At 40.1% G+C, this 576,716-nt stretch overlaps 2 protein-coding genes and 1 pseudogene across 54 annotated transcripts in view; 2 read left to right on the top strand and 1 right to left on the bottom strand.

The window, feature by feature from the left end:
* Positions 1 to 202,463, top strand: part of LOC126212861 (zinc finger protein 83-like) — a 1,762,073-nt gene extending 1,559,610 nt beyond the window's left edge. For 30 of the 49 annotated variants that reach the window (XM_049940350.1, XM_049940352.1, XM_049940318.1 and 27 more), the window contains 6 exons: positions 35,273 to 35,335; positions 63,250 to 63,342; positions 71,684 to 71,725; positions 106,565 to 106,624; positions 157,437 to 157,474; positions 199,410 to 202,463. In XM_049940350.1, the coding sequence (XP_049796307.1) occupies positions 35,273 to 35,335; positions 63,250 to 63,342; positions 71,684 to 71,725; positions 106,565 to 106,624; positions 157,437 to 157,474; positions 199,410 to 200,835 (1,722 nt within the window). In that variant the 3' untranslated portion in view covers positions 200,836 to 202,463. Of the gene's footprint in view, positions 1 to 35,272; positions 35,336 to 63,249; positions 63,343 to 71,683; positions 71,726 to 106,564; positions 106,625 to 135,191; positions 135,351 to 157,436; positions 157,475 to 199,409 lie in introns of those variants that run through there. The other 19 variants (XM_049940316.1, XM_049940309.1, XM_049940315.1 and 16 more) reach the window with 11 other exon arrangements.
* A 115,663-nt stretch (positions 202,464 to 318,126) lies between these two features.
* On the top strand, positions 318,127 to 568,808 carry LOC126212868 (zinc finger protein 664-like). Of its 5 annotated transcripts, XM_049940360.1 has the most exons (9): positions 318,127 to 318,252; positions 319,725 to 319,814; positions 324,920 to 324,982; positions 383,035 to 383,076; positions 412,813 to 412,905; positions 420,803 to 420,865; positions 454,230 to 454,267; positions 543,150 to 543,264; positions 568,557 to 568,808. In XM_049940360.1, the coding sequence occupies exons 2-8, from the start codon at positions 319,743 to 319,745 to the stop codon at positions 543,196 to 543,198; spliced, it is 420 nt and encodes a 139-aa protein (XP_049796317.1). In that variant the 5' UTR covers positions 318,127 to 318,252; positions 319,725 to 319,742; the 3' UTR covers positions 543,199 to 543,264; positions 568,557 to 568,808. The 5 variants fall into 5 exon arrangements, with proteins under 5 accessions (XP_049796317.1, XP_049796318.1, XP_049796315.1 ...); XM_049940361.1 differs by lacking the exons at positions 543,150 to 543,264; positions 568,557 to 568,808 and adding an exon at positions 515,131 to 515,353; XM_049940358.1 differs by lacking the exons at positions 543,150 to 543,264; positions 568,557 to 568,808 and adding an exon at positions 492,442 to 494,324.
* On the bottom strand, positions 522,352 to 522,469 carry LOC126214026 (5S ribosomal RNA; annotated as a pseudogene).
* Positions 568,809 to 576,716: the final 7,908 nt, after the last annotated feature.

Raw genomic sequence — 576,716 nt, 5'->3', positions numbered from 1 at the left:
TCGAATCCTTCGGGAACGAGTTGAGGTCAAAATGAGAATAAACCTGTGTCTGAATCCAAGGTGGTGAAAGGCTCTCTCCCACTCGGAAAGTGGCAGGAAGCGTGAACTGCAGCTGCTGAAGCAGGGGACGAAAGTGGATGCCAGGAGGCTGCAAAGAAGAAACATAAAAAGGGTCAAAGGTTGGGTGGCCTGGCATAGAAGAAAGCCGTCACGCATACCTACTGAGTAGGATGTCGTACTGGTCTGACAGTGGTAGTTCACCGGCATCTGCATAGAGACTCAACAGGGCTAGTACGGAAGGCACCAGTGGTGAGACGGATCCCCAAAATGATGTATTGTATTTAGGTGGTGTAAGATAGATGGCCACGCAGAGGAGTAGATAATGCATCCATAATCCAACTTGGAGCAGACAAGAGATCGATAGAGGCGGAGGAGGACAGTCCAGTCAGCTCCCCAAGAAGTATCTCTCAATACAGTCAGGATAGTGGAGAGAGTAATTTGTAGCCAAGATTTGTGGTTAAGCTCAGGCAATTGTTCCCATTGTCTTTCTTGAATGCTGCTGGCAGAGTTCGATTAAACAGTGAAACCTACTTTATACTTTAAGAAGACAATGCCAACAGACCGCGCTGGTTGACTACGAGATCTAAGACAGCTAAGTTGATTCCTCAGCTTCTTGGTGGTGTTTTTTATCATATTAAAGCGCAGTTAATGACTGCAGATTGCTAACATTATTGTTCAACTGTGTGTGACATGTAGATTTCCTTGTCTTGTTTAGTGGTGCAGCGATTGTGAGTTACTGTAAGGACTGCACCTGACAACAGCTGTGCTTCATAGCCTTGTTGCTAAGGAGAACTACAAAAGTATGTCCACTGTAGTAAAACGATGGAAGCAGTGAAGTGCTGCATCACCTGAGTTAGTAAATTTTAAGAAAGAGTGCTGACCACAACTGATAAGCTGGGTATGATTACATGGGCTTATTTAACATCATTTTGCACAGCAACTTAGTGTCCACACGGCTACAGCCGGTTCGGCTTCACTTACATAGCTATGCCCCATTAAGGTTAAACAATTGCAATGCAGTTGTGGCTCTGAGAATGTATAGTGTGTCTGCGTGACTTTTTGAATGTAGTGGCCATTGAGCTTGGCCAGTATTAATTTAGTGTAGTAAATTTTAAAAAGCCTTGTTGTTAAGTTGTGTTAGCCTATGCTGTTCAAATCGAGTAATCATGTCCTTCACCATTATAAAGTTCTTTTAGAATAATAAGTTGTAAAAGCCTCATTGCTAAAGATGGCGACCTGTTAGTTTCATTTAGTAATCGTGCATTTGGCCACTGTTAAGTTTAAGTTGTAAGAACCTTGTTGCTAAAGCCTGATTCCATTTTGCTTGCCATTTATGTGTTTGATGGTTAAAACATTACCCTAGTATTGAATGGTCTACTGCCCTCTCTTGTTCTGTGATATTTATACTTATCATGGGGCTAAGTAGTTCAGCTTTGGTCATGGGCTATCCCCATTATAGCTTAAAAGGTTGATAAATAAACTTAACTATTCATTGGAAACTTAAGTTGTTTAGCTCACTGCTATGCTACTTCCAGAATGAAGGTAGTGATTCTGTTCCTAGTTTCACGGATACTGCTGCAGTGGTTTGCACATTTGGTGTGTGTTCAAGGCTCACCATCTGATCTTGCAGGAAGCTTCCCTGGGAGGAGGGTGGGGTTGTGGGTCAGCCAAGATCCCAAGCTCCATCAGGATTGAGACAGCATTCACTTCCTGCCATACAGTGGGCGACGGGTGTTGAACATCTCAGAGAGCCTGATTTTTAACTGTTGAAACCCATTTAAAGAAATTAGAAAGACCAATTACATTCTAGCCTCAATACTTAATAATCAAGCCCTCCAGTCCTACATTATCACAAACAGCAGTTTCATCAGAAAAGGAAAGTCATTATTCATTAAGGCAGCTGTAGTTAAAGCAGGTAATTACACTAAAGACTTACTACATTATTTACAGAGCGCATTTGTTCACTGAAAGATACCATAAATGATGTACATCCTAGAGAAATATAAGACACTGATGACATATACAACTGTAGCAGTAGAACTGAAAACAAAACAGATGAAGAACATACAATACTAAAAATCCCACATATAAACCATACCATGAAGAAATCAGGGGAAGTATACTACAACCCTTAATACACATGCTGATTGCTGTGTTATAGGAAGGTATATTAGCAGAATCACTAAAAACAAGTAGAGTACAGCCAGTATTTAAGAAAATATAAAGAAGTTAATTTTGAGACTACAGGCCAATATCACTGATCCCCAATTTTGCTAAAATGTGTGAAATGATAATAAAGAATAAAATTTCAAGTAATGTACTCATCACAATATGGTTTCATAGAAGGGAAATCAACAATAACAGAATCAACAGATTTAGAAGACCATATTCTGAGTTCACTTGACAGGCAACAGGGGATCTGTGGGATCATTGTGGACCTATATAAATTATTTGACTACATAAATAATTCTAGGATAATGGAGAAACTCTATCAGTGTGGGATTCAAGGGAAATGATATGAGATAGTCAAATTGCATATTATGAATAGAAAACAGTAAACAGAAATGAGACATATAAGTGGAGAGAATATAATTAATTACGGATCTGAATTACAAATTATGAGACCTCATATGGCACAAGGTTCAGTGCTTGGGTCAATACTGTCTATTCTCAATGTCACAGGTTCTCAAAATTTTCCTCTGATGGAACATATTGAAAATCCTGGTGCATTGATGGAACACCTTATTTATTTTGAAGGTCAATAATGGTCAATAATATTTCAAAAAATTAGAGAGATTTATTTTTGTCAGTGATAACTTCAATTTTAAATCATAACACAGAAATCATAATAAAATTTTTAAAAAGTGATTAGTATCACAAAATGTCAATAGAGGGAAGAGAGGGAGGGGGGATGTGGAAAAGGTGGGAGTGGGAAGAGGAAAGGGGTGAGGGGGAGGGAGGGAGAGGGAGGGAGAGAGAGAGAGAGAGAGAGAGAGAGAGAGAGAGAGAGAGAGAGACCATGACACTCCTAACTTTTCATTGAGCAGTTATTAACGTCCCATGGAACACAATTTGGGAAATCCTGCTCAACATAACTGACATCCCAGAATGTATAAAACAGTTACTTACAATGTATGCTGATGATACTACCATTATATGTGCAGATGAGACAAAGGGAGCTTAAAATGGAAGCACTCATACATACTCAAACCGCAAATAAATATCTAGTACAAAACAATATTCTTATAAGTCAATCTAAAACATTGTGAAACTTCCTGGCAAATTAAAACTGTGTACTGGACCGAGACTCAAACTCCTGAGTTCAAATCTCGGTCCGGCACACAGCTGTAATCTGCCATGAAGTCTCATATCAGTGCACACATTGCTGCACAGTGAAAATTTCATTCTTAAAGCAATGTGTGTATAATGTAAATATTAAACAGTGAGGCAATTAAAAGGCAAGTGACAAAAATTTTTAGGAACTATTCTAGGTGAGCATTTAACATGGGGAGAGCACATAGATGTACTGTGCAAAATGATAAACAAAGATTTTCTTCATACGGGAAACGGAAAAAGTTGTGGATGATAAAGTTCTCAGAACAATGAACAGTATAACTTGTTTCCATATTAATCCTACTCAATTTGTGAATGGGGAAGAGCACAAGATAGCTGCTTAACAACAATATTTAAAATTCAGAAAAGAGCACTGAGATGAATAGCCAAAAAACCACCCAGACAAATTTGTAGACAAGCTTTTGTACACCAAAAACTTATGAACGTGCACTCACTGTATATATATCACAATATGATGGCAATGAGAGTAAATGTTAAACACCTACCAAACATGGAGGTACATTACATTCTAGCTAGAGGGAAGGAAAATAATTACACAAGACAGTGGAATCTCAAACTAATAATAACAGACAGACGGTTCTGAGGGAATATGGTATAGTTGTAGGTAAACAACTAGAATTCTCTCATATACAGATTTATTCTCACTTAGCTTCTACACAGATACAAGTCTGGAGGCTAACTGCCTTTAGCGTCCAACATCCTGCCACAAAGCCCTCTCCTCAAAGATAGCACACTTGCGCACAGAACAAATATCGATATTTATGGCGCTCTACGCCACATACCCCCCCCCCCTCCCCACCCGCCCAGTATGGAGTACGTCCCTGTGAATGGGGGGAGGGGGGGGTGAGAAGTTCTTCTGCGTCAGGCGAAAGCAGTCGACTGGTAGGAGACCGGGGGGTGAAACCCGGTACGTCGATGGTGAAGTCAGCAAGCGACGCCGGCGGCTGAAGACGACGTCCCGTCCTGGAGTGGAGCTGTATCACTTCGCTAGCCGGCAGACGGAGAATCACCTTGCCAGAAGGCCTAACAAAGGCACGCAAATTGCCACACGCAGCACCTCTGCTCAATTTAAAGCAGCGCACCACACGAGATTCTGCACTTCCTCCCTCAGTATTGTCACACGCGAGTACCACACACACCGTATCGTCATCTACGACAACAGATAATTTATGTATGTCATCAGGGTGCACATGTGTTGTGAATTCTTGGATGGCACCTGTACGAGCAATGGTAGGGAGGCAGGGAGGTGTGGGAAAGCCATGGCAGGGGGAAACATCTGCTAAGAGGGGGTGGCAGGTGCACTGGACTGCGCAGGAGACAACCTCGGGTGATCAGCTGACAGACGAGGGAGAGTGACCGAAGGCAACGAGGAGCCAGCGTGGATTGAATGGCGTGACAAAGAGCTGTCACACGAAGATGGTAACACAATGGTAGAATCCGAGTGGTTGGCAGTTCAACTGCGAGGGCTGTGAGGAGTTAAGCCCCGAAAAGATTGGCCACTCGAATTAGATGAACGTGGAGAAGGAGCAGTGCTCGGCAGAGAAGCACGCTGTGGAGAATCAATACCCAAATGCATGGTGTGGAAAGATGGATGGCCGCTTGAAGCAGGAGTGGGAGAAATAGGGGCAGAATCAGGGAGGTTCACCTGAGGCTCAATGAAAGCTGGTTTCACTCGGTTGAGTGAGACCGTGGTTACAGAGCCTTTTATGAGGAGATCCATGTTATTCTCAGAGCGTTTGACGACCTTGTAAGGACCCGTGTAGGGCGACTGAAGCGGGGCTTTGACTGAGTTGTCTCTGAGAAACACATACTCACAAGAGTCTAGAGTGCGCGGTACGTACATGCACGGAGGTGTATGAGCAGCCGGAGGTAGCGGCTGAATTTTGCTGCAGTGCAAGCGCACCCACTCGAGAAGTGAAGGGAGTTCAGAGGGCCATGGAAGTGGGGATGGAGTGACTAATTCTCCAGCCAAAACCAGAGGTTGGCCATACACAAACTCGGCTACGGATCCCTTGAGGTCTTCCTTGAAAGTCGCACGAAGGCCAAGGAGCATGAAGGGCAGTGCCTCTGTCCATAGTGAGTCATGGCAACGCAGGGCAGACTTTAAGGTGTGATGCCATCGCTTGACAAGCCCATTGCTTTGGGGGTGGTATGCAGAAGAATGAATTTTGACAATACCACACATTTTACATAAGTCAGAGAAAACTGAAGACTCGAATATCCACCCCTGGTCAGTGGTGAGGTAAACAGGTGAGCCAAATCTAGAGATCCACAAATCTAAGAATGCTCGACTTACTGTCTCGGAGGTAATGTTCGGAATAGGCACAGCCTCAGCCCACCGAGTCATCCTGTCAATAGCTGTAAACAAGTAACGGAAATCCTCGGAGGGGGGCAAAGGGCCTACGAGGTCGACATGAACATGGTGAAACCGGCCTGGCGGTTGGGCAAAACAGCCAAGGGGTGGAGAAGTGTGCCTGGAAACTTTGTTCTGTTGACACACCATGCCTGACCTTGCCCAAGACTGACAGTCACGGCGCATGTCTCTCCAGACAAACCGTTCAGTTACCAGACGGGTGGAAGCTTTGACACCGGGGTGTGCTAATGTGTGTAGTTTGTCAAAGACCTGGCGTTGACGGGGCTTAGGAATGAATGGCCGCAACGTACCAGTCGATTCATCACACCACACTAAGTCAGATATGACAGGGAAAGTAGAGCGTACCGGTTGGAGAGAGGAGCTGTGGTCTGAAATTAACTGCATGGTATCGGGGTCTGACGATTGCAACCGAGGTAGGTCCGTTAAGTCAATTAAGGTTGTGTCAGCACCAACACTTGAGAGAAAATCAGCAACCACATTGTCTGCTCCTCGGATGTAGCGAATGTCATTTGAAAATTGCAAGATGTAATCGATGTGACGAAAGCGCGTGGGGGCGGATCAGCCACAGGACTTTTTATGGCAGGAACCAACGGCTTGTGATCAGTGAGCACATAGAAATCTCGTCCCTCAACATCAGTTCTGAAGTGTCTTATGGCCTCATAAACTGCAAGTAATTCTCTGTCGAATGCTGAGTATTTCTTCTGCGCGTTGTTTAGCTTTTTTGAGAAAAACTGCAGGGGGGTCGTAACATCGTTGTATGTCTGACTCAGTACTGCGCCAATAGCATTGTCACTAGCGTCAGTAGTGATAAACATTGTGGCGTCCGCCCGTGGGTGAGCAATAGTGACAGCGGAGGCCAACAGCTGTTTGAGTTTATTAAATGCCTTGTCCATGTCTGGTGTCCATGGTACCAGGCGGGTGCTAGAAGTTTGTGGGCCAGCGAGAGCATCAGTGAGAGGAGCCTGCACTGCAGAAGTGGCTGGCAAATGTTTCCGGTAATATTTAACTGTTCCGATGAACCTGCGTAATTCCCTATAGGTCTGAGGGCGTAGCATCTCGAGAACAGGCTTGATCTTGTCCTGTGGTGGTGTCAGACCGTCCGATGACACAACATAACTTAGGAATGTGACGGATGACTGGTGCAATTGAGTCATTTTATTGTTCAGTTCAATACCAGCGGCTGCTAAAATATCTTTCACGACTTGAACACGCTCCTCACTCTGTTATAAAGTAGAAGCAAAAACCAATATGTCGTCCATGTATACGAAACAAAAGTCTAGATGGGATAAAGTTTGATTGATGAAACTCTGCCACGTTTGGGGGGCGTTTTCCAACCCAAACGGCATGAATTAGTATTGGAACAGCCCAAAGGGAGTGGTTATGGCAGTCTTTTCAATGTCCTCCGGAGCCATAGGAATCTGATGAAATGCATGCTTACAGTCCAAAACAGAGAAGTACTTTGCACCTGCAAGCGCATGATTGAAGTCTGCTATGTGTGGAACCGGATATTTATCAATGATGGTGCGGGCATTTAAACGCCTATAGTCTCCGACCATACGCCAAGACCGTCTTTCTTTTGGTCAAACAGGATAGGACTAGCCCAGCAACCAGAAGAAGGTTCAATTATTATTATTCCCTTTTGTAACAGTTCGTCCAATTGTTCTTTTGCAATTTTCATAAATTCCGGCTTGAGACAGCGTGGGCGTTGCGATATGGGCGGCCCATCGGTTAGACGTAACCGATGAACTGTGCCATTACTGACTACTGCAATACGTGGCGCGGCACGACAGTCAGATGTCCGTGAAGCGGAGCAGGCAGTGGCGGACAGGCCTAGCTGTGGCGCTGAGGGCACGGAAGTACAGGTGTGCCACCCGCTCGTAGGCTGAATAAACGCAGCACACATGTTAACATGGGCGAGGTTGGTACACTGGTTCTTGGTAGCGGGCTGTGCCGCAACGAGCACTGTAGGCACGAGTGGGCGTGGTCGGACAGCAGATGGCCGTAGTTCATTGCCAGGAGCTTGGCAAGTTAATTGTCCATTCGGAACGCAAGGAGCATGAGCACTCGGGCATACCCTATCATTACAAAAGGGGGTGCTGACACAGTTTACAGAGTTCACAACATTGTCGTTAACGTGCGTGGGCACGGGAACACCAGATTGGCATGGGCTGACCTTGTCTGTAGCCGACGAATCGTCTGCTTGTAGTGCCGCGAGGCGTTGTTGTGTGGAGGTCAACTCGTGGTGTATGTCGCGGAGATGCAGCAGCACTTCCTTACATTCCATCCGCAACTTCGAAGACTTGGCGCACTCCACTAGCCACTTGTTTGTCCAAGATTGTAGCTCCAAGGATAGGTTTACACACTTCTTAGCACAGCACACATGTTTGGTGTTAGCCGAACTGTCACTCGGCGAAGCGAAAGGAATATGTTTGTTAAGAGGGGGGGGGGGTTTAACACAGTATTTTGCACAAAATCTAGTGACAACTGATAGTGATTGAGGAAATCAATTCCGAGAATAGGTTCTTCAATTGTTGACACTAGAAACGTCCACTCCAGCTTGCACTCAGGCGAAAGTTTCACTGTATACAAAGTGGAACCCGAACACTGTAGGGTAGACAAGTTCACTGCACGAAGTACTGTTTTGTGTGGCTGCACTTTATTGGTTGCTAGGCGAACCGGCAGCAAAGAGACGTCTACGCCAGTGTCTACCAGAAAACATACACCTGATCGTAAATTGCGAATATAGACTCGACCACACTTACTGTTATTGTCTGAAACGGAGTGCAACATGGGATGGTGCCCGTTGTTTACATCGCAGGAGGTGGCACCGTAGCCTACCTGCGGTTGGAGTTTGGGTAAGAACACGGTGACTGGCATTTGCGAGCTTGCTACCCGAATCTCGCGTGGAAGAAACAGTAAAGTTGGGCGGGCCTGTGCTCCTGTGGGTAGTTGCTAGGTGACGGAGTATGTGCCCCAGAGTCTTCCACAGAGGCCGATGCACTGTCGTTGCGGGGAGTTGAAGGTGCAGGCAGGGCGGCTAGTTAAACAAACTTGTTATTAGCAGCACCAGACAAGGTCGTGGCGTCAGAAAGCGTCTTAGTGCGGTCACGTCCATAATGCAGTGCACGGAGCTCATGTTGCTTGGCGGAGTATGCTCTGTCGGCGGCGCGTAAACGTTCCTTTACTGGCCTATCTTCATATGCAGAGATTGCAGTCTGGACAGGCAAAGGCAGCTTTTCAGTCCAGATTTCTGCGAGCGTGTCATCAGGCATAACTTGCTCATCAACGAGAAGACAGATGCACCACCACAGCTGGGACGGAGACATGTCGCCGAGACGCTCTTCGTAGATGAGCTGTCGCACATTTTCTCTCCTGGTTTTAGAGACGCGCTCCAGTATCGTCTGTTTCGCCACAGCTAGGGGGGTGCTTTGACCAGATCGTAAATTAAATCGACGCGGTCGTGAAGATGGTTCGTGAGGCAGGCGAAGCATGCATCGTCGTCCAAAGCACAGATATTGAATGTTTGCTCAACCAGGTTAAACCAGAACTCCGGGTGAGCGGGTTTGAAGTCTGGTAATTTCGGCATATTCGGCACTGTAGTCACTGCGGAGGTGCGCCTATTACTTCAGACCGAAGTAGAACATGCAGAAGATTGCGAGTCCGAATTATTGGCGTCCCATAATGCGGGAATCGCGAAATTCATTTGACGCCGGGGGGGGGGGGGGGGGCGGTTGAGAAGCGACGGACGCTCGAACGGTGTGAGGGTCGTAGTCAAAATGTGCATTCTCATTGACGTGGTAGCTCGGAGAGAAGCCACAAGTGCTTAAGTACGCCGGTGAATGTCCATTATGCACACAGTATTCACTCGACCGTGAGTGGTGGGGCTGGTTGTAGATGTCGGAGTAATTACTGTCCAGCACAGAATTGTTGACCTTATTAGAAGCAACACAAGGATCCCACACACGTCCACTAGGATGCTCACTTGGTGTGATATTTGCTGTTTGGCGAGCATTGAACACCTGTTGACTAGCCGGCGCAGAAGGATACACACGTGGCGGGAGCTGATTCGAGTTTGAACTTACTACTGGATTTTCCAAAGTAGCAAAACCTCACTCGACGCCACGAACTGTATTGAATTGTGTGTTTGACACAGGAGTAGGAATGTTCCGACCAACACTCTGTGGAGAACACGTGGGAAGGTCCAGGCTAACAAAGCCAGAGTCCACGACTGTTGGCAGTTGGAAGAAACTGGCGGCACTCGATGAATTCCACTGCATGTTCTGGCTGAAGGATTCCGAAGATTCTTGCGGCATGTCCACTACGACGGCAGGAGTGCTGGAGAGATGTTGCTGGAATCCGGGCGGCGGTGAATGCTGAAAGGCCATTGTCTGGAGCTGAACAAAGGCCCTTGCGATCGCGGAGAAACCCAAAGCGGTAGGCGCGTAAATAACCTTCAGGCGGTAACTCGGACGCGTATTACACAAAAACGGGTTCACCAATGAGGGAATATGGTGTAGTTGTAGGTAAACAACTAGAATTCTCTCATATACAGATTTATTCTCACTTAGCTTCTACACAGATACAAGTCCGGAGGCTAACTGCCTTTAGCGTCCAACATCCTGCCCCAAAGCCCTCTCCTCAAAGATAGCACACTTGTGCACAGAACAGATTTTGAAATTTATGGCGCTCTACGCCACAGTTCTTTAAGAAGTTTCAAAAATCAATTAAGGAATTAAAGAAATTAAATGTATTTTACAATAATTTAAAAGTTTATCTTCCAGGGAAATGTGTATATGGTATGAGTGACATTAAATATCAAATTAAATATTAACTGTTACATTCTAACAGAAAATATGTAATAACCTCATATGTGCCCATACAATGTCATCCTGCTTTCTTTGCTATACATTTACTGTATATATAAAATTGTATGATGCACCCTATACTCTTAGTTGAAAATTATCGTCTAAAGTCCACAGGCAAGGAATAACCAAACGTTACATTTCTATTGTCACTGTGACACACGTTAAAGGTGGCATTTTTCTGACCACTACACAAGAAATAAATTTCACAGTGGCTGGGGAACACAGAGCATCCATTGACAGGCACTAATTTACAGCTCTCTGTTTCTGAAGAGATACAAAAAACATAGTTCAAATGACAGAAAACAAGAATTATTGTGAGGTTATTGTTTATCTTTTATGCAGTTTAAACATCATAGTTTCTGTACATCACAAGGAAGAGTATCGTACATTGAACACTATGGAAGACACACTTTGCTTATCCACATAAAGTGTAACTCAAGTGATATGTATACATTATTCCTCTCAATTTTGGCTTGAAGCAACAACAGTGGTTCAATGTCCCAAAAATAGAAAATAGTCTCTGTTGCAAGTGTTGTATTAATATTGACACATTTTCCATTCTTAGCGTACCTTCAGATTACCTTAAACCATTGAGACCACATTAGACATATTTTATTTATCAATTTGTGCTCCGTTGATCCAGTATACAAGAGAACTGCATGGATTTGGAACAAGTCATAATTATACAGGGTGATTCAAAAAGAATACCACAACTTTAGGAATTTAAAACTCTGCAACGACAAAAGGCAGAGCTAAGCACTATCTGTCGGCGAATTAAGGGAGCTATAAAGTTTCATTTAGTTGTACATTTGTTTGCTTGAGGCGCTGTTGACTAGGCGTCAGCGTCAGTTGATGCTAAGATGGCGACCGCTCAACAGAAAGCTTTTTGTGTTATTGAGTACGGCAGAAGTGAATTGACGACAGTTGTTCAGTGTGCATTTCGAACGATGTATGGTGTTAAACCTCCTGATAGGTGGTGTATTAAACGTTGGTTGGTTGGTTGGTTGTTTGGGGAAGGAGACCAGACAGCGTGGTCATCGGTCTCATCGGATTAGGGAAGGATGGGGAAGGAAGTCGGCCGTGCCCTTTCAGAGGAACCATCCCGGCATGTGCCTGGAGTGATTTAGGGAAATCACGGAAAACCTAAATCAGGATGGCCGGACGCGGGATTGAACTGTCGTCCTCCCGAATGCGAGTCCAGTGTCTAACCACTGCGCCACCTCGCTCGGTTTAAACGTTGGTATAAACAGTTTACAGAGAATGGGTGTTTGTGCAAAGGGAAAAGTTCTGGACGGCCGAGAATGAGTGATGAAAATGTAGCACGCATCCAGCATCTTACCCCCTGCGATTTTTTCTTATGGGGGTATGTTAAGGATATGGTGTTTCGGCCACCTCTCCCAGCCACCATTGATGATTTGAAACGAGAAATAACAGCAGCTATCCAAACTGTTACGCCTGATATGCTACAGAGAGTGTGGAACAAGTTGGAGTATCGGGTTGATATTGCTCGAGTGTCTGGAGGGGGCCATATTGAACATCTCTGAACTTGTTTTTGAGTGAAAAAAAAACCTTTTTAAATACTCTTTGTAATGATGTATAACAGAAGGTTATATTACGTTTCTTTCATTAAATACACATTTTTAAAGTTGTGGTATTCTTTTTGAATCACCCTGTATATGAGGACAGTATTTATAGAGGCTAATTGATGCAAAATGTAATATGCATACAGGAACAAAATATGCAAATAATTACCAGCTTAGACATTTCCAATAGTGAACAGAGGTATACAACAATCAAATAACGCACTAAAATTATTCAACAATAGAAATTTGATAGAACTGAAGTTCATCAGCAGCCTGAGTGAAAATTTCTGTGCTATTGTAAGTAATTGTATTCCACTACAAATTGGTAATAGTAAATATTAGAAGAACAATGTGTGTCTTATCTAAATTACAATGTAGAAGTATAATAGAGGGAAACATTCCACGTGGGAAAAATATATCTAAAAACAAAGGCGATGTGACTTACCAAAAGAAAGCACTGGCAGGTCGATAGACACACAAACAAACACAAACATACACACAAAATTCTAGCTTTCGCAACCAACGGCTGCTTCGTCAGGAAAGAGGGAAGGAGAGGGAAAGCTAGAATTTTGTGTGTATGTTTGTGTTTGTTTATGTGTCTATCGACCTGTCAGCGCTTTCTTTTGGTAAGTCACATCACCTTTGTTTTTAGATATATTACAATGTAGAAATGTTTATATTAAAGAATTCATAAAGAGGGTAATGGGAGTTTTCCACTTTTAAACTGTGGTATTATACTGGTATTTTTTTCCCCCTTGCCTGATGGGAGAGCATTAAACACCATTAATAACTGAGTAATGACTCCCTTTTGTACTAGACAAGTTGTTTCTATCAACCTCAAGTCATGTTTTAACCTTGTGTCATAGTCATGAAACACGCTATTGGCTTTGCACATGGGGAGGTTCTTAATTAAAAGGCGCATAAAGGATAGGATGTATTGTGAGGTCATTGTTAATCTTTTATGCAGTTTACAATATTTCTCCATGAATGACTTCTGTTAACTGACCTTTTAATTTGGCTTGCTCTTTTCTGAATGACAAATACTTTATTTTCCACTGGTTGGTCACCCCAAATATTATGCTATTGGACAACAATGAATGAAAATAGCATTTGCTGCTATAATATGTGGAGCATAAGTTGCTCAAATAAGTCTTTATCTGAAGCCTAGAACGTGGCAAGAACAATTTGGCTTATTAGGGATGAGGATGCTTAAAATTTTTGAAGAATAAACTTTCTGTGTATTATGCTCATTACACCCTCCTGAACTTTGAGACCTATCGAAATGAATGTACTTTTATTTCCAGCTGGACCACTGATGAAGATCATGGAACACAAAGTTGGCACATGTTGCAATGTCATCATCTGGTATTTTTTCAACTAAAAGAGGTGTATCATCCGCAAAGAGAGTAAATTTGCTGGTAGCCTTTGCACAAAGAGAAACGTCATTAATAAAAATAAGAATTTAAAAGCTGTCATATCAAAGGCTTTTAAATATGACTAATGTGGTCTCTTGCAGTAACTGCAAGAAAGAAGTAATTACTAATAAAACACTTGCAACAGAGACAGTTTTCTATTTTTCAAACATTTAAGTATTATGATAAGTGAAAAAAAAAAATAATAACAACATAAGAAATAAGGAAAGAAAAACAACAATAAATGTATAGTGACTTTGCTGAATAAAACCAGTTGCCTACTGTCAAACAATTTTACAGATAAAGAAAAAAAAAGGTTGAAATTGAGCTTGAACCTCCTGCAGGCTCACTGCTTTATCTATTTTGGGAACATCTTAATTTATACTATTATCCAAGAGGTTTAAAATCCTGTTCTTATTAATGTAAATAAGAACATTACGTGATTTGTACTACATCATTTATGCAGCACTTGAAATACATTATCTCTAGGCTCATATGTCATTATGAAGTTTGTTAACTATGTTATACTATTTAATTTAGTTGACCCACAGAAAATGAATATTAGCAGCCTGTGAAGTTCATTTTTAGCAGACAATTTTCTATTCTTTCTTAACACAGCCATTTTCTGGTACTTTCCTTGTACACATTCAATGTTTTATAGCCCTACCCAATTTCGAAAAATCACTGTCATATTCGAATCTCTAACCATTCACTAGATTCAAGCACACATACAGCAATGTAAAACAACCTATTATTAATTAGCAAAAATATTTTATCTGGTTAATTTTCTCTTACTAAACTGATTACTGAAACAGCTTACTGCTGTATGGTCATGGTGAAAGTTCTGATGTCATGCAATGCTCTTTCTCAGTGAAAAATATATTTACCTCTTGGCTCTTCCTGAACCATTTGCATTTACACATTTGTACAAAAGAACTATCGCATTACGCTTGTACTAAACTGCCCTGCAACTCGCACTGTTAACACATTCTTTGCAGACCTATAGCACAGAACGGAGTAATTAAATGAATGCCCAAAGGGTTCTGATTGGCATCAATTAATACCTGCTACAGCTTATTCTTTCTTTGCATTTCCATATAACTAATACTCGAAATATGACTATAAGGACTTCAATCCAAAATATTCATTATTACACAATAGCTAACGTTATAATCTAGAGAAGCTGCAATCAGATTGATATTGTCACTAGTCATCTCTTCACAAATATTATTGCCACACATGAGGGTATGCAAGACAATATGAACACAAAAATACTGTCGATGTGCATCTAATCCGTAACGAAGTATTATAACAATCACTTTCACATTCATTGGAGATCGCGGCATAAACTACAGCAGAAATTACACGCAATACATCACAGTTAGTTTTGTGAAGTTACAGAGTATACACGCACAAATGTTATTGTATGTATCGAGAACAGCGTCTCGGCTAGGCGCTATACATACAGGACCTTGGGTTTTCCATAAATGTACAGCACACATATATAATACATACCACAATATTACTGGGTAAATTATCATCCCTCTTTCGGAATCGGAAAACTTACATGCTGCTAGAAAATAAGTCTGATGGCTTTTTTGCATTAACCATAACCTAAAATAATTCCATACTATATTCACACACTGCACCAAACTACTATCAATTCGCCGGGTCGACCGAAGCGTCCGATCCCACCCGTCGGCTTTGACCCGTGACGTAAGGCTGTTGTGGTGTGTGACGTCACGACGGCACGGAATTTAGTTTGTGAGAGTGGCTTGTTTGTAGGTGTCGTTTTGATGCGATCGGTGGTGCTCTCTGGTGGTGTGTTAGGTGATGTTTTTGGTTTAGTTTGCGAGTGTGGCGGCGTGTGTGAATTTTGGTAAATTGCTTTTTTTATGTCTTTGGTAAGTATGGATATGACTGACAGGATCAACAGTTTTCGGTTGTTGGCTATGATGGGGGACAGTGCGTTGTCTCTAAAAAAAATTTCTTCAACTATTCGGATTTTTGGATGAAGTCGTGAAGTGTTCAGTATGTCGTGAAGAAATGAGGCACCTCGGACCAGGGACGGCTGTATGTGGAGATGTAAGGATAACAGGTCAAGGGAAGTGTTCGATCCCAATGTGTGGCTATTGGTATTGGTATCGGGAGATGTTTTTGAGCTATAAAGGTCAAGGGAGGTGTTCAATGCCAATTTATGGGATCGGGAACTGTTGTTGAGTTGTATAGGTCAAGGGAAGTGCTCGATCCCAATTTATGAGATCGGGAGCTGCTGTTGAGCTATATAGGTCATGGGAAGTGTTCGATTCCAGATGATACTGTGTTTAGTGGTGTTTGGGGAGTTTTGTGACGTCGGTTTTATTCGTCGTTTTGCGTGGTTTTGTATGGGGGTGGGTGTCTAAATTTGTTTATATTTAGTTTGGTTGGTTGTTGGGATGTTTAAGGGGGACTAAACAGCTAAGGTCATCAGTCCCCCATTCCAAAAACAGGCGAGACTGGGTCACGAAGCAGGTAAAACCCTAGAGGGAAGGAGACTCCCCCCAGGCACTACAAGAACACAAATGCAACAACGAACACTACAGACAAGAAGAGGACAGACAAACACCAGACACTAACATACAGAAGAAAAGAAGATGGCTGGAAACTGGTTGACTGACCGCGAGACAAAAAAAGGGAAAGAGTCAACCAGCAGACTATACACCAAAACAGCAACAAATGTAAAGAGACGCGAGGACAAAAGACACAGAATGGGAAGGTGCAGGACCTCCCTAAATCGAACCATAAAAAGGACTACCACGGATAAAATGTAAAACATTGTCAGCCATGGAGTCATCGTCAGATAAAACCAAAGCCAAAGTGCCCGGGAGATTAAAAGATTGACGGAGTGTGCGCAGTCGAGGACACTCCAGCAAAATGTGGCCGACCGTCAGCCGGGACCCACACCGACACAGAGGGGGATCCTCCTGACGCAACAGATGGCCGTGCGTCAGGTATGTATGGCCGATGCGCAGCCGACACAGGACCACCGAGTCCCTGCGAGAAGCCCGCAGGGAGGAACGCCACACATCGGTCGTCTCCTTGACAGCAGCCCACATCCCGATTTAGTTTGTCCCCCCCCAAAAACCCCCTATTTCCCGCGCGTGTCCCGTTAGTGTCATTAGGCTTTTTGTGGAACGTGTGTGTGTGTGTTTTGCGATGTATTTTCGTCCTCATAATGTGTAAGTAACGACTTTATATGTGCCATATTGGAATCGTGGTTTATGGTCGTTTCCGCCATATTTGTGACGTCATGGGTCAAAGCAGACGGGCAGGATCGCACGCTTCCGTATTTCCAATTCGCCTATAGTTATCGACACAGAAGATTAAATACGGCAAAAAATACCCTTCCAGTGGGCTCATTAAACAACAAAAACAACGCCAGTAATAATAATAATAATAATAATAATAATAACAACAAGACTTTCACCAAAAGTTACTATGGCATCATAACATGACATTCGAAACTGCTTAACGAGTCGCGAGCAAATGTAACTGTATCAGATTAGGAGTTTACTGTTATTTCAGAATAATTCGTTGTTTTTATTCATTCACATATGCAATCTGCTGATTTTGTTTAAAATCTGGGAGACCTTACGTCAACATTTGTTAAAATTACTACACTGAAGACTCCTGGGGAATACGGATCTACCAACAAGGAAATATTTATTGCGTTCAAAGAAAACGAGCTGCGGAAGAGGTGAACCTATCTTGTAATACCATCCATTGACGATGAATACCTTTGGTTGTATAACAGACAGTTCTGTCATGAGCAAACACAAATTCTTCTTTGTTTAACTCTTAGACGTTTTCGAGTGAAGTTCTACGATCATCAGGGGGTTCATTTATTTTTTTAGTATTAAATACTGACGTTTATGTGGCTGTCTGACTTATGTAGTATAGCTGATACCTTCCCCTAGTTCGTCATTTTTTGTGATTCCGCTTTTTCATGCCTCTAGAGAGAATGTAAAATATGCTTTGCAATATCCACAGAGTCACTGCTTGTCGAACTTGCATCTAAAATGGAGAAATACGAACTACAACCCCAAGATGAAAACATCTTTACAGTTAGGTACTCATCATTAAGCAGCGATTCTTGATTCTAGGAAAGTGGTCGCGATCTTATAGCCAGTAGAATAAATAAAAACTGCGTCCTCCGAGCAATAAAAAAGTGAGGAGGATTATATACATGAAAGAACAAAAGACTAAAATTTATTTTCGAATATAAACCCAACTACAATTTCCTTTCTATTATAACTGGTTAGGACCCATGAAGCAACTTGTGAGTATATTTTTATGAAACACTCGTATCTATTTATATCAATATTGTAACAGTTTAATATGATTTAGCCGACAAACTTCACTGCGATTTTATCGACATCTGAATAACTGTAGTTGGGTAACGTTTGGAAAATGTGGTGACGGAGTGTCGAGAGGGACAGCTTGTGCAGTTGTTTTAGGTTATGTTATCTCGATAAAACGTCGCTGTTAACTTCTATGAAGTTGCAAGTTATGAAAAATATTACATGCACGCAGGCCCATATCGTCTTGTAAAGTGCCCGGTAATTTGTCCACATGACATGAAATCTATGCATATGTTTTCCCGTAGTTTGTAAAAGGCAGTTTCTTTACCTTAGCGACCTCAAGTGAAAATGAAAATCGTCGTTAAATACTTTGTGATGGGCGAGAGAAGACGTGTAATGAAATTCGTACAATCACTATACTAGTATGTTTACGTTAACTTGCTTACCGCCGCTGATGATGTACCTAGTTGTGAAGAGACAAGAAGTGTGTTAGCTGTGTAGCTGCTCCGGATTATTGCGTGTGAAATTGGGTACTAATCTTAGTATTTCAGATTCAAATACCAGTAATTTATACATCTTATCAGATAATGTTTGTATTGGAATGAAAGAAAATGCTGTAGAAGGTATTGGGCCATGTCTGTTGTTTACTGTGGCTGTTCAAAAAGTTTTGAGCACTTCTCTAGTATGAACTTAAGTACGGGAATTATTAAAGATTCCGCCGTGGCAGTAGTTCTACATTTGTGTATACAGCAATGATGGGGATGAAATGCATATTAAATTGCCTGATAAAATTACCGTCTGAAGGCTGCTGAATTCAGATGGGGCAGAATTTCATTTTATGCCTGCAACTTAATAAGTGAGTAAACAGTGTATAGAATGACATCTGTGTTCAGAGATTAAGCCTTTCAGTGTCTTATATGCTATTAAGAAATAAAAATTCTCTTTTGTTCTTGGTTATATCAGTAAGAATCGTATTATCAATGTGTTGGATGACAGCATTCATTACCAAACGTCCATAATATATTTAAAAGCATTGAGCTCACAGAAGGCTGCAAGCTTCATTTCAAATTTTCTCATCATATGTTAAATCGAGGTTGTCTGTAGTAAATTGTTGTATTAGGAAAAATCACTTTGCTTGTATGAGTCGCTTTGCATGGCCATATTGCTGAAATTAGAATTCATTTGGAAAGCTAAATATTTATGTCTCATAATGCCTACATTATTATAGTGTACGATTGGCTCCTGTTTCAAAGAAACATCAATAATCATTTTTTTCCATTGCATGTGATTTTGATCTGACATTTTGAGGTAATTTGTTTCGACTCTTCTTAAGCAGAGAGCTGTCGATCTGTTGTCATTACAATTTGTGTTCTTTAGGCAGTGTTAAATTTGTTTTGTGTGCACTGGCTCATATGTTGATGCTGTTCATGAGTTCTCTTATTGTGATAATGAATTTTGAATATGACTGTTTTTATCTGATTCCTTGTTTTTCAGGGCCTTCACACTGCAGCAATGGTTTACAGAAACATTATTTGTATAAAAACAGAGCCAACAGATGAGATACCGATTGTGCCAGACTCCACTGTAAGTAGTTTTCTTGTATATCTTACCATTGTTTTAATAATTTCTGTATGTAGTGTTCTGAATGAATAAACATAAATCAGTGATATGGTTGGAAGTAAGGAGAATGCAATGTAATACAGAATCCAGATCTTTTTGTTAAACGTAATGATCCACAACACTGTGAATAAAACGTGTGTGTTGAACATCAGACAGAGGGAATAGTTTGGATTAAATATTTAGCAGAAACTAGCGAACTTCTTAAATCACTACTCATTGACATTTATAATACATAAGCATAAACATGGAGCTTATTCTGATCTGCTTCTTTTAAATATCAACTTTAATTTGCAGCTAGAAAGTTAGGTAGACTTACAGTAATTTTTTTTATTAACATTCGATGTTTGCTGGCCCACAAAATATTTGTTTTGTAAGTAAGGTTGAAGAGATGTTTACTGTGATCACTGGTGTGATAATTAAGCTTCTGTATTCTAATATATACATTAGCAGTTCTCTTTGAATATGTAAACAGTATGTCAGTAAATTTCATTTCAGATAAAATTCATTACTGCACCTCAATAAATAGTTGATAGCACTCTGCTTGCACTGCGATAGATTACAATTTCAATGATATTGTGGGTTGAACCAATCGATACCAGGCTTTGGCTGTAACCCTTGGTGGAATGATGTGGCATATGGTGTCATACGTGCATAGGGGTCAACAGAAGCAACCGATTCCACTTGTTGCTTTGACTCATGACATAATGATGGTTTTGTGATGTTGAGTTGTTTCTGGATGGTGTCCTGTGAGGGTGGAAGTGGACATGCTGAGTTTTATGTGTGTACCGAGTTCATTTGAGTTTTGGCTTGTATTGTGCTAATGTGGTCTTCAGTTCAAGTAGTTGGTGGGGCAGTGTGGGTTGTGGAACTGTTTACAGTGAGTTATTAAGGTTTTTTGCTTGTATGTTTGGCATTTTTGTTATGTCTGATTAGATTGGTGTTGGTTGTGCATACAGGGGTCTATGATTTTCATTGATTTTTTTTTGTTGGGTGTGGATATGACAGTGAAATACATCGTTACATTCTGCGAGGGTGGTGATATGGTGTCTGTGACACAAACAGTTTCTGCACATGGGCGGTCTTACTGCTGAATGTGTTAGGTGTCACATTTGTGGTGACAATATGAGGTTGACAAGAGTTTCGGTGGCTCAGGCCAGGGACATGTATATGTGATGTCAGTGCGAACATACCTGGTGATCTATGAGATGTGGTACCTGCTTTGAGAAATCTAGATTAGCCCTGTGGGAGATTGTCTTGTTATCTTATTATTTTTGTTGTGAGTCCTTTATAAATATTTCTGCATATGAGACTGCTGTGAGAGAGAGAGAGAACTGTTTTGGATTGGATATCTGTTTGTCGAGAGGTTTGTTCGAAGTACGTGAAATGTAGCAGGAAGTTGGTTGGGCCAGGTGTGGTTGTTGATGAAATTGATAAATCACAGTATGGTAAGAGGAAGTATGGGAGGGGTAGTTCTGTGGTTGGTTTGTGGGTGTTTGGGGGGGAGGGTGGTTGTTACTTCAGGGGATGGGTACGCTGATTGTGTTTTTAGGGTTTTACTGAGCTGCAGTAAGAGGTAACTAAAGGGTCTGATTGAACAATATATTGAGGGGGTAGCACTATTGTTTCTGATGTATTTTCGTTGTATAGGGGTTTGGGGAAGAGGGGCTATAATCATTGAGTAGTTAACCACAGTACTGAGTTAAAGGGTTGTGACAGTGAGGCTTGTACTAACATGATAGAGGGGCTTTGGGAGCAATTAAATCAGTTATAAGGAGGGGAAGAGGCACTCTTACAACCTGCAATCTCATTTGGATTACTATTGCTGACAGAAGATTTTTTGAGGGGAGGATGTATAGGCTGAAGATGGTGAGCTAAGGTTTTCTCTCTTTGTGTGTGTGTGTGTGTGGGGGGGGGGGGGGGGGGGGGCACATGATGGCGAACCTAGGTGGTATTGCTTGAAGGTCTTGTTGGTAAGTAATTTTCGTTATTGTTTCATTCTATAATGATTGTGATATTTTGTCTGTTCTGTATCTATAGTAGGTTGATTGTGTTCTAATTGATGTAGTGAATATGGAGTATTTGGGTTTTTGAGTTGTTGGGGTTTTGGTTCCACCTTCCGTATTTGTAGGTGGCTTTTTTTTCCATCAGCAGCTGCGGTTGAGCTATATAGGTTAAGGGAAATGTCCAATTACTGAGGTTTTGTTGGTGTAATGGGATATTGTAATGTAAACTTTTTTGGATATTATTTGTTTCGGCATAGTGTAGTTATTGTTGCGTATTTGACTAATCCCCACCCTAAAACCCCAATTTTCTGTGGTTGTCCTGTTAGTTTCACTTTATTATTTTTGGAGTGAAACATTGTATCATACTTATTTTTCTTCATGTTTGTTTGCGTGTGTATTTAGTGACATCATTGTAACCATTTTGTATATGCTGGATGTAGCCGCTTCCATCTCATGGTTCAGAGCAAAAAGGTTGAATTGAATCCTTCTGTAATGCCATACAGAGAGATACAGTAGAATACTGATAATGTAACTCTGTTTGTATATTATGTTTTGAGTGGAAGTTGCGATGATGACCTTCACCATAGCCCATGCTGCATATTATTTTGTAAGGTGACAGTTGGGTTTTGAGTGGGCAAAACCAAGTCCTCTGCCCTGACAATAATTATAATTCTTGTTATCACATTTATTTTCCCCTTTTCAATATTTGCAAGTGGTGTATGTTTACTATTTTAATTGTGATGTCAGTTGAGGTGGTTGAGATTGGCAGGTTCAGATTTTCTAGTAAATACCTCTAAAGACTGTGTTATAATTTGATAAGGGAGATAAACTTCAATTACAGTAATAGTCTTATAATATTAAAGTTGTATTTGATGAATACTAGTTTTGAAGATTTGAACACTGCTTAACAATGGATATGTCACATGGAAGCTTCTCTCACATATTGAGTGGATGGACTGAACCTCCTTGGACCCTTCAAAAACCATATTTAGTATATCATGTTAATTGAAAGCCACTTAGATAGCAAAAATACATAGAACTTCCTACATAGTCTGTGTATTTTATGTCATAAATAAAAGCGCTGGCACGTCGATAGACACACAAACAAACACAAACATACACACAAAATTCAAGCTTTCGCAACAAACTGTTGCCTCATCAGGAAAGAGGGAAGGAGAGGGAAAGACGAAAGGATGTGGGTTTTAATGGAGAGGGTAAGGAGTCATTCCAATCCCGGGAGCGGAAAGACTCACCTTAGGGGGGAAAAAAGGACGGGTATACACTCGCACACACACAAATATCCATCCACACATATACAAACACAATCAGACATATTTAAAGACAAAGAGTTTGGGCAGAGATGTTTGTCGAGGCAGAAGTGCAGAGGCAAAGATGTTGTTGAATGACAGGTGAGGTATGAGTGGTGGCAACTTGAAATTAGCGGAGATTGAGGCCTGGTGGATAACGGGAAGAGAGGATATATTTAAGAGCAAGTTCCCATCTCCGGAGTTCGGATAGGTTGGTGTTAGTGGGAAGTATCCAGATAACCCGGACGGTGTAACACTGTGCCAAGATGACTTGGCCATGCACCAAGGCATGTTTAGCCACAGGGTGATCCTCATTACCAACAAACACTGTCTGCCTGTGTCCATTCATGCGAATGGACAGTTTGTTGCTGGTCATTCCCACATAGAATGCGTCACAGTGTAGGCAGGTCAGTTGGTAGATCATGTGGGTGCTTTCACACGTGGCTCTGCCTTTGATCGTGTACACCTTCCGGGTTACAGGACTGGAGTAGGTGGTGGTGGGAGGGTGCATGGGACAGGTTTTACACCGGGGGCGGTTACCAGGGTAGGAGCCAGAGGGTAGGGAAGGTGGTTTGGGGATTTCATAGGGATGAACTAAGAGGTTACGAAGGTTAGGTGGATGGCGGAAAGACACTCTTGGTGGAGTGGGGAGGATTTCATGAAGGATGGATCTCATTTCAGGGCAGGATTTGAGGAAGTCGTATCCCTGCTGGAGAGCCACATTCAGAGTCTGATCCAGTCCCGGAAAGTATCCTGTCACAAGTGGGGCACTTTTGTGGTTCTTCTGTGGGAGGTTCTGGGTTTGAGAGGATGAGGAAGTGGCTCTGGTTATTTGCTTCTGTACCAGGTCGAGAGGGTAGTTGCGGGATGCGAAAGCTGTTGTCAGGTTGTTGGTGTAATGCTTCAGGGATTCCGGACTGGAGCAGATTCGTTTGCCACGAAGACCTAGGCTGTAGGGAAGGGACCGTTTGATGTGGAATGGGTGGCAGCTGTCGTAATGGAGGTACTGTTGCTTGTTGGTGGGTTTGATGTGGACGGACGTGTGAAGCTGGCCATTGGACAGGTGGAGGTCAACATCAAGGAAAGTGGCATGGGATTTGGAGTAGGACCAGGTGAATCTGATGGAACCAAAGGAGTTGAGGTTGGAGAGGAAATTCTGGAGTTCTTCTTCACTGTGAGTCCAGATCATGAAGATGTCATCAATAAATCTGTACCAAACTGTGGGTTGGCAGGCCTAGGTAACCAAGAAGGCTTCCTCTAAGTGACCCATGAATAGGTTGGCGTACGAAGGGGCCATCCTGGTACCCAAATAGATGCATTTGACCATTCTCCCCACTTTTCCAGCAGTTGCTTTTATTTGTTTGGCCAGTATCACATTGTAAGTCATTGTACCAAATGCGTGTTTAACAGTTCTGTGTTCAAACTGAATATTGACGTATTTTATCCCCCTGTGAGGATTGTTCGTTGTAAATGTAGTAGCAGAATGTCACTGTGAATTCAGTGTAAATATTCATGGTAGGAGAAAAAATGTTTCTCTGCTACAGTTCCTTAATGTTGATAGTGGCATGTGCAGTGTTACATGGCTTTATGCTTAATTACAGTCTTACTATTTTATCAGTTGATTTGTTTTCACCACGTAACACCCGCTGTGTACGTCGTTAGTTGCTGAGCAATGTATTACTTTTCGTTCTGATGCCGCAACTCTTCCTTTCCTATATCTGTACTACTTTTTATCTATATAAATGATGAACTATTGGTTTTGCCATTTAACAACTTTTCAATAACTGTGGAAGTATTACAGGCATCGGGTCCCACCTAATGTGTCATCCGCCTATATGTTTTACATGAACCTATAAAGACTCGATCGACCTGTTTACAAAGAGAAAGCAGAATATCTTTTCCTTTGATGTTGTCCAACAACGACCTAGGAAGCTTGATGCCCTCGTGGCCCAGGCTCTTCCATGGCTCGCAGTAGTTTGCAGCATTCGTTTTATTCCTTGCTCACTTGCCGCTACGTCGAGCTTTCGTGGTGATCGTTGGGCAACGTCTTCCACGTTATCTGCAACATAAATAAATTTTCTTCCCACAGTGTTTCTGAAAACCCAAAAACAAACTTAAAGAACATAATAATAACTGTTCTTACATTTATTCATATAAGTTTTGGTCGATTTAATGAGGGGTGAGACAGGCCTAAGCCTTGTGACACCACACATGCTATGCTACATAAACTCTTACTGTGACAGGATGTGCTATTACAAAGATGTCACAACCCAGTAAGAAATAACATTTATTAGGAGTATTTTACAAAATGGTAGTTAACTTTGCTAAACTTTGATGTATGGCGGATGATGTCCTGAACATGATGCAGTGGTATCTAACTAATTTTGCAGTCTCTTGACAGTCTGATATTGTTACTGATAGAAATCTTTGCAAAGACTCTGTAATTGTTTATGGTTCTCTGTGAACAGCAACTATAGTGTCAGAAGGTAATCTTCAGAGTATTGTGTGAGAATTGCCAGCACTGAAACTACTGTCTGGCTGCTGGTGCGGAACTGTTTGTTTGTCCGCATCTGCATCCCATTGTATTTTGAGTCCGTCAGTGGGAAGATCCCTGTCTGCCCAGTGGAGGCAAAAGCTGTGAAGTGTGCAGTTGACATTATTTCCTATTGGCTGTCTACACTATGAGTGGACATACATGATGTGCTGAAGGAGGTGGCGCAGAAGCTGGAAGAAGTGTGTGTTAGGGAGCAGCATCTGGAGGCTGCTCACATGGAACTGATAGATGTCAGGCAAGGGTTTGTGCCTGTATGTTGGAGGCGGCCTCATGTGGTATTTGGTGTGTACTTCTTGCCCAGTACACAAATTTCCTCAAAAAGTATGTTGTGAGGTAGCCCTAAGCAGGTGGCTAACTGCTACTGAAGTGTACAAGGCGGAAGCCAAAAAGTATCTCCATCACTTCTTTTCTGTTTATGCCCATCCCAAAGAATGATATTGTGGCTGGGTAATACTCATACAAAACTTAATCATGTGATGTGCTGTTCATTGTTGATAACAAGTATTATGAATTGTACTTTAATGTCACTGTCAACTTCTGGTGAATTACATTGCTTAAGGTGGGACGTAATGGGAAATGTAAACATTTATTTAATAAATCATTAAAACCATATTTATTAATTTACAAATCCAAAATTTTACATGTGTAAAGCAGCTGAACTGTGTGTTCATGGAAAAATATAATAAAATATGCAGGATTAATATTTTTCCAGATTTTGTAATTTTTAATTTTTTATTGTCTTTTTATAAAAAGCCATAACTCATTCTAATCATGCAATTAATCTGAAAATTTTATTGTAGGGTCGTGAGAAGGTTATAAAACCACTGAACTACAGTTATTAATTTATGTTACAAATTGTATCATTAACAGAGTTTTTAATTTTGCATATCCAAAATTAACTTTTTATGTACTTCTTGAGAAAAGGCTTCTAATAATGTAAGAGATGTAAAACAGAGAAAATGAGGTTCAAAGATTTTCTTCTCATACTTATACTTGTAATAAGCTTACCTTAATTTTGAAATCCGCCATGTTTCTCTTCCCTCCTTTTCGAATCTGCCCGGTCTGTATTTGCAGGTAAGACACTGATTTATTAGCTTTCTTGACCCTGCTATTGTCGATGGTGTAAAATACTTTTGTTGTAAACACACCAGGATCTATACCAACTCTCTTCAGCACTTCAAATCTGCCATTATTTCTGTTATTGTAACATAAAACTGCATCATAGACACTTATTTTAAGTACTTCAAGTCCACAGAATGTCCTTTTTGAGCATGTAATCCAAATTAAATTATTGAGGCTTTCAGGCTTTCATTTGCATTTTGTGTCTTTCTGTGAAGACACTTTCTCAATAAATTCAATAAATCAGGGTTTGCAAGAAACTTGAATGTGGGCTTCAATGCATTCATAACAGGTTCTGTGGTCCACAACCCTTTTTGTGGATACGTGCGTGGCGTGCACAGGGGCCCTGAGCTAGTGCAGTTCTTTTTCCTTTCCGGGCTGTCTTGTTCTCCGCTTTGGCGTTTGAGATTCTTTCTTCTGTCCCCCTATCCCTTTCTCTCTTTCCTCTTTTCTTTCCTCCCTGTGCGTGTCTGAAGGCCGACCCAGGCGTTCGCACACGTAGCTGGTGACGGGGTAACGCGTAATTCCCTGCCCTGGGTAGACAAGTAAGGCACGTATGTACCCCCTGATAAAGGCCAGGCCCAGGGAGTGGTGATTGCCTGAGCTGTTACCTTCCGAACATGCCGATTGGTCCCTCCGTCCGTTTCTCGGGAGATGTGTCCTGAGGTGTGAACAATCACCTAAGGCGGGAGTGCCCTCTGAGAGGGCCCCCACAAGGAAGGAGTGCACCATCGGAGATGCTGGCAATCATGGGGGATTCATCCGCAATAGATTTCTCTTCTTCTTCTTCCATGTCTTCTGCCCAAAAACGAAAGGTAGATGAAACTCCTGTTCCGAAAATTCTACCACCAGCACCAAAGTTTCTTGTTGTCACAATATCTGATGGTCACGATTTCTCAACAGTCAACCCTTTTGCCATTGAGAAGGGTGTAGGTGCGATTGCCGGACCAGTGAAATCTTGTACTCGGTTGTGCAACGGTACCTTTCTGTTGGAGACAGAGAGCACCTTCCAGGCCCAAAAATTACTTCGAGCCACACTCTTACACACATTTGCTGTACAGGTGGAGGCCCACCACACCTTGAATTTGTCGCGTCATGTGGCATGGTGTGTACCAGGTCACTCGACGGACTAACTGATACGGAGATTCTGTCTTTTCTCTCTGATCAGGGAGTGATGGCCATCCAACGGGTTGTGAAAGGGATCGACAAGGACCTCATACCGACCCGAACTATATTCCTGACTTTCGACAATGTGCAATTGCCTTCACGAATTAAAGCGAGTTATGAGATCATTTCTGTTCAGCCGTATGTACCCAACCCTACAAGGTGTTACCAATGTCAGCAGTTTAATCATACACGGCAGTCTTGTTCAAGTGGGGCTAAATGCATTACCTGTGGCAGGGACGCCCATGAGGGTGACTGTCCACCTCCGTCCCCTCGTTACATCAACTGTATGGGCGACCCTGCTGCCTCCTCTCGCGACTGCCCCGTCTACAAAGATGAGAAAAGTATACAGGAAATTCGAGTGAAAGAGAAGGTGTCGACCTCGGCTGCTCGCAAGTTATTCAATAGCAGAAAGCCCACTGTGCTTCTGGCATGTAAATACAGTACCGTTCTCGCCCCTCCTTGGCCTACCAGGGAGGTAGCTACACAGACATTTGATCTAACATTTAGTGATTTGGTCGTCAGATTGGCCAGTGCTAAGATCACCCGTTCAATGTCTCCTCTTACTCCCACCGACCCTAAGGCTCAAACATCATCATCTGGTACTGCTAAGACAAGGACCTCTAAATCTGATGCTTGAACCTTCGAAAAAAGAACCGACACGCTAAGATTTCTTGCATACTCAAACTTCATAGCCATCAACTGTTACTTCGACAAAATGCAATTCTTCAAAGAAGGCTCATAGAAACAAGACTTCTCCTGCGCCACCCAGCAGTTGCCATCCCCGGCCATCTTCAGTTTTTCCAGGTCGCACCGCTTCGAGCCGATCATCTGGCCTTTCACCGGCGGAGGAAGCTGCCCCTCCTGACCAGCTCAGGAAGGTGGCAGACACAACTGTTGAGTTGATGGATCATGACTCACCACCTATCAACTGCAGCACCAGTGCTCCCTCGAAGCCAGACCCTCAGTGGCCATCGAGTTGACCCTTTCTTGTTTCTGCTTTTTCTTTTTGTTTTCATAATGGCACTTCTTCAATCGAATAACGTGCCATTTGGTCCAACCGAGAGGAGCTAAAATTGCTCATTCGAATGCACTGCCCGCTTGTAGGTCTCCAAGAAATGAAGTTACGCCCATGCGATTGTATTGACCTGGCACACTATACCTCCATGCGTTTCGACCTACCCCCTGTGGCAGGTATTCTGGCTCATGGAGGGGTCATGTTGCTGGTTCGGGATGATGTCTACTATGATCCAATCACATTGCACACAGATCTGCAGGCAGTTGCCGTCCGAATTACTCTCTCCACTTTCACATTTTCCATTTGTACTGTTTACACTCCATCATCGTCTGCCTTTACTATGGCAGACATGATACAATTGATTACTCAGCTTCCTACACCATTTTTGTTGATTGGAGACTGTAATACCCACCATCCCCTTTGGGGCTATCCAACATCCTGCCCGAGAGGCTCCCTGTTGGCAGACCTTTTCAACCACCTCAATCTAGTCTGCTTAAATACCGGTGCACCTACCTTCCTTTCGGATGCAACACATACCTATACTCACTTGGACCTCTCATTATACACTATCCAACTTGCACATCAGTTCGAGTGGTATGCTCTGTCTGACACATAATCCAGCGACCATTTCCCCTGTGTAATCCATCTCTTGCATCACACCCCTTCTCCACGTTCCACTAGTTGGAACATCTCTAAAGCCGACTAAGGGCTTTTCACCTCCCTGGCGACCTTCAATGATCAAAACTTCTCCAGCTGCGATAGTCAGGTCGCATACCTCACAGACGTTATTCTCACTGCTGCTTAATATCCAATCCCTTGTACTTCCTCTTCTCCACAGCGAGTCCCAGTCCCCTGGTGGGCTACAGCATGCAGTGATGCTATTCGTGCTCAGCGACGTGCTTTACGCTCCTTCCAACGCCACCGTACGATGGCGAACTGTAATAGTTACAAACGACTCGTTGCACAATGTTCTCGTGTTATCAAAGGAAGCAAAAAGGCTTGCTGGGTGGCTTTCACCAGCTCATTCAACAGTTTTACTCCTCCTTCGGTTGTCTGGGGTGGCCTGCGCCGGCTATCTGGCACCAAGGTCTGCTCCCCGATTTCTGGGCTGACTGTAGCGAATGAAGTTCTTGTGGGTCCTGATGATGTCTCAAATACCTTCGGCCGCTTTTTCGCGGAGGTTTTGATCTCTGCCCATTACCACCCTGCCTTCCTCCCCTGAAAACAAGCAGAGGAGGCATGGCCAACTTCTTTCCAGTCTTTGAATCGTGAAAGTTACAATGCTACCTTCACCGTGTGGGAACTCGAAAGTGCACTCACCCGGTCCTGCTCCTCTGTTCTGGGGCCCAATGGTATCCATATTCGGATGCTGAAGAACCTTTCTCCTGCAGGTAAAGGCTTTCTTCTTTGCGCCTATAAATGCATCTGGACTGAAGATCATGTTCCCACACACTGGCGTGAAGCAATTGTTGTTCCCATACCCAAACCAGGAAAGGACAAACACCTTCCTTCAAGGTATCGCCCCATCTCCCTTACCAGCTGCATCTGCAACGTGATGGAGAATATGGTAAATTCTCGACTGGTTTGGCTCCTTGAATCTCGACGCCTTCTTACCAATGTCCAATGTGGCTTTCATAGGCGCTGCTCTGCTGTTGACCACCTAGTACCTTGTCGACCTTCATTATGAGCAACTTTTTGCGTAAGCGCCAGACGGTGGCTGTGTTCTTCGATTTGGAGAAGGCTTACGACACCAGGAGAATGGGGTGCCCCAGGGCTCCGTTTTGAGCGTGGCCCTTTTTGCCATAGCTATCAATCCAATAATGGATTGCCTTCCAGCTGACGTTTCAGGCTCCCTTTTCATGGACGACTTTACAATTTACTGCAGTGCTCAGAGAACATGTCTCCTGGAGCGCTGTCTTCAGCATTGTCTAGAGCGTCTATATTCCTGGAGTTTCGCTAACAGTTTCCGTTTTTCTGGTGAGAAAACGGTCTGTATGAACTTCTGGCGTTACAAACAGTTTCTTCCCCCAACCTTACATTTCGGTGCTGTTGCTCTCCCATTCATGGAGACAACAAAATTTTTAGGTCTTACATTTGACAGGAAACTTTGCTGGTCTCCACATGTTTCTTACTTGGCTACTCGTTGTACCCGTTTCCTAAATGTCCTCCGTGTTCTCAGCGGGACGCCATGGGGAGCAGATCGAATGGTCCTGCTTCGCTTATATCTGTCCATTGCCCGATTAAAGCTGGATTATGGGAGCTTTGTCTACTCCTCTGCCCGGCCGTCCATCTTACGCCGTCTAAACTCTATCCACCATCGGGGGTTACGTCTGGCGACTGGAGCATTCTACACCAGCCCTGTTGAGAGTCTGTGCGCCGACGCTGATGAATTATCGCTCAACTACTGGCGCGATATGTTGCTTTGTCGGTACGCCTGCCAACTGATGTCAATTCCCCACCACCTGTCATATTTCTTCTTCTTTGACGACTCTTTTGACTGCCAATACAGTCTGTACGTCTGTGCCCTGTTACCTCCTGGAGTTCGCTTTCGTCGCGTGCTTCAGCAACTTGATTTTACCCTCCCTACGTCTTTTCGAGTGGGTGAGAGCCCGATGCCACCTTGGCCCCAGGCTCAGGTTCGCGTTCACCTTGAAGGAGAGGACCCCGGGTTCGATATACTGCTCGAGGTTTGTTAAACTTTGTTTGAGGCTGGCTAATAACATCTTTATTCACACAGATGGCTCCAAGACTACTGCTGACGTCAGATGTGCCTTCGTCGTTGGTGATGATACCTTTCAATACCGGCTCCTTGACCAGTGTTCAAGCTTTACAGCTGAGCTTTTTGCTCTCTATCAGGCTGTTCAGTATATCCGCTGCCATCGTCATTCTCCCTATGCATCTGCTCTGATTCTTTGAGCGCCATTCATAGTCTCTGTGACCCATATTTGGACCACCCTCTTGTGCAATGAATTCAACGGTCCCTTCAGTCACTAGCTGATGCTGGCGCTTGTGTCCTTTTTTTGTGGATACCTGGCCACGTTGGTGTGCCTGGGAACGAAGCTGCTGATGCTGCGGCCGAGGCTGCTGTCTTCCTGCCTCGGTCAGCTTACTTTTGTGTCTCGTCAACTGATGTTAGTGGGGTTACGGCCATCAAACCGATCCTGATGGATTGGACGACCTCCTCACACCCTTCCCGGAAAGAGGAGGTCATTTTGGCCAGGTTGCGGATTGGGCATTGACGATTTAGCCACCGCTTCCTGTTGTTCGGTGACCCCGCCCCGCAGTGCCCCTGTGATCATCCATTGATGGTGCGCCATATTTTATTGTCCTGTCCCCATTTTATTCACTCTCGTGTTGTCCTGTGTCTGCTGTCTACCTTACAGGAACTTTTAGCTGATGACACTCGAGCAGCTGCTCGTATTCTTAGTTTTATGACATTGACGGACTTGTCCAAGAAAATCTGACTCTTTTATTTTGTTTATCTGCATCTTTGTAAGTACATCCTGTTGTTGCCCCCTTGCGTTTTTCTACGCTATTAGTTCTCTGACATTTGTGACTGGGCGCTAATGACCTTAGTAGTTGAGTGCCATAGAAAAAAAAAGTTCTGGTAATTAGTGTTTATGTGAATATATCCCATGTCTGTTGTTGAATGTATGCCAATTGCCTATCGGACACAGATTGTGCGTTGGTGTTTTGTCAGTGGATAGTTTGTGGAAAAAAATTGCCCACAAAACATGCCTCATTACCTCTAAATTGTGTGGGTTTTTCCTGATAGCTCTCCCATAAAATAAATGAAGAGAACCAATTTCTTTCAGAGTAAGCCTGCTTTTTCCTCCTAGTGGTTTTCCAGCTTCACATACTTCACCTTTCTTCTCTTTTAGCAAGCGACGAAGCCTACCACCAAGCCTCTTTTTGATTTGGCAAACACATTTCAACTTTTCTATTGTTGTATTGTACAGATTTTTATCTGTCACAGCTTTGAACAAGGAGGAGTCCTCATCATAAAGGTATTTAGTATCTCTGACACCATACTGGTCCTCAGATCTGGAAAACATCCTAACAACTGCAGCAGCCTCCATGCCCCCACTTGAGCCACTATAATTATTAGAGCATGCTACTGCATGCCTTTCTTTCCACAGTTTCTCACTGTCTTCATTGTTGGACATTTTCCTTGTTGCTTACTGGTGGCAGTATTTAGACATAATTTCTACATCTAAAACTTTACCTGAGTCAATACCTATAACAGATGCAACTCCATATAGGGATGTGTGACCCCTTTTCATCCAGGTCCCATCTGCAGACACACATGGGTCAGTAACATTTGTAGGATATTCACTGTCATGAATACCTACTCTAGGATCTATTTTTTGTTTGTTTGTTTGTTTTGTTTTGTTTATTTCCACCAATTCCTCAACTGCTTTCTTCATAGAAACTTTGGCAGTATCGCATACACCTCCAGACATTTCTTTATTTATTTTTTCAAACCTTTCACAAGTTGGAGGCATGTTCAAGGAACCACACAATAAATTACCTCCTTCTCTGCCTTGTCCAAAGAATCTCATAGCATATGTTAACCTAAAATTGCTTTCATATGTACCAGTGTCGATTTTTTTGGAGGAGGAAAATGAAAATTCATAGCCACATAAATTACAAATTAAAATTTAAAACACAAGCTATTCCCACTCTTCTTTCTTCAACAACAATTGTGCATTCTGCATTTTTACAGCTAACACATGAACATGAAAACTTTATAGCCTGACAGACAAGCTCTAACCTGGCAGACAAGATCTAAATCAGTAAGTCTAAATACAGTGGTATCCATATCATTATTCACACACCTGTACAATTCTCCTATTCCAAGTTTTGATGTGGAAGCTTAATTTCGAACTACGTCCTCTTTTTTTTGTTGGTAAACCGATTTCCATGAAACCTCCATTTCCTAAACACAGTTTTTCCACTACCCATTATGCATAAATCTTGACGTCCATGTGAAGGTTTGCAAATTCAACCTTCCACCCATAATGTGTGTTGGTATTGTCAAAATGTAAATAAACCACATGCAACAATGTTTTCAGGCAAAGGTATAGATGTCAGCCAAAGTTATCAAAAGAAAATAGCCTTCACACTGACAAACTCCGCTGAAGCAAGCAGTTTCCCAATGTTAGAAAAGGTGTGAGTGGTCACAAGTGCAGAGCAGTTTAACAATTTAAAGGCATTTCTGAAGTTACTATCATCATAAAATTCACACACAACATAGATTAAACTGTGTAGATAAGGAAATAATATTTTTGAAAAATATATTTTTTGGACCAAAATCCATTACATCCTCACTTAATATTAATGCTAAAACGTAGTTCTTGTTCGTTTTCTTTAAAATGTGGCAATATCATCCAGTTTTAAGGCTGAAATTTAATGGGGAAACTGAAACAAACTTTTCTGTCACTGTGAATTTTGTGTTCCTTCTTTCAGTTCTTTCACCTAGAACAATTCAGGAGAAGCAACGAAAACACAAATGCAAGAACTCACACAAAATTAGCCCTTGGAATATAACGGGGTAAATTGACTACCTAACCAAGAAAGTCTTCGTTTATCTGGTCAGTCTGTGTAAGCTGAGCCTAGGAGAAACAGGGTACGGATGAATATCCCCCAACTCTCAGCCCCTGAACTTTGAAAATGTCATTTCTCTACATTTTTGTGACTTCATTGTAAAAATTGTCATGCCTGTATCCAGGACATTTTGTTACTGAGCGGGTTTGTGTATCATCCATAGGTATAAGAAAATCACCTGTTGAGAAAAAGTCTTTTGTAACAATATTACGAAAAAATAGATGAGCACTTACAATACAAAAGAAACATTGAGTAACACAGGGGCAACAGAAAAACTTATTTAGCATTTTAACTTCTGGCCAAAAGGCTTCCTTTCGATGTAGAAAACGCCCATACACATTTGCATAAGAACAATTTGCATACACGTACATGTGACCACTGTCTCTGGCCACTGTAGCAGTCTTTTCACTTTGCGTGTCTGAGACTCAGCATCTTCGCTATATGGTGAGTAGTGATCTACCGTCATATTATTGTTTTTATTCAATCCTTGACTTTCCATTACTTGGCAAATGATTTATGATATATATGACACATCTTTTCTGTGTGAATATCGATAACATAAGGGAAAGATGAGACACTAAGTTGCAGGCAGACACAGTGAAAAGACACTTACTGATTAACTTAGTCAGAAGAGGACAAAACTAATGTGTAAGTTTCTTTTCATTGAATCTGTTTGCAGTTTAACATGTCATCTTTACAGTCAGCAGCATTCTATCTTTTGCTGATATCCCAACCTGGAGTTTCCATTGTTCGAGATAATTCCTCTCAGAAAAAGAACTAGTAATAAAATTATTATTATTGTTAAACTTAATAGTGCCATAAGTTTTACAGAAAACTATTAAAATTACAACTGCTTAAGAACACTAATTATGTGGTTTTATTATTACCGCAGGTCCAGGTTTACCCATCCACTGTGAACGTGAAAGAAGAATTGCAAGAGTGTGTGAATCAAGAGGTAATTCAAGAATTTATGTAACTATATGAAATTAAACACATTTGAATTGTGCCACAGTTGTGATCATAATGGGAATGATAAGCAATGCAGCTCTCCATTGGCGTTCAGGCTTTCACTGTAGTGCCTGTAATGATTACAGTCATTGTAATATTATAGGCCCCTGGCAGAAAACTAGGGAAAGCAGGCAAAATAGAGCATTATAATTTACACTAAATGAACTGAAGTATCGGTAAAAGTTAAATTTGAACCTCCTCCCCTGTATTTTTCAGTATGGCATGGAGATAAAGATGGGGCTTCACTACTAGTCAGCTTATTACCACCACAAGATTTTTCTGCTTTTACATCCATTAGCTTTGCCAACTCTCAGCCAAATTGCCACCTTCAAACATAACCTAGATCTCAGACTTAGCTACAAATCAGACTGTCACCACAACAAAGACTTTAGGGGGGGGGGGGGCAGTCCTCTCTTAACATTAGCCGAAGTAGTATCAGTGAGCTTGTGCAATAGTTTTAGCGTGTATATTTTAAGAATTAGTTCCTTGCATTTGTCACTACAGATAGGAATTATGAGTTATTGTGATGATATACTTACGAATCAAAATATGAAAATTGCTGCCTTGACTGGGATTGGAGCCTAGATTCCACGCCTTAATGACTAGTTGTGTGAATAAGTCGGCCATCTAAGTATGTATTCTGGACCCTGCCAAATTCTCATTGTTGTAGCATGTGATCAAGGCAGGAAAACTGGGTTCAATTTTTCCTTTTATCAAAAGCAAATTTCTACATAATACATTCAGTAATTTTTACTTGGAATAATTTCTTACTTCTCCGTCTTGAATCCTTTTTGGAATGTCTGATGAACTGTAAACATCTGGTATTTGAAACAATTATTTGTCCATATAAATTTATACATTTTTCCCTTATATGTGGCAGATTACATAAACACATCTTCTGAATTCACAGTACATGTGTGTGGGGTGGGGAAGAGGAGGGAAGGAAAGCACAAAAATGTTGTAATTTCTGTAGTAAATATGTACACATGATGATGGAGGTAGTAAGTCCCTCAAAGGCTATTCAAAATTAATGTTGTAGTTAGATTTAGCAAATATTTGTATTGCAAATAGTTTACTATTCTTTGTTGAGTGCTGATTATCACTATGAAAAAGATTCATTTTCCTCTCATAAGTTTTGTCAGTTTGCTTTAACTAGCCATCACTTTATAATTAGCAAAGATGCCATTTGTTATACAATCTTAAAATTGTTGGCATAGCTTGTGTAAATGACATTTTGTTGTAAAATAACCACACAAAGATGCTAAAAGTGTTGTTTTCTGTTACTCTGTACCTAGTTACAACCTAGTGGTGATTGTCTGCCAGAACTTCAATGTAGATTCAAAGCCTCCAAAGTATACATGATTTCCTGGCACAATAGCCACAGTCATCCTAGTACTTCCTCCAAATACTACATTTACAAATACAGAGAAGTGATATCTTCTCCACACATTAGGCTCTCCTAAAATCTTGTGTGGCACCAGCATCCTCAGTAGAGACTACCTGCAAGCTCCTGTAAGCAGGATTGTGGTGATGGCGGCATACATACAACCACCTTTCCCTTTTAGAGGCCTGTTACTCAATACACACTGCACAGAAGGAAGGCAGATATTTCAAATGCTCAGGGCCAATTTTATAAAGCAGTTGATCATAGATTATGGGAAAAAAATTGTCACATTGAACTCTAAAATCTGTATTGTACATACATTACCTGCAAATTAATATGCCATGTACTAGCATCACCTTTGACTAGGAGAATCTCAGGGATCGAGTTAATTTCAATTGTAGTCAACAAATCATATAATAAAGACACTGCAAAACAATAGACTTCATGTTGTGTGACTAAAAGTTGAAAAATTCTCATGCTGCTGGAAGAATTTTTATTTTTAATGATAGGCTAAGGAGAATATCTGTGATGTAAATAATAGCTGCAGATAATAACAGCCACCCTAAGAATTTCTAGAGAAGACATCTAATAACGTGAAAAATTTACAGGAATTTCATAGACACACAACGTAATTGTAAAAAAGGGAATGTGAAACTATTTGCTATGAATAGCATGTGTATGAAGTTATTTGGCAGGGAATAATGATCATCCTTTACAGAAATCCACTCTGTACTTTAATACTGCATGTCAGTAGCCACAGAAGGACAATAATTTAACTACAGAATGCCAATGTCAGTTATCAGTCATATTTATTGGCTAAGGTGAAAACTAAGTTGTTTCAGTGGCTCTGTAATTGTGTAAGAGCATGGATCTAAACAGTTTAGCATTCAACCCTTGTCAGTCCAGTTTCCATTTTCTTGTTTTCCATGTATTTTTCCTCTAATATTTGCAGGATATTATATGCAAGATGTGAAGTTGCACCATGGGTTGGAATCCGCTTTAAACTGTAGCCACCCATACATCTGGAGAAGTAACTCTGATCAAAGGTCTGAGAAAGGCAAAGGTATACCACCTTTAAAAGGTCTATACCCAGTGAATGTTTGTGCTGGCAAAATCAATCTTTGGATGGGTGACTGATGGTTAATTAGTTAGTTAGTAAAGTTGGTTTGTAGGTTCTTGGTCTGTGGATCATTTGTACAAGTAATTGTAATGATGTGGAATGAGTTGTCATAAGTACACATTTATATGTGAGTATGATTAATGCTGACCATTTACCAGGTTCTTATTTTTAATGCAAATGTGAATTAGAAACTGTTATCCACAACCTTTTTTTGTGTAAACAGAAATCCTCCAGTAGAACAGAATAGTAGTGAGACTGAAAATTTTTCAGTTTTCAGATTTAATTTTTCTGGCTGACAGAAATTTTATATCATTGAGTAAGTTATCAAAAATATTGGTGGCAACATTGTTCATTCCCATTTTGTGCTGAAGACAACCTCAGTGTGGAATAATGAATGTCATTATGTTACTGCACTTACGTTCATCAATGTTGCTTTTGAACTGGATTATTTACAACCAAGTTCATGAGAGAATAAATGTACTGTGAAGCAGTAGTCAAAATGCCTGAATCCTTTAATAGATGTCTGCAAATGGTGCTGGGTGAGGAGCACATAATATTCTTACAACAAGTTTTTGATCAGTGCAGACTTTGTTTCTTAATGATAAGTTGCCCCTGAACATTATTCCACATGACATTATTAAATGGAAATATGCAAAATGTTAACTTACTGATTTCTCTCTTCCCAAGATTTGCCATGATACAAAGTGCAAATTTAGCTGAACTGAGTTGTTTTAGGATTTCAGAAGTGTACTTTTTCCATTTAAACTCTCATCCATACGGACACACAAAATGTTGTAGTTCCCAGCGTAGTTGTTATTTCCCTACTTTGTGTTTATTATTGGTTTAGTGCCTCCTAATGTGTGTGTCAGAACAATAGCAGAAAACCATCCAGTAACACTTGCAAGAACATTATCTACTTCTCCTTCTGTTGCTGTATATAGATTGTGGGTGATTACAAGACTAATGTCATCTGGAAAATTACTAATTCTGCTTATTGTATATTGGGCATTTTGTTGTTCGCATGTATGAGAAACAATAGTGGGCCAACCAATGAGCCTTGTGGAACACCATAATTGATTTCTTTCAAATTGGAAGCATCTCCCGTGCTTATATTGGTTGTATTATTATGTACACTTTCTACATCTGTTGATTAGATTAGGCAATATGCATTTGTAGGCTGTCCTATTAATTCCATGAAACCTTAGTGAACTAAGTTGTGATTCACAGAGTCAAGTGCACTAGATAGGTCACAGACAATACAAACTGGTGCTATTTTGTTGTTAAATTCTTGTAAAATTCTATGAATGAATGCACAATGACTTTCTCAGTTGAAAGCCAAACTGTAGTTTTGATATTAAAGTTGCACAGGAGAGATTCTATTCTAGAGTGAATCAGCATCTCAGAAACTTGGAAAAATGATGTCAGTGAAATATCTTGGTGTAGCTACTTACATCGCTGTTACACTTTGCTCACATAGTGGTTCAACAATGGTGTGTTTTAATATGTCTGGAAAAATACACTGTCTTTGTGATGCATTACATGTTTCAGAAAATACAACACATATCATAACAAGTCTTCACTTTGCTGAAAACACCATCAAGTACAGATGAAGTTTTATTTTTGAGAGAATATGTGATTTTCCTAATTTCAGAATAAGGAGTAGGTGAGACATCCATATGATGGAATATTATATGAGTTGACTTTTGAAAATACCATTTTTATTTTACTCTTGAACTGCTTATCCCTGTGTTACAAAGTTTTGAAACACCCATCCACACTGAATGTTGCATATGTTCTTGTTTGCATCATGTTCAGCGTACTTCGTAAGCTCTGAGTGACACCACAGTTTGCAGTATGTTCGGTTGAATCAAAGCTCTGCCTAAGAGCCAGTGCCAAATAACCATTAATTATCTGCTAAGAAACAATACCGTATTTACTCGAATCTAAGCCGCACTTTTTTTCCGGTTTTTGTAATCTATAAAACCGCCTGTGCCTTAGAATCGAGTGCAAAGTAAGCGGAAGTTCTGAAAAATGTTGGTAGGTGCCGCCACAACTAACTTCTGCCGTCGAAAATATGTAGCACTATACAGGCTTGCTTTGCAGGCACAAAGATAAATACTGGCGCCAAAACCTCTGTGTCAGAAAAAAAAAAAAAAGGGCGAGCTTTTTTTCTCCGCCCCGAGTTTTGACCACTGCATTTTCATGCATTATCCAACGAAACAACGAAGTAAATACAAATTCTGTATTGTTCATCTTCGAATGTAGCAGCATTTCAATGTACTACGAAAATCCGACTGGCAAGACTGTTTGGTGTTTTTGTCAATATGGCTAACTCTACGTTCCGAATTTTTTCCTACCTGTGAGAAGAGATGGTTGCTAATAGGAACTTTTATGAATTGTGAATCACATGCAGTATTCTCTTCACCATAAAAATAATACGAAATAAACATTTTGCGATGTATGCTTTCGTGTTTGCTGCTATCTCATTTAAATCCTATCTGCCTAATAAACTACGAAATTAGCGTGAGACAACAGCAAACGTGGAAGAATATACATATCATGTCATGTTTATATTCATATTATTCTTATGCTTTATAGTGATACAGTCAGAAATGAAGCACGGCAATTGACTAGATTTTTTTAAATCTAAGATGACTAATTTCTGTGCAGAATGTAATGTAATGTACTAAAGCGGCGTCTGCAAAGATTTTCAAATGGGGAAAAATTTTCGCTAAACTCTCGTTCAGAACATCATCTATCATACGCAGTGTATCATTTGGTTCTTGTTGATCATTATCAAAGAAAGCAGCAGTGTAGGTAACAACAAATAGCAGTCTCTTGCCATTGTTTCGCTAATGAGACAATTCCTCTGTCTCTCTTTTTTAATTGTAAGCGGCGGTATCGTGCACAAAAGCAAGCCATGCCGCGAGCGACGACAGGCCATGAACGCGCACTATCAGAATGCGACAAACAATGCATGACACACTACAGTAATGCATTTTCAGCTTAGAGTGACAGAAAAACCTATAACAAAGAGAACGGCACTTATCAGATCAAAGAAAAATAAGCAATCAGTTCAAACCAGATGAAGCACGTGAAAAAGGAAGGTTACCCGTATAAATACGGACGGAGCGCCTGACGCTTAGCAATGGCTACCTTGTAAAGCTTAACTGCTAAGCTTACGACTCGAACCAAACTACTGTAGTTGTATTGTCATTCATTCGACCTAAATTGTGTCTCATATTAAAATGGACCAACTTTGTATTGATTTGGAGGTGCGGCCTAAAACTTTTCTCTCCTCTTGAATTTCGAGTCTCAAATTTCAGGTGTGGCTTAGATTCGGGAAAATTTTTTTCCTTAATTTCGAGTCTCATTTTTCAGGTGCGGCTTAGACTTGAGTGCGGCTTAGATTCGAGTAAATATGGTACATTCACTACCATATTGGTTATAAAGATTATCTACAATACCCACCAACTTAATACATCATTTGCTGTTTCCTAGAATTATGAGTACTGCAATGGTCAAAATTCTGTGCTCAAGAGCTATAAATGCTGAGAGCTGTGTATTCATGTTTACTTCAAAGATACCCATATCAATACTTGTCCCCATGGAGAAGTGTCTTGCAGAATGTGAGAAGTTTCTTCCACCTCATGCCGTCCACCGTTGAAACACAAAACCTTAAACAATTTTGTAGTTTATCTGTGATGTACAATTAATGGCTTGTAATCCATCCCCCCCTTCTTTGTCATCACTATTGTCTACGATGATGATGTTTTTTCATGAGATTCAAGATAAGGTAAGATTTACAACCAACTTTCTTCCTATCTTTTCTTGCACAGTTGACTCCAATCCTTCATATCTAGGGGTTCTGAATTTTGAAGCTGAAATTTTCACATTTTAAGTTTTCATCATCTAATTGATCCAAATAAATTTGAAGAATGTCTGTGAAGAACTTTTGTTTTTTCGATGATTTATTGTGTGTATTTTACTATACACATGGTCATTTGAATTTTCACATTAGCAAAGCCAAAATAACATTGTTCATCCCGACTAAAAAAAAAAGACCTCTGATCACGCCAGAAGCACACTTTTTTCCACTTTGCTCTGCAGTAATAACATTATTCCAGAGGGTTTACAATTTTTCTTGACAAATGAATTTCTGTCAGTTTAGAATATTATTTTATGATGAATCCAGAAATAAACATAATAAACAATTCTAGATTGTGTAATTAATAATAAAAAATTGAAATGTGCCAAATGTTTCATAATTTCAAATGTTTAAAAAAAAAATAAGTGTACATTTCTTTTCATAGGTTTTAACTTGAAATATAATGTATTGTGTATAAAATTATATGAAATTTTTCAGAAAAATGGCTGATATAATACTGACATGTTGAAAATTCAAAAAATATTTCTGGTATCGGCTACTACTGTTGACGAAAAGTAATGTTGCAGGAGGATGTCCCTTTACAAGGTGCAGTCTGATGAACAGTCAGGTCAAATGCTGATTCAGTGCTTTTTCCAACCTACCTCACCTAAACTAAATTAATACTAAACATTGTTCAGTTAGTGCAAGTTAAGTGTTATACAAGATAGCAAATTTGTGAACTGGGTTCATTTTACAAGCTAAGATCAAAATTTACCCACATTCAGGGATGTTTAAAAAATTGATGATTAATGCAATGATTAGATTCCATTATATCCCTGTATAGATCTGGTAGAAAGAGAACTTGTATTTTTATCTTTTGGTTCTTTGGTCAGTGCACCTGAAGACAATCTAATAAATGTAATTTTTCTCATTTGCACTATCCATATATTCCAAATTGTTTTCATATCAAGGCTAGGTTATTCTCTTCATGTGATTTTTAAGGAAGAGCTTGTATACATAATGGTTGACATTCATTAATTGCATGGATATGTGGCACACCTTTGTTAATTTTCCACATACTAATATGGTTGGGAAGGGAGTGAGACAGGGTTGTAGCCTCTCCTTGATGTTATTCAATCTGTATATTCAGCAATCAGTAAAGGAAACAAAAGAAAAATTTGGAATAGGTATTAAAATCCATGGAGAAGAAATAAAAACTTTGAGGTTCGCCAATGACATTGTAATTCTGTCAGAGACAGCAAAGGACTTCGAAGAGCAGTTGAACGGAATGGACAGTGTCTTGAAGGGAGAATATAAGAAGAACAACAACAAAAGCAAAACGAGGATAATGGAATGTAGTCGAATTAAGTCAGGTGATGCTGAGGGAATTAGATTAGGAAATCAGACACTTAAAGTAGTGAAGGAGTTTTGCTATTTGGGGAGCAAAATAACTGATGAGGGTCGAAGTAGAGAGGATATAAAATGTAGACTGGCAATGGCAAGGAAAGCGTTTCTGAAGAAGAGAAATTTGTTGACATCGAGTACAGATTTAAGTTTCAGGAAGTCGTTTCTGAAAGTATTTGTATGGAGTGTAGCCATGTATGGAAGTGAAACATGGACGATAAACAGTTTGGACAAGAAGAGAATAGAAGCTTTCGAAATGTGGTGCTACAGAAGAATGCTGAAGATTAGATGGGTAGATCACATAACTAATGAGGAGATATTGAATAGGATTGGGGAGAAGAGGAGTTTGTGGCACATCTTGACTAGAAGAAGGGATCGGTTGGTAGGGCACGTTCTGAGGCATCAAGGGATCACCAATTCAGTATTGGAGGGCAGCATGGTGGGTAAAAATCGTAGAGGGAGACCAAGAGATGAATACACTAAGCAGATTCAGAAGGATGTATGCTGCAGTAGGTACTGAGAGATGAAGTTTGCACAGGATAGAGTAGTATGGAGAGCTGCACCAAACCAGTCTCAGGACTGAAGATCACAACAACAACGTGTGTGTGTGTGTGTGTGTGTGTGTGTGTGTGTGTGTGTGTGTGTGTGTGTGTGGTATAGCAGTTGTGCCTGATAAGTCAGTTGTAGTTGTCATGTACACTCCTGGAAATTGAAATAAGAACACCGTGAATTCATTGTCCCAGGAAGGGGAAACTTTATTGACACATTCCTGGGGTCAGATACATCACATGATCACACTGACAGAACCACAGGCACATAGACACAGGCAACAGAGCATGCACAATGTCGGCACTAGTACAGTGTATATCCACCTTTCGCAGCAATGCAGGCTGCTATTCTCCCATGGAGACGATCGTAGAGATGCTGGATGTAGTCCTGTGGAATGGCTTGCCATGCCATTTCCACCTGGCGCCTCAGTTGGACCAGTGTTCGTGCTGGACGTGCAGACCGCGTGAGACGACGCTTCATCCAGTCCCAAACATGCTCAATGGGGGACAGATCCGGAGATCTTGCTGGCCAGGGTAGTTGACTTACACCTTCTAGAGCACGTTGGGTGGCACGGGATACATGCGGACGTGCATTGTCCTGTTGGAACAGCAAGTTCCCTTGCCGGTCTAGGAATGGTAGAGCGATGGGTTCGATGACGGTTTGGATGTACCGTGCACTATTCAGTGTCCCCTCAACGATCACCAGTTGTGTACGGCCAGTGTAGGAGATCGCTTCCCACACCATGATGCCGGGTGTTGGCCCTGTGTGCCTCGGTCGTATGCAGTCCTGATTGTGGCGCTCACCTGCATGACGCCAAACACGCATACGACCATCATTGGCACCAAGGCAGAAGCGACTCTCATCGCTGAAGATGACACGTCTCCATTCCTCCCTCCATTCACGCCTGTCGCGACACCACTGGAGGCGGGCTGCACGATGTTGGGGCGTGAGCGGAAGACGGCCTAACGGTGTGCGGGACCGTAGCCCAGCTTCATGGAGACGGTTGCGAATGGTCCTCGCCGATACCCCAGGAGCAACAGTGTCCCTAATTTGCTGGGAAGTGGCGGTGCGGTCCCCTACAGCACTGCGTAGGATCCTACGGTCTTGGCGTGCATCCGTGCGTCGCTGCAGTCCGGTCCCAGGTCGACGGGCACGTGCACCTTCCGCCGACCACTGGCGACAACATCGATGTACTGTGGAGACCTCACGCCCCACGTGTTGAGCAATTCGGCGGTACGTCCACCCGGCCTCCCGCATGCCCACTATACGCCCTCGCTCAAAGTCCGTCAACTGCACATACGGTTCACGTCCACGCTGTCGCGGCATGCTACCAGTGTTAAAGACTGCGATGGAGCTCCGTATGCCACGGCAAACTGGCTGACACTGACGGCGGCGGTGCACAAATGCTGCGCAGCTAGCGCCATTCGACGGCCAACACCGCGGTTCCTGGTGTGTCCGCTGTGCCGTGCGTGTGATCATTGCTTGTACAGCCCTCTCGCAGTGTCCGGAGCAAGTATGGTGGGTCTGACACACCGGTGTCAATGTGTTCTTTTTTCCATTTCCAGGAGTGTATTTTCTACATTCAGGGGAGAATACGTCAGGGTAACATGTAAACTTGTCACAATCGAAGTGAAAGAATGTTTCTAGGTTTAAAATGTAATTACATTTGACATTGCCTTCTGTTAGGTCATTGTCTTCTGTCAGACATTCAACATTTTTCCAGTGACTGGGATCCATCCCTGAAGTGAGATGCAGGACAGTCGATACAGCACTGGTTTGTATCTTCCATGATTCCTTTGTTGTATCCAAAAACATTTTCCAGCAACACACTCATCAGATGGAGGAAAAATTCAAGTTAGGGATGAAAAGTCAAGTGAATTTTCTGGATGTTCTACAGACCTCTTAATTTCTACATTGGCAAATCACCTTCATGGGCAGAATTATTGTCTGTGCAAATGGCAATGTTTTTTCCCATCCAATTCATCTTAAAAAACTGATGTGTTGTTTGCCTGCTATCAGTTTTCCCATGTGAATCACTTCATTACAAGAATTTGTTTTGCATCTCAGAAAAAATTGTTCGCAACTTTTCAAGCACATGAGACTGACTGACTTTTTTGGTGTGGGACTCTGTTTGACCGCTGTTGTTTTTTGACTTCAAGCATGAGATACATATCTCATATCATCATCATCATCATCATTTAAGACTGATAATGCCTTTCAGCATTCAGTCATCTCATCTGTACTAACAAATCAGTACACACAATTTGTTTGTTTTTCAGTGCTTGAAACAAGCAAAACAAGACTTTTTCTTCAAATTTCTTGTGGTCAGTATTCACCCAAGGTGAATAATAATTAATTATTCATGAGATAATCTATCTACAATTTCAATTTTCCTTCCCATTAGACGATTCACAAATGTTTGTCGAAGCTGCTATGGCAATATTCGTTCCAGCTACTTACATACATGTGTTCAGGTGTGATAGCACACAAATTATTGGCACTCATATAACTCTGAATAACAAATATTTACTTATAGATATGTGTTGGTGAAAGCAAGATCTTGAGATTTGTAAATTGCAGTAAATTAACACTAGGCAAGATGTCTACCTTCTCAATAAAGGAGTTTTCACTGCCTGCCTAAGGAACCTTCCTGAACAAAACTGTTGATGCTGAATCAAGAGCACCTGTCGTGTGAACTAACTGACAGTTACGAAACACAACAGGTGATGGTCTCATTTGCTACATCAGTCCCTTAAGGATAAGTGGAACATTGTCCAAATATTGTGTCAGAAAATGAACGCAACACCTGGAGTGTATTTTGAATGATAGTACATGTTTTGAAGCTGAGGCTGGCTTTGAGGCACAAGTGTATTTCACATTTTTATTTGGAAATAAGTACTCTGGTTTTACTGTGTTGAGATAGTAGCTGTTTTGTTGTTTTACCATTTAGTAAAATACAGGGTATTTCAGAATGAATGTATTGATTTTAAGGCTCTGAAGCATTTATTACCTTCCGCTTACGTTATACATAATCAGGGTGTATACGACCCGGGACAACCGGGAGATCCGGGAAAGACCCGGGAATTTTTTCATCTGGGAGAAAACCGGGAAAAACCCAGGAATTATTTAGAATTCTGGGAATTTTTTGTTGTTTTAGTTTTCAGCTAATTTTTTGTGATTTTGATTGGTAAGAACCAATACTCTAACAAAGGATATTACTGTATCCCACTACTGCAGAATAATACTGCAGCAACAAAACCTGAACGAGAAAAAACGAAAATAAAACTTTTAAGTTGCGAAGGAAATGCGCGACATACAACAACAAAACACAGTGCTTATATAAGTGTCTGCCAACAGCAAAGTTTGTCAAAGGCTTTAGGAAGAATGTGCAATGCTTCATAACGACATGTTTCCTCCCATGAGCCTGACGTGACAACTGTTTAAATAAGATTCGTTTGAGCAGTTGCGTCGTGTATGAGTAGTACGTTCTCCTGCTTCTGGTTACAGAAGTGTGGCTGGGCGCCACTATCTAATATTGCCCCGGTTTGGAAACACAGTAAATCCGGGACTGATGCATAGAGCAGTCTGAGTTGTGGTGGGGAGATGTGTCGTCTCGACGTGACCTGTGTATACGTTCAGTGATTTTATTGTTTCCTCATTGTTTATGGCTCCCACGTTAAATGAAAACAAAACAGATTTTTGTGACCGGGAGCTATCAAATGAATTAAAAAAAAAAGTTCGCATAATTACAGAAGGCTAAATATGTTATTAGTTTCAGATTTTGTTTCCACCTTTCTGACAGTGAAGCATTATTTGCCTCGCAGAACAATGAAGTTATTTTTGAAGGTTTGCTAAAGAGATTTGGCTTTTATTAATCTTTTCTGCTGAGGCAGTCAATTTATTTGAAACAAACAATCAAAGGACTGATGAGTTTTACAGTGGCAAGGAAGAATATACTGTCACTTAACACGGAAAAAGTGTTTTTTCACCCGGGGGAAATGGTATTTTTAACCGGGAAAAATCCGGGAGTTTTTTCCCTTGTTGATGTATACACCCTGATAATAGTCAAATGAAAGAGCGAGTCAAACAGGTTTTTTTTTTGTGCAAATGTTCAATGTGAGCATCATTTGTCACACACAAAGTTAATAGATGAGTTCTTCCCAAACCTTGTTCAATGTGCATGGTGTAATTGTTGCAACAATGCTGTTCATGAAGTCAGGTTTATCAGCCGGTAGGGGAGGCACCGATACATGATCCTTTGTGAACCCCAAAGTTAAAAACTGCATGGCATCAAACTGTGTGTGAACATGGAGCTAATGCAAACCAAGCTCTTGTCACCCAGCTCCTTATGACCAATCCATTGGTCAGAGACAATGTGGTATAATCAATTGCATAATCACATATTGAGTTATACCAGTTAGGCGGCACATAATATTGCTGCCAAATAACCTTCTGTGGTTACAACTGCAAACAATAAGGACATAGTTGTGTCACCAGTTGAAGGAAGAGCTGCTGTTCTAGTACAACAAGATGAGAAGCATGAATTACAGTTGCTTCAGTGAGAAAGCAAGGCCATAAACTTTCTGCTGGGGTATGGAGCAAAACAATTCAATTGAATGGAGTCTCATTGCAACTGTCCACATAGGTGTAATGTCGATTCATCACTGAAGACCACATGATTCAGAAAATACGCTCCATACAGAAACTTTTCATCTACAAAATTGGCAAGTAAACCATAGGATGTAGTCTTTAGAGCTTCTTACAACTGCAAACAATAAGGACATAGTTGTGTCACCTTATGTCTCCACACATACATCACTGGAACAGTTAGTTCACAAATAGCTTTCTTAACTGATTTCGTGGGCTATGCGTGAAAGACTCTCACTTGTTCAGCACATTCATCAGTTACTATTGGTCATTCCCTAGTATTCTCTTTGTGCACAGCTACACAGACAAAACTGAGTTGCTCTTTCATTTGCTGAATTATAATTGTAAGTTGTGTGTAATAAAAGCTACAGTACTTTAAAAGCTGTATATTCTATTTCAAACACCCTGTATTTATGGCTCATGCTTCTCTTTTGATAACCCAATGTGGACCCGTGTACACAGTTTGTGGAGATAGTGACACCATATGTGTACAACATAATGTGTGCATGTGGGCAGGTTGTGATATGCAAAAAGGTAGGTGCCATTAAACATCTTGAGGCTTGATGTGAGCGAATGCATACAGCATGGTTCCTCAGGCAGCAAATGAAGTATGATGGTACAGACCTTGGATTGATGAATCCACTGAGCATTTGAAATGTTTCACAGTATTAGAGCTCTTCTGACAATGAATGTCTTGAAAGACCAATAAGATCATAGATAACTCAATTCTCCAGCTGGTTGTGCCACACATTTATGCAGTCTTTATAGAATTAAGCCATTGTTTTACCATGATGTAGCTTGTTGGGTGGTAAATGTCCTCTAGTAACGGAGAGCAGGGCAGAATTTTCTTAGCTGGTTAACGAACTCTGGCCTTACTTTTTGGCCTTGGTCTGTGCTAATGTCCAGCAGACAGCTAAAGTGAGAAACCCAATTTGAAATGAAGGCAAAGGTCAGCATCTCCGCCTATATGCAAGTTCCCCAGTGGGCACATGCATATAACGGGCTACTGTACTGTGCTGACATTTTTGTATAAGCCGAATGGCATTATTACAGAAGTCTTCGGAATGTTTGTTCACCACATGAATTTACATAAAAGTCTTTGCACAGTCCAGTACACTGAACACAGTAGCATCACTGAGAATGCAATTGTAGTCACATAACCTTTTAATGGCTCCAGATGTGCTCTCCACATTCTGTGGTGAGTGTTGCTTTGTTGTGGCTGTACTGTTCGCATGATGCTATTACCTGTGTGCTGGGAGATGGGGCTCCAGCCACTACGAAATGCTCATCATATGATTTTAAGAAAACTATTAGGTGAAAAAATTTGATTTTGTTTTCAGATCTTACAGTCGGATGTCTTCACTCGATAAAGTGCTGAATTTATTTTCGGTATTCATCATAGTTCCTGTGTTGCATCATATTAAGTAAATGATTGCATGAAATTCTAGTGTTTGTTGAAACATAAACACATTGTGTAAGCTTTGTGTGCAGTTGATTTTAGCCCATACAATGCTGTGTATGAAATGTGGATAAGTATTGAAATGTAATTTAAAATTTAGAGCATTTTGTTCTTGAGGTATTGGATTTTATATCCAGCATTGTGAATTTTGGTATTTACAATTGGCATATTTCATAAATTGTTCAAAATATTTGAAACTATGTGTTCACTGAAATATTGACATAGCTCATCTGTATCAGTGAGAAGGTTGGTGATATGGGACATGTAAACACATCAATAATGCTTGAGGAAAATACAGGGGCTGTGTTTAAACACATCTTCAGCACTTGTGCAGCAGTGGAGCATGACACGTTAACTCATCCATAGCAGTCAAAGGGTTGGTAAGGGAATTGGATATGAGTCTGGAATTGTTCTTGCATTCAGGGCACTGTAACTACACTGCAGGTGCCACGCCAAATTTTTTGGTTATAAGGGGAGTAACGCTTTCCATGAGCTGTAGGCTAAACTTTGCCTTTGCCATTGCCTTTGCCTTTGCAAAATGACCAGAAGATGACTCTCTAAGATGGTGTGAAACTGGCAGTCCATCGCTAGTTTAGCCAGGGCATCCAATTTGTCTAAAGGGTGATCATAATCTGCCTGTGTTATTGCTGATATTCAGACTCCATTGCATGGCACTACAGTGCTCTACATGAATTTTGTGCAAGAGGTGATGTGATTACTGTGGTGTCACCGCTAGACACCACACTTGCTAGGTGGTAACTTAAATCGGCCGCGGTCCTGTAGTTCATGTCGGACCCGCGTGTCGCCACTGTGTGATCGCAAACCTAGCGCCACCACAAGGCAGGTCTAAAGACACGGACTAGACCTCGCCCCAGTTGTACGGACGACCTAGCAAGGCGCAGTTAATCCATATCTGGAGAGAGATTCATTTGTATTACCATAAGATGTACAAGAACAAGACAGTAAAGTTAAGTATTATTCCAGCTCCGTTCTTTTCTTCATAGCATTAATTACTTATCCTGTTCCAGTACTTCAAGCCCGTCTGCGTTAGTTTAGCGTGCATTTGCCACCTCTATCTACAAGGTGTTGGCCCAGCTGCCGACACATCAATTACAACCTTAAATTTGGCAACATAGTGATGGTAGAGCTCACTAACCACTAGAGCAGACTTGGTAGAATCTGTGGATTTCCTGAATTATGAAACCTAGCTCCAACCCGCACAAACAAGAGTGGCATATTATCAGGCCAGAATAGTGGTAGTCGCAAGATATGCCATGACACTGTCATACCTTTAGGACCTGTGGAGTCTTGTATTTTATTAGTTTGAAAATTGTGTGGTCAATCCTCTTCTATATCTGTCGGCTTATCAAGTCAGTGTCGCCAGTGTCAGTGGAGCTGTAACAATAACCTTTCAAACCATTTAAGTTTGTGTGTTTGGATAATCCATCATGATAGCACAGCTATTGGAGGCACTTGTGTAACTCTGAATAACAAACATATTAAGGATAAGAAATGGGAGGAAGTTAACACCAGGTTAGATGTGTGTATTCAGCAAAGATCACCAAACATGACATCTATCTCGCACGAAGCTTTACAATAATTAACTAATTATTTATGGTACAGTATACTATATCCAATTCCGATTTTCGTACTCATTAAGTGATCCATAAATGTTTAATTGCAGGTCATCCAATACCATATTATCCACTGTCTAGTTGCGTACTCATTAAGTGATCCATAAATGTTTAATTGCAGGTCATCCAATACCATATTATCCACTGTCTAGTTGCTGTCTTACAAAATTATACATAAGTATAATCTTCACAAGAAATGTGGACATACTTTAATTCAATTATTTCATAGCTCTGAAAATGAAAGAGAAGACTACTTGTGACCTTTCGTGAATTTTGAGTAACTTTACATTGACAATAAACCAACCAAAGCAGAGAATATTTTATGGGACAGCATTCCAATTTATTTATTTATTTGAGTATTATTGTTGTACTTCTCAGTTCAAAGGCTGGTTTAATGCCACACTATTCTAAACTGTACAAGTTTTTTCACTTCAGAATGACTACTACAGCCTTTGTTGACTTTCACCTGTTATCACAAACAGGTATTTGGTTTCCTCTACATTTCCTTATCCCTCCCTCCCTCCCTCCCTCCCTCCATCCCTCCATCCCTCCCTCCCTCCCTCCCTCCCTCCCTCCATCCCTCCCTCCCACCCTCCCTTGCCTCACAAAGTAGCTATGCCTTTATGCCTCATACTGTATCCCATCAATCTTTCCTTGTCCTTTGTCAAGTTTTGCTGTAAATTTCTTGTTTTCCTGATTACATTCAATTCCTCTTTATTATTTATGGAGTATTACCAACTATTCTTCAGCATTCTTCTGTAAATACACATTTCAATAGATTCTTGTTCTCTATTTTCCTTGAGCTGCTTATCGACCACTTATCAGTTCTGTACAAGTTAACACTCCAGACAAATGCCTTTAGAAGGGACTTCTTAACACATTAAAGTTATATTTAATGTTAACAAAATTGTTTTTCAGTAAACTTTCTTGTGCTATAGGCAATTGCCATTTTATATTCTCTGTACTTTGGCCATCATCAGTTACTTCACTAACCAAATGGCAAAACTTGTCTACTCCTTTTATTGTCCCATTTTCTAATCTAATTTCCTCACCCTCAGCTTACTTAATTTGACTATCCTTGTTTAACTTTCATGGATATTTTTCATATTACTTTTTTTGTGGCATACTGTTCAGCTGATCTTCCACATTCTTTTCCATCTCTGACAATTATGGTAACATCAGCAAACCTTTAAGGTCCTCCTTGTCTCTTAATTCCCTGTCAAAATTGTTCTTCAGTTTCATTTCTACTTGTTAAATTTCCAGAGAGAATAGTATGGGGACAAGTTACAACAATACCTCACATTGTTAACCAACACAGTTTCCCTTTTGGTTCTTCTTCAGCTCTTAGAAGTACAGTTAATTTCCGTATAGTTGTAGACACACTTTCACTCCCTTCTGTGTATCTTGGATAATTTAAGAATATCGAAGAGCATGTGCCAGTTAATATTCTCAAAAGCTTTCCATTTATTTTCATGTGCTATAATTATTGGTTGGCTGTTCTTCAATGTGTTTCCTAAAACAAAACCTCAAAATCAATACTGCTTCCTGTATTCCTAATTTTCTGGAAAATCCAATGTGATCTCCCCGCAGACTGACTTTTAGAAGTCATTCCATCCTTCTGTAAATAATTTGAGTTGATGTTCCACAACTCAGTAAACTGATTGTTCAGAAATACTCACACCATTCCGTACCTGAATTCTTTGGAATTTGGATTATGATATTGGCCATGAGGTCTGAGGGTGTATAAGGTGTTATATTTATCCTGCATACCAGTTTCGTCAGTTTTATCATAGTCCTTTCTTGCAAAGAACTTCGTACTTCTTAAGAAATATCAACCACTCTAGGTGTCTTGATACATTGATTTGTTGATATGTTCATTGTTATGTGTAGATACCATCAAGGAAGAGAACATTCTAGGAGGTGGAATGAGTTAAGATATACATTAAAATCAAACAGAGATGTCACATAAGCTTAATCTGCATTCTGTTTTGTTATAACCCAAGGAAATTGTACTTTATTGCTCGAACAGTACACACACATGGAAGACGAGGTACTATAAAATTAGCAGTACACAAGTGGTTGGTGGAGCCTTGCACTACAGCCTATATAGTCATTAGCTCCAAGGGGGGCCGCAGCTGTCAGAATGTGCACACAGTTGCTGTTGTATTAGCATACCAAGTGGCCTCTAGTGGCCAAATCAAGCACAAACTTTATGCGCAAAGTATGAAGTGATGTACATATTAAACTGGTAGTAAACTCACTCCTCTTCCATTGCATGGAGGTGAGCACTATGCTCATGTCCATTTCTTCTGTGGGCAATGTAGGTTGTTGAGTCACGTGATATACTGCCACCATGCGTAGGGTCGTAAGTGGCATGAGTGCGGACAGGTGCAGTGCATGCCCTATTGTCTAAGGCCATATGGTAGGACAGGCAGCACTGGTGCAGCTTCCATTTCCATGTCTGATTTCAACAATAGGGAAGGAGATTGTGTTAATAGTGATGGAACATGTGGCACTGGTTGTGATGGAGGTGGCAGCACTGGTGTCGGCTGCAACAGTGTGGGACATGGGCCCCAACCATGGTCTGTGACAGTTGAAGGGGGCATCCACTGCAGAGGAGATAGTTGTGAAAACATTGGCAGTGGTGACAGAGAAGGTGAGGGTAATGGCCACGATGTATTAGACGGCTGGGCAGACAGACGACACAGGGGAGTCGAGGCACAACTAGCGTGCAGCCACCCCTGGGAGGTCATAGCTGGTCAATGTGTCACATTGCCCTCCCCTCAGCCATGTGGATGTCGCAGAGGCATTGGCCACTGGTACTGCACTGTGCTGGCAGATGGCCCCGTATCGGGCAGGGCAGATACAGTGAAGTCCAGGGCTGATGTCCATGAAACAAGTCTGCTGGACTCCTATTGCCAACAGGAGTGAACCTATAAGAACTGAGGAACCAGTCAAAAGCTACTTCCGGTGACACAAACGAAACACATTTTTCATCCGAGTCTTTAAATGTTCATGCCAGTCATTCAGCTTTCCTGTTTGACTGAAGGTGGAAAGGAGGAGCCTTGACATGGTGAACGCCTCTTTCTTTATGAAAATCTTCAAATTCCTAAGATATGAACTGGGAGCTGTTGTCTTTAACTAATGTATACAGAAGACCTTCCATTGCAAAAATTTTTTCACAAAGCTGAGATAGTAGCCACCACAGAAGTATACAGAAACTTCCAATAAGCATGAATTACAAGAAGCCAAAAGAGATTCAAAACAGGTCCCATGAAATCTGCATGAATTTGTTCCCAAGGCTGATGTATCTGGCTATGGTGTTAGAGAATCACAGGGAATCGCTTAATGGGTGGCTCACTGTTTGCAATCTGCCAGAACTAGCACTATCTCTCCATCAGTGCCTACCCAAAAAATGCATGTATGCTAATGCTTTTGTATGTGACACACCCCAGTGCCACACATGTAGCAAACACGTAACCTTACTCTGAAGGGCAGACGGGACCGCAGCCTGGGGAACAGTGTCCCTTGTAGCTAACAGCAGCCATCCATTCCAAACAGAAAGACTTCATAATGTAAAACAATTTCTCAAAGGATTGGAAGCATGATCCAGAGGTTTATCCAGCCAGCTGTGTTGCACAAAAGAAACAATTTTAATTAAAACAGCATCTGCAAATATCTCAACCACAGTTTCAGTGCTAGTAACAGGAAAAGCATCAACATTTTGAGCTTCCGCGTCTAAATGAAAACAGTTCTCCTTTGTCAAACTCTGGATCCTGGCCAGTTGGCAAGTGCTAAAAGACATTTGCATGTTTCACTATAAGCCGAAAGTATATCCCATATCATGACAGGAAAAGAGTTCACTGCTGTAAGTGCTGTATGCCCTTGTTCGGCAAGGACACCAAAGTGTTAAAAAGAAAGACCAGTGGTTTGTGGTCTGTGATCAGGTGAAATGTAGACGTGTGTAGAAAAAATAATTTTTTTATAAAACATACGCAATCACCAAAGCCTTTTTCTCTTTCAGAGAATAACACTACTGACCCTACTGAACTGAACTGAAGGATTTAAGAGGTACGTGCAATAGGGTGTTCAGATCCATTCCCACACGTATGAGCAAGGACGGCACGAAGACCAAACTCAGATGCGTACATTGCTAACACAGTGTGCTGGTCCAGCTGAAAAGTGACCATACAAAGGGCCAACTGCAGCTTACATTTAAACTACTTTAATGTCCGGTTGCAAGCTGGGACCAGTGAAAACGAACATTCATATGTAACAATGTGTTGAGCACTTGTGGCACAGTAATAGTGTCTGGTGTGAATTAGTGGTAATATGCAATTTTACCTAAAAATGCTTGTAATTCTGTGATAGATGTGGGGTGTAGTAGTAGGTCAATAGCATCAATATGCTGGTGCAATGGTTTAATGTCAGCATGTGGCACTTCAAAACCCAAGTAAATAATTGATGGTTGAAAAGCTGTCTTCCAAATTGCACTTTAACCATGCAGACTGTAAAACAGAAAATGGAGTGCAAAGCTTCTGCAAATGTTTCTCTGTGGAGGTGCTGGACACTCTAGTGTCATCTAAATAGTTGATGCAGCCTCAAACTGTTGCAATAAGTTGCCCTAAGGTGTTGAAAAATAGGTGGCGTGCTTGCTACATCAAAAGGCAAATGCTGGTATTGATAAAGCTCAAATGGGTATTGATAACTATAAGGCATTTAGATTCCTCACTGAACAGCAGCAGTAAATATGTCACTCTGAAGCCAGTCTGTGAAAAATATGGCCCCCCAATAATATTGTTAAGAGATCATCACGGTGCAGAATAGGATAGGTATTAATGATTGACTGTGGAGTAATAAATTTCCAAAATAACTGCCGGGGTGTTATTTAGTGGTAGGTCTTTTGATTATCACCAGTAGTGCTGACCATTCACTGGAAGAAATAGGTCGAATAACATAAAGTGATGGAAGACACATTAATTCTGCTGTTGCTTGATCCTGTGAGTTTACTGGTACCAGGTGGACCCAGAAAAAATGCTGTCAGAGAGACTGTTTCATCAGAATATAAGCCTGACATTCTGTTGCACCACCCAGTCCTGGGAAAAATAGAGAGGAAAATTTGACACAGGGTATCTAACTGTTTATATGGAAGTTTATCATAAACCACATGCACGTCATCATTGATGGCGAATCAAAACCGTTGAAAAACACCCAAGCAGAATTTCAGTGTAAACATTCTCCACAACTAGGCATTTTAGTGAAAAAACCACAGCCTTGGAAGTCACTGGTGCAGAAAATGTTCAACAATGGGAATGTGTTGTTTCGTATTACTCATCAACCTCTGTGACACTGGTGTCAGAGGGGGAGAATCCAAATCCACATAAGTCTGAGAATTCGCCAGTGTTGCTACAGCCCGCGCACACACGCACACGTCAGTGTATATCTTGCTTTGGAACACTGTCACTGCTGACAAACTGTTCATATCAATGTTCATTTCATCCCCACTCAGATTTGGGAAGGAGTTAGGAACAGAAGCAACGTGTCCTTTGTTATGTCACCTGTTACATGTTTTCCAGCTCTTGGGACACGCAGTCCATTCGTGTTGAATGAAGCAGTGTGGGCATAAAGGCAGTAGAGCATTAGCCTGTCACTGTTGTGATTCGGTCTGTTGTCACAAATGACAATTACCTGTACAACATAAAGACATCTGCTGGACTGCTGCAGTAGAGTCATATGTTCCATTGTGGACTGACTGAAGGCTGGGATGTGTGAGAGGGACAGATTCCTGATATTTCAGATCAGGCTTCCACCTGACTGCCTGCAGCCCATGAAACGTCAAATGACTGAGGTGTCTTCATGACTTCCAAAACGGTAAAATTTTTCACATATTAGAACTCACTCTTGAACTTACCTATCAGGAGAAAAATGTATTGCATCACGAACCATTAGATCTCCATAGGATTCCCTATGAAAATTTGTCACAAAATTATGTTGGCTAAATCAGTGTATTTCTGCTGCCCATACCCTGTATGACTCTTTTGGTTGTTTTTCGCAGTGGTAAAATTCCACAAGAGCAGCCATAACGTATGTTTACAGTGGAAGTAGAAAATAACTCACAAGTGATTGAAAGAAAGGCTGGAAAATTCTTGTAAGGGGTTGGGCTGACGCAACAACTTATACACGTGAGGTGAAATCCATGACAAAAAAGGGTCTTGCACAAGTATATGCATGTTACCTTAAATGCTTGGAATGTTGCTACTAGCATTTTTTGTTTGTGTCCTGGTTCTCTGCTGCATCATTGTATACAGTGAGTGGCAGCGGGTATGTTGTTGGCGGGGCTCCAGGTTGTGCCAGTGTAGTCGTTAAACTGGAAATAGCAGCTGTCAATGCTGTTGCTTGCAAAGAGATTGAAGCACTGCCTCCATGAAAATTAAACTCAAAGAAATGTCTTCATCGCCAGGGTGACTGTTGGCACAAACATGTTGCATGGGGAGGAAGCTTAACTGTAAAGAGAGCAGACTAAAATATGGTTCCTAAAGTGGGACAGTTGCCTCTCCAGATGCTACAGAGGGAACATGCTGAAAGATTCAGTTAGATGGCCTTATTAGTAAACAGGCCTGTGCTGTGTTATTGCTGTGAATGGTGTGAAGGAAAACTACAGCCATTCTATTTCCTGCAGATATACATATCTACTGTATGATTTAATTATGGTAGCATTATCGTTGGTGAACTATTCCATGACTAACTTTCAGATATCTAGAATGGTGATAGGAGGATAGAAAGGACAATGATGTCGTGATCAGATAAATCAAACTTGGCATCCTGCAAGTCAGAAGATGGAATGTCTGATCCCTCCATTGGGTAGATTGGTAAGTGCACTTACAGGCAGAAGTACATATCTTAAAGTGTGGTAGCAGGAAGAACAGGTTTTATGTTCAGGTGAATAGAGCTTTATGAACAGAAACACAAATGCAGTAGATGTAATACTGAATACAAAATATCACATTTGATCTACTGTAAACAGTGTACTGAATTCCATAATTTAATCCAGATAGTCACAAAGCCAAGACTTTCCACAGTAGTGCAAATGTATGTGCCTCCTAGATCTACAGATGATAAGGCAATTGAAAAAACATATAATGAGATAAAAGAAATTATTCAGATTGTTGAGGGAGATAAAAATTTGAGATGGGGCTGGAATTTGATTTTAAGAACAGGAAAATAGTACAGTAATGGAAATCAGTATAAAGGCATGAATATTTGTTGGAAAAATTGACATTGTTGGCTGGAATAATTGTGTACAGTGTATATGCAATAGTCTGAGATCCAGTATGACAACAAACACAGTCAAATGGTAGTGCAGTTGATGTAATACAGTATATATCAAAGACATCAGTGTTTCAGGTGGTAGATGGTATAACTCAATATAGAGGAGCAGGCTCTGTCTGGTATTACTGTGTACATATTTGCCTTTACAACAAATAAGAAACACTATTAATGGCAGTGTGAGTTGTGTACATAAACCATGATTGTGACACTGTCATATGGGAAACAGCATGGGATGAAAAAGAAAAAGATCAATGTGTACAAGGTAATGGAATTCTGTGACCATCATATCACTAAGAGGTTGAACCATTCAATTACAGTGGTTGATAATTTCGTTAGATTGGGTGCACGATATGGATGAAAGGAAAATATGAGAAAAGTAGAAAATTATATGAGTCACAGAAAGGGTTCCTTTTGTGCAAAGCAGGGGCTACAAACTGTTATTCTTCTCAATTTGTTCCTGATTTACACTTGTCAGTAACTGACAGACGTGTACAAGAAATTTTGTCAAGTTCCAAACATCTTGCATTCAAGGAACAACTGCAGGAACCTGCTCTAACACTCAAACATAAATAAGCTAGACTGGAGTTGTTCACTGAAGAACATATGTGGACTTCAGATTGGGATACAGAGATTTTCAGTGATGAGAAGAAATTTAATTTAGCTTTCCAGTTGGACTTCAGTATTATTGGCGTGATGTGAGGGCTGTGCAGCAAGTAAGATTGAACATAAATTTTGGTGGCAGAAGTGTTGCAGTTTGGGCAGTCTTCGGGACTAAACATAAATCACCCATTGCTTGGCCAAACACAAGAATGGACTCTTGAGACTTACACTACACTGAGAGGCTAGAGCCAGAATTGATTAGAATGTATCAGAACCTAGGCAATGAATGTCAACAAGTTAATGCATCTATGCATGTTTCTGCTACATGCAAAGAGTGGTTTGAAGATACAGATACGGATGTTTTGCTCTGGTATGCGCACAGCCAGGATATGAACCACATGGAAAACCTTCGAGGAATACTTGCAGAGTGTTTTTGCCACAGTTGAAGGCAATTTAAGGTTGTATGTGAGCTGAAAAGTGCAATAAATATCACTGCAAGAACTACAAATTGCAACAAAATCAATGCTGAAGAGCATTTTGAACAAAGGAACCAACAATCCAATAACACAACAGGACAGTGAGTGCCTTTATACCATCTTCCATCTAGGAAATGCAAATGCCTTATTTTGCTACGTTAAGAAAGAAGCTATGTAATTCCATCATAATAGTGCGTGTATTATATATATTTACTACATCCATAATAAATTCAATACAGTATGCTACAGACATTGCAATATTACTTTCATTGCAACTGTTCCTTTATACCGATTTCCAATACTACAAAAGAACTGAATGGAGAAAAAATAGAAGGGGAAACTGTCTGATAGAATTTTGTATACAGTAGAATTTAATCATTGCTAACACTTGGTTTAAGAATCCTAAAAGGATTCTTTACATGAAAGGGACCTGGAGACATGAGAATGTATCCGATTGTATAATGCTGAAAGAGAGAGAGAGAGATTGATTTTGAACCCAGATTTTAAACTACAGAATGTTTCCAAGAGCAGTTGTGTATTCTGATTATAATTTATTTTTATGAACTACTTATTAAAACAAGAAATTTAGGAAATTTGGTACATGCAACTTGCATAAACTGAAAAAATGAAAGGTTGTGGAAATGGGGAATTAGGCAGCTATTGACTAAAACAAGGGAAAGGAATACTGTAGAAAACAAATAGGTAGTACTGAAATTTGCTAATGGCAATGTATTTCTGTCAAAAATGGCAAAATACTTGGGAAATCAGCTGAACATAATTCTGTGTATCTTGGAAATGGATTATGCAGTGAACATCACCAAATGTAAAACAGTGTTGCTGGAATGTAGTGCAATTAAATTCAAAGATTCCAATGTAATTAGATTAGAAAATAAGACAATATAGTAGTAATAGTAGTAGTAGTAGTAGTAGTAGTAGTAGTAGTAGTAGTAGTAGTAGTATGTTTTACTATTTGGGCAGCAAAGTAACTGATCGCTGATGTATAGAGGATATGAGACCAGCAATAGCAAGAAAAGCTTTTCATAAGGAGTGTATGTAAATTTCTAATAAAATTTCAAGTGTTATGAAATACCTTCTGAAAGTAACTTTTGTGCTGCAGCCTTGTACAGAAATGAAATGTGGATGTTAAACAGCACAGAAAAGAGGGGAAGACAAGCTTTTGAAATGTTGCGGATAAGGCGGGTAGAACAGGTACCCACTGAAGAGGTACAGAATTTAATTCGAAAGGAAAGAAATGTATGGCATAGCTTATCTAAAAGAAAAAGTATGTTGACAGGACACATCTTGTGCCTTCAAGGAATAGTCAGTTTGGTAATGAATAGAGGTTTGGGAGTTAAAAATTGTAAATACATAGTAATGCATGATTACAAGAAGCAGTGTCAATTATGGGGGTTTTAATAGTTACGAAAGGATAGAGACTGTCACAGTATAGAGTAGGGTGGAGAGCTGCCTCAAACCAGTCTTTGGACTGATGATGATAACCATGACCATAACACATACAGAAGTCTAGAATTGTGCAGCATCAATTATTTGTTGTATGTAACCCAGTCTCCCTCTCTCTCTGCAGCTCCTTCTAGTACTGTGGAAATTATTTCCTGGTGTATTAAAATGCCCTATCATTGTGCCCCGTTGTCTTGTCAGTATTTTCCAAATGCTTCTTTCTTTGTCCATTCTGGTGACAGAAACAAAGAAAAAAAAATCCCTTGGCTCAAGAACTGCTAACAAATGTTGTTCAAGTGCTGTTTTATATGGGAGTGGGAGGCACAGTAATATAACGGATACCAAATTGTTCAAAGTTTGTAGAGAGAGTTTCAAGAGATAATCCAGCAGTGCAGTGTTTGAAATAGGTTTAAATATGTTATAAAGACCAAGCAAGAGACAAACAAGACAAATAGGGAGTTGTGATATTGACAAGTAAAGAAATTTTCAAGAAAATACAACACCCAAGAAGTGGTAAGTGATGTAGTTTTGGAACCAGAGTGAAAGCACTGGACATTATATGCATTGTCGTTAGAGTGAGAGAAAAGGGGAGAGTTTAAGGCAAATAGCATCTTCAGTTACAATGTACAATAAGTGTTGCAGTATTTAATTTAAAAGGGACATTGTTGCTGTGTTACTTCAGAGACTTCTTTTTTTGATTATGTTGGCAAAATTGAAGCCATTCACTGACTCAACATCTCATTGTGAGACCTTTGATTGTGATAGTAGTTGAAGCAGCAGTTTAGTGCAGCATTGCTCTGGTGTGGTAGCAGTGTAGCTGTTTATTTGAAAACACTTGTTTGTCATTTTACTTAGTTAGAATACTGGGCCCATTTGATTTCAGCACAACTGCTGGACTACCTCCATTCTTCATTACCTACTCTAAAGCCAACAGGTACGATCTCAGTGTACAATAAATGATTTTGCTGTCAGTTAAATGTCATCGCATTTTATAAAATTTAATTTTATTGACAGATAATGTTTCAGTATATATTCCATTGTTTCTGTCAATTCTATATTTGCATACTTTGCTATGAGACTGTAGTATTGTGATAGATAACAGTAAATAGTGTAAATACTATAAATAACTTAACCTAGTTCTCGAAGTGCCAGTCCATAAGCAGGAACATAATTGATGAAATGAGTGGTATTCAGCATAGAAAGAGGCCTCACAATGCAAAATGCGTGGTACCACACTGCATTTTGCATATAGCAGTGAGTAGATTCAGGATACAAAATAGTTAGATCAGTAAGTTACTTTGGGTGTACCCCAAGGGAGTATTAAAAAGTCCTTACTGTTCATTATATATGTAAATGATAGAGCAGAGGACACTGAAAACCCTGTGAGGCTGTTTAGGGAAGCTACTGTTCCATATTGCTGCAACACCATGGATCTGTAGCAACATTTTTCAGGCATTAGCTACTTTATCACATATAAGTGAACAGTAATAAGTGTAACTCAGCCATAAAAGAAACTGTTTCTGGAACACTTGTTTTGCCAATTTATGAGTATAGAATTGTTACTGGGAAGGTTAGTACAGGAGATACAGAAGATTTAATGAACAGTGATGCAGTTCATCATGAGTGAATTCAGTATGCCAAAGAGCCACGTATTACTTATCCTGTATACTATTATACAGTTAAGTATGCTGCTTATGAGACAGAACTGTGATTGTCTACAAAGATTATTGAGCAAGGTAGCATAGATATGAAACCGTATTGATGTAACTTAGAATAGCTGCTCAGAAAATTAGTTTCATTAAATTTCCTTGTGTGTGAGAGATGAGAATCATTGCAAACGGGATGATATTCATAATAAAATATTGAGAGGCATGTAATATATGCAGAAATGTGTAAGAACTCATAACTGAGACTTTCTTTTCCTTTCTTTCAGTTTCCTGAACATCCGTTGGTAACGCTGGAGTCCACTAATTGTTCCAAGGAGGAAACACAAAAAAAATTGGGACCAGAAGAAACTGAGAACATTGTAAGCATTAATGTCTGTGAGGTATTGCATGTGGAACAAAAAATTCCTTGGCTAATTGCAGAATGTAAAGGATGTGTTACAAAGAAATAAGTTTTCTGGAACTAAGTGCTGTTTGTAATTTCCCACCATCCTTGTACAGTTCTCCCTGATTCAGGTTTTTTTCTGCCACTTGGTGGCAATTGAGAGGAAATTCTTATTAGTGCTTGGAACAATATTTATAACCATACCTACAGCAACTCTTCTTGAAACCGAACATTTTGTATAATGCATGTGTTGGATGTTTTAAATCCAAATTTAGAGGAGCAGTTAGAGAGAAATGGATAGTTGCAGAATAATAATTTGACGTGTTTCTCTTTGAATAATTTCTGATTCTTTCATCTTTCCATGGCATTCGGTTACTTTGTTTTAACAAATCATTTACATTTCTGTTTTTTGTGCCGTGGAGGTTATCAAAGGTAATAAATATAACTATGTGATAGCTCACTCCCATGTAGGTTGATACAGGATTCCAATATATATGCAGTGTTGCTAAATTCTATGGTACATTCACAGAAAAACTTTTGAATTTGGCTTTAGCATGCAGTTCTCCACAGAGAACCATTTGTAACATTACAGATTGTCATGGCAGAGCTAAGCAAGAAGAATAATCTTGGTATATTTTGTGAGCTTGCTAAGGCCTTTTGTGGAGTACAAAACAATTCACTATGTTATCAAAAGTATCTGGACACCTGGCTGAAAATGACTTCCAAGTTCATGGCACACTCCATGGTAATGCAGGATTTCAGTATGGTGTTGGCCCACCCATAGCTTTGATGACAGCTTCCATTCTCGCAGGCATATTTCTGTCAGGTGCTGGAAGGTTTCTTGGGAAATGGCATTCTTCATGGAGTGCTGCACTAAGGAGAGGTATTACTGTCAGTTGGTGAGGCCTGGTACAAAGTCGGTGTTCCAAATCATCCCAAAGGTGTTCTATAGGATTCAGGTCAGGACTCTGTGCAGGCCAGCCCATTACTGGTATGTTATTGTCATGTAACCACACCACCACAGGCCATGCTTTATGAACAGGTGCTCGATCATGTAGAAATATGCAATCGCCATCCCCGCATTGCTCTTCAACAGTGGGAATAAAAAAAGTGCTTAAAACACCAATGTAGGCATGTGCTGTTGTAGTGCCATGCAAAACAAGGGATGCAAGCCCCCTCCTTGAAAAACACACACACTATAACACCACTGCCTCCGAAGTTTGCTGTTGGCACTACACATGCTAGCAGATGATGATCACCAGGCATTCGCCATACCCACACCCCGGTATCGGATCGCCACATTGTGTACCACGATTCCTCACTCCACACGTTTCTCCACAGTTCAGTCATCCAATGGTAGCGCTCCTTTCACCAAGTGAGGCATTATTAGGCATTTACTGGTGTGATGTGTGGCTTGTGAGAAGCCTTGCGACCATGATATCCAAGGTTTCTCGCCTCCCGCCAAACTGCTATAGTACTTCCAGTGGATCCTGATGCAGTTTAAAATTCCTGTGTGATGGTCTAGATGCATGTCACCTATTACACATTATGACCCTCTTTATCTGTCTGTGGTCTTTGTCAGCCAAGTGACAAGGTTGGCCTATACGATTTTGCGCTGTAAGTGTCCCTTCAAGTTTCCACTTCGCTATCACATTGGAAACAGTGGACCTAGCAGTGTTATGGAGTGTGGAAATCTCGCATTCAGACGTATGACACAGGTTAAACCCAATCACCTGTCAACGTTCGGAGTGCCCCAGTCTGCTCTCTCATGATATCTAATGAGGACTGAGGTACTGGTATGGTGTACCTTGCAGTAGGTGGCAGCACAATGCACCTAATATGAAAATTGTATGTTTTTGGTGGTGTCCTGATACTTTTGATCAAATAGTATACTTCATAAAGTAATATGATGTGGAATTTGTCATCCATCTTGTGTGATGGAATGCAGATGGTCACGTCAACTGCTTACCTGCTGTGGACTAGTTAATTCATTATGCGCTGTCACTCCCAAGATGCTGAAGATATGTTTAAATTTTGTCCTGAGTTTTACTGATGCACTGTTGACATATTTACGTGTCCCATTCCATTGACCTCTCACAGCTGTGGACGAGTTACATCCCTATCTTGGTCAAGGCCAAATTTTTGATTATTTATGAAACAATACATGTGCCTTACAATACATGTGCATCTTTCTGTGCTTACATTTGTAAGAAACCTCATTATGATATCTTGAACTTTTTATGAAATTTGATGACTGTTATGACTACATGACTCTCAATGCGCAGGGACGGGAATGGGTGTATCATCAGACCGTCTGTCTGATATAAAAATCAATAACTCTAGAACAGAATCAGATATTATTCTACTCTCAATTTTATTTAAATTGTGATATTTTAACTACATTTCATAAGCTGTGACGCATGAGCTAAAATCAACCATACACAAAGATTGTGCAATTTGTTTTTTTCTCTCCAATATTTTTAGAATTCAGCACAATGATTTACTTAAATTGTTGTAGCACAGTAACTGTGATGTATAATGAAAAAAAATTCTGTCAGTTATCGAATTAAGATATCAGATTGTTAGGTATGCACAGAACTGAATAACTGTACGAAACAGCATTATCACAACAAATGAGTGTAGGGAGCATGGATGCCAAAGAAGTGTTTATGGTGAAACATCTTCACACTGTGATATTTGCTGAAAGGAAATTATAAACAACATTGTGAGTGCAACACATTTCAGATATGGAAGTATATAAAAATTTTCCCACAAATTTGTTGCCCATTGGATTATGTAAGGTAATTAGTTTGCCTGTATGTTGCTTAACTGGTTCAAATGGAAGTTTAGCCCAGTGATGATCTTCCAGCACTTTGTACAAGTGAAAATATAAATTACTTGAGAAGTATGTAACCTGCATCAGTTCCAATGTACTGATAATCAATATCACAAAGAGAATTGTACCTTAGCTCTGGTTTTTGAATGTCACCTAGAAAGAAAAAAAATAAGACATTTATTGCCCATGTATGTGTAACTGTTACGATGTATGACGGGAGAGAAATAAGATAATTGAAATATTACTCAACGCCCAGGTCATACTAGTTCAATATCTTGATTCAGTTAGTTTTGTAATTTGTCCTTACATTTTTTCTAAAGTGATTCTTACATAAATCCTGAAAAATTTTGTAAAGAAAATATATTTTGAATGTAAGACCTGCAGGATATCCTTGTTGGCCTATGAATTTGATAGCTCTTCAGAACAAGCAGTTTGATGGAATGCACCATGGTGATGAGAAGGTTGTTCAGAAAGTTTCAAAATGTTCACTTCAATATCTTAACAACTGAGAGAATACAAAATTATAGGCAAGAATTTTCCCCAGGATATTGGTCATGGGGAAAAGATATACTGGGAGGTGAGCTGTTACGTTGGCAGACTACTACTTGACTGTTGACATGGATGCTCAAAAACCAACTTATAAGCTGCAAGGCAAATGGAAATGCAAAGCCAATTTATAATTTGATTAAAAATCTTCAAAAGTCAGTTAAGAATTTTGACAATAACAAAAAAAGTATTTGTTGTACTGAATATGTATTCTAGCAGTACTTACCATTATTTTCTCATTCATAACAGATTTATGGTTCTCTGATAATTACTATAAGAATTTTTAAAGAGCATGGGAAATTATTATTTTCTTTTTGGTTTTATTTAGTAATTTTGTGAGTTTTTTTTTTTAATTTTATCACTGCAAATGTCTCATATTACTCAAATAGTTCATCATTTCAAGGATTCACAATTATGAAAAAAAATTCCTGTATTAAACTTTCAAAGCTACATTGTGATCTAAATAAGTATGTATATTAATGGTATAAAACTGGTTATGTATTTCTGAAGCTGGTGCTTAGTATTTATTTTAATGTCTGTTTTTCATCATATTATATCTAAATAAGAGTAGCAATCGTAAATATAAATATTTTCAAATATTTGATAACACTTCATTGCATAGTTTATCAGATGTGAATGTAGTTACTACATTTTTATTATTTTTGTTTGAAGTAGTGTTCATTTAATCTCAAACATCATAATAGTTGCTCAGGACCCTCTGAGTTCTGCTAAATGGTGGACACATCTGAAACTCCATGAGTACTGGTCTTACTTTCTTTAGCATGTCCTTACAATTACCTGAATCCCTCAAATTCTTTTATGCATGTTGCCAGTAGCATGCTTTGACCTTGGCGTAGTACTGACTACAAATAACAAAGTAGTTTTTAGTGTAGTCCCCCTGATGAGAAAATCATATTACTAGATAATACCAGAAACTGCTGCTGCACCAATAGTCAGACCAAAATAAATCATTTTTCACCAGCTGTACCATGTTGTCAACCAGTCTGGGCTGTGTGAAACAAAAAGAAAATTTCCTAAGTTAATGTATCCAGTGTTATCAGGTCATAGAACCCAGTTCTTTTCAGATAAGCCTGATTACTTTGTAGATTTTGTAGACAACGCAACAAACCTAAAACTATCATCCAGCTGCATTCCGAGATCACCTATGATTTGAAAAACTGGTGGAAGATGTAGGATGAAGGAAAAAAAAAGCAATCAACAGTAGTACTGTCCCATTAGTTATATGGAACACACATTCACTCAGGATGCAAGTGTAGAAAGTGAGACATGATATCCGAAAGAGCTCCCTGTTTCTGTTTACATAAAGTATATTTCAAATTGTCAAATTCATCTGTATTGTAATTTCATATTGCCTTTGAAACAAGTGCCAATGTTAGAAGTTGTTGTTTTGGTAACTGATCCATGCCTCTCCTTACCTTTCTCCTCACTGCCATCTGTCAAGCAACTACTGCAACTGTGAATGTGGATCATATGATAACAGCCATTTTTTCATAAGTGCACCTCTACAATGTCATACTCCAACTTCATCATGAAGCTCCCACTTCCAAGGTATCTGAATAAGCAAGTAGTGATAGAATACTGGTAACAATATATAAGCTGGTTTAGCTGCAATGGATTTCTCACTGTTAGAGTTGAGATAAATATGGCGAATGTCTGAGGTCAAACTGTATTGTGCCTGGAAAAGAGATTTATTTAATGCAGAGGATTAGCTTTAAAAAAAGACTTATTAAAAATACTTTGCCATGCCACGAAAAACATGAAATCTGTACACTATATACAAAAAATGAAAATTTCAAGAACAAACAAACGGAATTTTGGAATGAAATGAATAAACTCAATAAGACAAATAATGGTCAATGCCATAGTGACCATAGCAGTGAGACAAATGTAATTGAATTGAATTCATTGTCCATTAAGTTCAGTGCTTTCTTCTTAACACTTGCTGATAACACAGGGATAGGAAACAGACCATCAAAAGTAGAAGCATTAGACTTACTTGACAGACATTGTATGCTCCTCTAGCTGACATGCTTTGTGTTACCACACATGAAAGATATAACAAAATCGGTATCTCACATAAAATAAGAACTCTTCTGATTATGGCTGTATTACAACCAAAGTACTAAAATTTTGAAATGACTTTGTAGCACTCCCCTCACCCCCAGATCTTCTGCACACCATATTACTTACGAAATACTGGCATGTTCCGAAGTAACAGTCATTGGCAGAAGTGCAGTAAAGCAAGTAACCACTAGTTGCAAGCCCCTCTACCTGCATAAAAAATTTTCAGATTGTAGTAAAATATAGACCAACGTTTGTCATGATCTTCTAACAAGAGCTCTGTTTGGCTTCCATAGAGGCTTGTGTACAAAGAAAGTCATATATGAACTTACAACTCAGCAATTAGACAAAAAATTACCCCACATGAATTTTTTTTGATGTTGGCAAAGCCTTTGAATTTTGTTGTTGTTGTCATTCTGAAGACTGATTTGGTGCAGCTCACCATGTCCTCAAGAAATGTAACAGCTATAGTTTATCCTTGCTTTCATTCATTCAGTGTCGTGTTGACTAATTTTACAATGCCAAATAAATCAACCATGTGTATTGTAGCCCCTGCAACAACTGCAATAGGTGCTGCCCCTCGTCAGCAACCATATGTTACTCTTCCTCGCCTTTTCAAAAAAACATCATGTTCACATCTCGAACCTAGCGGTACTGCGCAGTGATAAGTGTAACATATGTTAAGGAAATGACAACTAGGATGGAAACTTCAAAATTTTTAGATCTCTGTGTAGAGAAGAGTTCAAACTAAACAAAAAAAAAAAAAAGAAAACATTTTGGAACTCATAGAATGACTTAGTTCATTCATATTTGCAGTTCAAATCATTTCAGTTCTTGGGGAGAAACAAATCAGTAAATTCACGTGTCTTGCATATCTTAATTCAATAATGTCTTGTGGAAAAATCTTCTGGGGTAACTCAGCTTTAAGAAAGAAAGTCTTCATTGCACAAGAATATTATGTGGTGCTAACCCATGTTGTTCACAGTATATCTACTCCTTTGTGAAATTTGTGAATAATCCACTACAGTCCAAAAGGAACAATGTTGTAAGTACCTACAGTTCCAGAAGAACAAATGACATAATTTCACAATAAGGGTGAGGTTATCCTTAACACATAGAAGAGTGCGCAATGCTGCCACCAGAATCTTTGATCATCTATCCAGTGACAAAAACTGTCAGTCAGACAGCTAATTTCAATAAAAACTGAAAAATTTTCTTCTTGACAATTTCTTTAGTTTCATGGAAGAATTTATATTTATCTGTTGTGTAAAGAACGGTGGCTAGGACTTACTAATATACATACACATACACAATTTTTTTTTTTTTTTTAAGACCATTGTAAATGATCAGTATGTATCCATATTCACATGTGAATGTGGAATAACTCATGGCACATTATTATTAATCTTAATGGCACAAAGGATCCATGGAACATTGAACAGACTGACTAGCCTCCTCAGGTAACCTTCCCGTGTGGTTGCATGTACGGTGCTGCTACCTGTATTGTTGAGCCATGGAAGCCACCCCACTGCATCAGTGTCTATGCTCTGTGTGAGGATATAAATTATCTAGATCTTTAAATTATACAAGGGAAACAAAAATGGAATGATGGTAAGGGCATTCCCTCTAGATTTATGAAGTGATGTTATCAAAACAGGCAGCAGAGTTTCATATTAATAAATAATGCTATAGAAATGACATCATGTAGAATTTGATGCCCTAAGGTTTTAGTGTTTGGTCCACTTCTGGTATGATAGCAGTAAACAGATGGAGGGCCCAAACATGTACCACGTTGTCAGGAGGATAATAGGATGCCCTGATAACTGGTTCCCAACAGACAGCTTAACCTAAAGTAAGACGACTCATATTGTGCAGTTGCAAAAAAAGTGAGAATAAGTTAAAAAGTTCCAGAAGTAAATAGCAGTGGGCACTAACATGAAATCTTGGAAGAACCTCTTCAAGGATCAAGAGTATGAAGTACTTAGTTGCTAATAAATGAACTCCATAATGAAATATGTGGTTAACAATTAATTAGAGTGTATTGTGATATCACAACCACACTTCTTGAAGAAAGAGCAATATCAATATAAAGCATTTATACCTGTGCAAATATCAGAATAGAGTTCAATATATGGAGTCTGTAATAGGTTTCCAGTGGGCATTAGGCAGAAAATTGAACATCCTCAGCTATTACAAAACCTTTTTAGGCAGTCCTTTAATCTATACAAATATTTGGACTGAGGGATGCAATGTCTACGTGGTTTTGGCTTTGCCGGTATGTAGGTACCGAACAATGTTACAGAAATGTTTAGTTGGAGCAATAAATAAAAACACGCTTTAGTAGAGTAAGAGGAGAGCCAGTGTATTTTATTTCAAAGTAGTCACTGTCCCATTTTTAAAGTAATTCAAAGAAGTGTTCATAATTGTTAGTGCGAAAGGATCGACACTAGTCTCAATTATTTATCATTAGTAAACTTTACAGAAGATGTCTGCAGTGGCTTCTTTGGGGCTATTAATCTATATTTTGAGGTGTTCTTCATCCCTGAAAGCTTTTATTTCTTTCAGCTAATGTACAAATGAATGAATGAATGAATACATGAATGACATTAATTAAAATGTGAAACTTCTACAATGAGGAAAATATGTAATCTTGGAAGCCATGTTTTAACCTGGCATGTGACATTACCTCATTCTTCTCTGCCTGTGATAGGACACATTCTGCTGATACTAAATGTAAGAATTTTCTCATGTACAGAATCAGTGCATGTAATGCCTTTACAGTGATAGTTATCAAGCTAATCAACTTCGTGTCTTCAAAAGTGGTTTTATTTTTCTCTGTTTCTTATGGTTACAGTTATACATTCCTGAATTTGATCCTCAGGCAGTTAAAGAGGAGGTGAGTTACTATCATACATTAATGTCTAATACTTCTTTCTATTCCTCATAACTCTCTCTCGCGCGCTCTCTCTCTCTGGTTTAGTTTTTATCTATGTGCATGATTATTGGTTTGAATTTTGGAGGGCAAGGAGTAGTACTCTTAGACCGAATTACATTTAACTGCATGTGAAGTTTTTTTATGCAACATAGTGAAGACGGGATGGAATTCAAAATTGCTGCAGCATATACATTGTAAGAAATGAGATATTGAATCCGGAATGAGATTTTCACTCTGCAGCGGAATGTGCGCTGATATGAAACTTCCGGGCAGATTAAAACTGTGTGCCCGACCGAGACTCGAACTCGGGACCTTTTTCTTTCACGGGCAAGTGGTCTACCAACCGCGAAAGGCAAAGGTCCCGAGTTCGAGTTTCGGTCGGGCACACAGTTTTAATCTGCCAGGAAGTTTCATATCAGCGCACACTCCGCTGCAGAGTGAAAATCTCATTCTGGAAACATCCCCCAGGCTGTGGCCAAGCCATGTCTCCGCTATATCCTTTCTTTCAGGAGTGCTAGTTCTGCAAGGTTCACAGGAGAGCTTCTGTAAAGTTTGGAAGGTAGGAGACGAGATACTGGCAGAAGTAAAGCTGTTAGTACCGGGCGTGAGTCGTGCTTCGGTAGCTCAGTTGGTAGAGCACTTGCCCGCGAAAGGCAAAGGTCCCGAGTTCGAGTCTCGGTCGGGCACACAGTTTTAATCTGCCAGGAAGTTTCGAGATATTGAATATCAGAAATATCGCAGATAAATTTCAGTAGTCTGGTTAAAATAAACTGTTAGTTGATTTTGGTCACTTGCTACTACAGCTTTGGTACATTGGTTGCTAGCTAATGCTCGGTTATAGGTGACACACAAACTTGGCCAGTAAAGTCTGTTAAGTGCTGTTACTTGCGTGTAACATAGGGCAATGTTGGAAGCAGCTTCTGTGATGTATGACAGGAATGTGAGATGCTCTGTCAACAACTGATTTTACGTGATCCATGACTGAACTGGGGCAGATAATCTGTTTTCTAGCACTGAATTTGCACTCTTGTCCTAACCTAACAACAATATTGGATGTGCAATATAACTGAGACAACAGCAGCCAACCTGTAGCAGAACTTTTCATCACACTTGCTTTGTTCACAGCGATTAAAGCTAACCTCTATGAGCAAATTCACCACAGAAAAAATTGTTTCAGAACTAAAAGCAAACTTTACTTTCTCATTTTCACCTGAACCTATCCTCACACTGGTGACATGAGCTGACATGTTACCAACAAATGAACAGTACTGGTTAGTACTCAGTTGCAGGTAATAGGTATCATAGGAAGCTTCAAAATGAAAAAAGAATAATGGAAAGAAAAAAGTCAAGGCAAATAACGAAGTCAGTACAATGATGAAAGTAACACAGCAAAGGATTATAAAGAAGAAATTAGATTTCAGCCAGCTAATTGAATAAAAGTAAAAATGTTGTTTTCATAAAGATTCAAATATAAACAGTTTTAAAGCACTTGGCAAGATTCACACCCATAATCATCTATTTATGAGGCATGAAACATGAACACTATACATCACTGCTTATCAGTACAATGTTATATTTATGACTCTGAAGACCAGTAGCAGTGATTTGTTGCCTTCAAGTACTTTGGCTTAATGTAATGTTGTACAAGCCTTATCTAATTCCAGCCGACGTCTGTGGTGGTGATAATTGTATATGTGGTTCTGAATTGCATCTTGTGCAAAAGGATCCAGTAGTGCTTGATTAGTATGAAATGTGCATATTTTGTTACCTCCGCCCTCTCCCCCCCCCCCCCCCTCTCTCTCTCTCTCTCTCTCTCTCTCTCTCTCTTTCTCTCTCACACACACACACTCACACACACACACACACTCACACACACACACACACACACACACTCAGTGTGTGATAAAATGTAAAATAAAAGGGGCACACCCCAGATACAGGATTGAACCACATCAAGAAAGTAAGTTTCACAAGGAGTTGGAATTCAACTGGCTGTTTGTTGTGGCAATTTGGCACTAATGAACAGTTGAGATGTGTCACTGAACACTCTGGTAGGAGGCAACCAGCTCCAGAGTGTGAAGTATTAACCAACAAGTAATTTTAGTCATACAATAGTCTTATTGTTAGTATGGGAATGCTATTCTGCAAAGTGCAGTAACCATGAGTCTAGTGACAGCTTACACATGTATTTCTTCAGAATTATATTTGAGATCCATTAATCCTTAGTTTTTAGAACAATTGAATCCTTATTCAGCACACACGTTCAAGGAAGGAATATTAGGATTTGACATCCCATCAACAAAAAGGCCATTAGAGGCAGATCACAAGCTTAGATTGTTTAAGGAATGGGAAGGAAATCATCTGTGTCCTTTCGAATGAACCATCCCAACATTAGCCCGGATCAATTCAGGAAAATCACGAAAGATCTTATCCAGGATGGTCAGATGCATATTTGAACCATAGTCTTCATGAAAGTGAATTCAGTCTTCTAATCACTGCACTGCCTTGCTCAGTACTACACATTTTCTCCCCTGACAGTAGCCTTCTACTGTCAATCTGATAATGCCTGAAGGACTTCGAGAAGGAAGAATATCTGAACTGCTGTACTCAACTAAGTATATTGGTGTGTGGTGAAGATGATAAATATTGGACCATAAATCCAAAGGTTTAAGGTAGTAGCATCAGTGCCTCTGGCAAAGTGTGAGGAATGATGAGTTCCAACTCTGTTTTGAATCCTCACTAAACACTGATTCCCAGATAACTGGTTGGGTAAGATAGTTAAAATGTCAAAGGATGGCAAGGGCCGCTTCCAATAGGACTTGTAAAGGACTGGTGTTCAAAGTAACTTTGTGGTTAAGTTTAACATGGGGCTGCAAATTATAGTATGACCTTAGATGTTTCACATCTGCTGGGGAACTACCAGATGTGAGTTAGTTCCACGTTCCAGTGATTGTTCACATGATTTCCATTAAAATAATACACAATATATGTCTGTTGTTGACATTAAAACAGTGTTAAAAACTGTAGGGCTCACTTAATACACAGTTCTGAGAGTGAGAGTATGCAGTACTGAGAGTGGGTGGAAGTAGAATATTGATAGTAGCAAGATGTTTAGAACAGGTTTTATTGTTTACTAAAATGACAGGGTAAATGTGGTGAAATATATTTGTAGCAGTAGGTAACAATCTTAAATCAATGGTATGCAAACAGGTATGAGTGTGATTAACATTCAGAACTGGGATAAAAGTTGTAACTGAATTCTTCTGTCAGCCATCAGTCGGCCACAAAAATAACTTATAGCTTCTAACAAAACCCCTGTTTACTAGAACAAATGTATCCAAGTCATGCCAAAAAACAGGTAAGGAACTGTTAATTGTCCCTCTGAGATTCTTGGTATATGGACATTGGAAGATACTCAACAAACTGTGCGGTAGATACAAAACATAAGATAATTGTTGTTAATCTTGAAAGTCAATGGTTTAGTGAAATGTGGTTGATGAAATCTCAAGCTTTTTGCATATAATGAAGCTTTCTATAAAAGGGTCTATCTGGTAAAAATTCACTAATAACTGGTCAAATCTTGCCAAAATATAAACCAGATGCAAAGACTGACAACTAGCTCTTCTTAACATAAATTATGCGAAGTTGTGCAATTTATGAAAAGTAAAACTGTGGTATGCTTTGACTAGAGGCTCAGTCATACCACACAAATATCTTGGGAAATAGGAAATGGAGCAACTACATAGGCTTAATTGTAGGTAAAGCAATTTTTGTTTTACGATACATGATAAGCTAGTGACAAACTGCAGTTTGTAGAAAAAACAAATATGCGTGCAAATCACTTGGAAAAACCTCTACTTCTTGATATCAAGTGAGGTGATGCATTGGTTAATGCACTGGGTGTAGGCTATCCGTGATTTTCCTAAACTGCTTAAGTCAAATGTCGATATTATGAGAAGGAAAGTTGCTACTCACCATAAAGCAGAGATGGTGAGTCACAGATAGGGACAACAAAGACTTTCACACTTAAAGCTTTCAGCAAATGTCCTTCGTCACACACACACACACACACACACACACACACACACACACACACACACACACACACACACACACACACACACACGAATGCAGTTTCATGCAGCTGGTGTGTGTTGGGGGGGGGGGGGGGCGGTGCGTGTGCACAGGTGCACCCACATAATTGAGTCTATTGTTGACCGAAAGCTGTTGGTGTGGAAGTCTTCTTGTCATGTCCATCTGTGACGCAGCACCTCCGCTGTATGGTGAGTAGCAACTTTCCTTCTCATAATATTGTTACATTCCATCCTGGATATTCCTAAGTCAAATGTCAATATGATTGCTTTGAAACAGAATGGCCAATTTCCGTCCTTGTCCTTAATTAATTTGAGCTCTGATCTGCCTTCCTGAATTGCTTCTTTCCTTCCTTCCTTTCTTCCTTCCTTCCTTCATACTTGAGTGTGTTGGACCCACATCTGGTCAGACTACATAGAGAGACTGATCATGTACAGAGAAGGTTAGTGACAATTGTCAAAGGCTTGTACCACTGACAAAAAGTGTAACATAAATTTTGGTAGAGCTTAACTGGTGGACACACAAAGAAAAAATGCCATACAACTTGTGACCGTCTAGAAAGAAAAGTTTCACCCATTAATTGAAAAGCTGGAGAGTACTTGGGATGGCTGTCTGCTGTAGCCGAGCTGTTCTATGCATTTCAGTCTGTAACCGTGCTGCTACTGCGGTCGAAGCTTCGAATCCTGCCTCAGGGATGACTGTGTGTGATGTCCTTAGGTTGGTTAGGTTTAAGACAGGCTGTTCCAACCAAGCTCCAGGGAGCCGGAGCGCTCTGGAGCACTCACTGCGGCAGCTTGGAGTCCACGTGGAGGGGGAAAGTGAACTCACTGCCCCCTGGCTGCATGCAGCTGCAACTGAGGCAATAATCTGTGTTCAATGACAGCTATGACTAGCCGCGGGAGCCCTGTACCCATATTGGAGGATACCTTTCTATTCATTGAGAGGGATGGTCGCCCGCAGTGTCTTGTGTGTCATAAAGTATTTTATTCTGCGAAGAGGTACAATATACAACGACATTATACACGTCTTCATGCAGCGCACTACAATCAGGTAGAGCCGGCTGCGGTGGCCGTGCGGTTCTAGGCGCTCCAGTCCGGAGCCGCGCTGCTGCTACGGTCGCAGTTTCGAATCCTGCCTCGGGCATGGGTGTGTGTGATGTCCTTAGGTTAGTTAGGTTTAAGTTGTTCTAAGTTCTAGGGGACTGATGACCACAGCAGTTAAGTCCCATAGTGCTCAGAGCCACAATCAGGTAGAAGGCATTGCACGCAGAGAACTGATAGCCAGGCTTAAGAACGACATACCAGGAGACGTAACTTTAAAAACAGTTTCGTAAATCGGATGGTATCAAAACATGCAACATAGTTCGTGTTCTGTAATGCGTTTATAATTTTCAGGTGAAAGAGAGCCGAGAAAACACTAGAGCAGAGAAAACACTACTGAATTTGCAATTTGAGCAAGCTAGAGGGTTGCTCACATCATTGCGACGAGTGGCAAGCCGTTTTCACTGGGACCACTCGTAAAATCGTGCATGGTAGCAGTTGCAGGATGTTTGTTTCCAAGGGAGGTGCAGGCAATTGAAGGGGTTTGCCTGTTGAAGCAAACAATGTCTCATCGAATCCTGGACATGGAAGCAGATTTAGAGACACAGCTCAGGAAAAAGACGGAGGGCTTTGTTGCATTTTTGCTAGCGCTTGACAAAAGCACCAACATATCGGACTGTGCTCAGCTTGCAGTCTTTGTGCATGGTGTCGACATGGAGCTGCAAGTAACTGAAGAACACTTGGATGTGGTACCACTTGATTACACCGCAACAGGCTGTGACATTTTTGAAGCTGTTTGTGAATCAGTGGACAATATGAATTTTCCATAGGATAAGATCCATTCTGTAGCGACAGACGGTGCACCACAAATGAATGGGCGTCACCAAGGTTTTGCTTGTCGTTTGAAAAATAAACTCTGGGACGAATTCAGGAAAGACATTTTGACTCTTCATTGTTTTATTCACCACGAGGCACTGTGTGTTGGAACAGTAGAACTAGGTGGTGTAATGAAAGATGTCGTGAAGTGTGTGAATTTTGTGTGGCTTCACAGTACGAATCATCACCAATTCAAAGGATTCCTGAAAGATATGGAAGCAGAGTATGGGGATATACCTTACCACAGTACAGTTCGTTGGCTGAATTGGGGAAAAGTTCATGATGTTTTCTTTGCCATTCGCGAGGAAATATCCCTTTTTCTTGAAATGAAAGGGGAAGAAATGCATTGTCTGAAAGATTTAAAATGAATATCAGACCTGGCATTCCTAGCTGACATAACTATGCATCTTAATAATTTAAAACTGCCATTACAAGGCAAAGGGCACCTAATCGTTGACATGCACAACCAGATCAAAGCATTCATGGAAAAGTTATATTTATTTGAGAGGCAGATGAGTAATGGACATTTAACGTTCTTCAGTCATCTTGCTTCTTTAAAACTACCTGAAGGTACTACTTTCGGCAATTACCAAGCAAAGTTAAAGCAGCTCATCACGTCGTTTGAAACACGATTCCGAGACCTCACTAGTTTGGAAATGTAACTTAAGGTGTTCAGCACTCCTTTTTCAGTTTTCCCCGATGACTTGTCATCGTCACTTCAATTGGATATTATCGATTTGCAAAATTCAACTTTGTTGAAAGAGAGGTACTACAACACGTTGGATTTGTCGCGCTGGTGTTGTTCATTATAGCAAAAAACATTTCCCAAGCTTCACAACAATGCCGCTCAGATCATGTGCATGTTTGGGTCTATGTATTGTTGTTGGCAGCTTATCTCAGCAATGAAAAGAGTGAAAAGTAAGGAACGATGGTTTCTTCAGGATGCAACAATGAAGGCCATCCTCCGCATTAACACTGCGAACCCTTTGACGCCTGATATTTCCGATCTTGTAATGAAAAGAAAATGTCAAGCTACAGAGGCCCAGTAAATTTAGTATGCAATTTCTTGTAAAATAGTTGTTTCTTATTTATTTCCTGTACATCGTATTTCCTGGTGTAGCATGTCACCATGTCTTAGCAGCTAAGAGTATGAGGTTGTTGATCTTGTAAGATGCAGCTGGCACATCAAAATGCTTGCCTTGCCACCTGATTCAGTCAGCTGTGCCACGTGCCGGCGTGGTGGCCCACTTGTATGGTCACAGCGAGCGACACGGCTCCCTGGAGCAGGGAGCGCTCCACGGCTCACAATGGAGCCAACAAGCTGGAACAGCCTGGTTTAAGTAGTTTTAAGCCTAGAGGACTGATGACCTCAGATGTTAAGTCCCATAGTGCTCAGAGCCATTTTTTAAGTACTCGGGATGTTAATATTTACAACAACTTAAAAACCTGAGAATACTCGTCTGTCATTATGTTCAGTCATTCACAGATGTGGTCGCACCAGAGCACAAGAATGCTACTTTGATAATATTACAGCATCTTGGAACCCCCCGTTGGCCAGCTGCAGTGAAAGTTAGAGGAGGAGAGATTCTAGTTGCCATTTCCTTTTGCTGTGTAGAGATGTTGTTATGTGTTTGGTTTTTCCCTTTGTTTTTTTCCCCCTATTATGGAGTGTGATGAAAAATTTGATATAGATTTTATTGGGTCAGAAAGTGACTCTTCAGACACTGACAGTGTTAGTGAAGCGATGACAGATCAAGAAAGTGACTCAAGTGATGTTTGTTTTTCCAGCATCAGAAAAAATATGAAATAGCAACGGCTGCAGAATTGCCTCTTGCACATCCAAGATTTTTGTTTACTGGAACATCTTCAGACTTTGCACAGAATGACTCCAGATAAGGTGCAATATGTAAGTAAAATAATGGGCAATGAGTTAGTGAATATAGTAGTTACTGAGAGTTATAGATATACTGGAGATAAGAACATTACTGGCTGGAAGGACACAAACAGTGATGCAATAAGGATCTTCTTTAGTATACTACTGTTACAAAGTATTATGATCAAACCAAACTACCAGATGTATTGATCTAAACCTCCACTATTTGCAGCTCCAATATTTCTCTGGTTACTTAGCTGCAATTTTTGATACTAAAGAAATGCCTTCATTTTTCAGACAACTCAAGTTATGACCCTGCTAGCTGTACAAACCTAAAGCTAAACAAAATCTTACCTCTTTTAGAATATATCAATAAGAAATTCAAAATTATTTGTACTCCTGAGAGAGATGCCACCATATACGAGTATTATGTTACATAAAGGGAGATTAGGTAGGTTTCAGTATTCAGCTACCACTAATTAGTGCAAGATATGGAATAGACCTACATGTTGTGTGATTTGAAGTCTGACAATGAGTAGTCTGTAATTATATATACAGATAAGAGCACAATATTTGATGGTGAATAGAAGGATGTGCCCAATCATGTCATAAAGTATTGACCCTAATGAAACCACTTCTCAACAAGAGCTACTGCCTTACAGTTAATAATTTCTGCACCTCTCTGCGACTATAAGATCTCCTTATTGCTAAGAAAACTGACATGTGACCCTGTGCAACCTTCTATAAAACATATGCCACTAAACTTTTGTATTAATAAATGGAACAAGGCAGATATTGTTGTATTTCAGAGGGATAAATTTACAGCAATGAGATGGAAAGACAAGCATGATGTGCATCTTTTGAACACTATCCGCAATACAAAAATTGAAAATGCAAATATAAGGTGCAAACAATTAATAAAACCAGCAGCAGTCATATCATATAACGACCTAGTGGGAGGAGTGGGTAAAGTTGCCCAGCATATATCAGACAGTCCAGTAACACTAAAAGAGGGAAAAATACCGCAAAAATATTTTTCCATCTACTTAAACTTGCTCTTTGGAATTCAGTCAGATTGTGCAACAAATGTGGAGGAACAAGGAGTGTTCTTGGCAGTGACTGAGAAGATGACAGTTGAACATCACAGGAAGAAATTATCTTCAAAATAGCTGGTTGTTCATCTATGAGCAGCAGTCCTTTTTGTCCAGCTGACCATCATTTACCATCGTTCATTCTACCAATGGCAAGGAAGCAGAATCCTACCAGATGATGTGGGATTTACAGCCGAGATCATGATGCAAATGGGAAGAAAAATGAGAGGGACTCGTGATATAGGTGTGAAGGTAGTGATGTACCTCTATGTATTGTACGATGCTTCAGAGCCTTTCACACAGCCACAAACATATGAAGATGATTGTTGTGCAAAAGTGTATTATTGTAATTTTTGTTGTTTAGCAAAAACACTACAGAAAGTTTCGAAAGAGATTTGGCCAAAATACTCTGTCCTAAGACAGAGTTAGTTTTTAAAATTGCGAGTATAGTGGGGGTCTTAATATAGCGACTTTTTAACAGTTTCGAATTGCCCTTTAAGTCAATAATTTGCCAAACTACTGTTTGAAATAATCTATAATCATAATAGAGTTGAACATATGCAGTTAAAAAAACTGCAAAATTTTTTGTCCACTTCTACAGAAAAATTGTTTAGTTACAGTGTTAAGAAGTCTTTCTGTATAGAAACTATGAATATTCCTCAGCTCCATAAACAACTGTCATGCAGAGATTGTACAGACAAAATTAATCAAATACCAGCTTGCACAGAGGTGAGTAAGCAGACATTTTTCCTAAAATCCATCCGTAAATGGAACAGGAAGAAAGTGTAATATATGATGTAGTAAAAAGTATTTTCTGTCATAAATGTGACAGTGATTTGCAAAGTGTAGGTGCAGGTATACCTGTATCTACGAGCAGGCCATGAATTTTCTTCATCTTCTTCTTCTTGTTCTTCTTCTTGGCTATTAAGTCCTCTTGTTCAGTGCCTCTATGGTCAGTGGTTAGTTTCTATTTGTCGCTCCATCTGTTTTTTTGGTCTACCTTTGATCTTTTCCTATTGGTCACAAATTTATCACCTAGTTTCATTCAGTATTGTGACATGATCTTTCAATTTAGTTCTGTACTGTTCTATCTGTCCAGTTGTGTTTTTAAGTACTCATCCTTGTGTGATTGTTGTTCTCATCATACCAGGCACTCAAAGCTATCTACACTTCTTAAAAACCTGATTTCTACAGCTTATATGCTTTGTTCATTTTCGGCTATTGTTGTTAAAGTCTCACACCATAAAATATTTATTATTAAATATCAAATATGCTAAATACATCCAATTAAATGTGTCATACAGTTATTCATGATTTTTAAAGGTTTAATGTGATTAAACTGCTAAGATTGCAAAAGTGCTAATGAAAAGGAAAGCTGCTTTTGCATTTTGAGTAGTTAGGTCTATATTTTAACTTGGAGATTGAACATAACCTCAACATATATTGTGGATACAATCAAAATTTGTTACAACTCCTTTTATGAGATATGTATAGTGTGTTTCTCACATGAATGATTTCAGTAATCCAGCTTCCAGTAAAGTGGCAATTAGAAGTGGAATATTTTCCCATAGGAATCTGAAAGTTAGAACAAGAATGAAAATCCATGATATTATGTGGAAATGGTGACAAAGAAAAAACTGCTTGTATTCCATTTTATCAAGTAATCCAAAGAGAACATTGAAAGTTACAAATACATTTTTATTCAACCACCATCATCTGAGCCCGTACACGTGAACCACTGTGAAGTGCATGGCAGAGGGTACCAAATATTCAAGTTAATTTTAATCATTTCATGTATGGAACATACGAAAAATGGTTGCATCAATTCATCTGTGCTCACTGTAGTCTAATCTTGTCCTGGCAAACTCAATGGAAGAGATAAGTAGGGGTTGTGGTATATTCATAGATGCATAATTTAAAGTTGATTCTTAAAACTTTGCAAATAGGCCTTTCTTCTGTCTTTAAGCATCTGACAGTTCGGTTCTTCCAGCATCTCTGTAAAACTCACATGAAGTCAAACATACATGTAACTATCTGTGTTGTGCTCCTTTGTGTATGTGGCACTGAGGACCACTAGGGCCTAAAGCACAACATCATGGTGACCCATATGTGTATGGATATCAGAGAAAATAGTGAGATTGCTTTTCGTGAATGTTCACAAAAATCTCAGAATTGAAGGTAGTATGATGTAGGCCCTTACAGTTTTCTCTGTCCCAAATGTGGGATATACACTGTTAGTCTTATTGGGTATAGGTCCCTTACATTTCAACAATAGTCTACGATCCACACCTCAGATGAGAGCTCCTGCAAAATCAAAGTGCATAGTATTAGTGAGTGAGTGGGTGAGTGATTGAGTGTGTGTGTGTGTGTGTGTGTGTTTGTGTTTGTGTTTGTGTTTGTGTTTGTGTGTGTATGTTTTCTGCCCTTGGAGGACTGTTGTTTTCCTGACAGGTCTGTCACATATCTACCGTTGGGATTCCCTGTAATGAACAAACCATTCTTCTGTGCAAGTATGAAACATCAGGAAGATTTTCCCCAGTTCCAGCTGATGAAGTGGATTGTACTGGTATGAACATTCTATCAACACCTCATACCTGTTGTTAAGGTGTATAGGGATTGCATTACAACAGCGTTCAAAGTGAGTGATGCTAGGGAGGCACACAGCTGCAAGTGTGTGCTCACACATCGAACAATGTCATGACAAACCCTGCCGGCTGGCCACATGGAAGATCACAGCAGTGATGACCCAACAGGGCACAGTAAAACATAACAGGCTGTCATCGCTGCAATTGTGCAACGTAACTTCTTACTGTCCTCAATGTTGAGCGAGGTGTGTAACTCTTCTTCTCTGAATTTTCTCGACGAATAATTTCTGGGTGTTTCAATGTATGTGAGGCACTGTGTATGTTGTTTATCACTAAATGACGAAGCCAAAAGTTGTTGTTGTTGTTGTTGTTGTTGTTGTGGTCTTCAGTCTAGAGACTGGTTTGAAGCAGCTCTACATGCTACTCTATCCTGTGCAAGGTTCATCATCTCCCAATACCTACTGCAATCTACACCCTTCTGAATCTCATTCATATCTTGAAATTTCTGTTCTTCAGAAATGCTTTCCTTTCCACTGCCAGGCTACATTTTATATCCTCTCTAATTCGACCCTCATCAGTTATTTTGCTCCCCAAATAGCAAAACTCATTTACTGCTTTAAGTGTCTCATTTCCTAATCTAATTCCCTCAGCATCACCCCACTTAATTCAACTACATTCCATTATCCTCATTTTGCTTTTGTTGATGTTCATCTCGTATCCTCCTTTCAAGACATTGTCCATTCCGTTCAACTGCTCTTCCAGGTCCTTTGCAGTCTCTGACAGAATCGGTGAACCTCAGAGTTTTTATTTCTTCTCCATGGATTTTAATTCCTATTCCAAATTTTTCTTTTGTTTCTTTTACTGCTTGCTCAGTATACAGATGGAATAACATCGGGAACAGGTTACAACCCTGTCTCATTCCTTTCCCAACCACTGCTTCCCTTTCATGTCCCTTGACTCTTATAACTGCCGTCTGGTTTCTGTACAAATAGTAAATAGCCTTTTGTTCTCTGTATTTTACCCCTGCCCACTTCAGAATTTGGAAGAGAGTATTCCTGTCAACATTGTTAAAAACTTTCTCTAAGTTCACAAATGCTAGACATGTAGGTTTGCCATTCCTTAATCTGTCTTCTAAGATAAGTTGTAGGGTCAGTATTCCCTCACATGTTCCAACATTTCTACAAAATCCAAACTGATCTTCCCTGAGGTCGGCTTCTACCAGTTTTTCTATTCGTCTACAAAGAATTCGTGTTAGTATTTTGCAGCCATGACTTATTTAACTGATAGTTTGGTAATTTTCACATCTGTCAACACCTGCATTCTTTGGGATTTGAATTATTTTATTCTTCTTTTAGTTTGAGGATATTTCGCCTGTCTCATTAATCTTGCTCACCAGATGATACAGTTTTGTGAGGGCTGGCTCTCCTAAGGCTATCAGTAGTTGTAATGGGATGCTGTCTACTCTCAGGGCCTTGCTTCGACTTAGGTCTTTCAGTGTTCTGCCAAACTCTTCACGCAGTATCATATCTCCAATTTCATCTTCAGGGTCTTCCATTTCCATAATATTGTCCTTAAGTACATCACCCTTGTATAGACCCTCTATATACTCCTTCCACCTTTCGGCTTTCCCTTCTTTGCTTAGAACTGGGTTTCCATGTGAGCTCTTGATATTTATACAAGTGGTTCTCTTTTCTCCCAAGGTCTCATTATTTTTCCTGTAGGCAGTATGTATCTTACCCCTAGTGAGATACGCCTATATATCCTTACATTTGCCCTCTAGCCATCCTTGCTTAGCCATTTTGCACTTCCTGTCGATCTCATTTTTGAGATGTTTGTATTCCATTTTGTCTGCTTCATTTACTGCATTTTTATATTTTCTCCTTTCATTAATTAAATTCAGTATATCTTCTGTTACCCAAATATTTCTACCAGCCCTCGTCTTTTTACCTACTTGATCCTGTGCTGCCTTCACTGTTTCATCTCTCAAAGCTATCCATTCTTCTTCTACTGTATTTCTTTCCTCCATTATTGTCAATTATTCACTAATGCTCTCCCTGAAATTGTCTACAACCTCTGGTTCTGTCAGTTTTTCCAGGTCCCATCTCCTTAAATTCCCACCTTTTTGCAGTTTCTTCAGTCCTGATCTTCAATTGATAACCTATTGATTGTGGTCAGAGTCCACATCTGCCCCTGGAAATGTCTTACAATTTAAAACCTTGTTCCTAAATCTCTGCCTTACAATTATCTAATATGTCTGAAACCTTCCAATATCTCCAGGCCTCTATCACGATTCTTGAACCAAGTGTTAGCTATGAATAAGTTGTGTTCTGTGCAAAATTCTACCAGGGGGCTTCCTCTTTCATTCCTTACCCCCATTCCATATTCAACTGCTACACTTCCTTCTCCTTTTCCTACTATTGAATTCCAGTCATCCATGACTTGAATTTTCATCTATGTTCACTATCTGAATAATTTCTTTCATCTCATCATACTTTTCACCAATTTCTTCGCCACCTGAGGAACTAGTTGGCATATAAACTTGTACTACTGGTGTAGGCATGGGCTTCATGTCTATCTTGGCCACAATAATGTGTTCATTATGCTGCTTATTGTAGCTTACCCGCACGCCTATTTTTTAATTCATTATTAAACCTGCTTCTGCATTACCCCAATTTGATTTTGTATTTATAAGACTCCCACTATATCTAACTTTAACCTATCCATTTCCATTTTTAAATTTTCTAACCTACCTGCCTGATCAAGGGATCTGACGTTCCACGCTCCGATATGTAGAATGCCAGTTTTCTTTCTCCTGATAACGACGTCGCCATGAGCAGTCCTCGCCCGGAGATCTGAATGGGGGAATGTTTTACCTCTGGAATATTTTACTCAAGAGGATGCCATCATCATTTAACCATCCAGTAAAGCTGCATGCCCTCGGGAAAATTACAGCTGTAGTTTCCCCTTGCTTTCAGCTGTTCGCAGTACCAGCGCCACAAGGCCTGTTTTGGTTAGTGTTACAAGGCCAGATCAGTCAATCATCCAGACTATTGCCCCTGCAACTACTGAAAAGGCTGCTGCCCCTCTTCAGGAACTACACATTTGTCTGGCCTCTCAACAGATACCCCTGCATTGTAGTTTCACCTACGGTACGGCTATCAGTATCGCCGAGGCACACAAGCCTCCCCGCCAGTGGCAAAGTCCATGGTTCATGAGAGGGGGGAGGGGGGTTAGATGAAACAGTTAAGATGCCAAAATATATCATCATGACCAAATTGCATCAACGATACATACACAATAATACTTGCATATATAATTTTGGAGATAGAGATATTTTTTTGTTACTAACATGAATCCTACATTGATAAAATTGGTAGAATGCTAAGTACTATTAGTTTTCTACACATGAATTTTGTAAATAATGACTGAATTTTCTTTGAATTGGTTTTCACATATTTCCCTTAGTGACCAGATATGTTAAATTAACTATATTTCATCTTATTTTTAGGCTGAGAATGTTGTCAGAGGACTCGATGTAATCAATACAGAAAACCAATAATGTTACAACATATGCTCATTCATCTATATAACTCTTTGTAAACTAGGTGATGTGGTATCATATTCATCAAAATGGTTGGTATTGCAGTTATCATTGAATGTCATCCAGTTCTGCCATCAGAATGGGTCCAACTGATATGTGTGATGGGCTAGTTGCTCTTGACAGACATACACAAAAAACAACTACCAACCTTCGTGGTGCGTCATGACACCCGGCAGTCATCCTTTTGGTGGTGATTCAGAAACCTGATGATGCTGTCCACCGTTGCAGTGGTTTTAAACACTCAGTCAGTGTTCAATTTGTCACAGATTTATATCCAATTCTGTGGCTGGAGGAGTTGTTAGCAAAGTTGTAAGGGGACCAGTGTTTTTCACACATTGACTTGCACAACCCACACCTGCTTTTGCCGTTGAATGCAGCTTCTCAGACTTTCTGATACTTGACATCCCATTTGGGTTTTACCACTGTAGTTGCTGGCCTTTTGGGATCTTGCCTGTGTCAAGAATTTGTCAATAATTTTTGGAGCAGTTGAGTCATGACATTTCCTGATGGTAAACAACCTCAATTACACTGGCTTATGGGCTCTGCGCAAGAAGCACTTAACAAAACCTACAGTCAGTTTTCCAATGCCTTCTGAAGAGTGGCCTTTGTTGCAAGCTAGAAAAGTGCAATTTTTTCTCCCCTAAAGTTTCATTTTTTGGGATGTGTGCTAAGCAAAAATGCCCGCCTCACTACAGATGGACATATCAAAGCCGCCACCAACCTGTCAGCACCAAAGAACCAGAAGGAACTAGAGTATTTTTTGGGCAACATTTTGTATTACACTAAGTTCAATCCCCAGGCTGTGCACATCTGCCATCCTCGTAACTGGCTTCTCCAGAAGGATGGTAAATGTGTCTGGGCTGCAGATTGTGTGCAGGCTCTTCAGTTCCTCAGGCGGTGTTTGTACTCTGCTAGTTGTTTGGCTTCTTTTAAAATGGCCAATGAGGTGTCCCAGTATGACACTGGTGTTGTCCTCATGCATTGTTTGCGCTCCGCTGCTTGTTTGGCTTCTTTTACGTGGCTAATGATGTGTCCCAGTGTGACATTGGTATGGAATGAGCTTTGTGGTCAGTAACAAAATTTTGTGACAGGTGAAGCAGTGTCAGCCATTTGGTGAGAGTGTCTAGTGTCTCACCATGAAACTGAGATATGGAGGCATTACACTGATCAGTGCTGATATTGCTCATTTTTACCTGTGCTGTTGGTAAAGAAGCCATGGCTCTTAGTGGAGACACATTTAAAGCTGTAGTAATGTACATGAAACCTTGTTATCTTATTGCAGATGGTAGGTAGAAAACCACATCATAATTTTTTAAAATTTGAACTAATGAAATGGCAAGGGCAGCATGCAGGTAGCATCTTTTTTAGTGTATACTGAACTGTACCAGTTTCTAGCTAGGTGCAGTCCTCAGAACAACATAAACTGTCTATTATTTAATTTGTCACTAATTCTGTTGAGATAATTATATGATAATTCAACTTAATTGTAGTCAAAAATAAAGTTTCAAGGTAATATTCTGGGTCTTCATTAAATCAAGTAAAATCTCTCTCTCTCTCTCTCTCTCTCTCTCTCTCTCTCTCTCTCTCTAAAACTGCAGTCTAGCTGTTGTTATCCATTTAATTTAGAAAGACTGTGGTACAACTCATTCCAAGAACTGACTACATAAAGCAGTCTCCTCTTTGAAAATTAAACTGTTTATTGATTACTTGCAACATATGAAGCACCAAGATTTTCTATTGAGCATTTGACTTATTGAAAATTACTAAACCTAGTGCTAGCTGCTCCATGATTACCTCCCGACCCCCCCCCCCAAAAAAAATGATAATAATAAACATCTTGTGGAATATTTTGACACTAATTTCAAGTAATATTTTGTATTCTAAAAAAATACCAGTCTAACTAACATACATTCTAATATACAAATATTAATAACTGTGAGCTAAGCATAAATTGGCATTTCTCTGGCTATTGTAAGGAGATGGCTTGCTGTCCTTATAAGAAATTATTTAAAGGAAATGGCACGCTAACAACCTCTGGTCAATTCAAATATAAACATACCTGCTTCTCAGTGCTCTAAATGGGAATCAGGGACAGACTGGATGTGATTGACACTACCATTACAACTAAAATGAAGTAAAGCATACAGAAATCTTTTGTCAGCGGAAATTTTCACTCTTGAGTCATTCTGGTGTGTTGCGAGTACCCCTCAGTATTCTGTATACAGCTTAAATTTGCAGTTTCAGCTTGTGTGATCAACTATTGCTGCAGATGTGCACAGAAATTTTAACATTTAACACTGAAAATCTATGAACAGACATAAGGGTATACTTACCATGTAAGAATATAAAATGTGTCAAATTGTTGATGCTGCCCAAACGTTACCATGCACTTGTTACTTGTACCAACTCCATCAGAATCAAATATTTGTTTGTTAATGGAGTTATCAAATTGTGCACTTAAAAACTGTATGATTCAATACTACTACAGCAGTTAATCACACCATACTTCCATTGGTGCTGAGTAACACTCAGCTGCTGTTAGGGCATAGTGCATCTAGAATACTGTGGCATTCCACTACAGCCAAAGGGTTTGAGAATGATCTGTTGAATTAAGTAATTGCTTCATTTTTGCTAAGATGATCAACTGAAGAACATTGCAAGATACACACTACAGCTGTGTTCCTGTATGATCTTTTAAAATTTCTTTTGCAGTTCATCTCGCGTATTTTACCAGAATGCTGTTTTCCACTTAGAATGTTTCTTTTTCTCTTAGTCTGATTTCTGCACATGTAAACGTGCCTCACTTTTATACTATGTTCCACAACTGTCCCAACCAATCTCAGTGAGCCATTTTTTCTTGGAGTATTCTCTTTTCCCCAGAGACTGCTTTACATTTGTGAGTGTACATTTTTTTGTGCATGGTAAAACTCATTTCATTTCAAGAATCAAATCTTTATAACGCCAGAATTGATGGTACTAATAACAGTTCATATGCTTTCATCAACTCGGCTTACTATATGTCTTTCCTGTGTTACTGTAATATCAAGTCAGTGTTCCCCTTTTACAGGAAATATGAGTGCTGTCATGTACTAATGTATTTTAAGCAACTGGGCTATTGATTTTGTGTCCAAAACTAGAGACATGCACTGTGCTGGCTTCAGCCCATCTATCCCGTGTATCGCTGCCGGCCCGTACGGGCTGTGGGCCTAGTCAGAGCAAAGAAGCTGACAGGTCAGTTCACCAGCCTATCGACTTACCACCTTACTGCGCTGTGTGCTCATCGTACGGTGCTGCCGAGCCCTCTGCCTGTGTTGCGGTGCACCTTGCATCTCTTTGCAATGTCTTAAGATATACGAGGAGAGAATGACTGATTCACATTTTGTGCTGTGTGATTCCTGCTATTAGTCAAATCATTACTACAATAACTGTGATTATCAGGGACTCCTCCTAACGTGAATACAGTGCCTTTAACATATGTTTGATTTGTGCTGTTTGAAAATTGAGACTCATAATTAAAAGAATGTATGCACAGTAAATATATTCTGCAATTGCTGTTAGTGGCACAAACATTCTTATATATAGCTACTGCAACAGACTGAAATTACAAGGAAATATGCTTTTCACCATGTTTTCACATTTCTTCAGTCTAGGTTGGCGTTGTAGTCAAAGCTCTTGTTTTCATGATTTTTGCTCATAAAGTGAATACATAAAATGCTATAATCTAAGATGTCAGTTGATGAAATGGATCACCAATGAAAATCTGTTCCTGGTATTCAGTACTGTAATGAGAACTGGAAGTGTAGCATCTTATTTTGATGTTCAGCTATTCGTATTATTTCTCCTGGTGAAAGGTTACGGTTTAGTGCAGATCTTAAGACAAATAAAACCACAACATTTTGAACTACAGATGTATTGAAATTGAATTGCAGAAAGTAATATGCTGATAAACCAATTTCTGAATAGCAGTTTACTGCACTGTAAAATAAATATCACTATTTGTTGAGTGGATCCACCTGGCTGTTAGAATCATTCTTCTGTCCCTAGAAACTAAGAAACAGAATAAAAGAGTAGGCACCACAGACTTTTGTGCATAAACAAGAACTGCAACATATAAACAAAATAATCTTCGAAATTACCATTTCTGCAAAGTAAACCTTAGCAAATAGAAGTTATGCAGAATCAGCAAGCTACTAACATTTTGTGGACTGATTAGTGATCTTTTCTCATTGATAATCAGCCCTACTCACCTAAAATTTCTTTCCTTAAATGCATTTGCTGCAGGTATTATTAGCATAGATTGAGCTAATCTGAAGAGTCTTGGAAACTGTTTTTCATGTACACTGCTTTATGCCAGCAGCTCTGCTGGATCGTCATTTTCAGAGTAACTAGCTAAGAAATGTGCAATTTCATCTTTTATATTGCTTGTCCACTTGCAAGAATCATCTACATGTATGTTATCTACCCCATTGCCACCTCAACTTTTCTTTTGTTCCATAGGGCAAAGACCACCTTCCTTGACTGGAACTGAAACACACACACACACACACACACACACACACACACACTATTGTGTTACACTGACAGCACAACTGTGACTTACCATCCTTTTATGCACCATACGTTCTGCACACTGTACTATGCACTTCCTGTCTTTCTTCTGGCTTTAGATTATTCAGATTTCGAATGTTAGGACAAAATATGCTTTGAAAAGATATTTGTTACAAATCTTTATTTTCTCTTTCAGAAGAGATTCTGTCCTTTGCTTAAGTGCTGTGATTTCTGTCTGCAGTATAAAATAAGACCTTAACAGTAGTCTCCTTTGGTGGCAATAAATGCTTGTTAACAAGGAAGTAGAAGGAATCCATACCAGTATCTCTAGTTCCAAGTATGTTGTTGATGTAGTTTCTGGAACAGACAAGTGGTAAATCGTATTGTAGTACATTACCAAAAAAGGGAATGTTGGATGCTTGTCTGTTTGAAGCTTATGAGTGATGCATTAAAGCTTCGAGAGGAAATGAATCAAAGCCATAGTAAGCCTCTGTTCCAGCCTTCTAATTGATGCATTTGATTCCATACTGATAATGTGACTATGAACTCCTCCATGACATTTGGCACAGACTCTGTTATATCAACAATAGTATTCAAACTGATATCCATTATGGACTTTAATGTTTTGGTGACAAGTTTTCTTAAACTAGTTTTTTTAAGTAATTCATGATATTCCTTGAAGTTATTAGTGTGAGTGTTTGTGACACAAATTGTTTGATAAATTTCTCTTCAGCTAACATGTATCTCAGCATTGTTGCAATGCAGTGTGGTATACAGAAAAGCCGCTTAAACGGCGGAAGTGCTGACTTGATATTAGCTGTGTGGTCTATTACAAATATTCCACCTTCTAAAAAAGTGCCAGAAATGCCATAACTTTGTAATTAAGATAAAATTTTTCTTTGAGTATTAACACCAGATTTAGCATCTTCAAAAAGAAATTCCAACATGCATAAAATATGATTTAATCTGGATTTCAGGAGTCATAGTGACCAGTAATGGTAACGTATTCAGTTTTAGTGTATTCGTCAGACCATTAATCCATTTCAGAGGCACATGCATTGGTTGCCAAGCTACTTTTGGTTTCCTGCTTTGATTTTTTTTAGTTTCCTCAGAAATATTGTTATATTGTTGACATATGAAGAAGGACATTAACATTTATGCAGAGAGATTTTGCATACTTTTCACATATACCTGAAAAGTCCTGACATATGTTCCTGAACCCTTCACCTTTGACAGTATTATAGGAACATAGGTCCTGGGCATAGAGCCATACGCAGCTATTAATGATATTAGATTTTGTTCTTGAAGATGGCAATGAAGTGTTTCTGCGTCTCAAGAGTTTCTCAGTTTTAATGCATTTGCACTTTTGTGCAGCCTAATTCTTACTTAATAAACAGGTTAGGAAATGAACAACAGACCTTACTGATTCAATGATTCGGTGTGATTCCTGACACAGTGTCAGTGGTGTCAAGGATGGTGAACAGTAACATGTTAAGAGACCATTCATAATATATCTGGAATGTCTTCATGCTCAAACTCTATTAATCTGAGCTGTCTGATTGATTTGTGTGTCACTTGGCAAAACAATACATCCATGGTGTGGAACAATGTAGTAGTGGAGATCAGCCCAACAGATTATAGATTTTGGCTATGTCCCTTTAATAGAATAGGGACTGAATTGTCTTCCTGGTCATTTTTTACATGTGATTAGCATGCATTTTACCCGTATAGTTAGTTGCAAAACTTTTTTTTTTTTAGAGGAAATGTTTATATTGCAACCACACCACTATTGTTAACAAGTAATCAGTAGATTATAATGTAAATAATAAAATTTTAGTAAAATACTACATAAACGGGAATTTGATAGTTTTGTGCCAACATAGTACTTGGACTTTGAAGGAAAAGTGGTCATTAAACAAGAGAAAATATTAGCATTGGAGGGTTCTGCAATAATAAGTGGGACAGTCCCACTTTTCTCTGTTACAATGTCCCTAGACTGCATCATAGTGTCATGTAACTGAAAGCCAGAAAGTTCATTTCGGTGTTTAGGATTTGATTTTCTACTACTTGAAATAAGTCTTTTGAAGAATGTATGTTGTATCTTCTCAAAATAGGCAAATCAAGAAACTCCTTCCAACTCTATGTTCTGTTAGAACAATAAATCTATTGTGCACCATTAAAGCATTTTTATTTGAATTTCAGGTGTAATCTTACATACAACATTCACACTAACAGCCCATAGTTAATCAAACTAAGAATGTTGTGATACTAAATGTTGATTGTCAGTATATAAGAAGTTGTCCTTTGATTTGGTATTAAGTTTGTTCTTACGTCTGCCAAAATACTACAATGTCCATTACTTAGATTATAAGTGACTTCTGCATAATATCCTGTGTGGAGTTTCAACACGTAAAGGCCTCTTTCACTTCATCAAACTACACTGAAGTGCCAAGGAAAGTGGTATAGGCATGCATATTCAAATAAAGAGATTTGTAAACAGGCAGAATACAGAGCTGCAGTTGCCAGCACCTATATGAGACATCAAGTGTCTGGTGCAGTTGTTAGTTCAGTTACTGCTGCTACAATGGAAGGCTGTCAAGAACTGAGTGAGTTTGAACATTACAGTCAGTGCATGAGCAATGAGACATGGCATCTCGGAGGTAGCAATGAACTGGGGATTTTCCTGTATGACCATTTCACAAGTGTACTGTGAATATCAGGTGTCTGGTAAAAGATCAAATCTCAAATGCCACTGAGGCCAGAAAAAGATCCTTCAAGAATGGGACAAACGAAGACTGAAGAGAATCGTTCCGCATGACAGAAGTGCAACCCTTCTGCAAATTGCAGCAGATTTCAGTGCTGGGCCATCAACAAGTGCGAACCATTAAATGAAACATAATTGATATTGGATTTTGGAGCTGAGGGCCCTTTTATGTACCCTTGGTGACTACACGACATAAAGCTTTACACCTCGCCTGGGCCTCTCAGCACCGTAATTGGACTGTTGATGAAACATGTTGTCTGGTCAGATGGATCTTGTTTCAAATTGTATCGAACATATGGATGTGTATGGGTATGGAGACAACCTCATGAATCTATGGACTCTGCATGTCAGCAGGGGACTGTTCAAGCTGGTGGAGGCTCTGTAATGGTGTGTGCAGTTGTAGTGATATGGGATGCCTCCCAGAATGCTGTTCAGAAGAGATCTCCACCTCCTCGTACTCTTATGGATTTATGGATAGCGCTGTAGGATTCATGGTGTGCATTCCCTCCAGCACTACTTCAAACATTGGTCTAGTCCATGCAATGATGTGTTGCAGCATTTCTGCGAGTTCGCAGGGGCCCTACATGATATTAGGCATATGTACCAGTTTCTTTGGCTCTTCAGTGTATCTTAAATGAATTACTGTTAAAATCAGGTATTGTAAACATATCCCTTGTTGACTGCACTGTCTTTATTACCATTATATTGCATTTTAGCAGCATTTTCAGAAGTTCATGAGAGTCACGGTGTACACATTATTACAGATTGTTGATTCAATTGTGACTCTCTGACTAGCATGCACAATGTATCTCCTAGCTCGTGGACGTGGTAGTAGGTGCCTTTCTAAGTGGCAAATTGTAGTTACAGCCTGTAAGAGTTGTACGTGTTCTCATACACATTCCCTATCAAAAAAGTTAAGTATACATTAGGGGAGGAGTAAACAAAATGAAACTACATGGCTTGTGAGGGTATGTGTTGTGTTTAGGTGCTTACAGAATTGAGTCAAATTTACAGACAGGGTGTATATGCTCTGGGGCAACTATGAAATCTGGGCAAAACCTGGTAATGTTTTAGAATTCTTGGAATTTTTCATTGTTTTAGTACTCAGTTAAATGTTTGTAATTTTAACTGGTGAGAACCAATAAACAGCAAAATGTGTCAAAGGTTTCAGGATGAAGACTATGAAATACTACATAACAGTAAACTGCTGCCAATGAGCGTGGCATCACAACTGTTTACATTAATTTCATTTGAGCATTTGCTAGGAGGCTCACATGCATTCACAGTTACATTGCTTATGGGCGGTACCTTTTCTTACAGCTGGCTACTTGAAGAGGGACAGTTCATGTATCATCAGTAGTAACAAGTGGCCAGATGCTACCTAGAAAAATTTTTCTGGCACGCCCAAGCTGCCAGATTTGTGCATGCGTAGAGCAGTCTGGGTCGTAGTGGGGAGAGGTTTAGTCTCCACATGAGCCCTGTTTACATTTAGTGATTTTGCTGTTTTCTTCTCATTTACAGTTCTCATGTCAAATGAAAATACAATGGGTTTCTTTGATTGGTAACTGGCAAGTGAATTAAAATACATTCACATAATTATGGAAGCCTACAATATGTTATTAGTTTCAGTTTTTCTGATTTTATTTCCATGGTTTTGGGCAGTCAAGCATTAATCACCTTCCAGGACAATGAAGTTATTTTTATCAGCTTGTTAAATAAATATGGCTTTTACTAATCTTTTCCACAGAGACAGTCAATTGAATGGAATCAGTGTTTCATTCCACACAATTGGCTAGTTTCATCTGTTCACTGACTGATGACCTTAGATGATAAGGTCCATAGTTCTTAGAGCCATTTGAACTGTTCACTGAATTTCGAGTGTACATTTTTATCTTCTGTCATGTATGGCATTATGCCATAATAAAGAACCAAACATGAGATAATGCTGTACTGGTACTCAAAGAAAATTTGCATCCTGAAAACCACAGTGAAAAGCTGAATATCACGCTAGGCGTCCTATTCCATTTTTAATCTGAACATATGAATGTGCACTTTAAGCAGAATTATGCATTTAGTATGGTTTACAAAATTCTGATGCTCAAGTATCATCTGATGTTCTATTTCTCTTATGATGTCAGTGAACACACACACACACACACACACACACACACACACACACACACGAACATGCGAACTTCCTATGTCATTGTAGTTGCCCGTGCACTGTAATGCATGTTTTCTGGCTCTTTCTGGAAACTGCTGAAAAGAACCTATTTCTAATAGGTCACAGGAAAATATTGTGAATGGTACCTTGAAAATTGTACTTTCAAAGTAAATTTCTTTTTATGCAAGATGAATTATGTTATGTGAGAGGATGTGCAATGAATTTCTTAAATCACAGGGTGTTGACTCTCATTTAAAACTTGACAATTGAGAACTAGCCACTTAGAAGAATTTTGAGCCCAGAAGACCAGACATTAATGTCATTATGTAAAATTTTACTTTCACATTTGTGTTATGTATCTTAAAATATAACACACGCAAAAAGACCAATATTATATGTGGGAGCTTAGCTTTTCTTGTAGCTACATTACGTACATTAATTTAAACCATTAACTTTTCCTATTTGTGTGTTCATGCTACTTAACAGTGTACTGCTATTGGCTGACTACATCACATGTGGTATGATCTGAATATCTGCTGTCATTCACTGGTGAGATCACATGATATAAGCTATGATTGGCTTTAAAAAAGCACAATTCAATCTTGATTTCAATGCTTCAGAAACTAACGTGCTGTGTTTGGTGAAATTCGAATTTACGCTTGCATAATACAAATATGAAAATATGCAGCATAAAATTTGCTGCACATCACATATTTCCAAAATATTTTTTGCGGGTTTTTTTGTTCTCTGAAATGCCAGGAAGTTCTGCCTGGTGTATAAAACCGTTATCATTCAAAGGATTGATGTTTTTACAGTTCTGAGTGAAAGTATACTGTCACTTATCATGGAAAAAGTGTATTTTTCACCTGGGAAGAAGTGTATTTGAACATAGGAAAAAGTGCTTCTTTAATAGGGAAATCCGGGAAAAATCCAAGAATTTTTGTTTGTTTGTTTTCTTTTCTGCTTTCTTTTCTGCTTTCTTTTCTGCTTATAAACCCTGAAAGAACTTGAACATCATAAAGCTGTTGTATCATTCCTGAAGCAAGCTGGCCCACAACAGTTGTAACCTAGTCCTTGGTATACAAGGCCTTGATAGAGTTGACATCTGAGCTGGTCCCCACACATTGTGTTTAGGACAGATCTGAGGATGTTGCTCGCCACAGGAGTACTTCAATCCCATGAAGACAGTCCAGAGGCACATTACATGTATAGACAAACTTTGTACTTTTGTAAAATGGCGCCATAAGACTGTAGGTTGGGTTTTAACACGACACAGTATTTCTGTGACGTACTGTTGTGCTGTCAGAGTTCCCTCAGTCATTACCAGCCATTACTTACGTCATACCCATTGGCTCCTCGCTCCCTGACAGCAGGAGTAACACCATTGTGCCTTTCTAAAATATCAGAAGACTGAGACCTTCCCAGGTTGCCACCGTACTCACCAACGAGAGCCATGCGGGGTAGTGCAGAAATGTAATTCATTGCTTTATACAATGTGACACTGTTCATCATCAGACCATGCTTCCTGGTCACAGCACTCCTCCAAATGCAGCTGTTTGTGTTATGGTGTTACTGGCAGTCTACATATAGAGCAGTAATACCATAGTCGAGCTGCTGCTAGTCTGACAAGTGGTGCTAGATGACACAGAATGATCTAGGGAGTCCTTTATTTGTTCTTTGATGGCAGATGCTGATGTGAAGCAGCTATGAGTGCTGCTTGTGCAATACAGTGATTCTTCCTTGTGGTGGTTAGACTTCGACTGGAACCTTGCAAGTATACCTGCCTCTCATTACCATGCAGTCCAGCATCAGGTAATTATTGCATCTGAATGCAGCACAAATTTTGATATTGCATAGTTTGATAAGCTAACCAAATGGAGGCCCACAAAGGCACCTCATAGTCATCACTCAGCATCTTGCAATGTTTTTGCCTGTTATATACCCTACCAGGCCAGTTAACAATCAACACTATTGTACTCCGATGGCTGTTCTGCTTGTCACAGAAAAATAAAAATTAACCATTTACATACCTGCTGGAAGCATGTACTTTTTTCACGTTTCTTCCATTGACTCAAAGTATATGACTCACTCCATTGTTGTGAAACATTACTTCACTCACTCAGACATTAACTACTCACAAATTGAAGATTTGTTCTCCATGTACACTTTGAACGTATTCCACACATGTATTCAAAACTGTAAAAGCTGGTGACTTTAGATACATGTGGTGAATTCGTACTGATACAGGGTGTAAGCAATAATAGTTTACAATGTACCAGAGCAGTATAGGAGAAGTAATGATAAAACAATTTGAGTTAGGAAATTTGTGCTCACTAAGACCCGGCAAAACCTCAATTTATCTCACAAAAACCTCCTAAGCCACAGAGCATGCACACAACATGTGACTTGAATATCCTCTGATTTTTGTCTATGTCCAGGTTAGATGGCTATTCCATTAACATAGTTAATTTTAAATTCCTGTGAGCATAATGAAAGGAAAAAAGGTTTTGTAAATGTTATGCAAAAACATATTATATTTATAATTAGATGTAAACTTAACTCTTACTAGCACAACAGTTTCATAGTAAAGCAACCAGAAAACAAAACAATTTTATCATTAATTGTGTGCCATTATTTCATAATATTTTGTGCTAAGAATAATATGAACATCAGTTTTGCATCTTTAAAGTGCAAGAGCAATGGGTTTTGATATTAAAGGCCGATTTTAGACAAAATCTCCTGTGGCAGCATACGCGCTGTAGCTTAGTGTGTTTGTAGGCCAATTTGAGGCTTTTTCTTGTCTTGATAGACCACAAGTGTCATATTTCAGTGTGTTTGTCTGACTTCCCATACACTTTTATGATACATTGTAAACAGTTACTCTTTACGTTCAAATGGCTCTGAGCACTATGGGACTTAACAGCTGAGGTCATCAGTCCCCTAGAACTTAGAACTACTTAAACCTAACTAACCTAAGGACACCACACACATCCATACCCGAGGCAGGATTCGAACCTGCGACCGTAGCGGTCGCGCGGTTCCAAACTGTAGCGCCTAGAACCGCTCGGCCACCCTGGCCGGCACTCTTTACGTCCTATATATTATTGCGTGTTACAAAGGTAGTTAATTTTAGACCATGGAAATGACCAAAAGTATAATCACTATGTGCTGCGTGATGTGTCTTTATGCTGCATCTGTACATGCTATATCATTCCACATCCATCCACAACCACATGCCTACTCTGCAAGCCACCTGACAATGTGTGGCGGAGGGTACCTTCAGTACCTCTATCGGTTCTCCCTTCTATTCCAGTCTCGTATTGTTCGTGGAGAGGAGGATTGTTGGTATGCCTCTGTGTGGGCTCTAATCTCTCTGATTTTATCCTCATGGTCTCTTCACAAGATATATGTAGGTGATTCCAGATAATGCATTGCATAGGAGGGAACCAACCAACTGAGCTTCTCCAACATATAGCATCTGCAAAGGCCTAAAAGTGCAGTTAATGCTGAGGTACATGTTGCTGTGTCACATGTAGATAAATGGTACAACTGCTCCTACCAGTAGTTCTGATTTTGATAGACTGGAAGAATGTTAAAAATAAACCAAAGAGACAAATTGTGAATGTAAAAAGTGTGTGTTGTTGAGCAACCCATAACACAGTTTAATATGAAAAAGATAGTGACTTTGAACGCTATCTCCAAAAATCCTACAGCCTTGTCATATTATACAGTTACGGTTTAACTGGCAGTAAATTAAGACAAAAGTAAGTGTGTGCCAAAGGCAGCAAAAGAGAACTGTTACTTTGTCAGCGTAACATCTTGGTGAAGAACATTGGTCTTCTCCAAGATAAAGATTGATGTTCATGAAGGAAGAACCGAGGCCCAAAAATTGCCACAACTACCTATCTTTTCTCCAGAAATTGAAGACTAGGAGACTTAAGTGGTCACGTCATATAACTTGCATGCCTGACCATAGTTTTAACTAACTGACAGATTTTCCAACTACTCACTGAAGTAAGTTTTTAAAATGACTGGATAGAATACAGATAACACTGTTTCTGGAGGCAGGATGTCAGGATGTCAGGTCAGAACATAAATTTAAAGGTCTATAAATTCCATGACGTACAATACAAAAGTGAAAGAACTGTCTAATTCTCAGCAAAGACCGATGTGTGTTGTAGCATTGGGATGACATCATGTCCGTATATGGTAGTAAATGATGCATCAGCAAATTGACTTAGTTACATTTTCCTTTGAACAGAAGAATGGAATCATTTAAAATTATGATGACATTCATAAGAACAAAGCCGTGTAAATTTCAACTGACTTTATCAAGGAGGATAAAGAACCAAATTTGGAACCAGAAGGTGCTGAGAATTCTGCATGCATTCATTATATTTACATACTGCATGTGGAGTAAAAGTATGTCATTTGCTAATTGTAGAAGGTGAATGATGCATTACAGTTCATTAAGCATCGTGTTATTGCACTTTTCTTATCTTTAGTTATTTGCAGGCCGTCAGGAGTAGAATCTGAGCAGTTGTAGCTATATGTATAACAATACTTCCTGTGACTTCTTGATATCAATTCTTTTGTGTACTACATGTTTGTCATGGGTGCCTAAAATTCATATTTATTACAAGTGTGAATTCTTTTAGTGTACATAAGTTGACATAGACCCTGCCCTAAAAAGAATACATCCTGCTCTCTTGTATTTTCAGACAGGGACTAGGCGTGCTGCCTTAGGGAAACATTGAATATACAGGATGTTACAAAAAGGTACCGCCAAACTTTCAGGAAACATTCCTCACACACAAATAAAGAAAAGATGTTATGTGGACATGTGTCCGGAAACGCTTAATTTCCATGTTAGAGCTCATTTTGGTTTCGTCAGTATGTACTGTACTTCCTTGATTCACCGCCAGTTGGCCCAATCGAAGGAAGGTAATCTTGACTTCGGTGCTTGTGTTGACATGCGACTCATTGCTCTACAGTACTAGCATCAAGCACATCAGTACGTAGCATCAACAGGTTAGTGTTCATCACAAACGTGGTTTTGCAGTCAGTGCAATGTTTACAAATGCGAAGTTGGCAGATGCCCATTTGATGTATGGATTAGCACGGGCAATATCCGTGGCGCGGTATGTTTGTAGCGAGACAGATTTCCTGAACGAAGGTGTCCCGACAGGAAGACGTTCGAAGCAATTGATCGGCGTCTTAGGGAGCACGTAACATTCCAGCCTATGACTCGCGTCTGGGGAAGACCTAGAACGACGAGGACACCTGCAGTGGACGAGGCAATTCTTCGTGCAGTTGACGATAACCCACGTCACTGTATGGAGAGTGCTACGGGAGAACCAATTGTTTCTGTACCATGTACAGCGTGTGTTGGCACTATCAGCAGCTGATTGGCCTCCACGGGTACACTTCTGCGAATTGTTCATCCAACAATGTGTAAATCCTCATTTCAGTGCAAGTGTTCTCTTTACAGATGAGGCTTCATTCCAACGTGATCAAATTGTAAATTTTCACAATCAACATGTGTGGGCTGACGAGAATCCGCACGCAATTGTGCAGTCACATCATCAACAGAGATTTTCTGTGAACGTTTGGGCAGGCATTGTTGGTGATGCCTTGATTGGGCCCCATGTTCTTCCACCTATGCTCAATGGAGCACGTTATCATGATTTCATACGGGATACTCTATCTGTGCTGCTAAAACATGTGCCTTTACAAGTACGACACAGCATGTGGTTCATGCACGATGGAGCTCCTGCACATTTCAGTTGAAGTGTTCATACGCTTCTCAACAACAGATTCGGTGACCAATGGATTGGTAGAGGCGGACCAATTCCATGGCCTCCATGCTCTCCTGACCTCAACCCTCTTGACTTTCATTTATGGGGGCATTTGAAAGCTCTTGTCTACGCAACCCCGGAACCAAATGTAGAGACTCTTCATGCTCGTATTGTGGACGGCTGTGATACAATACGCCATTCTCCAGGGCTGCATCAGCGCATCAGGGATTCCATGCGACGGAGGGTGGATGCATGTATCCTCGCTAATGGAGGACATTTTGAACATTTCCTGTAACAAGGTGTTTGAAGTCACGCTGGTACGTTCTGTTGCTGTGTGTTTCCATTCCATGATTAATGTGATTTGAAGAGAAGTAATAAAATGAGCTCTAACATGGAAAGTAAGCGTTTCCGGACACATGTCCACATAACATATTTTCTTTCTATGTGTGTGAGGAATGTTTCCTGAAAGTTTGGCCGTACCTTTTTGTAACACCCTGTATTTTGTTTTTAATTATTTAGTTCAGGATCAACTTACACAAATATTATAACCAGCATTGACTTACGATCAAGCAAGTGTGACCATACCTTCCCCAGGCCTTGAATTGAATTGACTTAGTTGCTTAAACATAGTCCTACACTTTCATTTTTACTGCACATTCAGGTGCTTCTTGACATATTTCTTGTTATCTAATAATATCCAAATGTGAAAGAAGCAATAAATCCTAAGGACTGACTAGGAGTTTGTAGCACAGCATTTAGTCCCTTAGACAGAAGGGCACACAATACAGTCTTATTATATTAATTTTCACTTGTTATTCATCATGGTCTGCTAGTATGTTAACAATGAGTTTTTTCAGACTGAGCTGTGTCTAGGAATATCTTACGAATTTGGGTGCACACACATTGGAAAATTTATTATTTGAATCAATTTGTAACAGTAGAATTATGTTTCCAACTCATTATTTTCCCAGTTTAACATCGCTATCAGCAGACATGATGAAGTCAGAAGAGCTGGCCTGGGTGGCGCTACAGAGCAGTGCAGAAACCTGCCATGGAAGTCACATGCAGCATATAGTCTGGGTAGATCCACTGCCAGAGGTGTTTACCTGTGGGCAGCTGTAAGCCGAATAGCCCAGTGCTTAAACTGAGTTCAACTGTTGTTCACATTGCCTTGCACATCATGCTGAGTGTTGTTTAGTGATCAGCTGACAGCCTCCCATGCCAGCTGCATGCTGAGTTATCCCCATGCAAATCTCTACGATGGTTCAGACTTTCCATTTCCTGTAGACTGATTTATGGGGAGTTTTCATTTCCTCATACATGGTATATTCCCCAGTCATTGTTGAGGCCATTTGAGCCTGTTAAATGTTCACACCTACAGTGTAATGTAGAAGTGTTAACACTCCAGTGCAAATACTAAAATGGTGACGAGGAACGTTCTTATGTATTTGATGCCCCTATTTTTTGTTTCCCTTTTCCCAAGGGTTAATTTTGGGCCACCATGGACCCAGCATTTGTGCAATACTGGCAGGAATACAAAAGAAGCAGCAGAGAATGACATCATCACTAATCAACCAGAATGTAGAGTTGCTTCAAGAGCTTTCCCCACCAGTAGCAAACTACACCAATGGTACAGGTTTTTTTCTGTACCCACAAAGCCCATGGTGCTGTTTGTTGGTTTTGGTCTTCACCACAAGTGCCCTGGGCAGTAATATGTGGCCTTTATTGCCAATTTTCAGGGTCTATTGTTTAAGTGTAGTTTTGTGTGTCCCAGATGTGCTGTCTCTTATACAGATTTGCTGATTCAGGCTGTGATTGTCTACTTAGTGCATGATTCTGATATTCAGACTAGGGCATTAACTTTGCCCAAAGTTTCTTTAGACAACATTGCCCAGATAATGGACTCATTTTGGATGACGATGGTGGCAAGGATGTCATTTCTGCTAATTGGTGGGCATGCAGTTAGGTGAGTATGGTAAATGACCCCTGGTGCCCTGCAGATGTCCTGGCCTGCAGTTAGTAGTGACATCAAATGTCTCATGTGGATTTCTGGGGCTTGTGCACAGAACCAGGCTGCATCAGCTACTGTGCCACTTTCTTTCTTGTCCAAACCAGAGCACCCCTGGGACGGGGGGCACATCACTTGTGTGTGTCTGGTTTTGGACAGTAATGTGATTGTTGATGATCATTGCATTGTCCAATTTCCTGAACATAGCCGAGCTGTCCTACACAATTTAGATTGCCACTGTTCAGGCATTATTGATTATTTTTGCCATTGAGAGTTTCCACAGGATCCTGGTATCCAATAATAGTAGGAAATTTGTGTTGCAGGAGTTTGAGGTCTTTTGTGTCTGCAGTGGGTGGGATTCAGTATCTCACTACCACACCATTTCACCTGACATCTAACTCAGACATGGAGTGCTCTGTGCGTACATTTAAGTTCCCCATGAAGCAGTCAGTGTATTTCTCTTTCCACAACAATGCATTGTCAAGCTTTCTGGCTACATACCGGGTGACATCAGACAACAGACGCAATCTGGCAGAATGTTTACATGGGCACACGCCATGGGGCTTCTGTAATTGTTGCACCCAGAGTATCATGCTGTGTTTTTTCTTAGGGCTGCTGTTTGGCTCCAGTTCTTCAGCCAGTGGCAGGGGTGTCTGCTGGGTATTGTGCTGGGGCACAAAATTTGGCAGTTGTTTGTGATGGATGCCAGTTGGGACAGCAGACCTGTCATGCAATCAGTTGTGCCTGCACCCTGTCGTGACTTGACCACCAGTCTTCTGGTCGTCTAGGTGACAAGATTGGTCATGAGATTGTTTGATGTGTGGACTCCTACTGGCAGCAGTGTGCTTTCCCATTGTCCCCCCTCCACACCATCTGCTGTTCTCCCATTGCCTACAGCCTTGGGCCTAGTGAAGTATGCACCTGCATCTTCTAATGTGGAGCCCATGGATTTTGATCAACTCCTCCTCCTCCTCCTCCTCCTCCTCCTCCTCCTCCCCCCCCCTCCCCCTCTGCTTTCACCTGTGCCTCCACCTCACTTATCTTTCCTCCACTGCTGCTGGTGGACCCCTGTTGGCTCCTCAACTCCATGCCTTTCTGCTGTAATCAGAGTTGTTTGCATTGCCTGTTTTATGAGCTCAATCCAATACTGGGTTCTCTCGTTCTGCACTAGACATAGTGGTCAAAGCCTGGCTATTGTCAGTCTTACTTGCCTTTCTTGGGAGGAGGATTTAGTATTCCCACTAGTGGATGTTGTGATAGAGGCAGATGCCCTTGCCTGGATAACACTTCGTACTAGTGTGTAAGCCACCATGGAGGACACATGCAGTGGAGGGTATGGGCGGATCCATAGATGGAGATGTTAATTTGTGGACAGCTGTAAGCCAAGTGGGGCAGTACTTACACTGAGTTCATCTACCATGGACCCTGCCTTTCACATTATGTTGAATGTTGTTCCTTAGTGCTAAGCCGACGGCCGCCCATGCCAGATGCATGCTGAGTTATCCCCATGCTTGTCTCTGTAATGATTTATTTCTGTTTTCTGTAGATTGACTCGCGTGATGATTTTTTGTTTCCTCTCATGGGGTTCTTTTCCCCGGTAATTATCAAGCCATTGTTTGCCCATGTAGTGCCCACACCAATAGTGTACTGTAGCAGTATTGTAACGCCAGTGAAGCTACTAAGCACAATTTGAATGTTTTAAGAAATCTACGTTGAACTTTTGTGATGGGTTGCTCAATAGTGAATTTAGATTCCTCATTAAGAATTGAAATATCCCAGTTGGGATCCATGGATTTTCAACATTTATAAAGGAAATACTTTTGAGTAGCATCCAACCAAAAATTGGTTGTTCCAATACTTCACCCCCTATTTAGCAATACCTGTTTTCATAATGTATGAATAAAGAAATGATTCTAGCTCACAGCTAAGTACAGTAAATTGTTATTGTGTCGATAGCATAACCAACTAAAATTTGTCTATGGAATATAATTGAAAAGAATGATGACATTAGCAGGACTTATTGAGTGGCTGATATTAAGTTACATAATGTGTGTATCTTGTTTGTAGATGTTACTTACTGCTAAACACTTTGCTAGACTATCACAATATGTTCTTGTGGGACCATAATTATATGGGTAGCTTTGTCTCTACAATAATTTGAAATTTGTCTTCAATCATTCGTTAGTGTTAAAAAAATCTTGATTTCCCATGTATAATGATGACAATACACAACATTTTAAATGAAACCATCAGCGAGATTGCATGTTTTTTCTTTGACTAAGGATATAGTACCAAAAACTAGGCTTCTAAACACAACAATGTATTTTAATTTTCGTATTAATGCTCTTCAATTTGTGCAGGGTTTGGAATTTGATGACTGTCTTCATGAATGTGACCCATTGGATATAGCAGATGAGGAGGTAAGCCACACTTCCTTAATGTAAAGATGTTATCTTACTTTCATTCTGACTTCAAGCTGCCATATAGTTATTTACTTAGTAAATAAAATTACATTTGAGTGGGAAAATGTGGATGATGTATTGGCTACTATCTAAGATGGTTTGAAACCATGGAAATTTGAAATAGTCTTTTTGTTGCATCTGCAGACTCAGCTGATAGAGAACCAAAAAATCAACGTGTGCTGTGAAATGACATTTATTTATGACTGTAAATAAATAACTATATAAACATTCTTTGAATATCAATCAGAATTTTAATTTATGTTTGCCTTCCCATTGAGTTTATCAAGGTAATTCGAGATGTTGACTGAGAATGTATATTCATGTGGCAGGATTCAGAAGTGGCTGTTTTTAAGCATAATAATGAGATCCAAAATAATATGTTTACTGAATTGGGAGACTATTTGTGGGACTGCCTCAGATGTACACATGCATTCACGTGTTTGATAATGTTTTAAAATGTGTGAAAATGCTATAACTTCTAAGAACTCTATTTTGATAAATGATGAGGTCAGCTTCTGTTCTTTGTTGCTGTCCCCATATGTTACAGCTGAGGGGGACTTTTATATTTTTACAGTCCTGCTATATATTAATTAGAAGGAACATTAAAAGTATTGTGTTATGTATGACATGCTATGAAAATAAAGCTCTTGGACATGTACAGTGCAGAGTACTGACCTTGATTTAAAAACAAAGATCTTAATTCAATCACTTAAGTAGTAGACAGATAAGAAAATAGGAGTAAATAATACATCAGGTAGTAATGTAATTGAAAGGGGGAGGAGAAATAGGGAGCAAAAAACCACTCTGAGTGCACTGTAGAAAAGAAAAAGTATTTAAAAATATAGGAAAATTGATCCTGCTTCCACAAGGGGAAACCTTGACTGAATGAAACATGCTTTTCAGATACATTTTTGTTGTTTCCTGTGCTGGTTAGTTTTATTTCATTACAGAAAAATTGAAGAGACACTACACCCAATGCAGTTACATTTTTGCTACTTTTTAAATGGAAGTATCAGTTCAACAGCAGAAAATTGTTATTGAAAGATGATACTGACATGCTGTTGTTCAAGGAACTTCCACTTGGTTTCAGACACTTTATACTCACAATAGTTCAGTTAGTTGTAATAATTGTTAATCCAAATATAAACTAAGGAGTTACTTCAGCTATATTTGCCTCCTGATACAACCATCAGTGATGATTGAGGCAAGGATGTCTCCAAACACAATCTCACATCTCACTGATGGTGATGGAGTATTTTGTTTGCATTACTGCAAGTTCCAGCCAGGAGAAAACTCCCTCTTCCACTGCATTGATGATCAGGAGCAGTAGTCACTGAGTGCCAACACTTTAAGGTAAAGCTCACTTGTTCTATGCGTTGTGTGTGCTATGAGGGTGTAATTATGGGCTTGTCAAGTAAAGAAAACATCCTGTGATTCTGATCACACATTTTGTATGTGTTACAAATATTTTTTGATCTTTCTAATGATAATTGCTGACAGTTTTGCTGATATTCTGTGTATTCTTAAATTTGCTAACAGCAGATATTTCTACACAGAAATCTCTATGTGGAACATCTTAGGTTTTGCAAAGGACTTAAAAAAATTAAAGCCTCTAGGAACCAGTTCTCAGCCTTGCAGTATCCTTAACTTCTTTGCATTTTATGTGATGTAGTGCCAGAAATATCCTATCACATATTTCTCATGGTGGAACGTGAAATTCTGTTATTAAATTTGACTTGTTTTGCCATAGATGTTAATGTTTTCCTTGATAAGCAGCCTATTAGTTCTTACAATCTCAATGATTTTAGTGAATTTTTGTTCTCAATTTAATTTCTTCAAGGACAACATGGCAGCTGCGAATGATTCCAAGGTAGCAGGATTTAGCAGAATGCACGTTATCACTTCAAATGAAATTTTGTGCACGTGCATCAGTACACGTAACCAGCATGAAAAATGTACAGAAAATTGAACTCCCATAGGGAACTAAAGTATTATTATTATTATTATTATTATTATTATTATTATTATTGGTGTTGCTAAGAGAGAGAGAGAGAGAGAGAGAGAGAGAGAGAGAGAGAGAGAGAGTGCATGCCAATTACAGTTATTACATAGTAAGTGACTGTTACTTATCTTAAAATCGCATCTTGGATTTTTTGTGAAGATTAATGGTCACCATCTATTTTTCTCACAAAGTCAATTCACACTTGTATAAACAGCCAAGAGCAGCAGCATGTTGACCCAATATGAAACATCAACTCTATGTCTTGCTGAACTGCAAATGCTGGATGGTGAATTCGCTGTTATGAGAGACTAATGTTCTTACCAAAATTTTCAAGGGTCGTAAGATGAAGAGGCGAGTAGTGGTAGTTGAATTTATCAATTGCTGGAGTGAAATTAATAGTGGATGCCCTTAACAAATGTCATAAGAACATTTCTACTCACTGTGGGGAACAGATAAAGGGTGTTACACAAACTTTTCAAACCACCGTATTTGATTGCTCCAGAAGATATAACAGCAGCTCAGCAAGAGCAGTAACATTAGAAGGCAGTCATATTGCTCTTCCTCTTTATCCTTGCATCTTGTTTTCAATTTAGTTATCTAGTTCCATCAAGACTTTTGTTGTTTATTCGTGAGCAGAATATTTGACTGTTGAAGCAGCTTACGTAAAAACGTTTCTGAACAAATACACTACTGGCCGTTAAAATTGCTACACCAAGAAGAAATGCAGTTGATAAACGGGTATTCATTGGACAAATATATTATACTAGAACTGTCATGTGATTATATTTTCACGCAATTTGGGTGCATGGGTCCTGAGAAATCAGTACCCAGAACAACCACCTCTGGCCATAATAACGGCCTTGATATGCCTGGGCATTGAGTCAAACAGAGCTTGGATGGCGTGTACAGGTACAGCTGCCCATGCAGCTTCAACATGATACCACAGTTCATCAAGAGTAGTGACTGGCGTATTGTGATGAGCCAGTTGTTCGGTCACCATTGACCAAACGTTTTCAATTGGTGAGAGACTGGGAGAATGTGCTGGCTAGGGCAGAAGTGTAACATTCTTTGTATCCAGAAAGGCCCATACAGAACCTGCAACATGGGGTATTGCATTATCCTGCTGAAATGTAGGGTTTTGCAGGGATCCAATGAAGGGTAGAGCCACGGGTCATACCACATCTGAAATGTAACATCCACTGTTCAAAGTGGCGTCAGTGCGAACAAGAGGTGACCGAGACATGTAACCAATGGCACCCCATACCATCATGCTGGGTGATACACCAGTATGGCGATGATGAATACACGCTTCCAATGTGCGTTCACCGTGATGTTGCCAAACACGAATTGGACTATCATGATGCTGTAAACCTGGATTCATTCGAAAAAATTACGTTTTGCCATTCATGCACCTAGGTTCGTCGTTGAGTACACCATCACAGGCGCTCCTGTCTGTGATGCAGCGTCAAGGGTAACCGCAGTCAAGGTCTCCGAGCTGATAGTCCATGCTGCTGAAACATCATCGAACTGTTCGTGCAGATGGTTTTTGTCTTGCAATTGTGCCCATCTGTTGACTCAGGGATCGAGACGTGGCTGCATGATCCATTACAGCCATGCGGATAAGATGCCTGTCATCTAGACTGCTAGTGATACGAGGCCATTGGGATCCACCACAGCATTCCGTATTACCCTCCTGAACCCACCGGTTCCATATTCTGCTAACAGCCTCTGGATCTCGACCAACGAGAGCAGCAATGTCACGATATGATAAATCGCATTCGCGATAGGCTACAATCCAACCTTTATCAAAGTTGGAAATGTGATGGTAGGCATTTCTCCTCCTTACACGAGGCATCACAACAATGTTTCACCAGGCAACGCCGGTTAACTGCTGTTTGTGTATGTGAAATCGGTTGGAAACTTTCCTCATGTCTGCATGTTGTAGGTGTCGCCAGCCATGTGTGAATGCTCTGAAAAGCTAATCATTTGCTTATCACAACATCTTCTTCCTGTTGGTTTAATTTCGTGTCTGTAGCACATCATCTTCGTGCTGTAGCAATTTTAATGGCCAGTAGTGTATTTATCATATTATTTATGCCAGTGCAGGGTGTTAGTTTGTCCCTATCCATGGTGTCGCTTCCAAACTTCCAAAATTTTAGAAGCTCAAGAAGAACTTCAGTAGATATGATAATGAAATGGTGTCATATGTTGGAGCATCTCAAAGAAGCTTTTTAATAATCATCAATACACCTCTACATGTTGACAATTGTTAGCATGAAGAATATGAACTTTGTTTTCAATTTCTTGCCATGTTCTTCGTAACATGTCATGTGTCACTGTTATAATCACATCAGTATCACATCTTAACATATGAATATCATCCTTTTTGGTCACATACATGCGGCCCTTCTCTAATCTAAGCAGGGTAATTTTAAGGGAATGTTGGTGGCCAGGCAATGGGTTATCTGCATTCAGTCCAGCAACTGGGGAATTTCAATCTCTGAACTTCCAAACAAATAATGACCAACGTTACAGAGCTCCATCTTGTTGAAAGTCGATGTTGGTTTGCAAGTTCTGTATATAAACTGCTCAAACATATCCAGATATGCTGACCCATTCACTATGTTTTCTGCCAAGCAGAACAATTCAGAAAACATGTTGTCAGACATCATCAGATCCTCGGTGTAGGGCTGTTGCAAACATGTTCAGTAGTAGTGTGCAGAAGTTCCAAGCCCCATATCTGATCATCATGTTTATTAACCATTCCTGATACATGGAAGATTTCCTCATCCGAGAATAAACATATTTCTAGAAAGCTGCCATTCATGTCAATATGCTTCAGCATATCCATAGAAAATTGTCAGCATGGTTTGTCACTTGGTTACAGAATTTGCACTTTATAGTAATACGTATGGTGATGTATGTGTACTGCATGATGCAGTGTCGATCAGGGAACATCAAAATGCCTGTTGAATTTCTCTCTCCTGAGAAGTGCTTGTCTGATGTCCTCTGTTGCCTCTTCCAAAACACTATGATGTTCACCACCAGAATTTTCAGATCAGTTCCAGTTGCTAGAAACTTATGATCCCAGTTCTTAACTGTTTCAACACCAGGTGAATCACATCCATACAACCTAGGATAATTTCTTTGTACAATAACTGGATATTTTACTTCTACAAACCACACTGCAGCTTGTGCTTGCTATAGGCATCATTTTCATTTCATGCAGTCGTACTGGACTCCAAACGTAATAGTTGGCATGTGATGTGGAAAATTCTTTGAGATGCTTTAGCATATAGAGCAGTTTCATCCTCATATGTACTGTCGTTTTTTTCCTTTCGCTTAGCCTTTAAAATCTGGAAGATTCACTCTTGCAGAAATCATCAGCTTCACATGCAACCTTCACAATGTGCCACAGACATTAAGCTAACAACAAAATAAAAATTAAAAAACACCGAAGCACAAAATCTACTACCATAAGAAGAGTATGTGTAGGTCAAGAGGAGGTTATCTAATTTAAGTGAACAGTATTACTGTACTTTCAATGGCAGATTTTGCCTACTTGACTTCGCCATTCTGTTCCATCAATGGGGGGGTGAACAGAGGTGGATCATAGTTGAAATTAGTGTGAGTGCTACTTCATAAAATCTTTAGCCTTTATTCTAAAATTGTGTAAAAGGAAACAATCATGTATAAAAAGAAAATTTGTTCAGAAACTTGATAAAATCGTAAAAGAATAAATTCATACAATTTTTACTTCTTAAATGTAAATTGCTACAGTTAAAGCTTGTTCTGTTGATTTTAAAGTGAAAGCCACTCTTCTTGTTTTAAATTGCCCAAACAGATAAGAAAATTTTTTGTTGTTTTCTGGGTGACAATGTATGAGTGGAACTCCCCATCACATCCCCCCTCAGATTTAATGGTAACAGAGCCTGTTAATAACTGAACAAGTATCAAGCATGAAAACAGGAAGGAAAAAAAAGGCAAAATAGAAACAGTGAACAGTTCAAGCTCAAGAAGCAATAAGGAGCAGTGTAAAACTGCCAGGGCATTGTGGTTCAGTGATCATGGTGTTGGACTGCAAAGTTGAAAAGCCATGTTCAATTTCTCTCTCTCTCTCTCTCTCTCTCTCTCTCTCTCTCTCTCTGTCTGTCTGTGTGTGTGTGTGTGTGTGTGTGTGTGTGTGTGTGTGTGTGTGTAGGTTTCCATTGTGTGGAAACTTTTCTTCATTGAAAGCACTGCCAACACATTTACCCTTTCTGAATTCATAATGCATCTTAGAAAAGTTTTTATCCTTTCCATTGTTAAAAGCAGCATTCTGCCTCTTTTTTAGTCATGGGAACTGCAACAGTCTAGGTAATTACATGATATAAGAGGCCGTCAAATGAAAATGAGACACATGGAAGAAAACTAAGTAAACCATTTATTATTTTAAAAGTAACTATCGTAACTACTAATACATTTATCCCACTGTGAGGCAAGACACTCAGTGCCTTCATGGTAAAATGTTTGCAGTTGCTTCTGGAACCATAATTGTACCCAGGCGTACACCTCTTCATCTGAAGAAGATTGCTTGCCACAGGTGTCATTCTTCAGGGTTTCAAGAATAAGGAAATCACCTTGGGAGGGATTGCAAGTGTGGAGGATGTGTAAGTGAGACCTGTTGAAACTTCTGCAGTGTGCTCAAAACAACAATATGTGGCCAGGCCCGCATGTTATTGAGGTTTTTTCAGCTACACTGCTGAAGTTTCACTGGAAAGTCCATACAAATTCTTCATAGAGTCCTAATTTCTCCCCTTGCACTTTCCGTATTTATGAGTATAATCATTGTTCTGTAGGCCACAAAAAACTTATTTCTGTGAAGGCATTGACCATCTTGCTTCACAGTAGGAAAAATGTATTAACATTTATGGTAACAACGTTTGAAATAATGAACAGCTTACTTCCTTTTTTTCTGTCTGTCTCATTTCTATTTGACTGCCCCTTACAGATTACATGAGCAATATCATAGATATCAGACATGTAGTAGATTACTTTTAGTTCAGTTTCAGGCTTTTCTTTGTCAATCATGGTATGTGCTTCACTGGTCAGTACTGTCTTCTCTGTAGGATGTCCATTCTTAAAACTAGTGAAGCATTTTCTTTGAATAATTTAGTATTAGAATATCTACCAATTATATCAACACACATACAGTCCCACACTCGCTTAGCTTCTCCAATGAGTGGCTTTGAAGGATTCTCGCAGGATTTTGAGTTTTTTTTTTTAATTCTAAAAAAGCAGTCTTGAATTTTTTTATGCTCATTAACTTTAAATGTGCTAATATCTCGTGATTATGTTTATTTGTAAATTATGTCAACACGAGACATAGTATGATGACATTGTTATCATTTAGGTGTTCTAAAATTCATGTTGCTGCTGCAGTGGCTTGATCTGCATTTGATGTTTTCTAATTTCAGTAAAGCAGCTTTTTAAGGGTTGTAAATTTTCATGCATTCTGTTCATGTTTTAGTATAGAAAACTATGTCTTACGATTAGTTTAGATCAGTTTTTGTTCCATAGAACCAAAAAATGAGATGATTCTCATGGGTGTGGAACATGACAGAAAGTTGTTGTTGCGATCTTCAGTCCAGAGACTGGTTTGAAGCAGCTTTCCATGCTACTGTATCCTGTGCAAGCTTCTTCATCTCCCAGTACCTACTGCAACCTACATCCTTCTGGATCTGCTTAGTGTATTCATATCTTGGTCTCCCTCTACGATTTTTACCCTCCACGGTGCCCTCCAATACGAAATTAGTGATCCCTTGATGCCTCAGAACATGTCCTACCAACCGATCCCTTCTTCTAGTGAAGTTGTGCCACAAACTCGTCTTCTCCCCAATCGTATTCAATACCTCCTCATTAGTTATGTGATCTACCCATCTAATCTTCAGCATTCTTCTGTAGCACCACATTTCGAAAGCTTCTATTCTCTTCTTGTCCAAACTATTTATCATCCACGTTTCACTTCCATACGTGGCTGCACTCCATACAATCAGTTTCCGAAACGACTTCCTGACAATTAAATCTATACTCAATGTTAACAAATTTCTCTTCTTCAGAAATGCTTTCCTTGCCATTGCCAGTCTACATTTTATATCCTCTCTACTTCGACCCTAATCAGTTACTTTGCTCCCCAAACAGCAAAACTCCTTTACTACTTTAAGTGTCTCATTTTCTCATCTAATTCCCGCAGCATCAACCGACTTAATTTGACTACATTACATTATCCTCGTTTTGCTTTTGTTGATGTTCATCTTATATCCTCCTTTCAAGACATTGTCCATTCCATTCAACTCCTCTTCCAGGTCCTTTGCAGTCTGTGACAGAATCGGTGAACCTCAGAGTTTTTATTTCTTCTCCATGGATTTTAATTCCTACTCCAAATTTTTATTTTGTTTCTTTTACTGCTTGCTCAATATACAGATTGAATAACATCGGGGAGAGGCCACAACCCTGTCTCACTCCCATCCCAGGCAATGCTTCTCTTTCATGCCCCTTGACACTTATAACTGCCATCTGGTTTCTGTACAAATAGTAAATAGCCTTTCAGTCCCTGTATTTTACCCCTGCCACCTTCAGAATTTGGAAGAGAGTATTCCAGTCAACATTGTCAAAAGCTTTCTCTAAGTCCACAAGTGCTAGAAACATAGGTTTGCCTTTCCTTAATCTATCTTCTAAGATAAGTTGTAGGGTCAGTATTGTCTCACATGTTCCAACATTTCTACGAAATCCAAACTGTTCTTCCCTGAGGTCAGCTTCTACCAGCTTTTCCATTCGTCTGTAAAGAATTCGTGTTAGTAGTTTGCAGCTGTGACATATTTAACTGGTAGTTCAGTAATTTTCACATCTGTCAACTCCTGCTTTCTTTGGCATTGGACTTACTATATTCTTCTTGAAGTCTGAGGGTATTTCGCCAGTCTCGTACGTCTTGCTCACCAGATGGTAGAGTTTTGTGAGGGCTGGCTCTCCCAAGGCTATCAGTAGTTGTAATGGGATGTTGTCTACTCTTGAGGCTTTGCTTTGACTTAGGTCTTTCAGTGCTCTCTCAAACTCTTCAGGCAGTATCATATCTCCCATTTCATCTTCATCTACATCCTCTTCCATTTCCATAATATTGTCCTCAAGTACATTGCCATTGTATAGACCCTCTATACACTCGTTCCACCTTTGTGCTTTCCCTTCTTTGCTTACAACTGGGTTTCCATCTGTGCTCTTGATATTCATACAAATGGTACTCTTTTCTCCCATGGTCTCATTAATTTTCCTGTAGGCAGTATCTATCTTACCCCTATATGCCTCTACATCTTTACACTTGTCCTCTAGCCATCCTTACTTAGCCATTTTGCACTTCCTGTCGATCTCATTTTTGAGACGTTTGTATTCCTTTTTGCCTGCTTCATTTAGTGCATTTTTATATTTTCTCCTTTCATCAATTAAATTCAATACATCTTCTGGTACCCAAGGTGGTACAGACAAGCAGTCGTGTGAATTACTCTTGAACACCTTATCTGAAAACTGTCTTGAGCAGCTAAATCAACAGCCAATGCGTAATGGAAATAGTTTAGATCTGGTAGCCACAAACAGACCAGACCTCATCGACTGTCAGTGTTGAGACAGGAATTAGTGATCATGATGTTGTCATTACGACTATGGTTGCGAAAGTTAAAAAGTCTGTCAAGAAGGCTAGGAGAGTATTCTTACTAGAAAGAGCAGATAAGCAGTGGTTAGCATCCCACTTAGTAAATGAATCGACTTCATTTACTTCTGGTACAATGGACGTGGAAGAATTATGGTCAAATTTTAAACATATTGTAAATCACGCATTGGACAAGTATGTGCCGAAAAAGTGGGTTACGGGCAGAAAAGACCCAGCGTGGCTTAACAGCACAATTTGGAGAATGCTCAGGAAGCAAAGACAGTTGCACTCACTGTACAAGAAAGATCGGGAGAATGAGGATAGGCAAAAGTTTGTAGAGATTCGTAATGCTGTAAAAACAGTGATGCGTTAAGCATACACCCACTACCACTGTCATACCTTAGCAAAAGATCTTGCTGAAAACCCAAGGAAATTCTGGTCTTACGTAAAAGCGGTAAGCGGGTCGAAGGCTTCCATCGAGTCACTCACTGATCAGTCTGGCCTGGCAATGGAAGACTGCAAATCGAAAGCTGAAATTTTAAATTTAGCATTTGAGAAATCTTTCACGGAGGAGGATCATACGAACATTTGAGTCTCGTACAGATTCCTGTATGGAGGACATAGTGATAGACATCCCTGGGGTTGTGAATCAGCTGAATGGGTTAAAAATAAGTAAATCACCAGGTCCTGATAGGATTCCAATTCGGTTTTACAGAGAGTACTCTACTGCATTGGCTCCTTACTTAGCTTGCATTTAGCATGAATGTCTTGCCCAACGTAAAGTCCCGAGCGACTGGAAACAAACGCAGGTAACACCCGTGTATAAGAAGGGTAGAAAGACTGATCCTCAAAATTACAGACGAATGTCCTTAACATCGGTTTGTTGCAGGATTCTCGAACATATTCTCAGTTCGAATATAATGAATTTCCTTGAGACAGAGAAGTTGCTGTCCATGCATCAGCACAGCTTTAGAAAGCATTGCTCCTGCAAAATGCAACTCGCCCTTTTTTCACATGATATCTTGCAAACCATGGATGAAGGGTATCAGAGGGATGCCATATTCCTTGAGTTCCAGAAAGCATTCGTTTCGGTGCCCCACTGCAACTCCTAAGTTAGGTATGAGCATATGGGATTGGTTCCCAAATATGTGAGTGGCCTGAAGACTTCGTAAGTAATAGAACCCAGTACGTTTTCCTCAACGGTGAGTGTTCATCGGAGGTGAGGGTACCATCTGGAGTGCCCCAGGGAAGTGTGGTAGGTCTGCTGTTGTTTTCTATCTACATAAATGATCTTTTGCATAGGGTGGATAGCAATGTGCATTTGTTTGCTGATGATGCTGTGGTGTACGGGAAGGTGTCGTCGTTGAGTGACTGTAGGAGGATGTAGATGACTTGGGCAGGAATTGTGATAGGTGTAAAGAGTGGCAGCTAACTCTAAATATAGATAAATGTAAATTGATGCAGATGAATAGGAAAAATAATCCCGTAATGTTTGAATACTCCATTAGTAGTGTAGCGCTTGACACAGTCACGTAGATTAAATATTTGGGCGTAACATTGCAGAGCGATATGAAGTGGGGCAAGCATGTAAAGGCAGTTGTGGGGAAGGTAGATAGTCATCTTCGGTTCATTGGTAGAATTTTGGGAAGACGTGGTTCGTCTGTAAAGGAGACTGCTTATAAAACACTAATACAACCTACTCTCGAGTATTGCTCGAGTTTGGGATCCCTATCAGGTCGGATTGAGGGAGGACATAGAAGCAATTCAGAGGCGGGCTGCTAGATTTGTTACTGGTAGGTTTGATCATCACGCAAGTGTTACGGTGATGCTTCAGGAACTCGGGTGGGAGTCTCTAGAGGAAAGTAGGCATTCTTTTCATGAATCGCTACTGAGGAAATTTAGAGAACCAGCATTTGAGGCTGACTGCAGTACAATTTTACTGCCGCCAACTTATATTTTGTGGAAAGACCACAAAGATAATAGAGATTAGGGCTCGTACAGAGGCATATAGGCATTCATTTTTGCCTCGTTCTGTTTGGGAGTGGAACAGGGAGAGAAGATGATAGTTGTGGTATGAGGTACCCTCCGCCATGCACCGTATGGTGGATTGCGGAGTATGTATGTAGATGTAGATTCCTACTAGCCCTTGTCTTTTTACCTACTTGATCCTCTGCTGCCTTCACTACTTCATCCCTCAAAGCTACCCATTCTTCTACACTGTTTCTTTCCCCCATTCCTGTCAACCGTTCCCTTACGCTCTCCTTGAAACTCTGTAAACTTTCTGGTTTAGTCGGTTTATCCAGGTCCCATCTCCTTAAATTCCCACCTTTTTGCAGTTTCTTCAGTTGTAATCTACAGTCATAACCTATAGATTGTGGTCAGAGTCCACATCTGCCCCTGGAAATGTCTTACAATTTAAAACCTGGTTCCTAAATCTCTACCTTACAATTATATAATCTGTCTGAAACCTTCCAGTATCTCCAGGCCTCTTCCTTGTATTCAACCTTCTTTCATGATTCTTGAACCAATTGTTAACTATGGATAAGTTATGCTCTGTGCAAAATTCTATGAGGTGTCTTCCTCTTTCATTTCTTACCCCCAATCCATATTCACGTACTGTGTTTCCTTCTCTTCCTTTTCCTACTATAAAATTCCAGTCACCCATGACTATTAAATTTTTGTCTCCCTTCACTATCCAAATAATTTCTTTTGTCTCATCATACCTTTCATCAATCTCATCGTCATCTGCAGAGCTAGTTGGCATTTAAACTTGTACTACCGTGGTAGGCGTGGCCTTCGTGTCTATCTTGGCCACAATAATGTGTTCATTTCACTGTTTGTAGTAGCTTACCCACACTCCTATTTTTTTATTCATTTTTACCCCTATTTGATTTTGTATTTATAACCCTGTATTCACCTGACCAGACATCTTGTTCCTCCTGCCACCGAACTTCACTAATTCCCACTATATGTGACTTTAACCTACCCATTTCCATTTTTAAATTTTCTAACCTACCTGCCCGAGGTAGGGATTTGGCATTCCACACTCCGATCCGTAGAATGCCAGTTTTCTTTTTCCTGATAATGACATCCTCTTGAGTAGTCCCCGCCCTGAGATCTGAATGGGGGACTATTTTACCTCCGAAATATTTTACCCAAGAGGATGCCATTATCATGTAGCCATACAGTGAAGGTGCATGCCCTCAGGAAGAATTACGGCTGTAGTTTCCCCTTGCTTTCAGCCGTTCGCAGTACCAGCACAGCAAGGCTGTTTAGGTTAGTGCTACAAGGCCATATCAGTCAATCATCCAGACTATTGCCCCTGCAACTACTGAAAAGGCTGCTACCCCTCTTCAGGAACACACACTTGTCTGGCCTCTCAACACATATCCCTTCGTTGTGGTTGCAGCTACAGTTCAGCTGTCTGTATCACTGAGGCACGCAAGCCTCCCCACCAATGGCAAGTCCACAGTTCATGGGGGGGCGGGTCAGAAAGTATAACATAAAAAACCATAAAACATTTGATTTGAATATAATGCTTGCTACCTTGATCATTTGTCAGGAGATCGTCAAAATAGGCAAATACATTACAGTAAACTGGAACTGTTAATATTTACAGAATTATTACACTGTAAGACTGAAGGATTGTTATGTACTTTCAATAAATTTATCATACACAAAATATCTAATCTTGATTTTTGTGACCAAGTGCTGTCAAAACTGAAATTCAACAGACATTTTTACTAAAGCTGGTCTAACAGTCTCTGTTAAGATATTCATCTATAGAGTAGAAAGAGTTGCCTCTCAAAAAATCTTTCAAGCTCTGTTTAAACTGTGCTTCATCTGCAACCAAGTTTTTAATGGTTGCTGACAATTCATTGAAAATGTGTGTTCCTGAATATTAGACCCCTTTTTTTACCAAGGTAAGTGATTTTAGGTCTTTATGTAGCTTGTTCTTAGTTCTAGTGTTGATAGTATCTGTTGAGCTGTTGGTTGGAAATACAGATATATTACGTGCAACAAATTTCATTAAGGAATAAATATACTGAAAAGCAGTGGTTAGAATACAAAGTTTCTTGAACAGGGTTCTACCTGATGATCTTGAATTTACATCGAAAATGGTTCTTATTACATACTTTTGCATGCTAAAAACATTTGCTCGGTTTGATGAGTCACCCCAGAATATGATCTCGTATGACACAATAGATTAAAAGTAAGCAAAGTATGCAATTTTTTTATATTTATATCTCCTATGTCTGACATCATTCTCATTGCAAATACAGACTTTTTTGTAGGCACTTAAGCAATTCTGTGGTATGCCCTTCCCAACAGAGTTTATTATAGAGTTGTAACCTCAGAAATTTAATACAGTCAACCTCTCCAATCTGCATATTTTCATATGTTAAAGACGTGCTGCACGGAAATCTCGCACAGGTTCTGAACTGCATATAGTGGGTCTTATCAAAGTTTAAAGACAGTTAATTAGCTTTAAACCATTTATTAATGTCAGTGATAATTTGCTTAGCAACTATTTCTAAATCTGTACTTGACTTGCTACGTATTTCAATGTTTGTATCATCTGCAAACAAAACAAACTTGGCATGTGTAAATGTAACAGATGAGAGATCATTAATGTACACAAGAAAAAGCAATGGACCCAAGGTGGAACCCTAAGGAACACCACATGTGATTAATTAAGAGTCAGATGAAAACTGACTGCCTACTGCAGAGGTATTTTACAATGACACTCTTTTTTTCCTGTTAGTTTCATAGGACTCAAACCATTTTGCAGCACAGGCAGTGACACTATACTAGTCTAATTTACTTAAGAGAATGCTGTAGTTCACATGGGCAAAGGTTTTTGAAAAGTCACACAAAAGGCCAGGAGCCTCTAATTTATTGTCTAATGAATAAAGAACATTCTCACTGTAAGTGTAAATAGCTTTTTCTGTATTGTAATTATTAAGAAACCCAAACTGTGACTTGGACAATATATTAGTTGCAGCCAGGTGCCTAAGGAGACAGTTGAACACAACGTTTTGAAATATTTTTGAGTAAGTTGTCAAAAGTGAAGTTAGGATGGTATCCTTTTATGCCCCTTCTTGTAAAGAGGCTTAACTTTGGCATATTTTAGCCAGTCTGGAAATGTTCTTCTGAAAAGAGATTGATTTCACAGATAACTTAAAGATAGAACTCAACTCACATGAGCACTCTTTGATTAACTTTGCTGATATGTTATCATATCCACTAGAGTACTTACGTTTTAAGTATTTTATGATGGATGCTACATCTTTGGGGGTTTTGAGTGTCATTTCCATTTTACTGAAGTTATTTTTAAAGACTGGTCTCAGATACTCCATTGCACTGCTCATCGAACCTGATAACTCCCAAGCTGTCAGTAACAGAAATGAAGTATCTTCACTATATTTTATACAGTTTTAATTTTGTTGCCCAATATAATTATGATTTTTTATAATAAAACTGCTTCAATTTTTGAATTACTTGCTTCAATATTTTACAGTAACTACTAGTCATTTATTCTGTTCAGAAATTTCCATTACTGTTTATGATCCATATTTTGAAGTTCCACCTTGTAGAAAATGGGTGTGGAAAGCTTACATTCACTTGCTTTTTGAGAAATATCACTCATTGTAGTGGCATTGAGCAGAATGTTGGAACAGGGAGAACATAAAATAAAAATATTTTTATATTTTGTGTAATACTTGCATTTCTCATTATTAAATTAAGTTGATGTACATAACAGTGAATGAAATGTTAGTTACTGTTAACTGCTGTTATTTTTACTTTAACTCCTGCTTTTTTCCTTTCAAGAAATTGGCACTTCAGGATGTCTGAACTGAGCTATCAGTTTGTCAATTTCATTGAAGAATTATGCTTAGTTCTGAACTATATTGTGATACATTTTTGGCATTTTGTTTTGTAAAAAGAATTCCCCCTAAAAGCTCAAATTTTTGTGCATTCAATGCATACCACAGAACAAGGACCTTATTAGTGTGTTCCAAAACATTTATCATCATTCGTGACAGCTATGAAGCAGACTTTTCGAATTTCTGCCCTTGTCTCCTCATGGGATATGGTATTTCTTGAGGTGATCAGGTTACTCATTTGAAATGGTGTTAAAACAATGTAGAAGACTGCACTGGTCTCTTATTGTCTTCAAATTTGAATCTTAATTTAGATGCAAAATTTACAAATCCTCCAAACACCCCATGTTTACTAAATCATCTACATCTACATTGATATTCTGCAAGCCACCATACGGTGCATGGCAGCAGGTACCCTGTACAACTACTAGTCATTCCCTTTCCTGTTCCACTTGCAAATGGAGTGAGGGAAAAAGGACTCTCTATATATCTCTGTGTGAGCCCTAATTTCTCATACCATATCTCCATGGTCCTTAGGCACAATGTATGTTGGCAGCAGTAGAATCATTCAGCAGTCAGGTACAAATGCCAGTTCTCTAAATTTTCTCAATAATGTTTTTCAAAAAGAACATCACCCTCCCTCTAGGGATTCCCGTTTGAGTTTCCAAAGCACATCTGTAACACTTTTGCGGTGTTCTAACCTATCAGTAACAAATCTAGAGGCCCACCTCTGAAATGCTTTGATGTCTTCCTTCAATCCGACCTCGTACATATCCCAAGCACTCAAACAGTACTCAAGAATAGGTCACACCAGCATCCTATCTGCAGTTAACTTTGCAGGTGAACCACTCTTTCCTAAAATCTCCTAATAAACAGAAGTTGACCATTCACCACTTTTCAATGTTGTGCCCAGATATTTAAATGAATTAACTGTGTTAAGCAAGACACTAGTAATGTGGTATCTAAAAATTACAGGTTTTATGTTTCTACCCTCCCACATTAAAATAGATTTGTCCACATTTAGGGCTAGCTGTGATTCATCACATGAACTGCAAATTTTTGTGTATGTCTTCTTGCACCTCCCTACGGTCGCTCAGCTTTAACACTTTACTGTGAGCCATGGCATCATCAGCAAACAACTGTAGACTGCTGTCTACTCTGTCCACCAAATCAGTTATGTATATACCGAACAGCAGTAGTCTTGTCACACTTTCCTTGGACACTCCTGACAATATCCTTGTCTCTGATGAACACTTTCCATCAAGGGCAATATACTGGCTTCTATTATTTCAGAAGTTTTTGAGTCATTCACATACATGTGAACTCACTCCATATGCTCGTACCTCCATTAACAGCCTGCAGTGGGCACTGCATTAAATGCTTTCCAGAAATCTAGAAATATGGAATCTGCTTATTGTGCCCCATCCATTGTTTGCAATATATCATATGGGAAAAGGGCAAGCTGAGTTCCGCATGAGTGAAAACCATTCTGGTTTGTGGAAATAAGCATCTGAGTCTCAAGAAATCTTTGTATATTCGAACTTAGAATATGTTCAAGGATTGTGCAGAAAACCTAAATTAGGGATATTGGTCTGAAATTTTATGGGTCCATTCTTTTAACTCTTCATATATACTAGAGTCACATGTGCTTTTTTCCAGTCACTTGGGACTTTGTGCTGGGTTACAGGTACATAAGTGCATGCAAGGTAAGGGACCATTGCCATAGAGTACTCTTTGTAAAATCAAACTGGGCTTCCATCTGGACCTTGTGATTTATTTGCTTTCGAATCTTTCAGTAGTCCCTCTATGCCATGGAAGTGTATTACTGTGTCATCCAAACAGGAGTCTGTCTGATTGTCAAATGATGGTAAGTTTGTATAATTCTCCTGCCTGAACGATATCTTGAAAGTGAAATTTAAAACTTTGCCTTTCGTTTTGCTATCTCCAACTGCCACATAAGAGTGATCAATAAGGGAATGAATGGAAGCCTTAGACCCACTTAGCAATTGTACACAAGACCAGAATTTTCGCAGGTTCTCTGGCAAATATTTTGCTAACATGTGACAATGGTAGTAGTTATACTATGCTATAGATCTTCTCACAGATGCATGAATCTCTACTGACCTTTGCTTGTCATTATTTTTACATTCCTTTTTGAACTGAGAAAGCAATGTCCTATACTTCCTTAGCATCGTCCGAATTTTGTTATTAAACCATGTGGGTCTTTTCCATCCATTATCCAATTACTAGGCACAAAACTGTCCAGACCATGATTTACAATCTGCGTAAACTTTGTCCATAATTCCTGGACATCCATATTACAGGAACTAAGTGATGTCAATCACTGCCTAAGTGAGATGTTAACAAGTGCTCATCTGCTCTATCCAGCAGAAATAGTCTCCTAGCCTTCTTGACTGCTTTATTAACTGTCATAATCATAGTTGCTATAACGACATCATGATCACTAATCACCATTTCTATACTGACTTTGTTGACAAGATGTGGCCTGTTTGTAGCCACATGGTCTAAGATATTTCCACTGCACGCAAGCTGCTGAGCCAGCTCCTCAAGCCATGTAGGGATGTTTCAAAGTTTCTAAAAAAGAACATGCACTCTATTATTCTGGACAAAATTTCATGATTGCTTTTAATTTTTTTTGTTATGCTCATTGATTGAATGTCTGTATGCCACACTAATGCTTATGGTTCCTAAAAGTGATGGTGAAATTCCATTGTCTAACACACTGAGACCTCATGCATTTCAATTTATTCTTTCATATTGTTTATGTTTCTGCCACCATTCTGTCTGCATTATATCACCTCCAAACAGAAGACATTTTAAGCAAAATAATGGATGTTTTACTCCATAGCCACAAAGTCAACTTTTTCATTAGGACCACTCAGAATTAAAGCTATGAATATGTTTATTGCTATTACTTGAGCCAGGCTGAATATCAGAACATTATATGTTGAATGACCTCTTTTTGTAACTGTAGCTTTTTCATGCAGAGACAGCTGTGAACATTTAAAGTATTGAGGTTCACTTGGTCACAGAATTCATTTCTTGTGAATGAAAGGCCAAGGTTGAAGGTTTCTGTAAAATAAAATAAAAAAACAAAAACATGAATCAAATAGCTGGAAGAAGGATAACAACGTGTGAGGGTGAGTCAGATATAAACAGTAATTTTTTTATAGGTTTATGTAAGCTTCAGATAAATTCATATACACATACTAATTGTTCCAAATAATCTCCTGAACAGAAAACCCAATCTTCCTAGAAAGTAGGCACTTTATTGATACCATTTTTTAAAATGAACGGCTATGAAAGCAGCTAGTTGTGCACGAACACTTCTATATGGCCATCATCATCAAATATGTCCTCTGACTGCTTCCTTTAAGGGCACACACAAAGGAAAATTGGAGGGTGATACATCTGGACAGTAGGGAGGAAGTTCTAGTCTGGTCCAGAACAATTTTGGAATTTTTTGTGTAGTTTGGGCAGTTGTCTGGGGTCAGTCATTGTTACGAAGCACAATTATGCTCCAGATCAGAACTGCATGCTTGTTCTGACAGTATACACATTTTGTTTGGTTGGAAGATGTCAGTAGTGTGCAGTGTTCGCAGTGTGGCATTGATGGAGAAAATCAGTGAGAAACACTCCTTTAAAATCGAAAAATACTTTTAAGAACCTTACCTACAGAGAGACCGTCTTTGGTTTTTTGGGTGCAGATTTGCCCTTTTTGTGCCATTTTCTGTTGCTTTTTTTCTGTTCTGGGGTGTGATGGTACTTCCATGGTCCATAATCTGGTGCAAAAAATTTCTTCAGTTTGGTCGCACTTCAGTAGCCATTTGTACACCTTGAGATGACAAAATTTGTGCCGTATTGTGAGAAAGTGAGACGCCATTCTTGCAGACACTTTCCAAAACGTTGTCACTAATTATCACCTGAGCACTAGTGTAGCCCATGCCAACCATTGGAGCAGTTTCAGAAACTGTTATCAAGTGGTTGTTGTCAATAAGCTGTCTAACCATGGGAATATTCTCCTCAGTCATTCTGGTCCTTGGGTGATGTTGGTGAGTTGCATTCTCAATTGTTTCTCATCCTCATAAAAACTATTTGTGCCATACATACACTTGAATGTGTTCAGGGTGTTGCCACTGAACTGTGAAGCAAGTATCTTCAAAATTTTTCATAGTTTTATGCCCTTTGTTGGAAGACTTGATTATAATGCATTTGATTATAATGCATTTCACAACAAGTGACAGTAACTCCTACACAGACATTGCAATTCTGATTAAAGACACAGTACAACAACATTATAGTTGTGAAGAACAGTCAAGGGAAATGAAAGCAACAATGAGCGGATATTGTGACACTCTCTATTTACAAGAAAACAAGTAAAACAAAACTTCTGTTTTATTTGATGCACCCTCGTAATTCTACATTCGAGGATGTGGTATTAGTTTTTAAACAGAGCACACAGGGAGTAAAAATCTACCTTCCACCATCTCTGAGCCTTGCATGCAGCTTCCAGTGTGTGTGCATGTGCTCAGCAGCCAAACACCACACCACTGGAACTATGAAACACATAGTACAGTGCAAAGATATGTGTGTCTTTTCTGAAAACTGTGGGATGGCAACTGAATTTAAGCTTAATGGTGGTATATTATGCAAATATAAACAAAGAATTAGAGAGTAAAGAATCATCATGTTAGATGTTGTTGATAATATCAAGCTGAAATAGGTGGTGCTGAAGTTCTACATTGCCTCATGTGAGTCATCACTGAATCTGAAATATACTGTAGAATGTTTTAAAATGATGTAACCTCTATTGTGAATGTACTAAATGTGATTGCAATTACCCTAACGTAATGCAAGCAAGACATTTACCAAGAATCTTAGAAAAATCTAGGCCTATGTAAAGTTACTAAGCAGGTCGAAGGTTTCTATTCAATCACTCTGGTGTGCAAATGAGCACAAAAAAAGGAAATCAGAAGTTTTAAATTTTTCATTAAAATCATGCAGCAGGATTGCAAAGATGTGCTGTCATCTGACTGCCACACAAACTCCCATCTGGAGGACATAATAGTAGGTATTCTTGATGTTGAAATGCAGCTGAATGAGTCAAAAATAAAATAAGTCATCAGATCCATTTGGAAACCAATTTCAGAGATTATACTTCAGCATTGTCCACAGGCTTAACTTGCTTGTATTGCAGATCTGTCACCCAGAAGAATGTGTCAAGTGACAGATCTGCAAGAGCACATGTGAGGCAAGTGATAAAAGAACAGAAGAGAGATTCCTGGAAGGAATTGGTGACTTCCAAAAATCAGTCCGCTTCCACTGCACAAGTTTGGGAATCAATAAGGTGGATCTTGTGCAAGGGCAGTACGTGTTGCCTTATGGCCTTGTTGAGAAATGGGATCTTGCTGGACGTGTGTAAATACACTGCTCAGGTTTTAGCTGAACACATTTTTAGTCACTGAGTCATCCAGACAAGCTTCTGTATTTCAGTGGTTCCGTAGGACTGTGGAGATGAGGAAGCTCCATTTCTTCTTGCATGATGTAGGAGTAGGAATCAGCTCTGTCCACTGCCAGAGACATTGCCCCATGACCTAATTATGTTCATTATGGAATGCTCTGTCATCTGTGCCAAGGACAGCTCCTCTTGTTTCTGTCGGATCATGTTTGATGAACAGTATCCCATGGCATGGAAAGAGGCAATATTAATTCCATTATGGATACCTGGCGAGGATCGTAGCACCCCTAATGGTTACCAGGGTGTAGCCCATTTCAGTTGTGTGTGTAAGACTCTTGATCATATGGTCAACTGCTGCCTCGTCTGGCTACTTGAATCCTGAGGTCACCTGAACCACTCCCAGTGTGGTTTCAGGTGCTATTATTTCACCCATGACAACTTGATTCTACTGGATACGGCGATACAGGTGTCCTTACAATTTGGTTTGTGTGCTTTTTGCTTCGAGGAACAAAATTGTTTGCCAACTTCATGAATGGGTACTATGTGGCTGTCTACCAATTATTATGCAATCCCTTTCTCTTGGACTGGTGCTTTTGATATCGCGTTGGTGATGCCTTGTCTGCCTGCTATGTTGAAGAGAAACGGATCCCCCAAGCCAATATACTCAGTGGCACATTTACCATACCTGTCAACGGCATTTCCTCTCTCGTTAGGAGCCCTGTCAAATGCTCTGTGTTTGAGGATGACTTCACAATCTTCTACTTTTCCTCTGATTTTGCAATGATGATGAGGCAGCTACTGTTGATCATCAGGAGTCTGAATCCTGGGTGCAGGCAACTGGTTTTTGGTTTTCACCAGAGAAGACTACATATGTCAATTTCAACTGTGCTTGTCGAAGTTGTAACCGGCCAGTGCTCACAGTGGGGGGGGGGGGGGAGGGGGGTTTGCTGCAATATTGTACATTTTCAGGAAACTGTGCACTTTTTGGGTTTATTATTTGACTCGAAATTAACTTGGCTTCCAAACATGAAGGACCTACACACAGAGGACATTCAGTAATTGAATATTGTGAAATGGCTTAGCAGGAAAGCATGGGGAGCTGACAGGTCCCATCTCATTCAGATTTATAGGGCATTTGTTGTGTCATGTTTATATTATGGGAGCATGATCTACAGGTCAGCCCATCTTTCCTACCTCATGTGTTAGATACTGTCCACCATCTGGACATTTGTATATGGACTGGAGCCTTTTTGAACAGCCCAGTTCAATGTGTCTGTCTGCAGAGGCTGGTGAACCACCGCCCTGCATTCAACGATGTATCCTTTTGACAGGCTCTGAAAATCTCAGCATCACGTCAGTCACTGGCATTTACTGCAGTGGTCCAAACCAACTTACGATGGCTGTTCAGGAATCAGCCCCATGTAAACAAGTCATTTGTAATACGTGCCACTAATTGTCTTAAGGATCTGGATCTATCAGATCCCCAAGTACACGACCAGCGATGGGATGCATTAGTGCCTTGGTGTCCGGTACAAGAAAATTTGTACTCCAGATTACATTTTTACAACTTTGTTTTCTTCAATTTTAAGTATGTACCACACTTTTGTCATTGTTCATACAGAAGGATATTAACAAGAGAATATCCTCAGTTGTTTCACTGTATTCCCCAATATGGTTTTCAAAGTGCGTCTTTCGGAACAATTTACAAATTATGATGCAGAGTTTTATGGCACTGGAGAGGATTCACAGATATCATCATACAAGGTTTTTGCCTGTTCCAACTCGCTTACTGAATCTAGCAGACCAGTTGATTCAGCTCATCCATGACTCTTTACAGCAGCTCCAACACCATGGCAAGAAAGTGCCATGTTGGTGGGTATCTGGCCATATCAGGATACAGGGAAACAACGTGACCAACAAAGCAGCCAAGGGATCTTGTTGGGGTGGTGGTGTCTGTCAATGTCCTATCGTGTTGCATGCTGTCACCTCATTTTGTGACGGGTGTGCAACGCATCAGTGGGAGACTGAATGTTTGAAGGTTACAGAAGACAAATTGCGGCTACCAAAATTGACCACACAGGCATGGCGGTCTTCATATTTGCCTCACTGCTGGAAGGAGGTTCTACTTACCAGGCTGTGCACTGGACATAGCCATTTAACACGTGGCTTTCTCCACCAGCTGGAGGATCCACCACCCTGTGAGGTTTGTGGTGTGCCACTTCCAGTTCAGCACATTTTGGCAATGTGTATCTTATATACAGATATCAGGGCCCCCAGCCTCGATGGACATCCACCCACCATCCTCATCGATACTGATTTCAGTGTTACAAGAGTGGTGAAATTTTGTGAACTGTCAGGCCTTATGCATTATAAACTGCTCCACATGTGGGGACAGTCTTCACCCCCACCCATGAGATTGGCATGCTGACTTCTTGTTTGGGTGCTGGTGACCACGATGTTGAGCGTCCCTTACTTAGAATCATTATTTTTGTCATCATCTGGGAAAAACTACAGGTGACTCCCTTATAGAGAGTGTCCCACACGAAATGTTCAATATTCAGGGATATGACAGGAACGATCAATCAGAGCATAAATGTCTAGTAAACATGGGCTCTGAAATAAATACCTTAAGGGCTGTGAGTACTTGTTCAATAGAAAAGCTGTGTTCCACACTAGTAAAGAACAACAGGCACTTATAGCTCTACAGGTATGCACTTTAGTGCCCATGTTTACGAGACCTTTTTGTTTCAAATGAGCCGGCCGCTGTGGCCGAGTGGTTCTAGACGCTTCAGTCGGGAACTGCACTGCTGCTGTGGTCGCATGTTCGAATCCTGCCTGGGCAATGAATGTATGTGATGTCCTCAGGTTCAGAATTCAAATATGATAAGTATCCTTCAGAGGCAAAAGCTCCTGTCAACAAATCAATAGATTTATAAAGCATCGTATGTTGGCCCTTTTCTTACACAATATCTGCAAACCATGGAAGATGGGCAACAGGTAGGTTTCATGTTCCTAGATTTCTGGAAAGTGTTTGACACAGTGCCCCACTCGAGACTGTTAACAAGGATCTAGCATTCCAAATAAGTTGTCCAGTATGTGAGTGGCTCAAAAGAATTTTAATAAAACCATGTAAGTCGTCCTGCATTGTGAGTGTTCATTGAAGACAAAGGTATCATCAGATTTACCCAAGGCAAGTGTTCTGGATATGCATAAGCTATTTGGTGGATAGGATGAGCTGTTTGCTGATGTTGCTGTATGTATAGGGCATTGTAATCTTTAAGTGACTGTAGAAGGATCCAGCATGACTTGAACCGAATTTCTGTATGGTATGTTGAATGACAGCTTGCTCTAAATATAGAAAAATGTAAATTAGTTCAGATTAATAGGAAAAACAATCATGTTCAAATATATAAGTAATGGCACAGCAACATCAATTACATATGTACACTGAAGCGCCAAAGAAACTGATACAGGCATGTGTATTCAAATACAGATATAGGTAAACAGGCATAATATGGCACTGCGGTTGGCAGTGCCTCTATAAGGCAAGTGTCTGGCACAGTTGTTAGATTAGCTACTGCTGCTACAATGGCAGCTTATTGAGATTTAAGTGAGTTTGAACATGGTGTTAGAGTTGGCGCATGAGCGATGGGACACAGCATCTCCGAGGTAGTGATGAAGTGGTGATTTTCCCATATGACCATTTCACGAATATACTGTGAAAATCAGGAATCTGGTAAAACATCATATCTCTGACATCACCGCTGCTGGAAAAAGATCCTGCAAGAAAGGGACCGACGACTGAAGAGAATCACTCAACATGACAAAAGTGAAACCTTCCACAAATTTCTGCAGATTTCAATGCTGGGCCATCAACAAGTGTCAGCGTGCGAACCATGGACGAACGATCACCAATATGTGCTTTCAGGGCAGGAGGTTCTCACGTGTACCCTTGATGACTGCATGACACACACTTTGTCTCACCTGGGCGCGTCAACACTGACATTGGACTGTTGACAACTAGACACATGTTGCCTGGTCAAACAAGTCTCATTTTAAATTGTATTGAGCAGATGGATGTGTACAGTTATGGAGACAACCTCGTGAATCTGTGAACCTTTCATGTCAGGGGGAAAGTGTTAAAGCTGGTGGATGCTCTGTAATGGTGTGGGGCATGTGCAGTTGGAGTAATATGGTTCCCCTGTTATGTCTATATATGACTCTGACAGGTGACACATATGTGAGCCTTCTGTCTGATCACTTTCATCCATTCCTGTCCATAGTGCATTCCTACAGACTTGAGCAGTTCCAGCAGAACAATCTACATCTATGTGGATACTCTACAAATGACATTTAAGTGCCTGGCAGAGTGTTCATTGAACCACATTCACAATTCTCTGTTGTTCCAATCTCGTATAGCATGTGGAAAGGACGAACACCTATACCTTTCCAAACGGGCTCTGATTTCCCTTATCTTTTTCGTGGCGATCGTTTCTTCCCATGTAGGTCAGTATCAACAAAATATTTGCGCATTCGGAGGAGAAAGTTGGTGATTAGAACTTTGCGAGAAGATTCTGTCACAACAAAAAACGCTTTTCTTTTAATGATGTCCAGCCCAAATCCTGTATCATTTCTGTGACACTCTCTCCCATATTTTGCGATAATACAAAACGTGCTGCCATTCTTTGAATTTTTTCGATGTTCTCTGTCAATCCTATCTGGTAAGGATCCCACACCACACAGCAGTATTCTAAAAGAGGACAGACAAGTATAGTATAGGCAGTCTCCTTAGTAGATCTGTTACATTTTCTAAGTGTCCTGCCAATAAAACGCAGTCTTTGGATAGCCTTCCCCACAATGTTTTCTGTGTGTTCCTTCCTATTTAAGTTGTTCATAATTGTAATTTCTAGGTATTTAGTTGAATTTATGGCCTTTAGATTTGACTGATTTATCGTGTAACTGAAGTTCAACCGATTGCTTTTAGCACTCATATGGACGACCTGACACTTATCATTATTTATGGTCAACTGTCAATTTTTGCACCATACAGATATCTTCTCTAAATCATTTTACAATTTGTTTTGATCTTCAGATGTCTTTATTAGTCGATAAACGACAGCGTCATCTGCAAAGAACCAAACACAGCTGCTCAGATTGTATCCCAAATCGTTTATATAGATAAGGAACAGCAAAGGGCCTGTAACACAACTTTGGGGAATGCCAGAAATCACTTCTGTTTTACTCGATGACTTTCTGTTAATTACTACGAACTGCGACCTCTCTGATAAGAAATCACGAATCCAGTCACATAACTGAGACGATATTCCATAAGCACACAATTTCACTATAAGCCATTTGTGTGGTTTAGTGTCAAAAGCCTTCTGGAAATCCAAAAATACGGAATCAATCTGAAATCCCTCGTCAATAGCATTCAACACTTCATGCAAATAAAGAGCTAGGTGCTTTTCAGAAGAATGATGTTTTCTAAATCCATGTTGACTGTTTGTCAATAGACTGTTTTCTTTGAGGTAATTCATAATGTTCAAGCACAATGTATGTTCCAAAATCCTGCTCCATATTGATACTCATGATATGGGCCTGCGATTTAGTGGATTACTGCTACTACTGTTCTTGAATATTGGTGTGTCCTGTGGAACTTTCCAGTCTTTGGGTACGGGTCTTTTGTGGAGCGAACAGTTTCAAGACCCCACATGTGCAGGAACATGTTTCTGAGCCTGAACACTTCTGCTGGCCACCAAACTCCCCCGACATAGTTTATTGAGCACATCGTGGATGCCTTGCAACGTGCTGCCCATAGAAATCTCCACCCCCTTCGTACTTATAGAGATTTATGGACAGCCCTGCAGGATTTATGGTGCCAGTTCTCTCCCCACTATTTCAGACATTAGTTGACTCCATGCCACGTCATGCTGCAGCACTCCTGCCTGTTAGCAAGGGCCCTAAATGATATTAGATAGATGTGCCAGTTTCTTTGGCTCTTCAATGTAGGTTCATATTGCAATGTGATATGAAACGAAATGAGCCTGTGAGGTCAGTTGTAGGGAAGACAAATGGTCCACTTCAGCTGTTGGAGACTTCTAGGAAGGTGTAGCTCATCTTTAAACAAGACCACGCACAGGACACTAAGGCAACCCATTTTTGAGCACTGTTTGAGTGTTTGAGATACCCATCAGATCATATTAAAGGAACACAATGAAGCATTTCCGAGGTGTACTGCTATATTTGTTGTTTGTGAGCAGCAATCAACAAATGAGTAATTCGGAAATTTTACATGACCACAAATGGGAATCCCCAGAGGGAAGATGATCTTTTTGTGAAATACTGTTGAGAAAGTTTTTGTCAGTAGGGTCAGCAGCATGAACTAAGTCAAAATATGACATTTTATAAGAAGTCAATTCCAGTAACAGCAACATAATCTTTATTTGCTTATATTTACAGATTTCTGCACAACAAGCTTGCCTCTTTAAATTTACCTTGCCATTTTGAATTGCACCTGTGGTTGTTGTGAATACTCAATTTTCTTTACGTCACACATATTATCATTGACATTATTTTTATAAATTATATTTTTACTTACATCTAACTGGAGTTGATGATTGTCTGGCATCCAGGGTCAACTGTAAGCTGTCCATTATGAAACGACATTTGATTGAAAGACTGTAGCAGAGCATGTGAAAGCAATCTGTCAACTTTCTACCTATATCTTAAACATGAAAACTACAAAGCCGAACACATTGAAAACACTGTACAAAGTTTACACAAAATATCTTATTGACATTCTATGAATATTTTGGAAGAATGAGAGATGTACACATATATGAGAAATTTCCTTAACAACTTGCGCCGGCCGGTGTGGCCGAGCGGTTCTAGGCGCTTCAGTCTGGAACCGCATGACCACTACGGTTGCAGGTTCGAATCCTGCCTCAGGCATGGATGTGTGTGATGTCCTTACGTTAGTTAAGTTTAAGTAGTTCTAAGTTCTAGGGGACTGATGACCTTAGATGTTAAGTCCGATAGTGCTCAGAGCAACTTAAGCCCTAACAACTTACTTAACGAATGATTTCACTTTTGTATGGAGCAACAGTCATAAAAAAACTGTCTGAAAGATATAACTGCCTTTTGACTGCACAACAGGTTTTATTCCACAACCAAAATCTGTTGTACCGACAAATGGCAGTTATATCTTTCAGGAAACTTACTCAGTGATCAAACTGACCTGAAACACAAGCCCTACTTAGATAATTGTGTTTAAATTTTTAACCACAAGAAAGAATAATCGTATCAAATCACAGACAAAAAATTTAACCAACTAATATCAATGCATTGGAAATACCATCCGTGACTACCAAAGAAGAGAAATATGTTAAGATACAGCACCTAAGGATCTCATCTGTCAAACAGTTACCACATTAAGTTTCATATTGCAAAAGCTATGTGATTATAATAATATTATTTCATGACAGGCCACTCACAGTTGGCTCTCAGATGCCATATGATCAACAACCTGTCAGCAGCCCATGGTCGTGCGGTAGCCTTCTCACGTTCTCGCTTCCCGCGCCCGGGTTCCCGTGTTCGATTCCCGGCAGGGTCAGGGATTTTCTCTGCCTCCTGATGACTAGGTGTTGTGTGATGTCCTTAGGTTAGTTAGGTTTAAGTAGTTCTAAGTTCTGGGGGACTGACGACCATAGATGTTAAGTCACATAGTTCTCAGAGCCATTTGAACCATTTGATCAACAACTACATACCTACATTAATCCTTGTTCCATAGATAATGGATATGACATTTCGTAATGATGTGGAATGTGTAATTTTAAATAGTTTTCTGTACATAAAATATTAATTTTTAACTTTTTATTTATTTTAATACAGTTACTACTTCATATCTAAGAATTCATCCATTGAGTTGGAGTATTCGTCATTCAGAAATTCTTTTAATTTGCTTTTAATTGGTGATTGGCTACCTGTCAGACTTTTAATACTATTTGGCAAATGACCAAAGATTTTTGTGAGATCATAATCTACCCTTTTCTGTGCCAAAGTGAAATTTAATCCAGAGTAGTGAAGATCATCCTTTCTTCTAGTGTTGTAGCTATGCACTTTGCTGTTATTTTTTAACTTGACCTAGATGTAAGTAAAAATATAATTTATAAAAATGATAAATAAAATCATAAATAACATGTGTATAAGACTCACTTTTCCAAACCACAAAGGCACATTAGAAAATGGCATTGTATGCTGAAACAAGCAAACTTGTTGAACAGAAACCTCTGTATACGAGGCCTGTTCAAAAAATTCCACAACTTTGTCCACTAGCAGACCTTTCACTTATTGTGCATAGTCTCCTTTGAAATACTCTCCTCCACAATTGATACACTACTTGCGAAGACATTTCCACTTTCAGGACCATTGTTGATATGTATCTTGCTGGATAGCTTTAAGTTGCATCTGCTGCAAATTTTCTTCAATGTTTCCTATTGTTGCAAATCTTTATCCTCTGTGTGATTTACTATTTTGGAAATTAAATCAAAATCCACAGGAGGCAGGTCTGGAGAGTACAGAGGATGAGGCAGCACAGTGATTTTGATTTTTTGTGGGATAGTCACAAAACAACAGGGATGAATGTGTGGGTGCGTTATTGTGATGCAAGAGCCATGAATTGTCTGACCACATTTCAGCCCCCCTGGGATTAGAATAGGCCAGAGATATTCCTGCCTGTCATAAGAGGTGACTAAAAGGAGTCTTATCACCTTCCGGCCTGTATGCGATGGTCCCCTGTATGGTTTGACCTGTGCTTTTCAAAATTTTCCCAAGAGCGAGCCAACTGGGGTAGGGCACCTTACATGGTGCATCGTGTCCATCATGCATTGAGATCTTTAGCCCACTTTCTCGTCGTGGCATTGCAGTCCCGCTCATCCTCCATCTCTTGGGCAGGGACACCTTCCTGGGTGCACTTTCCTTCACCCACTATGCTGTGTCGTTTTCTTTGCCGATGATGACTTTGGAATTCTTGGCACCTCATATACATCACAGTTGCCAGTCTATTTAGGTGGATCGCCATGTACTCGGTTGGTTGTAGCCCCCTGACTACACAGGGATCCCTCTGCTGATGCCTGCACCTTTAACTGGCCACATATGCCAAGAAGTAGATGCCCATCACCCTAGAGCGTCAGGACTCCCAGCAATGGTCATCCTGCCAGGTGGCTTTTGCTGTGGCTGGGTGGCGCCCATGGGGAGGTCCCCTGGTCACAGTGCATGGCATCTGGGCAGATGGCGCACGATGAAGTGCACCACGTCATCACTTGCTGGTGATCAAATGCCAGCAGTCTAAGTGTTTCAAGTCTCAGTACAATGCAAGAAAATTTGATCCGAAGTCATTACTCTCCCTGGCCACACCAGGGAGGAATGCCGGTGCCTCATATGTACAAGAGCTGATGCGGACTCCTTAGTCTTGATGAAGCCTCAGTTTTTTGTAGAGCATTTAGAGGACAAGTTTGGGGAGGTGGAGGGCTTGTCCATACTGTGGTCAGAGTCAGTTTTGATAAAAACAGCATCCTCTGCCCTGTCACGGGCATTACTTGCTTGTGACAAACTGAGGGATGTTTCTGTAAGCATTACGCACCATATGAGCTCAAATATGGCCCTTCTTATGCTGTCTGACAGCGGGGTATGCGCCAACTTAAAGCAATGAGGTGTTCGTTTCATCCGGTGCATCCATTGAGGTCTGAGGGATCATCAGGTTGCCACCAGTGCCTTCATCTTGGCCTTCGTGGATGACACCATAACTGAGAAGATCAAGGTGTTGGTCTACTTCTGTGATGTCAAGCCATATATCCCTCCCCCAGTGCAGTTCTTTAAGTGCTGAAAGTTCGGCTGTATGCCTTCCTGCTGTACTTCCAGCATCATCTGTTGAGATTGTGGATGTCCATCCCACCCCAGTACTCCATGTGTCCTGCCTCCCATCAGTGGCAACTGCAGAGAACATCATTCCCCTTGCTCACCAGACTGCAGGATTTTACAGTGAGAAAGGAAAATCATGGAATAAAAGACCATGAACTACACTGAGGCTAAGAGGAATTTTGAGCACATACATCCTGTGGCTAAGGCCTCCTCTATGCCACCACTGCGAGAACGGTTGTAGCCCCATCAGTTCTGAGAGCTCCAGTTGCTTCTCAGGGCTGGAAGACATCAGCTGCCCCTTTGATGGTGGGGGGGCACTTCCCTCACTGTTGATCCTGCACCACCTACCTCAGGAGCACTGTCCTCCAACCATCAGGGACACAAGTCCCCACTTCTCAGCCGGAGAAGCGTAAGTCTCCTTCGGCTCCTATCACTACAAAGTTGTCCCTTGGGTCACTCCCTTCCCAGGTGGGAAAGATGACACCTACCACTGGCTGAAGTTCCCAAAAGCAGATGGTTGTAGGGCTTCATGATAATCCTCCATCCCAGAGACAGAATCAGTGAATCCGTCCCAGCCAGAGAAACCCAAGGGCTGGCAAGAGAATTCCAGAAAGAAGACCCCCAAGACCAAGGGAATTGCGGTGGCACCCACACCAACTTCTGCCTACAAGCTCTGCATCTGCATCTGAGGATGAGGTAAAGATTCTGGCATCCACGTAGGACCTAGATCTCGCCAGACCCTCAGACACAATGGATATAGCCTGTTCAGGAAAAAGTCGGTGGCAGCAGGTGACCCTGAGGCATATACTGCCTGATGAGTGTGTCATGCCTTCACAGTCTCATGAACACATCATCCTCCAGTGGAATTGCGGCGGTTTTTTCCACCATCTGGCTGAGCTACGACAACTGTTAAGCTTTACACCTGCTTTCTGCATCGCCTCCCAGGAGGCATGGTTCCTGTCAGTGTGGTCCCCTGCCCTTCGTGGCTTCAGGGGATATTACAAGAACCACAGTGAATATAATAGAGTGTCGGGTGGAGTTTGCGTTTATGCCCTGAACTCGGTATGTAGTGAACCTGTGCCCCTTCAAACTCCTCTTGGAGCTGTGACTGTCAGGATACGGACAACACAGGAAGTAACTGTCTGCAACGTCTATCTCCTTCCAGGTGGTACAGTACCCCGGAATGTATTGGCTGCACTGATTGATCAACTCGCTAGATATTTCCTATTTATGGGAGATTTTAACGCCCATAACTCCATGTAGGGTAGCCCCATGTTTACTGGGCGTGGCAGAGATGTCGAATTGTCCCAACTCGACGTCTGTCTCTTAAATACAAGTCGCCCCCACACATTTCAGTGTGGCATCTATTCGACCATTGATCTCTCAGTCTGCAGTCCTGGCCTTCTTCCATCTATCCACTGGAGAGCACATGTTGACCTGTGTGGTAGTGATCACTTCCCCATCTTCCTGTCACTCCCCCGGTGTCATGCCCATAAACGCCTACCCAGATGGGCTTCAAACAAGGCAGACTGGGTAGCTTTCACCTCTGCTATCACTGTTGAATCTCCCTCACATGGTGCCATCGATGTTGTGATTGAGCAGGTCACTACAACGATCGCTCCTGCGGCGGAAAGTGCGATCCCTTGTTCTCTAGGGTGCCCTGGCGAAAGACAGTCCCTTGGTGGTCGCCAGAAGTCGCCGAGGCAAGAGCGTTGGCAAGCTCTACAGTGACAGAAGTGGCACCCTTCTCTAGAGCACCTAATAGCCTTTAAGTGGCTCTGTGCCTGCATTTGCTTGCTTATAAAACGACGAAAGCAGGAGTGTTGGGAGAGCAATGTGTGGATCATTGGGTGCCAAATGTCACCTTCCCAAGTCTGGACGAAGATCAGACGTATTTTTGGGTACCAGTCCCTAGCAGGTGTCCCTGGTATTAACATCAATGATGTGCTCTCTACCAATGCACACGTGATTGCCGAGCAGTTTGCTGAGCACTTTGCTCGAGCCTGTGTGTCAGAGAACTACCCCCCAGCCTTTCACACCATCAATCAAAGGAAAGTCCTCTCGTTCACTACATGCCACAGTAAACCCTATAACGCCCCCTATACAGAGTGGAAGCCCCTCAGCCCTTGCACATTGCCCCGACACAGCTGCTGGGTTGGATTGAATCGGATCCACAGTCAGATGATTAAACATCTCTCGTCTGACTACAAGCAATGTCTCCTCGTCATCTTCAGCCGGTTCTGGTTTGATGGCGTCTTTCCATCGCAATGACGAGAGAGCACCATCATTCTGGTGCTAAAACCCAGTAAAAATCAGCTTGATGCGGATAGCTATTGGCCCATCGGCCTCACCAATGTTCTCTGTAAGATGCTGGAACGTATGGCGTGTCGGCAGTTGGATTTGGTCCTGGAGTCACGTGGCCTACTGGCTCCATGTCAGGGCGGCTTGTGCCAGGCTCGCTGTACCACTGATAATCTTGTGTCCCTAGACTCTGCCATCCTAACAGCCTTTTCCAGACGCCAACATGTGGTTGTTGTCTTTTTTGACTTACGTAAAGCATACGACACAACTTGGCAACATCATATCCTTGCCTACGAGTGGTATCTCTTGGGCCCGCTTCATATTTTTATCCAAACCTTCCTGTCACTATGTACTTTCCGTGCCTAAGTTGGTGCCTCCCATAGTCCCCCCTGTATTCAGGAGAATGGAGTTGTGCAGGGCTCCATATTGAGTGTATCTCAGAGGCCATTTACGGCCTAGCTGTAGGGCTGTTGGTGTCCCTTCTCTGTATTCCGATGACTTCTGTATTTCATACTGTTCCTCCAGTACTGGTGTTGCTGAGCGGCGCCTACAGGGAGCCAATCACAAGATGCAGTCATGGGCTCTAGCCCATGGCTTTCAGTTTTCAGCCACGAAGTCTTGTGTCATGCACTTCTGTCAGCGTCATACCATTCATCCAGAACCAGAACTTTACCTTAATGATGATCCACTCACTGTATTTGAGACATATCGGTTCTTAGGACTGGTTTTCTGATTCCCGATTGACTTGTCTACCTCACCTTCGTCAACTTAAGTGGAAGTGCTGGCAGCACCTCAAGGCCCTCAGTGGCTTAAGCAACACCATCTCGGGTGCAGATCGCTCTATGCTGCTGCATCTACAGAGCCCTTGATCAATCTCGCCTTGACTATGGGAGTCTGATTTATGGTTTGGCAGCGCCCTCAGTGTTGTGTTTACTCGACCCAGTGCATGACTGTGGCATTCGCCTAGTGACAGGTTGTTTTAGAACGAGTCTGGTGATCAGTGTTCTGGTGGACGCCGGAGTCCCTCAATTGCAGCTCTGACGTTCACAACTTCTCGCCAGTTCTGTTGCCCACATTCATAGTTCTCCTGAGCATCAGAATTACCATCTCCTTTTCCCACTCACGGCAGTTCATCTCCCATATTGGTGGCCCAGGTCAGTGCTCACGATTGCGATTCGCATGCAATCCCTTCTCTCCGAACTGAAGTTCTTCTCTTTAGCACTTCCACTTGAGGTCCATTCACGTACACCTCCATGGTGTGCAGATTGGCCAAAGCTTCGTCTGAACCTTTTGCATGGCCCAAGGACTCTGCTAACCCCGCCGCTCTCCGTTGTCATTTCCTCTCGATTCTTGAACATTCCGGGGCTCTGAATTTATTTAAACTTACGGCTGAATGGCTGATGGTAATGTTGGCTTCGCCTATATCCACAGAGGCCATATTGAACAGCATTCCTTGACCGCTGGCTGCAATGTATTCACTGCAGAGCGTGTGGCCATATCTCGTGCACTTCAGTACATCTGTTCCTGTTCTGGTGAGTCGTTTTTTCTCTGTTCTGACTCTCTGAGCAGCTTAGAAGCTACCAACAAGTGCTACCCTCGCCATCTTTGGTTGCAAACGTCCAGGAGCCCATCTCTGCCCTGGAACGGTCCACTCATTCAGTGGTGTTTGTGTGGACCCCAGGACATGTCGGAATCCAAGGCAACGAACTTGCTAACAGGCTGGCCAAGCAAGCTATGCGGAAACCGCTTCTGGAGATGGGCATCTCAGAAACTAACCTGCATTCTGTTTTAAGCCACAAGGTTTTTCGGCTTTGGGAGATGGAGTGGCCTAACAGTATGCAAAACAAACTGTGTGTTATTAAGGGGCTGTGAATGAGTGGAAGCCTTTCCTGTGGGCTTCTCACAGGGAATCAGTTGTCCTTTGTTGGCTTCGCATTGGCTGTATGTGACTCACACATGGTTACCTCCTCCACTGCGAGGACTGAACTCAGTGTTGCTGTGGTTCCCAAATGACAGTCATCCTCCTCTTGCTGGACTGCCCACTTTTAGCCACTCTGCGGCAGACTTTTAACTTTCCCAGTACCCTACCTTCAGTGTTGGGCAACAGTGCCTCAACAGCAGCTTTAGTCTTCCCTTATTCGTGAGGGTGTGTTGTATCATTTGATCTGAGTTTCAACGCATGTCCTTTGTCCCTCTGTGTCCTCCACCCTAGGACCTTTATGGAGAAGATATTAAGGTGTTGCAGAGTGGCTGGCTTCTCCTTTTTTATTCTCATGGTCCGCCGGCCATTGTAATTTGTTTTCTTGTTTTTAATATCTTCCCAGTCTCTTGTGTCTTTCTGGGGTTTTCTTGCCCTGTTTTGTCCTTTGTAGTGTTCGTTGTCCTTCTGTCATTCTTCTGTTTCTTCCTTTCCACTGTTATTGTGCCATACATCTTCTTTTTGTCTTCTTTCCTTTGGGTAATTGTTCTACTGGGAACAAGGAACAAGGGACCGATGACCTCGCAGTTTGGTCTCTTCCCCCCCCCCCCTTTTAAACCAACCAACCACATTCAGGCCATATCCTTCTCACAATTCCCAACAGGTGTCGCAACACATCCCTACAGTATCATCGATTAACAGTTTGTCCCTGTGGTATGAATTCATGACGACGTTCTTGACATTAGTTTCATCAGTAGATGTCGAAGAGCGTCCTGAATGAGGGACATCTTTGATTTCCATCTGGCCATTTTTAAACAATGTGAATCATTTGTAAACTGAGTATGCCTTAAGTGCTTGTACCGTAGGCTTCCTGCAATATTTAGTGTGTCTCTGTAAATGTTTTCTCGAGTTTCACACAAAATTTAATGCAGACTTCTTGGTCCTCTGGCTCTGCCAAATCAAAATTTGCAAACTGTGTGACACATTTTAATCAATACATCACTGAACAATAGCTAACAGCCATACAACAATGAAACTTCCGGCAGTTACTCATTAAACACAAACGTGTGCAGGGCTCGTAACCGCATTTCAGTCCAACACACCATTGGCACAAAATTACGAATGGTCTGCAATTTTTTAACAGATCTTGTACAAGTAAATAAGGATTAAATTGCAGCTACAAGATTTGAAAAATCAATAATTCAAGAATAGTCTTAATCGCATTTATTATTGTTATAATAGCGCCATCCGGTGTCAGCCCGACGTAGGGATCATCTTCTGGGCATTTACACCATTGGTCGACTGCTGGTGGTGTCACTCCTATGTACATAATGGCAGGAAACTATAGTACTTATAAAACTAGTAAGAAAGTTTAGAGAAGTGGTGTTTGTCATAGGCTGCAAAATGATCCTACAGCCACCCACGTATGTCTTGCATAAGAACAGTGAAGACGAGATACGAGAAATGAGGTTTCGGAAGGAAACACGTAGAGAAACATTTTTTCCTAACAGCATTTGTAAGCCGGAAAGAAAAGGGAATGACTAACAGTAGTGTGAAGAGAATTGAAGAGAACCAGTAAATGAGGTCTCCACATCAGTTAATGAAGTTCTTCTAAACAGTGATTTACGATTCGGAGTGTCAGAACATCGTTAAATTCCACCATAGTAATGATATGCCAGAACTGTCACATGCAGTCATTGATTATGTAAATGACATTCACAGGATGATAAAAATTAAGTTCTTTCGAAGGCCATCTTTGGTAATGAGCTCTCCATATTGAAACAGAACCTATGTAATGAAGGAGAAGAGAGCTTCCAGAAAAGTAAAAACAGCAACCAACCTCTGTTAATAATGCTATTTCTTATGTACAAATAGTGTCATAAACAGTTAAGAACTGACTGGTTAATCATCAGATTGGTATGCACATTCATAATTAAATTAATTAAAACCGCACACACACACACACACACACACACACACACACACACACACACACACACACACACGTATGCACATATGACACAGAGCCAAAGAAATGGCCTGTTGGAGAAGTTACAACATGAACAGTAATGTTACAGTAGGAGGTTAACAATGCATAAAAGTTTCACTATAAGCAATACGTACTGCATGAAACTTATTTGTAACTAAAATGAAAATAAAAAATCGTTATTTATCATAATGGTATAACGAAATTTTACAACTGTGCATACATAAATATGATGAGAGTTAGACCCAAATTACCATTGTGACATCTTACTGCCTGTGTGTATTAGGATTATGATAAATAGATTAAACCAATTAAATGTCTGTTTTATTTTAATGTGGCATTTGATTTTTGGTTAGGCTCTGAATGTTTCAGTTGTAGGACAGAAAGCAGGTGGATGAAATTTTGTCAGGAGGCAAAATTGACTGAATCAGTGTGTCCACTGACAAGTATGAAGTGGTGGTTTTTTAAAATGATCTTCTTATGTGGGATGTACACCTATCTCATCAAGCAGATGTATAAAGCTATCTTTTTCTGTAGGATGCAGTAGTTGAATTGGTGTCCAATATGTTTTACTATGCTCAAACAACCCTGTCTCAACAAATAATCACAATAATAATTAAAGAATATAAATTCAAGCTTTCATTATGTTTCTGTCTGAAGGAATTTGTGCAGTTAGTCGTGGGCACATTGGTTGTAGACTGCTGTGCCTAAGTTGACTTTTGCAATAAAGAGGAGTTATAAAATTATACTCATCTTGAATTCTTGATGTTGTAGGTAATGGCTCAGCTTGTTGTTTAATTAGTTTACAGGGTATGTTCTCTCAAGAGGCCAAGGTCTTGACATGTTTAATGAACAGAATTTTTTCTCTGATGGTCTTGATTCTTTGTAATGCATTCATGGAACAGTCGTGTCAATAATCAGGTTCTATTCTCTTGTGTATAATTCAGTTGGATGATCTTCTAAATGAAACACTTTTTTAAGAATCAGTTTTATGTATTTCACCATAACAAAAATCAAAACAATCTTGAATATATAAACATGTGGCATATATCATTGAAACTTTACAAGTCCCTGTTACATAAATACAGTTGAGGAAAGTTCCTGATTTGCTTCTCCCATGCCTGTTCTTTGTGAATCCATCTCACTGATACTTCCTCCCCAACTCTTTCCAGAACAAATAAAGTTTACAAAGATGTTTTGGTTAATTAGTACAGAGAGTTTCACAAATGTCAATGCAGGCAACTGAGATATTTATTCTGTAGATAATATTATTTGATATACAAACATTTTGTGTAAATAATGAATGATTTCATAACCATAAATATAATTTTTACAGCAGATTTTTAATAATACATGTTGTGCAAGAAGTAGGTTTATTTGCCGATAACTAGTAAAAGTAACAAATCTGATTTCGTGGGATAGTGTTTTCAGGTATAAAGTGAAAATATAAAGAAACTGATTTTTAAAATGTGATGGAAGAAATATAACATGATAAATGAAATTTAAATTGATGGTCAGCCATATATAACAGCCCTGAACACTTCCTTTTAGAACACAAGGTATGCAAATTTCAAAGAAACACTAGAAAAAGAATTATATTGAAAGATCAATTTGTTGACACAACTGTTTCATCATCTACTACTGAGCAGATGTCACAAAGGTGTAGACTCGTTTCAATGCCTGTTACGGGTTTTATGCATTACAAATGTGGCTTTTGATATTTAACTGATGGCATTGACACATTCCTTGCTTTCAGTCTCAAACCTTCTCCCGGTGTGACCAGTGTAGTATATATTAACATTGAATTTGAAATTTTTTTTATGAATATTTGGCTGAATATCCATTTGTTTTGAGTCATTAAAGTTTCTTCTGTTACATAGTCTTAATGGTTCGATTATGAACAATTTGTCATTAATGTAAAACAGTGATGTGTAATGTATAATATGTAAATTATAAAGAATTAGTTCATCATTTTCAATGCAACCTTCAGAAAGAGTGAAATATAATAATAAAAGTAAGTTGTTGAAAACACGTTTTTCCTGTCTCTATGTATCTGTCTTCTTTTTCTAATGTTGAAAATAATCACTGTCCTCAGCAGTAACCATGTTGAACAAACATAAGCTACTGATAGGGCAAAGAAAAAATCTTAAGAAGTGGATATAACAGTTTTCCATCGTGAACAAAATTACGGAAAAGAACAAAAAATAGGAATTACACTTTGGTAGTCATAGATTTCCAAGCAGCATTGAGTTCAGTGGCTACCAAATCTGAAGTACCAGCCCTTGGAAAACAAAGCATTGATTCAGCCTATGTAAGTGCACTGAAGAGTGGTTGTGTCAGCCTCACAGTTTCCCTCACACTGATCATGATAGACAGAACTAAAGAGTCAGACAAAACTGGATATTAATAAAACTATTCTCAGTCCTCCCAGAAAAGTTTTTCACATTGCCAAATTGCCAAACAGAGAAAATAAATGCATTAAACCTGTAACTCTGGTGATAATCACACAGTGTGGCAGCACAGAAGAAGGAATTGTCTTTTGTACACAGAAGTAATCAGTGAACTGATGTACAATGTGAGATTAGACCTGATAAAGTAAGGTACCTATTTCCAATGTTTCATTTGGATCTGGACACTGGACCAGTATTGGTGAAGTTTTTCTGTTTTTCTATTTTTCAGTGTCAAATTACCTTTTTAAGAACTGTGGGTTAGTGACTATAATCTGTTTAAAATTACTTCAGGGTTAGGAACTTTTTAGAGGTAGTAAGGGGGAGCCCACAAGGAAGGCACAGACTGTATTCCACCAATTCTGCAATACCTGTAACAACAGGAAGCATGCAGAGTTGTCAGACCTTCACCCCAGGACCAAAAAAATTTCCCATTTCCATTGTTTGAACTTCAGGCAGTTTGCTGTTCTGTGTGATCATTGCAAACTGTGATTTTGTTTGTTGTGATTTTTACTGTTGCGGGAGTTATTATTGCATTTGTTGTTACTTTTATTTGTTGTGTGGTATTGAACAGTGTTTCACAAAGAAAATCATCAAAAGTTGAGTGGAAAAGTTCCACCTCAATCTCTCAGCTAGGGTATTGCCATACAAGGTTAGTCAAGATAAATGGTTTGTGTTACTTGCCTATTTTGAGACTGAATAACTTAATGGTGGCCTCTGCTATCTGTGAGCAATGTAATTGATAGAAGTGCTGCAGCTCTGAACATAAACAAGAATGGTAATGAGAAAGTTGGCAAGAAAATGTTAAAGAAAGAAAAGGAAAGTGGAAAAACATCGAAGGTTAAAATTCTTGAGTAAAAAACATGGTATGGATAAGTGGATTATGAATATACTTCCATTTGCTGAGAATGCAATTTGTCTTCAAGCTTATGATTAGTATTGTGGAAAGGAAAATTGAACATTTGGAAGTTACTGGTCACCCTTAAGGAATCATGTCTTCTTCATGGCTGTCACATACAGTATTACACGACCTAGGATGTTACTATGTACATTTCTGTAACTGTAAGTTGTTGATGAATAGGGAGGATGTAGCTGCATGGCAATGGCAATTTGTAAGGCAGATCCTTGGCATCAGCATCAATTAAGTGGTGTGGCTTGATGAGATGTGGGTCAGTTATGGTCACTTTATGAAGCAGGGCTCGCCAGTTGACATAAGTAAGGGAACATTGGCAATTCCTTCGGACAATGGGGACAAACTTACTCTTTGTCATTCAGGAACCTCAGAAGATTTTCTCTTGAATGGTTATGTGCTTCTAAAGTCGAGCAGACAGGAGACGATCCTGACGAAATAACCTAATTATGTTAATAATGTTGTTCATAGAATCACTAATGCATTATCTGGGAATACTGTGAACAATTGTTCTAGATAATGCTCCTTACCATTCAGCTGTAGTTTACAATAGATCTACCATGACAAAGAGAAAGAATGGAATGACTAATTGGCTTCAATTTCATAATGTTGATTTAAGTGGCAGATAACCCTACAAAGGTGGTGCTTTTGGAATGAATAGCCCTACAAAAAACACAGTTCCCCATATATGAGCTGGTAAAGACATATGAGTATACAATCAGTAGGCTACCACTTTGTTGCTACCATTTCAACCCAACAGAGATAATATGGGCCCAAATTAAGAGGTACATAACCAGGAGTAACAATAAATTTCTGTCTTCTGCAGTCGGAAAGCTCACAGAAGAAGCAGTTTTAGAATGTCATATCTGAAGACTGGAAGAACACCAACATACATACTTACACCTTCAGTGAAGGGGAAGACTTTCATTTAATAACATCAGCACAGTACAGTGTTACTTACATCATCTGTGAGTGACAAGAGTGAATTGAGTGGAATTCTTAGCTTATCACAAAAGAAATTAAATATATGTAGCATATTCAGAGTGAAATGCACAATTTACAGCAGTAAGTAGCTACATAACAAAATAATTTTGGAGTAAGTTTTGCCCCCCCCCCCCCCATGAACCGCGGACCTTGGCGTTGGTGGGGAGGCTTGCGTGCCTCAACGATACAGATAGCCATACCGCAGGTGCAACCACAATGGAGGGGTATCTGTTGAGAGACCAGACAAACGTTTGGTTCCTGAAGAGGGGCAGTAGCCTTTTCAGTAGTTTCAGGGGCAACAATCTGGATGACTGACTGATCTGGCCTTGTAACACTAACCAAAATAGCCTTGCTGTTCTGGTACTGTGAACGGCTGAAAGCAAGGGGAAACTACAGCCGTAATTTTTCCCTAGGGCATGCAGCTTTACTGTATGATTAAATGATGATGGCGTCCTCTTGGGTAAAATATTCCGGAGGTAAAATAGTCCCCCATTCGGGTCTACGGGCGGGGACTACTCAGGAGGACGTTCATATCAGGAGAAAGAAAAATGGCATTCTACGGATCAGAGCATGGAATGTCAGATCCCTTAATCGGGCACGTAGGTTAGAAAAAAGGGAAATGGATAGGTTAAAGTTAGATATAGTGGGAATTAGTGAAGTTTGGTGGCAGGAGGAACAAGACTTTTGTTCAGGTGAATACAGGGTTTTAAATACAAAATCAAATAGGGGTAATGCAGGAGTAGGTTTAATAATGAATAAAAACATAGGAGTATGTGTAAGCTACTACAAACAGCGTAGTGAACACATTGTTGTGGCCAAGATAGACACAAAGCCCACGCCTACTACAGTAGTACAAGTTTATATGCCAACTAGCTCTGCAGATGACGAAGAAATTGATGAAATGTATGAGGAGATAAAAGAAATTATTCAAATAGTGAAGGGAGATGAAAATTTAATAGTCATGGGTGACTGGAATTCGAGTGTAGGAAAAGGGAGAAGGAAACAGTAGGTGAATATGGATTGGGGCTAAGAAATGAAAAGGAAGCCGTCTGGTAGAATTTTGCACAGAGCATAACTTAATCATAGCTAACACTTGGTTCAAGAATCATGAAAGAAGGTTGTATACATGGAAGAACCCTGGAGATACTAAAAGGTATCAGATAGACTATATAATGGTAAGACACAGATTTAGGAACCAGGTTTTAAATTGTAAGACATTTCCAGGGGCAGATGTGGACTCTGACCACAATCTATTGGTTATGAACTGTAGATTAAAACTGAAGAAACTGCAAAAAGGTGGAAATTTAAGGAGATGGGACCTGGATAAACTGAAAGAACCAGAGGTTGTACAGAGTTTGAGGGAGAGCGTAAGGGAACAACTGACAGGAATGGGGGAAATAAATACAGTAGAAGAAGAATGGGTAGCTTTGAGGGATGAAATAGTGAAGGCAGCAGAGGATCAAATTGGTAAAAAGATGAGGGCTCGTATACCCCCTTGGGTTACAGAAGAAATAGTGCATTTAATTGATGAAAGGAGAAAATATAAAAATGCATTAAATGCAGCAGGCAAAAAGGAATAGAAACGTCTGAAAAATGAGATCGACAGGAAGTGCAAAATGGCTAAGCAGGGATGGCTAGAGTACAAATGTAAGGATGTAGAAGCTTATCTCACTAGGGGTAAGATAGATACTGGGTATAGGAAAATTATAGAGACGTTTGGAGAAAGGAGAACCACTTGCGTGAATATCAAGAGCTTTGATGGAAACCCAGTTCTAAGCAAAGAAGGGAACGTAGAAAGTAGGAAGGAGTGTATAGAGGGTCTATACAAGGGCGATGTACTTGAGGAGAATATTATGGAAATGGAAGAGGATGTAGATGAAGATGAAATGGGAGATATGATACTGCGTGGAGAGTTTGACAGAGCACTGAAAGACCTGATTCAAAACAAGGCCCCCGGATTAGACAGCATTCCATTAGAACTACTGACATCCTTGGGAGATCCAGTCCTGACAAAACTCTACTATCTGGTGAGCAAGATGTATGAGACAGGCGAAATACCCTCAGACTTCAAGAAGAATATAATAATTCCAGTTCCAAAGAAAGCAGGTCTTGACAGATGTGAAAATTACCGAACTATCAGTTTAATAAGCCACGGCTGCAACATACTAGCGCGAATTCTTTACACACGAATGGAAAAACTAATAGAAGCCGACCATGGGAAAGATCAGTTTGGATTCCGTAGAAATGTTGGAACACGTGAGACAATACTGACCCTACGACTTAATTTAGAAGAAAGATTAAGGAAAGGCAAACCTACGTTTCTAGCATTTGTAGCCTTAGAGAAAGCTTTTGACAATGTTGATTGGAGTACTCGCTTTCAGATTCTGAAGGTGGCAGGGGTAAAATACAGAGAGCGAAAGGCTATTTACAATTTGTACAGAAACCATATGGCAGTTACAGTGTCGAGGGGCATGAAAGGGAAGCAGCTGTTGGGAAGGAAGTGAGGCAGGTGTGTACCATCTCCCCAATGTTATTCAATCTGTATATTGAGCAAGCAGTAAAGGAAACAAAAGAAAAGTTTGGAGTAGGTATTAAAATCCATGGAGAAGAAATAAAAACTTTGAGGTTCGCCGATGACACTGTAATTCTGTCAGAGACAGCAAAGGACTTGGCAGAGTAGTTGAAAGGAATGGACAGTGTCTTGAAAGGAGGATATGAGATGAACATCAACAAAAGCAACACAAGAATAATGTAATGCAGTCGAATTAAGTTGGTTGATGCTGCGGGAGTTAGATGAGGAAATGAGACTCTTAAAGTATTAAAGGAGTTTTGCTATTTGTGGAGCAAACTAACTGATGATGGTCGAAGTAGAGAGGATATAAAATGTAGACTGGCAATGGCAAGGAAAGCGTTTCTGAAGAATAGAAATTTGTTAACATCGAGTGTAGATCTAAGTGTCAGAAAGTCGTTTCTGAAAGTATTTGTATGGAGTGTAGCCATGTATGGAAGTGAAACATGGACGATAAATAGTTTGGGCAGGAAGAGAATGGAAGCTTTCGAAATGTGGTGCTACAGAAGAATGCTGAAGATTAGATGGGTAGATCACATAACTAATGAGGAAGTATTGAATAGAATTGGGGAGAAGAGGAGCTTGTTTCACAACTTGACTAGAAGAAGGGATCGGTGGGTAGGACATGTTCTGAGACATCGAGGGATCAACAATTTAGTACTGGAGGGCACCGTGGAGGGTAAAAATCGTAGAGGGAGACCAAGAGATGAATACACTAAGCAGATTCAGAAGGATGTAGGCTGCAGTAGTTACTGGGAGATGAAGGAGCTTGCACAGGGTAGAGTAGCATGGAGAGCTGCATCAAACCAGTCTCAGGACTGAAGACCACAACAACAACAACAACAACAACAACAGTGAGTTTTGACGGCCTTATCAGCAACCAACTCCAAATGAAGTTCATGTCAGTTATATAGTCTGTATCCCACAAAATAAATATTACCATTTACAGTATAATTGCTGCAATACTGAAGTAATGTTTTTTGTATCACTTTTTTTTTCTTTCTCCAAATACTTGTTGGCCTATTTAAAGTATGTTTTCTCACCATGATAGACATGCATACGTATTATATTTTTCTATGTTAGACATAAGTAGGTGGATCAGAAAAATTAATAACATATTATAAATGTAGCATTCCGTATCTCATAATGAAACCATACGGCTGACCACTTAGTACTTGATGCACAAGGGACCATTGTGTATCATATGTAACTGAAACTGTCTCATGTTAGAAAACTCTGACAGAGTTATGATTTGGAGTTGATGAAAATTTAACATATTTCTAAGATTTCATTCATTTCATCTGTTCACTTAACATCAATAACAAAAACGTTCCCCACACGTAGAAAAATCGATAACATCAGATAATCCATTATTGTGAACTGTCCATATTATAACTTAATAATTTGCTGCCTTAAATAAAGTGAAAACATACCGCAGCCCTTCGAGAAAATGGCGAGGTGGGATCCTTATTTATAAAGAGGGTAGTTTGAGAGATTGAGCAAGCTGAATGAAGTGGAAGATTATTTGACAGTTCAGTGTGGGATGTGGCAACTCCGCTTTGCACCTCCACAATCTTCTGCTCAACTGTCAGTTCTAAAGTGATTTTGAACGACCATTGTACTTTGTGTACATCTGTATAAGTTACCACTTCATAAACATTAAGAGAGATAATTAAGAGTGTTTGTAATTCTTCCTACAATAGAGTAAATGAGCCATTGCATTTTCACACTTCTTGTAAATGGTCAATAACAGAGTATTGTATTCCCAGTTTAGACTTATACCAATAAGGCATAAATTTTAATGTGAAAACTTTTGAAATGAGGGGTTTTGCAACAGTCAGTGAAGAGGTGAGTGCTGAGAATCACTAAGAGAGGCTAAAAAACAAAGAAATGAATCTGAAAATAGGTTAGAGTTTATGATCTAGCTAGGACTGTAATGAAAATTGGATGGTAGGGGGTACGACATGGTTCAGAAGAAGGTAGACATGAAGGTAGGCAGGCCACAAAAGTTACTTGTTGCACTTCAAAAGAAAAGAAAATGAAAAACTTGAAGGTGGTAGATGACATTGAAAAATACACAGGAAGAAAGTAAAAGTGTAAACCTGATGACTCTAATGCATGGAAAAGTCAAGGTGTGGCTTTGATTCAGCAGTAGAAGTCAAATGGCTGCTGGTTCTGCCGATGGTGCTAGTGAATGTTTATGACCTTCAAATTACTGTGTAGCTGCATCTGTACATAAAATGAGAAATTATTAAGCTGTGGGTCTCTGATGTCACATGGAAACCACATAATTTCAGTTTTCCTGAACTTCTAGGGCTTCTGTCTCTTCACTCACAATTTTCTGCATCGTTTGAACTATGTGTGTGTCCAGCATTTTATTATTTACTATTCTGACTCGTGCTTCTAAAGTAGCTCATTCACTTGATGAATACTTATTGTTTGTACTGCTTTCTGCATTCTCAGGATAATTATATATATTAAAGGACATGTTATCGATATGTCTACCACAGAAACAGGGACTGTAAGGATGGATCAAGCAACAAAATACGCTAGACTCTCAATGTTCTGGCCATTACACCCAGATATGAGTGCTGGATTAGTAGAAGTGCCACATTATTGTGAGTGTCTGTAATTTAGTTTAAACACAAAGGAAGTGTACTTTATTAAGTCCTAAGATACATTAACTTTCATAGAAGACTTACTTTTTGACTGTGTACATATACAGCAGTATCACTTACTATGAAACATGTCCCAAATTTTTAGTCATCACAATAATGATAAACGATGTCAGCGCACTGCTGCCTTACAAGCATTACACCAGTACTGCACGTATCTGGTTGTTGCATAATGTTCTTCAGGAAGATGTCTGTAGCTTTGGCACCAGCAGCGTGAGAAATCTTCATGCTCTCTCCTGATACGCCCTTTTCTTCTTATTTCATCAAACCTGTTCTACACACTTTTATTTCCTCACCTTGTTACATTTGGTGTATCTCACAGTTTCCCTCATTCAGCCACTTAGCAAAATATTCATAAATGTCTCATCCTCCTGGAGCTTATAGAATGTTTAACATTGTACTTGACAAACAACATTGCTGCGTACATTACTTCTCCTTGACCAACTAGAGACCAGTGGTGGGCCATGTTACTGAGAGGCCTGAGTACTGATAGCCACATTAGTGAAAGTTTAGTTTAAGAGTAAAAACGAACACTTCAAATATTCTGCAGTCTGAAAAGCTGACAGCTTACAAATATGTGTATGTTGTCTTTCACTGGTTTCACAGTTATACATATGTGAGTATTTGTATAGCATTAGAATCAGATGTACGGAGTAAGAAAGTGTCATTCAAAGTTGAACATGTGTTAAGCTGCTCAAGACTACAGTCAGCAAAGTCAGTACCATTTGTTTAAAATTAAAAATTATTCTAATATTTTGGCCATAATTGAGAATGGCTGACACAATTGGGAATGGCTGAATTGTGTGGATTGTAACTTGAATGACACTATACAGTATGTATAATGCTCGTGGCATGGGATAATGTGTAAATCTAAGGTTGAAACTTCCTGTGGGTGATTAAAATTGTGTGTTGGACTAAAACTCAAAACTGGAATGTTGCACGTTGTGGCTGGCACCAAGACCATGTCAGGGAGTTTCAAAACTGTTCATGCAGTATTTTAGTGTGAAAGATTCATTCCAGGAACCATATGATTCTCTGATGGCGTCCACATTTATTTTTGTGATATGAATGTTGGAATTGTTCAGTAAGTTAATGATGTGTGTTTCTTAAACTAATTGGTCTGTATTGCTAGCCCTCAGCTGAAATTCAACCCCATGCATATGTGAATGCATTTGCATCTGTCATTCAGCAAGGAAATATTTGTCTTTCTACATCTACATCCATACTCCGCAAGCCACCTGACGGTGTGTGACGGAGGACACCCTGAGTACCTCTATCGGTTCTCCCTTCTATTCCAGTCTCGTATCATTCGTGGAAAGAAGGATTGTCGGTATGCTTCTGTGTGGTCTCTAATCTCTCTGATTTTATCCTCATGGTCTCTTTGCGAGATATACGTAGGAGGGAGCAATATACTGCTTGACTCTTCGGTGAAGGTATGTTCTCGAAACTTTAACAAAAGCCCGTACCGAGCTACTGAGCGTCTCTCCCGCAGAGTCTTCCACTGGAGTTTATCTATCATCTCCGTAACGCTTTCGCGATTACTAAATGATCCTGTAACGAAGCGCGCTGCTCTCCGTTGGATCTTCTCTATCTCATCTATCAACCCTATCTGGTACGGATCCCACACTGCTGAGCAGTATTCAAGCAGTGGGCGAACAAGCATACTGTAACCTACTTCCTTTGTTTTCGGATTGCATTTCCTTAGGATTCTTCCAATGAATCTCAGTCTGGCATCTGCTTTACCGACGATCAACTTTATATGATCATTCCATTTTAAATCACTCCTAATGCGTACTCCCAGATAATTTATGGAATTAACTGCTTCCAGTTGCTGACCTGCTATTTTGTAGCTAAATGATAAGGGATCTATCTTTCTATGTATTCGCAGCACATTACACTTGTCTGCATTGAGATTCACTTGCCATTCCCTGCACCATGCGTCAATTCGCTGCAGATCCTCCTGCATTTCAGTACAATTTTCCATTGTTACAACCTCTCGATACACCACAGCATCATCTGCAAAAAGCCTCAGTGAACTTTGATGTCATCCACCAGGTCATTTATGTATATTGTGAATAGCAACGGTCATATGACACTACCCTGCGGCACACCTGAAATCACTCTTACTTCGGAAGACTTCTCTCCATTGAGAATGACATGCTGCGTTCTGTTATCTAGGAACTCTTCAATCCAATCACACAATTGGTCTGATAGTCCATATGCTCTTACTTTGTTCATTAAACGACTGTGGGGAACTGTATCGAACGCCTTGCGGAAGTCAAGAAACACGGCATCTACCTGTGAACCCGTGTCAATGGCCCTCTGAGTCTCGTGGACGAATAGCGTGAGCTGGGTTTCGCATGACCATCTTTTTCGAAACCCATGCTGATTCCTGCAGAGTAGATTTCTAGTCTCCAGAAAAGTCATTATACTCGAACATAATACGTGTTCCAAAATTCTACAACTGACTGACGTTAGAGATATAGGTCTATAGTTCTACACATCTGTTCGACGTCACTTTTTGAAAACGGTGATGACCTGTGGCCTTTTTCAATCCTTTGAAACGCTTCGCTCTTCTAGAGACCTACGGTACACCGCTGCAAGAAGGGGGCAAGTTCCTTCGCGTACTCTGTGTAAAATCGAACTGGTATCCCATCAGGTCCAGCGACCTTTCCTCTTTTGAGCGATTTTAATTGTTTCTCTATCTCTCTGTCGTCTATTTCGATATCTACCATTTTGTCATCTGTGCGACAATCTAGAGAAGGAACTACAGTGCAGTCTTCCTCTGTGAAACAGCTTTGGAAGAAGACATTTAGTATTTCGGCGTTTAGTCTGTCATCCTCTGTTTCAGTACCATTTTGGTCACAGAGTGTCTGGACATTTTGTTTTGATCCACCTACCGCTTTGACATAAGACCAAAATTTCTTAGGATTTTCTGCCAAGTCAGTACATAGAACTTTACTTTCGAAGTCATTGAACGCCTCTCGCATAGCCCTCCTCACACTACATTTCGCTTCGCGTAATTTTTGTTTGTCTGCAAGGCTTAGGCTATGTTTATGTTTGCTGTGAAGTTCCCTTTGGTTCCGCAGCAGTTTTCTAACTCGGTTGTTGTACCACGGTGGCTCTTTTCCATCTCTTACGATCTTGCTTGGCACATACTCATCTAACGCATATTGTACGATGGTTTTGAACTTTGTCCACTGATCCTCAACACTATCTATACTTGAGACAAAACTTTTGTGTTGAGCCGTCAGGTATTCTGTAATCCGCTTTTTGTCACTTTTGCTAAACAGAAAAATCTTCCTACCTTTTTTAATATTTCTATTTATGGCTGAAATCATCGATGCCGTAACCGCCTTATGATCGCTGATTCCCTGTTCTGCGTTAACTGTTTCAAATAGTTCTGGTCTGTTTGTCACCAGAAGGTCTAATATGTTATCGCCTCGAGTCGGTTCTCTGTTTAACTGCTCAAGGTAGTTTTCAGATAAAGCACTTAAAAAAATTTCACTGGATTCTTTGTCCCTGCCACCCGTTATGAAAGTTTGAGCCTCCCAGTCTATATCCGGCAAATTAAAATCTCCACCCAGAACTATAACATGGTGGGGAAATCTACTCGAAATATTTTCCAAATTATCCTTCAGGTGCTCAGCCACAACAGCTGCTGAGCCAGGGGGCCTATAGAGACATCCAATTACCATGTCTGAGCCTGCTTTAACCGTGACCTTCACCCAAATCATTTCACATTTTGGATCTCCGTCAATTTCCTTCGATACTATTGCACTGAGTCATTTACTGCTTCTGACTAATTTTTTTGTATGTTTCTGTAATGAAATAATTTCTGTAAATATTTTGCATGTTTCCCACAGCCTGTTATTATACATTGTAAGTTACTTTTCTGTATATTACCAGTAGGAAGTAATCCGGAAGTAGCAGTTGTCACAATAGTAGTAGTGTGTCTTAATTTTTTTACTTACTTACCTTTTTGAATTCATTTCCTAATAGTGTTATAAAATGTTTCAGGGGATAGCCTCAAAAAGGCTTGCACCACACAGTCCAAGGTAAGGTTTTCATTATTCATTGAACTATTCTCTTAGAAGTACAGTTAACAGAGTGTATTAGTGCCCCACTACTGGAATGTGGGGAGGCCAGCCTGACCCAGGTCAAACGTACTTTCCAAATTAACAAAGAAGGCTAGTAAACAGGCCAGTTTTGATGTGGAGTTAAGGCAATTTTGAACATCCCACTGGGTGAATACCAGGCTGGTATCCATATCCAACTCAAAATGCATGCCACACTACTATTGTAGTGTCACAGGATTTGGGGGAGGAGGGTGAATAGGAGACTGAGGACTTAAGATGTTTAGTCTTCTAAAGCCCACAATCAACAATAACAGAAGTACTGATTCTCATTAGCTCATGGGGAAAATGTTAGTTGTATATTGAGGACTTTTTCTTTTATTGTTGTATTAATTGGCAGTCATATTACAGTATAAGGGAATATGATCAATATTGCATATGTATTTGGATTTAATGCTGTATGTGTGCTAGGTGAGAATGCCATAGTTTTGTGCTATTAACTTTATACACAAGTTAGCAGTAAAATAAAAGTGACTAAGTGATGAAATCTGAAAGCTGTGTCCTTAACTGCGTGCTATGAAAGGCCGATTTATGTAGATGGTTTGCTGATGAAATGAAGTGTGTGAAGTTTTCATTGCTCCATTTATCTGCTTCCAAGTGCTGAGCAGTATTCTTATAGCAGGTAGTGACTAAATCTTTTATTGTAACTAGTTTCTTAATCAACAAATCAGCATAATGAAAATAAACTGTAATAACTTTCATGGAAATTCCAGAGTAATTTTTAATTCCCTTCTGGCGTTCAAAGAAATTGAATTGGTAGTAGATGCCTATTTATTTGAAGTTGAATCCACTGTCAACAGATATCGACATCCTTCATATACAACACAAACAATTCGAAATGGAATGTTTTAGTGCAAAGTACCACACCCAAATGATATCCAACATGAAAATATGTAGGGTGGTGCATGAAAAATTGACCCTGAATACTAGAATTCTCATTGTTGCCCACCAATCATCATATATAGTTTCGAAGCTGCTGCAGTTCCATTTTATATTAAATACAAAAGTTGTGTCATGGTTAAGACTATAAAGAAATATCTCAGTGAGATACATCTTCTTCAAGAAAGAATTGCAATAGTGGAGGGGTATTTTTGCAAAGAAGTTTCTTGACCTTTCCATACAGACAGAGAGCAGTCTAACAGGATTTGGTGACAAAATGGTGTACTACAGAGTCAGTTGTGAACAAGAAAAAGACACAGGCCCCACCTGTTTGTGCACCTACTGTGATCATGGTGATCAGAGTACAGTTGATCCAGAATCCAAAGAAATCAACACACAAATTGTCACAAGTGAATGTTTGTGCTGGTCTTGTCAACATGTTTTACACCAGATAGTGATGAAACCCTGCAATATGTCACACTTCTTGTGAGCTAATCTCATGAATTCATGAGAGATTCAAGAAGAAATGACTGTCAGTAAAAGATGTGGCTGCTGCTTTCACCTGACATAACCATGTATGATGTTTAACAGGGATGTGGGCGGGGGGGGGGGGGGGGGGTTGAGGGATTAAAGGGAGAAGTGTACACACATAACCCAATAATGTTAGAAGACTTGAAGGACAATACTCCTGATGAAATTTTGAGAATTGTTGCGATGGAGCTGTTAAAGTATATATTTACATGTTAGCTTGCACAAAAAAGTTCATTGAATCATGAGGTCATTTTTAGCACCTGATGTGATGTAGTGTAAAAGGCAAAATCAATTCAGTAAATATAGGCTTTTATATTAGCTTATTTATTACTTATTTATTATCTAATTACTACATGTTCATCTAATTTTTGTTGTATCTCTCATGGTGGACAACAGTTCATGTGTCGTTAGCAAGCAGTCTGTACTCGGGTTCAGTTTTTCAATCGCCATCCTACATAAGGCAATACAATATTGTTTTAAGCAAATTTGTTATGACACATAAGTATCTAATTTTCCTGTATTTGTTGTTAAAGCTTCGTATCTATTATTTCATAATGTGACACATAACATGATACTTGTTACAAACTACATCCACATTTATGTTTGTATTCTGTAATAGCATATGTTTCTTGTACACCACTGGAAATGAAAAGGTAAAGGTGATGCTTTTCATTTATGATAACTTCACAAAACTGAGTACTTCCTGAATCTTCAATACAAAATCTCACAAGAATTTATTTCCATAAGAGTTTTTCTGTTGAATGAAAGTATTTCTTGCCTATTTTTTAGTCCTTTTATTGTGTTCTGATTCAGTATCATCACTTCAGATGATTTACATCATTTACATTCTGTACCATATTTAAATACCATTTGCTGTATACTTGCAACCATGCACAAGTTCTCTTTGTCTACCTGCTCAAAGAGCAGAGTCAAAACATGATATCAAGACACACATAGGAACTCCATCCAAAACCTTATATTACCATCAAAGTTACAATGTGAGATTCATGAGTCATAATGAGATACACCTGTAAAATTGACCTTATTGACAGTATAATTTCCAGTATTTGCAGATTCACTATAATTCAGACTGGTTGAAGTTGATTGTAGTTCAGGTCACCTGGTGTCTGATGGTATGTTAGTTCTTACTCACACTCTTGATATTCTGAGTTTCTGCACAGATCTTCTCTGTAGGTAATAATTTGTGAATATCTTCCAGAATTTCGTTGTGGATAAAAGTTTAGGGTGCAGGGTTCTTGTGTTGTGGATAAGTTGTGCCCTTTTTTTGTAAATATGGGTTTTTGTTCCCCTTCCAGTCTCAGCAAATTGTTATCTGTCGAAGGAATATGTCATAAATTATGCCAAAGAGGTAATGAATTTAGCGGACAATGATATAAGGATGTGGAAATGTGATGTATGGAAGTTTGTCTCAGTCTAAGGAGCATGCACCGATGGCCAAAGTGGTGAAGGAGACCACTTAAGATCAGCGGGAAATCCAGGTTTGAGTCCCTGTCTGGCACTGTTGAGTTGTAGATTTATCGCAGATGTCAAGGAATGTGCAGTCAGTGAATTAAATTTTGAACTATTTCATACAGGTTTGGATCATTAACAATGTCTATTCTTTGAGATGTGTGTGAGAAATTCTGCATTCAGTTGTAAGTCTTCCCCCTGACTTTAACTGACAAGGCAGTATTGAAAATTTTCTCATCAGAATCAAGCCCTCAAATGAACGAACGTCATTCACTACATTGCCATAAGCTCCTTAAATTTTAAGCTGTTTACAGAAATTGTTCAGATACTTCTCCCACCAAACAAATTATAGTTGTTTACAGAATTCAGATAATTTTTACCAAACCAAATGTTTCCATACAACTGATTTAGAATAACTTTTTACTCTCCATCTTGAAAACTTATTTGATACCAACAGCCTAAATACCACATTTTCAATTTACCCAGACAAGAATTCATCTTACAGAACAAGAAAATAGTTTCTCATCAGTATCATTTGCTTCACTCAGATGAACTAATACACAAATATTCTGTGAATTAACTACATTCTCGTTTTTACTAATTACATCAAATCACTTCAAAGTTTTCAACATAATTGATGGCATTAGTTATTCACAAACCAAATTCCACTTCACATTCCTTTCTTTTTACTACATTTGTGGTTGTAGCAGGAACATGTTCAGTGTGAACTTAATTTTTTATCTTTAATGTCAGTGTTAACTTAATTTTTTTATTCTAGACTGCAAAGCTTTATTTTAAAATTTCACTCGTCCCACTATCATTCACTGTTTTCAAGTTCCATGAACCAGTTTCAAAACTTGTGTCTGATTTAGTAAGTTCTTGCTGAAAATTGTTCAGCTGGACTTGTTAACTTTTTCATTGTTTTTGACAATGTTGTTTTCCAACATCGAGAGTGTTTATTAGCTGTCATAGTTGATTCATTTGTGGCTTTACTTGGTCAGAATTAGTTCAAACATCTTAAAGATTACTTTGATTGTCTTTTTGATAATTTTCAGCTGATGGAATGTAAGTAAAAATAAATGGAAGAATTGCACTAAGAAAAGTTTTTTAACTTTTAACTTCATGTGTCCCAGTTCATTGTTGCTGGTATTACTGTTAAGTTTCCAGTCTTTTGTAATTACATATGTTGTTCAATAACAAATTTCATTGAACTATTTTGCTGCTATTCCTGCAACATTTTCATTCATTCTACCCTGGCTGACTCCTACAAGATGCAATCATACTTTTCTATTATCAACTCTGTTTTTACGATTTATCCATGTTATTTAAAACAACTAACCTCGCAAGTATTCTTTTTTGTTTGCAATATGATATGTCATAACTGAACAATAAGAGGAAATGAATAGTAATGTCCATAAATTTTAAACTCACATCATTTAAATGATTATGTTGTACTTAATTCTCATTCATCATCCATTCCATGTTGATATCATTGTTGGCATGATTTTAACCAAAAACTATTGTATTTATGCGTGCAAACTTGTTTGCCAGTTTTACAGCTGTTTATATATGTCATTACATGTAACTCTGCAATCTTTGTCTTAAACTTCTCACATTTTATTAACATTTTCAATATAGTTGTTCTCACAGTGCAATAAAGCATCATGTCGTCACCCTTACAACTTTCACAGGTGTGTGCTTGACACAATAATACCTTCTAGTGCCAAGAACATGACTTTATAGGTATTACATTATATAGTTACTCCAGTGGTTACAACATCAACATTGTAACAAAGGATTTTAACTTACAACTAATTTTAATTTACCATTTATAATTGTTTCAGTAATCAATATTAATGCCACCATTACTAATAATAATAATTGGTGTTGTTGTTGTTACTGTTGCAACCACTTACACAGTCATTAAACATGTGTGGCAATTTTGAATTAACAGTATTTAAGTGTATTTTTCCACCTTTTGGTATCAGTATGTACATAAATCTCATGTTAATAATATCAAAGTTAAAAATATGGTTGGAAATTTGTTATTACTTGACAGATTTCCTTTCCATTCTGTTATTGTATGTGTCGCCATGCCTCCTGTCACATGATTGGTTACCTAAAGAATTTAGAACATCATCTACTTCACTTTTCAACCTATATTTGTTCATTAAAGTTACCACTTTGCTTTGTTTAGTGCCAATTGCCACTTTTTTACCATACAGAAATTCTCTCTAGATCATTATGTAATTGGAATTGATCGTCTAATGATTTTACTAGACAGTAAATTACAGTGTCATCGGCAAACAATCTAAGGGGGCTGCTCAGATTATCACTTACATAAATCAGGAACAGCAGAGGGCCTATGACACTACCTTGCGGAACGCTAGATATCACTTCGGTTCTACTCAATGATTTACCATCTGTCACTTCGAACTGTGGCCTCTGTGAGAGTAAATCACGAATCCAGTCACTCAACTGAGAAGATATGCACATAACTTGATTAATAGTTGCCTGTGAGGAACGGTGTCAAAAGCCTTCTGGAGATCTAGGAATATGGAATCGATCAGAGATCCCTTGTCAACAGCACTCATTACTTCAAGTGTTGCACAAGAACGATATTTTCTGAATCCGTGTTGGTTATGTATCAATAAATCATTTTCTTCAAGACGATTCATAATGTAAAGTACAGTATATTCTCCAGAATCCTACTGCAAATTGAGCTCAGTGATATGGGTCTGTAACTCAATGGGTTACTCCTATTCCCTATTTTGAATATTGGTGTGACCTGTGCTACTTTCCAATCTTTAAGAACAGCCCTTTCGTCTAGTGAGTGTTTGTATATGATTGCTAAGAAAGGCACTATTCTGTCTGCATAGTCTGAAAGGAACCTGACTGGTATACCATCTGGACCGGAAGGCTTGCCTTTAAGTGATTTGAGTTGTTTCGCAACACCTAAGATACCTTCTTTTGTGTCACTCATGCTAACAGCTGTTCTGGTTTCAAATTCCAGAATATTTACTTTGTCTTCTTTTGTGAAGAAATTGCGAAAAAATGTATTTAGTAACTCTGTTTTAGTGGCAGCATCATTGGTAACATTTCCATCACTATTGCGCAGTGATGGTATTGACTGCTTTTTTTGCCGCTGGTGTACTTTACGTACAACCAGAATCTCGTTGGGTTTTCTACCATATTTTTGAGACAATGTTTCATTGTGGAAACCATTAAAAGCATCTCGCATTGACATCCGCACTAAATTTCGAGCTTCCGTGAAACTTGGCCAGTCTTGGGGATTTTGCATTCTTCTGAATTTGGCATGCTTTTTTCTTTGCTTCTGTTTCAGTGTTCTGACATGTTTTGTGTACCATAGTGAATCAGTCCCATCTCTTACTAACTTATGCTGTATGATTCAATCTATTGCTGTCGATACTGTATCTTTGAATTCGAGCCATATCTGGTCTAAACTTACATAATTAGCGTGGAAGGAATGGAGACACTCTCTTAGGAAGGCATCAAGCGAATTTTTATCTGCTGTTTTAAATAGATATATTTTCCATATATTTTTAGTGGTTTTGGTTGATATGGTTTCGAGCTTCCTACAGTGACCTCATATTCACTGATTCCTGTATGTCTCCTTCCCCTCTCTCTGTGTTCTGATTTATATCGACCTGACTATCCACCTGGTTTCCTATATTGGTTGCAATTTTGTTCCTTTTGCCTGTTCTTTCATCCTTTTTGGTGTTTCGATCATCACTTGAGGTTTGACCTCAACTTCAAAATTTCCTGTTTTTAGTGTGAGCCATTTGGGGAAGAACTCCCTCCTTAGCATCTACTGTATTGATTCCTCACCCCCTTTCCTTCTCCTCTGCCTTTTCTGCTGTAGCCCCCTTCTGCCCTACTATGTCACCAGCACATGTAGCCCGTCTGTGTGGTGGATCTGTTATGTACCCATATGGCTGAGTCCCCTGACAACACAGGGATCACACTACTCATACCTGAGCTGTTTCCTCCCCATGTATGCCAAGGAATGGTTGCTTATCTTCTTGGAGCATTGGAACTCATGGCTACGGCTGCCATGTCAGACAGCCCTTGCTGTGGCTGGGTAGTGCCTATGGGGAGAGTCACTGGTTGGAGTGGGTGATATCAGGGTGGATGTTTCACGCATGAACCATATCAAGCTGCAAAAATCTTTCTGTTCTGAAATGGCTGTCTCTTTGAGTATTGAAGGATCATTGAATGCTGCTTCGTATGACCTGGCTACCTTCCCTGACTACACCATGGGAGGAGGGCTAGGCTCACCTGTGTGTGTCGACAGTGCTGACTGCCACTCCCCTCGTTTGATTGCCCAGCTTAAAAGAGAGTAAAGAAGATCAAAGAATACAAGTCCCTAGATCGCTTGTCGTATGCTGAAGTCGCCAAAACTATGAGAGACTCCATCCATTGACACTTTCTTCAACTTTTGCCTCTGTAACTTCATTTCCTCCTTCCACCTATTCTTCACAACCACTCCATTCTCCTCTTCCCTCCCCCTCCTGCAGTTCTCATGACCTCCCATCTGGGATCTGCTCCCCCTCCCTGGCCAAAAAAGTGCCCCTCTCCTTTGGCACCTGTTGATGATCAAACTCCCTCCTGGGATTCCTCTCCCCGGTGTCTCTCAGGCTAGAAGACTCCTACCAGCACTCAGCCACAAGACTCACCATCTGTGCATCCCAAGGTCACCCACTCTCCTTCAGTTCCAGATCTCACAGATGCCTGTATCCCTCTGTGCCCTGCATTCCTCCACCTCTGAAAGAGAAGAAGAAATTTCAGTATTTTAAACAGAGCTGCGATACAGCAACGGTTCCACGTCAACAGATTAAAAAACAGCCGACCAGTTGCAAAGGATAAAGTAATCTTTACCTAGGTTTCAATAGATATAAATCTATCTTCTTCAGAAGACGGCAATATTACAGTAACATGGAGTGAAGTATCTTAGTCATTTTTGCAAACATTTACATAACTCAGTTGATCTAAATAAAATATAGCCCTGAGTACAGGGTTTGTCAAACATATAGAAATTAAGAACATAGTAGTTGAAGAGCGCTCTTCAACTACTATGTTCTTAATTTCTATATGTTTGACAAACCCTGTACTCAGGGCTATATTTTATTTAGATCAACTGAGTTATGTAAATGTTTGCAAAAATGACTAAGATACTTCACTCCATGTTACTGTAATATTGCCGTCTTCTGAAGAAGATAGATTTATATCTATTGAAACCTAGGTAAAGATTACTTTATCCTTTGCAACTGGTTGGCTGTTTTTTAATCTGTTGAGAAGAAGAAATATTAATCCCAAGACAAGCGCCCCCCCCCCCCCCCCCGATGTGCCTGGCAGTGCCCTCTCCCCCGTCGCAACCTGAGTCTGATATCTTATTTATGGATGTCACCATATCCTTGTCAGTGTCGACTACTGACGGAGTGACATAACCCTCTCTTGGCTTCTTTGTGTCTAACCTGGACTCTTGCCACTTGATCATCCAGTGGAATTCAAACGGATACTATTGTCACCAACTGGAAAAGCAACATCTTGTCACTTCCTATTCTGCGTTCTGTCTTGTACTTCAAGAAATGCATTTTCGTGATGACAATTCTCCAACATTTTTGGTTATCAGGCATTTTGTCAGAACCGTGCTGGCTCCAGTGTAGCTTCTAGTAGGGTCTGCACTTTGGTTCACTCCAATATCATACCCCCTAAATTGCGACATGGAAGCAGTAGTGGTTAGAGTGCAAACGACTCCAGCAATCACCATTTGCAATGTGTATCTCCCTCCAGGTAGGCCAATTCCTTAAGTTGAACTGTCTACCTTAACCCAGCAACTCCCACCCCAGGTACTCCTCCTTGGGAACTTAAATGCCCACCACCCACTGTGTGGGAGTGTCTCTTCAACAGGTAGGAGCTTCTTAATTGAACAACTTATTACCTACCTTGATTTGTCTCTCCTCAGTAATGGTTCCCCTACCCACTTCAGTGTTCTCTGTTATCGGTCTCACCATCTCCTCCCCTGCCCTCGTTGCTTTCCTACATTGGTCATCCCATAATGACCTTTGTGACAGTGACCATTTTCCAGTGATTCTATTGTTCCCCTGCTGCCATCAGGCATACAGGCCTCCATGTTGTGCATTCTGCAGTGCCAGTTGGACTTTATATACATCTGCTGTGCACTTTGACACCTCCCTCTCGAATTCCATTGATGTGGTCATGCAAGGTGTGTCTGCCACTATTCTTCAAGCTGCTGGCACTGGTGTTCCCCTATCCACAGGTTCCCCTCGTCATCTACCAGTACCATGGTGAACCAAGAATGTCACAGTCACTGTCCAGGACCACCAATGGTTGCTGCAGAGATTAAAGTGACACCCTTCATAGACCATCTTCTTCACTTTTAGGAGTCTCCAATCTAAGGCTCCTTACCTTTGGAGCGCTATATTTCCTCCTTGGGGATGTATGCCTCTGCATTGCAGGTTTGGTCCAAGATCCCTTGCCTTCTGAGCCACCAGCGGTAGTCACCTGTCCAGAGGCCTAACCTTCAAGGTGCTCATGCACTGACACATTGGTCCTTGCAGAACACCTCGCGACACACTTTGTGACGGCATCAGTGTCCTCTTCCTGTCGTCCTACCTTTCTCCAGCAGAAATGCAGAGTTGAGTAGGAACCCCCCCCCACTGTTTCATCCCACGCCACACTGAGCCCTGTAATGAACCCTCCATGGTATGGGAATTCTTACAGGCTCTTACCTCTTCATGAGACACAGCCTCTGGCTCGGATTCCATCCACAACCAGATGATCCAACACTTTGACATTCCCCAGAGGCAACATCTCCTCATGGTCTTCACTCACATTTGGCTCATGGGTGCTTTTCTGTCACAATGGCAAGATGGTATAGTTATCCCTGTCCATACGACCAGGAAGAACTCAACACCTCTCGACAGATACTGCCAAATTAGCCTGACGAATGTACTTTGTAAACTGCTCGAGAGGATGGCCAGCTTCAGATTATGTTGGGTACTCGAATCTCAGGGCTTTTTGTCCCCGATTCAGTGTAGCTTCCAGACAGGACAATATCCAACTGACCATTTTCTCGATTGGAAACAACCATCTGACAGGATTTACCCACCTCTGGCACCTTGTTGCAGTCTTCTTTGACCTACATAAGGCATATGATGTGGCTTGGTGCCATCACATTTAGTTGCCGTCCATGACTGGGGCTTCTTTGGTTCTCTTTCAGTTTTTATCCATCAGTTTTTATCTCACCAGCCATTCTAGGTTGGAATTTGGCACTTCACTCAGCACCCCTTAGATTCAGGAGAACTGTCTCGTACAGGGTTCTGTGCTCAGCATCATGCTCTTCCTCATTGCCATCAATGGTGTTGTGACCTCTGTGAGGCCTCTAGTTACTCTGGTGTTGTACGTCAATGATTTTTGCATCTGGTGCAGCTCCCACTTGCTAGTATCTGCTGAGTGCTGGCTCCAAGGCACCATCCTATGGGCCTCTGCCTGGGCCATCTCTCATTGTTTCCAGTTTTCTCCTTCCAAAACGTGGGTTATGTATTTTTGTCGTCAAGCTGCAGTACACCCCTATCCAGAACTATTTAGGCGACCACCACCTCAGTGTTGTAGCACAGCCCCACATTCACCACCCAAAGAATACATGTATGTGGAAGCTTAATTCTCTGTCTCCTTGCTCTGACAGTTTGAGATGCAGTCAGTTGCATTCTTCTCCATCTTTACTATGCTCTGGTCTTGTCCAGACTAGATTATGATTGTCAGGTTTATGGCTCAGCAGATCCTTCCACTTGGAAACTGCTTGAGCCAGTCCTTCATTGTGGCGTGCATCTGGTTATTGGCGCCTTTCACGCTAGTTGCATTGATAGTCTCCTCACAGAAGTGGAGATTCCCCCTCTACACATAGAACACAGCCAACTCCTTGTTTCTTATGCAATCGCCATTCACCAATTCCTTGACCATCCCGTGTACCCTGTGCTCTTTGCCAGTGAGGGATTCTCCCTCCTAACAGCCACTCACAGATGGGATTGCCAACTCCTTGTTTCTTATGCAATCGCCATTCACCAATTCCTTGACCATCCCGTGTACCCTGTGCTCTTTGCCAGTGAGGGATTCTCCCTCCTAACAGCCACTCACAGATGGGATTGCCAGTTGGGAAGTGTCTCACTTCCCTCCGTTGAGATCTCCATCTCAACTCGTTGGACTGCACCCTGCATCTTTCCTTGCATAACATCCACCCTCCTTGGGTGGTGCCTAGACCATGGATTAGGACCACTCTATTCCAGGGTCCTAAGATCTCGGTTGATCCTATGGTTTTCCATTGTCTTGTATATGCCATCCTTGCAGTGTTCCAGGGTGCCACCATCTTTTACATCGATGGTTCTAAGACAGTTGATAAGGTGGAATAAACTTTCACATCTGCTACTGGCTTTGAACACCATTTATTGTTGGGGTCATGTAGTGTGTTCACAGCAGAACTTCTAGCCTTTCACAAGGCCCTCCTTTTTGTTTTAATATTTTTCAGATTCAATGAGCAACTTGCAGGCTATCGACTAATGCAGCTCTCATCACCCTTTGGTCTCTACTATATAACCTTCTCTCTGCCTTTGGGCATGCCACCTGTTCAGTTGTCTTTCTGTGGGTCTCACATCATGTAGGCATCCCAGGGAATGAACTGGCTCATCATTTGGCTTATTCCCCATTTCCTTTCATGATTCCAGCTGCGGATATGCGGATCTACGTCAAATCTCTCTTTTCCCAAAAGTGAAATGCCATCTGGAGCGCCACTGCTCATAGTAATAAACTCTGCACAATCAAGGAGTATACTACAGTTTTGGTGCTCTTCCTCACTCCTCTCGGAAGGAGTCCACTGTATTATTCCATTGACACATAGGTCATACCTGGCTCACCCCCTTTTTTCTCCTACATAACATCCCACTCCTACAACGTTGTTGTTGGGCCAGACTGATGGTATCCCACATATTGGTGGAATCCCCCTCCTTTCAGCCCTTTGTGCTAAGTGCACTCTTTCTGATTCCTTAAACTGGTTGAACTGCTCCTTGTTTCCCTCCATGAAAGTGGTCTTTATTTCCAGATGTATGGTTCTACTTTAGTCTTGGAGCAGGGTCAGGTTGTTGTGGTTGGGATTTCCTTTCCAGTCTTCCTTGTCTGTGGCCCCATAACCTCCCCCTTATTTCCAGTTTTTAGATTTGGTCTCACCTTTCATGCCTTTTTCTGTGTGTGTGTTTAATGTTCATTATTTTATAGTTTGACTCCTCTGACTGGATCCCTCCACTTTTAGCAGACCCTGAGTAACTTCAGATTCGCAGAACTCATGACCTCGCCATTTAGTCCCATAACCCATCTCAGGTAATCCGTCAATAGATCAATCACTGTTCACCTTCAACTTGGTGCTGTGAGACTGCCCGTCAATGGGGTTTAGCACCCCTCAACTCTTTCACTCTATCCAATGCAGTGACTAGTCAACCAACCAGCCCAGCCTGGCCGATTCCAGTCACACTGTGTGGAAGTTTATTGAACTAGAATTGGATTTTCATCCCACAGTGGAGTGTGCACTAATATGAAACTTCCTGGCAGGTTAAAACTGTGTGTATGACTGAGACTCGAACATGGAACCATGCCTTTTGTGGATAAGCTCTCTACCAACTGAGTTACCTTAGTGTAACTCATCACCTGTTCTCACAGCTTCAATTGTGTCAGTACCTTATCTCCTACCTTTCAGCCTTTTCTTCCAAGAGTGCTGCTCTCGCAAGTTCAGCAGGAGACCTTCCATGAAGTTTGAGAGGTAGAAGATGAGGTACTGACAGAATCAAAGTTGTGTGGATGGGTCATGAGTCAAGCTTGGGTAGCTGAGTCAGTAGAGCAATTGCCAGCAAAAGGCAAAGGTCCTGTGTTTGAGGCTTGGTTTAGCACAAAATTTTAATCTGCCAGGAAGTTTCAGGTTTGTTGTTGGGATAGAATGGTTTGCATGCCTGTCACTGCAGCCTGACCATCTTACCCTGGTTTGTTGTTGTGTCATGATTTTGTACATATACAACAATGTGGCCAACAAGGACCTGTGATGAGTATTTGGTGTGGTTTACATTTACATTTGTTTAAATGTATCCCTTCTTTGTTAACACAATAGTATCACAAAGACATGCTTTTTAGGGGAGTTTTTGGACTATTTGAATCCATTTATCTTCAACCAAGGATTCTAGGGTTTGATGGATTTGTGTATGGTACATTGTTTTGGATATATACATGCAAACACCCATCTATCTGATTGCATTGTGTATGAGTAAGATTGATTGTAGATTGTTAGTGTTAGCACAAAATAGTGTAATTTGGACACTAACAAGCAGTCATTGGGTGTTGTTATGCAACTGTTGGTTTGGTTAACATAGAGCTAAAGCCTGCAAGGGGAACATTGCAATGCAAGTAGCTGAAGGGTTAGTGGAGACTGGGAGTAGGTGCCTTGGTCATGGGGCAAGGTGACTCTTTGTGTCATTCCTCTGCTCTCTGTCTAACTTTTCTGCGGGTGCTGTGGGTTATAGTCAACATAAACTTTCAGTCATAAGTATATAAAGAAGATTTCATTGCCATACTTTGGACCTGCTCAAGTAGAGATCTAGGTCAGGGAGTGTGGTGGAAGTTGAACGTAAGAAAGGAAAAGCTCAGATCATTAGTTTTGTTTTAGTGGTGCACTATCTGTGTGAACTCTTGGCCGCATGTCACTAAGGTGTTCATGTGTGACCCCTGTGCTACCTTGTGGCTTACTCAAAGATTTGAAATTATGGATTCAGTTCTCATTGTACAGAGAATCCAGAATTTTGGTAGGTTGCAGAGGGGACATATCTGAAAAATTCTCAGTTTGATTCATGCTCTCTAAAACCAACTTTCCACTCAGCAGTATAGGCAAGTAGACCCTGTTCAGCCCTATAAGGGAAAGAAGCATGCTGGGCTGAAGGCTACGTGGAAGGTTATAGTGTCTACATCAAAGCTATTTGCCACAAATAGCCCTGGCTCCAGTGCTACTGCATCGAACATAGCCTCAGCAGTACTGCCTACCACCCCTGAGTGCACTCAGCTGATAATCAACTCCAACACTGGAAAAGACAATCCTGACAGTGCCTGTGATTCAGCAAGTGCACTGTAAAATAAAATTATCAGTTTTAATGAAGAAAAATGGTATTTCTAAGTAGCTTCCGTGTATTTGTAGTTTGCTGCAGCACAGGCAGGGAGTGTGTCATGCTGTTGTGGTGTGTTCCAGTAACCAGGTGGTACCGCAAAGCAGTTGCATCAAGCACTTGCTGCAGGAACTCCTGGATGTCACCCAACAATACTACAATACTGGATTATATGCAGAGGAATGCCGTGATGAAAGCAGAAGTCTATTTGTGTCTGTTGGCTGCTGACATACACCACTCACCTTGAGACTTTGGCAGCTTATTAATATCTTATTAGATGTGTTTCCAAATATAAAACTGCCAGCTTCAAAAGTCAAAATTAAAGTAATGCATTGTGTACAGACTGGAGCCATTTTCACTAAACTACTACAGGAGATTGTTGTGCCTGTGATGTCATAATGATTAAGTTCGATCCATTTGTACATTTTTGGAATAGTGTGTTGGACCAGGTTTTCAGCAGGCTTCTAACTTCAGTCTTTGTGAGTAAATGTGCTGCAAAAGATTTGGTTGGAGGATTTGAGGCAGGTGCATCCCAGTGTAAGATAAATATGAAAAGGCAAGTTGTTCAAGTGTTCATGGATGACACTAATGTTAACAAAGTATTCGTAAAAGAGCTGAAAAGCAAGCTCTATGTTGAGGGTAGTCCAGAGGGGTAACTACGACTCTTAGGAATTCCAATAGCAACCTTAGGTTTTGGTTTGACCTACTTTTGTTCCTTCATATACCCTTCCTACCTCCATCACACATGTTTAGGCATCTGTTAAATATTTGCTGATCCCAGACTGACACCATTTTATTTTCCACCCACCAAACATCACGAAACTAATTTGGGGGGGGGGGGAACAGTAGTGCTGGTCATATTGTTGTAACTAACAGTGTTGGAGGGGAAAATTTTTAAATAGATTACATGAAGCACTCAGAAACTAAACAAGACTCCAGTCAACCCTAGTGCAATATGTCTTAAAAGTACCATGCACTGTATCTAAGCAACATGTCCCAAACCCCATAAGCATGGGATCCTCTGGATTACCTTCAACTTTGAGCTTGTTTTTCAGCGCTCCTAGGAATGCCTTGTTTACATTAGGGTCATCCCTGGACACTTGAACAACTTGAATATTCAGATTCACCTGAAAATGGTATGCACATGCTTCAAATCCTTCAACTAAATCTTTTGCAGCACGTTTTCTCACAAGCACAGTCAAAAAGAGAGAGTAAATAAAATTATGATAATATTAATGACAAATAAAGATGTGTTGTAGAGAATGTCTGTACCAAAATACAAGACTGAACAATAAGCACATAAATGGGTTACCAACAAATAAGAAGGAAAAATATCAACCCATTTTCTTGTAGTTAACCTTATTAAATCAATGGTATAAGTAAAAAGTACATAGCATAGGATCACACCATAAGTAATAGTCATCTCAGGTGAGCAACCCTAGTGTACAACATAAGATTTCAGATAGCTATTCATATTGCAGTAGTGTCAGTTGTTACCTAGATTGATATACCAGGGTGTATGCGACCCAGGACAACCACAAGATCTGGGAAAAACCCAGGAATTTTGTAGAATTCTGGAAATTTTTGTTATTTTAGCCTCCAGTTAATTTTTTGTAATTTTTTCTGGTCAGAACCGATACTCTGACAATGGATATTACTGTACGCCGCTACTGCAGAATAATATTGCAGTAATAAAACATGAACGAGAGAAAATAAAACTGAAGTTGCAAAGGAAATGCACCATATACAACAACAAAACACAGCGCTCATACAAGCGTCTGCCAACAGCAAAATGTTTCAAAGGCTTTAGGAAGACTATGCCATGCTTCATAACATCAAATTGCCTTCAGTCAGCATGACGTCACAACTGTTTTCATTAGATTCGTTTTAGCAGTTATGAGTGGGCTCATGTGCATACACAGTTCAGTCATGTATGAGTAGTACCTTCTCCCACTTCTGACTACATAAATGTGGCTGTTGGCTTTGTAAGCAATCATAGTAAGCAGGTACATGCTACTGGGGAAAATTTTTGTGGCATGCCCAAGCTGCCAGATTCACACATGCGCAGAAGGCCCGGATGTTGTAGCTTGGGGGGGGGGGGGGGGCAGACCGTGGTATCTGACCCAGACAGTGATTTCGGGGAGGTGGGGGTGGCAAATTCATATTCTTGAGGGGGGGGAAAAAAACCTTGTTTCACAGAGCTCCTAGCATCCAGCACACGTGGGCCTATCGATTATTCATATGATTTTGAAACGCATCCCTGTTGATTGCTAACTGAATCCTAAGTTTATTTTTGAATTTGTGCATTGTGTATGTGTTGTGTCTGTCAGGGGAATCCGCATCACATCTAGAAATAGACTTTCCTGCAGACAAAAGGGGACAGGGCTATACGAGCTGAAGGGAGTAAATCTGAATGGGTGAATGCCAATCGCTATCTGATTATGTGGTTGATTGGGTTTGCGAATGATCATCATTATCATTACTAGCAAAGTCCACAGATTCAAACTACCAGAGTGAAAATAAACGACTAACAGGAATAACAGGTAAGAAAGATTGTGTATCTTCTCGTTGTATCCCAGAAAATTAAATTTTCACAGAAAATTTTTGACCAGCTCGCTACACTAGTAAGTCTCCGGTCAGCAGCCGCTTAAGTTCTGTTCTGTAAGTAGCATGGAAAACGTGTTGTATGAACATGTAACAACGCCTAATCAGAAAATAATCACAGGGTTGGTGATCGTGGCAGCGTTAGTGAAGTTGACTGGCCAATAAATTTTGACAATGGCAGGCATAGTTACATAATTAGTGATGAAAAGATTGTCTGTTAGAATGAGGAAGGAGAAGAAACAGGGATATCACATAATTTGTGGAAGAATATGGCGATTCGAAATTTATATAAAAATTACATGACTACTTTCTCATCTCGTGCTTCAGAAACTGTAGCATATGAATGAAATGTGGAACTATTTCCTAGCATAAAGCTTTTTGCATGTAGGCCCAATAGGCATTGATATTGGTACTTTGTTGAATTATATTCTATCGTGTTATAAAAATGACAGCCGGCCGGAGTGGCCGTGTGGTTCTAGGCACTACAGTCTGGAACCGGCCGACCGCTACGGTCGCAGGTTCAAATCCTGCCTCGGGCATGGATGTGTGTCATGTCCTTAGGTTAGTTAGGTTTAATTAGTTCTAAGTTCTAGGCGACTGATTACCTCAGATGTTAAGTCACATAGTGCTCAGAGCCATTTGAGCCATATAAAAATGACCATTTCGTTTATTTGGAGTGTGTGAAAATTGCTGCAATATTAGAAAAGCTTATTTTGTTTTATCTAGCAGACAGTGGAAAATAGACGTAATCATATTGAGGAACCACACTAATCTTGTGTACTATTTGTATTAACAGCTTTTTCAGTATTAGACAGGGACATTTCGATTTTTTCATATAGCAAAACTTTTGATGAACTTCGATGAGGTAACAGATCCTTTGGCAGGAAGGAAAGAAAGCCATGTAAAGCTGTAGCAAGATTAGAGAGAAAAAACGCTAGGAGCTATGGATTGAAGTAATGTGTACTGTCTTGGTTGTCTCTTGTCTTTACTGCTTTTATATATCCTATATTTAATTTTATGTCACACAAAACAGCAAGTTATTAGCTAATAGGCAATAAAGAGTGCAAATTTTCTGAAGAGTTCTTGGTCTCCCAGTTATAAATAATCCCATCTGGTATTAATTGCGAGATTTTTTTTAAAAAAAAAAGAAAAAAGAGAGGCAGGATGTCAAACAGCCCAACTGGGAGCAGGAGAGACAGTTTTTTTTTTTTTTTTAAAGAAAAAATAGAGGCAGGATGTCAAACAGGCCGACTGGGAGCAGGAGAGGGACCACAGGACATTTTAATTTTCACTGTCCTGAACATAATTTGATGGCATCCATTACAAAATATAAACGTTTCAATTCCACAGAGCGAAATACAGAGATGTGTGATTGAAGAATGCTGTGTGAAGAGGCATGGCACTGCATTTTGGCACACCTAAGACCAAATAACATGTCTTACAATTCCTCGAACACATATGTGTATGTATCAGACTGTTCAGTAAGATGTGCACCACAAGATCAACATATTTTTGAAAATTTGAGTTTTTAAATTTTTGACATCTTCCTAAACGCTCAAGGGAAGGGTTGGGGAGAGGGTGCCACTATCTACTATATCGTAGATCCAGGTCTGATGCACAGAGCAGTCTGAGTTATAATGAGGAAGTGGGTAGTCTCCACGTGATCCTTGTATACATTTAGTGATTTTGCTGTTTCCTTGTCATTTACTGCTCTCATGTCAAATAAAAACAAAACAGATTTCTTTGGCAGGAAGCTATCAAGGAAATTAAACAGATTAACATAGTTACGGAAGACTAAAATATGTTATTAGTTTCAGATTTGATTTCCACGTTTCTCACAGGCAAGCATAAATCACCTTGCAGAACAGTGAAGTTATTTTTGTCGGTTTGCTAAAGAAATCCGGCTTTTATTAATCTTTTCCACTGAGGCAGTCAATGTATTTGAAACAAAGTGTTTAATTCTATACTATTGGCTAGAGTGCACTCTGTAATCTTCTATCGCGTATGGCATTACGCCATAATAATGAACCAAACATGAGATTTACAGTACTGGTACTCCAAGAAAATTTACATCCCGAAAACCACACTGGAAAGTTTAATATCAGGTTGAGGCCTACTTCTTTGGGAATCTGAACATACGAATGTGCCCTTTAAGTATGCATTTTAAATGTGCACATTTTGTACGGTTCACGAAATTCCAATGCTCTTGAACTATCCTCTGATGTCTTGTTTCTTTTAATGTTTTAATCTTTTACTGTTTTAATCTTTTACTGTTTTACAAGTACGAACATAGAGGCTTCCTACGTCATCGTATCTGTGTAAGCATTATGGCGCATGTCATCTGGCGCTCTGTGGCAACTGCTGAAACGAAACTGCTTCACGGGAAAATATTGCGAGTGGTGGTTTGAAAAGCATTGCTTTCAAATCAAATTTCCTTTTGCGGAAGTTGAACTATGTGCGAGAAAGTAAAATGAATTTCTTAAATCACAGAGCATTTGACTCTTATTTAAAAATCAACTCTTTGATGACGAGCCATTTAGAAGAATTTCAAGCCCAGAAGATCAGACACTTTCGCCATTATTAAAAATTTTACGGGCACATGTGTGATGTATCTTAAAGTGTAACTCGCGCAAAACATATTAACATTATATGCGAAAGCTTAGCTTCTCTTGCAGCTTATTAACCTTAGAGAGCAATATTAAATGTGAAATCTTTGTTTACCATGTAGCAACACTATGTATCTTAGTTTAAACCATTAACTTGAGTTCGCGCTACTGAACAGTTATGTTAGTATTGGCTTACCATATCATGTCTCGTATACTTTGAATATCAGCTGGCGAGATCGCGTGAAATGAGCTGTGACTGGCTTACAAAAGCGCATCACAGTCGCGATTTCAATGATTCTGAAGGTAACATGCGATGTTTGGTTGAATTTGAATTCATACTTTCGTAATACGAAAATATGCAGCATACATGTTGCTGCAAATCAAAGATCTTTACAAAACGTGTTTTTCTTTCCTTGAGTTTCGTTTTCTAAGGTGCCGAGAAATTCTATACTCGTGTATAAAACCATAACTATTCAAAGGATTGATAAGTTCCAAGGAAAAATAAACTGCCATGTAACACGGAAAAAGTGTTTTTTCACCTGGGAGAAAATGTATTTTTAACCGGGAAATGTGGGAAAATTCCGGTGGTTTTTTTCCTTTTCTGTGTATACACCCTGTACACATAGGGGGCTATTAATGTTACAGTGTGCAATACTACAGTGTAGATAATTATGATCTCTTTCTCCATTCTACACCTAGACAGCACACTCACTGATAATTCATGCACTGTGCATGTAGATGTACTTTGCATATATTATCAATGAGTGTGCTGTTGTGTAGAATGGGGAAGGTGCACGATCTATAAGAGTTTGACTGAAGGCTGATTGTGATGCCATGGAGGTTTGGCATTAGCATTATGGAAACAGCATGACATTTTGAGTGTTCAAGGAATGCTGTGGTGGATGTCGTAAGCACATGCCAAAACCAAAGTGAAACCACATCCAGTCGTCATGGGGTTGAGCAGCTACCTCTCATTACAGATGTCAGACTGGTAAAACAGAACAGCAGTGAACTGTAGCAGAACTAACATCAGACTTTAATGCTGGGCAGAGTACGAGTGATTCTGAACACACAGTGCACCGAACACTCCTAACAATGAGCCTCTGCAGCCAACAATTCATGCATTTGCCAATGTAACATCACATCAGCAACTATGACTGAAATGGGCACGTGACCATGGGCACTGGACGTTGGTGCATTAGCAGAGCATTACATGGTCTGATGAATCCCGATATCTTCATCATCATGCCTATGGGAGGTCACAGATCTCTCATCATCTAGGGAAACAGTCCTTGACACTTATACAGCGGGACAGAGGCAAACTGGCTGCGACTCCATTGTGGTCTGGGGAACATTGATGTGGGCACACATGGGTCCAGTGGAGCTTGTGTAAGGCACCGTGACAGCCTAGGAGTATCATACACTCATTCCAGACCACGTATACCCCTTTATGCCGATTGTTTCCTGATGGCAGTGGAATTTTTCAACAAGATAGTGCACCATTTCACAATTCTCCGAGTGTGATGGAGTGGTTCGAAGAACACAGATTCATGTTCCAACTGATGTGTTGACCATCCATCTTACCAGGTCTGAATCTGGTCAAACATATCTGGGACGTGATAGGACATGGCGTCAGAGCTCAGCGCCCTGGCTTCCTGATTTTACGGGTAATTGTGTGTGCAGGTGTGGTGCCAGTTCTCTCCAGCCACCTACCAAGGCCTCATTACTTCCATGCCATGATGGTTCGCTACTGTAACCCATGCCGAATGAGGACATACTGACTATTAAGTAGGCTGAACAGTACATGTAGAAGGTGTTTTGATACGGTCCTTGGCTTGTATTACAGAGGTTATGCTGTATAGCTCTCGCCTCTTTAGTTTCTTACTTCTTTGTACATCGCTACATCAACTTTTGTTATATTTAGCACACTTCTGTTAGACTTTTATGGAACAAGTTGTGTTCTTTTCTTATATCTATGATGACGTTTTGGATTTTCTATATGCCATAAAAGAAATGGTGTAGTGACATGATCTGTTTTACATTGTAAGTATTCATGAGTAGATTCTGTTTATGTACCTATTACAAATTTTATATCTTTTCGTGTACATTAATAGCCCCATTTTGTACTTTTATTCCATTTTGTACTTATTCACTCTTGTGAAGATGGTCCACAACCAAAACCAGTAGATATTTAGGTTAAAATAAAAACATCTGAGGGATTTTTTTTAAAGATGTTACACTATATGTTTTGGGAAGTTTTCCAAATATTTCTTCCAAGTAATTTTCAGACGGATTTTAGAATGAGATTTTTAGGGTCTTGCATCTTGTTTTTCACTTATGAAATTGCAGCATTTTGATGTATTGGAGTTTGATCAAATTTCCTCACTGTTGTGATTCTTGAGTTTCTCCTGTCGTATTTGATAATCAAAATATCCACGGGTGTACTGCCGGTCTACAGTGTCCAACGGGCCCTTTGGACACTGTAGACCGGCAGTACACCCGTGGATATTTTGATTCCTCACTGTTACTAAGGGGCATGTACACACGTGGGAATGAAGTGACACTTTTCTCGTTTTCTCAGTCATTTATGCAGATGAATCAGGTGATTGCTCAAAGCCTCCAAACTGCAACTTTTAGGCTGCTGTTAATAGTTTAACTTGTTGTACCTGTTTCACATACTGGTGAGTTTCTGCCTCAGTCATTTACATTCTTTGTCTACTCTTTCCCACCTTCTAGCTACACTGGTCATTAGTTGACATTTTTAGAGCACCTACTTTTAGTTCTAAACATGCCGGTGTACATCCAAGAAGTCACTACCATAAATACTACAGCATTGTTAAAGATCCTGATCCAGTTCTTATGGTTGGCATGAGACCAGAGATCTAGTGCCAGTGATACAGCTTCTTTGTTACAAGAAACTCTTTGCTGGCATCAGTAGGTTCCTAAGTTCCTCTGTGCTAGAACATAACGGCTTTCGGAGAACGAATGTACTAGTTCCACTCCCCATTTTGTGTGGTTGATAGGATCTCTCTGGAAAAGGATCTACATCTACACCTACATCTACATCTACATCCATACTCCGCAAGCCACCTGACGGTGTGTGGCGGAGGGTACCCTGAGTACCTCTATCAGTTCTCCTTTCTATTCCAGTCTCGTATTGTTCGTGGAAAGATGGATTGTCGGTATGCTTCTGTGTGGGCTCTAATCTCTCTGATTTTATCCTCATGGTCTCTTCGCGAGATATACGTAGGAGGAAGCAATATACTGCTTGCCTCTTCGGTGAAGGTATGTTCTCGAAACGTTAACAAAAGCCCGTACCGAGCTACTGAGCATCTCTCCTGCAGAGTCTTCCACTGGAGTTTATCTGTCATCTCCGTAACGCTTTCGCGATTACTAAATGATCCTGTAATGAAGCACGCTGCTCTCCGTTGGATCTTCTCTATCTCTTCTATCAACCCTATCTGGTACTGATCCCACACTGCTGAGCAGTATTCAAGCAGTGGGCGAACAAGCGTAATGTAACCTAATTCCTTTGTTTTCGGATTGCATTTCCTTAGGATTCTTCCAATGAATCTCAGTCTGGCATCTGCTTTACCGACGATGAACTTTGTATGATCATTCCATTTTAAATCACTCCTAATGCGTACTCCCAGATAATTTATGGAAATAACTGCTTCCAGTTGCTGACCTGCTATTTTGTAGCTAAATGATAAGGGATCTATCTTTCTATGTATTCGCAGCACATTACACTTGTCTACATTGAGATTCAATTGCCATTCCCTGCACCATGCGTCAATTCGCTGCAGATCCTCCTGCATTTCAGTACAATTTTCCATTGCTACAACCTCTCGATACACCACAGCATCATCTGCAAAAAGCCTCAGTGAACTTTGATGTCATCCACCAGGTCATTTATGTATATTGTGAATAGCAACGATCCTATGACACCCCTGCGGCACACTTGAAATCACTCATACTTCAGAAGACTTCTCTCCATTGAGAATGACATGCTGCATTCTGTTGTCTAGGAACTCCTCAATCCAATCACACAATTGGTCTGATAGTCCATATGCTCTTACTTTGTTCATTAAACGACTGTGGGGAACTGTATCGAACGCCTTGCGGAAGTCAAGAAACACGGCATCTACCTGTGAACCCGTGTCTATGGCCCTCTGAGTCTCGTGGACGAATAGCGCGAGCTGGGTTTCACACGACCGTCTTTTTCGAAACCCATGCTGGTTCCTAGAGACTAGATTTCTAGTCTCCAGAAAAGCCATTATACTCGAACATAATACGTGTTCCAAAATTCTACAACTGACTGACGTTAGAGATATAGGTCTATAGTTCTACACATCTGTTCGACGTCACTTTTTGAAAACGGTGATGACCTGTGGCCTTTTTCAATCCTTTGAAACGCTTCGCTCTTCTAGAGACCTACGGTACACCGCTGCAAGAAGGGGGCAAGTTCCTTCGCGTACTCTGTGTAAAATCGAACTGGTATCCCATCAGGTCCAGCGACCTTTCCTCTTTTGAGCGATTTTAATTGTTTCTCTATCTCTCTGTCGTCTATTTCGATATCTACCATTTTGTCATCTGTGCGACAATCTAGAGAAGGAACTACAGTGCAGTCTTCCTCTGTGAAACAGCTTTGGAAGAAGACATTTAGTATTTCGGCCTTTAGTCTGTCATCCTCTGTTTCAGTACCATTTTGGTCACAGAGTGTCTGGACATTTTGTTTTGATCCACCTACCGCTTTGACATAAGACCAAAATTTCTTAGGATTTTCTGCCAAGTCAGTACATAGAACTTTACTTTCGAATTCATTGAACGCCTCTCGCATAGCCCTCCTCACACTACATTTCGCTTCACGTAATTTTTGTTTATCTGCAGGGCTTTGGCTATGTTTATGTTTGCTGTGAAGTTCCCTTTGGTTCCGCAGCAGTTTTCTAACTCGGTTGTTGTACCACAGTGGCTCTTTTCCATCTCTTACGATCTTGCTTGGCACATACTCATCTAACGCATGTTGTACAATGGTTTTGAACTTTGTCCACTGATCCTCAACACTATCTGTACTAGAGACAAAACTTTTGTGTTGAGCCATCAGGTACCCTGTAATCTGCTTTTTGTCACTTTTGCTAAACAGAAAAATCTTCCTACCTTTTTTAATATTTCTATTTTCAGCTGAAATCATCGATTCAGTAGCCACTTTATGGTCTCTGATTCCCTGTTCCGCATTAACTGTTTCAAATAGTTCTGGTCTGTTTGTCACCAGAAGGTCTAATATGTTATCACCACGAGTCGGTTCTCTGTTTAACTGCTCAAGGTAGTTTTCAGATAAAGCACTTAAAAAAATTTCACTGGATTCTTTGTCCCTGCCACCCGTTATGAACGTTTGAGTGTCCCAGTCTATATCCGGCAAATTAAAATCTCCACCCAGAACTATAACATGGTGGGGAAATCTACTCGAAATATTTTCCAAATTATTCCTCAGGTGCTCAGCCACAACAGCTGCTGAGCCCGGGGGCCTATAGAGCCATCCAATTACCATGTCTGAGCCTGCTTTAACCCTGACCTTCACCCAAATCATTTCACATTTTGGATCTCCGTCAATTTCCTTCAATACTATTGCACTTCTTATCGCTATAAACACGCCTCCCCCTTCACTGTCCAGCCTGTGTCTGCGGTATACATTCCAATCTGAGTTTAGGATTTCATTACTGTTTACGTCTGGTTTCAGCCAACTTTCTGTCCCTAGTACTATATGGGCGTTGTGACCATTTATTAATGAGAGCAGTTCTGGGACCTTTCTATAGACGCTCCTGCAGTTTACTATTAGCACATTAATATTGTTATTCCCTGTTGCATTTGGCCTACTCCTACCTTGCTGCATCTCAGGAGGCATCTTGTCGGGCCTAGGGAGGGAATTCTCTAACCTAAAAAACCCCCATGTGCACTCCACACGTACTCCGCTACCCTTGTAGCCGCTTTCGGCGTGTAGTGCACGCCTGACCTATTCAGGGGGACCCTACATTTCTCCACCCGATAGCGGAGGTCGAGAAATTTGCACCCCAGCTCTCCACAGAATCGTCTGAGCCTCTGGTTTAAGCCTTCCACTCGGCTCCAAACCAGAGGACCGCGATCGGTTCTGGGAACGATACTACAAATAGTTAGTTCTGATTCCACCACGTGAGCGAGGATTTCTGCCTTCACCAATTCCACCAACCGCCTGTACGTACTGAGGATGACCTCTGAACCCAGACGGCAGGAGTCATTGGTGCCGACATGAGCAACAATTTGCAGTCGGGTGCACCCAGTGCTCTCAATCGCCGCCGGTAGGGCCTCTTTAACATCTCGGATGAGACCCCCCGGCAAGCAGACAGAGTGAACACTGGCTTTCTTCCCCGACCTTTCTGCTATTTCCCTAAGGGGCTCCATCACCCGCCCAACGTTGGAGCTCCCAATAACTAATAAACCCCTCCCCCCGTGTGCCTGCTCGGGCCTTGCTGAAGGAGCAGCCACATGTCTACTCACAGGCAGAGCGGGCGATGCCACACGGCCAGCCTCCACATTTACCCTCCGCCTCGTGCGCCGGGAACGCCGCTGACCCCGCCACTCCCCTTGGGGATAGGGTGGCCCAACCGCGCCCGGTACCCGCGAAGATGTCTCGACAGCAGGGACAGTGGGTGAAGCATGTAACAACTGGGGTGTACCTAGCGACACACCAGACTCCCCACTGCTGCTACACTCCGAGGCAGCAGCCTGAAGACGGCTGACCGCGGCCATCAACACGCTCAGCTGTTCGCCAAGAGTGGCCAGCTCCTCCTGCGTCCGTACACAGCAGTCTCACATCCTATCCATCCTAAGGAATCAATTTACTGAAGGGACTTAATCAACTTTTAACTAGACTGCTAATTCACTAAAGGCGGCTGATTATTGACTAAACTGTGATTGCTAGCCACTTCTTGTAGAAAACAATGAAAATTGCACTACCTGTCTCTGACCTGTATTGAAAACAAACACTAGCACTACTGGCACTATGGGACTAAAGGGACTCTCTCTGACTGTATTGAAAACAAACACGAAATCTATGGAACACTATTAGTAGATCTCGACAATTAAAGCTTCCTAAAAGCAAAAACACACGGAAGAAGAAGTGACAAGTAAGAAAAATACAGTTAGTACTTAAATTAAGCTAGCTCGCTGCACAGCAGACGTGAAGTAGACGGCGGTTAGCTCATTGAAGTGAGCTGCAAGTGGATTACAAGAATGAATATTAAGGCAAAATACTTGTTAAACAAGCATTATTGTTATTGAGCAATATCAGGGATACCAGTTTCAGCTCAATTTAGCTAGATTTGCTCAGGCATTCTGAGCTCCTTCTTCGACTTGTGGGAAGAATGTCGTCCTCAATTCTCCATTTGAAAACACCCCCAGTGGAAGAGATATAAAACTAAAAGTTACGATATTAATTAATATTAGCTTAACGTTTAATGTTTCTGACAGTATCTGTTCGATAATAATGACCTGTTGTTGTTGTCGTTGTGGTTGTCATGGTCCTCAGTTTGAAGGCTAATTTGATACACTCCTCCATGTTAGTCTATTGTGTGTGTCATCATCACTGCACACCTATCACAACCTTCATCCATTTGAACCTGCTTATTGTATTCAAACCTTGGTCTCCTTCATCAATATTTATGCTCCACACTTTCTTCCATTACCAAATTGACAATTCCTTGAGGATGCATCAAATGTGTTCTTTCAACCAGATGTGTTGTGCCATAAATTTCTATTTTTCCCAATTTCATTCAGTGCCTCTTTATTTTTGTTCAATCCTGACATCAAAACATCAGCATTCTCTTGTAGCATCACATTCCAAAAGCTTCTGTTCCATTCTGTTCTGTGTGAATTGCCTATCACCCACATTTCACTTTTATACAAGGCTACACTGCAGACAAACAGCTTCAGAAAAGATATCCTTAGAGCTAAATTTAAGGTAAATGTTAACAAATCCCATTCCAGTATTTCAGATGTGTTTTCTTGCCATTGCGAGCCTGTGTTTCATCTCTTCTCTACTTTTATGCAAAGGTGTCTTTAATCGTGCTATAAGGAGTATCTATGCTTCTTGTGGTTATGCATGGTATCATCACGTTAATGTGACCCCCGCCTATGTTTGTCCACAGCTCATGGTCCAGTGGCTAGTGTTGCTGCTTCTGGATCACAGGATCCTGGGTTCTATTCTTGGCCGGATGGGGATTTTCTGTGGCCAGGGGCTATGTATTTGTTTTGTACTTCTCATTTCATCATCATCATCATCATCATCATTCATGGCAATGGCTAAATTGGACTGTGTAAAAAATGGGGCTTTCTAGTGGTGCTGATGACTGCGCAGTTAAGCACCCGACAAACCAATCACCACCACCACCTATGTCACAAAGTAAGGTGGCAGAACTGGCAGTAGAGGGTATGTAAAGCATGTTTTGAGGATGCAGGAAACAGTGAAATCGTTGTTGTTATGTGGAAAGAGAGCAGCAGGTACCTGGTTCAGGCACCCATGCCGAGTGCTGTTTATTGGCGACAAAAGCTGGAATTAGCATGCCACCACCGCAACTGGACTTCCACTGGTAAGGAGAAACAGCAAGTGCCATCACCTGACTTCCCATGAACTTTGCTCAGCAAAAGAGGAGTCAAAATAAGCGAACGCTTGTCTCTGCTTATCAGTAGATAGTTGATTGTTTCGGAAAAAAAGTCATGTTTTTTTAACATACTTCATGTACCTTTTAACATGGAATAGCTTCAGAATATATAGTGGCTTAGTGGTTAAGGTCATCATTCGTAATTTTGCGCTCTGTATTTGAAAACTAATGATTGTTTTTATTTATTTTATCGTTTTTATTTATTTTATAGTTTTTATTTTATTTATCTACCCATGTCCGTAGTATGTTGCTGAAAGTATCTTTCTTATGAAATTAGGAGTATAAAGGCATATTAATTGTAAAATCACAACTGGATATCGCAATACGTCACACACATGTATTATGTAACGTGTGTGGTACGTTGAGGGGCTACAATCTTTTTCAATTTCTTATGTGTTATTCATATTGTTTTTCTTCAGGAGGATTTTGTGCATTTCCATGGATGAGACTAATCACAGAAACATTCAAAACACAGATTTTCTGAATGGCACAAGTGTCACGTGAAGGTAGGTTTAACAAAGTGGCATTTCTATGTATGAATCTTACTCAGGAAAGAAACATCAATAACACTAGTTAAGATTTCGCGTGTTGGCAATAATTTTGTAGCAAACCATGCATTATGGGTTATTTTTCTGAAAACTGGCACTTGCACTTACGAATCAAGATACACTACAGGAATTTCACAAAAATAATTTCAAACAATTTTGTTCTTTTTTAAAATTAATTCACTTGACATACAAATTAGTAGACAAATAAGAACAATGTTATAGCAGCGTATAATGGAAAACATTCATAGAGTAATGTTCTACAGGCATGGGTATATAAATAAAACCGAAAATAAGTAATAATGGGGTGTCAAACACAGGGTGCAAAATTAAGAAGCCATGATGCTAACCATTGAGCCACCATGTCTTCTGAAGATATCATGTGGTAAAAGGTGCATGAAGTACCTCGGAAATACCTTACTTTGACCCCTCTTCCACTGAGCAAAGTTTCTGAGGAATCCCATATTCTCCTCATGAGTGGCAACATGTAGTCCTTTCAGATGAATTATGTTTTAAGCTCCATCAGAATGATAGCCAGTGGCATGTATGACACTGCAACAGTTGTGAGAGGGGTCCACCCTGGAGGAGGGAGGTCTGGAGAATGTTTTTGTGTCATTCCCTGGGTGATCTTGTCATCCTAAAAGACACAGTGGAGCAACACAAGTACGAATCTATTCTCAGAGACCATGTCCACACCTACACTTATTTATTCCTTGGCATTATGGCACCTACCAACAGGATAGTGCACATGTCACACAGCTCATGTGGTTTCAAGAGCACCAGGATGAGTCTACCATGCTCTCCTGGCCACCGGACAAGCTGGATTTAAAACTGATAGCAAATCCGTGGGACCACCTCAATTGGTTTATTTGTGCCATGGATCCTCAACTAAAACACCTACTTATCTGGCTGCTGTATTGGAGTTGGCATGGATCCACATCCCTGTTGGTATCTTTCAGAATTTGAATGATTTTCTTCCTGCTTTTCCGCACTGCAAGAAATGGTCATTCAGGCTTTTTACAGATTGTCACTTTAATGTGACTGGACTGTACAGTTTTACATTTGCCCCCTAGCCATTCCTGTCTGTCATCTTTACACCTTTTGCCAGTCTCATTTTTTAGATGTCATTATTCCCTTTTGCCTGCTTCATTTGTCACATTTTGATATTTTCTTCTTTTGTAAATTAAAGTCAAGATGCCCTGTGTTATCCAGTGTTTTGTTTTATGCGTATTTGATCTTCTGCTTCCTGAACTATTTCATGTCTCTAAGCTACCCTTCTTCTTCAACTGTATTCTCTTCCCATGTTCCAGATGAACATTGCCTAATGCTCCTTCTGAAACTCCCAACAGTCTCTGATCCTTTTCAATTTATTCATGCCCCATGTCCATTCCTCAAGTTTTAATTTGTACTCATAAGCAATAAAATAGGTTCAAACCTCATATCTTGCCATGGAAATGTTTCACAATGTAAAATCAGGTGTCAAAATATCTATCGCACCCTTGCATAATCAGTCTGAAACCTTGCCATGTCTCCAAGTCTCTTCCACGTGTAGAGTCATCATTCATGAATCTTATTAAACCAAGAGTTAGCGATGACAGAATTATGCTGTGTGTAAAATCCTACTGGTCTATGACCTCCTCCTATATTTTGTTCTCTTCATTTCCCTGCTACCAAATGCATTCACTCAACACAATTAGTTTTTGGTCTCGTTTAAATATCTGTGCAACATTTCTGATTCCAGTACGTTTTCTATCAATCTTACAAACCACTAGTTGCCATACACACTGTCGTACAGGGTAGCCGTGTGGCCTGAGGCGCCTTGACACAGTTCGCATGGCTTCCCCTGTTGGAGGTTCAAGTCCTTCCTTGGGTGTGTGTGTGTGTGTGTGTGTGTGTGTGTGTGTGTGTGTGTGTGTGTGTGTGTGTGTGTTGTCCATAGTATAAGTTAGTATAAGTTAGTTTAAGTTAGATTAATTAGTGTGTAAGCCTAGGGCCCGACGACCTCAGCAGTTTGGTCCCATGGGGACTTACCACAAAGTTCCAAAATTTCCATACACACTTGTACTACCATAGTGGGCATTGGCTTAATGTCTGTAATGGCAACGATTATGTGATCACTAGGCTGATAGAGGCTTACACCCAATCCTGTTTTCTTATTCATTATTATACCTAGTTCTTCATTACCTCCTATTTGGTTTTTTGTTGATAACTGTACTTGTGTAACAGGAAAGCCTATTATTCCTGCCACCGTGCTTCATTAATTCCCTATATGTGAAATGGTTACCTAACCATTTTCCTTTTCAGATTCTGTAACATGCCTATCTGATTAAGGGATATAACTTTACATGCTCCAACCCCTAGAAAGCTCATATTGTTTTTCTTGATGACAACATCCTGCTAAGTAGTCGTGCCTGAAGACTGAAATGAGGGACTATTTTACCTCTGGAATATTTCATCCAGGAGAGTGCCATCACCATTTAACTATGCAGAGGAGCTGTATGCTCCCCAGAGAAATCATAGCTGTAATTTGCCCATGCTTTCAACTGTTTGCAGTACCGGCACAGCAAGGGTATGTTGTGTAACGTTATGAGATCAGATTAAGCAATCATCCAGATGTTGCCTCCTGGAACTGCTGGAAATGCTGCTGGCTGTCCTCAAGAACCACATTTTTGTCTGGTTTCTACAGAGATACTTCCCCATTGCAGTTGCAGCTATGGTGTGACTATCTGTATCAATGAGACACTCAGGCCAACCCATTTGAGTTCATGAAGCATATTCATAACACTTGCGCGTTGATTGACCCTACAGATAACAAATGTAGTGGCCCTGTAGTGAATTGTATCGATTTCTTCCTTTATTCTGACCTTGGGGGGATCCTAGACACTTGAGCAGTACTCATTAATTGGTCACACCAATGTTCTACATGCAGTCGACCATTCACCTTCCCCACTACCATCCTTACAAGCTCATTCCCTTTACTATCACTTTTCGATGTTACCCCTGAATATTTAATAAATGTGACTCTCAAGCAGTACACTACTAATACCATATTGTAAGCTTTGGGATTGCATTAACTTAAATTTATCCAAATTTGGAGCAAGTTGTCACTGTTTGCACTAACTAGAAATTTTGTCTAAGTTATCTTATATCCTCATACAGTTACTTCCCATACATCTCAACACCATCAGCAAAGAGCTGCAGATTTCTGCTTGCGATGTCTGTTACATCATTTGGATATGTAGAGAATAAGTGTGGTCCTAACACACTTCCCTGGAGCACACCTGACGATACCCTTGTCTCTGATGAACACTCACCATCAAGGACAGTTACTGGTTTCTGTTACTTAAGATACTTTGAGCTATTAACATATCTGGCAAGCTATTGTGCCTACTGGTACCTTCGTTAACAGTCTGCAGTGGGGACTGTATTAAATGCTTTCCAGAAATCTAAGAATATGGAATCTGCTTGTTGTTCTTCATACATGGCTTGCGGGGTATCACGTGAGGAAAGGAGCATTTGAGTTTTGCATTAATGATTCTTTCATAATCCATGGTTAACTGTAGACAGAAACTCTTCAGCCTCAAAGAAATTTATCATATTTGACTTATGAATATTTGGCAAACTGATGTTAAGGATGTTGGTCTGTAATCTTGTGGATATGTTCTTTCCCCTTCTTATACACGGGAATCATCTGCACTTTATTGTAGTCACTTGGGGTTTTGTGCTGGGTGAAATGTTGGTGATAAATACAAGCTAAGTAAAAGATATTACCACAGAGCACTCCCTGTATAATCGAATTTTCATTCCATCTGGACCAGGTGATTAACTTTTTCTCCTAACTCTTTTAGTTTTTTATCTGCATTGAGATGACTATTATTATGTCCTTCATATGGGAATGTGTATGATGGCCAACTGATGGTATGTTTGTACAATCCTCTGTGGTGCTTAAATCCATCTTTCACAGTAGCATGTGGGTGTGTTTTACTAGGGCATTGAATTAAGGTGGGAATATATGACAGCAGTAGGGAAGTGCTACACCTGTAAGGAAATTAAATTCACATATAACTTTGCCATGAAAAGGGGGCATCATGTTGAATAGAGACATGCAGTTAGCCCACCTGTATCAAATGGTTCAAATGGCTCTGAGCACTATGGGACTTAACATCTGAGGTCATCAGTCCCCTAGAACTTAGAACTACTTAAACCTAACTAACCTAAGGATAACACACACATCCATGCCCGAGGCAGGATTCGAACCTGCGACTGTAGCGGTTGCGCGGTTCCAGACTGAAGTGCCTAGAACCGCTCGGCCATACCGGCCGGCCCACCTGTATCAATGTTGGATTTCAATCACTTCTGCAGAGTGTGTCTCACAAGTTTATGATGTGATAATTCCTACCCATTTATTTTCTAGTCTTATGGTATCGAATATCTGTGTTGTTCCACAGTATAACCCACACACAATGGTCATGAAAAGGTACACACGTTACTGCACCTCTCACTCAGTTTCAGATACTAACCAGTAACACAGACTCAGTGTCTTACCCTTGTAGCCTGTGCATATTGCACTGTTGTACTGAACAGCAAGGCAATTAGATTATACTGTGCACATCTGGCACAGAGCCAGAAGTCACCGTCCATACAATCTCCTCACAGCACTCTACATTATTGTCAATTTGCGTCAAGCCACCTCACCTTATGGTCATGTTTCTTTGTCTTTAGGCTCTGAGGCAGAACCCTCAGAATTATCAGCCAGCAAACCATCACAATATTCAGAGATCAGACCCAGAAAGAGATTTAATCTTATGGCTCTACTTCAATTCTGTAAGATGAAGCAGAAAAGAGAAAAATGCTGTTCTAATAGGAAGCAAAATTTTTGTTACCTATTTTTACACCACCTGCAATTTGAAACAAGTGAACAACATGTGTAAGAACTCCCATAGCAAGCAGAAGGCAACACTATGATTAAAAATGTGTAATGTAAGAAACTTGGACATTCGCCTAGGGACAGGATATCTTAATTTTGGTCGAGTGATCTGATCGGTTGCACTTAGCTGATGTCTACAGCATCTAGTGCTCTATGGTGGCAGACAGTGAACCCTTAATTCGCCTTTATGGCAAGAAGCTGTTTCACTCAGCCTTCATGAAATTCAAAATTGTCTGTTAGTTACTGAAATTTTTAATCTCATAAGCATTATTACAACTTCAACTCACAATGTGTCATAGCACCTAGGCTGCTTCTGCAGTTTTTGGGGTCTTCAGTTGATGGTAATGAGTAACTTTACATAAATTCCCTGAAAACATGGCCAAAACTAAAATTGTAGGTAAGTTCTCCTCAAAGTATCAGTAAGTTTTCAGAGAAAAGTGTTCCAATTCTTACTATCTTAACCAACTAATACTGTATGATGCTGATTGCCAGGGACTATGGAGATAGATTGGTGTGATGGCAGGACAAATATCGTGACACCGGTTTCCATTATTAGCCTGGAAGTTGATCTTTAAGTAACAACTTCATGTAATTCGCTTGAGAATTACATACCCAAGAGCAACAGTTTATAAGTAACTTTGTATTTTCAAGTAACATTCATTTCAGTGGATTAACTCTGCTGATAACGCATAGACTGTTGTATTTATTTTTCTGAATCGATGACCTTTGCAGTCTGCTTCCTTCGACCCCACACACCAATGAACCAATTATTTTTCTCAGTACAGAACACTTATTAGTGTACTGCACTGACGTGGTGAATCAGAAATAGCTGACAGGCTTCATGATATAAGCTAGTTTTCTTAATGAGTCTGTTATTAGAGTGGTCTAGCGGTTCTAGGCGCGCAGTCCGGAACCGCGCGACTGCTACGGTCACAGGTTCGAATCCTGCCTCGGGCATGGATGTGTGTGATGTCCTTAGGTTAGTTAGGTTTAAGTAGTTCTAAGTTCTAGGGGACTGATGACCACAGATGTTAAGTCCCATAGTGCTCAGAGCCATTTTTGTTATTAGAGCAAAATCTATACAATAAGAATGTACGTAGTTTTTGTCAGTGTATGAAATATTTCGAAAACTGGGCAAATACTGTTGTGAATAGTCTCAGTAGTTGTAACAGGAAATTTTCTTGTTAAAGATGTTTCAGATGAAAAAATACAGGAAATTAGAAATTCTTATTTGTTAACACAACTTTAGGCATGTAAAGCAATGTGAGCTTGGAATTAAACTATTTGTAATTAATGTTTTTGCTGATAAATAAAAAGCAAATGAAAAGTATCACTGCTGATGACACTGGTTTCAAAAAGTAAGGCAAATTGTCAAAGCACATTTTTTTATGGTGAGAACTGGATCAAAGTAGTTGATGATACGATTCTCTGAAAAGATTTCTAAGTTTATTTTTGTTTCAAGAATGAGATATTTAAATTGCACATATAGCAATCAGTTCAAAAAAGTACATTTTTTATTTCATCACTTTTGATTTTGATTAATTTTGATATGAATTTCAGATTTGCGAAGCCTTATATGAACCATGGATCCCCGCCCCTCCCCCCATGATCGATGGACCTTGCCGTTGGTGGGGAGGCTTGCGTGCCTCAGCGATACAGATGGCCGTACCATAGGTGCAACCACAACGGAAGGGGTATCTGTTGAGAGGACAGACAAATGTGTGGTTCCTGAAGAGGGGCAGCAGCCTTTTCAATAGTTGCTGGGGCAACAGTCTGGATGCTTGACTGATCTGGCCTTGTAACACTAACCAAAACGGCCTTGTTGTGCTGGTACTCTGAACGGCTGAATGCAAGGGGAAACTACAGCCATAATTTATCCCGAGGGCATGCAGCATAAAAAAATAGGATTGCGGGTAATAATGATGGTGTCCTCTTGGGTAAAATGTTCCGAAGGTAAAATAGTCCCCCATTCGGATCTCCAGGTGGGGACTACTCAAGAGGACGTCGTTATCAGGAGAAAGAAAACTGGCGTTCTACAGATCGGAATATGGATTGTCAGATCCCTTAATCAGGAAGGTAGGTTAGAAAATTTAAAAAGGGAAATGGATAGGTTAAAGTTAGATATAGTGGGAATTAGTTAAGTTCTGTGGCAGGAGGAACAAGACTTTTGGTCAGGTGAATACAGGGTTTTAAAGACAAAATCAAATGGGGGTAATGCAGGAGTAGGTTTAATAATCAATAAAAAAATAGGATTGCTGGTAAGCTACTACAAACAGCATAATGAACAGATTATTGTGCCTAAGATAGACACGAAGCCCATGCCTACTACAGTAGTACAAGTTTATACGCCAACTAGCTCTGCAGATGATGAAGAAATTGATGAAATCTATGATGAGATAAAAGACATTATTCAGGTAGTGAAGGGAGATGAAAATTTAATAGTGACTGGAATTCGAGAGTAGGAAAATGGAGAGAAGGAAACATAGTAGGTGAATATTGATTGGGGCTAAGAAATGAAAGAGGAAGCCGCCTGGTGAAATTTTGCACAGAGCACAACTTAATCATAGCTAACACTTGGTTCAAGAATCATAAAAGAAGGCTGTATACATGGAAGAAGCCTGGAGATACTGACAGGATTTCACATAGATTATATAATGGTAAGACAGAGATTTCCAGGGGCAGATGTGGACTCTGACCACAATCTATTAGTTATGAACTGCAGATTGAAACTGAAGAAACTGCAAAAAGGTGGGAATTTAAGGAGATGGGACCTGGATAAACTGACTCAACCACAGGCTGTACAGAGTTTTAGGGAGAGCATAAGGGAATAATTGTCACGAATGGGGGAAAGAACTACAATAGAAGAAGAATGGGTAGCTCTGAGGGATGAAGTAGTGAAGGCAGCAGAGGATCAAATAGGTAAAAAGACGAGGGCTAGTAGAAATCCTAGGGTATCCGAAGAAATACTGAATTTAATTGATCAAAGGAAAAAATATAAAAATGCAGTAAATGAAGCAGACAAAAAGGAATACAAACGTCTCAAAACTGAGATCGACAGGAAGTGCAAAATGGCTAAGCAGAGATAGCTAGAGGACAAATGTAAGGAAGTAGAGGCTTATATCACTATGGGTAAGATAGATAGTGCCTACATGCCTTTGGAGAAAAGAGAACCACTTTTAAGAATATCAAGAGCTCAGATGGAAACCCAGTTCTAAGCAAAGAAGGGAAAGCAGAAAGGTGGAAGGAGTATATAGAGGGTCTATACAAGGGCGATGTACTTGAAGACAATATTATGGAAATGGAAGAGGCTGAAGATGAAATGAGATATATGATACTGCATGAAGAGTTTGACGGAACAGTGAAAGACCTGAGTCGAAACAAGGCCCCGGGAGTAGACAACATTCCATTAGAACTACTGACGGCCTTGGGAGAACCAGTGCTGACAAAACTCTACCATCTGGTGAGCAAGATGTATGAGACAGGCGAAATACCCTCAGACTTCAAGAGGAATATAATAATTCCAATCCCAAAGAAAGCAGATGTTGACAGATGTGAAAATTACCAAACTATCAGTTTAATAAATCACAGCTGCAAAATAGTAACGCGAATTCTTTACAGACGAATGGAAAACTGGTAGAAGCTGACCTCAGGGAAGATCAGTTCGGATTTCGTAGAAATATCGGAACACGTGAGGCAATACTGACTCTACAACTTATCTTAGAAAATAGATTAAGGAAAGACAAACCTACATTTCTAGCATCTGTGGACTTAGAGAAAGCTTTTGACAATGATGCCTGGAATACTCTCTTTCAAATTCTAAAGGTGGCAGGGGTAAAATACAGGGAGCGAAAGGCTATTTACAATTTGTACAGAAACCAGATGGCAGTTACAGTGTCAAGGGGCATGAAAGGGAAGCATCTGTTGGGAGGGAGTGAGACAGGTGTGTACCCTCTCCCCAATGTTATTCAATCTATATATTGAGCAAGCATTAAAGGAAACAAAAGAAAAGTTTGGAGTAGGTATTAAAATCCATGGAGAAGAAGTAAAAACTTTGAGGTTCGCCGATGACATTGTAATTCTGTCAGAGACAGCAAAGGACTTGGAAGAGTAGTTGAAAGGAATGGACAGTGTCTTGAAAGGAGGATATAAGATGAACATCAACAAAAGCAAAACGAGGATAATGTAATGTAGTCGAATTAAGTCGGTTGATGCTGCGGGAATTAGATGAGGAAATGAGACACTTAAAGTAGTAAAGGAGTTTTGCTATTTGTGGAGCAAAGTAACTGACGACGGTCGAAGTAGAGAGGATATAAAATGTAGACTGGCAATTGCAACGATAGCGTTTCTGAAGAATAGAAATTTGTTAACATCGAGTATAGATTTAAGTGTCAGGTAGTCGTTTCTGAAAGTATTTGTATGGAGTGTAGCCATGTATGGAAGTGAACCATGGATGATAAATAGTTTGGGCAAGAAGAGAATAGAAGCTTTGAAATGTGGATATAGAAGAATGCTGAAGATTAGATGGGTAGATCACATAATGAATGAGGAAGTATTGAATAGGATTAGGGAGAATAGGAGTTTGTGGCACCACTTGATTAGAAGAAGGGATCGGTTGTTAGGGCACGTTCTGAAGCATCAAGGGATCACCAATTTAGTATTTGAGGACAGTGTGGAGGATAAAAATCGTAGAGGGAGACCAAGAGATGAATACACTAAGCAGATTCAGAAGGATGTAGGCTGCAGTAGGTACTGGGAGATGAAGAAGCTTGCACAGGATAGAGTAGCATTGAGAGCTGCGTCAAACCAGCCTCAGGACTGAAGACCACAACAACAACAATATTTGTTACAATAGTACAAGAATGTTGTGTCAGTATCGTCCTTTCCATAATTTTCTGTAAGAGCAAGGTTTGAAACAGTGAAGACTAAAAGTCCGGAAAAATGATGTTGAAATATAATGTGTAGTAAAGATTTGCAGGTTAAATGTAAACCTGTTTTCTTAAGCTTCTCAGCTGATTTTCAGTCTCCTACATAAAGGAGAAAAGTTATGACTGTCTGCATGTACTGTTAATTTTTGCAGAAATTCTGGTTATCAGCCTGGTATGTTGGACAATTTGGTGATATCAGCTGTTATTGCTGCTACATGATGGGACAAATTGCTTTTCCAGTTCTCAAATGAGAGATGCATTAAGCTAAACTAATGCACAGTAATTAGACTGCACAAACAGTACACAGAAGACTGCTGTAAGCATTCAATGTCTGTGATCAGAAGCCACTAGAACTTGTAGAGCCAACTCATGCCGAGTTCCACCAATAGACACCATTATTTGCTGTCCCTAGATATAAGTGAAATTCAGAAGGTGTAGGGCTACATAGAAGAGAAGTAGCGCTACTTTGTGACAGATACTTTTGTAATATTCTCCCTGTATACATTCAGTATACAGGGGATACATTGAATGATATGGAAATTCTGCAATTTCAGTACACCCTCAAGGTCACTGCAGCTAATAACAATGCCGCACTGGAGCTATGTGCAATCACTTGATGTGACCATGAAGAAGATTGAGGGCTATCAGACTGAATACCCAAGTAGGGCAGTTCCCCAGAAGAAGACACAAGAACTAACAGCCCTCCTACAAGGGCTGCCATGGACATTTGATGATAAGACCGCACCAAGCACTGTTTGACCATGGATTCAATGTGCTACAGAAGCGTCACAATCGAACTGATAAGAAGAGACCTCCGCTGTTCATCCTGGCAGTAGATATATCTGAGAACAGTACAGGCCTCAAGAACAGAGGGGATGTCATCTAAATGATCTTCATGCTGGATATGCTAATATGCTTTGACTTTTAAGGTGGAACCTCTCACAGCTGCATTCAGCACTAAATGTCAATGAATAGAGCACATGACACAATAGTGTTAAAATCAGGTGATATGTAATCAGTGTGCTGGCAGCCATGACAGTTGCAGTTGCACCCATAAGCAAGGTGGTCAGTGTCCTCTCTGTGTAGCAGCCTTACAGCATGTAGAAATTCTGGAAATGGGATCCAAGAGGCAATAAATTATGAAGCAAATGTGAAAAAATCAGCAAGAAAGAGGCACAGGAAAATTTGGGGCTTATGGGTGCTCAACATTGAGGTCACAGGAAAAGTGGTGGAGAAGTGCGGCACCCCCTTCGGTTCGGACCATGAACTCGGCAGTGGCCTCTGCTCCCTGTGCCCAGTTGGAACCAGTGATAGTGGTTGAAGAGCCAGCTTCACAGAGTTGAGCGAAGCCAGTCAGTGTCAGAACACAGACATGTGAAAATCATCAGAGTGGCAATAGCTGGCAGAAGAGTATAAGACAAAATACAGGGAATTTCCACCTACTTTTGCACGTTATTTTCTTTGGATTATCAGGTTGCACCTGATTCAGCTGTGTATACTTCCTGTTCTTTTTTTGGAAGTGAATTCTTTAAAGACACTGCAAAATTTCACGTGCCTTTCTGGGTCATAGCATTTTAAATGTGGACATTGCTTGGACCCCTCACCTGTATCATTTGGAATAGTCATCTGGATCACCATGATGAAGAATGATGTACCATGATTCCAGTCTGACCACACAAAGTTGCCTTCTTTGCACTTGAATATGCATTGATATGAGGGTTAGGGTCAGTGCCTAGGTTTTGCAAAACCAGTTGCTGGAAGTAAGTCATTTAGACTACTTCATTCTTTAAAATTTGGCATTAGTTAACACACCCTCTAACTAGTACCATATGTGTCCACATACACTGACTTTCCTTGTCTGCCTACCTCTGTTCAGCACCTATATTGTCCAATGCATCTCTAGTTACCTCTGCATTTTCTTCACATTTTCTCTTTGTAGGCAGTAAGTGGTTCCTCCAAAATTGCAATTGGAGGAAGTGTATTTACAGGATTATTAGTATTTATCCATATGCAACTATGATTTGTAGAAATACTCTCTTCTGCGTCCAATGTAGTGTTGTGAATGGCTCTCCCTGTGTAATTTTATATGCCCAGTCATTGGCCCCAGCTACAGCAGTCAGTCAGCAGCATGTTACTGTCCTGTGTCAAGTGTTAATCTGTATTGACCTCTGGTGATATTTGCAATCCTGTAAATTAATTTTGTGGTTTGTTTTTGGGCATAGTTTGTACATAGCCTTTAAAACTGAGATCATTATCAAGATAAAGACCGAGTTAGCAATATGAGGGATGTCTATTAATTGAAGATTGTTTAGTCTGAAAAACATATACCATGTAGCAGATGGTTTACCTTTTAGCACTATGTAAGCTGTTTAATTTACTACCACTTGCAGCTTGTTCTGTAAGCACCAGCTCTGCATCAGGGCTAAAGCTTCATTACATTTCGTTCTCATCTGTGCTCTGCAATCACCCCAATCTGTGACCAGCTAGTCATCTGTATCTTTACCACAAATCCAGTAGCCTTGTGACTAGATCCCAGTAGCTCAAGAAGAGGCTTGCACTGTTCTCAAGTTTGGATTTGTTTTTTAAGTTCTGCTGCACTTCACTCAGTGCTTTGATTATGGCTTACTTACATCTATTTTTAGCTGATCTATCTTTCCAACTTCCAGGCATTAGCTTCATAATCCTTACAGGCATGTAATTTCATGCAGGAAGACTTTTGAAGGTCCTTCCATTCCACTGGACTGTCCTGCTGTCAGTGTTTGTGTCTGCGACATCATATTCAACAGATTACATCTTAAAATGTTTACCTAATATTTAAGCTGTAAAATTATTATTACCAGATTCCCATAATTCACTGGTTCTCATTTAATGTGAGGCTGTAAGATGACAGTTAAGCACTATTGTACATCAATGAGTAATGACCAAAGAACAATAGTAATTACTGAACGACATATAAACATAACTTAACTATAGAATGTATGGAGAAAATTAATGCGATCTCGAATACAACCTTTACTTTGGTGTCAATTTTTATAAATTGACTTTCCTATTTTGAGCCAAAAATGTAACTGCAGTTAGCTTAGATAATATGCAATATATGAGTGGAAAAAATGAAATTTTCCCATATAATCACCTCTTCTGAAAAACAGGCTCCTCAGGCTGTTTAACTCAGTGTACTGCTGGTGTTATCATAAATGTTTGTTGTAATATTATTACCAATACCAATGTAAACTCAATTTGGAACCACACAAGGTTCCAGCTAGTTCTAGTTTATCTTGCCGCTTGTGAAACAGTTTCATCTCATAAGCAGTGAATGAGCAGGAATGATCTTATGTGTATACTTGAAACTATTTCTCCATTAGAAATAAGAATTTGTAGACTATTGAAGTAATGTTTCTGTGTATCTAGAGAATGAGATATTTACTGCATTTCTGTTCATGCTTCAGGTTGACTAAAATTGCTAATGAGTCTGGTAACACTGGATGTGAAGAAACACACCTGCAGGGAGTGACTTGTGAGGAGCTGGACGTTGATGCAGAGAAATCGACACATGTTGTTCGTAGTGGATCTCTAAATCAAGTGTGTTTCTCTAAGCAGGATAATGCCCTATGTGCTAGAAGTAATAACAGCTTCAAGGAAAATGAATTCACATGTAGTTCATGCAAGCAGACCTTTTTGTCAAAGTACAGTCTAATAATGCATGTGTTTACACATATTGATGGTGTACAACCACCTGTACATATCTGTACCACATGTGGTGAAGTATTTCATACCCATGATGGCTTGAGTAGACATTCAAAGGTGGAAAAAAGGACTAGCCAAGAAGAAAGTGAACAACATAGCACAGTCTCTAATATCAAACGAAACAGATCTGATATTTTTGGGGAATCCTATAGTCAGTCAAGTCCTTCAGTAACAAACAATGATGAGAGACCACACGTATGTGACGTTTGTGGAAAATCGTTTGATGCATTGCGCAGTCTTAAGAAACATTATTTCATACATACTGACAATACATCACATAAATGCAAAATTTGTGGGGTTGCTTTTACTCGCTATTGTCATCTGAAGCAGCATGTTCTTTCACATACTGGCGAGAGACCGCACAAATGTAACGTTTGTGAGAAATCATTTATTCTGCCTAGTCATCTCAAGACGCATTCCCTAATACATATCGGTGGGAGACCATACAACTGTGAGATCTGTGGGAAATCCTTTACGGCATGTGGTAACCTGAAGAAGCATATATTAATACATACTGGCGAGAGACCCCACAAATGCCATGTTTGCGGGAAATCCTATACTGTAGCCGATACTCTCAAGCATCACTTATTAATACATACTGGGGAGAAACCTTACAAATGTGAGTTTTGTGGTAAATCGTTTACAAGGTTAAATATTCTTAAGGCCCATTTAATACAACATACTGGTGAGGCATCACACAAATGTAATGTTTGTGGTGAATCGTTCACAAACTCTTGGAATCTAAATGTCCACACATTAATACACAATGGCGAGGAAAGACACAAATGCGATATCTGTGGAAAATTATTTACTAATCGTCGTGGTCTCAAGGCTCACAATTTAAGACATACTGGTGAGAAACCACACGTATGTAATGTATGTGGAAAATCATTTACGGAATCTGGTGGACTTAGGAAGCATGTTTTGATACATACTGGTGAGAGGCCACACAAATGTGTTGTTTGTGGTAAATCATTTAGAGAGTCTCGCTGTCTGAAGAAACACAACTTAATACATACTGGCGAGAGACCCTACAAATGTAACAATTGTGGCAAAGCCTTTACTCAGTCTGGTAGTCTGAATGCGCATAGGTTAATACACATTCGCCAGGGTACAAAAATTTTATAACTGTGGGATATTTTAAAGAAATTTCGATAAGCTTTGGAGGTATGTTAATATAGAAGACAGATCTCACAAAAATATGTCACTGATCAGCTGCAAAAACTGCACTAGATTTTTTAAGTAGTATGTGCTGAAGACAGAAAACAGTAATTGCACAGCGGGAATAGTTCTAGATATTATTATGATTTTATATCAGTTCGTTGTGGAGAGTCCATTTTTAAAGTATCAGAGCTCTGATCATTGTCAGGTGTGCGTAGTCGAAAAATTTTTACAGATTTTTGTGAAAAATCTTACAGGTGGAAATGCAGGCCAACTTTTTAAAGGTTGTATTTTGAGAGATAATTGTTGCGTGTGTAAACTGGCTAAAAGTAGCCCCTTGTAACCAGCTGTGTGTGTGTGTGTGTGTGTGTGTGTGTGTGTGTGTGTGTGTGTGTGTGTGTGTGTGTGTGTGTGTGTGAAGTTTTTGTTCTACATGTATTTATTTGTCTCTTGAATGATCTAAATGAAAATTGAGAATTGTGTTTAATGTATGTACCCCTTGTCTATAACCAGTGTAGTTTTGCTGATATTGCTAATTATAATTTATCCTCATTTAAGGTAGTTTTGTAAAATATCAGTAGAACAGTCTAAACAGCGACTACAGCGTTGTACATATGGTCGTAGTATAAAAAGTTTATATTTTCTCCTGTTGTAATAATCAGTGCACTTTTGGACACATTATTTAATTACATGTTTATGCATATATCAGTACATTATTTAAATTTCATATACAACAGATAGTTTGAAGAAACTTTCTTTTGAGACTTCATTATTGATGTATGTGTGGGACATTTTAAACTGTTATTAGTTAATAGTTATATAATATTGTCCATTGTATCAACGTGTGTCTGAAGGTTGCTTGTGTAAGTTTCTTTATTTATACATGTATAATAAGGCTTGATTGTTAGTATTATCTGAAGAATCTGATTCCACCTCATATTAATCAATTGTGGTGATTTTCTATGACATTCCTTTGCAACCAACTAGCTGTGGAATACATTTCTGTTGAAATAATTAACAGTTCCATCAAAGATAGTTCTTTATTGTTTCTAAAAGAGTGGTATGTTTTGTAAATATAGGATAAAGTACTAAATCTGTCAGTTGCTAGCTGTAAAATGGTATCTTCTGCTGCCTATGTATTGCAACCCGTTTTGATTTCTTATGTGGCAAAGGAAACAGAAATGAGTTTGTTCCTGCTTGTCAGCCATTTGTCCATATTGATTGGTAATACTTAGCCATATCCCTTCTGGAGACATACGTTGTCAACTAATGTGTGTATCTGCATTAAGTAATGTGCATCTGGGCTTCCTCGGCGAACGGATACTGAAGTATCATGGTGCAACGTGCTGAGTATTTCTGGAGTGCTATCTGTGACGCCTGGTTACTTTATAAAATTTGTTACCACCAAGAGTACCATTATAGCAGGTGAAAAGAAAATAGTTCTTGATTATCAGGATTGCTGGAAATTAAGTCATTACAGATCTAGTGATTTAAAGGTGACTTTTCTGTCAACAGCTTGTTATTGGATTTTAATAAACTATTCTGATAATTACATGTCATATTCAATGCACATCATGAGTTCAGTGTTCCTACACAATTATTAGTTGATAATACCCACTGTACTTCATGTGTCCTTCTTCTATGTAGTCTGTTGCATTCTGTTCATACACCAATTACACTGTCTCATTTTGTATGAGGCATGAAAGCCATCAATGACAGTTTTTGTTTATTGTGTTTTTGTTGCCAAAAGAATTGTGCTACTTCATAGGGAAATGGAGTATGCTGATCATTTCTTTCTTGTTCTGATATATTGAAGTTTGTTCTGAACCTCTTTAAAATCATTTCAATTATATTCATATGGTGTCAGAAATGGTGTAGCTTCAGGAATGATTTTCTACTAGAGTGAGAACTTAATTCCTGGCAGGTGAGAGTTTACCCATCTAATATTCAAGTAAGTATATAATATGTAATACATGTCTTGTAAATCTGATATTTACCACATATAATATGTGTAAAAAGTTATGTAGAATGGCTACAGAACAGCTCTCATCCATTATTGAAAATTGGTGATGCATTTCTTAAATTTCCAATAACTTCTGCTGTGTTGAAAATGGATGACCTGCTTCGGTCATATAGTTAATAATACTCTCTGTCTTTACTGTAGCTTTCGAGATCAGACATACATAATTAGAAACATTCATACTGAACTGTTGGTAGAAAGGAGCATTTCATCCATATACAGCTACAAAGGGCCTGAATGGTTAATGGGGATGTATAGAAATGTCAATTTTGTGTGTAATTATGACATAAAAAGTTTAAGGGAAATGGAAATTACTTGTATATGTTTTTGGTTATAGATGCATACTTAAATATCATAAATAACTGAACATTAAATTTTTTGTCAATCTGATACGATTTTTGCCGTATTCATAAAGTACATGTGGAATAAACATCAAGGCATTTCAAAAGCCTTTGTATTTGTCAGCGAAATATCTTGTGTCAAAAATAACATAAATAGTGAGTCCTTTGTTGATATTTATGTCCCAAGAAATATCGTTAACTGTGTGCTAAAGTTGACAAAAATTGTTTTCTTTCCAATCAAATTTTTCAGTAAATTTGATTTCACTTTATGCTTTTCGCTGTACCAGAAATTTCGGATTCAGAGAACCATCTGTTGTATCATTTTGTTCAAATATTAGACACTATTCTTACACCTGCTGATGGAGACAACTTCAGATTGTTTCTTTCAGAGTAAGTGGAAGAGTTACTGCATGCAATGACATGGAATAATACACCCTTTGTATCAGTCTTAGTATCTCAACGATCTGTCCCTTAGAAGAATAGTTGACAATAAAAAATGCTGTGAAGCTAATCCTGATAAGCAGTAAGATATAAAGGAAAGTCGAAATCAGCAAAATGAGATCACAGGAAGACATATCACTGAAACACAACATAGCAGCCAGATATGGGGTAGAAACTATAAATGACGAGGTGGTCCGAGTTAACTAGTCGGTAGCACTCTAGGTATAAAGGGCGAAAAGTGCGCATTTGAGGGCATTGCTGCAGCATATATGGAACATAGCATCCTCCCAATGTGGGTATATAAACTATGTGGGTATATAAGTATACTAAGGGCGTGGTTAACTGCTCTGATATAATGGAGATGGACCCCATGGAGTTGTGTGAAGAGTGGAAGACTGTGGGCATCACAGAGGTGCAGAATTATATGAGGAGAGTCAATGGAAAACTGGAAAAATTGGCAACGTATATTCTAACACTTAGTATTCCCTAATTACTGGAACATATCCTTGTCAACTATATCTGCCTTAAGGTTCGCCCATTTGTTCCTAACACCATGTGATGCTATAAATGTCAAAGATTTGGCCTTACCACTATGGGATGTAACGGTTAGGCTACATGTGGCAATTGTGGAGGCCTCGCTCACGAGTCAGGGACTTCTTGTACACTTCCTCCGAAATGTGTTGACTGCTCTGGGGATCACCCAGTGTGGATCATAAAGTGTGGGGTTTACAATGAGGAAAAGAAAATTCAAGAGTTAAAAGTACAGAGACGCATACCCTATGGTGAAGCTAAAAAGGCTTTCAAAGCCATGTAACCACCGGTTTTTGCTGTTTCTTTTGCATCATCCCTTAAAACACTAATAGCTAAGTGTGATGCCTTCATACAAATCCAAACCACAGATTCAGTATGAGCACATGCACTTGTTACTGTACCTGTGAGGGGAATTGCTCCACTTGCAACTGATGTAGCTCAGAAGCCGTCAGCATCTAAGCCATATACCACTCCCCAACTTCAGAAGTCACCTAAGCCATCCAAACAACCCAGACAGTCTGCTCCCCCTGTCAGTAAAGAAAAACGTCCTTCTAAAAGTAGTTCTAAGTCCAATAAAGCGGTAGGTAAGCCTTTGGATCGATGAGTGCTCTTCCTATCTGATGGAGACTATGCTCTTGAAGATATTGACCTCCAATCAGAGGAACTAGAGAATGCAGAACTGGCTAACGTTCCCCCTGACCTCCCCGGTAAATCACTGCCTCCAAGGGAGAAAGGAAAGAACCACTATTGCTAACCAATGGCTTCCATAGGGACTTCTGTGTTGCAGTGGAATTTGAATGGATATCGCTCGCATTTGGAGGAATTGCAGCTGCTGGCCCAGGATAAACATTTCTGCATCTGCTTATAAGAAATGCATCTTAAACTCACAGAGACACCAACATTATGGGGCTACCACATATGCAGACAGGGCTAAAGGTGGAGTGGCAATTTTTCTTGATGACAGATACCACTCCTCTCCTGTTCCTCTCTTACCACGACCATCCAAGCAATTGCTGTGAAAGTTCTCTCACCGTTTGCTATCACAATGTGTTCTTTTACCAGCCCCCCCCCCCCCCCTTTGGTTGTGGACGCACTTACAGAACTCTTCCAGGCACTTCTGCGCCCATTCCTTCTTGTGGGTGACTTCAACGCCCACAACGGGCTGTGGGGCTCAGCTACTACTTGTTCCAGGGGTCGGCTGATCGAGTGACTCGTCCATTCTGAGGATATCTGCCTTTTGAGCGTGGGTCAGATGACTCACTTTTCCACAGCTACGGGGTCTTTTTCAGCTATTGATCTTTGCTTTTGTTCATCAGCTATTGCAGATTCAGTTCACTGGGAAGAGTCTCCAGATTTACATTCTAGTGACCACTTCCCTGTGTGAATTCGTCTGGCGCCTAGGACAGTCGCCAGCAGGAGACCACGCAGGTGGATGATACAAACGGCAAATTGGTTACAGTACAGTCGACAGGCTATTTTTGAACGAAAGGTTTGTGCACAAGAGGCGGTGGCCCATATCACTCATGAGATCCAAAGGGCTGCTGCAGAGTCCATCCCCAGGTCTAGTAAACACCTCGGACGAAGGCCTGTACCTTGGTGGAATGTCGACTGTCGATTGGCAATCAGGGCCAGATGGACAGCTCTTTGGAACTTCAAATGGTGTCCAACTGCAGACAATGTTCAGGTCTGCAAGAGCACATGCAATGCGAGTGATCAAAGAATGGAAGAGGGCTTCCTGGAGGGAATTCGCGACTTCCATTAATTGGTCCACTTCTGCTGCATACGTTTGGGAATCAATAAGACGGATTTCACGCAAGGGTAGTCCCCATCCCCTTACAGCCTTGTCAAATAATGCGGTCTTGGTGGACACACCAGAAGAGATGGCTCATGTTTTACCTGAACACTTCTTTACTGTTACTAAGTCATCCAGACAAGCTCCTGCTGTTCAGGTATTCCGTCAGACTGCAGAGATGAGGAAGCTCAATTTTTTCTCGCGCAGTGAAGAAGTGTACAACCGTCCATTTTCCATGTGGGAACTGGAATCAGCTTAAGCTGCAACCAGAGACACCGCTCCAGGACCTGATGAGATCCATTATACCATGCTTCGTCATCTGTGCCCTGAAGGGAAAGGTCAGCTCCTCTCTTGTTTCAGTCAGGTTTGGTTTGATGGACAGTACCCCACGAATTGGATGGATGCAATCTTAATTCCATTCTGTAAATCAGGTAACGACTGTAGCGCCCCTAAGAGTTATCGGAGTGTCGCCCGTACTAGTTGTATGGGTAAGACTCTTGAACGTATAGTCAACCGCCGACTCATCTGGCTGCCCGTGTCTCGAGGCTACCTGAGCCACTCCCAGTGTGGTTTCAGGCGCTACCATTCCATTCTTGACAACTTAATTCTGCTGGAGACGGCGGTACAGGAGTCTTCCTTACGCCGAAACCATTTAGTTTGTGTGTTTTTTGACCTTGAAAAAGCATATGACACTACTTGGAGGTACAACATCCTTCGCCAACTTCATGAATGGGAACTACGTGGACGCCTGCCACTTCTGATCCAATCCTCCCTTGAGGACAGGCGTTTTCGTTATCGCATTGGCGATGCCATGTCAGATTGCTATGTTCAGGAGAATGGTGTGCCCCAGGGCAGTGTCACATTGTTTGCCATCGCTATCAATGGCATTTCCTCTGCAGTCAGTTCTTTGTTTGTGGATGACTTTCCAATCTTCTACTCTTCCTCTGATCTTTCAACAATGACGAGGCAGCTACAACTGACCATTAGGAGGCTGGACACCTGGGCCCAGACAACTGGTTTCCAGTTGTCACCTGAGAAGACTGTGTATGTCAATTTTAATTGTGCTCGTCAGAGTTTTATCCAACCAGAGCTTACTATAGGGGACCGTATTTACTTTTTCAAGACACGGTGTGCTTTTTGGGTTTATTATTTGACTCGAAATTAACATGGCTCCCACACCTGAAAGACCTAAGAAGAACGGACTTCCGGTTGTTAAACATTTTGAAATGCCTTGGCGGAAAAACATGGGGAGCTGTCACGTCCCACTTCCTATAGTTTTATAGGGCATTTGTTCGATCACGCTTAGACTATGGCAGCGTGGTCTATGGATCGGCCCGTCCTTCCTACCTCTGGATGTTAGATGCTGTCCACCATGTGGGCATTTGGATATCGACCAGAGCCTTAAAGACTAGCCCAGTTCAGAGTCTGTGTGCAGACGCTGGTGAATCACCACTCTGGATTTGGCGACATATCCTTTTGACTCGACAGGCACTGGAAATCTCGGCGTCACCTCAGTCATTGGCATTTAGTTCAGTGGTACAACCTACTTTCGAACGACTGTTCAGGAATCGGGCCCAAGCGACCCTGCCATTTGATATACATGCTACGGACTGCCTCAAGGATCTGGATCTCTCGGGCATGAAAATACACACCCAGGGATGGAAGACACTGCCGCCTTGGTGTCTTCGGAGGCCCAAAGCGATTTTAAGCTAGACGCAGTACCCGAAAAATTGTACTCCAGATATGGTTTTTACAACTATGTTTTCGTCTATTTTAAATATGTACCCTTAGTTTATTTATACAGATGGATCCCAGCAGGGAAATGCTCTTGGTTGTTCTGGGGTTTTCCCTGATAGGGGCTTTAAAGTACATCTTCCAGAACAATTTACGAATTATGATGCAGAGTTATATGGCATAGTAATGGAACTGGAGAGGGTTCACAGACATCACTGTACGAGATTTCTTGTCTGTTCAGACTCTCTTAGTGCACTGCAAACGCTTCATCAAATGTATCCAGTAGACCCACTCATTCAGATCACCCATGACTGCTTACAGTGGCTCCAATACCATGGCAAGGTGGTGATCTTTTTCTGCAAACCTGGCCACATTGGGATGCAGGGTAACGACATGGCTGATAAAGCTGCCAAGGAAGCATGTAGGGATGGTGTTGTCCATCAATGTCCCATCCCATTGCACGCCATTTTCTTACAGATGCATCATGCGTTGCAGGTGTCGAACAACTAACTGTGGTCGCGCAAACTGACCACAAAAGCTTGGCGGATTTCTTGTCAGACTCGCTGCTGGAAGGAGGTTTTGCTTACCAGACTGCGCATCGGGTGTAGCCATTTCACACATGGCTTCCTCCTCCAGGGGGAGGATCCACCTTTCTGTGAAGTTTGTGGTGTGCCGCTTTCAGTTCAGCATATTGTGGCTACGTGTGGCTTGGATACTGATATTAGGGCAGCCCTTGGTCTCGCTGGAGATCTGCCCACCGTCCTCACAGATACCAATACCAGTGTTAACAGAGTGGTGAAATTTTGTGAACTAACAGGCCTCATTCCTAAAGTGGTGGGGAAGAACGGCAGACTTTAGTACATTATAAACTGGTCTGCATGTGAGAACAGCCTTCGTTACCACCCATGAGGTTTCATGTACACTTTTCGTCAGGGCACTGATGACCAAGATGTCGAGCGCCCCCTCAACCTAACTCATCATCATCATCATCATCATCTGTTCCCCCATTACTAAATCCACTTCTGCCTCCTCCCAACCCCTGATCACCTTCCCTCCGCCATTGCTGCACGCTTTTGCTCCTCCTCCCACCATTTTCCCCAGCTCTTCCTCCACCACTATTCTGTTCAGCTCTTCCTCCTCCCACTATTCTGCTCAGATCTTCCTCCCCCCACTATTCTGCTCAGATCTTCCTCCCCCACTATTCTGCTCAGATCTTCCTCCCCCCACTATTCTTCTCAGATCTTCCTCCCCCCACTATACTGCTCAGATCTTCCTCCCCCCACTATTCTGCCCACCTCCCTCCCTGTCATTCTACTCAGGTCTTCCTCCCACCATTGTTATGACCAGGTATTCCTCCCTCCATCATACTGCCCAGCTCTTCTTCCCCCCATCGTTCCCCTCCTTCATTCTAGCCAGCTCTTCCTCTGTCATAGTGCTGCACAACTTTTCATCCGCCATTCCTCTGTCCAGATCTTTCTGTTCTGGTTTAACCACAAGTGCTGACATGATGATCAAGAATGGAAGATCAGAGAGGGCTATGAGGCGACGTCAGCCAGTAGTATGCTGATGAACCCCTCTCTAGAGCGACACCAAGACAGGAGTAGCCTCTATACGAAGAGAATATACGCGCTGGGCCACCTAGTCCCAGCCGGAGTGGAAGATGAGCTGTCATACAAACACTATAGGGGTGACTTATGAACTGTATTGTTTTGGTTGCGTTGGAATTGTATATACCGAAGGACATTGAGTATTTGCATGCCGCCATTTGCTTGCGACACACCTTTGTGAATATGCAAAGTTATGTATTGCCAATTGAACTTACTGTAGAAACTCCATTTATACGATTTGCTTAAATTGTTGTCTGGCGATCTGAGAAAACAGCTACAGCTTCCTAAGCACCCTATATTAGATGAGTGGGCAGACACAAAAATTGACAGTGAGTATTAAAAAAAGAAAACCATGCCTCGTGGCCATGGAAATTTCTTTTCTTTTGCTGATGCCATAATTCTCTCTTGTCTTTCCTTTGCAGGGGTGTTTACTTGCTTTAACAGTCGTGTTTTTGCTAAGCAGTGTTTTCAGGTGGGCATTGCAGGTATTTTCTTTGCTTTTGTATTTACTTTTCTTGTTTGTCTTGTCTTTTTTTTTTTTTTAAATTTGTCCCTTCCAACATGCCCAGCCCACCTATCCCACCTTCTGCTCAGACGCAACAGCTGCCAGCATTAGATGCAATGCAGCTAATGCAAATGTTTCAGTTTCAGAGCCAGCAAATATTTTCTCTGCTAAACATGATACTGCAGATCATGGTGAGCCAAACTACTAACGCAGCACAAGCAACACCTACAGCAGTTCCAAGTGCTATACCTCCTCTTCGCTAGTTTCATGAACAAGAAGAGGAATGGTTCGAGTGGTTGCAACAATTTTAAGACCACGTAACTGGTCACAACGTACCAAGTTCTGTTAAACTTTCCTATCTATTGTCCACAGAAGACAGTGTAGTGTTTAGACTCATCCAAAAATTGTTCCCTAACGTCACTCAGAGTGAATTTTCGTATGATCAGGTTGTAGATTCGCTAACTAACTATTATGTCCAATAAGTGAATATGGTAGCACTAGGTATCAATTCATTAATTGTAAAAACAGATTTGTAGGTTATGCTGAGAAAATACAAATTCAAATGTGTTTGTTGTGCTTTATATTGTGTGGTGCAGTCGTGTACAATGTAACTGACGTGAAACTCGGAGAACAGGTTTTGAAAGGGTCTGATCCAACATTTCAGCAAGTAGTGCAAATACTCGATCAGTGCGATTCAGGTGTCCTGTCGGCTGAACAATTTGAGCAGCCAGTAATTTGTCAGGTTGAGTCCCTAGTAGGGTGACCAACTTTTCTAAACGAAAATAGGGAGAATCTTATATCCTTGACAAAAAAATAAGGGAGATTAATAGCACGGCAAAATTTCGCAAAAAATCAAAGCAGTATTTGTGAAAGTAGACTATTTATTTACACATCACAAATACTTACACATATTTTGCAACAGATTTTGCCTCAGTCACTAGTTTTACATCATTTTTAGCAAATTCAAAGAATTCACTACACAAATAAAGAAAATTCATGGCAACTTGTAGTTCAGATTTGATTAAGTTTGTGCTACTTCTGTTCCTTACATCAGTAGTTATTATTCATAAGAGAAAATACTCTCTCAGTGTGAGCATTACTTCCTGGTATACTCATAACAAAACAAACCAGCTTACACAAGTTTTCAAAAATTAACATTATTTGATTTCAAAGTTGTAAAAACCTGTATCCATTTCCGGCTAATATTACCATCTAAAGAGACAGCACATTTAATTGCATCACTAGAACTACAAAACTCTCCATGCTGTGTAAGGAGCTCGCAACACGGGCACTTACACAGATGAACAGAATTAAGCCATGCCCTCAGTGTTATTCATGGCACAAACACCAAGACTGCCCTCTTGACAGGCACAGTGTTGCGCTTATGGCAAGAAAGGACATGTTCAATCCATATGTTTGCAACGGAACAAACATAAGAATTCGGCCCACACTAAAAAATCTAGTCATAAGGCGCATGTCATTAATGTGGTATATTCAAAATCAGCAACAAACATTAGCAAAAGTAGCAAGCGAGCAGCTTCTTCAGTGTGATACCAGTCCAACAAACTTTCTGTTCATATCCTTCTTTATGGGAAATTTAAGTTGGATACAGGTACCTCTGTTACATTGTGGAATCGTCACACATATGAAATGTTAGGTTACCCATACTTGTCTAAAACGAGCACGCACCTGACGCCTTCCAATTGTTGGAAAATGTACTTTGCCTGCCACGTATCGCTCGCATACACGAATAGTGACATTTATGGTGCTACAATCCCGCAATTGTGAGAACATATTTGGTCTCGATTGGTTTGATTTGTTTGGCTTTAACATTCAGGGCAATGTATTATCTGTTTCTGCATTCCACGCTAAAGACAGTGTAATTAGCTTGCTGAGAGAATTCTCGGAACTCTCAATACCGCTCAATGAAGAATCTCAAAAAGTGTGTCTAGTGAATACTCATTTGGGCTTACTTAAATATTTGCGTTTGCCTTCTGGCAGTGCTTCTGCATCTGCCATTTACCAATGGTATTTGGAACAGCTGACTGCTCAAGCACCAAACTGTTCAATCTATTTGGACGATATTGTTGTAGCAGGTCATACACAAGAAGTCATATTGCAAATTTGCGTGCTTCTTTTTGTGTGTTATGCAGGATTAAAGTGTAGACTGTACAAGTGTGACTTGTTCAAACCTGAGTTGCAGTATGTTGGTCATGTCATAAACAGTCAAGGTGGACATCCTCTTCAATCGAATTTGTTATCCATACAAGATTTGCCAGTTCCTCGCAACGTCACGGAACTGTAGTCAATCTTAGGGGAAATGAACTACTATATTCAGTTCATACCAAATGCTGCACAGATCGCAGCTCCATTGGATCGCTTGCGTCGTAAGAATGTCCCCTTTGTTAGGACAGAACAGTGACAAGTGGCTTTTCAAAAACTTAAAGCTGCATTGCTCAGTGATTGATCCTGACAAATCAGCTGTATTGCAAGCTGACGCTTCCTCTTACGGAACCGGTGCAGTGCTTTAGTGATAAAGACAGGTCTGTCGCTTTCACATGAAAAGTATTGTCCTAAGCTCAGTGTCACTTTCACAAATTGAGAAAGGGGCTTTAGCTAAAGCGTATGGTGTCACCAAATTCCACCACTATTTTTATTGCAGAAAATTCTACTTAGTTACGAATCACAAGCCATTGCAGCCCTTGTTTCATCCGACGAAACCGGTTCCCGTGCGGACTGCCCAAAAATTGCAAAGATGGGTTTTGTTGTTTTCTCAATACCAGTACGAGATTGTGTATCGTCCGACAGCTAAACATGGTAATGTGGACGCACTTTCGCCTCTTCTGATTGGCCCTGATAGAGATTTTGACGCTTCTGCTGCATCTGTCACATCGATGCTCAGGATTCTGAAATACTTAAATCTTTACAGCCGAACTATAGGAGAATTGCACAGGCCACGGCAGCTGATTCAGATATGAACATTTTCCTTACATACATTCGCACAACTTGGCCTCATTCCTTGCGTAGCATAAAGAAATCTGTAGTGCACCGACACTTTGTAAATCGACATAGCCTCGCCTCGCTATACAGAAAGGTGTGATTCTTGTTCAGAATGACGAGAAGAAGCGTTGCTGTTTCTTCACCAATGACACTGGGGGATTTTTTTTACGAAACAGTTAGCATGGTGATATTGTAATTGGCAGGGTATGGACACCCAAATAGATGACATCACAGTGTCACGCATGTGCGGAAAATCAGTCTGCTGCGTCACAAAAATTCTCTTCTTGGCCTAAGCAGCAAGTAACATGGCAACGTGTGCACATAGACTTCACGGGACATTTTTGCAAAGCTCGTTGGTTGATTGTAGTTGACTTGTATAGCAAGTTTTCTTTTTCTATGCAAATGAACTCGATAACGTCACGTAGCACAGTTCAGGTGTTGTCCTCTATTTTTTGCCTCAAAGGTTTATGTGAAGTCATCATGTCAGACAACAGCCCTCAGTTCACGTAAAATGAATTTGAAACATTCTGTGAATGCAATTACATACAACATCCGACTAGTGTACTGTTCCATCCACAGTCAAACGGCGAAGTGGAACGTTTTGTCAGAACCTTCAAGCACCAGATGGCCAAAATTCGCTCCACACGCACAGGGATTAAGCATTCCAACTGTTTCTCACCTCTCATCGTTCACACTCTCAAGATGGACCATCGCCAGCGGAATTGCTTCACAGTCATCATCGGACAGTGTTCCATCTGTTCCACTCTCCTCAGCACCGGCGCTGAAGGAAGGCTGCAAGTGTTGCTTCGTGATGCATGATATTGTGTTTTACAGGGTATTTAGTGGCAGTAGACGGTGGGCGCGAGGTGAGATCATCCGCCGACTTGGCGCTTGCATGTATCTCATTTCAGGTCCAGACGGAATGCAGCGCCTACATCACAAGCAACTCCGCCACTGTCATGTGCACAGTGACCCTTCTGTGCCTCTTCCCCCAGATTCACGGATCCCAAGGACACTGCAGCCACAGCAGTCGCCAGAAGGTGTCATCACAACACTGCGGGACGACCTCATGGAGATGGAGCCTTCGCCTCCTCTGCCTCCTCTTGTTCTGTCCTATCGATGGAGCAGGACTCGCCCACACGGCATTAGCTGATGCCTTCTACATGTGGTTATTGGCCTCCAGAGGTGGATATGTATCCTTCTGGTCGTTTTCCAGGGGTTGTTTCCTCCAGGGTGAAGGCTGGATGGCGGGGTACGACCGGAAGCTTGATGTCCCCTCAGCCACCGTTTCCAGTGTAGCGTAGCGTCCACACGCCTGCCTCTTCCGCCGTTGTCGCGCTCCTTTCACGACGACGGTCCGTCGCTTTGTGGGTGGTTGGGGGGGGGGGGATTTTCCGGCTTAACACCAACCGTTGGCACGACGATCAAGAATAGAAGAGCTGAGAGGGCTGTGAGACGATGTCAGCCAATAGTACCCTGACAAACCCCTCCCTAGGGCGACACCAAGACAGGAGCGGCCTCTGTACAAAGAGAATACAATTGCCACTCCAACTAGCTGTGGCAGAGTGTAAGACAAGCCGCCAATTAAACGCTACAGCAGTGACATGTATTGTTTAGCTTGCCTGAAATTGTATATACCGAATGACATTGACTATTTGCATGTCGCTATTTGCTTGTCACAACCTTTGCGAATATGCAAAGTTAAGTACTGTCAATGTAACTTACTGTGATAAACTCAGTTAATACGATTTGCTTGAATTGTTGTCTAACGATCTGAGAAAACAACTTCCTAGGCACCCCACATTAGATGAGTGGGTAGACACAAAATTTCCTCCCCCCACTATTCTGCCAGCTCTTCCTCCCCCCACTATTTTTCCAGCTCTTCCTCGTGCCCCATTACTCTGCTGTGATCTCCCCCCCCCCTCACTTTTCTGCCTCTCTCTTCATCCCCCGATCGTTCTACCCAGTTCTTCCACCCTCCTATTGTTCCACCCATGTCCTCCTCCCCCCATTTTTCTGCCTAGCTTTTCCTCTTTCATCGTAATGCCCAGACGTTCATCCTGCCATCATTCTGCCCAGCTGTTTCTCCTGCCAACACTCTTCTTTCTCTCCAACCCCCTCGCCGCCTCTGCCTGTCCATTGCATCCTCGTCCCTTCTGTCAGTCAACTGCCCCATCAACTCCTTATTTCTCTCTGCTCCTCTGCTGTCCTCCATCCCCTCATCGCCCCTTTTCACAGTCTGCCCCTGCTCGCTCCTTCTCTGTATCCTTCAGTTCCTCCCAGCCTGTTCTCACTGTCCCCTGCCCCTTCTCACTGTCCGCAGCCCCTTCGCTCCCCTTTTCTGTCATCAACCACCTCCTCAACCCTTTTCTCTGTCCTCCACCCTCTCTTCGCTTCTTCTCTCTGTCCCCCACCCCCTCTGTCCTTCACTCCCTACTCGCTCCTTATCTTGATCCTCCACCCCGTCCTCCCTCCTTCTATCTGTCCTCTATCCCCACCTCGCCCCTTCTCTCTGTCCTCCACCACTACCTCACTCCTCCTCTCTATCCTCCACGCCCTCCTCACTCCTTCTCTCTGCCCTCCACCCCCTTCTCATCTCTTCTGTCTGTATGCTACATGCTCGCCTCGCCTCCCTGTCTGCCTCTGCTTGCTCCTTGCACCTGTCTTCCCCTGTTTGACCCCTCTACTTATCTTCCCCCTGCTTGCTCCTCCACCCGTCTATCCCCTACTTACCTCCTCTCTGGTCTCTTGTCACTTTGTCTGTCTACTCCCTCCTTGCCGTTTCTCTGTGTCCATCTGTACCTCCTCCACTCCTATCCCTGCCCGTCTGGACATACTCCACTCCTCTCCCCGCGTGTCTGCACCTCCAACCTCCTGTGCTCCTCTCTCTCTCTCTCTCTCTCTCTCTCTCTCTCTCTCTTTCACTCCTTCCTTTCTCACTTGTTCTGTCTCCTCTACTCCTCTCATTCTGTCTGTCTTCACACTCTCCACACTTTCTCCTTTCTATCTCATCTTCCCTCCTCTATTTTTTGTCTCGTCCTTCATGCTCTTTCTCTTTCTGTCTCATCCTTCCCACTCTCATCCTTCCTTCTCTCTTGCTCTCTTTATGTCTCAGCCTCTCGACTCTCATCCTTCCTGCTCTCTCTCGCTGTCTTTATGCCTCATCCTCTCCACTCTCATCCTTCCTGCTCTCTCTCGCTCTGCTGGCCGGAGTGGCCGTGCGGTTCTATGCGCTACAGTCTGGAACCGAGCGACTGCTACGGTCGCAGGTTCGAATCTGCCTCGGGCATGGACGTTTGTGATGTCCTTCGGTTAGTTAGGTTTAATTAGTTCTAAGTTCTAGGTGACTGATGACCTCAGAAGTTAAGTCGCATAGTGCTCAGAGCCATTTGAACCATCTCTCTCGCTCTCTTTATGTCTCATCCTCACCACTCTTTCTTTACATCTTATCCTCCCCATCTCTCTTTCGATCTCATCCCCCCTGTCTCTATCTCAGCCTTCACCACTCCCTCTTCCCCTTATCTCTCTTTCCATCATTTCTTTCCACCCCTTTCTCTGTCTGTCTTGGTACTTCTTTCACTGTACACCTCATCATCTCCCTCTCTCACTATCCATCTACTCCTCTTTTTCTCTTTCCAGCCATGTCCATGTGCATCTATAGCACCTGAGCACATTAAGACTTGCAATACACCACACAAACACATCACCTCCCCTCTCTCTCTGTATCTCCTACTACCACTCCCCTGTCCATCTTGTAATCTCCCTCTTTGAGCATCTCCTTCTTAACCCTTGCTCTGTCCATCTTACCTTCCTCCTCTCTCTCTCTCTCTCTCTCTCTCTCTCTCTCTCTCTCTCTCTCTCCCCTCTCTGCTCAGCCATGCCCATCTGCACATGCAGCCCCTGCAAAGCATGCTAATACCATTCACAAACCACATCATTTGTGCTGGGCAGCCTGGAAGAAATGGGATGAAAAGGCTTTTTGCCCATATCTCTGGTCCTTTGGGGGCTAGGAGGTTCGAACATCTGCATTGCTGTTTCACAGGTAGTAGGTAGTACAGTTATATTTTAACGTCCAATGGCTTGTTGATGCAACCACTCTCTTCTGTCATTGGCTGTTTGTATAAGTTCCATGTAATTCTCAGATCCTAACCACTTTTCTATGGTTCCAAATACTTCATCATATGTCATTTTCTTCCTTTCTTTCTCAGCACCTTTACTCCCCTTGGCCTTCCAGATCGTTTTTTCTTTCTGCCACAGCTTGTTCCTATAACTTTGCACCATAGCCACATATCACCAACTTCAAGTCGATTGCTTTCCAATTTACTCATGTCCAACTGTCACTTCCATAGAACAGTGTATTCCATACACAAGAATTTGCAAAGGATTTTCTGACATATACTCGTATGTTTGCTGATTGAAATGTTTTTTATTCATAAATGCCTTCACTTCCATTAAGCATCTATTATCCCCTTTGACTGTACTATCAAGATGACAAAATTGATTTACCTGCTCAATTTTGATGTCATCAATTGTTATTTGCTATTAATTGCTCCCATATTTTTCCATACTACCATAACATCTTTTTTCAGTTTGTTCTCTTTCAGATTCCATAGTTTATACGTGTCTGAAAGGACTTGCAGCATTGTGTTCATTTCCTTTTCCGAGTCTGCGATTATCACAATGACACCTGTAAATCTGATAGTACTATACATTGTTTCACCATGGGCTTTTATTTCCTTCATTTTCTTTTTCATGACCTGAATTGCATTGTCAGTTAACTTATTAAATAAAAATGGAGATAGGGGAAATCCTTGCATAACTTCTTTTCTGATCCTGTTTTCTTGCTGCTTTGGGGTTCTGATAAAGTTTAGCAATTAGTCTTGTATCCTTCTAGCCAAGACCCATTCTTTTATAGTTGTGACAAAAAGCTTCTTATTCACATTGTCAAAAGGTTTTTCTACCTAAATGAAGGTGAAATAAATTGTTACATTCATATACATTCTTCTCTCCTGCAGTATGTGCAAGGCAGAAATTACTTCTCTTGTTCCTCTATCTTCTCTTGATTCGAACTGGTGTTGTTTACCATACTTACCCAATGGCCTTGCCGCAGTGGTACCACTGGTTCCTGTCAGATCACTGAAGTTAAACGATGTCAGGCTGAGTTAGCACTTGGATGGATGACCATCCGGTCTGCCGAGCACTGTTTGCAAGTGGGGTGCACTCAGCCCTTGTGAGGTAAACTGAGGAGCTACTTGATTGAGAAGTCTAGTCAATTGACATACGGCTGGGGAGCAGTGTGCTGACCACATGCCCCTCCATATCTGCATCCAGTGACACCTGTAGGCTGAGGATGACACAGCGGCAAGTTGGTACTGTTGGGCCTTCTGAGGGCTGATCAGACGGAGTTTACTTTAGTTTTGGGTCCATACTTACACTCTTACCTTTTTATCCTGCTTTTAACTGTATTCATGTGTAGTTTTGAAGTGTGAGAATATTGATACTGTTCCATTATTGGTGCAGTTAAATGTCTGTTCTGTTTCTGATGTGATAATGGTTCTGCATTGTGTCTGCTGGCATTATTTCTCTTTCATGGGAGTCATTTATTACTCTGAATAATTGATATTTCACGTTGTTGCGTAAAATTTTCAGCAAGTTTGCTGTGACTCCATCAGCACCAGTTTTTTTTCCTTCTCTGAGTCTCTGAAGGTTAAGTTCAGATTCACGTTCTCATGACTAGAGGGCTTTACATTTCTCTTTCGTGTTCATTGGTGCCTTCACTTCGGTTATTTTCATTCTTGAAGTCTTTACCACTGTACAGTTCTTCTATATCCTGTTTCAAACGAGTGAGTATCAAATCATTGTGTATCACTGATATTCCCTCTTTATTTCTAGCTGCTACAGATTTAGTTCTAGGTTCGTACTGAAGGGCTTTGATTTTCTTACAAATTCGGTCCTGTTTTCCCTTTCTCTGATCTTCTTATACCATTTGAGTAATGGTTTTAGTCCTTTTTTCTCTTTATTCTCTGCATTTAGTTCTGGTGTGATTTTAAATTCTTTTGTAGTTAACTACTTTATTTTCCTTTCTAAGCTTGTTCCTTTCATGAATTAAGTTTACTATTTCTCCTATCATCTAATATTTCATGGTTCCACTTTTCTTTTTCGTAAATTCTTGTTTGTTGCTTGAGTTATCCCCAGCTTGATATTATTCAACAGCACTGGCTCATCACTTCCATCAGCTATTTTACTGATTCTTTCTTCAAAGCCATTGTAGTTAATTTTTCTCCAATATGCGAATTGTGAGTCTGCCTTTATGCAAAAAACTTTATTTGTTTACTTATTTATTCGCTAAACAAGTTTTGGCGCCAAATATCTCATCAGTGGGTTCTTTAAATATAAAACATGCAGAAAATAGCATAGTCATACAAACACAGTAACACGTTAGTACATTTTCACTGTTCGTTTTTTGGAATATAGTTTTCTGTGGATACTTTCATCCACAAGTAGTTGCAGTTTCAGTTCAGATATTTAACTCATCCATTTCTGCATGAGGAATTGAAGTAGGTGTGATGCAGTACAATTGCTAGGTAACAATTCGAAAAGAAGAATAACAAACATCTATTGATCACTTAAGCCCATTTGTTTGTATTAAATATTTAGTTATTCTGAAAAAAGAACCAAGCATGCTGTACACACGGAACATAATATTTAACTTACGAACTCACACCCCTCTACAAGTCCTAGAAGTTTGTAACAGAAATTTCCGATCACACTGTTTACACACCTGCCATTTGACTGTGGCTTCACCCACGTGTGAATAAAGTACATATGTCAGCCTACCACACCATTCTGACTACCTTGTCTTCATATTATTTCTCTGAAGGTGAATTGTAATTGGTAATATCGCCATGTGACCTGGGTTGTAGTGTCATATGGAGAAAACATGTGGAATGTAGCAGTTAAACAAGTTTTACTTGTCGATCCTTATGGCAGAGGTCAGGAGATCTTGGCCTTACAATGAACACACAGTGCATCCAGTTCTCCACTGGTAATAGATTCATGCAGTGATGTAAACTTTTGTTCATCTGGCTGTCATTCTTCACTTGAAGTCGCCCCTCACACTGTTACGCAGTCTCTGAGCTCTGGGGGCAGCTAGAGTTGCCTCATGCAGTGTAACCAGGGGTCACACTGTGGGACTGTCTTAGATGCTTTGCTGGAAGCTGTGGTGCACAGCCTAGCTTGTTGTGTGGCTGTCTCCTGTGTACATTCCTGTGTATGGTCGAGCTTACATTTCTTGTCACTTGGGCCCATTTGGCAGCCAACAGCCATTTGATTCCATTTTGGCTCTTTGCTAGTCACACATAGTGTAATGTTACAGAAGGATGTGTGTGGCAGTGCCTTGTGAGTATGTCTGCAGGAGCAACAACATGTTCAGATGCTGCACAGGAGTCGTGGCCATGCCTCCTGTATGTACACGATGTGATGTGCACTGTGCATATCCCAGAGACTTAAAACAACAGCATGGGAAGTATCACACTGCAGTGAAGACAAATAGTGTAAAACATCTGTTGATTATTACCATACGTGTAGTCATGTTCTTGTGGAGGTGCAAGATGAGTGGAAACTGATGGAGCTTGCAGTATGGTGCAACCTTTCATGTGAGACACTTAGTGTCAGCTGTGATGGAGTTATAGACATCTATGGAAATGCCTCAGTGGTGATGGTCCACAAAGCATGCTACATTACCAAACCATAATGCAGGGCAGTCTGCACTGCATGGGCTGGAAACACCACTCCCTCTCCCACCTCACAGTTCAGGGCAGATGGGCATGTCAACACAATAGAGCATTACTATTCCTACTTAACATTCCTAATATGTAAGGTGTCCATCTGCAAGTGTAGTTGCTGTGAAGAAGGTTGGTATATCAGCTCACTAATACCCCTCTACACCTTCCTGTTGCCTCCCACATCTGATCTGCCTCTACTCTCTTTCCATATTCTCCAGTCCTCTCTGAATTATCTACTCCTTATATCCCTGTCCATATCCCTCTGGCCACCACCTCACTCCCGCCCTCCCTGTTTCCCTCTTCTTCTCTCTGGCTCTCTTTCCTCCAAAACTGGTCCCTGCCCTTTCTCCCATCCCTCCACCTATACAGTTCACCTTGTCCATTCTGGCATTCCCCTCACAACCGATGCCCCTCTTCTGCCCATCCGTATCTCAGCTCAGCCATATCTATGAGCAAGTGTAGCCTCCACAAAGCATGCTGATACTACCTGCACAACATACTTGCCATTTGGAGATCCATACACGCTAGGCGCTGAGAAAACACATTTCTTACCTGGATCTTCGCTCATGTGGGAGCTAGGGCATTCTAATGCTGGCAGTGCTGTGACTTTTTTATTTATTTATTTATTTATTTATTTATTTTAGCAGTATGTGCACCAAGTTTCGTTGCAACCCATCCAGTGGTTTAGAAGGAGATACTGGTTATCAGGGTGTAGGGATTTTATTTCTTTTGTTATTCGCTCTGTCACAGTAATTGGGACCAAGTGTGCAACCTTAGTCCTAGTGGTCCCCCATAACTTTAAATTATTATTTTAACAGCGTAGAAATTGTCAAACACACACAAATCGTGCAGCATACATTAAATACACTCCTGGAAATTGAAATAAGAACACCGTGAATTCATTGTCCCAGGAAGGGGAAACCTTATTGCCACATTCCTGGGGTCAGATACATCACATGATCACACTGACAGAACCACAGGCACATAGACACAGGCAACAGAGCCTGCACAATGTCGGCACTAGTACAGTGTATATCCACCTTTCGCAGCAATTCAGGCTGCTATTCTCCCATGGAGACGATCGTAGAGATGCTGGATGTAGTCCTGTGGAACAGCTTGCCATGCCATTTCCACCTGGCGCCTCAGTTGGACCAGCGTTCGTGCTGGACGTGCAGACCGCGTGAGACGACGCTTCATCCAGTCCCAAACATGCTCAATGGGGGACAGATCCAGAGATCTTGCTGGCCAGGGTAGTTGACTTACACCTTCTAGAGCACATTGGGTGGCACGGGATACATGCGGACGTGCATTGTCCTGTTGGAACAGCAAGTTCCCTTGCCGGTCTAGGAATGGTAGAACGATGGGTTCGATGACGGTTTGGATGTACCGTGCACTATTCAGTGTCCCCTCGACGATCACCAGTGGTGTACGGCCAGTGTAGGAGATCGCTCCCCACACCATGATGCCGGGTGTTGGCCCTGTGTGCCTCGGTCGTATGCAGTCCTGATTGTGGCGCTCACCTGCACGGCGCCAAACACGCATACGACCATCATTGGCACCAAGGCAGAAGCGACTCTCATCGCTGAAGACGACACGTCTCCATTCGTCCCTCCATTCACGCCTGTTGCGACACCACTGGAGGCGGGCTGCATGATGTTGGGGCGTGAGCGGAAGACGGCCTAACGGTGTGCGGGACCGTAGCCCAGCTTCATGGAGACGGTTGCGAATGGTCCTCGCCGATACCCCAGGAGCAACAGTGTCCCTAATTTGCTGGGAAGTGGCGGTGCGGTCCCCTACGGCACTGCGTAGGATCCTACGGTCTTGGCGTGCATCCGTGCGTCGCTGCGGTCCGGTCCCAGGTCGACGGGCACGTGCACCTTCCGCCGACCACTGGCGACAACATCGATGTACTGTGGAGACCTCACGCCCCACGTGTTGAGCAATTCGGCGGTACGTCCACCCGGCCTCCCGCATGCCCACTATACGCCCTCGCTCAAAGTCCGTCAACTGCACATACGGTTCACGTCCACGCTGTCGCGGCATGCTACCAGTGTTAAAGACTGCGATGGAGCTCCGTATGCCACGGCAAACTGGCTGACACTGACGGCGGCGGTGCACAAATGCTGCGCAGCTAGCGCCATTCGATGGTCAACACCGCGGTTCCTGGTGTGTCCGCTGTGCCGTGCGTGTGATCATTGCGTGTACAGACCTCTCGCAGTGTCCAGAGCAAGTATGGTGGGTCTGACACACCGGTGTCAATGTGTTCTTTTTTCCATTTCCAGGAGTGTATTCCCCAAATTAGATTTGTTTATCCCCTCATTTAGGCCACCCACATTCTACAAACTGAATATAATACTACTAATTTCATTGTTTTACAAAATAATCATCATTGTGAAAAAAAAAACAAATGTACTTGAAATGTCAATTTAAAACAGGGATACATGATATCTACTAACAAAATTTACTTTGACTTTTAAGACCATGAGCAAATAATTTTACCCTGTATAAATGCTATTCGCTAGATCTTGTATCAGTGTTGCGTTTTTATGCCCATACTAGTGCACTGATGGTAAGAAACAATAACACTAAAAAATAATTAATATCGTGTAATATCATTTTGGGAATACGTTTGTGTAGATAACATTAGTATGTAATTAACATTGCATGTTCACAGGTTTATAGCCATTGCAAATGTGAAATGTTGGTACACTAACAACCGGTATAACAACCAGAACATTGATTGGAAACACGCATGCATTTTCTTGTACAGGTGCTGGATGTCATTTTGGGGGATGGAGTTCCATGCCTGTTGCACTTAGTTGGTCAGTACAAGGACAGTTAATGCTGGTTGCGGATGACACTGGAGTTGTTTGATGATGTCCCATGTGTGCTCGACCGGAGAGAGATCTGGTGATCAAGCAGGGCAATGCAACATTTTGACACACTCTAGAGTACGTTGGGTTACAACAGTGGCATGTGGTCGAGCTTTATCCAGTTGAAAAACACTTCCAGATCGAATCACCAGACTTGCATGTAAATTTGCAGTGAGGGTGCGTGGAATAACCACGAGAGTGCTCCTGCTGTCATATGAAATGACAGATGATAACTCCAGATGTAGATACAGTGTGTTAACAAGCAGACCCTCAACTGGCGACATTATTAACAACACATAGCTATTACTACGTTCCAGTGAGCTCTCGCTTGATACCAATGAAGCTGCAAATCATGGTAATTTGGGATTGATGGAATGCACACTACAGGGTGTCTGCCTTTGAGCTGTCCTTGAATTTGTAACAGTTCGTTGTGTTTCTGTGGTGCCAACTGCTGCTGCAGATTAAGTACAATGCGACAGTGCCATATGCCATACATGATGGTCTTCTCTCTCAGTAATGTTACATGGCCATGCAAAGCCTAGTCTTCTTGTGGCTGTTGATCCCTATGACCCCCACAGCCAGCATTCGCATACAGTGGCTACATTCCTGCGAAGTCTTTGTGCAGCATCACAGAAGGATCATTCAGCTTCTTGTGGACCTATTACCTGACCTCTTTCAAACCCAGTGAGGTACTGATAATGGGGTCTTAATCACGCTAAAGACATGCCTGACTAACATCAACTCACCACATCTAATCTCAAAGGTAACTAATGCTCATGATCGTTACAGTGTGTATTTAAAGGAAACCTGATTTAGATCCTCATAGTGATGCTCCTAGCGCCTCTGTTATAGGACTGCGTGAAACCTGAATAGACATTATATTTTAGGTATAGAGTCATGCTTACCAACTTTTGTATATGTTGCATGACTCCTTGTCGGTGCTGAGATTTTTTTCTGTCATTGTGTGTAAGTTCAGCATCGAACAAATTATGATCAGTTGAAGGCGTTGGTACGTTAATCAGGTACGTCATGTTTACATAACTTCAAGTAAAATGCAAAAATCTGTCCACAAATAGGAATTTTTTCACGTTTCTTATCTTTTCTTTACCTTTATTTAGCCCCAGCACATTATAATATCTTATTACATAAGCAAGTAAGAAATATGACATTTATCGAATTTTTTAAAAATGTACAGAGGCCCCATGGAAGGGTGCAGGCACTGCCCCAAGGCCAGCTGGTATGTCGCTTCCAGAAAACGGCTGACTCCACATAGAAGCTGGCCTTATGATCGTAAGTGCAGCGGAAGTATCCAACCTAAAATTAAACTCCCAAGTGGCCGCCAGTGGGGGTTGGAGTGGCCCCCACATAACTCTGCTGATCCGCACACAGCTGAAGTGCTTGGTGGCAACCTCTGCTGTTGCTCCCTCAGAGATTGGTGCCACTTCCCCATCGTAATGTAAAATGCCCCTGAACATACAGAAAAATTCTTAGTCTACATGCAAGAAAGGTATATTTACACAGAATATTCAAACAAGTCTTCCTCCCACCCTAAATAAATTACAAAGTTTCTTTCCACAAATCTGAGGGCCCTCTCACCTCTCTCTCTTGATATCGGAGACCCACTTTTGCTTTATTAATTCTTTCACAACTGAAAGTTTACATGATATTCCTATAATCTATTTTTATATGGATCATCAATTTCAGTCCTCAAGATGGTGAGGCCCCACTTACCACAGTAGATGGGTCACTGCAAGTTGTAGAAACCAACACAATCAGCCCACAAACATGCATCTTGTCATAACTCAAAATCGCAAAAAGGACAGTAAAATTACCTATGGACTCTACCATCGCATTATGCTTGACATCCAAGGATAAAGAAGTGGATTATATTTTCCTTGTAATCAGGACGCACAGACAACACTACCAACTGCATGAGATGTGTGAGAAAACTAATGAGACTATCAACACTGTAAGTGATTTGGCAACACTGTGTTGTGCTACTTATGGAAACCGCTGTGTTCATCACTTCCATATTGTCCTTGGGACTTTTTCCTTTTCCTGAAACCGAGAAATGTCTTAAAAGATCGTCATTTTGCGACTCTGGAGAACATTGAAAAGAAGGTGACCGACATGTTAAAGGACCTACCTCTCAGCGCTGCTTCCAAAACTAGGAACAACCACTCTACTGGTCAACAGCTGCCGAAGGACACTACTTTGAAAGGGGGTTTCTACTTTGAAAGGTTGTTTGAAAAAAAGTAAAACTTTGGTAGATAAAAAAACCAGTCTCACTACTTTTCTCACACATCGCTTACATGGCCATTGCTTCTGTTCTTCATTTGTTACCCTCTACCAGTTGTACAACAACAACAACAACTACTACTACTACTACTACTACTACCACCTCTACCACCACCACCACCTCTACAAATACTATTATTATTATCAGACTTCCACAACTATACACATAGCGACTCATAATCTGCAAATCTGCCACAAACAAATTACCAATATTATTATTGAAGAGCAATAAAAATTACATAACAAATATCTTGTTCAATAATAATCCCGGATCTGTCAACACTCAGAGCAAACTGCTTATATGGCCACACACAAAGTAAAATCAAATTATGCAGCAAATTCAAAAAAATTGTCGAAGTTGCAATATTAATTCCTTCTATTACCTAATGATTACTTTCTAGCCTAAGCTCATTGTCAGATCATCCGTTAAGCTAATGTTATTATATGGTTACAACAGCCACACCACCATTCTTTCCAGTTAAATGTATCTTGTAAGTTAGTGCTGGCTTGAACTTTATTCACAGATCTGGTGAATGAAGCTCAGCACTGCACTAATTTATATGTTTAACTCGAATGAGTGATCATATAGCTGTCATATTGGACATTATTACATAGTTTGGTGGATGATTTTATAATGACCTTTTACTTGAAACTAATCGTCAAGTAATAAAGAAAATTAATATCGCAACTTCCAAGGTCCAGTTTGTTGCGTAATTTGGTAAATCATACATTTGCCATGGTCATGCCTTCCAGTATCCTCGAAATCTGTTAACAAAATAGAACGATAAACTCAGTGAATGAAAGTACAAACTGAGATAACTATAATAACATACATCAAGCCATGTATGGTTGAAATACTTTTCTTTTCTTTCTTGTAAAATCTGCTCTTTCTGTTGTATCCTCGTTCCCTTATTGGATACCTTCTCAGCAGGTGCGGGTAGGTTTAGCTTCAGAGTCCAACGGTCACCTGGTACAACCTGAAAAGCAGCGAATTACATATTTAGCGTAAGTGTGTTTTATTTGTAGTATCTTTCTTAAATTCCATGTATGTTTTTCTATTTAAGTTGTGTAATCTCATGTTTTGTAACTTTAAATGCAAATTCAGACAAACTGTAGCACTGCCATTTTTCATATGTTAGTTTTAAAGAGGCAGCAGCCGTTCGTTTCAGCTTAAGCAGTCAGTCATTCAGTCAGTGAGAGTCGAATAGTCAGTCGTCTGTTACACACCAGCAGAACAGCAAGCTATGTATTTAGTTCTTTTTCTGTTTTTTAGTAATATATTTTGCAGAGTCCGTTCATGTTTTTATATTTAGAACGTTTAATCTCTTTTTTTGTAACCACTGAGTCAGTCAGAAAGTAGCACAGTTGTCATTTCTTCTGAGCAGTCAGCTACACGCTCATTAACACATAAGCCTCTATAGGTGACATGTCAGGAGGATAACAAGTTGATTATCTAGGTTTCTGTCTGTGCTTCTGCGGTGTACTTGTTCAGTTAGTCATACCAGGATGGATAGGATGTGTGCATGCTGCGTGCTGATACAGGAGGAGCTGGCCACACTTCAGGAACAGCTGAATTCACTTTTGGCTAAAGTCAGCCATCTTCAGGGCGATGCCTGACTGTCTGCTGGTGGCAGAGAATCTGGCGTATTGCACGAAACACCTCAGGTATCCCTTGAGTAGTTAGTGGGCAAGCTGGATGCACTAGGAGATAATTTACAGAGCAAACCTACCCAACAACAAAAATAAAATGTAAAGAAATTAAATCAATAAAAATTTATTCAAACAATGAATATCAGATTGTGAAATTTTATATCATTATTTTTAGTTCTCTGCATTCCTTTACACTTTAGCTTACTATTACTTTCTTCAAAAAGCTGATAGTCCTGGTTAGTTATTGTTTTATTAAACCTGTCTGGCAAAATAATTTTAAATTTATTACCAAGTTCCATATAAATTTTCTCCCCATATCTAGTCTTTAAATATTCACACCCCAAAATGTAATACAATTCATTTTTTTCTAGTTCACAAATCTTTTAAAATGAATTAGAATTGCTTGCATTATCAAACTTTTTCAGTAGAGTATGCGTTTATATCGAATAAAATTTAATAATTCCATAAATTTTTCATTTTATAAATATAAATAATGTGTGGGATGAATTTAAATATGGCATTTTTATTGAGAGAGAAGCAAGTTCAATGTAATAATTTCAAAGAATATTTTAAACCATATTTAATTATAGAACATTTGAGAAGTGAGGAACATACTGGAAGTATTAATATATTAAAACAAATTTATGAAGAACACAAAATAAGATTTAATAGTTAGGATGGAGCTGATATGGAAATATGGGAGGAAATGGAAAACTCAGGTTCTCTCTTTTTTATGACTGTAAAATAAGTTGCAAATTATAATTTAATGATAAATAATTTACCAAAAATAATTCCAGTATATTAAACCCTGTTCATCATTTTTAATAGTGCAACATATGTGGGTGTAATGAAAATTACGAAACTTGTTGTTTGCTACTACTATCTGACTTATTGGCTCTGTTTAAATGTAGGAATATACTCCCAGTATCGTTTGCATCGAAATTAATGATAATCGTTTTGTTAATAAAACTCTTATTCTCACTCAGTAGTTTGCTACTTACAGAAATGATAATGCTTTTATCAAATCTTACATTTATTCATAAAAAACAGGATGAGCAATATTCCTAACCCTAAACATTACAATCAAATTAATTCCCTAAAATAACTATCTTACCATTGGCACAATGGAGACTCTATCCCCAGTTGTCCCTTTTCCTAACTTATGTAGGTTAATACTGGACACCCAAGTTGTTTTACTGAATCTACACCTAGATGGGCACAGAATCAGAGAGCTCAAGCGAAAGAGCTAGTGGAACACGTACTCATTTACAATTACAGTGCCCTACTTTGCCAGCTGTTTGCGCTAATATGACCATAATTCAAAACAAGGACTACGATAGTCGCCCAAGGCATCGGTGTGATGTCCTCTTTCCTCTGTGAGAGCTCGACTTTAATTAAAACGTGGACGTTATTTCTGTCTGTAAACTCCTGTCCGTAACTTGTTCAATTACGGAGTCCGTCACGAGTCAATACACAAACTACTTGCACTAATGCCAAGAGTAGTTGGTAGACTCGGGTGCGCGGCACCAGAGGAACATTTAATCTTGCATTTGAACGCCACAAGTTAGCACAAATCTGTTTCTCTTCTCGGAGGAATAGATGATTGCACTTTTGTGGAGACGTATGAACTACGTTAGAAAAATTGGAGAGGGTTCACTGGTAGCAACGCCAGTAATATCTCCAAACCTAACTCTCTGTATGCCTCCGCTTGCAGAGCAGACCCTCAGCGTGTGCCTCGGACCAGCAACGACACCAATCTTGATATAGATGCTGCCAAACTTTTCCATTCCTCATACATATATTTATACGTGCTTTTGGCCAATCAGGAGTCTGAATTTTCGAGCGGTTTTTGTTGCCGCCATACTTAACCATTCCTCTAACGTGTATCCCTGCGCGTTTTCGGCGAACCTAGGACTCTGAATTTTCATGCGGCCTCTTCTTGCCGCCAAACTTTGTCCTGTTGCTGCAACGGTGGGAAACAGTCTCTCTGTCTCGCACGGACACCCTCTCTCTCTCATCTTCCACTTCTGACGCCTCAGGCTCCCCCAATACCCCCTGTGGTCACAAGTGCTTCTTCTACCGACAAACAGCCGCCGTGTGAAGCCCCCGCCAGCTTCTGGCTCACCTCGCTTGTTCATCACATACAACTCTTTCACAGCTTGCCAATGATAAAATGCACAGTTCTAAAAATATAATGTACCAGTATTAACCTTGATATGTTGATACTGGTATTGTTCTGTCAAATGGCTATCCATGTGGTATTTGTCATATATTATTTTCTGAATAAGTATCATGTAAGGTGCTAAAATCTGCCACCTTACATAACATACCCCTTAGCAAACAAATTTCGACTTGTATCTGGCAAATACTGGTGGTATTGACTGATCCAGCTCGAAATTACTCTATTTATTAAATTATTTTTACTGACTTCCATTGTGCTAATCTGCCACATTCATCCAGATTAGCATGGAGACCACCTCAAAAAGATTCTACATTGAAAAATTTAAACTGTGGTCATGAATTACTTGTCTACTGGCCACCTCTTGATAGAACTTCTTGTTCTGTGACTCGTCATGGATACATGTCTAACCAGATGACCCAGTGAGCAATAAAGTACCAAAAATATTTAAAGCAGATCAGACTAACAGCAAACAGTGTAGCTATCTGTCTGTACTGCAATGGTAGTCCCCCACCTACTTTTTGGGGCCTCAGACGTACCTCATACATAACAGCTACCACATTCATTCACTTATCTTAATATGCATGTATACTTATTAACTATGGCCATCCACCCTTAAATTTGTTATTTTGATATGGAAGGTGACTCAGAATTTAGATATGCAAAATTATTAATCTTGTTCAATTCTTTTGACTTGCACATTTACTGTTAATTTCAAATACATGAAACTTTAACACCAAACTAGCAGTATCACTTGAGTTAACTTAAAACAATGATTCTATGGAGATCTGCATACCTTTATAGAGTGGTATTAAATCGTGAAACAAGCAACATCATAAACTGGTAACAATTACGCATGGAATTTTCTTACATTATGTTCATTAACATTTATTGAATGATTGAAAAGGTGTTATGTGGACTGAAGCAGTATCACCAGCAAACATCCTAAACAGAGCACATTCGCGCTACAAGATTTATCTTCAAGAATATGGACTTATACTGACCAACAATTAACTCTAACACCTGTATCGAAACATTAAATAAAAATAGTTTCCATGAACAGAATGGCACATAAGACAAAAGCGTAAGGAAACATCAAAATACAGACAACATTTTGTAAAACATTTGACATTATATGAAAATGGTTACATGTAAAACAAAAAAATGTATGATGAGACATTAAGAAATTATATGAAAATGCTACCATGTAAAAGAAAATATTTTTGACAAGACATTACAAATCCCAAATGTAAATGACTCTTGTCCAAAAACATATGTAACAACATTATGGTAACACATCTGGAAAATAACCACACAAAACGTCAAAATTAATCGAAATTCTGCAACAGGATAATAGCAACTAGTGCCCAAAACAAAAAGTACTTCAGGAAACATATAATTAGAATGGTAAACTTAAATACAGAAAATACCCCAAAACTTCAAACTTAATAATGGGAACATATGCCCAAGCCCTACAACAGAGTAATGGCAACTAGTGCCCAAAACATAAATTAATAAGAAAGTATAGTTAATAAAAGTATGAAAAGACACAACGTGAGGATCCTCCATTCTGCCACATTCATACACACGTTATTGTGTTAGTGTCATTTACCATGCAAGCCATGCACACAAACTACTAGTTAGTCCTGTTCTAAGAAAAATGTAAACTTCCTTTTATAAGGCTTTTGCTGTATAATGTGCAGCTTCTCCGCTGGTCAGAATAGCTGTCTCCAGTACTTCCTGTGTTTAAACAAACTGCACTGTTATGTACCTTTTCCTGTGAAATGAATTTGTTTAAACAGTAGTTGTCAAATTGGTGCTGGAATACATACGTAAAGATATGTCCCCATAACTCCTAATTACCACAACGAATAGTGCACCTGACTATACAGTTTTGCCATTTACAAGTTTTCTTCCTCTTCTGTCTAATGTCCTGGGTCTTTGCATTCTTTTGTCGCTTCCACGCAATGCATCAAGCCTTCCTCCACAAATTCTTACAATATTATGGTTGTCTTTACCGGGTCCTGGCATTGAGACAAACTGCAAAGTCGTTCTTGCTTCTGCAAAGAGCTCACCTACTTCCGTTGAGCTACCTTATCCTGGGTCTTGGCAGTGAAGGTACCCATTACAATTAAAAATTAAAAAAAAAAAAACGGAAGTCGCTGCCTTCCACAAGGCAAACCTAACATCTTTTTTGACTACTCAATAGCCCGAATACTTCATATTTATGCAAATCCGTATTCGTGAAGGCGTACCATGCATCTTAACACATCTTCCTGTTTACCACTGACCTACTTGAAACAACCGTCTATGAACTTTGTAAGGGGTCTGTAGGCCCTTACTATAAATTTGCACTCGGCACAGGTCGATAGGGCGAACAATCGATTGTGTCGTGTTGCGAGAGCGAGTGTGGAGTTGAGCCAGTGCCATGTTGCGGGTAGAGGTGTGTGGAGGTCTTTGTTGAAATGTAAGGCTTTAACGGAGAAGGGAGTCGCCATCGCCGTGGTTAGACCCCTTTGTACAAAAATAATACCGGGAAGGTGAAGAAGTATTATTACGAAAGTGATCAGTGACATTTCTAGGGCCGATGTTTGGTTTCGCGTCTACCACGCCGGCATCACCTTGGATTACAGTGTTGGATTGCAGTGTTGGATGCAGTGATGGATTAGCGTGTGACAATAATGGAAAATGAAGAAGCCTGTGCTGAGATTAGCCGTAATTAGATATGTATGACGAAGGCAGTGGCTGTCTCCTTTTTTGTGTTTTTGAGAAGAATATAGGTTCGTAATTAGTGAAACTGTGTTGGTGTTTTTCTTGTTACCAGACATTTCATTATTACAGTATCGAACAGGACGAACTGGAGCGTAACAGCTTCTGTAGCAGTCAATTCCGATTACCAGCCCCATTAGGTACATGGTCATATTAATAATAAATATTGGGCTGCTATTCGATCAGATCAGGTCGGGATGAATAAACGAAGGTGTTACACCTTGGCTTACCGTGAAAGGACAAGTGCAATCTTCGGACGAATAGTAAAAAAAAAAAAAAAAAAAAAAAAAGTAGGTAATTTTATCTTGCTTAACTGAGAAAATGTTTTCCAATTTCGGATGAAGACAGAATATAAACTTTAAAATCGCGACAAGAAACAGTGCATCTTGAACAATACGAAGTAATAGCATCTTACGATTGTGAATAAACTGTTTTTCTCGCCATATTAGATAATAGTAATAGTGTCGATAAACTGTGTTATAATGTGCAAACGCGTAAATCCGCACGAAAAACGGTGAAAAGTGAACACTAAAGGAAGACACGTGTGAACATTACCACAACAAAACGAGCCAAGAATTCGTCACGAAAGCTTTTAAAGAAGTGTTTAATAGTAATGTTATGACCGAAATTGCTTTTTGAATGATGAAAATCGAGAAACTTCATGTGGACCCATAAACTGTTATGCAGGCGACAATTTATGTGGCGACGCAATTGTTGAATGACGTCACGCAGACCCGTGCAGCAGCTGCGCCAAAGAGCTTCGATCCGCGAGGTGATTTCACACATCATCCCAACTACCTGTGCAAGGAGTAGGTCAGACGCAGATGCACTACACCGGGCAGCGACCAGCATGACTTCGAGACACCGAGCGCCAACCCGGCATCTAGTGGCCGAACTACAAACTACGGCCGCCTGCAGCGCCACGGAGCGGCCAACTGAGAACTACAACGACTCGCCACAGATTTTTAGCGCGACTTCACACGGCTCCGGCGGCAGTACAGCGCCACGCCCACTTCAAACGTCAAAACATCGCGACTCATGGTAACATCAGTTGGTGAGCGATGACAACTGGTTAGCATAACATTAAATTGCAGTATACTGTCTTCACGATAAATAAACAGTTTTACCTTAGGACAAGTGCCCAATTACAGTAATTTCCGAAAAGTTTGCGAAAGATACTCTGAAATATAGCATACTTATTTATGCATACTGCGCTGTCTAAATGGTGATTATACAGATATGCACGTTGTTTTTGGAGATTTTACATTTATAGATTTAATGAATGGTGTGATTTGTCTTATTAAAAACATTTTACATAAACTGTGTATGTGAAAATTTATATTTGAATTTATTAGGTCTTGAGAGTCGTTATGTTCAGTACTCATATGTATTGTATCAATTTTGGGATTAACTGAAGATACTGCAGTTACTGTTTGATTAGTTTAGCGGTAATCAGGAGTGTTTTGGGTTACAAGTGGTTATTTTATATTACTTGCTTGTGCATTAAAAATAATCCAAACATGTCTGCCGAAGATAAGCAGGTTTGTAAGGCAGTAGCTGAAAAGAAAGGGATAGGACAGGAAGACAGAGATGATTCAGGAATCAGTGATTATGGATTGTCATTAGAAAGCCCATTAGCACATTCAACTGGTTATCCCGAGGCACCGGGACAAACGACGAGAGATAAGCCAGTTTCAGAGGGTGAGGATATACGGTCGATGTTAGCAGACTTGCTAAAGGAAACCAAGGCAACAAAAGAGAAATTACAAGAAGCTAGAGAAAGGGAAGAAATATTCCGCAAATCATTAGAGAAAGGTTTACAAGAAGCTAGAGAAAGGGAAGAAATATTCCGCAAATCATTAAAGGAAGATTTACAAGAAACCAAAGAAAGCTTAGAAAAATCATTTAAGGAAACTCTAGCACAAGAGATCAAAACATCGCAAATGAAGATAATCTGAAGAAGAAAATGCAGGAGTTACAAGAACGACTGAAGATGGACGTCAACAAGAGAGAGAGTAGGCTACAGAAGAGCATAGACCAAGTCCAGGGACACGTGGAGAAGATGGAAGGAAAGTTAACAAAAAAGATAGAAGGCGATATTGAAGAAAGTAAAGCCGAATTGGGAGAAAGGATCACTGAAGTGGAAACAAATTGCAATCATCGAATCGCCGAGGTGACGCAGATGCAGAAACAATGCAATGATGCGGTTAAGGGGATAGGAGATAGGCAAAACCAACTGGCTGTCAATCTGGGAAACGCTATAGCCGTGCAACGAGAAGAGGATAACAAGAGGGTTGCAATGGAGGTCAGGCAATTACAACAGGGAGTGCAACAATTGGAGAGCAAGACAGAAGAAGTTGATAAACGAATTAACAATACCACTTTAACCGTTGGGGAAGGTAGAGTCGTTACCTTGACGAGCAGTGATAATCGGTACGTCCAAAATAATACAGGGCAGAAGTTTAAACTGAAAGGAGGGTTGCACCCAATGATATTTATGAAATGGTTAAAAGGAGATTTCCCAGCACATTTCAAAGACGCAGACAAGATTCAATTTGCAATAGATAGGATGGAAGGTGAGGCCTTCACTTGGGGAGTCAGGAAGAAGGAAGGGACTACTAGTTATGATCAGTTTGAAGGAGAATTCTTGAAGAAATACTGGTCCAAAAGTCATCAATGTGCAGCACTTGAGGACCTACTACACCGCAAGTCACTTAATACATGGAGAGGAATGTTGAGAGAGTTTGCCGAACATTTGTGGGAATCGAACGAGACTTTGGAACAACCCCTGAGTGATGACATAATGATATCAGCGATAAAAAGAAAGAAGATTGAGCCGGAGAATGCAAGAAAACTTATCGGGAAGCCTGATTAAAGATAAAGATACTTTAATGGAAGTATTGGAGCAATTAGAAACTATTCGTGCACAGGAAAACAATCAGATGTGTTATCAGAACCAAGATGGAAATAATTACCATCAAAGTCGTTTTAATGGCCCACCAAGTTACAGAGGTAGAGGTGGGGGTAACGGACGTAGGAACCATGGCAATGGTCAACAGTTTCACCACAATCATGGGAGAGATGATGATGATAATGACAGGAATTATGAGAGAAGAGATGATAGACAAAGGGATCAAGAGGTAGGAATTGAAGAAAGTTAGGTGTAGGGAGCCAGTAACTCTTTTGCTGGTATACCAAGTAGCGACTGGTACACTCCCAGCTGGGTGAGACTTCTCATTTCAAGTTTCACTCCTCTACCATCTTTCTCTATCCGTAGGTTAAGAAAGTTAGTGTGGTTCTTAGGATTGGTAGTGGTCATCCAAGTAATTCAGTCAGGAACCATGTAGCATATTTATAGTTGACTTATAATAAGAACAAGTAGTTACTGGTGAGGCAGAGTGTGAGATGTCAGAGCATCAATAAGTCAAAAATCAGCTTAGTGTCAGTACATAGCAAAATTATTAGTGCCAGAAGTAATAAAATGAGAACCAGGTCAGAAAGCTAATGTTTATAAAATGTGGTGGGAAGCTAATTGGTCAAACAAGAGTTTGTGTAATCTTATAGAGTTGTTTTGTGAGGTATGAAAATATCAAACTGTTGTAAGAAAGTTGAAGTAATGTATCAGCTTGTAATTAGGATTGCATATAAAGAAACAAATACATGAGGAGATAGTTGTTCAAATAAATGATGTGAAATATGATGAACGGAGAGGCCAAGGAGCCTGGAGTAGAAAATTTATGTAGTTATTGCAGCGAATATGGAGGATTGATGTAAGTTGAAGATATATATTTATTTGCAGTTGAAGTTGCTGTTAAGTTGAGGGAGTTATGTGTAATGAAGTTTATTGAGTATGAGATGTTTGAAGTATTGAAGTATATGGAGGATTGATGTAGTTTGAGGATGTATATTTATTTGCAGTAGGAGTTGCTGTTAAGTTGAGGGAGTTATGTGTAATGAATAGTATGGAGTATTAGATGATTGAAGTATGTCATTTAGCACATGAGCAACATCTGTTTGCAAGTTATTTGTAGGTATACAGGTTTATCTGAAGTATGCTGAATAAAACAGAAAGTGTAACTCATGAGTAATGAGTAATTAATGTATCCAATTGCTTATCAAAGTCAAGTATGATTGTACTTACATCAAGCTTTAGAAGGAGAATTCTGGCACTGTGTAATGAATAATAAATATCCATATAGAAGATTTGGATTAATGTCAGTATAACAGGAAATATTGTACCTCTCATCTAAGCTTTCTTGATAACAATTCACATATTTCAGTAATGTTTGGCAAAATGAAATGATCAGTAGTTTAAAATTTTTCATTGGGTGACCACATTAGTTATAGTGTTGCAAATAGTTATGTAAGACATACTTAGTGGTATAATGGAGCATTAATATTATGGAATCTGTAGAGGTATGAGGGATTGTAAAATAATTGCATAAGTCAAGGAGTAAAGGCTATATTTAGTTTTGATATTCAATTTTGCTTGTGTTAAAAACTCAAATGAATAAGTTGTGAATTTCTTCATTAACTTTAATGCGTGTTGGCCAAGTGAGTTATAAGTTAGAGTGATAGTAGTATGGACAGCAGGAACCCCGCTGAAAGGACGGCATACCAAAGGGGTAGCTGGCATTCAACTAGTTTGTTTTCTTGTCTTTGCTGTAGCAAGTTATAACAAATATGTAGTTAATGACTCGTACAAACCTTTGAAAGTGAAGATTTTTGGTAATTGAATGTAAGATAAGTTTGTAAAAATATTTACCATGCCATATTAATTAAGATAGATTGATGTTGTATGATGTTTATGTAGGGCCAGTGTGCTACCAGAGCCAATAGGGTATTATTTGTAATATAATAACTCATATGTCATGTGTTCACGTAATAATTTTTGATTGTATGTTGTGTGTTACATTCAATATGGACTATAGAGGATTATTTCAGATTGATAAAAAATTGTGATTTGGACAATGCCATGTTTGTGAGATGTAATAACCTTTTGTAGAATATTATTGTGGAGGCAGTCCACTACCGGAGTCGAGGGATTATTTGGTGAATTGTAATTTCATTAATTATTTACACTGTGTTTTTTGTTCCGATGTAATAATATCTAATTTCCTTGCCGATTCTTTTACGCCAGAGGCTCCAAAGAAGTTTTCGAGGGTGGGGATGTAAGGGGTCCGTAGGCCCTTACTACAAATTTGCACTCGGCACAGGTCGATAGGGCGAACAATCGATTGCGTCGTGTTGCGAGAGCGAGTTTGGAGTTAAGCCAGTGCCATGTTGCGGGTAGAGGTGTGTGGAGGTCTTTGTTGAAATGTAAGGCTTTAACGGAGAAGGGAGTCGCCATCGCCGTGGTTAGACCCCTTTGTACAAAAATAATACCGGGAAGGTGAAGAAGTATTATTACGAAAGTGATCAGTGACATTTCTAGGGCCGATGTTTGGTTTCGCGTCTACCACGCCGGCATCACCTTGGATTGCAGTGTTGGATTGCAGTGTTGGATGCAGTGATGGATTAGCGTGTGACGATAATAGAAAATGAAGAAGCCTGTGCTGAGATTAGCCGTAATTAGATATGTATGACAAAGGCAGTGGCTGTCTCCTTTTTTGTGTTTTTGAGAAGAATATAGGTTCGTAATTAGAGAAACTGTGTTGGTGTTTTTCTTGTTACCAGACATTTCATTATTACAGTATTGAACAGGACGAACTGGAAAGTAACAACTTCCATAGCAGTCAATTCCGATTACCAGCCCCATTAGGTACATGGTCATATTAATAATAAATATTGCGCTGCTATTCGATCAGATCCGGTCGGGATAAATAAACGGAGGTGTTACAACTTCCTCCTATAGTATCGGGCAAAGAGTGGAAATATATTCATGGTTCAAAAAAACACATCTAAGTAACCCAGTATACCCACACAAAAACAAAAATACGAATTTACTCTTAAAAACAAAATTATTCAGTCTTCAGTTTACCTTAAACAACAACGACGTTTACCAAGATTTTCTTCCCTCACATGTTTACTCAAATAAAAATCCTGACTTGCACAGCTGTACACTTAAATTTCACATTTACTTAGACTTACATGTACCTAACTACTAAAAGAGAAAATAAGTAACTTATTAACTACTACACATTAGTCTATTTATTCTACACGCCCCTTCCCCCCGGCTGCTGTGGCTGAGAGGCTCTAGGCGCTTCAGGCTGGAATTACGCAGCTGCTAGTCGCAGGTTCGAATCTTGCCTCAGGCATGGATTTGTGTGATGTCCTTAGGTTAGCTAGGTTTAAGTAGTTCTAAGTCTAGGGGACTGATGACCTCAGATGTTAAGTCCCATAGTGCTTAGAGCCGTTTGAACCACCTACACCCCCAATTCTTATGTCTTTGTCTCTTACACACTTCATGATCAACTGTGACTGTTAGCAGTTTGGTATCCGGGAGGAGGGGTAGTCACATATGCCTTCAGTCTTTCATCAATTGTGCATGCTGTTCGGTTGTTGCGCTCGCCCTGGGTCTGGCAGGTGGATCTCAACAACCTGTCCGTTCTCTTGTGCTTGGTGCGGTGCGCAATTGTTCTGGACTTTGTTCCTGTGCCCACGGTTACCGCACCAATTTCTGTACTGTTCATTTTGACTATTAAACGTATTGTTCCAGTACTGGTTATTGTCTCTGTGGTTACCATTCCAAATCCCGTGTTGTCCATTTTGTCTATTGAACATTTGCTCATTATACTGCTGTTGATTATCATTACTGTGCCAATTATTTGGCCCCTGGTTCCGATTATTTACTGGATTACCGTTACTATTGCAGTATTCTGCTGATGGTTACTTTGGGACTGCTCGCCCCTGTTCTCCTTCTGTTTAAGCTTGATCTTTGTTTGCTCTTGCGTTATCACGAATTCGACTTCTCGCAATATCGTTCGAAAATCCTCAATGTCATCTCCGCATTTTCCTACAAGAACATGTTGGTACGCTGGCGGCAGCTTCATAAAACACAGTCGGATTATTTCACTGCCACCGCAAGGCATATGTAGATAGTGATTTTTCTTAACCATTTGATCAAAGAATTTTATTGTGCTCTTAAAGTCTGACCCTTCCATGTCTCTATGCATCATTAGTTCTTGCGTGATCCTGACCTGTGTTACTCTAGACCAGTATCTATTCAAGAAAGAATTACAGAATTCATCATACTTTTTGCATTCCTGTGCTATCTTTCTCATCGTCTCTGCAACCATCCCCTCTAGGTGTGTGCACACAACATCCATTTTCTTTTGTTCCGACCAATACGGTGGTATTGCTTCCGTGAACTGCTCCATGAAGGATGGAGCGCATTTCCTTCGTCTTTGAAATGACAGAATTATCGAATTGCAAGGTACTGCTTATGATTGAATACCGTTTCCAACTCTATCCGTTCTCAGCTAATCGGGTGGTACGAGCTCACATGTGTGACGTGGGAGTCAGAACGTCGCAGTGGTACGCAGTTTGAAACTGACTGCATCACTGGCTCTCTATTTATTTCGGTTCTTTGCCTGCTTCCCGTACAAGGTACGGTGTTTTGTGATGTAGATTCTGTCCAACGTGGTACCAACATCTGTCGCGTCCTTCCCTCGGACCAGCCGGCCGGTGTGGCCGAGCGGCTCTAGGCGCTTCAGTCTGGAACCGCGTGACCGCCACAGTCGTAGGTTCGAATCCTGCCTCAAGCATGGATGTGTGTGATGTCCTTAGGTTAGTTAGGTTTAAGTAGTTCAAAGTTCTAGGGGACTGATGACCTCAGATGTTAAGTCCCATAGTGTTCAGAGTCATTTGAACCATTTAAACCTTCGCACTGCCTACCGTCTATGTGCATGTGTACGGGTTCTTGCGTACTTGCTTCAGGCCACTCTGGTATTGACATTTGCCTTGAACTTGTTTCGTCGCCTAGTTCCGTTATTACGCGTGTTGACTGTTGAGCGCTCTCTCTGTTCTGCGATTCAGCGACAGCATTAGTGTCACGCCCGTCTTCACTTTGTTCTTGTGCCTCTGCTCTCGAGCCGATCGACGCGTCCTTTCTTTCTAAGAGAAGGCGCAGCATATCCTCTAAACTTCTTTCTGTTTCTTTATACATAGCTTGTTGATTTTCGGTAGACAATTCTGAAGAATGTGTCTTTTCGTCTTCTAACTTCCTGATACGGGAATGCATTCTGCTGAGTACTCTTTTGCCTGTTCTCCATCTTTGTTTGCAAATTCGAACATGTTTCAGTTATTTCAGCTTGTAATTCAGCTCGTCTTTTGGCTAATTCAGTGCGTGTCTCATTTCGTGACTGGCTGATTTCAGCTTGTAATTCAATGCATGTCTTATCCAATTTGTTGTTTCATCTACTTTGTTCCCTAGTTTCGTTTTAATGTCATTAAGACAACCTAAAAGGTGCGCCAACTCACTATTCTGATCCGTGTTGCGGCCATTTCTCGTCCCATCTAAATTAAGAGGTGAGAAACGCCCTTGTCTCAGTTTCCGCCTATCGTTTACTGATACCATGCGTCTGTACATGCCATTAGGACTGGTACATTCTGCTCTGTACTTTTCAGGTCCACTGAAACAACGTGCACTATCGGTCTCAAATTCCCGCACCAGTATTTCTGGCTCAATATACGGCTGTTTCGGTTCGTCGGTCTCCAACGGACACCCCACGACCTCATCGTATTCTGTACTCTCTCCTATATCACGTAGTTCGCTCTCAGTTTCAGCTCCCATTACCTCACGCTCTCCCCTATGTTCCGCCATGGTACCAGTTACAGGGGGTACTGTTCCTACTCCCGTACTATTCTGTCTCACTTTGCTTCACGTAATCATCTAATTCAAAAAACAATTACCCTACGCAAAACACATCAAGTCAACCGTAATCCTAATCTCAGTAATACATGTACTGAAATATATTGAACACAACAACAACAGCAACCACAGAAAACCAACGAGTAAGTACAACGCCGTTATGAGGCACTCCAGTGAGGGCAAAGCTCACTTTCACAACAAACATCCTGAAAGAAAAAACACAATATTAATTAATGGAGATGCAGCTGTAGTATTGCAAATAACTAGTTCGGTTCCACCTATTTCAATATTTAAATAAGCTCTCTGACATCCGTATTGTCATTGCGCATTCTTATCATAAAATCAGAAGTTCCCATTATTGCTCAATCCTCGAACTGGATCGTCACCTGCAACGTACGAGGTTGTAATGAAATTAGGAAACTTGTTGTTCGCTACCGCTATCTGACTTACTGGCTCTGTTTAAATGCGCGAATATACCCACAGTATCGTTTTCATCGAAATTAATGATAATCTTTTATTAATGAAACTCAATAGTTTGCTACTTACGGTTTTTGTTGCTGTCTAACTTGGCTGTTCGTCAAACATGTATTCCTACGCTTTTTCGGCCAACCAGGACTCTGAATTATCAAGCGGTCTCTTCTTGCCGCCAAACTTTGTCCTGTTAGCCACAACAGCAGGAAACAGTCTCTCTGTCTCGCACGTACACCCTCTCTCTCATCATCCACCTGTGATGTCTCACGCTCCCCAAATACCCCCTGTGGCCACAAGTGCCACTTCTACTGACAAAGCAGCCGCCATGTGAAGCCCCCGCCAGCTTCCAGCTCACATCACTTGTTCGACATCCTGTGTCCGACCAACCCACCACTTGCCAATGGCGCTCTTCTAAATGTATTATGTACCAGTATTAACCTTGATATGTTGATACTAGTGTTGTTCTGTCAAATGGCTATCTCTGCCTCTGTGGTATTTGTCATATAATATTTTGTGAATAAATATCATATAAGGTGCTAAAATCTGCCACCTTACAATAGTTTCTCACTAAATAATTAGAGATTTACAAAATAGAGAATACAATAAAAATCAACTAATAAATGTATGTCATTAGTCAACAAATAGGGAATGAATTTTATTCTTACATTAGAAGATATAGAAAATATATTTTAAACTTATTAAATAATAAATAACTTTTAAAATCCATAAGGCACTGTATCATAATTTTCTAGAACTACTCTTTTATCATACTGAAATGACAATTCTGTCTTAGCTAGTTTATCAACTACATTTTAGTATCAACATCTCTTGTGAACTGATTGTGTCTAATTGCATTTTTTTCTTCACTTCACTCTCAGTTTCTCTTATCATAGATTCGCGATTCAGCTGTTGAATATTCTTATAATTTAATGTGAATCCCTTTACTTTCATCTCTGTGTTTTTATCATTTTTCTCATAATAGTAACTTCTCAGGCCAGTTGAAACCCAGTCTGTAATTCAGTGATTTCCTAATTCATCAGTCCATTTGCCTAACATACAACCTGTTTCCACAGTATTTACACCATTATCAACATATGCTATATTATCTGTATCAAAATATATAACAGACTCTCCTAGTTTATCTAACATATCATATAATATAAGCCTTGCATTTGAGGTAGTGAATGCAGCTATAAAAAGTTTGTAGATGTGTTATTTTTCACATAATAATCCTTGAAATTAAACTTCATCTGAACCATATAGCCATTAAGAAAATTTATATCTATATTATCTAATTAATCATCCAATAGTATCTCATAAAATTGCTGTAAATTTGTTGCATAGTCTGTGTGACTCATATTTTGCCTTTGCCCAATTTCCCCCACAATGAATTAAGACATATGTCAGCAATAGTTCGTTTTCCTGGATTTTCCATTATTCTATCAAGATCTAAGCCAATATCTAATTTCTCTTTAACTGATTTGATATACTCCTTATCAGTTTAAAAATTATATGGACTGGTTTCTAATTTTATTTTCCTAGACATTTAAAAGTTCATGTCCTTTTTCTACAGCTTTCTTCACTTCATTAGGCATCCAAGTATCAACAAAACTTTTTTGTCATCATTTTGATTGTATTTATTAATTTTTTTTCTACGGCACATTTGACACTCAAAGGAAACAACAGTTTTTCATTTATTCTTTCTGGTAAAATGGGATGATACAATCCTTCAGGTGCGACTACTTTACATTTTATTAAACCATACCAATTTTTAGAATAATGTTTTAGTCTATAAATTTTTCTTGAATGTTGTTGAGGATAGAAGTCGTAAAATTGCACAGTAGGATAAAGAGTATGTAAGTCAATATACTTTATTTTTGTGATAACACCATCTGCTTTAGCTCTTAATTTTATTGTATTTTTGGACCACCATAAAATGCATCTCTTGGATTCAATGGTTCAGCAATTTCAGGTAACTGTTTTAATTTTTTTAAGCTTCTTATACCCTGGGGAGTTAAGCCAATCAAATTCCCATATCTCCACTAAATTATATCCAGCATGTCATATTCCTGCATTTCTTGTTAAAGTATTTTGATAAACGTCATCCATTGTTTCCTTATTTTTACTGTTGATTGTCTCACATCTAAAACATTTTTACAACCATGCCAAAAGCAACTGTGGTATTAGTAAACAGTATCAGTTCCTTTATCAAACCCATCTGTTGTAGCACCAGCTATTTTTACTTCAGCACCATTAAGAGTATGCAAAATATTATTGTTTAAACTGTTTAGCCAAGCTATGGATTCGTTACTGTAATTCTCTTTCTGTTCTTTATCCAATACAGCAATTGTATTTTCGGTACATATTTAGATTTTTATATAGCCTTACGAACTCCAGCGATTGTCAAATAACAGAATGCATCAATATTAGCTATCTCTACAGATTGATTTCTTAGTTCTAAAGAACCTCTTCTTAAAATATTTACATCAGAATTACAGTATTCAACAATTTATTTTTTCATATGAACATATAATTTTCTTTAACTCTGGAGCTGTGCCATTTGAGACATGCTTCTCTATCTTTCGGCTTTATAGTGTCAACACAGTAATATCTGGAATTGGTCCTATGTCATTTTCATTTCCTTGTGTATTGAACAAATGTGGGAAGTATCCATTCTTCAATTCTTGGTAGTCAAAAGTTTTTGGAAAACTACTAAGACGTCCTTGTACAAAATTACTACTATCTGTAATTTTTAGTTCTAAATGCTTTACCCTACATGTATGAATAAAAATTATCAACTGACTTTGTAGTGTCACAGCTATTAGACGACCACAATTTTTGCAGTAAGCTTTATTACGTTATGGCAAGCTGTTTTGGAAGCCTGCAGTATAGTAGCTTCGGCAATGACCGACTTGTGGCCTGCTGATTGCGTCATGACACAACTGTCGCCTACCGGTCTGGGGGAATGGCTACAGTGCAACCTACTAGAGTCAAACATTAACTCCACCTAAGAAACTAAATAAACTATAGTAAATTTTATTTAATAAAGTTCAGATTCTGTATATGACATTTTGTTATGGAGGAGTAGATTGCCTTAAATTTTCAGATTTATGCCTCTCATAGTTTCAGAGATAGATAAAATTACCTTAAATTGCAAAAACCGACACTTGTAAGGTTAAAATCAGTTAGGATTCATGGTAGTTTATCTGGTATTATCATTTGAAATCATTACTGAAGATCACAGAATGTTAGGTCAAGTTGTTTGAACTTCCATAAAGGAAAACGTTAACTATTTTTGCATTTTCGTAATATAAAATTCAGTGGGGATTAATTTCATTTAATAATTATTTCTTTTGTTATGTGGGTAAATGAGAGCAAATGTGAGTGTGTATGTGGGACATATGTCAAATTTCAATTTTATGTTGTATTACAGCTTGTGTAACTAACAAGTCTTATGCCACCAGGGTGGAATGAAAACTGTAAATCGCCCTACCTGGTGGGTGACGTGCGTCTACGAGTGTTTGCTTTTGTAATAAGGCAGCCAGAAAGTAGGAGAAAGTATAATCTGTTTCGGAATGACTCCAATGAATCTGGGAGTTGTGATTGGCGCAGGCCAGATTTGATGTGAGAAAGATTTCTAAGGAGAAGTACGATTGGGTGGACTTCCTCTGGACCAATCAGAGTCTAGACATTTCCCGCACGATGATAGAGAAGAGATACGGGCAGTGAATGCTGCAAGGAGACAGTGGTGGACTAGCTATCAGACGTGAAGGTCATGTTCAATGTGTCCATCTGTAAAATGTCTAAGATGAAGAAATATTATGTCTTTCGCGTTCAGATAGAGTTGAAATGGTAGCTACTGACACTACGAACATTTTGTGGAAGTTTGAGCTCATTGGTTAACTTTGTCTGGAAGATATACGTGTGTGAACTTTTGGACTTAGAAAAATCTGCGTGGCAACGTTTTGCGTTCTATTAGGGAATATTTTTGGCGAGCAATTTCTTTAAACGAAATCTACTGAAGAAGTGAATGTAAAAACTCATTGTTGGTGACGAAATGTGACTGTGTACTTGCGTAATCTGTTAGGGTAGGACTTACGAAAATTCTGGCTGCTTTTCATGTGTAATGAACTATGAACTGAGAGTAGTAGTTTTGCTAATCAAATATGGGCTGATGGCATATTCTTAATTTTGCCTCAAGGGAAATAAAAAATACTTTTATCAGATTTTCGAACTTTAAATGAGGAAATGAGCTATCCATTTTTCACCCACAAGAATATTATAGACATTTGCAGTAAATTTGTTATAAGTGTTACAGTCTGCTACCAGAGCTATGCTGAATTTACAAACGTAAGTATCGACGATGCTTTTCGTCAATGCTGATTTTAACATTGTTGAATAGTACCTACGTATGCAGAGAATTAGGTTAGTGAACAAACGCTGTGCTGAGGTAGATGGACTTTAATTCAAATAGTGCCAGCGAAACTATTAACTGCTACGCCGCAACCTCTCTTTCTCGAATTTTTTACGCATCTTGATCAACTCCATTTATAAAGACAAATTTTCCTTAAGTCAATAAAAATTATTCCTTATTAAATGAATCCTCTTTCATGTTGTTATGGCATAGATAGTTGTATAGATAAAGCATTTACAATCCTAAATTTTTTTACTGTCACTAGCATTTTTACTGTGTATTTTTTATTTCATTTATGAATTTGCACTACAATACAAATTTCATGAAAAAGAAATTGTGATCTATAATGACACACTACTGAAACCTGGATAAATATTTTTATCCAATATATTTTTATCTATTATATTTTTATTCTATGAAGAAGGAGCCAATTCCGAGCACATCTAATGCAGTTCTCAAAAGTTCAGAAACACATATAATGAATGTATATGAATTCATTTACCAAAAAAATTATCAACTGAATTTAAACACTTGGTTTACATATATTTGGGTTCCATTATTCGATAAGAAGAATGTGTTGATTACAAATGATATTTTCCAGATGGGAAAAATTTACCACCTGGAAATCTGACACAATATAAAAGAGATTATGCTAAAGTATACACCAATTGATGAAAAAGAAAAATCTCAAAAAATCATTCAATAACAAATGAAAGAAATTCAAGCGAAAATCCAAGAATGTCTACAACCTAGACTTATACTTCTAATGTTGTAGAAATGAAGAAATAACGAAGTATTTACATCGCTACATCTAAGCAATACACTAAGAATAATTATTTTAAAGCTGGTAGTGTATTGTCCAAAAAATCATCTTTCAGTTAGATTATCTAATTATAATAGTTGAAAACCGAAACAAGATAAAATACTTTATGTCAGAAAATATGAAATTACTGATTATAATTTTTAGCACATATACTCAATATTTATTTTGGTGTACACAGAGTAAATCATAGTAAAGAAATGTACAATATTCATTTTAACAGTCTATCTTATATTGTTAAAAACTTATGTGATCAGTCCAATGATATTGTTTATGAAATAAATGAGAGAAAAAATATTTACGAAAAAAAGCTGAATGTGTCTGATATAGAATTTTAATTTATCTAACATATTTTTATTCTATATGAATGTAGTCAGTCAGTATGCTTGTTAGTAACAAGCAAGCAATGGTAGGCAAGCATCTGTGATTATTGATTAAAATAATAATCTGTTTTTTAAAGCAAAAGATGTTGCTTAAATATTAGAATATAAAGACACTAACTATGCAATTAGACAACATGTTCATAAAGATGATACAAATAGATTTGAAAATTTAAACCCAGAGGACACCTCGGGGTTAAGAGGTAATGAAAAATCATTGATATTTATCAAAGAATCTGGGTTACATTCTTTTATTTTTGAATCGTAAAAGCAAGAAGGAAAAACATTCAGAAAATGGGATACATATGAAGCATTACCAGCAATTCGTGAAAGTGGTGAATATAAGACTAGAAAAGAAATGATAGATTCTGCATAAATCAAATAGAATAGAAAAATTATTGTATAGAACGACTAGAGAACGTAAATCAATTGGCTGGAAAATGAATAGAAAATTTGAGAGGAAATTTTGATATGGATTTTGATGTAATAAACAGAAGAAATGAAGAAATAAATACATTATTACCTAATGTTGTTCCTTAATTAAATGATGGAAATTTATGACTGACCATTATTATTTTAAGATGATATGATTTTAATTATAAATATTATGTTATTTGAGCACAATTTTAAAATGTACAAAATCAACTAAATATTGTCAGATATAGACAGCTAAATTGTGAAAAATTGTTAAGAATTAATTATGCACCAAAGTTCGTAAATTTAAATCATTGAATGAAGGAAACTTTAAGAATTATTTGTCATCAAAACGATTTCAGTACTTCGGATAATTATTCATGATAAGAAATGATTATTGATATAATAAATCTTCTTTGCCAGTTTTAAAACCAGCTATTCATCTACCTTTACCAAATTTCAACTTAGAGAAAGTAATCTCTCAGAAACATTGGCCTCTAGGAAAAACCATAGTAAAATATAAAAGCTAACAAAAAATATTTGCATTAAATCACGACAGTCTCAAACACATTTATGATGAAGTTATTTGAATTTGTTCAGAATAACAACATGATTATTTATAATAATAAAGAAGTTTTGTGAGAACTGATAAAGAGAATAATCCATGGTTTAAAGGAAATTATATTGCAGCAATTTTAGGATATCAATGATGGAGAGATGCTATCAGGATAAATGTTGATGAAGATGACAAAAGATGCATAGTAGATTTAGTGACTTTAAATATTGATTTAAATTTGCTGTCTACAACATACATCCTAATACTACTTTTATTAATGAATCAGGATGTCCAGCTGCAAAAGAATTTAAAAAAAAATGGGTAACACAAGTTTAGATTAGAAAAAATGCTGAGCTTAAACTACAATCACTAATTGACAATTTACAAGAACAAATTGGGGATTTACAAACTGATAAAGTAATGGCTATGTGTGTTCTGAGGAAAACAAGAGAAGACATTCAGAACTTAAGATAAAAAATTAATGAGAAAGATGAAAAAATTAGCGAAATACAACCACATGTAGTTACACCAACTCAGGATACTAATTTGAGATATATGTTTATTCTTTCAACGTTATATGATGATGAATGTGAACATATTTAATATGTCATTAGGACACAACGAAGAAATTTAGAAAAAACAGTTATATGAAATTATAGATAAACATCCAAACTGTGAAGAAATCTTGAGACTGCAATACGATCTTAACTTAATAAATTTATACCAAAGAACGAAAGAAAATTTGGGGATTGTTTGTAGAATCCATTATTTTAATATTTTGGATGACTGTGCACAACAAGAATTGACTAATGATACAATGAATCTTCATCAGGCTGAATTACTATAAGTTTGTTTTTAAAGTATTCATAAACAATACAAATTTAGTCTCCTTTGAAACTGAACAAGTAATTCACGTTTTCATCAGTTAATTAATTTATGAATGTAGAGGTTCTTCATTCAGATAACATACAACTAGTAAGAATGTGCAATTTCTTTTATTCTTAGTGTAGCTATTTATATAGAAAAATTTTTATTAACATTTTATAAAACTACTTTTATTTTATTTACCCATCTATTATGTGAATTATCAAAATCCAACCATTTAACATAAACTTTATTAAAATTCATATTTAAAACTTTCTCAACTACATATACATCAGGATATTTTGTTTTCTGTAATTCTTGGTCATAAAAATATCCTTTGATATCTTTCAATTTGTATGTGATTGGATTAGAATAAATATAATCTTAAATTTCAAAAAATTCTATTGACCATTTGTAAATATATCCTAATTCATAATGTCCTTTAAATTTACTAATTCTAGCATTATCTCCCTTTATATGTATCTCTTTTTCATTAGACACAATAGTAGTGGACTTATAACTTTTTTAATTACCTTCTATTCGTTTCATTTTTATAGTTGAATATCTTGTGTTAAAATATTCATCAACTAATTTCGAAACTAGTTAACCCATTTATAATTTCCCTGAAGAGAATATTTTTACCACATATTTACTTTAAGTGTTCTTTAACTCATTCAACAACTCATGCTTTTAATTCACTAGAAGTTGAATAATGATTAATGTTATAGTTTTCGTCAATTCTTCAAAATCAATTTTATAAAAATCTTTTCCATTATCTGTTTGTAAATTTTTGGATGGTGGGCTTCTCTATATATTTTTTCAAAAGCATTCTTACCTCTTTTATCCTTATATGGAACTGCCCAAGCAAATATTGAAAAAACATCTGGAGCAGTCAATAAATATTTAAATCTTTTATGTATTTTCTAAATTTAGTTTAATTTTACAGAGTTTATTTTGACAAAATCAGCTTTTCATAAATCATATATACCAGGTGAAACAACATTTCGTCTTTTAAAAGTTTTGCTCATTGGTTTATGTAGTTCATTAATAATTTCTTCATGAATATTTAGCCATTCGCCTGTAAAATTTTTTTAACAAATTTACGCTATTTCCTTTTACATACTGTACAAAGACGTTCAATTGTTGTTCTTCCATTTTTAGTTGGTAATCTGTAGGGATTATTTGTTTCAGTAAATTTTTTATACTTCAGACAGTACATGTGATTATGATTATCCATTTATATAGAATAAAAATTTATTAAATTTTTAAATTTTTTTCTAAATACTTCAGTACTTCAAGATCTTACAAGATATCTTGTCTAAATTATTATATTTCGAATCAAATGACTTAAGTTTTGTTTCTAGCATTTCTATGTTAGTTAATGTTTGACAAAGACTTGTTATCATGTCAATTATTTCTTTATTATGATGTTTCATGATACCATCATAAATACCATTTCTTTGCCTCACGTCTGTGAGTGTTTACCTGTATTCATTCTTTGTAACAAAGTCAAAATATCATTAAAATTGTAATTATCTGACAGCAATTTTAAAGCAAATAGACACAAATGACAATATATTACTTCATTAATCCTGCTTAGCTGGGTGGTAATGTGCTTGCCTCCCACGGAAGCGGCCCTGGGTTCGATCCCCATATGGGTTGGTGGTTTTCTCCGCTCGTGTACTTGGTGTTGTATTGTCCTCACCAATATTTCTTCCTCATTACCAGCACACAAGTCATCCAATGTGGCATCGACTGAAATAAGACTTACACTTGGCTGCTGAACTTTCTCAGATGGGGCCTCCTGGCCAACAATGCCATATGCTCATTTTCATTTTTTACTTCATTAAATTTATGTAGTCTCTCAGCAATATAGTGCAGCTGTTTTGGTATATTGCCGCCAAATGAATCAAAAACAAATTTTACATCTCTATTCTTTTAATAAAAAAAGCCAATGAGAATCAACATGATCAGATGTATCTAAATTAAGTATTCCAGGTTAATATTCTCTAGGATGACTTGGTTATTCATCTGTTTTAAAAATGCCACGAAAATATTTAATTTTTGATTGTTTAAGTAATTTTTCTATACCGAAATTGCTTAATGCATTAGGACAGAAATCCATTATTTTTTTGAAATTTTTTCTCTAGTTACAGATACAACTGAAGCAGTCTTAGGACTGCATCTTGCGCCTTTCTTTTCCATTGCTTGATTATATCTTTTCTGTACTTCCAATTCGGAATCACCTGTTTTCTTGTTTATTGCTGTAGTTGCGATTGCTGCAGAAACAACAATAAGCGAACCAATCGTTATTAGACATGGTAATGCAGATAATAGTAATGGAAGAAATACACATTCATGTTTCTTTTTTGTTATATATTCAATAATTTTTTCACAACAGGAATACCTAATGTAATAATTAAATTACCACCAGTTTTCTTATATCTCTTTGTTTTTTGTGCATCAGTTAAAAATGGTTCTATACTATGTAAGTGTTCATTGTTTAATTTAATTTTAGATGGTTTTGGTTAAGTCTTGCCACTTGGTAGCAAAGTATAATCAACTGAAAAGTTATTTATTTGTACTGATTAAAGATTTATAAGAATAAATATATTTTACACTCTCCAACTAATTTCATTCATGCCTTATCCCATACTTAATTCTCTCTTGTGATACAGTATTCCTCTAACTGCAATTGCTGCTAATGAAGCATCACTTGTATGCAGCTAATTGAAGTTTTTTATTTGCTTTGTGTCTTTATTCTAAATTGTTATTATCTCTATATAAAACATTCTGTTTTTTTACATTCTTCATCTAATTTATTTATTCCTGGGTCGTCATGTGCTAGTCTTCCTTCAAGTTTAGTACATGGGGCACAGTAATTAAATCCTGGTAGATGCATCCCTCCAACTGGCAAATTATTTAAAACCTAATTGACTAATCCTTTACCATGTTTTTCACTTTTCCAAAGTGTGTGAGGAAGATTATTCAAAAGTCTGTCAAATACGGAATTCCTTTTTGATTGTTGATGATGAAGTCACTAAATTTATTGCATTATTTGCATTTTTCCAACATTTTCATTTTGATCTTCTCCATCGATTACTGCTAATCTATCAATTAATTGACAGACATCACTCTTCCAAACGTATTTGATTCGTTTTTCTGAATAAATTTTTTACTAAACCTTGACCAAATTTTCTTCATCTAAATTTTTTCTCTCAATGTTGAAAAGTCATCAACAATTTCTATTATCAAATATCTGTATTTATTTCCTCTACTCCATTTTATTTTATTTAGATTATTATCAGAATATAATTGTTCTCAATGGTATAATATATCTGGATAATTTGATAAATCAGAACATGTAAGTAGTGTACTCATGTCTTCCATAGTTATCTGCTTTTTAGTTAAAAGATTCACTAATCCATCTGTACCTTCATATGTCCTATCAGAAATAGTTAATTTATGTCCAGCAAATTTTAATGGTAATTTAACAAAAAATTTAATTGGCCAACAGGTCTTAATCCAAAAACTTTATTTTCGCTCCAGTTAATATATTCTAACATTCTTTCATACATCTCTCTTCTCCATACTCACTCAATAAATCTTCTATTTCTGATTCACTTAAAGTATAGCCACGCTGTGGATTTTCATGTTGTTTAATTGGTGGTATATAATTAAATTCTTCTAACTGATAATGAGATTAAAGAACCATTTCTTTGTCAACTTCTCTATTTTCTTCAATCGCTTTTAACACATCATCACCTAATCCTTCAATTCCTTGTTTAGCTTGTCCAGTTACATCGATAACTGGTTGTTCTCCTTTTTTAATTTTTTAATATTCTGTCTGCAGTTGTTTTTTCCATTTTTAAATTCTTCTTTTAATTGTTCTTTTACTCTTCTATTACTCCTAGATTTTTAACAAGTTCAGCATTGTATTTTGCGAACATTTATTAGAGATGAAAAACATTTTTTTTTACAGTATGATATTCTGTATTTTATTTCTGAACTTACCTTCATTCGGTTTTCTAGTAATGTCTATTCTAAAAAACCCAAATTGATCATTCCAACATTTACTACACATTACTTTAAAATCATCAAACTTTAAATCACCACCAATGAACGCATGATAAGTATGATTTAAATTTGCATTATCTTGTTTAAAAATATTTCAAATATAATGATTATCACTGACTAATTGTTTTGGGTTTTTTGAATAAGTTTGAGCTAAGTAAGAAAAATCAGTTCCCTTATGTCTTCACCGAGTAAAATATTCTCTAAGTATATCCTGGTTTTGAAGTATGAAGTCACCAAATATGAATTATCTAGACATTGCTCTAATGGAATAATTTCATCATTATTTTCAATGAAAGTAGTAATTTTTTTGTTACACTTATCTTTAATTTTTTTTACATCTTTTTATAAATTCCCGATTTTTGGTTCATCAAAACTTTTAGAATTAATGTATAAATGGTTAATTTTATTCCAGTTCAACCATCCAGGTGCTAGAATATAATTATCGATAATTAATGTCGTTTCTCCACAGCTGTTTGGTCCTATGATTGCACAGCAAATAGAATGTGGTAAAATTGTAGCATGTTTATTTTTTTATTTTTTATCTAGAATTCTTATTTTTTGTTTCAAAACCGTGCAACAGCTAAAGCAGTCTTGATTAAGTTTCGCTTATTTAATGAATTTTTTAATAGTCAATGACCAAATTATTTTGAGTGATAATTCATCTGTTCTCAAAAAGAGATTGACTGTACCTATATGACATAGCTTTAGTAATGTTGCATTGGTTGGTTCTTATTCAACTTTTTTAACTGCAAATATTAAAGCAAAAAATAATAGACTATAATGCAATGGAAAAACGATAGAAATTCCTGTAGGTCAATATAGTTTGAAAAATTTAGAATAGTTCATTCATATGAAAAATCAAATATTCATATTAAAGCAGATCAAATTTTAAATACAGTTGTTATTGAAAGAGATGTGAAATTATACATGGATATAAAAGATAGTAATATATTAAGACTGAATAATCAAATTATTGAAGCTAATAAAAAACAGTTGCTAAAGATGTTCCTAAAATCATTCCATTTTCGCTGAAGGAATATTTGTTAAACATATTAATCATTTTCATTGAGAAACTAATACTATTGCTTCATTCAAGCCTAATGCGGTAATTCATGAACCACATTATCCTGTATATGCTCCAGTTTTTGAACATATTGAAGATTTAGAAATTATTGTAACTGATGAAAGTGGTACTTTCATTGACGGTAATGGTGTAACAGTAATTTTAGAAATGGCTTAAAAATTCTATTCTTATTAAATCATAATCTAAATCGAGAGTTATCAGTTTTACTCATTCCCTGTGAATGAGAAGACTAAAAATAGTCTAAATATCCCCAATAAGAAAACAGAATTTAATTTAAATATTGCACATGGATAGGTTCATATGAGTTTTAGTATCACTGGAGCTAATGGTACAGATTATCCATCAGATGATGGAAAATCAAATAAATAATTGATTGATAACTATGTGGCAAAGTTGTTCGAAGTCATCATTATAAAGAAAGGAAACCATATTTTGTCTACAATGGAACATCCATTCATTTCTTCATCTGTCCATTCGAGACTATAGCTTGTGAGTTAATCATGGACTGTCACATCCTTAATAATGGTAAGAAAAATGAAGTACTTTTTCCATTAGATTTGTATGGTGAATGTTTCAAAGATTATATAGAAGTGATGTGGGAAGGGGTTAACAGTAATTTTTACTTGGAGTTCAAGTGCTGGATATGCTATTCATAGATGGGCTGATGAAAATGATGTTGGAATTCAAATAACAGATACACTTCCATAAGGAGGTAAAATAGTAGTACAATATATGGAAATTCGTGTTCCTGTTGTAAAATTTGAACCAGAATATTCACTAGAGTTAGAAGAACAAAGACAAAAAAATCCAAAATTTCCAGTTTCTTTCTTTGAATCACAAACAGTTGAAATAGAACAGAAGAAAAAAGAAATTTTCAACTAGATATTACTAACTATCATAATTCTTCAGAATTTTATATGCCATACTTTATTTTCATTGTTTTCCAAACAGAGCAAATAAATAATCAACTAATTGAGACTAATTTATTCGATCATGTTAAATTACAAAATATCTATGTGAAAAATGGGAGAAATGAAATTTTCCTCAAGATTTATGGAATCTTGATCTTCAAATATTATCTGAAAGCATGTGATGCTCTCTGTGATTTTAAGAGAGTCACTCAAATGAGTGATGATGCCAATGTAAATCCCTTCAGTTTTATTTAAGATTGTCCTATTTTTATTATAAATATGGCTAGGGGAATGAATATGTAAGCCACATAATGAAATTAGTGACCACTTTTAATGATAAATTTCTTAAAGGTACAATTTCCTATGTAGTCATGTATCATAGGAAATATTTAACATACGATGCTCAGCATAGAATTTGGAGCGAAAATTTTTAGTATTATTATTATTTTTATTATTTATAAATGGATACTCTACTGGAAAGGCTTAATAATAGAAGCAATTCTAATTTGTTTAAGAAGATTAGTTAGCTAGAAGCAAATGAATTGTGTTACATTAGGGGATGTGAATATTTAAAACTAGATATGGAGAGGAAATTTGTACAGAGCTTGATAATAAGTTTAAAATTATTTTGCCAGACATTTTTAATAAAATACTAACTAACTGAGACTCTGTTTTTTGAAGATGGTAATATTAAGCTAAAGTATAAAGGAATAAAGACAACTGGAAGTAATGATAATGAATTTAACCATTTGGAATTCATTGTTTGAACAAATTGTTATTGATTTAATTTTTTGTATTTAATTTTTGTGGTTGGGTGAGTTTGCTCAGTAAATTATCTCCCTGTGCACCAAAGCTGCCCACTTACTGCTTGCTTGTTTCACCCATGGTCTCTGCTGCTGAGGTATGTCCCACTATACTCAACACAGTGGATCCACCCTTGCAGCAGGGTCAGTGGCGGATTGAAACATATGTAGAATCAATGTGGAGGCTGGCTGTATAGCCTCATTACTTTCCTCTGTCAGTGGATAGGTGGCCAATTCTTCAGCAGGGTCTGAGCAGGCACAGGCGCACAGGGGTTTGTTCATTATCAGGAGCGCCAATGTTAGGCATGTTGTGGATCCCTTTAGGAAAATAGTCTTCAGGGCTGGAAAGAAAGCCAATGAGCAATCAGTACGTCTGCTGGTGGGCCTCATTCATGATGTGGAGGTGGCTTTGCTTCTGGATGTTGAGCTTTTAGAATTCATTCATCTTCAAGTTGTGGCTTGCATTGGCACCAATGAAGCCTGTTACCTGAGGCCATTCTCAGTTCATATGGCTGTCTGGTGGAAGCAGTGAGGGCCGCTGGCCGCACACACATGGTGAGAGCAGAGCTCACGATTTGCAGCATTATTACCCGAGTTGATGTGTCCTTCGATTTGCAGCCAAATTGGGGTGGGGGGGTGGGGGCGTTGTGTCAACCAAAGGCATCATCAACCCTGTGATGGTCTTGACTGTAGATTCCTGGTCCTGTGTTCTAGGTCGATGAATTATAGGGCTCCCTTTGATAGGTCAGAGATGCACTACGCAAAAGAAGCTGCTACTCATGTAGCGGAGTGCCTGTGGAATGCTCATGGGTGTTTTTTAGTCTAGGCACTAGTTTAAGGTTCTCTGATGAACATTTGACAGACAATAAATTGTCGATGCATTTGAAACAAAAGTCCCTTCCAGAAAATTTCTTGCACTCAGGTTATTCTCAGGACCAAGAGCTGGCTTAAACTCAAAGTAGGAAGCTCTGAGATATGTAGCAAGTCGTGGAACACACATCAGAAAGACAGATTAGAGATCATAGGAGGGCAAGTGTTTATTGCTGTTGACAATAATATTGTCTCTACTGAGGACGAATTTAAGTGTGACAGTGAAGCCATCTGGACGCATATAACAGGTCTACATGAAATCAAGTCGATTGTTGAATACTTTTGCTGACCAATGTGATAGTTTTAGAGCGCTTTAAAGAAAGTCTACGGTCAGTAGTGTGGAAATATCCAGATCATGTAACATTAGTTGGGGGCGACTTTAAGGTACCAAAGTCCATGGATTCACTGCAGGTGGTACAGACAGGCAGTCTTCTAAATTACTTTTGAACACGTTTTCCGAAAACTCTCTTGAGCCGAAAGCGATGAAAATATTATAAGAGATAAGTGGTTGTTAGGATCCAGCTCATACAATGAATGGACATCATTTAGATCCAGTACAATGAAGGTAAAAGAATTATGGGCAAACTTTAAATGTATTTTAAACCATACTCTGGAAAAGTACGTGCTGAGGAAGCAAAAACTGTTGCTGTCTAAGTTCGAAAGAGAGTGCACAATTGGCGACAAGTAAACTTAGCGCGGATTTGGGCATCTGTAAAAAGAACAATGAGTGAACCATACAACTACTACTGTCATATGTTAGCAGAAAATATTGGCAAGAATCTGAGAAAACTCTTGTTCTATGTAAAATCGCAATGCTGGTCGAAGTCTCCTATTCAGTCACTTGTTGACCAGGCTGGTGTGGCAGTATAAAATACCAAAAGTAAAGCCAAAGTTTACGATTTCACGTTCAAAAAGCCATTCAAGCAGGAGAACCATACAAACATACTGTCATTTAACCATCGCACTGGCTCCTGTATGGCGGACTTAGTAATATGCATCCCTAGTGTAGAGAAACAACTGAAAGAGTTGAATACAAATAAGTCTCCAAGTCTGAATGGAATTACAATTCAATTTCACAAAGAGTGCTCTAAAGCATTTACCTCTTACTTATCTTGCATTCATCGAAAATCTATAGCTCAGCACAAACTCCCAAACGACTGGAAAAAAGCGCAGAGGACTGCTGTATATAGGAAGGGAAAAGAAAGAACCCACAAAATTACAAAATCCTTAACATCTGTGCACTGCAGAATTCTCGAACATATCCTCAATTCGAATTCGAGATCGAAAAAGATCTGTCCACAAATCAGCACTGTTTTAGAGAGCATTGCCATTATTCTCTACATACATAAATGACCTAGTGGCTGTATGCTGGTGATGCTGTGGTGAATGGGAAAGTGTCATCATTGAGTGGCTATAGGTGGATAGAAGATGACAGACAAAATTTGTAATTGGTGTGATGAATGGCAGCTAGCTCTGAATGTAGAAAAATGTAAGTTAATGCAGATGAGGAGGTAAAACAATCTTGTTAGAAGTGTGTTGGCTGACACAGTGATGTTTTTTTAATTATCTAGGCATAACATTGTAAAGCGATATGAAATGGAACAAATGTGTAAGTATTGTAACAGGGAAGGGAAATGGTTGATTTCAGTTTATTGGGAGAATTTTAGAAAATATGGTTCATATGGAAAGAAGACAAGGTACAGGACACCAGTGCTACCCTTTTGCTCAGCTGGCAGCCTGCACAGCCAATGATGCTGATACAGCTATGCCACTGACAGCTGGTGGCCTTGATATGTAATCTGGTCACCTGATCCCCATGCCAGCATCAGGTACTCAAAAATGCTACTTGGGCCCAGGTGACACCTGTCTGTGTCACGGTGGTCAATGCCAAACATCATGAGAGACCTGTCTGGTGATGCAAGATTGTGTCTCATGTGCAAGGGGCGTGATCAGCTACTGTGTGGACAGGAGTCAGTCATGCTGCTGGAGATGACCTGACATGGTCAGCTGTACTGTGGCACTAAGTCCAGGAGGGACATAGTGTACAGAGCTGTTTCCCTGCTGTCCTCTAGAACCAGTGACTTCTACTGGCAAATCCATGTGGCTCCCTCATTAGGCACAGCCCCATCATCCTGGTCAGGCTGCATGACTAAGGATAATTTCATTACAGAAATGACCAACAGTGGGCAGCGGAGTACTTGTGTGTATGCCCTTACTGCACTGATCTGTGCTATACCGCTGAATTCGCTGTTTCAGCAAGCGAACTACCTCGCAATGTTGTGTTGGCCTCGTTCATTTGTTACAGTGACAACAATCTATGCTCTCCTACTGTCAGAGCTTCTGCAATACACTACTACCCATGGTCACACTAATATGCCCATTCGTGGTTGGTACACTACAACAACCAAGCCAGATGACACAGTAATTAACACAATGAACTCACATTCGGGAGGACGATAGTTCAAATATGCCTCCAGCCATCCTTATTTCGGTTTTCCATGATGTTCCTAAAATCGCTTCAGGCAAATGCCAGAATGGTTCCTTTGAAAGGCATGGCCAACTTCCTTCTCCATCCTTCCCTAATCTGATGGGGCCAGTGACCTCGATGTTTGCTCCTCTCCCGTGAAACAATCAAGTAACCAGCCTACGCTACAACAGATGAATGAAATTTTTGCTTAACAAAGACATATTCCTAACATTACTGTCGTCACTTTTTGTTGCTTGTTTCACATTTCCGCGCAACCGCTTGTCATTTCACGTTATTTCAAACTGGTATCGACCTTTCACAGTAATAATTTGATTTTTTAATGTTCTTCACGGCTTTTTCGGCCATTGCCAAAGATTTTACTGCACAGTTTACTTTTGTGGTTGAAAACATGTTATTCATAGGTTATGAAATTTGATTATAAAACGCAAACATCCACAGTATTATGTTGTGTTTTCATAAAACGAGAACATCCACAGTGTTATGTTGTCTTTCCATTTATGTTATTATGTATTAGAAGTGGGCACAATGAAAGCATTCATAAGGAAAACCGTTTTCTGATATACAATGGGCTCGTCCGTTAGCAGTTTGGTTAACACAGAAAAACAAAAACACCAATAACCACTGAAGAGGCGAACAGCACAATTCATTTTCGCTGCTCTTTATTTATGATGTTTGAGCTGCAGTTGGTGCGCTGGGATATTATTCGTAACTGAGCTTTAGATCCAAATCATGACTGCCAGATATGCAAATAAATCTCATAGGCCCATACTAGGTATTTCTGCTCCCAGTCAATGCAGCGGCAGCTGGTGATACCACGACTTCGAAGGGCGAGGATCCACATTGCCAGCCAGACCTAGATTCACAGTGGCTGACAAACGTAGTCTGACTGTCGCTAGTCTGATGGAGAATTCCAAACATTGTAGAATAAGTTTGATAACTATGTGACAATCAATTTACCTCTTTGATTGAATCAGAACTATCCTTGTAAATTCACTCAACATTTTATTGACGTTTCGATTAAATATTCTGAAATTATTCTCACCTGAAGGACGGCATAGAGATAGCAGATTTATGGTTTTGACCCTAGGAAGATCGTTCCAGCAGAAACTGTTGAGTAGTTCGCCATTTGCGTCGCAGATTCCCTGACTTCCCTGACATCATTCGGACAAAAAGGGAGTCCTGTGTGACGCAGCTGTGTGCTAATTTACTGTTAAAGTGTTCGCCCATCAAGTGGAAGAGTGCGTTAGTTTTCGATTTTAATTCCGATGGAGGCAAAATTTTTACCTTGTGTATGAAAGCGCCACCAACAGGCAGATCGACAATCAATAAAACAATCCTAAGGTAATTTCTTCCTCATAAGCTTTGTCGCTCTCTTGATTCTGCACCCTGTATATCTAAATGTGGAAAACTTGTTAAACTGCTTTTGTCAATTGTGTTAACTTAAATATGGCTTTGAATGGTGCGTTGTTTGGATTTCGTTATATATATACTCGTACTGCTACATGTGCATACTTTCGCGGTAGTCCTGTCTGAAGCACAAAGTGCATATTATCCTGCTAATTCGTGACAACTGAGGAACTTTGTTTCATTAAAAACATTATCATGGTAAGTTGTAATTCAGTTGTAGTGATACACAGCATACCAAACATTATAACATTAATTTGTTGAAAACAGCAGATAAATATCAGAGATAAATTAATCAGCCACATCATTTTCTTCCACATTAACTAAATCAGTCTCACACCTGTAGAAGTGCTGGTAGCACTTCGTCTCCTGGCATGTTATGCTGTGTTAACAGACAGTAGAGCTTGCAGTTCAGCGTGATAATGAGGCGAGGGGTCTCACGAAATCTGCCACCATTTGTACATGTATGTGAATAGAAAATCTAGGAGATATAGTAGCTAGTGTGCTATGTTCCAGTCCCTCAATTTGGCAGTCATCAAAACTGCGGTGCGTTATGGTCACAGTACACCTTTATCTCCTGACTGAATAGCAAGAATTAAAATCTTATAAATCGCCACATTCTCAGGAGGGTTTGACATTTCAGGTTTCAGGTTTCGTTTGGACTTTGACAAGACGTGACTCATAAATGCAGTCATCTGAGCCACCATTACACTATCATGCTGTATCTCCTGGATCTGATAAACACCTGCATCTGTACTTACATATACAGCTACGCCTACATCTATATCAGTACCCCACAAGCCAACAATACGATATGTGGAGGAGAGTATCCTGTAACACTATTAGTCATTTATCTTCCTGTTCCACTAGCAGATAGAGCGAGTGAAAAAATACTGTCTATGCGCCTCCATGCGAGCCCTAATTTCTCGTATCTTATCTTTGTAGACCTCGTGCATGACGTATGTTAGTGGCAGCAGAATCGTTTGGCATTCATCTTCAAATGCCGGTTATCTATATTTTTTCAAGAGTGTTTCCCAAAAGGAACCTTGCCTTCCCTCCTGGGATTCCCATTTGAGTTTCCAAAGCATCTCCATACACTTACCTGACGTTCGAACTTACCAGTAACAAATCTAGCAGCCTGCCTCTGAATTGCTTCAATATCTTCCTTCAGTCTGACCTGATATGCGTCCCAAACCTTCAAGCAGGACTCAAGAATATTTCGCACCAGAGTCCTATATGGAGTCTTCTTTACTGATCAACCACTATTTCCTAAAATTCTCCCAATAAATCGAAGTCGACTATTGGCCTTCACTACCACAGTTCTCATATGCCAGTTCCATTTCATACCGCTTTGCAACATTATGCCCAGATATTTTAACGACTTAACTGTAACAAGTAGAACACTAGTAATACTGTATCCAGACATTACAGGTTAGTTCCTCCTACTCGTCCTCATTAACTCATATTTTTCCACATTTAAAGCTACCTGCCATTCATCACACCAACTAGAAAGTTCGTCTAAATCGTCTCCTATCTTCCTACTGTCATTCAGCTTTGACACCTTACCGTGCACCACATCATCATCAGCAAGCAACTACAGATTGCTGCCCACCCTATCTACCAAATCATTTGCATATATAGAGAACAACAGCGGTCCTATCATACCTCCCTGGTGCACTCCTGACCATAACCTTGTCTCAGGTTATCACTCGCCGTTGAGGACAACCTACTGGGTTCTATTACTTAAGAATTCTTTGACACATTCACGTATCTGTGAAGTTATTCAACATGCTACTACCTATGATAACAGCCTGCACTGGAGCACCACGCCAAACATCTTCTGAGAATCTAGAAATATGAAATCTGCCTGTTGCCCTTCCTCCATAGGGCGCAGTATATCATGAGAGAAAAGGGCAAGCTGAATTTAACATGAGCGCTGCTTTTTAAAACCATCCTGATTCACGAAATAAGCTTCTAAGTCTCAAGAAAGTTTGTTATATTAGAACTGAGAATATGCTAAAGAATTGTGCAGCAATTATTAAGGATATTAGTCTGTAAATTTCCAGGTTAGTTCTTCTACCCTTCTTATAAACTGGATTCACCTGCGCTTTTTCCAGTTACTTGGGACTTTGTGCTAGGCGACAGATTCATTATAAATACTGGACAGGTAAGGGGCTAAAACCATAGACTACTCTTTGTGAAACTGAATTGTGGCTCCATCTGGACCTGGTGATTTATTTGCTCTTAAATCTTACAGTTGTTTCTCTACACCAGGAATGTTTAATACCACGTCGTCCATACAGGCGTCGTTTGTCTGATGGTCAAATAACGATGTTTGCACGATTCTCCTTTGTGAACGATTTCTTGAATGCGAAATTTAAAACTTTAGCTTTCGTTTTGCTATCTTCCATACAAGACTGGTCAACAAGGGACTGAATGGTAGCCTTAGACCCGCTTAGCGATTTTTAATAGGACCAGAATTTTCTCGGGTTCTCTACCAGGTCTTTTGCTAAGGCGTAGTTGTTATATGCTTTGCGCATAATTCTTTTCTATTGCATGATCTGAATATTTACACGCTACTAAACACTGACCTTCTTTGAACGGTTCTACAACTTTCACAGCAGAATCAGGCGGAAGGTGAAAACACGTAATAATTAACTTGGTTTCACCTACACCTGTGATACATGACCAGACAACATCACTGTGACACTCAACTTCGACCTCAATAGCGGCAATATTTTCGTCAACTGCAATGAACACTGCCCCTTCTTATGGCCTCTAATCTGTCTTTGGGATGTACAGGTTTATTATAATTAAAGTTAAACTTTCCAAACAAAGTAGAAGTAATACCATTGGTCAGAATGACGTCAAGTAGTAACGGAATGTTGTCGGAGAAGGGGGAAAATGTATGGCAGGAGGAAAAAATAGTGCGAAAATTGATCAATAGATGGCACCGTATGTATCAGAATACGTAAATGGAAACACTTGTCATGCCCACGACCCACTGAAGTTGGTATAAACACGGCGAGAACACATCTTTTCCTCCTTTCGCGTCTGCGACGTCCGCCATGACTGCCTCAATGCAGGATCGCACTCGTCTTGTAAAGCTGTATTACAAGAATGATGACTGTGCACACGTCGTTCTGCATAAATTCCGGACACTGAAGGGTTTGAAAAAAGGTGTTGGTCAGATGACTGCCGTGGTTGTGGAGAAAATGATTCCGAAATTCGAAAAGACGGGTTCTTTTGGTGTGCAACCTTTTGGAGGGAGGAAACGAATTGATTCGACATCGGTGGAAGCAGTGGCAGCAGCAGTGCAGGAAGAGACGAGTGGTGGTGTGCAAACGTGTAGTGCATGGAGAATTGCCCGAACATTGGACATATCCGTGAGCACGGTGCGTAAAATCCTACAGAACGCTTCCTGTTGATCTGCCAGCAAGAGAGACCTTTGCTTTAGAATTTCTTGTTCGCATGGAAGTGGACAATGATTGGCCGTGAAAGATTTTGTGAACAGACGAAGCCCACTTCTATCTGACAGGACATGTCAATACACAGAATTGTCGAATATGGGCAACGGAAAATCCACACGCAAATCACCTTATCCTTAAAAGCGCACTGCTTCCAGTCCTGTTACCTGTACCTTCACTGGTAAGCACTATGAGTGTCTTTTGTGCACCCATGTCATTCCAGCTATCCACCAGCGTGGAAGTGTGGATGGGATCATGTTTATGCAATACGGCGCACCTCCACACATTGCAAATCAAGTTAAGCAGCTGCTGAAGCGTCATTTATGAAATGCTAGAATTATCAGCCACCATTTATTTCCCTGCAGCCTGGCCGTCCTAATCACCTGATCTTTATCCGGGTGACTTCTGGCTGTGCGTCTATATGAAAGATGTTGTGTTCAGTGTTCCGATTGCAAAATTAACTACATTGAAAGCACGCACTGCGCAACACATTCTGAATGTGATCCCGGAAACACTTCTTTCAGTTATCGAACATGCTGTTTCTCGATTACAACTTGTTGCAGAAAACGGTGGACAGCATATTGAACATGTTTTGCACCAGTCATACGGAAATTAATAACCCGATCTGATTTTGATTGACGCTTTTTATGCGGTTTTTGGCCTTAGGACATGTAAAAACTGATTTTTGCCATCCGATGTGATATGACCTTGCCTTGGTGGATGGGCTTACGTAACTAACAGTATCACCCCTGAACACCTGTGCACACTGAGTAGTACAGTTGGTTTAACGTCAGACGTACATCTTAGTCATTGTTGTATGATTTATTTGTCATTTGTAGTCGACCACTATTACATTATGATGCTTACAGTGTCATCTACTACTACATTTTGTACCTATTTATTTTACGTTAACACCTCTTCTATGACAATATTCTGTTGCAATTTGACGTCATTCTGACCAGTGGTGTTATTTCTACAGCGGTTTGAAAGTTTAACTTTAATTATAACCCTGTACATTCCATGACTCGTTAAATATCTCAGAGCTCTCCATTTCGGGTTTCAGCCAGCTCTCTGTCCCAAGAACAATTTGAGCGCGAGAACTTTCCTGAAGGGCAGTAAATTTATCACGATTACTTCAACAGTTTACTGATAAAATTTTGACAGCCGAAGTGTCTTTACTCTGAACGTTGCCTGACCTCCATTGCTGTGTACTGACTGGTGAGTGTTCATCAGAGTACCGCAAACTACCGTCTAGCTTAAAAAATCCTCATGTGCACTCCGCAAGTACTCTGCTGCACTAGTAGCTGCTCCCTTAGTGTATTGCATCCCTGACCTATCAAAGGAAGTTCTACTAAATCCCACACAATAATGACGATCTAGTAATTTGCTGTCAAGACCATCACAGAGTCGACAAAGCCATTGGTTGAGACTCTCCACTCGGCTCCAAACCTAAGGACCCCGACCAACTCTGCGAAGAATTCTGCAAATTATGAACTGTGCTTGCACCCCACACACAAGGCCAGCAGTCTTCACAGCCTCCCCGAGGTGCCTGTATGGCAGCCTTAGAACCCACGCAAGGGACGTTGTTGACGCCGACGTGAGCCAAAACTTGCAGATGACTGCACTCTGAACGCTTGAAAGCTGCAGGAAAGGCCGCCTCCACATCTTGGATGATGCCCCAGGGAGACATACAGAGTGCACATTGGCTTTCTTCCCGGCCCTGAATCCTATGTGCATAAGGGGCTCCATAACACACTTAATGTTGAGGCTCCTCATAACTAGTAAAGACCCCTATGTGCCTGCTGAAGGAGCAGCCACCTGTCCACTCACAGGGTGAATGGACAAGGTCAGCTAGCCAGTCTCCACATTGGCCCTCTGCCTGTTGTGACACAAACATGTTACCACCTGCCACTTACCCTACTGTGAGTGCAGATCCACCACTTTGGGTACACTAGGAGGTGCCTTGGGAGCAGAGCCTGTGGGCAAAACAAGTGTCACCTGAGGTGTCCCATGTGACGTGCCTGATTCTCTGCCGCCACTACACCCTCAGGCAGCAGGCTGAAGGTAACTAACCCTAGCAAAAGACGTTCAGCTATTTACAAACTGTGGCCAGCTTCCTCTGCATCTGCACACAGCATGCACACATTCTAACCATCTATCAATACTAACAGAAGAAGTAAGCTATAAAAGCAGACAGAACCCTAGATATGCAACTTGCTACCCTCCTGATGTGTCACCAAAGGACGCTGATGCGATAATGAGCTGTGTAGATGGCTGTTCAGTGAGGAACTATTGCTACAGGCTGTATGAATTCAGCCTTACAAAAACGCGAGACTGAACCTCTTAAACAGATAAACACGCACAAGATTTAATGAATATACTGCGAGGAAAACAAAAGAAAAAGATAAACAGTTAATTCGCCGCTCTGTAGATGTATATCAGCCGAGAGCTGAGGTTTGACTAAATGCCTTACTAAGTGACTGGACGGTTGCCTTCAAAACAAAAAAAAAATTAGCGGCTACTGTGCTACAGACTGAATGAATTTACGCTTAAAAAAAGACGAGAGTGAATCTCTTAAACAGAAAAACATGCACGAAATGTAATAAATATACTACGAGGAAAACACAGGAAAAGATGAGCGTTAACTTCCCATTCCCGCTCTGTAGATGTGTATCACCCCAGTTCAGGAGCTATCTGTCTCAAGACAGGAGTCTCTCTTGTAAGTCAGGATGTCCTGCTACGTGAGCGTTGTTTAATGCTTCCTTTAATGCAATGAATCCTGATTGTGCATCTTCATCCCAATTCCAAATGGTTTTCTTTTCTGGTAGGCGACACAGCCGCACCCCAGATACAGTCATTTCGCTGAATCTTTTGTAAACATTATTGAGCCCTAAAAAGGTATGCAAATGCCACTTATTTTTTGGTACTGCTTAATTTCTGTTGACCTGTAACTTCTCCATATCAGGATGGATTCTTTCATGCCTAAGGAAACTGATTTCCTTACACCCAAATACTGATTTAACAAGGTTCATGGCTACCCTATACTCCTTGAAAGCTTGCAGCAAACGGTTTAAAGTCTCATTGTGCTCTCGCTATGATCTTTCCATGATTAGAACATTGCCCACATACAATGTCATATTCTTTCTTAGTTCTTCTGCTGTCACTGTGTTTAAATCGGTAATGAACCCAGCTAATCATAGATTCAGTCCATAAGACAACTTTTTTTAAAATGGTAGCAACGCCAAAGCGCAGAAATGTAATATGTTGGTGACACTTGAGATGCAGTTCCACTTGCCAATAACTTGGACACAAATTCTATGAGGTGAGTACCTACACACCAAAGGAGCGTTATAACAGTTCTTCTGTTTTGGAGAGCCTGTTTCTGGTTCTGTAATTATATTAGTTTGACATGAATCAAATACCAAGGGAACTGACCGATGTTTCTTCAGTACACATAATAACAGATCATTTTAGGAACTGGTCACAGTTTCAATAATGCCTTGTGCAACCATAGCCCGAACCTCTTCTCCGACCAGCTCCTTATATTTTAAGGCAGTTGAGTATGGATCCATTAAGAACTTTTGCTGTGGTTTCTTTTTAAAATGACATGCAATGTCCCTGATAGTATCTTGCATTTCTGAGAACACATCATGATATGATACCAAAATATCATGAAGCTGCTGTCACTCTTAAATCAACTCAGGGTATCCTAATTTATCATATACTACCCTACTGAAGTTTAAGTCATTATTATCCACATTGTACCACATATATCCCCACCATGACACAAAAATAAAACCCACTAAACAGCTGTTTTCAAGAATGCCCTTTTCTACACCATCATGGACATGCAGTGTGAATAACACATGAGCAGCACCTGCCATGACTAATCTCGTATCAAAATTTATTATTATTTATAGTGATTATAAAGTCCAGCGTCAATATCATAACTACTGTGAGCGACAGAATCATAAAGAAGTTCACCACATTGCTTCTAATGGGCACACGAAATCGATCCTAGTCTGTCTCTTTACTTTCATTGCTTTTCACGTTACTGCTCCTCCAGCATTCATGTACTGCCATAGCAATTCCGCCCTCTTCTGCGTTTTACTCTGAGTATGTGATAACCAGGAGTCACACCCCTGTTACTTTACCAAAAATAATATCATTACCCAATAACATGTGTAGCTGCTCATTATTTACATTATTACCCAGACTACATTACTGCAGTGAATTCTTGGCATTAGTGGTTTCATTTGTGTTTGATCCATTATTTCTCACATTGACCATCCACAATTCTATGACTTCAGGTTGCACATCACATCTCTCTTCTGTCTCATACCTCTTAGATTCACGCTTATCGTTGTAACGACGTCTAAGAGACAAGTGGCCTCTCCTGATATCACAGTTCCACTTGTTATCAGTTTTATTCGATTGATAGCGGGGATGTCTGCGTCTCTGTCCCTCTCTCATCCAATGTCGAAATATGTCCAGCTAGCTGCACTGGCGCTGGTACCCCATTGCTGTGGTCACACCCCAGGTCTCTTGTAGGAAACATATAAATGCCCGTAGATCGCTTATGCAGCTGCCAAGCTTAACTGTTTCATGTTGTAGACGATGAGGCAACTTGGTCAAGCATTCTCCACAATTCTCACTGGATCATGTGTTGAATCCAGATATTGGTTTCACTTTACCATTTCTTTGAAATACTGGGTCACACTCTCATAACATGACTCATTATATGCCTCCATCATCAGTATGCTCATTTTTACTTGGTCTTGGGTACTCTCAGACAAGGACTGATATAAATGAGTGCCTGAAATCTTGGTACATATTACACTCTCACATGATAAGTGGCATTTCCTCAGCCACTCTTTACCTAAATACCGAAAGACGAAGTTCAACAGAAGAGACCAAGTCATGGGCAATGGTTCATTAAACTGATCAAGCCACTTACGTGGATGCCGCTCTATTGGGAGGTGAGAGAATAAAGCCTATGTCTCGACTGAGATGAAATGATATTAGGCCTCATCCTTATCTGAATCAATCACCTCGTCCAGTTCGTTTGGGCTAATCTGTGTGCACAACCCACAAAGTTAACATAACCTTTCCCATAATTCATTCATCTCTTCTGTTTCACTATGCGCTCTCTTGTTTCCTGTACTGAACCAAGAATTTGTACTATCACTTTCCACATTCAGAATATGCTCATCAGTTCGTTGAAGCTGATGCAACGCTTCCATACTTCATCTGTTTATGTCAGACTGATTCTGCTTAGATTGCAACAGCGACTGTATGCACAGTAGCCTTCAGTTACAGGACAAGTGCGAACAAAGTCGTCATCTATAAAGAGAAAAGCTGCTCAGCTGCAGTAGTTAGCAGCTCCAGGATGTCCGAAATTTTTAATACTTCTTCTCCTCACTGCTTTAATAATTCATCTTCCTGCAGAACTTGCTGAAACAATTCTATCTGCTCTGTGGTAATTCCACTTAAGAATTCACATATTTGCGTTCAGTGAACCGGTACAGCGCCGTTTCATAAAGTTAACTTTCGTTCCGAAATTATAGTACGATTCTGTATCCCTTCAGCTGCTTTGACCTGATTTCCTGCCACTTTATTGCTCACTTATTTACGCCACTGACTCACTGTTTTTGCCTCCTGAGTGGCTTCGCTTATCTTCTTCCTATTTTCCTCAGTGGTGCCTTTGATTTCAGCAATATACACGTCTAATTAGGTATTTTTCGACTCAGTGCTTTTTCCCTCAACCTTTTCTCTGATTCAGTACTCGGTGATTCTCGTTCACGACATTCTGCACCTAGAATTGTTGCATAATTACATTGTGAAGACCACCAGAATCGAATAAATTCGTAGCAGATGAGCCTGCTCTCGATATTGTACCTGGCATTGCAGTTTCAAGCAACTGAGCCTGTAACTGTCCTACAACAACCGGTGCCTCTGTTGAGTGATGGCCACCTCTCACTGCAGGCATTCCGTAAAGTATCAGCCTTGGTGTACCTCATGCCTGAAGCTTCCAGTCATACTCCATGTAACTGCATCATGTTCCCTGATAAAGCTATGTCCTTCTAAGAAAGGGATTCAACGTCACTCTTGCTGTCATCCCTAACCGTGTTTTCTCCTCAGGTATGGTTCATCTCAGAAAAATCCTTCATCTGTGATCGAATGCATCTATGTATACCCAAACACGAAGTAATACTATGACAAAACTCAGATTTAATGCTTAAATAAACTCTTTCGCCTTAATTAACTGCAATGATACTTATGAAAACTATGCTTAGTTCTTTTCCCCATGTTCATTCACTGAGATTCAAACCACATAGAAATTTACATACACATAAAATAAAACCTCAAAAGTGCATAAGAAAAATACAACAATCAACGTTGTAGTACAACACCATGTCTCGACGCTGTTTTACATACGATAGAAATTGCAGGAGTTTTTGCAAGAGAAATTGTACATATTGGGCACATCACTAAATTTGACAACTTATCAAAAGTTACACGATATCAAGAAAACCTCGATAGGCATCAGCATGGAGAAGATGCCTGTTACTTTTTTTGTTTAATACTTACTTTACACATTGATGCTATCTGTCATCTGATTACTGACTGATTATAAAATTGGATTTTAATAAAATATGGGTCCATCTTTTTGCCATATGCTATGAACTTGTTGAAGACACTGTGCTTCTCATCTTGAGTAGGCAGTGGTTCTGTATTTATAAGATGCATTGAGTGCAGTGTCATCTGTAGAAGATAAGAGACTTTAAATGAATTTGGCGCAATGATTAATCTGTAATGTATAACGGAATCTGAATATAATGACTTTAGTACAAGTTATCAGATAATGAATTTCATTTAAAGAAATATTCAATCAGGACAGGTATTGAAAGTAATCACAAGAAGTGGAAAGGAATGGTGGGTTGCACATGGGTGACATCTTATTTATATTTTAATTCCTTTTGTTATACTGAACTGTTGATCACAACCTGCCATAGCAAGTGGGTGAAATCCAACTAAGACTACTATTCACTGAGCCTTCAGAGATGTTTGCCATGTAGCATACATCAGGGAGCACTATGCAGATGTTTCAGATGAAATAAGTATTACTTCAGACAAACACAGCGTAAATGTATTAACTACATATGCAATCGATAAAAGTATACAACAGATTTTTATTGAAGATTTACGTATTATTTATATTTAGTGCTGACATTTGCACATTTATTTAGACCCAGTATGATGGAAAATAGCATTAGAGAAATACATGACTCCAACTTTTGAAATATGTGTCCTAGTTTATCCCATAAATATTTATATTTATTTAACCTAGAAATATTTAGTAAGGAAAATTTTGTTAATAATTGTGATGTGAAGAATCGGTCAGATAATATGAAATACTTTGTTGATAAAATTCAGTAAACATCAGCTCATTAAATTACTAAAATAAGCAATAGAAACTGATGAATGCTCAATGCTTTTGACAGATTCTTACACAAATTATCAAATAGACAAACAGTCCATCAATTTACAATGAATAAAAAATAATGACAGGCACCACTAGAACACATTTTATCCAGTGCAATACATACGTTTTTATACTAATATTCATTTTGTACCTGACTAGAGAGGAATTTTTGATCAAACTACAAAACCAGCTTCGTGTTGTCACTTATCATTGATAAGTTACATCTGGAGCACCCATAGCAACTTTGGAACAGTAGTCTGCCGAAATAGTAGGATGTTACCTCCCTGCAACCTTATCTCCATGATTGCAATGCCCTGATGAAAACACCAATCATGCTCATCAGAAACATCTCTGCAACTTTTTTGGAAGAAGCTGAGGTGGATATGAAGAGAGTGTATTTCAGAGCTATCTTACTGCCAAGCTTTATGATAACATAACAACAGTTGACCCACAGGCTTCTTATAATTTTATGCTCTCTTATTTGATAAGAGGCTCAGAGAGAGTTTCAAAAGAGTTTTCACTGGAGAAAGAGATGTAAGGCACTACAATTTTGATAGAAAGCTAATTGTTAAATTGGCTTGTCTGGTGTCACAGCAAAGTCAGAAGTTATGAGCAGGCCTAACAGACCACAGTGTAAGGAGAACATGTTGTGATTGACAGAGCTCAATCATATGTCAGATGGCAGTCCACCTGATTTATATCATAAACCTTGTATTTATGCATTTCATGTTAAATAAATTTCAATCCATACACTTACAAATGTTGTGATTCTAATTGGTGCTGGTGACAATATCTACAGATTGAGACGGAAATAGTTTAACTGAAGAAACCTTACTGTACATTTTTACATTTTCACTCAACCATATGCCGGTAACTGAGAAGAGGTTAATTATTCAGTTATGTACTGACACAGTGCTTCTATAGATTGATGATGATGATTATGTTGTCCAGACTGGGGGCTTAGCGTAATTTGTGTCTTAAAAACTCGTGTGTTTCATTGTCAGCAGATTTCTAAACTATCCTGTGGTTTGTGTCTAAATCTCAAGTGTCATAGTAGCAAAGTGATGGAAATGTTATGTGGAAGTAGGTAATTCAGTAAGGCAAAATTGCTTTGCCAGTCTGAATTAGTTTCAGTCTAGCAAGCGTCCTGAATTCTGATGGGTGGTATTGTTAATTTTGCATAAATGCTGTAAATATGTACATCGTCTTAATTGCAGGACAAAGGGCCTCGATAATGCATTTACTTTTACCAGGTTAGTTTGTTCTTTCTTTAATGGTGTATCGAATCCTGTTTGAGTATTACTGCACTCATGCAAGGTTCAGTTAGGCGCACAAATGGGAGTGCATCATAACCACAACGGCAACATCAGTGAAGACAGGTTGAGATTGTATGGCTGGCCTTCAAGTATGCAGTATCTGAAGGTAGGTCTGTGTTGAAGTCCCAGCTGTTAGATCACAGCTTACAGCCACAAGCAGGCTGTTCGAGTTTATGTTGCAGAACTGGGTTTATGGCGGTTTCTTCCCCCTGGTGTAAAATGAGGGACTTAAAATGCTAGAGGAAGTTACCCAGGAACATTTTATTTTAATTAACCGGAAATTACTAAACCACATAATTTTATTATCGAGAGTAGGTCAATCATGTTTCACACTGATCAACAGACACCAACAATTTAACTAGGTAAGCACACAAGTGTGCAATCAAAACCCATATCACGAACACAAAAATATTAAAAAGTTCACAAAATACCGACAGATCCTTAGAACAATCCAAACAGGAACACACAAAACTGAGTGACAGTTTAAAAACCAGTGGTTCAACCTGTCTTAATTATGATAACCATATTCAACTACAGTCACTTAACATTGTAAACAGTACAATCAGCGAGACTGACTGATTGCTCCTTCACGAATAATGTGCAAAATTCATTCTCCATCGATAAACTGTCTGAGCGAATTGTGCAGTCACTGATATAAGGAGTCAGTACAAGATTTCAATATCAGGTTTCACGAACTAAAAGATCTCAATATGCAGTTGATAGAACGAACGTCAGACAGATAAACAGTTGGTAACTGATTCTCCGTACAGTTCATATGAAAGAAAAAAATGTTCCAAATAAACAACCACAGTACGTTTCAAATATGTCGCAAGCAAGCCAAATCCAGTTTTTCCAGAGTGAAACTAAATTCTCTAGGAACACACATGTGCACTGGTTCACCGCAACCTCACGTGGAAGTCAGCTTGTCGGTCCATGCAACAGGAAACAAACTGAACTACAGCTAGTAGAATATGATTAACTCTGTCCACTGCTTCCTCAATTCAAAGGCTGAGAAAATGATTCAAAACACTGCCGCTTCTAGAAGTATACTTGATAGTCTGTAGCTCCACTCTCCTGCACATGACTGCATGATGGGAAACTGTCACATCAACATCTACACACATTACTTCTCCATCTGCTCTACTCGTCTTCGGTGATTCTGAAGGCGACAGTTACGCAAACAGCCGCGAGTCAGTGCCATTTCGACAGAGAGAGGGAAAGAAAAAGAGATCGAGAGCACATGAATTAGGTGCCAGAATTTTAGTCTTCGAAAGCCTGGACCATTTGCCTTGACCTCCGTCCACCGCTTCCGCCAAATTTGGCATACGTCTAAACCTAATAAGTGTAGCCCAAAATTGAGATGGAAATGTGCTCTACTTGCAAAAGGGCTTTAGCAGGGAGAGATGAGCTAGCAGTGTCATGTTACTTCAATTTTCCTTTCTTGGGAAAGTGACCAGGGTAATGAAATGCTTTATTATAAAAGTACTCTTATAAATGGGTGGGAGAATTGCAGAAATTTCCTCACTAGCCTTATTAATTACGGAGAAATTCTTCTGCAACACCTTGTTTCACCCCTGATAAGCATTAGCCTGCCTGTTTTTAATATATCTGTTCTTTTGCCTATCATGTGTGCACACGCATTATTACTAGGCTTTTTTCCATTGCTCTCTAATACTGCTCAGGAAAACCATTTGAGCCAACCGATAATCAATACCACATAGAGTATTTAGAGTTGAATCAGAGTGAAAGAAACATCAAACTTGTTGAATTATTCTGGCAGTTTCATTCTTTGTTATATTAAACGCATATACAAACCAACTTCATGTATCATCCCATTTCGTATGACTATCGTCATGGTATGCTTTTAGCGCCAAGCAAAAATTACAGATCATTTTTCCACAAATGACAGACTGGAGTAGTATGGCATTTTGTGACAGTGACTCACTCCTATCCCGAACCAAATCTGCTTAAACAGATAGTTCCAAAGGAGTTGACGAAAGGCAGCTGTGACTGCTCTTTTTGGGAAAAGACACATGAATCTAGAGAGGGCATCCACTGCAATGAATACATACTGGTGTCCAGCCCTTGATCATGACAAGAGACCTACAAAAGCACTATACAGCTTATCCATGGATTTCTCGTCTCATTTAGAGGCCAAATATACCACCTCAGTATTCTGAGCTAGTTTATGCGTTATAAAAGTTTCACAACTTCTTATGAAGCTCTTAACATCAATGTAGATCCCAGGCCAAAGTGCTCTCTGACCTACTGGTGACAAGTGAAATTACAGTAACACGTAACACACTGTCCTAGTTAGAACAACCAACTTGGATGTACCATCATATGTAGTCTGATGATTAAATCTCATTATCCTAGAACACTGTTCTTGACACTTTTCTGTTCCATCAAAATCCATGGGGAATTCTGACAACAGAGCTCGGACCTTATGACTAATGACTAATGGCTAATGACTCTTGTTTGTGCTGACCTTGAGGTTCGAACATCTGACTAAGTGTATTGGCTATGGTACCATGGAAATCCTTGATGTCTCTTACTTGGAATTTGAAGGCTAATTTATGGTTTGCCAATTTAGTTATACTATTTATTTGTTGCCATCACCCTGATACCTAATCAAGGGCCTAGCTATCAGTGTCCAGTTGAAAAAGCATCTGTTTAAGATATTCCTTAAATTTCTCAAGCATAAATAACATAGCTAACGTCTCCTATTCAGAAATGAAATACTTTTGTTCTAAGTGATTTAAAGATTAAGGAGGAGCGGAAACTGGCTGTCACACGTACTCAAGTTTTCGAAGCAATACCACACGTACTCCAGGTTGAGACACATAGATTTGATCAATAAAGGTTGTTTGAAATTCTGATAATGCCAGCTCAGGAACTGAGGTCAATGTTTCATGCAGACCTACAAAAGCCACTTCCTTCTTATCCATTCACTCGAATTTTCCATCCTTCCTCCTCAGTAGATTAAGAGGGGCCCCCTTTTGACTGAACGGAGGGATAAATTTCCAGAAAAAGTTTTGTTCAGTAAATGAATTATTGTTAATGATGAAAAACTTAAATTGTTCATCAATTGCATGTTTTATTTTGTGTGCTCTAAATGTAAATGTTGCCAATATTTTGTGTTGTTGGTCAGAGTGAAATGGAAGTAATAATTTTTAATGGATTACATTAGTAATTAATATCCCTTTTACAGAACAATCTGACTTGTACGTTTTGTTAGTCTCCCACACTCAGAAATTCCACGGTCTGCACTGATGCTGTTTTTTGACTCTGCAATGGATGAGCAAGATCAATTTCTGATATCTGGTGCAGAGTGCACTCTGTAGATATTGTATGGTTGAATTTCTTATCAGACTCCAAAGATAGAAACATTAGTTGCTTGTGAGATTAGAAATTAAAGAATTGAATAAAAATGATTGTTTAAGGTCAACCAACTCTGTCACACAAATCGAGTGCTCTAGCCATCAGTTGTATTGTGTGGCGCTACCAGAGGTAGTAGAGTGTAATTGGTAGTATTGGGAGACTGCGGTGGGTTGGACACAGAGATTGTTTAGAAACTCTTTCTACGATCAGTCTTTCTGTTACAGCGTTTGTGCTCGACCTGTATGTTCCCCCCCCCCTCCACCCCCTTCCCGTTGGTGAGGAGACATGGGCTGTCCTATGAGCTACATGTTAGAGCAGGCAGAAGTGATGCTGCCATGGTTGAATAACTCCCATTATTAAAACAACTGATGGACATACCAATCATAGTTCCAAAGGAGTTGACGAAAGGCATGAGTGAAGCGCTGTTGACTTTGCAGGTTGCAGTTAAAGTGATCCAAGTCTGTAAAGAGTTATTTGACAGAGTATCCCCATCACCAGCACAACAGCTTAAGCTCAAAGCTAAAGTAAAACATTATCAATATATATTCCAGGGTTTAGTCGAAGTTAGTAGAGGACAAAAACTAGTAACCCATAGTAAATAACTGTAACGGCAATTTGACTAATTAACTGAGTCAGTAAATGGATATATGAGGGCAGGAACAAGTGAATTGAAAGATGTATACAAAATTTAAATGTTTATCAGCCATTGTAGATGAATCATAAAGTAAATATCTTTCCTAAAGTCACCGACTCCCTCCAGGATTTTGTTAAAAATGCAGACTCTTTTTGCAACAATTCAATCATGAATATTTTTAAACTTTTATATGTGTTGATGGATATTTAGGATAAAGGTGAGGTTCTGGGACTTCAGTATCAGAAACTGTTATCTTTAATTGATATGGCTTACTTCGATTTACTACAGATATGATTCCAGGCTGGGTCTTTCAAGCATTAGTACATTCTCATTATGGTAAAGAACGAAGTCTGACCGAAATGGTTGGAGACTCTCTTCGCCACGTTAAACGAAGTGTCGTAGTCAACAGCAAGTGCTTAAGCATATTACTGAAGGTTTAAGTCCAAATGATAGACGAAGGATAATTTTGTCTCCAGTGCCCATCGTCTTTGTAGAGCTAGACAGATTGGTCTGACACATCCGAGGTGTTGTGTTTTTGACCAAAAACAAGATGTTAATTGTCGTGCAACTCGCAGGGAAAAGGAAGGACTTCAACTGGATACACCATTAAAATCAGGTCTGAAATCTTTGAGAGTGGGAAGATGGGCCACATTAACCACATCTGCCCAGAATAATTCATGATAGGTTACAATGAACCAAGGGATAAGTTGAGTAACTTGATTCCACGAAGGTTAGGAGTCACATACATGTCTGTAGATAAATTACCTCTTGTCTGCTGTCATATTAATAATAAGCTGGTATATGCGCTTTCAGATTTGCGAAGCCCATTTTCGCTATTAGCTTTCAATGGTTACTTTTGCATCGGTGACACTGCACATATCCACCACAGCAGACCGGTCAGAACCAGTACTTTGCAGCAAATAACTCGCTGGTCAACATGCTAAGCACAGTGGTTGTTGTACTTAGAATTACTGATTTTATGTGAAAGATTTGGTTTAGCATAGTCGAGAGTCTTGTGACAGAGGTTGTTATCAGATCAGATAATACTGCTAAGATAGGAATACTTCGAAATTGGTCTGATAGTTATTTTGAATTCAGTTTCGTCTACAGCAGTCAACGTCAGGTAGAGAAGTCAAAGTGAGTATAAATCAAGTTTTAGTGCCAAATCAGCACAGTAATTCAGATATGAGTCAAAATTAGCAAACTTTTTCAACTAAAGACCGAGTGAAGCTTCAGATGTTTTGTGACGAGTTTCTTAATGTGAGAGCCAAGGAATTAGGCCTTATACATCTGATTAATTATAGGAATGAAGTAAGTTCTTGTTTCTTGATTTCCACTCAAGTTTTTTTTGGTTCAAATGTGCCACTGTTTTTACAACTCCAAACTTGAAGCAAGATATCTTTACATCTCATATCTAAATCGTTAACTACCTCCAGAACATGCTGGAATGTCTTTGAATTTAATAGAATTCTCTTTGTCTTCTCCACCAGCGGTGCTGCACTGTCTCACCTACTGGATAAGATCATTGATGGTGTTAAGTTTGATTTTGTGTTGTAGTGTGCTATAGTAAATCTATCTAAGAACAGAATGAGACTTTCACTCTGCAGCAGAGTGTGCGTTGATATGAAACCTACTTTACAGAAGCTCTCCCGCGAAACCCTGTAGAACTAGCACTCCTGAAAGAAAGGAGAGCTTCTGTAAAGTTTGGAAGGTAGGAGACGAGGTACTGGCAGAAGTAAAGCTGTGAGGACGGGGCGTGAGTCGTGCTTAGGTAGCTCAGTTGGTAGAGCACTTGCCCGCGAAAGGCAAAGGTCCCGAGTTCGAGTCTCGGTCCAGCACACAGTTTTAATCTGCCAAGAAGTTTCATATCAGCGCACTCTCCGCTGCAGAGTGAAAATCTCATTCTGGAAACTTCCCCCAGGCTGTGGCTAAGCCATGTATCCGCAATATCCTTTCTTTCAGGAGTGCTAGTTCTGCAGGGTTCGCAGGAGAACTTCTGTAAGGTTTGGAAGGTAGGAGACGAGGTACTGGCAGAAGTAAAGCTGTGAGGACAGGGCGTGAGTCGTGCTTGGGTAACTCAGTTGGTAGAGCACTTGCCTGCGAAAGGCAAAGGTTCCGAGTTCGAGTCTCACTCCGGCACACAGTTTTGATCTATCTAAGAACATTTGAAACATGTAGATGAAGATTTGAAATACTCCAGGAAGGTGGGTTATTGACTAATCCCAAGAATGCTGTATTTAACTGTGTCGGCCCTGATAGTTGAACGGTCAGCATGACGGACTGCTGTCCTAAGGGGCCCTGGTTCGATTCCATGCTGGGTCGGGGATTTTCTCCGCCCAGGGACTGGGTGTTGTGTTGTCCTCATCATCATTTCGTCCCCATTCGGCTCGCAGGTCGCCCAATGTGGCGTCGAATGTAATATGACCTGCACCAAGGTGGCCAGACCTCCTGCAAGGAGCCTCCCGGCCAATGACGCCCAACGCTCATTTCCATTTATGTTTACATGTCTATCAATGCAGTTTTTGGGGCACAGTGTTTCCTTGGAAGGGCTGACACTAGCTACTGAGAGAATATACTCAATAATGGATTCTCCTACACCATCAGATCTGAAACAAAGTAAGAAAGTAAAATTCTGCCATGTTGCAGCAGACATGCAGTTCAAGTCATTATCATACAGCTGGTAATTATTATACACGTAATCAGTATGTGCTGTCTCACAGAACAACAAACACCTAGTGGTACTGTATAATGCACAGGTTAAATGGTCACCACAGGTTACAGTTAACAAGCAACTTCAATAGCACAGTTAGTTACATAACTTAACACAGGTATTACCATTACCAGTCAGCAGCAGTGGTTACTATAAATTAGTGGACATACCAGACATCGTTCAATAATCTACACCAAAGCTGACTCTTAACTTAGAGTGGTCACTTGACATTTATTAGCGTTAATGAAGACACCATCATTTACAATTAAGGCAGTAGCTGTTTTTCATTTGACATTATTAAGAACTACTGGTCAAAACCATCCGATCCTAAGATGGTAGTAGCTGTAACTTATCCACATTTCCAGAATACTCCAGGGAAATGATCCCTTTGTAACCACATGTGTTTTAGTCTAGTCAGTAATGACAATAGAATACAATCGTATGAGGGTGGCCTTGCTAATAGTCAGCACACTGGCACTGTTTTACTGCTGGTATAATCAGAACAGCTCTAGCTGTTGGATTTTATGGTCAATATCACAAGATGCCCACTGAGCAAAGCGGATGAGTTGTGATAACTAACATACATTGTTCCTTACAACCAATATTCAACACTTCACAGTAATCGGCCTGTAATGCCAAATGACATGATGGCAGTACTCAAATGAGGCACAGATCAACGCAAACCAACAAGTTTAATTAGACAGTCACACATGTATGAAACCCAAACCCATATAAGAAACACAAGTAACAAGATGAAAGAAGTTCATAAAATGAAGTCAGTAAAAATTCAATGCTTGCTCAAATTTTGTACTCCACGTGTCATACAATCCAAACAGGAACACTCCTGATTGAGTGGCTGCTTAAACAAGTGGCGAAGCTGGTCGTAATTACGACAACCACATTTAACTACAGTTTCTTAACATTCTAATCAGTGTGAAAAGCGATTCTGACTGCTCCATATCAAATGGCTTCAAGAATTCATTCTCCATCAATAAACTCACTGAGCGACTCAAACAGTCACTGATATAGGGAATCAGTACAAGATTTTAATCAGATTACATAAACTCGAAGTTCTCAATAACCAATTGATAGTACAAAGCATCAAAAATGTAGCCAACTGATACTCCACACATTTCACATATGAGAAAGCAAGAAAAATGTAAATGGATCAAATCATCTACCACACATCACTGATGTAACCGGAGAAGAGTGGCAGAACCAATTTCCTAGATATGATGCACGACTGGCTGTGAACACACGTGCTTGCTGATTCCCTGCAACGGCACGTGGAAAGAAACTTGGTGGTCCATACAGCAGGAAACAGATTCTAAAACCTAGCTGATAGGGAGTGACTTACTCTACCTGACACTTTCTGACTCATTCACAGTTCACAAGTGATTAACCACACCATCAGATGATTGAGAAAAGGACTCAAAATATTGCCGCTTTGAGGAAAATACTGAATAATCTGTAACCCCATTCTCTTGCATATGACATTATGATGGGAATCTGTCACTTCAACATCTACATACACCACTTCTTACCTCAGCGATTCAAGGAGAAAGACACCCATACCGCAACCACTAGAGGAGGCACAAACTGCTGCTATTCAGCATCACGAGAGGGAAGACATCATGTCTGGCACACTCCAAGTCTAAAACAGCGCCACTTCGAGAAAGGGCAGCTTGCAGTAGGTAAAATGATTTTAAAAGTCCTTGAAAGCCAGGACCACTTCCCACAGGAGTAAATTTCTTGACAACTGACTGTAAGCTTTTAAAAAAATTGTATGAGGCTTCTTTTTTATGTGTGAATACCTGCTTCAGACAGCTGTCATGCTGGTTGATTTTGCTAAATCTTTTTTTAATTATTTGTAGGTAATTCTATGGAACAGGGAATGAACTGGTGATAGATATCACATATTTTCATGTCAATTCAATGAAGAATCCTTCTAAATGCAAAACATGTTTAACTGTGCTGCTTGATTGATTTACACGTATGCTGACTCCGTTTTAGATTAGTATCCACCTCAGACCCAGTCCATGTTATGTATACTGTTTCATTTAGTGTGCTTCTGGTACTAAGAGAGAATTTTTGATACTCCCTTAGGGTATTACCAACACAACTTTTAAATCTGGCGATTTTGCACCATTAATGTACTGGCTGCTGTGAACAAAACTTTGTGGCCACATCATGAGTGTTGGATTTTGAGGCCCCTCGCTATGCTGAATCGTAAGGATTTCTTTGTTTCTCATCTTTGTTTTATGTACCAGACTTCGGACTGGCACTTGGAGAGCTAGTACAGTTATTTGCAGTACAGATATATACGCTGTTCACTGCAGTCCATCGCAATACTCCAGCCTCACAGTCAAATGTGAATGTGTAGAACTGAAAGAAACTGTGTGATTTATATTGAAGCATCATCTGTCAGCAGAACTAAATTTTGTCGAAAGTACTGACATTGAACTGTCAGTGAAATCGTTTACTGTACATTGAGATAGCACCTGTTGGCTTCAGAGTAAACGTAAAAGTGTGCTGAAAGTCCGACAGTTTAGCTGCAGTCAAATGGACCTTGCATTCTGCCACAGCTAAATGATACTCAAACACATGTATCAAACCAGCTGTAGTGGGTGAACCACATCAGAGGTGAGTTGCATTAAGTTGCCGCAATACTCGACCCAGGGCATGGTGAGCTTCAACTATTGTGGCAGTTAGTGCAGTCTGAGCAATAAGAATGGTATGTTAAGTCAATAAATTGTTTCAGTTTCTCCAACAGCCTTTTCGTGCTACACACAGCAGCAATGTCCCTCTACAAATGTAATCTTACAATCTATTACCCCGCATTCTAACCGTAAGCTGATTTTCATCATAACGGTTTTGCTTTTACCCTCATTACTGACAGTGCATATAACTGTGCCCCACTTTCACTCCTGGAAATGGAAAAAAGAACACATTGACACCGGTGTGTCAGACCCACTATACTTGCTCCGGACACTGTGAGAGGGCTGTACAAGCAATGATCACACGCACGGCACAGCGGACACACCAGGAACCGCGGTGTTGGCCGTCGAATGGCGCTAGCTGCGCAGCATTTGTGCACCGCCGCCGTCAGTGTCAGCCAGTTTGCCGTGGCATACGGAGCTCCATCGCAGTCTTTAACACTGGTAGCATGCCGCGACAGCGTGGACGTGAACCGTATGTGCAGTTGACGGACTTTGAGCGAGGGCGTATAGTGGGCATGCGGGAGGCCGGGTGGACGTACCGCCGAATTGCTCAACACGTGGGGCGTGAGGTCTCCACAGTACATCGATGTTGTCGCCAGTGGTCGGCGGAAGGTGCACGTGCCCGTCGACCTGGGACCGGACCGCAGCGACGCACGGATGCACGCCAAGACCGTAGGATCCTACGCAGTGCCGTAGGGGACCGCACCGCCACTTCCCAGCAAATTAGGGACACTGTTGCTCCTGGGGTATCGGCGAGGACCATTCGCAACCGTCTCCATGAAGCTGGGCTACGGTCCCGCACACCGTTAGGCCGTCTTCCGCTCACGCCCCAACATCGTGCAGCCCGCCTCCAGTGGTGTCGCGACAGGCGTGAATGGAGGGACGAATGGAGACGTGTCGTCTTCAGCGATGAGAGTCGCTTCTGCCTTGGTGCCAATGATGGTCGTATGCGTGTTTGGCGCCGTGCAGGTGAGCGCCACAATCAGGACTGCATACGACCGAGGCACACAGGGCCAACACCCGGCATCATGGTGTGGGGAGCGATCTCCTACACTGGCCGTACACCACTGGTGATCGTCGAGGGGACACTGAATAGTGCACGGTACATCCAAACCGTCATCGAACCCATCGTTCTACCATTCCTAGACCGGCAAGGGAACTTGCTGTTCCAACAGGACAATGCACGTCCGCGTGTATCCCGTGCCACCCAACGTGCTCTAGAAGGTGTAAGTCAACTACCCTGGCCAGCAAGATCTCCGGATCTGTCCCCCATTGAGCATGTTTGGGACTGGATGAAGCGTCGTCTCACGCGGTCTGCACGTCCAGCACGAACGCTGGTCCAACTGAGGCGCCAGGTGGAAATGGCATGGCAAGCCGTTCCACAGGACTACATCCAGCATCTCTACGATCGTCTCCATGGGAGAATAGCAGCCTGCATTGCTGCGAAAGGTGGATGTACACTGTACTAGTGCCGACATTGTGCATGCTCTGTTGCCTGTGTCTATGTGCCTGTGGTTCTGTCAGTGTGATCATGTGATGTATCTGACCCCAGGAATGTGTCAATAAAGTTTCCCCTTCCTGGGACAATGAATTCACGGTGTTCTTATTTCAATTTCCAGGAGTGTAGTTGGCAAAATTTCTTCACATTCCTCAATAAACCATTCTCAAGTAGTGCATTTACCTGAAAATTATTTTACATGTCAATATCACAGCTGTCCTTTTGACTTGTTCATCTCTTCTGTGAGCTTTGTAAGATATTCAAACCACTATTTGGTACAGCACAGCTAGATTATCTATTAATATCTTCTCTACCTAAATCAATCAACTTAACGTCAGTTATACTGTTGTGCTTTAAATTACCAGAATACGGAGGTGTCTTGTGGAATGTGTTCGAATCTTATATATAAAACAGCACTTGAGCCATATCTATTAGTTCATGAACCAAGGGAATTTTATGTGCCTCTATTAGAGTATCTAAATCTTGAATTTACTTTATACAACTACCTTTGAACAGTATTTGCCGTTGGTCCATGCATGCAGAGATTTTTTTTCACAAATTCAACTACAAAAATTTAATAAACATGTTATGTCTTATAATAGAACTGTCTCAGTCCTTACAGTCTTTTGAGAGACTAGTGAGGAAATGGCCTGCACTGAAACACTAAGTCATATTTCGCAACAGAACTTGCTAACGTCTCAATTTGCCTTATGTAACAAAATTCTGCAGGCAGGAAGGTGCACACTACCTCAGAAATGAAATTCTAGCAGATCTGAACAACAGAAACTATCCAGATGATGGTATGGACCCTAAAATTCTATTGGAAACAAAAATGTTATGGTATTATTGGCAACTGTCTTGTGCCAGAGTAGGGAAAAATAAAATGTGCAGTCATCCAACTGTTAGTATTGTGTGTACTCATATTCTTACTACACATGAGCAACCTTCAATGACTTTACATTGCTGTTCAGTTTCTGTAAGGTTTACTGTTGATTCTAGCTAATGACCTTGCCACAGTAGTGACACCAATTCCCATCAGATCACCAAAGTAAAGCACTGTCAGGCTGGGCTAGCACTTGGATGGATGACCATCCAGTCTGCTGAGTGCCGTTGGCAAGCAGGGTGCACTTAGTTCTTTGTGAGGCAAAGTGAGAAGCTACTTTTTTGAGAAGTAGTGGCTTCAGTCTTGGAACTTGACATACGGCCAGGAGAGTAGTGTGCTGACCACATGCCCATTGATATCTGCATCCTGTGATGCCTGTGGGCTGAGGATGACACATTGGCCAGTCGGTACTGTTGGGCCTTTGTGGCCTGTTTGGGCGGAGTTTAGTTTTGTTTTAGTTTACTGTTGATTCTAGTACACCTGTCAAAGGTAAAAATTTGATCATATCAGATGGCACAGGAGAGCTTGTAGCTCAGGTGATCACCAACCAATTCACAGCAAACAGTTAACAGACACAAAGATTTATGTCACATAGTTTCACATAGTAAAAATGATCTGAATTCCAAAATGTATACTGTTGTTCATAAATTAATTCAAACACCACATTACGATTATTTTGGGATCCACCAGAACATATGCCCAAAATGTATTTAAGTCATAGCTGGTTAATAATGGTGTTTAGTTTAGCATTTTTGCTCTCAGAACTATCTATTGTTACGCTGAGGTGAAACCAAGGGCGTTGGGTTATTTTGCATACTGTCATTTCTTGTTGTCTCATTCAAATGAAATAATCTTTATTGTTTTGAGGTCCACAGCTAATTCATACTAATACTAATAAGAACCATGACAGCTGTTCGGATATGCGTTTTTGTGTCATGACTGATTTTGTTCATTAGAAAATCATCCAGTCGCCTAACTGTACCAGTGTCATGGTTTAAGAGGTATACGTGTCTTACATAACGTCAAAAGTTAAATCTGGAAATGATGAACATATAAACACTCTGTCAATTGCTCAATAGATGCACTCCAAGCAGTAAGTTCACAAAATGTGGCATAGTGAGCGCACAGTATACCATGTTGTCTTCCTGTTCTGTTCTTGCTTTCAACATCGCTTCCATGTAACCTTCCTCCAACCTAAAAATTTCAGCCTTTTAAGTCCAATAGTCAGAGGAATGTAAAATTGTAAGAAGAATATCACAGCGCTCACAATCACCGAAACCTATTGCAAGAAGAATCTAACAGTGCACTCAAACACCGAAAACTCTTTCAGAGCAGTAGCATTCTTACTAATTTCCTCAAATAAACTTAGGTAGCGTAAATCTGAATAGCTTTATGGACTATAGTGATAGCTTATTGTTAATTTATTAGAAACATTAAGTTCCTACGATGTCTCTGTCTCATGTTGATGTACACCACCACTCCTTCACATCCATGATGGTTTTCCATCTTGATGAGATCTGCAGAAAAATAAACGAATGAATGCAGTATATCACCTGGATTACTTGACATTTCCTCAGAATTTTTAAGTTCTTTGGGAGAATATTATATGACAGAATTATTCCACCTGATATGAAAGATATATTAGAGAGGTGAAATACTCCCACATTTCAGGAGCAGTGTAATAATGCCAGTTCCAAAGAAGTTAGGTACCGACAGATGTGTGTGTTTATGAACCATCAGCGTAATGAATTGTGGTTGTCAAATACTAATTTGACTTATTTACAGAGAGATGGACTTATTTATTAAGGTTAGATTGGGGCAAGATCAGTTTCGGTTTTGAAGGAATATACGAATACCAGAAACTTAAGGCTTATCTTAGAAAATATGATGAAGAACAGCTATATGTTTAAGAACTGTTCAAATAGTTCAAATGGCTCTGAGCACTATGGGACTTAACAGCTGTGGTCATCAGTCCCCTAGAACTTAGAACTACTTAAACCTAACTAACCTAAGGACATCACACACATCGATGCTCGAGGCAGGATTCGAACCTGCGACCGAAGCAGTCGCGAGGTTCCAGACTGAGCGCCTAGAACCGCTAGACCACCGCGGCTGGCTTCAACAACTGTCAACCCACATTTACAGAATTTGTAAATACAGAGAAATTTTTTGACACTTAAGTGTCACATGTTCTTTGGAGTTCTTATCAGGGATACATTGAAGGGAGTGAATGTTTGTCTATAATTTGTACACCCATTAGACTGCAGTTCTGAGAGTCAAAGGACTAGGAATGTAGTAAAAAAAAGAAGTAAGAACTGTTGTAGCCTACCCCCCATGTTGCCCAGCATAGATATTGCACAAGCTGTATAGGAAAGCAAAGAAAAATTTGGACAGGGAATGAAGGAAAAAGAAGATAAATTGATGAACTGAAGGTTTGCTGATGTGAATGTATATCTGTCAGGGACGGCAAAAGGCTTAAAAAGATTAGTTGGAGCGAATGTCTATTGCACTGAAAAGAGGTTATAACATTAATAGCCAAAACAATTTAACAAGGATATTTAAATGGAATCAGGAAATGCTGAGGGAATTAGATTAGGAAATAGGACACTAAATTTGGTAGATGAGGTTTGCTGTTTGGGCAGCAACACAGTTAATGTTCGGCGAAGTAGAAAGGATATAACATACAGACTGGCAATTGCAAGGAAAGCGTTTCAGAAACAGAGAAAACTGTTAATAAGTAATATAAATTTCGATGTTAAGAAATGCTTCCTGAACGTATTCGTCGGAATTGAAACCTTGTATGGAACTCAAAAGTGGACAATGATCAGTTCTGGCAAAAAGAGAAGAGAAGCTTTTGAAATGTGATGCCAGAGAATGGTGAAGATAAGACGGGCGTCACATGACTAATGAAGAGGAACAGTATTTAAGATGGGTAAACAGCATAACTAATCAAGAGGACTGTACTAAAATACGAGAAAGAAAATTATCTACATATATATACTCTCCAAGCCAGCATATTGTGCATGGCGGAGGGTGCCTTGTACCACTACTAGTCATTTTCTTTCCAGTTCCACACGAAAACGGAGCAACGGACAAATGACTTTTTATGTGCGTCCATATGAGCTCTAATTTCTCTTATCTTAATGGACCTTACACGAAATGTACTCTGGCACCAGTAGAATCGTTCTGCCGTCAGTCTCAAAGGCAGGTTCTCTAAATTTTCTCACTATACCTCACGAAGAGAACGTCGTCTTCTCTCCAGGGATTTCCATTTGAATGCACACAGGATCTCCATAATACTTGCATGCTGATCACATGAACCAGTAACAAATCTAGTAGCGTGTATCTAAACTCATTTGATGTCTGTCTTTACCCAATCTGAAGGGGATCCCATGCCATCCAGCAGCAGTCAAGAATTGGTCACACTAGTATTGTATGTCTCCCTTATACATGAGCTTCACTTTCCTAAAATTCTGCCAACAAACTGAACACAGCCATTCACTTTCCCCACTACCGTCGTTACATGCTCGTTCCATTTCATATCGAATTTCAACATTACACTGCATGTTTAATCGATATGACTGTCAAACAGCAAACTGCTAATGCTGTATCCGAAACTTATCGAAAATTATGAGAATCTTTTTCCTACTCGTCTGCATTAACTTACAGATCTCTACATTTAGATTAAGCTGCCTTTTGTCTCACCAACTAGAAATATTATCCAAGTCATCCTGTATCCTCCTATGGTCACTTATCGCCGACATCTTCCCATACACCATAGAGTCATCGGCAAATTGCTTCTCATCCTGTCTGACAGATCTTTTATATATATGGTGTTACAAAAAGGTACGGCCAAACTTTCAGGAAACATTCCTCACATACAAAGAAAGAAAATAAGTTATGTGGACATGTGTCCGGAAACGCTTACTTTCCATGTTAGAGCTCATTTTATTACTTCTCTTCAAATCACATAAATCATGGAATGGAAACACACAGCAACAGAACGTACCAGCGTGACTTCAAACACTTTGTTACAGGATATGTTCAAAATGTCCTCCGTTAGCGAGGATACATGCATCCACCCTCCATCGCATGGAATCCCTGATGCGCTGATGCAGCCCTGGAGAATGGCGTATTGTATCACAGCCGTCCACAATACGAGCACGAAGAGTCTCTACATTTGGTACCGGGGTTGCGTAGACAAGAGCTTTCAAATGCCCCCATAAATGAAAGTCAAGAGGGTTGAGGTCAGGAGAGCATGGAGGCCATGGAATTGGTCCACCTCTACCAATCTATCGGTCACCGAATCTGTTGTTGAGAAACGTATGAACACTTTGACTGAAATGTGGAGGAGCTCCATCGCGCATGAACCACATGTTGTGTCATACTTGTGAAGGCACATGTTCTGAATCAAGGAAGTACAGTATATATATATATACATATATATATATATATATATATATATATATATATAAGGTACGGCTAAACTTTCAGGAACCATTCCTCACACAGAAATAAAGAAAAGATGTTATGTGGACATGTGTCCGGAAACGCTTAATTTGCATGTTAGAACTCATTTTAGTTTCGTCAGTATGTTCTTCCACCTACACTCAATGGAGCACGTTATCATGATTTCATACGGGATAACTCTACCTGTGCTGCTAGAACATGTGCCTTTACAAGTACAACACAACATGTGGTTCACGCACGATAGAGCTCCTGCACATTTCAGTTGAAGTGTTCGTACGCTTCTCAACAACAGATTCGTTGACCGATGGATTGGTAGAGGCGGACCAATTCCATGGCCTCCACGCTCTCCTGACCTCAACCCTCTTGACTTTCATTTATGGGGGCATTTGAAAGCTCTTGTCTACGCAACCCCGGTACCAAATGTAGAGACCCTTCGTGCTCGTATTGTGGACGGCTGTGATACAATACGCCATTCTCCAGGGCTGCATCAGCGCATCAGGGATTCCATGCAACGGAGGGTGGATGCATGTATCCTCGCTAACGGAGGACATTTTGAACATATCCTGTAACAAAGTGTTTGAAGTCACGCTGGTACGTTCTGTTGCTGTGTGTTTCCATTCCATGATTAATGTGATTTGAAGAGAAGTAATAAAATGAGCTTCAACATGGAAGTGTTTCCGGACACATGTCCACATAACTTATTTTCTTTCTTTGTGTGTGAGGAATGTTTCCTGAAAGTTTGGGCATACCTTTTTCTAACACCCTGTGTATATATATATATATATATACACTCCTGGAAATTGAAATAAGAACACCGTGAATTCATTGTCCCAGGAAGGGGAAACTTTATTGACACATTCCTGGGGTCAGATACATCACATGATCACACTGACAGAACCACAGGCACATAGACACAGGCAACAGAGCATGCACAATGTCGGCACTAGTACAGTGTATATCCACCTTTCGCAGCAATGCAGGCTGCTATTCTCCCATGGAGACGATCGTACAGATGCTGGATGTAGTCCTGTGGAACGGCTTGCCATGCCATTTCCACCTGGCGCCTCAGTTGGACCAGCGTTCGTGCTGGACGTGCAGTCCGCGTGAGACGACGCTTCATCCAGTCCCAAACATGCTCAATGGGGGACAGATCCGGAGATCTTGCTGGCCAGGGTAGTTGACTTACACCTTCTAGAGCACGTTGGGTGGCACGGGATACATGCGGACGTGCATTGTCCTGTTGGAACAGCAAGTTCCCTTGCCGGTCTAGGAATGGTAGAACGATGGGTTCGATGACGGTTTGGATGTACCGTGCACTATTCAGTGTCCCCTCGACGATCACCAGTGGTGTACGGCCAGTGTAGGAGATCGCTCCCCACACCATGATGCCGGGTGTTGGCCCTGTGTGCCTCGGTCGTATGCAGTCCTGATTGTGGCGCTCACCTGCACGGCGCCAAACACGCATACGACCATCATTGGCACCAAGGCAGAAGCGACTCTCATCGCTGAAGACGACACGTCTCCATTCGTCCCTCCATTCACGCCTGTCGCGACACCACTGGAGGCGGGCTGCACGATGTTGGGGCGTGAGCGGAAGACGGCCTAACGGTGTGCAGGACCGTAGCCCAGCTTCATGGAGACGGTTGCAAATGGTCCTCACCGATACCCCAGGAGCAACAGTGTCCCTAATTTGCTGGAAAGTGGCGGTGCGGTCCCCTACGGCACTGCGTAGGATCCTACGGTCTTGGCGTGCATCCGTGCGTCGCTGCGGTCCGGTCCCAGGTCGACGGGCACGTGCACCTTCCGCCGACCACTGGCGACAACATCGATATACTGTGGAGGCCTCGCGCCCCACGTGTTGAGCAATTCGGCGGTACGTCCACCCGGCCTCCCGCATGCCCACTATACGCCCTCGCTCAAAGTCCGTCAACTGCACATACGGTTCACGTCCACGCTGTCGCGGCATGCTACCAGTGTTAAAGACTGCGATGGAGCTCTGTATGCCATGGCAAACTGGCTGACACTGACGGCGGCGGTGCACAAATGCTGCGCAGCTAGTGCCATTCGACGGCCAACACCGCGGTTCCTGGTGTTTCCGCTGTGCCGTGCGTGTGATCATTGCTTGTACAGCCCTCTCACAGTGTCTGGAGCAAGTATGGTGTGTCTGACACACCGGTGTCAATGTGTTCTTTTTTCCATTTCCAGGAGTATATATATATATATATATATATATATATATATATATGTGTGTGTGTGTGTGTGTGTGTGTGTGTGTGTGTAAATAGGAGCTGTCCTATCACACTTCTGATGAACACTCGCCATCGACGAAAACATACTGGATTCTATTAGTTAAGACGTCTTCAAGCCACTGGCCACTTAATCCATTAGTTCGGACCTTCGTTAATAGTTTGCAGTGGGGCACCCTGTCAAATGGTTTCCAGAAATATAGACATATGGGCTCTACCTGTTGTCATTCATCCATGGTTTTTACGATATCGCATGAGTAAAGGGTAAGCTGAGTTTCACAGGAGCGGTGCGTTCTAAATGTGTGTTGATCTGTGGACAGAAACTTTCTCTCTAAAGGAAATTTATTATATTCTAACTCAAAGTAAGTTCGTGAATTTTTCAGCAAAACAATGTTAAGGATTGTGGTTTGTAATTATGTGGGACGGTTGTTTTACCCTTTTATATCTGTGTAAGTCACCTGTGCTTTTTACAGTTGCTTTTGTGAGAGATTCGCGATAAATGTGAGCTGAGTAAGGGGCCAATGCTGAAGCATACTCCCTCTAAATCTGAACTGGTATTCCATACTGACCTGGTGACTTACTTATTTTCAGTCCTTTCAGTTGGTTCTCTACGCCAGGGATCTCTATTACTGTCCTCGGTATGGGAGTCATTGCGACGGTCAAATGGTGTTATGTTTGTACGATCCTCCTATGTGAATGATTTCTTAAAAACGAAATTTGAAACTTTAGCTCTCTTTTGCTGTCTTTTATTGACCCACCCGACAAGTCGACCAGTGATTGAACAGAAGTCTATGATTAGCTTAGCAATTTCATACAGGACCAAAGTTGTCTCGCATTCCCAGCACAACATTTCACTGAGGTATGGAAGAAGTTGTTGTATGCTTCACACATTGGTATTCTGACAGATGCACGAATTTCTACTAACTTTTCATTGTTGACGTTTGTGTGTTCTTTTCTGATCTGATAAGCAACAATCTCTGCTGCCTCAACATTTTCCGAATTTTATTAATAGACCACCGTGGGTCTTTTTCATCCTTATTCTATTTGCTTCTCACATACTTATCCATTGTGTGATTTGCAGTCAGTTTAAACGTTGCCCATAATTCCTCTATGCTGATCACACTGGAATTAAATAATGTCCGTTCATTGTACAAGTGATGTTGAAAAGTAAACGCTCCGAATTTTTCTCGCAACAAGAGATAAGTTTGTTGGTACCATCACTGTAGAAGATTTGACTTAGTTGATGAAGTCACAACCTCACCTCCGCTTGCACCACTTCATCACCATCAAAGCTGTTCTTTAAGCTTCTTGAAGAAGTTCTTTAAGTTTTGGAAACAGATGGAAACCGGATGGGACCAAGGCAGGACTGTACTGAGGATGATTGATGATAGTGAACCCAAGGCGTTGTTTTGCTGCAGACGTCGCTACGCTAGTGTACGGTCTGGAACTCTCATGCTGAAAGATAGAGTGCTCTGTGTGTGGACGAACTTTTCGAATTCGTGCTTTCATTTTGCTGAGGGTCTCGCAGTACCATGCAGTTTTTGGTGGTGCCATGAGGTATGAATTCCAAATGCACCACACCGTGAACATTCCAGATCACTGTGATCATCACTTTGCCTGCTGCTGGCATGATCTTGAATTTTTATTATTATTTTTTATTTTTTTTGGGGGGGGGGACGTTGGGGGGGGGGGGGGGGTTGGTGGGAAGGAGGTCGGCGATTGTCAGAATGTTAAACCCAGCTTTCATCACCTATAAATTGTTGCTATGGAACCCAGCAGCCTCACGTTTGAATCCAAAAGAAATTTTTGACAGATAACCAATCTTCTCTGTCTCATGTCAGGAGTGAGCATTTGGGACTGTTTCTCACTCACTGCATAGTTACACTACACACTTCTAGCAGCAGATGATTGCCACTTGCTTCAGTGAAGTGGGAAAATCGACCAAGTAATAGGCACGACAGGTAATACCTTAACTGATATTGAGAACAAAATAAAAAATTCAGAGGCATTACTTTTTAGCACACCTTCATGTAAGTTGGATGCTAACAACTTCTTATCTGCTCCTTCTAGCAGTCTTCCAGCTTTCCTGATGGATTTATTAACTTAGTAACCATCGTCACTTTGATGGCATCATGATCATTAATCCCTGTCTTCATACTATTGATAATATCAAGCCTGTTTCTAGTTGCAGTGTCTCGAACATTTTCGCTGTATGTTGATTGCCTAAGGTAGCTGTTCAAGACAGTTTTCAGAAAGCATGTTCGAAAGTGCTCCACAAGGCTGTCGTCAGTACCATAGGCAAAGAATCTGTAAATGTCCCAGTCTACATTTGGTAATTTAAAGTCACCTCCAACTGCATGATCTGTGTACTTCCCAACTGCTGAGTGTAGACTTCCTTTGAATGAATCAATAACCGTTACAGTGGAATCGTGTGGCCAATAAAAATATCCGATGATTAACTTTAGTTCACATAGGCTTGCTACCCACGTACATGTAACGTCACAGTCAGACTCAGTTTCGGCCTCGATAGACGCACTTTTTTTTGTCGACAGCAAGGAACACTCACCCTCCTATGGCACTCAGTCCGTCCTTTCGATATATGTTCCATACCTCTCTAAATATCTCTCAACTTTCTACTGATGTTTCAGCAAGCTCTCGGTTCCGAGAATAATTTGAGCGCTACAGCTTTCCAGGAGAACGACTTTTGTTATGAAAACATTGGCAATTTACTGTAAAAGTTTTGATACTTGAAGGGTCTTTACCTCTTCCATGGTATAATTACGCTCCCTGTGTACTGACTGGTGAGTGCTCATTAGAGGAGCTCGAGCTACTGCCTAGTCTAAGAAACCCCCATGTGCACTGCACAAGCACTCTGTCTCCTGAGCAGCTGCTTCCTTTGCATACTGCAACCGTGATCAGGCAAGGGGAGTCCTACAGTTCTCCACCCCATAACGCAGGATCAGAAACTGCAGCCAAGAGTGTCACATAATCGATGAAGTCTACAGTTGAGATCCTCCAGTCAGCTCCAGACCAAAGATCCCAATCAACCCTCGGTGTTGTTGTTGTTGTGGTCTTCAGTCCTGAGACTGGTTTGATGCAGCTCTCCATGCTACTCTATCCTGTGCAAGCTTCTTCATCTCCCAGTACCTACTGCAACCTACATCCTTCTGAATCTGCTTAGTGTATTGATCTCTTGATCTCCCTCTACGATTTTTACCCTCCACACTGCCCTCCAATGCTAAATTTGTGATCCCTTGATGCCTCAAAACATGTCCTACCAACCGATCCCTTCTTCTAGTCAAGTTGTGCCACAAACTTCTCTTCTCCCCAATCCTATTCAATACCTCCTGATTAGTTACGTGATCTATCCACCTTATCTTCAGCATTCTTCTGTAGCACCACATTTCGAAAGTTTCTATTCTCTTCTTGTCCAAACTGGTTATCGTCCATGTTTCACTTCCATACATGGCTACACTCCATACAAATACTTTCAGAAACGACTTCCTGACACTTAAATCTATACTCGATGTTAGCAAATTTCTTTTCTTCAGAAACGATTTCCTTGCCATTGCCAGTCTACATTTTATATCCTCTCTACTTCGACCATCATCAGTTGTTTTACTCGCTAAATAGCAAAACTCCTTTACTACTTTAAGTGTCTCATTTCCTAATCTAATCCCCTCAGCATCACCCGATTTAATTTGACCACATTCCATTATCCTCGTTTTGCTTTTGTTGATGTTCATCTTATATCCTCCTTTCAAGACACTGTCCATTCCGTTCAACTGCTCTTCCAAGTCCTTTGCTGTCTCTGACAGAATTACAATGTCATCGGCGAACCTCAAAGTTTTTACTTCTTCTCCATGAATTTTAATACCTACTCCGAATTTTTCTTTTGTTTCCTTTACTGCTTGCTCAATATACAGATTGAATAACATCGGGCATGGGCTACAACCCTGTCTCACTCCTTTACCAACCACTGCTTCCCTTTCATGTCCCTCGACTCTTATAACTGCCATCTGGTTTCTGTACAAATTGTAAATAGCCTTTCGCTCCCTGTATTTTATCCCTGCCACCTTCAGAATTTGAAAGAGAGTATTCCAGTTAACGTTGTCAAAAGCTTTCTCTAAGTCTACAAATGCTAGAAACGTAGGTTTGACTTTTCTTAATTTTTCTTCTAAGATAAGTCGTAAGGTTAGTATTGCCTCACGTGTTCCAACATTTCTACGGAATCCAAACTGATCTTCCCCGAGGTCCGCTTCTACTAGTTTTTCCATTCGTCTGTAAAGAATTCGCGTTAGTATTTTGCAACTGTGACTTATTAAACTGATAGTTCGGTAATTTTCACATCTGTCAACACCTGCTTTCTTTGGGATTGGAGTTATTATATTCTTCTTGAAGTCTGTGGGTATTTCGCCTGTCTCACACATCTTGCTCACCAGATGGTAGAGTTTTGTCATGACTGGCTCTCCCAAGGCCATCAGTAGTTCTAATGGAATGTTGTCTACTCCCGGGGCCTTGTTTCGACTCAGGTCTTTCAGTGCTCTGTCAAACTCTTCACGCAGTATCTTATCTCCCATTTCATCTTCATCTACGTCCTCTTCCATTTCCATAATATTGTCTTCAAGTACATCGCCCTTGTATTAACCCTCTATATACTCCTTCCACCTTTCTGCCTTCCCTTCTTTGCTTAGAACTGGGTTGCCATCTGAGCTCTTGATATTCATACAAGTGGTTCTCTTTTCTCCAAAGGTCTCTTTAATTTTCCTGTAGGCAGTATCTATCTTACCCCTAGTGAGACAAGCCTCTACATCCTTACATTTGTCCTCTAGCCATCCCTGCTTAGCCATTTTGCACTTCCTGTCGATCTCATTTTTGAGACGTTTGTATTCCTTTTTGCCTGCTTCATTTACTGCATTTTTATATTTTCTCCTTTCATCAATTAAATTCAATATTTCTTCTGTTACCCAAGGATTTGTATTAGCCCTCGTCTTTTTACCTACTTGATCCTCTGCTGCCTTCACTACTTCATCCCTCAGAGCTACCCATTCTTCTTCTACTGTATTTCTTTCCCCCATTCCTGTCAATTGTTCCCTTATGCTCTCCCTGAAACTCTCTACAACCTCTGGTTCTTTCAGTTTATCCAGGTCCCATCTCCTTAAATACCCACCTTTTTGCAGTTTCTTCAGTTTCATTCTGCAGTTCATAACCAATAGATTGTGGTCAGAATCCACATCTGCCCCTGGAAATGTCTTACAATTTAAAACCTGGTTCCTAAATCTCTGTCTTACCATTATATAATCTATCTGATACCTTTTAGTATCTCCAGGATTCTTCCAGGTATACAACCTTCTTTTATGATTCTTGAACCAACCCTCGGTATAATGCTGCAAACTGCGAGCTCTGCTTGACCCTGCACATGAGGCTAGCAGCGTTCATCACTTCTGCCAACTGCCCGTATTAATTGAGGGTGGCTTCAGCACTACATGATTCATTGGTGCCAACAGATGACTGCATCTTGCATACTCAATAGCTGCGGACAAGGCCTCCTCCACATCTTGGATGATCGTGACTCTGGTAGACATACGAAGTGCACATTAGATTTATTTCCAGGTCTCAATTTCTTTCCAGCCCAATTCCTCTTAGGAGCTCCATAGCTAACACCAGAGGTCCCAGTAACTAGTGAACCCATCCCCCTGTGTGCCTCCTCAATCCTGATGAAGGAAAGGCCATTTATTCACCTACAGGGTGAATGAGAGAGGCCAGACAGACAGCCTCCAAACTGACTCTCCACCTGAAGGGCACTAATCCTGTGGTGAGCATAGATCCCATGCAGAAGGTACATTGCAAGGTGTCGTCTTGACAGACCTCATTGGCGAAACAGCTGACACTTGAGATGTTCCACGTGTTACGCCAGACGTTCTGCTATACCTACAACCTGAAGGAGCAGCCCCAGAGAGTTGACTGTGGTCATAAGCGTCTTCAGTTGCTCATGATCGGTGGCCAGCTCCTCTTGAATCTGCACACAGCATGCACACACCATATCCATCTTGCCACTACTAATTTAAGAATTAAACTATGAAGACAAACAGGAAAAGCTAAATATGTCTTGTTATTCTTCTGTTGCGTCGCCAATGGAGACTGGTGGTAGACAGCTGCGATCAGTGGTCACTGTTCTTAAAAATAAATAAATAAATAAATAAATAAAATAAAATAAATAAACAATAATAATAATAACTGCATGAATATATACTATACAGTTCCTAAAACTAGGCTACCCTGTTAAGTATAAAATGAGCAACGAATTTAAGAATTAAACCGTCCAAGCTTACAAAAACATGTGAGGAATTTAAAGCAGAGTGTAAACGAATGACATGTAAAAAATAGAATCATTCACAAAATCCACAATTTTTAGGAACAGAATTGAAATTTTGTACATAGGTTAACAATAGTTCAATAGATATGCTGACTATTTTATAGATTTTTTACCGAAAAATTTGATTGTTTTTAGAATTTATGAATTTTATGACCCCATATTCAAAAAGATGCATTTTTCTCAGAAATGTTCCAACAGATTGTCCTGTAAGTTTCACAGCATTACGTCAATAAGAATAGAACCAAAGCCACAAAAGCATTTTAATGCATCGACATTTAATGAATTTTTATGTTTAATTATTTTCTGTGGAAAATACGCATAAAAATTTTATAGTCTAGATTTTAACTTATAGGAATGACATTAAATTGCATTTCTGAGAAAATATTCGTTAAAGATGGACTTACATTTTCCTTGCCATTACCTGTATCAGGAGGATCCAGTACTGTACTGAGTGTCCTCCTTTTTTTCTAAAGTTCTTTCCTGGTTTCTTCTTTCCTGTTTTGTGTTCTTTGTAAAATCATCAACGGATTTCTTCGCTGCAGTTACACATTGTTTGTCAAATGTCTTTAAGGGGTCTTGGCAGAATGGTCCAGTCTTGAAGTCATTATCTGCAAGATCTTTATCCTGTCTGAGTTGTCGCCATTAAAAACAATAATTGCAACACAAACTGCAATTTTAATTATTGTGTCTGAGCAAAACGTTGTTTTGGGGCAACATTTCCGTGTAAGAGTGTTCAGAGTCTCATTAGGGTTCTGTGCTTTGTCATGAACACATTTCTTGAGAAGTTTGGTTTGGACAGAAACCTGAATGTTGGCATCAGGAAGACTTTCCTTGTGAGTATAAGAAATCTGACCCTTCTATATATTATGTTAACGATACTATCATTAATATTTACACTTGTAGTCTTTCGTCCTGAGGTGCTAGGTGATGAGTTCACATGTTCAAAACATGTGGTCTCATCAGACATAATTTCGGTTCCATTACCAGCATTATTAATGTGCCTTCCAATTTAATGAAGCATACACATACTTCTTGCACATCTTTGTAAAAGCTTTTCGTTGTAATGGCATGATTAGAGAACAGAACAAAATGCCATGATAAAGTTATTCAAATGACCCAGGCAAATACAAGTAGGCACACTTTGTAAACAAAGATTACGATCGCCTCTTGTTTCCAAGGAAACTATCTGACACTTGCTTGTTTGTTTGAACGAAGTACTCAGAAAGTACGATTATAGAATGAGTCACTAACTGCTGCCACCTAGTATAACTCCGAAAGTATGATAGTAGCTGAAAGGTTTGTCAGACAAAAGTTGCATGGGACAACGAGGGCCATAATATGACGTTGGTGTTTTGGTGTTTTGTTGCTAGGTGGACTCGCGTCAGAGATATGAAGGACAACTTTGTGTGTGTGTGTGTTTTTTTTTTGTTTTTTAATGGGATGCTATAGTTTGGTACTTATTTTCTGATAGCGGCTATCGAGACGAGTCCAATGGCGTGTAAGAATAAGGCATTTGAAGGTCAATGAAGGTCACAAAGGTGGGATTAAAGTCCATTTAAAGAAGGTGTTCGTAGTGATGACCCTTGGTATCAATGAAGTGCTGCAATCTTCTTATTATGGATTGAGTGGTATTCCTTATCACTTTGGCACTTGCCTAATCACATGCTCTGATAATTCTCTCTCGAATACCGTGCAAATAGTAAATATTCGCCGAATATGGCGTATCCATCTAACGTACCATTGACATGTAAACACCATTCGACAGTTTCGCAATACAACACTAATAGGAACGGTAAGACTAGTATCGCCGAATGAAGCAAATGTGAATGACGTGTTCCTTCGAAGAACAAGTTGATATGCTTCTCTTTTATGGAGAATGCCAACAAAATTCAGTGAGAGCTAGAGACTTATACGCTGAAACATATCCTCAATGTACTCACCCTACACGTACATTTAAATACGTGTATGATAAATTGAGAATAACTGGATCTTTAACGAATCGGAAACATATCCTACAAAGGAAAGTTACTAACGAGGAAACTTTGTGTTAGTTCGCTTCAAATCGCATCTTTACCATATCAGTCTGCCAATGGGCTCAACTCCAGATTCAGAGGGATGACGCATTTATTAATTTTACTGACAAGATTACATTCACAAACCACGGAAATGTTAATTTTCATAACATGCATTATCTGGCAACTGAAAATCCATGCTGGCTGTGGCAAGTTGCACTTAAAAAACTGTGGATGGTGAATGTGTGGTGTGGGATTCTGGAGGACAGAATTATAGGCTCCTATTTCATCGAAGGAAATCTTAGTGGTAGGAAGTACACCAGATTTCTGCAAGAAACATTAGGTCTGTTATTGGAAGAAATACCTTTAGGTACAAGGAATAGAATGTGGTATCAACATGATTGGTGTCCCATAAATTTTTCGCTGATGGCTAGAAATGAGTTGCAGAGACAATTCCCAAATCGTTGGATTGGATGCGGAGGAAATGTGTCGCGGCCGGATCGTTCGCCAGACTGGGTTTCTTCGTGTGGGAAATCGTAAAAGACATTGTTTATAAAGATGTTCCAACTACACCTGAAGATATGCGAGAGAGAATATTCAGAGCATATGCTTTGATAAGTGCCGATGTGATAAGGAATACCACTCAGTCCATGATAAGAAGATTGCAGAACTGAATTGATACCAATTGTCATCACTTCCAACACCTTCTGTAAATGGACGTTCATGCCACCTTTGTGACCTGTGTTGACCTTCAAAGACCTTACTGTTACACATCACTGGATTCGTCTCGATAGTCGCTATCAGAAAATAAGTACCAAACTATAGAATCCCATTAAAAAAAAGTGTTCACCTTCATATCTCTGAAGCGACCCCACCTAACAACAAAAACCCAACGTCATATTATGGCCCCCATTGTCCCATGCAACTTTTGTCCCACAAACTTTTCAGCTACTATAGTACTTTCGGAGTTATTCTTGGTTGCGGTAGTTAGTGAGTCACCCTGTATAAGAAATACGAAAATTAATAATGAAGAGTCTCCTCAAGCAGAGGATGTGGCAGGATATATGGGTATTTAGTTTCTTATGCCACTTAAGAAGCGATTTCGATTAAATGACCTTTTTTATTTTCATGACTGATTAAATTGTGAAAACAAACAGAAAAAGCTAAATATGTGACATAATACTCTGTTGGTGCGTCGCTAATTGAGACTTGTAGGTCACTTCTGTTGTGCCATCAGTATGGCACAACTTGACCAAAGAAAGGGACAGACTGAGAGGATATTGCATGAGGCATGACGCAATAGTTAGTTCAGTAACTGATGAAAGAGTAATGGAAACAGTTTTAGAGGGAGACAGACATCTTACTATCGTAAATAGGTTCACATGGGCATAGAATGCGCCAGTTATTCAGAGGTTAAGAGACATGCGGAGGATAGACTAAACTGGAGAGCTGCCTCGAAGCAGTCTTTGAAATAACAAATACAAAAACAGCAGTATTTTAATAGATTAATTATAAAAAAATGGTTCAAATGGCTCTGAGCACTATGGGACTCAACTGCTGTGGTCATTAGTCCCCTAGAACTTAGAACTACTTAAACCTAACTAACCTAGGGACATCACACACACCCATGCCCGAGGCAGGATTCGAACCTGCGACCGTAGCAGCAGCGCGGCTCCGGACTGGAGCGCCTAGAACCGCACGGCCACTGCGGCCGGCATTAATTATAACATTGTGCCATAGAAAAAGTTCCCTGTTTTGGGTGGTTTATTATCAATGGAAAGTCAATTAAAATTCGTGGAAGGTTGTAAGCAGTCTCTTCTCTTATTCCCTAAAGTAATGAAAGGATTATCCAAATTAAAATATTGCTACATATTTCGTGAAGAGCTTATATATGAAGAATGTTCAGAAACTGCAACCTCCCTGTGTTTGATGATTTGCAGTTAATCATGTGTTGAAACATATCCTGGGATGAAATCACGGCAAGAGATAACACGTTCTGAAAAGATATAGTGCCTTCTTTACTACACAAATAGCCGCAATACAAGAGCATGTCCATACAAGAGAACGCCATTGAACAAACTAAAGCACACTCACACATACACAGATCCAAATATCAGCTGCATGAGACCACAGTCAACAGTCAGGGAAGTTATTATGTCATATATCATGACGTGACCACAGAGCCCCACCCCCAGCTCCCAGTGTGTAGCACTGGGGCGAGGGAGGTGACCGCAGTGATCCAATGGCACTGAAATAGTATGGCACCCATGCAGCAGGAGAGTTTACGGTGAGATCCGAGTCATTGAAGATGTTGGTCAAAGCAGTGTTTGTGCCAACTGGAATGTCTGTACGTGGGAGCAGTTCCTGTGTCATTGCATAGAGGTGATAGTCCCGAAAATGTACTGGAAGTCGCCAAGTCTAGACTTAGCGGGATAGGTTGTAGGCGTCGATCGTCAGAGCAGAGCACACAGTATCAACATACAGGATGTAAGTGTCAGGTTCCTCGGAAGAGGCGTTGAGTGATTGCGATTTCTGGGAGCAGTGCTAGCGAAGAAGCTATCTTGTGATAGCAACAGCGTAATAGCAACCAAGTCCACATAATTTGGGAGGTTACAGATCAGTGTAAAGTGATGGGTTGTGAAGCCATCTTCAGTGTGCCATTCTGGGTGTTGTCCCTCAGTGACGAGAAAGTTGTTAATAATTAGTCACTCATGTAGTTGGGAAGGAAATTTTTGACAATAAGGCATACCTTGACATCATCAGTGTGTGCTGCCAGGTCTCCCAGCATAGTGGGCTGGCTGGCATGAGGGAAACGGTGCATCATCGGTGGATGAGTTGTCATACAGGGTCCAATGAAAGCTCTGGCTGCTGAATCTGCCATGTTTCTGAGAGGTATAGCCTCTGCCCACTATCGTTACGACTGAAGGAGTATTTCGATAGCAATCGAACTTGGGATGAGGTGTACCATCTTCAATGTACTCCTTGACATGGCATACATGTGTGTATCCACTCTCTGCAATCATCCATAAAGTTCGGCCACATGAAATGATCTGTGACAGGGCATGTCACTTGGCAGACGATAAGATGCGACAGGCTGTGCAGCTGGTTGAAAATGATATTCCAAATTTGCCAACAGGTAAGGGGCCAATTTGGCTTTGTGGCACATTGTGCATGATCTGTCTAGTCATTCCTGGTATTGGCCAAAGTGCAAGTTTAAAGTTAGTATTTGGGTCACTGGGAAGGTCTTATAGTTGATGATCTGGAGCTGAGTCTCCACAAACTTATCATTGTCGATTTGTATGGGGATAGCACAGATGAATGAGAGATAGTCTGCAACAACATTGTCCACACCCTACACGTGGTGGACATTGGTCATAAACTTTAGAATATAGTCCAGGTCGCTGAATCACCTGGAGCATATGAGTAGAGGGACTTTGATAATTGGGTTGCTCGCCAAGGACACATCCTAATTACTCTGATTCAGTTTCACTTTTAGGTGATTGTCCACTGTCGATACGTTTTATGCAGTTTAATAGCACAAGTGGGCTAAGAGTGCCCAAGTGAAAATGACATCATCATGAACTATTTCACAATAATACCTATGCTCTAAAGCATGAAGGTTCAGGGTTCAACCTCCAGCATGTGCAAATATTTTAATTTTCATGTAGTTTAATCGACAGTTAGAACGTGAGTTCAGTTTCTTTATTGCCCTACCTCATATAGTTGATAATCGAGAAGCATTGGCGTTTTATTTCTGAGCATATAGTACATGCATTGGCACATTAACTAGATATAGCTATTATTCTTTGATTGTAGATATAACTGCCAGTCCAAATGGAGAAAATATTGAAGTCATATGGAAATGTCTGATATACTTCTAATAACAGTTGGTTTCTATCTTGTCCAATTCCAGCGCTAAATTACATCAATATAGTGCAAAATATGTGATAACAGCTGTATGAGACTACATTCATGGCCGGCTGGGGTGGCCGAGCGCTTCTAGGCGCTACAGTCTGGAACCGCGCGACCGCTACGGTCGCAGGTTCGAATCCTGTCTCAGGCATGGATGTGTGTGATGTCCTTAGGTTAGTTAGGTTTAAGTAGTTCTAAGTTCTAGGGGACTGATGACCTTAGAAGTTAAGTCCCATAGTGCTCAGAGCCACTAAATTCGTCACAATATGGAGTTGGTCATAAGTTAATTTTGAACAGCTTTTCTCCTCATCATAACGTTTAGGCTTTCATGGCCGGTAGTCGTTGACTCACCTCGGAAGATTTTGCCCATAGTTGGCAACGAAACGTCAGGAAGAAGAAGTTTTACAGATCGACCACGGCCTCTCAGCCCAGAAGTTTTAACTAATGAAGCTTTTCTCCTGTTGGAACACCTCATTGTGCTGAAATAACCCTAGGATTGCTGATATTCATCCAAATATGTCTCCAATTCCTGCCTACATATTCCTGTTTAATGGGGTTGAGCGGCAGGTATTTTGTAAGTTCGCTATAGATTGCCATTGTGTTCAATTCTTATGGTTGTTCATGTTGTCTGCCAGATGTACCAGCGTGTAAGAGCTAAAATTTTATTCGCTATGTGGGAAGAGATAGGTAAAACAGCAGAAATATGGTAGATCTTTCTGAGAACGTGTAGCTATTTATAGAGAGTGCTCTCTAGATTCGGTCCAAGGACCATATGTTACAGTCTCTTATTAAAGCACATAGGACACTGACCTGTAGTTCCCAGTTCTCTTTGATTATTTCTTGGGGATTCGGTGTAATAATCAACCCAAGGTGCTTCAACACAATGGTTACCCCAAACCAAGACTGGTGTGGCCGAGCGGTTCTAGGTGGTTCTGGAAATGCGCGACCGCTACAGTCGCAGGTTCAAATCCTGCCTCGGGCATGGATGTGTCTGATGTCCTTAGGTTAGTTAGGTTAAAGTAGTTCTAAGTTCTATGGGACTGATAACCTCAGATGTAAAGTTCCATAATGCTCAGAGCTATTGGTACCATATGTCTATGTAGTTAACATGCGAACCTAAGAGCATGACTTTAGAATGGCACTCACTGGGTCTTGCACTGCAAGCACTGGTGTACTGTCACATGAGACTTCTCACTATCACTAATTCTTCATTATTGCTGATAATGATGCTGACATCATCAGCATAAGTGTGGCAGGCGGTTTTGGTGTTCAGTGTTTGTAGACCATTTAAGGTGATGTGGAACTTCTTGAGTAGTGACTCAATTGCGATGGTGAAGTGAGTCATTGAGAATGGGTACACTTGTAACATGGCTTGTTGGATTAGCGCAGGGGCAGTCAACTAGCCGTTAATCTTAAGGTGAGAGGATGTTCTATAACCGAACTTCCTTATAAGTTGCTCGAACAGTCCACGGGTATACTGCCGGTTCATAGCGTCCAACGGGCACAATATTTCGGCGATCAGACATGTCGCCATCGTCAGGTGCACTGACGATCTGAGCTCCTCAGTCGGGCGGCCAATTTAAATCCCCTCCCCCCCGCGGGCCGCTCTCTTCGCCATCCGCGCCCGCGCGCCGGCGGTCGCAAAGATGTGGACGTCGGAATCTGTCGTAGCGTCGATGTGCTTCCCCTACGTCCGCCCTGGTCGCCAGTTTCTACTTCTTGCTGAGAGTCTTCTTAATTACTTTCAATGCCGGGTCCCAAGCCTTGCTGAGATTGTAGCCGCAATCTCGGTTGATAAGTTCTTCCCTGGTGCGAATTTCGATATACCCGTGGACTGTTCGAGCAACAAATACGCCGGGGGAAATTGAAGAATCACTTCCTTGTAAGTTGTCTATGACGACCGTTAAACCCCACTTTGACCATTCTCCTTAATAAAAATCCCTGATTAATTCTGTCAAAGGCCTTATGAAAATCGAAGAATAAGAAAGCCAATTTGGTTTTACAACTTCAAATAAAACATTTTAAATCACATTATTCACACAGGACATTCAGTATCTATCAAGCAGTAAGTGCACTTGTGTGGTAAGGTCCAAATATTTTACGAAAAACTGCTTTAAGTCTAGCATTAATAATTCTGCTCACGATCTTAAGATTCGCGTTGAGCAGGTTAATAGGCTGGAAGCCATTTAATGTATTTCTTTGTGACGTTTAAGTAGCAGTGGTGCCTTCTGTGAAAGGTGACAGGAAAACATCTTTTGATAACAATTCTTTATACACTTTGGTGAGTTATTCTCCGATCGTATCCCAGTATTAGCCCTGCAGCTTTCTTCGTCACAGCACATATGATGACTGACCTCACTTATGAGTTGGTTATTTGTGCCAAGAGAGCCACGTTATCATCCTCGTACAGCGTTGCTGTAATGTGGTATAAAAAATCATCTCTTGCCAGTAAGTCTACTTCTGTCACAGAGTAAAGTCGTCTAAAATGATTTAAGAAATATCTTGGTTGTAGCTTGTTCGTTACACACATTTCCGCCATCATCCTTAATTTGATCAGTAATTTTTAATTTGCCAAATGTATCCTCGTATGTCATGAAACAACAACGTGGATTCTTGGGAGATATCATCCAAGGTGCTTACCCATACTATTGTACCAGCAAGTGGTTCATAGACCAAAAGCTGTAATTTTTGCTTTGGTGCATTTGATGTGGATCAGATTGTATGCCAATGCAGAAAGATTGCTATACAGTTGGTGTAGACTGGTGAAACAAAACTCTAAAGTTTGTTTTCTCCAGTAAGCTTTGGCTCTGGCAAACTGACAAATACATTTCTTAATTTGGGATTTCACAAGCTTGGTATACTAAACAACACAGTCCCTGTATCTTGTTTGCTGTTGGAGGCATTGTTGCCACGTCCGCTTTAGTGTGGCACCATCCAGCATATGCCTAATAGATTTATGATATGTCGTATGGTCACTAAAACTAAGTGACCATATTTCACAATTATGAAGACTGCTTACAGTATCTTTAGATGTGTAAACCCTATCCAGGTGGCTTGCAGAAATGGCACTAATGTACATATATCCTACTATGTCTGGGTAAAGGTAGAACCATCTATCTTTTAGGTCCAAACCATCAGTTAAATTTTGCAGCTCTTGACAAAATTTAAGATAGGGCCTCTGTTCTCCTATGCGTAGCACTCGATTAAAATCTCCACCCATATCATCTTTAAATGCATGTTTGTTAATAAAAGGACTATTTCATTCCTAAGAACATCCCTTCTGTCTCTTCTTCCAGTGGACTCTGTTGGGGTGTAGATGCTCAGCAGAATGTAATCCTGTAATTGCATGGCAAGGCTCCGTTCCATTTCCAGAATCACTATAGGTTTACAATTGACGACTGCTTTGAACAAAACTGCAGGCCAACCTCATTACCAACATTCATTATGGCAGCATACCCTGTTGTTTGCCTATCTTCGATGACATAACTCACTGAAGTAATAATACATCGATGTCAGCAGCATACAAATAATCTACCAAGCATTTTGTTTTGATACCAATTCAGTCATGTTTAAATTAACAGTTGTTATTTTATAAACCTGCGTGGTGGGGATAGAAAGGGTCCATTTCACTCAGTGTGCTCTGCCCAAATATCATCATGTGTCATGTATGCTGGTGGCTGGTGTCCTTTGGTTCAGGTCCCTGACGATTGACAGTCATTCTCGTATCAACCTCTCCTGCATGCCGTGAGGGCTGGTTCACTGTGTTGGTTTTATCAGTTTCATGTTTTATGATCTGCTTTATTGGCGCTGGAGTTTCTTTTACAGGGTTCAGATTTTCTCCTCACTCTGCTTACATGTTGTTTACTTCAATTTCTCTGTTCTTTGCTGAATGCATCTCCGTCAGGGTAGATTTTGTTATCCATGATGAGGATGGCTGTGGATCCCTTCTCAGATTGCTCTTCACCAGAAGGTATGTATACATGAGATGGTATTTCAGATGGGCAAGAAGGCCAAGACTTGTCACCATCATCCAATAGTTCTTGAATTTGCATGGAGGTTTCCTGTTGAAAGACGGATGTTCGTCACAGTGTCTATCGCTCATGGAAACCTGTATGCTTGTGGCGAGGTTGAGGGTATCGCTGTCTCCACAACTAACATAGCATAATTGGGTTGCCACAGTCTTGTTTACATTAGCCGTGATAACTTCTGGGGCCACACTTGTCGCAGGTCATTCCATTAGCATCTGTGCATTTGTAAGTCTGTTTACATCCTGAATCAATTTGAATCGAGGACATTCAGATTTTAAGTGTTCAGTAGAGTCAGACAGAGTGAAAGTTCGTGGTTGCCCTTTGTACATCACGAGAGCCCTAAATCCTTACCCCAGGGGTGTTGGATGGTATATGATTTTGTAGGTCAATTTTTGCATTCCTGACCTCGTTAACCGCATTGAAATGGTTCTTGACAGTCCACTTCTCAGCGTGAATCTTTCCATATTGTGACAGAGCTTGTAGGATTCGTTCTAGGAGTAAGATAATTTCAAAAGAAAAATTGAAGACACTGACAGCTACTTTACAAATTTAGCTTTTAGAATACACAAAATCTGCCATACCTTTTGGTCATAGCATATACGCAAGGTTAATCACTAAACAGTTTTACATAGATGGCATATGCAAGAAAATCTTATAAAAGTTCAAGAACTTTTTCATTCTACATTCCCAATTTGTTGTATACTCAGTCTATTGATCCATGAACATATGGTAGATGAAACCCATATGGGAAACCAAAATGCAATGTATAACGCCATAATTCATTTTCCATGTCGCTAATCATCTTGTATTTACAGTCCAAACAGCTGCAAGCGCCGCCAAACACATGCAAAATGATTGCTCCATCACGACTGCATATGGCCATGGCAGTACTATGCTTACTAGGCAAATGCATTACTCACTACATCACTGTAGTGTTGTGACTACCGCAGCTGCATGGACCACCTAACTCCAGTGCCCTCCCTAACACAAACATCAATTCAGATCTTTAGCCCATTTACCCCTTCTCACATCGTCACTATTGTTGAGGCTCTCTGACACTGGAATAGCACCCCAGCTTTGTATGCAATGGGGAAATCTTGCCTGTACCAAAGGCCTAGGTGATCTATTTGTCCAATGAAATAACATATTTCTGGACACATATGAGTCTCAACTTTGCGTTTGTTAAGAATGGAAGCTGAAGCAATGAACTAAAATTTGTGCCCTGGGCAGGACTTGAACGTATTGGCTAGCATGTCGATGTAGTAAGCAGGAGGCCCAGATTCAAGTCCCATCTGTGACTCAAATTATAATTCATTCCTTCAGTTTCCATCCTTACAGAAAATAAAGTTGAGACTCATATGTTTCCAGAAAAATGTTATTCCAACAGATCATTAGATCACCTATGTTTGGGGTACAGGTAGGATTTCCCCAATATATACAAAGCTTGGGGTGATGTTCCAAGGTAGGAGAGCCTCAGAAATAGTGATGATGTGAGAAGGGAAAGCGGGGTGAAAATTTGAACTGAAGTTTGTGTTGCAGAAGGTATTGGACATAGGCAGTCTGTGCAGCTCTGCTAGCCATAAGGCTACAATAGTGTAACAGTTAGCACAACTACCTAGCAGACAGGATGCCTGGATTCAAGTCCCAGAAGTGACATAAATTTCAATTCATTGTCTCAGCTGCCATTCTTATCGAATGTAATAGCATTGTGTTAATGGCTGTAGGTAATGTTAACTGTGAATCTGTGTGGTGTGGCGTAGGGACAAATGCAGAGTTTCTGATGGAGTTCTACAGAACGCAAAGTTTTGTGAACTACTTGTTAATAATACTTCAAATATTCCACAACGTCAACGAATTGCAAATTCACACGAAATTCTGGCGTATGTTTTTATTGGTGGTGGCATGTTTCAATTTGCAAACATTTAATAAAGCAATATTTTTACGAAAAATCTTTAATTACTGCCTATCAAGAGCACACCACATTGTTGAAAATACATTTGGAATATTGGGGTCAAGTTTACATGTTTTCCATAAAACCATCAGTTTCAAGTTGGAGAGTATTCGAACTCTTGTATTAACATACAGTGTTTTGCACTACTTTTTGTGTTGAAGAAACTCTCAGTTTCACACAGTCTATTAATCGCGAAAACTTTTTGTGTTGAAGAAACTCTCAATTTCACACAGTCTATTGATCGCGAAAATGTCAACGAATGTTCCGTTGAACTGGCTGAAAGATGTGACGAAGAAATTATGCATGCCCTTCAGCGTCATTGGATCACCAATCACAGCTGTCAATTATAAATTTTCACCAATCACCAGAAATTTTATCTCCACCAAGTTGTAACTCAGTCCTAGGTAACTGCATTGATGAATTAAAGTCACCCAACCCAGTTGACATAATCTGCCTCTCTGAACACCATGTGACCACTGGTATAGGAACTAGGCCTAAGCACAATGAGAAACTCAGACAGGAGAGTACTGCAAATGTTAGAATAAGGAAAGGTTCTCATAAAAGTATAATTAAAAATAATGTAAGTATATTTCATCAAAATATTGGGAGTTTAAAGAATAAAGTAGATGAGCTTCTGGTTTGTTTAGAAGATTTAGAAGCTGAGAATGAAATAGATATACTATGGCTGTCTGAGCATCACATTGTTACTGATATGGATAAGGTAAATGTAAGTGGATATAAGCTCTCTGCACATGTAATGAGAGAAAATATGGAGAAAGGAGGAATTGCCATATATGTCAAAAGTTATCATTGTGCAAAAAGTATAGAAACAAAAAAGTTTTGTGTAGAGAAACATATAGAAGCATGTGCCTGTGAGCTTAAATTAAATAAAGGCACATTTATAATTGTAACTGTATATAGGTCCCCATCAGGAAATTTTCATGTTTCTGAAAAATTTCGACTCCCTGTTGTGCTATCTGTCAGATAGGGGGAAGCAAATTATTATTTGTGGGGACTTCAATGTAGATTCTCTGAAAGAGGGTATTAGGAAAAGTGACCTTGAAGTATTACTCGGTTCTTTCAATTTGACACCCGTTATTGATTTTCCTACTCGGGTGGTAAAGGATAGCAGCTCACTGATAGATAACTTCTTTATAGACCAAGATAAGTTTAACCAGATAAATGCTCAGCCTGTTGAGAATGGTCTTTCTGATCATGGTGCACAGCTAGTTACAATATATGACATAGCTCCATTCAGCAATACTAAACAGTCCAAAGTAGTACGTTCAGTCAACGATTTAACAATTGCAAATTTCAGGGAAAGCCTACAGCAGTTAGACTGGGATGAGCTGTACCGTGAACCTGTTGCCAATTTAAAATATAATTTATTTCATGACATTTTTGTAAACACATTTGAAAACTGCTTCCCCAAGAAAATAGTTAAATATACTCGTAAGAAACCTTGTAACAAACCATGGCTTACTAAGGGTATAAAAATATCTTGTAACCGGAAAAGGGAAATGTATCTGACAGCAAGGAAGAGTAGTGACCCAGAAACTATCAAACATTATAAAAACTACTGTGTTATATTAAGAAAAGTTATTAAAAAATCCAGTATCATGTCTGAAATCAGCAACTCTGATGATAAAATTAAAACAATTTGGCATATTATTAAAAGAGAAACAGGTCAACCAAGAGCAGAGGAAGACAGTATTACCATCAAATCGAATGAAAACTTTACGAACAAAAAGTCAGAAGTTGAAAATATTTTTAATAATCATTTTCTAAATGTTGTGGATATAGTAGGATCTAGGTGTTCATTAGAAGATGCTAGGCTGTTAATGGAAGAGGCCATACCTATGCAATTTGATACAATTGAAATCTCACCCACTTCTCCCTCTGAAATTAGGAAAATAATAAACTTGCTTAAAAGCAAAAACTCACATGGAATTGATGGCATTTCCAGCAAAATACTAAAAGCTTGTTCTCAACAGATAAGTGAGATTCTCAGCCACCTGTGTAATAGCTCTCTGGAACAGGGCATTTTCCCTGATAGACTGAAATATGCTATTGTTATACCTTTGCATAAAAAGGGGGATGGATCTGATGTCAACAATTACCGTCCAATCTCCCTTCTAACAGCTTTATCCAAAATTTTTGAGAAAGTAATGTATTCAAGAGTAGCTTCACATATCTGTAAAAATGAAGTACTTACAAAATGTCAGTTTGGTTTCCAGAAAGGTTTTTCAACAGAAAATGCCATATATGCTTTCACCAGTCAAATTTTGAATGATCTGAATAACCGAACACCACCCATTGGGATTTTTTGTGATCTCTCAAAGGCTTTTGATTGTGTAAATCATGAAATTCTGCTAGACAAGCTCAAGTATTGTGGCATGAGTGGGACAGTGCACAAATGGTTTAATTCGTACCTAACTGGAAGAGTGCAGAAAGTTGAAATAAGTAGTTCTCATAGCATGCAAAGATCAGCACATTCCTCAAACTGGGGAACTATCAAGAATGGGGTTCCACAAGGGTCAGTCTTGGGTCCTTTGTTGTTCTTATTATATATTAATGACTTGCAATTCTATATTCATGAAGAGGCAAAGTTAGTTCTCTTTGCTGATGATACAAGTATAGTAATCACACCTGACAAACAAGAATTAACTGATGAAATTGTCAATACTGTCTTTCAGAAAATTACTAAGTGGTTCCTTGTAAACGGACTCTCACTGAATTTTGGTAAGACACAGTACATACAGTTCCGTACAGTGAATGGTATGACGCCATTAAAAAATATAGACCTTAATCAGAAGTGTATAGATAAGGTAGAATATTCCAAATTTTTAGGTGTGTCCATTGATGAGAGATTAAATTGGAAGAAACACATTGATGATCTGCTGAAACGTTTGAGTTCAGCTACTTATGCAATAAGGGTCATTGCAAATTTTGGTGATAAACATCTTAGTAAAATAACTTACTACGCCTATTTTCACTCATTGCTTTCATATGGCATCATATTTTGGGGTAATTCATCACTGAGGAATAAAGTATTTATTGCACAAAAGCGTGTAATCAGAATAATAGCTGGAGTCCACCCAAGATCATCCTGCAGACATTTATTTAAGGATCTAGGGATATTCACAGTAGCTTCTCAGTATATATACTCTCTTATGAAATTTGTTATTAACAACCAAACCCAATTCAAAAGTAATAGCAGTGTGCATAACTACAATACTAGGAGAAAGAATGATCTTCACTATCCAAGATTAAATCTAACTTTGGCACAGAAAGGGGTGAATTATACTGGCACTAAAGTCTTTGTTCACTTACCAAATAGTATCAAAAGTCTGACAGATAACCAACAAGTATTTAAGAAGAAATTAAAAGAATTTCTGAATGACAACTCCTTCTACTCCATAGAGGAGTTTTTAGATATAAATTAAGAAAAAAAATATTTAAAAAAACAAAAAATAAAAATAAAAAATAAAGAAAAACAAAAAAACAAAATATAAAGTTGTTATATTATCCTAAGTATGTTGTTAAATTAACCTAATTATGTCATGTATTGGAAAATTTGACTCATTCCACATCATTACGAAATATCGTATTCATGATCCATGGAACTAGTATTAATCTAATCTAATCTAATCCCTAATCTTTAGAAAATGTAGTTGGTCAAAGTACTACAAACTTGGCCCATTCTTCGTTACACTCGCAACCAGATTTAATAGATCTTGTGAATTTACTCAGTTCTTTATGGTAAATAGTTCGCAACGAATTTATTTTTTTAATTAATAATTTCTGTGTTCGCTGTAGTGTCAACAGCGCATAACTTCCATATCAGCAAAATGTGTGCCGCTGCCTTTGTATCACTGTCGCTGTACTACTTGCGTTTAACTTTCCATAAACATGTATGGCCCCTGGACAATTCGATAACCTCAGTAATGAATCCTCTAGAGCACTGGCATTTATCTACCATTTTAATTCACTAAGCACAGACGACAGAATAGAAATACAGAGTATTGATATTTCTATTCTGTAGCACGCACAGACAATAAACTTCGTCAATCATTAGAATAAACCGGATGTAAACAAACACAAACGCAATGATTGGTCAGCAGCCGTAGCTCTAGTACACTGGTGTTGTACCGCTCTTGAACGTAGGTCCAACTTCTGTATTAGACATTTTATTACCATGTCACTGTAAATGAAACTTTAATACATTCTGATGTATTAACAGCCATCAACGTTTTTCTTAATCATACTTTAGCTACGTAATTTTTATTTAAAAAATCGTGTACAGTTAGTGTCTCCGTAAGCGCTATTTGTGCTCTGATAGTCTCACTGTTCAGATATACAACGAAACTGGATGACACTGCTTCCTGTTTCGTAGTAAAACACGCGCGCGGGACACCGTTAATGGGTAGAAAAAAGTTATTCTTCATGTTTTTCACAACGTTACAGAGAAAAATGAGCTTTTACGTTTGTTGAGAAGCATGATGTACTAAATACAAAATATGTAATTTTGATTGTAATCGTGGCATTATAAGTAGCCTAGTTTCTTAATAATCGTGCGGGCTGGTTGGCCGTGGTTCGAAACCCATATTAATCACTAAGTTTTTTGTTCTGTTTCAATATCATAAGCATTTAAATACAAAATTTATCAACATATGGTAGTTAACTCATACTTAATAATCATTTTTTCAAGAAAAAATCATGTCTTCTGGTTTCTAATCACATACCACACACAGAATTCTGGTTTTCATTGCAAATACACATTCTTAATTATCGATATACTATAAAAGATTGTTACAGATTTTGAAATTAAGAAAACATTACACAATCAAATTTTTTGGAGAGAAATGAAAAATAAAATACTCTTTGTTTGAACATGCCCACTGTTTTATAGAACAGATGTGCTTTAACACGATCCAGAGCGATAAGCGTCGTAGAAACACGGAAAACAATTTTCACGGCTTTGAGCACACTGTACAAATGCTGCATTTTTACAGGTGTCCATCATACAACTATCTGAAGCCAATAGAATTGATCTGGAGCCAAGTTAAGGGATTTGTCTCGAGAAATAACAAGACATTTAAGCTGCCAAACTTACTGGAACTAATGCACGAAGCTTTGTGCCACATCACTGCCGAACAATGGCGAAATGCAGGACAGCACGTCATAAAAGAGGAGGAGGAGGAGGAAAGGTGGACTCTTTGGTAGCTTGGGATTCTGTTGTTGATCGCCTCGTTATCTGCTCAGCAGTACTGTAATGTACCGCTTTCTTCGGAGTCTGATATATGTGATGTGGAAGACGTTCAGAGATTACCAGACGACTACCTGTTCAAAAATGGCTCTGAGCACTATGGGGCTTAACATCTGAGGTCATCAGTCCCCTAGAACTTAGAACTACTTAAACCTAACTAACCTAAGGACATCACACACATCCGTGCCCGAGGCAGGATTGGAACCTGCGACCGTAGCGGTCGCTCGGCTCCAGACTGTAGCGCCTAGAACCGCACGGCCACTCCGGCCGGCCAATTTTCATGGCTCTGAGCACTATGGGACTCAACTGCTGTGGTCATCAGTCCCCTAGAACTTAGAACTACGTAAACCTAACTAACCTAAGGACATCACACACATCCATGCCCGAGGCAGGATTCGAACCTGCGACCGTAGCAGTCGCACGGTTCCGGACTGCGCGCCTAGAACCGCGAGACCACCGCGGCCGGCAGCCAATTTTCATCACTCTCGCTTTTAATCACAGTACTATGTTAGCTAAGATTGATAGTATGTTTTCCTTCAGATCACCTAAGAATCGTATCTTCGGAGTTTTTCCGTTATTTCCTTTTGTTCAATAATTAAATTACATTTACATCATTACTACAACTGTTCACATCACCGCAGGTTAGTTGGACCAGGTGGCTGGCCAGTGCTTTTCAGGTTAAATGCGCCAGTACAGCTGCTGCTATTTATTATATCTGAGGTGGTGTACGCGTAAGGCTAAATTTACACTGCCCACGATGCGATGCCGAGCTGAGCGGAGCGATGAAGCGCTGAAATCACGTGGCAATGGGCAGGCTTGGTTTAACAGTGGCAACAGATCGGTGCCCGTTTAGACTGCAGGCTGGACCGAGCGATGTGATGCGGTGCGATGCGATGACTCCGCTGTAGTCGCAACCGAGTTTGCGTTTCGCGCGAGTGTTTGGAGCGATTGCTTGTTTGCGCTTGCGTCTGAAGTAATTGCTTGCTTGCAATGGACATCGAAAGACTAATTAACAGTGTGCGTGAACGCCCTGTGTTGTGGGACCAGAAAAATAACTATTACTACAATAGGGATTTTGTTCGTCAGGAATGGAATGAAATAGCTGAAGATTGTGGAACAGACAGTAAGTACAAAAAAGTAAAATAAATAGCTACAAGACTCCAAGAAATAAGTAACACAAACAACTTCTTTTATTATCTAATTTTAATTGTGTATAGATACTATTACAGTATTTTGATAATGAAATGACGTTCACAATAGTTACAGTATTTGATAATTTCGACATGAAATATATTTGCGTTAATGGCTGTTGACATAGTTTTTGAAGGCCTCTCTGACACTCCTCATTCTTCTTGAAGCACTACTGTTTGCTCTGTCATTTTGGAATTTCACGTCTATATTTTCAGGCGAGGAACTGAATAATAAATGGAAGAACCTACGTGACACTTTCCGCTCTGAACTCAGAAAAAACTCGTGCTGAACGTTCAGGAGACGAAGGTGGCATGCCGCCTTTCCAATACAATTTGCCGTGGTACGAGCTAATGACCTTCCTGACTGACATAATGACGCCCCGGAAGACGAAGACTAATGTTCATCACAGTAAAAGAACAGCATCGCAACACGACGACGCACACGACGACGTACCATTTTCACCAGCTCTTACAGAGAGAGAGTGTGTTTCACCTGATGAAACCAACCAAGCCAGCTCTTCAAGACTGTCTGTAAGTTCAGAGGGTAGCGTTTCGATGCCTCCTCCCTCACCCACCCCACACACAAACCAAAACAAGAGATCCAAGAAATCGACAAACTGAGTTGCTAAATATAGAGAAGCAAAAGTTGAAGCTAATTGAGCAACAAATGTCGAAATCAGAAACGCAAGATGACAGCTATCATTTTGTAGTGCGTTTGCTGCCAGCAATGCGAAAACTATCACCAGCAGCTCAGTTGAGAGCCAGGATAAAAATTCAGCAGGTTCTTTTGGAAGAATTGGAACAATCAACGACTTCCACTGCACATTCGTTGACGTCACCCTATGCACCTGAAAATCCAGTTGAAATCGTAATTGCTGGAAATCCGCAGAATGAAATAGTCATTTCTGAAATGCAACCTGATGACATTGTTATTTCAAGCCACCAAGATTCTGAAAACTTTGATACTTAAGTGAGTGAACTGTGATGTATTTTACTTCTCATTGTCAACTATGTCAAAATTTATTAAAAGAAAGTTTGAATCTATCACAATTTGCAAATTTTTCATAATAAAATGATTGCTGTAAACTTAATATTGTACTTACCTGATGGTGACCATAACTTTCTCTTCAGGGATAATAACCATTCTGAAATTTGTGTTTTGCTTCTGTAATCTATTTGAAACAGACGGCACTATATAATCAAGTGTCTCTGTACTCATTCTGAAATAACTCCAAAATTTATCCTCATCTTTTCTCAAGTCACTGTACAAATGATGAAATTCTCCTAAAGCCCTCCTCTCCTTGTTGATTTCATGCACCCATTCACGACTGCGTTGAATTCTCAGAGCACTGTTTTCTAATAAAAAAGAATTTACTGGGTCGAGGAAACACGACATCGTACCGAGACTGCTCAATTGCTGGCCAGATCGCGCGCGCACGCGCTGTATCGTGTGCAATGTGAACGCTCCATCGCATTGCATCGCTTTGGCCATTATGCCTCGCATCGCGTCGTGTCGCGTCGCAGGCAGTGTAAACGCACACTAACGCAAAGTTAACACAATGAGATTCCTCCAAACGCGGAAGAATACATAGTGTAATGTTTACATGAGGTTCATTCTTATGATGAATGATGAGTCTTTACGCTTCGTACCATATCTGATTATTTGCAGCGATCACCTGCCCACATGCTCCAACATGTCAGCCCAGATGTGCTTTGTAGGAACAGATCTGAGCAGTTTCGCTGTAACCTCCAAGTTCGAAGTTTCCGTACGCATTTCTGCGCAAATCTTCTGTTGACACGCAATGAACTGTTTGCTCAAATGTGATTTGCGCAGATCTTTTTCTAGACGACCGTTCAGGTCAAAATATCTTTGAAGTGAGGTGCTTAGTAGCAGCCATCTTGTGTAATGTGTATTGCAGAAATTTGTAAATTGCGTCCTTCAGGTAATAAATAAATAAAAAGAAATTACTAACATGAGGGAAGAAAATACGAAAATTTATTTTGGAACACGAGTGTTACAGCATTTTTGTTATTATTATTATGGTAATTGGATAGGACTTGTAAAACAAGGTGCGAATATGCTCCGAGGAACTGGTGAATTGTCAATATTGTTTTAAGTTAATGTGATACAACCTGAATACCCGAAAGCAACTTTATTCCGTATTGAATTGCTGTTATTGGATAACCATTTGCGACTTTGATGATGGTTATGGACAGCGCGTGAATTTCGTATGTAATTTCTTAGGTTATGTTTAGTTTGACATAACCTCTGTGTTACTTTCCGTGAAATGTATGTTTTGTAATTTCAGCGTAGAAGGTAGTGTTTCTATTCTTATTCTGGTGTACATCAAGAATATATTTTGTACATCAGTTACGGGAGATTTTTGGTCGATGTGTCGTTAGGTTTATACCATAATGTAAAGTACCTGCTAGATCTCTACATTTATCCTTCTTGAATTCGTAAAGGAAAGTATTTCTGCAACTTTTGCAACAGTTTCCTTGAGTTGTGGTTTCCAGTGAAAGTGGGAAACATTGTTCAATACTTTGTGATGGGTGAAAGACGGCAGAAAGTGAATCTCGCACATTTACTATATTAGTATGTTCATATCAACTTGCAAATCATCTGTGATACAATGATGTTGGTTAAGAGATAGAAAGAGCGATGCTGTGATATGGAATATTGCTCACACAGACAGTAGCGTTTGAAATTGTATGCTTGAATACTTACGACATAAATGCCCGCAGTTACTGTTTGTTCATATGGGGGTGAAAGAGGATCCAATAGAAGACATTCTAGCTCTTATTTGCGAGGCTGTTCAGAGTGAGCTGCTATCAAGTTCTTCTGCATAAGAACATTACAACAATAATTGGTCCAGGAAGAGCTACACTGTGGACAAAAATTACAGTGATAAAAGATGGTTGTACAACATGAGAACAATCTAAGTGTGTCTGCCTGCAACCTTCATTTTAAACTTTCTCGTTATTGTAAAATATATTTTTAGTGTAGTAAACGGTCATATTTACGAAGTTCACGTTACATGTGTTAGTTGGTTTGCATGGTCATATTGCTTAAGTTACAATTCAGATGGAGAGCTACAAAATTCATCTCCCATACTGCATATAGTACTGTAGCTGTAGTATACAATGAATCACTGGCACAAAGAAACAGTAACAATCAATAAATCTTTGTTTGCATGTGATTTTTCTGTTGACATTTTGAGATAGCATGTTCTGACCCTTCATAACATGAGAGATGCATTCTTAATGCTATTTCTGTGTGTTTTTTTTCCCCAATTTATTTCCTCTGCAATGACTCGTGCTGTGGTAGGAGTAAAAAATGCTGTTTCTGAGATTTATCTCTTAGTGACAATGGATATTGAATACCATTCTTTTTATCTGGCCCCTTGGTTTTCAGGGCCTTGGAACTGCAGAAATGGACCAGAAAAACATTATCTGGATAAAAACAGAAATAACAGATGAGGTGTCAACCTTGCCAGACTCCACAGTAAGTGGTATCCTTGTTTGTCTTAGCAGTGTTTCTTTAAGTTGTCTGTGTGTTATTTGGAGCAAATAAACATAATTGTCATATGTCTGGAAGTATGTATAATGTGGTGTATTCCAGATAATATTTTTGTCATACATAACAATTCACAAGATTGCATAAACTATGATTTGCGTTGAATTTCACTGGACTAAAAGGAATAGAGTAGATCAAATGTCTACTAGAATTTAGAGAACTTCGAAATGCACTGTTCAGTGACATTGATAATACATACACATAAACTTGGAGTGTGCTCTTATTCTGCATGCTTACTTCAAATAATTGAGAATTTAAGTTGAAATGTTTTTGTGATTTCTTTATCAACATTACATGATTACTGCTCACATAAAACATTTTTGTAAGTAAGTTTGAAGAGCTGTTCACTGTGGTCACTGTTCTGATAAGTAAGTTTCATATTAATCTGTAAATTTGCATTTCTATTGCCGACCGGTGTGGCCGAGCGGTTCTAGGCGCTTCAGTCTGGAACCGCGCGACCGCTATTGTTGCGGATTCGAATCCTGCCTCAGGCAGGTGTGTGATGTCTTTAGGTTAGTTAGGTTTAAGTAGTTCTAAGTTATAGGGGACTGATGACCTCAGGTGTTAAGCCCCATAGTGCTCAGAGCCATTTGAACCATTTTTTAGCATTTCTCTTTGAATATGTAAACTGGATGTCAGTAAATTTACATTTCAGACAAATTTCGTACTGGAGCTTAATGAATGGTTGACAGCACTGTTTGCGTGCACACTGATAGATTACAATTTCAGTAATAGTGTGGGTTGAACCTACTGGTAACAGGCTCTGACTCTAATCCTTGGTGGAATGATATGGCATATGACATATGTGTACAGAGATATAATGCAACACTGGCAATATTTATTTTGCTTATATATTATGTTTTGGAATAGATGTGGTGACAAACTGGTCTGTAGTATAGTATGGTACGTGTTTGGGATTATGCCGTGACAGTTTGGTTTTGATAGCCAAAACCAACAAATATTATGTCCCGAGAATAGCTGAATCCTTGTTACAGTATTTATTTTACGCGTATTGCATTTTTGTGAGTGGTTTGTTTTTACAATTTTGGTAATGATGTGGGTCCGTTCAGGTTGATGAGATTTTCAGGTTCACATTTTCTGCTAAATATATATTAAAACTAACCTCATTACAATTTGATAGGTGAAACAAACCCTAGCTTAAAATAATAGTCTTATAAGATTAATTGAAAGCTGTAGAATTTATGAATACCAATTATGCCAATTTGAACACTGGTTAACTGTGGATTGGAACCTCAGAAATTATTGAAATACCACATGGAAGTTTCTCTCACAACTTGTGATGCTTCAGTGGGTGGACTGAACATTTTCTGTGGCCCTTGAGAACACATTTAGCACATTATATTAAGTGAAAGACACCTAAATTTCAAAAACACATAAAACTTAATTTTTAGTCTGTGTAAGTTTTGTATCATAAACAGATGCATTTGACTAACCTCCCCACTATGAAGCAGTGATTCCTATTCCTCGGACCAATATCTTATTGTAAATTGTCACACCAAATGCATATGTGGCAGTTCTCATTCCTGAAACATACTATCAATGTATTTTCTATCCGATACATTGTTTCCCAGAAATGTATGTCATCAAGTAGTCTCCAAGTAGATAACCATTTCTTAAATTATGCAGAGTGAAAGCCAAAAAAGTAGCTCTATCATATTGTCTCATTTCCACCAGTGAAAATGAATGGCTTTCATTAACTTGCAGAAGAATAAGATTTCTTTATTTTAAATTATATCACCTGCTTTCACTGCAAACAAAATATTATTTGGTATTTGTAATGTGTCAACATCATGCTACATTTACTCCCACAGGAATGATACTGTGGCTGTGCTGAAATTGTTCAATTACAGAGTGCTATAGTAATCATTATCAAAAGTCTTCAGTGCTTTTTAGCATACACATCTTTACACTCCCAGTCCAGATTTGTTGCTGTCATACTAATTTATTATTTGTTTTTAATATACACACAAAATTTAATCATGTGATGTGCTGCTAACATATTAATCAGACTTTAATGTATCATATTAGAAGTAGCTCAGCTGCAACTTAAATTGCACATGGTGTATAAATTTTCAGCAATGGTTGTTGATATACTTTGCTTTAAAAGCCATGACCGGTTTTGCATCAGTGGAGATAAATCTTCAGGTGATCTGTACAAGAAATTGAAGCATTAAAGATTTACAATAGCTCTAAAAAATAGACGTGTCCTAACATCAAATGCCATATATCAATTTGAGCTGAGTACTCAAGTTTTTTTACTTTTTTAAACAGTCATGATGTGGCTTAGTAAATGCTAAGAGCCAAGTCTTACTGTTCATCATATGTTATATCAATAGCATGCTAAAAGTGGTTGTTGAGTGCAGTACCCTGATTTTCATAGTGCAGCACCTACAAATTTGAATGGAGGCTAGTAATTGAATGGCCTGTTTCATGTAAATGGGTGTTTAAAGCTGACCTTGAACCTGCACTGTTACTACGTTCTTTAAAACATACGTCAAAGCCTTTTTCCTGTTTGGTCTATATATTAGAATCGTAATTGTCACACTTGTTGCAATGCATACCATATGATTTAAAGTTATCCTGCATTGTCTCCTCCCTAAGCCTAAATTTTAGACCACTAATCTTTGGGACAAAACAGGCCAGAAATATGTTCTTAGAGACCGGCTATTTAGCAACCTTACTAGAAGTAATATCATAATAAGATATCCTATGATATTTACCATCACTATAATCCCTGTTACATATTGGGGTGAGCATAATTGATGTACTAGATGATGCAGAGCAGCTCACATTATTATACCCTATATTCATTTTCTGCAACACATTTCTGTTAATACAGTGGATGAAGTCTGCATTGTAGCCATTTGAATATGCTATAAACTGGATTATCATAAATTCTGTCGTGAGCTTCACATGACAAAGACACACTGTGTGGTCTGTGAAGCAATGCCCAGGAGGCCACCTTCTTATATTCCACAGTGTGTGGTTAGAGGAGCTTTGAATTACTAGGTGTGAAATAGTGTATATATCATAGCTGGCTGTATTATCATCAATCCTGATGGACAGATACAAAAAGGAAAGAGCCACATCACCACTCTCCTACATGGTGAGTTGGATATTATCACACATTTTATTAAACTCCCCCAGAGAATCACTGCAATCCTGAGAAGAACCATTTAAAATGTAAAGCCAGTCCCCATGTTTCTTGTCGTAGATAGTATCAATTCAATCAAAGACTCGCACTAGTGCCATCTCGCATGTGGCTCATTCTACTGACCTATTAGTATTGGTAACAATGACGCTGTGCACACTTCTACAGCATGGTAAGATGTTTGAGGCTCTATTATACTTCTCTTCCAAAGTTAAGACACGTTAATGTGGTGATTTTAGTTAGTTCCCATAATTGCTTTTAAGTCAGAAATTTTAACTGTTTTATCTGGTTTCCTTTCTCTTATAGATGCAGCATGATTCCAGTCAATTTAATCTTGAGAATGAACAAAGTGAAGAAATGTATCAGAGCCCAGCTCACATTGATATATGGTCCTTCATGGTAGGACACATCTATTTCTAAACCCATTGTAATTTCTTGTACAGATCACACGAGCATACATCTCTACTGATGTGAAAACTGGTTACGACTTTTTAATGAAACTATTTTAACAGCTAGTGTGGTTGGTTTCACTATTAACTTCCAGTAAATTACAGTGTTTGAAATTAATGAGGGATCTTAATTTTTGCTTGTTTTCTTTAAAATCTAGCAAAATGTTGGTTTCAAGCCTGTGATACTCTTGAGATTTAATGGCAAATTGAGACAGATTTTTCTGTCTTTGTGAAATATCTATTACTTCCTTCATTTCACTTGTCTTGTAAGTTTCTGTAGAAGCAGTGCCAGCTCAAATGCCGGAACTTGCATGAGAATGTTAGCTTGCAAGAATATACCTGGGCATATTGACTATTTAACTGGATAAGTCAGTGTCTAATTGAAGTGGACTGGACATTCACTGTGAGCCCAGCCTACGAAAACCAGGGCAGTGATGAGTATCCCTCCACTTTGATCCTTCGAACCTTCAATATCTCATTACATTTCTGTTACTTCATTGCAAGAATTGTTTTTCCCATATTTAGGGCTTTCATTTTTTGAATAGTTTTGTATGTGTACCCTAGGCATCAGAAAATAAGCAGTTGGAAAAAAGACAGATGTTCCTTGATGTATTGCACCTGCCTCTAGTATGTTAATACTATTATTTGGAGTAACCATAGAAATGGGGGATTATATGCTACCATTGACAGGTGTGTTACTTTTGTTGCAAAGCAGAATGTTTTTTCCATTTAATAAAATGTGTGTTTTATGCCAGTGTAATTGCTATTCCAACATTTAATGGTAAGGTGTATGGTGATGGCTTTATATTGACAAACATGAAATAGTAGCAAAGGGAAAAGTGTGAAGTGCAATTTCCTAAAATCTGCTAAAATACATTATTATGAGTGTTATCATAAGTTTTTCATTGATTGGCGACTCCATGTTGTCTTGTGCACTACGACCAGATAACAGGTATACTTGAAAAAAGAGACAGCATTGATCGTATATTTTTTATTGTTGCAAAATCGATTTTCTGTCACTGAGTGACCATCTTCAGTGCTATATTGTATAACTTAAATTGATCGCCGTAAGCTCAGTGATAACAGTGCATCCCAATTTAAGTTATACAATATAGCACTGAAGATGGTCACTCAGTGACAGAAAATCGATTTTGCAATAGTAAAAAATATACGACCAATGCTGTCTCTTTTTTCAAGTATATAAGTTTTTCACTTTGAAATAAATCTTACTGAGTTCATGTCACCCGGAATTTCTCTCTCGGAAGGAAATGTAGTGATAAAATGATTATTCGTGTTAAACTGTGTAGTAACAATTTTTCTTAAGAGTTCTGTAGTTAAACTTACAGTTCATAAAAAATTTGAAAATCATGACGTCTTAAGCCACCAATTAAAGATTTTTACTCTTATCACAGGTCCAGATTTACCCATCCACCATAAATGTAAAAGAAGAATTGCAGGAGTGTGTGAATCAAGAGGTAATTCTAGGATTTAAATGAGTATATAATTAAGTACATTTATATGACAGTTGTTGTGGATATAATATAATTGATAACAATTGTAGCTGTCCATTGGCATTCAGGTTTTCATTGTAATGGCTGTGATGGTAAATGGTGCCAGACTCTCAGTAATATATTAGACCCCTGTGGACAATGAGGAAAACAAGGCAAAATTCAGAATGTATGGGCTGAAGTATTAACTTTGAGCTAGTGGAACAGTTGTAGAATATATATTTGCAGAATTATTTCTTACATATGTGAATATAGATAGGAATTCAATGTGGCTGGTTTGGTGTACATATAAAGCAAATCGTGAAAATCACTGCTGTAACCAGAATTGGAGTCAAGATTTCTTGCTTTTGAGACTTTTTGTTGGAATGATAAGGCTGTCCAAGCATGCATCCTGGGTTGTGTTAGAATCTCATTCTTGTGGTTGTAGTGCCTAATGGTGGATGAGAATGACTGTAAAAAAACTGGAAATCCGAGTTTGTTTTGGGAAATCAAAGTACTTGTTTCTGTTGTGGCAGAAGTAAATTTCTACTTACAGTCATAAATTGTTGTTATATCTGTTAATTTCTAACTTATGTTTCTTATATCCTTATTGAAATCTTTTTGACAAAGTGGTGAACTTCTGGTATTTGAAATAATTTTTTGTCCCTATAAATATATTTTTTACATAGATGATGCAGATTGATACATGTATCTTTGGAATTCTAAGTATATGAGTGTGGTGTAGGAAAGAGGAGGGAAGGAAAGCATGAATAGCTTTTGAGAAAATACTTTGATATGCTTGGTTTTCCATGAAATTATCACGAGATCGTCAGATGTTTAGAATGTTAGTGAAGTTATTTTTCCTAATCATACATCAAAGAATGTGTGTGTGGTATATACGGCTTAGCATGTTGCTGGTGGTGTTTCAGTTCTTTATGCTTTGACTGTTTTTGTGACAGATACAACCCTGGGGAATACACTGGTTCTTTTGTAGTATAAAAATAAAATTGAACATACTTCTGTGACAACAAAAGGAAAAAGTCATATGAATAGATTTGACTTGGAGTGCAAAAAGTTGAACCCTTGTTATCAGCCACTATGCTACTAGTTCACTAGGTATAACACCATGTGTGCAAACTGACACAGTAACAAAGAAACTATGCCAGTCATTTTCTTGAAAGCTGTTGATTGTTGACACCTAAGACAAAATAATGGGCATGTGCTTTTATGCTTCTTTCACCATACGAATTTTTGACTGTGTGAGAGTGCAACCTATTGTGGCTCCTCCTTGTAAGGTGTAGTTTCAGGAAATTGCTGCTGTAACTCCATACCCACACATAGAACATGGAGTTCTTAGAGTATTTCCACATCAATGCCCATGGGCCCCAAACATCAGTCTTGAGAAACTAACATACAATAGAGATTAGTCACAACATCCTGCATCCCTGAGGACTGCTATGCGTGACTTAGGCATGTGAAAGTAAGATTAAACCATGGAAACCGACAGGTTTCATTTCCTGCAATTGTGAACTTTTTTATTCCCTCTTTCTGACTCTTCCAGATTGCATCACACTGGTACTGGGATGATGAGTGTCAAGTGGCAGACACTTGCCACTTACACCTCAAATTACCAGAGTGCTAAAAATGATTCGAATAAATCTTCAATTACGCATACTTGGTGTTTGTGAGCTGTGTAGAAACATTTTCAAAATGGACATACTTATGGAAGAAATGATTTAGGTTTCATCTAAAAATGTTTTAATTCGTTTCATCTAAATTTGTTGCCTTACCAGTGCTCAACTTTCTCATTATTCCATGTTGATATAATGTGCCAGGTGTCTTGTCTCCATACCTATTTGTTCTTCTGGTTTTACCCCATTTATGTGACTCAGCTTTTTAGTTAAGCAAGAGCTGATTGTAGAATTGTCTCAGGAGATGTGGGCAGTGAGTATCTTGAAAGCATTAAGCATTTCCAATAGTCTCCAACATGAAATGAAATTAAAGTAGCACCGTCCACTGAGTCAGATCCAACCACTAGTGCCGTAATATTTACAATAGCGTTTTTTTTTTTTTTTAAATTACACCTTGTTAATTCACGTATGAATGTTGTGATAGCCTAGAGGTGTCATCAGTGTGAAATAATCAAGAAATAAATTAATGTGCAAAATGTGCCAACTGCAAGATATTACATAGAAGTTCCAATCTGTGCTCACCTTAGGGTAACATCATCTTGTTAATTTGGTTCCTCTGTGTTGTACACTGTCTGACAATTGAAAAGCTCATTCATCGGGTGCTTTTTGCTGTTATTGACAAAGTACCATCAGGTGTTATATTGAAATTGTTCAGAATAGACAATACTTTTCGCCTCTTTGGTTTTTGTGGAATGAATGACAGTTTTGCATAAGGAAAACTGTTTTCAAGAACATAATATTAAAATGAATGATGTTTGCTCATAATGTTAATAGTGTCTGGTGATACCTAAGCAAATTGCTTCTAGTTAATGAGATTTTCAGTTTGCTTAATGCAGAAAGCCAAAATTGTGTGTGACAGCTACAGAAGAGGAGAGCTGCGGAAAAGTTTTCCATGCTCTTTATTTATGAATTCCATTCAATGCATCTGGATATTATTCATAACTATGCTTTAGACCCAACTCAGAGTTACAGAACTGCGAATAAAACACAGTGACCTATTTGGCGTTTCTGCTCCCATTCATTGCAGTGGTAGGCAGCAACACTGTGTCTTCAAAAAGTGAGCTTCCAAGGAGTCAGCCAGCTCAAGATTCACATCAGCTGAGCAGCTGTATTCTGCCTGTTGCTGGTCTAATAGCTATTTGATGGTCGATTTATTTCCTGATTTGTTTCACAATTACCCTGATACATTCACTAGATTTTTTTGTCATTTAGTTCTGAATTATTCTCTTGTAAGCAATGACATAGTGGTAGAAAATATATGGTTTTCAGTCCAGGAAGGTCATTTCAACAGAAACTACAACTTCCTTTGCTATGTAAAATGGGAATTTTGTCTTGGTCGTCATTGGGACAATAAGGGAACCATTGTTTGACCTAGTCATATGCTAGCTTAATGGTTAAGTGTTTGCCCTTAAAGTGGAATAGTGTGTTAGTTTTCTGTATTAAGCTAGTTGGACACAAAAATTTTACATTTTCTGTGAACGAGCCACTAGCATGCACATCAGTAATCGCTAAAGAAATCCTCTACCATAAGTGTGTGACTACCTAGATTCTGTACCCTGTAGATCTAAATATGAAAAATTTGCTGAATTGCACTATTGTTAGTGTCTGCTTTGTATTGGTGTTGTGGCACTGAACGATTTAACTGGATTTCATTATGTATCTACCCCTATTGCTACATCTGCATATTTTCATGGTAGTCCTGTAATGCTACTTCAGTATGACTGTGGACCGAATGTAGACAGAATGTTTTGAAGCTGAAAGTATGTATTATCCTGGTAATGTGTAACAATTTGGGATACTTTGTAATACTGAAAGAGACTGTCATCATAGCATTACCATGATAAGCTGTAATACATGTTTATTAGTACAGTGCGAACTAAGTAGCAGTTTTTCGTTACTTTATTGAACTTAGCAGATAAACATAAGAGATAAATATGGCAGTATAGTGTCCCACATTATCTAAAATAAACTGACAGTGTTCAGGTAGTTCTATGACTTCACATCTAACGACAAAAGAGCAGCATGTGCTCCCTTTCTGAAACAATCACTGCTTTTGAAATCATTTTCAGTTTTCCTACAAAAGCAATATCTTATGACTTCCTTTCACTACTACTTTAAATTAGCTGCTAACTGTCCCAAGTTAAGTGATGAATCTTAGTACTTCCTGTCATATATCTCCTGGAAACTTTGTAGTGGCCATAGTAATCTACATTGCAAGTACCATATTACATGATCAATGAAACAAGAGAAAGTGTCGGAAAAGATTTGAAGCAACTGTTGGCAACACAAATGTGTATTTTGTTCATCATATTGGGATTAACAGCAAAACGAGGATAATGGAATGTAGTCAAATTAAGTCGGGTGATGCTGAGGGAATTAGATTAGGAAATGAGACACTTAAAGTAGTAAAGGAGTTTTGCTATTTAGGGAGTAAAATAACCGATGATGGTCGAAGTAGAGAGGATATAAAATGTAGACTGGCAATGGCAAGGAAAGCGTTTCTCAAGAAGAGAAATTTGTTAACATCGAGTATAGATTTAGGAGTCAGGAAGTCGTTTCTGAAAGTATTTGTATGGAGTGTAGCCATGTATGGAAGTGAGACATGGACGATAACTAGTTTGGACAAGAAGAGAATAGAAGCTTTCGAAATGTGGTGCTACAGAAGAATGCTGAAGATAAGGTGGGTAGATCACGTAACTAATGAGGAGGTATTGAATAGGATTGGAGAGAAGAGAAGTTTGTGGCACAACTTGACTAGAAGAAGGGATGGTTGGTAGGACATGTTTTGAGGCATCAAGGGATCACAAATTTAGCATTGGAGGGCAGCGTGGAGGGTAAAAATCGTAGAGGGAGACCAAGAGATCAATACACTAAGCAGATTCAGAAGGATGTAGGTTGCAGTAGGTACTGGGAGATGAAGAGGCTTGCACAGGATAGAGTAGCATGGAGAGCTGCATCAAACCAGTCTCAGGACTGAAGACCACAACAACAACATTGGGATTAAACAAGATGAGGATAAATCATGGAAGCAATGAATGAGCTTTTTAGTATGTGTTATCTATGATAGATGTGGGGATGAAAAAATGTATGAAAGTGTACAGCTGCACATTTGCCTGTATGGTTCTGCTTCAATTGCCATACACCCAGTTTTTCCTTGTGACTCCACAATTTGATTTATTACTCTGTGGCTTTGACATGTTGGCCTTATAGCCATAATATCTCCACATCTTGGTGGTATTCCTAATATTCTAGTTGTGTAGGGCACTAAAAATGTAGGTACAGTCCATTTGTGGTGAGCAGTACACAATGTCTTACTGTTTATTGACATTTTGTGCAGTGACAATTTGCACACATTTTTAGTTTTGTTAAAATAATTTTTGTTACAGTGCAACTAATTTTCATTTTTCAGTGCCCTCAGGGGCTCATCATTCATTTGCTGGTTAAGGGCTTGGCAACCCCTAAGTTACTGAGCTGGGGACAGGTAAGCTCCTCCAGTTCCCTGTCACTGTAAGCTCTGGACAAGCTTCAGTGACAACTTCCGGCTTGACACTGGAACATTGTGGCTTGGCTTGACCACTCAGATCGCAAAGTTGGATTATATACAGATGATGTGACTTACCGAACGAAAGTGCTGGCAGGTCGATAGACACACAAACATACACATGGAATTCAAGTTTTCGCAACAAACTGTTGCCTCATCAGGAAAGAGGGAAGGAAAGGGAAAGACGAAAGGATGTGGGTTTTAAGGGAGAGGGTAAGGAGTCATTCCAATCCCGGGAGTGGAAAGACTTACCTTAGGGGGAAAAAAGGGCAGGTATACACTCACGCACACACACACACACACACACACACACACACACACACACACACACAAGCAGACATTAATTTGAACCCAACAATTACATTTGTTATTGTCACTGTTGCATTTCGAAATCTTTCCTGTCATCTTATTTTCTCTTTCTGTTTTTGCAAGTAGTTTCACTTTGTATTCACCTTCCCCTCTTTACCGAATCTACCATACAATTTTATCCCACCTATATATACTCAATAATACGTAACCCACTTCCAAACCATAACCAAATTTTTTTTTTCCCGCTTTCAACAATACTTCTGCTACAAAATCCACCGTTTCCAGTTCACAAACAGTTCCTTTCAGCTATTAAACAGCCATTTCGGCTAGTTCCAATAACTTTCGCTTTTTTTCCATTTCCGTTTTTCCCACATCACCGATCTTTTTTAGCCGCTTCCCACAGGTTTTAAGATCATTATTTCTTCGTCAGACAATTGTTAGCCTCATTTTCACAATCTGCCACCACAAAACCACTCCTTTTAATACATTTACACGCAGTTTCTTCAAAATTTTCCCGAATTGCTCCACCCTTTAACGTGTTCTGGCGGCAACACAACCACATAACCTTTGTGCACATCGTTGTCTACCAACCAAAGTTCACCACAGGATCAACATAGCCCAGCTATAACCAACACCTTTTCGCCCTTTTTTCACACCAGATCTCCAGTTGCTTTCTAGTTCACCTTATCTCTCGCCATTTATTTTCATTTTCATTTCAGCCTCATGTTACACTTTCCACCTTCTAATACCATGTCACCCTCACAACATTCCCACAACGACAAAAAGGCCTTTACAAATGTCTGCTTGTGTCTGTGTATGTGCAGATGGATATGTGTGTGTGTGCGCGAGTGTTTACCTGTCCTTTTTTCCCCCTAAGGTAAGTCTTTCCGCTCCCGGGATTGGAATGACTCCTTACCCTCTCCCTTAAAACCCACATCCTTTCGTCTTTCCCTCTCCTTCCCTCTTTCCTGATGAGGCAACAGTTTGTTGCGAAAGCTTGAATTTCATGTGTATGTTTGTGTTTGTTTGTGTGTCTATCGACCTGCCAGCACTTTCGTTCAGTAAGTCACATTATCTGTGTTTTTAGATATATTTTTCCCATGTGGAATGGTGGAATGTTTCCCTCTATATATATACACTCCTGGAAATTGAAATAAGAACACCGTGAATTCATTGTCCCAGGAAGGGGAAACTTTATTGACACATTCCTGGGGTCAGATACATCACATGATCACACTGACAGAACCACAGGCACATAGACACAGGCAACAGAGCATGCACAATGTCGGCACTAGTACAGTGTATATCCACCTTTCGCAGCAATGCAGGCTGCTATTCTCCCATGGAGACGATCGTAGAGATGCTGGATGTAGTCCTGTGGAACGGCTTGCCATGCCATTTCCACCTGGCGCCTCAGTTGGACCAGCGTTCGTGCTGGACGTGCAGACCGCGTGAGACGACGCTTCATCCAGTCCCAAACATGCTCAATGGGGGACAGATCCGGAGATCTTGCTGGCCAGGGTAGTTGACTTACACCTTCTAGAGCACGTTGGGTGGCACGGGATACATGCGGACGTGCATTGTCCTGTTGGAACAGCAAGTTCCCTTGCCGGTCTAGGAATGGTAGAACGATGGGTTCGATGACGGTTTGGATGTACCGTGCACTATTCAGTGTCCCCTCGACGATCACCAGTGGTGTACGGCCAGTGTAGGAGATCGCTCCCCACACCATGATGCCGGGTGTTGGCCCTGTGTGCCTCGGTCGTATGCAGTCCTGATTGTGGCGCTCACCTGCACGGCGCCAAACACGCATACGACCATCATTGGCACCGAGGCAGAAGCGACTCTCATCGCTGAAGACGACACGTCTCCATTCGTCCCTCCATTCACGCCTGTCGCGACACCACTGGAGGCGGGCTGCACGATGTTGGGGCGTGAGCGGAAGACGGCCTAACGGTGTGCGGGACCGCAGCGCTTTCGTTCGGTAAGTCACATCATCTTTGTTTTTATATATATATATCTAAAAACAAAGATGATGTGACTTACCGAATGAAAGCGCTGGCAGGTCGATAGATACACAAACAAACACAAACACACACACAAAATTCAAGCTTTCGCAACAAACTGTTGCCTCATCAGGAAAGTGGGAAGGAGAGGGAAAGACGAAAGGATGTGGGTTTTAGGGGAGAGGGTAAGGAGTCATTCCAATCCCGGGAGCGGAAAGACTTACCTTGGGGGAAAAAAGGACGGGTATACACTCGCACACACACACATATCCATCCACACATATACAGACACAAGCAGACATCTCACAAGCAGACATATTTAAAGTATATATATATATATATATATATATATATATATATATATATATATATATATATATATATATATATATATATATAAAAACAAAGATGAGGTGACTTACCGAACGAAAGCGCTGGCAGGTCGATAGACACACAAACAAACACAAACATACACACAAAATTCTAGCTTTCGCAACCAACGGTTGCCTCATCAGGAAAGAGGGAAGGAGAGGGAAAGATGAAAGGATGTGGGTTTTAAGGGAGAGGGTAAGGAGTCATTCCAATCCCGGGAGCGGAAAGACTTACCTTAGGGGGAAAAAAGGACAGGTATACACTCTCGCACACACACACATATCCATCCACACATACAGACACAAGCAGACACATTTAAAGACAAAGAGTTTGGGCAGAGATGTCAGTCGAGGTGGACGTGTAGAGGCAAAGAAGTTGTTGAAAGACAGGTGAGGTATGAGTGGCGGCAACTTGAAATTAGGAATTAGCGGAGATTGAGGCCTGGCAGATAACGAGAAGAGAGGATATACTGAAGGGCAAGTTCCCATCTCCGGAGTTCGGATAGGTTGGTGTTGGTGGGAAGTATCCAGATAACCCGGACGGTGTAACACTGTGCCAAGATGTGCTGGCTGTGCACCAAGGCATGTTTAGCCACCGGGTGATCCTCATTACCAACAAACACTGTCTGCCTGTGTCCATTCATGCGAATGGACAGTTTGTTGCTGGTCATTCCCACATAGAATGCATCACAGTGTAGGCAGGTCAGTTGGTAAATCACGTGGGTGCTTTCACATGTGGCTCTGCCTTTCCCTCTATTTTATATATATATATATATATATATATATATATATATATATATATATATATATATATATATATATATAGAGGGAAACTTTCCATGTGGGAAAAATTATATAAAAACAAGGATGAGGTGACTTACCGAACGAAAGCGCTGGCAGGTCGATAGACACACAAACAAACAAACACAAACATACACACAAAATTCTAGCTTTCGCAACCAACGGTTGCCTCGTCAGGAAAGAGGGAAGGAGAGGGAAAGATGAAAGGATGTGGGTTTTAAGGGAGACGGTAAGGAGTCATTCCAATCCCGGGAGCGGAAATACTTACCTTGGGGGAAAAAAGGACAGGTATACACTCGCACACACACACATATCCATCCACACATACAGGTGTCGAAAGCTAGAATTTTGTGTGTATGTTTGCGTTTGTTTGTGTGTCTATTGACCTGCCAGCGCTTTCGTTCGGTAAGTCACCTCATCTTTGTTTTTATATATAATTTTTCCCACGTTGAATGTTTCCCTCTATTATATATATATATATATATATATATATATAAAATCTGCATTCTGATGAGACACATGGCTGTTGATGTGAAACAGTCATTAGCAGGCAACCTGTGGGTGGAACCTGCCACGCTGTAGTTGTAAGAGGCTTACCTATGCTCATGGGACTCTGTCTATGTGGACTCCTATTTTCCTAGCTGCTAATGGGACCAAGATAGATTCTTCGAAGTTTCCTCTTCCACTTCTCAGTGGGATGGGTGGGCCACTGCTAGGTACAAACACCCAATCAAATAAGAGGGATCATGTAGAGAGGCCTCCAGACTCAGGCGTTATACAGAATTTGTCCATGAAGAGCAACAGTACACATGCTGCTGGTCAGAATGTGTTTTTAATTGCGAAATGGAAAGAGGGCAGTTTCAAAAAGGTTGCACCTTTTTAGATTCAGAAAGATTTGATGGGTATTGCATGTTCACTGAAATCCATCAAACAACTATCTAATGACATGCTACTGGTGGAAACTGGTAGTTCCCAACTAGCAACACATCTCGGGAAAGCTAAATGCCTTGGAGAATATGCCATTGACATGGAGCTCCACAACATCTTGTATTATAGCAAAGGTTTTGTGACCTGTAGAGATCTTGTCAACATTCCCAAGGTTGTTCCCACAAAGCCACCCCAGGCCAAGAAAGCAAATGAGAAGGTTTAGCCACAGGCAAAAACATGCAGTAGACTGTCAGACCATGTCAATGTCATCCAACTTGATAGCTCTGCTGCTACTGCTTCAGAGCCAATGGACTCCGAAGTCCACCCAGAGCAACCATTTTGCCCCAAAATGGAAAGTCCAACCACTATAGGCTCCCCATCCCAGAGGTAAGACAAGGTGAAGTCCAATCATCATGATAAATGGCTCCCATACCAAAGTGGAACATGAGTGGGTTCAGGAATCGTGTGGAGGAACTGAAACACCTGGCACAGGTACAGTCCCTGTGCTTGTGTTTACAGGAAACACATTTCAAAGCTACTGATGCCTCTGTTCTACAGGGCGGGCCTCCACAGTAAGGATGACCTGACGAGGGAACGAGCCAAGGGAGGTGTCGCTGTGTTTGTCAATAACACACACCACTCGTCACCCTCTTCCCTTAGTTACTGACCTATGAGCAGTAGCCATTGGGGTTCATGCAAGTCTGACAATTCCTATCTGCACTCTGTACTTACCTCTGCAGGATGCAATAGGTTCCAAGGCTCTCACAGGAATAATTGAACAGCTCCCCTGCCCATTTCTCTTACTGAGTGGCTTCAATGCCCATGATGTCTTATGGGGCTCACTCTATACTTCTGGGGCTGAGTGTTGGAGAACCTCATCATGTCTCAGGAGCTGTGCATCCTCAACACAGTCAGTCCCACACATTTCTCAGCTGCTACTGGGTCATCCTCTGCCAAGGACCTTCCTTTCTGCTCTCCAGCCCTTGCACACTCAGCACAGTGGGAAGCAACTGATGACCTCACTACAGTGACTACTTCCCACTTTGTGTTCACCTGCTGGATGGAGGATTGCTGGACCAGCCACTGTCGAAATTGACAACCAGTAGGGCTAACTGGGCACTGATCAGCTAGCTGGCTGTTTTTCAATGCCATGCCAGCATCAAGGAGTGGGTTGACCACATCACACATGTGATCCATCATGCCACTGACCATCCATACCATAGTTTTCAGGTAGTCTTAGGAGGTGACCTGTATCTTGGAGGACAGATGATTGTCATTCAGCCATCCGGAACAGGCATGTGGCTCTTTGATGGTGCAAATGCTACTTGACAGCAAACAACCTCACAGCCTTTTGAGTCACGAGAGCCATGGCTCGATGTGAGTTTAAGGAGAGCAGAAAACGGTCATGGCAAACATTCCTGGACTCCATCAATCATTCCACTTGTTCTATGAAAGTAAGAGAAGCCATCAGGAGGGTTTTTGGTAAACACAGTTGTTTGCCAATAGCAGCAGTTGTGAAAAAGGTGTGTCTCTATATGACACCCAGTGATATCACTCGGATGCTGGCTATCATTTTGCAAAAACCTTAGCCACTGCAAACTGGGATCTGGCATTTTGTTGCTACCGTGCAAATGTAGAGAGGGGCATGTTGGACTTTAGATCCAACAGCTCTGAGGCCTACAACTGTCCTTTGTCCATGTGGGAGCTTGAATTGTCAGTGTCTTGGACTCAAGACACTGCACCTGGTCGCGACCAAACTGGGTACTACATGCCTCGTCATTTTCCAGTGGCATCAAAGGAAATTCTCAAATGTTTTAATCTTATATGGCAATCATTCGACTTCCCCAACTTATGGAGGAAAGAACCAAACATCTCCCAGTTGGTACAGGAGTGTTGCCTTCATGAGCTGCATAGGAAAGTCCCAGGAACAAATGGTTAACCGTTGTCGGGTCTGGTTGTTAGAGACAGGCAGCTCTTTGGGCAGTGTCAGTGTGGATTCCAGAGATTTTGGTCCAATGTCGACAACATGACCCTGTTAGAGGTGGCTATTCAGCAGTCTTTCCTACATAACCATCACTATATTGGTATATTCTTAGATATCAGTAAGGCATGTGATAGTACTTGGAGACACTGTATTCTTTCACAACTGCATCAGTGGGGCTTTTGTGGCTACATCCCCATCTTCACACGGCCTTTCCTGTCTCAGTGGTATTTTAGGACTCGAGTTGGTGACTCGCTGTCAGTTGGTTTTGAGCAGGATAATGGTGTCCCTCAGGGCAGTGTTTTAAGTGTTACTCTCTTTGTCGTAGCCATAAACAGTATCACGTCTACAGTAAGGATTCATGTGCAGTACTCCTTAACTGTGGATGACTTTGCTGTTTTCTGTTCTCCTTCAGTGTTGCAACAGTGAACAATCAGTGCAGCTTACAGTGTGGAGGCTAGAGGCACGGTCTGCAAAGACAGGTTTTAAGTTTTCTGCAGATAAGTGAGTGTGTGTGTGTGTGTGTGTGTGTTTGTGTGTGTTTTTATCATTTTTGTCGTATTTTTAATTTACTTGCCTTGCACATGAGGGTCACAATTCTAGATTTTAGAGTCTGTGAGGTTTTTGGGCCTAATTTTTGACTCAAAATTGTCGTGGTTGCCATACTTGAGAGACCAGAAAGTCAGAACCCTCAAGGCACTGAGTATCTTAAAGTGCCTTTGCCACCAATCTTGGGGAGTGGACAGGGCATGTGCACTCCAGTTTACAGGGCTTTCGTGCATTTGCAGCTGGACTATGGGTGCACGGTGTATGGCTCAGCAAAGCCTTCTTATGTGAAGAACATTGACACTGTCCACCATGGGGAGAATAGGATGGCCACGGGTGCTTTTAGGACCAGACCCATACCTCTGTACTGAGGCCAGAAAACTGCCACTTACCACCCGGCAGCAGCTTCTCATGGTGCATCAGGTATGTAAGTTCCTCATAACTCCAACTTCACCCACACACCATACTGTTGCTCGTTCATCTCTGGAATGCCTTTTCTCCAACCATCCATGAGCCACAATGCTGTTTCATGTCTACATGTAGCATGTGTTGGAGTCACTCGGTGTGGAGCAAGCACAACCCTGAATCCAAGGTTTTACTCATCTGCCATCCTGGTTACTGTAAAAAGCGTAGATTGATTTTGGATTTGGTGCGGTACAGGAGAGATTGCACTCGTGCTTGCATTTTTATGTGATATTTTCTGATGTTTTAGCTGAGCAACACAACTATGTAGCTGTTTATGGGTGGGTCAAAACGGGGATTCTGCTGGTTGCTGTGTTGCTTTCACAGATTGTGTCCTCAAGATCTGACAGCCTCCACTGCCTTTGATGTAGAATTATATGTGATCTTTCAGGCACTGGAGCAGATGAAACGTTCTTCCAGTGCTAACTTTGTAGTATGTTCAGATTCTGTAAGTGCCCTTTCCTTGCTGACATGTTTGTACCCAGTGGATAAAGTATCCCAGACTATCCCTGATGCCACCCTCCAACTAGGTGTCTTTCTGCTGGGTACCAGGGCACTTGGGAATTGCAGGAAATGAAAGGGCAGATCTAGCAGCCAAGGGGCATGTCTTTATCCTGAGGTATTTCAGTGTGCCATCGCCCTGCATACTATGACCTCCCTGTTGAGCCCCAGAGTTCTGTGTTGGTGTGAGGATGAGTGGTTGAAAATGACCAACAGTAAGCTCCATGTGGTTAAGCCCACAACTCAGCCATGGCGTACCTCCTTCCAGCCGTATATCAATGGGATAAGGTCCTCTTCACGTAGGCCACAGTCCTATGATGCATGCCTTCTTTCTCTGGTGAGAGGATCCTCCATGTGTGACACTTCTGGTGTACAGATCACTGTGTGCCACATGTTATTAGACTATATTTTGTTTTCCAACAAGCAGGCTGTGGCTGATTTGTTGAAAGAAATGCAATATATTTTATATAATGACCAAATGAATGTGGTTTGAATTTTAAAGTTTTGTGAATTGTTTACCTTTTTTACCAAGATTTTAGGGAACAGGTTTTCATTTGTTCACAAGGTGACAGGGTTTCCCATATTTTACATAAGTAGCCAGCCAGTGACATTTTCCTCTGCTTTCCTTTAAACTTCTTTCTCAGTTTACTTGTGTTTTAGTCTCCTGTATAGCATCTTTAATTCTTTCTCATTGTCTTAGTGTGTTTGATACATTTTACTAATTTTTCCACATTCTTTTCTTTTAATTTGTGTAAGAGTGCTGATAACCTCATTGTTGAGTGGCCGTAAGCGCCAAACACTCCCATCACATTGGCGTCTGGTAGCATACTCGACTGACAGTTGGCTGGAGCTGTCTGTGGATAGCAGTAAGGATTGTAAACTACCCATGAAGTTCTTTGTATTGCTAGTGCATTTGTGCCTAGGCAATATTTGGCATCTCGTGACCACCTTAACTCAAATATTGCTGCCAATGTTTGGCATTATGCAGAGGATTATGCAGAGAGATCATGCTAAATTCTTGTAGTGTTATCTTTCCATAACGATGAAATAATCTGAAATTATGTTTATATGAGATTGAGATGATAAATTTAATTTTTCAATCCTAGGAAGGTAATTCCACACTTAAGTTTCGACTGGTTTTGTATTTCAGGTTGTGAACTGTCTTCATTAACTACTACAAGAGCAGTAGCAGAGAGTTAAGTGAATCAGTGTCATGTTTGCTTTGTGGCACCACGTTTGTCTCATTGTCTAAGGCAAGGGTAGTTGCTGGCTCAGATCTCTCTGGACTGCCGATGTGTGTCACTTAAGTTTTTTTCTTTTTTTCTTTGGGAATAGCCAGAGCAAAGTCTGGTAACAAAGTGCCAAACAAATCTTTGCATTGTGCCACCTAAAAAGCAGCATACTTGTATTTATTTTTATTTTTGTCAACATTCTTCTGTAATGCAGTAAACATCATTTGTTATTAGTTTGTTATTTGTTCACTGGCAAGACCTTTCCTATCCCTATGTGGCACCTGTGCACATGACCAATGAATCTGGAAGAATGAAATGTTGGATGGTTTTCCATGCGGAATACACATTTTAGAAAGGATCAGAAGATAACAATGCTTAAAAACCAAACATGCTTTGAGGGCCTGTTATAAAAAGAGTACAACAAACATTTCACCACATAAATATACTTAGCACAGCTAAGAATTGGCAACATCGCTGCAACTATTAGCCAACCCTGTGATAGTGCACTTTGGCATGTGGTTCTAAATTGTTTCAGTAAATTCACTTGGAATTCCCTTTGCATGTGGTTCTAAATTGTTTCAGTAAATTCACTTGGAATTCCCTCTGGATTTCGTTGACTTTCACTATATAATCCTCATGTAAGATGTGACAGAAAATTTAATTTGAAACAAATACTAACAAAGAGATAGAGGGGCTGGCCAGTACTTACCTCAGCTCAGTACAGCCGATAGATACACAAAAAACAGAACCGAAAATTTATGTTCCTAGCTTTCGTAACAAATGTTCCTTCATCAGGGAGGAGAGAGGGGAAAGAAAGGGAAGCCAACTTCCCTCTGACAACCATGCCTCCATCCTTGCTACCCTCCCTGTTTTCCTTTCCCTGTCGCTTCATAACCTGTGTTGTGAGTAACTCAATCCACTTTCCCTTCTTCCCTTTCTTTCCCCTCTCTCCTCCCTGATGAAGGAACATTTGTTCCGAAAGCTAGGAACGTAAATTTTCGGTTCTGTTTTTTGTGTATCTATCGGCTGTACTGAGCTGAGGTAAGTACTGGCCAGCCCCTCTATCTCTTTGTTAGTATTTGTTTCACATCTTTATATGAGATTTTCCATTAATCATTTAGAAAATTTAATTTTTAATTTTGAGCTAATGAAAAGCCAAGCTTCACATAAGGAACAACAGGTCTTACCTTTAACATTGTCATGAGGCTCAGTGGCCAATATTGTGTTGAGGGAGATCTGCTTCCAGCAGTGTATTGTTAGCTTAGTTGTTCCCAAACTCTGTTGTAATCCAATGGTGGTGCAAGTCCTCAGTACTAATCGAGTGCAGACCTGTGTGGTCTAGGTTATTATTTTCTGTTTCACTTAATTCAGCTGGAAATTGCTAGAAAAAATTCTTTAACAAAATCTGATGAAAACCTTTACGCACTACATCTCCTCAAAAGCTTGACTCGCTAAACTGTGTTAATGGTCATAGATGGCTGCTTTGTGAAGCCAAGCTGCTTCATTACACAAATGTCTCTAAAGAACTTTGACTCGACCATTGACCATACAAATTTGATCTCTGTTGGTCCATCATGGCCAGGGGAGTTGGCTGGTATGTAATTGTCAATATCAATAGAATTCACCAACAGCTGTATACTTTTAAGGTATTATTTTGTTTTATTGTGAAAGAAACCAGCTTTGGCATTTCATTATACCATCTTCAGGCACCTGCATAATAAGAGAATACATGTAGCATGTAAGGCTCTGCAAAGAAAGCTTACAGAAAGTGACGGATAATGAATCATAATACTGCTTAAGCTTAAAAATGAAAGTAGTGGCATTAAATCAAATCTTTGTGTACATCCAGCACAGTAGACCAAAACATGTGCATATTTGTTAGTCATAAAACAATTTCACACCACAGATTTACAAGGGAACATGTAAATACATTAAAAAGATCAGAATTAGACAGTACACAATCAAGGGCACTGTTGAAACAAAGCTCATTTTTTAATTCTTTTTTTTCCTTTTGTTATAGATGAGGAAGTGCCTAGTATATATGAGGACCAATCTACATTTAAAGTAAAATATTATACAGTAAACTATGAAGTACAATAGTATGCATATTACCATCCTAAGCACTATCACAGAGAGTGTTACAACTAGTTGTCACAGCAGAAACAATGCAAAACCCAACAGCAGTTGACTTATCAAGAGAAAATAGCATGCAGTGTGAACACTAAGAATATTCACAATTACCTTGTGGCCTAGGTCATACAGCAAATTGAATATATATGATTTGGTTTCCTTTATATCCCTTAACAGGTTGGCATTACCACACTGAAGCAAACCAACAAGGATCTCAAATCATACTTAAGTAAGGTGACTCCTCTAAGTTCTCATCCAACAACATCGTACAGTTTCACTGGGAGTATGAGGCACTACCTTAACAACCTATCTATAGAAGAAAAACCATCTAAATAAAAATTCATAGCAAGTCACTATAGGGATCATGAGTATGGAAAAAGTAAAAGGTAAATGAATGTGCGAAAACCACCATATCATAGTTACATGAGTAACATCATCTAACGCCATTAACACCAAAACTTGGCTATAGTAATGGCATGACAACATAGTTTGGACAAGAAGAGAATAGAAGCTTTTGAAATGTGGTGCTACAGAAGAATGCTGAAGATTAGATGGGTAGATCATATAACTAATGAGGAGGTATTGAAGAGGGTTGGGGAGAAGAGAATTTTGTGGCACAACTTGACTAGAAGAAGGGATCAAGGGATCACCAATTTAGTATTGGATGGCAGCTTGGAGGGTAAAAATCGTAGAGGGAGACCATGAGATGAATACACCAAGTAGATTCAGAAGGATGTAGGTTGCAGTAGGTACTGGGAGATGAAGAAGCTTGCACAGGATAGAGTAGCATGGAGAGCTGCATCAAACCAGTCTCAGGACTGAGGACCACAACGACAACATTTCCCCTAAGTTGCATGGGGAAGTAAGGACAACGCTGACATGCTGATAAACTAACCAGGTCCTAATCATACTCGTAAGGTGTAGTCAAGACATACTGAATTCCCACAAGTGAACTAGGGAATGTGTCAGTTTGGGTCTAAAAATGCAACTGGCTGAAAGGTGGTAGCTGATAACAGATAACACTATATTTCATTATAAGGAAGCAGTGAAACGCTTCATTGTCGTAAGTATAAAAGTAGCATATAAGATACCAAGAAACTGAAAACATGGTCACTAATAAAAATTTGCTGCCTGCCAAGGGAGTAAACTGCTATGAAGTGGATACAAAGAGTTGTAGAAGACAGGATGTATGAGCTCATATGAAGGTGACATATTGTACACCTCAGCTAAACATTCAGTGCGTTATAGTGAGGTTGAAAAATTACGTTCATACTAACATTGTTAGACATAAAATATCGGAGAAGAAATGTATAGTGTCGGAAACGACAGGTCAAACATATAAGGGCTTCAATAATGTAGAGGTACATAAATATTACTGAACAAAAGTAACACCTATTGTCCAAAGATAAACCCCCAAAAATAACAATATGAAATTTACAAAAACAAGTCCCATGAATGACATATGACTAAGACACTGACATGCCATAATTATCATGGGTTATTCTAGCTCTGGATTATATATATACAGGGTGTTACAAAAAGGTATGCCCAAACTTTCAGGAAACATTCCTCACACACAAAGAAAGAAAATATGTTATGTGGACATGTGTCCGGAAACGCTTACTTTCCATGTTAGAGCTCATTTTATTACTTCTCGTCAAATCACATTAATCATGTAATGGAAACGCACAGCAACAGAACATACCAGCGTGACTTCAAACACTTTGTTACAGGAAATGTTCAAAATGCCCTCCGTTAGCGAGGATACATGCATCCACCCTCCGTCGCACGGAATCCCTGATGCGCTGATGCAGCCCTGGAGAATGGCGTATTGTATCACAGCCGTCCACAATACGAGCACGAAGAGTCTCTACATTTGGTACCGGGGTTGCATAGACAAGTGCTTTCTAATGCCCACATAAATGAAAGTCAAGAGGGTTGAGGTCAGGAGAGCGTGGAGGCCATGGAATTGGTCCACCTCTACCAATCCATCGGTCACTGAATCTGTTGTTGAGAAGTGTATGAACACTTCGACTGAAATGTGCAGGAGCTCCATCGTGCATGAACCACAAGTTGTGTCGTACTTGTAAAGGCACATGTTCTAGCAGCACTGGTAGAGTATCCCGTATGAAATCATGATAACGTGCTCCATTGAGCGTAGGTGGAAGAACATGGGGCCCAATCAAGACATCACCAACAATGCCTGCCCAAACGTTCACAGAAAATCTGTGTTGATGACATGCGGATTCTCGTCAGCCCACACATGTTGATTGTGAAAATGTACAGTTTGATCACGTTGGAATGAAGCCTCATCCGTAAAGAGAACATTTGCACTGAAATGAGGATTGACACATTGTTGGATGAACCATTCGCAGAAGTGTACCCGTGGAGACCAATCAGCTGCTGATAGTGCCTGCACACGCTGTACATGGTATGGAAACAACTGGTTCTTCTGTAGCACTCTCCATACAGTGACGTGGTCAATGTTACCTTGTACAGCAGCAACTTCTCTGATGCTGACATTAGGGTTATCGTCAACTGCACGAAGAATTGCCTCATCCATTGCATGTGTCCTCGTCGTTCTAGGTCTTCCCCAGTCGCGAGTCATAGGCTGGAATGTTCCGTGCTCCCTAAGACGCTTCGAACGTCTTCCTGTCGGGACACCTTCATTCTGGAAATCTATCTCGATACAAACGTACCGCGCCACGACTATTGCCCCGTGCTAATCCATACATCAAATGGGCATCTGCCAACTCCGCATTTGTAAACATTGCACTGAGTGCAAAACCACGTTCGTGATGAACACTAACCTGTTGATGCTACGTACTGATGTGCTTGATGCTAGTACTGTACAGCAATGAGTCTCGTGTCAACACAAGCACCGAAGTCAACATTGCCTTCCTTCAATTGGGCCAAGTACAGTACATACTGACGAAACTAAAATGAGCTCTAACATGGAAATTAAGCGTTTCCAGACACATGTCCACATAACATCTTTATTTGTGTGTGAGGAATGTTTCCTGAAAGTTTGGCCGTACCTTTTTGTAACACCCTGTATAAAACAAAAGGCAAAAAGAGTTGTTTCAATGGCACCCTTGATTTTATACTTAGTGCTGATCTTTTTAATGTATTTACATTTTCCATTGTAAATATGTGGTGTGAAATAGTTTTATGACTAATAAATATGTACACATGTTGTAGTCTATTGTCCTGGATGTACACAAAGATTTGGTTTAACCCCACTAATTTTATTTTTAAGCTTTGTTCACCTTTATATACTACATGTATACTCTCTTATTATGCAGGTGCCTGAAGATGGAATAATGAAATGCCAAAACTGGTTGCTTTAAGAATAAAATAAAATAATACCTTAAAGTATACTGCTGTTGGTGAATTTTGTTGATGCTGACAAATACAAATCTGAGTTCTGTTCATCACGTAGGAAGCATATGTCAGGGGAGTAGTTGTGAAGTGAATATAGTTCCTCTGTGTTAAATCTGTTAAATAGGATTTAGGCATCCCTGTAGATGTTTACTCACTTTAACATTAGCAATTTTCTTCCACTCTGTGGAGCTCCAAAAAATAGATATCTTTGTTGGTTTGAATCTTAACTGAATGCCTTAAATATCACTTTTGATCAGCTTTAAGTTCTCCATGAATCTGTATGTGCACAGACAATGTATAGGGAGCCTGTATTGCTATAGTTCATGCACTACAAGGTGTCCACATAGTTTATCACATACATTTACCATAAGAAATAAAACCATGGCAGTAATAATCATTATAGCATGAAGAATCACTTCTAATGGGAAAGAAACTGGATATAAAGCATTAAAGAGTAACATTAAACAACATAGTACTGTAGTCTGATTGGATCACAAACTATAAATTAATTTTGAGTCATACCCATGTCTTGCATATTAGTGTAATACAATACTCATCATATAAAAGCAGGCCATCTGCCTCCGTTGCTACTGAGTGGCGGCAGAACACACACATAGAAGGAGGTTGTGTGTGTGTTCTGCCACTGCTTGATGAGTAGACTTTGTCTATCCACTTACATTACTTTGTCAAAAATTGTTTTTGCTATATTAGTCCATTGCTATTGAGTTTGAAATGCAAATTGTAGACTTTTAGGTGGGGCATTTCTGAACAACAGTAAAGCATTTTATGCTTTCCAGAGCAGTGAGTGGTATCTAATACTTTCAACAAAGTGCGATGGAGCCCCGCGACAGTCGCTACCAGATGCCGCAAGTGTGGAGATCTGTGATGAATGCAATGTTCAGAGGCAGGCAGTCTGCCAAGAAATCTTTCGCAAAAATGTTATTGCTTGGAACTATTATCAGCAGTGTGTCAGAAAGGAGAAAATATATTGCAGCTGTGTTACCATTACCCTAAAGACTTTTAACATTCAGATGAAAAGTGATGAAAAAATTTGTATAAGGAGCAGTTTCAAAAGTGAAATGACACATTTACATGACACATTGTTTACTGCTACACCATGGGTCTACATGTATCATAACATGTTGAACAGGAAGTAAGACTTGCTACAGGAACTGCCAAATTGCCAAATCTACAGTGTTGCCAGATTGTGCAGGTAACTGGTCATAGGGCATGGCCAGGTTAATTGTCGCATATCATAATCATTGCAGATTTATATTCAGCAGCAGCTAGACAGAGGCTAAGTTTTATGCCGGAGAGTGTATGTGTGTGCAGCTGCATTGGCTGAATTCAGAATTCCAGAAGTGCAATTCTGGAAGTTGACTGGGCTGAGGGGTTGTGCCAGGTGGAGTGGGTGCTGAGAGAAAAAGAGCCAGAGGGTGGGTTAGGGAAGAGCGGCTGATGGCTTGGAGGGAAGTGGAAGATATAAAAGATAGGAATGCTTAAGGGAGAGGCAGCAGGTGCAACTACCCCCCTCCCAGTTTCAGATGCTCTTCTCCCAACCACCCTTCCTGCCACTCCCATCTCCCCCCAGCCTGTGTGTGTGTGTGTGTGTGTGTGTGTGTGTGTGTGTGTGTGTGTGTGTGTGTGTGTGGAGGGGATGTGGGGTTCATAGGTGTGATGTGAGTAATGAGTGCTGATGACAGCACTTTCCTTGGGAAATGCTTTTGCACAACTTGCAGTTACTGTGAATAAGTCTTAAGGCATTTCAGAAACACTCAATCTCAGATTAAAAAAAGGGAATTTTGAACTATTTGATGTGACTAGTAAGTTTATTGAGTTCTGCAGCAGACAATAATTGAACATACTTTGCAGAAACACACTCTAGTGTTAAATGACATAAGTCGTTGGTTGCAGGAAGGCGATAATTTGACTACTGATTGTGCACATGTGCTTAAGCACTACTGATGAATAGAAATAGTGAGCACAGAGTAGTCTGTTACTAAAGTCATGTTTATTGGCCAAACTGGAGGCTAAGTTGTCTCAGTGGCTACATGTTGGACTACGGATCTAAATAGTTTAGGGTTCTGGTTTTTTCGCACTTACCACTTTCTGCTAGTCTGGTATGTCCAAAATGCTGAGTTTCGCCATAGTTGGAATCCATATTAAACTATAGGTCATCATATACAGCATGACAGTTATTGAACAATATGAAAAAAATGTAAATTAGTTACAAACTACATTGTGCACAGACTTTATTTAACATGTAAATGTCACTATAGATATTTGGATTTTGGTTATGACATGCTTGATATGCCTAAAATCCTTGGCGATGATGTCCAGGTGAATCGCGAAGTTCTGCATGACCCACTGAAGTGTCAGAACACCATGGCTGTCGATGACCTTCTGAAAGGCTGTTTACAGCTCAGCAAAGGTTTTGGGTTATTGCTGTACACCCCATCTTTAATATAACCCCACAAAAAGGAGTCCCCTCAGGGGCGCAGAATTTGTTTGCTGAGTACAGGCTTGGTGCCCTCAGGGTGCCTGGCTGGGGACTGGGAAGTGCTGCCAGCCCTCTGTCACCATAAGCTCTGGGCATGCTTCTGTGACAACCATGTGCACATCAGTGGAATGTTGTACGTTTTGGAGAACGGGGGTCATGGCTTCACCGTCTGGAGCACAAGGAAGGTACGCACCAATAAAAAAACAAAACACCACCTCAACCTCAAGGTGTGCTACATGCTGCTGAGGTGAATGGCTGTTGTGGTAAAACAGTCTCTAGTGGGCAATCTTTGGGGCACCTGCTGCCGCCAATTGTATAAGGCTTGCTCAGGCATGCAGGGCTGTGCCTGGGTTGACGGTAGTTTCTCTAGCATCTCGTGGGATCCCTATGGAATGGTCTCGTCAAGCTGCTGCTACTCCTACTGACGGGACGGGTGTACTGTCAGGTAGTACCTACACCCACTCGTCAGAAAGAGCTTGGTTGGTCAGTCCTCCCGAAAAGAATTCTCGGAATCTTGGTAACAGGGTATTAGGGTGCCATAACACTTTCATTGTAATCAGGTGAACAGGGGGAATGTTTGAGAAGGTATCCTCTTTATATATTCGCAAGTTATTGAGAGGTATTGCTGGGTCTCTAAAAAGTGTCAAACTACTTTGTAATGGAACACTTGTAGTTGAAAATGCTGATTCAACTCAAATATCTAAGCTCTTGGGATGTATGGCCTTTGGTGACTACATGGTAGAGTCTGAGTTGCATAGCACCATTAACTTTAGTAAGGGGGTGGTTACCTGCTCCAGTGTAATGGAGGTGGACCCAGCAGAGTTATGGGAAGAATGGGAAAATATGTGTATCACGGAATTGCAGAACTGTATGAGGAGAGTCAATCGCAAATTGGAAAAATCGACAGCATTTATTCTAACATTTAGTACTCTGGAATTACCTGAACATATCCTTGTAGGCTATATCTGTCTCAAGGTTTGCCCGTTTGTTCCTAACCCAGTGTGCTGCTACAAATGCCAAAGATTTGACCATACCACTATGAGGTGTAATGGGAGGGCTGTGTGTGGCAATTGAGGAGACTCAGCTCATGAATCAGTCAATACTTGTACACTTCCTCCGAAATGTGTAAACTGCTCTGGGGATCACCCAGAGTGGAGCAGAAAGTGTGAAGTTAACAAGGGAAGGAAAATTCAGGAGTTGAAAGTCAAGAGATGCATACCCTGTGGTGAAGATAAAAAACCTCTCAAAGCTGTGCAACCACTGGTTTTGGCTATTTCTTTCTTGTCTGCCCTTAAGACGCCTATCACCAAGTGTGGTGCCTCCACACACTCGGACCACAGATTCAAGTACAAGCACATGCACTTGTCAGTGTACCTGCAGGGGAAATGCTCCACTTGAAACTGAAGTCATTCAGAAGCCATCAGCAATGGTCTTACCACCTAAGCCACATACCACTACAAAACATCAGAAGCCAACTAAGCTATCCCTGCAACTCAGGTGACCAGCTCCTCCCATCAGTAAAGAAAAACATCCTTTGAAAAGTAGTTCCAAGTCCAAGAAAGCTGTAGTTAAACCTCTGGATTGGCAAGCTCTCTCCCTGTCTGATAGGGACTATGCTCTTGAGAATATGGACTGACAGTCAGAGGAACTGGAGAGCAGGGAACTGGCTAACATTCCCCCTGACCTCCCCAATAAATCACTGCTTCCGAGAAAGAAAAGGACAACCATCACCAAACAATGGCTTCCACAGAGTCTTCTGTGTTGCAGTGGAAATTGAATGGATATCACTTACATTTGGAAGGACTACAGCTCCTGGACCAGGAGAGACAGTTCTGCATCTGCTTACAAGAAACACATGTTAGTCACCAACACACCTGAATTATGGGGTTACCACCTTTGCAGGAAGGACAATACTAGTGGAGACAGGGTTAAAGGTAGAGTAGCTGTTTCCATGATGACAAGATACTTTCTCCTTGTGGGGTTGGGGGGGGGGGGGGGGGACTTCAAGGCACACAATATGCTGTGGGGTTGAGCTACCACTTGCTCCAGGGCTTGGATGATTGAGCAACTTGTCCATTCTGAGAATATCTGCCTTATGAATGCGGGTCAGATGACGCACTTTTTTGCAGCTACGGAGTCTTTTTCAGCCATTGGCCTTTGTTTTCGTTCCCCAGCTATTGCCAACTCAGTTCAGTGGGAGGTAACCACAGATTTACGTTTTAGTGACCACTTCCCAGTGTGGATCTGTCTGCTGACTAGGACGGTGGCTGACAGGAGACCACAAAGATGGATGATACAAAGGGCAAATTGGTTGCAGTATAGTCGACACACTATTTCTGAACAAAAGGATTGCGCACAGGAGACAGTGCCCACATCACTTGTGAGATCCAATGGGCAGCCACAGAGCCCATCCCCTGGGCTGGTAACCACCTCAGACGACGGCATGTGCCTTGGTGGAATGACACTGTCGATTGGCAATTGAGGCCAGACAAACAGCTTTGCGGAATTTCATACACTGTTCAGCTACAGAAAATCTTCATGCCCTCAGATCTTAGAGAGCATGTGCAAGGCGAGTGATAAAAGAATGGAAGAGGGCTTCCTGGAGGGAATTCATGACTTCTGTTAATCGGTCCACCTCCACTGTGCAAGTTTGGGTATCAGTAAGAGTTCAGGCAAGGATAGTAAATGTACTCTTACAGCCTTGTCAAGTAATGGGCTGTTACTATGTTATCCAGTCCTACTTTTCAGGTGTTCTGTGGGACTGCGGAAATGTGGAAGCTCAATTTTTTTCTCGCATAGTGAGGAATTCTACCACCTTAATTCTCCACGTGGGAACAGGAATCAGTGTTGTCTGCAGCCAGAGACACTGCTCCAGGACCTGATGAGATCCATTTTGCCATGCTTCATCATCTGTGCTCTGAAGCGAAAGGACAGTTCCTCTCTTGTTTAAATCAGATCTGATTTGGTGGACAGTACCCCACGACTTGGAAGGAGGCAAATTAATTCCATTCGGGAAACCAGGCACAGACCGTAGCACCCATAACAGTTATTGGAGTGTAACACTTATGAAGTTGTATGGGTAAGACCCTTGAACGCATGGTCAACCATCGCCTCATCTGGCTGCTTGAATCCCGAAGTCACCTGAGCAGATGCTGCACACCATGAGGGCATTCAAAAAGCATCTAGAGCCTTTTGGACCAGACCAGTTCAGAGACTGTGCGCAGAGGCTAGTGAACCACCACTCTGGATTTGGCGGTGTATCCTTTTGGTTTGACAGGTGCTGGAAATCTGTCACCTGAATCATCGATATTTAGTTGAGTGGTCCAACCCAGCTTTGAATGACTCTTCAGGAATCGGCCCCATGCAACCAAGCCATTTGAGTTGTGTGCTACAGACTGTTTCAAGGATCTGGATCTATCGGGTATCAAAATCAGTGATGGAAGGTATTGACACTTTGGCATCTTCAGAGGCCCAAAGTGCTTTTAAGCTTGATGGAAAACTTGTACTCCAGATTTTGTTTTTATAACTTTGATTTCGTCCATTTTAAGTTCGTATCTGTTGTATCATGACTTATACAGATGGATCCCAGCAAGAGAATGACCTCGGTTATTCTGCTGCGTTCCCTGGTAGGGTTTCTAAAGTGTGTCTGCCAAAATACTTTACAAATTATGATGCGGAATTATTGGCATTCTGATAGCAATGGAGAGGGTTTCTTGTCTGTTCTGACACGCTTAATGCACTGCAACCATTACACCAAATGTATCCAGTAGACCAGCTGATTCAGCTCATCCATGACTCCTTACAGCGGCTCCAACATTGTGACAAGGAGGTGATCTTTTGCTGGGTACCTGGCCACATTGGGACACAGGGCAACAACATGGCTGACAAAGCTACCAAGGAAGCGTGTTGGGATGGTGCTGCCCCTCAGTATCCCATTCCATTGCATGCTATCATCTCATTTTCTGACAGGTGCATCATGCTTCAGTGGGAGACTGAATGGTTGCAGGTGACAGGCAACAAACTATGGTCACCCAAATCGACCAAAAAGGCATGTTGCACTTCATGTCAGTGTAACTGCCAGGAGGAGGTTCTGCTTACTAGACTGTGGATAGAGCATAGCCCTTTAACACATGGCTTCCTCCTACAGTAGGAGGATCCACCACCCTGTGAAGTTTGTGGCTTGCACTTTCAGTTCAGCATATTTTGGTTATGTGTGTCCTGTACACTGATATTGGGGCAGACATGAGTCTCAATGGAGATTTTCCCACCATCCTCACAGATAGTGATTCCAGTGTTACAAGGATGGTGAAATTTTGTGAAATGATAGGCCTCATCCCTAAATTGGTGGGGAAAGGAGGAAGACTTAATACATTATAAACTGCTCTGCGTGTGGGAGCAGCCTTCGTCCCCACACATGAGATTAGCATGCTGACTTTTCGTCAGGGTGCTGATGACCATGATGTAAAGTGTTCCTCATCTCAAATCATCATCGTCATCGTCGTCATCACAAAAAGAAGATGCATGTGTTCAGATCCGGAGGATATGGTGGCCAATTTAGGCCCATGCCAGTGGCCTCTGGGTACCCCAGAGCCAGAATACGGTCCCCAAAGTGCTTCTCCAGGACATCAAACACACTGCTGCTTTGATGGGGTCGAGGCCCGTCTTGCACAAAATCAGGGTTACTTTGGATAATGTGGATGAAACCATGTTCCAAAACCTTCAAGTACCATTTGGTAGTCACTGTGTTTTCAAGGAATATCACACCAATTATTCCATAACAGGACAGTGCACACTGCAGTCACCCATTGAGAGTGAAGCGACTTCTCAATCGTGAAATGCAGATTCTCAGTTCCTGAAATGCGCCAATTTCGCTTACTGACAAACAGATCCAAATGAAAGTGAGCTTCATCACTAAACCAAACCATACAGTGCATACTAATTCCCATCATGCTCTGCAGCCAGCCATGCTGTTTGATCATCCTAACACAAACCGTTGAGAAGTTATGACTATTTTATTTCATATAGTTCAAGAATTGTCGCCCTGTATCTGGATACCAATGCTGTTTGAACAACTGAGGAAAGCAAGGGTATAAAACCTCAAAGAAGACCATGCCTGGTGAGTAATTGTGGTGTTGAAACCAATAAACCAATTATTGGATGGCTAACAGTTAGTTAACAATGTAGGAAAAAGACCGATTCCTACTTACCATAAAGGAGACACGTCAAGTTGCAGATAGATACAGTTATAGAACACTTACATAGCTTTAAGCCACAGCCTTAATCAGTAGCGCGTGTGCACGCGCGCACACACACACACACACACACACACACACACACACACACACACACACACACACAACACAACACACTAAAGCAAGTACATATCATGCATATGCCAATTCCAGCATCTGAGGGCAGAATGCAACTATCACGTGGAATGCAAGCAGCAATCTGGAGGGGATGGGGAAGGGGAAGGAATAGTAGGGTACGGGTGGGGAGAGAGACAAATGCTGTCTGGTGGTGTATGCAAGGACTAGATTGCCAATAGGCACAGTGTCAGGAGGTTGTGGGGCAGGGAAGTGGGCAAAAAGGAACAAAAAAATGTAAATAAATGTCTTTTTGGTTGTGCCTGTCTGCAACTTGATGTCTCCTTTATGGTAAGTAACAATTTGCCTTTTAATACATCATTGATATTCCTACCTGGAGTTTTCACTGTTGGTGTTAGTTTCATGTTCCATGGATCATTTATACAGTTAATAATAATGTAACAATAGAATGAAGAGGATAGTTGCTACTCACCATATAGTGGAGATGCTGAGTAGCAGAAAGACACAACAAAATGTCTGTGGGAAAGTTAGCTTTCAGCCAACAAGTGCTTTGCAAGGTCTTTGTTGGCTGAAAGCTAAGCTTCTGACAGTCTTTTTGCTGTGCCTTTCTGTGACTTGGTATCTCTGCTTTATGGTGAGTAGCAACTATCATTTTCATCATGATGTTACAGTCCATCCTGTATTTTCCAGTGTTTGGTTAATCATAAAGGCGTTAAATTAGTATGAGTTGAGATAAACCACTTTACTAGCTAGTGGGCAGCACCATATGGCCTTAAATTTTACCTAAAGATCATTATATTCACCACATATCCATCTGTCTGCAGGCTAATCTCTGGAACTGCTGTTGGGATTTTTATCTGGTTTTCCCAAATAGATACACTTATAAGGTTTTTGTACATAATTTATAAATATTTGATACAAATTATCTGAATTATGATGAATTAAATTGTGAAAACAATGCCACTGACACTTATCCACCAAAACTCGAGAGGGTGGTAGTGCATTAGCAGAAAGCATGACCAAAATCACTATGTGATGGTCTAGTGACAAGAGCGTTTGGCTATAAACTGAAAGATTGCAGAATTGGATCCTGACCGTGTCACTTTCTTCACTGTGCCCTTTAACCTAGCATTCACCTCTCAGTGAGGTGGTGAGTCGGCAGAAACGAAATGTGGTTTGATTCCAACATACTGCAGCTCCCCTTTCCCAATTTGTTGACGATGAAAAATGTGCAAGTCCAAAACCTGCAGTTTTCAATTATTTATGCACAGAGTAAAACACAGTATTGGATGCAGCTTTTCCTCATTTATGTAAAGAAAGTTTTGCAGTAGTGTAACAAATGACTCAACTTTAAGCTTCCTACTTTCTTTGAGTAAAATGCAATTGCAAATACAATTCTCTGTGGGATGGGATGAAAGATATTATTAATTTGGACACTTTCAAATTACACAGAAGATTGGTAAATTAATTAGATAGAGATTTAGGCCTTTCAAAGATCATAAAGATGGGCATGATGTTCTTGAGTGGAATACAGAAATTTTTTACCGATGAATGCACAATATTTCAAATACTTTTACTGATGATTGACGGATGCATTTTGAAATAGATGATAGATTTAGACTGCCAATTTCTGCTTTCCTCCAATTACCAATCACCATTCACACTCTTAATTCACAGCAAATTCTTTGATCAGTGGGCAATGAATTACTTGACTTTGAAGTATTATAGTAAATATGACCAATAACAAAAAGATAATCACATCAGCAGGCTGTGATGTGAGACTTAAAATTTGAAATAATGAAACATTTTAACTATAGTTCCCTTGCAGTTGTTTTAGATCAATTGCCTACCAAAAAACATGTGAATCCAAAATAATGTGGTTTTTATTTTTTACGCTTCAATACATATGGAATGTTTTTTGAGAAGTACAGCTGCTTTCCTTGAATCAGACTTACATGTGGGCATTATTCTTTGTGTGGCATGGTGAAGAAGTCTGCCATAAACAGATTGCAGCAGAGTGTCTCCACAGTGCATAATAAGTTCCACAAGAGGAGTGAAGTAATATGAGTTAAACCTCTTTTCTGTATTTTTTTTTAATTTGTCCATCCTCAGCCAGTTGCCAATACATGTTGAAGCATTTATATATGCACTTTAACCCATGATTTGCATCCAGTATTCACATTGGTTGTAAACATTTTACTTACATCACAATGTACTCCCATCATTACCATGAGATGTTACTTCAAATGACAACTTGATACAGAACATAATACATTCACACCTCCAGACAACTTTACTGGCATGTCCTGCTTCCATCACATAAGTTATATGAAAGTGGTGACTTCACTTACGTAATATTTATTTTATTCATAGCTCCCAAATACACTACACCATTCAGGTCACCTGTCTGCAAATACTTATGCTACCCTTGTGAAGCTGGGCCAGGTTGCTAGTTCATTATAAAGGTCATTCTGACAACACTAAATCTTTAAAATAATCCTCTACTTCTTGTTTTCCAAGTGTCCTTGGTCACTGGTGAACAGCCTAGTGTATTCAATAGCCTTAAATATCTTCATTTTGTTAACTTTACAAAGAGCAGATTAATTCAGTTGCTTTTTTTCCCCTGTAGAAAAGTATTTTGAAGAATTTGAAAAGTTTCTCCTCTCCTGATCATTCATCTCCACAATGTGAGACCTTAAATAATAAATACAGTTTAATATCTGCTGCTGAAGTGGAATAATTACATCAAATGTTGTTTCTGTTGTGTTGCCAAGCTGATCTTAAACCTTGTTCAGTTGATGGAATTTAAGTGTTAAAAAACATTGCCAAGTTGTGAACTCCAGTCAGTGATGTTTAAACAAATGGCCTTCAGTCTTTATTAAGCAAAACATGGTTCTCTGTATGTAGTGATTCCATTATATTGCTGTGCAGACCTGGCGAAGAGAGAACTTGCATATCTAATTTTTGGTTAATTGTACAAAGCTGCTCCTGGCACTTTTAACTAATTCAGTTTTTCTCATTTGAGCCATTTGTTCCTTCAAAACCATTTTTCATACTAAGTGAATTATTATCCTCTTATGATTTCTTAGCAATGAAATACATGTGTGCATAATATTTGACATTCATTAGTTGCGTAGATATGTGTTACTGCAATCCTTTGGTACTTTCCCCATGCTAATATGTCTGCAACCTAGTATCAGTGCCTGATTAGCCAGTTTTATTTGTCACTATGGTTCCACATTCAGGATGAAATATTTAAGTATAAGGTGTAACCCTCTCAAGCTCAAAGTGAAAATAGGGTTTCTTGGTCAAATATGTATTTGTGTGTAGCTAGTACCCTATGAAATCATTGCTATTTGCTGAACATTCAAAATTTTTCCTGTGACTAGTATCACTCTACAAAGCGACATGCGAGGTTAGCAAAGCTCTAATGGCTGCCATGATGTCTTCATTGTACTCAACATATTTTCCAGCAACAAATGTCTTCAAATGTGGGAGAAGATGAAAGTAAGTGGTTGCCAAATCATGTGAATTGGATGTATGTAGTTCAGACCTCTTAGTTTTCCCATTTCCAAAGCACCTTCATGGAGAGAATTATCTCCATGGTAAGAAATTTTTTTTTCATCCCATTTATCCAGGAAGCTAGTATATATTTTACCTACTATGATTTACCACGTGAGTTCATTATGAGTGTCCATTTTTTGCCTCAGTAAACATTATCTCCAACTTTCTAAGGTGATGAGATGTACTTTTTTCTTTTTTGATGCATGTCTCATTGTTTGATTGTTGTGTTCTGGTTTGAAGCATGATATGCACATATATTCAGTAACAAATCAGTGCATACACTAAACTTGTTTGTTTTTAAAAATGATTGAAGCAGTGCAAATAACTTATTTCTCACATTTTCATATGCTCAGCTTTCATCAAACATGTCATCCATCCTGCAGGAGGTTTTATAACAATTAATTATTCATGTGTACCATACTATATCCAGTTCTGATTTTTCTTTCCCGTCAGGTATTTAATACATGTTTAATTGATAATCATCCAGCACCATATTATTTACTATTTCTAATTGCAGTCTTACAAAATTCTTCAAGCGTATGAACTTTACAAGAAAATTGGCCACATTCAGACAGTTGTTTCATAACTGCAGGACATGAAAGAACAGACTGCCTACAATCTTTCATGGATTTTAGTGACATGAAATGTATTTGCAGTTGTGAATACAGACAACCATCAGTTGTGTAAAAGAATAATGACAGTGAAAATTTGTGCCAGACCAGGACTTGAACTTGGATTTCCCACTTTACATGAGCAATCACCTTAACCTCTTCGGCTATCCATGCATGTCTCAAGACCAGACTTGAATTCCATTTGTCATTGTTCATACATCATAACCAGCACTTGTACACATTACGTAACTCCCATGCTGGAGAAGGATATTTTTAATTGAAAGTCGCTGCCTGGTCTCGGTGAATAAATACAGGGTGTTTCAAAAAGGACTTTACAGCTGTGAAAATTCGTATAAATTAATTCGTAGTGCTTTTAGTGTCAATTTGTAGGGAAATACCTCAAGTTTTGTCTCATGTAGTTCGCTAGTGCCAAATCGCACCATAAGGAGTGGTAGCGGCAGTTGCATTAAAGATGACTGCCATCAACCGAGCATGCTAGCTGTGTGTTTTGGTTTGAAGAATCAAAGTCAGCAACGACAGTTCAATGTAATTTCTGTGGCAAGTATGCTAAAGATCCTCCCAGTAGGCAGACGATTTATGAGTGGCATAAATGTTTTGTAGCACCAGGGTGCTCAGTAAGACATGGGAAATCATCAGGTCTTTCAAGCACATTTGATGACATTGTTGAGTGAGTGAGACAATGTTTTGTTAACAGCCCCACAAAATTGACCCGGTGTGCATCTCGTGAACTGCAAATCCCACATGTGACTGTTTGAGGTGTGTTGGGAAACTATTTGCATTTGAAATCGTACAGATTGATGATCATACAAGCAATAAAAGACAATGACAAAATTGGCTGCTAGAACTTCTGTGTGTGTGTGTGTGTGTGTGTGTGTTAAATCGACTACATGAGGATGAAGATTTCTTTGACAAAATCATCTCTTCTGATGAGTCAACTTTTCACTTAAGTGGCAAGGTTGACACGCATAACTATAGTATTAGGGGCAGTGAAATTCCACATCAAACATTGCAGCATGTTTGTGATAACCCTGAACTGAATGTTTCTTGTGCATCAAGCAAGAGCAAAGTGTGCTGCCCTTCTTTTTTTGTGAGAGAACCATCAACAGGATAGTGTACCTGGATATGTTACAACAAATTTTGATACCACAGGTCAATGAGGATGACCAAGAACAAAATGTTTACTTCATGCAAGATTGTGCACCACCCCACTACCTGGCTGATGTCTAGGATTTTCTCAGTGTCTGCTTTCCAGGCCAATGGATTGGCCATGATGCACCAACTGCGTGGCCCCCATGTTCCCCACACCTGACACCACGTAATTTTTTTAAAATGAGGATTCATCAAGGATATTGTGTTTGTACCTCCCGTGCCGACTTCTCTGCCTGAACTAACAGCAAGAATTTATGCTGCTACTGAGCAAGTTACACCTGCAGTGCTACAGCAAGTTTGGGAATAAATTGGCTTCCGATGGGATGTGTGTACAATAACCAACAGGAGCCACATACAACATCTTTAGTTTAAGGTAAAAAAACTTGATGTGTTTCTCTACAAAATAACACTAAACCCAGTTATATATCTTCTTTCAATAAATTTATATGAAAGTTGCAAAGTCCTTTTTGAAATGCCCTGTACAATACCGCAGTGCACATGTTCGGAAATACAAGGCAGCATTCCTTCGGACATGCATGCATGTCCAAAGGAATAATGCATCACACATCTTAATAGCACAGGTACTGCAGTTGCAAATTTTGAGTTAGATTCCACTGGTAATAAACCACCCAAAACAGAGAATTATCATGGTACGATATTCCAGTTTTTGTATTTGAATGATGTTATTATAGACATCAGTTGAAACACTGGTTTGATGCAGCTGTCCACACTAGTCTATCCTGTGCAATACTCTTTCCTCTAAATAACTGCTGCAACTTACAACCACTTTAACCTCTTTACCGCAGTCAGGGCGTTGTTTCCCTCGACAGTTTTTACCCAACACACTTCTGTCAATCACCAGAATAATTATTCCTTATCCAGATTGTGACTTAAGTCTCTCTTCTTCCTGATCCAGTTTAGCTTTCAATTAAGTTCTGTAGATGTTGGTTGTACAACCTTCAGTCAAAGCACTGATCATTCACTTCAACTACTCTTCCAAGTCATTTGCCACCTATGACAGAATTACAGTGTCATCAGCAAACCTTCTAATTCTTATTTTATTTCCTTGAACCTCAGTTTCCTGTCCAGATTTTTCTTTACTCTGTTCTTCTTAACTACTTGTTTGATGTCCAGATTCAACAGTATGGGGATAGGCTACAAGAGCTTATAACTCCTTTCATGAATATTTCCTACTTTTCCGTGTCATTATACTCTTTATATTACAGTCTAGTTTCTGTACAAGCTGAGGATTAATCGTCTCTTTAGTCTATCCCTGATAACATAAGAATTCCAAGAAGTATGTTTTAGTTAACATGGTCAAAAGCTTTTTCTGTATGTACAAACATTATAAATGTATTTTGGTGTTTATTCAACATATTTCCTAAAGTATTGCTTTTCATGTTCCTACATTTCTTCAAAATCCAAAGTGCCCCCAGATTGGCGTTTAGAAGTCATTCCACCCTTCTCTAGATAATTTGAGCTAGTATTTTACAACCATCAAACTGATGGTTGAGAAATACTTGTGCCTGTTAAAGCCCCTGTCACCTATGACAGCACTTGTGCGCATAGAGGCGGAGCAGAAAGGAAGCGTGGGAGGATGAGAACTGTGCATGTGCGGCAGCAGGGAGCGGGCCAGCAAAGTCCATATTACCAAACTGCGTTGCTGTGGACATCAGTCAGGCTCGTTTGCATATGGTATACTGTATTATACATTCAAATCTACGAGGGGAATAATAAATATTAAAACCAATTTTGATCACTCGTCATGAGAGAAATATTAATTCACGTCTTGATGTCATTGCATCCACTGCACCACAGACTTACTCTACGTGAGAGTACAGCATTGTATGTAAAAAAGAATTAATGGTAGAAAAGACTAATGTAAAAGACTGTTGTAAAAATGGTTTGTAAGTTGCCATATTTTTCGCTGTTAACGGGCGTTATGAGTGTAAAGTAACACTTTCAATATTACAGTGAGAGACCACATTTATAACATTCAACAAGCAAACAGTTAACCATCATCTGCTGATAATTCCAGGGAATATTGACTGGTAACAACGAAAACTGTCGATATCTCAACAAGTAACAGTTACTGTCATTTTAGGGCCTTATCTAGGTTGTGCCTTCAAAATAAGAGGTTTACATGTGGAATTATTGGACTTCTGACGAATTTACCCAGCTCCATTCTTGCGAGTTATTAGAGCATACAACATGGGAGAAGCTTAACTTCTCCTAGGGCACTATGTTGAACATTATAGTCTGCTTAATTAAAAGGATACAAAGTCCTAATCAAAAAGGATAGGAAGTTTTCATTATTACATGTGCAACTGATATGCTGGCAAACACGTTTTCTATACCAAGAGTCTTTGAAACGAAGAAATATTATTACTTTGTTCCAAAGTCTACATTGTAATACCATCGACACATCTATATGAATCTGTTTCCAAACCATCTGATTACAAATTTATGATGATATGTTCAAGGCTTATACACATTATCACTTCCCTGTCAAACTCTTCTTTCAGAAGCTTTTCAGCATGTCGCACACTGTGCCCACGCTACAGGTGGGATATTGTCTAATGCTCCATTGTCTATTGCCTCGCACACAAGCGATTGACTGTATGTTATCTTGAATGTTTTTTTTTTTTTTTCTCCCACATAGCCTTAAAACCCTTTGCCCAAATTAATTCCATGGGGCTACACTGACAGTGGCACATGGGTAAATGCGAAACAGTGTGGCTCCAGTCACGTGCATGGAAGACAACTTTGTACATTCTGTCACATGACTTGTATAAATTAATGAGCTGCAGGAGATCAGCACAAGTCTGGTTTATACAGTGCTTAATATTTTTATTTTTAAGCTGGGGAAAAATGTCCACTTTTCTCGTGTTTGTTTTTGGCATTTTCTCTATAAGACTTGAATTATGACTGACAATGACTGACTTCGAAGCGAGGTATGACAAGAATTGTGAATCGCGTCACAAAACTGACAGTGCTCATTTCCGAATGGTAATCACTACTGTTTTTCTTACATGTAAATGCAAGTTTATTCTCAGAAACAAAGCCAGAAGAAGAGTCAGCATGCAGAATAATTATTCGAGAACCTGTTCCTATGAGAGCTTTAAAACTGCCTGTACCATCACTTATTTTCAGGCAGATCTTCTTGGAATGATTGTACTTGACCCATATTTCATCAAGGTTATACACTGTTGAACTACCTCCTTCTCTTGTATTGCACTGCACCTATGTCACATCTTTGAAGTAAAAAATCTCTTCAAACATATCTGGAACCAACATCTTTTAAAATTCTTTACATTGACGAAGTGCTTAACGTTTGAAGCCTGCATAACTGTAACACGTTTTTGTGATTTTGGGCATTAATCATTCACATGGAGCATTTTAAAACATCGTTGTTAAAACCATCCATTTGTGTTACAGGTATCTTGTGATTTCAGTGCTTTCCAGGCAACATGAAACCAACCGTTTCTATGGTTCCTATAGCTCTGACAACTTTGTTTACAATTCTCTTTGCAGTTCTCTTGGGGACACCACATGGTTCTTGAGTCTGTTCTTGTGTGTTCAGATGTAAATAGTAGAGGGCCTGCTATCAAATTCATGTTTAAAAATGTTATAAATGTGGTAAATAATCTGCCTTGCCTGTTTGCGAAGCACTTCACATTTGTTGCAGTCACCTGACTTTTTTTTAATCACACTTAAACAATTACAGATATACATTCACAGCTATACTGCTCAAAAGAAAAAAAAGAAACAGAAAAATTTGACAGTTGAATGAATAATTTGGTTGTCATGAAGTATGGCAACAGTGCAGCATGTAGGAGCCAGATTCTCACTGTTTAACTGTTAACTCGCTGCTAGCTTCTCAGAAAGAGAATGAATATTATTGGCTGTCAGTGGCTAGTGGAGGATGCACAGAACCTCTGAAAATTGGAGTGCCTTCTTACATGATGCGAACAGTAGTACCTGAGTTCTCTGGAATTTGGATTATTACATTTTTTCTGGAAATCTGAAGGTATTTCTTCTGTCACATTTTTCTTTTGTACCAGGTAGTACAATTTTATTTTGTTCTTGTCTCTCAAAGAACCTAATATAATTTTGTAGAAATGTTGATTACTCCAGGTGCTCTGTTTAATTCATACATTAATTTGTTTTCTGTAGATCCCATTAAGGAGGAGAGCCTTCAGGGATGTGGTGGGAGTGATGGGATACATCAACAGGAGACAAGGACATTATAAAAACTTAATCTGTGTACTCTATTAATAATAAGCTAACACTAAACTGTGTAATGATTTTCACAGTTACACCATCTTAATGTAATGGGTATGTTAATAAGAAAGCTGCTACCTGAAAAAAAGATTTAAGTGCTTGAATGTTCTGTCAGATTCTTCTCACACTATCAACAATATAAGAAAAAATATAGATTGCTGCTCATATAAAACTGACATGTTGAGTTACAGACAGGCACAATGAAAAGACAGTTACACATTATCTTTTGGCCAAATCCTTCTTCAGACAAAGAAACCCCCCCACATTTATTCATACAAACAAGCACACGTAATGCACACAAGTGCCTTTTCCAGCAGCTCAGAGCAGAATGTCTTCTCACAGTAGCATATTCCTGTGATAATTGAACCTAACAAAACCATTTTTTTAGGTCAGGGACACACTACAGACAGACAATCCTGAACGCAAGAATAGAACATGAAGACATTTTTCAGCATTTTCATCCACTTCACTACCATTTTAAACACCATTATGTGGTCTTCAAGTTCCTTTCCTTTATGTAGCAGTTCTTTATATCCCTTCCTCCTTTCTGTCTTGTCATCTTTGCTAAGTGTTTGAATAAAATAAAATTTGAGTTTATTGAAATGTCATTAAAACCATAACTATTTTGGCAAGAAAGCTGAGCCTTTACTCCACATTTTTGTCATATATATATATATATATATATATATATATATATATATATATATGTATATATATATATATACACACACACTCCTGGAAATGGAAAAAAGAACACATTGACACCGGTGTGTCAAACCCACCATACTTGCTCCGGACACTGCGAGAGGGCTGTACAAGCAATGATCATATGCACGGCACAGCGGACACACCAGGAACCGCAGTGTTGGCCGTCGAATGGCGCTAGCTGCGCAGCATTTGTGCACCGACGCCGTCAGTGTCAGCCAGTTTGCCGTGGCATACGGAGCTCCATCGCAGTCTTTAACACTGGTAGCATGCCGCGACAGCGTGGACGTGAACCGTATGTGCAGTTGACGGACTTTGAGCGAGGGCGTATAGTGGGCATGCGGGAGGCCGGGTGGACGTACCGCCGAATTGCTCAACACGTGGGGCGTGAGGTCTCCACAGTACATCGATGTTGTCGCCAGTGGTCGGTGGAAGGTGCACGTGCCCGTCGACCTGGGACCGGACCGCAGCGACACACGGATGCACGCCAAGACCGTAGGATCCTACGCAGTGCCGTAGGGGACCGCACCGCCACTTCCCAGCAAATTAGGGACACTGTTGCTCCTGGGGTATCGGCAAGGACCATTCGCAACCGTCTCCATGAAGCTGGGCTACGGTCCCGCACACCGTTAGGCCGTCTTCCGCTCACGCCCCAACATCGTGCAGCCCGCCTCCAGTGGTGTCGCGACAGGTGTGAATTTGAGGGACGAATGGAGACGTGTCGTCTTCAGCGATGAGAGTCGCTTCTGCCTTGGTGCCAATGATGGTCGTATGCGTGTTTGGCGCCGTGCAGGTGAGCGCCACAATCAGGACTGCATATGACCGAGGCACACAGGGCCAACACCCGGCATCATGGTGTGGGGAGCGATCTCCTACACTGGCCGTACACCACTGGTGATCGTCGAGGGGACACTGAATAGTGCATGGTACATCCAAACCGTCATCGAACCCATCGTTCTACCATTCCTAGACCGGCAAGGGAACTTGCTGTTCCAACAGGACAATGCACGTCCGCATGTATCCCGTGCCACCCAACGTGCTCTAGAAGGTGTGAGTCAACTACCCTGGCCAGCAAGATCTCCGGATCTGTCCCCATTGAGCATGTTTGGGACTGGATGAAGCATCGTCTCACGCGGTCTGCACGTCCAGCACGAACGCTGGTCCAACTGAGGCGCCAGGTGGAAATGGCATGGCAAGCCGTTCCACAGGACTACATCCAGCATCTCTATGATCGTCTCCATGAGAGAATAGCAGCCTGCATTGCTGCGAAAGGTGGATATACACTGTACTAGTGCCGACATTGTGCATGCTCTGTTGCTTGTGTCTATGTGCCTGTGGTTCTGTCAGTGTGATCATGTGATGTATCTGACCCCAGGAATGTGTCAACAAAGTTTCCCCTTCCTGGGACAATGAATTCACGGTGTTCTTATTTCAATTTCCAGGAGTGTATATATAAAGACAATATGGGCTAATGAATCCTGATAGATAAGATGAGCTCCTAGCAGTGTGTGGAAAGGTAAGCTGACTGAGCAGGCTAAATTCTGTGATTATTGAGCTTCTAAAGGCAAAATTTTTAGCTTGGGAACAGATTACAATCAGTCTTGAAAGAAAGAACGAAACCACAAGACAAAATATTCTAAAGTTCTCAAAAATTTAAAGTTAGTATGTTTTATCAGAATGCAATGGAGGTGAGAAAAGTTAGACAGTTTAATCCTACTTTTTCCTCAAATTAACGTTTTCCCACTTTTACAACATGTTTTTATCACTCCCATCAAATTTCCACAATTCACAATGTTAATTCCCACCTGATTTTGCATTAACGTATTTATAATTTTGCCACAATTTACACTTTAGAAGAAAATGTTCACGGAGGAAAAAACAGATGCTGAAGTAAACAGAATTGCACTTTATAGAATAGGGAGAAGAGCTTCTTCAAACCAATGTTCGAACCTTTTTGTATATCTCCAGCCTTCTGATTTATGGATTGTAGGACACTGGCTTTTCTCTTACATAATTAGGTAAACAACTGCAGCTATCATTTTAATGTTATTTTGTTATATTGCAACCAATTTTGGTGACTCAATACACCATCTCCAGGCCTTGTGCAGTGCCAGCTCTGTGCCGTGTAACTGCAATCGAGCCACACGGAGCCACTGAGGAAACCCTGTGGGAGCCCCACAGAGTATTCCCAGAGCACCCCAGAGGGCTAAAACACTAATAAGAAATCGCTTCTTGCTTTTGGCAAGTTACACACACACACACACACACACACACACACACTAGGCGATACAGACAACATGCAAGACATGTAGTGTATGAATCAGTAGAAGACATACAAGTGGCAACAGCAACGGGAGACAAAAAGAAAACAACATTGAGAACTGTTGTTGCCAAAGCATTACTGAATAGATCTGCATTATTTATAGGACTAATGCTTAATTTCAGCCTGGAAAATAACGATACCTTTCAGCATGATAACGGCTAGTTAATTGTTGCAGTTGTACAAGGTTGAAGAAATGTTGGTAGTGTTGCTGACCTGGAGAGTTTTAGCAATCGTGATATTATTTCATACCATACTTCATATTTGTGAACAAGCTGATAGAGACTTTGGAAATTTGAATTATACCTCACACTCTCCCTTCATATTGAATGCACGAAATAAACATAAGATTAATGTAGATGAAAGTGTACATATATGGATTAAAAGTAAATGTAGAGCAGAATATGTGAAATTTAATGGTGATTGTACAATTTATCATCTTAAATAAAGAGAAGACACTACAGTGAGGGGTGAACTCCAATCATGTACACAATCCCATTAGTGGCCAAATTCTATGAACTGGCTTCCGTAGAATTTTGTAACAGTGGTGGTGTGTCTACAACCGTTCTACAGAAGCCAGTTCACAGATGTTGGCCACTGACGGGATTGTATATACAATTGAAGTTTATCCTCCCAGCGTCAGTTACAGCTTGAAGATGGTGTGTTGAGTCACTGAAACTGGCTGTAATATAATAAAATAACATCAAAACGGTGGCAGCAGGTGTTTTATTTTATTACATAATTTTTGGACTGGTGGTGACCATGACAACTATGTTAATCCTTCATGAGTTATTTGTCTCTGCTTGAGGTAAATTTAACATAATAAAAGGTACAGGAATGAAACTACGTTGAGAAAAGCTGTTACTTCTTCAGTTACATTCAATAGCCATTGCTGATGTCATTGATGTTTATCATAGGACAACAGTTGCCTGTATGCCATAATATTATAGGACCAACTGTTATAATTCATTCATCATATGAATAAAACTGATGTAAACATTGCACTATGTATTCTTTCACATTTGCTGGAACCTCATTAGATTTCTGTTTCATGTAGGACTGCAGCCAAGCTGTCTCAAATACTGTCAAGTACAATTTGGCTTGAAAATGTCTGCTCATCTGACAATGGATATTGTTACACGTTTAAAATTGATACAGGTCTTGAGGCAGAAAAAGTATTCGCACCCAAGCAAGTGAGAAAGTTGTTTTGGATTTGTATGAGACTGTACTGGATGAATGGAGAACAGTAGACATGGGTAATTGGTACAGTTCTCCCACTTTGTTTCTAAAGACATTGGAGAGGAAAACCTACATTGTTGGAACTTTAAGACCAAACAGGGCAAAACATACCACCACTAAGTGCTGAAAAAAGGTGAGCTGACATTTACATCAGCAACTAAAGTTCTTACTGTGAAATGGATTGACAGAAAACCAGTGCACATCCTGTCAACCGTTCATAATCGACCTGACTATGAAGAACAGCAAACAAATCAGAAGACTAAAATAAAGGAATGGGTGGAGTCGATGTGCACAACCAACAGTTTGCAGCAATCCTTTTATGAGAAGATATGTGATGGGATGTAAAAAATATGTTTTTACATGTAAGACTTGGTGATTCTCAATCTGAGTGTAGTACACTATATGATGAAATCCAGTAAAAGAAGACTGAGGTTCACAGATGTTCATGTCGACCTAGCAGAACAAGCTCTGAAAGGCATTAGACTTTTTGATTATGGGATTTGTGGCTGACCAGACCAAGCAAAAAGTCCATTAAGACTCCAAGGAAGGTAATGGGGACAGATTCCCACAAAAATACCTCCAACTGACAAAAAAGCAGTATTGTCTAGATAATGTAAGGTTTGTTCTGACAGAAAACAGCATGTAGAATCCTGCTTTGAGTGTGAAGAGTGCAAGATTTGCCTACACATGGATGAGTGTTCTAAGCTTTATCACACTCTGACAAACTACATATGGTCTGGTATTTCACATTGTAATAGAGAAATACAGTAAATAGACTGCTTTAATATAGTTTATATTATGTCATTGTAAAAATGAGGAAAATCACTGAAAAGTAAGTGTACAGCTTTGTCATAATGTCAATACAAAAATTGTATGCTAGGGTCTAAGAACCATGTTGTTGTTGTGGTCTTCAGTCCAGAGACTGGTTTGATGCAGCTCTCCATGCTACTCTATCCTGTGCAAGCTTCATCATCTCCCAGTACCTACTGCAACCTACACCCTTCTGAATCTGTTTAGTGTATTCATCTCTTGGGCTCCTCCTATGACTTTTAACCCTCCATGCTGCCCTCCAACACTAAATTGGTGATCCCTTGATGCCTCAGAATATGCCCTACCAACGTATCACTTCTTCTAGTCAAGTTGTGCCACAAATTTCTCTCCTCTCCAATTCTATTCAATACCTCCTCATTAGTTATGTGATCTACCCATCTAATCTTCAGCATTCTTTTGTAGCACTACATTTCGAAAGCTTCTGTTCTCTTCTTGTCCAAACTATTTATTGTTCACGTTTCACTTCCATATATGGCTACACTCCATACAAATACTTTCAGAAACGACTTCCTGACACTTAAATGTATACTCTATGTTAACAAATTTCTCTTCTTCAGAAACGCTTTCCTTGCAATTGCCAGTCTACATTTTGTATCCTCTCTACTTCGACCATCATCAGTTATTTTGCTCCCTAAATAGCAAAACTCATTTACTACTTTAAGCATCTCATTTCCTAATCTAATCCCCGCAGCATCACCTGATTTAATTCAACAACATTCCATTATCCTCATTTTGCTTTTGTTGATTTTCATCTTATATCATCCTTTCAAGACACTATCCATTCCATTCAGCTGCTCTTCCAGGTCCTTTGCTGTCTCTGACAGAATTACAATGTCATCAGTGAACCTCAAAGTTTTATTTCTTCTCCATGGATTTTAATTCCTACGCTAAACTTTTCTTTTGTTTCCTTTACTGCTTGCTCAATATACAGATTGAATAACATTCGGGAGAGGGTACACACCTGTCTCACTCCCTTCCCAACAGCTGCTTCCCTTTCATGCCCCTCGACACTGTGACTGCCATTTGGTTTCTGTACAAATTGTAAATAGCCTTTTGCTCCCTGTATTTTACCCCTGCCACCTTTAGAATTTGAAAGACAGTATTCCAGTCAACATTGTCAAAAGCTTTCTCTAAATCCACAAATGCTAGAAACGTAGGTTTGTCTTTCCTTAATCTATTTTCTATGATAAGTCGCAGAGTCAGTATTGCCTCACGTGTTCCAACATTTCTACGGAATCCAAACTGATCTTCCCCGAGGTCAGCTTCTACTAGTTTTTCCATTCGTCTGTAAAGAATTCGTGTTAGTATTTTGCAGCTGTGGCTTATTAAACTGATAGTTCGGTAATTTTCACATCTGTCAACACCTGCTTTCTTTGGGATTGGAATTATTATATTCGTCTTGAAGTCTGAGGGTATTTTACCTGTCCCATAAATCTTGCTCACTAGATGGTAGAGTTTTGTTAGGCCTGGCTCTCCCAAGGCTGTCAGTAGTTCTACTGGAATGATGTCTATTCCCGGGGCCTTGTTTCGACTTAGGTCTTTCAGTGCTCTGTCAAACTCGTCATGCAGTATCATATCTCCTATGTCATCTTCATCTACATTCTCTTCCATTTCTATAATATTGTCCTCAAGATCATCGGCCTTGTATAGACCCTCTACATACTCCTTCCACCTTTCTGCTTTCCCTTCTTTGCTTAGAACTGGGTTTCCATCTGAGCTCTTGATATTCATGCAAGTGGTTCTCTTTTCTCCAAAGATCTCTTTAATGTTCCTGTAGGCTATATCTATCTTACCCCTGGTGATATTCGCCTCTATATCATTACATTTGTCCTCTAGCCATCCCTGCTTAGCCATTTTGCACTTCCTGTCGATCTCATTTTTGAGATATATGTATTCCTTTTTGCCTGCTTCATGTACTGCATTTTTATATTACTTGATTCTCTGCTACCTTCACTATTTTGTCTCTCGAAGCTACCCATTCTACTTCTACTGTATTTCTTTCCCCCCCATTCTTGTCAGTCGTTCCCTAATTGTCTCCCTGAAGTTCTCTACAACCTCTGATTCTTTCAGTTTATCCAGGTCCCATCTTCTCAAATTCCCACCTTCTTGCAGTTTCTTCAGTTTTAATCTACAGTTCATAACCAATAGATTGTGGTCAGAGTCCACATCTGCCCCTGGAAATGTCTTACAATTTAAAACCTGGTTCCTAAATCTCTCTCTTACCATTATATAATCAATCTGATACCTTCTAGTATCTCCAGGCTTCTTCCATGTATACAACCTTGTTTTATGATTCTTGAACCAAGTGTTACCTATGATTAAGTTGTGCTCTGATTCTTGAACCAAGTGTTACCTATGATTAAGTTGTGCTCTGTGCAAAATTCTACCTGGAGGCTTCCTCTTTCATTTGTTCCCCCCAATCCATATTCACCTACTACTTTTCCTTCTCCCCTTTTCCTACTACCGAATTCCAGTCACCCATGGCTATTAAATTTTCGTCTCCCTTCACTATGTAAATAATTTCTTTTATCTCATCATACATTTCATCAATCTCTTTGTCATCTGCAGAGCTGGTTAGCACATAAACTTGTACTACTCTAGTAGGCATGGACTTCGTGTATATCTTGGCCACAATAACGTGTTCGCTATGCTGTTTGTAGTAGCTAACCCACACTCCTATTCTTTTATTTGTTATTAAACCTACTCCTGCATTTTGTATTTATAACTCTGTAGTCACCTGACCGGAAGTCTTGTTCTTCCTGCCACCAAACATCACTAATTCCCACTATATCTAACTTTAACCTATCCATTTCCCTTTTTAAATTTTCTAACCTACCTGCCTGATTAAGGGATCTGACATTCCATGCTCCAATCCGTAGAACGCCCGTTTTCTTTCTTCTGATAACAACGTCCTTCTGAGTAGTCCCCGCCTGGATATCTGAACAGGGGACTATTTTACCTCCAGAATATTTTACCCAAGAAGACGCCATCATCATTGAACCATACACTAAAGCTGCATGCCCTCAGGAAAATTGATGGCTTGCTTTCAGCCGTATGCAGGACCAGCACAGCAAGGCCGTTTTGGTTAGTGATACAAGGCCAGATCAGTTAATCATACAGACTGTTGCTCCTGCAACTACTGGAAAGGCTGCTGCCCCTCTTCAGGAACCACATGTTTGTCTGTCCTCTCAACATCCACCCCTCCATTGTGGTTGCACCTACGGTACGGCTATCTGTATCGCTGAGGCACGCAAGCCTCCCCACCAATGGCAAGGTCCATGAGGCAGTAAAATACAGAATACAAAGTGGAATGTGTACAGTTAACAGCAATAAGTTCTTGGAAGATAATAAAGAAGATACAAAAGCTAGTTGCCACATCAACAAAGGCCAGTAAATCAAAGAAACCTGTGGCTTGATGTGGTAAGAATACAGAACCAGACACCACATAGACATCAGGTTACTCATCATCCTCATTAAATGTGAAGGATATAAAATAGTGGTGCTTTTGACATGCTGTCCATAACCATTCATAAACTGCCAATATAGAAGCATATCATGTCACTGGAAGTTGTGGACAATAAAATATAAATTACATCTATACTGAACAACATGGTAAAATCTAACTATTTAAAAAGATAAGCTAAGTAAAATGAACTCTGTCAGGTTATATATAAACAGAACAGACATGGGTATCATTGTTGTATAAATACATTAGCAGCGTAATACTGCCGGCCGTGGTGACCGAGCGGTTCTAGGCACTTTAGTCTGGAACCGCGTGACTGCTACAGTCACAGGTTCGAATCATGCCTCGGGCATGGATGTGTGTGATGTCCTTAGGTTAGTTAGGTTTAATTAGTTCTAGGGGACTGATGACCTCACATGTTAAGTGCCATAGTGCTCAGAGCCATTTGAGCCAGCCTAATACACCTAAGAAGTTATATGTAACCTTGGGAATATGAGGCACTGAGAGCACAAGTGGACTAACCCTGGGGAAGTCGCAAGCCTAATTATAAAGGCTCACAAAGAACGTTTTTCTGTGATGCAGTGCAGCCCTTTAACATGCATACGATGTAACTGTGGTTTTACTGAACAATATTCTGACATAGATACATTATAAACATTAATTATGTAGCAGAATATTAGCAGTTTTGCTGTGACTTAGACCATTTTCACTCTGAGTAGTTGAACATTCTCAATGACAGGTCCGTTAGTACGCTGATTATTAATGCTGTTCATTGCACGAAGTCCATAATAGGTTGCATGTGACAATAGTATACATTATTATTATACATTGTACACATTACATGTAACATTTTACATTGGTTTCTATAATTTTAAACACTATGTTGTGTTTCAAAATCATCCACTGGCAATGTTTCTACAGCATTTGAAGACATTTTTAAATTTTTGTAAAAATCATGATGAAGTGGGGGTACATACAGAACAAACTGAGCAGATCCTTCATTTTTGCCTCTTTAATTACATGTCCATTAGGATAAAGCAGTTCAAGATAGTTGATGCATGTGGATGTTTGTTTGGCTACATCAATTTCCTTAAATGGCTCTTTGCTTTGGTTCGAGTATTTATACCATATTTTGAATCCGTTGATTGCTTCAAACTGCAGCCACTGTATGTTCAACCATTGTAGACATTTTTTGATTCAGGATGTTTCTTTTGAGCTGTTTTGTTGAAGAGAAACATTCCTCATTCATATTGATAACCTTGAACGAATTCCTTTTTTTTGTACTCACTACCACATCATTCTAGTGTTCAGGAGGTAAATATTAGGAAAATACGTCTTTTGTTTCTGAACCAAGCCAAAATCCTGATCACAGGGCAGGTATGAGTGTCCGCTAACTAGAAATTGATGGTCTATTTCCGTCACAGAGAACTCTGAGCTGCTTACAATGTATTGGCACAGTACAGTGACTTTTATGTCTCTATTCTGGCCTCCACATTGATCAGAGTACATAATTAGTTTTCCAGTCCTGACAAAATTGAATATGAAGTACAGCAAACAAGAACCAATTTCTTGTGACCCTCTTGATGCAATAAATTTACTTAACAGAAACATGTATGTATCATCACTCTGCATATTGTGGATGCCAAAGCAATATGTCCACAACTGACTTTTGTAATAGCAAACTCCAGTTGAGATGAACGGTGTAGACAAATTTTTCATCAAATCCAATGTTATCACTGTAAAGCTACCATCTGATTTGCTAAGCAAAGTATCACTCTGTAAACGTGCCCGAGCATACTCAGCTTTTTGCTGATGGAATTCACATTCTGCAATTAACTCTGTTCTCTCATTATCATTATCAGCAGCTGTTATTTTTACTTGCAAAGCATCGCATGTTTGACAAGAGTTGGACACTGGTGGATGAAATGACAAATTGCAGTTTTCGAAAAAAAAAAAATTGTGGAAAATAAAATTAGAAACCGGCATTTGCTCCTCTGTACAGTACAGTGAATACATGATTGATAAATTTAAATCTGGTCCTAAATAATTTCTACCGTTATTTTTATGATACACATAATGGCTTTCATAAGGTGGAAATTTTTCTATGAAACATTTTACTTCATCAACTTTGTGGGGACGTGTTTTATTACCGGGTTTACCTTTACCTTTACCATCACGAGGAGGAGTTGCTTTTCCCTCTTTATTCTTGACTACCTTATCAATTCTTCCAGCAGATATGGCTAAAGTACTCTGAAAGAATCTTTTGCACACCCTAATTTCAGATCCATTTCAATTGAGCAAGGAACACAATTTTGTCTTCTCCTTGTGTGAATGTCGCTGACGTAAGTAAGACTGTGCTTTATCAACAACTTTAATCATGATAAACAGGAAAGCCGACTGCAGATCATGGCTGCCTAAATTATAAAACTCATTGAATACTTTGTTCCTTCCATTCTTCGGTGATGTTTTTGTGGAACTCATACTGGTACAAACACTCTTTGATTTGTTTGCAGTTCCTTTCAAGGTACAAGGTTACACTTATGGTTGACATACTCTTGACCTAGAGCTCTCTGTTCTTTCCTAACATTACGAAGCCATTTATCTTCATTTCTAAGGTGCTCCTTTCCTTGGCTCCATACCATGGCATCGTTGTTTGTCTCTGGCATGTCCTCAGGAAAAGTTGTTGCTGCAGCCATGCTCACTCTCACTTCTCCTCATGCTTCCCCATCAGACGCAAATATCTCTGTGATAAAAATATCAGTTCTTCAATGTAATATTAACTACATGACAGAAATGGTGAACGTGGGCATTGGTATACACAAGCGAAGCAATTGTACAACATTACTTGGTGGGTGGAAAAACATTGTTGTACACATAACATTATAAGTGATCATTACTCGATTACACAATATAGCAATAAATAAAGTATTGTGTGTATTTCATTGTGTTTTCGTATGGAAAACAACTTGCATTTTGTGAACAAAGTCACCATTTGAGTTCCTTTGGACATCTTTCAATATGAACATGTTAGAGTACATTCAACAATATTATCTACAGACAAAAGAAAGGAACACACAACTAAACTTGTAATTGCTCCTCCATGCTTTTTGGTAGGGCTTCCATGCTGCACAACTGACATTCACTGCCACATGATCTCTGGTCCAATACGTTGTTCCACGTTGAATACCCAAGTCCTTCGTTCGCTGACATCACATGCAGTGGCAGTGGATGGACAACACAGAGCACAAATGGACTATGACACATAGTCCACTTCTACTCTAAATGGTATCTATCAGCTGTTGAGTGCAACAGCAATGTGTATGTTACTAAATAAGAGAAACCGTGAGATACATGAACAGATCAAAAGGCATTGCATAATAATCGTATACTCTTATCATATCATGTCAATACTTCAAATGCACAAAACGTGTGGGTTAGTCCGCTATATCAGGGCCATGTTAGAGCACATCATCATGTACACTTAAAAGTAGTGGACATTCTAAGCCCAAAACACAGATGAGAGGCATACAGTAATGAACTACATGAGGTAACAGGTTTGCAGTATTCAGTGATAAACCACATCATGTCAAAATATCATCTTAAAGATGAGAGCCATATGATAATGAAATACATTAAGCAACAAGTGTGATGTGTTTAGTAATAAAGCTCATCATGTACAAATACATGAATAACATGCAAGTACTACTTCCATAGAACGGTATCACGGTGACTCATGCTCACAGCTGAAAATTAGATATAATGGGCAGAATACTTCATACAGTCAAAAGATCCTTTAATCTGTATTAATTATTGTAATTATGAGGACCAGAACACATGGCATTAATATGAACAAATAGACATTTGTTAACTGTGTAAAACCAAAGTTGTGAAATAAAATGAAGAAATAACCAACTTCAAAGCTTTAAAAAATACAACTAACAGGAATGTTCGTCAGTCATAATCTATTAAAAAAGAGACTAGTCAACTAACCACTAATCTGTACTGGATCCATAACTGGAATAAAAGCTGTAATATAAAGTAATTATATCCATTAATTATTACATACATACAGAATGCTTAGAGCAGCACACACCAAATTGATGAGAAATGGAAAAGAACCACAGCAGAAGATTCATAAAGAGAATCATCTAATTCAGTGAGCAAAGAATTTGTTAGACACTGAAAGGTTTGGTGATTATTCAAGTGTACTGGTCAAGAGCTCAAACTATCATACTAAAGACAGCTCAAATTATAGTGGAATAAGAGTGAAGCTGGTTCACAGCTGAGCAGTTACATCTTAATCTCTCAAGACTAATATTATGCCATTGTGAACAAGCAAAAATGACATTTTCGTACCAGAAACAGTTACTGATCTTTATATGGTAATTGCCACAGTATGTGTAAAGTGGTCTGGGGTTCAGGTCAATTTTGAGCTAAAATATAGTCATGGCACAGGTTAATTAATCAAGTTAAATCTGTTTTACATTTTGAAGCCTCCTTCATTGTATTGGCTTAAAATGTGTAGTATCTTATGCAGCACACTTTCATTGCCTGTTTTGTATAATCACCTTATAGGACACTATGGATGAAGTAATGAAAATATTTATTTAGTGAAAGCAAGCAGCAAGAGAATTATGCAAGAAGATAACCACATATACAGTAGACACCACATGGAAATTTGTAGAAGTTTACTCCTTTAATTTATATTTAGTAGGAATAAAAGACCAGTTAAATTGTTGTGAGTGATCATAGGTGAGACTGGGGGAGAGCGAGTGTGACTTAATCTCACATTGTCTTTCATTTCTTTTATTGCATTTTCTATGAAACATTCGTTTCTTCATATGAGCACTGATAACGTTGATACTGATTGCCCCTAAACCACAAACACACACTCAGTTAAATTGTGCCCTGTAAAGCACGTATGGCAAGATGATGTTGCCTACTTGTTTTAGTTTCAGTGATTGTTTCTGTATTCTGGTGCTGCCGTCTTCAAGAAACTACTGACAGACATTAACAAAAAAAAAGGAATAACCACAACTAGAGCAACAACAAAAATGCCAATTGACTACTACAAATTATTGGGTTATCTAGATCCAGTGATTAGGAAATACAGTTAGCTCCAATACAAAGAACAGTGGTTATGATAAACAGATATTGGTTGTAACAAATGTATGTAACTATTCTCTGTGTTAAATTTGAATTTGGTCATATAAATGTAGGCTGATAGTTATGTAAGATAAGGAATGAGGTGGCATCTATTCGCAAAAGAGTGGCTTTGGATCTGATTTTAATATATAAAGTGTTATGCATGTGAGCACAATTGAAAAATTCTGTGCAGTGGTGGTTCGTTTTTGTTAACCATTTACAGACTTTATTTATATTAGTTGCTTATCTTTTGTTAATCTGTCTCATTATTGTTACATATGGAAATGCTTTTCCTCCATGTGGGGTTCACAGAACTGAATAAATTAATTAATGTATGAAACAGGATTTTGATAACACTCTTGAGAGAAGTGCGTAGAGCAGGGATGTCAAAGAAGAGTTCATAGGGAAATGTGGGGATAGGGACCATGCACTGTGCTGGAGCTGCCAACTATAACCTCACATAACTAGCCCTGCTGCTAGCAGACACAACCTAGCTCCAATAAGAGGAGAAATTGTGATTTTTTTGTTTTAATTGTCTTAAGAATTATGATTTACAATGTGAATGAATGTAGCTGTAATACTCTCACTACACAGGAGCTCAGGTTCTGAGGAAGTGCAAGTGAGCACACAAATGGCATCTGTTTGTGTAGATTGTTATTGACATAGTTTTTTTAAAATACCTTTCTGTTGTGTGTTATTATTATGTTAAGGTCAATAGCAGTGATCTTTAATTGATGTCAACACACTAACAGAAAAATGCAATTGCATATGGTGCTCTGTCCAGTAATACCAAAGATTAAGTACTGTAAATTTATTAAAGTTAGTCTGAAATTATTTTGTCTAAGCACATATGTAACACATTCAGAGCTCTTCCTATAACAGAAATAATTTGATTTTCTTACTCCTAACCTTTTAGCGTAGCCAAGAATCACTACTAGCAATACTCGCATCAGACCACTCTTTCATGTAAATCACAGACCTTAAGTACACTCACTTCTGTATTGAGCTTTTAGCCAAATCACAGTAAAGGTTAATATATTTTGCTACCGGATTACTTAAGCATACTACCTCCAGCAAAAGTCCAAAAGTTTGCAAATGGATGAATTTTGACAGATACAGTCAGCAATCTGTCTTGTAGTTATGGCAATGACTGCACTTATAAACTTTCAACTCTAGAACAAAAATAAACTAGTCCTTTGTATTTTCTGTGCTTTTAAATATATCACTCACATTTATAGCCTTTTAAACACAACTTATAACCCTAATCATTTGACTGTGATTTTATCAATTAAATGATCTTGAAGTGAAAAATTTTTTAACTTATAAGTACTTTGGGTTACCTGTCTTGCAGTGGTTAAGTCATTGGACTTGCATTCAGGAGGATGGCATTTCGAGTCCATGTCTGGCCATTCCGATTTAGGTTTTCCGTGATTTCCCTAAATCGCTTCAGGCAAATACCAGGATGATTCCTTTGAAAGGGCATGGCCAACTTCTTTCCCTATTCTTTCCTAATCTGATGGGACTCATGGCCTTGCTGTTTAATCCCCTCCCCAAAATCCACCAACCAACCATCCTACGTTGCGTTATTTGGTGTCTCATGACCCTCTGCCTTTTGCAGCCCTCCTTTACGTGTTAATATTCCACAGTTTCAGATACTGCTTGATTCTGTCATAATGAATGTTTTCTCTCAAATAGCAATTATTTAGTCACTTTCGGAAAACGAGATTTGGGGACTAGGTTTTGACTTTTAAACAAAATAACTGTTTACAGAGACTAGATACAGAAACAAACATCCATGAATGATTGGGTGACAAACAAAACTGAATCACCACTATAAATGAAAAGAAATAATAAAGAAATCAAACAAAAATCCTTGGAGCTACCACCACTTTTTAATTCAATTTAAAACACAAATTACAAAATTATCCTCCACTTCAGGTGTAAGTAATCTGCAGTCCCTCTAACAAAACCTCAATGAAAATGTCAGTTGTTACTATAATCTACATGAATAACAGTCGCAGTGGAATTCCATGTAAGTGCAGTTCAGCTATGGCCTGGATCAACATGAACTGCTACTATCGCAACTCTGAGTGGAATAAACTTTATAAATTAAAAAACACTCTGTTCTGCGTGTTCCAGTAACTATCTTCAGAGCTCTTCAAAAATAGAGAATTCTGTTTGACAATAAAATAATTCAATATCCACAAAATTCTACTGACTTCTTACCTCAAATACCAAATACATCCAATATATTCATGGCCATTATTCTGTGCCTCAGGGAACGCTTTTGGCAACTTTTACTATGAATCACAGCACCCACTTTATAGGCATGCTACAAATACACCATAAGCCAAACTCTGACTCAAACAGGTTCAGTTTGATCACTGAAATCAAACAATACTTCTTTGATTCACAATTATTAATTAATATTGATTAAGATTTGGCAATATGCAAGAAACCCACTGTATTTATTATACTGAATATTATTGGCTCTAGCAGTATGTACCATTATTTTTTTTATTCATTGTATCAATTGTTTGAGGATATTTGATAATTTCTAAAAGAAACTGTAAAAACATGGAAAGATTCTTCAGTAATGTTTGGTTTAATAATTTTGTGTGTTGATGTATACTATAATGCAAGTGTTTCATATTATTTGACAAATTCTTCATGTCAAGGATATATGATTATTAACAAAATTTCCTACCTGAAACACATCTAGGGTATGTTATTACTTAAATATGTATATGGTTGGTTTAATATGGGACACACATTTCTGAAGCTACAGCTAAATATTTTTTTTAATGGCTGTTTTTAATCATATTATATCTAAATGAATGTACAAATGCCAGTAATTTCAAATTTTTGGTACAAATTTGTTGCTCAGTGTATCAATGTAGATAATAAAGTTAATAAATTTTTATTGTTTTTTAATAATGCTAATTTCTTCTAAAACATTCCATTATCTGCAAAGGGCCCCCTGATTCAGGCTACCATAATAAACATCTTTGAAATCTACTGATTACTGGTCACACTTGGGTTTGGTCCCCCTGTTGAGGGCAGGGTATGGTGAACAGTCCTCCACCATCTCACACTCTGTATTTTTTACAACTGAATACTATCATTAGGTGTGACAGTGGAACATAACCATTTCAGAAAGCATTTCAACAACAGGTTGCCTCCCCAGGCGTGCAGGACTCTTTACGAGGCAGTATCTATTTCTATAGCTTGTTCTAAGAAGTCACCAAATACTGCAAATTCTTCTCCACATCAGTGGCATGTCTTGCCTGCAGAGTAATGCTGACTAAAGCAGCAAATAAGGTTTTAGTGCAGACCTGTTGATACACCTGAGAAAATCATGTTTCACTAGTTGTAAAATGTCCACTACTACTACAATGGGTAGTTTAAAACAGAAATGTCTAAGTAAGTGTGCCCATTGTTACCAGATCATAGAAACCAGTTCTTTTCAGATAAGCCTGATGACCTTGCTGCAGATTTTGCAAGCTACATAGCAAACATGAAACTATCATCAAGCTGCACATTGAAGGCAGCACGAAGTACCAAAATTTGTACAAAGATAGGAAATAAATAAAAAATATTTCACCATTGAAACAACCCCAGTAGTCCAATGGGACATACATTCATTTAGCTTACAAGTCGAGGGAGTGAAGACTCCTGATACCTGAAAGAGCTTCACACCTGTTTCCATAAAATATACAGAGTTGTCAGAACTTGAAAAGCTTGTAAGGGTGTTGTAGGGTAGTTTGTGCTGAGAAATAGTTGTTAAGATAAAAATTCAATGTATTGTGCCATTTCCAAATTAATTAGCACGGAAGTTAGCTAATCAGGCCATTGCGTGCACAAATTCAGGTAACCCACCAGGTATAGTGTCGCCGAAGGTGTTCCTAAAACTGAACAGGAAAGCAATACAAAAATAGGACATGGGATGGTAGCAAGATATGAATTCGAGGCAAAGGCTGAGTGGTCTTATGTACTACCACCTATGCTATGAGAACAACTGACACTAATTGTATCTGGCAAGCTGCTTGAATTCGCCTGTGCAGTGGCCTCATTGGCTAACGTCAGTGCTAATTAATCTGAAATGGTGCAGACTCTTCGACATCTGTACAAACTTTTCAGACTCTTTCCTACCACCCCTGTTTTTCAAACACTTTAATGCTTTTATGCTAACAGTTCATAGCATCTTTTAAGAAAGTGCCAGTGTTAGAAGTGGTAGTCTTGGTAACTGGCCCATGCCATTCCTTACATCTTCCCTCACTGCCATCTTACAAGCAACTGCTGTAACTGTGTATGTGAATGGTATTAACACTTGCCTTTTGTATACATGCATGTGGATCTCATCACAAAGTTCCCACACACAAGATAACAGAGCAGTCAAGTACTGACAGAATGACAGTGGCAACATGTTTCTCACTGCGGGAGTTGAGATTAATCTAAATTGTGCCAGGAAGAGAGAGCTTTATTTGACACAGAGAATTATTTCTAAACAAAGATTGAAAGGTGCTCTACAAACAGTGTTAAAAATACTTCAAATTGTCATGAAAAAGACAAAAATCATGCATTATACAAAAGAATTCAAAACTCTGCCAGTTTTGATGGTATGTCAACCAAAGTAGTAAAATCTTGAACTGGTAGCACCCACCCCTTTGTTCCCAAATCTGAAATACTCAGAAGTAACAGCTATTGATTAAAATGCAAATAGGCAAATGTCCTCTAATTACAGGCTTTTCTGGTTTGATGCTGCACTCAGGAAATATAACAGTTATAGTTTAACATATCTTTCGTTTGTTAAATGTCATCTTGGCTAATGTTGCAATGTGTGAGACATCAGTCATCCAGACTGGCCCCTGTAACTACTGAAAAGTCACCAGCCTCTCTTCAATAACCATTTGGTATTGTTGTAAATAGTGAACTGTAATTTGAAAGGAACAATGGTGTACAAAATTACAATATCAGAAAGAAAAATACATTCGTTACTCTTCATTAAAATTGTCTTAAGCATAAAAAGTGATTTACAGTGCTGACACCAAATTTTTTTATCATCTACCAAAGATATAATGTCCGACAGACAGTACAGTAAAATTTGAAAACAGACTAACAAACTTTCTCCTTGACAACTGCCTTTATTTCATAGAATAATTTCTATTTTTGTGTTGTGTAAAAAGGGGTGGGTAGGAATTACTAACACATATATGTATTAAAAGAAGAAAGTCTTGTAGATGGTCAGTATGTACCCTATTTACACATGAATGTAAAATGTTTCACTTCACAGCATTACTATTAATTGTATAAATGACCCACGGAATGTGAAACTACCTACCTAACTAGCCTCTCCACAGATACCTTTTGAATGTGCTTGCATCTATGGTACTGCTGTTGAAGCATGCAAGATACTCCAATGCAGCATAGTCCACAGTTTGTGAGGATGGTGTCAATTGTTTAGATCTGAAAATTATACTCTGGAAACAAAAATGATATGCTGTCGAGCATTTCTTCTGGATGGATGGAGTGTTATGTTGGCAGTGGAGAGCAGAGTTTAACACAAATAAATGATACAACAAGAATAATACTAAATGTAGATTGACAAAATGTTAACATATTGTGTCATTATCTCTCTAAATGATTTAGCCAGGATTATTGGAGCACTCTTCAGAAAGTGGGATGTTTACTAATGACATTAGTATACTAACAAAGGGCCCAAACACATATATACCACAAAGCTAGGAGGATAAATAAGAACAACCTTACAACTGGTTCATAAGAAACATCTTAACCTATAATCTCTCAGTTTAAAACAAATAAAAATAACTTAAAAATGCAAGAAATAAAGATCAGTGGACACACACTAGACGAGGCTATATGCGTGATGATCCTAGGCACCCATGTGGGTAATAAGTTGAAATGTCACCAGGATATGGATAAGTTGACAAAAAGAAAATGTTTGGTTCTGCCTGCTTTGCAATTATAAATCTCTCTCATTGTGTCAACCAGCATAAAGGATTGCTAGCATACTGTAGTACTTTCATCCTGTAGTGTCCTATGGCATAATCTTCAGAGGCAGTGTGAGTAAGGTCAAAAAATATTTATTCTACTAGAGGTTAAGTTAAAATATTATGTAATGTTAATAACTGAACTTCTTGGTTTTAATAATTAGTGTTCAGCATATTACCACAACCACAGTAGTTGAAGTAAAATAATATCAATTCAAACTATTCATCCCTGTGCAGGATTCAGAGTAGAGTTTGGTATTCTGGTGCAAAAGTCTACAACAGGTTGCAAATGGACACGAGGCAGGAATAAAACACCTACAGCTATGACAAAACCTTTTTAGTCATTTCTTTAATATTAACAAGTGATTGCATTGAGTGATTTAAATTCTGCTTGACACATAATTTTCGTATTAAACAGGTTTTGGCTTTGCTAGTAGCATTACATAAATTTGTAGTTTGAGGTGATGAATAGACAGCAGCTTAGTTGTATAAGAAGAGCAGCGTATTTTATTTAAATGTAGCTTCTCTCCCAGTTTACATTTAAAGTAATCCAAAAGTAGTGCCCATAATTATCAGTGGCAGCAGATTAGCACTAGTAATAATTTGTTATTGGCATACATTACAGAAGTTGCCTGTAGCAAATTCTTTGAGCTGTTAATGTAGATCTTCATGTGTTACTCATCCCTGAAAGCTTTCCTTCATGTCACCTTATATAGGAATGAAGAAGTGCATAAATGACAATAAAAAAAAAGAAATTTTTACTTTGAGGAAAATGTGTTGTCTTGAGTCCTGTTTTAATGTGGTGCATGACATTAGTTCATTCTGCTCTATCTGTAGTAGATAATTACTGTCCATTGATACTTCATTTAAGGATTTTCTCATTTACTGTATCAGTGTATATACTCTCTGTACGGTAATATTAATGAAATTAGTGAACTTCATTTGTTCAAATGTTATTTTATTTGCCGGTGTTTATTTCTTGTTGCAGTTATGTCCTCCTGAATTTGAACATCATGTAATTAAGGAGGAGGTGAGTTACTAATACACTTTGATGATGATTAATATTTTCTCTTCCTCCACTGTTACTGTGGGAATCCTATTCTGCAGAGTACACTTGGTGTAAGTTTGGTGATAGACTACACTGCTTTATTTCTACATTATTATGTACAAAATCTTCAGGACAACAAAGAATCCTTGGTATTTGAAATAGTTGTACACAAGTAAAACACTACATGTTGATGTTCACTGAATGTTGTCTTGTAGTGTGTATCCAATTACACCCAAGTACGTCAAGTAGAAAGAGGTTCTTAACTGACCTGTTCAGTCAATGCAGGGCATGTTGTGTAGTGGATGAGTGTCAGATTACAAATCCAAAGGTTCAAGGTAGTATCTCCAATGCCTCTCCCAAGATGTGACAGATGACAAGTTTCAGTATTGTGTTGAGTCTGCACTCCACTGATTCCCTTATAACTGGCTGAGTAAGAAAATTCAAAGGCCAGAGGATGACAAGGGTCACTCCAGCAGGACCATTACTTGTAAAAGAGTAGTGTTCAAACCAACTTTCAAGTTGAGTTTATCATGGAGTGTGGATTCTGGTACAGTTTTGGATGTTTCACATCCAATTGGGAAGTGCCAGATGTGAGGTAGTTCCATGTTCTGTATATCATTCACAAGACTGATGTACAATATATGCCTTGTATATCTGGTGTCAATTATGAAGCGGTGTTAAAAATTGCAGAGCGCCCCACTGTTAGTGGGCTGAAGGCATAAATTGACAGTAGCAACTCCCTTGGGGAAGGGCTAAGTGTTTACTAGAATGACATTTAATGGAATGTAGTGTATTTGTAACAGTAGGCAAGGATCTTACATCAATTGCATGCAGAATGGATTGGGCATGAATGGAAATCACAAATATGGTAAAGGCTATAGTTGAACCATTCTGTCAGCCACCAGACTCAGCTGCTGAAGTAAATGATAACCTCCGCCAAAATTTGTGGTCTCCAGTACATGTGTATATGTGCATCCAAGGCATGCAACCACAGTTGTATGAGATTTCAACTGAGTCACAGTTGGTTGGGGAAAATAAAAACTTTAAAAGTTTTATAACTGAAGCTGAAAGTGAGATTCTTGAAACACACACACACACAAATTGGAGAGATTCTGAGGAAGCAACACCTAATTCACAGTAGGTACAGAACAAAGCAAATAATCCAGATAGGCAGATATTAACTGAAAAATATTTGGCTGCCAGAAGGACAATGAATTGTTACATACCATTCCAGTAGTGCCCCTTGAAAACACAGTGAACACACCTTTGGAACCTGAGCTATTTCCCCATGCATGCCATGGAGTTGATGAACATCATCTTGGGGAAACAGGCTTCTTGGCAACATACATTGTTGCAGATGATATTCACTATGGCTGAATGGTGTCTGCAGCAAGAGCCCATTATTGGAGTAGATGGCATCAGGATGGATGTTTTACACATGAACCACATTCAGTTAAAGCAACACAGTGGCCGTACTGATCTTGCTGCCTCAAGAGATGGGTGTAGATATTTCAGTGTGGACAGTTACAATCCAATTGTTTTCCGTATACAGCCTGTTCCATGAGAAGAGAGACAGGCCAGAAGACTGGGAACAAAACAGTTTATTCAATACCTGATGTGTACTAGAACAGTTGGAGATACATTTACAGTAAAAAGCCATTGTTTTTCATGGAACATATAGAAGATAAATTTTGAGTAGTAGCACATTTGAAAAAATGTGAAATGGGTTACTATTGATTGAAGCCTCATCCGCTTTACCATATCAGTCACTTCGAACATTGAAAAGCTGGCTGCATACCTCTGACTGTTATTCCATATAAAACTCTGAATAGGGTTCTCTTTCAAAGAGACCTTCTACTCCAGGCAGAATAGGAGGTATGAACTAATTTAGAGCACTGCTGTGGACATTTTGTCCAACAGGTCCAAAAAGGTCAAAAAGATAACCAAATAGATACATGTATTTCCATCTTAGATTTTGAAGGAAATATCCTCCCAGAAAAAATTAAATTTATGGTGTAATGTGGACATCAAACTTTACCTTCCACTGCCCATGATCTGTTTTTGATGCTTACATTGTGAACATGTCATCCCACTGCACAGCAGACCATAATTGCAGAATTTGTGGAAGATCACTTCACTAAGCTTGTCCTTACAAACAACTGCCTTTTATGCATAAATGTTATGGAACACTATCCACCACATTCATCGGTTGGCCTGTTATTAAAAATGAAAAAAAGCACAAGAATATAAAATAATGGACTGCCTGTCATATACTGAGCCAAGCAAAAAATAAGAACGCATGCCTCCAGTCAATATGCAAATTATTCAGAAGAGACAACTGTCACCCTGCCTACTTCAAATTTTTTAAAACCAAATTTACCACCTGCTATAAGCCAAAAACATGTGACCAAAACGAAAAATTAAATGCAAGAGGGGGATAGCCCCCTTTGACTTTCAGTCTTTCAGATCCAGCAGGAGCCTCCTGGTGGATATGACAGGAGATCCCTTCAACTTAACAAAAGAGGAAGGACCTCTCCATGGTTCCTTCCTGCCAAAATATTGCTGGTGTACAGCCAAGTAGTAATCAATTACTAAGAGAGACCAAGACATTGGGCCAAGGAAATGTCTGGTTGGCGTCTTATACAGATCTACACCCTGAAAAATTACCTGAAGGAAAACAGCAAAATGAGAAGAAGAAGGTAAAACAAAAGAAAAGAACGAAATGAAGAACTAATTCGTAGGCCTAATGGAACTGAAAGTTGACAGCAGACTCTATGGACACTACGCCAAATGCACATAGGAAAAGTCAGTAGATCAGCATATGTCACATTTGTAAATGCTGACCACACTGGCACCTTTTCAGTGATTTCATAATAGAATTTCCATGGCTATTGTTGCCACTTGGAGGAATTCAACAATTAATTAAAAACTATCACACAGTATGTACTGCAGTATAGGAATCAAGATTTTCAGATCTTCCTACTACTAAATGATATAACACATGGTACAAATAGAATAAATGCAGAATGAGCATACGGTGGTGTTTGCACACTAATCAAATCAAACATCTGTATAGTGAGCAAGTGTCCATGGAGATCATATTTGAAGCAGTAATCATTAGAATACAATTACACACTGAGCTGACAAAACTCATGGGATGGTGATATGATGTATACACATGGCAATAGTATCACATACACAAGATATAAAAAGTCAGTGCATTTGTTGAGCTGTCATTTCTATGCAGATGATTCATGTGAAATGCTTTCAAGTGTGACTATTGTCACACAATGAAGATTAATAAACTTTGGATGTGGAATGTATGGGACATTCCATGTCAGAAATTGTTAGGGAATTCAATGTTCTAAGATCCACAGTGTCAAGTGAATACCAAATTTGAGGCATTACTTCTAAACATGGACATTGCAGTGGCTTACAGCCTTCACATAATGACTAGGAGCAGCAGCTTTTGCATAGAGTTGTCAGTGGTAACAGCCAAGCAACACTGCATGAAATAACCATAGAAACCCATGTGCGACATATGACGAATGTGTCCATTAGGACAGTGTGGTGAAATTTGCTGTACATGGGTCACACAGCAGGTATCAAACACGAGTGCTTTTGCTAAACAGCACATCACTTGCAGTGCCTCTCCCACATTTGTGACAGTATGAGTTGGTCCGTAGATGACTGCTAAACCATGGCCTGATCTGAAGAGGCTTGATTTCATTTGGTAAGTGTTGATGGTAGGGTTTGAGTGTGGCACAGACCCCACTAATCCATGGATGCAAGTTGTCAACAAGGTGCTGTATAAGCTGGTGATGTTTCCTTAATGTTTATGTGGAATGAACTCTGTCCTCTTGTCCAACTGAACCAATCATTGACTGGAGACAATTTGCAGTCATTCATGGACTGATATTGATACACCTGCCTAATATTGTGTAGGACCCCCACGGCCACACAGAAGTGCCGCAGCCTGAAGTGTCATGGACTTGACTAATGTCTAAAGTAATGCTGGAGGGAATTGGCACCATGAATCCTGCAGGGCTGTCCATAAATCCTTAGAGTATGAGGGGATGTTGATCTGTTCTGAACAGCACGTTGCAAGGCATCCCAGATATGCTCAGTAATGTTCATGTCTGGGAAGTTTGGTGGCTAGTGGAATTGTTTAAACACAGAATAGTGTTCCTGGAGCTACTCTGTAGCAATTCTTGACGTGTGGTGTGTCACATTGTCCTGCTGGAATTTCCCAAGTCCGTCAAATGCACAATGGACATGAATGGATAAAGGTGATCAGGCAGGATGCTTACAAATGTGTCACCTGTCAGAGTCATATCTACAGGGTGGAGAAAAATTGTATGACGAAACTTTAACCCTGGATAGTTGATGCCAGTAGGAACCGAAATTACTAATGTTGTGTAGGTTGACAACGCACTTTTTTAAAACTACAAAAACTTAACTTCACCCCAAACTCTCCGATTGCCCATGGGATTGCCCTTTTGCGGTTCATTGGTTGACAGGCAGGCTATGGTTTTTGGTTCACACATACAAATGTCCCATGCCCCATCGGTGCCCTGACGTGATACACACACATGTCCAATAGGTCTTGCTGTTTGTCTCCACCTCATGTCAGAGGCATTCACACATAAGCTTCGCTTTGGAGCACACACACATCACCTGTGATTTACTCATACCGTAAGCATGATGACACAGTATTCATTTGAAGAAAAACTAGGTATGGTTTTTGTTTATGGACTAGGTGACGGTAATGCGCAGGAAGCTCGATGGTTGTATGAGGAATGGTACCCAGCAAGATGCCTCCCATACGCGCAAATGTTTACAGCAATTCACCAGAAACTGCGAAACAGGCTCGTTAGCAGGATATCATGGTGATGTTGGAAGAACTTGAACACAATGGGATGCTGCATTTGAAGAGCCTGTTGTTGAGCACTTCGAGGAGGCACCTATGACAAGTACTCGAGCTGTTGGACATGACATGGGGTCACTCATCTGTTAGTCTGGGAGGTTTTGAGGGATGACGGCCAGCATGCATTATGTTTCCAACCTGTTCAGGACCTAAATCCTGTGGTGGACTATGAACACAGGCTAGGGTTTTCCCACTGGTTTCTCCAATGTGTTGCGTGAGATCCCATCTTCCCTGCCATTGTGTTGTTTACCGAAGAGTGCACCTCCCATCGGGATGGCGTTTACAACATTCAAGACATTCATTACTGGGCAAGGGGAAATCCTCACATAACGTACGTTCATGGACACGAGGAACAATTGTTGGTCAACATTTGGGCAGGCATTGTGGGTGACCAATGGGATGGGCCGGTCTGTCTACCTCTTCCACTTACTGGGTCAAATAACCTTCACAGTTTGCAAGAAACTTCACCCGGTCTGCTGGAAGGTGCTCCCCTGGACATACAGCTATGCATGTGTTTGCAGCATAATGGGACGCCCACACGTAAGTTGTGCAATGCACGGATATTTAAATGAACTCTTCAGTGGCCAGGTAATTTGTGGAGGTGCTTGTAGGACATGGCCCTATGATCAACAGACATCACGTCACCAGACTTTTTCCTGTGGGGATTCTTCAAGGTTCTAGTTCACCCACCCGGACACAAACCACCCATAAATGAAGAGAAATTAACGGATGGCATTCAGCATGCCACCAATCACATCAGAGCAATGCCAGAATCTTTGAAAGAGTTGGGCAAACACTGTTCGATGCTACTAAACTTGTGCTGCGTCAGAGGGTTGCCAGTTTGAGCACCTGCTTTGAGTAAACAATGTTCTAGCTACAAAAAAAGGCCCTTTTCAGGGCTGACACAATTTGTAAAATACTTTCTGCTTGCGAACTAACAGCTGGTGATGGGTTTCTTCCCAGTATGTCTTATCATGAAACTACAATGAATGTTCATGACCCTGGTGGATTCACCCCCCACAGTGGAGAGCTGTTGCGCTACCACTGACCGTGCAGGCCCCCTTGTATACATTATCATCTTCAGCAGGCAAAGCATTTGTGGTCATGTGTTGTCCAGAGAATCCAGCAACAGGGCAATTCTGTGGCCAATTGGAGTGCGTAGTGTCAAGTTTCCAGAGTTTAAACATTAATAATTTTGGTTCCTACTCGCATCAGCTATCCAGGGTTAAAATTTCCTGACAGAAGTTTTCTCCACCCTGTAGATGTATCAGGGGTCCCATATCACTCCCACTGCACACACCCTGCACCATTACAGAGTCTCCACCGGCTTGAACAGTCCCCTCCCCCCCCCCCCCCCCCTTTACATGCAAGGTCCTTGGATTCAAGAGGTTGTCTCCATATCCATACACGTCGTTCCACTCAATACAATTTGAAATGATACTGTTCTGACTATGCAACATGTTTCCAGTCATCAACAGTCGAATGTTGCTGTTGACTGGCCCAGGCAAGGCATAGCACTTTGTGTTGTGCAGTCATCAAGGGTATACGAGTTGGTCTTCATCTCCAAAAGCCCACATCAATGAAGTTTCATTGAATGGTTCTCACACTGACACTTGTTGATGGTCCAGCATTGAAATCTGCAGTAATTTGTGGAAGGGTTTCACTTCTGTTATGTTGAATGATTATCTTCTGCCATCATCTGTCCTGTTCTTCCAGGATCTTTTTCCGACCATAGCGATGTCAGAGATTTAATGTTTTACCAGACTCCTTATATTCATGGCACACTCACGAAATGGTTGTACAGGAACATCCCCACTTCATCACCATATCCCATGGCCCATGCACCGACTATAACACCATGTTCAAACTCACTTAAACCTGCATTGTAACAACAGTAACCAATCTAGCAACTGCATCAGACACTTGTCATCTTATATATGATTTGCTGACTGCAGCACCATATCCTGCCTGTTTACATATCTCTTTATTTCTCTTTATTTGAATATGCATGCCTATATCAGTTTCTTTGGTGCTTCAGAGTAGATGACAGTGTGCAAGTCACTGGGCCAAAATCGTTTGCGAATTGTTTGGAGAACGTTCTGGATAAGGTGAGCAAATTATTTGGCTACCTAGATCACCTGACATGAACCCCGTCAAACATTTACGGACATAAATGAGAGGTCAGTTCATGCACAGAATCCTGCACCAGCAACATTTTTGTAGTTGAGGGTGGCTCATTATTTCTTCTTCCAGTGACTTGTTGAGCCTATGACACACTGAGTTGCTGCACTAAGCCAGGCAAAAGGATGTCTAACAGATTAGGGGGTATCATGTGACTTTTGTCACCTCAGTGAAAGAAGTTGATGAGAGTTCTGTGAAAGAACATATGAAAGTCAGGACAACAGGAGGCCAAATTGAATAGGGTGCACAGGATAGATATTTGGGGGATATTGACAACTGGACAGTTGGGGAAAAAAGAAAAACATGAAATCAATAACTTCAAAGGCAAATCAAGTTTTCTAGAAAAAGCAATGTGATTGGAATTAAGAAAAATTTTGGTTAAATGCTTTGTGGTGTTTATCTATATGGCTGTGAAGGTGTGACATTGAAGAAGAGAAAAAGAACCAAAATTTAAGTATTCAAGATGTAGGTATGGAAGAGAATAGATAGATTAAAATGGGTCAGTAAAGAGAGGAAAATTTAAGTACTGGACACAGTAAAGAACAAAGAGCTATCATAATCCTGGTTAAGAAAAAGAAAGCAGACTGGTTGGAATCTATACCGTGTGCAAAAGGAATTCTAACAGTAGCTATTGGAGTTACAGTGAAAGGATATAAGAAAATAGAGATACTGAAAAACAGTTGGCCTGAAACAGAATCAGATGAAGATAACAATGGTGTCAGAAACCTGCCAATTGGTGGAAAACCTAATGACAAAGACGATGATGATGATGATGATGATGATGATGACGACGACGATATGGGAGTACTGATGGCTGTATACAGCCATGTTTTTGTACCATTGAAATCAAAATTGTTGTCATGATGAGTAGAATGACAAAACATGCCAAGATTTTAGGCATACTAGCGTAATTACATTTATGTTCTATTGAGAGAAACTTATAACAATTATAATTACATTTATGTTCTATTGAGAGCAACACAAACCAATAACAACAAAGGAAACCTGTGCAGATATTTGATGGAAAAATTGTATGTGATGTGTGAGACATAATAGAAAAGTTGGCAGTTCTCAGTTGTTATGTAACTTCGGAATGAATAAAATAACACTTCTCAGATAATTTTCGAGAACATTTCTTGTGGAGAAGTATTGATCTGGCTAAAAGAATTTTAAAAACATTTATTTTAGTGGTAACTGGTGTTGGCCGATATTTAACCATGCTCAGAGCATCAAACTGAAACTGGTAACTGGTTTTGGCCGATATTTAACCATGCTCAGAGCATCAAACTGAAATATGACATAGAAGGGATTTAGAGGGATGTTTGGTAATAACAGTAATATATAAGATACATCATATACAACAAATATTAAAAGAAGAAATTATACGCATGATAGCTGGTGGTGGCAGTGAAGGGAGCAGGTGCTATAAATCCATGAACGGCTAAGGAGAGCAATGATGTTGCTTACATATGGGATGCTCCACCAACTGCATACTGAATTACATCAATGATAGGCAATGAAGCATACAGGACGTAAAAGTACACATTAAAGTATACACAGAATAGTTACTTGAAAGCTAATAACAAATGAAGAAATAGATACATATTATAATTTAAAGTAACTACTGCAAACAGTATTTCGCCAATATGTGATAAAACTATCTAGATTGTATGCCAGCAAAGTTAGGTGTTAAGCAACACCAGTGATTCTCACGGAGACCACTTTGTTGTATTGATATGTGCCATCCAGCAGCAGGCTAAGGGTAGGCTAAGCCTGTGACAGGACTGGAGGAAGTGCTGGGTGGGTGGATTGGGTAAGTCTTGCATCTGGGAGTTCCACGAGGATATGATCCCTGTGACAAGAGTTGTTTTGGAAGTGGCATGGGGATGGAATAGGATGTTGTAGAGGTTGGCTGATGGAACATCGCATTAGGAGAGGTGGGAAGAATATTGTGTAGGATGTCTGTAGTTTCATGACCTGAGGGTAGATAATCAAAGCCCTGACTAAGGATGTGGTTCAGTTCCAGTCTGGGCTGGTATTGCATGACGAAAGGGGCACTCCTTTTTATCTGGCTCTTGGGGCTGGAGAGAGGATTGGTGGGAAAATTTCAGGGGAGATCTGTCTATGAACAAGGTGTGGGGGATAGCTATGGTGAAGGCCAGGGCAAAACCTTTAGCATAGTGGAAAGGGATTTCTTGTCAGTGCAGACATGTTGACCCTGGGTGGCTAGGCTGTATGGGTGTCACATGGGGGCGATGTATCTGCAGTGACAAGAGCTCCCTTCCCAGCATACTGAAAGTCTCACTAAGGTCATCACATACAGGCACTATCCCCCATACCTAGTCCACAAATAGATCTCCCTTGCCATTTCCCTACACACTCCTAGTCCTCATTCAATCCACAAGAACCAGCTTCAAAGGAGTGCCCCCTTCGTCATACAGTGTCACCCTGGACTGGAACAACTGAACCACCTCCCTCCCTCCCTCCCTCCCTCCCTCCCTCCCTCCCTCCCTCCCTCCCTCCCTCCCTCCCTCCCTCCAGATGTGGTGATACTTTGAGCTGCAGTGGTGATGGCATTGGCTAGTACTGCAAAAGTTTAATTCATAATAAAAGTTTCACTAATATAATTTCTCTTTCCACAGCCAAACATCATAGAACACAAATAATTCACCCTGCAGTAAGCTGGTTATGCATCTATCTAAGTCTTATTTCCAGTGAAGCTGCAGGTAATTTAGGCATTTTACCATTATTTACATGGAAAATTTTAGTAGTCATGTAAAGACAAATTGATGTATATTTACAAACGGTGAGAAATACAGAAAAGAGAAGTCATATTTCTCATAAGTCTCTCTATATTTTAGGCAGCACTCTTTGGCGTTTAATCAGATCCATACAAATTTAACTAGACATTTTTGTTCTACATTTGGCAGGGAGATTTCTGGGTCAACAGTATTTCTAATACCTAGGTTTTCCAGACTTTGAATGAATCATGTAGTTAATGTTAATAGGTGGAGTTCCTTGAATTTTAAAAGGTCCACTGCACACATATTTGAACTTTGAAATTTCACAGTAGATTTCACTAGATTCTTTGTTTTTTCATTAAGACAAGGCCTCCTATTTTAAAATTTTCAGTTATAAGATTTTTATCGTTTCATTTGATCCTGTATTCCATTTGTTTACTCATTTGTACTCTTAACAACTCCTCTTTTTTTGGCTAGTTCAACCACTTTATTAGGTGCAAAACTTAGAATGTCTTCACCTAAACTTCTGGATTTTATTCCCAAAAAAATTATTTCAGGTGTAAAATCGAGTGATTCATGCATTTGAGAATTCATATGGTCTCAGAATCAGCTCTAAATTTACTCCATGTATCGTGATTATGGTGACTATGTTCTTCACAGTCCACCTGACTCATGCACGTGGTGTTCAGTAGGATTGATCACCAGGTGCTATGCAGAAATGTTAATAATTTTTGTGCCATTCTTTTCCATCCCTTCTTTCCACAATTTTATTATGAATTGGTGTCCAGTGTATCATAAAATTTGGTTTCCCCATTTTAAAATAATAAATAATTTCACCAAATGTTGCTTTCAGTTTCCCTTTTCTTAGTAGATACTGTTCAACAAATTGAGAAACACTTCGAAAGCCATCAGTATTCATGTAAAAATTGACTACTGCTTTAGGTATGGCTACTTAAAGGCTACTAATCCGAAGATGTTGTTTGGTTGTATGCTTTCAAGAACCTCCCGAAACAAATCTTAATTCACAGATAAATCATCCTAGGAATTTTTTTTCTGTCTCAGTTTGATTTTGTCTGAAAGTTTGTTTGGTTTTTCCTATCACAATATCATCTGTGGCCCATATTTAGTATTGTGTTAAGTGCAGTTTTGCCCATGGTTTCTTTCCCTTTGGATCAGTTACAGTTTCATTTTTTTGAACTGACAGCAACTTTGGTGGCTTAAAACTTATAATTTCTTATTATATCAGTCCCTTGAGGAGTGTTTTCATCAATCTTCACTTAGAATGTCAACTTTGAAATCATACTTTTTATGGGGTGACAATTACTGAACTATGTGAAATAAAGTCATCATAACTTCTGTACAGCTTGTGTTAGGTTGTTCAGACTGCGTGGTTGAGCATGGGGTGTGATGGGAATTAGTATGTGTATTGTTATCTTGGTTTCATGATAAAGAAGTCTCTTGACCCTAATGGGTTACTGTGTGGTGTGCAGTATCCAGTCATGGAATAATCGGTGAGATATTCCTTGATGGCGCAGTGACTACTGAATGCTACACAAAGGCTATGGAAGGTGATTTCTTCCCCATTATACAAAGTGACCCTGATTTCAACTAGATGTGGCTCATGGAAAATGGAGCTCGACCCTATCGAAGCAGGAGTGTGTTTGATGTCCTGGAGGAGCACTCTGTAGACAGTATTCTTGCTCTGGAATACCTAGAGGCCGCTGGCATGGGCCTTGATTGACCATCATATTCTCTGGATCTAAATACATGCAACTTCTTTGGTGCTATATTAAAGACAAGGTCTACAGCAATAACCCCAAAACAATTTCTGAGCTGAAAAAGGCCATTCAGGAGGTCACGACAGCATTGATGCTGCAAAACTTCAGTGGGCCATGCAGAATTTTGCTGTTTGTCTGTGCCACATAATCGCCAATGATGGCAAGCATATCAAACACATTATAACCTAAATGCTAATATCTGTAGTGATATATACACATTGAATAAAGTGTGTGCACACTGTAGTTTTGTAATTAATTTATGTTTCTTTCATACAGTTCAGTAATTGTCACCCTGTATGATGCTCATTAGCCTCTATTATGTGTATCCAGTTTTTTTCAGCCACATCTTCCAGCCTTTCTGTTCTTTGTTCCTTTAAACTTGCTTCGGTATTTAGGAATACCTCATTTGCAATTCTAATACCATCATTAACAGTTTGCTTATATTTTGTGATCTGTCATTAATAAGTTTTATTTTCACCAGCTGCTCATGGACTTTGTGCAGCACTTTTTGTTGCTCTATATAACTCCTCTTTTGTATTGAGTTGCTTTATGTTATAAACACCCTTCCCTTTCTTGTTGCATCTCTTAATTTCTCCATCACTTCCCTCTTCATAACCTCCTTGTCACACTGCCTTAAACCCCTGTGTAGGTTATTAATTTGTTCTAACCTATCCTGATTCCTGACAGATCATTGTAATTAGTGTCCTTTATTCTGAAGTGAGATAGACCATTGTTATAGCACATTATCTCTTTAATTACTTTGTATATTTGTTCACATCTGGTTTCTGTAAAGCAAACCCATTGTTGCTATAGCTGCTTTGATCTCACATACAGTTGGTCACTGTCCACCACTCATTCCACTGTTCAGGGGCACAGCTATTCTAGTGACATGTTTCTGATAATTTGCTGGCACCAGCTTGATATCTATATCTGGCTTAATGACAACCACCTTGCAATGTTTCATTGTTGTGATTTTTAACACAGTATTTTCTGTCTGTCATAACTATGTCTCTTATTTGTGGTCCGAGAAAGTCTTTCGATGTTTTTCTGACTGATATTGTATGTGGTCTTTAGTGTTCCTCATATCTTCACTCCAATTACATGGCCTTATCCTCTCCCATACGTTGTAAAATTATAGCTGCCATTTCCACTACCTCTATGTATAATATTGACTAAGAATCTATCATTTTTATTCTGTTTGTTATTCTGATGGAAATCATGATTTTTATGCTAGTTATCTTTTCGGTTCACATGTTCCAAAATGACACAAACCGTTTGTGGTTACTGCCTCTGTGTTTCTTGGAATATTGTGGGAATTTTTCTGAAGTTACCAGACAATTTCAGATTCTGAGAGCCTACTTCCAAGATGTGCTAGTTTTTGGTACAAATTTTCACAAAACTTTCATAGTCTGTCTTCCCTGGACATCATAACTGCTGGTCATAATAGGCTTCAGACCAGTATTCATTAAAAACCACTGTTTGAAATTATTGAAAGTTTTCCTGTCTATAATCAAATTCAGAGCCCAATGTTTTGCATCTCCCACAAGCATACTCACTTATTGCAATGTTAATCTTTTCTTTGTTATCCATATTTCCATGAACTACTTTGGCAGTGTAGTTATGTAGCTGCATTTCTGTCTGGTATCACCTAGTAGGGTTCCTCACCCTCATTTACCATTCTGTAATTCCCCAGTCCACGCATCACATACTGCTACTGTTCTTGGGTCCATTTCAGCACAGTTATTTTGTCACAAATTACAATTTATGTTTTTCAGTGTGTGTTCTCTACCCTCCCTTTTAATTTATTCTCCTCTTATTATAATATGAATGTAAATTAATGCTGCTAGACCCTGAATAAATATAGTGTCTGGCCAGGGAGATTCCGTATAATGCCCCTATACTGTATTATTGTAATAGCAAATTAGTGCTACTGTTTACAGAATTTATGACTGTGATCATGTAACTAATGAATTATAAGCTATTTTACTGCTGGTTATGCCTTCAAAACAGAACATTATTTTATACAGGAGAGTAATCTTTTCTGTACATTACAACAGTCTTAACTGTAAGTCTTCACTAAGATACTGTCCATCAGGTATTATTTTTTGTTCATTCACAGCATAATTGTATTATCTCTGGATTAGTGCCCTCAGAGAAACTGGTATATGCATTTTTATTCATGCCATCTGGATTCTTTATATGTGAGTGTAGCTGCTCACTCATTAACATAGAGTAAAAATCATAAAAAGAGACTTGCAAATTGTTGCACATTTAACAGTGGTGAAATATGAGGTCTACTTGACTTTTTGAGGTCCAACATAAAAACTTCATAGTTTGCTGTAAGTGCAACATATATTGTTTCAATGTACATCTTGTTGATTCACGGCCGACTGCAGTGGCTGAGCGGTTCTAGGCACTACAGTCTGGAATCGCGCGACTGCTATGGTCGCAGATTCGAATCCTGCCTCGGGTATGGATGTGTGTGATGTCCTTAGGTTAGTTAGGTTTAAGTAGTTCTAAGATCTAAGGGACTGATGACCTTAGATGTTACGTCTCATAGTGCTCAGAGCAATTTTTTTTTTTTTTTATTTGCAATTTTGTCATATCCTGTGAGACTACTGTTCTATAGTTTGCCGTAAATAGTATGTCTCATATAAAATACTCCTCATTGTACCAATTGTAGTCCAAATCCTGGAATAAAAATTGCTGTATCTGCAGCAACAAGTAGCATGAGATAAATATTAAATACTTCTGCTAACAAAACTAACTTTTCAACCTAATGTAACAAAAAAAGAGTATTACTTTGCATAGTTAAAACTTAACAGAAATTTAATCAATGACTTATTGTGGAACTGAACAGACTACTAGGTAATTTCGTAGTCACAGGATTCTAAATTACCTGGAATTTGAAGATTGGCTGCTGAGTGTAGTTTATAAGGAGAGGCAGAGACCAGTGTCAGAACTGGTGAGGTGTGGAGCATGGTGGCCTCACAGAGTCAACAGCAGACACAGTCAGAACTACATAATGTGTCAGTGTCTTGGGCTGTTTACTTGCAGCAGAGACTGCTGAGTCCATGGTGAACTGACTGGTCTGTGTAATTCGCAGTAATGTATTGAATTTGGGGAGCATTGTGTATTTCCAGTGGCTGGGACAGTAGCTGCTTGTATCGATTTTTGTTGATTCTCCTTGTGGGTGAGTGGCACGACTGTTTACCTACTGCAAAATTTACTACCACCTGTGGTGAGGTAGTGAATCTTGCCCTATCTATAATGTCAACATCCATAGATGGAAAGGATACAAAATTCCTCCTTCTCATAGATGTCAAGTATGCCTGTAAGTTCACTGGCTCCTGTACAGCATTTAAAATAGTGCTGGCTTGTCTTCTGGAGACTGGTCTTCTACTTGTGGCACTGCTATCATTGTTTTGCACCCCAGTGGTATAGGGGTTGCTGTATGGTGCAGTAGATTGACTCTGCATTCTTAAATCTTCTTCTGTTGGAAGTAGGGTTTTGGTGTTGAGATCTGGCACTAGCTGCAGAGCTACTGATGGTTCATATGTTGCTGCTGACAGTACCTGTGGTGCTAGAACTTCAGAGGATCATTGGAAGCACACCTGTTTCATGTGATCCGATACAGTTTTAGCCTGGGTATTGATAATTGTCATGGGTACTTGTTAGGTTGATAGTAGTTTCTAGGGACTCTACAGGACTGGTGCCCAAATCCCCTGCATGGAATGCTTTACAAGTTCTCAATCTTGATCGTTAGCTGCCTTGCTCCAGGATGTGGATCAGTATCCATGGCTGTAATCTGTGCAGTAGTTCTGCAGTGCTCTTTCTATTGATGGGACTTGTGTGGTATGTGATCGAAAAATAGTGACGTGCCTGCTGGGTTTTCTTCTTGCATTATGTAGTTCTTGTATGGACCAGAAATTATACATGCCCAGCGGAAGTAGGATGGAGTGCTGCCATTGGTATGTGTTGGATGCCATTAATTCTATTGATTTTCTGGAACCCAGATGATGAAATATGAAAATATTTATCCCAAACAATTATCTTTGGTAAGCTTTGAATAACAGTAAGTTTCTTAGGGCTCAGACAGAAAGTCTGTGCTGATTTGGATGATGTGTGGATGACATAATGAGAGTAGGACATTGAGACTATTACAACCATCCACATACGTCTCTGGAATGTCCTGTGAAGTCCATATGCACCTACCCATGTGCTGTAACTCATTGCAAGGGTGCTAGTTGCGATTTTGTGCACACTGCACTATACTGGTTGGTGTTGATTGTATTTGATGCCGAGTCAATACTTATAATCACATGCTAGCTGCTTCATTCTGGTTGTACTACATTGACCTTTTTGTAATAAAGGTAGGACATCCAGTCAGAGAACCTGATCCATAACCATACCGTCACCATCATTTACTGATGGCAAGAATAGGAGTACTTGTTTTATCCATAGTTGGTGGCAGATGGAGATGTGGTTTCTTTCTTGTAGTCAAATGAATTGAAATCTGGGAGGCCAGCCATTGAGAGTGCACCAGAGGATCTGCCACCTGCGCCACTGTCAGTGGGAGTTCGAGAGCTACTGAAGGCTGATCTTAAGATTGACAGCATACTTGCACCAGTCTGCTGAATCCCTCCTATCGACCTCCTGGAGGCCATGAGAGTGCATTTGCATCGACATAGTGGCACTCACAATGAAGAAAAAAACCCTCATAGTGGTAAATGCTTAGTAATAGAGCACATTGCTTCAGATGCTGTACTGTTTGTTGAGTGTTAAGTCATTCAGGCAAACAATTGGCAGAGGTGGTTTGTGGTTGGTGATGAGTTTAAAAGTAGTTCCCAGCAGGAACTCATTAAATCTCTGGACATTTACTGAAGTACCCCATTTCCTTCCCTATTTGTGAATAACTCTTTTGAACACGGATCGGGTGGTCTGTTGATGACTGATCTCCAATGAGTGCTGATCTAGAGGCTTATACACTTTTGACAAATCTCTGTTGGAATAGCTGTCACCTCTTGCTAGAAGTGAAAATTGATAATGCAGTTTCGGAAATGGTTATATGTCAGCTGTGGCTTCTTCACCTATAGTAATCTTGATATCATCACAGATTCAGTGTGAGCCATCTTGTTAGTGAGCTATAACCATCAGCAAAGCCCAGTGATGTGATGAAATGTGCTGTAATGCTACCTCAGGCTGTTTGGCAGTTTAGTTCTTGCCACTAGAGGTGTGGAATATGTAGTAGTGGAGGAGGGCCTAATGGAGTGTAGAATTTTGCTGATAGAAAGGTTTCTGTGAACCCAATGTGGATTTGGAATGAACTGTCTTTCTGGTGATCTGCAGGTGTATCTGCAAACACTCTTGCCCGACACTGTTTTTGATAGTGTCAACAGTATCTATTTGCATAGTCTGCTGCAAATACAAGGTAGCTCAACTGCAGCAAGTCATTAAGGGAGCTTGGCGATGGACATGTACACTCAGTGTATGCACACATACTGTGGGAATGATGGCGGAATTGTTTGGGCAGAGGGGAAACTATTGGTGACGTGGGTTAGCCTGTGTTATTGGGGAGTTGTTGTTAGCATTACTGTTGTTGTGTCTTGGCAAGACAGCCAAGCCACTAGGAGGTAACCGAAAGGCACGCGTTTAAGCTCACGCAGGATGGCGTGAGGTCTGGAACAGGTCAGGGATATGAGACTACCAAAAATAGTACGTATCTGTTGGAATACTTAACTTTAATCCATAATTGGTGAACATCAGTCTGACGGCACATGCATCACAAGATAAATAGCAATTGATAATGGCGCCTTGCTAGGTCGTAGCAAATGACGTAGCTGAAGGCTATACTATCGTCTCGGCAAATGAGAGCGTAATTTGTCAGTGAACCATCGCTAGCAAAGTCGGCTGTACAACTGGGGCGAGTGCTAGGAAGTCTCTCTAGACCTGCCGTGTGGCGGCGCTTGGTCTGCAATCACTGACAGTGGCGACACGCGGGTCCGACGTATACTAACGGACCGCGGCCGATTTAAAGGCTACCACCTAGCAAGTGTGGTGTCTGGCAGTGACACCACATTCCTCCCCCGCAAATCGGCGGACGGTTGTGGCATAAGGCTTCCGCCCGCCGTGGAGAGGACCCGATGTCGGCGTATGCGACGAGGTGGGGAGCCTAACAACAGGCGAGGCCCTGCCACCCGCACCCTGCCATTCGGTCCGAGGGGAGCTAGGAAACGCCTGAAAACCTAGTCCAGGGTGCACGCCAACATGCGGTGTATGCGCCCTTAGAGAGACAGAAGGGGCCGAAGGGTCGACCTCCATCCAGTCGGGGCACCCGACGGGCGAAGATGACATATGGTCCGGAGCGGGCAAGACTTCCATGTTGGAGGACAACTGGTCACGGGAAGCGACTGGCGGCACGTGACCCAGGGAGGCGCCCGGCGGGTGCAGTGACACGTCCACTTCGGGTGTCGCCGGTGAGAGAACAGGCGGCGGCGGCGCGTCGCCATGGGTCAAAATGGAAGGCATCGTCGGTAACACCTGGGGATGAGGCGAGCCAGTAGATGGGTCCCCAGGGTGCTGACCGGACGGCACCATCGCTGAAAGCAAGCCGGGGAGCCGCAGAACCCGTGCGACGACATAGGCGCAGCTGATTGAGATGCCGACGCACCTCACCAGAGGCCCCCAAAACCAGATACATAGTGCGGCCGAGGTAGCGAAGAATGCGCCCTGCGAACCAACGCCGTGAACCTCGATAGTTGCGATAGTATACAACGTTGCCTGGAGCAAAAGCAAGTGTCTGCCGCTGCACAGTTACCTGATGCGGCGGATGTAGCAAAGACATCAAGGTGCGATGAGGACGACCGTGCAGCAACTCAGCCGGCGAGCGACAATCTCGGGGCTGAGAGCGATACGAAGACAAAAAGAGCAACAACGCATCCTCCCGAGAATGCGACTCTTTCAACTTCAACATCTGGGACTTGAAAGTCCTGTCCAATCGTTCAGCGGCACAGTTTCACTGTGGCGAAAACGGCGCGGACGTCAGATGTTGAATACCATTGGCCTTGCAGAATGACTGAAGTTCTGCGGACATGAATTGTGGGCCATTGTCGGAAACAATGGTCTGTGGAAGACCTTCAATGCAAAAGATAGCGGATAACGCTTGGATGGTGGCAGAGGACGTCGTGGAAGACATCCGGACAACAAAAGGAAAATTACTGAATGAATCTACCAGAACCAACCATCGAGCATTCCAGAATGGCCCAGCAAAATCGATGTGTAAGCGTTGCCAAGGGGTAGTGGCTTTCAGCCATGCAAAGAATTTCCGCGGTGGTGCGGATTGCTGTTCGGCACACACCATGCAAGAAGAGCACATATGCATAATAGCAGCATCGATTCCGAACCAAGTACAGTGCTGACGAGCAAGTTGTTTCGTTCTCACTATACCCCAATGTCCTTGGTGGAGAAGTCGTAAGACAGAGGACTGTAACGAACGTGGGACCACGACCCTGGACTGATCATTATCAGAACGCAACAGCAAAACACCACGTCGTACAAAAAGTCTCTCCTTGTGAGCAAAATATCGGCGAACCAACGGATCCTCGATCTGTGACTTTGACAAGGGCCATTGCGTAGCAACAAAACGCAGAACGGTAGCAAGGACTGTCAGCAGCCGTGGCTGTAGCTACACGACGAAAATCAATCGGAAACGATTCGACCACATCATCGGTTTCCGAATCAATGAACATGCAAGCAAGTTCGGAGGAATCGAATGCTCTATCCTCAGCAACAAGCAAACGGGACAACGCATCGGCGTTTCCGTGCTTAGCAGTGGACCGATACAAGATATCGTAGCGGTACTACGAGAGGAAAATAGACCAGCGAATGAATTTGTGCGCTGTATGTGGAGTTACAGGCTTGGTTGGATGAAAAAGCGATGTCAAAGGTTTGTGGTCTGTGATAATGGTAAAGTGACGACCATACAAGAAATCATGAAACTTCGTAACACCAAATACGAGAGCCAAAGCTTCTTTCTCGATCTGTGAATAATGTCTTTGTGCAGACAAGAGCAATTTGGACGCAAAGGCAATAGGGCGATCGTGCGATCCATCTTCGTGCGCAAGCACAGCACCGATCCCAAAATCCGATGCATCCATCATCAACAAAAGGGGTTTCTGGGGATCGAATGGCGTAAGGCAAGTATTGGAAAGCAACGCCGATTTCAACTGGCGAAAGGCGCGTTCACATTCCGTCGTCCAGACGAATGGAACACCTTTACGGCGTAAGTGATGAAGCGGAGCTGAAAAGGAAGAGGCGTGGCGCACATAATTATGGTAGTAATTGCTTTTCCCAGCACACTCTGTAGCTGCTTCAAATTCTGCGGCAAAAGCAAGTCTTGTATGGCACGGAGGTGCTCCGGACTGGGATGTATGCCTTGGGCATTGAGTACATGGCCCAGATAGGGTTAGTCATGAGCAAAAAACACATTTTGTCGCAAGACCTGAAATAATGTTCTGAGATTGGCTAAATGTTGTTCTTCTGTCTTTCCGGAGATCACAATATCGTCCAGATAGTTTGCTGCAGTAGGGACCGACGCACAAACTGTCTGCAGATATTTCTGAAACAATGCAGTGGCGGATGCACACCCGAATGGCAGTCGTTTGAATCGATACAAACCAAGATGCGTGTTAACCACCAAAACACGCTGGGATTCTTCATCCACCGGTATTTGCAAGTACGCATCTGCTAGGTCCAATTCGAAAAATATTTACCCCGGCACAGTTTGTCAAAAAGATCTTCCGGGCGGGGTAAAAGAAAAGTCGCAATCACTAGTTGTGGATTCACTGTTGCCTTGAAGTCCACACAAAGTCTCAATTTTCCAGAAGGTTTTTGCAAAATTACTAAGGGTGATGCCCAGAGAGAAGCCTGCACACGTTCAATTACACCTTGTGATTCTAAATCATGTAATGTTTTTGCGACCTCATCACGTAATTCGTGGGGAACATTGCGCGCTCTGAAAAATTTCGGTTGCGTGTTTACTTTCAGTTCCAAATGTGCTTTATAGTTCTTAGCGCAACCAAGGCCCGGTGCAAAAATGTCTGCAAATTCTTCACATAGACGAGAAACACTGGCTGAAGGCACAGTCTGGTTCACTGAGAGGACCTGATTTACTATAGACAAGTTAAACAACTGAAATAAATCTAAACCAAACAAGTTCACTGCAGAAGAAGAACGAAGTACATAAAATGACACAAGTTTTGTTTGTCCTTGTATGTTGCAAGAAGGCTGCACTGTCCTAACACAGGGATTGCTTGTCCTGAATAACTACTGAGCTTAACATTTGTGGCACGCAATGGAGGTGTGCCCAGCTGTTTGTACGTGTCGTGATTGATCAAGGAAACTGCAGCTCCGGTATCGAGCTGGAATGGTATCACGTTGCCATTAATGTCCCAAGTCTACAAAAAGTTGTCAAAAGCCTTCCACAAATCTAAAAATGCGTTATCAAATTGACAACTCCTTGTCAACAGCACTTATCACTCTGGGAGAATAAATAGCTAGTTGTATTTCACAAAAATTATGTTTTCTGATTTATAATATTCAAGTACAGTATATGTTCCAAAACACTACTGCAAATTGACGTTAGTGATTGTTTTGGAGTCATTAGTCTTCTTATTGGTATGATGTGGCCTGCCATGAATTCCTTCCTGTGCCAACCCATTCATCTCAGAGTAGCATTTGAGACCTACATCCTCAATTATTTGCTAGATGGGTTTCAATCTCTGTCTCCCTCTACAATTTTTGCCCTCTGCAGCTCTCTCCAGTACCATGGAAGTCATTCCCTGATGTCTCAACAGATGTCCTATCGTACTGTCCCCTCTCCTCGTCAGTGTTTTTCCTTTACGATTCTGCACAGAATATCCTCATTCCTTACCCTATCACTCCACCAAATTTTCAGCATTCGTCTGCAGCACCACATTTCAGATTCTTCAATTCTCTTTTGTTCCAGTTTTCTCACAGTCCATGTTTCACTACCATACAATGCTATGCTCCAAACATACATACTCAGAAATTTCTTCCACAAATTAAGGCCCATATTTCATACTAGTAGACTTTTGTTGGCCAGGAATGTCCTTTTTGCTAGTGCTAGTCTGCTTTTGATGTCCTCCTTGCGCCATTTGTCGTTCGTTATATTGATGCCTCAGTAGTAGAATTCCTTAATTTCATCTACTTTTTGACCATCAAGCCTGATGTTAAGTTTCTCACTTCTCACACTTCTCATTGCTTTCGTCTTTCTTCAATTTACTCTCAATCCATATTCTGTTCTCATTAGACTGTTCATTCCATTCAGCAGATCATGTAACTCTTCCTTGCTTTCACTGAGTACAGCAATTTGTATCATTGATATCCTTTCACTCCTGAACCTTCCTTTTATTTCCATCATTGCTTTTTCGATATATTGATTGAACAGCAGGGGCGAAAGGCTACCTCCCTGTCTTACACCCTTTTTAATCTGAAAGATTTCGAATATCTTGCAACATTTTACATTGTTGAATCAGGTTGACAAATCCTATGAGCATGTCTTGAATTTTTTTTTAGTCTTGCATCCATTATCAGCCACAACATCTGAATTGCCTCTCTGGTGGTATGGGTCTGTAATTCAGTGGATTACTTTTATTTTTGGGTACTGGTGCGATTTGTGCTCCTTTCCAGTCTCTGGGTATGGTTGTTCCTATGAGCGGGCATTTGTGTATGACTGCTATGTATGAAGCTATCAGTATACTGTGAAAGCAATCTAATTGGTACACAATCTGGATTGGAAGTCTTTCCTTTCTTTAAGTGTTTAAAGCTGCTTCTCTACACCAAGGATAACTACTTCTATGTGAGTTCTGTTGAGAGTCATTCTTGATTCGAATTCTGGAGTGTTTACTTCATTGTCTTTTGGGAAGGAATTTCAGAAAACCACGTTCAGTAACTCAGCTGTAGTGGCACTAGCATCAATAACATCACATTCGTAATCGCACTGTCAAGAGACTGATTGTCTTGCTACTGGTGTACTTTACATATGACCAGAATCTCTTTGGGTTTTCTGCCGGATTTGAGACAGGGTTTTGTTGTGGAAACTGTTAAAGGCATCTTCTGTTGCAGTTCTCACTAAATTTTGAGCCTCTGTAAAATTGTCGATCTTGAGGGTTTTGTGTTGTTTTAAATTTTACATGTTTTTTTGTTCCTTCTGCAATAGTGTTCTGATCTGTTTTGTGTGTCATGTCGGATCAGTACCATTTCTTTTTAATTCATTTGATATATATCTATCAGTTGCTGTCGATTCTATTTCTTCGAATTTAAACCACATGCGTTCTGCCTTTTGTAGTCAGATTGGAAGGAGTGAATGTGGGTTTGGTGGTTATGGTATTCAGTCTAGGTACAAAACCATGTGGTCACTAATTCCTGTACCTGTAATTGTTCTCCTTATGTAGTCAGGATTATTTGTTGCTAAGAGATCAAGTATCATTCGCAACCACTTTCACTTAGAGTCGACTCCTGAGCTATTGTGGCCAGTAGCTCTTTGAAGTAGGGGCTGCAAGTTCCTGTTCGCAGGAAAACGTTTGTTAGGACAACTCCATTCCAGGAAATACTTGCAGCAATGGCCTGTCACTTTTTCTCATTGCAAGGTAATTATATGGGGGATTTGTACATACTATGGTCCATGTGGTTTCTGTCCAACATTGAGAATTGTTTTGATGTTTGGGCTGCATTTTGGCAGTGGTTGTTGCTCTCTCTGAAGGAGTAGTATCTGTTGGTCTTGCTGTGCCTGTTGTTTCAGCTGCTGATCTTGTAGCCTTTGCTACTGCTGCCCTGGTTGCTTCTACTGCAGTTCTAAACTTTGGGGACAATTTACTTCATAACTTAACTACTGATATGGGCATTCTGACTTGTGCATAAGCTTTGTAACACCTCATTCCTAAGATTTCTGTAGCCACAATATGCAACACAAGCTAAAATTAAGTTACATTTATTAGAAAAATATCACTTTTACAACACAACCAAATAAGTAAAATAAGCCAACATAACTAAAAGTGAATCAGGCACTATTACAAGACCTTTGGAAGTGATTAGGAGATTTCATGACCTCGCGATTTTTACAACATGTAGAATCAGGTGTGGAGCATGTCAGCATAGCAGAGACAGTGGCATGTGCAGTAAGATCTCAAAGGGGGTGTGAGCAGATCAGGTTGTTTACTTTTGTGTTCATTGACAAGTAACATTTCTGTTGACCCACTGCAAAATCTACTGCCATGTATGCAGCAGCATGATACATTCAAAACACTGTCTTTCATGGTTGTAATACTGTGCGAGTGATTTCACTCACCTCTGTAGCCTTCACACATTCCACTCCCTGACACAGGTTGGCACACAATGTTACTTAACTAAGAAAAGCTGTAAAAAATCTGGCAACATTGCACATGTCCCTAGACTGCACCATAATTTTAAATAGCTTAAAGGCTGAAAGTTCATTTTATGGTTTGATTTTCTGCTACATAAAATAAGTGTTTTTAACAATATATTTCGTCTATTCTCAGAATAGCAGAATCAGAAACCTACTTCCAAGTCCCCAACTGCCAACTATATATTTCTGTTTTATAGGATTCTACAGTTCTTCTGACAATGGAAACTGCAGGATGGAAGAATGACAATGTTATAAAAAGCATAATTGCTACTCACCAAATAGTGCAGATAGGCTCCACAAAAAGACTGTCAAACAAAGCTTTTGTCCAAACAGGCCTTCATCAGAATCAGACAACACACACACACACACACACACACACACACACACACACACACACACACACCACTTACACACATGACCAGACTGCCCTTGGGAGCCAGAGACTGTGGTCGGGTGTGTGTGTGTATGTGTATATGTGTGTGTGTGTGGCCGAAAACTATGACAGTCCTTTTGTTGTACCTATCTGCCACTCAGCATTTCCACTATGTACTGAGTAGCATCTGTCCTTTTCCTAATATTATCAGTTTCTTCTGATGTATTTGCCCGAAAGTCCATGGGTGTAATGCTGCTACATTCTGGCTGCTAGGGTGGGTTGAGTAACTACACCCATGCTACAGCAACCAGGGTATCATGCTGGGTGCCACCAGTAACAAACAGCAACACAATTGGTTGTGCAGCTGCACCAATCCATGTACACTGGCATGAACAGTGCAGAGCATGGCTCATGGGGAAGGGTGGATATGTCAGCTGTACGCTTCCAGGAGGTCAGTGTGTCATTCATGTGACGATGCTGACATGTCTTATCACTCAAATATTGTGCCTGTTGGGCACAATGAACCAGCTGTACAGCCATGGACTAGTCTAAATTTCTAGTCCATAGTGAAAAAATTTCTACTTAAAGTTCAACTCTGATCTCACCTATGATTTCAGACTATCAGTCTATAGTCGCATAAAACATTGTCACTGAATTCTGATATAATCAGTACTTAAACTGTTTTAATATGATTCAGTGTTCAATATGGTGTTACGCTCACTATTAATCCATATATATAGTTTCTTAGACTATAAGCACCGAGCGAGGTGGCGCAGTGGTTAGCACACTGGACTCGCATTCGGGAGGACGACGGTTCAATCCCGTCTCCGGCCATCCTGATTTAGGTTTTCCGTGATTTCCCTAAATCGCTTCAGGCAAATGCCGGGATGGTTCCTTTGAAAGGGCATGGCCGATTTCCTTCCCCATCCTTCCCTCCCCCGAGCTTGCGCTCCGTCTCTAATGACTTCGTTGTCGACGGGACATTAAACACTAATCTCCTCCTCCTCCTCCTTAGACTATAAGCAACTTCTGTGTAATACAACTCAGTAACTTTAAATGCGAACATTTTTAGGTTAGGCTTTACCGTGACTGTTACTGACATTAGATGAAACAACAAGTTTACTGTTACCAGTCACCGTTTTATTTTCACTTTTTCCACGACGCGTTTCGAAGGTTTAAACCTCCATCATCGGGTGGATTTACATTAGTTAGTATTACATATGTGTGTGTGTTGTGTTACGATTTTGGAGGAACTTGTGCCACTGCCTCGAGTGGTCACAGGTTCCTTTTGTTGTCGTGAAACATGTAGTAAATGAAGTTTCACTTCACTGGTATATAAAAGTTAATGAACTGCCATTGAAATAGGATATCATAACGCTGTTGCTTCAAGTGTCTGTGATCTTATTTACTCATCAGAATGCACTTCAGCAACATTTTCACAAAACTATCGGAGCCTTGCCGTACACAACACTACACACGGGTGAGTCAATTATGACTCCCCTCATGCAGCCTGCACAATACACCTTCTTGGGCCAGAACCAGTCTTTTTTTTTATTTTATTTTCTTGGAGGCACACCAAAGTACATTTCAAACTTTCGTGACAACCCTATACGTGATTATGTTTCACAGGTGGAAAAAGCAAATGCACACACAATACATACTTTTTTTTTTATGGAACGACTATGAGATACAAGTTTTACGAATTCCTTGCTTAAGACTCTTGAATAAGAACAGAACAATATAAAATAAACTTACGACTCTTAAGCAGGAACATAAAACTAAACATATGTAAAACGTAAATCTGGTGAGGTACTTGCCCTGGCGATTTTGGCAGAGTAGATCTACTGAAAGAGGAATAATCCAGAATTCCCAGATATCTCCTTTGAATATCCACCAACATTTTTTACTGGTGAAACCAACAAAGAGTCTAAGGTAAGGCGGCCACACTGACAAAGGACCAAAGGATGCCACCTGCCACAAGAAATTGGGCTTTTGGCATAGATTATTCATGTAATGTGGACTAGTCCGTTTTAGAGTTCAGTGTGTATAATATGGTACATATGTAATGATGGGCGATTTCTTGTAAATTGGTCTGCTTCAAGAAATGGTATGGCGGTCTATTTTCTATATTTTGAATATATCTGTGGAAGATTGTAAGATAGTGAAAATCTCGTGACATAACTGACATGTATTCATGACACGATTATTGAGAAATGCTGCTCCAGAACATGGGAGCTTGTGCTGCTCTGACTGCTTCTGTTGATGGCCACTAACAGCTGTATTTATTCTCATATATGCTGATGGGAAAAAAATTGCAACATCAAAAAATAACTAATGTAGATTAATGACATTTTGGGAATACATTAGTCTAGGTAACATATTTAACTCATTAACATTAGAAGATAACATCTTAATGTAAGTGTGAGATGAGCCATTGTAAATGTGAAATGCTTGATACATTATTAACCAGTGTAACTACCACAGGTTCAATAAAAGGATGAAAACGTGGAACCACTGTATTGTACATGTACTGGATGGCAGTTTGTGGGGTGGTGTTCCATGCCTGTTGCACTTGGTCAGTCAGTAGAGGGATGGATAATGCTGTTTGTGTATGATGCTGGTGTTGTCTATAACATTCCATATGTGCTTGATTGGAAACAGATCTGATGATTGAGAAGGCCAAAGCCACATGTTGACATTTTGTAGAACTTGTTGGGCTACAATAGCGATATTTGGGACAGTGTTATTGTGTTGGTAAACACCCACTGGAATGCTTTTGACGAATGGGAGCACAACAGATGAAATCACCAGACTGACATACAGATTTGCAATCAGGCTGCATGGGACGACGACGAGAGTGCTTCTGCTGTCAAACGAAATTACATTTCAGACTATAACCCCAGGTGTAGGTGCAGTGTGTCTAGCATACAGACATCATGGTTTCAGTCCCTCAACTGTCCTCCTAACCAACACACGGCCATCACTGGCACTGAGGCAGAACTATGTTTCATCAGAAAACACAACAGAACTCCACCCTGTCCTCAAATGAGCTCTCGATTCACACCACTGAAGTCACAAATGGTGGTAGTTCAGGGTCAGTGGACTGCATGCTACATTGTTTCTGGCTCAGAGCTGTTCTTGAAGTAACCGATTTGTAGCAGTTCATTGTATCACTATGGTGCTAACTGCTGTTAAAATTGCTGCTGCAGAAGCAGTATAATATGCCAGATCCATATGCCAAATACGGTGGCCTCATCTCTCAGTAATGCCATGTGACCATCCAGAGACTGGTCTTCTTTCAACTGTACGTTCCTCTGACCACCACTGCCAGCAATCATTTACAATGCCAAGTCTTTCTACAGTATTGCAGAAGGAACATACAGCTTCTCATAGCCCTATTACATAACCTAATTCAAACTCTGTGTCATGTTGATAATGCCGTCCCTGTTGCCTTAAAGGTATCTTTTACTGCCATCAACTCAACGCATCGAGTCTGAAAGGTAACTGACGCTCATGACCATTACAATGTGTATTTAAAGCAAACGTGATTTGTATCCCTATAGTGGTGCCACTTGCACCACTCATCTGTGACTGTAGCGAAATTGGAATAGACATCATCTTTCAGATATAGAAACATCCCTACCAACTTTCGTTTATATCACACATCTCCTTCTTGGCATTGTTCTTTTTCTGTCAGTGAATTTAAGAAATCTTGCTAATAGGTAAATCATATCTTGCAAATGGAATTTATGTCAAAATGGCAAAATGTTTCCAGATGAACTTCTAATAATTATACCATTCTTTGTTTTTTGGACCAGTATCATGGCATTCCTTCTCCAATGTAATTACCAGGTGTTTACACACCTTTTCATTGATTTACTGATACATTACATCCTCCGTTATTGCATGACATTATTTCACACTCTCAGGCATTCTTGATCATTCCCAAATTTAAGATTCATACTTCCTGGACACTTCCAACCGACTCCACTCATATTTTCAAAGCTGTTTACTTTAATTTTGTATGGTGAATTCACAACTAAATGAAAAAAAGTGGAATCACAGTCTGATGTGTGGTTCAGCTTCATGCTATATTTGTGCATGCTTCATTATGCCAGATGGTGCATTGCTTTGTGCAACAACCAGCCACCTGGGCATCTGCAGAGGCTGAACTACTGTTCATGCAAAACTGTGTGTTGCTATGCCACATTTGTCGTAGTGATAAAACAGCTACTGTTAATAATTATGACATTCACAGACAGCAAGTAACTAATTGTGAATTCATTGGCAGGATTCAGCACTCATCCTACAGCTAGACAAGTGATATTAAAGCATCCAAGGGGTAGCTGTTAAGTCTTGCGTGTAGCAGTCAAGGTATTAAGGGGGAGAAATTACGTATTAGATGTAAAAGTAGCACGCCTGAAAACCCCAGCTTCGACATGAATATAAAAGAGAACATTTTTGATCAACCACTAGTATAATTTGTTATAAAAAGGTAGAAATTTTGCACACTATCTCTAAAAACCTTAAAATCTAGATAATGATACAGTTATGATTTGAGTGGTGATACATGCAGCTGAAAGTTTCTGTATGGCCAAGACAGGTGATGAGGACTGTTACCTCGCCAACATAGAATCTTGATGATGACCTTTGTAAGATAAATATTGATCAATGTGAAAGAAGAACCAATTACCACAAATTGCGAGAAATGCCATGAAAACATATTGTTCTACAGTAATTAAGTATAAGACACTTAAGTGGGCTGGGCAACTGATATGCATGTCTGAACAAAGTCAAACCAAAACTCCTAAGAACGAGAATGCCCAAGGAAATGCACCTAGTAGAGGACCTCTAGAAGTAACGCTTGAATGAAGTCTTTACAGAAAAATGACCAGATGGAACATCGATAACACTGTTACTGAAGGCAGGATATGCACCAGAATATAAAGCGAAGTACATGAAAATGCCATGAAGTAAGTTATGTAAGTAAAACAACTGGTTCTCAGCAAAGACTCATGTGTAATATGTGGTTCACGTCATGTAGATATATGATAGTAAATAGTTGGGGAACAAACTGACTTAATTAAGTTTCCTTGTGAATTGTAGATGAGAATCTCTGAAAAGATATTATATATATATGTGTGTGTGTGTGTGTGTGTGTGTGTGTGTGTGTGTGTGTGTGTGTGTGTGTGTAAGTACTTGTTGAACACCACGTTATATGTACATGTAAGTGTATAAACAGTTTTCATTTCGATTTTGTTTTCTTTTTTCAGTATCTTGAAGATCCATTGGTAAGGTCAGCGTCCACTGATTCTGTCGGGGAGTATCTGGAACTAAATTTGGAAGCAGAAGAAACTGAGGACTTTGTAAGCATTCACTTTATAGATGCATTGCATGTGGAGTAAAAATATGTCATTAGCCAATTATGGAACGTAAATGATGCCTCACAGTGAGTTAAGCATAGATTAGCTGTTAGCAATTTTCCAGCATTCTTGTATTATTGCACTTTGGTTAACTTATTTGCAAACTGTCAGGGTTGGAATTAATACAGAGCTTGGAACAATCATATTTTTAGTCATCCTTCTTGATAGTAATTACTTTGTGTGTCACTTTTTTGTGGTGGATGCCTTAAATTCACATTTAGTACAGATGTTAACATCTTGAAGTATGCTTGGGTTATCAAAGAATCTGCCCCACAATAACTATCATTAGTGCATTGCAGATGAATACATTGCTTTCTCTTGTATTTCCAATGAATCAGTTATATATGGTTGTGTCGTATTTTCCAGAGTGGAGAAGTTATTAAATGTGATCATACACTGATACCCAGAACATTATTAATAGCTTCATTCTGTCAATGGCCTTGTCAAAGAGGGTGGAGGAGCAGACAGAGGTTCAAGACACTCTCTTGTCGTTGGGGTGGGCAACTGTCCTCAAAGACAGAGGAATGAGCCATGAGTAACAGCATGAGGATGCAGAAGGCTATGGAAACTATGGCATTAAATACATATGACGTGTACCCCCAGGATATGAAGCCTGTAATTGAAAAAAGTGTCATGTTGATCTGTCCACTGGCAAAAGATTGCAGAATGGTCCCCCAGTTGGATCTCCAGGAGGGGACTGCCAATGTGGAGGTGACAATGAGGAAGAGATTGCATAACCAACAAAAGGATAAAGTTCTATGAGTCGAGGTGTGGAATGTTAGAAGCCTTTTAAACTATAAAATCTCAGAAAGGGAAATGCAAAGACTCAATCTAGACATAGTAGGGGTCAGTGAAGTGAAATGAAAAGAATACAAAGTTCTCTAGTCAGATGAATAAAGGCTAATATTAACAGCAACAAAAAATGGTATAATGGGCGGAGGACTCATTCTGAATAGGAAGGTAGTGCAGAGAGTTTCTTACTGTGATATGGTTGGTCTTACCAGAAACAACAGGAAACCTACACCGACAATGATAGTTCAGTTATACATGTTGATGTCGTAAGCTGAAGGTGAAGAGATACAAAAAGTGTATGAGGTTATTGAAAGGGTAATACGGTACATAAAGGGAGATCAAAATCTAATAGTCATGGGGGACTGGAATGCAGTTCTAGGGAAGAAGTATAAGAAACAGTTACAGGAGAATATGGGCTTGGGCAAAGAATGAGGGAGGAGAAAGACTAATTGAGTTCTGTAATAGACTTCATCTAGTAATAGCGAATAATCTTTTCAAGAATCACAAGAGGAGGAGATATACTTGGTAAAGGCTGGGTGATATGGGAAGATTTCAGTTTACATCGTGGTCAGACAGAGATTCTGAAATCAGATACTGGATTATAAGGCATACACACAAGCAGGTAGAGACACAGATCACAATCCAGTAGTGATGAAGAGTAGGCTGAAGTTTAAGAAATTAATGAGGAAGAATCAGTAAGCAAAGAAGTGGGACACGGAAGTGATAAGGAAAGACGAGGTACACTTGAAGTTCCCTAAGGCTATAGATACAGCAATAAGTAATAGCACAGTAGGCAGTACAGGTGAAGAGGAATGTACATCTCTAAAAAGGGCAGTCACAGGAGTTGGAATGTAAACATAGGTACAAAGAAGGTAACTGCAAAGAAACCATGGGTAACAGAATACTACAGCAGATGGTCGCTGAAAGAAGGAAGTAAAAAAATGAACAGGGAAATTCAGAAATACAGAAATAAAAGTAGCTGAGAAATGAAAAAAATGGGAAGTGCAGGGAAGCTAACATGAAATGACCGAATGAGAGATCTAAAGAAATCGAAAAAGAAGTGATTATCAGAAGGACTGGCTCAGCATATAGGAATTGATGCACAAGTCGCCAAAGTGGCGTCAAATTGACAGACGTGCACCCGGCAAACGGTCTACCCGATGGGAGGCCCTAGTCACACGACATTTACATTTAGAATATAGGAAAGTCAAACTAACATTCGGTGAAATTAAATCAAGGGTGGTAACAGTAAGAGTGGAATGGGAATTCGACTGGTAAATGCAGGGGAGAGAGTGAGTAGGTGGAAAGGGTACATTGAAGACCTCTGTGAGGCAGTTACTACTGACAAAGATTTGTCTGATGTGATAGAAGAAGAGAGAGAGGACTAAATTTAGAAGAGAGAGGGCATCCAGTGTTAGAATCAGAATTTGAGAGAGATTTGGAGGTCTTGAGACCAGATAAGGCAGAAGGGATAGTTAACATTCCATCAGGATTTCTAAAATAATTGGGTGAAGTGGCAACAAAAGGACTAATTCACATTGGTGTGTAGAATGTACATGTCTGGCGACACACCACCTGATGTTGGAAAAATATCACCCACACAATTCCGAAGACTGCAAGAATTATCGTACAATCAGCTTGACAGCTCATGCATCCAAGTTGCTGACGAGTAATATGTAGAAGAATGGAAAAGAAAATTGAGGATGTTTGGATGATGATCAGTTTGGCGTTAGGAAAGGTAACGGCACCAAGAAGCAATTCTGACGTTGCCATTCATAATGAAAGCAAGACTAAAGAAAAATCAAGACATGTTCATAGGATTTGTTGACCCAGAAAAAATGATGCAAGATGTTCGAAATTCTATATAGATGGGTGATATACAGTATGCACAAGAGCCAAGAGAGAATAATAAGAGTAGATGGCCAAGAACGAAGTGCTTCAATTAAAGATGGTGGAAGACAGGGATTTAGATTTTCGCCCTTACTGCTCAATCTGTACATTGAAGAAGCAGTGATTGAAATAAAAGAAAGGTTCGAGAGTGGAATTAACACCCAAGGTGAAAGGGTATCAATGACATGATTCACTGATGACATTGGTATCCTAAGTGAAAGCGAGGAAGAATTAAATGATCTGCTGAAGGGAATGAACAGTCTAATAAGTACGAATATGAACTGAGAGTAAATTGAAGGAAGACGTAATGAGAAGCAGCAGAAATGAGAACAGCGAGAAACTCAACCTCAGGCTTGACGGTCACAAAGTAGATGAGGGTAAGGAATTCTACCTAGGCAGCAAAACAACCAATGATGGACGGAGCAAGGAGGACATCAAAAGCAGATTAGCACTGGCTAAAAGGGCTTTCCTGGCCAAGAGAAATCTACTAGTATCAAATTTGTGGAAGAAATTTCTGAGAACATATGTTTGGAGCATAGCATTGTATAATAATGAAACATTGACTCTGGGAAAACCAGAACAGAAGACATTTGAAGCATTTGAGATGTGGTACTACTGACGAATGTTGAAAATTTGGTGGGCTGATAAGGTAAGGAAGTAGAAGGTTCTGCATAGAATTTAAGAGAAAAGGAATATGTGGAAAACATGGACGAGAAGAGGGGACAAGATGATAGGACATCTGTTAAGACATCAAAAAATGACTTCCATGTTACTACAACTGTAGATGGCAAAAACTATAGAAGACAGAGACTGGAGTACATCCAGCAAGTAATTGAGATTGTAGGTTGCAGTTGCTACTCTGAGAGGCGCAGGACAGGAATTTGTCGTGGGTTGCATCAAACATGTCAGAAGACTGATGACTCAGAAATAACTAATAGCCAGTATGTCCACCTTTGGCATTGATAACAGCAGGTATGTGTCATGGCATGGAAGCATTGAGGCCTTGGTATGTTGCCGGAGGGAGCTGGCATCACATCTGAACACACAAGTTACCTAATTCACATAAATTCTGGGCAGGGGGATGATGACCTTTGATGTCATGTTCAATCACATCCTAGATATGTTCAGTTGGGTTCAGACCTGACGAGTTTGGGGACCAGCACAGCAATATGAACTCATCACTGTGTACCTTGTACAACTCCATCACACTCCTGGCCTTGTGACATGGCACATAATTTTGTTGGGAAACACAACTGCCAGTTGGAATCACAATTGTCATGAAGGGGTTTACGTCTGCAACCAGTGTACTATATTCCTAGACCATGTTGGTGCCTTGCAAGAGCTCCACTAGACCCATAGATGCCCACAGATTCCCACATGAATGTTCCGCAAAGCATAATGAAGCCATCGCCAGCTTGTCTCCATTCCACAGTACAGGTGTCAAGGAGCTTTTCTGCTGGAATATGAAGTATTTGTGCCCTCCCATCAGCATGATGAAGAAGATATCAGGGTTCATCAGATCAAGCAATGCTCTGCCACTGTGCCTACATCGATTGCCGACGGTCATGTGCCTATTTTAGTCATGGTTGCCAATGTTGTGGTGTTAATATTGGCATATGCATGGGTTGTCAGCTGCAGAGGCACATTTTTAGGAGTGTTCAGTGCACTGTGTGTTCACAGATACTTCTAACTGCCCAGCATGATAGTTTGATGGTAGTTCTGTCACAGTTCGCCACATGTCCCGTTCTACCAGTATGCCCAGCCTGTAACATCCAACATCTGAAATGATGGCTGGCTGCAAAACCCTATTACTTCTGGACATGTTTCAGCTTGGTTTCACCACACGTTGGAACATCCAACAAGTTGTGCATTTCGAAAATGGTGGCGTTGAGCTTCTGAGCCATCACAATCTGCCCTCGGTCAAACTCAGATAGATGGCACTTGTTCCTCATACTACACATGGACAGCATGCTCACTGATACAACCTGTACCGTTTGTGTGTGACCAGTGGTTTTTCCTCCCCAGATTACACTATTGTTGCTAGAACAGGTTTATATTGATAGTAGATCAGTGGTCATAATATTCTGGCTTATCAGTCTGCTTAAACAGACCGGGTGTTCTGCCTTAAAGAAATTCAGTGATTATACATTTTTTTAAAATTTCTGTATTTCAGCCTCGAGTCTCAAAAATTTTATCATAACGAGTTTTGACTTACCAAGAGAGTACTCTCACGCCCTTCTGCAACGTCTGAATGACTTACCCAGTCACTTAAAAGTCGCTCTATACTTTAATATGGATTCTAAAGCTAGCTGCTTGGCATTTTTCATGTTACCTAATAATAAAAATGGGGGTAGGTCTGATGCCGACTTCTGCTACCCAATATCACTTCTAAAAGTTTCATCCTAAATTCTTGAAAAAGTAATGTATTCAAGAGTAGTTTCACACATTTATAACAAACTGTCAGTTTGGTTTTCAGAAAGGATTTCGAACAGAAAAGGGGTATACGAGTATGTCCTCAGTGAACACACATTAAATGCTGTGAATAACCAAATGTCACTCATGGGGATATTTTGTGATCTCTCAAAGGCTTTTGACTGTGTAAATGGTGGAATTCTGCTAGATCAGCTGATGCATTAAGGTATGAGTGGGACAGTGCAGATATAATTTAATTCTTATTTAACTGGATGGGTGCAGATGGCTGAAATGACCAATTCACATAATGCACAAAAATCAGCTAATTATTTAGACTTGGGAGATATCAAGAATGGGATCCCACAAGGTTCAATATTACATCCATTATTGTTCTAAAAAATACATATTAATGACTTGCCACTTTATATTGACTAATATGCAAAGCTACATAGTTCTTTTTTGCTGACGATACAGGTATGGTAATTGCACCCAACATACAACAATTACGTGAGGAAATTGTAAAAATAATGTTTTTCAGAATATTATTAAGTGGTTCTCTGCAGATTGGATTCTCGTTAAGTTCTGATAAAACAAAGTATATACACTATTGTACAGTAAAGGGCATAACACCAGTAATAAACACCAACTTTGAATAGAAGTATGTAGCTGAGGCAGAACACTGAAAACTTAACTAGATATTAAATTGGAAGAAACACATTGATGATTGGCTGAAACTTTCAAGTTTGGCTACTTATGCTATCAAGGTTATTGCAAATTTTGGTGATAAACATATCTGTAAATTAGCTTACTATGTCTGTTTTCATTCACTGCTTTAATGTGAAGTCATATTTTGGGGTAATTCATCATTAAGGTAAAAGTGTTTATTGCACAAAACCATGTGATCAGGATAATTGCTGAAGTCCACCCAAAATCATCTTGGTGACATTTATTTAAGGAACTAGATATACCCACAATAGCTTTAGTACATGTTTGGTCATTGAGCAAATAGCATCAAAAGTCTTACAGATAGCCAACCTGCATTTAAAACAAAAATATTTCGGAATGACAGGCTCTTCTGCTCAGTAGATGGATTATTAGATATAAATTAGTAATTTACCCATTATTTAAAAAATTGAATTATGTTATGTAAAGAATACTTTTGTTAAATGGACATCTTCCACACGATTGAAATGTGTTGCATTTATAATCTATGGAATGAGTATTAGTCTAATCTAATCTAAACTTTCCAGTAATGATAGAAGTTGTAAGTGACAGAAGTCCCATGCTTCTTGACAGAGCATAGGGAATGATGCAGGAGACCTGCACCTCCGTACTATGCAAGGTCTTAATGGAGGTGGTTTGCCGTTGCCATCCTCCAACCATAATGGGGATGAATGATGATGATGAGGGCAACACAGCAATACCCAGTCATCTCGGGGCAGGTAAAAATCCCGGACCCCATCGGGAATCGAACCCAGGACCCCATGCTCTGGCAGCGAGAACACTACCGCAAGACCACAAAAGTGGGCAAGTGACAGAATAAAAATCTTAATTGCTGGTTGAGGGTTTGTAGTCTGCCATTTAGTCACTTGGACAGTGGGTCACACATTTTTGCTTTGTATCAATCATGGTCTCTGTATAGAACATCAACAGTGAGGCAAATTTTAAGTTTTTTCAGCTGAGCTCTGTCTGTGAAAATTACATCTATTGGATTGGATCAGATCTTGCTGCATATACTTTGGGAAATGCATACTTCAGTCAGATTGTAAGAGCAGAATAATGTTTCAGGCTCATTATTTTCCCAGTTTGAATTTTCTAAGAAATCAGCATTAAACTTTCCACAAACTTTTGACTAAGTTTTCTGTCATGACAGCTCACCCATGAAACTAAGCAAGGTTGTGCAGTGGTTAGCATACTGGACCCACATTCAGGAGGATGACAGTTCAAATGTGCATCTGGCCATTAAGATTTAGGTTTTCCATGATTTCTCTGAATTGCTCCAGGCAAAATGCTGGGATGGTTCCTTTCAAAGTGCACAGCTGATTTCCTTCCCCGTCCTTGACAAAATCAGAGTTTGTGCTCCATCTCTAATGACCGCAATGTAGATGGGACATTAAACCCAATCTTCCTTCCTTAAATTGTGAATCTAGACTGTTACAGTCAGAAGAGAAGGATTTTTCATTAACAACCACCAAATACATATTTCTAGGTTCTGATATCTGCCAAAAATTGCATGTTTCAATTTTTTCACTTTGTATTTACCTTACACATGTAAGGCAATGCATTTTCACATAATGAACGTATGTGGAAAAGGTTGCAGCCTACAACTATGTAAAGTCTGGCTGCGCCGAAAACATGACTGATTAAAAGTTTCCTATGACCTAATTCAGGAGCACGGTGTCATTAATAAGTATCTTATGTCAGATTATTTAAACTGTGTAGCTGATTTATGGGACTAATGTCACTTACTGTCATGTATTTGGCACAACTACATCAATACATGCTTGTGGCAATATAATTATGTCAGTAACTTTGTGTCTACAGTAGGATGAGATGCATCATAAAGTAACTGTTTGTATTTTATCTTTGACTTCCCATGCATAATAATTAAAAAATAAGACATTTAAAAGCAAATAATAGTGAGATTAGTTTAATATACAACATAAAAGGAAAGAGACAGCTTTGATACTATGTTGTCAATTAAATCCATTTTTATTTTTGTATTGATTCTCTTCAATTTCTACAGGTCTTGGCATCAGAGAATGATCGTCTTGATGAGTGTGATCCATTGAGTGTAACAGATGGTGAGGTAAGCCATACTTTTTTCTTATTACTTTTTGCTGCCACATGCTTTTTTACATAGCAAATAAAATTATATTTAAGAGGAGAAAGATGGAAACATGTATTGAGAGCTTTATATGACATTATTTAAAATCATGACAATTTCAAATATTCTGGTGCTGTGTATACTGACACAGTTGATAAAGAGCCAAAGTCCTTATGAGCTGTTGAATGACTGATTCTGTATGATTGTGTGAGTAAATAACTTTGGAAATATTCTTGTAACATGAATTAAAGTTCTACTTGGAAAGATGATGTCAGTTTTGATGTGATGATAGCGTATGCTGCGTGGGGGATAGTGGATACACTGAAAATGTTTTCATCATGTGGGACACCTGTGTTTACCCTTTAATATGGTATGCTCGCAGAATGCTCAGTGTGGTGCAGGTGAGTGAAGAAAGCAGGCAACCGTGCCACAGAGGTGCATTCATGCTTCCTACAGCCGACTCTGTTATCCTGAGAGGGATCAGTTTGGGGCCTTCCCATTGGAGGGGTGGTCCTGTCAGAGAACTGCCACACATATTGGATGTGCTACATCAGTTGAGCAACAGTGCTGGTATCAGAAGTCGCATGACAGTCTCACACCCTTAGACAACATTCTGGACATCAACACGGCACAGGCACCTGCCAGTATCATTTTGTTGTAAGGGAAACAATGGCAGATTGTTCAGCTACGGCAATACGGATAAGACAGCTTGCAAGCCCAGACATACTGTTGTGAACTGGTTACTAGCAGTGGGGCTATGGACACACACGTCACTCACACAACAGCATCAATGTGCGTGGACCGACTGGTGCCATTGGAGGAGCACTTGGCAGATTGAATGACATGCCATGGTCTTCAGCAGTGAAGGCAATTTCTACCTCCACACAAGTGTACGACGTAGACCTTGTGATCGCTGTGCTGTAGAGTGCATTCATCCCAGACACACTATCCCCACCCCAAGCCTCATGGCCTGGGAAGGGACAGGCTACAACTCTTGTTCGCTTTCTATGTTTCTGGAGGGAAAGCTAATCAGTGCTCATTACATGCAGAATGTTGTTAGACCTGTTCTTTTGCCATTCTTGCAATGGGGATGTGATGTGTTTTTGCAAAAGGGTAATGCTCACCAATATACTCCCTGTGAAAGTCAACATGCTCTGCAAGACATGTTGCAACTTCCCTGGCCAGTGTAATCTCTGGGCTTGTCTCCAGATTAGCACATGTGGGATACAGTAGAACAAGAAATGAGACTTGTGACTCATCAACCAGCAACTCATACAGAATTATGTGAACAGGCCACGTGGATATGGCATAATATATTGCAGGAGAGTATTCACCATCTGTATGACTGACTAGATGTCAGAGTCAACACCTGTAATGTTGCCTGTGGAGGCTACACCACATACCAATATGGGTGTTTTAGCATGGGTCTATACATGATACCTCAGAACCATTTGTGCTATTGATCTGTAAATGCAACAGTTTCATGTAATCCATATGCACTGTTGCAACAATAAGTCATGAGTGAACTGGAAACCTCTAAAAGGGTGTACTATTTTTTTCCCAGCAGTGTATTCACTTTTCTGTTGAGTATATCAAAGTGATGGAAAATTATGACTGATGAGGTTGTATATTCACGTAACAGAATTTAGAAGTTGCTATATTTTTAGCATGTTAATGAGCTCTAAAGTAATATGTGTCTTGGATGTTCTATGATGAATAGATGGAATACAGAGTAGCAAGGCATACCTCAGGAGGCTGTTGCTGTCTCAGATGTACATGCATATCCAGGTGTTGTATAACATTTTAAAATCTTGCAAATGCTATAGTTTAAGAAAGCCATATTGTGCTTGATGGCATGTTTATATTTTTTCTCACACATCACCTCCCTATATTCCAAGCATAGAGGATCTCGTATGTTTGTGCATACTTGCTACATGCTGGAGGAGAGGGCTGTAAAGACTGGTTTTATGTTTTCTGCAGAGAAGTTATGTGTGTTCATTTCAATTGTTCTCATCATATTTTTAATTTACTTGAATTGGATATGTCGAACACCATCCTCCCTTTTAAAAACTTTAGTTTTTGGGTGTCATTTTTGCCTTCATGCTTTCATGGTTACCACACTTGAAGGACGTGAAGGGAAAGGATCCTGACAGGACAGGGCATTTGTGCTCCAGTTTTATAAGGCTTTCATTCAATTGCAGCTGGACTACAGGTGCACAGTGTAAAACGTCTGTGAAGTTTGGAAGGTAGGGGACGAGGTACTGGCAGAAGTGAAGCTGTGAGGGTGGGTCATGAGTCATGCTTGGGTAGCTCAGATAGTAGAACACTTGCCCGTGAAAGGCAAAGGTCCCGATTTCGAGTCTCGGTCTGGCACACAGTTTTAATCTGCCAGGAAGTTTCATATCAGTGCACACTCTGATACAGAGTGAAAATTTCATTCTGGAAACTTCCCCCCCACGTTGTGACAAAGCCATGTCTCCGCAATATCCTTTCTTCCAGGAGTGCTAGTTCTGCAAGTTTCGCAGGAGAGCTTCTGTGAAATTTGGAAGGTAGGAGACCAGGTACTGGCAGAAGTGAAGCTGTAAGGACAGATTGTGAATCATGCTTAGGTAGCTCAGTTGGTAGAGCACTTTCCCACAGAAGGCAGTCCTGAGTTTGAGTCTTGGTCCAGCACACAGTTTTAATCTGCCAGGAAGTTTCGTATCAGCACACACTCTGCTGCAGGGTGAAAATTTAATTCGGAATATTTACTCTTGATTGTGATGGAGCAAATGAGATGTGTCATGTCTGCTAAATTCCTTGCCTGTACTGACTCTCTGAGTGCTCTTCAGTCTCTTGTTGTCAATGGTATAATCTTATGGGTATCAAGTGAAATTTGTGACTGTATTGAGTACTTTCTAGTAGGGAGGAGACAGGAATGTTATCTTGGCCGTAGAGTCATCATCAGATGTAGAAGTAACTTCAGCTGAGACTGAGGGAAGTGGGTTGGGACCCTTGCTATTCGTGTTGTATATTAACAACCTTGCAGACAATATTTCTAGCAAAATCAGGTTTTTTGTAGATGGTGCAGTTATTTATAATGAAGTACTATTTGGAGAGAAGCTGCATAAATATTCAGTCAGATCTAGATAAGATTTGGACATGGTGCAGAGATTGGCAACTTGCTCCAAATGCTCAGAAATCTAAAATTGTGCACGTCACAAAATGAAAAAGTAGTACCCTATAACTATAATATCAGTGAGTCACTGTTGGAATCGACCAACTCACACAAATACCTGGTTGTAACACTTTCTATGGATATGAAATTGAATGATCACATAGGTTCAGTCATCAGTAAAGCAAATTATAGACTGGTTTATTGCTAGAATACTGGGGTAGTGCAATCAGTCTACAAAAGAGATTGTTTACAAATCGTGTGCGATCCATCCTAGAATATTGCTTAAGTGTGTGGGACCCTTACCAGTTAGGACTAACCTGGGCTATTGAATGTGTACAGAGCACGGCAGCATGAATGGTCACAGGTTTGTTTAATCCATGGAAGAGTCTTACAGAGATGCTGAAGGAACAGAAATGGCAGCCTCTTGAAGACAGACATAAATTACTTTGAGAAAGTCTTATCAACAAAGTTTCAAGAATCAGCTTGGATATACTACAACCTCCTGTGTATCAGTCTAACAGGTATCATGAGGATAATATTAGAATAATGACTGCATGCACAGATGCATTCAAACACTCATTCTACCAATGCTCCATACACGAAGAGAACAGAAGAAATTGTAATAACTGGTACAATGGGACATATCCTCGGCCATGCACTACTATGTGGTTTGCAGAGTATCAGATGTAGATTACATGGGGATATCCAGGACAAAAAAAAATTGAAAATAAAAAAAAATTGTATTGGAAGATGATACTGAATGCTATTTTGGAAGGGATGTTCTGTTGATTTAAAAAGCTTTATACTCATAAATAGTTCAGTTAACTGTAATGATTATTAACATAAATGATACAGAGCAAATTTAAACTGCAGAATTAATGCAGCTTCAATGGCCTGCTGGCATAACCACGCAGTGACAATTTAGGCAAGTTTTTGATGTTGCTAAGCAACAGTCATACAATACTTTTTAAAGGAATACACTGCCATTTGACTGTTTTGTTGTTTATTAAAGTACAACCCAGGTTACATACTTTTATGCCATTTTCAAGCATCTGATTTTATGTCTATAACATATATTGGAGAAAATTAACATGTATGGTGAAACAGGAACTAAGGTCATGACTGCCATATTGTAGAGCATGCTCTGCAACAGAATGTTGTATGTTGCCGGTATACGCTCTCCACCTATGCCTATTTATCTTAATTGATAATTTGATGGTAGTCATATCAATGTAAAAGGCCATGTCATTTTACAGGAGGCTGTCAACAGCTGGTACACAACATGTGTCATTTCACAAGGGGCTATCTTTTTGATAGTTTGTTTTGCCAGACACAAAGCTGGTATAGGTGGTGGCAGGAAGTTGCATAGGGCAAGTCTTACAGCAGGAACAGTTGCGGGGGTAGGAGCTGTAGGGTAGAGATATGGGTGCAGATGGAGCATAGGGTCTGTCAAGGATACTGAGGAGACTGGGAGGGTAACGGAAATCTATTCTAGCTAGGGAGGGGAAAATGTTGGATATTATTTCAGGGCATCATTTAAGGCAGTCATAGCCGTGTTGACAAGGTTGTATTCCAGCTGCTATATAAACACTGTTCGGCCTTTTACATTGGCATGACTGCCATGAAGTTTCAGTTAGGATGAATAGGCATATACAGAGGGTGTATACTGACACCACACAATATCCTGTGGCAGAGCATGCTCTGCAACATGACAGTTATGACCTTGGTTTCTGTTTCACAACATATGCCGTCTAGATTCTTCCCCCATACACCAGTTTCTCAGAATTCTGCATGTGGGAACTGGTGCCACAACATGTCCTCGGTTATCACCACCCATCGACCCATAATTTATGCTAATTTCTTTGGTCTCAGCATTTCTTCACAGTAATTGTTCCTTTCTTCATCCTCTTTTAGTTTTCTATATGTTTCATTTCTGACCTGGCTATTTTATGCCATCTCCTCCCACCTTTATCACATATAATGCTCATAGCTTTCCACTCTCATTAACTCATGCCCGATGTTTTGCCGGTAATCTACTCTTCTCCCACAACTTTGCATTTTGCTTTGTCTCAGGTTTGTTTTTCTGGCAATGTCAGTGTACTTTAACCGTGAAGTAGATAGATGGTTAGTTTTATGTTCCATTGATCAATTTGCGCAGTACATTGTGATGATGTGATATGAGTCATTTTATTTTCACATTACAAATTAATTTGTAATTTTGTGCTCAACATTAAAAAGATTTTTTAAATATTCAGATGTGAGTTGGTGATTGCTACTCTTCCCCTTTTACACATAACAGTAATAAAAGTGGTTCTAGCAAATAGGAGTTGTCAAGGAGAAACTTTTTCAGTTTTCCAGTTTAAATTCTCATTAATATGACAACTTAAGAATTTTGAAGTTTCCACCCTATTTATTATTTCCTCACCATGAGTTATGCATGTCAATGCTGTAGTAGCCCTAGAACTGAATATATATATATATATATATATATATATATATATATATATATATATATATATATATATATATATATATATATATATATATATATATATAACAGAGGGAAACATTCCACGTGGAAAAAATATATATCTAAAAAGAAAGATGATGAGACTTACCAAACAAAAGCGCTGGCAGGTCGATAGACACACAAACAAACACAAATATACACACAAAATTCAAGCTTTCGCAACAAACTGTTGCCTCATCAGGAAAGAGGGAAGGAGAGGGAAAGACGAAAGGATGTGGGTTTTAAGGGAGAGGGTAAGGAGTCATTCCAATCCCGGGAGCGGAAAGTCTTACCTTAGGGGGAAAAAAGGACAGGTATACACTCGCACACACACACATATCCATCCACACATACAGACACAAGCAGACATATTTCAAGATGTGGATGGATATGTGTGTGTGTGTGTGAGTGTATACCTGTCCTTTTTTCCCCCTAAGGTAAGTCTTTCCGCTCCCGGGATTGGAATGACTCCTTACCCTCTCCCTTAAAACCCACATCCTTTCGTCTTTCCCTCTCCTTCCCTCTTTCCTGATGAGGCAACAGTTTGTTGCGAAAGCTTGAATTTTGTGTGTATATTTGTGTTTGTTTGTGTGTCTATCGACCTGCCAGCGCTTTTGTTTGGTAAGTCTCATCATCTTTCTTTTTATATATATATATATATATATATATATATATATATATATATATATATATATATATATTGACACCATTTGCAGAAATTTAATCAGTGATACTTTGAGGAACATTGTTCAGCATGTCCTGTTTACAGATGTATGCATGGACTGATTATTAGTGTCACCTGCAAAAAGAATTAATTCTGCTTGTTTTAAATTAGATGCAAGATAGTGGATATAATATTGAGCCTTGGGGCTCCCCATACATGATTTCTGCCAAGTTAGAATTATTTTCCTCAGAGTCTATTGATTTAAGTACTAAGTAAAACTTCCTGCTTGCAATCTTTTGGTTAGATATGACATCCATTCGTTGGCTAGACCATCAATCCCATAAAACTTCAATTTATCTAGTAGAATACTGTGGTTCACACAGTCAAATGCTTTAGATAGGTACAGAAAATACTAACCAGTGCTGTTTTTTTTGTTTGATGCTTGTTAAATTTTTGGAGTGAACATGTAAATGGCATTCTCAGTAGAGCAACTGTTTCTAAATCCAAATGTGGCTTTTTGAGGATATTATTGCTGCTCAGGTAACGTACTATTGTAGAATACACCAACTCTGAGTTTTTGAAAAATTATGTCAGCTGTGAAACAGGTCGGTAGATATTGACATCTCTTGTCACCTTTCTTAAATAGGTGTTTGACTAAGACATATGCCATGCATTAGTGATGCATTACATACAGGGCTAGGTTAAACCTCTAGCTTTTGATGATTTGCCTCCATTGTCTTTGTTACAGACTGACTGTCAAAACTGCTGCTACAATGGCCTTATCAAGCCCATAGACAATGTCTGTTTGGTTGGTAATTACATAATGCTATTGCAGATGCTGTCAGTGTCTGCTCTAGGGGTATCACTACCCCCATAGTAGCATCAATATTGCGACAAATATCTCTACTACTGCTTTGCATTGTGGACTTGCTTCCATGCACTGCTAAGATTATCTCTGCTGTCATGATTGAAGTTCTTCTCTCACATTCTTATTTCTACAGCCTTTTTAATTACAGAATCCCAATGTGTATGTGCTGCAGTCCAAACTTTTATTTTGTCAAACACTTCTTTGTGTTGGCTTGTGGAGTTGTGCTCAGCAACTGCAGATTTCTCCAGTTCTCAATTTTTAATATGCTGTTGATGTTCTCCACAGGAGTCAGAAAAGGTTTGAGATGGACTGACCGATGTAATTGCTCCTGCACTCAGGAGGGGTGTTATAAATGTCAGAGATCCTGAGACTGTGTTTAACAGGGCATAGCATCTCCTTTATCTTCTTAGGAGATTGGAAAACAGAAATAGGTCTTATATCTCATCTTCCCTAGATTCTGTCTTTTCACTGGATGTAACACCACAGAAAGGAAGGAATATGACTGGTGGTTTACCATGTGAATGTTCAACATTTTCACATCCCATTGCTTGGAGAGCACTGCCTTCATATCACATGAACCACAGCCATTGTTTCGGAACACATACTTCAAATGATTAATTTTCTAATCCAAGTGGTCCTCGTGAGAAACAGTTCTTGTTCTGTGTACCAAATTTTTTAAAACTGCTGTCTTCTTGACTGCATACTGAAAACTTTGGACCCTAAGATATAAATCAGTATGTGTTGGCTTTCAGTACACTCAGTGGCCAAGGTGGCCCTCTTACTTTTACTGTATGAAAACATCTAGAAATATCAGCCTTACTTCTTTCACTGTCTTGACAGTGAACTGGATGTTGGGGTGCATACTGTTTATATGTTCATTGAAGTGCTCAAGAGTTTCTATGTTATGTGGCAAGACCATAAATGCATCATCAGCATAATGATAAAATGAAGGTGCAATAAGGTGAGAAAAATTTAATACATGTTCCTCAAAATGGCCAATAAAAAATTGGTCATTGCATGAGACAACACAGAACCCATAGCTGTTATGTCCATCATTTCATAAAATTTACCATCATATAGGAAGTAGGTGGTTATCATAACATGTCAAAACAACTTTACCTTTTCATTATGTCCTCCAGAGAAAGTTTTTTAAATAGTGAGACAACAGTCAGGCTGACTTTTGTGCAAATTCTAATCTGTTTAATTTTCTCAGTGAGAGTTCTGATGTGAAATTCACAGTGGCCAACTATTTGAGTCGTCAGCTAATTAAATATTTGGTCAGTCTGTAAGTAGAAGAACCAGTTGTGCCAACAATTGGCCTCAAAGAAATATTTCCCTTATGGAGCTCAGGTAATCGGTACAACCAGGGAGATCTAGGAGCTCATGCTCTAAGATTTTTTTATGACATCATCTGGCAGACAAGAATTCTTCAGGAGCGCCTCTGTTTTTCTAATGTATGAAAGAGTAGGGTCCCATTTCAGGCATTTGTGTACTATCTTTCAACAGTGATCCGCTTTGCTGTGATATTCAGTGGTATTAAGAACAGGCATGGCATTTCCCTTGTCAGGCAGAAGTACCACAAGTCTTCCTCTTTCTGCAATGCAGGGTGTTACCTTGTTGGCCTCATCTTGTGAGAAATGCCACGCTGCCTATACCACTCCACATGATAGGTGAATTATGTGGTGTGGGAATGAATTCAGTCCTTTATTAAGGGCTGAATTGCCTCCTTCATCCATATTCTGGTCCAATATATTGATGGCAGTTCATGCTGTTCCATGAGATGACATTAATCTATGCCTTTTTGCAAGTCACTCAGATTTCTTTGTTTGTTTAGCTGTTGTATTGCTATGGTGAGCTCTTTGATGAGCTGCCATTGACATATAGACCCACTTCCAGTCGAGAGATGAGAAAACTGTAGATGGAAAGAGATGACAGTTTTATGATAAAAGGTTGCGTTTGTATCCAATTCATACCTTCTGTGTTGTATCCTTTCTTTGACGATTGCCAGGCTGGTCTTTGTAAAATATTATTCACCCGTGCCAACCTTATGTGACCTTTAACATGATCTTGGTCTTTGTGAAACATTATTGACGCCTGCCAGCCTTATGTGATGTTTAACGTGATCTCCTTATCCTGACAAATTCACAGCTGTGCATATTTCATACATGGCTTTTCCAGTTCAAAAAACCTGTCATGCCATGTCCCCCACAGAGAGGAAAGCTGTGTGAAAATAAGTCTTTTGTGACACTGCTGTTGTATGAAACATTCTCAGACTTTTGCCATGAGGATGAAACCTCGACCTTTTGACAGAAAAAAAGTTGACCTTTTGACATTGTCTTCATCACAAGCAAGTGATTGTCAAAATTGCTGCTATGGTGGCCTTACATAGCACGTAGATGGTTTCTGGTTGGCCAGTGATTATTTAAAGTTTTGTCCCAGGCTCCTAAATACTGGGATTCTGTAATTAAAGAGGCTGTAGAAATAAGAATGTGCAAGAAGAACTTGAATCGTGGTAGCTTATATAATGTTAGCATTCCATTAATGCAAGCTTTGGATGCAGAGAAGATGTATATATTGTCACATGGAAGAAGGTGTAATTAGCTGAATGATGAACACTAGCTTCACTTAATGAAGGTTTATTGAGCACTTGCACATACAAGAGCACAAAACAAACTGCTCTCTCATCATATAGACAAAGTACAGGGTCATTTGTAAGAGCTTTTCACAGCACATCGAAAGAATCTTGTTGAGCACCACCCCAGATAAATTTAGCATCACTTTTAACAACTCTTGGAGTGGCCTGGATTTGATACAAAAGTCTTTAATAAAATGACGGTAATAAGGACATAATCTGAGGAAGCTTCTCACTTCTCTAATACTTTTAGTAATAGGAAATTCCGTTATAACTCTCACCTTTTCTGGTTCTGGCCACACAGCTTCATTTGACACAAGGTGTCCAAGTATTTTGATTTCTTTTGCTCCAAAGAGACACTTCCTTGGATTAAGTTTCAGTCCGCCTTGTAGGAGACAATTAAGAACAGCCCTCACTCTTTTTATATGCTCATCAAATGTCTCTATAATGTCATCTAAATAACAAAGACACAGCGTCCACTTCAGGTGACGTAGAAAATTATCCATCATCCATTCATAAGTTGCTGGTGCATTACACAAACCAAATGGCATTACCTTAAACTCATACAGTCCCTCAGGGGTGATGAATGCAGTTTTCTCGCGATCAGCCTCATCTACTTCGATTTGCCAGTATCCTGAGTACACGTCCATGGTTGAAAAAAACTTAGCCTCCTTCAGACAATCTAGTGTATTGTCAATTCATGGAAGAGGGTAAACTTCCTTTTTAGTTATCTTATTAAGCTTCCTGTGATCAACACAAAAGCACCAACTGCCATCCTTCTTCCTTACGAGGACCACTGGTGACGACCATGGACGCTGCGAAGTCTGAATGATGTTACTCTTCATCATTTCTCGTCGTGAATTATTCGATGTTCCATTCCTGACACACGGTATGCTCTCTGGTTTATTGGTTGATAGTCTCCAGTTCTAATCCAGTGCATTACACAAACCAAATGGCATTACCTTAAACTCATACAGTCCCTCAGGGGTGATGAATGCAGTTTTCTCGCGATCAGCCTCATCTACTTCGATTTGCCAGTATCCTGAGTACACGTCCATGGTTGAAAAAAACTTAGCCTCCTTCAGACAATCTAGTGTATTGTCAATTCATGGAAGAGGGTAAACTTCCTTTTTAGTTATCTTATTAAGCTTCCTGTGATCAACACAAAAGCACCAACTGCCATCCTTCTTCCTTACGAGGACCACTGGTGACGACCATGGACGCTGCGAAGTCTGAATGATGTTACTCTTCATCATTTCTCGTCGTGAATTATTCGATGTTCCATTCCTGACACACGGTATGCTCTCTGGTTTATTGGTTGATAGTCTCCAGTTCTAATCCAGTGCTTCATCAGCAGTTTGTCTAATTTGCTCTTCACCTGTGGATTGAAGCATTCAGAGAACTCTTGGAGAATGGCAAGTAGCTTCTTCTGTTGTTCCTTAGTGAGGTTTGGTGATAGTCAAGCTAGAAGATCTTGTCTCATAGTGGTAGCGCTAATTTCACCCACAGACTTGGCATGGGAGGTTTCCATGACGCTCAGCTGTTCTGCAATTAACGGCTCAGCGTTTGCTATGCACATGCGTCTTGGAAGGATCTGCAGTTAACTATCCACAATTCAATGAATCCGTTCTTAAACTAGACAACAGAGGCTGGGATGATGAAGTTATTCTCCAGTGGTATGCTTCACTTACATTCCACTACAATTCCATGGGTTGATGCATGGCACGACACATGACAGTTACCTTTCTAGTGCTGACCAGAGGAATAGTCACTTCATCCACCACACACAGTGTGCACACACTTGGATACGCATCTTCCTGTCCACAGTATCTCATCTTGTCTAGCATAATCTTCAATCGACCACAATCTATAATTGTCTGAGAAGCTTTCAAAAAGTCCCATCCGAGATTGACGTCAAGACTACATTCTTGTAAGATGACAAATCCTAAGCGTTGTGTTGTTGTTGTGGTCTTCAGTCCTGAGACTGGTTTGATGCAGCTCTCCATGCTATTCTATCCTGTGCAAGCTTCTTCATCTCCCAGTACCTACTGCAGCCTTCATCCTTCTGAATCTGCTTAGTGTATTCATCTATTGGTCTCCCTCTACGATTTTTACGATCCACACTGCCCTCCAGTACTAAATTGTTGATCTCTTGATGCCTCAGAACATGTCCTACCAACCGATCCCTTTTTCTAGTCAAGTTGTGCCACAAACTCCTCCCCAGTTCTATTCAGTACCTCCTCATTAGTTATGTGATCTACCCATATAATCGTCAGCATTCTTCTGTAGCACCAAATTTCGAAAGCTTCTATTCTCTTCTTGTCCAAACTAGTTATCGTCCATGTTTCACTTCCATACATGGCTACACTCCATACAAATACTTTCAGAAACGATTTCCTGAAACTTAACTCGATGTTAACAAATTTCTCTCCTTTACTACTTTAAGTGTCTCATTTCCTAATCTAATTCCCTCAGCATCACCCAACTTAATTCGACTACATTCCATTATCCTTGTTTTGATTTTGTTGATATTCATCTTATACCCTCCTTTCAAGGCACTGTCCATTCCGTTCAACTGCTCTTCCAAGTCCTTTGCTGTCTCTGACAGAATTACATTGTCATCGGCGAACCTCAAAGTTTTTATTTCTTTTCCATGGATTTTCATACCTACTCTGAACTTTTCTTTTGTTTCCTTTACTGCTTGCTCAATATACAGTCAGGGAGAGGCTACAACCGTGTCTCACTCCCTTCCCAACCACAGCTTCCCTTTCATGTCCCTTGACTCTTATAACTGCCATGTGTTTTCCGTACAAATTGTAAATAGCCTTTTGCTCCCTGTATTTTACCACTGCCACCTTCAGAATTTGAAAGAGAGTATTCCAGTCAACATTGTCAAAAGCTTTCTCTAAGTCTACAAATGCTAGGAACGTAGGTTTGACTTTCCTTAATCTTTCTTCTAACATAAGTTGTAGGGTCAGTATTGCCTCACGTGTTCCAACATTTCTATGGAATCCAAACTGATCTTCCCCGAGGTCGGCTTCTACCAGTTTTTCCATTTGTCTGTAAAGAATTCGCATTAGTATTTTTCAGCTGTGACTTATGAAACTGACAGTTTGGTAATTTGCACATCTGTCAACACCTGCTTTCTTTGGGATTGGAATTATTATATTCTTCTTGAAGTCTGAGGGAATTTTGCCTGTCTCATATATCTTGCTCACAAGATGGTAGAGTTTTGTCAGGACTGGCTCTCCCAAGGCTGTCAGTAGTTCTAATGGAATGTTGTCTACGCCCGGGGCCTTGTTTCGACTTAGGTCTTTCAGTGCTCTGTCAAACTCTTCACGCAGTATTATATCTCCCATTTCATCTTCATCTACATCCTCTTCCATTTCCATAATATTTTCCTCAAGAACATCGCCCCTGTATAGACTCTCTATATACTCCTTCCACCTTTCTGCTTTCCCTTCTTTGCTTAGAACTGTGTTTCCATCTGAACTCTTGATATTCATGGAAGTGGTTCTCTTTTCTCCAAAGGTCTCTTTAATTTTCCTGTAGGCAGTATCTATCTTACCCCTCGTGAGATAGGTCTCTACATACTTACATTTGTCCTCTAGCCATCCCTGCTTAGCCATTTTGCACTTCCTGTCGATCTTATTTTTGAGGCATTTGTATTCCTTTTTGCTTGCTTCACGTACTGCATTTTTGTATTTTCTCCTTTCATCAATGAAATTCAGTATCTCTTCTGTTACCCAAGGATTTCTACTAGCCCTCATCTTTTTACCTACTTGATCCTCTGCTGCCTTCACTATTTCATTCCTCAAAGCTACCCATTCTTCTTCTACTGTATTTCTTTCCCCCTTTCCTGTCAACTGTTCCCTTATGCTCTCCCTGAAACTCTGTACAAACTCTGGTTTAGTCAGTTTCTCCAGGTCCCATCTCCTTAAATTCCCACTATTTTGCAGTTTCTTCAGTTTTAATCTACAGTCCATAACCAATAGATTGTGGTCAGAGTCCACATCTGCCCCTGGAAATGTCTTACAATTTAAAACCTGGTTCCTAAATCTCGGTCTTACCATTATGTAATCTATCTGAAACCTGTCAGTATCTCCAGGCTTCTTCCATGTATACAACCTTCTTTTGTGATTCTTGAACCAGGTGTTAGCTATGATTAAGTTATGCTCTGTGCAAAATTCTACCAGACGGCTTCCTCTTTCATTTCTTTCCCCCAATCCATAATCACCTGCTATGTTTCCTTCTCCTCTTTTTCCTACTACTGAATTCGAGTCACCCATGACTATTAAATTTTCATCTCCCTTCACTATTTGAATAATTTCTCTTATCTCGTCATACATTTCTTCAATTTCTTTGTCATCTACAGAGCTAGTTGGCATATAAACTTGTAGTACTGTAGTAGGCGTGGGCTTCGTGTCTATCTTGGCCACATTAATCCGTTCACTATGCTGTTTGTAATAGCTTACCTGCACTCCTGTTTTTTTATTCATTATTAAACCTACTCCTGCATTACCCCTACTTGATTTTGTATTTGTAAAACTGTATTCACCTGACCAAAAGTCTTGTTACTCCTGCCACCAAACTTCACTATTTCCCACTATATCTAACTTTAACCTATCCATATCCCTTTTTAAATTTTCTAACCTACCTGCCCGATTACGGGATCTGACATTCCACGCTCCGATCCGTAGAACGCCAGTTTTCTTTCTCCTGATAACGACGTCCTCCTGAGTAGTCCCTGCCTGGAGATCCGAATGGGGGACTATTTTACCTCTGGAATATTTTTCCCAAGAGGATGCCATCATCATTTGTTCATACAGTAAAGCTGAATGCCCTTGGGAAAAATTACGGCTGTCGTTTCCCCTTGCTTTCAGCCGTTCGCAGTACCACAACAGCAAGGCCATTTTGGTTAGTGCTACAGGACCAGATCAGTCAATCATCCAGACTGTTGCCCCTGCAACTACTGAAAAGGCTGCTGCCTCTCTTCAGGAAGCACACGTTTGTCTGAGCTCTCAACAGATACCCCTCCGTTGTGGTTGCATCTACGGTACGGCTATCTGTGTTGTTGAGGCGTGCAAGCCTCCCCACCAACGGCAAGGTCCATGGTTCATGGGGAGGAGGGCTGTATATGGTCACTTATAACCACACAAATGGTACATCTTCCTATAGGTTTTACATGTTTCCCATTAGTCACCTTCAGCACAGATGTTTTGTTGTCAATGGATACGATTTTCTGCAACTGGCGACGGTACTTCTCCGAAATGACGTAATATGATGCTCCAGAGTCCACAAGAGCTTGGGTTGGTTGGCCATATGTGAGGATATCGATGAAGTTTCTTATCATTTTTGTAGTGATCAACTGCATAGGATTTTTCTCTTCAGCGGCCTCATCTCCAAGAAAGGTCGCTCCCTTTATTTTCCAGATTGCGGTGGCTAGGTGATTGGCTGGAGCTTCTAAATGACGATGGAGACCTTGATCAGTGTGTTGGGGAGCATCCTCTCCAGTGGCTACCTTGCAGTGATGATGACCTACGTCATCCTGCACCCACGTCTTCTTGTTCATCTTCGTTATCCCATAGTTGGCATCGGCTAAGATCGGCCTGCTATCTTCTGGTGTGGACATCATCAAATATATGCAGCCTTCTCAACAATAGTGCACCACATGTCCCGGTCGTCCACAGTGGAAACGTTTTGGTTGGTTATCCTGGGTCCTCCAGACATCAGTCTTCCTTGGTGCCCAAACAGGTTGCTCATGTGGCAATGTAGGAGTGTAACTCTGCCTGAGTCTCGACTCTTTCACCATTTTAAAGGGAAGTGAAGGACTAGAGATTGGGTTCAATGTCTGTTCTACTTCCTCCCTTATGACCTCTTGAAGTTTCTGGGTTTTTTGCTCACTGTGCAGACCAAGTGCCATCTGAACTTACTCCCTCACTATCAGACGAAGAACACTTGTGAAATCAGTCGATTCCTTCATCATAGACATTGATATGACATTTGGAAACCGTTCAAGCTTCTTATGTGCAATTCTTTTTTGATTCATTGTTTTTATATACTGGCACCATTTTATGAAGTCGTGTGCTGTCAAAACGTCCTTCAGGACTAGGGCTTGATACATGTTTTCAGCAACACCCTTCCTGAGATGTGCAACCTTATCTTCCTCCTTCATTCTAGGATCCATCATTTTACACAGCTCCAAGATGTCTTGAATGTCGGATGCTGTAGTTTCTCCTGGACGCTGTGCCCTGCACTTTATTTTATCTTCAGACTTACACTTCTGTCATTGTGCATCGCCAAAATACTTGAGCAGTTCCGCCTGGAATACTTCCCAGCTTGTCAACTTATCCTCGTTGTTCTCGTACCATTGCTTTGCAGTGCCCTCCAAGTAGAAAAATATGTTAGCCAAACATACAGTGTCATCCCATTTGTAAAATTTGGCTATATGCTCATATACCTTCATCCACTTGTTTGGATCTTGGCCATTGTCACCAGGGGACTTGGAAGGGTGTCTCATGTGGTGGCACACAGTTGCTGTCATTGTAATATCCTCTTCTTCTTCTGTCTCTGGTAGATTGCGATCTGTTGAATATGGCTCGAACTCGGGTTTTTCGCCACATAAATGGCGGCTCTGTCGTGGCCTGATGGGAGCCACTGTGTTGTTGATAATGTGCGCTATCACAAGTTCCAATACCTGGTGCCTCCACGAGAATAATGTCACATAGAAGAAGGTGTAATTGGCTGAATGACAAACACTAACTTCACTTAACGAAGGTTTACTCAGCACTTGCACATACAAGAGCATGGAGCAAACTGTCTCCCGCCAGAACACAGACAGTATATATACAGCTGCAGAACATTCCAGTACAGTGATTCTTGACATTTATGGATAATTCTAGAATGTACTCGAACTGAATGTAGAAATTAAAATTGTACAGTCCAGGTGAGTTTTGAACTCACGACCCTCCATGCTACAGTTTAGTATCATAACCACTACTCCATGGCGCTACTGAGATTCTTCTGTGACAATATATTTGTCACAATGTTTACACTAATACAGGAGCAGTGACATTGACACCATCTGCAACAGCATTATGTAATTATTGACTAACCAGTAGCCATCAATGTTCTATTACGGCTATGGCAGCAGCTTTTCTACTGACACTTGCTCACAGCAAAGGTGATGGAGATAATCACTGAAAGCTCAAGGTTTTACAATGAATTGACACAGCAACAACTCCAAGAATGTTTATACGCTAGTTACACAAAAGCAACCTCTAATTGTGAAAAATGTACATAATTTACCGAAATGTTTGATACAGCAGTGAAAGCAGTAAATCTTCAAGCTTTATTTACAGATTTTCAGTGTAGCTACATTTTGTAACAAAACAAATTTTCCATCTGTAATCAGTTTTCTGCCAAATCCTTTGAAGCCGGTCTTGATATATTATGGCAATTGCTTCTGTTATCTGTTGTTGAAGTTCATCATCATTTCCAAGAAGCAGAGAAAGAAACATATTATCTTTGGTTGGTTGGTTGGTTGGTTGGTTGGTTGGTTGGGGGAGTGTATCAAATGTGAGGTCATTGGTCTCATCGAATTATGAAAGGACGGGGAAGGAAGTCAGCTGTGCCCTTTCAAAGGATCCGTCTCAGCATTTTTCTGAAGCGATTTATGGAAATGACAGAAAACCTAAATCAGTGTGGCCAGACGTGGGTTTGAACTGTCGTCCTGACGAATGTGAGTCCAGAGTGCTAACCACTGCCACATCTCGCTCGATCACTCTGTCTTTAATGTAACCCCATGTACAGAAGTTCATTGGGTTAAATGAGGAGATTGTGGTGGCCAGGATATGGTTCCACTATGTCCAATCCAGGGACATTCCTTCAGAGGTACACGGCAACTAATTGATGATGATGTGGCATGCCATCTGGCTGGAAAATAAATTTTGTGCCCTTGTAATTGAGGCATTAGATAATCTTCAGGCATGTCTAAGTATGATAGATGAGTTACAGTTCACTCTGCAAAAAAGAAAGCACTGTAAATCTTCTTACAGCTTACCACGGAAAATATGTTTACCATAGGTGAGTCCCATACACATTTGATTTCATGATATGGCTTCTGTTACCCCATATTTGAACGTTATTCCAATTCACTGTACTGCAGGTTTGGAAGGATGGACTCATAACTGAACACAATTTTACTAAGAAAGTTATCTTCAATCTGCATTTTCTTGAACATTTGTACACAAAACTCAGCTCATTTTTCTTTGCCACTTTCTCTTAAAGCTTGCAACAGTTCTGGTTGGTAAGGTTTGAATGGATGAAAATCATTTGTATAATACTTTCCACACTGTAACACTGGGTGTATTTAATTCTAATTCTCTGATTTATGTGGACTATAAATGTAAGACTGCCAGACTTGTTCAGTTGCTGCTTCAGAGGCTGCTGGCCAACCCTGAGTCAGCACTGTATGTGACACACAGCCAGTTTGGTGAAACAGTTGCATGAATTAATAGCAGTTGGTCTTTCAGCAGACTTGCTGCTCTTATTCCTGAATTGTCTCTGAACTGTAGTAGCTGATTTGGGATTCATGAAACCCTAAACAGCACTGCACACACTCAGGTCCATTGTATGATTCCATGATGACTCCTTGTAATAATTCATTCCACAAGTTTCACCTAATGAGAATATTGGGAACTAACTGTGTTAGGTGGGAATAAAACTCTAAGATATACTGCATTCAGTGCTGAAACAAACATTTCTGTAAGATACTTACCTGTGTCACAATTAAAAGTTACTTTTGTTTAACTAATTTTTAAATACACAGTATTTCAAATAATACTGGGATTATTATATGGGTACAAATCTGTGGTATTCTGTTGGAAATTCCATCAGAACCAGATGAGCTTATATTTTCTGGAGGATGTTAAATTTTCTTAATTTCAGAAGGAGAAGTTGGAGATATGTTCACATGATTGAATTTTATGAGAGTTGCTTTTTCAACATACAGCTGGAATTGAAGTTTTTGCCCCTATACTTTCTACTGTTTTTGAAAAAAAAATTATTATTAGAGATATTTGCTACTGTGACTCATCATTTACCTGCCGGTGTGGCTGAGCAGTTCTAGGCACTACAGTCTGGAACCACACGACCACTGCGGTCGCAGGTTCGAATCCTGCCTCGGGCATGGATGTGTGTGATGTCCTTAGGTTGGTTAGGTTTAAGTAGTTCTAAGTTCTAGGGGACTGATGACCTCAGAAGTTAAGTCCCATAGTGATCAGAGCCATTTGAACCAATTGACTCATCATTAGAGATCTTCCAGTCAGTTCACTAGTGACATCCTCTTCTTGGGCTGGCTGTCCTGTCTCCTGTTTCACTACATTCCATATTGCCCTAAGTTTGTTTCAGAATTACTAATTCTGACATGTTTGTCGATTTTTAACAACTTTTTTTAGTAATTTGGAGTATTTTTTGTTGTGTGAAAGTACTGCAGGATCTCGACTTGTTCTTGTCAATCGATACCTTTTCCTTTTCAGTCACAAGATACTCTAAAACATCCAGTGATCCATTTTTTTTTTTACATAACTGCTTAATATAGTTTCTGATTATCTGTTTTGAAAAGCTATTTTCAAATAGTAATACGAATTTATCATAGATAAGATTAAATTTTGTGTTAACATTTGGTTCATTATAAATTTCATCCCATGTCATCTTTAGTACACTATTCTTAGAGACATTTATCCTGGAGACATTAATTATTCTGTCTACTGTAGGGCACTATGTTATTTATCCTGACTTACTGTGCATAATGATCAGAGATAGAATTTGTTGCTGGGTAAACCATTATTTTCCCTGTCAGAATCCATTATAAAATTGTCATTGAAGTCACCACAGTCAAATAACTTCTTGCTGCTGCCTGAAAGATACCATAGTAAGAAATCCATATTCCTCATAACAGTTCAAAATTTCCCAGTGGGGGTCTAGATACAGTTACAATTGAAAATGAACTATTTTTCATTATTAATTCACAGCACACACTTCTGCGTGCTGCTCACTACAAAATCTACTTGTTTCAACTTTTTCGAATGTGTGTCCTGTCGTAATATCTGTAACAACTCCTAATTACCCATATCAATTCTACATGAGTAAGCTGCTAGAGTATAATCATTTATATGTAACTTACCTAAGCCTGTGGTTATTTGTTGCTCAAGTAGGTACAGGAATTCTATCTTTTCTCAGCTCTCTAAATTTTCCTAACAGGTAAGAAGCTATTCTATGTTATTACTCAGTCCTGTAACATTTTGATGAAATAAGCTGACTTTACTTGTCTGACCATTAGTATCATTTTGTGGGGCTCTTCTGGCATTTTGACTTCTTTCAAAACAGGGTGCATGAATCCCAATTCTAACCTAAAAAAGTATCTCCCTGATGCCAGCAACCACAGGGATCTTGCTTTTTGTGATGGTGCTCCCCCTCCTCCATATATTTTGTGCGAGAAACTCAGCAAACATATCTTTCCTTCTTCTATTGTGGAGTAGGCCATGTCTAGTGCATCTACATCTCCCAACTGTAGCAACAGCACTGCATTCATATGAGATTTCGTTTCAGTTAGCAGCAGCCTTCTCGGCTCGTTGTTCACATAGCTAACACCAGTGTTGATCCAGGGCTGGGTATGGTGCTATAGGACCTCCTCAAAACATTTGTGCCTTTAGTTGCTAATCCTGTTTCATCCAGATCACCCCCAATGCTGTGCTTAAACTGTCCTTAGAAGCCTGTTCCCTGCTCCACCTGCTACAACAACCTGATTCTCTGTGCCAAAATATTTACATAAATTCCCTGTGTCTCTCGTCACCTGGTCAAGACTAGCAGTTGGAATGACAATACTTGCAACCTGGTGCCTTGTTCCTATTTTTTCCTGTAACATCTGGCCTATACTTCTCTCATTGCTACTACCTAGCTGCAAGTTTCCTTTCTTCCTACTCTCTTTTAGTGCTGACTACATTGAGTTTCTTTGGTAGCAGTTTACTGCGCCCTCTGTCATCTAAAGCTGAATCAGGCTCTTCCCTCATACTTCAGATAGCAAGTCAAATTAATTTGATACTGTAAGCTCAGATGCAAATTAAGTTGAAGAGCTAACTTTAATGAGTTACTATGATCATATGACCCTTTGGACCTATTGAGATCAAATTCTTCGAGTTAAATTCATCCTGAAGGGCACAAATCTTTGCCATCAGTTCAGCAGTTCTCTTGTCATTCGTGCTGAGCCTACAACTCAGAGGGAGAGCCTCATTCAGTTGTCCATTCAGTTCCCAACTACAGTCACCCAAATGAAATTCCAACCCACATTCTATACATACCCCTCACTCTTTCACTACCCTACAGCAACATCGATACTTGTTGTTCACGACAACAGAACATTATTTATAGGCCACTAATGAAGTGTTGGCTGATATTCAACTCATATGCTGTTCACTGGTGCACCATGGCATGGTGTCAACTGTTCCAACAGTAGTGTCCACCACATCACAGTACGTTCAAATCTGTACATAGGCATTTTGTGTTTTACATTTTGGTGATTGCATATGAGCTGCTGCTTCATGGTTGTGATGGTATTTTCATAGAAAAAAAAATTGGGGCTATTCTGTTACAAACCACTGAAGAACAAAAGTCTTTTATACCAATCTTGTCAGGAAATCTCCCTGAACAACCTCCTAAGTTTTGTCAGTGAGCCTCAATTTAAAGAACACTCTGATTCCATACGTCTCAATAATATATCAAATAGACGTTGGGTGAAAACATTGAACACCAACTCCAAATATCACACAATGAAAAAAAAATTCTCATAATTTTGTTGGGAAATTGAAATACACATTACAAATTAATATCGCCATCTAATCTTGTCAGTGAACAGATGATGTTAGTCATTTCAGGCTTTCAACAGAACTGTACCTACCTTCTTTCTACATTAAAGTATAAAAATACAGTATTCACCTTAACAAGCTACACATTCGGGCACCAGTCTACCATAAAGTACCACACTAAAAACGAATAGCCATTTAATTGCAGTAACCTACTTCTTGTAATCTTGCAGTTATCTTATTCTGTCAACAATGCTAATTTAGCACTCATCATCGTAACGTGAGGCTGATTCAAATGAAAACCTTTAAAGTGCTATAAAATTTTTAATTGAAGCAATGAAAGAAACTTGCATGTCTTTTTCGACTTAGTCTCCCTGACATTGAATGCACATATTTCAACGCTTCAGAAGTGCATAGATACCATGATGAAAGAATTCTTGTTGTGTGTGTAGCCAGTCATGCACCACAGTTTTCACTTCTTCATCACTTCTGAAATATCCGTCTTCCATTGCTTCTTTGAGTGCATTCAACAGATAAGTCACTAGGAGTGAGGTCTGGTTAATAAGAAGTGTGAATAAGACATTCAGATTTAATTTCCAGAATAGTCTCAACTGCATTATAGGCTGTATGTGGTTGGGCATTGTCATGATATAATAATACTCCTAAAGTCAAACATTCTCAGCCACGCGGGATTAGCCGAGCAGTCTAAGGTGCTGCATTCATGGACTGTGCAGCTGGTCCTGGTGGAGGTTCGAGTCCTCCCTCGGGCATTGGTGTGTGTGTTTGTCCTTAGGATAATTTACATTAAGTAGTGTGTAAGCTTAGGGACTGATGACCTTAGCAGTTAAGTCCCGTAAGATTTCACACTTTTTTTTTTTCTTTCTTCCAAACGTTCTCATCATTTACTGCCGACCGGAGGGCAAAGTAGATTTTTTGGCATGTCTGAATAAGTTACACTGGTTACCATTGCTCCCCTACCCATTTAATGCTCCACAATTACTTTGTTTGTGTTCCAGAAGAGAGTGAGCATGACTTTTCTGGCAGATGGTTGAGTGCGAAAGTTTTTTGGTGTTGGCAGTGAACTATGGCACCATTACTTGCTAGACATTTTCGTTTGTGGTTGATGGAGTTGGATCCAAGTCCCATCGCCTGTAACAATTTTTCCCAGGAATACATCACCTTTGACATGGCAGGTGGTCTTTCAACTCGGCAGTCAACTGACAGTGCACCTATCTTGCAGACATATTACTGATGTGCAGTACATTGTGAACAATATTTTGCACTGAACCAATGCTAATCTTCAAACTTGTGGCCATTTCATTCAGAATTACGCGTCTGTTCTCTATTGCAATCTCTTCCACTAACACAGTGTTCTCGTCCGCCACAATGGAGTGAGCCTGGCCTCATCTTGAGACATCCTCCACAGAAGTTACATCACTTGTAAACTTCCTACACCACTCGACACTTGCTGCAGTGATAAACTCAATCACTGAACTGTGCTGTCATTCTATGATGAATTTTGGTGGTAAGGGTTTTTTTAAATTACTGCTACCAGTCACGAACTTTGTCAACTATTGTATTACTTATTTATTTAGCGTCATGTTTAGAGGGAATACTTCATTTTCAGGCTAAATGGAATTACAAAAACAACTTTGCAATAAGGTCATACTGATGTTACATAGTCTTTTTGTAAATGCTGTGGTTATCTTTGTTCTTCTGTTGTTTTTGTAGTGCCATCTAGCCTGAAGATGAGGTATTCTCTTGAAACATGTTGCTAAATAAATAAGTAATACAATAGTTGACAAAGTTTGTGACTGGTAGCAGTAATTTAAAAAAAAAAGCTTTACATAATTCTTGAGACAGTCATGGTCAAAAAATAGTGAAAATGGCTTTGAATTTTGGTTGGTTTTGACACCTCCACTAAACGCTGCTACCTGTCAGTCACCATCAGAACCTCAATGAGTACTACTCTTCACTACCAACTCCATCACACAACTTTTCGTGTGTGTGTGTGTGTGTGTGTGTGTGTGTGTGTGTGTGTGTGTGTGTGTGTGTGTGTGGGGGGGGGGGGGGGGGGGGGGTTGCGGGCTGTAGACACTCTGTATCTCACAAGTTCCAAAAAATGTTGAATCTTACTTATAATTTTGTAAAATACGAACTTATTAATGAACATCCAACAATGGCACAGGATTAAGTGTGTAAGGAGCACAAAACTAACTCACTGTTGTCTCAGAAAGTTGTTTACATTGTTTTAGTTCATTGTTAAGTCTTGTTAAAGTATAGCAGTCCTTTTTGACATTTTTGCTGTTCGGCACCACCATCTCAAGGATCTTCCCCTCCAACAAAAACCAGCCAGTGTCTCTTGCTTAGCACAAGCTAAATAAAATTCTAAATTTGAACAACTATCTAATTATGAACCTATTGATTCAAAACTAATAATGGCTTTGATTGTTCTTAATAAATGACATTATTAAAATTACTAGTTACTGCTTTTATTTTTTGTAAGAAATCAGAAGTACTTTGAAGATGGATTTACTCTTATGGCTAAAGAAAATTTTGGTGATGAAACAGCCAAGGGTAAAAGTGAACTTTCAAATTAGTCTGACAGCACTTATGGTAACAGATCCAAAAGGTTTGTGTGCAGTCCCAGTTAGTGATGAATTAACTCTTGATTCTACCAGTAATTAGTGACATTGGAGAATTTTTAGGTGACAGATTGATAAACTCAAATATTCTCTTATGGCACTGATGGCAGTACAGCTTTCTGGTTGAAGCTGAGTGAGTGTGCCTATTTTACCACTATAGTGAGATGTTCATGGCTCTGTTGCATAATCTTTCAATGATAATGTGTAAAGGAAAACAGTGTTTGTATTAGAGAAACTTTTAACAGCATTTGAATGAATAAATGTGTACTTTCTGTTCAGTTACCTAGTCTTAATAGATTTAATATGAATGATATTGTCAATAATGTAAAAAAGCCTAATGCATTATGTGTAACACATAAAATAATTAGCATATTATTTCAAATGTGACATCAAGAAACTGCAAAATAAACCAAAAGTATGACAATAAGCTACTTCAACTAACATTTTAATCAGCAAAAGATAACATCTATAAATGGCCATTGTATAAAATAAATTTCTCCTGCCGGTAAAATTAGGAGCAGCCATATTGAATAATCTTTAGATTTTGATCAGGTAAACCATGGTCTAGCAGTAGGATCTTTGACTACTAATCAAAATGTCTTTAGTCCAGGTTCGAACCTCGTCACTTCTTAAATTTTGAATGAAAATGAACAACAATGGAGCCAGAGACTTCTGGTATAAGAACTCACCCTTGACCTGCCAATGGCCTTGTCAAAGAGGGGGTATGAGTGGGCAGAGGTTCAGGGCACTTGATGGCTTTTGGGGCAGGAAACTGCTTCTAAAAAGGCAGAAGAGTCAGCAATTATCTGGGGCATGAGGATGCAGAAGGCAATAAAAACTACTGCGTCAAAGACACACAATGTATATCCACAGTACATGCCTGTAATTGAAAAAGTGTTGTTGTGATCACACCATTGGCAATAAATTTTGGACTAGTCCCCATTTAGATCTCTGGGAGGGGTTGCCAAGGGGGTGGTGACTGTGAGAAAAAGATTCAATAACCAATGAAAGGGTATTGTTCTGTGAGTTAGTTAGTGGAATGTTGGAAGTTTAAACATGGTGGGGATGATAGAAAATCTGAAAAGGGAAATGGGAAGATTCAGTCTAAATATAGTGGGGGTCAGTGAAGTGAAATAGAAAGAAAGCAAGGACTCCTGGTCAGATGAGTAGACAGCAGTAGAAAATGGTATAGTGGGAGTAAGATTGGTTATGAGTAGAAAGATAGTGAAGAGAGTTAGTTACTATGAACAGCCCACTGATAGGGGCATTCTCATCAGAATCAGCAGAAAACCAACACTGACAACTATAGTTCAGGTATAAATGCTGATGTCACAAGCAGAAGAAGGAGAAATAGACAAAGCATATGAGGCTATTGAACAGGTAATTAAGTATGTTAAGGGAGATGAAAATCTAATAATCAAGGAGGACTGGAATGCAGGTGTAGGGAAAGGAGTAGAATAAAGGGTTACAGGTTTGGTAGTAGGAATAATAGAGGAGAAAAACTATTTTAATTCTGCTATAAATTTCAACTCGTAATAGCAAATAAATTGTTCAGGGTTCACAAGAAGAGGAGGTATACTTGGAAAAGGCCAAGAAATATGGGAAGATTTCCAATAGTTTACATCATGGTCAGACAGAGATCCAAGATCAGATATTGGATTGTAAGGCATACCCATGTGTGGACTCAGATCAAAATTTAGTAGTTACAAAGGTTATGTGTAAGTTTAAGAGACTAGTCAGGAAGAATCAATGTGCAAAGAAGTGGGATACGGAAGTATTGAGGAATACACACAGAGTTTTGTGTGGCTATAGGCATTGTGATGATAATCGCTCAGTAGGTAGTTCAGCTGAATAATAATGGACATCTCTAAAAAGGGCAATCACAAGAGGTGGAAAGAAAACCATAGGTATCAGGAATGTAACTGCGAAAAATGTGAAGACATCAGGGGGGAAGAAAAGGTTCTCCCAAGGACTCACTTAGCACATAGAAAAACCATAGTAGGCTTTAGTGATCTTAAAATCAACATTAAGAGTGGAATGGTAATTCCATATGTAAATGTAGGGGGGAGAGCAGATAGGTGACAAGATTACATTGAAGGCTTCTTTGAGGGGAGGATTTGTCTTATGATGCAATAGAAGAATAAACAGGAGTTGACAGGAAAGAGATAGGGGAACCAGTATTAGAATCATAATTTAAAAGAGCTGTGGGAGACTTACGCTCATGTAAGGCAGAATGGATCAATACCATTCCATCGGAATTTCCAAAGTTGTTGGGAGAAGTGTCAACAGAATGACTTTTCATGTTATTGTGTAGAATGTATGAGACCATCAGATTTTTGGGAAAACATCATCCATAAAATTACGAAGACAGCAAGAGCTGACAAGTGTGAGAAATATCACACAATCAACTTAACACTTAATGCATCCATGTTTCTGACAAGAATAATATACAGAAGAATGGAAAATAAAATTGAGGATCTGTTACATGAAGATCAGTTTGGCTTTAGGAAAGGCAAAAGCACCAATGAAGCTGTTCTAACAGTGCAGTTGATAATGAAAACAAGACCAGAAGAAAAAGCAAGATACCATCATAGGATTTGTTGACATACAAAAAGTGTTGAACAATGCAAATGTAAAGTGGTGCAACATGTTCCAAATTCTGAAGAAGATAGGGATAAGCCATAGGGAAAGTCACATAGTATACAGTATGTACAAGAACCAAGAGGATAGAAAGACTGGAAGTTACAGAACGAAGTGCTCAGATTAGAAAGAGTGTAAGTCAGGGATGTAGTCTATTACCCCTACCGTTCAATCTGTGCATTGAAGAAGCAGTCAGGGAAATAAATGGAAGGATCAAGAGTGAGAATAAAATTTGTGATGTAATGATATCAGCGATAAGATTTTCTGATGACATTGGTATCCTCAGTGAAAGTGAAAAAGAGGTGTTGAATGCAATCAACAGCATGATGTGTGCAGAATGTAAATTGAGAGTAAATAGAAGAAGCATGAAAGTAACGATAAGTAGCAGAAATTAGCACAGCGAGAAACTTAGCATTGGAATTGGGGATCACAAAGTAGACGAAGTTAATCAATTTCGTTCGCTCTCTGGGTATCAAAATAAGAATGATGGGCAGGGCAAGGAGGACATAAAATGAAGGCTAGCAGTGGCAAAATGGGCATTCCTTGCAAAGAGAAGCCTACTAAATCAAACATAGACTTTAATTTTACAAAGAAATTTCTGAGAATGCACGTTTAGAGCACGGCATTGTATGGTAGTGAAATGTTGACTGTGGGAAGATCAGAACAGAAGATAACTCAAATATTTGAGCTGTAATGCTACAGAAGAATATTGAAAATTTGTGGACTGATGTGGAAGGAATGACTAGGTTCTCCTCGAGTTGGCAAGGAAAGGAATGTATGAAAAACACCAATGAGGAGAAGGAGTAGAACCATAGAATATCAGTTAAGACATCAGGGTATAACTTTCCATGTTACTAGAGGAAGATTTAGTGACTAAAAAACTTAGAGGAAGACAGAGATTGGAGTACATCCAACAAAAAGTTGAGGATGTAAGTTGCAATTGCTACTCTGAGATAAGAAGGCTGGCACAGGAGAGGAATTCATGGTGAGCCACATCAAACCAATCAGAAGATCAATGACTCAAAAAAAAAAAAAAACTTTAGCTGTGGATGTACACAGTATCCCATGTTTAGATCATGAACAAAATTACAGATCAGTAAGTATGAATGAACACTTTGGTAATCATACACTTCCGAACAGCACTGGATTCCATGTCAGCTAAATCTGTACTAACAGCTCCTGCAAAAAAAGCCATTGATTCAACCTATGTTAGTTTATTGTGGAAGAGGTGTGCAGTCCCATACTTACATTACACTTTATCATAGTCATGAGAAAATCCTATTGCAAGAGTGGTCAGACAATCAGATTACATATTACCAACACTGTTCTCAGATGTCTGGGAAAAAGTTTTTGCATCCCCAAATTGATTAAAAAATTGAATGCTTTCACTCACATGGAGTGATCGCATATGGTAAGGACTCATCCTATGTACACAGAAATGGTTTGCCAACAAACAGACGCACAATGTGAGGCAATACATCATAAAGTAAAATAGATATGTCTTCCTTTTGGATCTGTCTGTTGGACTAGCACTAAGTTAGAATAAAATATTTCTGTTCTTCCAAGAGTTAGTTCAAAATTATTGTATGCTGAACAGCGGCTTTACTTATTAGTATTGTGTACTTCCTTTGTTGTTGTTCTGGTCTTCAGTCCCAAGACTGGTTCGATGCAGCTCTCCATGCTACTCTATCCTGTGCAAGTTTCTTCATCTCCCAGTACCTACTGCAACCTACATCCTTCTGAATCTGCTTAGTGTATTCATCTCTTGGTCTCCCTCTACGATTTTTACCTTCCACACTGCCCTGCAATACTAATTTGGTGATCCATTGATGCCTCAGAACATGTAGATCCCCTCTGCTAATCAAGTTGTGCCACAAACTCCTCTTCTCCCCAATCCTATTCAATACCTCCTCATTAGTTATGTGATCTACCCACCTAATCTTAAGCATTCTTCTGTAACACCACATTTTGAAAGCTTCTATTCTCTTCTTGTCCAAACTGTTTATCGTCCATGTTTCACTTCCATACATGACTACACTCCATACAAATACTTTCAGAAACGACTTCCTCACACTTAAATCTGTACTCATTGTTAACAAACTCCTCTTCTTCAGAAACACTTTCCTTGCCATTGCCAGTCTACATTTTATATCCTCTCTACTTCAACCATCATCAATTATTTTGCTCCCCAAATAGCAAAACTCCTTTACTACTTTAAGTGTCTCATTTCCTAATCTAATTCCCTCAGCATCACCAGACTTAATTCGACTACGTTCCATTATCCTTGTTTTGATTTTGTTGATGTTCATCTTATACCCTCCTTTCAAGGCACTGTACACTCCATTCAACTGCTCTTCCAAGTCCTTTGCTGTCTTTGACAGAATTACAATGTCATCGGCGAACCTCAAAGTTTTTATTTCTTCCTCATGGTTTTTAATACCTAGTTGGAATTTTTCTTTTGTTTCCTTTACTGCTTGCTCGATATACAGATTGAATAACATCGGGGAGAGGCTACAACCCTGTCTCATTCCCTTCCCAACCACTGCTTCCCTTTCATGCCTCTCGACTCTTATAACTGGCATCTGGTTACTGTACAAATTGTAAATAGCCTTTTGCTCCCTGTTTTTTACCCCTGCCACCTTTAGAATTTGAAAGAGAGTATTCCAGTCAACATTGTCAAAAGCTTCCTCTAAGTCTACAAATGCTAGGAACGTAGGTTTGCCTTTCCTTAATCTTTCTTATAAGGTGAGTCATAAGGTCAGTATTGCCTCACGTGTTTCAATATTTCTGCGGAATCCAAACTGATCTTCCCCGAGTTCGGCTTCTATCAGTTTTTTCATTTGTATGTAAAGAATTCCCATTAGTATTTTGCAGCTGTGGCTTAATAAACTGATAGTTCGGTAATTTGCACATCTGTCAACACCTGCTTTCTTTGGGATTGGAATTATTATATTCTTCTTGAAGTCTGATGGTATTTCACCACTCTCATACATCTTGCTCACCAGATGGTAGAGTTTTCTCAGGACTGGCTCTCCCAAGGTTGTAATTAGTTCTAATGGAATGTTGTCTACGCTCGGGGACATGTTTTGACTCAGGTCTTTCAGTGCTCTGTCAAACTCTTGATGCAGTATCATATCTCCCATTTCATCTTCGTCTACATTCTCTTCCATTTCTATAATTTTGTCCTCAAGATCATCGGCCTTGTATAGACCCTCTACATACTCCTTCCACCTTTCTGCTTTCCCTTCTTTGCTTAGAACTGTGTTTACATCTGAACTCTTGATATTCATGGAAGTGGTTCTCTTTTCTCCAAAGGTCTCTTTAATTTTCCTGTAGGCAGTATCTATCTTACCCCTAGTGAGATAAGCCTCTACATCCTTACATTTGTCCTCTAGCCATCCCTGCTTAGCCATTTTGCACTTCCTGTCAATCTCATTTTTGAGACATTTGTATTCCTTTTTACCTGCTTCATTTATTGCATTTTTATATTTTCTCCTTTCATCAATAAAATTCAATATTTCTTCTGTTACCCAAGGATTTCTACTAGCCCTCATCTTTTTACCTACTTGATCCTCTGCTTCCTTCACTACTTCATCCCTCAAAGCTACCCATTCTTCTTCTACTGTATTTCTTTCCCCCATTCCTATCAATTTTTCCATTATACTCTCCCTGAAACTCTGTACAACCTCTGGTTCTTGCAGTTTATTCAGGTCCCATCTCCTTAAATTCCCACCTTTTTGGAGTTTCTTCAGTTTTAATCTACAGTTCATAACCAATAGATTGTGATCAGAGTCCACATTGCCCCTGGAAATGTCTTACAATTTAAAACCTGGTTCCTAAATCTTTGCCTTACCATTATATAATCTATCTGAAACCAGTCAGTATCTCCAGGCTTCTTCCATGTATACAACCTTCTTTTGTGATTCTTGAACCAGGTGTTAGCTATGATTAAGTTATGCTCTGTGCAAAATTCTACCAGACGGCTCCCTCTTTCATTTTTTCCCCCAATCCATAATCACCTACTACGTTTCCTTCTCTTCCTTTTCCTACTACTGAATTCGAGTCACCCATGACTATTAAATTTTCATCTCCCTTCACTATTTGAATAATTTCTCTTATCTCGTCATACATTTCTTCAATTTCTTCATCATCTGCAGGGCTAGTTGTCATATAAACTTGTAGTACTGTAGTAGGCGTGAGCTTCGTGTCTATCTTGGCCACATTAATCCGTTCACTATGCTGTTTGTAGTAGCTTACCTGCACTCCTATTTTGTTTAATCATTATTAAACCTACTCCTGCATTACCCCTATTTGACTTTGTATTTATAACCCTGTATTCATCTGATCAAAAGTCTTGGTCCTCCTGCCACCAAACTTCACTAATTCCCACAATATCTAACTTTAACCCATCTATTTCCCTTTTTAAATTTTGTAACCTACTTCCTTATAATGTAACATTTCAGATATATTAAGGCGTGTGTGTGTGTGTGTGTGTGTGTGTACTGGGGTGGGGGTGGGAGGAATATTCCCACAGTAGAATAAAAGGTCTATTACCTTTCCTAGAATTCTACTCTACAGGGTTCGTAGCCAGTTTTGGTTTATTCGATGTAATTCAGTGATAAGTCTGACTTCCTGCCCCTAGGACTGTCCAGCAGTGATGTAGGCATGAACTGCCATCTCCTGAATTCCCCATTTATTTTTATTTAGGCCCCCAGCTCCTAGTCTGGCAGGAAAACTTCACCTTCTCCACAGTGCAAACCTTTTCTGAATTTCATAATTGCAGAATATACTATGAGCTTCCTTCAATTATTTCTTATCATTTCAAAGTGGCTTCCCATCTGATGCTCAAAACCCATCCCTCCCCCATCCTTTACACAGGCCACCTACACACCAGGTGCAGTCTTTACAGCACTCTTGTGCCCAACCTCTTGTAAAGGATGAAAAATTAGAGAGTGTAACCTACAATTTATTGTCAATTTAGACTTGTCAGTAAAGCATTACTTTTAATATGAAAACTGTTCAAACACAGGGTTTCTCAACAGGCGAAAAAGAGATGAATACTGAGAACAACTTGAGTCAGTAAAATGTAGAAATGAATTTGAAAATAGACTAGTGCTGAAGAGACAGTTATTACTCTAATGGAAATTAGATGGAAGGGGGAGTGTATGTGTATACTTGAAGAATGTAATTGATGAAAATGTCTCGTTAAGGTTTTAGTTCGGCAGGACAAGTCAAATGGCTGTGGCTGCTGCTACTACTGCTGCTGCTGCGGCTGGTGATGTTCATGAATTACCTCATAGCTACATCCACACACACACACACTAACCAATTATTAAGCTATGGATGGTCAGAGGTCAACTGGAAAGCACAGAGTTTCAGTTTTTCTGAACTTTTAGGATTTCTTGCTCAATGCTCATATTATCTGCATCATTTGAATTGTATATTTGGGTAATATAACCTTTAAAGTACATTTTGGCTGTGGGTCTAATGCAGAAACTGTGATTATAAAGATGTAGCAATAAAAACACTAGTATTAAAAATGAACACGTCAAATTTGCTTCAATTGGAAAAAAATGTCAGTTTATGATTAAGTGTATGCCATCCTTCAGTGGTTTCACATTGCCACATATAATTTTTATTAATTATGTAGCATTTGCACCAGATATACAAAGTAAGAAAGTAGCTTTCAAAATGGAACATATGAATGTGTTGAACCATATCGATATTTTTTGGCTGTAATTGAACATTATCCTAATATTTTGGATACAGTTGTGGCTGCAGAATCATGTGTATGTCTTTATTGATTGTGCTTCTGGCATGTGAATGGATATAAATCAAATTTTAAATAATTTTTTTTACTTCCAGGCAGCTAAGCAACAATAAGGTTGAAAGTTAGTTCCTGGGAGATTAAAACTGTGTACTGGACTTGGACTGTAATCTTGAAACATACATCAAGGAGTTTCAGAACAGTGGATACACTGCTGCAGAGTGAAAGATTCATTCTGGAAACCATGTGGTTATCTGGTACTCCTGTACTCCTTGCTAAATTGCCATATGTGATGCTTGAACTCATTCGAAGTATTGCTCACCATCAGATGAAATTTATCTCCAGGCATATGCGAATGCACATCTCACATCCAGTGAGACTACATTTTTCTCTGGATCCATTCAGACAGTTTTCTGTTTCTCACTTAACCGCTTTTCTGGTGTGTACCTGGATGTTATGTGTGTGCTGCAGCCTTTTCGGTATACATTGTAAGTTATTTTTCCTGTGTATTACCAGTATGGAATATCAGTTGTATCTGAATAGTAGTGCTTTGTTTGTATTTCTTTTACTTTTTTAATTATTTGAATCTGTCTAATATTTCAGGAGCCAGCCTCAAAAAGACATGCACCACACAGCCAATGGTAAGGTTTTCATTATTCATTGAATTATTTTTAAAAAGTACTGATTCTTATTAGCTCATTGGAAAACTGCATGCAACATATTGCTGATTAATTTCCTGTGTTTTTGCATCAATAGGCAGTAATTATGTAAGATAATGTGATCCAAAATACATTTCTATGTGAATTTGGTTATTTCTTTGCACCAGGGGAGAATGTCATAGTTTTATACTTTTACCTATTCTGCAAATCAGCAATAAAACAAAACTGATAAAATAACAAAGTGACAAGGTGCATCCTCAGTACGATATAGGAATATTTTTAGTATGGAACACTAATAAAATCAAACTTATTCAGACTTATAATGTTTTCATTGCTGCAGTTATTCTTCCTTTCAAGTTGTGAGCAGCATTTTATAGAATTCAGTGGCCAAAGTTTTTATTGTAACAGATTTATGAAAAACTCAATCAATGAATAAGCACAACGAAAAAAAACTTTAACAATTTGTACAGATATTTCAGAGTAAGGCTTAATTCACTACTTTCAGTTACAGAAAGTAAATAAAGTGGACTGTTAATTTGAAACTGAATGCAGTGTCAACAGACATCAATATCTTCCATTTATAATTTGTCGTACAAAATTAAACATTTTTGAAAACATTTGAATTTTAGTGCAAAATATCATATCCAAATTAAATCCTACATGAAGAGATGTATGGTAATATGTACCATTCCAGACGGATTTGAGAAAGATTTCTGTATAAGAAACTCACACTCTTCTTTTTCTCGTCATTCATATGTGTCTAATCTTTTTGTGTTTCATATAAAAGGCTCATATCTATTATTTCGTAACTTCATACTGATGGGTATAATGATATGTGTTTGAAATCAATTGAATCTTTACATCTAAATTTACATTTACCAGAATACTTGTATACTTTGTCATGATGCCTGTAATTTTGTTTTTTGTAGTCAAGTGAAAATGAAGGGAAAAGATGATGCTTCTTAGCTACAAGTATGATAACATTTCAGAACTTTGTGCTACCTGAACACTAATATAAATTCTTTCACAAGAATCACGTTTTCATGAGAGTGTTTATGTAGAACAGAAGTACTTCTTGGAGAGATTTTGGGTCATGTTGTGCTCAGATTTTGTATCTCCACTTTCAATAATTATAGCAGTATTAATTTCTACATTCTGCAATGTATTTAAGCCCCAGTTGCTATATGCTTGCTACCTAGCACAAGTTTCTCTTGTCTGCTTTTTCAGTCAAAGAGCAGATTCCAAACATATTATCAACCACTGTAAACGGGTTCTGTTGGAGCACAAAAAAAGGCAAATGTGTTCCTCTTTAAAAGACTCTGAGAGAGAAGTGGGGAACCAGCTGCCAACACCGTACTCACAAAACATTTTTATATGTGAGCATATTTGTGCTCTTTTACCACAGAATGTTCTAAATTCTTTTACCCAGTCTTTCATTGTAGTTAAGCCATCACACACAGCATCTCCCCACTCACTGTCAATATCTATAAATGTCTCTCTCCCGATGTCTCCTTTATCTCCCATTGATTTGCAGTATATCCCTGTGCTACTATCTCCTCTCTCTCTCTCTCTCTCTCTCTCTCTCTCTCTCTCTCTCTCTCTCTCTCTCTCTCATGTTGTCTTTCTTTCCTAGTGTTTTGATTTAAATTGGATTTCAAAATTAATGTACATGTTAAATTCATCTGCAGTAAAACCCTTCTTGTCTGCCCTCGGCTGGTCTGCCAGTCTGGTTGATCCACCATCTTGTGCCGAACTTACGCAATTCATGATGGTGACTCACTACACATCACACCATTGTTGTTTACTGTATTGTTGTTTACAGGTAACTGTTGTTCTCACTTGTCTGTGTTAGTGCTCCGTCACCTCTTGTAGTGTTTGTGGTGTTGTCCATGTTTCTTTGCACAGTACTGCACTGTGAAGTTTTTAGTGTTCTGTTCATTGCAATATTGTATGTACCTGTTTTACATTGTGTATATGTGTATGTACTAACTTCCTTTGCTATCTGTCTTTTCCTCTACTTTTGCAGTCATACATCTGTCTCTTCTACATGTTTAAATTCCACGTCTAATCTCTTTCCCTAATTGACCCATTCTGCTTTCTATTTGAGATTTGTAATCAGACACATCGTATCACATTTTTGAAAATGTTATTCATTTGCTCTTCTAAATTTGTGAATTCGTTATTTATTTGTGAATATTGCTCAAATACTGCTTGTTGAATACCTCTAATATCATAATTTCGTTTATGAAAGGCATTTTTGCTGAGTAATTTGGCATCACTTATTGTATTTATACTAACTTGTAGCCAGTATATGTTATGATTTGTGTGTGCTTTCATAATCAAATTTCTACTAAATATGTAGCTTGTCAAATAACACAAAGCATTGTATTACACATTGCTATACACAGTGCAATGTAATTAATCCGTCAGATAGCCTTATGCAAATTATTCTGGTTCCTACATCTGCTGAGGACACTGTCTCACCATGCAGCGTTGGGTGCTGCCGCGCAGCATTGTGGTGTGTAGTCATAGAACTTGGGAACATTGCCAGCTGTAGGTGAGGTACTTGCTGGCAGTGGTGGCAGACATATGTACCCAAAGTTACTAAACCATCTTAATCAAAATAAAGTTTGATGTCATAGTGAAAAACTGCTTTGTTGGAATTAAATGTCCATTTTTAGCAATCATTGAATGAAATTTAGGCATGTAATATCAAATAATTACCCTGATGTATTGTAATTACCATGTAATATTGTGAGGGCTTGCCTACTTTTCTTGACGTACCAGGTAACCACTTATTTATAGACATTATCAAGCTCAAATCACTCATATTTTGTGGTAATTAATTTGCATTCAGTGAAAATACACTCGAAATTATTTCTAAATAACAACACTATTTACTATTTGATGTGATGATGAGGACACAAAATAATAATTTAGCGCTATACAGATGTCATTACTGCTGTCTGGTAATGCCTTACCTTTAGCACAGTTGTTCCTAATTAATTTTGCTCATTCTTAGTTCAAGTCTTTGTAGAATACAGGTCTGATTACGAAGTGCAAGATCAAATGCTGAACATTTATTATCTGCAGAGTAGCTCGTTAACAGTATTTTATTGGGCTGTACAGTATGGTATCTTTGTACAGCCTCTCTATGCAGACTGTCTCATATCTTGGGCTGTACATCAAAGCCATATTGATTATTGTTGGGAAGTCCAAATGATGGCACTTCCATAGAAGGGACTCCACGGTATGATTCATGGCACTGCAGACGACAAGGAAATACTGATAATGATGGATGCATATAGACTTCCTAAACAATGGCACAGAAGTTCCTCAAACATAAAAAATGTGACAAACTGAAACCAGAATCATTCTACTATTTTGACTAATAAACTCAAACTTACTTTTTGATGAATCCGAACTTTAATTGGTCATTCTTGCTCAATTATAAAAGCTGTTGGTAATACTAATGCCTACCAACTCTTATTTATTTCATAAAGTGCCCTTTTATCCTCACAACTACATATTTGTGATAATTCCACCTGGTTTAGTAGAATTATATTATCAACAGCCATAGGCAGCTCTACAAAGATGCCTGTGATGCACACAGGAATCCAGTAAAACATCAAATCTATGATATCACTGCAGTTGGAAAAAGATCCTGCAACAATTGGACCAACAACAACTGAAGAGAATTGCTCAACATGACCGAAATGTGACCCTTCTGTAAATTGCTGCAGATTTCAATGCTGGGCTATCAATAAGTGTCAGTGTGTGAACCATTCAACGAATCATCATCAATATGGGCTTTTGGAGCTGAAGGCCCATTTGTGAACCCTGGATTACTGCATGACACAAAGCATTACACGTCATCTGGGTGCATCGACACTGATATTGGACTGTTGATGAATGGAAAGTCTTGTTTCAAATTGTATCGATCAGATAGATGTGTAGAGGTATGGAGACAACCTCATGAATCCACAGACCCTGCATCTCAGCAGGGCATTGTTCAAGCTGGTGGAGGATCTGTAATGGTGTGGGGAGCGATCAGTTGGATTGACATGGGATCTCTAACATGTCTAGATATGGCTCTGGCAGATGACACATATGTTAGGATCCTGTCTGATCAGTTGCATCCATTCACATCCATTGTGCATTCTGATGCACTTGGGCAATTCCAGCAGGACGTCGCAACACCCCACATGTCCAGAATTGCTTCAGAGTGGCTGCAGGAATAGTCCTCTGAGTTTAAATATTTCTGCTGGCCACCAAACTCCCCAGACATGAACATTATTGATCATATCTGGGATCCCTTGCAACATGCTGTTCAGAAGAGATCTCCACCCCCCTCGTACTCTTACAGATTTGTGGACAGCCCTGCAGGATTCATGGTGTCAGTTCCCTCCAGCACTCCTTCAGACATTAGTCGAGTTCATGCCTTATGTTGCAGCACTTGTGTGTGCTTGCAGTGGTCCAGGATGATATTTGGCACTACAGTTTATTTCATCTGCAGTACCTTTCTTTGGGAGTGGCATCAGTCTTGCATATTTTAATTATTGGCAAAAGTTTCCAGATGCAACTCAGTCATTTAATATCTTTGTAAAGAATTCTAGTATGCTCTCTGCACTTTGTTTTAGTCCACTGGTTTGTACTTCATCAAGGCCAGCTGAGTTTTTATTTTTTAGTTTTTGTACAGTTTTGTATGCAGTTAATGATCTCATGCTGTATGTCTGCTAATGGCATTGTAATTAGTACTTAATTATTTACAGATACTACTACTGTTTTTTGGTACTGTCCAAACAACTTCATTTGTCACTGTCTAAACTCTTGCTGTTACACGAAGGTGCCTAGCCAAGTGTAACAATGCTTAAATCTTCTTCAGTTTAACTTCAGTCACTGGTATGATCACTACTTTAGCCTTCATTATTTCATTTCTCATTTTTAGTTCTCCTTGTTGTTTATTTACATTCTCTGTCTAAATCAAATCTACATATTTTGGCTTTGTTATTTTCCATCACCCTACAAGATTCATCCCAGCATGGACCCCTTATGGATCTAGTGGGTGTTTTCTAGTTTCTTGTTGTTTGGCTGATCATTTTGTGCTCTTGGCCATCACTTCTCATATCTTTAATTGTCTGAATCGGTCTCACACTGTCCTGCCTGCACATGTCATATTTCTGCATTAATTCCCATGTCCATCACCCCTGGGCTGTTTCTGGCAGTAAATCTTGTATTTGTCATCATCGTTCTCCTTCTTGATTACCCTTCCTTGCATTCTACCATAGTGAATCCTAGACACATTTTTCCACCCACTGAATTATGATTTCTGTTAAGTGGCCATACAGTTCATGTGAGAGGCACAGTAATTCTTGGCATACTGTCTTTTTTGCATCATGTGGTACTGCTGAGAAGTAGTTCATTTTGAGTCCCTTTTTCTACATCTTATTGTATGATTTGTCATACCCTTAGTATTTGGTCCATTAGGATAGAATTTAGGCTGTCATCCACTTTACTTTTCAACCTATATTTGTTCAAGATTATAATTTCAAACTCTGTGAATTTCAAAGATTCCTTTTCGAACTGGGTTCTCCATTTGTAGAATTCTTCATCAACCTGAGACATAATTAATGTTTGTGTTTTCATTCCTTGTTTATGGAAGCAATCCATTTTCGTCCATACAGGAGGTATGAGGAGCAGTTTCTGTCCTGTGCAGAATTTATTGAATTTTCAGCAATGTATGGATCCTAACAATTTTCTCAGAATTTTTTTCCACACACTCCTTGATATTCTGTTATATGCATTGTGCGATCTGATTTGTGGTGTCCACTCTCTCTTCTGCTCCAATCAAGTGCTGCACTCCAATATCTTTTTACATATTCAGTTTTGCTTGTGATCATAATATGCCAGCCTAATTTTTAACATAATTGTGTGGTTCTTTCCTTGTTCCTCTTGAATTTGGTTTCTTGATTTCTTAAAAGGCTTTAGTTCTTTCATTTTTTCCTTATTTCTGACACGTAGTTTATTTTGGTATTGAACTGTATCTCAAGACATCCAACATTTTATCTTGAATGGCTTTTAGTTCCATATGGCTAACTTTTCCTGAAATTTTTAGAATCTAAACAGTATTTTGAACATTGTATGTTCTATTTTGTCCTTCATGAATTTATGTAGGGTTTCTACAGAAACCTTTGCAATCATCTCAAGCAGGCTTAGTATACTTTCTTGTTTGATATTTTTGCAACCTTATAATCTTTATTTTTCAGTCAGTTTGCTTTTACAATGCTTCTTTCTGCCTCTCTGATTAAGACATGAATATTGTCACTGTTCTAATTCCCACGGAGCTACGCTGTAAAACTAATTCTGTACTAGATTAGGATCACTGATAATAATCTTTATTTTTGATAATCACTTTTGGTAAAGATTTAATTGCTATATAAGTGCTTCATTCCTGGACAGTAAAAGTACTCTTTCTAATGAATTGACTGGTACATAAAAGACCAGAAGACTGATGCATCAGCATGTCAGAATTAAAACTACTGTATACAGAGTTATGCACCACATACATCTGTGTTACACCATTCACAACAGAGCACATGATTGCAGTCAGGGTACTGCTAGACTGGCAGGCATAACCAGTAAAGAATAGATGTTGACAAATGGACCGACAGGTTTTGCTGGTGTAACTTGTATTTTCTTTCTTAAAATAATTTATGTGATTACAGTACAGTGTGGTAGCCAAAATGTGCATGAAAATAAATCTAAACATGTTTACAAAATCATTGGCAATATTTAATTAAGACTGCCTCAAAAAAAATTATTCTTATAGCACTAAGATGCAATGTACTTATGTAAAAACTGAATGGATATTTGGTACAGTTGCTACAAACTGATATAAAATAGATTACTTAACGCAGGATAATAGTTTGCAAGAACCACAAATACGTGTACAAAGCCATTAAAATATTTAAAAAAATATTAAAAATTATACAGATCTTAAAAAAGTGGAAGTTCAAATTACAATCTGGCCTTTTACAATATCATTAAAGTAGTAGTGTAAATTGTGGTTACATGCAAATTAACGACAGTGTACCAAATGAAACACAGACCATTTTTTTGTAAAATTCAGAAATGTAATTATTAGCAGGACTTACACAAAGCCATTTGGCTAATCTGTGCTTCTACCATGTCATTTAAGTAGCAGTGCAAGCTATGACTATGTACAAAGTAAAAACATTAGTATAATACCATAGTAAAATGATGATAAAAACAAAAATGTAAAAATCATTTAATTTTTAAAGATGCAGAGGTATATTACAAGCATGGCTTACATATGTTTTTTTGGTAACCACCCATGCTGCAGAAATACTGGAGTGAAAGCCATGTGAGCAAAAACAGAAATAATTACAGCAATAGTGGTGACACACTTTAGTTCATCATGGCAGCAGCAGATTGACAATGTGCTCACCTACTTCACACACACATTTTATCCATACAGTGTAATTACATTACAGTGTGAACGCTAATGTTGTGGAAGAACTTTAAAGGCATATTTCAAGAAAATTATTGACAAGTAATTATTGTTAGCAGAAGGTAAAAATCTTGTCTTTTAATGCTCATTACATAATGTACCTATATAGCAGCTGGAGTCATATTTAATACAATTACTAGAGCCGATATACAATTGATTACTTAAGAGATATTTTACACACAAACACACACACACACACACACACATTTTCACCATCACTAACCTATTAAAAAATTTAAAAATATCTTTTACACTCTGAAAATTGCAGAGGGTATGTTACATACTGAACAGCCAAAAAGTCATTTGAGCAGCAAGCTACAGTGTGATTACAGTCTGAGACAATCCTATGTAATCACATAGTAAAATGAATAATAAAAAAATGTTAAACCGTGTATTTTAAAAGTACAACCTGGGCTTAATCCAAGTCATTTAGGTAGCAATCTTTGCTGTGGACACCACATAAATAGAATCTACAATCGTAATGGTAGCATGATTAATTCAATATGGTAGCAGTAGTTAGGTAATGTGATGGCCCATATCAGATTCACGGTTTATGCTTACAAAGTATTTCTGTAGATATACTACGTAAAAATAAAATTAACATGATAATTAAATCATGAGATTAATCAGTGAATGACAACACTCTGACACATACAGCACATCTCTAGGTAGTAGAAAATAGTCATTTATTAAGTGATGAGACCTCATGTAATGATTGATTACTATGTTACATTAAGAATATCATATACAGTATTATTGTTAACTGCACAGAATGTATATTTTTATTCAACAGTACAGAAGAGAAATCAGGAGTATTGCGTGTAGGGTACTATGTAGTTTGAGGTCTATGTGAATGTGGTATTGTTGTTGTTGTTGTTGTTGTTATTGTTATTGTGGTCTTCAGTCCTGAGACTGGTTTGATGCAGCTCTCCATGCTGATCTATCCTGTGCAAGCTTCTTCATCTCCCAGTACCTACTGCAACCTACATCCTTCTGAATCTGCTTAGTGTATTCATCTCTTGGTCTCCCTCTACGATTTTTACCCTCCACGTTGCCCTCCAATACTAAATTGGTGATCCCTTGATGCCTCAGGACATGTCCTACCAACTGATCCCTTCTTCTAGTCAAGTTGTGCCACAAACATCTCTTCTCCCCAATCCTATTCTATACCTCCTCATTAGTTACGTGATCTACCCACCTAATCTTCAACATTCTTCTGTAGCACCACATTTCGAAAGCTTCTATTCTCTTCTTGTCCAAACTATTTATTGTCCATGTTTCACATCCATACATGGCTACACTCCATACAAATACTTTCAAAAACGATTTCCTGACACTAATCTATACTCGATGTTAACAAATTTCTCTTCTTCAGAAACGCTTTCCTTGCCATTGCCAGTCTACATTTTATATCCTCTCTACTTCAACCATCATCAGTTATTTTGCTCCCCAAATAGCAAAACTCCTTTACTACTTTAAGTGTCTCATTTCCTAATCTAATTCCCTCAGCATCACCCGACTTATTATTATGCTAGCTTATTAGAACATTCTGCTTTCAGTATTACCAGTAATTTTGTAAACATGTGTTTAGATGTATTTCCATCCAAATTTTGGCTAGCATACTGTAATGAATCACATAAATTGTCTTAAGAGAAAATATGCATTGTGTTTGCTGCAACTATGTGCTCTGTTGTGAGTGGTATAAGGCAGGTGTATGTGGTGAATAAGTGTGTATGTAGTTGTTTCAATTATGACATGCCAGTGCATCAGTCTTTTAGTCTATTACATACGTGCCAATTCATGAGAAAGAGTACTTTTACTGCTATTTTCAAAAATATGCAATAAGCTGTTTGTTGAGGTATGTTGTATTCCTGGTTTTTCTTTTATATTGTAGCTAATTCTGTATATTACAATAGCTTGGTATACAGGGTGGTCCATTGATAGCGACCGGGCCAAATATCTCTCAAAATAAGCATCAAACAAAAGAACTGCAAAGAATGAAACTTGTCTAGGTTGAAGGGGGAAACCAGATGGCACTATGGTTGGCCTGTTACATGGTGCTGGCATAGGTAAAATGGATATAAATGGCGTTTTGAAAATAGGAACACCCATTTTTTATTACATATTCGTGTAGTATATGACGAAATATGAATGTTTTAATTGGACCACATTTTTCACTTTGTGATAGATGGTGCTGTAATAGTCACAAATGTATAAGTACATGGTATCACTTAACATTCCACCAGTGCGGACGGTATTTGCTTCGTGATACATTACCTGTGTCAAAATGGACGATTTACCAATTTCGGAAAAGGTTGATATCATGTTGATGTATGGCTATTGTGATCAAAATGCCCAACTGGCGTGTGCTATGTATGGTGCACGGTATCTTGGATGACATCATCGAGTTGTCCAGACCATTCGCTGGATAGTATGTTATTTAAGGAAACAGGAAGTGTTCAGCCACATGTGAAACATCAACCATGACCTGCAACAAACGATGATGCCCAAGTCGGTGTTTTAGCTGCTGGCATGACTAATCCACACATCAGTAGCAGACAAATTGTGCGAGAATTGGGAATCTCAAAAATGTCGATGTTGAGAATGCTACAGAAACATCAATTGCTCCTGTACCATATTTCTATGCACCAGGAATTGGATGGTGACGACTTTGAACATCGTGTACAGTTCTGCCACTGGGCACAGGAGAAATTACGTGATGATGACAGATTTTTTGTATGCATTCTATTTAGCAATGAAGTGTTATTCACCAACAGTGGTAACGGAAACTGGCATAATATGCACTACTGGTAAACGGAAAATCCACGATGGCTGTGAAAAGTGGAACATCAGCGACCTTGGCGGGTTAATGTATGGTGCGCCATTATGGGAGGAAGGATAATTGGCCACCATTTTGTTGATGGCAATCTAAATCATGCAATGTATGCTGATTTCCTATGTAATATTCTACAATGTTACTACAAGATGTTTTACTGCATGACAGAATGGTGATGTACTTCCAACATGATGGGTGTCCGGCCCATAGCTCTTGTGCAGTTGAAGCGGTATTGAATAGCATATTTCATGACAGGTGGATTGGTCATTGAAGCACCACACCATGGCTCACACGTTCACCGGGTCTGACATCTCCAGATTTCTTTCTGTGGGGAAAGTTAATGGATATTTGCTATTGTGATCCACCGGCAATGCCTGACAACATGCGTCAGCACACTGTCAATGCATGTGTGAACATTATGGAAGGCGAACTACTCACTGTTGAGAGGAATGTCATAACACATATTGCCAAATGCATTGAGGTAATCACGCTGTAACAGCATGCATTCTCAGAAATGATAAGTTCACAAAGGTACATTTATCACACTGGAACAACCAAAATAAAATGTTCAAATGTACCTACGTTCTGCATTTTAATTTAAATACCTACCTGTCTGTCTAAAATTGTGAGCCATATGTTTGTGACTATTACAGCGCCATCTATCACAAAGCGAAATAAGTGGTCCAACTAAAACATTCATATTTCTTTACATACTACACGAATATGTAATAAAAAATTGGGGGTTCCTATTAAAAGAAAAAAAAAAATCAGTTGATATCCATTTGACCTATGGCAGTGCCGTGTAGCGGGCCAACCATAGCGCCATCTGGTTTCCCCCTTCAAGCTAGACAAGTTTTATTCTTTGTAGTTTTTTTATTTGATGCTTATTTCATGAGAGATTTGGCCTGGTCACAATCAATGAACTACCCTGTATATTTACACTATATATATATATATATATATATATATATATATATATATATATATATATATATATATATATATATGAAGATGGTAACATTTATTAACAAACTGGTTATCAGATGTAAAGGTTGTTATTAGTGACTTGCAAGGAAGTTCATCTTCTAACAGCTGTTGTCACAGATTGCACCTTTTGGCTCAAAATGAGTATTTCCACATTACTTTAATCTTCAAATCATGAAGCTTTGAATTCCAAATAAATCTCTACGTCTGTTCTAACATCCTGAATGCCCTCAAGATTATGTAGTTGTATATGGTCTTTCATACTACTATGTTAATACTGTATGTATAACAACAGATTCCTCTCTGATTTATCAACAGATGGAATTCTCTCACAAGTAAGATAACACATTTTTCACCTGTTGTAGCTATTCTAACTACACAGGTGGTAACTTGGGACATTTACAGATGTCATTGTGCTCATGCTCCCCTGCTGGCTGTGTTGTGGTACCTCAACTTTTCGTCCAGAGGGTGGCCACTGCAACCTTCTTTCTTGACTTATGGTATCACTTCATGACTTAAGCTTACTGAATGTTCCTGTCTCTGCAGATTAAATGTTTTGTTGGTACAGCAGATGTCACATCACAGTAAGCCAGTTGCAACATGAGCTTATATAAAACTTGTTTACGTCAACCTTGGAATGTCAACAATTATAATTTCTTCTGAGCATGTGTCTGATAGTGAAACATAGTCCATGCACTACACTTAATCTTTTTGCTCCAATTTTCAGCAAAGTTAATGAATTGTAGTTCTGAAACAACATGGTAATAATGTTCATTGTTCCAAAAATAGATTCCCGGCCACCTAGTCCACTCTCGCAACAACAGTGATTTGAATTTAGCCATTGCTTTACTAGTTGCTTGACTTGAATTGTGTGTGTGTGTGTGTGTGTGTGTGTGTGTGTGTGTGTGTGTGTGTGTGTGTGTGTGTGTGTCCCTTGGGATAATATAGGTTAAGTAGTGTGTAAGCTTCGGGACTGATGACCTTAGCAGTTAAGCCCCACAAGATTTCATACCCATTTGAACATTTTTTGCCATGCAAAAAATACATAAAAAACTGTTACTACTGTTTTGTTCTGCACACACATCTTGCTGCCACAAGTAGGTCAAGATCAGTAAGCAGATACTTCAGTAATAGTTTGTTATGATCAGTATTCATAAATTTGTAACAATTTCAAAAATGTTTTATCTACTTAGCTCTGGATATCAATATTTTTGTAATTGACGTCCTTAACATGTGACTATAATTTAACCCTTAACTACTATGGTCATTCACAGGAACACAATTACTATGGAGGAGTCTCACAGACCGCATTTTTCTATTTTGTATATTAAACCAGAATTTTGCTGAATATGTATAGTTTCTTGACTTCCAGTCATTCATTACACTTCTTAGCGGTGGCTTTTGCAGAAATTGGATTTTTTTAAACATGTGGTATTTTAAACAATTCTACAATTAAAACAAAGCAAAATCTGGAGTATATTTTTATTTTATGAGCTACGAAAATAACAGCAAATAGTTAGCTCTCTACTCACACACAGATTTTCATCAGAGGGATTATATTACAAATTGGCAATATAACTAGGTGGAAAAAACCGACATGACTTATGATAAATTGTGTGCAAAGTCAGCTTTCAGTTTACGACTCACTTTGCAATGTAGAGCAAATATTTCAGTCCATAAGTCTATGAATGGAGAAACTTTGCCTCCATTTTACTTTTAAAATTACATGTAAAAACTAAATACTTGTTCTCATGTGCCACTGAATCATACTTTAGTCAATTTCCACCTGCAAACACTTCACGCAGACCTTCCTGGAACCCTCCAAACAAATCGGAACACCATGCTGTTGACATGGATACCTTGTTTTCCTCTTCATACGAGGAGGGCAAAAGGTGCATGTTTTTCGATTTTGGTGTCTGAGGCTCATCTTGCAAGTGAAGACATGTCTCACATAACACACGTTGCACAGAAGGCCCACCTTTCCCCGCCATGGAGAAACAGTAGCATGCAATAAAAATGCGGCACGCAAACACTATGGTATGTCTGTGAGACCTCTCAAGGCTAATAATTACGAAACACAGAGCAGCAACAATGCAAGAATGCTGGCACGTATAGCTTCACAGCCAATAGGAAGGTACATGGAAGAGACAATTTGGCTTAGCAGGGGTGTGAGAAATATCTCGACACAAAAATTAGTAGCGGTCTGAGAGACGGTTGATAGCAGTTAAGGGTTAATAGCATCTTGAAAGTAGTTCTGTGATTAAATTTTTCTATACTTTCCTCATATTTCATTTATATTCTGTTATGGAACACATGTTTTTATGAAGATTTGATTCTATGGGGTGAACTTGAAAGTACTTTTCCAATTCCTAATGGCAAGAAACATTTAATTTGATTATTTAATTCATCACGTTAAAGTTTGAATATTTATCTGTTTCTACAAATTATCATCATTTCAGCCACTGCAGTTTTGTAGTTGGTGAAAGTAATTCTGGGTACCCAAATTACCCGAATGTGCCGATTTGTCATTCAGGAAATGTTGGGCCTGAATCTCATCTCATCTGTCGTATCATTTTCAGCACTGTAATGTCTTCCAGAGAAATTGTCTGAAATTATAAATTGAGTGAATGGCATTCAGTGATCTCCAATCCATGATGCAGACAGTGTGGATCATTATGTCTCATTGAAATTATTGCAGGATAGTGATAGTTTGACAGGAGAGCAGGCAAGTTTTACCAAGTTTTACCAGGGAGAAGGCCTGAACTCTGTGTTTCTTGTCTCCAGTCCTGAATCACCCAACTAAATAGGACCATGAAATTTAACAAAAATACCCCCTTCTCTCTTGAAAGCTGAGTTACCCTGACTGCACTGTGAGATGGTGTTTCAGTGCTTGTAATTTGGGCAGAAAGGAATGCTGTCAGTGCTGTGACTGGTGTTTGATTTCAGAGTTGAACTGAAATACCGAGATCTTGTTCCTTGTGACAGTTAAGTCCTAAAACTTGTTCTTTTTATTTGCCTAATGCCAAAACTTTCAGTTAAAATGTTACAAACAGTGCTTGGAGAAATTAGACCATCGGGTGGTCATCTGACCATGATGTAAAATTCTTCATCCCCTGAGACTGTCTCATCAGTAATTAACACTCTTTCATTTCTGTCTGTCATTAATTCATATCACTACTGTGACTGACAGTAAAACTTCAATATCAGTTGCAATTACTTTTGTCATCCAAGTATGAATCTGCATAGTTTAGGAATTGGTTCAGAATTAACTTAGATAGATTAAACATCTTTCATGTACAAGATCCAAACAACTATCCAAACTTACACTTGTTGGTAGCAGCAAGTTGGAATTCCTTTAGAAAAAGCTGATGATCACAGATTCAGCATCCCAGTAGGCATAGTGATAGCTTATATGTGAGTAGAGTTGAGGCAGGTGAGAGAATGTTGCAAATGCAATAGTGTGACCAGCAGTTGCACTAATTCAGGAGACCTCTTTTTGGTACTATCCCTGTATATTGTTTTAGTGTTCTTTATATTTAGTATACAGTGTATACTGTGACTTAAGAAACTCTTTACATCAAAAGAGAAGAAATTGTCTCCATGTTTGACTACTCAGATAGTTACATATTATCATATTATTTTAGAGCTTGATTAATCATTAACTTGACTGAAGCCACTGTTTGTCTGTCATGCAATTGACAAAGTGACCTAGTTTAGTTTTGGGAAACTTCACGATTGCTTATATATCCATTGTATTGAATGTATAAATCCTTCTAGGTCTTGTAGGTTGATGATATCAGTTGTCAAATAAATATGATGATTGTTGATCCAAGAGTCAATGTCATCGTCCTGAAAGGCATCAGGTCTGTATGTCACCAGCAAATGTAACACGGAACTATTATGGGTGATTTTCCAAGCTGTGTCTTCCAAGAAATTTTGAGACAGAGCTTTTAAAATGTGTTTGTGTTTCATGCTTCTTGTCTTCCACTGATGAAGCTGCAATATTTGATTTATTGCAGATTGTTCAGGTTTCCTGACTATTACTGAGGCAATACACAGCTGATAAAATGAGGCTTTTGTCAGGTTTTCATCCTTTTTTTTTTTTTTTTTTTGCAGACAAGTCAGGTGGTACCCTCACTTGTTTAATATGTCAGACATGTTTCACATTCTGATCAGATTCTTTTTCAGTGGACTTAAATTCATTGCCTGCTCTTTCCCACTTCCCAGCTACACTGGTAACCACTTATGGTTTTCAATGAATCAGAGATCTGTCTTCAGCTATTAAATCATTGGGTGTACATGTAAGAAGTCACTAGCATAAATATCATAGCATAGCTGAAGTTCCAGATTCAGGTTTTACAGTTGTCTTTGGACAAGAGATCTGCAGTCAATAATACATATTCTTTTTACAGGAAGATTAGTTCTTGCTTCCATAGTCTTCTAAGATGTTGTAATAGAATGTATAGTGTCTTTGTGAGAATTAATATATTTGATCCACTGCCTGGTTCATAGGGCTAATAGGATGTCTGTAAACAAGGGGTATCATAGTGAGCTTTAGGTGGAATAATAAGAATGAGTATTGAAGCAAAACACTTGATAATAAGTATTACTGGTAGTTAGGAGCATTTGAGGCATCAGTCTCAGCTTGATTGAATTAGATTTGCTGAGGGATTCTGAGCTCTGGTGTGTAGACTATTTGTCCTCTGCTATTTGTGGAAACAATGTGCTTTTAAATTATTTATATGAGGATACCCTGAGTGGAAGGGATTTAACAGCTAAAGTACCACCACTAGTCAGGTTAGTGTAATGATGAATGCTTCTGACGGGCAGTAATAGTAGTAGTAGTAGTAGTAGTAGTAGTAGTTGTAGTTGTAGTTGTTATTATTGTATGATACAGTTGTCTATTCTAGTTTATACTTTGCAAGCCTCTTCTTCTTCGAATAACTGCTGCAAGCTACATACATATTAACATGTTTATTATATTCATCCCTTTGTCTCAGTCTACCATTTTTACCCCCACATTTCCCTCCAATACAAAATGACAATTTCGTGATGCCTGAGAATGTGTCCTATCAACTGATCTCTTGTTTTAGCCATTTGTGCAATAAATTTCATTTCTCCCTAATATGATTCAGTACCTCATCACTAGTTACAGAATCTACCCCTCTAATCTTCATCATTCTTCTATAGCACCATATTTTAAAATCTTCTAATCTCTTCATGCCTGAACTGCTTATTGTCAACAATTAACTCTGATATGAAGCTACACTCCAAACAAATACATTCAGGAAAGATTGCACAACACTTAACTTTTTGTCAACATTAAAAATTGCTCTTATTTAGAAAATCTATCCATATTGTAGCCAGTCTGCATAACTGATAATTCAGTAATATTTACACCTAGCAGCACCTACTTTCTTTGAAATTGGAATTATTGTATTCTTGTTGAAGTCTGAGGGCATATTGTGTGTTTCATCCATCTTGCTGACCAAGTGGAATAGGTTTCTCGTGAGTTGATCCTCAGTAATTCTGATGGAATATATCTGCTCCAGCCTTGTTTTGATCAGTACTGTATCTCCTATCACATCTTCATCTGCATTCTGTTATCTTTTTATAACATTTTCTTCAAGTTAGTTTTCCACACAAACTACCTCTATATAAACCTTCCATATCTCAGGTTTCCATTATTTGTTTTGTAATGCCTTTCTGTCTGAATTCTTGGTATTTGTACAATTGAGTAATTTTTCTCCAAATAGCTCTGTAATTTTTTTGTAGGCAGTATATCTCTCTCCCCTAGTTATATAAACTTCTACAGCCTTGCATTTGTCCTCCAGCTATTCATGTGCATCCAATTCACACTTTCTGTGAATCTCATTTTTAGACACTCCTAATGCTTTTCCCCTACTTTGTTCGCTGAATTTTTATATTTTCTCTTTTTGTAAGTTAAATTCAGTATCTCCTGTGCCATCCAAGGGTTTCAGTTAGACATATTTGATCATAAGTTGCCTTCAGTATTTCATTTCCCTAAGTTACCCATTCTTCTTTCACTGTTTTTTTTTAGTCAAATGTAGCCCAGTGCTTCTTTTCAGTTATTTCTGGTTTCAACTTACCCCCATCCCATATCCTATCTCTTTGCAATCCCTTGTAGATGTCCTGCAGTTTAAAGTTCTGTACTAGCATTGTATAATCTGAAACCTTCCAATGTCTCCAAAGCTCTTCCACATTGCAGCTTTCTTACATGATTCTTAACTCAAGTGTTAACAATGATTAAATTATGCTCTGTGTGAAATTCTATCAGGTACATTCCTCTTTCACTTCTTTCCCCCAGTCCATATTGTCCTACTATTTCCCCTTTGCTTCATTTTCCTACTATTGAATCCTACTCTTCTATCATAATTCAGTTTTCCTCTCACTGAACTACCCAGATAATTTATTTTTTCTCATTGTCTTTCAGTCTCTTTATCTTCTACAGAGCTATTTAGCATTTAAACTTGTACTGTTGTAGTGGATGCTGAATTTGTGTCTTATTGTGTTTATGATGCTGCTTTCATTATGGTGATCATAGGAGCTTATCTGCATTGCTGTCATTGTCATTCATTATTAGATCTACTTCTGCACTATCCTATTTGATTCTGCATTTGTAAGCATGTGCTTACTTGACCCACAGTTCTGCTCCTCCTGCCACAGCAGTTCACTAATCCCCACAGTATCTAACTTCAACCTGTGTATTTCTCTTTTTAAGATCTCTAACCTACACTATGTGATCAAAAGTATCCGGACACCCGCCTGAAAAAGACTTAAAAGTTCGTGGCACCCTCCATCAGTAATGCTGGAATTCAATATGGTGTTGGCCCACTCTTACCCTTGTGACAGCTTCCACTCTCACAGGCATACGTTCAGTCAGGTGCTGGAAGGTTTCTTTGGGAATGGCAGCCCATTCTTCATGGAGTGCTGCACCGAGCAGAGGTATCAATGTCGGTCAGTGAGGCCTGCCATGAAGTCGGTGTTCCAAAACATCCCAAAGGCATTCTATAGGATTCAGTTGAGGACTATGTGCTGGCCAGTCCATAACAGGGATGTTATTATCATGTAACCACTCTGCCACAGACTGTGCATTATGAACAACTGCTCGATCATATTGAAAGGTGCAATCGCCATCCCTGAATTGCTCTTCAACAGTGGGAAGCAAGAAGGTGCTTAAAACATCAATGTAGGCCTGTGCAGTGATAGTGCCATGCAAAACAAGGGGCGCAAGCCCCCTCCATGAAAAAAAACGACCACACCATAACACCACCGCCTCTTAATTTTGCTGTTGGCACTACACATGGTGGCAGATTATGTTCACTGGGCATCCACCATATGCACATCCTTCCATTGGATCACTGCATTGTGTACCGTGATTTGTCACTCCACACAATGTTTTCCCACTGTTCAATCGTCCAATGTTTACACTCCTTACACCAAGTGAGGTGTCATTTGCCATTTACTGGCGTTATGTGTGGCTTATGAGCAGCCATTTGACCATGAAATCCAAGTTTTCTCACCTCCCACCTAACTGTTATTGTACTTGCAGTGGATCCTGATGCAGTTTGTAATTCCTATGTGATGGTGTGTATATTACACATTACGACCCTTTTCAACTGTCAGCGGTATTTGTCAGTCAACAGATGAGGTCAGCCTGTGTGCTTTTGTGCTGTACATGTCCCTTCACATTTCCACTTCACTATCACATTAGAAACTGTGGACATAGGGATGTTTTAGGAGTGTGGAAATCTCGTGTACAGGCGTTTGACACAGGTGACACCCAATCAGCTGACCACGTTCAAATTCCATGAGTTCCATCTGCTCTCTCATGATATCTGATGACCACTGAGGTCGCTGATATTGAGTACCTGGCAGTAGGTGGCAGCACAATGCACCTCATATGAAAAATGTATGATACTTTTGATCATATAGTGTATCTACCTAATTAAGGGATCTAAGAGATCATGTTGTGACCTCTTACAATGCCAGTCTTTTTTATCTTGTTGACGGTATCCTTATGAGTATTTGCCACCCTGGGATCTGAATGTGGAGCTATTTTACTTCCAGAATACTTTACCCAACAGTATGCCATCATCATTTAAAGACACTCAAGAGCAGCAAGCCTTCAAGAAAAATAATAGCTGTAGTTTCTACTAGCTTTCAGCCGTTTCCAGTACCAACACAGCAGGGTTATGTTGGCTAATGTTATGACAGCAGATTGGTCAACCATCTGTTCGTTGTCCCTGTAACTACAGAAAGTTTGCTGCCTGCCTTAAAAAATTATATTTGCCTGATCTCTCCACAGATACTCCTTCATTGTGTTTGCACCAACATTACAGCTGTCCATATCATTGAGACATTCAACCAACTCCACTTCACAAGATCCATAGTTTAGGGGAAGGTTTGACAGTTACTCAGCAGAAGTTGTCAGTTTAATGGTAAAGTGTTCTGTCTTGCAAATCACAATCATTTTATCATCAGCCAGTTTATACCCTTTTGTCATTAGTTCCTTTGCATTTTTTACAGATTTTTCAAGTGGAAAAGTATGTAAGAAGTCTTCATGTTGCATCACAGTCAACAGTCACCTTTATTGTAGCAATTTTTACTATGTGCACCCAATAAACATTTCGTTTTTATTCATGTATTGTTTTGCAAAATTGCGATGTGGCTTCCAAATATTTCTTGACCACTCAGCTTCATTCCCCCATATTTTATGCTCTCAGGGTGAAGTACTAGCAGTCACTTAAACTATGAATAAAAACCTATATTTCACTGGAATATAATGTTGGGTAAAATAATCCAGAGGTAAAGTACTCCCCCACTTGGATCTCTGGGTGAGGACAACTCAGGAATATGTTGTCATCAGGAGAAACAAGAGTGGTGTTCTGCAGGTTGGAGAGTGCAATGTTAGATCCCTTAATCAGGCAGGTAGGTTAGGAAATATAAAAAAGGGAGAAATGGGTAGTCTGAAGTTCCATATGGTGGGGATTAGTGGACGATGGTGGCATGGAGAACAGGACTTCTGGTCAGGTAAACATGCAGTGATAAATGCCGAATCAAATAGGGGTAATGCAGGAGTAGATCTAATAATGAATTAAAAGATAGAAATGCAGATAAGCTACTATTATCACCATAAGGATTGCAGTGTCAGGGACACAAAGTCAACGCCCACCACAGTAGTGCAAATTTATATTTCAACTGGATCCACATATGATGAAGAGATAGAAGAAATATATGATGAGATGAAAGACATTAAGATACTTGACGGAGACGAAATTTAATTGTGATGGGGGATTGGAATTCGATAGTAGGAAGATGATGAGAGGAAAAATAGTAGTGAATATAGACTGGGAGAAGCAAATGTAAGAGGAAGATATCTGGTATAATATTGCCTAGAGAGTATTTTAATCATCGCTAACAGTTGGTTTATGAATCATAGAAGAAGGTTGCATGTGTGGAAGAGATCTGGAGACATCGCACAGATTCAGATTGATCATATAATTGTAATACATAGACTTCAGAAACAGATTTAAAACTTTAATATGGTTCTTTAGGCCAGATGTGGACTGCGACTATAATTTATTGGTTATGAACTGTAGACTAAAACTGAAGAAATAGCAAAAAGCTAGTAAATTAAGAATTTGAAACCTGTATAAGCTGTAAGAACCAGAGTTTCATGAGAGTTCTGAGGGAGCTTAGGCAAGGGCTGATTGCATGAGAGGAAAGGAATACAGCAGAAGACAAATGGGTAGCTTTGAGAGATGAAGTAATGAATGGAACAGAGTATTACATAGATAAAAAGACAAGGCCTACTAGAAATCCTTGTATGTCAGAGGAGACGCTGAATTTAATTATTGAAAGTAATTAATGAAAGGAAAAAATATAAAAAAAAACGCAGCAAAGAAATCAGTTGAGAGGGAATTGAAATGTCTAAAAAATGAGGTTGACAGAAAGTGAAAAATGGCTGATGAGGTAAGACCAAATAAGAATATAGCCTTCCAAAATGCCTTCACAAAAGAAGACGAAGTAAATATTCCAGAATTCGATTCGAGAACAGGTGCCAACATGAGTAACGTTGAAGTAAATATCCTTGGAGTAGTGAAGCAACTGAAATCGCTTAATAAAAGCAAGTCGTCTGGTCCAGACTGTATACCAGTTAGGGTCCTTTCCGAGTATGCTGATGCATTAGCTCCATACTTAACAATCATATACAATCCTTCGCTCGACGAATGATCCGTACCCAAAGACTGGAAAGTTGCACAGGTCACACCAATGTTGAAGAAAGGTAGTAGGAGTAATCCACTAAATTACGGGCCCATATCGTTGACGTCGGTATGGAGCAGGATTTTAGAACATAAATTTTGTTCGAACTTCATGAATTACCTCGAAGGAAACGGTCTATTGACACACAGTCAACACGCATTTAGGAAACATCGTTCCTGTGAAATACAACTAGCTCTATATTCACATGAAGTGCTGAGTGCTATTTACAAGGGATTTCAGTATGGTTCCGTATTCCTTGATTCCCGGAAGGCTTTTGAGGCTGTACCACACAAGCGGCTCGTAGTGAAATTGCGTGCTTGTGGAATATCGTCTCAGTTATGTGACTGGATTTGCGATATCATGTCAGAAAGGTCACAGTTTGTAGTAATTGACGGAAAATCATCGAGTAAAACAGAAATGATTTAAGGCGTTTCCCAAGGTAGTGTTATAGGCCCTTTGCTGTTCCTTATCTATATAAACGATTTGGGAGACAATGTGAGCGCCGTCTTCAGTTGTTTGCAGATGACGCTGTAAAACGATTTAGAAAAAATGTCAGAATGGTGCGAAAAGTGGGAGTTGACCCTAAGAAACGAAAAGTGTGAGGTCATCCACATGAGTGCTAAAAGGAACTCGACAAACTTCGGGCACACGATAAATCAGTCTAATCTAAAAGCCGTAAATTCAACTAAATACCTAGGTATTACAATTACGAACAACTTAAATTATTGGAAAGAACACACAGAAAATGTTGTGGGGAAGGCAAACCAAAGGCTACGTTTTATTGGCAGGACACTTAGAAAATGTAACAGACCTACTAAGGAGACTGCCTACACTACACTTGTCCGTCCTCTTTTAGAATACTGCTGCACGGTGTGGGATCCTTACCAGAGAGGATTGATGGAGTACATCGAAAAAGTTCAAAGAAAGGCGGCACGTTTTGTATTGTCGCGAAATATGGGAGAGAGTGTCACAGAAATGATACAGGATATGGCCTGGAAATCATTAAAAGAAAGGCATTTTTCGTTGCGACGGAACCTTCTCACTAAATTCCAATCACCAACTTTCTCCTCCGAATGTGAAAATATTTTGTTGACACCGACCTACATAGGTAGGAACGATCACCACGATAAAATAAGGGAAATCAGAGCTCGTACGGAAAGATATAGGTGTTCCTTCTTTTCGCGAGCTATACGTGATTGGAATAATAGAGATTTGTGAAGGTGGTTCGATGAAACCTCTGCCAGGCACTTAAATGTAATTTTCAGAGTATCTATGTAGATGTAAATGAAGCATATATCACTAGGGCAAAGGTAGATGTGGTATATAGAAAAATTAAAGATATTTTTGAAGAAAAGAAAAGCAGCTGCATGGATATCAAGAGCTCAGATGGAAAATCAGTACTAAGCAAAGAAATAAAAAATAGAGGTGAAATGAGTTGAGTGCATGTAGGGCCTATATGAGGGAAATAAACCTGACGGCAGTGTTATAGGGGAAGAGGAAGTAGATCAAGATGAGGCAGGAGGTACTACAGCGTGAGAAAAATTTGACAGACCACTGAAAGACCGTAAGTCAAAGCAGCCTTTGGAGTAGGTGACACACTGTGAGAACTACTAACATCCTTGGGAGAGCCAACCATGACAAAACTACTGCAATTGGTGTGCAAGATGTAAGATACAGGCGAAATATCCTCAAACTTGTAAAATAATGTAATAATTCCAATTTTAAAGAACATAGGTGCTGACAGGTGTGAACATTACCGAACTGTCCGTTTAATACGTCTTGGTGTCAAAATACTGCCCCTAAATCTGTATGGAACAATGGAAAAACTGGTGGGAGCTGGGGAAGATCAGTTTGCTTTCTGGAGAAATACAGCAACATGTGAGGAAATACTGATCCCACGACTTCTCGTAGAAGATTGGTCAAGGAATGGCAAACCTACGTTTAACTAACGATTATCCTGGAATACTGTCTTGGGAATTCTGAAGGTAACATGGGTAGAATACATGGAGCAAAAGGCTATTTACAACTTCTACAGAAACCAGATGGCAGTTCCCAAGACTCAAGGGACATGAAAGGGAAGGAGTGGTTGAAAAGGGATTGAGACAAGGTTGAAGCCTGTCCTTGATGCTAGTCGGTCTGTAAATTGACCGAACAGTGAAGGAAACCTAAGAAAATTGGGGGGGGGGGGGAGAGAGAAGGAATCAATGTTCAGAGCATGCACATCCAAGAATTGCACCCAGCGGTTGTGGCCGCTCTCTGCGGGCGCAAGGCAGTGTAGTTCAGCACCCCATACGTGACCGTGTCTCGCTAGTGTCGACTTAGGAGCTAGAGAGATTGCCCTGGAGCGAGCAAGACTGTACAGCACTGCTCTGTGCTGGACCATCCCGCGGTCAGATCCTACGTAAACAAAATAACAGAGGAAGCGCAGCTCTGTAAAAGTGGTCAACGAACGCTAAAACAAGCGAACCATCTACTGTTTAGGTAACAAGTAGTTTTCTTGTGTCAGAATAACTGCGCAGAGCTTTAGAAAACAATATCCAAAACAAGAATCGATGACCAACTTAGTAGTTTTCTGACCCACAGACTGATTCTATTAGTATTGCACATGCACACTTGTCACAGGTACAGTAGGCGTCTTCTGAAAGATTTATCAATTTCTTAAATGAACTAGTGTCATAAATATTCTATTTCAGTAAGGGATGTAGGGTGTCATTCTTACTGTTAGTAGTTACAAGTAAATATTTTTTGTTGTTCTTCGTGTAACAGCTTTTTGTATTTTAATTGGCCAAGTGTGATGACTTATTAAAAAAATTAAGTTATAAGGAGCTTCAATCCTTACAGTCAACATTGTTAAAGAAAACAATATTTTACACGTTTTTCTTCTTCGTGGAAGTGATTTTGTCTACACTTGGTACAGTATTCCGGGAGACTGCTAACCTCAAAGAATTAGTCAAATTTTTATTGCTAAATGAACCGTTCTTAGTTCTAGCAAGCTTTAAAATGGAGAGAAAGCGCTCACAAATATACGTGGAACCAAACATTGAGAGAACTTTGTCCGCATGCTTGTGCAGAAGAGGATACTTCTGTCGTGGAAAACAAAAATGGTTCAAATGGCTCTGAGCACTATGGGACTCAACTTCTGAGGTCATTAGTCCCCTAGAACTTAGAACTAGTTAAACCTAACTAACCTAAGGACATCACACAAATCCATGCCCGAGGCAGGATTCGAACCTGCGACCGTAGCGGTCTCGCGGTTCCAGACTGCAGCGCCTAGAATCGCATGGCCACTTCGGCCGGCCGTGGAAAACAGGTGTAAAAGTCAACCAAAGTTTTACACATAAGAAAGTGGTCCTTCAGGCAGATACCGCACTGCAGTTCAATCAGCTCTAGTTGAAACACTTATGTGAAGACCTCTGCCCAACGGGAAAATGGGCGAACAAATATATCTAAGGCTGGTTGAAACTCACTTATCTCCAAAAATCTGTTTTCAAACTCTTCTTGTAATTCGCAAATGTCTTGAACATAATCTAAAAAATCCACATCTTCTTTAATGCTGTCTAATGTAGGTAAGTGTCCACAATTCTCTTCGTGCAACTGCTTTTCCCACAAAATAAGTTTTTTTTTAAAATGCTTGAATCGTCTGCACTAAATCAACAACAGAGTGAGTTCCGCCTTGGAGTGAAATGTTCAAAGTATTTAAATGACCAGTTAGATCACTAAAAAAGCCTAACTCGCCACCCAATTAGGATCACAAGTAACCCTTCTGGACATCCTGTTATTTCCAAAAAGGTATTGATTTCGTCCCTCAAGGCGGAAAACCGATGAAGCACCTTCCCTCTTACTTAGGAGCGGTAGGGGATGCCCGGATATTCTGCTTCAATATTGTCCAGAAATTCTTTAAATTGGCGATGTGTGAGTCCAAGCGAGCGAAGATAATTAACTGTTCGAACAACTGTGTCCATAACTTCTTTTTTATTGACAGTCTTCTCACACAGTGCCTCCTGGTGTATCAGACAATGGACTGCCGCGAATAAGGAACAGCCAACTTCAGACATTTTTGACCTGACATAATTCAGGAATCCAGTGTGTATCCCTTGTACCGCAGGGACTCCATCCATTGTTACACTGGTCAGGCGTTCTCAATTTAAACGCATTGACTTGAACACGTTTTCCATGGCTAGAAAAATACCCGAACCTTTGGTTGTGTCTTTTAATGGTTTAAGGTCGAGAAATTCTTCGGTGAAATGCAGACTGTCGTCGACACCCTGAATGAATATGACGAGCTGAGATATGTCCACAGTGTCTGTTGACTCGTCTAGAGGGATAGGAAATGAAACGAAGTTTGCCGCTCGTTCCATTAATTGCTGCTCCATATCTGAGGCCATATCTTCGACTCGGCGAGCAACAGTCTGAGGCGAAAGAGCTATTTTTTCAAAGTTTTCCGTGGGTCTGCTGGACAAATACAAGCCGCCGAGTCGACCAGGCATTCCTTGATGAGATTCGCAGCAGCAAAGGGTTTCCCCATGTTCGCAATTCTCAGCGAGCATTTGTAAATTGCTCACAAACTTTGTCCACCTGTTTCCTGCTCCTACCATTGCAAAAAAACCTTACGATTAATTGTGTACAATCCTGTTTTTAAAACGTTTTTATCATTTTAACAATTAATTGTTTCATTCATTGAAATCTACATAAAAGATTAACAAAAAAAAAAGATTGGTTTTAGGTGTGTTTTCCCCAGTTCCTCTGAAAAGCGGTCATAGACGCCAATAAGTACAGCGAAATCTGGTCGCAAATTAAATTTTTATCTATTGGAATATTTGCGTTTTAGTTAATTGAAAACATAGACCAAACAACAACATATGTTTTCGCATGCATCGGAACAAATACACTAAAACAAAGAATGACTATTAATGACACTTTGATGTCCGAGAGAGCGTTCGTGACGGCTTTTCAGAAAGTGGCAAAAAATAATGCGCGTGAAACTTTTTCTTACGTCTGTGCGACGCGATTTAATGCAACCCAAATATAAAAATTAAGCGAAAAGAAATGTTCCGTGTTGCTGACAATCTGACAGTTGATAACTGGCACGTTGCTAACTGACATACCAGATTATAAAATATACACTCCTGGAAATGGAAAAAAGAACACATTGACACCGGTGTGTCAGACCCACCATACTTGCTCCGGACACTGCGAGAGAGCTGTACAAGCAATGATCACACGCACGGCACAGCGGACACACCAGGAACCGCGGTGTTGGCCGTCGAATGGCGCTAGCTGCGCAGCATTTGTGCACCGCCACCGTCAGTGTCAGCCAGTTTGCCATGGCATACAGAGCTCCATCGCAGTCTCTAACACTGGTAGCATGCCGCGACAGCGTGGACGTGAACCGTATGTGCAGTTGACGGACTTTGAGCGAGGGCGTATAGTGGGCACGCGGGAGGCCGGGTGGACGTACCGCCGAATTGCTCAACACGTGGGGCGTGAGGTCTCCACAGTACATCGATGTTGTCGCCAGTGGTCGGCGAAAGGTGCACGTGCCCGTCGACCTGGGACCGGACCGCAGCGACGCACGAATGCACGCCAAGACCGTAGGATCCTACGCAGTGCCGTAGGGGACCGCACCGCCACTTCCCAGCAAATTAGGGACACTGTTGCTCCTGGGGTATCGGCGAGGACCATTCGCAACCGTCTCCATGAAGCTGGGCTACGGTCCCGCACACCGGTAGGCCGTCTTCCGCTCACACCCCAACATCGTGCAGCCCGCCTCCAGTGGTGTCGCGACAGGTGTGAATGGAGGGACGAATGGAGACGTGTCGTCTTCAGCGATGAGAGTCGCTTCTGCCTTGGTGCCAATGATGGTCGTATGCGTGTTTGGCGCCGTGCAGGTGAGCGCCACAATCAGGACTGCATACGACCGAGGCACACAGGGCCAACACCCGGCATCATGGTGTGGGGAGCGATCTCTTACACTGGCCGTACACCACTGGTGATCCTCGAGGGGACACTGAATAGTGCACAGTACATCCAAACCGTCATTGAACCCATCGTTCTACCATTCCTAGACCGGCAAGGGAACTTGCTGTTCCAACAGGACAATGCATGTCCGCATGTATCCCGTGCCACCCAACGTGCTCTAGAAGGTGTAAGTCAACTACCCTGGCCAGCAAGATCTCTGGATCTGTCCCCCATTGAGCATGTTTGGGACTGGATGAAGCGTCGTCTCACGCGGTCTGCACGTCCAGCACGAACGCTGGTCCAACTGAGGCGCCAGGTGGAAATGGCATGGCAAGCCGTTCCACAGGACTACATCCAGCATCTCTACGATCGTCTCCATGAGAGAATAGCAGCCTGCATTGCTGCGAAAGGTGGATATACACTGTACTAGTGCCGACATTGTGCATGCTCTGTTGCCTGTGTCTATGTGCCTGTGGTTCTGTCAGTGTGATCATGTGATGTATCTGACCCCAGGAATGTGTCAATAAAGTTTCCCCTTCCTGGGACAATGAATTCACGGTGTTCTTATTTCAATTTCCAGGAGTGTAGTTTTACTTATCATCTTCATAAATAATAAAGTCATACGATAGGAAACGCGTGCTTCACTGTAGTGCTGCTTGAAATTTTCTTTCAGTTCTTCAAGCTTTTGACTGACATTCCTCTTGCTACAAGTTTTCGAACAGATCTTTGTGACAGGTATGAAAGTGCCGTTCAATTTAGTACTCTTTTTTAAATACGTAAGGTTCCGATTACATATTAAACATTTGGCATGATTTTCGACAGCAGTACAAAAGAAATTAATTACCCATTTTGGTTTAAATAGTGCGGACGCGCCGCTCTTTTTTTGTCTGGTGCTGTTGATCATCCATCTAGATCCACTGTAGCCTTACATCGTTGACTAATGGTTTTGTGTTGTATCAATGCTTTTGACAGCTGCTGGCACAGTGGACTGTCTTCCATACGAAGAGCGCGTGCAGTGGCATGGCGAGGCACAGCGGGTGAACCACATGATCAGCTAAGTGACACGGCTTGGCCGCTGCAACAACATACGAATCCACCTGGGGTGCTCGTCTCTGGCGATCGCGGGCGCTAGCACCCCAGGGGCACAGTTTGGAAGAGCATGGTTTAGAGAGAAGAATTTAAAACTTTGATGTTTGATGATGACATTGTAACTGTTAGAGACAGCAGAAGGCTTGGGACAACATCTGAACAGAATGGACAGTTCCTTGAAAGGAGGCATAAGATGAACATTAACGAAAGAAAACAAGGATAACGGAATGTAGACGAAATTAATAAGGTGATGCTGAGGGATTTAGACTAGAAAACAAGACACTTAAAGTAGTAGATGAATTTTGCTATTTGAGCAGCAAAATAACTAATAACTGACGATGGACGAAGTAGAGAGGATATAGAATGTAAACTGGCAATAGGAAGCAAAATATTTCTGAAGAAGAGAAATGTTTTAACATCGAATATAGATTTAACTGTTAGGAAGTCTTTTTGAAGGTATTTGTTTGGTGTGTTGCCATGATATGCAACAGTAGAATGTTGAAGATTTGATGAATAGATCACCTAAGTAATGAGTTAGTGCTGAATAGAATTAGGCAGAAAAGGAATTTATGACACAATGGGAGTAAAAGAGAGGATCAGTTGGTAGCACACATTATGAGACAGCAAGGTATCATCAATTTAATATTGGAGGCAAGTGTCTGGGTTTAAAATAGTAGAGGGAGACCAAGAGATGAATACAGTCAACACATTTAAATGAATGTAGGTGGTAGTAGTTAGTCGAAGATGAAGAAGTTTGCACAAGATAGAGTAGCGTGGAGAACTGCATCAAAGCAATATTCGGACAATAGATGACAGTATCAGAATAAAGTTAAAGTGTAGTTCCATAACGAAATATATTGTAAAACCCAACAAGTACTTAAAATTGGACTAGCTTTAGTTGTGTTTCTTAATCTATTTTCTGAACCTTGTACACAGTGAGTCAAAAAGGACTTTACGACTTTGGAATGATATAGAAATGTGCTGAGATAAATTACAGAATTAGTAGGTATGTCATTTTGTAGCAAACAACTTCAGGTTTCACATAAAAGTGTCAAGTGTCATTTTGATTCGATCTGACTACCATTTGTGATGCAGCAAACATCCCACCAACAATCAATTTCTTTCCACATTCATTGCAGTAAGTTGCGAGTAACTTTTGCAGAGGCAGCGTAGATTCGATTTTTCAGGTTGGCTAATTTGCTTTGTAGGAGGGGAACATACACAAGGTCCTTAATGAAACCCCAGAGAAAGATATCCAGTGGTCTCAAGTCTGGAAAGCGAAGTGGCTGTGGGATTGGCCCTTCACAGCCAATCCAACGACCTGTGAATCGATTATCGAGAAAACCTCGAACTTCTTTGAGGTGATGCACCATACACTTTCTGTTCGGTAAGGGCACAAAACACATTAACTATAGGGGTATCAGGGATGTGCTCTGGGGTTGCATGTGGAGTTTCATTGCCCCATATTCTGCATTTGTACGTTTTCACAATACCACTGGTCTGAAATGTTGACTAAGCGCTAAAGATTATTGTATTCAGGCATTTCTTATCGTCCTCTGTCCATTGCATTTTCAACACAGAATTCCTGACGAGCAACCTTATCTATATCACTAATGTGCTGTGCCATTGTGAATCTGTATGGTTTCAAGTGTGTGTAGGCAGTACTCGCCAAACAGTCTATTGTGGAATGACAGTCTCGCAATATGCATGTCGCATTCATTTTTGTGGACTGGAGGCAAAGCTCTGCCTAAACTGTTCGACATAATCATCAACATTATTTATCATACCACAATAAACAACCTGTTTCAACATAGTTTTGTGGCAAGAGTAAATTTTAGGCCTACTTGAAGGCTCTTTGGCGTATTTGGTGTGAAATTTACGCCGGCAAGTTGTTGCAGAGTTACTTACATGAAACCAAAACCCACAGTGAGCACACTCTACACCAGCGAAAGTAGTCGACACAACTATGCACTACGCTGACGCACCTGGTGGCGCAGTAGGGTACTGATGGACTATGTGAATCAGACTCGAGGTTGTTTGCTACTAAGTGGCACATCTACAGATTCTGTGTTATCTCGGTTAATTTCTATATCGTTCCAATATTGTAAAGTCATACTTGACTCACCTTGCGTAATTAACATATGTACTCAGTTAAGAACTTGCATAATGCTGCAGGTGAAAACTAGTCCACAACATGTCTTATAATTGAAACAAATGGTAGTAGCTTCGTCATAAGTTGCATTGAGAAGTATCTGTTCTGTTTCTTGCCGGTGACTAGTTTTGGACAAGTGTGACCATTTTCAAATCATCTGTAACTTTAACAACTACAGGTAATAGCCTATGTACAAAAAGCCCCTTGCAGTGATGATCAAAGTGGCACTATGGCTGGCTCAACGACAGTAAATGTGTGGTGTATTTACTGTTGTGCGAGACCCGACCAGAAAGTAAGTTTCCCTTTTCTTTTAAACCAAAGACAACATAGTTACATGGAAAAGTCTATTGGCAACAGGTACAGAAATATTAGCTATTTTTCGATTTAGTCACCAAAAGAATTGAGACAGTTTTCACGTAGTGGGACCAACTTTGTATTCTTGTGTTGTAGAAATTTGCCGCCTGTGAATGGAACCAGCATGTGACAGTCATTTTCAGCTCTTCATCATTGTCAAAATGCTGGCCAGAGGACAGGAATTTCTTGAGGTGCAAGAAAAGATGGAAATCGCAGGGAGCAAACAGCTCCCAACCAAACTTCTGCAAAACAGTTGCTGTGCATCAAGCCATATGGGAACGAGTATTGTCATGGATCAGCAAAACACCTGCAGTAAGCATTCCATGCGTCTTGTTCTGAATGGCATGTCACAATTTCCACATTGTCTCACAGTAATAGTCAGCATTCCCTGTTTCACCTCTGGGCAGGAAGTCAATGAGCAGAATGACCTTCCTGGTCCGTAACGCAGTGCACATATCTTTCTGCGCAGATACATCTTGACCAGAGATCCATTGTCTTGCCAATGCATTGACTGCTGCTTGGTTTTGGGGTCAAGTGAGAAATCCATGACTCATCGCCCATGACGATCCTGTCGAGAAACTCGTCACCACCATCATAATACCACTGCCGAAATGTCAGTGCTGCTCCAGAACATTTCGTTTTGTGCTCGAATGTCATTTCTTTGGCACCTGTCTGGGTCACAATTTGTTGAACAGCAGGTGCTTACTGACAATTTTATCTAACAAGGATCGCAATGTCAGCGAAAATGGTTGCCGAGCTCCATAATAGTGAAGCGACGATTCTGCAGGATGCCCTGCTGAATTAGCTCAACCAGGTAATAATTGATGAGGGACATTACCCCACTCTGCTTTTCATCTTGGACACTTTGACGATCTTTGGGATAAAGCCAACACCATCAAGGCTCCATATGTTTATTCATGACGTTCTGCCCATTGACCTGACGATGAATTTCGATCGGTGCTATGTTTTGTGCATTAAGGAATCTTGTCACTGACTGAACCTCACAGGCGGTGGGAGAACGAATAAAAGACGCAATTTCTGGGCACTGCTGGCGCTGCACTGGCACCAGGTGGGACATGTACAGACAGCATTTGCTTGTCACGTCATAGATCTGTTGCTCATGAGCATTTGCGAGGCTAATACATCTATTCTAAAGGAAACAACATCGGGAAACTTACTTTCTGGATGCGTCTCGCACATAGGCTATCACAGGTATTTATTACATTTATGGATGGTTTGAAAATGGGCTGAGGTGTCCGAAACAAATAACCATCAAGACATAAGGAAGATACTTTTCAATGCAACTTATGATGAAGCTATAACCATTTATTTTAAATCTACTCAGATATGTGAATTTCGCATTTTACCTTTTTCTGTTTACACCAGATGATTTATTGTCACTGTATGGTTCATGTTCTATCTCTTAAAACGGCCAGTGCCAATATCTTTACTGCTTAAATGACTCTCTCACAATAGCATAGACTAGTTTCACTATGGAACTGAAAAAAAGAGAATTTGTACAACTGTAAGGAAGTGCTGCACCCTGAAAGTAAAAAAGAACTTAAAGCCTATTTAACTTCACCTCTGAAAAGAGGGTGTCATTTTGAATGCAGACTATGTAACTTCACCTCTGGAAAGAGGGTGTCATTTTGAATACAGACATCGAATTACACTGAATGTGTCAATGTTGGCTGTGCACCACTCCAACTCTACATGTGTCATATGTTAACTGATAATTAATTATTAACCATTTATTTTCTAGTGTTGTTGTATCAAATGTCTGTGGTTGACTAGATGTTGTGTACATGAGGATTGTGAAAAGATATGCAGTTGTTAATATACTTCTCAGTTTCAGCCACTGACCTGATGACATGCAGTTTCTAGCCACTGGAGTTAATTTGTGTTGTACAGTTGTATTGCACTGTCAGGCAATCAGATGACAATACATACATCTGGCACAGAACAAAGAAACTCCACCCACACTCAGCGCAAATTATCTCCACTTGGGGCCATGTCTCTGTGTCTTAGGCATTGATGCAGAACTTTCAAAATTATCCCTTAACAGACCACCACAATTGTCAGTGGTTGGTAGCTGAGAGGGGCAGAAAGACCATCTTTTGCTTTTCTCTTAATGATCTACGTACACAGGATTGCCACAAGTTCTAGAAATCAGGGAATTTCAAATGTGTCAGGGAAGTATGAGGAAAATTTGAAAATATACTGTGAAAATCTAATTTTTGTGTCAGTAGACGAAATCTTTTGTTTACTGAGATGTCATGCATTATCACAGGCTGGGTGCAGCTGAGTATGTGCGCTGCTTCCCTACTCCCTCATTCTTTGTGCTTATTCTCTTTAGACCACTCCCCTCAGCTTGCAGTCAGTGCTGCCACCACTTCGTGCCACTAGCTTAGCAGCTGTTGAAGAGAGGCAGGGGGATGTGAGAAGTCGTTTGTTTGGATATGATTCTCAGAGACTGTTGATGCAACAGTCATGGACAGAGGTCATGTGTGCATGAGTTGTGTCTGAGTGATTGTGTGAATGTGTGTGTGCTCCTACTTGCCAACTAAGGCTATGGCCATAAATTTAGTTGTAAGAGTGTGATCATCTTTTCTATGTGCCTGTTTAAGGCTCCGCAATCATCTTCACAGTGAATTGCTACCTATTCTCATTAATATTGATTCTCAGAGTATTTGAACAAGTTATCTGTTGCTGATTACCACAGTCTCATTTCATCAACGTGGTGTCTGTGAAATGTGAATATCTGGGCACTTGTGTGGAGTTCCATGATGGGCCAAACAAAACGTTAGCCATTTCTGTGGGTATGTCTAATGGATTGGCCCTGCCAATCTGAAGCCCGTCATTTCTGCATCTCTCATCTACCAACCACTGTCTGTCAAATACGGTCTCACTGATCTGCCCGCAGGCTAGATCTGTTTGTGTGTGGCATAATGCTGCGGATTTTTGTGGTTTATCCTTGGACCCAGGACTCCAGTGTTCCTCAGCAGGAAATCATGGATTTCAGGAATTGTGACTGTCTCACCACATGTACGTTGTACTATTCTAGTACGTTTTGGCACTTCAAAAGCAGTTTATATATTAGAAAGTGTGGACGATAAGAAGAAAAAAATGTGTTTGTCGCTGGCAGTTTGTATGCTATGTACTTGTGTGTTTCTTGAAAGAAAAACCACACAATACCTGTAAAATAATAGACATAACACAATGGGTAATAACTGACAATAATGAACATAGTAGAACCGACATTTTATTGACAGTCACCTATAGTGGTGTTTTACACAACTCTTCCTGGCCTTACACACTTCTTTCAAGGGGCTTACTTTTTTCTGAGGTTATTTTTGAAATCAGTGAAGGCATTTCAAATCTGTATTACAGTTCCAACGAAATGCATATGTCTGTCACAAAATGTGTTTCGTTTTATTGAAATAAAATAACATCAGTGGTCTTAATCGTACATGTATACCATTTGGCGTTACACCTCCATCTAAAAACAGTCCTTTACAAAAGATGTCCTTGTTAGTCCTTAAGATTGTTGCTCACACGTTTAAAAATATAGAAATCCTTACATTTTTGTCAGCTTATGTCTTTACTTACCCTTGAGATCTCAAAATTTGACGGGGAAAAATACTAAAACTTGTCTGGACGTCAGGGATATATAAGGGAATTTAACTTGGGGAAACTTGTGGCAACCCTGATATGAGAGAGCTGTATTATAGCTGCTCTCACAAGATTTGTTTAGTCCTTGCTGTGGCAAGCATCCAAACTCCCTGTGCTGTTGCATGTTGTTGTTCTTGGATTGTTGGGTTGTGACCAATTGAGTGATATATACATGCAGTTCTTTTTAAGAGTGAATTCTGTAAAAATACTGGTAAATGTCATATTCATCCCTGGGTTACGGAATTTTATTCAAATCTGTGTCATTGAGAGTAGTGATCTCAGCTCCCACAAGGAAGAATGATGAAACACTGCTACAGTCTAACGAAACACAGTTTTAAATTTCTTTGCACTTGAATCTGTATAGATAAAGGGCTGTGGGAAAACGGACAGAACCATTTAGAAATCAACAAAACCTATAACCAACACTCTCATTTGTCCATATACACTGATACACCAAAGAAACTGGTATACACATGCTTATTCAAATACAGAGATATGTAAACAGTCAGAATATGACACTACAGTCAGCAATGCCTGTATAAGACAACAAGGGTCTGGTGGAGTTGATAGATTGCTGACTGCTGCTACAGTGGCAGGGTATAAAGATTTAACTGAGTTTGAAAGTGGTGTTATAGTCAGTGCATGAGCAATGGGGCACAGCATATCTGAGGTGGCAATGAAGTGGGGATTTTCCCATGTTACCATTTCAGAAATGTACTGTGGATATCAGGAATCCAGTAATACATCAAATCTTTGACATCACTGCAGCCATCGAAATATCCTGCAAGAACGGGACCAACATCTACTGAAGAGAATCATTCAGCATGACAGAAGTGCAACCCTTCTGCAAACTGTTGCAGATTTCAATGCTGGGCCACCAACAAGTGTCAGCATGTAAATCATTCAACGAAACGTCAATATGGGCTTTCGTAACCAAAGGCCCAATGGTGTACCCTCGATGATTACATGATACAAAAGTTTTTCGCCTCGCCTGGGCCTGTCAATACTGACATTGGACTGTTGATGACTGGATGTTGCCTAGTGAGACGAGTCTCGTTTCAAATTGTATCAAGCGAATGGACATTTACAGATATGGAGACAGCCTCATGAACCAATGGACCCTGCGTGTCAGCAGGGGAATGTTCAAGCTGGTGGAGGCTCTGAAATAGTGTGGGGTGTGTGCAGTTGGAGTGATATGGATCCCCTGATATGTCTAGCTGCGACTATTACAGGTGACACATACGGAAGCATTATGTCTGATCACCTGAATCCGTTCATGTCCATTGTGCATTCGGGCAGATTTTGGCAATTGCAACAGGACAATGCAACACACCAAACATCCAGAATATCTACAGAGTGGATCCTAGAACACTCTTCTGAGTTTAAACATTTCCACTGGCCACCAAACTCCCCAGACATGAACATTACTGAGCATACCTGGGATGCCTTGCAATGTGTTGTACAGAAGAGATCTCCATCGCCTCATACTCGTGTGGTTTTGTAGACAGTCATGCAGAATTCATGATGTTAGTTCCCTCCAGCGCTACTTCGGATGTTAGTCAAGTCCATGCCACATCGTATTGCACCACTTCTGCTAGCTTGAGGGAGCGTTTACATGATATTAGGCAGGTGTACCAGTTTCTTTGGCCCTTCAGTGTAACTGATAATCCTTGTTTACACATATCTGTACTGCACATTTACTGGCTCGAATATCTTTAGTTATTCACTCCATGTTTTCAGTATTTCCTCTTTGCAGCCAGTAAATGGGTCCTCCTTAGAATCTGCAGATCTATGAGGCATATTCATAGAATTAGCAGTAGAGACTCCATCAGCGTTTTTCTGTATGCACCTCTGAGTCAGAGGGGTATTCCCCTCTGTATTCTTCCTAAGATTGTTACTGGCTCTCTTTGTCTGAGTTCATGTGCCCAGACACTGGCTCCAAGTGAGACTAAAGTCGTCAGGATATCAACATGTTACTGTCTCACTGTGTCAGATTGTGTTATTCACTAAACTGTGGCAATACTGGCAACCTTGCACATTATTCCTGGTTTTTTATTACATGTGGTTTAGTGTGATAGTCATCGTGTATGTATTATACAGTTTTCCTTTCAGGTGTATGCAAGTTTTCGATTGACTCCAACATGCAGCTTGTCGCAAAAGCACTGGCACTGCACCATATTGTTTCCTATCTGTGCTCTGGAAACTGCTCTGACAAAAACCAGCTCATTGTCTGTGTATACCACAATGCTTGTTAGCTGTTGACAAGTTTCCAGTATTTAGGAAGGGATTTTATAAATATGTCCCAAAAAATAGGGCACACATGAATCTGTGTGAGTACTGCTTGGTTATGCTTCATTTCCACTTTCCTCGAATTTGGACTTGCTTCTTAAATTCTGCTACAGTTCATTCAAAGCTTTGATTATGGGTTCCTCCAGTCTTTCTTGTTTTGAGCTGATCTGTGCTGTCCAACTTCCGAGGCATTATCTCCAGATACCTTGAAATCATGTAAGTGCATCTGGGAAGGCTTGAAGGCTATTCCCCTCATCTATTCCCTTGCACTGTCATTGTTTTGTACTGATATATTGAATTGCATTCAGCAGCACATGGTTAAACATCCCAATTTTAACGTCTCAAATAATTTTTACAAAATTACCACAACTCACTATTTCTCAGTTACCATGAGCAACAAAACTAAGATGTGACCAAAGTACCAATGGAGCAACATACCATCATTTAATGACACAAACCATACATGTTAGGCTGTAGCACAGTAATTGAGTGCAGTGGAATATTAATGAGTAACACTCAAAGAACATCATAAGACTAGTACTGAATAGTAGAACAATTATACTTTGAATTAGTACATACTCTACCCATGGGCATATTGCTGCCAATTTGAACATAAAACACTAAATACATGACTGTATAGCATGGACTCGCTGCCACTAATTCCTACACAACATAGAAACGCAATTCATGTACAGAATGTTAGAACACATATTACAGTTAGCTTGACTAGATGCCTTACTTTCATTGAGATTTTCATAAAGCAGCTTTTGTATATCGAGTCGAAATGCAATGCAGTTCTAAACAGCACAAGCTTTGAAATAACTGTGGAGGATCTGGCTACAAACGAAATATACTGAGCCTATAAACAATAAGAGAATGTGAATGTTTGTATACATATTTTTGAAAGATTTTCCCATTGTAATTAAGACTTTGTTGGGTGATGGAATTATATTTCTCTGAGTCTAGCAAATTTTATATTTACTACCCTTCTCATCATGTTTCAGGATGATTAAAACGACTAGTGAGACTGGTAGCATTGCATTTGAAGAAACACATCTGCAGGGAGTGACTGGTGATAAGCTGGACTTTGCTGCAGAGAAATCATCAAATTTGCAGAACAGTGCATTATCCAATAGAAGTAGTAACTGCTTAAAGGAAAAAGAAATTCAAGATTTCACATGCAGTTCATGCAGCGAAACTTTTTCATCAAAATACAATCTCATAATGCATGTGTTCATTCACATTGATGGTGTTCAGCCACCTACACATATCTGTATGAGGTGTGGTGATGTATTTCTCACCCATGAGAGCCTTAGCGAGCATTCAATGGTGCAGAGAGAAATTAGTCAAGGAGAATATAATCAGTGTACTATACTTTCTAATGAATGTGCTAGTTTCCACGCCTGCAAAGTAATGTGTTCTGGCAAGAGGGCTCTCGAGTGTGATAATTCTAACAGATCCTTTATTACTGTTGATAGTCTCAGACCAGACAGATCTGTTGTTTGTGGGGAATCATTTAGTCATTCTGGTGGTCTGAAGAGTTACTCAAAAGTATGTGCTAGCGAAAGGCGACACAAGTGTGAGGTATGTGGGAAAGCCTTCTCTCAGGCTGGCGATCTAAGAAGACACGCATTTCTACATACTGGTGAGAGACCCCACGAATGTGCCGTGTGCGGAAAATCGTTCACTATGGCGTATCATCTCAAGCTGCACTCATTTCTGCATACTGGCGAGAGACCACATAGATGTGACGTGTGTGGGAAATCGTATACAGACTCAGGACATCTTAGGAGGCATGTTTTAACACATACTGGCGAAAAACCACACAAATGTCAAGTCTGCGGAAAATCATTCACAGAGTCTGGTACACTCAAGAAACACATCTTAATACACACTGGAGAAAGACCACACAAATGTGACGTATGTGGTGAATCCTTCAGTCAGTCTGGTCATCTTAAAACTCATTCTATAATACATACTGGCGAGAGGACACACAAATGTTCCACGTGTGGGAAATCTTTTACTCTGTCACGGCATCTCAAGAGACACACATTAACACATACTGGCGAGAGACCGCATAAATGTAACGTTTGTGGGAAATGTTTTGCGGATTCTGGTAGTCTGAAGTCACATACATTAATACATAGTGGCCGTATATTACACAAATGTGACGTTTGCGGGAAAGCGTTTACTCGCTCAAATAATCTTAAGATGCACTCACTAATACATACTGGTAAGAGACCCTACAAATGTGTTGTCTGTGAGAAATCTTTTACACAGGCTGGTAACCTAAAGGCACATTCACTTATACACTCTGGTGAGAGGCCCTACAAATGTGATGTGTGCGGGAAATCATATACTCAGTCTAGTGGTCTCAAGACTCATGCTGCAACACATATTAGTCAACCTACACGAATCCGGTCATAGAGATGATAATCGATTAGCTCAACAGAAACACTTTCGTTCATTCAGGAGAAAAATCTCATAATTTATATTACTGGCCACCATGAACTATCTTACTAGATGTTCAGTAATGTGTGCTGGACGCAAAAGACAGAAATATGGTTAGTAGCTATAGTGATAGATTTCTCACAGATGTTACTAGGCTTCTATGTGAGTATATATCTGAGAAAATTAAACAGTTTAATTATAAGAGTAAATCCTTTGGTGAGACTAGTAAATCGTTTGGCAATGTATCTCTGATTTGTGTTGGTGGATCATACAACTGGTTGTTACAAAATACATTTTACTGTCTGCAAGTCTTGGATCACAGTGTATGGAAGAAGTTGTAATAGATGTGCAAGTATAATCTCATGTGTGGAAATATATACCACTAATTGAAAAAGAAAATTTGTAACTAGAGTTATCAAAATGTGCCGTGTGTTAAATCTGATGGAAAGTATCCCCATACAAGAAAGCATTTATGCAACAAATAATTTTTACGTATGTTAATTTCTCTATTGCAAAATTCTTAATATCCCCTGTGAATTACATTTGAGCAAAGAACACCTTGAATATTTCTAGTGTGCCATATTTTGCTTCCAAGTAGAACAGTTTCACTTCTATTGGCAACTATCATAGTTATGATCTGAGGTATTTTTCTAAAAATCTCATATTGGCATTCATTATGGACCACGTCAAAAGCTTTTCAACATCATTGTTTGGATGTAATGAGATTTATTTGGTAGCTTCACGAAAATAATTTGAGAGACTGAGTGCTTAATCGATGGCTGAGTGCACCTTTCCCACATGTTAGAAGTATATTATGTAATACATATGCATGTGCATATATTGTATCACTATCTAGTTTTAGTATAACAACAATGAAGAAGTCACCATGGAGTATTGTAGTAGTAGCTGCTGGTCAGTAAAAACGATGTGGTGACACATGGGTCAGACTATCATTAACACAGAAGGATTGCAAGACAGGCTAGCCATATTCAGCAGAAAACTTCACTGCGCAGCAGTAAGAACTGTAGCGGATCGACCAATGTCATCACACCAGGGCAAGACTTGTTGCCTGCTGTATGACTGTGTGTGCTGTTTTAGTGCAGCAAATGTGCTGCGGAGAGATATTAATAGGGCTTTGACATGGAATGCTTCAGAGTCCATCAACACCACCATGATGCTAGACGATGAGACAACTGGTCACTGATAGCTACAGCCAGTGATTTGAGACTGTATCAGGCCTGCACTGCGTCTCCTTGCATGTCTTGATGCCACAGTCCTGCTGACCTGCTGTCTGACGTGTGCCAGAGTGCAGTGGGTTGCATCCAGTGCACGATAATCTTCCCTTAATCCTGTGGTGGATGCAAACCTCACCTGAGTTCAGGTGTTCACAACTGCAAAATTCAACTGCAGCAAAACATGGAGTGTGCCACAGATGCCAAGACCACGGCCCATTGTAGGCTGTCCATCACTCAGCTTGACACCAGCATCTCAGGGTACAAGGAGCCACATGCAAGCCTTCACCAGACTGGGGCATGTCTGTGCACAGAGTGCTGCAAATTGCACTTCAGAACTGCAAATATGGACTACCACCATCTGTATAATGGAATGATGACAATGAAAATTTGTGCCAGACCACGACTTGAAACTGAATTTACCATTTATCATAAGCAGTTACCATTCGGCTATTAGAGCACAATTCACATCCAGACATGAACTACCACATTTCATCAACCATGCATCTAAATCCTGTGCTTGTACTGCCATTATATATATTCTCATAAATGGGATATATTTTACTTGAAAGTCTGCCTATAAATGCAATATTGTAGTGCTTGTGATATTCTGAATTATGAAGGGAAGTTCCTTTGGACATGCATGCACTCTACAGAGCAGTGCCAGGACAGCTGTCATCACCATCAGTGAATAGTGGAGGGTGTACCATCCACTGCAGCATGACATTCAAACCACAGCCTGTGATATCTTCATCATATTGAGTGCAACTGTTCATTGTGTTCTGGTGATAATCAAGGGGCAAGAGTTAAGGGTCATGATAACTGTAGAGTTTCTTTTGCGAGGCTGGAAAAACTGGTAGATATCCCTTAGCTTAAGAGTTATTTATAGATCAATGCTTAGAGATGGTGTGTTTCATGCAGTGCAATTTTCTTGGGCATTTAGCCCTTTATACTGGATCTGTGGCAGCTGTTTGTTTCAGGTGTCGCCAATCTGGACATACAGCTAGGCAGTATAGGGAGTCCAGGTGGCTCATAATTATAGATGGGAAGATGAGTTTGTAATACTGCCAGCAGCTCCGCAGCGTCATTCTATTGCCTTGCAAGCATAGGTAGTCATCAGATGATGAACTTCACTGGAGCAAGTAGCATGAGTCCATTGCCACTCTGCAACCATTATTTGCACTTGTTTGAAAGGTACCAGTGAGTGCCTTATGTACAACTGGTGCTGTTGTTTCGTCATTTCTGTAAATAGTTTACTTCACAGTTCATTTCGTTTCGTTGTTTTAGTGTGTGTTTGCTTCTGTTTCGTTTTAAGCAACATCAAGTTCAGGGAGTAGCGACAGCCCAACATGCAAATGGAAACAGAGGAAGAGTTCTGTACAACCAGGCTTGTGGATTTCTGTGTTCAGTGAGGAATACTTAAGAAAAGGACAGGAAAAAGGTGAGTCCCTATTTCCTGTTGGTCAGGTTGTTAAGAGGACTACAACAGCATTGAAAATAAACAAGAACACTGTTGTAATGATAGAGAACTGTACAGTATAGATTGTGATGAGAGTGGCATAAGCGCACACACCACAAAAGAAGCACCCAAGAAAGAAACAAATGGAAGCTTTGGACAATTTTGAGAAAGGTGATTTCGTCAATTATAAGAGAATAGAATATCCCACTCTATCTAAATTAATCATGTCACTTCAGAAAAACTATCTTTGTAAAGCAAGCAAATTTTCACTGTGTACAGTGCTGAAAAATACAGGATTCAATCATTTTGTCTCTTATGGACACAAAATATTAATGGAAAGGACATAGATTGTTGCTTGGTAGTGCATATTTCTGCAGGGGATAATGGGTGTGTTATACGAAAATATAGTGGGATAGATGAAACTTGGATTAATGCCAGCCACTCATTACATGGAGGCTGGTGTGATGGATTGCCTGAAGGCCTATGTGAGTTACTGTTCAAAAACGATGGGAAATTGTTATTTTACATGCAAGTACATTGGAAAATTTTGTGCTAGACTACCTATTAATGTTTCGTTCAAAAAAAGACATGTGATTACAATGACGATATTAACGGTGTAATTTTTCAAAACTAATTGAAGAAATTGCTTGTAACAAATCTTAGAAGTCCACATTGATTGTTATGGGTAATGCCCATATCATTCCATGGCTTATGGCAAGACACCAACTTTGACAGCAAAAAACACTATTATACAGTGCCTGATACGTCGAATATTGGATTTCAGAGTAGATTAAAGGAAGGATGAAGTGCTCGAAATTGTGACACAAAGGAAACCACAATTTCCAACATACATAACTGATGAGATTGTTAAATGGGATGACGTATGAAGTTCTTCAGCTTCCTCTTCAGTATTCTCATTCAATACCTTTCACGGGATATGGGTGCAAATGAGAAATTATGTTGTCGCCAACAATAAAAAAATTCAACATCTTTGAGTTGGAAAATCTCCTTGTAGCAACTGTCAGTCAAGTGACAAGGGAAAGATCGACGAAAATTGTGAACATCACTGTCATCAGAGTGGAACCCAAAACTGAAAGTGTGGAAGAATGCACCGAAAATATACTTACACATCTTGAAGAGAGCAGTGATGGTTCAGGCAGTGCTGAAGAAGACTAAATCAGATTCTGACAGTCATATGAATGATACTTTCCCCTTAGAGTAAGTACAACACTCTCAAGAATGTAGTGAGGGGGCATGGCATCTATCTGTCATCATATTGTGAGTTCTTTCTTCGGATTATAACAGTTAATATCCAGCTTTTGTCAGCTTTCATGACCACAGCCACTACTACTCATTCAAATAGCTCCTCAGTTGGCCTCACAAGGGCTGAGTGCACCCCACTTGCCAACGATACTTGTTGGACTTGGAGTGCTAACCAAGTCTGACATGACAGTGCTCAACTTCGTTGATCTGACAGGAATGGGTGTTACCACTATGGCAAGGCTCTTTGTTAACTGTTAACATAATGAAAAATTGTTCTGTCACTCACAGTAGAACTAATTAATAAGGCTAATATTTAACAATGGAAACAAAAGATGGGAATGTTCGATGATTTGTGAAACTAGTTTTCATTTGTATTGTGAAGCTACTACAAGCAACTTTGATAGTTTAGTATACTGGATACTAATTAGCTCTCTACAATTTTTCGAGCTCATATGTGGCAGATAGCAACTGTAAATAAATCAATATGTATAAATATGACCAACACATTGTCAACGCTTTTGTTCAGCTGCAAGAGAACATGAATAGTAGTGACTGGACATGGAGTGCCATAAGCCACGTTTGGCAACATCACCATCTGCCTGACTGCACTGTCGATACCAATCACTCATCTTGCAGGCTCTAGACGGAAGAAATGAGTGAAGTAATCTGGGTAGCTGAGGAGTATTCTATCTGTGTTACTGTTGGTGCGGACTGTGTCAATAAAAGTGCGCAAGGATGATGCAATGGCGAAATCGGAAACAAAACATTCACTGGTGAGGAATCTATACAATCGTTAGTTAATCAGCTGGTGCAATTAAGGACAGAGAAAACATTCATGAGTTATAAGCTAGCAGAGGGGGATGAAGAGTGCGGGTTGTTGAAATCACAGAGTCTAGGAGTCACTACAGCTGTTGTGATCCTTGTTACTTCCATTTCCAGTAGGTTGTCTGGGGGTGTGTTGCCATTTGTTGAGGAAACCATGTATTCAGCTGATAGCACAAGCTGTTGTTGTTAATAACAAGAGTGCACCTGTCAGGCGAAGCAGAATCATTTCTGTGATGCCCAGAAGCACTGGACATGATAGAAACATTCGAGTAACTCAGGCAGGGATTGGTACAGAGGTATAGGAAGCAAAATAGTGTACCATTTGTCTGCAAACAATGGAGTGATATTTCCAGGACGCATAATGAAGCCATAGGAAATTGTTTGGATAGAACTGGAAAGCTTAATGTGTACACATGAGTTGGCTAGAAGTGAGAAGGCAAACAAGGAAGCTGAGCAAAGGGCAACTCATGGTTTTGTGAGAGTACTGCACCAGAAATGTCTGGGATGGTACAAACTGGACTGCCTAGGAATCTTGGAGTAGACTGCAGCTATGATAGGCGCAAGAGGTTGTTGAGATGTGTACAACAAATACAAGATGTTTTAACTGTAGGCAGATGGGGCTTGTGCAAAGGCAGTTCCGCCAGCCACATAATATAAGGGGTGGACTGAACTAGCAGCAGTTTGGTGAGAGTGGTAACAAGCACCCACTGAACTTACATTGGAATTCCATACCTGCCAAAAGGAGGGTACAGTAAAACCAATGGCTGTGAATATGAAAGTGGGGCGGAATGTACCATAGTGGGTGTAATAGAGGGTAATGAGTGGGCACAGAGATGCACATATGTTTCATCTCGAGAGGTACTGTGGGTAAGAGAGAACGAAATCCACCGTCTTATAATTTGTGTGGATGGGTGATAATGATAAATGGCCACTGGGGTTGATAATGGTGAATTTTCAAATGGTGAATTTTCAACTATAGCTCACGTCATGTAGGAAGGCGGCCCTATTTTCAGCCATTCTGTGCATCCCCTACTGCTAGTAGCCAATAAGATTCATTCTCTTTCCGAGCAGATAGCTGTGAGTTACAAATCTCTCTCCCACATGCTACGCTGTTGTATTTTGTGACAGTGCTGTTTCACTCACAGAGCGACCGAATTATTCACTCAGATGTTTATGTTACTTTCTTGTAGCAGTATAGCGTTGAATGTGTATCTGGAAACGTTTTAGTGTGATCTCCAAATGAAAATGTATGTGATTGCAATAAACATGAAGTTCCTCACATGTAACCTGAATTAAATTGTATGCCTATGGAGTCGTAGTCGTGCAACTGGTTTTGTGGTTTCCTGTCAGAAAGATCACTGTATGTAATAATCGACGGAAAATCATGGAGTAAAACAGAAGTAGTAAACGTGATATCTGGCGTTTGCAAGGAAGTGTTACAGGCGCTCCTCTCTGTCTGATCTAATAAACGGTTTAGGAGACAATCTGAAAAGCCATCTTACACTGTTTGCAGATGATGCTATGATTTACCGTCTTATAAAGTCATCAGAGATTTAAAAAAATTAGAAAACGACTTAGCCAAGATATCTGTGTGGTGAAAAAAGTAGCAATAGACACTAAATAATGAAAAGTCTGAATTCATCCACGAGTATGAAAGAAATCCACTAAATTCGGTTTACAGAATAAAAAACACTATCCTAAGGGTTGTACATCTACATGGATACTCTGAAAATCACATTTAAGTGCGTAGCAGATGGTTCATTGAACCACCTTAACAATTCTCTTTTATTCCAATCTCGTATAGTGTGCGGAAAGAACAAACACCTATATCTTTCCGTATGTGGTCTGATTCCCTTTATTTTATCAGGGTGATCGTTTCTCCCTATGAAGTTCAGCGTCAACAAAATATTTTCACATTCGGAGGAGAAGGTTAGTGATTGGAATTTCGTGAAAAAGAGTCCTCCACAGCAAAAAACCCCTTTGTTTTAATGTCCATTCCAAATCCTATATAATTTCAGTGACACTGTTTCGCTTATTTCGCGATAATACAAAACGTATTGCCCTTCTTTTTTCGATGTACTCCATCAGTCCTATCTGGTAAGGACCCGACACTGTGCAGCAGTATTCTAAAAGAGGACGGACAATTATAGTGTAGGCACTCTCGTTAGTAGATCTGTTACATTTTCTAAGTGTCCTGCCAATAAAACGCAGTTTTCGCCACTACATTTTCTGTGTGTTCCTTCCAATTTAAGTTACAGGTAACTGTAATTCCTAGGTATTTAATTCAATTTACGGCCCGTAAATTTGACTGATTTTTCATGTAACTAAAGTTTAACAGATCCCTTTTAACACTCATGTGGAAGACCTAACATTTTTCGTTGTTAGGGTCGATTGCCAATTTTCGCACCATTCAGATATCTTTTCTAAATAGTTTTCCAATTTGTTTTGATCTTCTGATGACTTTACTAGTTGATAAACGACAGCATCATCTGCAAACAACCTAACACGGCTGCACAGATTGTACCCAAATCATTTACATCGGTAAGGAACACCAAAGGGCCTATAACACTATCTTGGGGAGCGCCAGAAGTCACTTCTATCTCGATGACTTTTGTCAGTTACTACAAACTGTGAACTCTCTGGCAGGAAATCACGAATGCAGTCACATAACTGAGATGACATTCCATAAGCACGCAATCTCAGTACAAGCCGGTTGTGTGGTGCAGTGTAAAAAGCGTTCCAGAAATACGGAATCAATTTGAAATCCCTTGTGAATAGCACTCAGCAGTTAGTGCAAGTAAAGATACAGTTGTGTTTCACAAGAATGATGTTGATTGTGTAAGTAGGCCGTTTTCTTGGAGGTATTTCATAATGTTCTAACACAATATATGTTCAAAAATCCTGCTGCATGTCGACGTTAATAATATGGGCCTGTAATGTAGTGGATTACTTCTACTACCTTTCTTGAATATTGGTATGACCTGTGCAACTTTCCAGGCTTTGTGTATGGATCTTTCGTCGAGTGAATTGTTGTATGTGATTGTTAGACATGGAGCTTTTAAATCAGCATAATCCGAAGGGAACCTAATTGGTATACATTCTGGATCAGAAGACTTGTTTTAATTAAGTAATTTAAGTTACTCCTCCAAGGATATCTACTTCTACGTTACTCACGTTGACAGCTGTTCTTGATTCAAATTCTGGAATATTTATTTCGTCTTCTTTTGTGAAGGCATTTCGGAAGGCTGTGTTTAGTAACTCTGCTTTAGCAGCATTGTCTTCGATAGTATCTCCATTGCTATCGTGCAGAGAAGGCATTGATTGTGTCTTTCCGCCAGCATACGTCACATATGACCACAATCTCTTTGGATCTTCCCCCAGGTTTCTGGAAAACTTATAAGCATCTCGCATTGAAGTCCGCGCTAAATTTCGAGCTTCTGTAAAAGATCGCCAATCTTGGAGATTTTGCGTTTAAATTTGGCATGTTTTTTTCATTGTCTCTGCAACAGTGTTCAGACCCATTTTGTGTTCCAAGGAGGATCACCTCCGTCGTTGTTAATTTATTTGGTATAAATCTCTCATTTGCTGCTGATACTATTTCTTTGAATTCAACGGACATCTGGTCTACACTTATAATGTTAATTTGGGAGGAGTGGAGATGGTCTCTCAGTAAGGCGTCAAGTGAATTTGTATCTGCTTCTTTGAATAGATATATTTTTCGTTTATATTTGTAGGATTTGGGGGTCGCGATATTCAGTCTCGCTGCGTCAACCCTGTGTTCACTAATCGCTGTATTCATTTTGATGCTCGTTATTAACTCAGGAGTATTTGTTGCTAAGAGATCAAGTGTGTTTTCACAACCGTTTACTATTTGCATGGGTTCATGAATTAAATGCTCGAAATAATTTTCAGAGAATGCGTTTAGCACAATTTCGGATGATGTTTTATGCATACTTGCGTAATTAAATATGTAATTTCGCCAGCATATCAAGGGTAAATTAAAGTCAACACCTACTATAACTGTATGTCTCGTGTACATATTTAAAATAAAACTCAAGTTTTCTTTGAACCTCTCAGCAATTGTATCATCTGAATTGGGAGGTTGGTAAAAGAATCCAATTATTATTTTATTCCAGTTGCCAACAATGAACTGCCTATACTAACTCACAGGTACTATATACTCCAATTTTGCGACAAGATAAATTATTTCTAACAACAACAAACACGCTACCTTCAACTGCGTTTAGCCTATCCTTTCGGAACACAGTTAGGTTCTTCGCAAAAATTTCGGCTGAACTTATCTCTGGCTTCTGGCTTCAGTGCCTATGACGATTTGAGCATCAGTGGTTTCTACTGGCGCTTGGAGCTCTGGTACTTTCCCAACTCAGCTACAACAGTTTTCAACTGTTATACCAATGGCTCCTGTATCTACATTCTTCCTGTGCTCGGTCTGCACTCTTTGTGACTGAAGACCTTTTTGTGTTTTCCCGAGACCTTCTAACCCTCTAACCGCCCAGTCCAAGTCACACAGCCTCGGCTACCCATGTAGCCACTTCTTGTGTGTAATGAACTTCTGACCTATGCAGCGGAACCTGAGACCCAACCACCCTGTGGCGCAAGTCGAGGAATCCGCAGCCTACATGGTCGCAGAACTGTCTGAGCCTCTGATTCAGACCCTCCACTTGGCTCTGTACCAGAGGTCAACAATCAGTCCTGTTGTCTATGTTGCAAGTGGTCAGCTCTGCTTTTATCTTGCAAGCAAGACTGTCAGCCTTTCCCACTTCTGTTAGCTGCTCGAAACCAAAGAGAATCTCTTCCGATACAAAGTGACACACATCTTGATACCAACGTGAGCCACCACCTGTAGTTGGCTGCATCCTGTGCTCTTCATGGCGTCTGGGAGGACCCATTCCATGTCTGGAGTGACTCCACCCAGTACGCACACCGAGTGCAAGTTGGCTGTAAATTCAACGAAATACTTAGGGATTTCAATTACGAATAACTTAAAATACAACTATCACATCGATAAAGTTGTGTGGGAAGCAAACCAAAGACCACGGTTTAATAGTAAAACACTTAGAAAATGCAACAGGTCTACTAAAGAGACTACACACTATGTTTTTCCGCCCTCTTCTGGGGTATTGCTGTCAGTCCTGGGATCCACGGCAGGTAGAATTGATCGAAAAAGTTCAAAGAAAGCAGCTAGTTTAGTATTTTCGCGAAATAGGGGAGAGACTGCCACAGATATAATACGCAAATTTGGGCGGCAGTCATAAAAAAAAGGAATTTTTCGTTATGTCAGGATTTTCTCATGAAATTTCAGTCGCCAACTTTCTCCTCAGAGTGTAAAAATACTTTTTTTGTGCGCACCTACATAGGGAGGAATATTCACCATAATAAAATTAGAAAAATTAGAGCTCGCAAGCAAAGTTAAAAGCGTTCATGTTGCCTGCACCCTGTTCGAGAGGAACACAGTAGACAAATAGCTTGAAGGTGGTTCTATGAACGTTCTGCCAGGCATTTAATTGTGAAGTACAGAGTAATTATATAGATGTAGATGATTCACAGGCAGTCGAGGTGGTTTACGTCCGTCATTTATAACTTATTCAAATGTGAATCTAAAAGAGATACATCGATTTTTTACATTTTTAAGACTCAAGAATGAGCTGCAGAAGCACTGGTCGGCGAGGGAACTGAACACAGAATAGTAAACAGAAGTGTCAAAGATACCTCAGGAAAATTTGTTTTCGTGACACCTGTAAATGATTGAAATCGCAAGAAATCTGTAACACAGATGGATGGTTTTGACAAAGATGTTTTATTGTGCTCCGTGCTTGAAATGTGTATAAAAAGGGAATACCCAACAGAAGAAAAACGTGTTACAATTATACCTGAGCAAATTGGCTTCAAAGGTTGCCCTTCATTAATGTAAAAAAAATTTAAATACGTTGGTTTTAAACATATTAAGAACAGAGTTTTTAATTGAAAGAAGTGACATAGAAGCAGCATGAAGCATATCCGTTATAACGATGCATGAAACAAGTGGAGAAGGTGGTTCTGCAGTGTATTGTCTTGATGAAACGTGGGTGAATCAGAATCATTCCATGAATACCTGCTGCAAAATGATTGATGGTACTGGCGGTTTTAAAGTTTCGGAAATCAACGCTGTAACTTTCAAGTCGTGATTCACTGAACAATTCTTGCCATACTGGCTTCAAAGTCGGTCATTGTGATTACTGTGCCAATTATCATTCAACTGTTACAGAGAAATGACCAGGTACGAGTACCAGGAAAGGGGATACTGTGCTCTGGCTGAAAAATAATATCCTGGACGATATCAGCCAGCCCTGTGCTGAACTCGTGCAGCTCGTTAATTTATAAAAGTCACCTGACAGAATGTACAAACTTGACTTTCTTGCATGTGAATGTGGTCACACAGTTTTACGTTTATCCATACATTAGTGTCAGTATAATTCGACAGAAATTAATTTGCGCACCGATTACAAGCTATGTGGAGAAAAAAAATTCAAGATAACAGACACTGAAAGGCTTGTGTATGAAGCAATAGACAGCATCCCCCATCAGTGCAGGTACACTGTGTGTGTCACTCTGAAAAGTTTCCAAAATATGACGTTCACAGGGAGGTGAAGCTGGATTAAACCCGTAAACGTAACATCCTAAATTTACGATCAGATGGTTCAGACATGGACTCAGATAGCAGATGCTATTATGATGTAGACTTTGAAACAAAGTAATGATCTTTCTTGGTTTTAATGACACATGGTTCAAAAACGTTTTTGTCAACATGTCAAGTGCATACACTGTACATGAGAACTTCCTAGCTTTTGTTGATTAGGAATATGTAGCCTGTGAAGTATTCAGACTATAATGTTCAACACATTTCCCAAGGAGAAGTTAGGCTTTTCCCAGCCTGTTGTATTACTTGCGAGAATGTGGCTGCATAAATTCATCAAAAACCCCAGTATTTTGATACGTCAACATCTGTCATTTTCATGGCACGAATTGGAAAATGTGTTAAAAGGAAAGGGAGGGTTACCTGTCGAGTTATCGGTGGTTTTCGATGTTATCGGTCAGCATTCTGTTGACTTATTCACAAAAGATGGTTAATTGTTAGCGTGTCCAATTGATCATAAATGCGTTTTCCCACTCCAGTGTCGAAAGAGTTAGTTTAAACTCATAACACCTGTTGATACCGAAAAGTATGATAGCATACTGGTGATTTACAATGAACAGCAGTGAAACAAAACCACATAAACCACAAAGGCGCATTATACACGTTTAAAAAATTATAAGGAGTAGAAACAGCTGTCAAACAACTATAATGATTTTGGTTTGAGTTTGAAGTTTATTTTGTTATTTATTACATTTTTACTTATAATACAGTCCAAATCGCAATAAATGGCAATTATTGCAAATAATTTCGATGATCTTATCGTTAGACAATCGTCGTTTTGAGAAAAGTTGTTCTTGGCGTCTTCAAAAAGCTGTATTAGCTGTTCTCGCATTCCGATGTCACACAGACAAGTGCTGTGGAAACAGCCTTAAGACTCACAAGTAATATTTGTCTCATCTAGACGAATGATCGAAATCGTTTTAAAATGTATTATTCCCTCATAGATTTGAACATATAATACGATGTACCGAAACAAATGAACATGACTGTTGTCCGCATCAATGCAGTTTGTCAACATGGACTATTTTTTCCGACTCCCTGCCACCATGCATGGGCAGGCCTCATCCCCTCAACGCTTCCCTAATGCTTCACCTCTACGTGCAGAGGCGCCATCCTATGTGAAGCAGAGGCAACTGACTTCAGCAATGTGTAGAAGGAGTGTCTCATGTAAATGAGGGATATAGCTTGATCCGAGTGTTAGATTTTTGTATCAGTATCATGCCACAATTAATCTTTGATGATGTATCGTGAAGTTTAGTGAGAGAACGTTACAACTATGGAAGATATCAAGTTTGATGTGTTGCGAGGAGCATCTGTTGTATAAGATAATCCATTTAAACTGTACACAAGAACATAAAGGCTTAATTCACATGGCTGTTTGTCTGGTGCCATCGGAAAATTGATGTGGGTTAATGTGGAGCTTGACTTACCAGTTGGTATGTTGCGTTTAGGGGAGTGAGTCGAGGATAGTGAGGTTATGGATGCAGCATGTAGTTTAGTAAGACAAAGTATTGTACATGTAGAGGAAAGGGATGGTGGCAAGACAATAACCATCAATGGATATAATTTTTGAGCTGAGGAAGTTAAGTTGCTAAAGGAAACACTGGTGACAATGTTAGAAATTTCAGAGCAGGAAGATGCTGCACATGAGATCTAAGCTGTGGAATGACAAAGGATGCCACTAAGATTGCATTTCTTGAAAAGCGAAACATTTGAGGGCAAGATAGGGAACACAGATGGAGGAACTGTTGTTAGAATTTGAGGACTTGTTCTTTTCACAACGATCATTGCCTACAGCTGTGATTCAACACATGATTCCAATAGAGAATGAAGTGCCAATGTATCAGAGCCCATACAGAATACCATGGTCTCTGCAGCCTATTTTGGAAGGGTTCATCAGTCAACAGTTGGTCAGTGGCATAATGCAGGAGAGTAGTAGCCCTGTGTGTGTTTGTGTGTGTGTGGAGGGGGGGGGGGGAGCAGGAAGAGGAGTTCGAATTGTAATTGTACCAAAGAAGTCTACAGATGGTTTGAGGTAGTATTGATTCTGTTGCGACTACCATCATTTGAACTGTAAGACATAAACAGATGCTTCGCAATTCCAGGCATGACAGAGATGGTTAATAACGTTGGGCAGGTTCAGTACTTTGTAACAATGAACTTGTAAAGAGTGGGCACCATGAGTTAGATGTGACTCCAAAGTATAGAGTTAAGACTGCGTTTTGAGCACCTTAAGAACTTTGTCAGTATAGAAGAATGCCTTTTGGTTTAAACAATGCACCAGCAACATTACAGCATTTGTTGCACTGAGTATTGAAAGGACTGAAGTCTCATGAGTGATTGGTATGTCTGGATGATGTAATTGTTTTCTAAAGGGATATGCAGGAGCATAGGCAGAGTTTAAGGGAAGTCTTCAAGAGATAATATGCGGCTCATTTAATTCTAAATACTGAAAAACATCGTTTTGCATTTGAAAACATAAATTTCTTGGGCCATGTAATTATTTAGGAAGGCATGACTAGTACTCCAAAATTGATAACAGTGGTGCAAGATTTTACAGTATAAGGAACAAGGAAAGAGTCTTTTCTGGGCCTGACAAATTATTATGGAGAATTCGTGAAAGGATTTACAAATTTAGGATGTCCACTCATACAGTTATTAAAGAAACGGTCAAGTTTACATAGTTGAGGGGTGTCTGAAAGTATTTGCCAAGGTAAGAGAAATATTATTGTCGAGCCCAATGATAGTGTTCCCAGATTTTTCTTGAGCCATGGGGACAATAGAGAGGACATCCTATTTCTTCTGTGTCAAGACATTTGAATGTAGCTGAGAGGAATTATTCTACAATGGAGAGAGAGATGCTTAGCCAGCTATTCAGAGTAAAATACTTCCTGTGTTATCTGTGTGGAAGGAAGTTGAAGACAGTAATTGACCATGCTGCTTTGAATTGGTTGCTATGTTTGAAGGATCTCTCCAGTAGACTGATGAGATGGGCATTAAAACTCAGTGAATTTGAGAATGAAGTAATCTATAAACAAGGGAGTTAATATAGATGCTATAAGCAGATATGTAGCATCATTACAGGTCAAGACTTGGTGAAGTGCCGAACAGCACAGAACACTGACAGAGAGTGTAAGCAGTATGGTAAGCAGCAGCAGTAGCTCAGCAAACGTGATGGGCTGTTCTATAGGGAGATGAAATAAAGACTATGAGTGGTTGTACCAGTGAAGTTAGTGAAGAGGTACTGAGAGAAATGCATGATCACATTACATCTGGCCATTGATGATGCAGAGTGACGAATCAGAGGGTGGCAGAGAAGTACTGATGGAGAGGAAGGAAAGATGTCAATCACTACATGAGGCATTGTGTGCAGTGTCTACAATGTTCGGATTTGGGTCAGAAACAAATCTTATTGCAGAGGTTGTTGGAAGCTGTGGAACCGTTTAGTTTTATTTGGGGTGAATGTGTTAGGACCATTCGGTCAGACTTCAGGAGGAAATTGTTTTGTGCTAACCATCTTAGATCATTTTTCTCATTATACTGAGATGATGCCAATGCCAAACCAACAGGCAGTCACAGTCATGCAGACGTAAGTTAATATATGGGTACCAAAGCTTGAAGTGCCAGACACAATAGTAATGGACCAGAGAACTACATTCCTGTCAGGCCAAATGTAGGAATTGTGTTGGTTATTAAAAGTTAAATACACTCCTGGAAATTGAAATAAGAACACCGTGAATTCATTGTCCCAGGAAGGGGAAACTTTATTGACACATTCCTGGGGTCAGATACATCACATGATCACACTGACAGAACCACAGGCACATAGACACAGGCAACAGAGCATGCACAATGTCGGCACTAGTACAGTGTATATCCACCTTTCGCAGCAATGCAGGCTGCTATTCTCCCATGGAGACGATCGTAGAGATGCTGGATGTAGTCCTGTGGAACGGCTTGCCATGCCATTTCCACCTGGCGCCTCAGTTGGACCAGCGTTCGTGCTGGACGTGCAGACCGCGTGAGACGACGCTTCATCCAGTCCCAAACATGCTCAATGGGGGACAGATCCGGAGATCTTGCTGGCCAGGGTAGTTGACTTACACCTTCTAGAGCACGTTGGGTGGCACGGGATACATGCGGACGTGCATTGTCCTGTTGGAACAGCAAGTTCCCTTGCCGGTCTAGGAATGGTAGAACGATGGGTTCGATGATGGTTTGGATGTACCGTGCACTATTCAGTGTCCCCTCGACGATCACCAGTGGTGTACGGCCAGTGTAGGAGATCGCTCCCCACACCATGATGCCGGGTGTTGGCCCTGTGTGCCTCGGTCGTATGCAGTCCTGATTGTGGCGCTCACCTGCACGGCGCCAAACACGCATACGACCATCATTGGCACCAAGGCAGAAGCGACTCTCATCGCTGAAGACGACACGTCTCCATTCGTCCCTCCATTCACACCTGTCGCGACACCACTGGAGGCGGGCTGCACGATGTTGGGGCGTGAGTGGAAGACGGCCTAACGGTGTGCGGGACCGTAGCCCAGCTTCATGGAGACGGTTGCGAATGGTCCTCGCCGATACCCCAGGAGCAACAGTGTCCCTAATTTGCTGGGAAGTGGCGGTGCGGTCCCCTACGGCACTGCGTAGGATCCTACGGTCTTGGCGTGCATCCGTGCGTCGCTGCGGTCCGGTCCCAGGTCGACGGGCACGTGCACCTTCCGCCGACCACTGGCGACAACATCGATGTACTGTGAAGACCTCACGCCCCACGTGTTGAGCAATTCGGCGGTACGTCCACCCGGCCTTGTGTTCTTTTTTCCATTTCCAGGAGTGTAGTTAAGTAATTATTCACTCCATCCTCAATAGAATGAGGAGTCAGTTCATCAGATGATTAGGAGAGTGCTTAACTATTGCATGGACTCCCACCACATGAATTCGGCATGTATTCATCTTTTGTGGTGACTGCGTATAACTGAAAAGTACATGCCCCTACTAGATTGTCGCCATTGAAGGTGGCCTATATACCTATAGCAATATGTTTTACAGGCACAGAAAAAGCAGTCGTCCAGAGGCCAAATTTCTCCAGTGCTTCTAGGTGCTATTAACTACAATGTTAAACACTTTTTAGGAGGTATATTTTGCTGTAAAGGATCATGGTTTTTATATGAAGAATGAAGCAAAGGAAAGTTATTTTGACCAGCTGTTAACCAAAAGCAGTGCTTATACCATAGTTGTGGTTTTCACATGCTAATTGTTCCCTGCAGCCTTTTCAAGATCACATAAACAAGAAAGAATTGTAGGGGGCAGAGCATATCCAATTTCTCACATCGATATAAATAACCTTCCAGCCAATTTACCATCCACATTAATGATTGGCATAATTGTTTATGCATCCATTAAGCTATAGATGTTATTTGATATTGATACAACTCTCTTGGTACCTGTGATTTCCAGGATTACTTTCACCTGCATTTCCTCATCAAATCCGTTTTGGTCAGAGTTAAAAATAAATTCCTTACTGAATGATGGAATAAGTCTGTTTATCTCACCTACAAATTTCCAGATCATTTCTGCTGTTTGCTGTAAATAACCAAGCTGATACCTTCTTTGAAATTCCGTTACCTTACGTCATCCAATTCTGTAGCACTGTTTGAAGTTATGCAACCATCTATTACCTGCCTTGGAATAATTGATGTCATTCAGAATTTAATGTGTGTGACATACATCCTGTAAATTGTACTGAGCATCCCTGAAATGCACAGAAACCAGTTCTTGTAACGAGTGCAGCTTGTCCTCCCTTGAATGACCATAGTTTTTCTTAAGCGCTATATGGTCACATTGCTGAGAACATACTCGAAATCTGTTCATAATTATTAATTATTTTTCCTATGCTGCAGATGATCTTCCATGATAGTTATTATGTTTAGTATATGTCTCTTGGATGATGATTGTCCTTTGCTACATTTCACTGGAGACAGGATTTGTGGCTCTCTGTCTCATAAGAATGATGAACTGCATGGCTTGACACCTGTTTCAATATCACTTTCACTTGTTAAGCGCATATTATCGTCAATGTACTCCTCATGCACATTGTCTGCACTGTCTAGAGTATACGACTTCACATTTTCCACTGGCTCATTCTGCAGCTATGCTAAATTTCACCAGCCATTTCTTTCGCACTCTGTGAAATTCCTTGGGTTCCTCTATGATGAAATGTCAACTTCAGCAACTGTAGTAGATAATAATGCAGTGTTTGGTTTATTTATGGTTACCATATCTGTACTTTGTATCAACATCACTATCACTGTAGCACTGTTGTAAGTTAGTCATCAACTAAGTAGTTCAACTACACTCTGCGGACACATGCTGTGCTTACCATTGGATGCTTCCATTTTCACCCCCTGTTGCCATTAGCAGCCAATATTGTAGTAGCATTGCAGAAAATGTATGGGGCGTCAAATGTAAATATTATTGGCCATTTGTTACCTCAAACTCGAGGGGTTCCTTGTAAGTTGGTTGATAGCTGCACAGGAGGGGTGGGTGACTGAGGAAAAATTAATGCAGTACGTTGAACAATATCAATATGGTAGACAATGAGTAACTGTGAAACTGGGTGTCACACTCTTAGAGCCATAGTTATTTTGATTTTGCTCTGCACACATTTTATTTATTTGTGATGATAACCTGTCCCAAAATCTGGTTTGTGGACTGGATTCGCTGAGCTAGAGATGGAGACTGAATTTGGAAAGTTGAAGAAGATAGAAAGCAGTTCTATAATTTTAATATAGTAAATGCATAGTGTCTGAAGTTGAAAGCCTAGTGTAAAATGGACATATTCACAGTGGAGAACTGGCCTTAAGCAAGACCCCAGGGGCCAGGTCTTATCTGTGGCACTACCTAGTTTCAGTAGCACTTGGAGTAATCTGGAAGAAGCCACTGTGAATTATTGCAGTAGCAACTGCTGGCTGGTAAGTACAGTATGGCAATGCATGGTCAGAACAAAATGTATGCACGAAGTTTGCAAGATGGGCTAGCCACACTCAGTGGGAAACTGCACTGCACAGTGAACATAGCCATAGTGGGCAGGACAGTGTCATTACACCAGGGCAGGTATCTTGTTGTGAATTGTGACTGGGTGTAGGGTTCTAGTGCAAAAAATGTGGTACACAGCCTCAGAAATACATGGCATATTGAAACTGATTTATTCAGAGACCACCTGATCCCAGGTCTGGGACAGATCATGAGATGACTGGGCACTGACAGCTGCTACCAGTACTGAGTCTCCTTGCTGGATTAGGTGCCACAGTGCCATTTACCTGCCATCTGCCCTGCCCCAGTCCCTCTACTGTCAGAGATCAGTTGTTACGTCCCATGCATGGCAGTCTTCCCATGGTCTTATGGTGGATGCAAGCCAAGCCTGAGTCACCTTAGTCAATGCAGTGCAGGCATCCACCACTGCAGAACACAGCCAACACAGAGTGTGTATACCACTGATGCCAAGGTCATTGTTCACTGTTGGTCCGGTTGTCACACAGACTGACATCAGTGTTTCAGGGTGCCTTTTGCAAGCAGCTCCTCTAAAGGGCAGAAACAGGTGCCTGTCAGCCTTCACCAGCGAGGATCACCAGAGGGAGGCCTTTCTGTCACACATTGCTAATGAAGTGACACGTATCTGTAGTTAATATTTCTCTGTCGTCCTTATGTCACTGAGACCTACCAGCCTGTCACCACCACCACCAGTCACTGAACTGAATGCTGCCAACCACTTTTCAGAGTGGTTTTAGAATAGACATGGCCATCTACACTCCGCAGTCTGTAAGTAGGTTTAAGTATGTAACTATTACATTTGCAGAATAGCTTTAATCCTGTCAGGGTATTTGGAAATGTGTTTCTAAAATGTCTGATACCTTTTTGGCTATTGGAAATGGACGATATTATTCTGTGTCCCACACTTCATAATATTTCTTTTACTTTATGTAACTTTAGAAATCAGATGTAAAATTACGAAATATTTGTCCTTCCAGTGTGTTTCATACACAGACAGCCACAAAACACAAGTTGTTTATGGGCCTAAATAGTTTATAGCAACGTTTGAAAATTACAGTTTGTGTGCAGTTGTACAGTCAAATATTCAAGACAATGTAAATCAAGGTGTATGATGATATATGTGTACTTCAATATCTTAAACAGATAAACATTTATTATTTTTGTGTACCAGACACGTTTGCTGTTTTTCTGTTTTCACATGTGAAATAGACATCAAAGCACTTCAAACCTCCAGACTGTTTATTTGTTAGAACAGTACACTCTGTCGATAATAACATGAAGGATGACATTCCTTGGTTGACACTTGCATCCCAAAGAAGAATCATCAAATGCATGATGAAGCCAACTATAATCAAATTTCTGTCTAAATGCGGTTTCATTCCAAGCGTTCAACTGTCCCTTCTAGTGGAATGAACTACCTATTATATTTCCTAGTTAAGCTATAACACTGTAATGTTACACTTACTGACAAAAAGTGCTTAATACTGTTCATTTCAGAATTTGTGGACTAATTATTACTTATGTTGACATTGAATAAGTCATTCTCACTGTCACCCTTCATATCTTTACAATCTCTTTCCCAGTAGAACAGCTGATCATAAACGCATTGTTATGCCAATCCTGATGAATGGTAAGATATGAAACAAAGTGAAAGACAGTAAAACGAGATCACAAAAAATAAAGCAACTGAAAACTATATAGCTGCCAGAACTATGAAAAGCTACTGAGGTGTGGGGCAGAAAAGTTGCTGTATGTTTAAATTGGTCAATATCACACAGACGTCTGAGAGGTGGTGTGACTACTCGTCACCCAGGTGGCCGGGAACTGCTTAATCTCATCAGAAGCACCTGAGGAGCCACAAAGCATGACAACTCGTAAGCAGAAGTAAACTGTTTAACCCCTCACCAACTTGATCTTCATTTCTTTCCCTGCTGTATAATCCTGTAAATGGTTCTTACCTGTCTGGTTATCTTTTGTATTTCTGATAGTGCATTTATATGAAAGCGTGTAACATACTTCAGGTAGCCAGAAAAATACTTTTCTGTATAACTTCTTTTCAGACAAAACAGTAGCAAGTAAAGTAATAGCCCTGACAGCAATAACTGTGTTGTATATTTTGTGAGTACTGATGACTTCTCAATTTTTATATAGCCACATCGTGTTGTCTGCCTCCATACATTTGTTTTCATTATGGTATGCACCCCACAGCTATGAGTATCGTGCATCACTCTAGCTTCACAAGAGGGCTGACTGTAGTTAATTATCTGAAAGCTAAAATCTTGGTGGTTGCAAACCTGATCCTGTTTCAGTCAACAAAAAAGATCATGTTAAATATCTGCTCAACCAGACAATAGCTAAGTGAGCCCTGAAACCTTGAAGTTTAAAAATAGAATATGCATCAATTACTCCCATCGAGATAAGGCATTCTCTCCCCATTTACACAGTTTCGTTTTTTGCTCTAAAAGAAAGTTATGTAGAGAGATCAAGTTCACTGCAGCACTTATTATAAAACGTTCTGAATCAATTATTTCGAAAAGTGGTTTCCCAAATTACGTGAAAAATATATGAAATACATAAATCTTTATTCAAAACATGAACGCAATATCACTGGTCATTTAATTTAAATGCTTTAAGTCAAACAGCATCATGTCCAATCTTTTGCATCATTCCCTATCTCTCACCAGTTACAAACAATTTCGACATGCAATTCAATTTGCAGCTGAAAGTGACGATGATCCAGGTGTTCTGGATGACTCACAAGACGACAAAGGTGCAGCGGTCAGTGAAGTTGATGGAGTGGTGAGAGGCGGACATGGTCACAGAACATTGGGTACCTGACATGGTGAGGCAGTTCATCATGGAAGAGTAAGAGGAAGCAGTGTGTGGCATCCACTCCCTGGGAGGAAGTGGAGAGTTCCAGTGGCACCAAGTGGACAAACAGGTAGGCTCAGCACTCAGAATGTTGCGCAAGATACTGGGCGGACGAGACATGCCAAACAATATGTCTGCTATATGTCAGCCACCCGATCCTGAAAGTGATAAAGTACACTGAAGAAAAGGCTCACAGAACAGTTAGCAGTAATAAGCGTGGAAGAACTGGATTCTTTCACTGGATTACTCTGTGGTCATGGAGAATATTGTACTTGTGCTATTTCTTACAAAGACTTATGGAGCAGAAAGTGGGGACCTCCATTCTTTCAAAATACCGTGCCAAGGAACAGATTTGCAGAAATATGCAGTCATCTTTGGTTTGATTCTATGTGATCCTGAAGACAACATAAAGAAACTGATATGGTAAACTTTGCCCTGCTTTGAAAATATGGAATCTATTCACTGCCAATTGCATTGCCTACTACAAGCCAGATGAGAACATAACTGTCAAAGAGCAACTGCATCGTTGCAGGAGCAGGTGCTCATTCATACAGTACATTCCCAGTAAATCTGATGTGTATGGGATAAAATACTGGGTTTTGTGTGATGATGACAAGCACAACATCAGGAATGGATTCCCTTACCACGCCAAACGTGAAATTCATTATCCAAGCAATGGTCTTAGTGACCATGTCACTGTGAAGTTTACACAGCTATTCCTTATCTGTGGTCATATCACGACTGACAACTTACTCACCTCTGTGAACTGGCGGATAAGCTGAAACAAAAAGGAACAAGTTTGCAGTAAGAACTGGAGATGGTATGCAGCACACTTCTACAAGTCTGGCGACAATCCCCTCTCGGTATACCAAGGAGAGAGGAAGAAAAAAGTCGTTATTCTGAGTAACGTGCATGCCAGATATCAGGTGAATGAGAATGCTGACCATAAAGTTTTATAGTGAAACTAATGGTCGAGTCGATATAGTTGACCAAATGGCTAGACACTAGAGTGTCTGACCTTGCACCAATGGCCTGTGTAAGTCATACAATGTTCTTGACCTTGCCGTGATCAACGTTCACACATCTTTTAAGTTACTTAACTCTAAGAAGATTTCATGCTGAGACTTTATCCTCAGAGTAGCGGATGAGTTTACTGCCCTCTACATTTTGCAGAGAGGAGCCAATCTCCACATGCAGGCACTCGATACTGGCACTGGCGGATATGTAAACTGAAGGCACTGTCACATTCAGATTTCCTGCAAATAACAAAAGGAGAATAAAACATAAAACTTGTGCTTCAAATGCAAGTATGTGTGCAAAATCTGCCAAGCGAAAAAAAAAAACTCTTGTTGACTGTCTGAACTGTGGGCTCAGTCCAGCTGTGACAATTATGTCAAATCTTTATTCCTAAATATTTGCAAATACTTATAAGCTGAAGTACTTTGTTCTTATGTTTTACTTTCTTCATTGCTATAAGCAAGAAAACTTGCATAACATTTTAGTCGCCTGCTGTGTTTTGGAATGTTTCACAAATACTCGGTACTTACCTTATTCATCTGTAAAAGTAAAAAGACTATCAGTACTTACGTAAACAGTTAATTATGGCCCTGTTTGAATCTTTTTATGAAGAAAAATATTGTTACATATGATTGATGAAGGACTGCGGAATTTCTTCTTCAAAATTTAAAATAAAAAGTTTAATGCAGAAAGTTTATGTTTGACAGACACCAAATTATCCCTTCATTATGCCTTAGAGTTTTCATGAACATATTGTCATCATGGCCAACACTGAAAACGCCACCCAGATACAAATAAAATAGTTTCCAACTGTGGGTCAAGAATGACCCACATGATAGTATTAGATGTATAGCAAAGTCCAGTAATTCTAGTGTTAAGAGCGCCAATACAACAAACATACAAACAGGAACCATTTTATTTTACATAAGTAAAATAATTAAATTTGCTTTTTTAAAACGTATATAGACATATACACTGAAACGCCAAAGAAACTGGTACAGGCAAATACAGAGCTATGTAAACAGGTAGAATACAGCGCTGTGGTCAGCAATGGTTATACAAGACAAAAGTGTCTGGCGCAATTGTTAGATTGGTTACTGCCACGATAATGAGAGGTGATCAAGATTTAAGTTTGAGCATGGTGCTATAGTCGGCACATGAGTAATGGACACAGCATCTCTGAGGTAACAATGAAGTGGGGATTGTCCCATATGACCATTTGTCTAGTGCGACATGAGTATCAGTAATCCAGTGAAACATCAAATCTCTGAGATCTCTGCAGCCAGAAAAAGATCCTGCATGAACGGGAACAACTACACGTGTATCCTTGATGACTGCACATCTCACCTGGACCCCTCAATGCCAACATTGGACTGTTGATGACTTGAAACATGTTGCCTGGTTGGACGAGTATCACTTCAAATTGTATCGAGCAGATGGACCTGTATGGCTATAGAGACAATCTCGTAGATCCTTGGGCCCTGCATGTCAGTAGGGGACTGTTAAAGCTGGTGGGGGCTCAGTAATGGTGTGGAGCGCATGCAGTTGGAGTGATATGGGACCCATGATATGTCTAGATATGACTCTGCCAGGAGACATGTGCGTAAGCATCCTGTGTGATCACTTGCATCCATTCGTGTCGATTGTACATTCCGACGGACTTGGGCAATTCCAGCAGGACAATGCAACACCCCACACATCCAGAATTGCTATGGAGTGGCTCCAGAACACTCATCTGAGTTTAAACACTTCTGCTGGCCACCAAACTCCCCAGACATGAACATTATTGAGCGTATCTGGAGAGCCTTGCAACATGCTGTTCAGAAGAGAACTCCAACCCCTTATACTCTTACGGATTTATGGATAGCCCTGCAGGGTTCATGGTGTCAATTCAGTCCAGCACTACTCCATACATTAATTGAGTCCATGCCACGTTGTGTTGTGGCACTTCTGTGTACTCTGCACAGTAATAGGCAGGTGTACTAGTTTCATTGGCTCTTCAGTGTACAAAGGTAATAATTTGCATGCGACTTTATAACAAGAAATGGCATGAAGTAAATCAAACCACAGTTTAATATTTACACTTCTTATCTTTATGCCTTAATATGTGCACAGTGCATAGATTGACAGATATGATATATTAAAATCTGTAGAATAAAAGTGTACATTTTACAATCAGAAGATTGTGTACATAAGATATCCATAACTAGTAAATTTTAAAATGGAAGAAAAAGATGAAATGAAGTTGGCTAGATAGGGGCCATGTTGTATCAAACATTATGTAGTCAATATGTTGTTAAAAATAGCAAAAAACCATAGGTGATTGCAGTGCAACTGTTCGTTTAGTATTGCAAATGGGATCTGTGACTGGTGCATATAAATCTCTCTCTTCCAAAATGTCCAATTCACACTCTAGGTGAAACATGAGTGATGTTCATTCCTTTGTCAGTCAGAGTCGTGGAATGCGCTTCTTGTAACAATTGTCAGCCAAAGGCTGTGTTATTTTGTATGTGTGTTCCCTGGATCTGGTAACAATATCCCTTCTGGTCTGCCGATTAAATACAATCACAAGATCAACATCCACTCTTATACACTTCAGACATTGCTACTGGCCTATCGCCCCCATCCATGGAATTACGCAAAAGCGACCAGAGGATTTTTGGAAGCAGAAGCCTATTTGCATCTAAGCCTTTATTAATGTGTGTGCAATTTTTTCACAATATGAGCCCAAAAAAGAAATGGAGGCAATTTAGCCCTTTCGTTTTCTAATGCAGGTTCAGGTTTTCTTATCTGCTAAAAACTGTCTCTGATAAGTCACATACAAAGTTTCCAGAGTATAGCTAATCATTTTATTGTATCTATTTCTCTGTTCATATTCTCACAACTTTGGTGGAACTTAGCTAGTCTGTTAAACATTGACAGAAAATAGATACATGAAATTATAAAGAAATCTAGACCTTTATCTGCTTACAGTCGTTGATAAATATCAATGGGTACAGATGAATATCTCTGATAGTGCGACTGCAGGGACAAATGTAGTGTGTGGACAGAAAGTTAGAAAGTGTGGGTCTCATGGACAGCGTGTCAGAGATAAGTCGCTGCAGTTGTACTATCGTTTGTGTCCTCGGTGGCTCAGCCAGAAAGAGCGTCTGCCATGTAAGCAGGAGGTCTTGGGTTCTAGTCCTCATCAGGGTACACATTTTTCAACTGTCCCTGTTGATATTTATCAACGCCTGTAAGCAGCTAAAAGTGTAGATTTCATTACAATTTCATTCTTCTAGAGCTGCAAGATCACCAATGATATCTGTACAGATACCAGCTTTATGTGAACATAGACACATCCATAGATACAAGTGAGTGAGATACGTTTTCTCTAATTATAATGTCAGAAGTTGTAGGTTCGTGAAAAATGTGTGAGATAAGCCTTTCCCCTTCCCTTATAATTTTTAAATCGAGAAAATTAAGGAAATTTTTTGCTAACTCAACTGTAATCTGAATTTTTCTGTGTACTTGGATAAGAGTATGCACAACATATTTTATATCCTGATCACTTGTATGATAGAGAATGAAAATGTCATCTATGTATCTGTGTTGGATGGCAATGAAATTATTAATTGATTCATTATTTGCAAAGAAACTATTCTCAAGGTCATTTATGAAAGGATACTCAAAAGACTACATCATATGGAATGCTGATATTTTTGGTGATAGATGATATTATTGAAAATGAAAGAATTAAAGGCCAAGGTATGGCATATGACCTCGTAAATTTCACCAATATTTAGTTTTCTGTACTGTGGAAGGTTTTTCTAGGAAATTTCATCTCTTTAACAAACTTGGGCATTTCAGCTGATGAGAAAAATTTATAGAGAAAATGTTTAGGTCTCCATTCTGTATCATGGAAGTGATCAGGATATGAAAAATGTGCATGCTTTGAAACAAGTACACAGCAAAATTCAGTTTAGAGAAAGACAGTTACCTCACTTTTGTTGTTTAAAAAATAACAAGGGGAGGGTTAAAACTTATCCATATTTTTTGCAAACCTGTAACTTCTGACATTATGATTAGTGATGATTCATATCACCCACTTGCACATAAACATGCCTATTTCCTGTCAGTGTTCACCAGACTAGCTAACCTGGACCTAAGTTGTGAGAATACTAACAGAGGAATAGATACAATTGTGCACCTTGGATTAGCTAATGGTTACTCTGAAAAAATTATGTGATTTATGGAATAAAGTTTATAGCAAACAAAACTCTCAGCCTACAGTAGCAAATGAAAAGGCTAATTACTCCTCCATTTGCTTTTTGGGCACTCAGAACACTTGTCTGTACATAAAAATCTCGGTTTGCTTTGGCATAATTCCATGGAGAGAGAGATAAGGCAGGTACCAAAAGTCTCGGGATTATAGGACTAGATGTGAATTTTGTGACTGTATTTATAGGAGACAGACAAGTAGAAATTTGGCTGCCAGATTCAGGGAACATACATACAAAAATAATACTGCCCTAGGCTGTCACCTGTTACAAGAAGGGCATTCCATGCTCCTGATTGACAGAGGAATGAATAGCCTGTGTGTTGAACCTAAAGAGCATGAATTGGATGTTCTGGAAGAGATAGAGATTTGTATGCATCAGTCACATAACCCTCTTTCGGTACTAATGAACAGTTGCACTATAGTCACGAATGGTTCTTTGACATTTTAACAACATATTGGCAACTAAATTTTTGATACATCACAACCCTATCTTGCCACTTCGCTTTCTTCTTATTTGTGTACTTGAAAATTGACTAATTCTGCGTACCTTAAAATCCTATGATCTTCATATTATCCTATGTACAGCATTATTCAAGCCATTTTAGTACATTATGTCTGTTAGTTCTTCGCCATACATGTATTAGGGCACGAAAATAAGAAGTGTAAATATTAAAATGTGGTTTTATTTGTTATGACCCTTCTTTTTATAATGTGACATGTAAATGATAAGCTTGTATACTGTGGAGTGTCAGCTATCATTGCAGCATACCCCTACGATGCACAGTACCAAACCCTGGTGACCAGCAGAGGGAGGAATCACACCTAATGATAATGCAAAATAATTTAAGAAGTGTTGTACAATGGATATGTCTTACTTAAATGAAAATTAATAGTGATGGCCCAAATGAGCATGAAACAAATTGGTTCTACTCCACCCACATAGGTATATTAATGGGAAGAGGGATCTTATAGCTGTGAATGGAAACAAATGGTCACTATAACAATTAGATTTATTCCTTTTAGACGTGAAAATTACTCACTGAAGAAGAATCAGTGACAGCTAGGCAAGGGAGTACAACTATGAAGCATAACCTTGAAACAGTAGATGAAGTACAGCTACATTAATAATTTGCAGTCGTGGACAGTGACTGTGTAAGTTGTTAAATGTAGAAGGCACACAGAGAGATAGGAGTGAACACCATAAGACTGGCAAAATGCACACTGGGAACAATCAGTTGACTGCATGACTTTAAAACTGCATACTTGGCTCTTGAAGGGATTGAATAAACTTTGCGTCTGAGTGGCATTGGTGGGTGTGACAATGGCCCAACTTTACCAAACACGTGGGGAGTAAATAAAGAAGATGGTGGCATCAACGGCTGGAGAATATTATTTCAGTCCACTCTTTCTGATTAGTGCTCCTTCTACTGGCAGCAAGACTCGTATCATCAGTCTTCTCTTTAGAACACTCTCTCTCTCTCTCTCTCTCTCTCTCTCTCTCTCTATATATATATATATATATATATATATATATATATATGTATATATATATATATATATATATATATATATATATATATATATATATAGCACTCCGTCTTCAGGCCACAAGTGGCCCATCGGGACCATCCGACCGCCGTGTCATCCCCAGGCGAGGATGCGGATAGGAGGGGCGGGTGGTCAGCACACCGCTCTCCCGGTCGTTTTGATGGTTTTCTTTGACCGGAGCCGCTACTATTCGGTCGAGTAGCTCCTCAGTTGGCATCACGAGGCTGAGTGCACCCCGAAAAATGGCAACAGCACATGGCGGCCCGGATGGTCACCCATCCAAGCGCCGGCCACGTCCGACAGCGCTTAACTTCGGTGATCTGACGGGAACCGGTGTAACCACTGCGGCAAGGCCGTTGCCCTTAGAACTCTCTACCCCTTCGTAAATTCTGTAAAAGCTTAACATGAAGTCCTTACTCTGCAAAAGCCTAAAGTGAAGTAACTGCTCTGCCAAAGCCTAACATGAAGTAACGAACTAGAGACATGTTTGGGTGCTAGTTTTGTTTTTGTTTTGCACACTCATGATCTGACAAGAGATTTGCCATGGTTGATAATTCAACATGGTGCCAAGTGAGACGTCCAAACGTTCCTCAAGTATACTCATCTGCAGACCATCTCACCTAGTCATACATATGGGTGTAATGGGAACTTTATTTCAGGGAACACATTGTAAGAAAGGAACACCAACTACTACTATATTGCACATTCATAACACACTGTTTCTATAATGTCCTTGTTTGATGGCAGAGCCATTAGAGTTTCACACACACACACACACACACACACACACACACACATTCACAGAGATGGCCTGTTATTAGTGTTTATGCATACTCAATTCAATTTTCAATAAATGACCTCTATCTCAGTCACTAAATCTAAACCATTGTCTATTACAGAATATATGTAAATTCTGACTTGTAGGGAAAACATGCACCATGTTATATCAAATCAGAAGTACATAGTGTCATACAGCTAAACAGAAATATAACAGACTGGAATCAGGTGAATAGTAAACCATAGATAAAGATAATAATAAACAATTTCAGAGCACATTTTCAAAACAATTAAAATATAAGTAAAATTATTCTTATGATGCTTGCATTGCTGTATGGCTGTATATAAGTACAAATCAGAAAATACACATCAATCAAACATGGCACAAATAAAAATTCCATTGATGGGTATTAATACTATAACCTGGAAGTACTCTCAATAATTGTTCATCAGCAACACTTAGGCTGCTGTGTGAATAATTTGACATAGACATCAGTAAATGAGTATTTATGATAAGATTCAAAAGCAGTATCAAGAAAAATTGGCATAAATGATTATAGCTACTCAAAAATAATGATTTAAAACTAAGAAATTATGACACTGCTAATGAGGTATGACAAAATATTACCTGAATAGTGCAATAAACATGAAAATAGAACATTCGCTGTAAGTAATATATTGCATTGATGATGGGATGCTTTAAAACTGAGATAGTAGTGTATGTTGGTGCACAAGCTAGTTCTTTACAATGATTATGAAGCCAGTCTGTGATACGAATTGGCCCTGAAATGTACATGACAAAAAGACAGAAAATGCAAAGCAAAAGTCACATCACTGTTCTGCACTACAACCCTGTTCATCATATGAATATTTTCTGTACAACATCTGACACTTATGACGAGTATACAATTATAAAGTGTTCATAGTTCCAGCCAAATCTTCTTATGGATGTGCAGTGTGAATCATTTTCCAAAGTTTGTTACTTGTGCACATAACGAGCATTGATTAGAGTCAATGTGCTCACTAGCATAGAACTTATATCCATAGTCTGTTCTTTATGGTAATAAATCTATCTCCACCTCTCTCACAGTGTATAGCAACTAGCTCAAAGGTCTGACCAGTGTTCAGTTGCTTACATGAAAAATCTCAGAAGTCTTCATGACTTACAAGTGGTGGGGCGAGTGTCACATCATTCTCTCACAAACATACAGTAAAATGATTTCGATGTTAACAGCAGTGTTCTGCTTGTATCTGTCTGGCATGACTCATGATGCCAGTACATAAAGAGAGTTCGTTGTTCTTTGAAAGTGTTGTGATAACCACATTTGTTGCATGACATTGTGATGCCTAAATGTTCATAGAAATTTCTTGGGATAGACTTCCACTCACATTCGTTCATGCGTCTTGTCAACTTAAAGTCTATGTGTTAGTTCATTATGTTGACACAGGTTAAATGACCTTTGTCGTCTCGTCTATCTGCAGGATACTGGAGCCAACATTAGCAATAAGTGGGTCAGCATGATGTAAAATATTTTTGTCATACTCAAGGTCTTGTTGAGGGTCTTTTCCTTGGAACAGAGAAAGACAGATTGTTGTTGTTGCCCTTTTACCTGAAGACTTGCTTGGCGATGACAGAAAATTGGTTTCGCCTGTTGGAAGCCACAGCTTCTGACAGCGGTTGTGTGCTCTCCCAGGGCCGCGTAGGGGCGGGCGCCCCTTCCTGTCCTCGGTCAAGGCCAGATGTCCTCATATGGTCAGCTACAGCGGGTGACATCCTCAAATCAGTTTTTAGCTGTCACAACTCTTACATTGTAATTGTCATTGAATGGTTGTAGCACTGAACATTAAATTACAGTAGAGAAAAGTTACAGGAAACCATTGCACAGGACGACCATGCCTACACCATAAAAGGTAATCCTAACGAGAAATTATGCAACAGTGGTGCTGACAGTTCTGTGGCCTACAATGAACTTTACATTTGAATAAGTATATGAGAAAAGACAATATTATATTCGACATGATAGCCCAACAGTACTTATTACGACTCGGTGACCTTAAAACTACTAAAATCTAATAATGAAGAAGTACCTCGGTGATAAAACTCTCAAGTTACTGCCGCTATATGCCCTATGAACTGTCTACCAGTTTACAAAATATTTACAGCATGGTTCTGGCTTATGTGGCCTCACAAAACTTTTAGTTCTGAATAATTTTTTAGTAACACAGTTCAAATGACGGCTCTGTGGCCTAAAAAAATTACAGTATAATCGGAACTGAGGCTCTTAGGCCTTCAAATAAAACTCAAGTACTGGGGACCCTCTGCCTATTAAACGGTTTATGAATTTATGTATATTATATACATATATGACTAGGGTTCCATACCTGTAAAAATTTTATTACATATTGAGTCTCGTCGACCAGATGATAAAATCAAATAAAATTTAAAAGCAAAATCAATATTTATGATGTCCACTGAAAAAGAACTCGTTCATTAGTAGGCATAGTCACAGTTAGTAAACATGCAATTGGTGATGAATGGCGTGTAGTTGTATTGTTAAAGACACTTTCCCACAGTTATTATCAAGTCCTACAATCAACTACTGTGATGGTAATGTAAGTGATTACACTCCCTGAGTTTCATGGTAGGTCTTCGCCTCTCTTTTCCTCTCCTTTTTAATCAAAAAATGTTTTCATAAGGCAGTTTCGGATCATTCAATAACGAAGAACAAAACATACATTTAATAATTTCACAAAGCATAAATTTTAGTAAATCCACTCATTAAAATTACAAAAACTTTTTACACTTACTTCCTGGCCCTATCTGCATTGCTTTCCACATTAACTCTATTCTTACTCTTACCAATACTTAACCTTCGTTGGCGGTATTATTGCTATAAAATGGTTTAATAAATGGTGTCATACCAGACAGTCTTCACATTCCCTGCAAACAGCACTCTATCACCTTTGGCAACAAACCTTCAGTCCTATCTCACTGCCAGTAATAATCGCCCTGTGCATCATCCAACTTATTTTACATATCAATAACAACACGCAAGGCCCCCTTATGGAGTAAATACACCCGACTTCTCGCCCAGTGCCGTAATTACTAAAATTCTTTCAATACTGTCTCATCGGCTTAAACCTCACCAGAAAGTCGTCCACACCATTATTGCTCTCTTCTTCTCACACTCGCCCAGCTATAAACGTGTTCATTTACTGAAGGAATTTCTTGAGGTGGGAAACGTCTACCTTTAGATTTTCGTGTCCTTGAAGTCTCCATTTCCATAGCATGCTCATCAATAAACATCTTGACTCAGTATGACCCACAGTATATATAGAAAAAAGGCTGATAAGTCTTTTTTGTTCATTACATCCTCCTTGTTTTCTGTAACCCTTCATTGTTCAGAAACTGTTTCCATCACATTGCGCTCTTCAGTTATTTTCTGGCATCTCATATCAAATAGTTATTTATTTTCTGGATACATCTGCCTGTCTAAATACCAATGATCCACATCTCGTGATCTCTCTTACTGCACTCCCAGTACACAAAATACTTTCTGGCTTCTTATGTTGTCTCATCACATCAAAGCAGCTATTCACTTTCTGCACATAAACACAAGTCCACATCCCTATTTTTCAATGTTCACAAATTCTCCTATCGCACTTCCAGTGCACAAAATATCTTCCCCTACTTAATTACTTACTCGTAGCCTAACTTAACCTTTATGTACATCCAATACCTAATGACTATTCCCATCGTCAATGTTGAACCACGTGCCCCATGGGTCGTCCTTGTCATCGCTACTTATCACTTATATTGTATTTTGCGCTGTTTTCACTAACAGAAGCGCCAGACCTCTTGGTTCTATGACACGATCCTTTCTTTGTTTAATTTAGGTTCTCTGTTTGCGCATTGATTCTCATCTCTACTGGAGTGTTGTTATCTTCCGTAAGTCGGAATCCCACACCATACCTTTCTTGTGAGGAGAAACAATGTAAACGTTTTTTCCAGGCGCAGCTAGTGTATTGCAACCTAAGTTCTTATAATTGATATCGTCGTCCCCTGACTCGCTAGACCAAACAAACGTCTTCCCATTCGTCAAAATTCTTATCGGACCCTTCATCCACTAATTCATTGTTTTCTGTGACCACTTCCGTGGTCGCTTCCCTTTTTTTTGTACTTCAGCTGACACAGGTGGTTCACTCTCTTCTTCTTACACTCTTAAATTTTCATCCTGTGTTCCCACTAATTTAGTGCCTTTGCTTTGGGGTGACGAACGGCCTGCATAAGTAGTCTCCCTGCCTTCTGTCTCTATTTCATTTTCGCCTATTTCCTTTATCCGAATTCCTGCATTTTGTAGTAATGTGTTCCCTCATTAGTTAAAATGATACCTAGCATTTCAAAATTTTCCTTTCACAAATCATTCTAATTATTCTCGAAATTTAATCTAAATTATTTCCTGTCAGATTACATTAGTGCATACCTCTGTTTCAAGGACAAGACTACCTTGTAGAACCTGAGAAAGTCTGTTCCATGAAACACGTTTAGAGACAGGTTTATTATAATTAAGACATGCGACGGGCATATGAAGTCGGTTCTGGGTTGCTTCTTTACTTCTGTACATGTTCCCTGTATTGCACCCCACAATCTCCTCCCTTGCATTCTAAACATAGGCCATTTCTTATTCTTGTCGCACATGTCATATGTGTCCTTATGAAATACCGAGACTTGACTTCCTGTATCTCAATGGCACGATACAGTTACTTCCCTAATCTCTAATCAAATATTGGATATGCAAAATCCTCCATTCTGTTGTCGAACTTAGTGACATCCTGTAACCGAACCCACCAACTGCAATGTGAACAATTCATTTTTAATTGAAGTCTAAGAATCGCATGCAATGTAACTTTCTAATGCTTCAGTAGTGGGGAAAGTATTTCTTTTAGTTAAGAAACTAACGATTTTTAGCTATTGTTTTGATATTTAATACGGTACAGAATAATGTTATTACATGCTTTGACACCTACGGAGCTACAAGAAAACGAGCTGCTGTATCGTTTTACAGCCAGGCAGCACATAACCCAAATGCTGCCTCGCGTATCATCACAAAAAATAGTCTTACTTGCCACTCTTCTCTCTCTCTCTCTCTCTCTCTCTCTCTCTATTCCCAAAAGACGAGGATCTTATTTTCGCTCAGTAGAGCATTGGCATTTAATCTACACTATATACTTGTTGCTATTGTGGTGGTTCTAACAATATTCAGTTGCAGAATCGACCATGTGTAACCCAACAAAATATTGTTAATTTTGGGCAACTATTTTAATCTTGGTCACTCTCCGAAGCACGACGAAGGTAACAGTACTCAATCTGCAAAAATTTCGACACGCAATAAAGGATATCACACTGAATAAACATTTCACTGCCTACCTTATAGTTTTATTCCTACCGCAGTAGCGAACGTATCGTAGACTGGTATAATCATACCACATGACAAACACTCTAAAAATACACTAATTCTGCAAAGATTAATGGCAGCCAGCTTAGATGTTGGTTAACTGTTTCTGAAATGAATTTATGTTAAGAAAATTTTAAATGTTCTCTTTGGAATTTAGATGGATGCAAGCTGCGAGATTCAGACATAGCTCAGTGGCTACCATCTTGAAAATTAACACCTACGAGGGAGGAGGTAGGCACTGCGTTTATCCCATATACAGGCGCACTCTCGGGGAAAATCGCCCGCATTTTGAAGGAACACCGGGTCGGAACTGTGTTTTGTCCTCCGAATAAAACTCGTGCACTGGTGGGGAGCGCCAAAGATGACCTCGGTTTGAGGAAGGCCGGCGTGTACCAGATTCCGTGTCAATGTGGCAAGTCGTATATTGGTCAGACGATGCGTACCGTCGAGGATCGATGCCGTGAACACCAGAGGCACACTCGACTGATGTATCCGAGCATGTCGGCGGTCGCTGAACATTGTTTGTCGGAAAATCACGCTATGGAGTATGAACGCACGAGGATTCTGGTACAGACGTCGAGATACTGGGACAGCGTTGTTAGAGAGGCCATCGTAATTCGCACCAATGACGACCTCATAAACCGTGACTGTGGCTATAATCTTAGCAAGGCTTGGGAACCAGTGATTGGGTTAATCAAGAGTAAATCGAGCAAATGTATAGTTGTGACGACCACGGCGGACAGAGCCATAACACCGACGACATCTCAGACGCCGTCGCAATCTGTTTCACCGCGCGACCGTGGCGCGGGGCGCGGACGGCGGAGTGAGCGCGCCGCGGGAGGAGGGTATTTAAATCGGCCGCCGCCGCGACCGAACCCAGTGTACGGCTCTCCGTGCCGGCACGTTCACAAGAGCTCAGTCCGTCAGTTCACCTGATGATGGCGACATGTATGATCGCCGAAATATTGTGCCCGTTGGACACTGTAGACCGGCAGTACACCCGTGGATATTTTGATTATCAAATACGCCGGGAGAAACTCAAGAATCACTTACATAGTTTGAAAATTGGGTAACAGAAGATCAAGTGAAAGTAATCTCAAAATTCGAAGCATTAAGTGGATTCGCAATGCGAACGGATAATGTTATGTGCACACCAACAAATATAAAGCTGTATTTTCCAGCTAAAAACAGTTATGACGATTTTCAATGTCATGCTTCTTACAATATTTCATACGATATTTTGACTGCTTAGATTATTCAAAATTATTTAAATGGATAGTGATAAGGAATTAAGGATTTAGTTGGTAACTTTAGGATAATGACTTTAATAAACACTTTTAACTAACTGAAACTGTTCAGTAATAAGATATAAGATTTATGACTGTAGCATTCGTTACACTTCTAACTACTTAGATTTAATAAAAAGTCTCGCCTTGTTTATCTGGTGCTGTAGCTGAAGACTTCAGGTTGATAACTGGCTAGGCTCTTCACGTCTCCAGTAAGATAGAATGAATTTATTACTACCACACTCTTTGTGGTAGTCATTTTCCTAGAAGCTGCATCAGCTCAAAATTCGGTCTTACATTAACGTTGGATATTCTTGCTTTCCAAAAACCGCATTTTCTGGGGACGACCTTATGTCAAAAATACCACCTCCGTACCAACTTTCACTTGATCGTGTACAATTTTAGCACTCACAAAATTTTGACGTGGCCGTATGTGACACAGCTCCATACACACATCAGGTTCCCTTGCCTGTGACTTCTGTCTTTTGGTTTCGTTCCATCTTTTCCACGCCGCTTGGCGCCAAGGTCATCTGTAGAACTATGGCTTGAAAACCCTGAGTGGATTCCAAACTTTCTTATTTGCTTTATCGAAAGTATTGTATATATTCAAATAAACCATGAGTATCACAGCCATTATAATTTTAAAAACCATTCGTTATTATGCTTTTGCTTCCCTTAAACAATATCAGTTACTCCACCTACTTTAAACAGATTGTGAAAGGAATTTAATATCACTAGACAACATTGACATATTTAACAATATTTGAAAAATTGGTAGTGACACTTTAACTGAAAAATTTTCATAGATTTTTCGTGCAGATTTAAGCTGGTACGTTACAACATTCTCACAATTTCCTCTTTAACTCTTCAAAATCGACAAGTATGACTCCTGACAGCTGAAGTCCATTTTTGAGGTGAAATCTCGGTCCTTAATCAGCTTTCCTCGTGTTCCTTCCTTTTTCATTTATTTATAGATTCCTTCGTGGATCTGGACCTCAATCTTCAACAATTTCTGTACCCTCTCCTCGTTCATTATCACGTCGTCTGTGATTTCATCTATCGTCTATTTGATATGATTGCGCCCACGAATTGCACTAAAAATTTCTGTTCCACTTGTTACTGTTTTTGCGGAGTAGGTCCCTTCCACGCCAGTTCCCTTTCGGTACCCCATGTTATGATGGACCATAGTGCATTTGCACAAACTGCACTACTTACCCGACCTTTGTTTCCCAATCGTAACCAAGTTCACTAAGCAACAACAAGACTGCGTTTGTATTGTCCATACCACAACGTGCTAACTGCATTGGCAGTTTCGTTTGGCAGATCCCTATCAGTTCCTTGGCCTCAAAAGATTGTCCAAAAATCGATTACTAATAACCATTTCACTGAACGGATTTAGAAATTGTGAGTCGCCGTAAGGTTCCATCATTAAAATGTCTAATTTGACACGTTCCTGTTTTCCTTCTCCAAGAATTCGTGCATAAATGTCCGTTTATGTTCCTCACGAGTTCTACACTTCGGCACAACAATGACTTAGTCGGGCTGCTTCTTAGCGCAATTGTGCGCAAGTAAAGTTAATTTTCCGATCTGCGCATCAGGATCTGTGCAACCCTTCGCAGAACTGCTCAATCCTAATTTTGTGATGGAGACTATGTCATCTGTCCGGAAACAGTATACATATTTCAACTGAGATGAAATGATTTTGTATTTCATCCTCCTGCATGAACGTGATAATTTAGTCCTACTGTTACCACTGAGTCCACATTCACTGAAGGTGATACTGGCTCACCGTGATTGCGGCAGTGAATGTCAGTTAATTCCTGAAATTGTTGTTATCCTTTGTGCCTGTTTTCTTTGCTCATTAATGTTTCTTAAAATCGAGTACTGTTCATTGAACCACTGTCTCGTGGCATGCACTCCAACAATGCACCAACGCTTCCCATTGCGATGTTTAATATCTTTCTGAATTTCCTTGAACTGAAAGTGTGCTTTCATCTCCTCTTCATCCTTTAAATCAACAGAAACGGTTCTGTTCGAACTTGTGTCACTGTGTGGCGACAAATCTTGTACTTACAAAATTCTTTGGCTTCCATGGCTGGGTTTCGTCTTGGGTTCTTCGGCCGACGTTTGTTTGATGACTTTTCTAACATTTTGCCAGTATGAGTGTCTGGCATTGTCAAAGCTTCGCCCTTAATTGCTGGAAACATCCCCCAGGCTGTGGCTAAGCCATGTCTCCGCAATATCCTTTCTTTCAGGAGTGCTAGTTCTGCAAGGTTCGCAGGACAGCGTCTGTCAAGTTTGGAAGGTAGGAGGCGAGGTACTGGCAGAAGTAAAGCTGTGAGGACGGGGCGTGAGTCGTGCTTGGGTAGCTCAGTTGGTAGAGCACTTGCCCGCGAAAGGCAAAAGTCCCGAGTTCCAGTCTCGGTCTGGCACACAGTTTTAGTATGCCAGGAAGTTTCATATCAGCGCACACTCCGCTGCAGAGTGAAAATCTCATTCTGGAAACATCCCCCAGACTGTGACTAAGCTATGTCTCCGCAATATTCTTTCTTTCAGGAGTACTAGTTCCGCAAGGTTCGCAGGAGAGCTTCTGTAAAGTCTGGAAGATAGAAGGCGAGGTACTGGCAGAAGTAAAGCTGTGAGGAAGGGCGTGAGTCGTGCTTGGGTAGCTCAGTTGGTAGAGCACTTGCCCGCGAAAGGCAAAGGTGCCGAGTTCGAGTCTCAGTCTGGCACACAGTTTTAATCTGCCAGGAAGTTTCATATCAGCGCACACTCCGCTGCAGAGTGAAAATCTCATTCTGGAAACATCCCCCAGGCTGTGGCTAAGCCATGTCTCCGCAATATCATTTCTTTCAGGAGTGCTAGTTCTGCAAGGTTCGCAGGAGAGCTTCTGTAAAGTTTGGAAGGTAGGAGGCGAGGTACTGGCAGAAGTAAAGCTAGAATGAGATTTTCACTCTGCAGCGGAGTGTGCTCTGACATGAAACTTCCTGACAGATTAAAACTGCGTACCGGACCGAGACTGGAACTCGGGACCTTTGCCTTTCGCGGGCAAGTGCTCTACCAACTGAGCTACCCAAGCACGACTCACGCCCCGTCCTCACAGCTTTACTTTTTCTAGTACCTCGTCTCCTACCTTCCAAACTTTACAGAAGCTCTCCTGCGAACCTTGCAGAACTATCTCCGCAATATCCTTTCTTTCAGGAGTGCTAGTTCTGCAAGGTTCGCAGGAGAGCTTCTGTAAAGTTTGGAAGGTAGGAGACGAGGTACTGGAAAAAGTAAAGCTGTGAGGACGGGGCGTGAGTCGTGCTTGGGCAGCTCAGTTGGTAGAGCACTTGCCTGCAAAAGGCAAAGGTCCTGAGTTCGAGTCTCGGTCCGGCACACAGTTTTACTCTACCAGGAACTTTCATATCAGCGCACACACCACTGCAGAGTGAAAAAAATCTCGTTCAAGATTATATGTACGTGGCACGCCAACATCCAAGGGCTCTTCTGTGATCATTTCCATTGCGGTTCTCCCCTTGCTGTCTGCAACGGTCGTTCGCTGCACTCGGGAATCCATGATCCTTTCACCTTGAGGCATTCTTCTTTCTTGTTGCAGCTATTCTCATGTTAGTGCATTTCTGTAGCTTTTAAAAAAAGCTGATATGATAGCTCTTCTCTGCAGCCAGAACTTCCGTCTCGGCGAATTTTACTATGTCGCTGGCCTCACACAGCGTGTGCTTCGCCACGGCCGATTTCTCCACCTGCCCCAACGTGCAGTGCCGCATATGTTCCGTGATCCTGGTGTTGATTGATCGTCCAATCATTCCAACATAAGTTCCTCCTTTGCCCGTCTGGGACATTTTTTGATTCTTTTTTTTCTTTTTTTTGGTTTACAAATAGTTTTTATGCCATGTTTGCGCATTATAGGCCGATTCTGCCCATCACTCTGGGAATGTATGACAGAAAGTCCATTCCCAAAATTTCTCGCTTTGGCGAGTGTTTGCCTCTGTTGCACTCGTTTTATAACAGATGGAGTACCCATTGCTCCTCAGACCACTTTCCAGGTGTTGCATCTCGCGTCTGCGGTGCTGTGTCTCACATATTCGTCTTGCTCACCTTACGAGCGTGTTAGTCATGCCTCCTATCTAGCTCAGGTGATGATTTGACAGTTTGTGCAGGTGTCGGTCCGTGTGTGTCGGTTTTCGATACAAGCTGTGTTCCAGATTTTCACCATCCCTTGTGACCAACATATCTAGAAAGTGTAGCTGTTTGTCCTTTTCTACTTCCACGCTAAATTCTATGTTGACGTGGAGGTTGTTCTGGTGTCCCAGGAATTCACCCACCAAGTTGTTCCTCACTGCGGCTCCACACAGCGAACGTATCATCGACGTATCTGTACCACACCTTATGTTTACAGAGTGCAAAGTCCAGTGCCTGCGTTCCAAATGTTCCATAAAGGGGTTAACCAACACTGAAGTAAGAGGGACCCTCTGGAGCACATTGGTTCCGTTTACCCACAAGACATCACCAAGCTCTTTCATACATGTCTCGCCCTGACCTATTTAGTGTGGGATGGCAACTTCTGTGAACAGAGGGAAGGCGTCACCATGTGTAGTCCTCTTAGTCCATTGGTGGCCAACGGCCTCATGGAACATTTCGAAGAACAGGCACTGGACGTGGTGTCTTGTAAGCCTCAAGTGTGGTACAGATACGTCGATTATACCTTCGTTGCCTGGAGCCATGGTGACGGACAGCTCGGTGACTTCGTAATACATTTGAACAGTCTCCATTCAAACATAAAATTTAGCATGGAAGTAGGAAAGGACAAACAGTTACGCTATCTAGATGTACTGATCATCAAGGATAGTGGAAATCTGGGACAGATGATGTATTGAAAACCGACGCACACAGACCAATACCTGCAAAAAATTACCAACTGAGCTAGAAAAGAAGTATGATTAATATGCTCATAACGTAAGACGAATATTTGAGCCGCAGCACCTCAGATGCCAATGCAACACGTGGAAACCGTTCGAGAACTGATGGGCAATCCACCAGTTATATGAGAAATTTAACAGCGTAAAACATTGCCGAAGTGACAAATGGTAGAAAGAAATATCGGGTACCGCCTTCCTGCCATAAATTCCCAGAGTGACGGACAGAATCGACCTGTATTGCTCAAACACGCCGTAAAGAATATTTATAAACCAGCAAAGAAGATGAAAGAGTGTGTCAGATCGGCAAAAGAGAAAAGCAACCCACTTGCAATGTTGGGAATATGCTGCACAGCATCACATGCGAAAAAGTTTATGTTGGAATGATTGGATGATCAATCAGCACCAGGATCACAGAACATAAAGCGCATTGCTGGTTGGAGCAGGTTGAGAAATCGGTCATGGCAGATCACGCACTGTGTGAGGCCTGCCATGTAGTAAAATTTGCCAACATGGAAGTTCTGGCTGTAGAGAAGAACTATCACATCTGCTTGTTCAGAGAAGCTATAGATGAGAACAGTGTAAACAAGAAAGAAGAATGCCTCAAGGTGAATGGATCCTGGATTCCCGTGCTCCAACAAACGACTGTCGCATGTAGCAAGAGAAGAGCTGCACCTGAAATGACCACAGAAAAGCCCTTGGACATCGGCGTGCCATGTACATATAATCTGTGGCCGCGTTTTCGACTCCAGTCCACCACCAGCAATGGAGGGTAAAGCTTTGACAATGACAGATATTCATGCTGGCAGAACATCAGAAAAATAGTCAAACTAACTTCAGACGAAGAACTCGAGACAGGAGCCAACATGCAGCTATCAACAAGTGGCCATGGAAGCCTTAACAATTTTTACTACACTGCTATGGGAGGAGATTTGCAGATTGTACCGACGACTTCACCAACTGTGAAAGAAGAAAGTTTGATTGCTGACCTCTCTCGTCTTTCTGACATGGCGCTAGGTAACTTTTTAATTTCACTGAAGATTGTTTTGACTTTTCTATATGCTGAGTCAGTCCTTCCGACAGCCTTTTCTTTTCCGATTGCTTCACATTTTTCATGCAGCCATTTCGTCTTAGCTTCCCTACACTACCTATTTATTTCATTCCTAAGCCACTGTATTCCTGACTTTCCCTGAATATTTTCGTACTTCTTTCTTTCATCAGCCGGCTGTGGTGCCAGATCGGTTCTAGGCGCTTCATTCCGGAACCGCACTGCTGCTACGGTCGCAGATTCGAATCCTGCTTCGGGTATGGATGTGTGTGATGTCCTTAGGTTAGTTAGGTTTAAGTAGTTCTATGTCTAGGGAACTGACGACCTCAGATGTTAAGTCCCATAGTGCTTAGAGCCATCTGAACCATTTTTCTTTCATCGATCAACTGAAATATTTGTTCTGTTACTCATGGTTTCTTTGCAGTTACCTTCTTTGTACCTATGTTTCTCTTTCCAGGTTCTGTGGTTGTCATTTTAGACATGTCCATTCCTCTTCAACTGTGCTGCTTACTGGACTATTCTTCATTGCTGTATCTACAGCCTTCTCCTCCTCGGTACACTTTACAATCCAGAATCTGATTTCGTAATAACTGTCAGACCATGATGTAATCTAACTGAAATCTTCCCATATCATCTGGCCTGTTCCAGGTAGACCTATTCCTCTTGTGAGTCTTAAACAGAGTATTCGCTATTACTAGCTGAAATGTACCACCCCCCCCCCCCCTGCAGTGGGACTGGAGGTTAGAATAGGCCCAAGGTATACCTGCTTGTTGTAAGAGATGACTAAAAGAAGTCTCACACCTTTATGTGATGATCCCCTGTAGGGTTTGACCTCCATCTTTCTAAATTTTCCCGAAGAGTGAGCCAATTGCAGAAGGGCGCCTTATATGGTGCATCGTGTCCATCGTGCAATGAGATCTTCAGCCCGCTTTCTCGCTGTGGCATTTCAGTCCTGCTCATACCCCATCTCTAGGGCGAGGACACCTTCCGGGGTGTGTTTTCCTCCACCCACTATGCAATGTCATTTTCGGCGCCGACGATGACCATGGAATTCTTTGCACCTCATATCCAGCACAATAGCCAATCTGTTGTTGTGGGACCGCCATGTACCCTGTTGTTGTAGTCCCCTGACTACACAGGGGTCGATCTGATGATGCCTACACTGTTAACTCCCCATGTATGCCAAGGAGTAGATGCCCATCACCCTTGGGTATCGGGGCTCCTGGCAGTGGCCATCTTGCCAGATGGCCTTCCCTGCTGCTGGTTGGCGCCTGTGGGGAGGTCCCCTGGTCAGAGTGGGTGACATCAGGGCAGATGACATGTGATGGAGCATACTACGGCATTACTTGGTGGTGATCAAACACCAGCAGTCTCTAAGCATTCCAAGTCTCAGTACAATTAAAGGGAGTATGATCCCAAATCGTACCCCTCTCTGGCCACACCGTGGGAGAAACACCAGGCTAAGGATGGTAGAAAACCTTATTTGCCCCAGTACCTCATATGTGTGGGAACTGATAGGGATTCCCTTGTCTCAATGAAGCCTCAGTTTTTGTAGAGCATTTAGAGGATAAGTTTGGGGAGGTGGAGGGTTTGTCCAAAATGCAGGCAGGGTCAGTATTGATAAAAACGGCATCCTCTGCCCAGTCACGGGCATTACTCACTTGTGACAAGCTGGGGAATGTTTCCATTACCATCACGCCTCATAAGAGCTTAAATATGGTCCAGGATATTATATTCCACAGGGACCTTATTTTGCAGTCTGACAACGAGCTGCACGCCAACTTAAGAGTGACAAGGAGTTCATTTCGTACAGCGCGTCCATCGGGGTCCAAGGGATAATCATGTTGCCACTGGTGCCTTCATCTTGGCCTTTGAGGGTGACACATTGCCTGAGAAGGTCAAGGTGATGGTCTACTGCTGTGATGTCAAACCATATATCCCTCCCACAATGTGCTGCTTTAAGTGCTGGAAGTTTGGCCATATGTCTTCCCACTGTACTTCCAAGATCACATGTCGAGATTGTGGACTTCCATCCCATCCCAATACTCCATGTGCCCCACCTCCCATCTATGTCAGCTGTGGACAGCGTCATTCCCCTTGTTCAACAGAGTGCAGGATTTTACAGTGAGAAAGAAAAATCATGGAATACAAAACCCTGGACCAACTGACCTAAACTGAGGCCAAGTGGAAATTTGAGTGCCGACATCCTGTGGCTATGACCCCCTCTTACGCTGCCGCGCTATGAGAACAGTTGTAGCCCATCAATTCCATGAGTTCCAGTTGGCTCTCAGAGGCGGAAGACTACACCTGTTCCCTTGATGGTGAGGGGCACTTCCCTCCATGTTGCTCCCGTAGCACCTACCTCAGTAGTATTGTCCCCCCAACAATCGTGGACACCAGTCTCCACTTCTCAGCCAGAGATGCATAAGTCTTCTTCGGCTCCTCTCGCTATGAAGGGGTACCTTGGTTCACTCCCTTCCCTGGTTTCTGATAGGGGAAAGATAGCACCCAGCAGTGGCTGAAGTGTCTAAAAGCAGCTGGTTGTAGGGCTTCATGATCATCCTCAGTCCCACAGACTGAATCAGTGAAGCCCTCCCAGCCAGAGAAACCCAAGGATCAGCAAGAGAAATCCAGACAGAAGAGCCCCAAGACCAAGGGAATTGTGGTGGTACCGACGCCACCATTGCCTAAAAGCTCTGCATCTGAGGATGAGGTGAAGAAGGACCTAAATCCCACCAGACCCTCAGACACAATGGATATAGCCTGTTTAGGAAATAAGCCAGTGGCAGCAACTGACTTTGAGGCGTAGACTGCCTCATTGTTTCATGCCTTCCCAGTCCCATGATTACGTCATCCTACAATGGAATTGCGGCGGTTTCTTCCACTACCTCGCTGAGCTACGGCAGCGGTTAAGCTTTACACCTGCTTTCTGCATTGCCCTCCAGGAAACCTGGTTTCCGGCATTGTGGACCCCTGCCCTTCACAGCTATAGGGTATATTACAAGAACTGTAGCGAATATAACAGAGTGTCAGGTGGAGTTTGTATTTATGACCTGAACTCAGTATGTAGTAAACCTGTGCCCCTTCAAACTCTTGAAGCTGGGGCTGTCAGGATATGGACGTGGCAGGAAATAACTATCCTAACATATATCTCCCTCCAGAAGGTGCGGTACCCATGAATGTATTGGCTGCACTGATTGATCAGTTCCATAAACCTTTCCTACATTTGGGAGATTTTAACACCCATAACCGCTTGTGGGTTTGCTTACTGCCCATGGCAGTGATGTCGAAAATTTACTGTGCCAACTCGACCTCTGCCTCTTAAATCCTGGGGCCAACACACATTTCAGTGTGGCTCAAGGTAGTTACTCGGCCATTGATTTATGAATTTGCAGCCCAAGACTTCTCCCATCTATCCACTGGAGAGCACATGTCGACCTGTGTAGTAGTGACCACTTCCCCATCTTCCTGTCACTCCCCCAGCGTCATGCCCATGGACGCCTATCCCAATGGGCTTTAAACAAGGCAGACTGGGTAGCCTTCACCTCTGCTGTCACCGTTGAATCTACCCCACGTGCTGCCATCGATGTTGCGATTGAGCAGGTCACTACAACGATAATTTCTGCAGCTGAAAACTCGTTCTCTAGGGTGCCCCCTGCGAAAGACAGTTTCTTGGTGGTCGCTGGAAGTCACTGAGACAATTAAGGAGCGTCGGTGGGCTGTACAGCGACATAAGCGGCACCCTTCCGTAGAGCACCTAACAGCCTTTAAGCGGCTCTGTGCCCACGATTGCCTGCTTATAAAACGACGGAAACAGGAGTGTTGGGAGAGGTACGTGTCGACCATTGCGTGCCATACATCACATTCCCAAGTCCGGACGAAGATCAGACGTCTTTTTGGGTACCAGACCCCCAACAGGTGTCCCTGGCGTTAACATCAGTGGCGTGCTCGCTACCGACGCAAACGCGATTACCGAGCACTTTGCTGAGAACTATGCTAGAGCCTCCGAGTTGGAGAACTACCCCACAGCCTTTCGCACCCTCAAACGGTGGATGGACGGGAAAGTCCTCTCGTTCACTACACACCACAGTGAACCCTATAACGCCCCATTTACAGAGTGGGAGTTCCTCAGCGCCCTTGCACATTGCCCCACATGGATGTTGGGCCAGATCAGATCCACAGTCATATGATTAAACATCTCTCATATGACTGCAAGCGATATCTGCTCGTCATCTTCAACTGGATCTGGTGCGATGGCGTCTTTCCATCGCAATAGTGGGAGAGCACTATCATTCCGGTGCTAAAATCTGGTAAAAAGCCGCTTCATGTGGATAGCTATCGGCGCAACAGCCTCACCAACATTCTCTGTAAGCTGCTGAAGTGCATGGTGTGTCGGCAGTTGGGTTGGGTCCTGGAGTCTCGTGGTCTACTGGCTCCATCTCAGGGTGGCTTACGCCAGGGTCGCTCTACCACTGATAATCTTGAGTCCCTCGAGTCTGCCATCTAAACAGCCTTTTCCAGACGACAAAACTTGGTTGTCATCTTTTTTGACTTACGTAAATCATACGACACGACCTGGCGGCATCATATCCATGCCACATTGTATGAGTGGAGTCTCATGGGCCCCCTCTCAATTTTTATCCGAAACTTCCTGTCGCTCTGTACTTTCCAGGTCCAAGTTGCTGCCTCCCAAAGTTCCCCCAGTATTCAGGAGAATGGCATTCCACAGGGCTCTGTATTGAGTGTATATTTTTAGTGGCCATTAACGGCCTAGCAGCAGCTGTAGGGCCGTCAGTCTCCCCTTCTCTGTATGCGGGTGATATCTGCATTTTGTACTGCTCCGCCAGTACTGGTGTTGCTGAGCGGCGCCTACAGGGAGCCATTAACAAGGCGCAGTCATGGGCTCTAGCCCACAGCTTCCAATTTTCAGCCACGAAGTCATGTGTAATGCATTTCTGTCAATGTTTCACTGTTCATCTGGAACCTGAACTTTATCTTAGTGATGATCCAGACAGTGTAGTGGAGACGTGTCGATTCTAAGGACGCATTTTCGACGCCCAATTGACTTGGCTACCTCACCTTCGTCAGCTTAAGAGGGAGCACTGACAGCACCTCAATGCTCTCCCCTGCCTGAGCAACACCAACTGGGGAGCAGATCGCCCTACGCTGCTGCAGCTCTACAGAGTCCTTGTTCAAACCTACCTTGACTATGGGAGTCTGGTTTACAGTTAGGTGGCGCCCTCAGCGTTGTGTTTACTTGACCCAGTGCACCACTGTGGCGTTCGCCTAGTGATGGGAGCTTTTAGAACAAGTCTGGTGACCAGTGTCCTGGAGGAGGCCCAAGTCCCTCTATTGCAGATACGACGTGCTCAACTGCTCACCAGCTATGTTGCACACATTTGTAGTTCTCCTGAGCATCCGAATTACCATCTCCTTTTCCCACCTGTGGCAGTTCATCTCCTGCATTGGTGGCCCAGGTCAGGGCTGACAATTGTGGTTTGCATGCGACCCCTTCTCTCGGAACTGGAGTCCTTCCCTTTACCACCTCTACATGTGGTCCATTCACGTACACCTCCATGGTGTGCTCCTTGGTCGAAGCTGCATCAGGACCTTTTACGTGGCCCTAAGGACTCTATTAACCCCTCCATCTTCACTGTCACTTCCTCTCGATTCTTGACGTGTTCCAAGTCTCTGAAGTTGTTTATGCCGATGGCTCAATGGCTGATGTTAATGTTGGCTTCGCCTATGTCCACAGAAGCCATATTTAACAGCATTCCTCGCCCGCTGGCTGCAGTGTATTCGCTGCAGAGCTTGTGGTCATATCTTGTGCACTTCAGTACATCCCTTCCTGTTCTGGTGAGACGATTCGTCTCTGTTCTGACTCGCTGAGCAGTTTACAAGCTATCGACCAGTGCTACCCTCGCCATCCTTTGGTAGGGAACATCCTGGGTTCCATCTCTGCCCTTGAATGGACCAGTGCTTCGGTGGTGTTCGTGTGGACCCCAGGACATGTCGAAATCCCAGGCAACGAACTTGCCGACAGGCTGGCCAACCAGGCTACACGGAAACCACTACTGGAGAAAGGCATCTCTGAAAGTGACCTGCATTCTGTCTTACGCCGCTAGGGTTTTAGGCTTTGGGAGGTGGAGTGCCATAACAGTATGCCCAACAAAATGCATTTCATTAAGGAGACTGTGAATGTGTGGAAGTCTTCCCTGCAGGCTTTTCACAGGGAATTAGTTGTCCTTTGTCGGCTCAGCATTGGCCATATGTGGCCCACAAATGGTTACCTTCCCTGTCGCAAGGACCCACCTCACTGTTACTGTGGCTCCCAAATGACAATCGTTCATTTCTTGCTGGACTGCCCACTATTAGCCGCTCTGCGGCGGGCTCTTAACTTTTCCAGCCCCCTACCTTCGGTGTTGGGCGACAATGACTCAACAGCAGCTTTAGTTTTACGTTTTATTTGTGAGGGTGTGTTTCATCATTTGATCTGAGTTTTAGTGCATGTCATTTGTCCCTCTATGTCGTCCAACCTAGGGCTTTTAGGGTGGAGGTTTTAATGTACTACAGAGTAGCTACATTCTCCTTTTTTATTCTCATGGTCAGCCAACCATGGTAATCTGCTTTCTTGTTTTTAGTTTCTTCTCCCTGTTTCTTTCATCTATCTGTGGTTTTCTTGTCCTGTTTTGTCCATTGTAGTGTTTGTTGTGCTTCTGTCGTTCTTCTGGTTCTTCCTTACTCCTGTTATTGTGCCTTACACCTTCTTTGTTTTCTTCTTTCCCTTGGGTAATTATTCTGCTCGGAACAAGGGATCGATGACCTCGCATTTTGGTCCCTTTCCCCCTTTTAAACCAACTAACCAACCAATCTGAAATCTATTGCAGAACTCAATTAGTCTTTCTCCTCTCTCATTTCTTACCCAAGTCCGTATTCTCCTGTAACTTTTCCTTCTACTCCTTCCCCTACAACTGCATTCCAACCCTCATCTCCTTTGCGTGTTGTATTACCCTCTGAATATCCTCATATACTTTCTCTATCTCTTCATCTTCAGCTTTCGAGATTGGCGTGTATATCTGAACTATCGCTGTCTGTGTTTGTTTACTGTCGATTCTGATAAGAATAATCCTGTCACTGAACTGTTGACAATAACACTCTCTGCCCTACCTTCCCATTATACTATTTTCTGCTGCTGTTGATATTACCCTATACTCATCTGACCAGAACTCCTTGTCTTCTTTCCGTTTCACTTCACTGACCCCTACTATATCTAGATTGAGTCTTTGCATTACCCTTTTCAGATTTTCTAGCTTCCCTACCACATTCAAGCTTCTGACATTCCATGCCTGGACTCATAGAACGTTATCCTGTTGTTAGCTATTCAATCTTTTTCTCATGGTCACCTCCCCCTTGGCAGTCCCCTCCTGGAGACCCGAATGGGGGACTATTCCTAAATTGAAATTATTATTAAATTGAAAACCTGTTGCCATAGGGGTTAATATAACATGGTACCCCCTCCAGCAGCTGTGCAGTGTGGTATCTTTGTTTATGCTTTCAGGTTGCTGGACAAGTGGAGACTAACGTTAGTGGGGGAAATGAGTGGATGAGTGTGAGAATTACTAGCAGTTATGGATGAAAGTAGTCACAAGTAGTCATCAAGGCTCTTCAAAGAGGTAAGTTGTCTTAATCTACTTCCGAATGGCTACATTTATTAGGATTAGAGTTTATCTCCATAATTTATTGACTAAAGTCTGTGTTAAACATATTGTTTTCTTATTCAGTCTATCATGTTAACTAAATGAGATATTTTATTCGAATGGTTCAAATGGCTCTGAGCACTATGGGACTTAACATCTATGGTCATCAGTCCCCTAGAACTTAGAACTACTTAAATCTAACTAACCTAAGGACATCACACAACACTCAGTCATCACGAGGCAGAGAAAATCCCTGACCCCGCCGCGAATCGAACCCGGGAACCCGAGCGTGGGAAGCGAGAACGCTACCGCATGTATCGAATTACTCCTTCAGTAATACAGTTTTCTGTTTACACTGTGCTGTGATGTCATAATTCGTTCTGCAACTAACATGCTTTACCTTCGAATCAACTGTGAGGGCGTGCCCCTCCCTTCTTGTCTGAAAACTAATAGAAGATTGGAATTATGTGTTAAGTGTTAGTGGAAGATAGTGCTGCCAAATGTAACTGACAACACAATTTTTTGTCTGTTATGTACTATCTGACATGAAGATTTTATAAGTGAGTTTTGTGACATAGTGTGTACAAAGCCAGAAAGAATCTGTCTCCAGAGAGGAATTTAGAAATGTAGAGTTTGAAAATTTATTTAATGAGAGTTATGAATTTTGCGTTACATTAAGAAACAAGTTCAGTGTAATAGAAGATGAGGGTTACATGGACTGATGAAAGGGGCAATTATTCAACGCTGGTACTTATTCAGACAGTAATAGATATACAGGGAAGAGGATGGTAACAGTAATAGGACTATCACAGAAAATGACAAATTAAATCAAAATATTTGTAAATGCCTTCAAGAGGATACTACATCCCCATGTGAAAGACTCTTAGTCATCACAGTGAAATCAAGCAACGAAGCATATGCTTGATAAATGCCCATGCTCCCACTAACACTGCTTGCACGAAAAATCCTAAGGGTGTAAAAGATATTCGGGAAATACTAGAGTAACCTATAACGAACATTCCAAGCTGAAAGGAAACTACATGATACTGGAAAAACTGCATTTTTCAAAACCTGTAGGGTCCTATCGATCCCAGGCTCTCACACCGATTTTACGAAAAATGTGAGATATACACTCCTGGAAATTGAAATAAGAACACCGTGAATTCATTGTCCCAGGAAGGGGAAACTTTATTGACACATTCCTGGGGTCAGATACATCACATGATCACACTGACAGAACCACAGGCACATAGACACAGGCAACAGAGCATGCACAATGTCGGCACTAGTACAGTGTATATCCACCTTTCGCAGCAATGCTGGCTGCTATTCTCCCATGGAGACGATCGTAGAGATGCTGGATGTAGTCCTGTGGAACTGCTTGCCATGCCATTTCCACCTGGCACCTCAGTTGGACCAGCGTTCGTGCTGGACGTGCAGACCGCGTGAGACGACGCTTCATCCAGTCCCAAACATGCTCAATGGGGGACAGATCCGGAGATCTTGCTGGCCAGGGTAGTTGACTTACACCTTCTAGAGCACGTTGGGTGGCACTGGATACATGCGGACGCGCATTGTCCTGTTGGAACAGCAAGTTCCCTTGCCGGTCTAGGAATGGTAGAACGATGGGTTCGATGACGGTTTGGATGTACTGTGCACTATTCAGTGTCCCCTCGACGATCACCAGTGGTGTACGGCCAGTGTAGGAGATCGCTCCCCACACCATGATGCCGGGTGTTGGCCCTGTGTGCCTCGGTCGTATGCAGTCCTGATTGTGGCGCTCACCTGCACGGCGCCAAACACGCATACGACCATTATTGGCACCAAGGCAGAAGCGACTCTCATCGCTGAAGACGACACGTCTCCATTCGTCCCTCCATTCACGCCTGGCGCGACACCACTGGAGGCGGGCTGCACGATGTTGGGGCGTGAGCGGAAGACGGCCTAACGGTGTGCGGGACCGTAGCCCAGCTTCATGGAGACGGTTGCGAATGGTCCTCGCCGATACCCCAGGAGCAACAGTGTCCCTAATTTGCTGGGAAGTGGCGGTGCGGTCTCCTATGGCACTGCGTAGGATCCTACAGTCTTGGCGTGCATCCGTGCGTCGCTGCGGTCCGGTCCCAGGTCGACGGGCACGTGCACCTTCCGCCGACCACTGGCGACAACATCGATGTACTGTGGAGACCTCACGCCCCACGTGTTGAGCAATTCGGCGGTACGTCCACCCGGCCTCCCGCATGCCCACTATACGCCCTCGCTCAAAGTCCGTCAACTGCACATACGGTTCACGTCCACGCTGTCGCGGCATGCTACCAGTGTTAAAGGCTGCGATGGAGCTCCGTATGCCACGGCAAACTGGCTGACACTGACGGTGGCGGTGCACAAATGCTGCGCAGCTAGCGCCATTCGACGGCCAACACCGCGGTTCCTGGTGTGTCAGCTGTGCCGTGCGTGTGATCATTGCTTGTACAGCCCTCTCGCAGTGTCTGGAGCAAGTATGGTGGGTCTGACACACTGGTGTCAATGTGTTCTTTTTTCCATTTCCAGGAGTGTATAATTCAACCACTCAAAAGTGAGGCACCTGGAGAGTATGGCACAACTGCAGAAATGTTAAAGATAGGATGAGATAACCTCGCAAGAAGAGCTTACGCGCTCTTAACAGGAATATGGAGAACTGAAACCATTTCAATGGACTATACATGCGTTGTATAAAAAAACGCTGTGGAGCAGACCCCAGCAACTACAGAGGAATATGTCATCTCCCAGACCCAGGCTCAGGCAGTCAGGTGGCAGTTACTGCTTCACAGTCTGCGGCTGGCACACATAGTTGCATGATAAATAAAGCGAGGACTAGGATGGACTATACGTCAGAGTATGGCCAATATATGCCGATAACAATGGACTGGACCTCAGGGTTTAACTAGCGCACCCATTTCTGAGGCTGTGGAAGGGTTCAAAAGAGATAATGACTTTTCTGTCACCATTTCCATGCAGTTTTCCCCTTTGCTTGTCCTTCTCCCCTTTTCATACTACGACAAAAACACTCCCACACTTGTGATGCTCAGGCTTTGTGTTTCTAGGACCACCTTTTTATCCCCTTTCTCACAGTTTGACTTTGCTTACTGTGGCTGAGTCACTTCTTCAGTGGTATCAACATGACTACTATGGACTCACAGGTTCAACGAAAGTAAGGGTGAGATTAGGGTGACTCTATGTCTGAGGTGAATGGACACAACACTGATTGCTATCCGAATTAGGTAAGTAGCTCATGTGCTAGTTCCTATGGTGACAAGTCAGTGGTAGTGTCCACTCTGAGATTTTTTCACATGACCAAGCAGGTGTTCCATTGGCAGGTGACCATTTTGTGCTGCTAGCATCCGGTGCAGGGAAGAGAGAAGGGTCGAATCTAGCATACTATTTAAGTAGATTTTTTCCTTGGATAAGATGTCAAAGAGTATGTCTGGAAAGTATATTAACGAGTAATCGCTGTTGAGTGTGGTACTGGGTATGGTGGCAGGTAACCAGAAAGTAGCTGCTGAGATGTCACATTGTGTATCATTTATCAGCAGTCCTATACCTCCAGCTCTTTTGGTTCAAATGGTTCAAATGACTCGGAGCACTACGGGACTTAACAGCTATGGTCATCAGTCCCCTAGAACTTAGAACTACTTAAACCTAACTAACCTAAGGACATCACACAACACCCAGTCATCACGAGGCACAGAAAATCTCTGACCCCGCCGGGAATCGAACCTGGGAACCCAGGCACGGGAAGCGAGAACGCTACCGCACGACCACGAGCTGCGGACCCCAGCTCTTTTCGCAGCACACCACCGAAATGACATTGTTCGTATCAACTACTTGTCCTGGTACTCAGAAAAACCTATTTTTTTAAGGAATTCAGATTAACTTGTAAACACTTCCTGGGCCAGTCAGTTTCAGGCATCTGAGAGTGGAACTCAGTGTACTGGCATGACTCAGGGATTGCGTGTTTTCGTTTTGTGATACAGTCAGTGAATTTCCCACCTTGGCACTGCAGTATTTCCGTGGCAGAGAGTAGTGTTTCCTCAAATCCATCTTCATTTTCAAGGACTGAACTGATCCAGAAAGTCTAGTGGTTCTGGCGCTGCAGTCCGGAACCGCGGGACTGCTACGGTCGCAGGTTCGAACCCTGCCTCGGGCATGGGTGTGTGTGATGTCCTTAGGTTAGTTAGGTTTAAGTAGTTCTAAGTTCTAGGGGACTTATGACCTAAGATGTTGAGTCCCATAGTGCTCAGAGCCATTTGATCCAGAAATCATAAATTATAAAGAAACTTTAATACTTAAGGGGCACGCTAAAATGTGTTAGATATACACTCACACATTCTCATTTTCTGTTAATCTACTTGTTATTACAAGTCTGCCCAACTACTTCAAAATAATAAATCGCTGTTTCCCTTTTACATTAAATTAGACATACGAAGGTTCTACTAAGTACTAAAATTTCCGCTGAAAATTCTTTTTAACCTGTTCCTAAACCAAATGTATCCTGCAACATAAACATAAACACAAACATAACTATAATGCGTACTCGTAAATGTCCTCAATAAGAAACATGGCCTAGTTCTTTCTCTAATTTTCTCCAACCTCTTCCCTCCCCCATCAGAAGGAACTGCCGGTAATTTAGGCAGTGCTTCCAACTCGCACTGAAATGGACGAACTCTTCCTACATACACCACAGTATTTCAGGTCAGGAGTTGTAGTCTGGCATCAACTGGCGACGTCATGTCGAGTACATGATAAAGTCATTGGCAACGCGAAATGAGCGTTTTCGTTATTCAAATGGTTCAAATGGCTCTGAGCACTATGGGACTTAACTACTGTGGTCATCAGTCCCTTAAAACTTTGAACTACTTAAACCTAACTAACCTAAGGACATCACACACATCTTTTCGTTATTCCTTTTGACACCTAAGGGTTAGATAACACTACCCACTGCCCAACGTGATACATACATCATTTCACCCTTTTGTTTTGGGTGCCTTCCTGTCTTTCTAGAGTCTTTGTAGTCATCTTTGTAGCCTACTCTCAGATAGTTTTACGTTTAGACTACATCTCCTGATCGGATAGGTTAACATAATTCGAAAGGAGAAGTCTTTTTGTTTGTTTTGTTTTTTTGCTGGAAATGATGTCGAAAGAGTATAGGCCTTTGTCTTTGTGGATTTTCGAGGTATACATGGGCTCGATGAATGGTAGGAAGGATTCACAATTATCATGGCTAGTATTTACATAGTAAATTAACATTTTGCCCACTGCCCTTTGAAGTCTTTCAATTCTGCTGTTCAGCTGCAGGTGTGATGCATTAGTTCGTAACTTTTTTATGCGTAATAGCTACCATAAAATTAGTGCTTTGGTCAGTCATTGATGTTCCAAATTTCAACAAACATCGATTAACCGTAGCATGCATCACTGTGTCCGACTGTTGATTTGATATGGTGATCATGGCCAGGTAATATGAGAAAGATTATAGTTAATACATATCGATTCCCTGTTGGGATTTGTGTGATGGGGTCTAGGATACCCAGTCCAATCATTCGGAATGGTCTATTCACCTCAAGTAACCTATTGTAATGGGATTTAATGACTACTCATCTCAGCTCTTTGAGTGCAAAGAGTGCAGTTCTTTACATAACGCTCCAAATCTTGTTTACTTTTGGCCACCAGAAATTTTCCACAATGCTGCGCCCAGTTGCGCTTCATCCACAATGTCTGCTAATATGGACTCGTCAGTCTGTATCAATACTTCGTTTAGAAAGCTTTCAGGCATGACTATGTGTCAGATTCAACATGCTGGCTTGTACAGGCCTTCATTATCAAAGCTGCATTGTAGATTTGCCTCATCAACTGCTGAGAAATCGGGACAGCGGCCTGGCCCCTGTGCCAGTCTTCCACATTGGCTCTAATACATTATACGGCATATGATTTGCAATTCAATACATCTGCATCCCTGTCAGATTTCTCTGGATGATATACAACCTAAAAATCAAATTGGCTTGGCTGTAAAGCCCATGGGTCAAACAATCGGTCAGACCGTTTAATCTCAGAGGTCATTTTGACGCTGTCTAGTCTGTTAACAACTTAAAATGTCGTCCATAAAGATAGGGGCGGAAATAAATGATGCCAAAAATTAATGCAAGCATATCTTTTCTAGCAGTTGAATAGCTTTCCTTGAGATTATAGAGCTGTCTAGAAGCGCATGCTGTTGGTTGTTTTTATCATCTATATCTCGGCTTAAAACACAGCCTAGGGCACTGTTGCTCGAGTCATAACATTGCGTAAACTGTTTCTGATAGTCAGAAAAAGTAAGGGTGGGACCGCTGGCAAATTATTCTTTCATCTGCGCAAATACCACCCAGAAATCCGGAGTCAAATGAAAGTATATTTCCTTATTTAGCAAATACACTATGTGATCAAAAGTATCCGGACACCTGGCCGAAAATGACTTACAAGTTCGTGGCGCCCTCCATCGGTAATGCTGGAATTCAGTACGGTGTTGACCCAGCCTTAGACTTGATGACAGCTTACACTCTCGCAGGCATACATTCAATCAGGTGCTGGAAGGTTTCTTGGGGAATGACAGCCCATTCTTCAAGGAGCGCTGCACTAAGGAGAGATATCGATGTCGGTCGGTGAAGCCTGGCACGAAGTTGCCGTTCCAAAACATTCCAAAGGTATTCAGTATGATTTAGGTCAGGACTGTATGCAGGCCAGTCCATTACAGGGATGTTATTGTCGTGTAACCACTCCGCCATAGGCCGTGCATTATGAACAAGTGCTCAAACGAGTTGAAACATGCAATCGCCATCCCTGAATTGCTCTTCAACAGTGGGAAGCAAAAAGATGCTTAAAACATCAATGTAGGCCTGTGCTGTGATAGTGCCACCCAAAACAAAAAGGGGTGCAAGCCCCCTCAAAATGGCTCTAAGCACTATGGGACTTAACTTCTGAGGTCATCAGTTCCCTAGAACTTAGAACTACTTTAACCTAACAAACCTAAGGACATCACACATACCCATGCCCAAGACAGGATTCGAACGTCCGACCGTAGCAGCAGCGCTGTTCCGGACTGCTCGGCCACAGCGGCCTGCCGTTTATGAGCAGCCGCTCGACCATGAAATCCAAGTTTTCTCACCTTCCACCTAACTGTCGTGGTACTTGCAGTGGATCCTGATGTAGATTCGAATTCCTGTGTGATGGTCTGGGTAGATGTCTGCCTATTACACATTACAACCCTCTTCAACCGTCGGCAGTCTCTGTCAGCCAACAGACAAGGTCGGCCTGTATACATTTTTGCTGTACATGCCCCTCCACATTTCCAATTCACTATCACATTGGAAACTGTGGACCTAGGGATGTTTAAGAATGTGGAAATATCATGTGCAGACGTATGACAGTAGACGCACCCTATCAGCTAGCCACGTTCGAAGTCCGTGGGTTCCGCAGAGCGCCCCATTCTGCTGTCTCACAACGTCTAATGACTACTGAGGTCGCTGATATGGAGTACCTGGCCGTAGGCGGCAACAGAATGCACCTAATATGAAAAACGTATGTTTTCTGGGGTGTCCAGATACTTTTCATCACATAGTGTACTTCAGGAGTTTTGCTACCGCTGCAAATTTTGAAATGTATCGTCTGTAGCTACTGGTGATCCAAAGATATGACTGTAACGCCTTTACTGTGGTTGGCATGGGTCGGTTCATACACTGTCTTGCCCAATAATGTGGCCTAAGTAGTGGAAATCCTGTAATACTCACAATCAGTGTGGTGTCACCTGAAGGTTGAGCTGCCAAAGCAAGCTTGGTACCTCACAACACAACCAGAAGAGAAGAAAGCCGCTGCAAGCTGCACTTGACGAATGAGCGGCAATGGCGTAGTCGTGCCCAGACATGTTTCGCTACGTCGCCACAACAGCCCTTCTACTTACAGTCGAGCACAATACCGCTCAGCCCTGCTCCTGAGCATCGACTAAGACGACAGCACCATCTCCTAGCAGTCCATCTGTCTGTATTGTATTAGGCACGACTCTACTTGAAAGTTATTGTTAAATGTAGTCTGACTTGTATCTTGTCTGTATCAAGTGATACATTATTGTTCAGAGACAGCTGAAAATACTTATGTCATTCCTATGTAAACTGATTGTACATAGTTAAGTAATTCTTCTTATCTTTGCTACAATAAAGTGAACTAATATTTTGTGTATATAGTATCCACTTGGTCTCTTCCTGGAGCGAAGCAAAGAACCTACCATTGTACTGATGAGTATATTTTCGTCCAGTAGAACGTGAAGTGGCGATCTTCTAAATTCAGGTTCAGGTGAGCTAAACATAACAGTTCAAACACCTCTTGTAGAAGTGCTCTTGGATATCCTTGGAGGAAACAATGATATAATTCAGATAGACCATGTATTGTTTTCGTTCCAGACCTCATAATACCATCTCTACCAAGCTTTGGAAAGTGACTGGTGCATGTTTTAAACTGATAGGCATGTGTCTGATCCAGTTCTCCAATCTCTGGTGGGAATTCTACAACACACAAGTATTAATTGGCAGAACAACTTCTATATTCCTGCCTTCCTGTAACTTTAAGTATTGAGTCTCATGAGTCGAATGTAAGGGACTTTACACACCGTTTGATTTCCTTATGCAGTATCTTGGGTGTTTGTTGCGATGTTCAGTTCTTGCAGTAGTAAAACCAAGATGAAACAATATGGCATCCAGCTACACTATGCACTTTTGTAGGCTTTTTCACGGTGTTTAACTAGCAAGTCCAGCTCAAGACTGGTGTTGTACCTTATGCCTACGCTAGGCAGAAGTTCCACACACACCCGGGAATATCTTCTTGCCACTCAGAAACCAAACAACGCTGAACCAAGCAAGTGACTACTTTTACCACCTATACAACTTAGTCTACAGTGCTGTAGGTTCAGATTAGTGGCATCAAGTACGTTCTGTACAGCCTTGGATATCCTGCATCCAACAAAACTGTACACAAACTTACTTTTACATAGCTAAATAGACAAATATTTGCCACTGATTTCGCACAGCGTGTTCCATGGTCACACATACTGGGAGTGTTGTGAAGAGGTCACATTGCCCCCTGTCACATGTAATGGAGATGACGAACACCCTGATTTCATCTTCCATATATGCATGCAGACCTGTCTGCAACTTTGACAGTTAAGTTTCCTACAAAATTAGTGAATGTGGCCTGTGGAGCCCCATTTATAACATTTGACCTCTGTATTAAGAATAACTTGCTTTTGCCTCAGCCTAGTTATTGAGCCTGTTTCTCAACAAAGCTGTTGTAGTTGATACTGCACTGCCCAATGTTTTCAGAAGTTCTATGCACACTTTTCGCTACATCTCAGTCGGTAGCCCCACACAAACGTATCAAGCACCGATTGTTCTGCTTTCTGCAGAGTGGTCTAATCAGATCGATTATAATCTGTTAATCCATACATATTAATATTCAGTTTTTGATGTGGTCAACAAAACCTGCAACCAATTCTCCTTGTTTTGTGGTATACCATTAAATTGCTCACAATAATATCTAGAAGCATTCTTCTGTAACGATGTACTAACCACTCTTGAAATCATACAAAGGACTGAGCATCTCCAAAATTTTCATTGCACTCTACATGTTCTAGCATCCCCTGTTAATTTTAAGCGAGTCAAGCTTAAAAACTGCTCGTTCCTTTAGTATCCCTAACGTTGCAGCTGTATTTAAACTATCAAAAATGACAAAAACATCTTCCCACACCTGCCCAAAAATGGGACTACCAATGAGGCAGTACCTGACTTATTATTGGCAGAGATATGCTAGAAGTTGTCTGTTCCCTCTTTCGTCCTTTGTGACAATTCTTTCTGTCAGCAAAGCTTCATTATCTTTTTGAAACTTCACTATTTTCTTACATAACCCAATTTTCTTGACTTCAGTTGATCAACATTATGAAGCAAGAGACAGAAGGCCTCCTGCACTGTCACTTTCTCACTGGTGGACATTGTTGCTTACCACTACCACAGGCGTACAAATAACACAGACAGAAAAAAGGAAAGGAAAAAACACAACGTGGCAACTTCCCCCCCGTCCCCCCAACAATCCTAAAATAGCTTGGCACTTACTTGAAATCTTGTGCTGAGTGGTAATGCTGCTGCATTTCTTCGTTTTTACTGTTCTTTACTCCACCATTAAGTGTGCAACAGTTGTTTCTGGCAGTAAGTGTAATGGAGTGTTGTTTCTGGAAGGTGTGGGCAAGTGGTTCTCTGCTGGAGGTGGATGGAGGTGCAGTTCAATATGTGTTGAAATGACAAACAGGAATTTTCAGACAAATATAAAAGAATGTATTAGATGTTGCAAGGTTGATGTTAATCACTGTACATTTGCAGAACATGTTAAACAATATATCCAGGTACATGTATAGAGAAAGACATTAATAAATAATAAAAAACAAACGTATCATCTTAATACAAGGAAACTATCACATTCAGAAAGGTATATCTCTCTCTCTCTCTCTCTCTCTCTCTCTCTCTCTCTCTCTCTCTCTCTCTCTCTCTCTCTCTCTCTCACACACACACACACACACACACACACACACACACACACACACACACACACACACACACACACACACACACACACACACACACACATATTATATATATGCACAAATTATAATCTTTGACTATAGACATCATAAAGTATATTGAATGCATGATATGCTTAATTACATAAACAAAACATGGTGGAAGAGTGTGCATGCAATTTGTGCCTTGTGCTGAAAATGGTGTTTAGTGCTACACACAAAAGTACATCTGTAGATAAATATTAACTCAAAGTAAATAATAAAATGTATATTGAACAAAATGAGCCTAGGTCAGGACTCTGCAACTTACTTGTACAGTAACAAAATATTTAAGTTGAAAGTGATGCATAGAAATGTAAATGTGAGTGTCTTTCAAGTAAGTCACTGATGATGGCTTAATGAACTGAAGTGAAACAAGTCTGGCACAAGAAGTATTGCTTTTATTCAGTTGTAACAGTTGGTGCTAACTAAATTCATTCATATGATATTAACAGCAGCTGAGGATTCGCAAAGCAACAATATTAAACCTATGACTATTCAAACAGATTCTCTGTACAATGTCTTACATTGATCCTATTTTATGTGGATACACTAAACTTCAGAACAATTTAAGATACTAAACTTTTATAACAACTCTTCAGTGCACACTGACTGCATTTGTAAGTGTCCTGTCAGTGAGTGGATATCTGCCATGTGCTTTACCTATAACTGAGCCTTTGTAACCAATTCATTTCATATTCCTATAAATTTGTTGCACTCAGGTATTACTGTTAGTTGACCAATTCCTAGAAAAACTTATTCCTATTGTATCATAGGACACTGCTTTTTGAATTTTTTGAAGTTTACAGATTTAAATTTTTGTACATTTAAACAAGTTGCCAATCTCTGCACGACTTTGATATGTTATCACGTTCTGACTGGATATTTGTTAATATTTTTAAAATAGAACAACTTTATAGAGGACTACATACTCTGCAAAGAGTGTGAGCTTATCATTAATACTGTCTGTGACATCATTACACTGTCGTATGCCAGCAAAGGTTTAAAATCAGTATTAATTCCTATTCCTTAAAATGACAGGTGTGCATGGAGTGGGGCAATAGAGATGTGATTAGGGTCCATTTCATACCGGAATATACAGAGAATGTAGTCTTTCAAACTGTGAGCCTTTTCAGAAAACACATAACTTTCTTCAACAATATTAACTGTCAAAATGTTTATATACATGCCTCCAACTAGACTGTCGATATTATCCACATTGACAACTTCCTAACATAATTTCAGCAATCCAAAAATCAAGCTGACATTTTAATTACAATTTTATATAATATTGACAATCATTGAATGCTTAAACTGACCAATCAGAAACACACTTTACAGGTGGACACAAAATACTGCTATACTTGGCATCCATTTCTATGGAACAACAGCCAATCGACCGTGAATGATTAATGTGATAGGACATATTTGATTAGTGAACATTATGCGTGACATTTGGAAACCGTAAATAAACTGAATTAGTGTAACAGGAAACATTTTGGACAGTGGATTTTATGAGTGCATTTTTAAATTAGCCATTGAACAATATGTAATTAATATTGCAAGAAATATTTCAGCAGCGAATATTGTGTTTCAATTTGAATATAGCCTGTGAACTTTGTAAATTGCCATTGAACAATTAGTAGTTGCTATAGTAGGAATTGTTTTGAATGACTAATAAAACAAGAGGCAGAGTTGATTAGGTTGAACATTGAACATTAGGAGAAATTTTGAACTTGGACTGGTACTAAGGGTTATGTTGTTATGAACACTGACATTGAATATCTTTGAATGTGACATATGTCGATGTCAGTAATAGACAGCAAACATTAATGGAGGATATTTATTGTTGGCTGATGTGGAATATTCACTATTACTACACTACTGGCCATTAAAATTGCTGCATCAAGAAGAAATGCAGATGATAAATTCATTGGACAAATATATTATACTAGAACTGACATGTGATTACATTTACATGCAATTTGGGTGCATAGATCCTGAGAAATCAGTACCCAGAACAACCAACTCTGGCCTTAATAACGGCCTTGATACGCCTGGGCATTGAGTCAAACAGAGCTTGGGTGGTGTGTACAGGTACAGCTGCCCATGCAGCTTCAACACGATACCACAGTTCATCAAGGGTAGTGACTGTTGTATTGTGAAGAGACAGTTGCTTGGCCACGAATGACCAGACATTTTCAATTGGTAAGAGATCTGGAGAATGTACTGGCCAGGGCAGTAGTCGAACATTTTCTTTATCCAGGAAGGCCTGTACAGGACCTGCGACATGTGGTCGTGTATAATCCTGCTGAAATGTAGGATTTCACAGGGATCGAGCCAGGGTAGAGACACAGGTCGTAACGTCCATTACTGAAAGTGCCGTCAATGTAAACAAGAGGTGACCGAAACGTGTAACCAATGGCACCCCATACCATCACGCCAGGTGATACGCCAGTATGGTGATGACGAATACACACTTCCAATGTGCGTTCACCGTGATGTTGCCAAACATGGATGCGACCATCATGATGCTGTAACCTGAACCTGGATTCATCCGAAAAAATGACGTTTTGCCATTGGTGCACTCAGGCTCGTCGGTGAGTACACCATCGCAGGCGCTCTTGTCTGTGATGCAGCGTCAAGGGTAATATGGTCTCCGAGCTGATAGTCTATGCTGCTGCAAACGTCATCGAACTGTTCGTGCAGATGGTTGTTGTCTTGCAAACATTCCCATCTGTTGACTCAGGGATCGAGACGTGGTTGCACGATCTGTTACAGCCATGCGGATAAGATGCCTGTCATCTCGACTGCTAGTGATACGAGGCCGTTGGGATCAAGCATGGTGTTCCGTATTACCCCGCTGACCCCACCAATTCCATATTCAGCCAACAGTCATTGGATCTCGACCAACGCGAGCAGCAATGTCGCGATACGATAAACCGCAATCGCGATACGCTACAATCTGACCTTTATCAAAGTCGGAAACGTGATGGTACGCATTTCTCCTCCTTACACGAGGCATCACAACAACGTTTCACCAGGCATCGCCGATCAACTGCTGTTTGTGTATGAGAAATCGGTTGGAAACTTTCCCCATGTCAGCATGTTGTAGGTGTCACCACTGGCGCCAATCTTGTGTGAATGCTCTGAAAAGCTAATCATTTGAATATCACATCTTCTTCCTGCTGGTTAAATTTCGCGACTGTAGCACCTCATCTTCGTCGTGTAGCAATTTTAATGGCCAGAAGTGTAGGAACTGTGCGAATGAATGTTTATTGACACATTGTTAATCTGCTGATGGTGTGAAAACTACAATTGAAGCTGGGGAAATGAAGACAATATGATCATTGGATGGTGCAGACAGCTTTGAGAGTGGCGACAGCAGAGGAGTGTTACCGTCGGCTAATGGTGATCCAGCTGACAATTCAAATCGCCGTGACACTGTGACAGATTGGTGGCAATGGCGGCTCTGCAGACTACTGGCAACTACCGGGGGTGTAGCCAGGTTAGTGGAAATGACAACTGAGTTTTGCAGTGATTAACGTGAGTTATACTTACAAGCTTATTAAAGGATGTTTTATATTTTATAAGTAATTGCTATTGCCAGTCAGGCAAGATGAGTTCAGTTAATGAAAATGCTGGTGATGATATTGTCACATATGGAAGTGTTGTTAACAGTGAAAACAACACTAATGAGTTAATTAGTAGTGACAGTAATAATTCATTTTCATGAACTAATGTCAGAGTATAGAGTATGATGACATCGTTTTGGCAAGTAAGTAGCATTTTTTCACCGATATATGGGCGTTTAATGAAATTTTGTTATAACTTCAAGTGCCATTTTAGGACTTATGGTTTATGGACTGTTGCCATAGAGTAAAAAGAGCAACACGAATGATGTTAGTGAAAATAAGGGAAATGAAATGCCCTTTCTTTCTTTGGGCCTTGTCCCGCGCTATCACGGGGTCGGCCATTGTTGTTATGGATTTGGCGGTGTTACTTGCAGAGGGTGGCTAGATGTCCTTCGTGCTGCCACCCAAAACCCTCCTGGGACGTAAGTAGTGTACCCCAGCTGTGTGTGTGTAGTGTAAGCCATGAAATAGTGCGAACATGTTAAACCGTCTAAAAGCCACATCCAGGCTGGCTGGCATACCAGCCCTCGTCAGTAATCCGCCAGCCGAATTCTATCCAGGGCCGGTGCGCCTACCTGAGTCCAGGAAACAGCACATTAGTGCTCTTGACTACCCTGCCAGGTGGCAAAGAAATGCCCATGCCGTGAAAAATAATTAAGATGGGTAGTAATGTCAATACACACTCATGGTCGGAAAAAAAAAACGGAACACTGTGTCTGGCTCGAATAGGATGTTCATCTCCACAGTACATGCACATTAGTATGTTTTGAAGAAATGGTTAGCATTTCAGTCACCTCAGTTCAGTATGTGTCTTGTCACCTAGCAGATACAGGGTCTGCCAGGGGTCCTCATAACTTGCATCATGCGTGATTTCATCCTGTGGTATAAACCTCCATGTTGCATTCACCTGGCTCGAAAGTTTGCATATGATTGTTGGCACTGGGTCACAGTGCTGCACCTGTCATTTCACCATATCCTACATATTTTATATTGGCGACAAGTCTAATGATCCGACGGCCCAAGGTAAAAGGACTTTCTGTGACACCAACAAGGCACATGTTTGTGCATCAACATGTGGTCATGCATTGTCTTGTGGAAAAATGGTGTCTGGGATGTTGCGCATAAAGGGTATAGCTACAGGTCACAGGATGTCACTCAAGTAGGTCACACTGGTCACAGTACCCCGAATAAGCACCAGCTGTGATTTTGGTTGTACACAATAGCACCCCACACCATAAGTCCTCGAGTTGGTGCTGTGAGTCTTGTGCAAATGCAGCCACATAATGTCACTCTCTCTATTAGTCGCAAACCAAAATGCGGCCATCAGTTTCAAACAAACATTATCTGATGCCATTCCTGTTCAGAGTGACGTCATTAAATACACCATTGCTGTCTAGCATGTTTTTGCACATTCGTCAAAGCTAGGTGGAGAAGTGCACGGTGTGCACATAGCCCATGCCATAAGAAACGGCGACGGACTGTCATTCTTGATAGTGTATCATGCGTTCCACGGTTGCACCAGAGCTGAGGAGGGAGCAGATCTGTCCTGTAATGCCATAAGGATGAGATGTCGATCTTCTTTAGGCGTGGTCTGGGTGGTCTGACCTAAAGCATCTTGTTGTGCTGTATGGCCTTCCGTGGACCACACTGTGCACACCCATTGAATTGCTGAAACACGTCGTCCCACAGAAGCAGCAATTTCCCAGATGGATACAACACATTCTCTCATGCCAATAATGAGCCATCTTTCAAACTCACTGATTTGATGGTGCATTCATGGATACATATCAATGTATCCTGCATGTCATACAGATCGATTACCTTCGTTTTATAGCAACTACGCGAGCCAAAGGTACATTTTACCAGTGGGTGGTGTTGGGGGCATAATATCGATGTTGATCTTGGACCTGTGGACTGTCATTGTTCAGATGCTAATCATTCCTGCAGAAAAGACTTATGTACCTCTCCTGTGAACGTGAACGTTCTACGTCTAGTCGTTCAAGGTGTTCTGTTTTGTTCTTAACATGAGTGTTCATAATTCTTTTTTAATTGTTTTGATCTCAAAGTTCTTTGAATATGCTTACTCGTTTTGGCTATTCGACGACCAGCTTCGGAATCTATAAAGGAATAAAAAATGTATATATATCTACTACAATAAGAGATTAAAAACAAAGAACAAAAAAATGAAAGTTCTTGGCAGATTAAAACTGTGTGCCGCACCGAGTCTCGAACTCGGGACCTTTGCCGTTTGCGGGCACGTGCTCTACCTTCTGAGCTACCCAAGCACGACTCACGACAGGTCCCGTAACCTTAATTCCTCCCATATCTCGTCTCATACCTTCCAAACATCACAGAAGCTCTCCTACATACCTTGCAGAACTAGCACTCCTGGAAGAAATGATATTGCAGAGACATGGCTTAGCCACAGCCTGGGGGATGTTTGCAAAATGAAATTTTCACTCTGCAGTGGAGTGTACGCTGATTTGAAACTTCCTGGCAGATTAAAACTGTGTACCGAACCGAGACTCGTACTCAAGTCCTTTGCTCTCCGCGAGCAAGTGCCCTACCACCTGAACTACTCAAGCACGATTCGCAACCCATCTTCACAGCTTTAATTCCACTAGCAGTCTGTCTCCTACCTTCCAAACTTCACACAAGCTCTCCTGCATACCTTGCAGAACTAGCACTCCTGGAAGAAAGTATATTGCGGAGACATGGTTTAGCCACAGCCTGAGGGATGTTTCCAGAATGAAATTTTCACTCTGCAGTGGGGTGTGTGCTGATATGAAACTTCCTGGCAAATTAAAACTGTGTGCCGGAACTTCTGCGAAGTTTGGAAGATATGAGATGAGGTACTGGCGGAATTAAAGCAGTGAGGATGGATCGTGAATCGTGCTCGTGTAGCTCAGATGGTACAGCACTTGCCCGTGATATGCAAAGTTCCCAAATACAAGTCTCGGTCTGGCACACAGTTTTAATCTGCCACGAAATTTCATATCAGCATATATTCCACTGCCGAATGAAAATGTTATTCTGGAGACAGAAAAAATATTAATAGGATATACCTCTTACTCTGCTGCACTGTAACAAGTCATGACAATGTAAAAATAATATGAGTCAAAACTGCAGTGGATGGTTCAGTCAGTACTTATAGGATGCAGAGCTATCCTAGAGGTCATTGATACATGCATAAGTATAGATAATTGTGGAGACTGATTAAAGGAAGTTTCATTTAAAAGAACAGTTACTTAAAGTATTCACAGTTGTATGTACGTAAGCAATTTTTTTTTTTTTACATTTAACCATCTGAAAACACTACTGATCTTCTGACACTTCACAGCTCATCAGAATTTATCAAAATGTTCAAGACGTAAAAATCGATTACAGAAATCATTGTAAAATGCAATACATTATGATGGTTCTAGGATTAATATCATGAAGGAAGAATACGGAATAAATGAGATTTAATGGTAGTTTTGTATATCACGTCTGCTACCTTTCTTGTACATGGGGGTGACATGTAATTTCTTTCAAACAAGAGGCACATTTTTTATGTTTGAAGGATGTTTAGTATCTTATGTTTAATATCGAAGGTAACTTCATGGCAAATTCTGTAAAGAAACTGACAAGAATTCCATCGGATTCAGGAGCTTTGTTTAATTTTAGTAGAAGGGGCCATGTCTCTTCAGGAGCGTACGAAGCCAAGAGTTGTCTGTATAGGTAAATTTTTAAAGTGAACAACAAAGGTTCTCGGGTCGCGCGTAGATTGTTGGCAAACTGGAAGGGTCTTATAGCGGCCCTATGCAGTTACATTCTTGTATGTGTCAATGTTGTAACATCTTTCCTCCCGTCCTTCCTTTTCTCCCCACAGTTCATGGTAACGCCACAGGAGGGCACGAAACAGCGGGGCTGTAAAAACACCCTTTGCTATTTTGGATAGCGATCAAATACGTCAAAAAGTACTGTGTGAGACGTATTTCAGCAATTTTTCATTGTTAATTTACGACTAGGCTGGAGACTTCACTTAGTGAGAAGAAAAAAAAACTGGATCCAGTCAACGGTCACAATATTAGATTTCTTAATGACAGGAGTGAACTAGGTGATACGTATCTGGAAAGGGTTTCATGCTAAGTTAGAGTACACATCATATACTGAGAGAAAGAGATGTATGATGTATGATACCCAATTCACAACGGAACACGTTTGTCATATGACACCACCATAATCTAGGCCTTGGGAATTTGTAACAAACATAGTTTAATCCATTTAGCATTTACTAGGCAATACCAGCTCATGAGTGATTTAAATTCAGAGAACAATGTTGTGTTATTTTAACCGTGTTATAATTAGTGTATAACAAACTCCTTGTATGACAAATACCTGAGGAAGAATCCTGTAACTATTTCTTAATGCTATAAATATCTCACTGTGTTATTGAAATAACTCACAATATTATAACCAAATCTGCCCACTAAATTTGTTTACAATGCTGATAAAGTGTACTTATTAATCTGGCTCAACAACATAAGTACTTTTCGATCATCATCAATGTTGAGAATCAGCGTTAGCACTGCCAGTAAACCAAAATGAAATAATCTTCTTCGCCGCTACTTATTTTGGATAATTTTTTCCACTAAACGATTTATGCCATGACCTCTTATTATTTTGCATTTATCACGAAACTCTCGTCCAACATGAAGTCCCAAGCGAGTGAAAAATGCGCAGGTGACTCCTGTACATAAGAAGGGTAAAATAAGAATCCCGCAAAATTACAGATTACAATCCTTAACTTTGTTTTGCTGCAGAATTTTTGAACATATTCCGAGTTCGAATACAGTGAAAGGGAAAAGCTTCTGTCCATAAATCAACACGGACTTGGAAAGGATCACTCGTGTGAAACGCATCTTGCTATTTTTTCACATGAATCCTATGAACCATGGATGAAGGGCAACAGGCAGATTCCGTATCCCTAAATTTCCGGAAAGTGTGTGACACAGTGCCTCGCTGCAGACTGTTAATGAAGGATGGAGCATACTGTTTAGGTTCACAGATACGTGAATGACTCAAAGACTTCTCATGTATTATAACAGAATTCACAATGTTCTCCTTGATGCCGAGAGTTCATCAGAAACAGGGATATTGTCAGGCGTGGCCCAGGAAGAGTGACAGGACAACTCTTTTATATTTTAATACACAGAGAACAGACAGGGTGAGCAGTAATCTCCAACTCTTTGCTGAAGATGTGAGGGCAACTGCCTGTACGCTTAATTCTACATGAGAAGAGACAGTATCATAAGGCGATATCATCCTTCCCCCCCTCTAAGGAGATGTCTCATTACCAACAGAATCTTCACTGCTAGGTGAGATGATTTGTTCGATTCCATCAAGTTCAAGTTCAAGTTAGGTTCGTTCTGGCAATGATGTATCAACAGGACCACTAAGATCAGCAGTCCAGGAGAGAGAAAATTTATTCAGTGTTAAAACATGGGGAGTCTTCTGAATATCTGATTGAAATGAGATAACTACGCAGAACTAGAAAAGTGCTAGTTACACTAATGAGCCTAAATTGCACAGCCGGCCGGGGTGGTCGAGCGGTTCTAGGCCCTACAGTCTGGAACCGCGCGACTGCTACAGTCGCTGGTTCGAATCCTGCTTCGGGCATGGATGTGTGTGATGTCCTTAGGTTAGTTAGATTTAAGTAGTTCTAAGTTCTAGGGGACTGATGACCTCAGAAGTTGAGTCCCATAGTGCTCAGAGCCATTTGAACCATTTAAAATGCACAGTGTTTGTAGCACATGACATATTGTTTCCTATTAAAAACCCTAACAGAGAGCTGGATGACAGGACCAACAGCCAGGGCAATAAAGATTTAAAGCATCATTCAAAACTGTAAGAAAAATATGTCACAAAAATACAGTGGCAAAAGGAACTGAAATGGATGAAGGTGGACTTGGCAATAACACCGAAAACCTGAGGAAATTAGAGAGATCTTTGGAACCTGCAACGGAAAATCTTCACACTGTTGAACTAAACTTTCAAATATAATCCGCTCCAATTTCCATCACCAACCTCTGGAGGTTATTTATTGTCTCCCGGATGTATAGTCACCAACTAATATCTCATTTACAACCGCACATATTAATAAATAGCCCTAATTATACCACAAGGAAATAAATAATTGTACACAAAAATACCAATGTACATGTTCAAGACAGATAAAAATTACTTATGTTGGACATAGGGTATCGGCAGTGTAGAAAGTTGTCAAGAACCTCGCTGTATTGCACATCACATTGTAAACTGTCATTTTCGACGGTGAAATTTTGAAAATGAACGGCGCAAGGGAAGTGGTACTTTCATTGACACCATGTATGCCACTTGCTGAGGCCTTTTCGTGTCGAATCTGAGCGTATGTGTGTGTGATATCTTTTCCTCTGTCATCCATAACAAAACCACATGACTTCAAAGCCAGGCATCGCTAGTATGACTTCCATCTCAGAGGCATCAACAGAAGGGGGTGAGATGTGAGTAAGCGAGTGGAGGAGGTGGCGACCTTCCCATAGTGTGACACGTCCGCGTCGGCGTTTGGCAGAATTGTGGTGAAATTTGGTGATAGTGTGAGATTTATAATCCACTGCACACCTCACATGAACTTCAGAGCTCAGGACTTTCATTGCATATGTCGACACATTGCTGTTTTGAAGCGTCACCGAGCCTGAAGGTGACATCACAGGGCACCACGCTTTTACACCATTACAGAGGAAGGGTCGAGACACCTTCGAGCCAAATTTTACACGTCTTCGTCGTAATGGTGGAGAACGGCGCGGTTTCAAAAAAGTGATCTTTTATGCTTTTGTTCAGTGGTGATGTTGATAAAGTCAAATTTTCTGACATCATGATGATGTTGAGAGCGTCTAGTAATTATAGGTAATGAATCTGTATTTAGAAGGTGCAGGACGGAATATTATTTAAAAAGGATATGTGTGGGAGAGGTATGAGCAACTGAATGCTGCAATGAGAAGATGGGCGCCGTGGGGTAGCCACGTGGTCTAGGGCATCTTGTCACGGTTTGCGCAGCTCCCCTCGTTGGAGATTAGAGTCCTCCCTCAGGCATGGGTGTATGTGTATATTGTCCTCAGCGTAAGTTACTTTAAGTTCGATTAAGTAGTGTGTAAACCTAGGGACTGATGACCTTATCAGTTTGGTCCCATTCGTGGTTGCCACAAATTTCCAATTTTGAGAAGATGATGGTACTGCAGGTAGCTAGTAAGAGGAAGGGTTTGAGACTTTATTTGGTGTGGAACAGATGTGGTAAGTTATAGCTGAAAGGGCTGTGTATATCTCTGCAATTACTGGTCAGTCACGGGAAGGGAGGAAGTTAAAATTGTTCTGAGAAAGGCTAATGAATGTTTGGAGTAGTAAAGTGAATATGGTGACACCAGTGCTGTAATAAGCAAGAGTTATAAAATAAGGTGGACCTATGCAGTACTAAGACTTAAGTTGTGACAGATGTGACGCAAGTGAATGTGTTGTAAGTGACTGAGATGGTAAGGAAGTATTTTAAATTTATGTACTTATTTAGTATATGGCGGTACATAAGTGTATTTTATAAGCACTTAAAATGAAACTGATACATTGTACGATAAAAGACACGAACCAGTACAAGCAGGATTGTCTATACAGGGTGAATAATGCAAAATTTGGGCTGCAAATGTTGTGGAAGTGGAAAGTGCTATTTGCGTAGTTTTCACAGTTGCAAGGGGCTCATATTGTTACACAACCAACGGACTGTAATAATACTCAGAAAATGTACTTTTTGTGCAAACATACACTTTATTAAATGGAACAATGCCTATTTACATTAACAAACTAAAATTAGGGTAAATTAGACGGTCAGCTGCGTTCGTTGCAAAATTCTAGTGCAAGTCGTTTCCGAGACATCATGTTTTGAAAAAGTTCACACACCGACACTTGTGCAATACCTGTGGAAGCACACACTAAAGAACAACAAAAGTGCATACACCAGTTATGTTGAATGTCATATTTTGAAACGTTTCCACACTGACACTAGCCGGCCGCGGTGGTCTAGCGGTTCTAGGCGCTCAGTCCGGAGCCACGCGACTGCTACGGTCGCAGGTTCGAATCCTGCCTCGGGCATGGATGTGTGTTATGTCCTTAGGTTAGTTAGGTTTAAGTAGTTCTAAGTTCTAGGGGACTGATGACCATAGATGTTAAGTCCCATAGTGCTCAGAGCCATTTGAACCATTTTGAACCACACTGACACTTATACAATACCTGCGATAGCACACACTAAAGAACAATGTTGCGTTCAAAATGATCACTGGCTGCGGCAATAAGCGGTTCTTGTATGGCATGGAACCACTGCTGCACACTTGCTAGCATTTCAGCAATGTCTGAACCGGCTGGAGAAATACATTGTTGCATATCATAAGGTGTAGTTGGAATGTCCTTATGTACAACATAGTTCAGCTTTCTCTACAGAAAAAAAGCCTACAAGCTTAAAATCTGCGGAATGGGCCAGCCAAGGTACAGATCCTTTGCGTCCAATCCAACGATTTGGAAACAATTTGTGTAGACATACTGTAGTACTTCGAACACTACGGGCTGCACAGCCATCATATTGGCACCACAGGTACCCCTTAGTCTGCTGAGGAACGTCTTCTAGCATGCATAGAAGATGGTCTGTTAGGAGACTGCAATGCTTGTGCATGTTCTGTTTTCTGTCTATGAGCTGATCGTTCACTTGTCACACCATATGTTTACACTACATGGATGCTGATGTTCCACCCATCAAAACCAACAGTGATTGCCGACAGACCAATAGTGCGTGTTTCGGCAGTTTTCCTGGCATTGGTAGGTAAGACAGGGTATTCCAGATGTATCACAAACCTTGTGTCGTGATGAAGCCACGCTTAATGTCCATGCACAGAAGGTCACACGAGTTTCATAATAGTTTCCATGTAGCTCTTGATGAAAAGGGATGTGACAGTGATGGAACCTGTGCAGCTGGAGAAATCATAGGACACTTGGCTGATTTATGCCACTTGCCTACTGGCTGCTGGCTGGGAGGCCCTGTCTGGGATGTTCAGCCACTTGGTGCATGTCTTTTGATTTAACATTACTTTGGCTACTTGTGCATCAGTCATGAAGAGATGATGACAAGGACACAAATCCAGTCTCAAGCAAACAAAATCCTCAGCCCAGCCAGAAACTGAACTCACAGCCTCATGATCAGAAGCCAGCAACACTAACTACAAGACCATAAGCTGTTGACTGCAGTTACGTAATCAGAAGCAACCATATCTTTATTAATTATGCATACCACTGCTGGCATAACTAATTAGTTATTTTGTGGAATTGTCCCAGTGGGATGGTGATCATAATGTTTTCTAAGAATTACTCTTGTTCCTTTTAGTTTTGGCAAACAGCGAGCTCTTCTAACATTTCAGACTCTTAGTGATTCACACTAGTTTTCACCAACATTGTAAGTAGGAAACGAAACTGCCCTTTTCGGCTGTGGATGAACTGTCCATCTCACAGCTATACTTAGGTATCGACTGCATTGCTCCAAATGGTTAGGCTTGTAATTGCATAGGCATTATAATTTAACGTTTTGGGATTACTTAGTGTTATAATAAAAGGAGTGAGCAATCACTGTTACATATCTGTGAATATCATTTCTCAGATGTTCAAATCACTTACTGTTCACATAATATTCTACTTATACTCTAATATGTAGTTATTTATGTCACACATCCAGCAATTACAGTTTTCACAAATGTTACCATGCTTTCAAGACATTAACATGGCTGTATTTTTATTGCAAAAAAAAAATCACACCCTTCACATGATTGGCTGTTCATTTATTTGAAAATTTATACCATAAGGTGTGGAATACTGAATTTCTCTTTTTAGGAAAAATTCAAGATATTCTTTCATTCTTTCACTGCATTTTAGTCATGATACAGAAATTTTTGCAGCCTAATAGCACATTTTGAACTTTTATACTGAAGGATTCAACTTCATTTTCAACCACTATCAACTGAGCTGTGAGAGATGATTGATATCATTGTCAAACCAATATCTTCATACTTAACAGGTACATGTGAATGGCTCACTGCCTATTTCAAAACTTCCACTATCACAGCACACAGAACTGCTGGGATTAGATTGCATTTTGGTCCAATTCTTTAAAATATATATAAGCTTCTAGTGTGTGCTGTTGTGTCTTCTTTACATTCACAATACTTTCCTTTATTTATCCAACATTTTGGCACAGAATGTTACTCTTGAGCCTATCCAAATAAATCTGTTGAATACAAGGTTGTCAGGTCTGCCACCTCATCAGACTATGTAAATTGCATAGTATACCTGATGGAAAACTGGTCGCAACACCAGAACGGAGTTGTGCGACATAAATGAAAGTTGATAGATGTGCGTCCATCTGATGATTCGATTTACTGTGATGCCATTCACGAACAGCACTTCAGGGAATGTTTTCCAACATGAAAACGCTCGCCCATATATACCTGTTGTAACCAAACATGCTCTACAGAGTGTCGACGTGTTGTGTCGGCCTGCTTGATCACCATATGTCTCCAATCGAGCACATATGGGTCACCATCGGACAGCCTTAACTATCCAAATATTGACCAACCATATGTAACAGGCATGGAACTCCATCCCAAAAACCGACTTCTGGCACCTGTACAACACAATGCATACACTTCTGTATCCTTGCATTCAACGTTCTGGCAGTGACACTGGCTATTAGCGTGTAGTGTTTCACATCTGCAGTAACTTATCTGACGCTTACTTTAACCTGTGATCTTGCAGTGTCAATCAGTTGAATGTGTTACCTAGACGAATGTATTCCCGAGATTTCACTACTCTACATTACTTATCGTTTGGTGTTGCAAATTTTTCTCTGTCAGTTTGTTTTTCTTTCTCAGGTCGTTGCTACTGGTCTCTACTGGAAAGTTGGAGTTGCTACTTGCTAGCAGTAAACAGCAGCAACTACTAGATGATGTCTAGTAATTGCCTCCGAGGTATGAGTTGAAATTTGCACAATGTGATCCAGTGGCAGACAGGAAGACTTATCTGTTCACTACCATTCATTAGAAGGAAGTTATGTCCACCATCTCTTGCTTGCCAAAACATTATTTCTGTTTAATGGACAGAGGCACAACTACACCTAGAACGAGAAAAGTTACATGATTATATGCATGATGAGACATTGTACATTTCGCTTGTAATAAACCAGTGTGATCTCTCACTGGTAAGCCTAAATTTTCATGTAGTGGTCTGGGTACCGTCATTATATAGTCTTATTGTCAGGTTTATGATGATTTTCGCATATGTTATTAGTTGTCATATTGTCATTCCACTATTATGTACCTATGCAGGCGAATACATCTGCAGACAACACTTAATTTTGTATAGTAATTTAAAATAACTTTAATAACCTGAGTAGTGGGTGATTCGAAGAAATGCTAGCACACTATTTTTTTCCCTTTCATGTGAAACGATGGTCTTCAGTTACCTGAGAAAAGGTATCTGCTATACCAAATTGAAAGCACAATACTAGAGACAAGTAGAAGCCACTTGTCTGCCTCATCCTCAATCCAAGAGCTGTCAGTACGCATGTCTGCCATCGCCATGAAGAGATTAACTTACGTCTCAGCAAAATCTTATTAAATGGAACATGAATGTTTTTACACTCAAGTGAATACATGGTGAACACCACCATTACCGCAACTACTGTAATTACATGCCTTCAATCATATTAATCGGTTACTGATCTTTTTTCATTGACATATTTCGTCTTGAGACTGATGGATAATGTTCCTTCCCAAAGTTTGTTGCAATGAGGTAGTCTACATTACACATTTGTCAAGATTTCATGATTAATTATTTAAAGTGTCAACCAACTGATTATATAATTTCACTTTGTATGGGCAGTGCACTGGTTAAAGCGTTTTGAACAGTCCATAATATTTGTACACAAATGTAAATGTGGCATTGGTATCTACCTTTGTGATAACAAGGAATGGACACAGAAACATGGGTTTTCCCCATTGTTTGACTAAAATAAATAGATTTTTACGGTATTTAAACTTTTCTTGTTGAAAATAATTCAGAGATTGGTTAATATTATCGTATATGTATGTAAGATGAAGTTTTGAAATTGAGTCTGCTGCAAATGCTTCTATAAGAGACTGTAATTAATAAGCATGACCAAAATATTAGTGGAACATTGTATACTAGTGGAACATTTCATTAACTATTCTGTACAGAGTATTCAGTTATTAATATGATTTAGGTTGTCAAGTAAGATAAGACTGATGACAGATTTTTGCCAACCAGTAATTTGGCAAGGTTAAAATATTTTTAAGAGTTTTAATTGCAACTTTTAGGTTTCCCAGTCAACATTCAGAGGTTACAAATAGCTATTTGCAGCGAGCATTGGAGCATATTATCACAAAATATACATTATTTGTACTTGAAATTAATTTTAAGCTAAATGTTAATGAGTAGCATTTCAACGTATAATTATACCATTTTAAAGATAATCTGAAGCCAAAGCTTATGACTGATAGTCTCAATTTTGACTTGGAAACACTAATTGTATACCATGGTACTTAGGTATTTATTTTCAGAATTTATGTAGTGGTGAGAGGTTTCTCTGACAGTGCTTTGAGCTGAGGTACATTTCTGTAACATGGAATCTGATCTTGGCTATAAGCCAGACGGTTGTGTTACTTTGCACCTAGCAGAACCATGACATTTTTGCCAAAGGAGTATTCCACAAATCATTAACTACAGCATTAGAAAGACGAGAAGAAGCTGGAAATATTTCTTGAGTTGTTTGTTTGATCGCAAGTCAGTAAAGTGTGTTGAGTGTGTCACTATAAAAGTGATGGGCCAATTGCAGTCTGGAGAGCTATGATATGTTAGTCGACTTAAGTGTTGCTGACAGGCAACGATTACTATCTTTAGATGTCTTTAAAGTGATGTCTAAGTTAACAATGGAACAAAGTTACTTTTCCATCTCTCATAATTATTGATTTCACGAAATCAATGTGCAAGAGATCATCAATGTATTACTCTCACTTCTACTGTATTTTACTAAACAAGACAGTTTACACATCTAAAACACTTAAATACTTTGACGATCCTCTCAGCTCCACACAATGAATGAATGATTTTGTATGAAAATTACGTGTTAATCAGTTACTAACTGAATATAATTTATCAGTAACGTAAAATTACTCCAATATTAGTAACTGAGTTATACTGTTACGTAGCGAAATAGACAGCAGACTTTAATTATTTCATACAACCTTGTATAGCAATACTTGCGCAGTGCCTGTGTTTTTAGAAGTACAATGCAGAGTTCCTTTGGACATGCAAGCATGTCCAAAGAAACAGGCAATGCAGTGAATATCTTTCCTGTAGACAAATATGCATAATGAATGTACAAGTGCAGGTTGTTGATGCGTGGTCGATGACATATGGAACTTTGGATCTAGCCATGAGTCATGCTTGGATTGCGTGATGGTAGGGCGACTGCTCGCAATAGGCGGGAAATGCAGGTTCTAGTCCCAGCCTAGTACAAATTTTCATTGGCATCATTCTATTATACAGCTGATGGTTGTCCATATTCGAAAATGCGAATACATGTCATGTATTTTGTAGCAATATTCCCTTCTGTGTTATTTTAACGCTAGGTTTTGATCTAAATATACATTTTAATTTTAACAGTTCGCAAACTCGCTATTAAAAATGAAAAGTTTACACCATAGTATGTAATCTTCACTGCTGTTAGAAAAGTGAGTTCTGTTTTTGTCTGTGGGATGTGCCTTTCAGGAAGGGACACACGCCATGCATGCATACAGCTGTTATTGTGATGCTGTCAGTACTCTTGGACAACATATGCCACTCCATTATAGTGTATTTTATCTGTAGACGCTGATGTAGCTGTATCTTCTTAAGAAATATATCAAACAACGGAAGTAGGCACATTATCATATTTTTATTGCTTATATTTTTGTTTTATACTGATCATTTTTAGAGGTTCTTGTACAATAATTCTGGTGATTTAGGCCTGACCTTCTAAACCGATAAATTGTAGTCTCTCTTACATTGTAGATAGGCGGCTGAACTGACGTATTAATGTAAATCACAAACTTATCATTTGTTTTTCTGCAGTGGATTGAGAAGTAATAAATAGTACCCCAGATGTATTTTGAAAATATGTAAGAAATATGAACTTACAATGGAAGAAAGTAGCACAGAGAAACATTGTAAAAGTAAAGTTTTCACTTTCAGCAACAGTGCCCTTTTTATTGTAGAGAATTTCCCCATTGGAACTCTTTGCTACAAGGTGTGAGCAGTTTACTGTTAAGCATTACTTCACCACATTTTCTCAATAATTCCATTGGATAGTACTGACAATACAGCTCTAGGATGTCAGTTTCATTACTAGTCTATGCTGACTGGAAAGCGTTCCACAGTCTGTATCTAGGTATGTACTCTGCAAGCTACCATGTGATGCATGGCGGAGGGTACCTTGTACCACTACTATACTGTGTTCATCATAACAATAAACCTATTGTGAAGATTACGTAATATATTCTTCTGTATTTAGATGAATGTCATTGGATTTACTTTCACGTTGAGCAGAAGTCAATCTGTCTTGACTACAATCAAATGGTTCAAATGGCTCTGAGCACTATGGGACTCAACTGCTGTGGTCATAAGTCCCCTAGAACTTAGAACTACTTAAACCTAACTAACCTAAGGACAGCACACAACACCCAGCCATCACGAGGCAGAGAAAATCCCTGACCCCGCCGGGAATCGAACCCGGGAACCCGGGCGTGGGAAGCGACAACGCTACCGCACGACCACGAGATGCGGGCACTACAATCAAGCATGATTAGAAAGACACACAGTAAACGCATTATCACAGCCAAGAGAGACCCACAGCTAACAGTCAATACAGTAGTATAAGTTTATATGCTAACTAGCAAAAGTTTAATTGCAACAGGTTACTGGAATTCGATATTAGGAAAATGAAGAGAACGAAAAATAGGAGGAAATGGGTTGGGAGAAAGTATTGCAAGATAAAACCGCTTGGTAGAATTTTGCTTACAGCACAATTTAATCACTACTAACACTTTGATTAAGAATCACACAGAAGTGATTGTGCAAGTGGATGGGATGTGGAGACGCTGGAAGGATTCAGACTGATTATATAACGATAAGGCAGAGACTTTGAAACCTGGCTTTAAACTGGAAGGCTTTGCCAGGGCAAGATATGGACTCTGGTCAGTGTTTACTGGTTATGATCCGCAGACTGAAGCTAACGAAATTGTAAAAATGTAGGAATTAAAGGTGACATGACTTAGACGAAACGAAGGAACCTCATGTTATTCAGAATTTCAGAGGAAGGCAACATTGGATTGGAATAGAGGAAAGGTATACAATAAAAGACGAAAGCATAACTATGAGAGATGAAATAGTGAAGGCAACAGGAATCAAGTAAGTAAAATGGCATAGAAAAAGTCCTTGGATAACTCAAGACATTTTGCTGATGATGCTGACTATGGGTTTACATCCTAGGTCGGAACCATTGTACACCATCTGCTTAATATCTAGAGTATATACTATGTGCAACTGTGAGAACATTTGCTAAATGTTTGTGCAGAATGTATCTACGGTCGTACATAAGTAACAGCCTGTCATTCGCCTTTTGGGATGTAGAAAATCACTTAAATCCACATCCATGGACGATGGTTCACCAGCCCTCATCCTTAATCTGTAAAGGTGATTCGACCCCAGTTGTGCTTGTTTCCCCACGTCCAGGACATGGCACATTAATGCACTCAGCTGACTAGGAGGTTCACAAGAGATACTGAACTGATGAAAGGAGAAAATATAGCAATGCAGAAAATGAAGCAGGTGGAAGCGAGTACAGATGCCTGAAAAACGAGAGTAACAGGAAATGCAAAATGGCTCAGCAGGATGGCTAGTAGGCAAATACAGAAATGTAGAAAGAAGCGCAGCTAGGGAAAAGTGGATGATGCTTACAGGAAAATTACAGAGAACTTTCGAGAAGTGAGAAGCAACTCTATAAATTTCAAGAGTTCAGAAGGCAAGCCAGTGAAAGGAAAGAAGACAGAGATGAAAGGTGGAAGGGAGTAGAGACAATATTGACAGAAAATGCAAAATGGCTCATCAGGGTGGCTTGTAGAGAGATATAGGAATGTAGAAAGATGCTCAGCTATGGAAAAGTGGATGGTGCTCACAAAAAATTTAAAGAGAACTTTGGAGAAATGAGAAGCAACTCTGTGAATTTCAAGAGTTCAGAAGAAAACCAGTGAAAGCTAAGAAGGCAAATATGAAAGGTGTATGGGCCATATAGAAGGGCTACATAAAGGAGACAAAGTTGTAGGTAATGTTATAGAAAGGAAAGATGAAATAGATAGAGATGTAAGATGTGTCACTCCGAGAAGAATTTGTCAGAGCATTTAAAGACCTAAGTCTAAACAAGTCCCCCGTAGTAGATGACATTGCCTCAGAATTATTCAAAAGCTTCAAAGAGTCAATTGCGAAAAAACTGTTCCACCTGGTATACAAGATATAATTATGAGACATTCATAATGAATGTAATAATTCCGATTCCAAAGAAGACTGGTGCTGACAGGTATGAATATTACTGAAGTCTGTTTAATAAGGTATGCTACAAAACACTTACATGAATTATTTACAAAAGAATGGGAAAAACTGCTAGAAACTGATATAGGGGAAGTTCAGTTTAGTTCCTGGCGAAATGTAGGAACTTACCTCAGAAGACAGGGTAAAGAAAGGCAAACCAACATTAATAACAGTTGTAGATTTACATAATGCGTTTGACAGTGTTGGCTGGAATACATCCGTTGAAATTATGAAGAGATAAAATGCACATACAGAAAACGAAATGCTCTTTTGTGAAAGTACAAAATTTGGCTAAATTCAACTTGGCAAACTTCCCACATGCATTAGGAATGTCAACTATTCTTACTCTTGTCGTCCACAAATGAGCAACAACTAATTTTACAAAAATATCTGTGGTATTTAATTGACGGGGACATGTAATTTTTTGTGTAAGATTCTCGTATTCTGTAATAGTTCAAATATTTTTTGTAGTTTAATGTGTGTTTGAGGTACTCCTTGACTAGAGGCATGTGGCAGTTGCGAGTTCATTAGATTGTGAACCAAGTCAAAGAACGTGTGCATAGTGATACCACCTCCACATGGAGTGCCAATGAAGACCTCAGAGACTACTGCACCCATACCAAGTGGAGAAGGGGGGGTCTGCACACCCCCTCCCTCCTAGCTCCCAGGGAAAGGAAAAGCAGTGTACTCAGCTGTTTTTCATTCTAAGAGCTCAGATGGAAAACCAGTTCTAAGCACAGATGGGAAAGCTGACATATGGAAGAGTATATAGGGGATCTATAAGGGGGGCATGAACTGTAAACCAGTATTGTAGAACTGGAGGAGGACATAGATAAAGATGAGATGGGCGATATGATACTGCAAGAAGGATCTGACAGAGCACTGAGGCACCTAAGTCGAAACCTTGCCCCTGGAGTAGATGACATTCCATCAGAACTCTTGATAGCCTTGGGTGAGCCAGCCACAACTAATATCTTCCATGTGGTGCTCACGATACACGAGACGGATGAAATACCCATAGAATTCAAGAAGAATATAATAACTGGTACATGTTGACCTCTGGGAAGATCAGTCTGGATTAAGGACAAATGTAGGAATTCACAAGGCAATACTGACCTTATGACTTATCTTAGAAGACAGGTTAAGTAAAGGCAAACTTACGTTTATAGCATATGTAGGCTTAGCGAAGGGTTTTGACAATGTTGACTAGAACACTCTCTCTTAAATTCTGAAGGTCGCAGGAGTACAATACAGGGAGCAAAAGGTTATTTACGACTTGTACAGAAACCAGAGGGAAAATATAAGAGTTGGGGGGGGGGGGGGGGGAGGGGCATGAAAGGGAAGCAGTGTTTGAGAATGGAGTGAGAGAGGATTGTAGTCTGTCCCCAATGTTATTCAATCGGTACATTGAGCAAACAGTAAAGGAAACAAAAGAAAAATTTGAAGTGGGAATTAAAGGCCAGGGAAAAAGCAATAAAAACTTTGAGGTTTCCCGGTGATATTGTTTTTCTGTCAGAGTCAGCAGAGTTTCCTGTCCAATGTGAGCCCTAGAAACTTAGTTGTTTCCACGAATGGGAGAACAACGGGACCGAGATGTAAGGATGGCGGAAGGAACGCTTTATATCGACAAAAGTTGATACAAACCGTCTTCTCTTCAAAGAACCGGAAGCCATTTGCCACACTCCATGAGTATAGGCTGTCTAGACAACGCTGAAGGCAGCGCTCCAGGAGGCATGTTCTCTGGGCACTGCAGTAGATCACGAAGTCATCGACAAAGAGAGAGCCTGTGACATTAGGTGGAATGCAATCCATAATTGGATTGATCGCGATGGCAAAAAGGGCTACGCTCAAGACGGAGCCCTGAGGCACTCCGTTCTCCTGGAGGAAGACGTCGGACAATACGGAACCCACACGTACCCTAAACTTTCGATCTGTTAAAAGGGAATTGTGTGTGTGTGTGTGTGTGTGTGTGTGTGTGTGTGTGTGTGTGTGTGTGTGTGTTGGGGTTTATGGGCGCTCAACATCGAGGTCATCAGCGCCCTGACACACAGTAAAAGGAACGAATGTGGAGAGACCTAATAAAACTGAAAAACACACTCAAAGAAAGCAGGAAAAGAGGGAAAATACTACATAAGAAAGTAAAACCTTAGGTAAGGGATAACATAGCAACAAGAATGACACAGGACATCGTCATTGGCTGGCCACTTACATAAAATATGGGCGAGCTTGTCACACAGGAAACAAGTTAAAATCCCCTCCCTAAAAGCTTTGTAAAAACATTTGACAGGGCACAGAACTTTAAAACTTTAACCACATTCGTCCTAGTGTTGCCTAAAAGTGTTGGCAGGTCCGCTGGCAAGTCAGCCGCGGCCCGCTGGTCAGAAAATAAA

Source organism: Schistocerca nitens, chromosome 11 (genome assembly GCF_023898315.1).
Source record: "Schistocerca nitens isolate TAMUIC-IGC-003100 chromosome 11, iqSchNite1.1, whole genome shotgun sequence".
NCBI lineage: Eukaryota > Metazoa > Arthropoda > Insecta > Orthoptera > Acrididae > Schistocerca > Schistocerca nitens.
This window is presented reverse-complemented; position numbering and strand designations above follow the sequence as displayed.

Coding starts and splice junctions, on each gene's coding strand:
- LOC126212868 (XM_049940358.1), top strand. CDS start 319,743: ATGGACCAGAAAAACATTATCTGGATAAAAACAGAAATAACAGATGAG. Junction 383,077..412,812: donor ATCATGTAATTAAGGAGGAG/GTGAGTTACTAA, acceptor TTCTTTTTTCAG/TATCTTGAAGATCCATTGGT. Junction 412,906..420,802: donor CAGAAGAAACTGAGGACTTT/GTAAGCATTCAC, acceptor CAATTTCTACAG/GTCTTGGCATCAGAGAATGA.